Genomic DNA, 562,599 nt, shown 5'->3' on the forward strand with positions numbered 1-562,599 from the left:
TGGCGCTGCAGCGGACTCGATGATCGACGTGTCCTCAAATAGTCATAATGTCCATAATGAAGCGCAACAATCACCAGTGTGTTCCGGGGCGTCACCTCCTCGGCGCCTCTCTCTGCTGACAGCGTGCTGTCTGGCCCTGTCTGCGGCGCGTGTCGGCCTGCCGGTCCTCATTAGACCTGGAGAGATGGACACCCCCCCTCGTGTTTAACCCCCCCCCCAGGTGGATGTGGGGCGCCGCCTGCCCCACTCCAGTCAGCAAGGGGAGGCGGAGTCACATGAATGTCTCACTTGTTTACCTCGGATTCAAAACAGCGACAGTCCACATTCTGCAACGCTGATGCGCCGTTATGTTGCGCAATAGATAACGCAGCCAAACCTGGGAACACACTGACATCTAGTGGTGACAAGTGCACTGCAAGTGATGAGTGTTCTGACAAGATAAAAGAGACTTAGATTTAGAAGTGATCATTTTTTTTATCATTCATTTATTTTAAGCTTGGATTTATTGCTTCTGTTTTTTGACTTTTCACAAAAATCTCAACCATAACATTATCTATTTTTGTCTCCATTGGATCTTAAAATGAGGTAAATAACTGGTGACATATGACAGTGTCTCATGGAAACAACACTTGTTTCTTAGTTTATTATTGCTCTTGGTTCAAGCAGGTTGAGATGCAGCCACATCACAACTCATCCGTCGTGTCTTTCATCATCTTCAAACCAGATGTTTTCTGTTTAAATTTAGTACGCTGTGGTGATCCAGGCGGCCTCTGGAGCAAAGGATCGTGGCAGGAGTGCTGAGGGGTGAATACGGATAGTAGCTGTGTGAGTGTGTTCAATATCTGGGATGTTTGTGGAGAGTGTTCATGTTTCCCTATACAACACAGTTGGCACCATGAGTTAGTAGGATGTGTGTGGAGAGGACCTGAGCACCACTCCACCCAAAAAGGTCAAGTGTTTTCTCTTGTTTTAATGTTGTCTTTTGCCGTATGTGTTTGACAAATGCTTGTTTTATGTTGATGAGGAAACATGCTTTGGATTTGCTTTATTTTACCCAAAATAGTGTCAAGTCGTTTTCACTTCCATTTCTCATGAATTTTCTTCATTCCTACATTTACTTTGGTTGTATTGAGAATTTATAAAACCCTGTGACATGTTTGATTTCACTTGTTAGTGCTTTTCATTGTCTTGTTTCAAGTCCTGATGCAGAGACAAATTTCACCTCCGTTCAGAAAATGGATTCATGAAGTGCTGTCATTACTCCATCTTGAAAAGATGAGCAAGTTGGCCAAGGTTTGGTCTCCCTTCGTAGAACATGTTAGATCTTTGACATTTTGAGTGGTTTCTGACGACTAACATGTAACTGCAACTGGATCCTTTAAAAAAAAAAGTGCTTTGGGTCCCAGGGACGGTTGGGGTCCAGTGGTATTGACAAGTTTTCTTTTTTATTTTTGTACTTTACATATTCATGTATGCTTGTGTTGTTCACTGAAATGCTAAATCTAAATAAAGTTTTAAAAAAAACAAAAAAAAGCAGAGGACGTCCTTTAACAGGGAGGTGTTTTATTTTCTCATGGTAACCATCTAAAGTTGTCACAAAATCCAACGTCATCTTTAAGAAAATACAGCTCAACATCCTTGAAACTGAAGGCATTTCCTCAACTTTTTCTGTTAAAAATGGAATGTTTTTGCTTTTCACAACAATAGCACATATTTACAGTACCTCTCTCTGAAATTGCACCTGTTCTTTTTTTTGTTTACAAAACAATACAATTCAAAAACGACTGCTGGCACACAGTGGGATAGAATGAGTAAAGTTTCCACCTGATCATTTCTGAAGAAGAGTTCGCCTCTTTTCAATAAACCTCTGGGATATCTGTCGACTCGTCTTTAGTTTAAATGACTGCAGGCGATTCAAAATGTGCAATTCTGCATTGGATATTTTTGAAAGGACAAACGTGCAAAAACAAAGAACCGTGACAGGAACATGTGGTGTCGTCGCCAAGACCACGTTGACACCAGAGCAAGCAGAGACCTGGCGAAATATACAGAGAAGTGAGACGCCACCGTTGGAAGAAACCAGCTCTGTTTCCAGTTTGGTCCCTGGAGGCTCCGGTCTCGGTACCAAAACACTAGCATGACTCACATAAAAAAAACAAGTGTTTTGTATGAGATGGACTTCCTCAAGCCACTTCTCCAGAGCCCAGTAGGTGGCGCTCTCTGTGTAAAAATGACGTAAGGTTTCATTAAAATAGTGATACAAAGCCCATGCGTATAGAGTGCCACCTAGTGGGCTCAGAAGAGGAGGCTTCATGAAGGTGTAGAAGGCAAACGATGAATTCCAGCGACAGATGTCCGATACAAGGCAGAGTGGTGAGTTCACGTGAGGACCAGAGCACTAACAAACTGCACAGCTGCAGGAGAAACATTTCTACGATCTGCATGAGACGTGTCCCTTTTACTCCCACTATAAAGACAGGGACGTGGAGTCCACCTGTTAGCAGGGAGCTCATTCACAAGCCAGCTTGCTGTCAAAGCTGGACAGTCCGATGGCGAAGGCTTGGAGGGCGCACATGGGGTAGTTGAAGTCCAACGTGAACGTGTCCTCTGCCACTCTGCCGAACTGCATGACGATGTAATCGGCTGCAAGGCAAGACGGAGAGGAAATCAGAGGCAAATCAGAGACAAGATTTTTTTTTTTGCTTGGTGGACATCTTTGATGTTTGTCGTGTATCTTTAATGTCTTTGGCAAGTGTCTTTGTTGTCATTGGCTGTTGTGACATGTTGAATCATCTCATCTCATCTTTCATTCTTCATCTTTCATCTCATCTTTCATCTCATCTTTCACTCTTCATCTCATCTCATCTTTCATCTCATCTTTCATTCTTCATCTCATCTCATCTTTCATCTCATCTTTCATTCTTCATCTCATCTCATCTTTCATCTCATCTTTCATTCTTCATCTCATCTCATCTTTCATCTCATCTTTCATTCTTCATCTCATCTCATCTTTGATTCTTCATCTTTCATCTCATCTTTCATTCTTCATCTCATCTCATCTTTCATCTCATCTTTCATTCTTCATCTCATCTCATCTTTCATCTCATCTTTCATTCTTCATCTCATCTCATCTTTGATTCTTCATCTTTCATCTCATCTTTCATTCTTCATCTCATCTCATCTTTCATCTCATCTTTCATTCTTCATCTCATCTCATCTTTCATTCTTCATCTTTCATCTCATCTTTCATCTCATCTTTCATTCTTCATCTCATCTCATCTTTCATTCTTCATCTTTCATCTCATCTTTCATCTCATCTTTCATTCTTCATCTCATCTCATCGCAATCTTTCATCTCATCTCATCTCATCTCATCTCATCTCTCATCTCATCTTTCATCTCTCATCTCATCTCCCACCTCACCTCATATCTCATCTTTCATCTCATCTTTCATCTTTCATTCTTCATCTCTCATCTCATCTCCCACCTCACCTCATATCTCATCTTTCATCTCATCTTTCATCTTTCATTCTTCATCTCTCATCTCATCTCATCTCACCTCTCATATCTCATCTTTCATCTTTCATCTCATCTCTCATCTTTTATTCTTCATCTCATCTCATCTCTCATCTCATCTCTCATCTCATCTCCCACCTCACCTCTCATATCTCATCTTTCATCTTTCATCTCATCTCTCATCTCATCTCTCATCTCACCTCTCATATCTCATCTTTCATCTCTCATCTCATCTTTCATCTTTCATCTCATCTTTCATCGCATCTTTCATCTTTCATTCTTCATCTCATCTCTCATCTCATCTCACCTCTCATATCTCATCTTTCATCTCGCATCTCATCTTTCATCTCTCATCTCATCTTTCATCTTTCATTCTTCATCTCACCTCTCATATCTCATCTTTCATCTCTCATCTCATCTTTCATCTCATCTCATCTCATCTAATCTTTCATCTCTCATCTCATCTCCCACCTCACCTCTCACGCCTCTCATATCTCTCATGCCTCTCATATCTCATCTTTCATCTCTCATCTCTTACCTCACCTCTCATATCTCTCATACCTCTCATATCTCATCTCATCTCGTGGTGTTTGAATTGTAATAGTTTTCAGTAAAGTAAGTGAAATCCCTGGGAGATAGGGTGAGGAGTTCTGTCACTCTGGAGACACTCAGAGTAGAGCTGCTGCTTCTCCATGTGGAGAGGTGTCAGTTGAGGTGGCATCTCATGAGGGAGAAGGGGTGGCCTTCTGAAGCTGCTGCTGGTTTAAGCGGATATGGATGGATGGATTCATGGTACCGGATCGGAATCACAAAGCCCAGATCCGACCATAAAAGTCGGATCGGTGCGTCCCTAATTTATAGTAGGCTCAGCGTATTAGCAAGACAAGGACGTACATATTCTTCCATTTCTCCATCCCCCACTGCACAGCAAGGCAGCACAGAAAATCACAGGATAAATAAGAAGATCCAGAGACACAGACACATCAGCGACCCAATTGCAGCCCTTCCCCTCAAATGAGGAGAAAAATGGAGCGTAACAACTTACGGTCATTGTCATGAACTATCTGGAAGTTCTTCACTGAGGCTTGAGTTACGCGGCCGTGGAAGTTGAGCACGTAGGACTGCGTGTCGTCATTCCAGACCGGGGCCTTGTTATGCAGCTCGATGAGGGTGTCCAGCGTGTGGTTCTGCCACCGGCTCAGAAGACTCTGCTGCTCCTGCCGCACAGACACCAGCGTTGAGTCAGTAACAGACAACTTCACTGACATTTTCTCGGGGCGGCGCTCACATTTTGGGGCCTCACAGGCACTCTCTCGAAGTTCATGTTCATCCCCGGGATGACCACCGTCATCTTCCGAGGTCCTTTAAATCCAAGGACGTTGGTTTCCTGCCCGGCCATCAGCAAAACAGCCGTTAGAGCAGAAGCAAACGTGACCGCACGCCAGCAAAATCTCCCGCACTCACGTAGCAGACGGCCGCCAGCTCCTGCCGAGTGTTGCTCTCCTCCAGCAGCGCCCCCGGGTTCTTACAGGGATTGGTGCCGTTGTCGTACACCGTGAACTTGGTGCCCATCAGGTTGGACCTGGTGCAAATGAGAGGCAGTTGATCCTGTCACACCGTTCCAGTACAGGGCTCCAAATCTCGCAATGTCAGCATCACACACCAAACAAGTCGCTGTTCGACCACTACGCACGGCTCAGATGCATGGAAATATCTCCACACAGCAAGTGACATGACGCCATCGCAGAGACTGAGAGTTGCTGCTGCTGCTGCTGCCGCTTTTGTTGAGACCCACTGAAGCTCATCAAGGAGCTTTTTCAAAGGATCTGAAACTTTGATGTCAGAATCTGTGAACGTCCTCACTGGAGCTGCTGTCGCTGAAGAGCATACAATGATTTTTCACGCATTAACTGCTTTTGGATTAATAAAACTGTGAATGTTATGGTGTCCACGACAAGAACGACGGGAGAAGAGAACACATTGTTCACAGCACGACACCCATGTGGCGTCTCTACCGGTAGCATTGTGAGTGATGCTCCAGTATCCTGAGCAGGACGCCCGAAACGACATCATCAGTGCCTGTATAACGCCCTACTCTGAGCGGGATCACACTGGTCTCCATGACACTGGTTTCCAACCAGTAATTTGGCCCAATATGACCAAAATTCATGGTTTCTCAACCCCTTTGCATCTGTAGCTTGGGCATCGCGGTCGCCATGTTTGTTTACCGGCTTAATCTCGCTGTTATCCACATCTGGCGAGTCGCCACACTCGCGGCACGGAAGCGCTGTGATTGGTGGGATGTCTGACGCTGGTGACAGGAGGAAACCGCAGATATATTGTTTATCAAAGTAACTCATCGCTTCTTAGTTGGAGGAGCATTTTGGTGTTTTGTCTTGGCTCAAACCTCCCTCCCCTGCTCTTCATTACCGTGCAGCGAGCTGGTGTCACACAGCGCCTGGCTGAAATAGCTGGTTCTATTGATTTAACCAAGAGGCAAAGCTTTTATATTTTGTTTGAATGAATGAAGGTTTAAATGTGTGAACGTTTAGAAAACAGATCCACAGCTGATACAACTGTTGCTCATCTTGCAAAAATATATATGAAAGAAGGCGACCAAAATGTAGACACTTAGCTTGTAGTGAGGGAAAGAACAATGATCAAGACATGTATTTTTTTAAATGAATCCAGGTGAGCTGAGTCAAGCAGCTGCCCAGGAGACTCCTGCATCAGAGTGGCAACAGATACTGGGTTCATTCATCTCTGCTGACTATTATTTGACTCAGATGTGTGCTTTTATAAAAGGTTATTTTTGTACAAATAGATGTTTACAGCTTGTCTTTTACAAAGCAAGTTGTTAAGCCAGTCGTTGACATGGCGCGTCTGGAGGTGCATGAGCTGGGGCCGGGGTCATGGACTGGTGGCGTGGCTTTGGAAGCCCCTTTCCAAAATCCTGGCTAAAAGCCTGCTCTATCAGGATGAGGGATTTGACTTGTGGGGTAAAAAAAATGTAACACAATCATGGAATACTTTCAGTTCGGTAGCAGACGCTTCATAATTCATGAATACTCTTCTATTCCACAATAAATCACAGTCGAAAATTATGTGCCATGTAAAAGTTCAACAGCAGGGGGCGCCAAATATCTATCTACACAAAATGAAGGTCAAACGTAAGAATACATATTAGTATCAGACCATTGGTTTTCTTTCTTCTTCACCACTGAACTATCCTGGTCGAAGAAAACTGCACATCTCAGGGTCAAATGAGAAGAGCTATTTGCAAGAGTGTGACTCTACCTCAGTTTACCGATGAAACTCTCTCCCTCTCTGGAAAGGTCTGTGGCATCCACTGAAATGAGGTAATTTGACGTCTTGCTCTTTTTCCTCTTGCGTCCCGCTAAGAGAAACACCTGAATAGAGAGGGAATGAAGGTGAGGTTCGGGTGGGTGAGGTGAAGTAGAGTGGTCCCATCCATCGCGCCACAGCTCACCCTCTTGCCATCCTCCCGCTCCATGTGCATGAAGTAGGTGGGGTACAGACCACGGTCCATGCCTTTCTTGTCCCTGCTGATTCTGCACTTCACAATGACGCCGCGTGGTGCTGGACGCAGGACGAACTCTTCCAAGTTGGTGACGTCGAGCAGAGAATTCTCTGCACTTGGAGACGGTGTTGATGCGTCCTGCGAGTGAGGAAGGCCACAGTCACTGCTTGTGTGCATGTGAATGACAAGACTGACTGAAGTATATTTTGAGGAGCACCATCAAGCTCGAACCCCGTACACTGAATATTTAAAAGAAAATAACAATCAAATAATCATAAAAGAAGGAAATATGGCCTGAGCATTTTTTTCCAATTCAAACATCGCAACGTAACAGAATGCGATTTTTGATTTGCAAAGGCTATTTGTTATTTTATTTGCTTATTTGCTTTTGAGCCATTTCACTCAGATCGTGACATATTTTTGCCACGTTTCACACCCCCTTCTGGAGGTTCCTTGGGCCAAAAAAGTGCACGTTGCTGTCAAACTGAGCACCTGCACACGGAAAAAAGGATTATATTCCGTCTGATTTCACGTGATTCTTATTCGGATTACAGCTATAAAAGTCACCAAAGCCAGAACTCCAACATTTCACACGACCATACGCTGATTCTCCTCACAGCAGGGTTCAAAGTGGTGTGAGTCCTTCTGGTCCCACTCACTGTCTAGACCTAGTGGGCTGTAAACAGTGCGAGTCAGTCACCTGGCTGTCTTTACCACTGGCTGCAGACGTCGGCCTTGTCCCACCTGCGTTCGGGGACAGAGAGCGAGGCTGCTCTTCGTCTGCGTTATCCTCCGGCTCACTGGATTCATCAAAGTTCAAGCTGCCAGACAGACCTGAGGAACACAGCAATAGTACAGTTTGAGAAGATGCACCACGTACACCAGCGTTTTTCAACCGGGGTGAGGCGTGTGCCGTGAGAGACCGCCAGGTATGATCCAGTTTTACCTCATTGGTCCGGAGATAGAGCTGGGCGATATGATGACATTAAATCATGACAGTTAAATGTTGTTGAGGAGCAACCAAGGTGAGGAGATCACATGGATTCACTGACACTCTTTCTCTCCACTCTACTGTAGAGCTCCGGTGTGTTGATCTGTCCCTCAGTCAAAGCAGCGCTGCTGTGGTGCGCCGCGCTCCTCTTCCCACACACTCACAGCCAAGAAGCCGCTCACATGTGCAACTTCCAGCTGTTTTTAAAGCTGATGCGCCTCTAACTGGACCACACACTTTCACCACAGAACCATGGAGGGTGGGAGGGAGGGATCCTTGTGGGAGCCGCCACCAGGCCAAAGACTGTCTGCACCGCAGAGCTAACAGGGCTAACGGCTAACCTGAAGTGTCTCACTTCCAAACTTGATTGATACTCGTGGACTGTCAAAGTTTGCTTTGTGGTTTAAAAGTTGGTGAAAAACTAAATGCACAACAAAATAAATGCGCTCCAAAATGTGAAGAGAGAAAGAATCAATGTTTTTATGAAGCAAGTTCAGGCAAAGAAGCTAAGGATTTGTCTGGAAACTCCAAACGACAGTAAAATCATGCAAAAGAGAAGTGATAAAATCCAAACAGCAATTTAAAATAAGAAAATAAATAAATAAATCATGATATATTTTGCTATATTACCAGCCCCTTTCTGGACACAATTGAAACAAATTTCCTGCAATTTGTTTCCACAAATAGCCTTGCAAAATAACAAGCGAGTGTCAGTCGCAACAGTTTTTCACAAATGAATAGGGATTTTCTATAGGTTGTTAAGCACAAGTGCACTTTGGCCCAGGTTCCTTTGGGGGTGAGTCCCAGGATTTCTTCAATGAACCAAGCGTGCCGTGACTAGAAAAAAGTTGAAAAACACTGGTGTACACAATGATATATAATCAATAATAGAATACTTTGACAAATATCCACTAACAACTATTGTTATAGTGTATCAAGCCAAAACTAAGAAGTGTCGACCGTGCTCAGGTCAGTCATCACTGCCTTGCTTTTGTCACAGTAAGGTGAGAGAGATTAATCTGGAGAAACATAAAAGTAGACAACAAATGATACGAGTCATTCCAGCGGAAGAGGGTTTCACTGGTGTAATAGCAGGCGTATCCACGGGATTCAACCACGAAGGTGAAGTCACAGCACTGACCCCTGGGCTCCAATTAAAGCAGCTGTGACGGAATCACAGTGGAACAGCAGCGAGTAAACATCCCTACAGATCCTTCAGCACAGCTTTTGCAGATATATATATATATATATATAACAATCACATGAGCCAGTTTAATGTAAATGTCTCCTTCTAATGAGGTCAAACAAGTGGACCCCGGGCTGTTTCAATAGAATAGTTGACAAGGTAAACCCCATTCTCTTTCGCTGTCAACTTGCCAATAAACGTGGAGAAAGACAGCACTAATGATGCTACAGTGACAATGGAAGGCCTATTATAAACGACCTACTTCTCCTGCAACACCATCTACCAGACTCACTGCCAGGAATTCTGAAGCCCATGTGAGAGGACTCGGACGGGCCACTGCTCTTGGATAAAGATTGTACTTTGCTTGAGTTTTTAGCAATAATGTTCGTGGAAGGACTTGTTACCTTGTTTCTGGAGCAGTTCGTGAATGTCTGCTTTCGGCTCCAGCAGCATTTCAGTGTCCCCCACCCTCTCGGGCTCTTCAGCTGCAACAGGGGATTTGGGCTGTGGCTGCTGCGGGGACTGGCACACCGACACGATTTGAATTTTTGTACCCTTGTCAGGAGTGTCTGGTCCCAGGAATGCTGCCGGACCATCGATACCTGGACAGACACAGCCAACACATTTAGACAAGGTTCACAGTGTTCAGTTCCAAATGTCAAGGAGGGATTTCACTGAGCGAACTGTTGTCTTCCGTCAATGGCTTCAACAGCTGGTGCTGCAAGTCGCCCAAGAAAACATCACCAACATTTGCACCACCAGTGCTCCAGCTGCCAACAGGAAATGACTTCCCTCCGAAATCCACCAAGTCCCACAGAGGACGCCAGTGTCATATGTGCTCCCAGGCGTTGCAGCACATCCACTTTAGAACAGTCCCTTTCCTCAGCCACTCTGTCTGTCCGAAAGCACGTGGCCATTTCTTTCAGCTTCTCTCAGTTCCAGAACCAACAATGGGCCCAAGGTCACAGAGAAATCTGGCACGCACATACACACTGTGGATCGAATGCCACCAAATAAACACTTCCTGCAAAATGATGGTAACCAGTCCGCTCAGGAAGACTACGACACCATAAGAGCCATGGGCTCTCTTACCTTCCATGATGACATCATTGGTGACGTTTAAATGAGACTCCACGAGAGGAGCCTGCTCCTCGCCGCGTCTTGCGCGGTTGCGTCGTGGCCGAGCTTCTGGATTCGGCTGGACCATCAGAGGTTCTTGTCTTTTTCTGCGCTGTTTTTGTTCCAGCAGTGCCCTCTGAACAGAAACACATGAAGAAGCCTCTTTTAGTTACTACGGCCATCATCGGCAGAACCGACTGCCTGAGCGCTGCAGGGAGTATCGATCTGTTCAAAGGTGACCATCATAATTACTTTGCTTTTGAACGCTGATTTAATTTCAGGATTTTTGATGACGCTTTATCACTGAAACGCTCCTGCCAAAATGCTACCTCCATTAGCTCTGCTGTTTCCCCACTAGAGCCAGCCCAACCTGGGACATGATGGGGCTTTTCACACTGTGGATTCTGCCTCAGGTGGCCTGAGTCTGATGAGTCAAAATAGCTGGTTTGTGACCCGCCACCAAGCAGATCTCAAGGAAGTCGTCATCAGCAGGGCGACACTAAGGTCGCGACCCCTGACCTATTCACCACCATTAGCTTCACTTCTTAACACTACAAGTTGTCGTCACCTCAGATATGAACTGGTGACGGAGCTCAGCCGTGGCTGCAACAGAACGTGGCGTTTCACAGCCAAAACTAAACATGGAAGAGTCTTGTCATGTTTGTTTTACAAGGAAACAGCGGAAACAAGCTGCGTAATACGGAGCGTCTTGACTGATCCACGCTGCTCTCACAACACCTTAAACACAGTGAGAGAGATGACTGAGGATGGAGAAGGTTTCTATCAGTGAAGTTCAGATCCAGACGTCAGAAATGATCCACGAATCGTCTGGCGATCTTCAGTGACTTCAGAAAAAACAGCGTCTTTCCTCCTGGCTGTTCTCCTCATGAAAACATTCGTCACTGAACTGAATCTGTACGTCAATAAAATCAGACGTTTATCAGCCTAATAAAGGTGAAAACACAAGTTATCAACAGCAGAGCGCTTCCTGAAGTCCTCTCATGTCTCAAGTGTATGTCAGGGTCTGCGAGCGAAAACACTGTATGATATTTCACATATTTCAGGGGCTCTGAAATCTGCTACAGTGATTACCAGACTCAACTTAATTCTCAAGTTTGTATCAGATGACAGGAGGAACAACTCAACGCCTTGAAGTCGTATTTTAGTAACTTTTCTGTAAAATATGTTTAAAAATGTACTTCTACATTGAAAATGATGGCTTCATAAACATTCACCACTGGCATTTAACCCTTCTAGTTTGGTTTTCAGATCAGAATGTGGCCTCATGTAGGATTTCCTGTGTCCGGAAAAGCAAAGAAGAGTAGGTCAAAGCATGAATAAAGTTAACAACATGGGATATAGTGGTTTACAGCAGCCGTAGTTCTACAGTTACTGCAATGCACTATCATTTCACACAATCAACACATCATTAGTTAGTTAGTTCCTCATGTAAACTAATGAAAGAATGTAAATAACAAACCAGCTCCAGTGACATCCTGACAATCCAGCATCAAACTTTCACTCGGCTTGATCAAAAACGTTCCTCCTTACAGACCAGAAGATGCGGAAGACACAAAACAAAAAGCCTTGTCGGCACACTGTGTTGGTCCGCGGGTCTGCCTCTGGCGTGTTTGTGTCAGTGCATGTGTCCACGCTAGTGAACAGCATCGTGCAGAATCAGTCATTAGCAGTGAGGAGGAGAGAGGAGGGGAGAGGGCACTGAGGGAGTGTTATTCAGCGGCACTCATGGATGAATCAGGCAGATTTAGACACGCTCACACCAGAAAGCAAACTCTTCACTCACTGTGTCACCGTGACAGTGACAGTTACTACAAGAGTAAAAGCAACAAATTCAATGGAAAGAAATTGAAAAACATGAGTAGAATCAACAGGAAGTATCAACAAAATGAAGTTGCAATACATTTCTCTCAGTAATAATATGGAGCCCAACACGACTATGTGAGTACTCGATAATGAGAGAAGTAAAATCATTCGGATGGGATCGCTGAGAATATAAAATGCCAATGGAATTGTTTGAAAAGTTATACAACATAAATGAAAAAGACTCAACTAAAGCTGACACTTCTTACTGATGCCAGATTCTCATGATGAGATTCAAAAAATGACCCAGTTGCATCATGTTCAACATCCATTCTGCTTCAGACCTCAGCATTTTTCCGCGCACACAGTCGTCACTCTTCAAAATGTGCTCGAGCACAAAGCCCAAGATGAAGGCAGCAACAGGCGAACACTAAATCCTTCTCACCAACCCGTCCCACTTGCTGTTTTCAGCTTTGTGTGCACGAAAGCAGGGTGGCGCCTGCAGCTTCAATCAGAGAGCAGGGCACTGCTGCTCTGTGGCCACAGAATGGGTTTGGCATTCATCTCAAAGGACTCAAGAGGAAAGAGATGAAAGCAGAACATCTCTGAAAGTGTAAGGGCACTGAGCATTGTTGTGAATGGATGAAGAAACCAGCCTAGTTTACTAAACTGCACCTGAATTGGAGAGAAATCTTGTTGTCATAATACACTACTCACAATAAGTGAGTAATATTGTCACTTTTTTTGGTCAGAATTGTCATGAAATAAGTAATAGTTCCCTTTGCTATAACTAATAATGAGATGAAACACTTTCATCACTTCAATATTTATGACCCCAACAATTCAGACACTAACAACGGGTGTTTCCACCAGTACGCCTCACAAGCTGTGTGCCTGAGGGCATAGGTCCTTAGGTACTGGTCATCACTGTGGTGCATCGCTCGTGAGCTTGAGACACACCAAGGCAACATCCACCAACACAGTGATGTCACGTGTTCAGCTGCTCGAATGGTGAACAGAGAATGACTTACTTAAAATACCAGATTGATTTTTAAAGCCTCAGAATGTTGAAATGAATGTTATATTGGGAGAATTCGCCCAATATGTAAGGTGGAAAACCAAAAATGAAGTGTGTCTATCACCCTAATACAACTGCCTCTGTATCAAAACGCAATCCAATGAGGACAAGTAAACTTTATATTACAAAACAAAATGTGGGCTCTTACCTGCTTTTCTAGTTTCTGCTGCATGAAACTAGCGCTGTCATCTTCAATTCCGCTGCGAAGCCAAGAGAACAGTGGTGATGAGTTTGATGACGGAGAAAGGACCAATCACATTTTTATATCGTAGAAGAACAGAAAGACGACATTTAGGAAGTAAAAATGAATAATTGTTCAGTGTATTACACTTTTATTATCATGCACATTGTACGTTGAGTGATGGAAAGAGAGATACAGGGGACATATATTCTCACATCCTGGGATGAGGAGTAGAGTCTGTGTGCGGGTGAAGCGCTTTAACGTTGAAGTAACTTTAATCACTGTTGAGCAACAGAGACTTCCATGTGGTTCTCAGGTCATTTTTGTGAGTGGGTCTAAGCCTATGTTGCTTAGATACATGGGGGGAGGGAACTCACTACCCGACAGCACATTTTAAAATTCCTCCTGAGCTCATGTACCTTCCTTCCAGTTACACTTTCTCACATTTAACTCAAATGAAGATGCACTCTTCCTTATTTTTTAATAATGCAAGCAATTAATGCCCACAAAGGACACGCCCCATACATGAATAAGCAATAATAACCATCTCCCAATAACCTCTTTCATAAATCCAGGTTTTACCCTGACACCCAATAAGATCCTTCTTTGGAATCAAGAAGAAATCTGCATATGGGACCACGAGGGATGCTCACCTTGATGATGTGTTGAAACTGGATGAGCTGGAGGGTCTTCATGTAAAACCATTGATGCAAAAAGTAGAAAAGGAGAGAGGGAGAATGAGGTGAAATTAGATTTGGAATTATAGGCAAACATAATATCAAGCACGATAAAAAGTACCAACAGTACTACAAGGACAACAGTACCATAATATTTACCACAGCAAATACAAACTATTTTGACTATCTTGTGTAAAACTAACATATATATATATATATATATATATTTTTTTTTTTGTTTTGTTTTGTTTTTTTTACCGGTTGACAGAAACATGAGTATCATGAATAGGCTTAACAGATGATAATCGAAATGAGGGTTTTACTTAGTTCATCTCAGATCAGCACAGGCATTGTTCAGGACAAACGCACACACCAGGTGCCTCATCACAGCTGTAGGTGATCAATGTTTCATCAGCTTGGGTGACTAGAGACACTCCTGTTGCCTCTTCCTTGTGTCTCACAGCGTAACCATGGAGATCTGGACTCCATCCACACTACACACCTCCAACAGCATTGATTAAAAAACCTGCAGCCAGTGCTTTGTAATTGTATTCCCAGGCTTAGAACCAAGCTGTGAAGAAAGGCTGCAGAAGACTTTCAGTCCACAAAAAATGAAATACCACAATTTGGACTCATGCTGGACTTTTATTACAAGTAATGTCTTGAACGAAGGCTTTGGTCAGTCTATCGTATCACTACATTCTATGACAAGCACCCTAGTTTCTATCTTTCCCTAACAGCACCATCGACAGTGGCAGAAACACATCGCACATTTTTGACGCCTAAAAACCGGAGGAGAAGACCGGAGAAAATATCGAGAATAACCCTGTTGTTCAACTATGAAACATAAGGTTTGCTATCTGACCCAAAGAGGAACATGGTTGAGCATCTACCTGTAAGACCAACGGCTGAAGGCAGGCAAAGATCCTCCATTATCGACAGTATCCATGGATTTAATCACTTTGGAATGTGACTACTGAACACTGAAACGGCGCATCTGTGTCAGCTGTAGGTGTAACTCGGCTCTACTAAGCCCAGAAAGCTCCTGGAGCCATTATGTCACTGAGACACAGTAGCGCCGTCCCACCCAGGGGAGCTCAACGTGCAGATGTCAAACGGAAGCTTAGGGCCGTTGCCATGACTCCTCCCTAAAGACAACACGTTTCCAAAGCTAAAATAAGAATATGCAAAGGATACTGCACAACGTATTCCCAATTAAAAATCCTCTGACTCACCAACACGTCATTGGATTGTGTTTTCGGTCGTTCCTCTTATGTGGATATTTCAGACTCATCCATTGTCAAATTTCAACAACGTGAGACTTCTAGAGAAGACACGGGGAGAGGACTTTGTGTCCAGTTACTAGGTAACTAAGGCAGTATTTTTCTCGCACAGTAATGAGAGCGGGAAATAAGAAAGCTCTGAGACGATTAGGGGCCTGTTTGTGTATGTTTGTCCTGAGAGAGCAGGATGAAATGACAAACCAGGAGGATGATGATGAGCAAAGGGGATTGTTCACCACAGGGAATAGTCGTTGAGCTCCAAACAAATGGTGAAAATAAGCAACAACAGTTGATAATTACACTGTAACCCAGGGGACTGTGACGTCGTATTCCTTCCTTCATACGCACATTACATAGAGAAGACTATCGTGACGCAAAGTTGCAACAACCTCGTCTGGTGACACTGACTCTGAACAGATTCCTGTGTCCATTGGATGAAAAACACCCCGAAAGAATTTCAGCTCCCTCCACCACAGGGATGGTTGAAGGCCGCTCCATTTTTAAGCCAAATGAAGGCAATATCAAGTTGCACAGATCAATCAATCGGGAAATGTATTTCCCTGAAAAAGCATGAGATTAGATGAAGGCCTTTCACGGCTGGTCAGAAAAAAAGCAGCCTGCACTCCAACCCCTTACGTCAAGCAACACTCGCTCGCACATGTGTGACAGTCAGATGGCTAAGCAAATAATCTGAAAGATAATGGGTTTTACAAGGCTAGCTCACCAGCCTGTCGAACAATAGTAGAATAGCTCTTTAACTTGTTCTACTATTTAAGAAAACATTTCTTATTTATTTCCCATTTGCACCCGTGTACACACAAAACATTTGGATCGCTGAGTCGCACCACTGCATATATGATGGGCTGGGCGGCCAGTCGAAGAGCCGGCTATTTCAAGTACTGGAGCTAGCTAATGTTCAAGAGTGCATTCATGGATTTATTTCATTTTATTTCTGTAAAAGTTGCCAAAATGTGCGTATACATTGAGCAAATTGGGGATGGATGGGCGGCACACATACATGGTGGAGCTGGGGATATGAGTAAGAAGGACCCTGGTAGCACTACAGTGGCCTCAAGTGGACAAAATGTAAGTCTCACAATAGAAGGATTAATGAGGTCCAGCAATTTGTTTGAATGAATAAGGATAAAATTATAAACGTTGCTTCAAGTTCTTTGGGGTGCAGCATCTTCCAACTGTACAATGTGACTTCAAAATCAAGATGCAACATTGTCAGTATACTTGTTTGTGAAGATTCTAGACGTATGTTCTGAATATATGCAAATTGCTTATCACTGTTTTCAACATTTAGAAACTATTACAACAGTCGCCATAGCTGACTTTCTCTGACTTTCTGACTTTCATAGCTTGGGAATTTCTCTTTGGAGATGAATAAAGTATTTATCTATCTATCTGACGTCGACCGATCACTAGGTATCGCGCCCCTAAACACAAAAACCTGGGGGAAACACAAGACTGCTCTCTCACTTGGAGCCCAGTTATGTGCCACTAAATATTTCACTGACGTAGTCCAGCCGGAGCTCCACCAGACAGTGTACTCCCACATCAAATTAATTGTTTTTCAGCTGTTCTTTAGACTGCCTAGATGCTGCATGTGTCATGAGTGTAAGATTTTTGTTTTCTTTCTCACGAAGAGGCAAAAAAAAGGTGTATGTCTGTGATCGACAGCATAAGACCTCATTGGAGCATCGCTAAACAATTAAATTCCTAGTTTATCCAACTATATAATTCCGGACCAGAAGTCTTCTTTAAAGTCCAGATGATACATTTGCGATGGGCAAGAGAGCTTTTTTGTTCCTTATCTGGAGAACTTGGACAGTCTGTCTTCAGAGGTTTGAACTGATCAGGTTGGCCTCGGCGGCGAGCTTTAAATGACTGTCCACCTCTATGATCATCCCCCAGGCCAGCAGAGGTGTGGAACATCTCACGTTTAAATATCACCCCGAGCATGAAAAAGTAAGATTTTCAACACACGGATACTGATTTTCAAAAGATGTCATACTCCTCTCAAACCCCAAACATGAAGATAAAAAAACCCACTATTGAATGTTTGTGTCTGTGGAGCAATTCAACACAGTATCTTTAAGATCAACAACATTTCAAACGTTCTTTAACCTACAGGGCCGATCAAAACCTACGACAATACCTTCAGTGAAATGCCGATAATGAAAGCATCTTTTGAAGCACCAACCATAATAAAAACAATACTGCAAGAGAGACTGGATCTAAATGGGACGCCACAGAAAACCTGAGCATAAATGCTAGAGGAACATGATCCAACATGATTTTTTTTGTTTGTGCTGGCCTGTGTTGATCACTAGGACTTTGTGAACAGCGTTTAGAAAATTGCTATGGAGATAACGCGTTATTCTAGTCCTATTATAGGATTCGATACACCAGATTACATCGGTTATTATTCAATAATGCATTGAAACACAACAAAAACTGCAAACTTTGGCGATGAATGGCGAACTCAGTTGCGATGAGAGAGACAACTGTTATAAAAACCCTGCGCTTCATACGTAAATTCCAAACTTTGCGTCACTATTTCGGGTCTTTTAAACGGGTGCAGATTGTTTTTATTCCTCGCCGCACATTCGCTGCTTCACCGCACGACTGTGTAAATCCACGTCCCTCACTACTGGCCTTCTGTTTATTTGGACTAAACACACCGATTAAAGCCGTTTTCTTGAAGCTGTGAGGCGTTCAATGTAGCCTTTATATGCCGTTATGCGCTAGCGTTAGCATTAGCTCCAGCAACCCTTAATAAAAGTTGTCGGCGAGCATCCAGTTTGGTTTTTTTTTCCTGGCGACGCAACGATAGGAATGTCACATGGCTTTCTGCTATAAGGTCGAGCCTATGCAGGACGCTGTGATAGTGTAATATGCCCTTACCTTATGCTGTAATAACTCATGTTTGTAGACGGTTGCTAGGGAGAATCCTCGTGTCGCTGGACTTTTTAGTCTGTGGACGCTTTACAAGAAAAACTGCTCCCTAGTTACCAAGCCTTTCAGAAACGGAGCTTCCCATTGGCTGCCTGCAAAGGAAGGCGCCACGCGATTGGTGGCTAATCCTTTGAAGGGTGGGATCAGCTGTTTGACGAACCGCTGTTTTTGTTTTGAAATAACTCACAGAGCTATTTGGATTTGGGGGTAACAGAAAGGCACTCGAGTCAGAGCACAGAAAAAAATGCCTTACAACATCTTCTTCTTTTTTCTTCTTCTTCTGCCGCTTATCCGGGGTCGGGTCGCGGAGGCAGCATTCGGAACAAAGAAGCCCAAACTTCCCGGTCCGCACAAACCTCCTCCAGCGCTTCCGGGGGGGTCCTGAGGCGTTCCCAGGCCAGAGCGGAGACATCATCTCTCCAGCGAGTCCTGGGTCTTCCCCAACATGCCCGGAACACCTCCCCAGGGAGGCGTCCAGGGGGCATCCGGATCAGATGCCCGAGACACCTCAGCTGGTTCCTCTCGATACAACATAAAATGTCAAAAATTGCAAAGGAAAAACACTCATGAATGTTTTGCAAAATGTTTTATTATTTTCGACATCATTACTCTCACAAACACGATCAGTGATCTTAATATAAATCATGTGTACCAGATAATACTTCTGATAGAAGCATGTGTACATGCCCCACAGCTGTTAACTCATCTTTGTCACCACTCAGTCATGTTTCTGCACATCTGAGTCAGACAAATGGCCTCTCTTTTTCAAGAAGATCATGAATTCCTCCCTCCTCCTCCATGTCACCTTCAAACCGTAGTGACGCTCCGGTGTGTTGGCCACTAAAATATCAGAGGGTTGGCTACATGGTGGTGTGCTCGGCTGAATCAATAACCAGTGTGGCGTGCAGACAGACACCGGTTCAGGGATGGATTTTTGGAGATCAAGCGGTGGATCAACCGTCCTTGCATCATTAGTGTTTGTTTGATCATACAAAGACACTGAAGGGACTTGAACTCCTTGTGTTGTTTTGATTGCTGGAGTTTCATTCAGTCGCATGGAGGAAGAAGCAGCAACAGACGATGGCTTGCTTGTTCCAGTTTTCTCCAATGGTCTCTTACTTTTGTCCTGCTGTACACTTGGAACAAGGCCGGACTCCAGAGGGTTATTTAATGCAGCAACATGGGTGTCATTCTTCTTCTGCTTTGTTTGGTGTGAGTGGTTGCTTTCCCTTGACTTAAATGATAAAGAGGAGTATTTGCACACTGTTTTCTTTCTGGTAAGCTGAGTGCTACCATCAAGAACGCTGGCGACGGACAGACATCGCCTTCGCCGCCTCCCTCTGGGAGCCACCGGAAGGGAAGTGTCAAATTGTGGACTAACCTAGAACAAAAAACAAAAAACAGAGTTAGTGTTGAAAAGTAAAAGTGCTAAGGCGCAGATTAGTTAACCCATTACCCCAATAGCCACCAAAGGCAGCGTCGCAGCATTTAAGCAAGCCAAACAGGAAATATGAAGCCAGATGTAGTCACTATTTTACACACGCAAACGACAGTGATGATGTCTGGCCATCATCACTTGAGCTTGAGCAATGAGGAAGAGTGTCTTGAGTGTGTAAACATCAGTTAAAGTTATGTGGTATACTATCGCCACCGCCTGGTGAAGTCACAGTACATAAATTAGATCAGTGAATTTACTTCCACACCAAGCTTCACACTGAAGATTCTTCTCTTTCACAGTATGCCTTCGCCTCAGTTCTTAATCTACATCCTTTTGAAATAGAGACATTAAAGTGGAATAGTTCATTAAAAATATTCCCTAAACTGTTAATGTAGAAGTTAATATGGTTAATATAAAATAGACGAGCAAAATCTAAAGTAAACAAGTGTTAAGAAATGCTTTGGAGCAAATACACAACACAAACAAAACAAACCAAGACAAAAAAGTAATCAATAAAATGCAAAAAATGACAATTAAGCTTGTGAGCATAACTGCAATTTTGAGTTGCAAGAAAAACAGCCCTGACTCCCTTATTCTTGTCAAGAAAAACTAATGAAAGCAACGTCTCGACTTTTTCAATATGTCAGTTCTCAACATTGTCGGTATCAAGGTCAACAAATGGCAGAATGTGTGAAAAACAGTAGAGATAAACCATCACATCTAATCTAGTGTTTAACCCCGATGGTAATGTGGATTGTCAATTTTCATTTTCTAATGAAATAAGAGGACGTATTCGTAACAGCTCGGACAACTTACCCAAGAAGTGCAGGTGGAACTTGCTTGTGTTTCGGCAAAATAATCTTTTGGGTTCAGTGCTGCACGCACCTCAGGAAAATTCTGCAAATTGGCTCCCCCTCTAGGTCGTTCCCGGAACCGCAGAGGTGGCTTCTCTGTCTTGTTCGTTTTGCGGGGCATTTAATGGGATTCATGCCTGGATGGTTGGAAATAATAATAATATTATGATTATATTACAGCCGTGAAATATGTCCACTTAGTTAAAACCACAACCGTGCAACAAATTCAGAAAGTGACGATCTAGTTCGCCGAGGTGGACCTTCATTGTTCTTACCTCCAAATGTTTCAGCTTAAAACATACTGTAGATACGATCAAGAAAAGTAATACACGCAGCTTTCTGATCACCCTCGCCCACTTTTAGCGTTCCCGTCTTGTTGCTCTGGTTGTTTCCGGGTTTTGACTGTTGTGGGCTGTGATTGGTTCCGCTGTGCAGTCTTTCCGGCAACCATTGGTTCGTTTCCTACCACGTGAGAAAACTGTCGACGGCAAGCACCCACAGCGCCAAAATTCAAAAAGGGCTTCGGCTTGCACAAAGCCGGGCGACACACCAGCTGCTTCTGAACAAACGACGAAACGCTCAACACCAGAGTTATTCTAGTAATATGAAGGTTTGTGGCCACCATTGCGAACTTTAACGAGGCAGCAAGAGCGAGGGTCGTTTTGAACGTAACAGCGAGCCGCTAAGCTAGCTTAGCTTAGCATGAGCCGAGAGCTAAGCGACTAAGTAAATATAGCACTTTCTGTATATTAATGCAACGGAAACCAGCTAAGAACAACACTACATACGCCAAGAAAGTTTCTAAACGTGCGGTGACGTATATGGGCGCCGAATTAAGGGGGAACGCCCGACTTTAACGTTCATTTGCAAACATAACTCACAAGCTTCCTGTTGTTTATCGTCAATGATATACATGTGCGGGTTTTTATCATGTTATGCGACTTGTTATAACGGTTACTACTGAGCTTGTTACACTCCAGTACAAACGAGTGTACAATGTTTTGCTATTCGTGTCCTAATTTGCATGTAACTAAAGAGACTATTACCAACTTAACTTGAGCCACTGGCTCAGTCATTCTGAACTAAGCTACAGTTTGCCTTATGCTTGATGATTTTATGTATTTCAGAATTTATGTGACCACCAAGGGACAGTGACTGCACGACCATGAGAAGGAGCCCGAGGAGACCACTCATCCTCAAACGAAGAAAGCTTCCCTTTCAGCAAAATGACCCACCACCAACGAAGCTGCCAAATCTGTCTGATGCCCCAGACTCTCAAGATGTGCAGAAACCTGCCGCCACCCAGACCGTGCCTGACGGAGTTTACGTCATGGATCACCCTACGATGTCTGACACACAAGTAGTTGTCGTTCCCAAGGAGGCAGATCTCCAAAGTGTCATCAGTTTTCTGACCGCCATGGGAAAAGAGAGTGGCACTCAGGGCCCAAACAAGTTCATCCTTTTGAATGGAAGTGGGGACCAAGACATTGGAACTATTTGTCAACCAGTGGCAGATGATCATGCCAGCACTTCGACTAGTTCAGCAGAGCAGCAAGTTAAAGAAGAATGTATGTGTCACTCTTTGAATACTGAGCTGTTTGTCATTTTGCCTGAGCTGTCCATGCTTTTGCTTTCAGTAAACACACAGCAGGTTCCCACTCCAGACGACAGCCTAACCAACATTCAATGGCTGGGAAAAGTGAGCTCATGTGCGAGTGAAACGGAGCCTGCAGTGCGACAGGAAAACAGCGAGAATCAGTCAGAGGCTATTCAGGTAATTCCACCGAGAGGTAGAAATGCCTTCACAATGAAGACGTTTGTAGAATAGTGTCATCAATGTAATCGTATTCTTACAGTCGTGGCTCAAACCTGAACACTAGTTGAGCTTTCAAGTTTTCTGCATTTGTCACAGATGCAAAAGAAGCAAACGGGATCAAAAGTCAATGAGAAGAACGCGACGTCTGTGCGACCACCGTATTCCTACATGGCTATGATCCAGTTTGCTATAAACAGCCACAGACAGAAACGCATGACTCTGAAGGAGATCTACACTTGGATCGAGGACCATTTCCCGTACTTCAGAGAGGTTGCCAAGCCTGGCTGGAAGGTGACTTGTCACTCTGAGGTTCAGCATTTGTTTCAGGTTTTGAGCTTTCATTTTGTCTTGGTTTCAGAATTCCATACGGCATAACCTATCCCTCCATGATATGTTCATCCGAGAGACGTCACCAGATGGGAAGGTTTCTTTTTGGACCATCAAACCTGAAGCCAACCGGTGCCTCACGCTGGATCAGGCATTTAAGGTGGGTCTTCTTATGCCACTTCACACAGAGCTTTCTTTAACATGGTTGGTAAAATATATTAAGCATCATTTCAAGTTGATAATTCTGTAGTATTGTGAAAAATAAGTCTTGTCTGAGACATGTCACCTATCTTGTACCATCCTCCCCAGTCTCCCCTCTGCTCTTCATCTCTTCTGCCACATCCATGAACCTTGTTTGGCTCCTTTTCTATAATTCTTCATCCAGCGTCTCTCTACTGTCTCTCCATATGTCCAAACCGCCTGACAGTGTCTCAATTGGTGACCTTGTTGTGAGCCTGGCAAGCTACTTAATAAAACATGCATCATCATCCTTCTCAAGAGAAAAATCCCAACAAACAAAATGTCCCCCTTCATTTTGTAAGTTGGATCTGACACTGTTTTTTTTTCCTTCTCTTTCTACAGCCTGGTTGTGACCCTATAACAACTCCTGTCCCTGTGTCAATGCTTTTATTACCACAAGTAAGTGAATTCCAGTTTGTATTGTGTAGTCGTCTGATATTAGTGATCCTTGCACACCTTGCTAATTTATTAAGTCAATATTTTACGTCGCATTTCCGTGTTGTCTATTGAGTGATGTGTCGTACAGCGTCCTGTAAAGCTTTGAGCATTTAATCTGGAGACAAAATGTGTCGGAAATAGATATGCATTTCAGTCCATTTGTTACTGGTGGAAAAAATCATTGGGCATATTGTTTAGTAAAAAGCATCAACTGCTTGGTGTCTGAGTGGCTTTTCATTAATATTTACAGCAACAAAAGAAGATGATCCCTGATCTGAGGAAAACACCAATCGGATGCGGTGAGTGATGACAGAGAAATGATGTAGGAGAACCGTTTTTACTTGTATTGATTTTTATTTTTGCAGAGAGGAAGATAAAACCTCTGCTTCCCAGAACCAGCTACTTGGTGCCGATCCAGATCCCCGTCCCTTCCGTCTACCTCCCTCCCTGCCCCTCAGCCCAGGTTGCTCCTTCCTGCCCAGATCAGAGACAGAACACTCTGAGAGGAGGGAAGAGAGTTCGAATTGCTCCCAAGGTAAACCAACCTAGAATGGATGACCATTATAATGGTACTATACAGACATTGAAAGCTGGAGGGGGCAAATGCAACTATAACAGTATAACTAAATCATTGATACACATTCTGCCCAGGTAAAAGTTGAACCCCATTTTCACCAGACTTGTCAAGTTTTAATCCATTGCATTGACAGCAGTTTAATGGTACAAGAGTATTTGACATAAGAAGCCACATTTTTCAATGTGAATGAATGTGGTATATTACTGAATCAAATGATGGAGCCATACATACATTTAAACAACAAAATATTGTTTATTTTGCATCTTTCAAGTTTTTATATCACCTTATTTAAACTGAAGCTCTTTTAATGTCTTGAAAATATTTGTATAAGAATTTCAATTCTATAATATTAAATTTAATATTTAATATATATATTCTGTTTTATGTGTAACTTAAAGAAATATTTTTATCAACACAAGGTGGACATTCAATGCTTCCAATGTTATGCTTTTGGCATGTTGTTGAGCCACGTTGTGGTTCTTCTACAGAGTGTTTCTGACTGTATCTGTTATCTTGGGTTGTTGTGGTAAAAAATGTTTGCATGAGGAAAACATTATTGCCCCCTCTGGGGTTGAGAACATCTTCCTTCAAGTGAAATGTAGAACAGACTGTAGCAAAAGTGTGATTTTGCAATTTGCCATTAATCATGAGTTAACTCAAGTTCAGTGCAATTAATTGAGATTAAAATGTAATATTGAGCAGTACAATGTCATTACAGATTTGACATATTGCCCCATATTGAAGGGGCACTATATAGGATTTTGATTTCATATCATCACCTGAATCCCGTCTTCTTTGTTCCTGCGACAGGTCGCTCTCGGTGATGCCTCCAACTGGACTGTGTTTCCCCACAGTCAAGAAACAAAGGTGGAGCTTGAAGAGCAGCCGGTCTACAGTCCAGATCTCAGCAGGACTCCTCGATCCCTCCCAAGAAGACAAGCCAGCAGCTCTCGACGCAAACAGTGCCTGCTTCACTCTCTGCAAGAGGAGCCCGTCCTCATCTGCCCGGACAGCACCTTCCTGGACTCGGGTCTGGCTTCTGACCTGTCCACGCTCCATGAGAAGAAAGAGGTAGCCGCGGATGAGCAGCTCAGCCCAGACCACGAGTACTCCTTCAAGACCCCCATCAAAAGCAGCAGTCAGGTGAACTCATCCACCCCGAGCAAGACCCCATCTGGAGTTCTCCCTGAGCCCTGGAAGGTGACCCCATTAAGCAAAGGGGGCCAGAGCATCCTAGACTTCAGCCCCATCCGCACACCTGGCGGTCCAGCAGTCACGCCCTCCCATGACTACACCACCTTCAGTTTGAACAGCACCCCCTTCAAAGACTTGGCACTGTTCGGATCACCGAGAGAGATGCAGAGCTCGGCTCTGGCCCGAGAGTCTCCTGTCCGATTCCCTCAGGGCAGCTGCTCAAGAGAACTGCTGCAGCCCGCGGGATCCACTCAGGCCAATCGCTCCGTCACAGAGGGGCTGGTCCTGGATACCTTGAACGACAGCCTGAGTAAGATTCTGGTGGACATTAGCTTCACTGGTCTGGAAGACGAAGATCTGGGGATGGCGAACATCAGCTGGTCCTTCCTCAACTGACTTATAAGTGATGTCGACATGATCATTTTGAAGCGCAACCGACTCTTGGACGACGAAAAGCATCACTTGAAAATGTTATTAAACGGGACAGGAGAGGCAATTCCGTTGAATCTAAATTTAACATTGGGTGAGCTCTCTTGCGCCCCCTGGTGGCGTCAGTTGGTACACATTTGGAACGAGCACACTGCCATTCTAGCACAAATATTTGATCACAAGTATCATGTTACTGCATATTATCCGCCGGTTCCACACATATTGACTTCCTGCTTGCAGTAAACTACACATACGACTGTGTCAGGGGTCAGGGGTGTCAAACCGGTCCTCGAAGGGCCACAGTAGGTGCAGGGTTTTGCTCCAGCTGGTCAAGAGGACACCATCTCACCCATCAGGTGCTTGAAGGCTGTGATCAGTTTGGTGCTGTTTGCTTCAGCTGACGCCTGATTGGTTAACCTACATGTGCTTGCAGGGTGGGAACAAAACCCTGCAGCCACTGCGGCGCTTCTGTGGATCAGTTTGAGACCCCTGCTTTAGGTAAATGTTCATAATCTAATATCTTACTCCCGTGTCACTTTTCTCTCTTGTCTTTTGGTGCTTTTCTCCCATTCCTGTCTCTGCTTTAAACGGCGGATTGGAGGTGAAAAGTACGTTGATTTGCACATTTCTTGAATATATATATCGTAGCTTTTCGACCTTTTTTAAACGTCGATACAGAATACGCATGGCCTGTCGAGGGACGTTTAGATGATGGTGCAGGTTTAGCAATAGAGTAGCACTAACCGCAGTAGGATTGTTCATGTGTGAACGGTTGAACCTGATGTCGAGAATTAAGTCGTTTGGTGTGCATGTGTTCTAATAAATGTCTTGTGCCTCCGTCAAAAATACCAGGACAATTCAGTGTTCGGGAGGAGCGTTCAGCTGAGAGCCTTTTTCTTTCTGTCACTTCCGCATGTGACCACGGCGCTCAAAATTAATTTATGTGTTTCGCGATAAAATGAACTTACAATATACATTTTTCAGTGTTTACACAGAGATTAATGCTTCATCGAAGCACACGCACTGCTCTGCTGGATTTGAAGCAAAAGATTCTAAACCACATCTGAAGCTCTAGCGGACGCACGACCCCGTGATGGGGTTGTTTGACCGACATCCAAACATCAGGACGGCCCTTTCTTACAAAAAAAACATTACAGATTTGACCATGGCTGCGGTGGAACTGGGGCTTTGGTGTTCAAAATGTCATCATTACCTGTCAAGACGTTCCCGATTCACTTCTAATTCATCACCATTGCTTTTAATATCTGTCAGAAATGTGTTTTCAGATTAATTTTGTGTATTATTTTATATTCTGAAATGTTCATGCGAGTATGAAAAAGAAGACAAGCCTTTTATTGATCGGTTTAATACACACAACAAATACTTGTTAAATGTAAAACAGGTCTTGTACTCCAAAATGATTTTATTTATAATGACAGTCAAAAGAAAATGAAATACATTTTTTTCCCCTACATTTACAATCTTCAGTGCTTCAGTAAGTCTTGACCTCCTGTTGGACCACTTCGAGAAGGATCTGCAGCTGTCTGTTGCAGTAGTCTGAGGAGAAATACACACATTCTTTGATTAAACCTAGTTTTTTGTCTGTTTTTTTTAACTCTATTTGAAATGTTTTATTTTGTTCAGAAATTGAAGAACAAAAATCCACCCATTAGAAAATCCACCCAACAAATGTATGAAAATATGAATCCTCTGTTTTCTAAAGTAAAAACTGCTCCAATAACTTAGATTTGTGTATATACAAAGTTATGATGATCTTTATTTTGTGCTTTTCATATTTAAAGATCACCAAAAGCCATGAGGAGGTTCCATCGTATCGAAATCCTCTGTTTTAGTGATGTTGTCCTTAAGGACCTGAGAGCGTAGATCAATAAAAAAAGCCAAGATGCTGTGCTATAGCTTCGGACAGCGAGTGCTTAAGAATCTGTATTAAACGTACAACGTTGGGTCAGTGGTGGTGTCTCCAACAAGAGCGTGTAAATTACTTCAGAGTGGACTCGCTGCCGCGGTGGGGTCGACTCTATCGTGAACACTGTTTTATTTGGCTGTGTGACTCACTGAATGCATGTCTCCATCTGTGAGGCAGCCGATACTGTTGAACCACCAGGTAGTAGATGGGGACCCCAGTCAGTGTGAGGGCACAACTACCCCCGGTGTTCCAGGGGTCCGAATACAGAGACATGCCCACGATGAAGAAACAAACCACCGTGAACGTGACTGCGACAAACAGCGGCACCTTGAGGGGGAAACGAGAGCAGAGGAGTGAGTCAGGTGAAGGGGAAAGGTGATCACTGATGCTGACCCTGAAAGGCCGTGGGTGGAGCGGAAAGCGATATCGGTGGATGAGCATTCCTAGCGTTGCCAAGGCGATGAAGAACCATCGAGTGAAGGAGGCGAAGTTGATGAGCTGGTAAATTTCTCCGATGACAATCATCAGCACCACAAGAGGATACTGGAGACGACATTTCACACAGTCTGTCAGTGCTTTTCATCTAGATGTGCTGAGTTCAGGAGGTGTTACCAATAACAGGACTGCGGGCAGAGGTGTCTGTCTGCGGATATGGATCATGGAGAAGATCTGTGGCCAGTGGCCCTCTCTGGCTCCCACGAACAGCATCCTGTCACAGCACACGTGAGACCCGAGAAACGCAGAGGGGCTTCCTCCGGGTCAAGTTACCGTGGTGCTCCGAAGAAGCCTCCGTTCAGCGCTCCCAGGCAGGACAGGGCCACAAGAATGGGGATGACGGAGGCCACGCCTTGGAGTGCACGGTTAGCAAACGTCTGCGCGGAGAGTCGGTGGTTCAAAACATGGAAAAACCATCTTGTTTTCTTGTTACCATTCAGAGCACTGACCACGGCCACAGCGTCCGACATCAGCAGCTCGGCAGGCGACATCATGGCGTAGTAGGCCACGTTGACCATCAAATACAGAGCCGTCACTATCAGCATGGAGAAGATGATCGCCAGAGGGAAGGTTCTGTGGGAGACCACGTCGAATGTTCGGTAAGTGAGCAGTGATTTGTAGTGATGGGTAAATGAGGTATCATAAAGCGTTTTGACACAATGACACTGTTTCTGATACTATGTCACTGAATACTGACACCTGCTGATTGTCTTAAAGCAGTACGCGCACCAGCACGTGAGCTGTTGCAGGACCCACCACTAGTGATTTGCTAGTCACGGTGTTGGGTGTTTAAACCACAACAGGAAGTTGTAGGAGAGTGTTAGAGCTTATCCTTCCTAGTCACTCCCAATGGAAACCTGAGCATCTTCGACTGTCTTCTTTTGTCAGAGCAACTGTCTCTGAGCCACTGACTCACTCTTCCTGGCCCATGCAGGACTCACACATGGCCACATGGGTGACGTGTGCTATAAATATGGCTGGTAACATGTATAGAGTGGAAGTGAAGTTTAGTGACCCACGGATAAGCTAAAATGAACCTCCAAATATTAAAGTGGAGAAGCATTTTCTAAGACTATTGGGGCGCCAGCTACAGACTTGTCCCCCTGTGTGAGTGAGTTGGACACCAGCTTTCCTTTTAACATCTGATATAGATGGTAGGAAGATGTTGAGATGTTGGAACTGGCAGGCAGAAGGTCGAGAGGAAGGCCAACGAGGAGATTGATGGAGGTGGTGAAGGAGGACATGAGGTTTGAGAGAAGAGGAAGCAGAGGACAGATGGAGGAAGATGATCCGCTGTGGACACCCCTGAAGGGAGAAGCCCAGAGAGAAAGAAGAAGAAGAAGAGTTTCCATTCAGTCTCCAGTCTGGAACCAGAGACTGCGGTGAAAGGAACTGCTCTAATGCTGTGGCTCACCTGTTTGGATTGATGACTTCCTCCGTGACAAAGTTTAAGTAGAACCTGAAGACAGAGTGGACGTGTTAACTGGAAGACGGTTTCATCACTCTGCGAGGACGTGAACCTCCGTCTCACCATCCTGCATAAGCGTAGAGGCCGTTGTAGAAGGCCAGCGGCAGGCGACCCAGAGTCAAGGATTCCAACTCAAAACCCTTCTGGAAATTGTCCGTCTTTCCTGCGTGGGGACGGATCAGAACTGGAGACTCACCCACCACCCCGCGTGGCGCCCGTCCTACCTTTGGTCAGAGCGATCATCCCTGGAACGATGATCAGCACCAAGGCGAACACCTTGACAAAGGTCAGGACCACCTGGATGCGTGAGGACATGCTCACGCTCCAGCAGTTGACCACCACCACAAAAGCTGAGCAGACACAGTCATAAAGCATCTGCTGCGGCCAGTGACAACACTGTCCGAGTTCGAGCGACTTACTGATGGCGAGGATGCCCACGATTTTGATGAGTACTGCTGGAGCTTCACATGGCGCGTACAAGGGCTCCACCACGTAGCGAGCAAAAGCAAGGCAGACATAGGAGGTCACGGCAGGCCTGAGGAACGCTTGGAACAGTTAGCGATAAAAGCCTCGAGTGGGAAAACTACTCCTGCAACACAACCAACCTGATGAACAGGAACTCAACCCACAGTCTGAGGAACGCTGGCAGTGGTCCCAGCGTCTCCAGGAGGTAAGTGTAGTGAGCCCCTGACTTGGTGAAGGTGGTGCCCAGTTCAGCGTAGCACAGGGCGCCTGGTGGGTGAAAGCAGCGCTGGTCAATTATTGACTCCATATTTGTCCTCCTGGGGTTCTTTAAATACAGCTGCAGGATTCCCACAGAGCTGAGGTCTCACTCCGAAGTTTGACCGGGTCATTACGAACGAGAACAAGAGTGAGCACCGGCCTGGTGGACTGGACTGCGTTGTTTAGAGTTGCTGAATGGACAGTAGAGCGCAGGTCTGCCAGTCCTGATATGGAGCGGTATGACACGCCATGTTCTGGAGTAAACAAAGTTTTGTTCCGGTTCAGATTGACTTGAGGTATCGACCACCGATGTCTTTATTTCTCAACCAAGTGCCCGTGGACAGGACATATACACAACCACACATCAATTGTCTGATGGAATATAGAATAAAATACAAGAAAACGGTGACAAACCGTTTCGCCATCAGAACCAAAACTTAGGAGAAGTTCAACGGACTCAAGCTCGTTCCTTCTACTCCAACATGGCTCAAGCCCTTTCTTTTGCAGGGCCAAAGTGACTGAAACTAGCTGTCACGTGACACATCCGCCGCCTCTCCTCCCCTCAGAGACTTCAAATGACTTAACAGGGGGCGCCAAACCCAAGAAAACATCTTAACTTGCTCCCACACACAGACACACATATACATACACACACACACACACATTTAAACAACAATATTTTGTTGCTTAAATGTCCATCATTAGTTTCACTAATATACCAAATTCATTCAAATTCACACAGCCCAAACAAAATATTGTTTATTTTGCATCAGTTTGACAACAGCACTATAATTTACAATTGTGGTTATATTCACGTTTCTATATCACCTTATTTCAACTAAAGCTCTTTTCATGTCTTGATAATATTTGTATCAGAATCTCAAGTCCATTCAGAGTGGTGGAAACCCTGGTCATTGTGTAGTGAAAAACCTCCCTGAACCAAAGCAAACAGATGCTTTTGTTTGCTTTGGTTCAGGGAGGATTCCTCCATGTTTGTTGTTGTTGTTCTCATCCTAGCTGCCACGTGTCTGCTGCATCAGTGGGATCAGTGGAGCAGGAACTCCTGCACTGACAAAGGTTCCCTGTTGTCTGGAGAGAAAACTGTTCCATTCAATTACATTAAAGTAAAAGATTTTATCGCATTAATTACGATTAATTTATCGCGATTAACTCGTGAATGTCCCACCACTATATATATATATATATATATATATATATATATATATATATATATATATATTCGTACAAGAAATCTACAGAGCCCTGGAAGTGACATGCATGTGTTCATATTTTTGGATGCGGCACGCATGACTTTATTTATTTTTTTATCCCGAGATATAACAGTTATCTCGAGATACAATCATAAATGTAACTGCTTCTCTGGCAAAGCATTTTGTAACATCCTCCTGTAACCACTGTGTCTCCCATGGCTTCCGAACTGTTTGTCAACATTGTCATTCACTGTCTGCAAGTCAGAATATTGCAGACGGCAAAGTCTCTGCACCTTTAACCCTCTGATCAAGTGGCTTCTACTTAAAATAATACCACATGTGGCTAAGCTATGCGTGTTACGTGTCCCTGGAAGCGACATGCACAACTTTATTTTTTAAATTCTGACATAAAGATTTATCACAAGGTAAAAAGTATCTCAAAATAACTGCTATCTCGTAATAAAAAAAATAAATAAAGTCATGCATGTCACTTCCAGGGCTCCGTAGAAATTCAGACAAACCCAAAATGATGACAGATACAATTGGAATTAGCCACAGTGAGGAGTCAGCTGACCGTCAGTGAGGAGGAGGACGTTTACGCAGAATCATTACCTTTCAACCGGTGGAATGGAGGAGTGAGTGACGCCTCGCTCCCTTCTCAGTCGCCCAGTCCTGACTGAGCATGACTAGTTGTTCTGCCATGTTGGACCTTTACTCCAGAACAAAGGGGTGAGAAAGACGCCTCTCTGAAGCGTCTGAGGTGCCTATTTCCCTGGGGCTGCTTTTAGCTTGAAGCATCTCCGGACATGGTATCCAAATACTTTTCTCAGTCAACTGTCAACTTGACTTCCTGTACTGCCTCTTGAGAGTGATGCCGCCTCCAGCTGAGCAGCAATGCAAACAACAACAGAGGCAGACTGGAGCTGGATGTTTATGGGAGATAAACACTTTATTCTTCTCTATGTTGAGTCGGTATTAACCCAAAAGGGACATGACCAGAAGAAAAAAAAACACCGAAGCCCTTGCGGGTCAGATATTTCCCCTTCAGTTTGACACCTCAGTTGCACAAAAAGTGTCCATTGGAATCAAATATTCTGAATTAGAAGATGAGTAATACCGATGAACACATTTGAGTTCCACCTACAATTATTATTTGATTTATCCTGGACTGTCTCTGATGGAGTTCCAGCTCAGAAACAACCTGGTGGAACAGTCTGTTGGGGTCTTTAAGAGCCATGTGAAAAGCGCATCAGAGGCTGAAGGTTGTCATCATCACAGTGGAGCACCTGACTAGTGTTCCTCAGGGACCCAAGCTGAGCGAGTCGTATTGAGATGAATTTGTGATCAGTCCCTGAAGTTTGTAGGTTATTTATTTATTATTTGTTTCTGTTTATTTTATTATTGTTATATACTGTTATGTTTTTGGCTGCACCTTTCCTGGTTGGTGGCATCCACACTGACCATGGCAATAAATCTGATTCTCACTCTGGAGTGTCACATTGAGGATCCTCATGGCTTAGAGCAAATATCTCTCAAATATCTCAAATATCATAAAATAAAAATAAAATATTTAATTTAAACTCCAAAGCAGATATAAGTGAAGTGTAAATGAAAGTGTTGCAATTTCAAAACTGCTTTCAGGAACATTTTTTTCTGTTTGGGTCGCCATCACTTTCTTTATCTCTGTTCCTTTCCAAAAACTCCTCCATAGTTGGTAACTATCACAGATTTGCAGCTGTCAGGTCAATTCAGTGACTCACTACTGCCACCATACGTGGCTCATGGATTAAAGCTGAGCGTCTCACGACCCAGAGGTGTCAAACAGAAACACTTTTAGTGACCCTCTAGGGGGCGCTGGCGGCCCAACCATGGGACACAGCCCTATGGTTAAGAATCACTGACTTAGAGAACAATGTCAGTCCTGGGAAAACCAAAACAACAGACAGGCAGCGCCACCTCTCCAGTTTCTAGTGATGGCAACGTTGTTAGAGCCATTAACTGACAGAGGAAGTTCTACAGAGAAGTTGACAACCATCTTACCGAACATGGACAGGAGCCCAGCCAACAACCAGACCAGCAAAGACAGACCCACGCTGCCGCTGTTCATCAGGACCCCCTTGGGAGCGATGAAGATCCCACTGCCCACCACAGTCCCGATGATGATGGAGATGGCAGGCAGGAGGCCAATCTGCCTCCTGAGGTGGACCACGTCCTCCTCTTTCTTCTCCTCGCTCTCAGCCTTCATCTGTGCCCCGTCCATGTTCCAGAGAGTCTTCTGCACCACACAGTGCGAGCGAGAAGTTCCCCTCTGCCGTCAGGGCGCTTCTCTCTGTTTCTCTCCCCTCATTGGCTGAGGGCCTCCCCTCCCTTCCAGCCCAGCGGGAACAAAGCCAGCTCTCTTCCAGTCATTAGGGGAAAGTCTCTCGCGTGGCCTTAAGCATGTTTGCAGCATGTCGTGGGTCTCTCAGGCCACCGCGGGGTGGGGGGCATGTGGAGGCAGCTGCACCAGCAGTAGGTGGGCTTCTTCCCAAAACAAGAGAGACCACTGAGAACACTTTGAAGCGACATCTCGCCTCCTCACAAAATGCGCCGGCTGCAGAGCTGAGGAGACCGTTGCGACTTTTAACCACTTCTGAGGCGACAGGCAGCAAATCCACTTCACCTCCTTTGGCCTGCTTGTAGAGCGTTTCCACATGACCGCTCTTTGTATTCGCGCCACGCCTCATCAGTTCCTCTGTGCTTGTTAAAATTCCTGCACAGACAATCCAAAGCTGTTTCCAGTAAACCAAACATCCTCTCAGGTTGCTGCCTTTGGTTCTTCCATTGTGCCAAATGGTTTCAAGGGAATATCACTGTCACGACACGATCAAATATTCAGGAAGTGACATGAAGAGCTGTGGTCATCCTCAACAGATGATGCTGTGTGGACGGGGAATTCTGTGTTTTACGCAACAAGACAATTCTGTTTTCAGTTTTATACGCTGGCTGAGAAGTGCAAAACACATTCACAGACGTTTGAAACTAATTTACAAACTCTTGGAACAAATCTAAAAACTTTTTCAGCAAACTAATTTTTCCTGTGTTTGTGTGTTTCCATGTTTGTAAATTTGTTTTCAGAGTTTAACTGTCCCACTTTGTCCCACTACATTGCCACTCAACTAAATGCAGAAAGATGTGAAGTTTAGAAACTGTACACACACATTTATAAACTTGGAAATACACTTAGCATTAGTGAAAGTGTTTGTAAATTTATTCCAAAGGTTTGTAAATGCGCTCTGCACTTCTCAGCCACTGTAGTACTAAACAACTGTTTATTTACAACTTTTGAAACAAATTTACAAACTCTTGGAAGAACTTTAAAAACTTCTTTAGCAGACTATTTTTTTGTCGTGTGTTTGTCAATGGCTTTTTGCAATTTGTGAATTTGTTTTGAGAATTTGCAAATGTCTTTTCAATGTTTTTAACTGTTCCACTTGTACCAATTGCCATTGGGACTCCACCAAATGCAGAAAGATGTTAAAACAAATTTACACACTGTGCAAACATGTTTACAAACTTGGGGAAATTGTTTGCTAAGTGAGTTTGTAAATGTGTTTTGTACTTCCCAGCCACTGTTGCATAAACAACTGTTTATTTGCATTTACCAACATTTAAAAAAAATACAAACTGGTACAAGTGGAAGATTTGAAAAATATGAAAATATATTTTCAAACTGTGAAATACAAACTCTAGAAAAATAAATAGTTTGCAATAGAGGTTTCTTCATGTCTTGTCAATTTGTTCCATGAGTGTGTAGATTGCACTTCTCTGGCACCGTGACCCCAAACACAAAATGCGCAAAACACTCTCAGACTGAACGGACAAAGCGGATATCTTGCGTCTGCCTCCTGAATTGGTGATGTATTTTAGCGTCAGTTCCTCGGCTCCACCACGGAGCGGCGCCACTGCACTCTGCTGCCGCACGGCTCCAACTCAGAAGCTGTTGCTAGGAGACGCCGTGCCTCAGTCTGTCCGCCTCACTTTGACAATGAGAGGCCTGAAACGACCTTGATGGAGCCACAGCTTTGAATCACCGTGGGCTTTTTTTATTATTATTATTATTTTATATCAATCCGGTTTGATGTCGGACATCTCTACATGCACTGACCAGTGAAGCGTTCGTCCCATTCATTTTCTGCTTGCGGTGTTACGCTTTTTTTATTACTATTATTTATGGATGTTCTCTTTCTATTTGGTAAAATGTTACATTTTTTGGCAGGTTTAAACCCTTTTCCCTCCTGCAGGGAGCTGAATTGCATGGTTAATAAGTGTAGATACAGTTTTCTGGTGTGACTTTTTAATTCTGTTTCAGTGACCCGCTTGTATCCGACCTGGATCACATCGACTGTCCTGGTCTTTTCTGCTGAGAGAGTGAAGGAGCTCAGAACAGCTGAACACTTCACAACACAGACTGGATCACGGTGAGACTTTTCCACTCTTTTTTGTTCATTTAGGAGGCACCTATCTGCCCAGGCTGCGGAATCTCTATCCTTGTGAGGACCTCTCCTGGCCATCACCCTTTCCCCAGCCTCTCCCCCTAAAACACTCTGAACCAGACTGGAACCCAGTTAGAATCACCCCGATATATTGAAGTCTCCATACTCCAATATAAGGCCTTACCTTGTGGGGACCAACAAAAGCCCCAAAATTGGTCCTCACTCGGATAGATGTGCTTAAATACACCTGCACATGCACACACAAATGCACAGACGTCTGTTTCGCTATCCTTGTGAGGACCTCTCCTGTCCATCACCCTTTCCCCAGCCTCTCCCTCTAAACCTAACCATCCAAAACACATGGCTCACCTGAACCAGACTGGAACAGAATCATAATGACTTGGATATTTTGACTTTTTCACCCTGAAATTGAGGCTTAACCTTGTGGGGTCCAGCCAAATGTCTCCACAAAGTCATACAGTCCTCTCACGGATTGGTGTTTTGTCCAGAATTGGTCCTCACAAAGTAGGATAAACAAGTGCAGACCACCCTGCTGTCAGGGGAAAATGATGGAATCATTGGGAAGCACAACAACAGCACTTCATCACAGACTTCTTTTGTGGTTGTTCATGATGCTGTCGCTGATCATGACAACATGTTTGGGCTCATCATCTCAGTAGCGCAGTGTTCTCCCATCAGTGTTACATGTCCTGGAATTCATGAATTTCAGGTTTAGCTTCTGGCAAACTAGCATGCTGTGCACATACATGCAGTATATCAAGGTGTTTTCAGCGGAAACTTTGGCGCCTGGAACCCAGCAGTGGCGGGTTCGTGTGCTCACCCTTGCTCACAAGAGCCAGTCTGGAGTCAGCATCAACGGCATCATGCACAGAAACGTAGTGCAGCTCTGTTTCCGTGGCCCATATTGATTCCAGCCGTCCAGGGAGGACGGTTCCACCAGATTGGAGGCATGAATAAATCATGGAGCAGCAAAGCTTGTCGGGAAAACTCAAGCAAGGACTTCATTTTGAAAAAGCGCACACAACACAATCTGAAAAAAAAAATGACAACACACTGAAGTACTTTTTGGATGGTACTTGTCAGTACTGCAGCTGCGACAATGAGTCATGAAACGGCTTCCATGCTGCTGTGGTGTGAACGGATGGCAAAAGAAGACTCTCCTGTCTGGGAGATCACAAGCTGCGACACCTAGTGTTGGGCTGGTGAGGCTTCATGAAACAGTGTCCTCATTTCCAGAGCTCATTAGGTGGCGCTGATGTGAGGTTTCCGTGAAGTGGTTTTTCAAATCCAAAGATTTTTGAGCAGACAGTGCCATCTAGTGGGCTTTGAAATTCAGGACACTGTTTCATGAAGCCTCATCACTCACGACACCATTTGAGTGCGGCAGTGTTCCCTGCATGTTGGAGGCCAGCAGCCTCTTAAGAATGAGCTTGAAATCTGGGAGAATAGCATTGGTTGGAAGTGACATCACTGTGGAAATGTGCTGCTTAGAGGAGGTCTGCACACAGGCGGCTCCGCTGAGGAGATGGAGAGGAGATGGTGGTCTGTACAGACCAGCTTGTTGAGTCACGCTCAAGAGCTACTGAACAAGATGAGTGTAAGATACAGAGCGGACGTTAAGTTTGTCGCTCCACTTCCACAATGTCTGGCCATGAATCAAGCCGTCAGGTGTGAAATCGATCCTGCGGCTGGGAGAAACCCCCTGGAGGTGAGAGTACAAGGCCCTTTGACATCAGACTCATAAAGCCTTCATGAGGTGTCATCCATCAGAGGTCGCCAGAGGAAAGTGCCCGGCGACCTTGAGGGGCCGCATGGGAGGCAAGCAGGGAAAGCTAGTCGTAATCTTTCATAACTACCCATCTTAGGCGACGTCTGTTTTTTCTTGGATTAAGATGATTCTTTAAGTCCCATCTGGCCAGGAACTGTGGCCCACAACAAAGGAGGAAAACAGCCCATCCTCCCTCCCACTGAGTCATATATCGACGCTGGGAAAGTGGAGTTTTGCGTCCTATACTGAGGAAAAAGGCAGCCTTCAGTGTCGCATATGACGCGTCACGTCGCATTGGAAGCGCGACGCGTGGAGAAAGACGTAGGTTAGCGTTAGGATGAGCTATTGCGTGGTGCTAAACTCATTCTACGCTTGAATCAAACGGACATGCGTTTTGGTTCACGGTGAGTTTCAGAACCGTCACTAAGGAGGAGACCCACGTAAGGTCATAAACAACATCCAGTCTTCTTCAGTGTCTCCCCATATTCCCGCTGCTGCTTGAGACCGTGACACACAATCTGCGCCAAGAGCTATAATAAAGTAAAACATGTTTTTTTTCTCTCCATGATGCTCCACAACGCACGATCCACGCCGCCCCGTCTGGAACACTACAGAAGGAAACCATTCTTTCAGTCCATTGAAACACCTGTGCGTAACATGCAGTTTCCTCAGTATAGGACGCAAAAGTCCATTTTCCCAACGTCAATATATGGCGCCATGGGAGCGAGGATGTGTTGTTGCTGCTCATCCAAAGGTTCTTTCAGTTCCGTTCAGTTCAGTTCCTCCAGTCGACTCTGTTTCCTGACACCGACTTCCTGAGCCTGAAGAGGAGGAAAACTGACTGGTTCCGCACTGTACTCACACAACACTGTGAGAGGATAACATGAAGGTTAATTTCTTAACCATGAGGCCGGGGCCCATGGTTGGGCCGCGAGCGCCCCCTAGAGGCCCGTTTTACACGTCTGGGTCGTGAGACGCTCAGTTCTAATCCATGAGCCAGGTATGGTGGCAGTAGTGAGTCACTGAATTGACCTGACAGCTGCACATCTGTGATAGTTACCAACTATGGGAGAAGTTCTTAGAAAGGAACAGAGATAAAGAAAGTGATGGCGCCCCCAACAGTAAACACTGTTCATGAAAGCACCTGTTGAAGCAGTTTTGAAAATTAATATTTTTAATTAATAAATTAATAAATTAACATTTTATGGCCATACTTTCATTTACAGTTCACTTATATCTTCTTTGGAGTTATGGAGTTATAAAACATATAATTTGTATTTTATGATATTTAGACAAGGTTTTATTGTCTTTATTCTATTCACAGTTTGCATCAAGTATACTTTTTTCTTTTTTTTTTCCTTTAGTAAATTTGATGAACATGACTTGCAGCTGCTTCTGCTGCTGGTTGGACTTTTCCATGACAAATGCGCTGATCACATGGTTTCATGTCATTTCACAAGGTTTTGGTTTGTTTACGTGTCAGCAGATTAAGTATGGTTAATGGAGTAATGAACCCATTTGTTCTGGACACATAGAGTAGAGACACTCCACAAGTATCGGGCCGTGGTAGGACACTGGAGCGACGGTTCCCGCCCAGCCTTGCTGGGAGGCTGTTAACCACAAACATGACCGTGTACGTCTTTGTCGAACTGGTCTCGGCTGCAAAAGACAAGTCGGGCTGGAGGTGAGATGCCAACTCAGTCACGTGTGGCATGGCTGCGACAGCGCCGTCTGTCTCCACACCTCAGCCGCCCTCGGTCTGAATCACAGCCTGTGGCTGTATGAAGGGGAGGTGCGGTGGCCTTTTCCGCCTTAGTGGGGTGCTGCTGGGGGGGGCGGGGACTGACGACAGCAGGACTGCGGTGTGAGCGTGTGACGCAGGAGAACAGAGGTCCAAGCATTAGTGGCCATCCGTCAGCTCGACCCTGTACACTTCTGGACGGTTGCCAGGCAACTGGAGTCCTCCTCAGTTCCTCCAATCAGGGAGGGATGCAACAGGAGTTTTCTCCACCACTCAGACTGTGTCACTTTGACAGGGCCATTTCGTAGGTGTTCACGGGGACAGGAGAGGAACAGAGTAAGACAGTGAGCAAGGACCCAAATCTGAAGTCCAGGACCTCGTGTTCTGGGCGCGTATGTCTGACCTCAGGGAGGCGGTGCACGGCTCCCCCGTGTGGCGGCTTCGGTCACGCTCACAGGCTTGACTTTGACTGTCTCTGAAATGACCTTGCTCATGTTGTTCTTGTGTCTTAGCACAGGGTCAACTGAGACTTTGCACAGATCATTCAAAGGGTTCGGCACAGTTCCCAAAAATGTTCAGAAGTATTGTTCTGTGTTATACTCTTATGCAGCAACCTTCCTTGCACCACGAACAAGCAGTTCTGTGGACAGATCCTTCCCTCAATACGTATTTTGGGTTAGGACTAGTGCTGTAGTCAAGACCACACCAACCCAGACAAAGGCATTATGGAGTGTGGCGAGTATCGAGACCAAGACAGTCTGTAACAGGAGTCTCAAACTGATCTACACATTGGTGAAACAATCGTCCACAGTTTGTCCGACGTCTCAACCGGTCTTGAATAGAAATACTGAGTCCGACCAGTCCGAGGCAGATAACCTAAAAAAAGTGGTCTTGAGATGAAGACCAACTTCGAGTACGACAACACTAGTAAGAACTGACTCGCAGTACAACACTATAGTCGTCTGTGGACTCGCTTCCCTGCAGCAAAAATGATCTGCTGAATTGAAGCAACTTCACAATGATGAAATGATGAAACACAGTTGCAAAGTCGTTCTTACAGTCCTAGTTCTATCCTTGTTTTGTGAGGACCTCTGATGGCCTTCACCCTTTCCCCAGCCTCTCCCCCTAAACCTAACCATCCAAAACACATGGCTCACCTGAACCAGGACTCTGGACCAGACTGGAACCCAGTTAGAATGAACTACTTTTAATGACGTCCCGATGTCCTCACAGGAAGGTAGATTGTCAAGACTTGGTACTCACAAGTATGGCAAAACATGCCCGCACACATGCAGGTTTGTCTTTGTGGGGTCCACTCCCTGACATAATGCCGTCCTAAGCCTTTGTCTCAGTGGTCAGGTTGTCGCCTGAGCACTGGTGTATCGTGTGCGTGTGTCTTCATTCGAGTGGCCATGTGGCTGCGAGAGTCTGAGGTGACAGTGTGATGCGCTAACCACTACATATGGAAGCAATGAGACTGTTTGGCAGCCGACTACAGTCATGTCATGTTCATACATGTGCAAGTGAGGACACTTCGTCTAGATGACATGACGGATGATTTTGATCCTCCTCCTCTGCTGCCTAAACATCTGAGGCTTTGGACTGAGGAGACCTTCTTCAGGTTCTGAAGGGCGACTCAAACCTGAGACATGCAGAGTGTTTTCTGAAGTTTAAATGTGAGCTGATCTCAAACACCTCAAGTCTTTCCTTGCTGTTAGTTTACTGGAGTGAGAGTAACGTGTTCGATCTTCTTCTCATTTAATTCATCCGAATCCCCAGGCTCCTCTTTGCACTGCGTCATTTGGGTTTTGTCCCCGTCGAGTGCCAGAGCCACTTCAGCACCTTGGACAGTGACCTTCACCCGCGTTCCATTCTCCGCATTTGTCGGCGAACTGGACGCCGGATTTTTTTATTGTCACCAATTCAATCCAAGTCAAAACGTGGCTGCTCTCCATTATCTGGGTTTTTTTTTTATGTCTGTTTTATGAATACTTTAGTTTGCATTTTATTTAAACCTATTGATGCTTTTTTGATACTTATTTTGTAGGTGTTTCTAATACAAAAAACATGAAAGTATGATTTATAAATGCATATTAAGTCAACAAGCGAAACAACAACAGCAAAGTAGCGTTGAGTTGAATATAGCATTCATTCATTCCATTTATTCAAGAGACGTATTATTCCAGATTTTTTTAATAAATAAAACAAACAATAAGCATCTCTGGCATTAAAAGAATGACTGAAATGTTTTGACTAAAACTTGACTAAAGTACATTGAGTTTTCGTTTGACTGAAACTGGACTAAATTGCTGTGACCAACAACAATGATATGTGAATGACAAAATGTGACAAAGACGAAGGATTAATATTGGTACAGGACTAAATTGAAAAATGGGCGAGCAAATGAACACTACTCCAAAGTGACTTTAACGAACTTGCTGGCTACAGATGGAAAAATAAAACATTAAATTGGAGGATCTCAACTGGGACTTATATATAAAATATAAAGAAGTGAAAGAAATCTAAAGTGTAAACCACAGCAAGGCGTGTGCGGGTTTTTCGCGGGCAGACTTTGCGGAGGTTTGTCGGTTCAACCCAAACGCCATTCATACTTTTTTTTTTTCCCCCTCACAGGGATCCTTGGGTTTCTGCCGTGCACCAGAGGGCGGGGACCTCGGTGAGGCGCACATCTGCAACTTTAAGAAACCTCCCCCTTCCGCCAGCAGCACAATGGTCTTTCCCAGCTCGGCTGCTCGCTGCACTGTGTGGAACGCGCCACGGGATGTGGACCGGCGCGTGCAGGAGTCCCGCACACCGATGTCATTGAGCGACGCGTCTTCTCCTCCTCTTCCTCCGACCATGAGCGCGACGCGCGGTCAGCCGCACCTTCGCGATCGGATCGCCGAGCGCGCCTTCTGATTGGGAGCTGCTGGATGGTGTGTAGCCGGAGGAGACTGGAGTCGAGCTTCTCGTGATCGCAGCGGAACCTACACGGTAAATCTGAGCGCACTGTTGCTGCTGAGACCCCCCCGCGCCCCCTCCTCCCTCCCCTGAAGGTGACCTCTCCCCGCTGCCCCCTTCACCTCGGCTCGGGTGATGGTTATGATGCTGCGCTGCTCCTGCAGGGATGGAGGCACGGGGGGCTGTCGAGGGGGGTGGGGGGTTGGTGTTCAGGTTCTGGCATGATGTCATGCACTTGAGACAATAGCCCAGGCTTCTCCACGGTGGAGGGTTCGGGAGGATGATGTGCTGCTTCTGTGGTGCAGCCAAGGCCGAGGTGGGTGAGTGGAGAGCGGCGGTCATGATAGGGGGAGTGTTGGGGGAGGAGGGGGGGGTGACGACATATCTGCCTGCTTGAGTCACATTGACGCCACTGAACAGAGAAGAGAAGAGAAATCATGTGTCTGCACGTCAACGTCTGATGTCCAGACTGATGAGGAACTCTGGGGGTGGAACTGAATTCTGCTGGCTGTGGGGAGTCACGTGGACGTGACTGGTGTGACGCGGCTTCTCTGCTCAATTATTGCCTCCCGTGCGTGGAGTGAAGCGGGAAAACACAAAGCTGACCTTGTGTTGTGCTGGGGGGAGGCCCCGGGGCAGAGCCGCCACACAGACCTGAGGTGGATCGGTCTGTCTGTCCATGTCTGGCATATCCACCTATCTATCTATGGCTGTCTATCTATCTGTCTGTCTGTCTATCTATCATCCATCCGACCGTCCGTCTGTCTATCTAGCTGTTCAGCATTTAGGTGCACCTGTTTAAATGACTGTGTTGAAGAACGGTAGACAGACGTTTCTCTTAGTCGGCCTCCACGACATGGATAATGTGGTTAATAGCTGGAGGAGGCTAGCACATAACCAGTAACTGGGCTAAGCTAGCATGTAGCCAGTAGCTGGACTAAGCTAGCATGTAGCCACTGCTCCATTGTATAGAAGGTTATTAGACGTCATGGCAGCCGCACATCAGTCCAGTCACAGTCCAGCTACTGGCTACATGCTAGCTTTCTCCAGCTACTGGCTACATGCTAGCTTAGTCCAGCTACTGGCTACATGCTAGCTTAGTCCACCTACTGGCTACATGCTAGCTTAGTCCAGCTACTGGCTACACGCTAGCTTAGTCCAGCTACTGGCTACACGCTAGCTTAGTCCAGCTACTGGCTACATGCTAGCTTAGTCCAGCTACTGGCTACATGCTGGCTTAGTCCAGCTACTGGCTACACGCTAGCTTAGTCCAGCTACTGGCTACATGCTAGCTTAGTCCAGCTACTGGCTACACGCTAGCTTAGTCCAGCTACTGGCTACATGCTAGCTTAGTCCACCTACTGGCTACATGCTAGCTTAGTCCAGCTACTGGCTACATGCTAGCTTAGTCCAGCTACTTGCTATGTGCTAGCTTAGCTCAGCTACTGGCTACATGCTAGCTGAGTCCAGCTACTGGCTACATGCTAGCTTAGTCCAGCTACTCAGAGAAATTCCAGTTTCTCTCCAGCAGTCGGACTGATCTGTTTACAAGCATTTTAAAAGTCAGAACTTTGGCGGACTATTGCAATAATTTGTTTTTCTGGGCCGTCATGTGACCACAGTCTTACAGAGCATAGTGAAAGAATTGTTAAATTGTTAAAAGTCCTTCAGACAGTGCTCAATTCTTAAATAAGATTTTCGTTTTTATTTAAAGTGCGTCTTCATTCAGTCTTGTTCACCATCAACCGCGCAGCCTCTGATCGATTGATACTTTCATGACCTTGCTGAGGGAGTCGTGGCTGATGGAGCAGGCTCCTTTCGTGCTGCCGTGTGTGTGTGTGTGTGTGTGTGTGTGTGTGTGAGAGAGGACGCTCCATCACAGGCGCTCGTGGAACGTGCGCTCAAACAAATTCATTCACACACTCTTCCTGGCAGAAGGCAGGGTGGGACTCTAAAGCGCTGCCATCCTTTTATTCCCCGCTTTTTCATTCATTTAGTCAGAGCAGAGTTTTGACACGTCTCTCTGCTGCATGGATCCTCGTCATCGTGGGATGTTTTTTGAATGAGGGCCGGGGTGGTGCAGGTTTTTGATCCAGCCAATCAAACACAGACAATTGAGTCATCGAGCACCAGACACTAGGGACTTACTTTACACTATATACCGGCAAAAACACTCCCCGCCATGAGAATTCTGCACCTCACGATAAACTGGATCAACACGCGCCTCACCCGCTGCTTTGGACCTGCACACGTGAACATGAGGAGACCGTGACAGCGCCGTGCTCTCCAGCTCCACGGCGTGTGACAGTTGTGGAGAGTGTGGTGGACTGTGGTTCACCATGGTAGTTTGAAAGTGATGTTGAATCCAGGGAACCTTTGATCATGACTCTGGTCGACTCTGAGTCTCTGGATCCCTGTTTCTTTGATGAGATGGAGTGGTCCTCATAGGTTCTCTGAGGCGCTCCTCTGCCTTGGTTCACATCAACACATGCAGCTCTCCTGCTGCCAAGGTGACAACACTTGGATATTGGCGGCGGCGTCCTCTTCCACGTCCCCATTAGGGTTCACTGATGGAGGGCACACTCTCACAGGCAGCGCTAATGCTAGGAGCCGCCATCAGTTAGGGACCATCAACCTCTGAAGGCTGCCTTTTTTGTCAGTATAGGACGCGAAAGTCCACTTTCCCAACATCAATATATGACACCGTGGGAGCGAGGATGTGTTGTCCCCTGACACAACATGCTGAGACACTAGAGACACCAGAGACACGTGAGCATGGAAACTCAAAACACTTTGAGACGTTGTGTCGTTTTGCCAGTTTGTGCTCGAAACCAGGGGTTCTGAACCTTTTGTTTCCCAGAACAAATGGCCTCGGGGCCCATTCAATGGAACTGACTTTTGATTTCATTTGTGATCAATAACCGTATTTACTCTACTCACGCGTAAACAAACCGAAACCTTGTGAAATGACATGAAACCATCTGATCATTGCGGCTAGATAGATAGTTGTCATTGAAAAGTCCAACCAGCTGCAGAACCAAGTGCAGGTCATATTCATCAAATTGACCAAAGAAAAGAAAAACCCTTGATGCAAACTGTTGAGAAAATTAGAAAAACTGAATAAAATAAACATAACCATGTATTAATAGCACCTGTAACCAGAGCACACCCCACACCTCAAGAGAAAAACCCAGCACGGTCGACTCCGGTGCAGTCTGTCGCATCAGCTTCAGTGATGGAGTGATGAGTGGCGCTCACCGTTTCATGTTGTGTAGTTACGTTAGGAAGCAAGACATCAGTAGGTTCATGAACCGCCTCTGAGTTATGGCAGGCTCATTCCAGCATGAAGGCGCTCCTGGTGTTCTCTCTGGGCCTCAGACATCCCTAGCTCTCGGTGAATTCTCTCCTGTCCACAGCGTTTCCCCTGTTTTAGTGAGTCTCCAGTTGGACGGTTGACGTCCATGATCTCCACTTTGTGGATGACCACATCAACAGTTTGTAGACTGGCATTGGCTTGAATCGTGGGCCCAGTCAGTGCAAGTGTCCCAGCAAATCCTTGCGGGTTCTTCTTACCGATATGTGACCTTGTCAGTGACCTTTCCATGACCCCTTCTCTTCCAGCACTGGATTCATCGGAGACGTCGTGCTGGTGCATGCGGAGCTCCTCAGACACTCTGCTGTTCTAATGTGTATTTCCTTGTCTAAATTCAGCTCTACACGCACACAGTGGCGCAGCTTATCTCCAACGCCCCAGCGTTAGCTTCCGTCCTCGCGCCCGCCGCGCCGCGCCGCGCACGCTCCCTCCCTCTCGCCGACATGGCTTTTTGATGTTCTCCCACTGAATAGTAGGGATTCTGGCTGGTGTTTTTGCGGGAGCCTTATCTGTTCGAACCATTGTTCCTGTTAATGAGATTATCGCACGACGTCCAGAAAATTTACTCCGACTTGCTGATTTGGTCTTTTTGTCAGTGATGTGGCAATATTTAGCTGGAGGACAGAACATCTGGAAGAAGAGGAGCCATTTCAGCTCAGTGAAGCAGCTTAGTCTCTTCCAGTGTTTAAACATCAGCGTCCTGTTTCTTTTACTGTCCGCTCACGTGAGGTCTATCCACCCGTCCATCTATCTATCATCTATCTATCATCTATCTATCATCTATCTATCATCTATCTATCATCTATCTATCATCTATCTATCTGTCTGTCTGTCTGTCTGTCTGTCCACCCACCCGTCCATCTATCTATCCATCTATCTATCTGTCTGTCTGTCTGTCCATCCACCCATCCATCTATCTATCTGTCTATCCATCCACCCATCCATCTATCTATCTATCTATCCATCCATCCATCTATCTATCTATCTGTCTGTCTGTCTGTCTGTCCACCCACCCGTCCATCTATCTATCCATCTATCTATCTGTCTGTCTGTCTGTCCATCCACCCATCCATCTATCTATCTGTCTATCCATCCACCCATCCATCTATCTATCTATCTATCCATCCATCCATCTATCTATCTATCTGTCTGTCTGTCTGTCTGTCCATCCACCTGTCCATCCACCCATCCATCTATCTGTCTGTCTGTCTGTCTGTCTGTCTGTCTGTCTGTCTGCCTGCCTGTCTGTCTGTCTGTCTGTCCGTCCGTCCGTCCGTCCGTCCGTCCGTCTGTCTGTCCGTCCATCCACCCATCCATCTATCTATCTATCTATCTATCTATCTATCTATCTATCTATCATCTATCTATCTGTCTGTCTGTCTGTCTGTCTGTCTGTCTGTCTGTCTGTCCATCCACCTGTCCATCTATCTATCTGTCTGTCTGTCTGTCTGTCTGTCTGTCTGTCTGTCCACCTGTCCACCTGTCCATCTATCTATCTATCTATCTATCTATCTATCCACCCGTCCATCTATCTATCTATCTATCTATCTATCTGTCTGTCTGTCTGTCCATCCACCCATCCACTCATCTATCTATCTGTCTATCTATCTATCTATCTATCTATCTATCTATCTATCTATCTATACACCTGTCCATCCACCCGTCCTTCCATCCATTTATCCATCCATCCGTGATCATCATTAACTCAATTTATTAACGTGCTGTTGTGAGATAACTCTTCCTTCCGATGATCGCTGTTTTTGTGAATAGACTTTGCGTGCTCATGTTTCCATGGCAACTTGATACACATGTGACTTGCAGAGCGTTTGCAGAATGACGATGCCTTTCAGTGGTGCAGCAACCTTGAATGACTGATGATCTCGACGTGTTCCTAGATGGAGACCTCACAGGAGCGGAAGGATTCAGGTTACGGGGTGAACAAATGAAGCAGAGGAGGCACAGTGTGATGTCACATTGTCTCTCAGGCTTTATTCTTATTGTCCTTCGCATCTCGAAGTGCAGCAGAGTGTGGTCCACCGAAGGTGCAAAGAAACCCTCCAAGCTTCAGTCCGATATCAAGGGGTGAATGCTGGTCAGGATTCTTCTCATGAATAGACAATAAACCCCCATTTGAAGACATTATATTGTGTAGGTACACAAACATGCACGGACCTTTGCTGCGATGATGGTGCAGAAGGAGCTCATGATGGAGGTGGGACGTAGTGTGTGAAGGACTCCTGAAGGGACTTGGAACTAATGTTGCATGTAGCTTAGGTGTCCACAGAGAGTTTCAGAACAAGGTGTCAGAAACCGTCCCCCACAGGGTGAGTCATCCGAATGACCAGAGTCTGACGCAAACCGTGAAGATCTGAAGCAGCTCTTTGTCGTGTTGCTGCCATCGGCTCATTGCTGGCTTCGTAACTTCCCACTGCAGGAAAAGGGGCATTTACCGGGGACAGTTTATTCCTGTTGGAGTTGCTGAGATGCAGCAGGGGGGTTGAACGCAAGCCAGAACAAAAGATTCCCAGTTACCTTGACTTTCTTGAGATCAAATTGAGGACACGTTGAAGACATGAGGGAGTTACATCTGAGACGAACTGTACTCAGTGTTTGAATATCAGCACTTTACCTGGCTGAATTATTGAGAGAGAACACATTGAAGTGTTATAGTGAAATCAGTCAAATGTGCTTTATTCCCGCAACAATTCTTCAAGAACACATCGCAGTGCCAGTTAGTTCAGTCCCACAGGATTTCACATTAAGTGCATTCTGAAAGTCCATTTAGCGCCACTCCAGTGGTTGCATACTTGAAACTGCACTTTTACTTCCTTCAAACAGGAAGTAAACGGGTCCTTTAAAACTCTTGACTTGACATTGTCGTATTTGCAGCGTGCGGTTCTTCGGGTTCACGTCAGAAGGTTTCTGAAGGTGGAAACGCTGAGTCAGCACTCCTCATTGATTTGTCTTTCAATACAACAAGTGTCCGGGACTAGATCGGCCTTGTGCGCTCTTATGCTGCTGCGCTAGAGTGAAGGATCGAAATCTTATCAAGAATTTGCGTCACTATATTCCTACATCATGTTCATTACGAAGTGATGGACTTGATAAAAGTCTTCCACTCAGACGCCACTGTTTCTTATCTGACCTGAAACTTCTAAATCCCTCCACATGCTCCAGTTCCTGTGGAAACAGTGACTGCAGTGACATGGCGGCCTACAAAACCGAACTATTCTATTAGTACAACTGCTGGAGAGAAGATGGAATTTCTCCTAGTCGGACTCCACGACCCGGATAATAGCTGGACTAAGCTAGCATGTAGCCAGTAGCTGGGCTAAGCTAGCATGTAGCCAGTAGCTGGACAAAGCTAGCATGTAGCCAGTAGCTGGACAAAGTTAGCATGTAGCCAGTAGCTGGACTAAACTAGCATGTAGCCAGTAGCTGGACTAAGCTAGCATGTAGCATCACATGACTCACCTGATATCAGCTGTGTGGTGGAACTGGCCACCACCATGATCTGCAGATGTGTCTTCACCTTCCTTCACTCAGGTGGTTTGGATCCTTGGTTCTCACAAGGAGACCTGACTTGTTGCTTTCAGGAGACGACATTAGCTCCACGTTAGCAATGTTGGCATGGTTGCTAAGCTAGTCGAGGCTCACGCCAGTGACCAAAAGTGCGACTCTGTACTTCTGATCCTCCCACTTTGTGATACAAAGAAAACACATTTAATTTTATTCAGAAATGTGTGAGTTTAATCTCCAAACCTGTCGAACGTAGCATGTTGAGGCTGGTGACAGCTCCATGACGGTGAGGGCGTTGAACCATGTGTGGCTGACTCTGGAGCTCTGCAGTGAAACTAGTGCATCAGTCAGCACCATCACTGTCTCCACAGCTCAATAGAACAGCGTGAAGCGGCTCCTTGCTACCTGTCAGCTGCCACTGCTCTTCCTCTACGCTCAGAGGAACCAGAAGGACTGAAGAGCTCACGGCGCCACCCCTGGTCACGGAGGGGAACTACTCATTGCTCTGCATGTAAACAGGGAGAACATGGCGCGATGGGACTCAGCAGCTTAACTGAGCTATTGCCTTCACCAATGTGTGACGGGTCCCAACAAGGTCTTACCGAGTCCTTCCTCACCAGTGGAGCATTTGGCTCCTTCACAGCCAACACTGACTTCTGAAAAACTCAGTCTTGACACATGATGATATCACGACTTTGCTGCTGCGCTCCCCAGTCCTCGCGCCTCTTTGGCCTCTACAAACATCTTTCGACAAAACTTCTGTGTTAATGGGGGTCAAATTGTCTCCCTGCTGATGATGGATGGTGGTTGTCACAGCCTGCGGGGACAAGCCAGACAACATCTGCATCCCAGCAGAAGGAAGGGAACAGAAGCCCGCCGCCGCCGCCGCCTGCCTCTGCCCGTTGTGGCTGATGAATGCGTGTCCATCCAGAATGATCAGGCACAATCGAGCAGACGCAAATATTCTGCTGACAAATAGAGGGAACGTGATGACCGCAGAGCTCCCGTTGCAAAAGGATGGAGTCTTGGAGTGTTTTGTATGCACTGCTTAATGTACCAGCATTGGAATGTTTGCCAGTGCCATCTCAGGTTGGAAGCACTTTGCCACCGTGTCTATGGATTTTTCATGGCCAGTATCGGAGGATTGAAGCAGCTCTCATGGAGGGATGGTTGTTTTCTCAGAAGTCTCACCGTGGCTTTGACGCGTGGACGTCATGGGTCTAAAGGTAACAGGGGAATATCTGGGCGCAAAGACTGTAACAGCCAAAATGTCCTTCTTCTACATCAGTTAGTCTGCTCACTCCAGGCTTTTAGTGAGGGGGGGCGTCTGAACTGCACAACATGACAAACTGGACGGCCAGTTCTCCTCAGCAGGTCGCCCTAAACGTCCCATCAATAGAGCCTGTATAACACCCGACTCTCAGTGTCATCACACTGGTCTCCATGAAAAGATGTTTCCAATATGATCAAAATTCATAGATTCCCCACCCTTTTGCAGCCGTTGCTTGGCCGCCATGTTTGTTTAATCTGGCGGTTATCCACATCTGGCAAGTGGCGACACTCGCGGCATCGAAGCGCTTGAGTGATTGGTGGGATGTCTGACGCTGGTGACAGGAGGAAACCGCAGATAAGTTCTACACTTTTAACAATCATTTACAAAACTAACTCATAGCTCTTTAATCGGAGGAGGATTTTGCCGTTTTTTTCTTGGCACAAAGCTCCTCCCCGTGATACGCAGTGCCATGCAGCGAAGTTCGCTGGGGAGCCCTTGCCGAATCCCAGCAAACTAAGGATTAAAAAAAAAAAAAACTGTTTGAATGAATGAATGAATGTTTAAATGTGTGAAAGTTTAGAAAACAGATCCACTGTTGCTCATCTTGAGAAGAAAATGATCAAAACTGTAGACACTTAACATGTAGTAAGGGAAACAATCATTATAAAAATATGTTTGTTTGTTTGTTTTTTTAAATGAATCAGGGCCAGCTGAGTCAAACAGCTGCCCAGGAGACTCCTGCATCTGTAAGGTTTCTGTGGCAACAGCGACTGAGTTCATCTCTGTTCACCGTTCTCAGATGTATTTATAAAAAGTTATTTTTGTATAAATAGATGTTTACAGCTTCTTTTTTACAAAGCGAGTTGTTAAGTCAGTCACTGACATGGTTTGTCTGGAGGGGAATGGGCTGGGGGCGGGGTTATGAGCTGGGGGGCGTGTTTTAAAATCCTAGCTTTTTCCCTCATATCCTCCTTCACGGCTTCGTCCTCAATACATCCACTTTCTTTTTGTGAAAATTCCCACTTTTTAAACCGTGATGACCCTGGGATTTTGCCTCCTCCCCTCCTTGAGCCATTTAAAGGCTTGAAAGGCCTCTTCTCTAAGTTGCACAGATGTAGAAACCAGTGTCGCCCAAAACCCACGGTGCTTCAAACTGGTTGAGAGGTTGGCCTTCAAAGAGCAAAAATAAGTGTCTTGAATTGTGCCCAAATGTGAGTGTGTTGGTGAGTGGCCGTCTCTATGGGGCCCATGCTGGAGCCCAACTAGTGGCAGGGACACCAGGATGGAGGTGACGCTGACATGGGAACATTGTGGATGGTGGTGAAACCCATAAAAACCCTGCAGTCCCAAACATAGGCTCTTGTTCGGTGACGGTCTCTTATCCCGAGCGTGAGCTGCCTGAGTATAATCCGGATGTAAATTCTGTTGTCGCAGAGCTTGGCGTCAGTCTCAGCTAATAAGGCGTTTTCAAGCGTAAAATAATCTGACGGCAGAGATGAACGGATTAGCTGCAGGATTTCACAGGCTGAATCATGTAGCTATCTTGTCTGTCTACTGAGAAACCTGCATGTTGTATGGACAGCTGAGGTCACGTGAGGTCGCGGGTCGAAATCACTGTTGCTTTGGCAGCTGTTTTAGTCGTAGTTCTAGTCTTTTGGATGAAAATACTTATTCGTTTTAGTCAGGTTTTAGTCATGAATTCTTGGAACGAAAACATTTTTTTTCCAATTTTAGCCAGGAAGAAATTATTCTAATAAGAATCAGAATAAGAACTAAAAGAGGGGATACGATCACTGTATTAACCACTGTGTACAGAGTAATGTAGGTGCATCAAGTATATGATGAATATCTTTCAAATACACCCATGTGCACTGCAGTATTATGGAGATAACACACACACACATTTATGTGTGTCATCATTTTGCCCAAATACAACAATGTTCAGAATAGAATGGCCTGAACAACACGTCTGATCATTTGCTTATTGACCACATGGTGGCGCACAACACACTGAACATTGGCCAAAACTCTCATGTCTCTCCACTGTTGAGTCCGTCGGTGCTGACAACATGTCGCCGCCACATCACTCGCTGCAGTGACACACATGAGCTAGTGAGGTTAGCACAACCAAGCTAACTGAAGCTGGAGCTCAGCAGCGCCAACCAAGCTCATTCAAGCCCAGCAGCAGCAGCAGCAGCAGCTCATTTGCACCAAGAGTTCTGTGGGAAACGTCGTGTCTGGATCACAACTGACGCTCCACTGAGAGGATCAACACGTGGTGTGTTCACGCCACTTGTTGGGACTCACCTAGGAACAAACCGTCAGGTGGCGCTGGAGCTTTGCTAGTGTGTAGCCACGTGTGTCACCGGCCTGTTCCTCCATCGCTTTGTGCTTCGGAGTGATGGTAAACACAGCTCCGCCTCACATCAGTGCAGCGTGTTCCACCACCAGCTGGCGCCGCCACCATCGTCCATGAGTCAGTGAGCGCCGCACCTGGCGGGTGGTGGGCGTGTCCAAACACGGGAGCTTCGTCTGACAGATATTGTGGATCATACGCACAAGAACGTCGCATGTTCACAGACCATCCAGATACATTTTCGTCTCATCTTGTCAACTAAAACTGTCAGAAGTAACCGTCATGTTATCGTCAATAAGGAGCCATGTTTAGCTCGTGGTCGTCACGTTATCCTCATGAAAAAAAAGGGCTGCTAATGAAATATTTTCATCATCGTTGACGGAAACAACACTGGTCTCAATGACAGAGTTCAAGGCTGTAACTGCTGGACGTCTGGCTCTTTGCCTGCAGTTGATGCAGGAGATCCCAGGATCTTTCCAGCAGCTGCTGTGACACGGACCTGTCCTGAGGCCAGACACACTTTTCACTGCGAGACTGTCAGACGGAGCTGCTTCCTCGATGAAGCCGCTGACTGTGTTTGCTGAGGTCCGTCTTGGCAAACGTCAGCCATGTAATGCAACCTCACCTCCTTGACCAGGTGTGGCGCCATGACCAGAGGTCCCTCTTGTTCAATCTCTGACAGCGAACTTCTGGAATCAAAAAATGAAGAATGAGTAGAATAAAAAAACCTTGAAACCTGATGTTACTTTTGATGTCTGTGTTGCTGGTTCCTAACTTTGTTGCCTAGCACTCCAGTAAAGAGTGAAATTAGTGCCACATCACCATCAACAAGATGCTGCTTCAGAGCTGTTCTCCCACTACATGCCCTCCAGTTTCTCAATGAGCTCCTCTTTGAATTCAGACAATTCTCAGCACCGTTGTCTCTCAACTGCAGTAATAACAGACACTCACACCATGCAAAACAGCCACTTGAGTTGCTGGATTTTCTTCCCTGTCGTCCTCTGCACCGCTGCTTCCCCGGGACTGGAACGATTGAGCTTCTGCCCTGAGGGTTACCACATTCCTCCAAGGCATTCTGTCAGACAAAGTCTGTTCCTGGTGAATGAAAGGTGCCGCCGTGTGCGTGAGCTGCACTTCAGGAGCTGCCTCGCTTTCCACTTTTCCGTTCTCTGGAACCACTGAAGTACGTTGTGAGTAAAAGTGTAACCTAGTGGTTACATTTTTATTGAAAGGTTAAAGGTATTTTTTTTCTGTTTCACTCACATATATCGTGTGACATTGTTGATGGAATGTCTTGCAATATATCAGGTGTCGCAGATATCGAGTATCATGGTATTCGGGTTCTCGTGGGCCAGATATCGTGAGCTGCCCGTGTCGTCCCACCTCCAGGAGACACCAGTGTGGACTCCTTCTCCTTCCCCTCACCAGGCTCAGCATCCAGCGCAAGGGAGTTCAGTTCAGGTTGCAGGAGCGTTTCCAAACAGCTGAAGAAACGGTTTCTTTTAAGGCCCATCAAAGGGGGCTTTCATGTCGGTTGGGAAAGTTGAAGTGAACGTGCTCTGTCATGCTGTGTCAGATTCCCTCTCCTCATGGTGCAGTCTCTGCTGCGACCCAACGCCGGTCACCCGGGCTCCTCAGGTCACAGCGAGTCCCCGAGGGGAGGCTGGAATATGGCGTCACTATGGAGTAGATTCACTGTGTGATGCGAGTGGATCCCGGCCCATTAAGCCCGACAAGCATGAAATGTAGGGCAGAACACTGAGCTTACGAGGACGTCTCCGCAGCTCTGAGTCACTCGCTGTAGCAGGACTCCTCACGACTGCAGCAGGGAGTGGAGTTTCACCAAGAGCCACGTGTTGAGTCCAGCAACACCGACCAGTCAGTTATGAATCAGCACCGACTCAGCAGATTTAGAACCAACGCCATGTGTCAGTTATTAAAGGGCGGTCCGTTGCCATCAGTGGTCATTTGGATCCCTCTCTCCCAGCAGAGCCACCATGATGTGCGAGGTGATGCCCACCATCAGCGAAGACACGGCGCTGAGTCAGCGGGGTTCTCAGAGCAGCAACTCCGACCCGGACTCTCACTTTGAGCAGCTGATGGTCAACATGCTGGACGAGAGGGACCGACTGCTGGATACGCTGAGGGAGACGCAGGAGAGCCTGGGTCTGGCTCAGCAGCACCTGCAGGACGTCATCTACGACCGGGACTCTCTGCAGAGGCAGCTGAGCTCCGCACTGCCACAGGTGAGTCGGCTGCCTTGCATTTCAAAAAATATATCTTTGGAGACATTGGTATGGTATATATGGTGATGCAGGACTTCGGTCTGTGGAGTTGACCCATGCAGAAGATGTGGATGCATACGGGGCTAGAACAGAGACAGCTTAATTTGGCATTGAAAAATAAATATTGGCTGAAAAACAGAATATCGGCGTTGAAAAGAGAATGTAGGCATTGAAAAGAGAATTGGTTGAAAAAAGAATTTACGCATTGAAAGAAAGAATATTGGCTGAAAAGCAGAATATCTGCATTGGAAAAAAAGAATGTAGGCATTGAAAAAAAAAATATAGAAATATATTCTTATTCTTAATACCATTCTCGTTTCCTTTCAATACAAAATGTTTCAACCAATATTCCAATTCCCATATTCTTTTTTCCAAGCTTTTTTTTTTTCGATGCCAATGTTCGTCTTTCGTGTTCTCTTCAAGGTGGCACTGTGTTAGTGTGGAGGGCAGGTGATCGGGGAGTGGGAAGAGGCGGGGTTTGCGCTGTGTCATTTGTATTGGTGTATATTGGTATATGTTGGTGTAACGTTCAGTGTCAACAGTCTTCGGTGAAGCCATTTCAAACTGCCACCTTCCTCAGCGATGCCTCTTGGCAGTGTTGTGCGAGTCGTACGTTTGTCAGTCATGACTTGGAGTAATTGTTTCCAGTCTGGAGTAGTGGGCCTCATAAGTTTACCAAGTCGAGAGGTGTCAGTTCAGGTCTGGACCTGTTGTATACACAACCGTTGTTGTTCTAAATTCCTGTTGCAGCGTAGTATCGTGCTCACATTAGGCCTGCACCATAAAGCGCTAAAAAAAAAAATTGCGATTTTGATTCACCCCTGTGTCTGGTTTAATTTTGAATTCAATTCTATTCCTACTTCATTTTCAAACCGACTGGTTTGGCATCACAAAAGCTACTTTCCTTCCTGAGTTTCATGCTCCCAAGTGTTAGCCGCGAGCCACTACTTTCTGAGTTCCCACGATGCTCATGGCTTCACTCTCAGCCAATGGCCTTGCAGTCACGTGTTTCACCCGTGACATGAACGGGCAGTGATCGGATAGCTCGACGACAGGATACAATAGGAATGTAACACCAAAATAATCCCACTAATCCAGGGTTTCCACCACGTACAAACTAGCGGTGCTCACCGCCACTGCTTACACAAGAGCCGCGACGCCTTCAGGTGGATAACACATCATGGAGGTGGACACGAATATGACGCTTTTTGCTGTGTTATTCACAGAAAACATCATTGCAGCCAATGACAAAAAAGGCAATGACACATATGGAAGACATTAAAGATACACAACAAACATCAAACAAACATCATAAAGAAGTGAGGTCACAAGCTGTCAAACAACACGAGAGAAATGAATAAATACCCATAATATATAAAGATATATCATGACAAAATGACTAAAATGTAAGTATAGATAAGATAATAGAGATAAAGATAAAAAAGATAATAATAGATAATACATAGATAACGCTGAATAATATAAATAATAAATTGTATAAATAGATAGACAGTGGTCATTAATCCGTCCATCAGATGTTACTGCATAGGTGTTGTTTTTTTCAAGCTTAAAAACGACCCAACACTCCTCTATGTAGTTGTTGCTTGTGTTTCCGTCACAACAAGAGGTGGTCTTTAGTCACGATGGAATGCCGTCGAGGCAGAAAGACACAGCCTTGCGAAGCAGCGCTAGGCTAATCCCGCGCTGGGACTGTGAAGCAGGCCACTCCATGGCTTCCAGGCCCCTGTGTTTGTGTGATAGCAGAGGAGGTGGCGGCGGAGCAGCGGAGCCTCTTCTTGTCCCGCAGAAGTGGCCTCATTTCGGAGATAGCCTGGCTGCCAGTGTGTCTGCGCTGATATCCCTCCTCTGCTGCTGATGCCGGGAGCGCCGGCAGGATTAGGCTCTGGCCCACCGCAAACTTTCCTCGGTCTCACTTTGCCACCACCTCTCTGCCTGTGATTCTGCTGTCACTGGCTGTTTTTTCTGTCAGCTTCTGCCGCTCCATCCCTCCCTCCCCCCTCCCCCCCTGTCCATCACAGGTCACAGCTTTGACACTCGCTGTGACACTCGCAGCTCTGACTGACATGTCCTGCTCCCAGCCAACGCTGCACCCACGGCAAACCAAACCGAGCCTGTCCCCGATTCACCTCCCTTGTCTGCCGCTCCTCTGCTTATGTTTAGATGACACTTCAAAGGCACCGTTCATCCTTGACTTGTTGTCTGATTTGAATCGAACAGCCAAACTCTCAAGTGAACACAAGTGCAGTATTTCCATTATCGGCAATGGAGTCTTGACCTGAGAGAGTCATGTGCTTCAGTTGATGATGTTCTTGCTTGATCAGTTGCTCTCACTCTGTAGGAACCTTTTCAGCTCTTGGAAGGATTTGCAGGAACCATTTCGTTCTAAATGGGACCGATCCGATCCCGTATCCCGAACGTTTTTGATCGCTCATCATGTCGGCAGTTCCCTGTTCAAGAGCTGAGTCAGAGCGTCAGGCTTTCAGCTGGACTCTCTTCACGGTCAGCTGCAAACGTCCGTCCTCACTCCCACGGCGTCATATATTGTTGTTGGGAAAGTGGATTTTTGCGTCCGAAACTGAGGAAAAAGGTAACATAAATTGTTACACATAGGTGTTTCAATGGACAGAAAGAACGGTTTCCTTCCGTCGCGTTCGTGGTGGGACGGCGTGGGTTGCGCGGAGATGCATGGACCATCATGGGCAAATAGCGCATCACACGCAGGGAGAGAGAATAAAACATTGTACTTCTATGTAACTCCAGGCACAGTGAGAATTGCACGTCACAGAGCGAGAAGCACACTGCGACTCTCTTCACTGAAGGAGACTGGATGTCAGTTGTTATTTAGAACCCCTTCCTTGACTCTCCTCCTTAGTGATGGTACGAAAAGTCACGTGACTGAATTGCATGGCCGTTTGATGGGCTTTAAATCGCAATCTGACACGTTATTGAACGTAGACTGAATGGAGCGCCACCCCATGGCTCACCCTAACTCCAACCTACGTCTTTTTTTCACCTGTCGTGCTGCCAATGTGTCAACATGCGACACTGAAGGCTGCTTTTTTCGTCAGTATAGGACGCAAAAGCACCGTGAATATATGACGCCATGGGAGGGAGGATGGGTTGCTCCTGCTCAGCACCTAAGTTTGAAAGACAGTCGGCTTGTTTGGGATGCTGAACTCAGCCGACCGTACTCAGACAAGAGAGCTCATGTGAACCCTGTCTTTAGAGACCCGGAAGCATGAGCAGAGCCTTTCTAAACATTTAGCCACGTCGACCTCATGTGATGGGGTTTTTTCAATCCGTTGCAGTGAAGCAATGAAACATCCAGGCTTCTGTTGGAAGAAATGTGTTGCTCACTGTGTAAATGGTGAAAGCCCCCATCACACGTAGACACTGTCCTTCAGTCGCTCAGAAAAAGCCCAGAGCTCCATCGCGACTGCGATAATTGATCCATCACACTACAGTTCCGAGTCCCTGCTCTGTTCAAGTGCCTTTGTGGTGGTGGTGAGTGAGAGACGATTGGCCAGATGAGAAGTTTTCACATGTGACACCAGGGTCATGAAGCAGCTGCAGTTGCCGTCACAGTATGTTTATTTCACGATGTTGTGGCGACTCGCTGCTACACCACTCTTTGCCACAGTTAAAGCCACTGTTAAACAAGACTAAACTCAAGGCCTCTGCAAGTCAATAACAGCAAGTCAATAACAGGTCCTTCAGAAGACTCCTGGCTGTGGAACTACGGACCAACACTTTCCTCTTGCGACTGTTCTCGAGGGTTCCTGGGAGTATGACCAACCTGTCTACATGTGCATTGTAGACTTGGAGAAGGCGTATGACCGGGTGCCCAGGGGTCGTGGGAGGTGCTTCGGGAGTATGGGGTGAAGGGTTCTCTACTGAGGGCTGTTCAATCTCTGTAGCGGGAGTTGTGTTCGTATACTTGGATGCAAGTCCGATGTATTCCCAGTGAGGGTTGGTCTCCGTCAGGGTTGTGCTTTGTCCCCAGTCCTGTTCTTGGTCTACATGGACAGGATTTCGAGGCGCAGCTCTGGTGAGGAGGGTTTGCGGTTTGGTGGCCTGAAGATCCAGTCTCTGCTCTTTGCAGATGATTTGGTTCTGATGGCTTCATCATCGCGTGACCTACAGCTCACGCTGGTCGCGTCTGAGTGTGAAGCGGCCTGGATGAGGATCAGTACCTCTAGGTCTGAGGCCATGGCTCTCTCCAGGTCGGGACTGAGATCTTGCCTCAAGTGGAGAAGTTTAGGTATCTCGGGGGTGTTGTTCTCATGTGAGGGGATCAGGGATTTGGAGATTGCTTGGCGAATTGGGGCAGCAGGGGTGGTATTGCAATCCCTTTGCCGCACTGTTGTCCATAAGAGAGAGCTGAGCCAGAAGGCAACGCTCTCTATATACCGGTCAATCTCTGTCCCGACCCTCAACTACGGTCATGAGCTTTGGGTCATGACCGAGAGAGCAAGGTCCCGGATACAAGCGGCTGAAATGGGTTTTCTCCGAAGGGTGGCAGGCGTCTCCCTTAGAGATAGGGTGAGAAGTTCTCTCACTCGGGAGAGGCTCGGAGTAGAGCCGCTGCTTCTCCACATTGAGAGGAGTTAGCTGAGGTGGTTCGGGCATCTCATCAGGATGCCCTCTGGATGCCTCCCTTTGGAGGTGTTCCAGACACGTCCAGCTGGGAGGAGAGCGAGGGCTCGACCCAGGACCAAGTGGAGGGGTGAGACCTCTTCAAATGAGCTCCTTCGTCAATGACACGAAAAAAAAAATCTAGATTCTGCCTGATTTGGCTGTGATCCATTCAAATCTCAGTCCGGGATCTACAGCAGTTCTGTGTACAGATCTCTACCGTAGCAACTTGAAAAAACATTTTTTTAAGCAGGGAGTACATGGTTTGTGTAGCAAGAATAATCCTCAACTTTCCCTGCAGAGACTCTTCGGGTCTGTCCACTCCGTTTTGGACCTCACACTGGGTCCATCGTGTAGCGTGTGAGTGAGTCCCAATACTCCTCAGACCTCAGACTTGAAATGATCCCTTCAAACCGAGACTCCGGAGCTGACTTGAAACCAAGTGGGAAGATGAAATGTGGGTAGATTCCCTGGTCACCGACGTGTGAAGTGAATAACGTGACTTAAAAACAATGGACAACAGGACATTTGAGTCACGAGGACGACTCTTCTGGGTCTTCTGGGTGAAGTGTCGACCATGTCCGACAACATTAACAACACAACATTACTGAGTATGTTGTAACTTCTTAAGCAACAGTTGGCTAGCGCTAACGTCGACAGAAAATGAAGCTGGCTTCGGCTCCGCCCATCTCTCCTCCAAAGGAAGTTAGATGATCAGCGCCGATGCGAGAGGTTGCAGAAATGCTGGAGCTGGCGAAACGTCTCCAACACTCGAGATACAGTAAACAAAACACACCAGCGCAGCCAATGACACGTGACATAAGTGAAGCGTGACGTCATGAAGTGCTGTCCCAATTCTCAGGGACGTCACTCGCTTCTCACCCGGTCATCGGCGGGCACTTCACACTGGACGGCGCTCAGAACAAGTGCTAGTGTTGCTGCTCAGAAATGTTGTTTGATGTACCATTTGAATTGATCAGACACACACAGCACACTCCTACTATGGAATGATTGCTGGCTCATGGAGCAGTCTTCATTCATGAACATGGCTTTTGCTCCGCACGTTGTTGATGGACTTAAGTCTCCATCTGTTGATTCTTCACTGGTACAGCACAGGCAAGCAGTCGTGAGACACCGGACTCTCCACGACTGACATTTCCAAGGGTAGATCAAGTCTGGACGGCTACTCTTGGTGTCTTCTTCAACTGTGTGCAGTTCTGCAGTGAAGCCAGCCTGTAGGAACGAAGCATCAGACCCAGAGGCTCCTGCGCGTGTCCGTCTCTCCTCTCGTCATGTGTGGACCGCTGGCTCCGAGGTGAATCCTGCTCTTGTGTGATCCCCTCCCACCGCTGACTGGAGCTGGGCCGCAGCCTCCAGGCTTCAGCAGTCAGCTGGTCGTCTCCTCTCAGCAGCACATGATTTCCCATGATTACTGTCATTGTTTGTGCTCCACTTCACTGGAACTGCAGGCTGGGTGTTGGGCTGGCGAGGAGGATGCTTGGACTTGGTTCTGTTGCTGTTGACTCGGTGACGGGTGACTCACAGGAGACCTGCTCCAGGTGTGAGTCACTCTGTTGATGCTTGCTGGGGGTTAGTGTTGAAGGAGAGAGTGTGACATTCAGCATGTGGCTCCAGCTGGGCCACACACCCGCGTTAATGCCGGAGTGGGTCAGAGTGACTTGTGACTGTGGATCAGCGACTTGGGAAATTAGAGGAGGAGGCAAGAAATGTGATGCAAGTGGAGGAGTAAGGAGCAGTGGGAGATTTCAGCTCTCCAGATGCTCAAATCTAGTCATGGAAACCACCCTCACTTCCCTAGTACAGAGGTGTGTTAAACGTTGCTCCAAATCTCTCGGTTTGTTCTTTTCTCTGTTACAGTAGCAAGACAGTCTCACTCCTGGGAGTCTTGGCTGGCGTTTGGGCAGAACTGCCCTCACATTATGACTTCCCCGTGACAGAGGTTGGGGCTAGTGTTGGGATGGCACAAACATTGCCTTTTTTATTTTCTGTCTTTAGATATTTGCCACTTGATGGATGGATTTCAGGTTGTTGGAGAGGGTTGAAAAAGTTGCCACTGTTGGGTTATAAGTTCTTGTCTTTATTTCAAGCAGCGACAGCCAGCCTTTTAGCTGGGGTTTTGAAACAGGGCGTCCAAAACCCCGCCCCTAACCACTAACCCCGTCCCCTCCTGACACACCATGTCAACGACTGACAACTTGCTTTGTAAAAAACAAAGCTGTAAACATCGATTTGTACCAAAATAACTGAATAAACAACAAGTAAACAAGCCTCTGAGTCAAATAACAAACGCTAACAGACATGACCTCAGTAACTGTTGCCACGGTAACACTATGAGATGCAGTGTCCCCTGGGCAATAGTTTTCTTGGCTGACCCTGATTCATTATAATGATAATAATGATAATAATAAAAGCACGTCTATAATGATTCTTTCCTCTTACTACGAGCCATGCTGTGCACAGCCTTGTGCCTCCAGCTTTTTTCATTTACTGATGCCAGATAAGCAGTTGTATCAGCTGTGATGGTTTTCTGAACTGTCACAACCACAACATTCATTCATTCAAACAACACATATATATAACGGCTTGTCGCTTGATTTAACCAATAGAACGACTTGAAGTTTGATCCCTGTAAAGCTTGTTGTGTGTTCGTCCGCCTACCGCTGGGGTGCTGATGGATGCTGCTGTTTATCTGTTTGCAAACAATGGACATGCAAGATTCCAGTGACATTTCCAGGGAGTGTTGGGGGTCAAGGAGCAGGTGATCCATTTTCTCAGTGGTGTTCCTGGTTCGCACCTGGACTGGTCACACTCTGCTGGACTGGACTGTCTGAGGGTGCAGTGCTTTCTGTGCTACCTGACAGCATCGGATCCCCCATCAGATCCTCATTGAAATGACTGACCTGGTCCTGCATAATTCGACTTGTGTCGTGCACGTCTTGGATTATTCATTGTCCGTCTGCGTGCACTCATTTGAATCGAACAGATCATGTGTCAACACACCCTGTAAACCCAAAATTTAGGCTGACCATAAGCCATATATTCTTTTTTAACTTCATAAACTCAAAAGAGTGTTTTTTTTTCTAAACATTTATTCGCAGAAACAAATTGGAAAAAATGTATTTGTTTAAATGTGTCTCCACAAAGTGCCGGGCAATATGGCAAAATATATCAGGATTTATTTATCAATTTTAAATAACTGTAAATAACAGATTTTGAATAACTACAAGTCTTTCTCTCTTCACATTGTAGAGCACATTTATTTGGTTCTACATTTTGTTTTTAGCCAATTGTTAAACCTACACTTTGCCAGTCTACAAGTGTCAATAAAGTTTTGAAGTGAGACGTCATGTTAGCTGCTAGCTCTGTTAGCTCAGCGGTGCAGACAGTCTTTGGCGTCGCGGGTCCCACAAGCAACACTCCATGGTTCTGTGGTGAAGGTGTGTGGTCACGTGAGAGGAGCATCAGGTTTAGACACAGCTGGAGGTTGAGCATTTCACCGACTTCTTCACTGTGAGTGTGAGGGAGGAAGAGCAGCGCTGAAGGACGAGTCAGCGTATCAGCATAGATCTATAGTGTATAGAAAGACTGTGAGTGAATCCATGTGATCTGCTCAGGTTGGTGGATGGTCACCAGGTTCTAATTGTTCATCCACATCATCCACACATGAGGTGGAACTGGGTCATTTCCCATGACTCACCTGACACTCTCTCACACTGGTTGAAAAACACTGCCTTAAGGTAACAACACATGTACGACAGTTATGTTGGGTGTATAATCACAATGTCAGTAGAAGTGAGTAGCTCTGCTAGTGTTGGACCAATGTTGGATGGATCAGGTGAGGAGGAGACAACCAATGAGGGTCGCGGATGTGTGAAAGGAGGATGTATTGAGGACTGGTGGAGCTAAGGAGGGGGCTCCTTAAGGAGGTGGAGGACCTGCTGTGGCAACCCTGAGGGGAACGCTGACAGAAGAGCTACTGAAGTACAGTAAGGTCATGACCCTCATCCTCAGAGCTCATCTTCAAGAAGAGAGACTTGTCAGTGATGTTTGGCCTGAGCCAGCAGTTTGACATCTGCTCCTGCGGAGCCTGACTGGAAATCCAAAAGTCATATAGAAGGAGATGAGAAGAAATGCCATGCTTTTTTCGCGCTCTTCTGGAGATGGTGCGATAACGAGAGGTAGATCTTCAGCAGCTAATGGTCTGGCGTTCTGACTCCGGTGCAGCTGGTGCCCCTTAATGGATACCTTTTAGCTTCTGAATGCTCCACTTGAAAGACAGAAATAGAGCATGATGTCACAGGTTCTTGGTGCCAGCTGAGCGTCTTATTCAAGCTCTCTTAATAGCGCTGGTCCCATGATGCCCTGCTGCTTCTCTTCTCCGCAGCCTCTTGTGGTGCCACAAAACTCTGCTCTATTTCTCTTTGATATTTCTTCACGTGTGTCTAAACACAATGGTCAACACTGTGGCTGAATGCTCTGTGTGTTTGGGCTGAGCCACTTTCCTTTTCTTCTCACGCCTGGAGGAGGTCAGTCTAGTTCCCAACTGGTCACATCACAGATGATCTTATGCCTATTAGATACATTCTGTACAGCGCAATGAGTAGCTCCCCTCCGTGACCAGGGGTGGCGCCGTGAGCTCTTCAGTGCTTCTGGTTCCTCTGAGCGTAGAGGAAGAGCAGTGGCAGCTGACAGGTAGCAAGGAGCCGCTTCACACTGTTCTATTGAGCTGTGGAGACAGTGATGGTGCTGACTGATGCACTAGTTTCACTGCAGAGCTCCAGAGTCAGCCACACATGGTTCAACGCCCTCACCGTCATGGAGCTGTCACCATCCTCAACACGCTACGTTCGACAGGTTTCTGGACAAAATTAAATATTCCTGAGATTGTTTTGTCTGTGTATCACAAGGACAATAGATGTGGAGTATCTGAAGTACAGAGTCGTGCTTTTGATAGCTGTCGTGAGCCTCGACTAGCTTAGCAACCATGCTAACGGTTGCAAACGTGGAGCTAATGTCGTCTCCTGAAAGCAACAAGTCAGGTCTCCTTGTGAGAACCAAGGATCCAAACCACCTGAGTGAAGGAAGGTGAAGACACATCTGCAGATCATGGTGGTGGCCAGTTCCACCACACAGCTGATATCAGGTGAGTCATGTGACCACCGCAGACATGGGCTCAGAGCCAGGAACACACACTGCATCAGGTTCCACATACAGCTTCTCCATTGTATAGAAGGTTATTAGACGTCATGAGACTGTGATGAGTCTCAGAGTTTGTTTACTGAAGCTGCGTAGCTGAAGCTGCTGCAGCCGCTATTGAGAGAAGTACAAGGTGCGTTGGTGAAGGATTGTGGTTCAACAGAGAGACGTCCTGAACCACTGCCTCTCTTGTGCGCAGGAGCAACTCTTCCATGTCCCAAACTTTATTTTCCAACGTTATGTAGAAGCCACTGAACTTGGTGTGGTTGGTGGCAACTCTTGCTGAGCGTGGCTAGAAGCTCTGCTCCAGGACACACGGAGACCCGGGGCACGTGAAGAGTTTCACTACACAACATAGTGGTCTTTCTGTGATGGTAAAATAGCTCTTACAAATGTGTCTTGACTGCGGAACACTTGCACTATGGTGTTGGGACTTCACTTATTATTATTCATTTCTTCAAGACGGAAGCAGAAATTCCACAATAGTGGTTCACGCTTTGAATGAGGGGAGTAGTTGGATTCAAAAGCACGAGCGTTGTAAGTGGAGCGCCTGGAAAGTCGAGCGGCCATAGCGGTGCTACAGAGAGCGCTGGGCGAACAGATGTCCGCCTCCCTCTCAGCCTCCTCCTCCTCGGCTACATATGCATCCACTCCAGTGAGTGTCTCAAGTTTTTAATAGCGTGAACGTATGACCTATATACAATCGCCTTCTGGGTATGTGGGCCATTTATCGGGGGCGCGATTGTCTTCTGGCGTCGCCTGACAAGGACAAAATCCTTGGCTGACAAGGTGAAATGTAATGACTGACGCTGTCTCTCCTCTGATGCGGTGGACAGCACATCTGTCCGCGCCGCGCTGCCACTTCATCATGTCAGATGTGGCCCCCCGTGGTGACCCAACACCGTCCCCTCTGATGTGACTCAGGTGGCCTGTTGGCGCTCCTCCATCCTCCTCCCCGCGACTTCTATTAACCGCACACCAGGAAATGTCGCTCTTAATCACACTTGCAGCGTGATTCAGTGATGCCGCAGCCATTCTCTTTCTCAATAGTCAAAGAACCGGCGCTCTTCAGTCATAGACGTTGTTTTGCTGTCCGTCTCTGAGCAAAACGAGTCCAAAAGTTAGGACTGGATTTCAACAACATTGTAAGGAAAAAGTGATGGTGGGTGAAGGCACGTGATATATTTGAGTGAACATGAATATCTCAGCATGAAATATCCAAATGTGTGATGTATGAGGCTTGACGGAGGCTGTGGATTCTGCTTTGATGTCCACAAACCTCGTGTAATTTCACTGGTGGGATGATGTGACGAGGCTCAGTCTCTGAGGCTGGTTTGCCTGTAAACATCTGTGAGTAGCGATCAATGACTGTAGCTGGTCGACTGGGCCGCAGAGCATCATGGGAAGTCACCGTAGCTGAGTTTATTGATGAGAGTTGTTAGGATCCACCTCCACACGGAGGAAGGAAGACGGCGCAGAGGCTCATTTTTAACTGTAGAAGCTCCCTTCAAGTCCGGGTGAAGGATTGTGGTTGAACAGAGAGACGTCCTGAACCACTGCCTCTCTTGTGCACAGGAGCAACTCTTTCATGTCCCAGACTTTTTTTCCAATGTTATGCAGAAGCCACTGAGCGTGGCGTGGTTGGTGGCAACTCTTGCTGAGCGTGGCTAGAAGTTTAGGTACTTTAACACTAGAAGTCCCAGGAAGTTCGACAGCCCCCTTAAAGTCCCGGAAAGGGCTTGAAGGACCGTTAGGGCCTTTTCACCCTGCGGGTTCCCTTTCCCTCCTCAGCTGGGGGCGCTCTCTGCACAAAATAGCTGGTTTGTGCATGTCTCAAGGAAGTTGTCAAGAGCCACGCGACAACCTGTTCACCACCATGGGCTTGACCTCCTTATTTCTCTGTCACTTTTTAACACTACGAGTCGTGGTCTGGTGACGGAGCTCAGCCACGGCTGGAAGAGAACGTGACGTTTCACAGCCAAAACTAAACATGGAAGAGTCTTGTCATGTTGGTTTGACAAGGAAACAGTGGAAACAAGCTGCGTAATACGGAGCGTCTTGACTGATCCACGCTGCTCTCACAACACCGTGAACACAGTGAGAGAGATGACTGAGGATGGAGAAGGTTTCTATCAGTGAAGTTCAGATCCAGACATCAGAAATGATCCATGAATCCTCTGGTGATCTTCAGTCACTTGAGAAAAAAACAGTGTCTTTCCTCCACACAGTCCTCCTCATGCAGACAGCTGTGCTGCAGCCACATCACAGCAGTGAAAACAGTTACTGTAGAGCACAGCATTATTCATTTAACCAGATCTGTCAATAAAATCAGGTGTTTTTCAACCAAATAAAGACGAAAACACGTGAGTTATCGAACATCCGCACACATCGCATCATTCATATAAATAAGAACCAATTTATGAATGAAGAAATTCGACAAAAAAATACACATTCACGCGCAAATGTTACACGTCACAAACGCTTGAAACCAAAGTCCTAGGAAAAATAAATCATCAATGAATAATCTAATCTAACCTAATAGGTCCTGTCCTTCGTCCACAAAATAATCCCCTAAAAAAATGGATCACCAAAAACAAGATCCTCCCTGAAAAAAATGCGAAAAACAAATCTGACAAAGGAAGTGGCCAGAACTTATTGTGGTGCAGCTATAAATCCAAAACTAAAAGGTTGATGCTGCTCACCGGTCCTCGATATGTGGCACTTTATGCTATGCTCTTGGAGAATCCATACGTGAACAAGTCCTGAGTCCTTTGACCTGGATCCGGCCACTTGACATGCATCAGACATGTTTTGGAGGGAGGAAGGGGGACGGGGCAGGACAGGCTCGAAACTTGAGCAAATGCAAGAGCTTCTTGTGACCTCACATGTGGGTATCTACTCAGCTGCCGAGCTCAGCTGATGTGTAACTGCTTTGCTGAAGAACTTACTGACAGTGTTTAGAGCTCATGTGAGAACGAGCCGAGCCAATGAAGGAACCGCTGAATCTTTCAGTCGTAGGTTCTATCCTTTGTTCTTTCCGACCTCTGCACCTTTTCAGTTATTTATAGCCTTATTTAAGACAGCTTCCTGCCATATTTCAGGAGACGAAGATGTGAGTATCGTAGTGATAACCTTTGACCCGAGACAAATGCAGAGGGATGAAAGGAAGATCTTTAAATAGATCTGTTCATGTTGATCAATGGTTCTAAAAATAGTCCTTTGATGACTGTTTCCAACTGAAGTCACGTCCCTGGGCTCAGCATCTCCGCGAAGTGACAGTTTGAAAACGCCATAGCAGAAACATGGCCCATGAATTTTCAATGCTCAGTGAACACTGAAGGTAATGAACATATAGACAGGACGCCTGTAGACCAACCCTGTTTTCCACTCCCTTTGATCCTGGAGGAGCGTGTTTGTTTCCGTTCTCCCCAGGGTCTGTGGTCAACTGGGACCACTTAAAGCCAACAGCTCAGTTGAGAGAGTCTTGGTGTTGCCATGGCACCGATGCCTGTTTATCAATGCGAAATTGAACCGAACTGACGTCTGCTGAAGTCAGTCATCTGTTGGACACTCAGCGCAGAGCTCCTCACCTGTGCATTTGTTTCGGTCGTCTCCTGTGATGGGGACTGAGGATTCTCTTCCAGCTCTGGGGAGCTTCTGTTTGAGGTGGGATAAAAGCAGGCCTCAACTTACATGAACGACAAGTCAACCACCAAGTCGGTGTAAAATCTTAGAGACAAGTATATTATTGACGGCTCCACGGCCATTTTGACTCACAGAGATGCTGCGTTTCAACTAGGGATGCAGCGATCCACATGTTCAGACTTCTGATCTGATCCCGATACCTGAAGCTGGATATCCGCCGATACCGATGTTCCTCCGATCCAATACTAGAGCTCAGTTTGCTGACTAGAGGTCAGTGTCCGACCACAGAAGGACGTCAGGAAAGCATGAGTCCTGACGACAGTCAAAACATTATCCTGAAAACAAACGCTGAAGGTTTCACATCGGCAGATTTATCAAACCAAGACAGACGTATGTAGAAAGTGAGTGGATCCAAGATGCTGCTTCATTTGATCAGCAAAACATCATGTACTCGCTCCTGGAGCATAAATAAATCCATTTCCGACTGACAAGTGACGAGTCCAACATCCCAGATATTTGACTCATTTAAGGACACACTGCGTTTGTGAATCGCAAACATCCATCCATCCTGCTAAATGCTAGCATGCTAAATGGCTACATGTTTTCAGCAGAAGTCTCAGCCCGCTGCTCTGTGAGCTCACTGCAAACTGTGGAATGGACTTCCTGCCTCTCACCAATGTACAGGAAATACATCTCACCTATTCCTGTTCCATCAAAAACTTTGGTATCGGAGCCTCATACTGGATCGGATCGGTCCCGTCCCTGGTTTAGACGGCCTCCTCTATGTCTCTGCTTCTTCCAGACGCAATGTTTTTAAACAGCGGACGTGCTGTTGGTGCACAGATGGCTTGTGGGTAACTGATGAGAGGAGAAACAAAGTCCTTGACCTCCAAAATCGGATTCAGTGGCCGCCATAAGGGAGAGTATCACTCGCCATAAGGAAGAGTCTCTCCACACATCCTGAGGTGTCTACGCAAACACAAGGTTCTGAGCCATCAGGCAAACTATGCTCATGAACGGGAAATATGGATTTTAAATTTGAACAGCTGAAAATGTTGCTTAATCCACTATGTGTGTTGTAATAAAATATTCAAAAGAGAGAAAGGTTGAATGTGATTGGTGGCTGAGGTGCATGAAGAAACAGAACCTTCTCTGTCCTGTTATATTTATCAAGCAGAGGAAACTCTCAGCTGATGTGTCTCCAGCCACAGACCTGCCGGGGTTCACTCACAAGTGTGGCTTTGAAGAAAAGCCGAGATGTAGTTAGCGCTTCACACACAGAAGAACTGTCTCTTGTCTGGTGAGACGCGCCGTAAATGGCTTATTGAAGTGATGCAGATGAGAAGGAAAGTGGTGACAGTGGATGAAAGTTTGTGTGAGAACAGGTTTAAACTTGTCTGACCTTGACATCCATGTTCTCATGCCTGGACCCTGACCAGGAGGGCGAAACAGAAGAAGTGGCTTCCTTCAGTTCTACTCTGCACTGACCTCAGGTCTTGTTCTGAGGGGCAGCAGAAACTTATGGTCGGGGAAAAGAAAGTGCAAAAAAGTGGCAGAGATGATGAGAACTCTGCTTCTCGCTTCTGCTTTTCCATCACTCAGCTGTAGGTGATGATGAAACAGCTGTTGTTGTGTGAATGTTTCATGTGGGACTGAAATACATGTTCATTCATTCAAGGTTCAATTGAACATTTTCTATAGATGCTTTTATGGTGTAGCCAAATGAGAGCTTTTTTTTTCGTCTTGCACTCAGCAACATGTTCTGCATATGAATATTATGAGATCCTTTTCATTCTTGAGCTACCATATATTATTTCTTCTTTTGTTTATCTCTGTGTGTTGTCGCTTGGCACTGCACAGTTGATATTTTTGATATTATTCCTCTTCCAGTAGCCCAGAGCTTCATCTCCCACAACTGGTTTAGCTAATTAGATGTTTTGTTTTCTTTATATTTTCACCAAGGTCTGTTTGAATCTGCTAAGGAGAAATTGTTGGGTTCCGTTCATTGGGCCTTGATGCAGTATTCATATTCATAATGATATTAAATTGAGCTGCACCGTTCAATCGGCCGGCCGATATATCGGCACCGATCTGTATGAGCATTTATGATGTTTATGATGTCATCATGATTGACCAATCAAATGACGAACCTAAGCTGATTTTTTTTAAAGATGCTATTTACATTTATACATGATGAGCAGTGTGATGACTCTTTAATATAAAAATGACCAAACAAAGCAGACATTTCTCCGGAGAATCACACGTCTTGTTGGAAGCTGCTTGGGAGAAATTGTGGGATGTGGGTTACACTGGGCCTTGATGCAATATTAATATTCATATTGATCTGAATGAGTTGGTCACCATCCAAATCATACCTGAGCCGCAGGTGAGGTGCGGGGACCGTGTTCTGCTGAGAGAACGTGTCTCTTGTCAAGTGTTTCTGGTGTCAAGCTTACATCTACATGAACGTTGTTTGAGATCATGTTTGGCAACTGGAACAGAGGCGAGTTACGGGGCTGTGAGGGGAAGCTGCTTGTTAGACTCCTGTTCAACACGAGCCACCTCCGCTCTGTCAATAGGATGCTGCCATCTTGTGGTTAAACAGAGTCATGTCAACAACTCCTGTAGCACATACTGGATGTACAGTTCCATCTCAGAATACCGTCAAGAAAGTATCTACTTTTAGTTGAAATACCTTTTGTACCAGCCGTTGTTTCTTGTAACTTTGATGATTTGTCTTCTATATAGCTAAAATCCAAGGTCAAGACGCAAGTATGTGTCCGGCTCCTTTTGCAGAATTACAGATAATTTCTGAACTTTTCATAATTGTGGAGAGAAAAGTCACTAATATAAGTTACATTAAGGGTGAGAAGCTCTTTCCTCTTGCTCCTCACCTGCGGGTGACCGTGTTCAGAATCAGAATCAGAATCAGAATCAGAATCAAATTTATTGCCATGGTCAGTGGGGAGCCCACTGACTAGGAAAGTGCCTTGGAATAAAGTGCAACAAAAATAAATAAATAAATAAAATAAAATAAAATAAATAGAATAACATAACAACAAGGCTGTTCACGAATTTAACAGTCTGACGGCCGAGGGGAAGAAGCTGTTCCTGTGACGGGAGGTTCTGGTCTGGATGGACCGTAGCCTCCTGCCAGAGGGAAGAGGAACAAACAGTCTATGTCCAGGGTGAGAAGGGTCGGCTCTGATCCGACCTGCACGTCTCTGGGTCCTAGAGACATACAGGTCCTGAAGAGGTGGCAGGCTGCAACCGATCACCTTCTCAGCAGAACGTACGATGCGCTGCAGTCTGCTCTTGTCCCTGGAGGTGGCACTGTTGTACCAGACAGTGATAGAGGAGGTGAGGATGGACTGGATGATGGCCGTGTAGAACTCCACCAGCAACTTCGTCGGCAGTCGTAGTTTTCGTAGCTGCCTCAGAAAGAACATTCTCTGCTGGGCCTTCCTGATGAGGGACCTGATGGTTGGCTCCCATTTGAGGTCCTCAGTGATGGTGGTTCCCAGGAAGCAGAAGGAGTCTACAATAGGTATAGGTGAACCAGCCAAAATGAGAGGGGACAGAGGAGCTGTTACTCTTCTGAAGTCCATGACCATCTCCACTGTCTTCTGAGCGTTGAGCTCCAGGTTGTTGTGGCTGCACCAAGACACCAGCCGCTCCACCTCCCTCCTGTAAGCCGACTCATCTCCATCTGAGATGAGCCCGATGATGGTGGTGTCGTCCGCAAACTTGATCAGCTTCACGGACTGGTGGCTGGAGGTGCAGCAGTTAGTGTACAGAGAGAAGAGCCATGGAGAGAGAACACAGCCCTGAGGAGACCCGATGTTGAGGGTCCGAGTGTCAGAGACAGTCGTCCCCAGCCGCACACGCTGACTCCGGCTGGTCAGGAAGTCTGTAATCCATCTACAGAGGGAGTCAGGCACGTCCAGCTGGCGAAGCTTGTCTTCAAGCAGAGCTGGAAGAATTGTATTAAAGGCAGAGCTGAAGTCCACAAACAGGATCCTGGCATAGGTTCCTGGGCAGTCCAGATGTTCGAACGTTATTCTGGTCTGATCATGACAATAATGTACCTTGAGAACTTTGAAACCATCACTTGCTGCTGGGCTTTGGTCTGGCGCCCTGCTGAGTCCATCAAAATAAATCCTCATTGTATCTCACCTTGCGCTTGACCTGCGTGCGCAGTTCGCCCAGCAGATGGCGCCGTTGCGTGACGTCACCGCGCATCATCGTTCACCTCCAAACCTGTTTTTTTCTCCAGCCAACACGCCTCATGTGTTTCTCCAGGAAGAGACTGGAGGGAGCTGTGATCACTTTCAGCTCACATCAACTCTCACACTCGAGGGATATGAATTGACTTTCCAGCAAATCAAAGCGATGTGTCGGTGGTCAGTGTCGGTGGACTCCACCAGGTGAACCAGGAACCAGGTGTAAAGCAGCGGGTGGCAGGACAACAGTGGGGACTCCTCTGCCCCTGCTTTATCGTAGCATATACACTCAGCCTGACCGGCTGATCGCAAATGATTATTATTATTATTATTATTATTGAGGAGGCTCAGGTCCTTCAAGGTCTGCGGGACAATGCTGAGGACGTTTCATGAGTGGGTGGTGTCCAGTGCAATTCTGTTGGCCGTGGTTTGCTGGGGGCAGCAGATGAACGCTGGCGGACACCAACAGACTCAACAATCCATGATGTGGTGGGGGTGAAACTGGACTCGTGGGAGACAGTTATGGAGAGAAGGATGCTCCTGAAACTGAGGAGCATCCTGGACAACATCACCCACCCCCTCCATCAGCTCCTGGTCCAGTACAGCAGCACAAGTACCAACAGACTGGGACGACCCAACTCAAAGACCAAGCGCCACAGGAGCTCCTTCCTCCCTGTGGCAATAAAAACGTACAATTCATCTCAGAAAAAATCACAATGAAGGAACTGCATTTTCTTGCACATTGTTCACATGGTGTCTAAGGTCTTTAGTATAGCTTTGTTTTTGCACTTTATAACATTATTTCTTTTTAATTTATTGTGATATGTTGAGTACAGAGCATGTTACGACCATTATTTCCCTTGGGATTACTAAAGTTTTTCCCCTTTTTTTTTCTGATTCATGTTATTATTTATTGATTTTTGCTGATACCGATTCTTTTAAAGTTGTAACAGGCCGATTTTGTTTTTTTTTTTCTTCTTTTTTTCCCCTCGACTAAATCATACGCAAAAGTCACTATTTCTTTCTTTCTTCCTTTTTTTTATGAATTACGCAAACCTACTAATAACAATATGAAGTATAGAAAACATTGCAACATTTAAAGGAAATATGTAAACAAAAAGGCAAATTTCTTAATATAAATTATGGGAGGATACAGACAAAAAATTGTTTTATTCCCTTTTCAATGAACGATGAACAGATCAAACCCACAATGGAAACTTCACTCGTCAAATCGGAACGTTGCCTTATAACCAGGCAGACGGCTCCTCTTTTCATTGTCTGCATGTCCAGGGAGTATCTGGGATCCAGGTCTGCTGCAGAAAGTGCCGGTCAACTCTATTAGCCTTGGTTTTGCATGCAGTTACCTCTGGTTAGCATTCGTTTGTTAGCCTCTTGGCAGCGCTCGAATGTCTTGTTTTAATGGCGTGTCTGAGTTTTTCCTGGAAAGAGAAGTGTTGGCTGCAGCTTCACAACAAGCAGGTGTGGCGTTCCACAGAAATACCAGCTTTATTTTGTCATTTTTACATTGCTAAGTAACATTTCTCATCATGTATGAATGTAAGTAGCATCTTATTAAAATAAAACAATAAAAATATCGGCTTATATTTGTCATGTGATTGGCCGATCTTGATGACATCATAAATGTCCTTTTCTGGGCCGATATATCGGTGGGTCGATTGATCCGTACAGCCCTTCACATAATCTCATAGTAACTCATTTCTGGTGACTCCCGCTATCAAACGCGTGCTATCCCCAGTCAAACCTGGGTACCAGTCTCACATCTGAAGTAGTGGGCTGAACTCAAGTTCACTGTCTGTACGTGGCAGGAACTGCGTAGTACGTCCATGTAGATGTCCATGTAGAGTCATGTATATGAGCCACACGCTACAGTGTGGGAGCAGGTGCAGTGACCTGTTTGGGGCACCAGCTCTGCAGCCCAACATCTGAACTCCTGAAACTACAGAATCCAGGGGGGCGTGTGCAGAGAGGCAAAACCTTCAACCAGAAGAAGTGAAATGGAAGAGAAGCCGATCATAGCTGCAATTCCCGACTCATGTTTGCCCACCCTCAACTCGCCGATCTAGTTGCTGAGAGGCGGAGGGAAGTTGCTTTAGTGTAGTGATGGGGCTTCATGAAACAGTGTCCTCATCTTCAAAGCCCACTAGATGGCACTGTCTGCTCAAACATCTTTGGATTTGAACAACCACTTCAACGAAACCTCACGCCATTTTTAAAGCAACGGCGCCACCTACTGAGCTCTGAAAATGAGGACACTGTTTCATGAAGCCTTTAGCAGCTGGGAACTTGGCAGCTGCCCGGGTGCCAGTAGCGAGACAGGTGTTTAGTTCCTGGAAGCTAAAGGATCAGCTCCTCCACTAAATACAGCTGCACAAACTTGCTCAGCCCACGTGGCTCTCATCCAGTTTCCTCATGAAGCATAACAAAACCCATCCCAAGTGGCACATCCTTTGCTCCACCCCCTCCATAATATTACAGGCCTGGCTTTTTAGTCATCATTTTTGAGGACATTAACCTTATTTCCGCCCCTGTCTTTATTGAATTACCAAATGAGTTCCCCAGTTCTGAAGGCTGTTGACACAGTTTCCGTGTCCCCAAAGCCGAGTTTGTCGTCGCGAGCAGCAGCAGCAGCGCCAGCGTTCTTCCCGAGGCTGGGGGCAGTAATGAGAAAGTTATGAGAATGTTCTTCACCCTCCTGTGAAGAGTGATGAGCGCGCGCTTGCAGTAAAGCGCACACAAACGTTGAAGTATGGACGTGTGCTGGGTTACGTGAGGAAGATGGATCGTGTCAATATTCACTTCATTTCCTTAGTGCTGGCTTCAAATTCCGTGTTCGGATCTAGTTTAAAACTGCGGGCTCCTGCATTATCTGTGGCAGCAGCGAGAGCAGGAAGCCGAGCTTCCAAATGTGGTTGAATTTTACTTATTCTTCCATTAGATTCGATTATCTTAGATTAGTTTAGACGGCCTTTATTAGTCCGACAGTGGGGAAATTCAATGTGTCACAGCAGAAAATGATAAAGACACTGACACACACCAAAGACATTAAAGATAACACACATCAAAGACGTCAAGACCACATGAATTTAAAGTAGCGTGTGTTGATTTTTGATCCAGAATCTGCGGCTTCTTCAACTGTTTATTTGCGATCATTGCTTGACGCTTCTGTTGGAAATGCAAATGGAGCTGCTCAGGTCCAGTTTTTGCTGTCACACAACGAAAACCATCTCAACTAAGAGAGGAGCCAGTGAGACTGTGACGTGTGTCGAAGACTGAAGCTCAGGGAAGTGTGGTAGTCACGACCACAACTAACCGAGACCGAGACATTATTGAGACTGGAGCGTATCAAGACCGAGACAAGATCAAGACAGAGACCAAGGAGTCTCAAACTGGTCAGCCGCATTAAGTGCTGACTCACCTTGGTGAACCAATCAGGCGACAGCTGAAACAAGCAGCACCAGTCAGACAATTCAACTTCAGACTCCTCATTGGTGTTTGGCTTTCCTCCCGATAAGTTAGGAACCAAAACATGCCCCCACTGTGGCCCTCTAGTACAGACCTGGGCAAAGTAAGGCCCTGGGGCTGTATGCGGCCCTTCGCCTGTGTTTTCGTGGCCCTCATGAGGCCATACTAAAACTATACAATTGATAAGTCGTAACTGTTCTGTAGTTTTTTTCCGCTTTAGCCAGTGCTGGTTCAACATTAAATACAACACATTCATGACTAAAATTTTGTCTCCTCTTTTTGTCATTTTAGTATTTTCCTCAGAATTTGTTGAAAGGAAATTCAAAATGAATTGCCTTTTTATCTCAGGTGTTTTATTCAAATAAGGTGCATGTCAAAAATGTTTTACAGGTTCCATGTCATCTTAATATCCTTGCTTCCATTGAATATTTAGTGGTTCATTTCATCCTCTTCAAATGTCTTCTGTCACGTTTTGTAGTCATTGCCGCTTTACTTTTGGCATCATGGCCCCTCACAACAGTCACAGTTTAAAATGTGGCCCTTTAGACAATTCAACAGCTCACCTCTGCTCAAGTGGATCAGTTTGAGACGTTTGATATCAAAATGTCAAAGAAAACATCAATTTTCTCTGTCCGTCTTGAGCGGTCTGGAATAGATTGAATAGAATAGTCCGCCCAGTCCGACACACCGAGACAAGACTGAGACGGATCTTGAGTACTACAGTACAACTAGCTCATGAGGTTGAATATGTGCGTTCATATTAAAAACAGCAGAACAAATGTATCCTTGACATTGTAATGAATGCAGCGTCCACTAAAGCAAGTTTGGATTTTTCAAAACTGGATTGGCCCCTCTGAAAAACTATTTATGGATATACAGTCACCATTTAAAATCCAGTTTATTATCAAGTATTATTTTCAACACAAATTCAAAGATTGTTTTCACAAGAAGTTGTTGATGCAGCTCTTTCCTTGTCAGAAGACGACTGAGGGAACAAGAAAAAATGGCTGACTCTGATATTATCCAGCAGAAACAACAGACAAGAATGAGACGAAGGCGGTTTCTAATCTGCTCTCTGCATCGGTGACTCAGCTCTAAAGTGCAATGATCAGTTTCGTCTCCTGATGCTAAAAAAAAGCTTCCTTTTTGTAGCTTACTTGTCAAGTCAGGTGTTATTTTTCCATTTACATACAGATATATGGGCGCATGCACATAAGCCCCCGCCGGAGTTGAGTGATGGACAGCTCAGGCGCCTGAATCGGCATATTTCTTTCAAAGTGCTGAGCTCAACAGCACGGCGGTGACGGGTTTGGGATCCGAGTAGATGATTGAAAACATTCTTTTCTGTGCCATGTTGTGTTCATCAGTTTCTCTACAGCTTCACCGGCCCTCATTTCAAAGTCTCAACGCCGTACTCTCGGAACAATAGCTGCCTCAACACACTCAGTGAAGAGCGACGCTGACAGGCTCGCGCTGAAAACCATTTCCCCATCCTCCAACTTCCTCAGTGCTTTTTAAATACCTTGATATTTGAGCAAGTATTTAATGCATACCTGTCACCCTCTGCCAATAACTCCCCTTATAAAGCCGTGCAATTCCCCTTAGAAATTGAAAAGAAACCTCACAAACACAATCGCACAATATTTTATTATTACTGTTTACATAACTGCAAGACAGACAATGTACTGGAAAAAGATGACAAAGACAACATATATAAAAGCTCTTGCATGACATTAACCATGTCCAGCATGTTTTAACATAAGTACTTCTTCCCTGTACTCTTCTCTTCTTACTAGGTGGTAATTCCCATTCTTCCGAGCTCACTTCTATGATTTTTCTCTGAATGATTCCTCTTGTAACACAAGTCAAAACAACGGATGTGGGCCGCAGTGCGCACACAACACTCCTATCGTCAAAGCTGAAAGCATCGAGAAAAAAAAAATGCGCGATTGAAGAACATTTTGCTCGTATGATGCGGCGACCGTCGCCAGCTGCCATCGAAATAGGCCCATGATTCATTTGGATATTTTGGCCTGTATTAAATATGGGTGCCCATTATTGGTGGCAGTTTCAAAACCTTCAGTGGCAAGTGCTGCACCCCAGTAACCCAAAGCCAACTTTTGAAATTATCTTCATCCAAAGTTTGCTGCTCAAACAGAAAGGGCCAATTACACTCTAAATATCGCAGCAGTTTAGGCTCATTGTACGGTTTGCTCTACTTGGAGTGTTTTCTTTCCCTTTGAGCTTCACTTACTCTGGCAGTTTGTGCTCTGAGCTCGCATCTTTCACACTCACATGCCAGACCACGTTCAGTCCAAAACAATTCTTCAGGCCTTTTTGACCGCGCCATTGAAAAAGTTCCATCGCAACCAAGTTTCAACATTTTCTGTGAGTGGTGAAGATGCAGGGACTAGAAAGAGTAGAACCATACAAGGTCAAGTATTTATGGTCAATGAACGCAGGTCATTGGTCAAGGTAGGGTGGACATGAAGCGAGTCTCACAACTTCTTCTTCTTCTTTGGGCTTCTCCCTTCAGAGGTGGCCACAGTGGATCATCCTCCTCCATCTCACCCTGTCCTCTGCTTCCTCTTTCATGTCCTCCTTCACCACCTCCATCAATCTCCTCTGTGGCCTTCCTCTCCACCTTCTGCCTGGCAGTTCCAACATCTCAACATCTTCATCTACCAATGTACTGTCTCTCTCTCTCTCTCTCCTCTGTACATGTCCAAACCATCTCCATCCAGCCTCTCTGACTTGGTCTCCTAAACACCTGAGCACATGTGCTGTCCCTCTGATCCTATCATCATCCTGCTCTCACTCCCAGAGAGAAGCTCAGCATCTTCATCTCTGCTACCTCCAGCTCTGCCTCCTGTCTTCTCCTCAGTGCCACTGTTTCCAAACCATACAACGTTGCTGGCCTCACCACCCTTTTGGACACTTTCCCTTTCATCCTTTTGTCCCACATCACACCTGACACTTTTCTCCAATGATTCCATCCTGCCTGCACCTGCTTCTTCACCTCTTCCTCACACTCTCCATGGCCCTGGACAGTTGAGCCTCAGTACTTCAAACCCCCCACCTTCTTTATCTCTGCATCCTGTAGCTTCACCTGTCCACTTGGCTCCCTCTCGTTCACACATTGATTCCATCTTACTGTTTATTTATGTATTTTTTGTGGGAAAGAATGACTACTTGACTCTACTTAAGCAGAGAGTGTCATTAAAAAAATCAATTCAGGACAAAAAACAACATGGCGGTGTCGAGGTTGTTGTGCCCTATCTATCAATCTATCTATCTATATTTATTTATACACATAATACACTGATTTGATCATATTGTGACTGCCCCACACGAGCAGGACTCTAAACCGCTGTGAGGATTGAGTGGCGGTGGCCAGTGAGTGCTGAGCTCAGTGAGCCAGGCCCACAGCACATCTGTAATGTGACCTCAGGGCTGCTCACAGCTCGCAGTTGCCAGTGTGTTCGTGAGACGACGCGCTAACACTCTAATGTTGACACGGTTTCTGGCTGCCACTTTCCTTGTGTGGCACAGTTGAAACCCTGTGACAGAAAAGTCACAGAGACAGAAGAGTATTGAGAGTGTCAATAAGGACGTGATAGTGTTGGGTGGAACAACACGTTTTTCATCGACAACACAAGTCGCATTTCAAGTAAAGCCAGTGGCAGGTCCGATCTAGAGACCGGTTCTGGTGGTGTGCCGTGAGCCTTGGACATGGTCAGGAGCGTCAGTGTTGTTTCTGGAGTCGCACTTGTCCTCGATCTGAAACGCGACCACAGCTCTCTCTCTCTCTGCTTAATGGGATCTCCCGCTCCACAGCTGGATAAAGCTGCTGCATCAGGAGCGGATACTTCCCTGGAAGTCCCCGGGACTAAATCCCTGACCCAAGACCAGCAGTGCGCTCCACCCACTCAGCATAATCAGGCTCAGCGAGCCGCGTGTTATTACAACACGACGTCAGGGCAGAGCGTGATCCTCTCCTCCTCCTTATCTCAATAGATCTTCAAGAGACACTCGTGGATGGAAACGTAAAACAAGGTGCTGGAGACTGGTGCGACTTGACGATGCCTTCAGTTCAGGAAGCGCTGCAGCACTGACTCCTAAAAGAGCCCCAAAAATCAATTGAGTCTGCAGTTTCCAAAGACAATGGCTGCAGAGAGCGGAGTGTTCTGCAGTAACGTTGAACCTGTGAGGCTGAGGATTAGGTTTTAAACAGGGTGATTTGTAGGGATTACACCATCCTTTCCTTTCAATATCCGACACCCTGACCTCTCTTTTAGTGTCTGGTATTGTACATGCTGCCTGGGTTTCGCCAAGCTTTTGACATGATGCCTCCTTCCACTTGTGCAGCGGTTTTGGAGGCAGTTGCGTTTGGGATCAGGGCTCTCTTGTTTCTGTTATTTTGAGAAAAGTGAGTGAGTATCATTGCTCTTTTCTGGGTACGGGACCGCTCCGATCCAGTATCGGTATCGGCTCTGATACGTTTTTGATGGATTGTGAATTGCCGAGATGATGACAGACCCACAAGCAGAGTCTGAGCTCGAGACTGACTCAGAGTCAGAGTCAGCTGCTCTGGGAGTTCACTGCAAACTGTGGAGTGGCAGCATCTTGGATCCACTCACTTTCTACATACGTCTGTGGGTTTAATAAATCTGCCGATGTGAAACCTTCAGCGTTTGTTTTATGTAATGTTTTAACTGTTGTCAGGACTCATGTTTTCCTGACGTCCTTCTGTGGTCCTTCTTCTCAAATGCACAATCCACAATAATGGTAAAAAACACAGCCAACTGAGCTCCGGTATCGGATCGGAGGAGTATCCGTATCAGCGGATTTCCAAGTTCCGATGTCGGGATTGGAAGTCCAAACATGGTTGTACCGACTATTTTTTTTTCTGCCGCCTCTTGACAAGTGGCAAATTTCAAAGAAAGGCTATAAGGAAAAGGTTAATGTGCTGTGGAGTGAACACACACACACCAGCACTCAAATGAACAGTGGCTCCGTATCAATACAAGAAAAATGACAAGCTTTTAGCAGCCAAATATTTTGGAGCACTCCGGCGTGTGCTTTGGTGAAAAATGATTTTCATTATTCACTGTTGAGTTTCTGGCCCTCCATGTCTCCACATGTTCCATTATCTTTTCTGTAGAAAATTATCGATGACACAGCAGGAACGTTTCTACTCAATTTGTATTGAGACTAATCTATAACTGGAAGTGCTGTCTTCGACTTGAAGCCTCAACTTCGCACAGGGACTGTCATAATGAAATGTGTAGGCAAAAGGATTGTGACAAACAGAGTGTTTAGTAACACCGCCGTATTTAATATTTTTTGCAAATAGCACAGTTGCTGGAGCAACAGGAAAAGGTGGGTGTATTTGCCTTTTATAGTGGCCACTGTGCAGCGAACATCTCAGAATCTGTGTAATGGGGTTAATAGCTGTACTAAGCTAGCATGTAGCCAGTAGTTGGACTCAGCTAGCATGTAGCCAGCAGCTGAACTAAGCTAGCATGTAGCCAGTAGATGGACTAAGCTAGCATGTAGCCAGTAGTTGGACTCAGCTAGCATGTAGCCAGCAGCTGAACTAAGCTAGCATGTAGCCAGCAGCTGGACTAAGCTAGCATGTAGCCAGTAGCTGGACTAAGTTAGCATGTAGCCAGTAGCTGGACTAAGCTAGCATGTAGCCAGTCGACGGATTAAGCTAGCATGTAGCCAGTAGCTGGACTAAGCTAGCATGTAGCCAGTAGCTGGGCTTAGTTAGCATGTAGCCAGCAGCTGCACAAAGCTAGCATGTAGCCAGTAGATGGACTAAGGTAGCATGTAGCCTGTAGCTGGACTCAGCTAGCATGTAGCCAGTAGCTGGACTAAGCTAGCATGTAGCCAGTATCTGGACTAAACTAGCATGTAGCCAGTATCTGGACTAAGCTAGCATGTAGCCAGTAGGTGGACTAAGCTAGCATGTAGCCAGTATCTGGACTAAACTAGCATGTAGCCAGTATCTGGACTAAGCTAGCATGTAGCCAGTAGCTGGACTAAGCTATCATGTAGCCAGTAGCTGGACTATACTAGCATGTAGCCAGTAGCTGGACTAAGCTAGCATGTAGCATCACATAACTCACCTGATATCAGCTGTGTGGTGGAACTGGCCACCACCATGATCTGCAGATGTGTCTTCACCTTCCTTCACTCAGGTGGTTTGGATCCTTGGTTCTCACAAGGAGACCTGACTTGTTGCTTTCAGGAGACGACATTAGCTCCACCGTTAGCAACTGTTAGCATGGTTGCTAAGCTAGTCGAGGCTCACGCCAGTGATCAAAAGCGCGACTCTGTACTTCAGATCCACCTCAAAGAAAACGCTGTCTCCAGAACATCATCATCAAACCAGGGTCTCAGTGGGGGGTGCGTGTGACGTCATGAGCAGTGCGTCTCATTGCCAAGGTCAGTGAGGAGCCCACCATCTGGGAAAGTGCTCTGGAACAACAAAACTTAGCAATAATAATAAAATTAAGAAACAAATATATATATATATATATATATATATATATATATATATATATATATATATATATATATATATATATATATATATAAAATAAAATAATAAAATAATAAAATAAACAATAATAATAGAAGTAACTAATAAAAAAAACACAATCAAATTTGCTTCATTAACAAGGTTGACGTTTTGTACACACTAAATCAAACATTTGAATCTTAAAGCAAAGCTATTCTACAAGTGCGTTAGACCCGATGACTGAAGAAGAAGGAGCTACTGTAGTATAGCAATGAGATTAACGTTTCTTTCCCACTTGGTTGCGTCACGTGATTCGGTCGTTCGCTCGGGAACTGGATTCCGTTCATCCACACTGGCGCACTAACCTCGATCACGGCTGGGAATCCGAGGCGTGATGAGGTGGTGGCGGAGGGACGCGTCGCCTCCTTCCGGCTGCGCCTTGTTATTGGGAGATGCGCGAGCAGGGAGGGAGGAGGAGGAGGAGGCAGCGATAATCCCCGCACAGACGGAGCTGCCGCGCCGCTGGCAGAGCTGCTCGCAGCGGACGTCGAGGGACCATGGGTCCGCGCTTTTGCCGAGGCGTTGACTCTCCGGCAGAAGGAGACGCCGAGGAGTGACGGAGGCGCAGGACCGGCCGTGTGGTTGGCACTTGAGCGCGCGTCTCATGCCGGGAGAGGAGCGCCGCGCCGGGCTGATGCTGAGCTCGTGACCCTCGGATGGTTTTCCTCGTGTTGCTGTCCCACCGCTGGATTGTTTTTCCAGGGGAGGAATCATGATCTTCGCCGACATGACCTCGGGGACCAACTCCCCCAAAGCTCATCCGCCGAACGGGACGCGGTTCTACACATTCCAGGCGAGTCAAGCGAATCTGGTGCTTGTCTGTTTGATGCCGCTGCTCCCGAGTCGCTTGGCAACTTTGCTGTGAATCATGACACTCCGGGCCGGACTGGCCTGCTGGTCTCTGATCTGACCCGTCCTCATATTTCTATACTCTCCCACTGAATACAGTGCGGCTCTTCCTCCTCTTGACTCATGGGTGTGTGAGCTACAGACCACATGGGTCCAACATGCACCTGCAAACGGTCCTCATTACATTCTCATGTTTTGAATATTGGTGCTGCTGCATAACTGGGCTCTGCTCTGCCTTGATATCGGATGTGGCGACGTACTTTTTTACATCTCCACTGGTCTCACAGTTCGATTCATTACGATAATCCTGCCTCCGAGTCCTTCCAGTTTAATGTCAAGATGAATTTTGCATCCTGAATTCCCACAGGAAATCTACTTTACTATCAATGGAGGCGAGCCAGTCGTCAGATTTGAACTCTTGTGCTTTATCATGCGTGATCTCTGTTCGCTTCTTCAAACGTTAACACTAGTTACAGCCTCGAGAGCAGTCTCCGACACTAAGCTTTGCTTTCCTTGCACACAGCAGGTGTAACATTTTCAATGAAGCGGCGGCGAGATGTTCCGTGGCTGCCATGTCTTTATCTCAAACCGGAGGTTTTCCCAAAACAGAACGCACTGGCTCAGTCATTTCTAATAATATTAAAAGAACTGTTGTTTCGTTCTGCAACGGCTGTAGCAGTTGTTGCCGGTAGCATCTCTGGCTGGGAACGGTTAACGCATCTCTTCGATTAGTTGCCTATTTCCACACGACATATCTTGCACACAGTGTGTGTCCTGTTAACCTCCAACTAGTTCTTAAAGTCCGAAATGAGGCCAGATGACCTCTTTCTGCACCGTCGAAGTGTTTTTTTTATCAGCTTTTCTATTGCTAGCTGTTCCCTCACGTCCCCGTCAGCTGCCGTAAAGCTGTCGCGAATGAGTTTGCTACAGGCTGTGTCCATGGAATAGAAAGATGAAGCCTGCCGAGTGTAACGTAAACTAATAATAACAATAATAATCCATCATGTCTCATCGATGTAGAATCATGCATGTCTGCATCACAATGCTTCGAGATTTTATTTTCAACACGGTGTGAGGAACGTGATGCGTGAGGGGAGGACAATTTTATTTTCTCTCAAGGTTAAGTGTGAGGCTGCAAAACTCCCCACCGAAACTGTCATTGTCTTGCCACCTCTTTGCTGTCGGCCGATTTAGCAGCGCTGATATGGGCATTTATGACATCATAATGATCAGCCAATTTCATGACAGATATTTAGATCATTTATGTCTGATTTGTGTATTTTAATAAGATGCTATTTATATTATATTTATATATGATGATGAATGTTATTATTCTTTTATGTAAAAATGACAAAACAAAGCAGGCGGTTCTCCGGAAAGTCACACCTGCTTGTTGCGATGCTGCAGCCCCGCCCGCAAAATGGACCTGCTGCCAAGATGGTGGTCGTTTGGCAACACTTCTCCGTCCAGCAAAATGACAACCGAGTTGCAGTTTGCAACATGCGTAACCCACAGACTCAGAAGCAGCGCTTAAAACAGGACAGTCGGCCTCAAATCACCACGCCCAATTCGAGTGCTACCAAGAGAACAAATAACCGTAGCTAACTGCTGACGAAACCAATGCAAATGGAGATGGTTGTTTTGGACGAGTAGTGAGTTCTGTTGTTGAAGACCTGCACTCCAGATATTCCCTGGACGTGTAGTAGATGAATAGTGGAAACAGTGGCACTGAGGAGAAGACAGGAGGCAGAGCTGGAGGTAGCAGAGATGAAGATGCTGAGCTTCTCTCTGGGAGTGAGCAGGATGATGATAGGATCAGAGGGACAGCACATGTGCTCAGGTGTTTAGGAGACCAAGTCAGAGAGGCTGGATGGAGATGGTTTGGACATGTACAGAGGAGAGAGAGAGAGCCAGTACATTGGTAGATGAAGATGTTGAGATGTTGGAACTGGCAGGCAGAAGGTGGAGAGGAAGGCCACAGAGGAGATTGATGGAGGTGGTGAAGGAGAGCATGAGGTTTGGAGGTTTGAGAGAAGAGGAAGCAGAGGACAGGTGGAGGAAGATGATCCGCTGTGGCCACCACTGAAGGGAGAAGCCCAAACAGACAGAAGATCAGTGACAGTTATATTGTGGGTTTGATCGGTTCATTGTTCAATGAAAAGGGAATAAAAGATGTTTATTTTTTATGAAACACTCTTATTGTTTATTTTCTTGCCGTAAAAGTCACAATGTTTTCTATACAGTGCCTAGTAGTATGAATAGGTTTGTGTTATTGATCTAAAAAAAATAGTGACTTTTGTGTATGATTTTGTTTAGGGAAAAATAATCGGCAATCAATATCGGCCAAAAAAAATTGGTGCAGCATTTCAAAGAAAGAAAAAAAAATGTATCTCAAGAACTTGACACAGGTGAGTTTGAATAGTTGCTCCCCTGACTTGTTCCAAGTCTCTGGGTAATAAGTAGAAATCAGTGATTCGGTCTTTCCAGGTCCTTTCTGTTCCTGAATGACACTGTCCTTTATGTGTTTTACTGCTGACAACACCAACAACCCTCTCTGCTCTCTGCTGGTGTGGATGAAGGAGACGCTGTAATGAGTGACTGTGAGGTTGTCAGTAAAGACACTGGCTGCTTTTCTTGACTCCTCAAATGAGTTTGTACCGTCACACTTTACTGTGGTAAGTTAGAGGTGACAGACTTCCAAGAGCAGCTACTGTAGCTGGACTTGGACTTCAGTGATGTCAATGGCAGCGGTGTGAATCAAGGGCCGACTCTCTTTTATGGCGAACAGTAAAGGAGGACCTCGGAGCTGCGACAGTTCAATTAGCCGTGCCTCCTAAATCGTCTTCCCTGTTACAGCCAATGTGACTTTGGCATTCTGAGGTTGCTCCGGTGAACCGTCCTGCAGCTCTGACTTTCACTTGACATCAGGCATCTCAGGGGGCGGTGCCTGCTCCTCTAGCGTTCTTTGATATAGAAAATAAAAACATGATGGAAATCCCCTTGAAACTGAATTACAGGCAAGACTCAAGGTTTGCCTCATCCAAGTGCACATCAAAAACTGCCCCCAGGTGAGGTGAGATCAGCGGTGTTTGGGTTGGAAAACACATCTGTGCCGCATGTCGTGACTCCTTTCGTCAGTCCTGTTTACAAAGCCACTTTACAATATTTTTTTTAGCCTGTTGCCGAACTTTGTAATGGGAGGTGTGCGATATGACGGTATCAGATCGTGAACGATTTGAACATGTTGACAATTTGCCAAAGTGAGGAAACCGTATGGATCTTTCTATAAACTGATGCGCTGCCGCTGACTCTCCGCACTGTTGTCACTAGCTCACGTCGTCCTGCTACACACTCACCGTCGGAGCAAACAAGCCGGTCAAAAACTCAACTTGGACTACTTATTAAACCTGATGCACCTCTAACTCGAGCACACACGGTCACGACAGCGTGACTGGCCGAGTTTTCTGGTCTGACCTGCGACGCTAAAGACTGTCTACAGCTCAGAGCTAACAGTGCTAACGGCTAACTTTTGAAACCTTTATAGACACTTGTTGAAGACAGTCCTCTGAAGCCATCTGTGTGAATGAATGTCAAAGGTTTAACAGTAAACTACCTAAAACTACAATAAATGTATGCCATAGAAGGTAAGATAGCAACCATATGCTAAGCTTAACTCAGTGCAGATAAAGTTGGCAGAATGTTTTTTCCTAGTCAATAATCTGTGCCAGGTGTTGACTTTGAAGAAGCTGCAGCACATGTAATAGTCAGGTCCAATAACCAGGCATTGCAGTTTGATCTTTTCTGGTCAAAATTGCTCAATCTGCATTATCGCTCGACCCTTTTCAATACAATTAATGAATGTTTCGGTGCACTTTGATCCTGTTAAATGGAAGAAAACCGTCATGTTTTCACTAATATCATACAAAGTTCCATGTTGATGCCAAGCGGGTCTGTATACCTTGGTTAGGTTCTTTGCACACGTCGGCAAAATTCTGTTCCTTGACCTAATTTATCAGTTTTTTCCCTTCAGGACTGTTTCACATACAGAAGTGGTTTGGTTGCTCTGAGCAGAAAATAATCTAAAAAATACTTGTCATGAAATGGAAATCGTGATTTCACGATGTTTTTGCCATATCACCCACCCCTAGTTTGTGATCATTCCTCAGGCAGAATACATTGAATTGACTTGTTGGAAGTGTCGCGGCAAGTAAACATGAATCCGTAAGAGGTTTGTTCGGTAGAGTGTGGCTGTGGACGGCTCAGGTTTGGAGTAGCTTCATCAATAAGTGCGACTGTTCAGTTCAGAATTTCAATGTTCTCAAGGTGCTGAGGCCCAGTTTCTCATTTCAACAATGAAATCCTCCTGAAAACTGTTTTAGTTTTGATGAGTAAAGAGCTATTTGTCGAAGTAACAACTGTTGTGTGAGGCAAGTTTTTCATTTCTCACCCGTCAAAATACTGAATTGAAGAGAGGCTTCTTGCTGTAAAATATAAATAGCTCTGTGCTTGTGTAGTCAACTTTTTCTCTTGCAGAGTGGCAGCAATGATAGCTGGCAACTTGAAGTTGCGCTGTGTTCTGTTTACACCAGAAAGAGAAACAGGCTTGTTCTTTTAAGCGACGATTCTAGCCGCAGGGAGTTTGGCTGAAGAGCGACTCTTTGGGACGGAGTTGTTCCTGGACGTTTGCACTGGCTCTGCTTGACTCATGGCCGTGACCCAAGCTCACCCTGCTGGTGAAAACCATTAAACCGGAGCTTCCCAGAGCTCCATCTGACCCAGTGTCTGACTCGTAGCCATGCACAGCTGCGGGTATTGATGAGTTGATATTGTCCTCCACTGTGCTGTGCCAGTGTGTTTGCAAAGTGCAGACAGATGTTCTTTGTTCACAGAGGAATGAGTGAACGTGATATTGCACATTGGAAGGAGGTGGATGTTAAAGAACCTGAAGCAACTTAATAGTTTTCCTTTGTCAAACTGTTGAGTCCATCATAATGTGGTCCTCATAGGCTGCCATAGTCTGAGATCGTTGGTTGACTGTAATAGACCCATGTGTGCTCCCTGCTTTCCTCCTCCGTTTCCTTCTCAAATTCTTCACCTGACCAGCGTTTCAGTGTCTGCATCAGCGGCGCAGTGGTCCATAGTGTTTGTCCGTCTCACCCTCCACATCACTTTTGCTCAGTGTAGTCGAGAAGCCTGCTCCTGAAGTCCTACCTTAGTGCTTGTGAAGAATGAAATCCAACTGAAAACCCTTTTAGTTTTGATCAGTAAAGCTCTCTCTGTGGCTCCTGTTTGGCCACTTAAGTAGTTGAAGTAGCAGGTGAGGTGCAAAGAGGAGATTGATGGAGGTGGTGAAGGAGGACGTGAGGTTTGTAGGTTTGAGAGAAGAGGAAGCAGAGGACAGGGGGAGATGGAGGGAGAGGATCTGCTGTGGCCACGACTGAAGGGAGGAGCCCAAAGAGAAATAAGTCAAGGAAGACACACGGTTTGACGTCACCATTTCTCGGTATCAGTATCGAGAGAAAACTCAAATTTGATCGCTGTAAAAAAAAAACAAAAACTCAAACTCAACTCTCAGTCTTATAATGTCTAAAATTGTTGGTCTTCACTTTCCATTCCGTTGTGTGTATATGTTCTCAGTCAAAAAGTTTCCCGACCCCTGTGCTCAACACCTTAGATACAGAATTTCGTTTCTGAATCTAAATTTTGATGAAACGTTGCTTGATGACGATGACAGATTAAGACTGAATATTTGAATAATACATTTTAGTGACTCAGTGGGACGTGTGTTCCGGGAAAGTTGCACGAGCGGGAGCTGCTGTGGAAGCGTATTTTGATCCTTGCTACGACCAAAACATTTCAGTTGGTGCTGAAAAGGAAACAAAGTTTTTTCACCAGGAGTCAATGTTCAGCTATGATCGCACTGCAGCATGTGCACAGACAAGCACTTGCGTGTTTTATTTTGATTCATTTGTCTTTACTTTTGCAGTTGTGGTGTTGTTTCGGATGCTACACTGATGACATGCATCTCTCCGTGGTTGTGTTGTAAAGCGGCTTGAGTTGTCTTTGCTGTTGAAAAGCATTGCTCTATAAATACTGCAAACCTGGTCTTGGCATGTGAGCTGGTGCTCTGCTCTCTGCTGGCAGGCCTGGACGCATTATTCCTGGACTCAGCATCACAAGCTTGTTTGCTTGCAAGGCAGCTGCACGTGTGATTGCTTCTGGTCGGATCCTGTTGTGCATTTCTGTGTTGTTGGATCTCGACATCACATTCAGGCACGTAAGCTGCTCACTCTCAGTCAGTCAGACAGGAAGCAGCACTGCAGAGAAACGCGTCCAGTGGCAGGCTTGGGTTGGGCTCACTGCTCTGGAGGCTCTCCATCCCATCTCAACACACAAACAAGGTCCCGGGCTCTGCAGAAGGTGCTGTCATGCAAATACGTGCCAATTGAATCCAGACTGACAAAATGAAGCTGAAGTGTTTGACCTCTCGCTGATCACCGCAGGAGAAAGTAATGACACGCTTCTTTCCCTGAGAGCATGTTTCTGCTGGAATTGTATTGTCATCATTTGCCCTGTGTTCCTTTTTTTTTTTTTTTTTAAATATAAATCGACCATCATGCGTTTAAAATCTGGCTGGGCAGATGGGGAAGGGAGTTTGACCTACTTTGATGGATTCCACACCGATTAAAAGGATGAGTGCGCTTTCGAAAGCAAGAGGCCCCTGTGTGCGCATGTGTGCGTGTGTGTGCAGATGTGCGTGTGTGTCCGCAGAAACTGATCATTTCAACACCTGTGACGGCTGTTTTTCTCAGAAGTCTCATCAGGCTTTTAGCTAAGATTTTGAAACAGGTGGTTTAAAGCCCCGCCCCCTGGCCATAACCCCGCCCCCACCCCCTCCCATCCGGACACGCCATGACAACAACTTACTTTGTAAATAGAAGCTGTAATATTTCTAACAATCTATTTGTACAAAAATAACTTCATATAAAAACAAACATCTGAGTCAAATAATGGTGAACAGAGACGAACTCAGTTGCTGTTGCCACAGTAACACTGCTGTTTGACTCAGCTGACCCGGATTCATTAGAAAAATATTTTTATCATGATTCTTTCCCTCACTGCAAGCTAAGTGTCTACAGTTTAGTTCATCTTCTTTCACATATTTATGCAAGATAAGCCACAGTTGTATCAGCTGTGGACGTTTTCTAAACCTTCGCACATTTGAACATTCATTCATTCAAACACCGTCAGTTAACCAGCGCTAAGTCCTGTTCAGGGTTCAGGGTTGCGGGCAGTGCTGGAGTCTGTCCCTGCAGTCATGGTGTGTCCAATTAACCTAGTGAGCATGTCTTTGGGCAGTGGGAGGAAACCAGAGAACCCAGAGAAAACCCACACGCACACAGGGAGAACATGCAAAGTCCATGCAGAAAGGCGTTGAAAATGTTCAGTTTATTTAAAGTACTTTTTTGAACCCGCTCTCACAACCACGAAAATATGGGACCATTTCACAAAGCACACATCAAAGGACGCATACCTTTCACACCATGTATTGACCAATTAAAATCCAAATTTCAAAACACTAAACAAGTACTGTGAACCTGTGCACATCATATACTGACACGGTGCTACTAGTCACTACTAATCGTTGAGGTGGATTGTGACTAGTTGACTATGACAATAGTCGGTAGTTGCTGCCCGACTTCAGAATTTCAGCTAACAGTTGAAAGGGTTCTGGCCCTGGAGAAACGCTGGTTTGTCCTGTGCTGCCTCACCTTTCTTCAACTGCAAAGCAGATTACGGCACCAACATCAAAGGACAAAAGCAATGTTGTGTTTTTAATGAACAAACATGCCAGGAAATGTCTGTGAATGTAAGTCATTAGCCTCTTGTTTATGATACCCTGACCTTTGACCCCTGCTGTCAAGTCAACCAATGATCATGGCTTTCTCCAAATGTCAACTGGAAATGCTCACAAATGCGGTGGATTCCCAGGCTTTCTCTATTGAACTGGGTTGACTGGTGTTTACGAAGCAGATTCTGAGTGTATTGTCTGATCCAGACTGGGCTGCTGTCAAATGTGTGCTGTGAAGCCTTGTAGCTATTTACCGATGGGGACATGGGCTGTTATTAAATAGTTTAAATATTGGTATTTCATATTGTCACTGGAAAAATGCTCATATATTTGGCAATCTGTTTTTTGTTAGTATGTTTTAGTATGAAAAAAGAAACACTTATTTTTACTTTATAGTTTGCCCAATAGCGTTTATTGGTAGAATATTTAATATTTTCCTTAAAAATGTCTTGACAAGTTTCTCTAACTTGCAGCCAGCTGTTTTCTTCTGAATTCTTTGCGCTGCCAACAAGTCTGGCATGGTCACGAGTCAATTTCTTTGTTACGAAATTATATTGAAAGGTTTCAATTCTGTTTCTCCAATGAGACTCAAGAAATAAAGGATAGCAGTTTGCAATAACAACGTGCCAGGAGAGGTTCTGACACTCATATTTGGGGGAATAAATTGTGTCAGCCATTGACAGCCTGCGTCACGGACCAATGTGAAGATTAGGCCTGCACTCTAAGTCGTGTAAAAAACATAAAATGTTTTTAAGAAATTGCAATTTTAATTCACCCAAGTGTCTCATTTAATTTTTTATTAATTTCAACCCACAGTTTATTTACAAACCACCTGGTTTTGCGTCACAAATGCGACTTTCCTTTGTGAGTTTTACGCTCCCGACCGGCGCTGAAGGCCACTACTTTCTGAGGACTTTTCTGAGGCTTCACCCACAGCCAATGACAAAGCGCCTTGTAGTCACGTGTATTCCTCGTGAAGTGAACGCAGCGATGATTGGATAGCTTGGACGGAATATGGATGAAATACTAGTCACAAAAATTCGACCTCAAATCCAGAGTGATTGATTTTTTGATCTTTGATTTTTGTGTTGATTCCCACACTTCTGTGTCAACACATAACATGTTCAGCTGTGAACATTTTTTGCTTTCCTCCGCTCTGCAACACCCGAAAAATAACAATAAGAATAAAGGCTTTGACAGTTTTTCTTTTTTAAAAAAAGGTTTTGAATGTCTTGGCCCAAGTAGAGAATTCCATTCATATGTCAATGTCTTCTCACCAACAACGATCAACTACATTCACTACGTTCACCTTTTTTCTCACTGAAAGCACGTTCCACCCCATGTTGCTGCCATGTTACGTGCAAACGTAGGATCTTGCCGAGGAAAAATACTTTGCTGCTATTCCTGTGTGGCTGTGAATTATTTAGCTCCAACTATGAAATCTGCCTTATTTTAAATAAAGTTGTGAATTATGCATGAAGGGATTCCTCCGCTTCATATTGGCTCACACGCGACCTGTGAAGAAGTAGAATGTCGAGAAAGGCTTGAAGGGAGGGAACACGCTTGTTACATAGTATTTAATGTTACAGTAAATGTCGTCCAAACGTGTTATTGTTGATACATGTGATGAGGCGACGATGAGTGTCTGTCAGTTTTTTTTATTTTTATTTATATATTTTTTTTATATATGAAAAGGAGCTTCAGGAGAGTGCTCACGATATTCTGGCAACCTGCTGCACGTTTCTCAGAAGGGCCGTAAAACCTGGCAACACAATCCTCCACTTCAGCGTTGCGATACTCTGATCCACATTTTTGGACTTTCCGTTCCGATCCCGATACGTGAATTTGGATATCGGCCGATAACGATATTCCTCCGATCTGATACCATCACTAGCAACAGTTTATTCGGTTGCTCTATCGCTCTTCAGTCATCCTACTTTATGAATCCTGCACCGCGAGTCAAGACCGTGTATATTTTCTTTCAAAGACGGATGATGATTCAAATGTTAGATGGGAGATGTATATCAGGTGGTAGAATGCAGCAGCCGAGTGCCTGTCTGTGTATTCGTTTCCCCAGAGATTCCTCCAACAGATCCTCTTCCTGACTGTTATCTGTCATGGTGTCCTGGATACAGGAAATCATATTTCATCCGTCGCTTATTCCAGCTGTTTTTGCTCTTATTCTTGCCTGTCTTGATGATGTCACTAAGTCTGCTTTGGTGCCTTTTCCAAAAACATAAGCCTAAAAGCTCCACCCTTGTTTCCTACCTCTAACTGGACCAGAACTCGGCAGCAAGGCCTGGTTCTGACCGATGGGTGAAATTCTACTGCTGAAAGTTTTCTGTCGAAAAAACGTTTTGATGGAAAGAGCTCTTTGCGATGGGCAGCATCGCGGCATGTAAACAAGCCGAGCTGCAAATATAGAGCCTGATGGAGTTGCTAATTCATACAAGCAGGTGGCGTCAACTAGTAACTTCACATTGGATTGAAAACTCCCCCCTGCTCTGGTTGAAGAGATGAGGGTTGTTGCGTTACCTGGCTCTACAGCGTGGAGACTGTGACTGAGTAGGAGCTACACCATCACTTTTCACTCATTTGAAATAAATATTTGGATAATTTTACATTTTAAATATTTTTGTAGGAGCCTAAATTTGGTTGGAGAAGATAATAAATCATTTTAGTTCATTTAAAAACATGTAACATTTATAACAATATAAGTGTATTGTATTGGAAGGAGGGATTGAAGGGATCCTTTGTGTGATGCTGTGGTTAGTTTGTCATTTGTCAGTTGAATGGTTTGAGGTGGATGGGAGCATGTGGAAGTTTTGAGTTGCTGCGCACCTTTACTCACCTTGGGGCTTCCGTAAGAGCAGTGATGCTGGTAGTCGGGAAAAAGTAAGAGTGGAGCCCCCGTTTTTTTTTCCTCTCTCGATCTCTGTCAGGATAACTGTCACTATGTTGTTTGTTTTGGATGCTGGGGCACCATTTCTGTGCCCCTTTTGTGTCACCTTTTTTGCTGTTTGGCACCAGTAAACTGTTGAAACCTTGACCAACACTTCTGTGTGGATCTATTCAACAATGCAACAGGATTATTGAGAGCGTCAAGCCGCGCTCCATTGTGTGGATACCTACAATTTTTGCCTCAGTTCAGGCCTGCAGCAAATGAACCCAACAATCCCAGCTGCTCGCAGATTCACCCACTGAAATCCATTGAAACCACAGACAACTGGATGGATAACATTTAGTTCTGAAAATAGGATGATGATTTCAGCCACTGCAGGAGCCGAGTGGAAGCGGCTCCCACTGGCCTTGTTTCACGGCCGTGTAGTGTGTTAATGAATTCACTCCGGCCTGGAAATCCAATTACATATTGACTTGAATATAAAACTCTCTCCTCCTTCATTCCAGTTCACTGCACTCTTCCCCAACTACTGCGGGCATATGGACACTTCCAATTCATGGACGTATGTATTTAACGTCAGCAGATGCAGTGGAAGGAAAGGTCAGTGACTGGTTCACCCTCAGGCTCCGTCACTGACTGCCTCTGATGCACGTAAAAAAGATCGAGGGTTTTAATACTTTCAAATGACTGGCATGCCATGTTTCCACCGAGTGGTCGGGGTAGATGAGTGAGAAGGACAGAAACATTCTGCCGATAAATTTAAATAACAGTAATTCTCACTATCCATGCGGCCCCGCCTGAAACGCAACAGAAGGAAACCGTTCTTTAGGTCCTGCGAAACACCTATGCGTGACGTTTTACGCTGAAGGCTGGCTTTTTCCTCAGTATAGGACGCAAAAGTCCACTTTCCCAACGTCAATATATGACGCCACGGGAGCGAGGATGCGTTGTGAGGATGCGTTCTTGTCGAACTAATACCTCTGGACCCATCTGGACAAGTATTCAGAATTATTTTAATATATTTTTATTAGTTTCTATAATATTCAAGATATTGAATAAATAAATATTTAAAGTGGCGGTTGGACTTTAACTAGTTAATTATGATGAATTAATTACAACAAAAAATGTAATTGAATGGAACAGTGTTCTCTCCAGACACCAGTGAACCTTTGTCAGTGCAGGAGTTCCTGCTCCACTGATCCCACTGATGCAGCAGACACGTGGCAGCTAGGATGAGAACAACGACAACAAACATGGAGGAATCCTCCCTGAACCAAAGGCATACAGATTGCTTTGGATTTGGTTTATCGCTCTACAATGTCCAGGGTTTCCACTAGTCTGAAAGTGTTTGAAATTCTTATAAAATGGAAATTCTTATACAAATTTTTTTCGAGACATTAAAAGAGCTTTAGTTTAAATGAGGTGATGATGAGGTGATTAAATGAGGTAAATATTGCCACCATGGTGATTTATTGTGCTACTGTCAAACTGATGCAAAATAAACAATATTTTGTTGTTTAAATGTATGTATGGCTCCATCATTTGATTCAGTCAGATACCACATTCATTCACATTGAAACATGTGGCTTCTTGTGGCAAATATTCTTATATGATAAGAATATATATATATATGTTTACAGCTTGTTATTTTACAAACCAAGTTGGTGCGACAAGTCAGTTGTTGACATGGCGCTGGGGGCGGAGTTATGGGTTGGGGGCGTGGCTTTGGACGCCCTGTTTCAAAGTCCTAGCTAAAAGCCTGGACACAGACGATTGTTAGGTCTCTGACGGAACTTAACTGAGTCCTGTCTGTCTTGATTCATTAAAAAACATGGATCATACCAAGTCGAGTGGCTCTGAAGTGGAGCACTGGTCCCTGAAAGTTGTGCTCCTGATCTCTGCACTAATCTAGTGCGGCCATAACTGAACAATGTCTCAGTAAAAATACTCGGCGAGCATTTTTCTATAGCGCTATTTTACTTTCCAAACAGTCTATTCCAAGAACTCAGAGCAGAACAGGATTTGAAAAGCGACATCTGCTCATCAAACCATGGCTCTGATTTGATCCGGGGCTCAGTGTTTCTGTCAGATTTTATTAGCTGGAGATTTGTCTTTTGATCAAGTTATGGAGACACAAGAAGGACTTTGCAGATGTAATTGATAGCCGTTGTTTTCTGTGCCTCCCACGTTCTTCATTAGAGAACACGGTTGCCATGGAAACAAACACTCAAGTGTGCACTATAAGGAGGTTGCTTCTTGGAGTAGATGCAATTGTTGACAGTAACTACAGAATACTTATTGTGTTGTTGTCGGGATCATTGTGCCTTGGACTTGGACTCATAGTTTGATTGAGTGTGTCATTGCCTTGTATGTCATTGAGTACAAATGAAAGAGAAGGCGAGAGTCATTTAAAAAGCAGGTGCCCGATGGAGGAGACGTTGAGGTTTTGAGGTTCACTGCAGAAAGTGGAAAGAAGGCTTCCGGTTAACTTAACTCAGTCCAAACTTAGCAACACATGCATGTGTGTGACAGTTAGAAGGCTGAGCCTATAACCAGGGAAATGTTTTACATTTTCATACTCGTCCATCCATCCATCCGTACCGTACCCTTATCGGGTCACAGGGGGCAGCAGCTTCAAAAGGTCGTGCCAAATTCCCTTCTTCTGGGCAACATCCATGAGCTCCGACTGGGGGATCCAGAGATGCTCCCAGGCCAGTGAGGAGGTCTCATCCCTCCACCTGGTCCTGGGTCGACCCCTCGGTCTCCTCCCAGCTGGCCCTGCCTGAAACACCTCCAAAGGGAGGCCTCCAGGAGGCGTCCTCATGAAACACCTCCAAAGGGAGGCCTCCAGGGGGCGTCCTCATGAAACACCTCCAAAGGGAGGCCTCCAGGGGGCATCCTCATGAAACACCTCCAGAGGGAGGCCTCCAGGGGGCGTCCTCATGAAACACCTCCAAAGGGAGGCCTCCAGGGGGCGTCCTTAGGAGATGCCCCCTCAACTGACTCCTCTCAACACGGTGAAGCAACGACTCCGCTCCGAGTCTCTCCTGAGTGACAGAACTCCTCACAACTCTAAGGGAGACGCCTGCCACCTGTCGAGGAAAACTCATTTCAGCGGCTTGTGTCCAGGATCTCATTCTTTCAGTCATGACCCACAGCACATGACCATAGCTAAGGGTCGAGATGAAAATTGATCGGTAAATACGGAGCTTTGCCTTTTGGCTCAGCTCTGTCTTTCTCACAACAGTGTGGTAGAGCATTATCATTCCCATGTTAGTGAGTAGAAAAACTTGACAGTTTCTTGAACTGGGAGGCACTAAAAATACGAGCCTCACATGCAGGTTAAAGCTGTGACGTGACCTTTGTGGTGGACAGAAACATGGTTTTGTTGGCCGGTCTGCCCGCACTAGAAACGACTTGTGATGAATATCAAATTGTGATTTTGTAATAAACGTATTATCTGACATCCTCCTGTGGTCTGACCTCTAGTTGCCTTCTCTAATTAATACACAATAATGGTGAAAAAGAAAATCAAACTGAGATCTGGTATTGGGTCGGAGGAACATTGTTTTCTGCAGATATCCAAAGTCAAGTAACAGGATCAGATCAGAAGTCCGAAAATGTGGATCAGTGCATCCTGAACTGGAAGCCCCTTCCTTTTCTCAGGAACCTTTACATACAGAAATGGTTACCCTGAGTAAAACTAGTCTCAAAAATACATTGACAGAAATTGTGATTTCATAATAAAAAAGAATCTTTTCATTTCGGCTCCTCCCTTCAGGGGTCGCCACAGAACTTGCTGCACGTCCTTCCCATCTCTATCTCTCTGCCTTGCCACCCTGTACAAATCCCTCTCCCCCTCCTTCCTGTCCAACCTCAGACACAAGTCCTCGTAAGCCCTCTGTTTGGCCACTGACTCCACTACCTTTGTCTTTGACTCCCTGTACTCCTGTCAACTCTCTTCTGTTCTCTCAACGTACCACTTTTTCTTAGCTGACCTCTTCCTTTGTACACACTCCTGCACTTCCACATTCCACCACCAAGGCTCCTTACTTTATCATAATAAAACAATACAGTTAAACAAATAAAATAAAATAATAAACAAATACTACTAATAAAATGTTTTTGCATCCCAGCCCTCCTTGACTTTGACATCTACAGTCATTGACTATCATAAAAAGACTCAAGAACACTGTTCATTTTTGCAGACAACCACTGTTTTCCATGGTGACATCAGCCTCTTCACAGGTGTTAGGTTCAATAACATGCAACATCACACTCTTCTGGCGTTACATATGATCATTCCTATTGCATTTCTTTTGTCAGCCTCCGCTACCTGAGCCTGTTTTTGACATTCTTAAATGATCACACGGGTCGTTGGAGACGCCCTTCCCTACTCTCAGAAATAAACCTGACCTGAAACGTGGTCATAAAACAATAAATCCGATGTTGACCTCTTTATAAAGCGAATCCCTCCTGAGTTCTGAGCCTGTGTGTCCTCGGTGTTGTGCAGGGAGTCGGCAAGAGGCGTTCACTGTAGTCACATTGTTACCGACTTGTTTCCAAGGTGACGGCTGAGGTTGCCATATCACGAGTGTAGAAGAGGCTTCCGTGGCAAACGCTGGTTCTGATTTTGTTTTGTAAATCTTCTCTGGGACGGTGCAGTTAAATCGCATGCGTCCAACTGACACGCTCCTCAAACTCAATCTCAGTCTCCACATAATTCTCATCCAGACGTCCTGAATGTTCACAGCTCACAGCTCAGCAATGCTTGACTGTGGAGTGAAAGTTGAAGGTGGCGTCCGCCTACTGAACCCTACGGCAGTGGCGGACGAGACAAGTGTCTGGGGTGTGGAGCAGCGCTGTTGGAGGCAGGGCAGGGACAGAACTTGGGCGGGGATAAAAATAGAAGCGTTTGTAGGCCAGGATTCCCTGTCAGATTGGAGCCAAAATCGGAGCAGATTGTGGTGACTACAGACATAGTCTGATGATGTTGTACAAATACTGTGTATGTTGATGCAAAGTAGCCCATCGTGATGTTGATGTGAGCTCATACGGCCCAGACACACACTTTCCCAGCCTCTTATTTAGCTTTGTTGTTCCACTATTCCACGTTAGTGTCGAGAACATTGCCACGCTGTCGTTGTACACCAGAAGCAACAGGCTAATGACGTCCACTGTGCGCTGTTTTGTAAACACGGAGCCACATTCTTCCTGCTCTCACACTCCCGTGAACTTTACATGAACGATCGCCAGCATTCATTCATGTATAAAGGAGGGCTGTTTTGATCAACTGGTGTGCTCTGAATGCTGTTTGCCTGGAGATCTTTGATCGTGCTCCAGACCTTTTAGAAAAGGCCGAGGATGCACAGCAGCTGACCTTCAACTCGAATTCAGTGTGAGCAGAGCCGCGGGCGCTTGGACTCCGAGACATGAAACAACAGACCAGACAAGGCAGAAGGCAGTGTGAAGGAGTATGGAGGAGTACAGGTCCACTTCAAGTGGATAGAAGGTGAATTAGAGGGGAAAGTGGATTCTCATATTCATCTGTTCTATTTTTTTCACATTTAAATGGGCGGCAATGGTGTGATGCCATGTCTGTTTCGGGGTCAGCAGAAGCTCATATGCGTCTGCATTAGGGCTGAATGATACATTCTTATCGTATCTATATCGCAACATGGTGGCAACATTCACAATATTAACATCACAAAAACAACGGCGTCTACCATCATCATTCAGTTGCACTGGCTGTTCAACAGTGTATATTTGAATTTTCCCATTAATGTAATGATTTCAGTGGTATTTCAAATGGTAAAAATGTGTACTCACTTTTAGTGTTGAAACAAAAAAAACTAACAAAATTTTGAGTGCAAATCCCAGTGCAGGTCCAGTGAACGCGCCGCTTGGCAGAGGGCTGTGCTTTCTCAGCAGCTCACAAGGCTGGAGACCAGGAGCAAGATCAAAGCTTCATATCGGATTATTTGAAACGTGGATGACCTTAAAGACTTTGGCAGCCCAAGACTTCTGACCACAGGCCTCCATTTTCCATGAGACGAGGCTTTTATAACTGTTTTCTAATGCCACAGTCGCTGTGATTCCATTTTTGGAGTGAAGTAGCAAATATATATATATATATATATATACAGTATATAGAAATAATAATACAATATGAAATATAATAATATATATATATATATACGTATATATATATATGTGTGTGTGTATATATGTATAATAACTGTGTGTTATCACACTTTGTTTCGATGGTTCCACGTTGTTTGTCAGGTGAGATTTCATCTTTATAAAGATCATTTCTCACTTAAACCACCTCGCCAGTTTATACGTGGCAGAAACCCTGTTGTACTCTCATTTGCCAAGTCACAGTTTCGCCACATTTTGCCGACAGCGGCATAAGAAACATGTCTCTTACAGAGTACAATCACACAGCTGCGCCGTCATTAACACATGAAAGGTGAAGAAAATGATATCGAAAATGTTTGTCCTCACCAAGGGCTCAGCCTGTGGCAGTCACATGACAGGAAGAGGGGAACAAACCCTGTCTCCACCTGGGTTTTCTAGCCACTGTGGCTGTAGATGCTGGTGAAATTCAGGGGCGGAGAATGTCTGTCAACAGCTGTGGTTTCATTGGTCTGAAGGTTGTTTGTCCATCACAGTCCATATATGATGAAGCCACAGGGTTCAGAGAGCGAGAAAACTGTCACGGTTAATCTGGAAATGACTGTACCAGTCGCCAATTGGCAGCTAGAAGGCCTTGCTGTCCCCAACTCTGATTGGCTATCGCAACTATCCATCAACTATATGCAGTATATTTCATTGATAGTGCGCATGCGTCTGATTTCATCCAACCTGGCAACACAGGCGAGCTGAATCCTTACTGGACAACAACTCGAAAAACAACACTCAGATGTTCTATGGCATGAATATGAAACGATATGTCATCTATTGTGGGGATATACATTAAAAATGAAATGACTTTTATCATGAAAGGGATCATGATTCCTGGTTGCTGGACCTGACAGGACACTGCATTAGGACCTCAGATCTGCCAGTGTTACTGCTGACTGAGCCACGAGGAATGGTGTTCAGGACTATCATCCACGCCTCATCCGACTGTACCATTGCACTCTGGTGAAACGCCGTGTTGACTGTGTCCTCTGGGGTACAATCCTTGCGCTGCCAAGGTGAACTCAAGTTTGCAGATGGTTCTCTGTCACGCGATCTATATTTAACACAACAAGACAGCACACGTCTCTGCACACTGAATCCAATTTCCCACTCAGCGCGCCTCTGCATCTCCCCGTAACCTCCGCGCTTATTTATGAGCTGCACCTTTCCTCGGGGATGGTTGTTTTCCTCGAGAGATTCAGCAGAAAATAAACAGCAACGCAGCTACACTGACTGAGTTCAGTGTGGCTGCGATAGGAACAATGGTGAAACGGGATGATGAAATTGTGTGTCTCGACTTGATGTTGCGTTGACATATGTTTTGAGCTCCGTCTGAAGGAGCGCAGTGTTGGTGTGTTGTCGACAGGTACGGTGTGTTGGCTCCACACGTGTTTCAGATTTATAGTGGGACTATTGAACTTGATGTTCCTTCTCCTATAGTGTTGTCTCATGAGGACACTAAAAATACATTTCCAGTGTCTTGTTCTTGGTTGGTGTGGCCTTGACTACAACACTGTATGTCTGTGTTTGAGGACTATAGGAGTTATATTCGATTTGACCAAGCACAGGAGCAGATGACTCACAGTTTGAGGGGTTGTTACCGAGGAGGTGGGATTCTGTGACTTTTAAGCAAGGAAATCTTCCAAGAATATCCTCTTCTCTGAGGTCATTCTCCCTTCTTCAACCTATATTTGAGGGATGACAAAGGAGACAGCAGTCATTGAGTAACAGAGGAAATAAAGGTGTTGCTCTACTGCCACAATATACTGCTAAAACTGCTTATATTTGTGTCGTTTTTGAAATCGGTCGGTTGTCAAACTGTTATTTCTTAGCTTAAATGTGTGCAATGTATCTTTGCTGGTTTGTGTTGTGGACTTTTCGTAGTCGCTCAAAAGCTTTTTCCGCAGTTAAAACCCGCCTTTTCCAGAGGCTGTTATGGCGTGTGGTTGCATCACTCTGACTTTATGGATTTTAATTTTGCGATGATTTGAATTCTGGCTTCATTTTTCTCCGGCAGGAGTTTGCGGCACTGACCAAGGAGCTGAACGCCTGTCGGGAGCAACTGCTGGAGAAGGAGGAGGAGATTTCTGAGCTGAAGGCAGAAAGGAACAACACCAGGGTGAGATCCGCTTTCAGAGAGGCCATTTGTCCGGGTCATTTTGAAACCAAATAAATCTGCACCAGATATTCACTTGCTTTAACTGTTTCCGTTTGACAAACTTCATGGCATCAGCCTTCAGCTGTAGTCTGTGTTACTTAAATGAAGGTATTGTGGGTCAGTGGTATCTTGGACTATATGTAGTTTCCTCCGGAGTGATCCGTGATCAGTCCAGTCAAACAAACCTCTCAGCCTTACAATACGGGTATTGAACACAAAAATCACTTTATAGATTTGAGGCAGATCCTACTATTGAAGACAACATTATCAAGTGTCTTACATATCAGAGTCACAGCATGGAGGCTTGAGGACGAGTCCAGGCTGAGAGGAGAAGTCAGCATCAGCTGAGGATGTAGATGAGGAAGAACGGAGAAGGTCAGAAGAAGATGCACCGTGTCTTTGTCGATCCGGAGAAGAGTGGTACTGTAGGAGGATGCATCAGAGAAGGATGTGAGGGTTGTGCAGGACATGTATGAGGACAGTGGTGAGGTGTGCCGCAGCAGTGATGGAAGTGAGAGCAGGAGTCCATCAGGGATTAGCTCGCAGCCCATTCTTGTTGCTATGGTGATGGACAGACTGTCAGATGAGGTTAGGGAGGTGTGTCCATGATGTTTGCTGAGGTTATAGTGTTGAGTCAGAGGAGAGTGTTGAGCTGGAAAGGAGAGGAACGAAGCTCAGTCGGAGCAAAACAAAATACAGGTGTGGGAGTGGGAGACAGACGAGCTCAAGTGCTTGAGGACAGTCATCCAGAGTGATGGATGGAAAGTAATGGAAGTGAAGAGGAGAGTGCAGACAGGGTGGTACAGGTGGAGGTGACTGTCAGGGATGATCTGTGAGCGACGAGAGGCAGCTCGAGTGAGAGAGAAGCTCTATGGGACAGTAGGGAGACCGGCCATGATGTTTGGTTCAGAGACAGCAGCTCTGACACTGAGACAAGAGACAAGACGCAGCGTGACAAGAGTCAGAGCTGAAGATGCTCAGGTTTCATTGGGGGGGGCGAGGAAGGACTAGATCAGAATCCAGTATATCAGAGGAGAAGTTTGGAGACAAAGTTACGGAGGACAGACTCAGCTGGACCAAGAATGTTGGAGATGGAAGACTCCGTATTGCAGTCCTTTGCTACATGTCTCTGTCTGGCTGGAGTCAGTGCAGCTCCCAGCGAGGCTTGCTGTCCTGCTGATGTCTCCCTACGCTGTCTCTCCACAGCTGCTCTTAGAACATCTGGAGTGCCTGGTTTCCAGACACGAGCGCTCCCTGCGAATGACCGTGGTGAAGAGGCAGGCCCAGTCTCCATCAGGGGTGTCCAGCGAAGTCGAGGTCCTTAAAGCCCTCAAGTCCTTGTTCGAGCACCACAAAGCCCTGGATGAGAAGGTGCTTGCTTGGTTTGTCTCCGCATTTAATGCAAAGCTGTCCATGTTTTATGTCACGCAGGAGAGGCTGGAGCTTCTCCTGCTGCCACACAGGCTCAGAAGTTGAGCTCACGATGCTGTGGAGAGGAACCTTCATCTTCCTCTCACAATAATCGTTCTCCATGTGATCGATGCTGTTAGGTGCGAGAGAGACTTCGCGTTTCGCTTGAGCGAGTGTCTGCCTTGGAGGAGGAGCTGACCGCAGCCAACCAGGAGGTAAGAGGTGCATGGTGGATTCAAATTCCACTGGTCATTAGCTGATTTATTGCCACGTTTTCAGGGGGTCCATTTGGCCCTTCTTTTGAAATCGGTTTTGAAAGCTTGACTATCTCAGATGTGGCGATGAACATGAGCAGAAGAGTCTGAAGTATGAACGGATGAGCAGCAGAAATATGATCTCGTGCGCAATACATGAACCATTTTTTGAGAAGTGGGATTGAAAAGAGCGCGGCTGCTGTGACTCGTGGCTCTTGTGTCGAGAAAAGGAAGGGGTGCTGTTCAAAGTGTCGCCTTTTGGGGGCCCCTCTTTAAAGAGGTGAGACCCATTGTGACGTCACAGTGAGGCTTTGCAACAGCTTCACTGAAGCTGTGAACTAAAAGTATGTCTGTGTCACAGATTTTGCCTCAGTGATCAAAAGAAGCAGTGGTCCTACCATTGTCAGGGGTCTGAAACTGATCCATGTGGGGCCACGGATAGATTGGCAGTAGGTCTCCACGGATTCTCCACATTTGAAAAAACAACTTCATGAAACCCCTCTGACCTCGCACCATGAAATGTAGCTGAATCAAGCTGTTTAAAGCGCCAAATGTGCTATGATTCTTACACATTCACACCAGGCGCGGTGAGTTAGGTGTCTTGCCCAAGGGCACCATGGCAGCAAGTGGGTAGGAGCGGATTCCTACCACCGAGCCACGATTGTTGGGCGACCCACTCAACCACCTGAGTCGGTTGAAAATCTAAACCTAGGTCAAAACATTCACCCACCAACTGGCTGGTCCAGTCTTTTTCTTGACCGATGTGGAGGAACTTTGTGGCTTATCTTTGAGGTTGCTGAAAAAGTGCCTTTGAACAAAGGCGTCTGTATGAGTGGAAGTCACTTCGGCAACTTCCTGCTCTTTCTGAGATTTTTTTTTTTGTTGTTTTTTGTCTTTTTTTCGTGTGGATATGCAATAAAATGACATCACACGGACACAAGTTCGCACAGGGCTACACACAATAAAATGGGGAAAGTGGGAATAAGGGGCAGAAATGACAAGAACTGTTCTTCTCTCGGATCCTTTTCAGTCTCTGTATAAGGGAAGAAGGAAAACTGACTGAACTGCATTTATCAGATACGAAGACGTGATATAATAACTATACAATTGTCACACACTTGTCATGTAATATCAACAATATGTGAGCGGAGATTCATTTAACCCCAAAACAGAATTGAATTTTCTGTCTTTATTCTCGGGTGAATCCCACTGAGACGTCTCTTCCGCTCCACTGCAAAGCTGGTGCTGCTACCTCAACAGCGTCAGTGTAGACCTTGCAGTGGGTCACGGCCCCTTTTGTTGACTTGTCTTCTGCTTCCTTTCCGTTAAGATTGTGGCCTTACGAGAACAGAATGCTCACATCCAGAGGAAAGTGGCATCAGGAGACGGAGGAGAGGTTCTTTTGGATGAAGCTCAGAAAGTCCACGGGAAGGTGGGAGAAATGTTTTTGACTGAAAGTTACCATGTTCCTTGATTTTGAGCCCATTTGGGCCACAAAGCGTGATGTTTGGAGACCTTTTTTTTCCCCCGGGCCTCACGTTGGCTACACCACAACGATGACTGCAAGCACCGAGAAACGCTCCCTGTCTGTTCCTCCTAGCGTCTGTCCAACGGTGGTCTGGAGCCGGCGCATGAGGCCAGTCAGGTGGTGGAGCTGCAGGACCTGCTGGAGAAGCAGAACTACGAGTTGGCCCAGATGAAGGACCGCATGTCCTCGCTCTCCTCCCGAGTGTCGGAGGTGGAGCAGGAGCTGGAGACGGCGCGCAAAGACCTGATCAAATCGGAGGAGATGAACAACAAGTACCAGAGGGACATCAAAGAGGTCTCGCACAAACACATGATTATCACTTGTAACAGGGACATCAAAGTAGACGCACTTGAAAATAGACCCGATTTGCATACTTTCAACGGCTTCGCTGTATCACTGGTGCATCCATCTGAAGTGCTCACTGCACTCTTCACAATCCACTGCTTCATTTGCATCCAGTCCTCCTATAAATACACAGACGAGGAGAGAGCTGCACATGCAGCCGCGAGCTCCTGACTCCACTGACGCTGTCGTCTTCCCTCCACTCAAAAATGCTCCGTCTTTAGAGCCCATTGACAGAGCTGCTCCCTTGGTGTGTGTCAGTGGAATTACGCAATGATTTATTGCAAATAAGGCAGGTGTTGGTCGTGGATTGGACCAAAGCATCCAGATCGGACAATGTCCACTGCTGTGAATAATAACAATATTAATCACAATAACAATAATAATATTAAGAAGAATTACGTAAACAATAAACATGACCTAAACAACAATAATAACATTAATAATGTTGATAATAATATAATAATAACAATACTATATCACAATTACATAATAATATAACAACAGTCACATAAAGAACAACAATAATAACAATAATAATTACATAAATGTCAATATTAATAATAACAACAACAACAATAATAATAATAACAATTACGTAAACCACAATAATAATAAAAGCAACAATTGCATGAACAACAACCACAAGAATAGTAATAATAACAATAATAGTAATAATAATACAGTAATGCGTGTGTTTCCTTGCACAGTTACTTTGAAAAAGTAATCCAACTACTGATTACTGATTACTCCCTCAAAAAGTAACTTAGTTACTTTACCGATTACTTGAATTTAACAGTTACATTGCAAGTTTCATGTAGCAGCAGACGACAGCTCTCATTGGTTGAACAGTATGTCTCTGTCAAATTTGAAGTGTTTTTCAAACAAGGTAACCTAGGAACAAAGCTGAACTCTTGGGGCTCCAGCGTTATGATTTTTACCTTTGATAAGTAACTTTAATCGTATTACTGGGTTTGAAAGAGTAACGTGTCAGATTATTTGTAACTGGAAAAATGGTTATAAGAGTAACACGTTGCTTCGTAGCGATGCGTTACAGCTGCTCATGTTGAAACCTGCACAGTGATGCAAATGTCTGCGTTTTTCTCTGTGACATTAATGTAGGTGTAGCTATATGTTAACAAAATGTTCTCTTGCTGCCGGAGCTGTAAGGTTCCAAGTGTCAAGAAGCTGTTAAAACTGCCGAAGCGAATGTTGCTGAAGTCAACTTGATGTCATGTTTAGTCCGTAACTTAGAGCTGCGGTTGTTGTCTTGCGCCACAGTAGTTCAGCATCAGCTACATTAGCCGTTTAGCTGTGACAGCAGCCATTCCAAAGTGAACCTCCGGATATTTACTGTCACCTGCAGGCAATGTGTCAGAAGGAGGACATGGAGGAGCGGATCGTCACGCTGGAGAAACGCTACCTGAGCGCCCAGCGAGAGTCCACCTCCGTGCACGACATCAACGACAAACTGGAGAACGAGCTGGCCAACAAAGAGGCCTTCCTCCGGCAGGTCTGTATTCCCCGGACGTGGAGCGGCAGCGGTGCCTGCGCCAGCCAAATGGGATGGTTCCTGTCATTTGACTGGAATCCACGCAGCTGAGTTTAGAAATGAGAAAACCACTTGACACTGTGCAGAATAGCGGCAGAGGAAATGGTTCCTGCAGAGGAAGACTCCGGCTCAAAGATCCTTTATTGTCTCATCTGTGATTCATTGGGAGCAATTGCATCCATTTATTCAAGTGATATTAGCTCAGCGCTGCGCGACGTCTTCACCAGAACTGGCTGATCCCTGGTCAGGTGCCATTTAGTAACAGGTTTGACAAGGAGGAGCCCAGTGAAAAAACTTGAATGCAATAAAGATTTCGCAGGTGCCGATGACTCCTTTCAGAAATTCAATGGCATAATAAAACATAACAAACCCAAGGGACTTTTTTTACCTTCACCAAGAAGGTTGTTGTGGTCTTCACCTTTGTGAGCTGGCTGAGATGAAAGAAACGGAGATGAAAAAAATCACTCACAACCCAAGTGGGTTTAACATACTCAGTCACCAAGTTAAAGATAGAAGATCACCGACATGACTGGGTCTAAAAACCACCACTTCAGTCTTTTTATTGTTAAAACTCTGGACATTTCAGGTTGTCCACACCTTGCGTTCCAATTCCTTCCTTCATCTTCAACCTCAATCCTGAAAAATGTGCAAGGAGCAAGGGCTGTCCCATTTCTTAAGAAGTTAAATTGAGGTACAATCTTGAGGAACTGTGAGACCCAGAATCCTTAGTATCACAGATGGCGTTCTCTGTTAATGGAGATATAAAAGACAAAAACACAGATGCAGACGGCATCATCTCTGATCCTGCGGATGCTTCTTGCTCCTCCAACCTTCTTCTTCTTCTTCTTCTTCTTCTTCTTCTTCTTCTTCTTTTTCTTCTTCTTCTTCTTCATTGACAAACTTTGGCGTAATGCTGCTAACATGCTAAGGGCGTACCCACATTAAGGAGTGTGCCATTTTTAACCAACGAAATCTTCCTTAACCCTTGGTTTTGAGGACTTAGGTTGAGGATTGTGGAAGGAATGTCTGTGATTCACAGATAGGCAGTCATCCCGAGATATAGCTGACAGTCATCTGCGTAGCGGTGGACAGAAAGGGCGTGTTTCTTGATAGCAGCTCCAAGTGGCTGAAGGTAGAGTGAGAACATGAATGGCCCTGGAATGGAACCCTGAGGAACTCCACAGGTCACGGGTGCAGTGAAGTATGATTGAAGACAGTTGAGCGCAGACCCAGCGATGATGCGATCGACTGTATCATAGCAGCAGTAAGGTCCAGCAGAACCAACTCGCAATGTTCTTCAGCATCACAGTTTAAGCATTGAAAACATTAAAAACTGTCAACAAACTGAAGATGCTTGTATGTTTGACTTGTGCTGCGAACGCTATTCTTTAAGTGCCCTAATCTATGTCGATCAGGGGTCACCAACATGTAGGTTGCCCACAGAGAACGAGGGCGTGGCCCACGGACTGTTAAAAAAAAAATAATAATGATCATAATAATTTACATTTTCATGTAATGACTATCATATTTTTTATTTTATTTTTTTTCATTTTTGGTAAACCTGGTAATTCTTGTGAAAACTGAACTGATGGCAGGTCACACAGTGCCTTTGGAGCAGCTCATGGTTGCTAAAAGGTTGGTGACCCCTGATGTAGAAATTGAAGGTCGACTGTTTTCACCGTCTCAAACCCATTGTTTATGTTGCCAGTGACAGTCTTCCCTCGTGTGTGTAGATGGAGGAGAAGAACAGACAGCTGCAGGAAAGGCTGGAACTGGCCGAGCAAAAGCTGCAGCAGACAATGAGGAAGGCAGAGACGCTCCCTGAGGTGGAGGCCGAACTGGCTCAGAGAATCGCGGCGCTCACCAAGGTATGGAGCCCGGCAGGCCTGACACCTTCTCGTGGATCTCCTCGTGTTTCAACCCATTCCTCCTCTTCCTAGTCTGATTCCAGCTCCTCCTCCTCAGCTGGCCATTTTCACTTTGTAACGGAAGCTAAACTCCAAGACACCGATCTTGGGAAGGTAGTTCCTTATTGAGGGCAGAGTCTGTTTATCTCTTTTCCTTTCCTCGCACCTTTTGCAGGATCTTGCTGAGGGTTTCTACAGCTGCATGGCGCTGGGGCAACTGTGTCTCTTTTGTCTCTTAGAAGTAGTGGTGTTGGCTGCATGACAGTTACACACAGTCTACCGTCACTAAAATGCACCGCCAGCCACAGTTTTCTGACCATAGAAGAGGTGAGCAACAGGGTTTCCGCCGAGCCTTAAACAGCCTTAAAAGGATTTTAATTCATGAATCCAAAATCAAGGCCTTAAAAGGCTTTAAAAGTCTTAAATGAAAAGTACCCCAATATTTTAGCACAATATAAGTGAAGGTTTTTTTCGAGGTGAAGCTCTGCAAGACTGACGAAATTCTGGCAACTTTTCTCAGAAGCAACATAAATATCTGGCAACACAATCCTCCATTTTCACCAGTGACTGCACCGACTCACTGCCTAGTTGGCGGGGGTCCGAACAGGAGCAGTTCAGTTTTAAATTTACGACCCATCTATCACACGTCTCCTCTTTATTTGATCATTTCTTTGTTGTTCATGATGTCAAAGTATCTTGTGTGTGATGCAAAGTAATGAACCTTCTGTTCAACACTGAAAATTGGAAAATGCAGTTGTTGTTTTTAGTATTATTAATGTCTGAAAAGTCTGGAATATGTTTTTAAAAATATTCAAGCGTCTCAAAATTATCTTTGACAAACATGCAAGGAAATATGTTCTCGACTGTTAATGCAACATTTTAAGAAAATAATAAAAAACATTTAACCACATTGGATATTCTGTATTATTGGGTATTCGGCCAAGAATTTGAAGTTTTATTCATCTTTGGCGACAAATATTGAATTTGCTGCATCGCTACTTAAAAAACTTTCCAATTCCACAGTATTTGGCAACATTTATGTGTTAAATAATAGTAGTAAAAACAATTTACCGATTCACTCTTTTTCTTTTTTTGTCGATTTGGTCTTAACTTCAACTTCTGTTGTCATTAAAAAAAGTTTTAAAGTCTTCAATTGAAGTGGCCTGTAGGAACCCTGGAAAATAATATGGATCACAGTCCATGATAAAAGTCTCACAGCGGCAGATAGAAACTGGTGTCTCTCAGTCTCTCAGGAGGACCTGATGGTTGCTCAGTCAGAGCCCAGTGACTGTATAGTGATGTTGTAGACGCCCGACTGTGGTTCAGCCAAGGTTGCACGCAACTGTTGGGGAGTAGTGACGGCATCAGGTGAAGACAAACATACGCAGAAAAGTGGGTTGGAGATTTGTATTTGTTCCAACTAGAAGATCCTAACTCAGTGTGACAGAGCTGAGGTGGAGAGGTGTGTAAAGAGAACAGGAGGGTTCATGGGTGCAGTGAAGGAGGAGGGGAAGGGATGGCTGTTGCTTGAGAGGCTGAGCAAGATTGAGGTGGAAGAAGTTGCTGTGGTAACCCTGAGGGGAAGTGCTGTCAGGCAAAAAGAGGATGGATCCATCAGTGTTTCCACATTCCTGCTTCGTCGCCACTTGGTCCACCTCCTGCCATTCACACTCATTTTCCCCTCTTTGCTTCTTTTGCGGCTGCTGCTCTTCTCTTTCTGCTTCTGCCGGTCATATTGTGCACCATCTTGCCCCATGTTCGAACCCTGCGCAGGCGGAAGAGCGTCACGGAAGCATCGAGGAGCGGATGAGACATTTGGAATGTCAGCTCGAGGAGAAGAACCAGGAGTTGCTGAGGGTGAGTCACAGCATGGGAGCCACGTCAGGCCTGCACCGTGCCGTATTGGGGCCGCACCTGATCCATGTGGTCATATATTAGAACAGGAACGGAGCAAATGGTAGTATTGGGCTGATGAAGCTTCATGAAACAGTGTCCTCACTTTCAGAGCTCAGTAGGAGGCGCTGTTGCTTTAAAAATGGTGAGGTTTCACTGAAGTGGTTGTTAGAATCCAAAGATTTTTCAGCAGACAGTGCCATCTTTGAAGATGAAGACACTGTTTCATGAAGCCTCATCAGCCCATCACTAGCTCACGGATAATATGACGTCTCACTTATACAAAGTTTGCTCTAAAGTTGGCCGAAAACTCAATGTATAACCAAATAAATTTGCTCCAAAATGTGAAGAGAGAAAGTATCGTTGTAATTGAAATTGAATTCAAATTCCCAAACTAGAAGTTCTTTGTCCGAAAATGTCAGATGTTTTTTTCCCTTTAGGTCTAACACTGACCCGAAACTTGCAAGTGAGACTCAAAAGTAGGTGCGAGATGCTCACCTCAGTGTTGTTTTTGATCCATGTCGAACGCCCAGACAGCGATCAGACCCTTTACTGTCAGGCATCTATCATGTTTGTGTGGAGTCGCGCTGTACACAAACTGTGGTTAGCACCAAGTCGCCTGAGACCAGGAGCTCACCCCCTGTGGAGAGCTTCCCAGGACCGGGTGCAGCTCTCCAGGCGGGATCAAGTCAGCCAGCAGAGGCGGGCGAATCCAATCCATTTACAAGTAAAATGTAATATGAAGGTTTAAAAACACACACTAACCCTGAAGCGTGACCATGATGAAGGAGCCGAGACATTGGTCCAACAGTGGAGGAAACGTTTCCTGCTGTTGAACCATTCCGTTTTGAATGACACACCCAGACTCACGCACAACACATCCAGAGGATGCTCGATGACAAACGCGCGGTTCCCACAAAGCTGCTTGTTGACAACTTCAAAAATCCCTCCAACTGCTGCGCCGTCTCATGTGATGGGAGGACCAAGCCCCACCCCCTGCGCAGCCATTGTCTGTCAGAACCAGTTGCTAGGCAACAGTTTCTGCTGGACCAGGGTGCGTCTACACCACGCACGCCTCCGGTGGAAACCAAGGGTTTACCCTGGAACAAAACATCTCGCCCCGTTTCCACTATCCTTAACTATTTCAACTCCCTCCAGGCGCGACAGAGAGAAAAGATGAACGAAGAGCACAACAAACGACTCTCAGACACCGTGGACCGGCTCCTCACCGAGTCCAACGAACGACTCCAGCTCCACCTGAAGGAGCGAATGGCAGCTTTAGAGGAAAAGGTTGGACGGTGATTCTGTGCCACAGGAATGAGATGTCGCTCACATGTCCCGCTTTTGCTTCTAGAATCTCTTGATTGAAGACTCGGAGGGTTACCGGAAGCAATACGAAGAGTCAATACACGAGAAAGTAGGTGGTTTATGAGAAGAGGCGATGAAGCTGCCGACACACACTGATGGGTCACATCATTTCCTGCAGTCTCAGCTAGCGGAGGAGATCGAGAAGCTTCGAAATGAGCTTGACCAGTTCAGACTGAGGGCAGGCTCCCTCACGGAACCCACACTGTCCAGGTAGATATGTTCAGAGATTTCACACAAATCTTCATGGTGATACTGATGTCTATATTCAAGGTACCAGCTGTCATCAGGACTGCACCAATCGCCATGTTTTTGGCCGATACTTCTCGCCGATTTTTAAGTCCCAACAGGCCGATACCGATTTTTGCCGATTGTTTTTTTTTAGATAAATTACATGAAACTACTAATAAATAATACTGAATGAACAACACTATATAGAAAATATAGCAACTTTTAAAGCAAAAAAGACAATAAATAAGTGCTTAATATAAAATAAATATGTTTTATTCCCTTTTTCGATGAACAGTGAACGGATCAAACCCACAATTGTTAAATAGCAGAACGTTGCGTTATGACCAGGTAGACGGCTCCTCTGTCCAGGGAGTATCTGGGGTCCAGCTGTGCTATTAGCTGCCCAAAAGCTCCGGTTTTCAAGAACAGAACTCAGCTGTTCATACAAAACAATCAACTCCATTAACAATTGTTTCACCTGCGGTTAGCTGCGGCTAGCATTCTTTCGTTAGCCTCTCAAGTTCAGCGCAGTGATTTGAGGCCAAGTGTCTTGTTTTAATCTGAAGTCTGAGTTCATGCGAACTGCAACTCGGGTGTCATTTTGCTGGACGGCGAAGTGTTGCCAAACGACCTCCGTCGTGGCCGCAGCTGCAGGTCGACTCTGCAGGCTGGGCTGCAGCATCACAACAAGCTGTGTGATTTTCCAGAGAAATGCCTGCTTTGTTTTGTCATTTTTACATTACATACAAGAGTAATAACATTTCTCAATATGTATAAATGTAAATAACATCTTCATGATGACGTGATAAATGTGCAGATAAATCGGCCGTTCTCAGTCTCTTACGGGGTTGTTATTTCTGCGCCGTATGTCAACAAGTTCGTTGCCTCACAGGTCCCACTTGGACACTTCAGCCGAGCTGCGTTTTTCAATGGGATCGCTGGCCGAAACTCAGTCAGACCACTACCGCTCTGCCAAAGTTATTCGCCGGCCGAGGAGAGGCAGGATGGGTCTACGTGAAACTAAGGTGAAGAGAAGTTCTGTGCGCGTGTGTTGAGGAAACAGTGTGGAAGGTGGTTTCAGCTCGAGGGTGTGTTTGTCCGTTCGCAGGCCAAGTCGCTGGGAGAACATGAATGGCGCTCGCAGCAGCTCGGCGTGCTCGGTGGTCACCATTTCGAGAGCGACACAGAGATGTCGGACATTGACGACGACGACAGGGACACCATGTTCAGCTCCATGGACCTGCTTTCACCCGGAGGACACTCAGACGCACAAACTTTAGCCATGATGCTGCAGGAGCAGCTGGATGCTATCAACAAGGAGATTAGGTAACACTGAGATGCTGTTTCATGATGTTTGTAAAGTCACATGTGCATAATGGATCGTAAAAACAGCCCACACCATGTGTTCCTTTGATGCGTATCCCTGAAAGAAACACACTGGTGAACCTCATGATCATGGTCACTCAGCTGTCAGACATGTTTTGTGGAGGTCTGATACCAGATCCACATCATCAACCCGTTTTATCTCATTCTAATGGCAGTCAAGCTATTCAGCCTCCATCTCTTGTTGTTTCTTCTTGGCAGTTAAAGGCCCATTCATGCTCAACTTTACATCTGGATGTGGATGGAAACATCTCTCCGTGCTTTTCCTCCATGTTCCTGCATGTGTCCACAAAGATAGGTCCAAACAGAGCAGTACCCCTGGAGACTGTAGGGGGCAGTGTTGCTGTTACCACCTGATACGGAGCTCTAACCCAGGCACAGCCAACCCACAGCTCTTCAGCCAGTTTCTTCACCAAATGAGTTGCTGTTGAGATGAATGTTGACACAGGAAATAAGTCTGAAAAGTAAATGTTATTCTGGCGAAGTGAAACATAAACAATAAACCTCACCGCACGTTCAATGGCGATGTGAGTGGTGGTCCTCAGACTTGGAGCCTCATCAGATCCACCATCAACACCCCTGACAGGACTCAGTTCCAGGTGTGACTCTGTGTTTCACCGGTGACTCACTGTTGATGGTGGTGAAGTCCGTTGAATTCAGTGGAGTGAAGATGAGACGCTCCAGTCTGCAGCGTGGCTCACACACACACAGAGACCGGGGCCACGTTATTGGTGGCAGGAGCCACGTCCAAACATAGAGGAGTCAAGTCAATGGCGCCCACATTTCTATCTACGGCGCTTGATATTTCCAGGAGGATCAGGATAAAATGGAGGGATTTGAAAAAGACATGCACAAGAGACGTACGCCGGACGTGAACCAGCAACCTAGTGACACACAGGGATGAGCTTTAACCGCTATACTGAGTCAGGTGAGCAGCTGCTCAGGTGAAGCCTCAACGCCTGACGTGTTTGTAGCATGTGGCTCTGTTCAGCAGCACAGTAAAACAATGGGGCTCTGAGCCTCAGACTGGTCGTTCACCCCTGGTCTAATGAGACACGAAGAAGATAGAACAATGGCGGAAATTCTGCATCCTCTAGTGGCAACATATTTAACGTCCTCACCGACCACCGCCTCCTACAAAGCTGCCTCTGTTTCCTCTTTTGTGCCAGAGCTACGTGACCAATACTGACTCCACAGTCGCCATGTTGCTTTGCAGTTTTGACTCTGGGCTGCTCCCCCTGCTGGATATATGGGTGAACAGCAATGTGAAGAACACGTGGAAGCATGTGATCAGTGACAGTAACAGCATTGGCGACATTTTCGTTCGTAACGTAAGCATGAATGGGCCTTATCTTGTTGTCTTCTTCTTCTTAGACTCATTCAGGAGGAGAAGGAGTCAACAGAGCTGCGAGCCGAGGAAATCGAGAATCGAGTGGCCAGCGTCAGCCTCGAGGGCCTTAACCTGGCCCGGATGCACCACCACGGCCCGTCGATCACTGCTTCAGCCACAGCCAGCTCTCTGGCGTCGTCCTCACCACCCAGTGGGCACTCCACGCCTAAGCTGGACCCCCGGAGCCCTGCGCGAGACATGGAGCGCATGGGGGTCATGACCCTGGTAGGTGGCCCACATCCCCCTCACCCTGGCACAGGATGTTTGGAACAGTTCACGCCTCTCTCAGTCCAAAAGGATACTGGCCCCTGATGTAAATGGCTGATCGGGGCAACATGTTTAATCTTCTTGTTTTTAAATTTGAGATGGTTTTTCTCATCCATATAAACACTTCAGGCAGCTATTGATTTGAGAGTATTCCTTTAAGCGTCGGGTGGTGCCACTTTTGCGCTGCCTTTGATCTCGTATCGATTGATAGAAGGTGTTGAAGTCCGCCGGGCCACATGACGTCCATACAAATGAGACAATAGTCCGGGGAATCATCCTGCCAACGCCATTGATTTCACTTGTCTTCGTGTCTCCTCCACAGCCCAGCGATTTAAGGAAACACAGGAGAAAGGTACAGGAGTCACAGGTGGTTGCTTGGCGTCGGAGTTGAGTTCTCACACAGCGAATGTTGGTCTTCGCCATGATCACTCAGATAGCAGCGGTGGATGAAGATGGCAGGGAAGACAAAGCCACCATCAAGTGCGAGACGTCGCCCCCTCCGACGCCGCGCACGGTCCGAATGACGCACACGCTGCCGTCCTCGCACAACGACTCCCGAGGGTACAGAAGGAGCCTGGCCGGTTTGACTGCGCTCAGTGTTGAACTCTGCCTCACGGCTGCCCCTGCAGGGTGGTTGCCTCGCTGGAGGCCGACGCCAGCACCCTGAGCAGCTTCGCCAGCAGCCAGGACTCTCTGCACAAGCAGCCCAAGAAGAAAGGCATCAAGTCCTCCATCGGGCGTCTGTTCGGCAAGAAGGAGAAGGGCCGCCTAGCGCACCTGGCGCACAGACAGGTCATGGTGGACCCGCAAGGTTGGTGAAGCTCCTGCAGGACGGCTTGCAGGAGGAGAATCAAACGCTCACCGTTGCTCCCTTATGATGGCGCTGTCACATGTCTCGATCTGTTCCTAGCCACACTGATGGACCCTGATCTAGCAGGTCAGGACGTTGGAGTTGGCAAGCTGGGAGCTCAGGCCGAGAAGGACCGCAGGTTGAAAAAGAAGTAAGGAACCATCCCATTTCTGTTGCTAAACTGCTGCTACAGGCAACACGGGGTCAGCCTTCCACCCTCGGTGGCTGTAGACGCAGAAGCACTTTGATCAAAGTTTGAAAGAGTGAGGGTCACAACACAGTTAAAATGAGTCTCCATTCTATCCGATCAGTCTTCACTTTGAAAGCAGCTGACTTTTGTTGTTGTTGGAACCTAGCATTTTACTATCTTGGAGTGTGTCTGTGTGTGTGTGTGTGTTATGCCCAAGCTCCAAATGATGAGTGGCGTTTGCTCGGATTGCACTCTGACTTGTGGTGACCAATACTTTTGCCTCCCGTTTTGTCGAGGGCATTGAGACCCGGATCGTTTCTCTCTTCCACCGCACCCATTTCTCCGTCCACGTGTCGGGAACTGAGGCTGCACCTCCTCCATCCCCCTCCACGCTGCATGAGAATCCCTGCATTCTCTCCATTTCAGCATCTTGATCTGTTGCTAGCGACTGAAGGTTAACCTTTCCTCCCAAACAGCAAGCCTGAATGTGACCAGTGCATCTCTCATGGCCTCTGCTGCATGAGAACGTCCTGGAGAAGTTTGTGCTCTGTGTGCGAGGCGGGTGTTCGGTGGTGGATTTGGGCCATTGAAGACCAGATCCAGAATGAAAATTGTGTTAAACTCAATGACTGTAGATTCACCCAACAAAAAAAGATTTTTAAAGCTGTTTTTTTTCAGGTAAATGAAACTTGAAATGAAGGAATTGAAGGCACTTTTCACCATGCTGAATACATCTGTACTTCCTGACCCCAAACCTGATTTTTAACAGTATGATGCAGGATGTGATATCACTAGGGGGCAACAGACAAAACAGAAGACAGACAAACATTTGTGGTATTTCCTTGTATTTGAACGACAAAGGCCAGAGGCCTTGCTTATAAAAAGTCATGTAAGAACCATCTTGGGGGCTTTTTACACTGAGACAAAGTGTGTTTGGCTCAAAAGTCATGACGTGGACACAAGCAAATCCGGTTTTGGCCGTGGACTTGATCCGGCCTCGAGCGCTGCACCTGGTCCCGGGTCTGAAGTGGATAACTCTGGTGTTTTCACCTTTATTAGGCTGATAAACATCTGTTTTTATCGACAAACAGATTCACTTCAGTGAATCATGTCGGGCTCAACTGTCCAGGGCCATGGAGAGTGTGAGAAGGAGGTGAAGACGCGGGTGCAGGCAGGATGGAATCACTGGAGAAAAGTGTCAGGTGTGATGTGTGACAAAAGGGTGTCTGCAAGGATGAAAGGGAAAGTGTCCAAAAGGGTGGTGAGGCCAGCAATGTTGTATGGTTTGGAAACAGTGGCACTGAGGAGAAGACAGGAGGCAGAGCTGGAGGTCGCAGAGATGAAGATGCTGAGCTTCTCTCTGGGAGTGAGAGCAGGATGATGATAGGATCAGAGGGACAGCACATGTGCTCAGGTGTTTAGGAGACCAAGTCAGAGAGGCTGGATGGAGATGGTTTGGACATGTACAGAGGAGAGAGAGAGAGAGAGAGAGAGCCAGTACATTGGTAGATGAAGATGTTGAGATGTTGGAACTGCCAGGCAGAAGGTGGAGAGGAAGGCCACAGAGGAGATTGATGGAGGTGGTGAAGGAGAACATGTGGTTTGTAGGTTTGAGAGAAGAGGAAGCAGAGGACAGGGGGAGATGGAGGAGGATGATCCACTGTGGCCACCACTGAAGGGAGAAGTTCAAAGAAAAAGATGAAGAATGTTGGACTCTTAACTGTTTTCACTGTGGTGATCCTGCTGCTGTCTGCATGAGGAGAAAGAGGCTGTTTTCTCTTAAGCGACTGAAGATCACCAGATGATTCATGGATCATTTCTGACATCTGGATCTGAACTTCACTGATAAAAACCTTCTCCATCCTCAGTCATCTCTCTCACTGTGTTCATCGTGTTGTGAGAGCAGTGTGGATCAGTCAAGACGCTCCGTACTACGCAGCTTGTTTCCGCTGTTTCCTTGTAAAACAAACATGACAAGACTCTTCCATGTTTAGTTTTGGCTGTGAAACGCCACGTTCTGTTGCAGCCACGGCTGAGCTCCGTCATCAGTTCATATCTGAGGTGAGGACGACGAGAAATAAGGAGGTCAAGCCCATGGTGGTGAGTAGGTCAGGGGTCGTGACCTTAGTTTCGCCCAGCTGATGCCGTCTTCCTTGAGATCTGCTTGGTGGTGGGTCACAAACCAGCTATTTTGCGCAGAGCGCCTCCAGCTGGGGAGAAAAGACAGGACATGGCCTGAGGTGCAGAGGTGGGAGGCTGCACAGCAGGGGGCGCATCAGACTCAGGCCGCCTGAGGCAGAATCCCCTTGTGAAAAGCCCCTTATGATGTTGGATTTTGTATTTTAGTTATTGTGAAAACTCAGCAATGAGACAAGTATTTGAGAGGAATATCATTCATCATCCATTATATATGGAGATTTCAGAAGTGCGGGTCACACAGTGCTCTTGGAGACAGGCTCAAGCATGTCGGTGGCGCGCTCACTTGCTTGGAACAGGGCTCTGGAGCTGCTTTTCTCCATGGCCCCAGTCCACTGCCGACACTCCCGACGTGCATGTGTGGGTTTCTTCCAGCTGTATATTTGAACTCATTAACATTTGTGTACTTTTGTCTCCCCGTGGCTCTCTCTTTGCTCTCTGACTCTTTCTTCCCCTCCCTCCCATCATCCTCTAACAAAGCGGGTAAGTTGTGAGGACGTGACCGCCTGGATATGAACGTTGTCTCACCTCTCATCCGCTCGTCTCTGCTGTCTGTCCATCAGTCCTCCTCTCAGAAGTGCCAAATAGCTGACATGGTCCTTCTCTCTGCCCCATGGCCGTCGACATTCTGTCTTTCATTTGTCCGCCTCTCATGTGAAAACGGTTCTCTGCTCTCCTTTTCTGCAGCTCAGTGGTAGCTGAATCCGGATGGCCAGAAAATGTCTTTTTTCTTTTTCACCTGGAATGTTTTCTCCCCCTTTTCTGTGTCTCTATCTGTGTGAAATAACCAGCAGCAACATCTGGTTATGAAGTGAGGTTCCTCTCTTTCTCTCTCTCTTTCTTTGAGTTGGTCACGACTGTTTCCTGACTTGCCTTTCCCCAGCTATGTTCAGTGATGTCTCTCTCTCTCTCCATCATTAGTCCAGACTGAACATAAATACATGAGCGTCTGTGCTCATGTGCTGGAGCCAAAACACAGTGAATGTAACTGGATGTTGGTTTTGATTTCTGCGTCAATACATCACGTGTTTATGTGCTCATTAAAGCTGCACCCGATGTTAAGCATAGAAAACGTCATTTTTTAATACTGTAAACTTTTCAGATCGAAGCATTTGTCCAGTTTTGCTTTTTGCATTTTCTTGATAGGAAATACCTAAATGAAGTAATAACTGAACTTTGTCTTTTACGGAAACAAATACAAACAAATATTATTAACAATGCTGTTATTTTGAATAAAAATATGAATAAATATGACCTATTTCATTGCAACACAAGGTGGAAACATTAGCGCGCATGTACAGTACACTAGATTCACTCTCAAATCCTAACACTCTGTACTATACTACTACAGTACTATGCTAACACTCAAACTATATTGGCTCTCGTGCAGACAGTGAAAGCTGCGACGGCTCATTCGCGATACGTCTGTAGAAGTGATGGAACGTAGTAGCTTGTGGTGAGAAAACTGTTCTGTGTTCTTGTGCCAGACACGAGTTGCTGGAGGAGGCCAGGAGAAAAGGTTTACCCTTTGCCCAGTGGGACGGGCCCACGGTCGTGGCCTGGCTGGAGGTCAGTGGTCGCCTTTTTAACCTGCCGATGTGGTGGCTGTATTGATAGTTATTGGTGTCTGTGTCTGTCAAGCTGCAGCAGACCTGGGCAAAGTGTGGCCCGGGGGCCATATGCGGCCCTTTGTCTGTGTTTCTGTGGCCCTCATGAGGTCAGACTAAAACTATACAACCGATAAGTGGTCATATTCTTCCGTTTTTTTTTTTTCGCATTATCCCCAAAATTTGTTGAAAGAAAATTATATTTTGAAATAAATTGCCTTTTTATCTGTGATGGTCCATAGTTTTATTTTGATTTTTATTCGCTTAAGATGGATGCAAAATGATATATAGATATATAGGTTTCATGCCATACGTACACTTCTTCATATCTATCCATGTGGTATGGTTCGTTTCATCCTTGTAACTTTTTTTTCCATCACGTTTCGTAGTCATCGCTGCCTTTCTTTTGGCATGATGGCCTTTCTTTATCATTTTTTCTTTCCAAGAACTCCTCCATAGTTGGTCACTATCACAGACGTGCAGCTGTCGAGTCAATTCAGTGACTCACTACTGCCACCATACGTGGCTCATGGATTAAAACTGAGCGTCTCACGGCCCAGAGGTGTCAAACAGCAGTCCTCTAGGGGGCGCTCGCGGCCCAACCATCGGCCCCGGCCCTGTGGTTAAGAATCACTGTCAGTCGTATCATTATGGAAGAGACAGGAAGGAATTTCAGTGTGTATTCGCAGGTGACTATTATTTTCACCCCTCGAGGCGTTACCACGTGCGTTTATGTAAATCTCCGGTATGAAAAGAGATTCCAGCCGTTGAAGTGAAGTTGCCGCTAACTCTCCTGCTTGGTCTCCAGCTGTGGTTGGGAATGCCGGCCTGGTACGTGGCAGCATGCCGTGCCAACGTAAAGAGTGGCGCCATCATGTCGGCTCTGTCCGACACAGAGATCCAGAGAGAGATCGGGATCAGCAACCCACTCCACCGCCTCAAACTTCGCCTTGCCATCCAGGAAATGGTCTCCCTCACCAGCCCGTCCGCGCCACCAACGTCCAGAACTGTGAGTCATGATCAAGACGAGAGCTGCGGCGCTGTCGGCAGACTTACAGTACGAGTGCATGTCACTGAGAGCCACTCCACAGTGGGCAGTGATCGACTTCATCCCTGTGGACCTGACTGTTTCTTAATGATATTCACCCAGCAGAACTCGATGTCAATACTCGGCCCCGGCGGATGCATGAGGCTGTACAGGAACCGCAGGCATGAGTTAATGCAGATACCTCACTACGCTAGACTACTGGCCATGTAGCCTCAGCCGGTCGAGCTTTAGTTCAAAACAGTTTTGTTGAAGACGAGTCATAGGCCCAGTCCCACTCCTCACCCTCAACACTAGGTTCTGACTGCCCTCCACAATGAAGTGCACTCCGACGACAAAGCGATGGACGTCTCTAAGATTTAGGACGCACATCATGACGTCACAATTTACTTACGTCATTGGTTGCTGTAGTGTGTTTTGTTTCCTGTCTATTGAGTTTTTGAGACGTTCTGGCACCAGTATTTCCGGTGAACCAATGGAGGGGAAATGGGCGGAGCTGAAGCGTCGCCACTATTTTGCGGTGATCTGTATGGTAGGTTTGTCGAGGCTAGCGTTAGCCTGGATGCTAGCCGACGGTTGTTTGCTAAGAAGAAATAACAACACACACGTTAATGTTGTGTTGTTAATGTTGTCGGACACGGTCGACCCCTCAGGTCACTAACATGTGGCACGAGGAGAAAGTAAACAAACGGAGGAGTCGTTCTCGTAACTAAAATGTCAAGTCATGTTATTCACTTCACACATCGATGTCCAGGGAATCTACCCGCACCTCATCGTCCCACTTAGGTTCAAGTCAGCTCCTGAGCCTGGGTTTGAAGGGACCATTTCAAGTAGTGAAGGGCGGGTGCCCTCGGTCTGAGGAGTATTGTGACACACGACACTCACACGTGAACCAGTGTTAGGGCGAGGATCGGGACAGGCCCGTGGAATATGTGGCTTATCCAGTGAATTCCACACATCAAGGATCCCACTGTGACATCTTGTACCTGTTGACTTGAATATACAAACCTGTTCTCTTGTGTGTAGCGAGTCTCCATATGTGTTGTCTGTTTGTGTCTCTGCTGGTGATGCATGAGAGCCATCTGTGACGTTCTGTGTTGTGTTTTGTCCCCTAACCCGACCCCCATGGGGTCCAGTGATCTGATCTGACCGTGATGCTATGACACTATTGGCTTACAGTGGTGCTGCTCTTCTTCTTTAACACTGCTTGCCCCCCCCTCCTCCTCCTCCACCACACGCTGCCGGATATCTGCTGCCATCCTTACTGCTGCTGTCTCGTGGGCGTCACCCTGGTAGCCTTCGGGCAACGTTTGGGTCACTCACGAGGAGATGGAGACCTTGGCTGCTCCTTCAAAAGCGGTCAGTCACGTTCTGAACTTTCCGTGTCTCTCTGTGAGCTCAGGTGTACGACTGGTTCCAGACCAGCTACTGAAGGAGTTTGGCTCCACACTTATTTAGTTTGTGACAGTGTTACTATGCAATAGTTCTATGTCTTAGCGTAGGTTCTACCTGCCTTCCATGTGAAAACACAGGAAACCATGGACACGTGACAGTAGCTGCTGATGTCACCGCCGCTGAGACACACGTGACAAATGTATATTCATGAGTGATGGAGAATGCAGCAGTGTTTTTGTTTTTTGCATCATGAATTAGTGCTTAAACTTGGTGAAATGAATGAGATATTGAACGCTTCTGTGTCCCTCTCAACCTCACTGACTTAAATCATGCGTGGATCGCTGATCTGATCCAATGCAGACGACTCGTCTGAACACTTCACTTCATGTTTCCCATTGAGGTAAAAATGAGTAAAGCAGTGACGTCATCGTGACGTGGATCTGACTGAGTCACCAGGACATTTGGGATGTGACAGATGGAAAACTATAAACTGTACTTCAAATCTGTGTGTCTCTGCCGGACGCCACACCTGCCAAGGTTGATTTATGAATCATTAATCCTGGCTTTCCGTTATTAACACGGATAAGTAGCGCTCCAAAGCCACTGTGTTCCAGTATGAAAGGAGAGATAGGGACACGAGAGAGTAGTGGAAGGTCAGACTCCAGATAATAGTCATGGCTGTTACACTTGATTGCTTTAATACATTTTCTAGAGCAGCGTTTTTCAACTGGTGTGCTGTGAGAGAGAGTGTCAGGTGAGTCGTGGGAAATGATCGCCTTATTGGTCTGGAGACAGAGGTGGACGATATGATGACATGAGGTCATGAACAATTAGAACCTGTTGGTGGTCGACCAACGTGAGCAGATCACATGGATTCACTCACAGTCTTTCTATACACTATAGATCTATGCTCCTCCTCCCACACACTCACAGTGAAGAAGCCAGTCAAATGCTCGACTTCCACCTGTTTCTAAACCTGATGCTCCTCTAAGGTGACCACACACCTTCACCACAGAACCATGGAGCGTTGCTTGTGGGACCCGCGACACCAAAGTCTGTCTGCACCGCTGAGCTAACAGAGCTAACGTGACATCTCACTTCAAAACTTTATTGACACTCATAGACTGCCAAAGTTTAGGTTTAGCAGTCTGCAAAAAACAAAAAGCGGAACCAAATAAATGCGCTCCACAATGTGGTGGGAGAATGTTATGTTGCCATGAAGCCCTTTCTGCAGACTTGAGATTTTTAAACAAATACATTTTCTGCAATTTGTTCCCACCAAAAGCCACAATAGCCACGTGGCATAGCAACCATTTTTCACAATTTAAAAGGGATTTTCTAGCCGAGGTTCCTTTGGTGGCGAGTGTTGTGGCGTGTGTGTGAGTGTAGGTTGAAAAATGATGCTGTAGAGATGCATATCAGATCTCTGCGATCACATTTAAGCAGTGAGCATGCCGCAAATCCCACTTAAATTTGGATGCTACCACTGACAAAGAATCTTTTTAGAACCCAAGTGGTCCTTCGCTCCAAGTCCCCTGGTATCTTTCTCAATGACACAGTCAGGACCATGCGTGTCCGACCTTCAGTCATTGTTCAGATACTGTCAGTGAACCAAAATACACTGAAGATGGCCTCATCCATGCCAGTGTTGTGAGCCATGTCCAAACCTTGCTGTTCAACAGACTGACTCTAACTTAAAGATGAAGGAAGAGAATTGACAGCTGTGTGTGTTGGGGGGAAGTCGAACCCCAGAGGCGCTTCATGTGAGAATTAGCCTCATTCATTATTGAGAGAGGGATTTAGATAGTAATCTGTCAGTTTTGTTGGGACCTTGAATATTCGTCTAGCTGTAAAGACATGCATAGTTCAGCCAGCAAGAAGTTCAGAATGAAGACCAGTCTATCTCCTAACCTTGGGCAGCAGCCTCCCGGCAGATCTGTGAGCCCTCTGCTGCTAGATGAAGTCTCATTCCGTCTGGTTGTTTGTTACAGAAGTCCAATTCTGAGGAAGGCAGTTGGGCGCAGGTGAGCGTAAGACTGCACCTTTGACCTCCAGGGGAGGAACGCTGGTTGAACTGCTGCATGAATCCCCACAGACGCTGGCATATGGCGACATGAACCACGAGTGGATTGGGAACGAGTGGCTGCCCAGTCTTGGACTACCTCAGTACCGCAGCTATTTCATGGAGTGTCTGGTGGATGCTCGCATGCTGGATCACTTGACCAAAAAGGACCTGAGAGTGCACCTCAAGATGGTGGACAGCTTCCACAGGTGAAGACTGAGACCCTCCACAGGGATTCCAAAGCAAGTCCTGACTCTGTGTTGCCGCCCCAGGACCAGTTTACAGTACGGGATCATGGGTCTGAAGAAGCTCAACTACGACAGGAAGGAGCTAGAGCGGCGCCGAGAGCACAGTCAGCATGAGATGAGAGGTGAGCGTCGGGAAAAAGCCTGTGTTGAGGGTGGACTGTGATGGAGCCGGCTGTCGGCAGATGTGCTGGTGTGGAGCAACGAGCGCGTGATCCGCTGGGTCCAGAGCATTGGCTTGAGGGACTACGCCAACATCCTGCTGGAGAGCGGCGTGCATGGCGCGCTGGTGGCCTTGGACGACAACTTCGACTACAGCAGCCTGGCTCTGCTCCTCCAGATCCCCACACAGAACACTCAGGTATCTCGGGCACGGTCGCGCCGGCCAGCCATTTCAGTTTTAGTCTCAGTTCTGCTCTTAGTTTTAGTCACCTTTTAGTCATGAATACTTGGAATAGTGTTTGTCTAGCTTTAGTCAACGAAAACTCAAAAACATTTTAGTCAATTTTAGTTTGGAAGAAAAGGTTATAATAATAAGATTGAGAAATAAAAGAGGGGAAACGATCACTGTATTTACCACTGTGTGCAGAGTAATGTAGCTACGTAAACTATATCATGAATATCTTCCAAACGTGCGCTGCAGTATTATGGATATAACACACACACATTTATGACGCATCACATCTTGTGTTTCATCATTTTGCCCAAATACAACAATGTTCAGAAAAGACTGGCCTGAACAACACATCTGATCATTTGCTTATTGACCACATGGTGGCGCACAACACACTGAACATTGGCCAAAACTCTCTACTGTTGAGTCCGTCGGTGCTGACAACATGTCGCCGCCACATCACTAGCTGCAGTGACACACATGAGCTAGTGAGGTTAGCACAACCAAGCTAACTGAAGCTGGAGCTCAGCAGCGCCAACCAAGCTCATTCAAGCCCAGCAGCAGCAGCAGCAGCAGCAGCAGCAGCTCATTTGCACCAAGAGTTCTGTGGGAAACGTCGTGTCTGGATCACAACTGACGCTCCACTGAGAGGATCAACACGTGGTGTGTTCACGCCACTTGTTGGGACTCACCTAGGAACAAACCCTCAGGTGGCGCTGGAGCTTTGCTAGTGTGTAGCCACATGTGTCACCGGCCTGTTGCTCCATCGCTTTGTGCTTCGGAGTGATGGTAAACACAGCTCCGCCTCACATCAGTGCAGCGTGTTCCACCACCAGCTGGCGCCGCCGCCATCGTCCATGAGTCAGTGAGCGCCGCAGCTGGGCGGGTGGTGGGCGTGTCCAAACACCGGAGCTTCGTCTGACAGATATTGTGGATCACACGCACAAGAATGTCACGTTTCCACAATGTCTGACAGAGCATCGACATACGTTTCCGTCTCATCTTGTCAAAGACGTAACCATTGCGTTATTGTCATTAAAGAGTAGGGTAATATTTCCTTCATCATTCGTGAAAACAACACTGATCTCAACATCATGCGACGTGGTTTACAACTGTCTAAAATCACATGGTTTGAGAAAAGACTTGAGCACGGAGCATATATTGATCATAAATGGCTGGTAAATATGTGCGAGAACAAATGCAGCCATCTGTTGCACATGGCTCTGGTCTGGACCCGGGTCTGTCCGAACAGCCCACACAGCGCTCCGAGAATGGAGAAAGGTTGGTGTCATTGTATCTGGCGCATGTAAATCAGAAGCAGCAGATCTGCCAACTGTCTCTCCGGCTGTGCTCCTGTGTGTTCTCTGCTCAAGATCATCGGCTCAGAGCTATAAAAAAAGGCAAATGCTGGCTGTTCCGGCCTCCAGGTGGCTAAAAATATCCCCATCTGAAGCTGTTGTTTGGTTTCCTCGCAGGCCCGTCAGATTCTGGAGAGGGAGTACAACAACCTGCTGGCGCTCGGGACGGATCGGAGATTAGATGAGGTGAGAAGAGCAACGCCACACGCGGCCATATCCGGACCATGAAACGCACAAGGAAATGTGACATCACTTCTGAACAAGTGTGGAAATGTCCAGCGAGACACATCAGACCAATGAAATAACAGGAGTTTTATTGACATGAACCGGAGCTGAGAGCAGTTGTGGCGGCGGAGCTCTGGGAACGTGGCTGGAAGGGATGCACGCGGGCACGTTAAGTGCTTTAATGTCAGGACATTGTCCTTTGATGTGATGAAGCTAAACATCTTGCCGACATGAAACTTGTGCGCCTGTTAAAATCCTGTTATTCGTGGTGGTTTTGGTGAAAAAAGAAGCAACATATAGTAGCTGTAGTTTGTCTTCAGCATTCAGGCCATTTATGTATCCAACTCTGGATACTCTGTGTGTTCTGCAGTGTGACGACAAAGACTTCCGAGGTCCGTCCTGGAGGAGGCAGTTCCCGCCACGGGATGTTCACGGCATCAGTATGATGCCGGGTTCCGCCGAGACGCTTCCCGCCGGCTTCCGTCTCACTGCAACGTCAGGTCACTCCAGGAGGCTCCCGCCTGAGGGTACGTGAGCCGCTGCGGCGCGTCATGCACGTGTCCTGCTGGGGCGGTCTGCCAGGTGGCGCTCACCTGCTTGCTGTGTTTGTTCTCTCCGGACGCTCTTCAGTCCTCTATGAGGCGCTGGACCACAGTCCTGACCAAATGTATCTGGACTGGTTTCCAGGTCAGCAACGTACTTCGACAGGTTTTTGACTCACCTGTGTTCTGGTTCTGCGACTCCCCTCATCTGGTGACACCGTCCTGCCGTGACTCCTCTTGCTCTCCCTCACATTCCCTGCCCTCGGACGACGCAGTTCAGTACTTCGTGACGTTACACTTCACTTGTATGTAGTGGAGGGCGCTTCACAGTGAACCAAGTGCTGGTGTTAGGGGGGAGACATGGGACTCAGCCAAGATCTTCTCCCATTTGACAACTTGATGTTGGAGTAGTCTTGAACTCGGCCCAGTAGAGCAGGCTGCTGGTGCCTCTGTTCTCCGTGGACAGTGTTCCCCCACTGACTCTTCTCACCCTCCCTCTCATCCCTGAAATAACCAAACGTGTGGGTGCTGCTGCAGGACATGATGGGATGCCACTGCGCCGATGGAGGAAAGCACACTCTCAACCTTGTCTCTCTGTCTCCCCCTACAGTCGGACCCTCAGCAGTGCAGCGCCTGGACAGCTCCACGGTGAGAACCTACTCCTGCTGAGAGGAAGCCAGGGACCTAGAAGTGTACGGTGTATGTAACACTGACTCTCGCTCTGTCTGCTTTGAAGCACTTCCGCCACTTTCAGTCGTCCAGAGGATTTGTTTGTGTCAGCAAGGTGACCGCTCGCTCGAGCGAGTCGGGAAAGTCAGGAAAATCTAGAGACCACAGACCTGACATGGCAAAAAGAAAAGAAAACCGTGGCCACGAAATATGTAAAACCTGCGCACGAAATATTTATTCCAGGGAACGAAGTACTTTGTTGCCTTGAATGAGTATTTCGTGCACACGTTTGACTTATTTCGTCCCCACGAATCAGTACTTCATTCCGTCGTATTAATAGTTCGCTCCCTCATATTGGAACTTCTTTGCCTTGAATCAGTATTTTGTGCCCACGAATTGGTACTTCATTCCTTCAAACTTGTATTCCGTGCCCATAAATGAGTACTTCATTCCTTCAAATTAGTATTTCGGTCCCTCATATTAGTACTATTAGTACTTCAATTCCATGTTTTGTGCACATGTTTTACTTTTTTTGGGGCCACAAATTGGTACTTTGGACCCTTGAATTAGTAATACATGCCCACAAATTCCCACAAATTTGTACTTCATTCCCTGAAAGTAGTATTTCCTTCACTCAAATGAGTATTTGGATCCCTAATATTAGTAGTTTATGTCCACAAATCAGTACTTCATTCCTTTAAATTTGTATTTCATGCCCTGGAATTCGTACTTAATTCCTTCAAGTTAGTATTTTGGTCCCTCATATTCGTACTTTGTTGCCTTGAATCAGTATTTCGTGCTCACTTTGACTTTTTTTTGTGGCCACAAATTAGTACTTCATTCCCTTAAATTAGTATTTTGTTTCCTGAAATTAGTATTTTGATCTCTAGTATTAGTATTTTATGCCCACTAGTTTGTTTTTTATTCCCACAAATGAGTATTTCACTCCCATGAATTAGTACTTCATTCCTCAAATTTGTATTTTGATCTGTGGAATTAGTATTTTATGCCCACGAATTAGTACTTTGTTCCGATCCTTTGCACCAGTATTTTGTGCCCACAATGTATTTTTGGTTTTTGGCCTCCTCTGCTGTGGGGCTGCGTAACATGACTCATGTTCCTGGTCGGTGTCACGACTTGGTCATTGTTTTTGGCGGGACTAGCTCCCTGCGATCCACCAAGACTCCAGAGTCCAGGTAGACTGGCCGAGCTGCCAGACTCATGACGGACGCACAGACTGCTGCTGAACAGTCGTGGGCTGATGCAACTGAGGGAACGTTCAGCTTCATCCCTCTCACTTTCTCTGCTCCGACTGCCACTGGTGGAGTCAGCACTTTGTGGAGTCCTCCCCCACACCTGGGCCTCAGAGCAACACCAGTTCAGCCTGTCCAGCTCCACACCAGTCAGCACTTTTGTTGTCGGCTGGAAATACACCTCCGACTGTGGAAATATATTGGGAATATATTTGGAAGAAATGCACGAGGAACTTTCATTGACACTGAGTCAAACCAGTTCAGGCGAGTGTTGAGCTGATGAGGCTTCACGAAACAGTGTCCTTATTTTCAGAGCTCACTAGGTGGCGCTGTTGCATTGAAAATGACACAAGGTTTCACTGAAGTGGTTGTTAAAATCCAAAAATTTTTTCTCAGATAGCGCCATCTAGTGGGCTCTGATGTGATCAGGAGGAATGAAAGGTGTGACTCGCCTGACTCTGCCCCATGTTTTCTAACTCCTGGTGTTTCCTCCAGCTCCAGTTCTGATGGGAGGCGCTGGACAGAGTCGCACCTGCCGGACACGCACTGCCAAGAAGCCCCTCACTTGCCTCCAGGGCACCTGTCGTCGGTGCTAAACCTCCCACTTTCTACCTTTTACATGTACAGTCAGCACTTCTGCGGAGGTGTGGACGGCCTGTACATTGATATAAATACGCCATTTTCTAAAGCTATTCATGGATGTAAACAAAAGAAAGCTATTGTGTGCGGAGACCAGCCGCCTCATGTAGTGGACCATAGGTGACATATGCTGCTCTCAACCTCACCTCCTCGCCAGTCTCTCTGTGTGTTGCTTTCTTTCTTTCCATCGTGATGAGGATGAGGATGATGATGATGCATCTCCGCCCTGGTTGCTGTGAAGGCCACGGTTTGAAGCATCTGCTACTTCCTCAGCATTTAAACTGGCAAAAGCACTTTGATTTAAAAAATTAAAAATGAAAAAACGGATGTTGCCGGTTTGACCTCGAGTCCTTGGAGAGCGAGCGAAGGTTTCTCCATCTGCCATGTTGGTTTTTGACTCCGCCCCCTCCCCCTTCCTTTGCCACGTACCGACGCTTCAGCTCCTCGTGTGTGTTGAGTGTTTCTGACCGTGTGAGGTGACCACATGTTGCTCGATGTGACTCTGTGTCGCTGAGTCGTTCCACTGTTTTTACATCAACAATTTGCACGAACGATGAGTCTTTTTATTTAAAGTCCATGTTTTTTATTTATTACTTCTTGTACTTTGGTCAAGTGGTGAAAAGGGTTTTCATTGTCAATAAAATAAAACTCAGTGAATCAAGTTTGATTTTTCTTTTTTTTTTTAACTCAGGATGAAAGGGCTTGCAGGTATGTTCAAGAGGCTTTATGAAGCTTCATGAAACACTGTCCTTATTTTCAGAGCTCAGCGGGTGGCGCTGCTGCTTTAAAAATGGTGTGAGGTGTCATTGAAGTGGTTGTTAAAATCCAAGGATTTTTGAGCAGATAGTGCCATCTAGTGGGCTCTGAAGATGAGGACAGTGTTTCATGAAGCCTCACACGACAACAAAACACTGTCAAAAAAATGTCATTTTTTTTAAAACTAAAAAAAGGACTCAAAAACAACTTCATCCTTGGACCATGTGAATACCAGGGAAAGCAAAGAAAATGGTCAAAAAGTGGAATTTTGGCTTTTAAAAAAACTTGTCGTCACACGACATAATTCCCTTTGTCCAACACGCCAAAAAAATGTTTTTTTTTAAAAGTACAAAAAAGACTTGTCTCACATCCTTGGACTATGTGGACATATGGAAAAGCACTGAAATTGACTCAAATGTAAAACTCTAATTTTAGCAATTACAAAAAAGCTCTTCAAACAACATAACACTCCTCCAATATGCAAAACAACAAATGACATTTTTAAAAAAGTTAAAAAATGACTTAAAAAACAACTTGTCTGACTTCCTTGGACCATGTGAACATCAAGAAAAGCAAAGAAATCGATTAAAAAGTCAAAGCGGAATTTTGACATTTTTTTTGTCAATGTGGTCCTCACACTAACACACCTCCTGTGTCCAAAATGTCAAAAAATGACATTTTTTAAAAAGTTTAAAAAAATGACTAAAAACAACTTGTCTGACTTCCTTGGACCATGTGAACATCAAGAAAAGCAAAGAAATCGATTAAAAAGTCAAAGCGGAATTTTGATGAATTTTTTTTTTTTTTGTCAATGTGGTCCTCACACTAACACACCTCCTGTGTCCAAAATGCCAAAAAATGACATTTTTTAAAAAGTTAAAAAATCACTGAAAAAACAACTTGTCTGACTTCGGTGGACCATGTGAACACCAGGAAAAGCAAAGAAATTGATTAAAATGTAAAAGCGGAATTTTGAGGATTTTTTTTGTCAATGTGGTCCTCACACTAACACACCTCCTGTGTCCAAAATGCCAAAAAATGACATTTTTTCAAAAGTAAAAAAAATGACTAAAAACAACTTGTCTGACTTCCTTGGACCATGTGAACATCAAGAAAAGCAAAGAAATCGATTAAAAAGTCAAAGCGGAATTTTGACATTTTTTTTGTCAATGTGGTCCTCACACTAACACACCTCCTGTGTCCAAAATGTCAAAAAATTACATTTTTTAAAAAGTTAAAAAAGGGACTTAAAACAACTTGTCTGACTTCCTTGGACCATGTGAACATCAAGAAAAGCAAAGAAATCGATTAAAATGTAAAAGTGGAATTTTGATGAATTTTTTTTTTTTTTGTCAATGTGGTCCTCACACTAACACACCTCCTGTGTCCAAAATGCCAAAAAATGACATTTTTTAAAAAGTTAAAAAATGACTGAAAAAACAACTTGTCTGACTTCGGTGGACCATGTGAACACCAGGAAAAGCAAAGAAATTGATTAAAATGTAAAAGCGGAATTTTGAGGATTTTTTTTGTCAATGTGGTCCTCACACTAACACACCTCCTGTGTCCAAAATGTCAAAAAATGACATTTTTATTAAAGTAAAAAAATGACTTAAAAAACAACTTGTCTGACTTCCTTGGACCATGTGAACATCAAGAAAAGCAAAGAAATCGATTAAAATGTAAAAGTGGAATTTTGATGATTTTTTTTTTTTTTGTCAATGTGGTCCTCACACTAACACACCTCCTGTGTCCAAAATGCCAAAAAATGACATTTTTTAAAAAGTTAAAAAATGACTGAAAAAACAACTTGTCTGACTTCGGTGGACCATGTGAACACCAGGAAAAGCAAAGAAATTGATTAAAATGTAAAAGCGGAATTTTGAGGATTTTTTTTGTCAATGTGGTCCTCACACTAACACACCTCCTGTGTCCAAAATGCCAAAAAATGACATTTTTTCAAAAGTAAAAAAAATGACTAAAAACAACTTGTCTGACTTCCTTGGACCATGTGAACACCAGGAAAAGCAAAGAAATTGATTAAAATGTAAAAGCGGAATTTTGAGGATTTTTTTTGTCAATGTGGTCCTCACACTAACACACCTCCTGTGTCCAAAATGCCAAAAAATGACATTTTTTAAAAAGTAAAAAAAATGACTAAAAACAACTTGTCTGACTTCCTTGGACCATGTGAACATCAAGAAAAGCAAAGAAATCGATTAAAATGTAAAAGTGGAATTTTGATGATTTTTTTTTTTTTTTTTTTTTGTCAATGTGGTCCTCACACTAACACACCTCCTGTGTCCAAAATGCCAAAAAATGACATTTTTTAAAAAGTAAAAAAAATGACTAAAAACAACTTATCTGACTTCCTTGGACCATGTGAACATCAAGAAAAGCAAAGAAATCGATTAAAAAGTCAAAGCGGAATTTTGACATTTTTTTTGTCAATGTGGTCCTCACACTAACACACCTCCTGTGTCCAAAATGTCAAAAAATGACATTTTTTAAAAAGTTAAACAAGGGACTTAAAACAACTTGTCTGACTTCCTTGGACCATGTGAACATCAAGAAAAGCAAAGAAATCGATTAAAATGTAAAAGTGGAATTTTGATGATTTTTTTTTTTTTTTTTTTTGTCAATGTGGTCCTCACACTAACACACCTCCTGTGTCCAAAATGCCAAAAAATGACATTTTTTAAAAAGTTAAAAAATGACTGAAAAAACAACTTGTCTGACTTCGGTGGACCATGTGAACACCAGGAAAAGCAAAGAAATTGATTAAAATGTAAAAGCGGAATTTTGAGGATTTTTTTTTGTCAATGTGGTCCTCACACTAACACACCTCCTGTGTCCAAAATGTCAAAAAATGACATTTTTATTAAAGTAAAAAAATGACTTAAAAAACAACTTGTCTGACATCCTTGGACCATGTGAACATCAAGAAAAGCAAAGAAATCGATTAAAATGTAAAAGTGGAATTTTGATGATTTTTTTTTTTTTTTTTTTGTCAATGTGGTCCTCACACTAACACACCTCCTGTGTCCAAAATGCCAAAAAATGACATTTTTTAAAAAGTAAAAAAAATGACTAAAAACAACTTGTCTGACTTCCTTGGACCATGTGAACATCAAGAAAAGCAAAGAAATTGATTAAAATGTAAAAGTGGAATTTTGAGGATTTTTTTTTTTTTTTGTCAATGTGGTCCTCACACTAACACACCTCCTGTGTCCAAAATGCCAAAAAATGACATTTTTTAAAAAGTAAAAAAAATGACTAAAAACAACTTGTCTGACTTCCTTGGACCATGTGAACATCAAGAAAAGCAAAGAAAATGGTTAAAAAGTCAAAGCGGAATTTTGACATTTTTTTTGTCAATGTGGTCCTCACACTAACACACCTCCTGTGTCCAAAACGCCAAAAAATGACATTATTTAAAAAGTCAAAATAGGACTTAAAAACAACATGTCTGCCATCCTTGGACCCTGTGAACACCAGGAAGAGCAAAGAAAATGGCTGAAAAGTAGAAGTGGAACTTTGACAATTTTTCTCAAAATGGACTTTGTGTTGAAACTGTATTTCAGTGAAGGTCATGTGGAGGAGCTGCAGGTTTGAATTATAACTTTACAAAGTAACCAGCTGGACAGTCTCTTCAAAGGTTTGCGCTTTAAACACGAACCCTTCCAGAAGTTCCAAAAAGAACGTAGTGAAATGAGAATGTGATGCAGAAAGAGACTTGGCATGCAGATTCCTCAATGTGAACCTTGACCTCTGGTGAGCGTCTCACGGCCCCTGCTGCTGTGTGTCAAGTGTCTCTGAACGCACCATTGGTCACTGCAATAAATAAACAGGTTAGATTGTTTAAAAGTATCCGCCCTGATTTTACTGCTAAATATCAACTGAATATTTGCTGAATGCGTGTTTTATTAAGTTTTAAGAGGAGGAGAAGCCATTTGAAATTTGGAAGAAGTATGAGACGAACGTGTTCCATCAGCGCAGCAACACCGCCCTCCAGTGGTGCTCAAGGCAAATGACAGTGTCCAAGTTCCGGCACGTTGAACTGTTGTGTTTGTCTGGATTCATCCGCGGCCCTGTCGCTCCGGATATCCCATAGTGAATAGTGAATGATACACATGTTTTATTACATATACTTTTTCATAGATGGTTAACCGCAAATATATGAAATAATGTAGTTTGGTTTAATTTTTAATAACTTTTAATTCACTTTAAAATATGATGATATAAATGAAAAAAAAAAAAAATAATAATATATATATATATATATATATATATATATATATATATATATATATATATATATATATATATATATAACATCTTAAGAATGTCATATTTAAGGTTACTCTCCAGTTTTCTTATACTTTTCAGTATTTTTTATATATATATTTTAAATATTCATTTAACTTCACTTCCTCTCCAAACAATAAGCGTTCAACACTTTGCTTTGCTTTTGCAAACCTGCTTTAAGGTCTAGAGCACCGTGTCGTCGTCGTGTCGGAAACACTTTTATCTTCTGAGTCAGTTTCAAGCATGTTGGAGTCTCGCTGAGTCAGGGGAGAGAAGTGGAACTTGGATGAGCTGCACAAATAGTTGAACTGAAGATAGAAAAAAATGCTTTACTATTGTCATAATTGATCTCTGTGTTTTAAGAATAACAGCTGTAGGTGTCGGAAAATATTGAGGTTCAAACTGAAACTCTCAAGTCTGAGACTCTTGATCGACTCGCTGTCCTGTCTGAGCCATGAGACGACACAACCTGCGCGTGACGGGCTGATGAGGCTTCATGAAACAGTGTGCTCATTTCCAAAGCCCACTAGATGGCACTGTCTGCCCAAAACTCTTATTCTAACAACCACTTCACATCGTTTGAAAAGCAAGAGCGCCACCTACTGCGCTCTGAAAATGAGGACAGTGTTTCACGAACCTGCATGAACCTTCGGTTACGTTCGAGCTGCATCTCTTACTGAGGGTCCAGGTGAGGGGCATGGAGCTCGGGGGCTTTGAAGTGGGAAATGTGACTTGACCTCTGACCTTTCGTGGGGACCCTGAGCTTTTTATATGCAGAACAGTTGGTGAATAGCTTCCAGGGTTTTCCCTGCAGAGTCCTGTCCAGGAGCTGAACTCAGGTGACCCCACCTGTGATGTCATCACCATCTGACCTTCATGCTTGCGAGTCAGGTTTCACGGAACCGACTCACATGAAACTCTGAAGTTGTGTCATTATTGCTGTTGATATTTCATGCAGTTATCAACATCAGCGTCACCTCCACCTCCTTCACCCTCTTCCAACCACAGAGACCGACACTGGACTCGGCAGCAGCGCAGCCTCGTACACATTAGATGCTTTATTAAAAAACAAGATGTTGCAGTTTACATTGTACACAACTACACGGGACTTTGTCAGCCTCCGTCTGCGACCGGCTCCGGTTCCATCGTGGAGAAAACCAAAGAAAAAAAAAAAGGGAGGGCGATGTGGAGAACGTGAGGCGGAGGGTTGGGACTCCAACACAACAGAAAGGGTTCCAGCGTGGGGACGTTTACAGCAGGTACAAAGTTCTGGGAGGAAAACCGCCGCTGTGGGCCAGCAGAGGGCGCAGTGTCGCACGTCTCCAGTCCTATTGCAACATTTTTTTTATTTTGGTTATTCAGTCAGAAACACTACACCCGACTCTAGAGTGTTGTAAAAACTTAAAAAGAAAAAAAAAATCCTGACGGTTTCAGGAACACCAGCCGTGACGCACCCGCGTGAATTCCACAAACGTCTGTCGCAAAATAAAACACAAGAAAGTGAGAAGGCTCTTCTGCAACCAAGGTCAAAGGTCGAGACCTCTTCACACCCAGCCAAGTGAGAACTACACACGTGAAATCGGTGTCACCCTCTGGAGGGTTCAGAGGGCGGAGAACGTCTGCCTGTCAATCAAACTGTCGCAAAAAATAAAAACTGTGGAAAAGACCGAAGTCGTGAGCAAAAGAAAAAACCAGCTCGTACGAACTGAAAAGGAAAAACCGGTCTGACTTCAGCTCAGAGAAGAGGAGGAGCTGCACTGCTGACAGTCACGCCATCTTTGATCCGCTCTGCTACATCACCAGCGTTTTTAAATTCGCCCCAACTTTGGCACCGACTTTATCCGTGACTGCACTTCCGTCTCTGATCTGCACCAGACGTTATTGCCGTGTGAATTTCAGCTCCAGTGTTGCGTCGCCGGCGGTCGCCGCGCAGCAGCAGCTGAGCGACGACCAGAGGAGCACGAGAGCTGGTTTTGGCACCCGGGACGTGTGACCAGAGTCCACCACACGACACACCTCAAAACTAAAGAAGAGGAAAACAAGAGGGCGGGATGGGCGTCACACAAGGCTAGCGGTCCATAAAAAGTCTTGTTTAGTAATAATAATAATAATAATAACAATAAAAACAAATGTTTAAATATGAATAATATAAGTCTGCTTTCTCGGTATTAGGAAATTATATATAGTCTCTGTGGGGAAGGACTCGTCCTCCGACTACTACAACTCCATGTCCTGGGCCTCGTCCTCGGAGAAGTCCGACATGGAGCTCTCGGACGACGAGTCGCCGGCGCCCTCCTCCTGCTCCTTCAGAGCCTCCTCTGTTGCATATTTCTGGATGTACTCTGAGGAGAAAGAGGAGGAGACTTAGACGGCGAGCACGGGGTGGTGGGGGGCGCGGCGGTGAGGGCGGGAACCTTTGATTTTCTGCTTGTACTCTTCGGGTCGGTGGAGGTACATGGCGGCGGCGTCTCCGTTCAGAGGGTCGATGGGGTTGGGATAAGCCAGCAGCTGCGGCAGGAATGACTCAAAGATGTTGGTCAGATCTGAGGAGCAGACGGGAGCAGTGGTCAACAGAGAGGCCTGTGGGGAGGATAACATCTAGTCCAGTCCAGACCTGGGCAAAGTGTGGCCCGGGGGCCGGATGCGGCCCTTTGCCTGTGCTGTTGCGGCCCTCATGGGGTCAGACTAAAACCAAACAACTGATACGTGGTCATATTCTGTCATTCTTTTCTAATCCTGTTTCCGTTTAAGCCAGTACTGGTTCACCAGTAAATACAACACATTCATGACTACATTTTTGTTTCTTCTTTTCATTTGTCATTAGAGAATTTTCCTCAAAAGGTTTGAAAATAAATTGCCTTTTCATCTTCCATGTTTGGTCCACAGTTTTATCATGATTTCTGTTCATTTAAGGTGCTTGCAAAATTATTTTTTATGTCCTTGCTTCCATGTGGTATGGTTCATTTCGTCCTTGTTACTTTTTTTCCCATTTTTTTGCGGCCTTTATTTTGGCATGATGGACCCTCACAACAGTCCCAGCTTATAATGTGGCCCTTCAGACTGAAACTAAACAAACTGACCTCTAAACCAGGGGTCACCAACATGGCACCCACGGGCTGTTTATCAATAATGCATGCAATAACCATCTTATAATGTTTGATTTTGTGGCAGTTACTGTGAGTATTTGAGAGGAGTATTATGTGTCATCCACTATATATGGTGACTTCAGAAGTGAGTACTGAACCAATGGCCGCCCTTTGGGTCACACACACGGTTACTAAGGTCGGTGACACCCGCCCTAAAACAACGTCAACAACCTCGGCCGCTACACGTGTCACACGCATCGACTGAGTGAGTGGATTTACTCCACAGTGGGTCCACGAAATGTGAGCGTTTGGTCCCTAAAAGTCTCTCTCCAGGTGCAGCAGGAGCTTGTGTCTAACCGCAGACAACAACAACTTCCTCAATTTGGGGTCGGTCACAAGTTTCTCTGGGCGCCTGGTCACACTCAAAACCACTCATCCAGTTGAGTAACGCTGCAGCGGCTCGAGCAGATCACAGTCCAAATGCTCCTTCAGTTACACGACACCAACATAAGCGACGTCCATGAACGCACCAGCTGTGTTCAGGCACGTCGCAATTCCCATCTGGCTGCTTCTTATCAGCTCAAGGCAAACGTCTTAAAGTTCACAGCACAGTCCCACTTCACTTTGGTGGATCCAAACCCTTCAGCTAAATATATACATCTATATATACATAAGCATCTCGTCTTCACAAGTACAACTTACAGGCTAATATGTGGCTAATACGCATACGAATAAGTAGTTTATTTGTGATACTACATGGCACCTGATCTTACGTGTTACTACATATATGAAAACCAATTTATCAGACTCTGTCTTTCCCACCACATCAGTCATCAGTTTGAGTGAATCTTAAACTGAATCTTGAAGAAACACGCAGCTCATGTCTATGCTGACACAGCACTTTTTCAAGCCTGACCTTCCCAGATTTAGGGCGACGAGACGCCTCTCTGATTGAGCTCTACTTTCCTCTTCCCTCCGGGGTCCTTCGGGAAAACCCCAGAGTATCAGAGCCGGCGAGCTGCTAACTGGAGTGAGGCTGTGCGAGGGTGACGGGGAGACTCACCGTACAGAGCTGTCCACGTTTGGTTGATGACATCTAAACACACTGTTCCTGATCTGGAAGAAACAAGGAGGAGGAGATGAAGCAAACGTCTCTGTGGTCAGGAAGAGCACAACTGAAGATACGCTGCAGTACGTATGCCAGTCCTATAGGGGGCGCTGTGTCGCTCTGGGTTTCTTTTCAGGGTTAAACCGTGGGAGACGTCCACAGCTTCATGTCCACTAAGACCTTGACCAGGCCTCGGAACCTTTGAGCCTTGAATTCACCGCCTGCATCAGCACTGGCTGAGCCGAGCACGGCTGTTGGTTCTATCCCCTCGAGTGGTCTCCACTTGTGTTTGACAAACCAGGCAGTTTCACTGAAGGAATATGTGCCCTCAAGTGTGGCAACACCTCTCGCTACCAACTCCATAAACGGGTCACGGACACGAGCGATTTATCCAAGCCTGTGATTCAGCACCTGCGTTTCCAATGACCATCAAATTCAAGAGGATCCAGACGCCATCTAGGAGCAGAGGAGTGGTGCCTGGTCCTCATAAGACCGTCATCATAAGACCTGATTCAGCGCGCTCCCGAGGGAAGAGAGACGTCTCCTGCATGGTCTGATCTGAGAACCAGACCTTTCAAACGGGGGTCACCTCAGAGCGAGGTGATGTTGAGAGAGTGTTGAGGGTAGAAAGTGAGTCAGAAACTGATCTTATTATTTTATATGTTGACTGTAATCTCCGCACTATAAGCCGCTACTTTTTTCTCGTAGTCTGAACCCTGGGGCTTATACAGTGACGCGGCTAATATCTGCATTTTTACAGGCTAAAGAGCGTCATGCTGCCAAAATATTGAGCGTCTTTGCGTCAAACCGATGACATCACAGGTGTTTCAATGAACATAAAGCGCTGAAAATGTGTCGTTTTCGCCCGTGTGTCCGCTGAGACCGGCTGTGGTGACGGAACATCGGACACGCGGGTGAAAACAGCGCATTTTGAGGCGCTTCAATGTCAGTAAAAGATGTGAGATGGGCTCACAACATTGCCCAGTTTGTTTCATGAGTCCGTCTCCAAGCTGGAGCCGTTTTCCAAACTAGTTTACAAGTGATCCTCGTGCATTTTTAAACAGACGGAACCATTGCACCCGCGGCTTACAGACTGCCGCGGCGTACGGATGAACAAGATCCACTTCCCTTCTTAAATTTAGTGGCTGTGGCTAATATTCCAGCGCCCTCTAAAGCCCGGAATCTAGGTAGGAGGCCAGTTTAAGAGCGACGTTTCACATCTTTCAGTCTCACTCAACCCCATGCTGCCAAGAGAGACCACCAGGCTGCTCAGTCCAACCACAACATGACAAAAAAGTGATTCTTAACCACAGGGCCGGGGCCCATGGTTGGGCCACGAGCGCCTCCTAGAGGGCCGTATTACACCTCTGGGCCGTGAGACGCTCAGTTTTAATCCATGAGCCACGTATGGTGGCAGCAGTGAGTCACTGAATTGACTCGACAGCTGCACATCTGTGATAGTTACTAACTATGGAGAAGTTCTTGGAAAGAAAAATGTGATAAAGAAGGTGATGGCGCCCCGAACAGTAAACACTGTTCAAGAAAGCGATGAAGCACTTTTGAAAATTACTAAGATCACGTCATGCCAATACTTTCATTTACACTTTACTGCTTTGGAGTTAAAATAAAATACTTTTTTATTTTATTTTATGACATTTATGATATTTATTTCATTCAGATTGTATTTAGTTTTTCCAATTTTCTCAACAGTTTGCAGCAAGTGTATCAGTCGTGAAAGAGGGCGGTACTTACGCTTCATCGATATTGGGATGAAAAATCTTATTCATGAATCCTGGAAGACACAAAGCCTTGTTAGAAGCGACACCTGAGGCGAGCTGGCGACACAGCGTGCACATCAGTCAGAGGCTCCCACCTATAGACGGGGACTTGAAGGGGTATTTGTCAGGAAGATCCACTCGCACCTTCCATACGCCGCCCTCGTACGGTGCTGGAGACACAGAAACACTGTTTATCAAAAGCTCATTTCTCTAACTGGGTTAGAAGACCTTGTGCTCAGCGGAGGCTGACTAAACTTCAGAGCTGGAGAACCAACACAGACGAGCGTCTGAGCTGCAGGTTCTGACGGACGTGTGGAACTGGTCCAACAGGCACCGTCGAGAACACAAATCAAACTTCCCACGGTGCCTGTCACCTCTGGTTGCCCTCTGTTTAATGTCAAGCATTTAACATTTATTCTGCTTAACTTTTACAAAGTCTTTGAAGTGTCACCAACATCAACCAAGACATCACTAAAAAGTAGTGGTACTGGGTTTTCATTCTGTGTATACAAAAAGCTAAATCCAAAATAGAATTTGCTTTCCATCTCCTACCATACAACACATTGTGATTCGGACAAGGCTCTCATAAGTGGGTCAAACGCCGGCGCCATCTTGTGGCGTCACTGGAGGGACCAAACACCGGCGCTATGCACTGAAGCGGTGGAAGTAGCGGCAATATCAGCTAATAATGAGGGATTTGTCAACAGTTTTTGAGGAGGAAGAGCAGCTTCATGTGAACCAAGGACCTGTTTTTATTCCAACCACGTGGTTGTGGAAGTGACGACTCTGACTATTTTGAGAGGATGAAGTGTCTGAACGGATCAACACTGAACGCTAATGTAAATGGAATGTAAAACTCTCTTCAGAAGGCTCAGCAGGACAGAACATGTCATGTTTGGGTCAACAGTGGGACTGACTGGGTCGAGGACTGACGCCTCCTCACCCATGTGTTTGAGAGCTTCTCTGCTGTTTTGATAGCTTGCTATCATGCCTTGTTTACGCTGGCAAACCCTGGGCGTTTGCAGTCGGTTTCCAAACACGTTTGAGACAAACTTTCAGGGCACAATCGTCCTGCAAAGTAGCCAAACATAGAAGGTTGCCACTCATCCCTCATTCTTTAAACTGGCTTCACTTGTTTCTTATGATGCTCTTCGTCTTTTGGTGAGAGGAACAGGCTTCCACGCTCACTGGCTCCTTCAGAACATCTTTTTTCCCTACATTCTAATGGTGCGCCGACAGGATCCACCTCCAGTGACCTCACAAAGGCTTGTTTCTGGTTCTGACTTTGAGTCACACAGAACTCGAGCCACACTTATTCAGCGTTGACATTCAGCAGACGATTTATGATCACTTCATGCTGCATATTTCTGCACTGCTCCAGAGGCGTGTCGGTGACACTTTAATGTCGATATTCATTTGAATTTCAAACATCAGGCAGCTCTTTGACTTTTGAAGCCTCGGGATCAGAAACACTTCGGCAGTCATTGCAGGCGAAGGAGAAGACAACTTGTTGTGACAGCAGCATATTGATCCGACATGCAGGCGGCAAAAGGAGAGGAGACTTACTTCCTTGTGGTCCGAAGAACTTCACTACAAACTCATTGAGCCCACTGAGGATGGTGACTTCATGCTTGCTCTCGATGCTGTCAGAAGGTTAAGGCTTCAAAGGTCCCACACTCAAACACTGAAAATGAGCTGCATAATTCAATTCTCACAGAAAGAAGACTCGGCCAGAACCTCTCCTCTGTATTGTAGTCCACCAGCATCACTCCTGCTAATCTACCCACCAAAGCAACGCATGCCTCGTGATCTTCCTTCCTCCCATTCGACTCTTCCACACGCAGTCACGGCGGTAGCAGAGAGAACAGCATCACCAAGAGTCGATAAGAAGCGGTTCCATCAGCTACAACTAATTGTATCTCATTAGCAGCGCAACAGACGCTAGCTGAAGACCTCACATGCGCATACATTCAACGGCAGGTTGAGCTGATGAAGGACAAACTAGAGCTGTGTGTGTGTGTGTGTCGGCTATCGGGGGGGATGGTAGGTCCCGAGCTTTACGTCGGTGGGATGGAAGTCAGTTCAGTGTTAGAGCGAGCAGAGGCCGTGGGTCAGGCTACCATGCTCTCTGACTTAGCCTCGAGTTACATCCAACCCTCAGCAACTGATCTGCCACGGCAACTGGGAACCAATGCAACTGACGTCGGATACTTTACAGCATTACAAGAACATTTACCTGCTACAAGCGCAGCAGAAGCAGCTTAACAAAGTGAGTTATAATCGTCACTGAGCAAAAGTATCGCTCAACAACTGCCTCCAATTTGTCTTCCACCACGGCAAGATGTGATCAAATTGATTTCCACCGAACAGTTGGTGAAATAGGTGCTGAATACATGTGCTCTTTTCTCATGGCTCGCCAGCAAAAGCCAGTCCAAACTAGAAGGTTCAGTCCCGTGACCAAGCAAGCGCATCAAAACAATGACAGTGAGAGGGAAGTGAAGTGATAATATCCTACTGCGGAACACATTTCCCTTCAGCCAGAGCAAGTGTCTGCTGTTGCTAGCTGAACTGTGACGGCAGCTGATGGCAACTTCGACTGCTCCTCTGAAGCAGTGTGGAACTTCAAAGTCTGGACACAGTGTTGGACTTTGAAAATACAGCGGATCCACTTGCTTCCCATCTACTGACCCCCCGCCTGAGTGACCCATCTTACTCCATATAAACTCGGACCTCGGTCTAGTCACGGAAAGAAATAGGAGCCCCGTACCTCAATAGTTTTGGAGATGTGGGGACCTCAACACCTCTACAAGGATTGAAACCACTATCCCACAACGATTGAAGGTTTTTCTTTATAGAGTTCAGTAGCCAAAGATATGTTATTCATGTCAGCACACGCACCAGTTCATCACATGTCATCATCACATGTAGGCCTGACTCACATGGGTGTATCATGAGAAGAAACACTCATGGATCCAGGAGGCTACGTCAAGAGAAGTGCCCCTTAAAGTCGGATTTCCCCTCTCACTATGGTATTTACGGTCGCCTCTCTGGCACGCTGCCGTCGCGGCTCTTGCCAGAGAACCTGCAGTGAGGAAACTAAACAACACTAGCATGTTAGCTTCAGAGAGCTTCCTCTTTCTCTCTGGGCTTCTCCCTTCAGTGGTGACCACAGTGGATCATCTTCCTCCATCTCCCCCTGTCCTCTGCTTCCTCTCCTCTCAAACCTCCAAACCTCATGTCCTCCTTCACCACCTCCATCAATCTCCTCTGTGGCCTTCCTCTCCACCTTCTGCCTGGCAGTTCCAACATCTCAACATCTTCATCTACCAATGTACTGGCTCTCTCTCTCTCTCCTCTGTACATGTCCAAACCATCTCCATCAAATGTTAGATATGAACAAATGATTTCGTTGCTAAAAAAAAAAAAGGCTAAACAAACCAGTGCGAGACTGAGCAGTGAATTACAGCGACTACTGGATTAGTCACAGACAGGTTCATTAGTTGACTAGTCATGATGTCATCATTCTGTTAGGACCATCTGCCCTGAGAGGAGAAAAGCCTGTTGGACTACGGCAACCCAAAAGTATGGGACCATGTCACAAAGGACACATCAGTTTTTTTTTACATATGTTTGTTATTTATATTTATATGAATTCTACTGTATTCTCAACGCCGAACCAGCCATGTTACCGTGTTGCACCACGCGTACATGTTACCACACTAATCGTTAGGGTAGTCTGTGACCAGTCGACGATCAAAATAATCGCTGTAGCCCGAGTTGGAATACGCATCGTGCCGTGCGGCTAGCCACCGCCCTTCCTGTCCCAGGCCGCGAAACACCTGAGAAAATGGCCGCTCGGGTTTATTCACCGAGGTATTTGTATCAGGAGAGACCATCACTGAGCTGATCTCATGTTTGGAGACCTTATGTGTTTCACTCCTCAGGTCCCGTAACCAAAGAAAGAAAGAGGTTACAGCAGGTGACTTTTGGTATTTGCACACACATGCGTCCTCACAAGTCAAAACAAACGGCCGTTCATTGTCAAGTTACAGAGCTTCAGGATGAATAATTCAATGGACACAGTTCTGACTTGAGCGACACCAGCCACATAGAAACTGGTGCTCTCGCAAGACGAATGTGCAGAGGGAGAAGCAGAGAGACGCCTCAACCGCGCGAGATAAAGAGACTCGAGTCGAAGCCAGATAAAAACAATGTCACCGATCTCAACCTTTATCTCTCAGCCCTCATTATACAGGACACGCAGCATCATCCCGCCTGGCCTCCTGCTTTAATGAAGGCCAGGTAGGACAAGCCTGTTCGGCTTCTGTCATGGTGACGCCGACACGTTTGTGAATGAATGACTGTCTGAAATAACAAGCTGAGCTGGAAAAGCGCAAAGTTAGCTGGACGGATGGGTCTTCACTGCTGAAGATTTCCACTCCAGATCAGGTTCCAGATGGGAGCGAACAGAGGTCCAGAAACGTAGTTTTGTCACACTTTTCAGTGAGTCTGTTTCCCTCCAGCTTTAATAAACCTGTTTCTCCAGGTTCTAATCCCCAGCTGTTACTCTTTCATGAGATAGCAGCATGCGCAGATTAGCCACAAGCAAACATGTGACACTGTGACTTGGTAGTTGGACACAACAGAGGTCAAAGGGACTCCTGTAAATGGGGGAGGAACAAAGACTGTGCTTCTGATGCTCTCCGGATGTTGCAAGAGAACAATGGGGCTGAAAGACCGAGCAGAGAAGCCTGGAAACGGAATCATACACAGGCTTCTAGAGTCCAGTTCGGTTAGTGGGTTTGGCCATTATCCAAAGATGGAGTGGAACATTTACTGATGGGAAAAATGAATTGCGTTTTATCGTGACAATATTGTGATTTGCTATTCAGAGTGTGATTTATTTTTAGGGGCGGTTGGTTGTGTTTCTGCATAGTTAAGCAGGAACTACTACTCCCAAACCCCTGACACACAGGGCTCCTATTTAGACTGGGCGCCGTGCTTATATAGAGTACGACGGATCTCACTGAGTGTCACGGTGACGCGGAGCTCAAGGACTACAAGAAGAGTCCTCGTGGGTGGGACAGTCCAGATACCCTTCGACTGTTGTTGAGTGGCTCCTGCTTGGTGGTCTGACAGCGCAGCCACTGCTGAGGTGAGGGCGCGGCACCTCTGAGACTGGAGGATTGGGGCGCCGAAATATCTTTGCATTCTATATGATCACGATGTTTGAGTCACAAACATTGTGCAGGACTACTGAAACCTAACCAGCGGACCAGCACACACTGAGGTGTACGGCACTCGACTACCAAAACAATTTCCCCTCTACATCAACCCCGAGTGACGTCAATGAAAGTTAGGAAGTGACCCAGAAAGTCGAGCGGATGAAGATCACCACGCCGACCTTGGGATTCTGTCCCTCAGGGAAGGTCAGTGATGAAGCCGCCCCAGAAAAGAAACACATCCATCTATCACAGTTCACCGCAGCTGATGGAGAGAAGGTGTTGCTACCTTGTGGGTATTCTGGGGGGCTCAAGCCAGAAAAAGGGGGCACCCATCACAAAATAACATTATTATTATGATTGTTGTTGCTGGGTCGGTTTGTTTGGATTTACTTCGGAGCAAATTCCCGCAGGATTTTTCAGTGGCCAGACACCGTTCTGTGCGGCATGAGGAGCTGTGCCACGGTGCCGGTGAGGCATGAGCCTCACAGGAAGTGAACTAAATGCCCCGCCAGACACCAAAACACATGAGAGAGGAACTTTTTTTTTCCTCAAGAATTTAAGAATGAAGAAGAGGAAGCGGCACTTACCACTAGGCGGCGCACGTCCCCGTGTAAGAGTTGACACACCACAAGACCGAACAAGAGCCAACAGCTTCAGAGCACCCAACTCAGTTTGGGCTTGCTGAGGCGACCCGTAGCTGCCGCTGACATCAGCACACCAGGGGGGCAATAAATGCTCGTAGCAGGTGAACTACAGACTCTTCCTTAGCTCCTGACACCTGAAACCACTTGAGAAAAGAGCAAACTTCACAGGCCGGCGTCGGCAGCCACTGAGGAGGCTTGAAAAACGGCTCCAACCAGAGGGATCTGTCAAACAACACGGTGAACACCCCACAAGCCGTTCACTGCGGCGCCAGTGTTTACTCCAGCAGCCCCTTGTTTTCTATTCAACTTTACTTTTTTGGAATGTCTGCTTGGTGGGGGAAGGGGCGGCAATACGACATAACCCCCCCTGGAAATTACACCCCTGATTTATGTGGAGCAGCTACCTCAAACTTTACCCTCAGCTGTCTCCCCCCCTCTCCCCCCCACCCCTCACCCTGTAGTTTCACCACCGACATCTCAGTTTCAGTCAGAGTTTGGGCCCAAACTTGAGGGGGAAAAGACTCGATATTTGCTCTGAACTGAGACCTGTAGTCTGCCACACGTCAGACATAAAAGCCCCCCCGTCTCCGGGGATCCATGTGACAGCTGCAATAAAGCGATTACAGTGAAGGCATCGACACGCCGAGGCTTCCGTGGTTATGTTGTGCGTTCTGGAGACAGAGCCGTTTCTCAGCTGAAGCTTATGTAATGGTGTTTTGGCTGCAACAGCTGGACAAAGAGAAGCAAGTACCGTGACGTGGGTTTGCCGTGTGACTCCCCAGCTCGGGGGAAATAAAGGACACGGTGCGATTCGTCGACGGCGTCGGAACCTGCTGGAGTGACACGGGAGGGTTGCGAGTCCGGGCTGCTGGGATGACAGGAATAGCTCGAATAGCAATGCTAACGCAGCCTTGTTTACACTGGGTCACAAGCGCCGCAGCGATCCAGCCTCCTGGAACCACACGCGCCCCGACAACACACACACACGCGCACCAGAAAAGGATACAGTTTCACCACGTCGGTGTCCATTCGCCTTTTGCCCGGACTTGGAGACGACATCTTTGCTAATCCCACCGCACAACACCGAGAGGTAAACAAGCTCCGGATGTGCTGGAGTCGAGCGGAAACTTCTAGCCCAAAGTTAACATTGGCTTCAGAAGAGCTGACGACGGAACATGAGTTCGGTTCGGTGAGCGCGGCTCGCGATCTGCTGCTCGGATAAGGCTGCTGGCTGGACACAAGCTGGCTGCGCTCTGACCATGGTTCTGACGCGCTGGGATCCCTCCGCGGACACGTCACACACGAGCCACCGACGTCACCGCGCGCCGCCATGTTTGGAGTCTCTCCCGCAAACTACATCTCCCGGCTCTGCTTTCACTCCCAGTGGACCAAAGCGTCATAATCGAAACATGCTAAGACTGAATCTACGTGTTACCGACACAGTGATGGACACAAGAGGCAAAAAATGAGTGACTGAATATAGTTTATAAGTAACGAATTGAAGAAAAAATAGTGACACAGACGGTAGGATGAGAGAAGCATCAGTAGAGGGCGCTGACGGATCTCAAATAAGAACGCTACATTACACTATACTGCCATGAAATTGTTACAGGAGCGACAAAATATCAGCCTTTTTTGCTCATTTCTATTTCCACTTTGTGCATTTATCCCTGTATTTTGTCACTTCTGTTATGCCACAGACCCCAAAACACCTTTAAGATATTACATTGATCAGTAATTATTCAGACAAAAAGAAGTTTATTCAACATTCCAAACAGCCCTGATTCAAATTCACTATTTATTCAACAATTTCCTCACACGAAAAGGCTTCATCAGGCAGACATTTGAAAGCATTATTTCACATTTCATTCAGCAGATGAGTTTTCGCTGCACAGTAGAGTAGAGTCTTCTTCTGTTGTCCTCCATGATAACAGACTTTTGTTCCTTTGTCGCAGAGACCTCAGGGCGTAAGCTGCTCTTTATTCCAGATGGATCATGAAAAACGTGTTTCTCCCGGGCACTAGTGTTTTTCTACTTTGACTCCGAGGACACCTGCCACTGGTGGAATATGGCAAACACCTTTTTGGACTTGTCCCGAGGGCCCTGAAATCACAGACAGTGAAACACATTAGACTTTCAAACGTCAAGGAAAGAATAAAGTAAAGTATTCGGTTCAATTCAGAGTCAGGACTATCAGCTTTCGCTTCACTGTTCACACTCAGTTGCCACGTTTTTCAAACTCCTGATCAACTTTTTTTGAAGAACTTGGAAACATGTCTCTCCTTGATCACAACAACAACCAAGGTTGTCAACATTGTGTTACTACACATTGAGAGTAAATCTTGACAAGAGAAATGACACGGTGTTTCAGTTGGGGCCGAGTCCAAGACCAAATTGAATCCAGAAGAATGTGGTCATTAGTCATAGATACACACACATTTATTTCTCACAGCAAAAGAAACACCAGTCGTTTTTTCAAAATAGATTCAGAACTGAAAAATACTTTCACTCAAACCAGCCATTTGTTACAGTTGGTTTGTCTTGTTGTAGGTCTGTGAAAAAAAAAAAAAAAAAACCTTGAAAAGCAATGGAGGGATTCAGATGAAATTCTCAGGAAATGTGTGAAATGGGACACGGAACAAAATCATTCTATTTTGGGTTTGACCCGAGTCATTTTCTAGCTACCAATTCAGGCGTACAAGTACATAAGATGTAGACACTTTCAAGTTCTCTCTCAGCGCTGTCACCAGGCTCGAGTCCCGTCACAGAATTCAGTTTTAGTTGGTGGAGGTTTGCGCTCTCTGAGTGCTGTTCTAGTTTCTTCTGTACTGATTTGGGTCTCTGGTTAAGCTTGACATCACTCTGCTTTGAATCGTATGTTTAGAAGCTTTAGCTTCTTGTCGAGATCAAGAAGAGAAACCAAACACGGAAGAGCAGCATGTTCTGATGACGCTGCTATTCTTCATATTTTACAAATCTATCCAGTTTTTCTGTGGCCAGAGGAAACTCAATCCAGAGGGAGACAGGGACGTGTGAGAGACACTTGGGGACTGCGGCCTCTGTCCAGGCCTCCCACACTCCCTCTGAGTCCAGTCACCGTGGGGTGAAACTCACGTTGCTCATGTGCGTTACATTGAGGGCTCAGCCACACCTGCTGACATCACAAAGGTAATCTGCCTGAACACTGCGACTGACGACTGAACACACATAATCCACATAAGATGGGCAATTAGACATGATGTACAAGTCATCATCGCCACGTCTTACTGACATGATGGAAAACACGTTTGCAATACACGTCCGTATTACATAATTTCAAGAGTTCGCTCGTGTGTGGGGTTAATTTTGTCACTCATTTTTCAATTCGGTCTTGTGTCACAGATAATCCTTCGTCTTAGTCACGTTTAGTCATTCACACATCATTGTTGTTAGTCATGTTTTTGTTCTTAGCCATGGGGCTGCGAGCGCCCCCTGGAGGGCTGCTAAAACTTTTTTTAGTTTTGCTCCTCTGGGCCACCTATGGGGGCAGCAGTGAGTCACTGAATTGACTTGACAACTGCAAATCTGAGATAGTTACCAACTATGGAGAAGTTCTTAGAAAGAAAAAATTATGACAGTAAAAACTGTTCATGAAGCAGTTTTGAAATGGCAATACTTTTATTTGCACTTCACTTATATCTTCTTTGGACTTTCAATAAAATGTAATTTTCTGTTATGCTACTTAGACAAGGTTTTATTATTTTTATTTTTAATTCAGAATTTAATTCAGTTTTTCCAATTTTCTCAACAGTTTGCATAAAGTGTATTTTATTGTTTTTCTTTAGTAAATTTGATGAACATGACTTGCAGCTGCTTCTGCTGCTGGTTGGACTTTTTGATGACAAATGTCTTTGCGATGATCACATGGTTTCATGTCATGTCAAAGGGTTCTGGTTTGCTTATGTATGAGTAGATTAAATATGGTTGTTGATCAGAAATTAAATCAAGGGTCATGAATCAGTTCTATTACTTGAATGGGCCCCGGGTCCATTTGTTCTGGGAAAGGTGGGCCCCGAGATCAAAAAGGTTCAGAACCCCTGTTTTAGTCGACTAAAAGTCACAACAATTTAGTCTAGTTTTAGTCAAACGAAAACTTTCCATTCCAGAGATGCTCATCGTGTATTTATTCCAGTGGACTTATGTTCCACGGCTAAAATATGGACTGAAAATCTGTAATAAAAAGCCACTTGAATAAACTGAATGAATGAACGAATCCTCAATGCAACTTTGCTGCTAGTGTTTTCACAGTTGACTCAATATGCATTTACATACATGATACATGATAGAACCACCAACCTATATAAAAAATGAACAGAAGTGGAAGGCAGCCCATCAAAAAGTGAAGCACAGTTTTGACATTTATTGAAGCGGTGACAATAAAAACGCTGGTATTTAATGAAGAGAGGTGAATCTCTCTTCAGTCTGCAGCTGTGGTCAGAAATGACAGACCTGCTGTCATGACACATTTCACCAACTCTCACCGCAATTTTTTTTTTAATGCTGAAAAATCAGGCATTTTTGGCTGCAACAATCAATTTAAAAATTGTCAGCTAAATCCCGGAGGGGCGCATTATTTAGTTGATCGGAAGACTTTGACAGGTTTTTCGCATCTGGAATGAAATAACTCATGAGAACAGCAGGTGGCAGCAGCGTCCTTTGAACAATGCACACAGATTAAACTGACTCTTTCAACGAGCCTCAGGTCCACATGCGAATCTCAGGCTCCACTGATATGTAACCAGCTGTTCCTTGTCCAAAATGTCCTGTTATGGCGTTATTTTGCAAACAAACTGAGACACAGGGAGACAACAGTCATAGTTGGCGGTAAGTGTGAACTTGTTACCTGGACTTGACTACCTCCTAGATCGGAGGTGACCGGCACCAGGAGGTCCAGGACAGCTTTCCAGCCTCGCTGATGTGCAGGCGACTCTCCCTCCAACACAGTGGCAGCATTTGAATCCAGGCTTTCCTTCTCCTCTGTGATCCAGGGGCACCAGTCCCTGTGCTGTGAGATGGGGTTGAATGCCTCCTTCTGCAGAGGACAGTCCTAGAGAAGCACAAGGATCATTGCTTTCATGTGAAGGGTAAACAACATATGTCTCTGTGCTTCTCAAAAAGTGGGGCGGGCCCCCTGGGCGGCCACGGAGCGATGCCACGGGGGGCACATCTGACCTCGGGGAACATACTTTTTTGCCGTACTAGAACAAAGTGTAAATTTTATAAAGTGATTCTTTATTGTAAGTTGATCTGTATTACTGCCTTTTTTCTTTTATGTTAACAAGGATACAATGTTATGCAGAGGTGGACTTAGTAATGAATAATAAATAATAATTTTATAGACAAAAGAGGCAGCAGAGAGTTGGGGGGTGCCCGAAACATTAACTTCTTCCTGGGTGGGGGGCTCGACAGAAAATGAATGAGAGGCACTGGTTTACTCCAACGACCCAACATAACAGATACTGTCAGGAACATTCTTCAGAAAAAGCTCAGAGGCTCAACAACATGCATTTATTAGCCATTAATCCAGAGTTCACTCATCTTTAGTGCGATAAACTGAGATTAAAAATCTTAATATCTCTTTGACTATTGACAGCCCTAGTGAAAACCACATGATGTCACACTTTAAAAAAAACAAATTTAACAAAATAAACAAGATTTCATCTCACCAACACTAGATAACCCTGAAAACATGGAAGAGCAAAAGGACTTGTCCATGTGTGTTAAACACCAGCATATAAAAGTCAGACAGATGAAGAGAAGAGAAGAGAAGTGGAACGTCTGCTCTTACAGTGTTGTCAAACGAAGAGAGGCACAGGCGCTTGGATGACTGCTGCATGGCACCAGGATCATCTCCGAGTCCTCGGCTGCGGGTGGCGGGTCTCTTGCCCCTGGTCAGAAGGCTCAGAGAGGCCGTCTCACCCTGACGCCCAAGAGAACAAGATAATATAGCCGCAGGGGTGGTTTCATTTTCCTCACACACAGCGGCCGACACCCACCAGGTCAGGGCGGGTGGTGTCCTGGCTCCTCAGCTTCATGCGACACGAGGGTGAAGCAGCTGAAGAAATGTCTCCCGGGACCTCAGCAGGGGCCGGTACGGCCGCTTGAGTCGAAGGGCTTTCAGAGTTAGCAGACGCTTCTCCGTCACCTGCCATCCACTCCATCTGATGGAAGTTCCACAAGCCCACCTTGCGCATACAGTAGGAGCAGGAGAGGAGGGGAAGTTTTGCACTTTGATGTACCAGGCTGTGACAAAAATGAGACGAGTTATTGATACATCGCAACGATAATTTCAATCCTGCACGTAAAATTCAATTCAAAGACCATATTTCTGGACTGATGACTCTCACCTGGCAGACCAGCCGAAGACAGAAACTATACTAGCAGCAACCTGCACATCCAAAGGTGCCGAGCACGGGGCCCGGTTCTTCTCTTTCAGCTCTTTGTCAATCAGCTGCAGCAGGGCACTGATGACGTCCTCAGTGAGGGACTGGAGGAATGTACAGGTGAGAGACAACAACATGGTGAATGAATGAACCGATTCTGTGAAAAAGAGTTTGTTCATGTGTGTTCAGGTAGTGTGAAGACATGTTTACGTAATTTAAGAACATATTAAGGAATTTTCATTTGAAACTTTTCTTATATAATATAAAATATATAGATATCTTGTGATAGGCATTGCAATACAGGAGTGGCCATACAATATATTGCAATACTGGCAGGCAGTTTTTTTTGTGTTTTCTAGTTTCACTGTTCATTGAAGTGTGCACTTCTTACGTTACGGCACGACATTTGGTCATGCTTTTATTTTGAAATAGCTTTAGTTGTCGGTGCAAGATCAATATCCTGAGACTCCTGCGCATGCGTAACTGCTCGTGCGGAGACACTCAACACACGCTGTTCCTGATGTACAGAGAGAGATGTATGCTCTGCCTGTCGATCGATCACTCGTCTGTATCTTGATTTTTTTTGAGTGACAAGTGGAGGAGTGCAGCCGCTCCAACTGTATTATTTAGCGCTCTTGGAAGGCAAAATGAGGTACGATTGTTTGCAAACATATTTGCGTATAGTACATAGATTGGATAAATGCGCTGTGCAATATGTATGTGCGTTTATTATTATTATTCTTATTCTTATTATTCTGTAGTTGCAGTGCAAACAGAGCACCAGTATTCAAACTCAATGTCTTGTCCAAACAATTCCAAGAAGCAGCTACAAATACTGTGAGTTCAGCAATACAGTATATTGTCATAAGAGCCATCTTTTTAAGGGGGGAAACCATATAATACAATATCACATGTGTGAACACGAGTTTACTGTTATGACCTCAGTTCAGTTAGACTTTCAGTTACATTTCGCATTCCAGCTGAGAAATGAATCACTCCCTTAACAAAAAAATAATGCAAAAAGAAAGCATTTGTATCAAACACATCACAAAGGCAGCAGCCAAAGTACTTAAAATATCATGACTACATCAATCACACAATCGAGTATTGAGATAGTTCAGCCAAAATATTGATACTACATCGTGGAATCTAGTATTTCAATATATTGCGTATCAATATTTTACACCCCCATTTGAGTTGTGTTGAAACAAAATGTTGGTTAACGTCTTTGTAATTTCAACTTATCGTCGTCAACCCTTGCATAAAACAATGAGCCATTTTTTTGAGCCAAGTATCAATATTTTAGTTAATTTTTAAAATAGGGCCTGAAAGTGTCGTGAAAACTGTCATCGTTTCAGTGGAATTTTAGTCTCACCAATGACTTGAGCTGCTCTGGCTTCATGGCAGGCAGCTGCTGAGCGAGTGTGATGGCACTTTCGTAGCGCTCCAGGAAAGAAGTCAGGAGTGTAGATGGTTCACAAGCAGATACCAACCAGAGACGCTCTGAAACGACATCATTTGTGCGGTCAGTTGTCACTGCAAACAAAGAGCCGTGGCAGGACTCGAATGGAGTCATTTGGTAAGTTCAGACTTTCTTGCTTTCACAAACATAGAACGCAGTTTCACTCAGAGTCAGAAGCTTCTCACTGATCATGTCACAATGAATACTGTCAATGACAAAAGCTCGTGAAGCAATTTTGCTGGCCTCAAGAAGAAGAAGCCATTGAATAAGGGGAAACAATTCTCAAAAAAAAAAGAACCGACAATTTACTCAAGCAAAGTGAGAGAAAAAGAGAAAATGGAACTACGTTTCATACAATAGGCTGCAAACAAAGAACAGAATTAAATGTTTAAAAGCAATTTCAATGTCGACGACAACCACCATGAGGGCATTTTTCGTAAGTAGAAACAAGTAAACATACGTTCGCACTGTGGATCCAAGTAAACATGTCCCTCCACTTTTTAAAAACATACACCATGAATCCATTTTCCCCCCGGGTCAAGAGGGCAGAAATCTGAGCAATAAAACTCAGTGTATGTAACTAGAATTGTGATGACAGGTTTACTGCTGATGGGACGAAGTAGCTTCCTGGATGGAAATCGCCGGCAGCACTTTTGGCTATTGTGAAGCTGCTCGCCACGACTGATGTGCAGGGCTGCCAACACTCTTGATCCACGTGAGCGCAATCGCAACCTGGCTGTGATTTCTGAGCTCGGAGCTGAGAAGTTGCCGGCTAAATCTGGCCATCAAATACTGACATAATAAGCAAGCACCGGGAGACTCAAGGACAGATGGACAACTCCAGCATCGGCGATGACCCAAAATTATTCGTCACATTCATTGGCTCACAGATACCAATATCTGCGCTTTCAATCCTTCCACCCCAACTGAATTCTCCTCCCATATGTCCTCAAATTCTTGTGTCTTCAATGTTGCCACTCCACAGGAGCCTAGTTTGGGCGTTGCTTTTTTCTGTCTCCCTTTCCCTTCCTCCATTTCTCATGTGATCCTTATGTTTGTATGTATCCAGGAGGGGCATATGTAGTTATATGTTACTACTGGTGGTGTAATAACAATGGAGGCCGTTTCATTTTTCCATTTTCTTTCACTTCCCGAGCCAGAAAGCCACATCTCAGACCCCATGATTCGGCCCTGGGGCCACCTCCAAGTTGTACATGGCAGGAGGCATCTGAAAACTGGCTTCTCTCGATGTGGAGGAGCAATAGTTCCATGTTGCGTGTCTCCCAGACGACTGAGCTTCTCACCGAGTCGCTGACAGAGTCCAGCCACTCGTCTCGGCTACTCGTATCTGCAATCTAGTTGCTTCACCAACCAAAGCTTGTGATCATGGTGGCAGTAGACCAGGTCTAGAGGTTCTTCTTTCGGCCAGCCTCACCAAGACCAGCCAAGTCGTCAGGACAGTGGACACACTAAAGATCCGTCCATCGTTCCCTCACTCATAAATACCCCGAAGACACTTGAACTCCTCCAGATGGGGGGACAGTATCTCCTGCAACGTGACTCGCACCAGTCAATTCCTTTTCTGACTGGGAACCATGATCTCCAATTGAGAAGAGCTGATTTTCGACGCATCTGCTTCACATTTGGCTGCAATTGATCCACGTGAGAACTGATGGACATGGCCTGAGTGAGCCAACAGCACCAAATATCTGGGTCAAATGACAACAAAATTGTGATAATATTTTGCCAAGCAGTGACAGGTTTCAACAAAAATGTAACCAGATTATTGATAGGTAATTTAATTCATTCCTTATCTAACACTTTTAAGCAGACTGTATAATCTCAAATTGTCTGTAGACAACGCTTTGCTTTCCCTTCAACGCCCATTTGTTTCAAGTACTTTGAACTAGACCAGCGGTGGACAAACTGGTTCACAAAGGGCTGAGGTGGTGCAGGTTGTTGTTCTAACCCAATTGGCACACAAGGCCTCACCAATCAGGTGTCAGTTGTGTGGCGAGTCTGGTGCGGCCCGCTTCAGCTGATACCTCACTGGTTAAACGGTGTGCGCATCATAGGCTGGAACAAACACCTGCATTCACTGCAGCCCAATGTGGGTCAGTTTACCCACCCTTGATCTAGTACGTATGAGGTCCATTTACAATCCAGAGATGGTTTATTGCTTGTGGTGGGACTTTAACAAGTAAATTATGATTAATTAATTACAACAAAAACATCAATTTAATTGAATGGAACAGTTTGCTCTCAAGACAACAGGGAACCTTTGTCAGTGCAGGAGTTCCTGCTCCACTGATCCCACTGATGCAGCAGACATGTGGCAGCTAGGATGAGAACAACAACAACAAACATGGAGGAATCTCTGAACCAAAGCAAACAGATTGCTTCGGATTTGGTTTATCGCTCTACAATGTCCAGGGTTTCCACTAGTCTGAAAGTGTTTGAAATTCTTATAAAATTTAAATTCTTCTACAAAATTTTTTCAAGACATTAAAAGAGCTTTAGTTTAAATAAGGTGATATAAAAAGTTGAATATAGCCACCATGCTGATTTATTGTGTTATTGAAAAGCTGGTGCAAAATAAACAATAATTTGTTGTTGTGAATGTTATGTTGTCAAAGACATCATGATCAACCTACATCTTTAAAATAGTTTGAACTTGGGTTTTCCTCTCTCCACAGTCAATCGCTTTTTGAATCTATAACTTTTTTAAATACTCAACTCTCAAAAACAAGTTTTAATGAACAAAGGAAGAAAGAACAATGACAGACAGTGTTCATATAAGAGCATTTTAATGATTAATAACCACATCAATAATAAAATATTGCATTCAATTTCCACATTAGATACAATTCAGCAATAGAAAAGGGAAGCATATTGTTGATTGACCTGATACAAAATAAATAGCGACTGTATATAAATAGAAAAATGTACAGAAATTATTTTAAGCGATCCTTCAGGGCAAATAAACATTTATCTTGAGAGCTTCCAGCAGTGCAGCTTTTCTTAGACTGTTGAACAGAACAAAAACCATTGAACTGGATGCTGAATGTCCATGTTATTGAAGTAATGACGATACGATAACAACAATAAAGCTGATGAATATAATGCTGCTTCTGTTGTTGACTGCAGTTGAAACGGTGTCAGTTCCTGACCCACCGGATGACCCTGTGTCTGAACCACTTCCAGACCCACTACCAGACCCAGAGCCACTTCCTGATCCCCCGTCTGAACCATCTCCAGATCCTGTTCCAGTGTACAAGTTGACTGCTGCCTCGGCGGCTGTTACTGTTGCAAGAGCAGATGCTGCTGCCGCATCTGCAAGTTGCAACAAGTCTGCAACTGGCAAGAAAACGGGGCCAGTGAGTCCTGCAATTACTTTTTCAGATACCATTGCTGTGGCGTAAGACATGTGGCTCACAACCACTGAGTCTATCACAGGCCTTTCTGGTCCCATTTCTGCTTGGATCTTCAGCAGGTCTTCCTTCACCACATCGTTCTCAGTTGTGACAGCTTTGGCAAGCTTTTCGACCTGTGCCATTGACTGCAGGGTTGTGTTGGCTCGGGCTGCAGCAGCTGCTGCGGCTGCTGCATTCTTCGCAGCATTCGCTGCCCGACTTGCTGCTTTTGCGACTTCTATTTTGACAAGGGATTCAGGATCTCTTGCTGCCTCCACCAAGGCTGCCTTAGCTGCCACTTTAGCTGCTGCCGCCGCCTCCTTGGCAGCTTTGACTGCCGCTGGCATTGACGTTGCCCCAATTAACTGACTGGCTCGTGCTGCCTCCTTAGCAGCGATCACAGCTGCTTTAGCTGCCCCACGTGGTGATACTCCACTCAGAATGGAGGCAGTCGCTGCCAATGCCGCTGACGCGGAGGCGGCAGAGGTTGCTGCAGACACAGCTAACTCACGTGATCGTGCCACGGCAGTGGACTGTGTTGGCAGGGACAGAGGAGCAGTACTACCACTTGCAGGTGTTGTCAGTTGCACACTTGACACAGTCACGACGGTTGCAGCTGCAGCTTGAGAGGCAGACAACGCTGCCTTTGCCGCAGCCTCTGACAAGATCCCCATCAGCTCTTGCTCGTTTGCTGCCGCGGCATCTGCAGCTCTTTCAGTGATGATGCCGGTTGCCTCCACCATACGAGCCACCAACTCCGCCTGGATGATTGAGGAGAGCTCTGGTTGTTGCTGCGCAGCTTTCAAAATGGCCAAAGTATTATTTGCTGCATCCCTCAGCATTTCAGCAGCAGCTCCAGTTTCCTTGATCGCGTCTGTTGTTCCGGAGGAGGCGAGAGTCGCTGCCTCGGCTGCTTTCCGTGCTGCTGATGCGGCGTCTAAAGCCACTTGTGCAATACTTTGAGCGTTCCTGATAGCTGAGGAGTTCGCTGCCCTAACCGCAGCATTGGCTGCGGCTTCTGCCTCATCTGCCGCACGTCTGGCAGCAGCTGCAGCCTTCAAGGGTGAAAGTTTTCCTTGTGCAAGCTGTATCGATGCATTAGCTGCAATCTCAGCAGCAGCTGCTGCCCTCTTGGCCTCATCTGATACGCCAAGGACCATTGCTGTTGACGCTGCCATAGCTGCCGCAGCTGCCGCAGCAGATGTTGACGTTGTAATGGAGACGGTGCCGTTTGCACTTACAAGAGACGGTGTTGTTGTTTGTGTGGACCTGTTAACTGGCAATAGAGCCTCAAGTGGGAGAGATGCAAGTGCTGCGATGGCTGTGGCTTCGGCAGACCCGGCAGTTGTCTTTGCTGAATTGGCCACTAATAATGCAATTTCATTTGTAGTCACAGTTCCTGTTGCACTTAAGGCTGCGGTTGCTGTGGCCTGCGACATTTTTGCAGTTGCTTGAGCTGCATAAATGGAATACGTCACCGCTGCACTTAGGTCACTTGCAGACGCAAGCTCTAATTGTAGATCGTCTGAGATTTCTTCAGAAATCAAGGCCACATTTTCAGCAGCAGTCTGAGCTGCGTTAATAGCATTTGGTTGACGTTGGACGACCATTGACGTAGCATTTGCTGCCTGATCAGATGCTGCTGCGGCTCTTGCTGCTGCTGCAGGTAAAAGGGCAATAGAAAAGATGTCACGCTTCCTTCTTGAATTTCCTGTTAGAAAGGTCTCTGCCTCGACCTGGGCAACATCTGCGGCTATTTTTGCCAGGTCAGCAGCTTCTCTGACGGCCAGTGCTGTCTGTTTATAACATGCTTTCCCATCGGCTACTAGTTTAGCAAGTTCAGCTGCCTTCTTAGCTGCGTCTATGGCACGCTGTGCTGCTGGAGATGAAGATTTACCAACAGCGCTGGATGTGGCACCCGATGCTGCGGCAGCAGTCGCTGCACAAGAAGCTGCAGCCGCAGCTGATGATGATACAGTAGCTGCAAAAACGCGATATGAAGTATCGCTGGCGTTTCCTGCATCTACATCAATATTTGCCTTCGCCAGTGCTGCCAGTGCTTTCGAAGCGGAGTTGTATGCGTACATCAGCGCATCATCCAACCTCTCTGCCATGTCCTCTTGGCTTGGTGCTGTTGATGCAGCCACAATAGCTTCTGCTACTTTTCTGTTTTCCTCCAACGCTTCAGCTGCCACAGTTAGTGTCTGTGCTGCAATCAGCAGTGCTGTCTTCTCATCACCTTCACTTGCATTTGCCAACATATTTATGGCCGGCAGTAGAGCTTCCAGTGCAGCTGCAGCCTTCTCTGCTGTATCATTTATTGCAGCTGCTGCCTCTTGTGCATCCTCCATATTTGAGGATAAAGGAGCCTTCTCTGCTCCCTCTTGTGCTTTCTGTAATGCCTGAGACAACAGTGCTTTGGCCACAGCAATCTTTGCTCTAACCTCTGGATCAAAGCTCGCAGATTCATTGACAACCACTTCAAAGGCCTTGGTGGCAGCGGCTCCTGCTTTTGTGGTCAATCCAGAAGCAGCGTTCGGCGACTTGTTTCCTTCAAGTACATCTCCAGAATAGTGTGCTAGTTCTAGAGCAGCAGCGGCAGCATCCTTTACTGCCTGACTTGGCTCAAGGGATGCTGGTTCATCTTGCGATTTTGCAAAGGCGTTTGCTAGAGATGCAGCAGCTGCAGAAAGGGCAGCAGCGGAGGAAGCTGCTGCAGATGCAAGAGTGCGTTGACTTGTTTCAAACAACAGTGACATGTTTTGTGAAGGGATTGTTGGGGTGTCTGTCATCGATGGTGGTGGAGTTGTTATCATTACTCCAACTGAGTTAACGGCTTCAAATGCTTTGTCTGCAGCCTTTGCAACCGTTCGTGTTGCATTCAGTGCTGAATTTAAGGCCTCTGTAACCTTCACGTCGACCTCTGCTGCCGGCCCGTTGATCACTGCAACAGTGGCTTCCGCAGACTCCTTGGCTTTGCTTGCAGCCTCTGCTCCAAGCTCCACAGCATCAGTCGCAAGCTCCACTGTCTTTTCTTGACTTGTACTTGCTGAGATATTTGCAGAAAGAGCCTGAATGTGTGCCTTTAGATTTTCAGAAGCTTCTAAAGCCTGTCTCGATGCCTCATCCAATTTCTCTGCTCCAGCACTAACAGATGCCGAAGTCAACAGCGGCACAGCATCTAATGCCTTCTGTACTGCGGCAGATACATTGGCCACGGCTTCTGCAATTTTTTCTTTCAACTCCGGACTCAGCGTTGTTTCTTCCTCAATGAATTGAGAGATTCTGTCGGATGCTATTTTAGCCTTCTGAACGGCATCTGCGGCATGAACCAGTACCTCCGTCTGAGATGTTGCTCCATCAAGCACACGCTGAGAGGCGTTTGCTGCTCGGATTGATGCATCTGCAGCCGCGATGGCCGCGTCCAACAAGTCTTCTGGTACGGTCCCTGGAAAAGAGCTAGCCACAATGGCTGCCACTGATGCAGCTGTTGAGGCTGCAGATGAGGCCATAGCTATCGCTGCCGCTGTGCCGCTTCTTGCCAAAGTAGTGGAGTTTCCTGCATCTACTCCAATATTTGCCTTCGCCAGTGATGCCAGTGCTTTCGAAGCAGAGTTGTTTGCGTACATCAGCGCGTCATCCAACCTCTCTGCCATGTCCTCTTGGCTTGGTGCTGTTGATGCAGCCACAATAGCTTCTGCTACTTTTCTGTTTTCCTCCAACGCTTCAGCTGCCACAGTTAGTGTCTGTGCTGCAATCAGCAGTGCTGTCTTCTCATCACCTTCACTTGCATTTGCCAACATATTTATGGCCGGCAGTAGAGCTTCCAGTGCAGCTGCAGCCTTCTCTGCTGTATCATTTATTGCAGCTGCTGCCTCTTGTGCATCCTCCATATTTGAGGATAAAGGAGCCTTCTCTGCTCCCTCTTGTGCTTTCTGTAATGCCTGAGACAACAGTGCTTTGGCCACAGCAATCTTTGCTCTAACCTCTGGATCAAAGCTCGCAGATTCATTGACAACCACTTCAAAGGCCTTGGTGGCAGCGGCTCCTGCTTTTGTGGTCAATCCAGAAGCAGCGTTCGGCGACTTGTTTCCTTCAAGTACATCTCCAGAATAGTGTGCTAGTTCTAGAGCAGCAGCGGCAGCATCCTTTACTGCCTGACTTGGCTCAAGGGATGCTGGTTCATCTTGCGATTTTGCAAAGGCGTTTGCTAGAGATGCAGCTGCTGCAGAAAGGGCAGCAGCGGAGGAAGCTGCTGCAGATGCAAGAGTGCGTTGACTTGTTTCAAACAACAGTGACGTGTTTTGTGAAGGGATTGTTGGGGTGTCTGTCATCGATGGTGGTGGAGTTGTTATCATTACTCCAACTGAGTTAACGGCTTCAAATGCTTTGTCTGCAGCCTTTGCAACCGTTCGTGTTGCATTCAGTGCTGAATTTAAGGCCTCTGTAACCTTCACGTCCACCTCTGCTGCCGGCCCGTTGATCACTGCAACAGTGGCTTCAGCAGACTCCTTGGCTTTGCTTGCAGCCTCTGCTCCAAGCTCCACAGCATCAGTCGCAAGCTCCACTGTCTCTTCTTGACTTGTACTCGCTGAGATATTTGCAGAAAGAGCCTGAATGTGTGCCTTTAGATTTTCAGAAGCTTCTAAAGCCTGTCTCGATGCCTCATCCAATTTCTCTGCTCCAGCACTAACAGATGCCGAAGTCAACAGCGGCACAGCATCTAATGCCTTCTGTGCTGCGGCAGATACATTGGCCACGGCTTCTGCAATTTTTTCTTTCAACTCCGGACTCAGCGTTGTTTCTTCCTCAATGAATTGAGAGATTCTGTCGGATGCTATTTTAGCCTTCTGAACGGCATCTGCGGCATGAACCAGTCCCTCCGTCTGAGATGTTGCTCCATCAAGCACACGCTGAGAAGCGTTTGCTGCTCGGATTGATGCATCTGCAGCCGCGATGGCTGCGTCCAACAAGTCTTCTTGTACGGTCCTTGGAAAAGAGCTAGCCACAATGGCTGCCACTGATGCAGCTGTTGAGGTTGCAGATGAGGCCATAGCTATCGCTGCCGCTGTGCCGCTTCTTGCTAAAGTAGTGGAGTTTCCTGCATCTACTCCAATATTTGCCTTCGCCAGTGCTGCCAGTGCTTTCGAAGCAGAGTTGTTTGCGTACATCAGCGCGTCATCCAACCTCTCTGCCATGTCCTCTTGGCTTGGTGCTGTTGATGCAGCCACAATAGCTTCTGCTACTTTTCTGTTTTCCTCCAACGCTTCAGCTGCCACAGTTAGTGTCTGTGCTGCAATCAGCAGTGCTGTCTTCTCATCACCTTCACTTGCATTTGCCAACATATTTATGGCCGGCAGTAGAGCTTCCAGTGCAGCTGCAGCCTTCTCTGCTGTATCATTTATTGCAGCTGCTGCCTCTTGTGCATCCTCAATACTTGTAACTAACGGAACCTTCACTGCTCCTTCTTCTAGTTCCTCTAATGCCTGGGACAATAGTACTTTCGCCTCTGCAATCTTTGCTGCAACATCTGGATCTAAGCTTGCAGACTCATTGGCAATCATTTCAAAGGCCTCAGTTGTAGCATCTCCAGCATTTGTTGTCACTCTGGAAACGTTGTCTGGCGACTCGTGTCCTTCAAGAACAGCATCAGAATAGAGGGCCGCAGCAATGGCAGCATTGTTTGCAGCCTGAATTATCGTCTGGGAGGTTGGTTCATTGTCCGACTTTGCAAAAGCATTTGCAAAGGATGCAGCTGCGGCAGAAAGGGCAGCAGCGGACGATGCCACAGCAGATGCAAGAGTGTTTTTACTTGCTTCAGAAACAGGGAGTGTGGCACTTGTAGTGATTCTCTGACTTACACTTGTTGTTGTTCGTAAGACGGTTGACGACAGCGTGGTATTTGGCGTGTTAGTGCTCCTGAAGTTGGGGGCTGTTGTGACAGCAGTCGTGGGGTTGACAGTACTATGTACTGGACACAGGGTATCCTTCAGACCTCCTGCAACCCCTTGCCCTCCAACTCCTATCCAAACAAGGTATTTGTCAGATTTTTTTTCCACAGATTCAAGATGGACAAACATCAAGTCATTTTTTTTCTACTCACCAATTAAAAGAAGAAGGATCAAGGCATTCCTCGGGGTCATTTTGACCCGCCTACTTAGTAAATGGCAAATTCTCATCTGAAAATAACAAATCAAAACCATTTGTTTAAAACATAATGTAATGATAATTTCCAAATAATGAATAAGACTATTAACACACAAGAGAACAACTTTCCAGACCATAAAGTCAATGTGAGGTTTATATTTTTGCAACATGAACATCTGAAATTAAATCACAATAGTAAATAATGAAGTTTGAACCAGGGCTATGAAAAACCAATGAACGCTTCAACTACAGTCAATCTTAATGCTACTAAAAATTTTGGCGTGTGAAAACGCACGCGTGTTTGTCCATCCGCTTCTTTGTGTGTGCATTTTGAATAACCCTAGTTCTGAACCCGTGGATGCCAATCGAGCGGTTGTGACATAAGCGGAATTGAGAGTGACACTGTCACTCGATTGTAAGGTGTAGGTTTAAAATCACGCCAGGCGATTCTTTAATGTAGACGGGGCTAAAGTCATTGTGAAGAATATGTGACCTCGGCTGTCCACAGAGTTTGCCGCGTCTCGTGGATTATTTATGCTGGGAGGAAGCCGCCATTGCCGCTAAAGGTTCAGACTCTGGACAGCATTTGCAAAAGCGTCGGATTCTAGCAGTCCATAGTCCTTTGGCTATGAACGAATGCTGCATTTGACAGGAAATATGACGTGCGTGAAATTGAGTCGGCACTTAAGGCTCTGCCAGGGGGCGGAGCTCTGCTTAGCTTGACATATCCTGATACTGCGCACCATTCATGTTTAAACTATAACCGGTAAAACACAGTGTTTCTTCAATCCATCTCTGCTTATTTTTAGTCAGCCTGAGTTCTTATTAAATATTGGCTACCGTGATGTTAAATAAAGAGAGAGGATGATTCTTTCTATTTCTAAAGACACTTCCCCCTAATGCCAAAACATCAGCATCCTTTCAGAGTCTTCTGAGCCTTTTCAGTCATTCCAAAGAATGTTGTGGACTGTATCCGTTATATGTTGAGTCCTTCCTTTCCAAATCCTTCCTTACATTCTGTTACATTTAGAACAGATGCAAAAAGTCAACTACGGCATTAATGCGAATAATTGCAATACATGACAACCCTGGTTTAAACATTCGAGTTCAGCACATTAAATACATGACAAAATAACTTACCCGAAATCTTGATCAAATACTCCGCCACAGTTGCTCCCAGTGACAGATGTGACGATGAAGCTCGGTCTTGTTCACTGTTCTCACAAGGAGTCGCTGTCTGGTCCCCGCGCCAGTTAAGGAGGCTTTAAGTACCACGAGTTATGTCAGACTAATGATAATTGAGTCTGACCACTGGCCAGAACGGGGCGAGGATGCATTCCCGGGAAACCAGTCGGGCAACATTTTAAAAGGTGGTAATTAACTAATTTATTACTTATTACTTTACATTGAGTGTGACTCCAATCATGTTTTTCCTAACATGAATAAAATGTTCTATTTTTTCAGGCGCGTCACTTTTAATGAGCCAAGGAGTGTGAGCATTGAAAAGAAGTGATCTTAGTCAGCAATATAAATACAAATTCAAAACATGCACACTCACACTGGTGACCAGAGCAAATGTGGGGGTTACGACATTGGCTGGAAGGATTATGACATTACTATTCTTTTCATCAAGAAATGTTCAGGTATTCAGTAACAAACTTGAATGAAGCGTGATGTAGCACAATGAAAGCCACGTTCCCTGAGAAGGACAACCAATTCTGTTCCGAAAGTGACTGTGAAAGTCAAAGGTTCCCTTTAAGTTCATCACCAGAAGATTCCCCAATGTTCCCCTGAAACCCAATTTTTTTGAATATACTTTAAATGTATATATTTACATGGCAAATAAAATGACTCCATTTGTCTCAATGTATTTTTAAATGAATTGTACAGTATTATTCAGATGCTCTTTTTCTGTGTATTACACTAGACGTTGCAAACAAACTTAAAGAATTATCATTTACATTAGCCCTAAAATGTGGCAGGATATAGGTAACTGCTTTGAAATATTATACTTCACAGTATGTAACATCAAATTTAAGATACACAGAAAGCAACTTAAAATAGCTTTATGCAGATAAACTAAAATAGCTAAAATTTGAAGTCCGGTCATTAAGATGAAATGTTTTTCATAGGTCAATGATGCCATTGTTGATGTAACAAACAAAATGCCAAACTGAATACCGTCGACATCAAAATCAAGATGGTGGCACCTTCATGTGTGGCACAGCATCTCACCCAAGAAAACACAAATAATAGGTGGACAAAGAGACACATTAAAGCAGAATGAGAGAACGGTGAATATGAAGAGGATGGATGGATGGATGGATGGATGGATGGATGGATGGATGGATGGATGGATGGATGGATGGATGGATAACGGACATGTTAACATGTCATTATGAATGAGCGATACCAAGAGCACAAAAGAATAAGTCGACTCTGGTGCATTTTCTACTGAACCAGAATGACGGAAACCTCATCGGTCACATCCAAGATGATGAAATATCAGGAAAGTTCCTCACCAGGAGATGGACAGTCAGGCCAGGGACAAAATCTCTCATGCTGGGTCTGTAGCTGCCTGGTCAGCTCTTCCACACGTGAATTATCTGTGCAAACAAAGACACTCTTAAAAAAATCTCAACATTCATATCAATGTAAAAAAATGCATTTGTAAATTAACACTATGCTCACATTTCTCCAGGTCAACAGTGGGCTGAAGGCTTGCGCACAAGAAGGCCTGACAGCTGCAACACTTGAGCATGTCACAGCTGACATTCGTCCAGCCGTACCGGGCACACATGAGCGGGGAGAGGGTGCGAGGCTTGCCAGCCCATTTCAAACAGTGCGACAATCAGGAAAACACATTCTTTGTTTGTTGGAACTTTTAACAGTGATTGCTAATGCTCGCCGAACATATTAATTTAAGGATACTGGATCACTTTTTCTGTGTCTGCATTGCATGTCAATGACCTGAATCTGCCCTGATTTATTCCGACACCTCAACAGCTGTTTGACTTTGTAAGAATAAAATTGATCAACAATGTACAACTGTGAATAACTGAATACAAATGTGTCTGGTTTTTCCTCATGGTGGGATTGAGTTTCACTGTGTGTTGTACTTCAAAAAACGGCCAATAATAAAATGTGTGACCAAAGAAATAAAATAAAAATAAATAAAAGGATATTGAATAAGTTTCCACTCGTGAAAAGAAACTGTCTTTGTTGGTGGCGTCACTTGGTGCTTGACTGCTTCTCCGTAGAACATCGACATCTGTTTGTTCACTGCAGCGAGACAAAGCACACAGGATTAACAACAACTCACAACTATGAAATGAAGAAATGAAAACATGACTGTGTGTGTGCGTGTGTGTTTAAGCATATCTTTCCGAGCAAGGACCAATTTTGGTCAAACACCTACTTGTGGGGCCCTTTTGCCGTACCCCAGAAGGTTAAACCTGAATTTGAGGATGAAGACTTCAAAACAACAAGGTCAATATAAATAGGTTTAAGTTTAGTCAAGAGCCCAGGTTAAGGTTAGCCATGTGTTTTGGGCGGTTAGTTTTAGGGTGAGAGGCTAAGGAAAGGGTTACGGCGATGAGAAAAGACTGTGTATGTGTACTTTTTTGTATTCATTATTGATTCTATTTGTCTATAAACACAATGTGCATTTTCTATACATGACGTTGCTATTATTATCTTTATCATTACAATATGTAGTAGAAGCAGTAGCAGTAGTCGCATGTCCTACTACCATAACGGTAATATGACATGTAGTCTAAAGAGCAGATTATAATGGACGGTTTGGGTTTTGTTTCTCGCTAAATCTGCTCAATGACAAATAAGTCAGTGCCAAAATGACATGCACGCGAGATGCTTACATCATTGGTATGACTTACAATGGCATCAAAGAAATGTGAAGCACCTGAACACCCCTGGCGATGTAGCGGCAAGAGCTTTTTCGACGCCGGTGGATGTTCAGACTGAGCATAGTATTGGCCTGCAGAATCTTGGTATCACACTCCTTGATATCACGGCATGTATAAAACCCTAGCTTACCACTGTGCAAATCCTTAAAAAATAGGATTCTAAGCAAACACCCATGAGCCAAAGTTGGTTTTAATAAATGCTTTTTGGCTAAACCCACTTATGAACTGGCTGCCGTACGACTAACTTCACAGGTCAACATTTGTGTGCCGACACTAGTGCAATCATTTGATCAGTCATGATTTGAATATTTTTCATACAAACGCAAATAAAATGTGAAACTTGTTGAATCACGACACACCAAATCGCTCCACCCCTTTCCAGCGTCATTCATAATGGATGATTATTACACAGCTATTTTAAGCAAATCACTGCTTCATCACGGCAGCCACCCATGCACCTGTGTCAATAACCAGCCCCCGGAAGGGTTCCGTACACACACGCACGCACACACACAAAAAACAAGACTAAACTGGGGGTGAACTCATGGCTCAGTTGCTGGAGAAGTCATTATTGTTTGGGAGTGGCAAGTGCACATCTCCACCCTCTGAGCGAAGAATGACGACTAACCACAAATTGAGACCAATTTGTTGATCGAATTTCAGCATTTCCCATCCAGGTAATCATGGCAGCACTTTATTTCCACATCCTCTATTACGCAGGTGGGTAAAGTGTGGCCCGGGGGCAACACGCAGTCCTTTGCCTGTATTTATGTGGGCCTCATGAGGTAAATCCATAGACTTTGAAAAGCTACTGAAAGTAAAATAGTCCCTTTACATCTTATATTTACGGGTGACTCATGTGGCCAAGACTTCAATATTCATGATTTATGTTGACAATTTCTCAATGAAAAGTATATAACATGAAATAATAGCTGATTAAAAACATTAGACGCATGACACAAGCATCCCTTTTCTCCTTAAAAGTAACAGAAACAGAGCTATATTTGAGACTCCTACTCTTCCGTCCAGTATTTTGGCTGGACAGTCCCTGATGCCTGAGGAAATGTAGTAGCCTACCTGCTCCAGACTCACACTTGTCCTCTTCACACCCTGCATCGCTCACCACATCCATGACCCTCATCTTCTCCGTTTACCTGGTACATCTACCTTTTGTCCAACATGTCCACTGACTCCCCTCTTAGTCTGGCCACCACTCACACAGACTCCATTTTGTTGAGCAAATACAACATAAATAACAAAGTGTACAAAGTTATTGGTTTAATATAAATATGCATGCGGCAAATAAACAGCTGTATTCTACAGTAGCGTGATAGTGCAAGGCTTTTGTCCATTGCGCGGTCAATGTAACTCTTTGGCGAACAAAAACCAGTAACCATACTCTTTGCTAGGTTTACTATCGGTAAGTGGCATCGATGCTAAAGGCTAAGCTAATGGCGGCACGTTTTAAAGGCAACCTTTTGGAACGATTCATTTACCTGACATTTCTACTTTCTTTCGACGAGACACCTCCATCAAGCAGCTCGCGAATTTTCTCTGGAGACGTAAGAAAAGACTTTTGTTGCGTGAACAGACTGAAACTATTGCCATGACAATCTCCCAGGGCCGCCATTTTGGTACCAGACGTGCCTGTCCAAGGAAACAAAGGAACGAATAAAGGTTCCGCTATTATTTATGAGCTAAAACCAGGAATAAAAGGCTGAACTCTTCCATGACATTATGTGCATAAAATGTCTTATTTAACTCTCGATTATTTTATTTCACATACTTTTCACTGAAAGATTGTCAACACAGATCATGGCTATTGAAAGTGAAGAAACGCGAAAAACACATAAATATATAATTTGTTTTGCCTTAAGTAGCTTTTTATTGTATTTATTTATTTTGTGATGACACACATAATCAATTAGGGCATAAACTCAAGGTTACAAGGTTACAAGGTTTATCTACAGTCACAGCAAATACTGTCTGAGATATATCCACTATTGAATTACAACAGAAAACAAAACAATTGTTAAAAAATGGTTATTAGAAAGGAGAATATAATTTACTGTTTCTTTCTGGAGTATATATAAGTACTGTCACCACATCAAGATACTAAGTTGATACGTCCACGGATGCTAACCACGGCAAACTGAAAAAGTAAATACAATTGTGTGCAATAATCAGAGAGACATGTTTTATGACAATGTAGATAATTTATTTGATTATTTTTTTCAACTGAAGTAACATACTAAAACACAACAATACATAGGTTTTTCAAAACTATTTTTATTCATTTTTTAATGACAACACTGCACTGGAAAAGGAAGACGCACAGAATGTGAAAGAAAAAAATACATTTAAATAAACTCTAAAAGCTCTAAAACAAATTGAAGGGGTTATGTTTACAATTAAAATAGTGATGGATAATAAACAAAATAATGAACAACTTCTGAAAGGCCTAGTAGGGCAATGTTGATAATGATATTATTTTTAGAATAATAAAAAAAGTGAGACAAAGCACACAGCATTAACAACGACTCATGAACTATGAAGTGAAAACATGACGTGTGTGTGTGTGTGTGTGTGTGTGTGTGTGTGTGTGTGTGTGTGTGTGTGTGTGTGTGTGTGTGTGTGTGTGTGTGTGTGTGTGTGTGTGTGTGTGCGTGCGTGTGCGTGTTTAAGCATATCTTTCCGAGCACGGACCAATTTTGGGTAAAACACCTACTTGTGGGGCCCTTTTGCCGTACCCCAGAAGGTTAAACCTGAATTTGAGGATGAAGACTTCAAAACAACAAGGTCAATATTATTAGGTTTAAGTTTAGTCAAGAGCCCAGGTTAAGGTTAGCCATGTGTTTTGGGCGGTTAGTTTTAGGGTGAGAGGCTGGGGAAAGGGTTGCGGCAATGAGAAACATGCAAGAGTCCTCATGCGAGACATGTGAAACATGCGAGAGACTCGCACAGAAGACACACAGAATGTGAAAGAAAATACTTTTAAAGAAACTGTAAAAGCTCTAAAACAAATACATTGAAGGGTTTATGTTTACAATAAAAATAGCAAGGGATAATAAACAAAATGATGAACAACTTCTGGAAGGACTAGTGGGGCAAAAAAAAAAAAGAAAAAATCTGGAGAGAAGAGACCGACTCGGTCTACAGGTGTGGCTCTCTGTCCTGCCATCATCATCATCCTCACTGTTGAATTCATCATGTCACTGTGGTGTCTTCGCGCGTCTTATCTTCCTTGTCAACAAAGTTGTGTTGAGAAAACAACGACTTTGCCAGATCATTTGGTTAAGTGTGAAACAATTAAGGCACAGGCTGAATGATGGTAATTTGTTGTTTTTACCTTCAGCTGTTCCACTTACAGAAATGATGAATTAATGACAGATTATTATTGGAATTAGTCAACGCCTCCTTCCATGGAACTGTGTGAGTGAGAATAGTCATCATCACATTATCAGAGGCGTTTGGGTGACAACCTGTCAAAATATGTGGAAATACGTCAGACTGAACTGGGCGTTAGAGTTACTGCAGCACGAGTTAAATATTCACCTTGAATGCAAGAAAAACAAAAGAAAATGTGGGGCGCACGTGTTTTAACTGATAACTAAACGGATGTTATTGTTGTGGATGGAGCGGCGGGTGTTATGGCGAACTCCCAACCGCCAGGTGGCAGAAGTGCACCGGGGGAATACAACGTCACTTCCGAGTGTAGCAGGAAGCGCAGTGAGAGGGGCTTGTTGACAGTCATGCGGCTGAAGCAGATCGTGCTTCGTGGGCAGTGACGCGAGGTCGGACCGATCGGTGACCGGTGCCACCATGTCGGCAGCGGGAGGTGATGGCGACACGAACCCGCTGACCGTATTCCAGAGGGTCAGTTCCAGGCCCGTGCACGGAGACTCGCCCGCAGGTCTGCCCCACACTCCCCCCCACCACCACCATGACAGCTGTTTGTAAACAACAGTCGCGCTCTCATAACCGTCTCAGTCCAGATTTTAACCGACAAGCCCGCTGCGTGAGATAGAAGCAGCTTCGCCTTGATCCGAGTCGCACTCGTTATTACTCTAAACCGGTTGAGATGAATCTCAGAAGCAGCGTGGAAGGTCTGGGAAACAGCGCCTGAACTCCTGTCACCAGCTCCTGACTTACAAGACAGGCTCCGCTGTCGACATGAGAAGCTTCTTCATCATGCTTTCTGCGTGTGTGTGTTCGAGGGTCGTCATGGTTCCAGAGGTTTAGTGACTTGCAGTACTTCAACTTACTCCCCACTTCATCCAAAACTGTTTCAAACGGTCCAATAGTGACGTTTGACACCGCTGGAGTATGAAAGTCACATGGTCATGACTGTCGTCGTTAATAAATACAAATAAAAGTTAATTATTATATAAAAATGAATAAATAAAAACATTCTTGTCAGAGGCATAAATGTAAAGATACGAGTCTCACCGAGTCAATAAACAATATATCAACAACAATTTAAAAGTATTGCAATTGTATGTAACGAAAAATGTAAAAACAATTCAAAAGTACTGTAATTTTATTTAAAAACAAATTAATGATTTAAAGGTATTGTCAAAAATATTAGTAACAATTTAAGTATTGTCAGTCTATTTATTAAGAAATTAATAACAATAATAGAAAGTTTTAAAGGTACTGTTATTTAATTTAATTTAAACAACAGTGAACGAAAAATGTAAAAACAATTTAAAAGCACTGTAATTTTATTTAAAAAAGTAATAATTTAATGGTATTGTCAAAAATATTAATAACAATTTAAGTATTGTCAGTTTATTTATTAAGAAATTAATAACAATAATAGTAAGTTTTTAAATGTACTGTTATTTAATTTAATTTAAAAAACAACAATGAACGAAAAATGTGAAAACAATTCAAAAGCACTGTAATTTTATTTAATAAAAAAGTAATAATTTAAAGGTATTGTCAAAATATGAATAACAGTTTAAGTATTGTCATTTTATTTATTAATTGTATTTTATCTAGAAGAAAGTTTTTAATTGCACTGTTATTTTATTTTATTTAAAAAAAACAACAATTTAAAGTTATTGTAATTGTATTCAATAAAAACTGAATAACAATTTCAAGCTATTGCAATTTTATTAATCCAAATAAGGTGATGACAAATTACTCGCGTTGTGCTCTTGTACTGGCACCAAAATAACAAGATCACTACCGTCTACAACAACATTTTGCTCAGTTTAAATTACAGTACGAGCCGCCATGCGTTTACCCGACTTTCACAAAAGCCTCCCAAACACAAAAGTGTGTTTCTGAAGATGGTCATAACAACAGCAGTCAACCATTTTACATGAAGAGACAGTGGAGGTTTGTCGCCTTCCACAACAAATCAATATTATTCTGATAAATGTGCTCATAAATAACACGAACTGCACTATGTTTTTGCTGCCGCGCTGAGTGGCCCTGCACTAGTAAGTAGCTCGTGGCAGTTCTTCTAAAGGGACTCTATGATAAAGTCTCACATGACTGGAACCTTCTCATTGTATTATCCAAACACCTTATGGGGACCGACGTGTATCATAAAGGGTTTGAACGTCTGACACAGGGCGGACCTTTGAGCTTTGCTGGTCATGATTCAGGAGCAGAGAGAAGGCCTGGGTCAGTGTACTCTTAGAACTGGAGTTACATCCAGGCAACATCAACTGCTGTTTTGTGTGTCTGCTCTACTCTACGTCTTTCCTCAATTAAAAAGACCAGGTCAATTGAACAGTTGTAACGACATCACCGACAAGTGAAAGCGTGTCACATTCAATAAATATCTGAAGGGTGTTGCCGTGGAATCAAACCGGTTAGTTCTAGGTCACCGGCATTTCTCACGCTGGTTACGTTCCAGGACGACACACGACGGTTGGAGTTCGTGTGTGAGAAAAAAAGATGTTTGGTGAACCAGAGACCGCTGAGTTGATGCTCCGACAGCACCCGTTTCTCAATGGACTGAGCGTTTAAATGCCAGACTGTCCCGTCTACAGGCCAAGTAAAATGAATTAACTGACATGCGTTTCAGACTTTGTCATCCTGGAGCTTCTTAACATGGTCTTCTGACAGTCCGCAGCGTCTCGAGATGCTGCGCAGAGCACCATCGTGTCCATCCATTGAGAAGCAGGTGCTGTCGGAGCATCAGCTCGGTGGTCTCCAGTCATACCACATCGGACGAACGGACATAGTAATTATCTCGTACGAACGTGTCATTTTCTGTACGAACGTAATAATTATCTCGTACGAACGTGTTTTTTTTCTTGTACGAACGTAATAATTATCTCGTACGAACGTGTTTTTTTTTAAAGGAACACAATAATTATCTCGTACGAACGTGTTTCTTTCTGTACGAACGTAATAATTATCTCGTACGAACGTGTTTTTTTTCTTGTAGGAACGTGTTTTTTAAAAAAGAAAGCAATAATTATCTCATACGAACGTGTTTTTTTTTTAAAGGAACGCAATAATTATCTCGTACGAACGTGTTTCTTTCTGTACGAACGTAATAATTATCTCGTACGAACGTGTTTTTTTTCTTGTACGAACGTAATAATTATCTCGTACGAACGTGTTTTTTTTTTTAAAGGAACGCAACAATTATCTCGTACGAACGTGTTTTTTTCTTGTATGAACATAATAATAATCTCATATGAACGTGTTTTTTTTCTCGTATGAACATAATAATAATCTCGTACAACATGTTTTTTTCTTGTATGAACGTAATAATTATCTTGTACGAACGAGATAATACATAAATAAAAATGACTCTGCTAGCTCTGAAGCGGCTCAACAACATGGTAACATTGTGAATATTATTGGCCTCCCTGGTGTTGATCTTCCTTTAAGATATGTTTAGCATTAGGTATGCTCCGATCATGATCGGCAGATTTTAGCGTGATCGCAACAACCGATCAAGTGTGACAGAGCTCTGATGAAGCCCCGCTGGTTGTGATGCGTCCGCTCCTCCCTGCTCACTCCGCAGCAGCACGTCTGCTGTGGAGGTTCTTTCATTCTGTCATGTAAAGTTAGCATCCTGCAGCACATGCACAGAACAATGCTGTGCAGGGTAGCACCTTCGAATGAAACGCGCCATTCAAAGCTCCAGCACTTGACGGAGCATGGAGAGTTTTCTGGGCTCATGAAAGTGAGAGTGCTGGTTGCAGCAGGCTGTTAGTGCAGCTGACGCTTAGCAACACCCGCCGCTCCCAGCCTGACATTCGGAATGATAAGAAATAACTATTCAATTCACCGAGCTTGATGAGCAGCCTTTCTCAGGTGTCCTTTACGCGGAGACGGAAACGACCAGATTTTGAGTCTGAAACTTTTAAAAACGTCCGTTTATAAATGCAGTGCTCTCTGTCTCGGAGTTACAGTATGTAAATATTTCATGGACACAGCACAGTCAGTTCAGATCCACCTGCGGCGTCTCACATCGAACTAAATGTTGGGGCAAGTCATCATTTCCTCACACCCTCCCAGGGTGCGACAGAGGAGGCCAATTTTTCAGTCTCATTAAACCAGAGACTGTTGTTTTTGAGAAGGAATGAATCGAAAGCCGCTTTAGGTTTCAATTTTGCTCTGGCAGAATGCGATGCGTTGTTGCGTCATCGCGCAGGATCCTGGTCCTGAATGTTGTGAAAGTTTAATGAGATAAACAGCAAGATTCTGACAGAGTGGCAGGAGGTTGAAGATGCTGTGACCTTTTATCATTCCTGGCTTGATATAAGAATGTTTCTTGTCTTCCTGTTGACGCTGATGTTGGACCTTTCTCCCTCCAGGTCACCAAGTTCCTCCTGCCCGCAGCGGCCATCGCTGCGTGGCAGACAACACTAACCTGTATGTATTCGGAGGATACAACCCCGATTACGACCACCCGCTCTTCAGAGAGCTGTGGCGCTACCACTTTGCCACCGGCCGCTGGCGGCAGATCCAAACCGAGGGCTTCATGCCCAGAGAGCTGGCGTCCATGTCAGGTACCGCCACTCTCTCTCTCTGCGCCGGTGGAGGTGAGTGAGTCTGACGTGATGTGTCTCCAGCGGTCCTACATGGAAACAACCTGCTGGTGTTCGGAGGCACCGGAATACCGTTCGGAGAAAACAGCGGCAACGACGTTCACGTGTGCAACCTGAAGTACAAGCGCTGGTCGTTGCTGGACTGCCACGGGAAGAAGCCCAACAGGATTTATGGACAGGTAACCTTCACCTCCGGAAGGTGTTGCAGGCCAGCGAGCCTCAGGTGTTTGGCTTCTTCCAGGCCATGGTGATTATCAACGGTCTGCTCTACGTTTTCGGGGGCACGACGGGCTACATCTACAGCACGGATCTTCACCGGCTGGACCTCACCACGCGGGAGTGGATCCACCTGAAGCCCAACAACCGTCCGGACGATTTCCCGGAGGAGCGGTACTGCTGCTTCAGCTCATCTCTTTTGTCTGCCAGCGTTACCGGACCTGACCTTGTCGTGTCTCAGGTACAGGCACGAAATTGCACAAGATGGTGGGAGGATCTACATCCTGGGAGGCGGGACTTCCTGGACGTCCTTTCCTCTAGACAAGGTACCGATGATGATAATGGTTGGTTTAGTTCTGGTTAGGCTACTAAAAAAAGCATCTGTGACTAGTGCTGTATTCAAAAAATCGATTTTCCGATTCTGAATCGATTCGTACATCAATTCCATAAAATCGATTCGTAGGTCCAAAGATCGGATTAATTAATTTACGTTTTAACACATATTCCCCGGGTGAAGTGCGCATGCGCACACCTGGAACACCAAAGTCAAAACAACATGCCTCCTCACAGTGCCAACACTAGCAACGTTCAGACGCGCCCAAACCAAAAATGCGCTCGACAAAAGCATAGCAATTAGCACGTATGCCTAATGGAGGTACTGGAAGTGTTGCAGTGCAGCGGAAATACGACCCACCTCACGAGTCACGTGACGCGACATCACCCAGCGCTCCTGTCCAAGCCATCCACCGGGCCACAACAAATGAAACTCGAGCGGGTAATTCTGCACGCTCTGTCAAAATAACTGAAGCGATTGCGGGCTTCATTTGCAAAGATATGCGCCCGTCTTCCGTCGTTGAGAACGAGGGCTTCAGGCGGCTAATGAAAGTAACAGAGCCACACTACGTTACGGTTTCTCGCAAACGTCTGTTATCCCAAACATGCACCAGTCAGTAAAAGAAAAGGTGAAAAGTAAGCTTCAGTCAGCAGTCAGGGTGGGCATCACAAGTGATGCGTGGACATCTTCGCAATCTTACGCAAGTCTGACAACTCACTATATTGATGAGGAGTGGGACCTCTTGTCGTACGTACTACAGACCACAGAGAACTGTTTACATACTGACCAATGACCGTCAGGTTGCTGTGAAGTCAGTCACCAGCACTCTGTTTACATTTTCAGTGGATCAGAATATCTTTTTTTCATTTTGATAATAACATAAAAATGCATTAGTATTAAACAGCATCATCTTTTGGGTGAATGTTTAATGTCATATTATATAATAATGCACCAGTCCCATGAGCAGTCACATCTGGCCTTCTGTGTCTGGATCTTTATTATCATTTACTATGAATCCTTCATTCATTTCCTGTTGAATGTCAATATGATACTAGTATTAATACGTTAACTTGTCATGTGATTAAGGCAACAGCTCAGAAAATGGTTTAAGTACTAACCTGAATCGAGATCGGATCGGATCGAATCGAATCGAATTGAATCGTGATAATCGATTCTAAGTCATGAGAATCGGAATCGAATCGATTCTTGAAATTAGAATCGATACCCAGCCCTATCTGTGACACAGGATTATTACCCGTTTTAAGTGAAATGTTCTTTTACTTCAGTAAATATTCTTCTTGTCCACTTCAGGCCACCATAGATGAAGCTTTAGCTTTAGCTAATCAGACTGAAACAAACAAGGTGCATGTTGTTTTTACGTCGTTGTCTCGAGTGAAGCGCTGATCTACGTGTCTCGGATGCGTGTGGCTGATGCGTTCACGAGTGGCGGAATTTTCTATACTACTGTACTCCCCCCAAACCAACGTGTACGGTCCCCTCGAAAGCGTTTAGAAACCAAATCCAAGATGGCGGACTACATTAATGCGCATTCTGTTCTGGAAAGATGAATCTTCGGCTCAGAATGTACTTTTCATTGTCGTCTCCGTGCCCCTCTTCTACACTTGCGTCACGCCACCTTCAGGTCAGGTGTGTGTACTACATAGCGACTTGCAGTGAGGCAGATTTATGTTTGAAGTGTCACATCATCAACAAGCTGCTGCACCTTAACCCAACTCTGTACCATTAAAAACGGTAGTATGGTCGACAGAGAAGTAAACGCTGGACGGTACTGCTCTGGATTACATTGTATCTTGGTAGCGTAAAGACAGTGATACATTATTTAGCGTATTCCAAAAGGATGCTTTTCCATGACATGAGAAATGTCGACTTGAAGCACAAAGAAAGGCACGAGATCTTGCTGAAAACACAGCTATGACGGAATTCCTCCACCGAGGCGCAGCTGAACTCTCCTGCCAAAAGGAAACATCTTTGATTCCCATGAATCAAAAGCAGGAAACACATAACACAAATAAAGACATCCATCCAACAGTGATACGGTGGATATGTTGAAGGATTAAAGATCGTTTGAGGGCCAAAATATTGAACAATTATGATAATTATCATCCACCTGTCAACTCGTGAGTGAGAAGAATCTTTACAAGAGTGCCCCTGTCGGCAGGCAGCGGTACTGCTGGCCTCACGGTGCCGCGTTTAGGTACGTCACTCTTTAGTTCAAACAGCAAACGTGTTTGAGCGTTTTAAGCAGTAAGTGGCGCCTCCTGCTGCTGACGTCATGCTGTTCACTGTCAGTCAGGTTTTTTTTTTTTTTAAACATTTTTATTAAGTAAAGAAATTTTAAATAGCGTAAAACCATAACATGTATGTAAAATGACTGAATGAAATTGTGTCCTTCTGGAGCTGAAGCCGCATCCTTGAGAGTCGCCTTCTGTCGATTTACATCGACAGAATTTTTTTTTTTTTCGTGCCATGACTTCCTGTTTTTCCACATGTAAACCTCTTACTCTCGTCCCCCCAGATACACGCGTACAATCTTGAGACGAATTCTTGGGAGGAGATCACGACCAAGCCTCACGACAAAATAGGTCAGTGTTGGACACCCGTCCGTTGCTCCTTCATGACACCAGCTCAAGAGCTCGCTGACTTGCAGGCTACCCGGCTCCGAGGAGATGTCACAGTTGTGTGCAGATACGGAACGGTGAGATTTCTCGGTGGCTCTCGTCGACGTGGCAGGTTCCCCCTCGCCTGACCTTCCCTCCTCTGCTCGACAGATGTGTTTATATGCGGGGGCTACGACGGCGAGATGATCTTGGCGGATTTGTGGAAGATTAATTTACAGACCTTCCAGTGGGTCAAGCTGCCGGCGGCGATGCCCGAGCCCGCCTACTTCCACTGCGCTGCCGTCACACCTGTAAGTGCCTCTGCTTCGCAACCGTAATCCGTAGCCAGACAGAGTGACGTGTTTGTGAGGAGTTTGATTCCATGGCTCTCTGAGCAAGCGATTTGCCCCTTCAGTGAATTACAGTGACTAACTTTCACTTTTGGACTTTGGAAAGCTGTTTTAGCTGCTGTGGTAGGACTGAGCAGCCTGATGGTCTCTCTCACACACTCACAGCTGCAGCATGGTTTTGACTGAGATTCATATTAATAATGATATAAATAAATAATAATGAGAAACAGCTTTCTCCAACTGGCCTGCTCACTAGATGAAGATGGATTTCTAACTTGATAGAGGCTTGTACTCTTCCTCTGCTGTTCACCTTGCTTCCTCATCTTTGTATTGGAAAACTCTTGTCTTTAGTTTTCAAACACCGCACTGATTATTCAGGAGCTTTTGCACTGCGGTTCCATTGTCGTATTGTTTGCTATTGTTATGGACATATATACAGATGGCGTTCGGGAGGAGACTCCATGGATCATGATGTTTGCGGACCATATAGTGATCTGTACGCTGGGGAGGAGTGTGTGAATGAGAGGTCAGTCAGAGTGATGGCCAGAGAGTGAGAAGAGAGGTGAAGAGGAGAGTGCAGGGAGGGTGGGGCAGGTAGAGACGATAGGACAGTTGTGAGACCTGCCAGGATGTTTGGTTCAGAATAGGGCTGGGTATCGATTCTAATTTCAAGAATCGATTCGATTCCGATTCTCATGACTTAGAATCGATTATCACGATTCGATTCGATTCGATCAGATCCGATCTCGATTCAGGTTAGTATTTAAACCATTTTCTGAGCTGTTGCCATAATCACATGACAAGTTACATAACGTATTAATACTAGTATCATATTGACATTCAACAGGAAATGAATGAAGGATTCATAGTAAATGATAATAAAGATCCAGACACAGAAGGCCAGATGTGACTGCTCATGGGACTGGTGCATTATTAGAAATATGACATTAAAAATTCACCCAAAAGATGCTGCTGTTTAATACGTTTTTATTTTATTACCAAAATGAAAAAAAGATATTCTCAGCCACTGAAAATGTAAACAGAGTGCTGGTTACTGACTTCACAGCAACCTGACGGTCATTGCTCAGTATGTAAACAGTTCTATGTGGTCTGTAGTACATACGACAAGAGGTCCCACTCCTCATCAATATAGTGAGTTGTCAGATTCATGTAAGATGTCCACGCATCACTTGTAATGCCCCCCTGACTGCTGACTGAAGCTTACTTTTCACGTTTTCTTTGACTGACTGGTGCATGTTTGGGATAACAGACGTTTGCGAGACACCTTAATGTTACTTTCATTAGCCGCCTGAAGCCCTCGTTTCCAACGACGGAAGACGGGCGCATATCTTTGCAAATGAAGCCCGCAATCGCTTCAGTTATTTTGACAGAGCGTGCAGAATTAGCCGGTAGTGGTAAAGTTCGCTCGAGTTTCATTTGTTGTGGCCCGGTGGATGGCTTGGACAGGAGCGCAGGGTGATGTCGCGTCACGTGACTCGTGAGGTGGGTCATATTTCCGCAATACTGCAACACTTCCAGTACCTCCATTAGGCATACGTGCTAATTGCTATGCTTTTGTCGAGCGCGTTTTTGGTTTGGTCGCGTCTGAACGTTGCTAGTATTGCCACTGTGAGGAGGCATGTTGTTTTGACTTTGGTGTCCCAGGTGCGCGCATGCGCACTTCACCCGGAGAATATGTGTTAAAACGTAAATTAATTAATCCGATCTTTGGACCTACGAATCGATTTTATGGAATTGATGTACGAATCGATTCAGAATCGGAAAATCGATTTTTTAAACACAGCACTAGTTCAGAAGCAGTACCTCTGACTCAATGACAGGAAGCAGAGTAAAGAGTCAGAGTTGAGGATGCTCAGGTTTTTCATTGTTAGGGACTAGAGAAGACAAGATCAGAAATGAGCCCATCATATGGACGTGTGAAGAAGTTTGGAGACATAGTTAGGGAGGACAGATGGTTTGGACTGGTGGAGAGGAGAGAGATGGCGACATGTTGGACGAAGGGTGTTAGACATGGAACTAGCAGGCAGAAGGAGAGGAGGACCATTACTGAGGCTTATGGAAGTGATACATGTAGAGGGCAGAATGGTTAGGTGGAGAAAACTGTCCTGCCCAAACACAGGTGACTGTGTTGGTGTAATGACAGTTGACGTGGGAATAAAGGACAAAACTCAAGTGTATTTTTGAAAGTACACTCAACATGAGATGAAGAATCAATCCGAGATGATGAGGTTTAGCTATTCGACATAGGTACGAAAACAAACCTCCACTCCTGGACTTATTTTCCTGCTGGTTGACGGGTCACTGTGCTGGTGTTTTTAAGCTGCTGTGGTGGGACTGAGCAGCCCGGTGGTCTCTCCCACTATTAGCCACTGAAATATTCATCTTCCACCTACGCTGGGTGGGTGCTAATCCAGCTACGCGAGGGTAAGAGGCGGGCCACACCCTGTCCACGTCACCAGTCCTCAAGGTTGTGACAAGGTCAAATGTGGCCGAAGCCATGGCCAGATCTGGTCCACACGTGGATTATCTTTGATGATGTTCCGAACCAAACTACGGAATTATTCGCATCCATGAGAGTCCTGGCTAACTGCTGCTCCTGTCGCAGGCAGGCTGCATGTACATCCACGGAGGGGTGGTAAACATCCAGGAGAACAGGAGGACCGACTCCCTGTTCAAGATCTGGCTGGTGGTGCCCAGTCTGCTGGAACACTGCTGGGAGAAGGTCCTCAAGGCGTTCCCACATTTCCCGTCGCTCTCCTCGAGGCAACTGCTGAACCTGGGACTCACACAGGAGCTCATCGAGAGACTGAGGTGAGCTGGATCACCTTCAAACCAGCAACTGTGGAATGCATCTTCTGCTGCTGTGCCTGAACTGACTGCAGGTTTTATGGATTTTTACTTCCCTCATTGCCTCGATTCATCATGCTTTCATCCGAGGGTCACTTGTTCCCAAGGTTTAAGAGTTTCATTTAATTTTTAGCTATTTTAAGAATTATTTACAAATAAAATGTGTATTTAAATCGTATTCTGGGGTCATGATCATTTCAATCTCATTCAGTCTCCATCATGGATGTTTAGATGACGACATCACAGTGTGTAAACAAACTATACGCCATTCATCTGCGTTGTTTGGTTCCATAATATTTCTTTCCTCTGTGTGTTTAAGATGAACATAAAATTAAACAGCAAGTCTTTATGATCAGTCAACAAGCTTTTAGACCATGCCAACTAACTTTCAGTAAATAAATAAGTTGTAGCTGCTCAGTGTTAGCACTGTCTGCTAACAGCAATATAGCTACAAACATTACTCACGGACGCTCCCTCGTTCTCACACACAAGAATTCAAAGTGACAGAAGCCTCTGACATTGATCATGGTGGAGAAGAAATGGAGAGATACAGCGCCACTTGCTGGACTGACGCTTGCAACTCCAACACTTTCAACTTGTCTAAACGTGTTCTCTCCGCTCATGTTCCGACAGACTTGTATGAACCGTAAAATCAAGTAACTCATTCATGCACGCATTAAACGCTATTATACAAAACACATTATTATTTCTCTTCATGCATTAAAGAAACAATTTTCCGAGGTGTCACAAAGAACTATTCGTGAACTCAATACTGGACTGTTAATTGGTGCATGTTAAATATTCCTCCACTGTGCAGCTCTGTCGACCAGCTTTGCTTTTTACTACCGTCGCACAGTGAAAAAGTCAAGATTTTAATGTGTTAACTCTGATCTTATTCATTCATAAATGTTCAAATTCCCACAATTGAAATGTAGAATAGAAGGAAGTCAAAAGCGGAAGCGACTCGTGCAGCGTCACTCGAACACGGTACGGGGCGGACGCAAACAAACATGGCCGACCTCCAGATCATCTCTCTCCTGGCTGTTTCTGAGCCTCTACATCCCTCACGACACTGTGGAACAGATCAGCAGCGACTGTTTGAACCTCCCGTCACAGGAACAGCTTCTTCCCCTCGGCCGTCAGACTGTTGAATTCGTGGTCAGCCTTTGTTGGTTATTTTATTATTTATTTTTTTGTCAGCACTTTACTCCAAAGCACTTTCCTAGTTGGTGGGATCCTCACCGACCATGGCAATAAATTTGATTCTGATTCTGAACGAGCCGCTCACACACACCTTCACCTCTCAGACTCCGCCCCATCCAAACCTCGGTTAGGCTCCGCCCCTTGTGAGGAGCTCCCGAACAAAATAGCCCGGAAATACTCACCGAACATCAGCATGAAAAAGATGGACATATGTTAGCATCATTGTTTAGTTAGCATCTACATTCATTTATTAAGCGTGCGTGTGATTTGCACTTCAAAAGCTCTGCTTTTTGCAAATGAAGTTCGAGTCTGAAATCAGGCATTTTTGGTCGCAACAATAATAAAAAAATGCCTTCCGAATCCTGAAGGGATAAATAGGACGTCCTCAACCCCGGGACTAATAACCGTTCACTCCACGCCACAGAGTTGGAAAACAAAGTGAATTTTCCAAGAGTCGCAGTTGAACTCCGCCATGTTGGCGGGTTCAGAACAGCAGTGGTATTTTCAAAGACCTGTGCTTCACGGAGGCATGTTTTCCACATCGATGCCTTTATTTATTAATTCATCTCAATACAAAACAGCAGTCTCGGACTGTACAAACACTTTTTTTCAGTGAATTAATTACACAAGGTCACTTGAGGTCAGGAGGTCAGCAGGAGCGAGGAGAGGGGGCGAAGAAGTAGAGGGCGAGGAGGATGAAGTAAACCACCACCAGAGCCGTGCCTGTGACGGACCGGACATCGTTTCATCGGGATGAAATGGACTCGACGGTGGTGGACTCACCTTGAAAGTAGTCGCACTTCCCATCCATGAAGATGTAGTTGACCAGGATGACGCTGAAGATGCTGGCCCACAGGTGGATGTCGCTGAACACCAGAACAAATCCAACGTCCTGCGAGAGTGGAGGAGGTAGATCAGAGGTTGGTGGGGAAGGCAGAGAGGGGAAGGAGGGGCTTCAACTCACATAGAAGGCGTTGAAGAGGATGAGAAGAGGAATTTGGATCATGCAAACCTGCACGGCAATGCAGCTTCCCACCTCCAGACTGAGGGAACATCACAGCCGTCAGCACCAGAGCGTGTTTCACACTGGAGCATCGGGAGCTTTACCTCAGGCTGATGTTGTTCTGCAGGGCAAACTGGATCCCATTCACGATCTCGGGGAGCTCCGGCACCATCGCCAAAACCGTGACGCCAATAAAGTACTGGAGGAAGAAGAAGAAGCACAAGAGCAGGTTTAAAAATGGCTCGATTCAGCTGAGAGGTCAGACCCACCTGAGAGATGGACGAGTGCTTCAGCATGGGCTCGATGTTCTCGGTGGTGAGGTCCGCACAGCAGGCCATCAACACCGTGGCAACAATCAGCACCAGCAGCGCCCTCCAGCGGGACCAGTGCACCACATGATGGCCTCCTTCAGCACAAACCAAAGCACAATTCATCACGCAACTCTCGGCTCAGCGTCAAAGCCTTTTGTATCCGAGAGCAGGAGAGAAGAACGAGCGGCGGGTCAGAAGTAGCCAGGCGTTTTTTCAGTGTCCAAATTCGTTATTTATCACATTGGATTTAGTTGTGTTCTGTAAATTCAGACGGACGTTGTCGTCTGACAGGAACACGACTGCTGCTCATGGAACCAAGTGGCACATGCCGGGACACTTGATGGAATGGAGCAGATGAATACGGCAGCTAATGGAAGTGAGATTTACTCTTCAATTTTCTTTCTCTCTGGGCCTTCAGTGGTGGCCACAGCGGATCATCTTCCTCCATCTCCCCCTGTCCTCTGCTTCCTCTTCTCTCAAACCTCCAAACCTCATGTCCTCCTTCACCACCTCCATCAATCTCCTCTGTGGCCTTCCTCTCCACCTTCTGCCTGGCAGTTCCAACATCTCAACATCTTCATCTACCAATGTACTGGCTCTCTCTCTCTCTCTCCTCTGTACATGTCCAAACCATCTCCATCCAGCCTCTCTGACTTGGTCTCCTAAACACCTGAGCACATGTGCTGTCCCTCTGATCCTATCATCATCCTGCTCACTCCCAGAGAGAAGCTCAGCATCTTCATCTCTGCTACCTCCAGCTCAGCCTCCTGTTTTCTCCTCAGTGCCACTGTTTCCAAACCATACAAACCTTCTTTATCTCTGCATCCTGTAACTTCACCTGTCCACTTGGCTCCCTCTCATTCACACACATGGATTCCCTCTGACTGCGACTAACCTTCATTCCTCTCCTTTCTAAGACAAACCTCCACCTCTCTTCCTGATCTTCCACTTGCTCCCTGCTCTCACCACAGATCACAATGTCATTAGCAAACATCATGGTCCAAGGGGCTTCTTGTCTAACCTCCTCTGTCAACCTGTCCATCACCATGGCAAACAAGAAGGGTCTCAGAGCTGAGCCTTGGTGCAGTCCCACCTCCACCTTGAACTCCTCTGTTCCACCTGCAGCACACCTCACCACTGTCTCACACCTGACACACATGTCCTGCACCACTCCAACATACTCTTCAAATCAACAAGCATCAAAACTCCCTTCCCTTCCTTGTCTTTCAGTCAGATCACGTCTCAACGGGTTACATTCGCAGTTCGGGTCGGGAGCAGTGGACTCTCCCCAAACAAAGACTTTTGTCTGCAAATGTAGAGTCAGGACTCGGCCAGTTTTAGAGCCGATTATTGGGACAAATTCACACAGCTCAAACCTCTGGACTATCTTCTGGACTTTGGCTCGGGGGGAAAAAAAACACAACCAGAAATGGATGGTTACTTTAACCAGTTAGAGTGACTCATTCAAATCCCTGCCACTGGGTGATCAAGGGCAGTGATGGGCTCATGAGGCTTCATGAAACAGTGCTACAGGCCACTAGATGGCACTCTGTGCTATAACAATTTGAACAACCATTTCAAAGAAACCACCCATCATTTTTAAACAAAGGGTGCCACCTGCTGAGCTCTGAAAATGAGGACACTGTTTCATGAAGCCTCGCCAGTTTAAGAGAAGCGAGACGCAGCAGCGAAGCAGGAATGGTGAAACCCATTGGGGAAAAGCGGAAAGTTGGAATCCCTCAACAGATGAAGCAGCATGCTGGTTTCTCTTCAGCATGTGTAATTCAACAGGAGAGCTGAGAGCCATATCCCAGCATAGCGACATGTGAACAAAGAAGTGGGCGGGGCTTCAGAAGCACATACCTAACTGGTCGCCATGCAGAGCAGCCATGCAGACAGATGTGCTCAAACCCACCAGAGAAGACCCACACACCTGTGATGACGTGACCGGTGGCGACAACGCTGGCGTTTATACAAGCGTTGCTGGAAAGAATCCCGCCAGCCTCCACATCCTGAGCATACTGACCATGGGCGTGGCCCCCGTGACCGTCGCTGATGTGAATGTCGTAGATGTGGGAGTGGGTCTTCAAGGTGAAGATGAGGCCGATCAGGTAGGACGCTGGCAACAGCACGGAGATGCTGTACACCAGAGGCCTGCGGAGACACAGGCCCTTTAGCTCGCACTGGCTGCGAGAGCAATGCGCAGACGTTCTTACTCGATGTGCGACAGGATCAAGTGAGGGTCTGCATGAGTCTGGAGACAGAGATTCACGATGTTAGAAGTCAACGACTGAGGAGCGGGGAGCTGTAAAACCCACGGTGTCGTAGTGGCAGTCCTTGCAGACAAATGGGACGCTCACGTTTCCAGGTACATTGTAGCAGTTGTCACACATCAGGTTACCGAACGTCTTGGAGAAGAGAGTTGGAGCGAACACACCTGACAGCGACAAGAGACACGCGTTACTCAAACACGTCCGGACGGACGTGTGGCAGTGACTCGTACCCCCGATAGAGATGAAGAGCAGGGCGGAGCTCACGCCGGCGGAGCGACTGTTGAAGCGCTGCTCTCTGTGTTTGATGCCTCCGATGATCATGCAGATTCCCTGCTCGGGCGCCGTCGTCAAAACCAGTCGCACTAACTTGCAAGTTATTCAGGCGCTAAAGCCTTCGCTCACTTACCGGTATGAAGAGAATGCAGCCCAGAATCGTCCCGGTCAGCGCCGCCTTCACGATTTCCTCGTAGCATTTGGTTCCAGCGCGATGTCCCTGCAGCAGTGCGGTGATGTAGAAGGTCATCTCCGTGATGGAGCCGAAGGTGGCGTTCACCACGGCACCCACGGCAAAGTTACTCTGCGCAGAAATGCTGAGAGGAAAACTCGTGAAGCACGCGGCGCACCACCCGCCACGAGGCGCCAACTCTGTCCGGCACTACCTGGCGATGCCCATGCCGATGTAGTAGGACAGCGGGATGATGGAGGTGATGGCCAGAGCAAATTTGGCCTCTGGACTGAAGTAGTTGTGGTGGTGGTCAGCGTAGCCCATGATCAAGGTGATGACGACCAGAGGAAGCAAATCTGGAGAGGATTTAAGGAGAAAACACCAGGCGACACGACAGTTTCTGAACCAGAGGAAAGGATACTGAGGGCAAAAATGTTGATCCCCTGGACGGTGTACTTGTAGTAGTACAAGTTGAAAGCATGGTAGCAGCAGAGGATGACTCGGGTCTCGTACACCACAGTCTGGAACAGAACAGAAGAGGTCAGGGCAAACTTCAGACCAGAATGTTCCCCTCCCCCGACTCTCTATAGGGGAAGAAAATTACTTCATATTCAAGGTTATTATCAGGCTTGATATCACATCTGAGTAGAATAATACACTTATAATGATACAGGTGAGAAACGTTGAACCTTGCCTAGGGTGAACAATGGCCCACATTTGTATGACAGAACAGAACAATCACTCAAAACTAGTCCTTCAATAAATTCAATCCATCAAGCTTCAAAAAGCAAAACAAAGGAAGCTGAGCTGAGCTGCAGACGGACTGACCTTTTCCAGCCGGTGTATCCTCACATCCTCCGGCGCCATGAGGAGGACGATGCCTAGAGTGCGGCCGCTCATCTTGGACACGGGGATGGTGAAGACCAGCAGCCAGGAGATCACGCAGACCAAAGCGTGGCACAGAGCCAGCAGAGGAAAGCCCACGAGCAGCCAGACGTATGTGCTGACCCGGCACTGAGGAGAGGTTCCCACAAGTCAGTGACAGAATCCCATTTCACACTCTACAATATTGAAACAGAGAAGTAACCCTTCAAAACTGTCCAGGTCTTAAGGCCCCGATCATGCTCAATATCATGCACTGATCTGGATATAGACGGAAACTTCTGTCCGTTCCTTTTCTCCGTATCTTCACGTTTCCACAAGGCTTACTGACTCCAAACGGAGCAGTACCACAGGAAACCATGGGGGGCAGTGTTGCTGTTACTCCACGCTACGTAGCTCTAATGAGACACGAAGAAGACGCAACAATGGTGGAAACTCTCCGTCCTCCAGTGGTGACATATTTAACAGCCTCACTAACCACCGCCGCCTCTGTTTCCTCTTTTGTGCAGAACCTACATGATCAATACTGACTCAACAGTCGCCATGTTGGTTTTGGAGTTTGTCATAAACTTTTGGCTGTGGGCTGCGCCCCCTGGTGGATATAATGGTGAACAGCAATACCAATGTAAAGACCATATGGAAGTGATCAGTGACTGTAACATGGTTTGAAATGGACAGGTGAGAAATGGAGCAACCACTTCATGTACCATCATGGAGACAACGTGTCAGGAGAACAACCCGTCTGGATCTTGTCTAGAAAGCTGAGCATGTGTGGGGAACCCTTCGGTCCTCAACAAATAATACAAGCTAGCTCCATCTATTGTGACTTATCCACACACATCATGGGGGCAGCAGCCAGGACAAAGAGGCCCAGCCGTCCCTCTCCTCAGCAAACACCTCCAGCTCTCTTTTCCAGTATAAGTTCTTGAGCAACTCTACACTGAGTCATGAAGTCTTGAGTAGTTTTTCCATCAGGTCAATATCAAAGTGGGAGGGGCTTCTCCCCAGTCACTGGAGGTGATGCTCGGACGACATGTCACTCTACTGACCAAGCAGACAGCAGTGACGTCACACAACCAGCTCCGGAGACCCTGTCAGAAGTAGGTGCTATTCCAGGGGGCGCTGTGCTTGGAAGGCAAAAGTCCCCTTTAGGGTAGACCAGTGGAACAGGGACAACAGAGGGTCAACAGAAGCATGCCATGGGTCTGCCCCCGGATCCCCACTCAGCTGTACATGGCCAGAGTTCCTCACAGGGAGGGCGTCCTAACAACAGAGGTCACATCAACTGGTGTGGAGGAGTCGCCATGTCAAACCCACGCAGCTTGTTAATACACCGATAATCCTGAAATAATTTAACTCCTACCCAATGTTTGGAACACTTCCTCGTGGATCGTTCCGGAACAGGGATCTCAACAGGGATCGGCGAGGACACCAGGAGCGGCGAAGAGTCCTTTTCCCGCCCCACTTCTCGATGGTCCCCGGCGTCCCTCTCGTCAGCTATGCGTTCGCTCGCCGGTGGCCTCTTGCTGGACTTGCTCACGGCGCCACCCATCTTCAAACGGAGTGGAATCTGTGAAACTAACCCGACTGAACTGGGTCACACCATGGTTTACCTTTTCCACAGACTTCCCAAATGGCCAAATGAAGTACCAGGCCAAACGCAAACAAAGCTTCCCTGCGACGAGAGCATGAGCGTCAGTGTCTATACTGCCCTCAGGGGGGCGCAAAAGAGCTGAGAATACAAACCGTAAGGAATCCCAATGAGGGTGAGGAACATGACCAGAGAAACTAGAACGTAGATGAAAGAAAGCCACCATCCAAACAGAAATATGTAGACGATGTTGCCGAAGGTCACCACGGAGCCTGAAACAATGTCGAGAGCAACGTCACACCTCTGCTGAGTCGGTGGTCCTCGCAGGAGAAGGGAGGAAAGCACCGACCTTCCTGAGGCTTCACGATGCTCAGGTCAGAGTAGAGCTCTTTGACCACGTCCGATCGATCTTCAATCGGCTTCTCCGTTACGTTTCCCTTCCATTTTCTGAAGCCGAACTGAACAGAAGAGAAACATTTTTGATTTATCTCGAAGATGGAGAGTGACAAGTGGGTCGTCTCTCTAAAAAGCTGCTGGAACTCGATGACATTTGATGTCTTGTGCCGCTGTGTCATGCGTCACGCTTGAGAGTAAGTGAAACAACTGTAGCGTATTTTTTTCCAAAAGAATCTTATATTGCCATACAAATAAAGCATCAGTGCCTCAGCCAAGAAGCTTATGCTTCACTTCAAACAAACATAGTGGTAAACTAAAAAGGTAGTCGGTAACTAGACGACTATCAAGACAGTTGCAGTGAAAGGAGCACAGATTGTTTGTGTGTAGTAGATATCAAACACCGTCAAAGCGGAGGATTTGAAGTACTGTCCAGGGCCATGGAGAGTGTGAGAAAGAGGTGAAGAAGAGGGTGCAGGCAGGATGGAATCACTGGAGAAAAGTGTCAGGTGTGATGTGTGACAAAAGGGTGTCGGCAAGGATGAAAGGGAAAGTGTCCAAAAGGCTGGTGAGGCCAGCAACGTTGTATGGTTTGGAAACAGTGGCACTGAGGAGAAGACAGGAGGCAGAGCTGGAGGTAGCAGAGATGAAGATGCTGAGCTTCTCTCTGGGAGTGAGAGCAGGATGATGATAGGATCAGAGGGACAGCACATGTGCTCAGGTGTTTAGGAGACCAAGTCAGAGAGGCTGGATGGAGATGGTTTGGACATGTACAGAGGAGAGAGAGAGAGCCAGTACATTGGTAGATGAAGATGTTGAGATGTTGGAACTGCCAGGCAGAAGGTGGAGAGGAAGGCCACAGAGGAGATTGATGGAGGTGGTGAAGGAGGACATGAGGTTTGCAGGTTTGAGAGAAGAGGAAGCAGAGGACAGATGGAGGAAGGTGATCCGCTGTGGTCACCCCTGAAGAGAGAAGCCGAAAGAATAAGAAAAAGATCGTGAAGGCTTCCGAGAACAAAATTGTCAGTTTAATCTACTTATTAATTAGTTTGGAGGTAGAAAACACTCCTTTTTCTATCCAAGCATCATGAAACATTGAAGCGGCTTGTGTACAACCTTATAGTTGTTGGCCTCTCGGTGGGCCTCCACCTCGTTCTCTGCTCTGATCGTGGTCTTGGAGGTTCCTTCGTGCCACGCCTCTTCTCCAAACTGCGAGGGCGTGGACCGCGCCGAGGTTCCGTGAGCCCCTCTGTGTACCATCAGGAAACCCTTGGGCGTGTGGTGACAGTAGTGTCGCGTCGACCCGTCGGGCGACGGCGTCTCCGCTGCTCCCATTTCCGGCTGCTGGAATCCGACACACAGTCTGTCCGACTGAGACGGCGCCCGGGAAGACCTGCGGATCTGCTCCGGGTCATAATTCTCTGCATGGCACCGGAGCAGCAGAAAAACAGTTACTTGAGTCTGTAGTTTTGTGAGAGTTTCTTGCAAACAATAAACATAAAATACTGTAATTTCGGGACCATAAATGGCACCGGAATATTAGCCACACTCTCTGAATTTAAGAAGGAAAACAGATCTTGTTCATCTAGAAGCCGCAGGTGCAGTGGTGTCGTCTGCACCATAGAAAGGTCAGTGGTGCACCTTAAAAATGCATGAGGATCACTTCTAAACTAGTTTGGAAAACGGGCTCCAGCACAGAGACTGACTCATGAAACAAACTGGGCAATGTTCTGAACTGGAATCATCAGCTCCTCACATCTTTTCTTGACATTAAAGTGCTCAAATGTGGTGTTTTCACCCATGTGTACAAGGTTCAGACACCACAGCCGGTCTCAGCTGCTGCTTCTCGTCTCTGTTCCTCCAGGAGATCGGCTCTGTGGGCGGAGCCGCGGACATGCAGGCGAAAACAGCACATTTTGAGCACTTTAAGGTCAATAAAACACCTGTGATGTCATAGGTTTGATGTGCTGCAGCTCAATATTTTGGCAGCATGAGGCTCTTTAGCCTGTAAAAATCAATATATTAGCCGCGTCATATAAGCCGCAGGGTTCAGACGACGAGAAAAAAGTAGCCGTTTATAGTCCGGAAATTACTGTATATCATTTGTATTTGTGTTCGTATGAACAACCACACTTTCTGAAACGGAAAAAAAGGATTTTTCATGATATTGTTATAGATTGTGGCGTGACCCAAAACTTTGTTCCACCACTGTATACGCTCGTCTGTAATGAGATGTGGAGTCAGAGAATGTTCTTTTTTTCCCTCTTTTCTAATGTCAGCATGTCTGTGACGAAAAACACAACCAGCGAACACATCAGGCACCAACATGAACTGATCTCCTGTCAAGCTCCCTTCTATCTGCATGCATGTTTTGTTTTTTAATCTGCGCTCAGATTATAAAAGCCTGTCGAACCTCAACAAAACATCATTAATTATTAACCAAATATGCGTATTTTAAGTGTATAAAATAACTTGAGTGGACAGGTTTTCTTCAAACAATATATTTTTTTTTTTCGTTACACAGTACTTGCTGTCTGGTGAGAGTTTTTAAAGTCAGTTAGAAAATATTTTTCAGTTAAAGCAGCAATGTGTTATATTTAGACATAAATAGATTATTTTCAGATTTCCTGTGATGACAGGTTTCATTTTGAACAGTCCAAAGTCCTGGAGTCAGACCCTCCAGCTCTCTGTTAAACGCTCCTTTGGAGTATGTAACGTTCTCCTGGCGGGTAGCTAGAGGCGTATTATGAGAGTGGCGTCACTGCCCCAACTCCACCCCCAACGCAACACTTTACGGCAAAGGGGCAGCGCTACCTCAGCAGCGACCTCAGTTCAATTTACACCATGGCAGAAGCAAGAGTTCGTAGTGAGGAGTCCAAGAACATCAGAGCCCCAACTCCACCCCCAACGCAACACGGCAAAGGGGCAGCGCTACCTCAGCAGCGAGCAGAGTTCAATTTACACCATGGGAGAAGCAAGAGTTCGTAGTGAGGAGTCCAAGAAGAGAAAGCGTGAGACCGACAGTAAGATCTCTGAAAAGAGTCAATATAGATGCATTCACAGCCTGGAGAGAACTGAGAGCTACCAACGGATTTTCTTCTGATTCTGAAGTGGCCATGTTTCCACTCGACTTGTAAGTCAGTTTTGTGTTCACTGTTGTCTCTGTTGTGTTGGCAAATCATAGAAAAATGTCTATATGCTTGTTGTTTGTATATGAGTGCCGTGTATATATGTTAGCAGCGAAACAAGTGAACTGTGGTGCTAAAACGGGATGATATACTTTGTGTATGGTGAAAATAGTTTTTCAATGAATTAACTGCCAGTGAAAATGACTTGGTCACGCACTAACACAGTTATGGATGTTTGTCTGCCGTTTGTCATATTGCACGGTCGAAGCGTACAGTGAACATGTAGCTGGCCGAACCGATTAGCCACGGTGCTAATAAGGCCTGTAGGCATTCTTTATGCTAACTGTGGGTCTTGGGTGTGTTATCAAATGCGGGGAACTGATTTTTGAGATAACAAACGTGTGTCTGTTAGTCATTTTATAACACGGTATAGTGTAGATATATCCAGCAAAACGTTTTTGCTCCGACATTAGCCGTCGGTGGCTGACGTCCGCTAGTATTTATCAGACAAATAGTCGATTCACTGTCATTTGCAGTGTTTATGGTTTGGACAAGTCTGAAGTAACATGTTATATGTCATGTCCATGAGTCCTCTGATCTGCGGAGCTGCTGAGAGACGCGACCAGCGCCACATTTCATCGTCCCTGACGGTTGTTCTGGAACTGACTGAAGAAGAATAGTTTCTAACTCTGACGCCTGTGTCCACAGTCAACTGGAAATAAATGTGTGAACGGAAGTTTTGATGCTCACGCACTGATCGCTGTTTGTCTGCTGCTTATTGAAACACATGACAGTCACAATGTAATAAAGCCAGAGGAAAAAACGCCGCTCCTTCCTCTTTATTATTCTACAGCGCTGTCAACAACGATGAGAGCTGATAAGATGAGCATGAGGTTTATCTGCATGTGTTCACGGAAGAATAACTTAAGAAACAGCACGACTGATGTCCGTGGCTCGCGGAACTCAAGTGTTCATTCCATGCATTCTAGCCAGACATGTGAGGGAGGGAGATTTAGTTCTCATAACTAAAAGCGGGTTGTTGTCTCTTGTCACCACAAACTTTCCCCTTTTCTTCAGTCTGAAAGGTGCAGTCAAAATAAGGTTTTATCATGTGGCTCCGTCGCTCTTGCAGCCGGATCCTGCCTCTCCTCACTGGCTGCATGACGGAGCTCCGTCTCTGATGTCGAATGAAGTTGCCTTTGCAAGTATGAGCTGGAGAGTGTTGTGTATATGACTTTCTGTGATTATATTTTTCACTGTTTCGTCACGGCCTTTCCTCATAAACAAAGGTGCGAAGGGGGGGCAGGACCGGAGACCCAGTTTTAGGACAGCCTGCAATTACACTCATTTACCTGTGGCGCCGCCAAAAGCAAACATTTACGGATCGCCGACAGCCGCTTTAAGTTTCAGACGGAACTGCAAAGTAAGTGTATTGGCAGGTATCTTGCTGTATCCCGATACAAGACAGGTGATACAATACATTGTGATATGTTATAGTATATTGTAAATACAGAGCCATCGTTTTTAGGGGGGAAATCAGTAGCATTTCATGTGAATGAAAACAAGTTCATTGCTATGACGTCAGTCCAGATACACTTCCAGTACAATTTCTCACTCCAGCAGAGGAATGATTCATTTCCGTAACCAGCAAAATAACTCCAGTGTGCAACAAGAAAACATTAGTATTAAACATCCAAATGCAGCACAAGTATCTATGTATTAAATATCGATATAGACAACTTCAAATATCAAGACAATACCTCACAAGTACTGTAATATTTTAGCAAAAATATCGAAACAATGTCGGGTGATCAAGTATCCGACATTTGAGCGTAATGATATTTTCGTACTCCCCTTTGGACACCACAGTGTATTCCTGGAGCAGTTCCATATCAGTTCATAGAACTGGCCACTAAGATTCAGCGACGACGGGAGGTACATTTAATTTTTGTTCATTTTCCTCGTCCTTTTTGACTCGTGAAACATCTTGAAAGGTGTTTGACACATGGCGAGCTATAAGTGGCGTCCATTTTAGTTGGATTTCTTTACACGGTTGTCAGAAATAAAACGTTCATCAGGTATTGTCTTGAGTCTTCATCCTCATCAGCTCTACTTAACTTTATTTACACCCAAGTATTAGCTGCATTTCTCCGCTGCCATCCACTGAAATCATCAGCGGCACGCGGAACTCGACAACAGCAAGTCAGTTTGTCTTTCATTTACATGGCCTGGGTTTCCCATGGAAATTGCTTTAGTCAAGGTGGTGACTGGCCTGGAGGGAGAGCAGGTGTGGGAGGGTGGGTTCTAAAAGATATTCCAAGCTTTTGTGTTGGCTCATGAAAGACATGCCACACATTTTGTGAAGTCAATATCCAACAACTAGTGATGATTTTTTTCCCTGGGAGAACCAAGTGAACATGGGGAACAGTTGTCGTCATGAGAGGTGGCGACTACAACCATGTCCACCTCTGTTTCCGATGTTTCCATTGAATTTTAAGTTTGACATGAGACCTCATCTTAAACAGAGAGATCATTATTCTGACGTTATGGCGCCTCTCATACAAGCTGTGACTGTGCGCCATGGCAGATTACACGTCGCGGAAACCCTGCGCCTCATGCACTGCTCCCTCAGGCCACAAACTGCTACCATGCGGGACGGATTTTGCCCACGAGCCTCGGGTTTGACACATGACTCTACAAGGTAAATCTCAACAGGCAGCTTTCCGTGCAGGCAGCATGGTTCCTGCTAACATTATCGCTGTTGACAATAAGGTGACAGAGAGTAAAGAAAGTTCCGCACCACGATCAAAACTTCATCACTGAAAACATTTATATTATGTTTTGCTGAGGTCCTGTCGTGACGATTCATGTGACTCACAGACAATGATAATAGAATCCGTTTCCTTTCCATTTGCCCACTCAAAACAAGGCTGGGAGCAACAGCAGCGTGGGGCCCCACCAGTGACAGGGTCCGGCAGCTCCCCCTGCTGTGACTGTGACCAACACGAACCTCCTGACCAAGGCGCAACTGACGCCATTGGCAACGCGTCGCAGCACAACATCACTAAATATAACCAAGACACAGAAAAGTATGGAGAAGGACACGCGTCCTTTGTTTAAAAATGCATACAGATTCGCAAACTCACTTAAAGTTAACGCTAAAATAAGGCGGTATAAAGCTCGAAACAAGCGCCACCCTGCTTTATTTGGAATAAACGCTGGTCAGAAGTAGAAGTGAAATAGTTTGACGTTTCTGGCGAGGTCACGTGACACCCCCCCCACAGGTGCCGTTGATCACCACGTTGACGGCGACAACAAAACCAATGAAGAGCAAAGCGTCGCGCTCTCACCTGGTGAGTCGATGGTCGTGTTCCTGCGCAGCTTCTCCGCGTCTCCTGGCATCACGGGAGTTCTGCGGCTCGGTCACCTGCGAGCGCGTCGGAGGCTGAGCGGAGTGAGCGCTGAAGAATCACTGCGACCCTCAGACGCCGACTCAGGTGGGCGGGGCTTGTCCGGAGGGGCGGGGTCGCGTGGACGACGATAAATAGATGACTTGAAGGCAGTGAAGAGTCGAATGGTTTGACAAAATAATAATAATAAAAAAATTCAGTTTGACTGTTTTAGAACAACAAAGAGTAAAGCAAAAGAGTTAACCCGTTTGAACCCAGTCGCCAAGAGTGACCGGAAGTTTGAGCTCATTCAAAATAAAAGCCTTTTGAAAATGAAGATTATATGAAAGCAAGTTGCGAGGGGTTTTAAATGCCTGGAGTTGACCTAAGCGCCGCTGTTTTAGACAGTAGAACAGAAGGAAAACACGACTATTTTAACCTAACCGGATGAGTCATCTGAAAATAAAAGCCTCGTCATATCTATGTCTCGATAACTGCACTTTGTTCCAGTTTTTTTTAATTCATTTAACTGAATACACAATACAGATGCATAAGCCTACAGTCATATCGACGCATAGATTCATTCCTTTCTGTAAAAAACTTTTTTTCCAAAATAAATGAGGAACTAAAACGCTCTCAGCAGAAGTAACTAGTCCAGTAGAATGTTCTGGATTCAGTTTGGTCTCAGACTATATCACTACAAATGATGCACATATTCCTTCATTCAATGTTTGATTTCCGAGTTTAAAAGGATGATCTCAGTCAACTCCAGAAAACAGGGCCACCAGACACAGACTTCAGTGGGAGTAACTTTATTTACACGTCAGGGGTTTAGCTGCTCACTAGAAGTTTAAAAATCCACAAAGAGAAATAATTTACATTTAGACAGAACACAAGACTTGGTCTGAACTGCGACTCGAGTGCAGGACTCAGGAGCTGCTGACGGACCCGGCTGGAGCCCCACGGCACCAGTTGGGCCTGGTCTTTCAGTCGCAGGACTGGTTCCCTTTCCTGAGCCGCGACGCGACCTTGAGAATCCGACAGCATATACACACACTACACAGATGAAAGCAGAGGATAAAAACAAACTCAACAACACAGATATTCGACTAACTTTTAAAATATTTAAAAACTCAAGAGGCAAACCAGGTGTGTGGAGAGCTGCGTGTTGTCGTGTGCAGTGGCAGAAACGCAGGAAAACACTTGGCTTGTACAGCCTCAAAGGTCAAGTCTGTCTCACTCGAACAGCTACACTTCAAACTCCATCTTTGTGTTGGATCAAAACTTGTTCAGTCATCGATCATGGCGTCTTTATTTTGATCATAGCGCTCCTCCACCACTGCTCGCGACCGCCCCCGTGTGGTGCTAAAAAGGATAGCAGTGTCTACAGGAAGGCTTGGGTGGAACTAGCTCTGGAATCAAGAATATAAAAACTACATAATAAACTGAAAAGCCTTCTTTTAAATTCCAGCAACAAAGTTACAATGTTAATAATTCTTCCCAACAAGCAGGTCACATGAAAATACTGCTTGTGACGGTCGCCATATTTCAGTGACACCAGTGGAAGTTGTGTCCGAGTCGGCGTCCACTCCCTCATGTGACAGTTTGGTGAGTTAGTGCACGTGTGTGAATAAGAAAGATAAATAAAAAACAAGATAAAGCTATATTCAAATCAAAGTGAAGAACAGTTCGGCTCTGGTTCCCAGTTTGCCAGGGGAGCTGGAGCCTTGCACTGCCAAGGGAACAACGCCTGTCCATCATTGGTTCAAAATCCAGGAGCAAACTTGCGATGCCTAGTGTGTTGTTTTGCGGTAAACAAAAACGTCTTTTTTTCTGTATTTACATATAGAGTGTCCAAGGTTAAACTCGGTCACACAGAGTTTGGGGTGCACCTCAGTAAGGGGTCAAAGTATCCAGCACTTTTTGCATCTTACGTTCCATACGGCACCAGCCTCAGGTTAAAAGTCTGAATCAGCATCCATGAGCTCCACCTCCATGAGGTTCGTGCGAGAGTTGACCGGCCCGTGGTTAGTCCTCCGGCCAGCCGGAGCGCGGGTCACGTGAGCGGGCCTCTCGGCGAGGTCGGCGTCGAGGGGCGATTCCTGAGGGTGGAACTGGCGAGGCGGGAACCGGCTGGAGAGCAAGCTGCGACCGCTCTGATAAGACGGAAATGGCGGCGCTGGGAAGCTGGGGTAGGATCCAGGCAGGCCGTCGTCGTCCTCAAACATCTGCGGCCTCCGCTGCGGCCCCGACACCAGGCTCTGGTGCCGCGGCAGCTTGGGGAGGCGGGGCACGGAGCTGCGGCCGAACTCACGCTGGTGAAACATCGGATGATCCCCAGCCTCTTCAGACGGGCACACCTCCTTCTTCCTCCTCTTCTTCTTCTTCTTCCTCTTCAGGACCTCCGGCGAGATCTCCGCCTCCACCGTCCACAGCTTGTTCCTCTCCTCAGGAGGCGGGACTGTAGGGGGGGGCAATCACGCAGTGAAGTGAGGACACACCACCGTGGCGTGAAGACAGACCTCGGGCGTTTACCTGGCGTGCCAGTGGGCGTGACGGAGATGTCCTGCGGCAGGATGGCCCCTCGCCTCGCCACCATCTTCGTCACGTTCTGGGCCCAGGCCGACGACACGTCGTTTGACGGCTCATTCAAATCGAAATTGATTCCAGCTGAGAACAAGATGGGCGGCACATTTAGTCACCGGAGGAGCCCAACATCCACCTGCCGCGGTGCGTGCGAGGACTCACCAACGGGCCCGTCGTGAGAGACGGTGTGCATGCTGAAGGACAGCTCCTTCTCCGGGTCCTTGTGAAGCTCCTTCCTCATGGCAAACGCCTTTGCGATCATCTTGCTCTTCTTGATCCGCTTCGGTTCGTCGTCACTGCGGCCAATAATCCTGAGACACCACAGTAGAACCAGCTCACCACTCTGCTAGCATAACTAGCTTCTAAACATTTTGGGATATTTTCAATGTGCTGACTCATCAGAGTTTGGCAGGACCACGAGGATTATTGCGCCACGTCAGGTATATTTGAGTCTCGGATCGATGGACACACACCTGCACCAGGTGCGCTTCCAGATGAGGATGGTCGCTTTGGTCCAGACCCAGGTGCTCATGGCGATGCCGGTCCCAAACATGGAGAACAGGTTGATCTTCTCCACCATCAGACTGGGACGGTTCTTGATGGTGCACTCTGGGATCGGCTTGTTGGTCTGAGACGCTATCGTCACGTTTGCTTCGCACCTGTTGGAAAAAAAATCAGGATTTATGCAGGACTTTTTAAGAAAAGCTCTCAACCATGTAGCCCTTAGCCTTAGCTGGCACAGTAGTTCATTCACTTTCATTGGGAATCTCAATAGTGGAGCTGACATACATGGTTTTAGAAACTCTGGCCGTTTGAAATCTTGACAAACAGTTTCGAAAACTGCTTAAAAATTTTTTCTTATTGACAAAAACAGGTTTGGAAGAAGTCACTAGATTTAGCATTGCTAACAACAATTTTAATTTTCTTTCATTCAACATTTCCCCTCAAGATCCGACTCACTTGTACTTTTTCTAACATTATTATCAATATAAAATGGCAAACTAAACACACAATTTGTATCTGTTCCAAAAGCAATGTTGTAAACTGATAAAAAATGTGCGATGAATTTGCCACTGATTGCGAGTTAACTCAGCTTTAGTGCGATTACATGAGATTAAGAACTTCCTTCACGCTGCTCGGCGCCGCCTGAACGCCTACAGCTGGAGGCTCCCTCAGTTCTCTGGGGAGCAGAGACACTTACAGAACGTAGTCTCTGAAGCTACGCTCCCACTCAGCCTGGTTGAAGAAATCGTAGAAGTGGCAGCCGAAGGTGATGAGGACGAAGCCGAAGGCCAGAAACCCAAAAATACCTGCGAGGAAGGAACGAAAAGCGGATGTTTGTAATGAAATGTTTATATTTGTATCTGTTGCACAAGATTTTGTTGCACAAAACCATGAAACTTTTCACTTTATCTTAGGTCTGTGACATAAGTTGGGTCTACTTCAACCATACGTGAAAGAAAGACTGCCTCTGTGGGATGGTAGCACAGCAGCAGGGGGCGGAGCTAGAACTTACCGAGCCTCAGCATGGTCTCGTTGATTTTGCTGGCGGCTTTCTCACTCAGGAGTCCAGGGTGGTTACTTTTAATGGAAAACAATGTCATGACACCTGCAAGGAGAGAAGGACGCATCTGGGTGAGCAGCTGGGTGCCAGGCTCAGTCTTAGTAGCCAGGATGTCCTGCCTCTGCTGCAGTGGTTTTTAAACACGCTCTTCCATCAGACTTGAGAAAAGGCGACTCTCAAGACCGACTGCGTGAGTCATGATGCTTCTAACCCCCTTCATGGAACAACATACTCATAAACTCCCAAAACTTATTTCATGGTACGGTTTTATCTAAAAATAAATTTAAAAAATCTGCCAAGTGAAAAACTGAAAAAACAACATATTTAAGATTGTACTGTCTTCAATGAAGTTCCTCCATCTTGTTGAATTTTCATTTATGAAGTGAATGTACCTTAAAACAAATGGTATGGTAAATATAAGGCAAAACAAACTTGGTTAAGTTTTGAGTTTTTGCAGTGCAGGGGAGCAGGGGGCGCAGCAGCCCAGACAGCCTTCAGTCCCATGTAAATATCCGTGTCGTGCACTGGTGCTCTCAGATGCCGGTTTTAGCGCAGATTTAATGGACTCACCTCTGATGAGGAAATAGCCGCCGACCACGAGCACAACTCCGATAGGTGCGAGCACAAATCCAGCGCGGTATCTGTAGTTTTTGTAGCCCACAAAACAGATCCCACTCACTGAGTCTCCGTCCACCTGCGGAGCAGCACACAGATGCTGGCTACAGATCAAGTCGAACAGAGGAGGAGGAGGAGGAGGAGAGCTCGGAAACACACCTCGGCGATGGCGAGGATGGCCACCGTGAGGACGAAGGGGATGGACCAGGTGACCATGTGGAAGTAGGAGGTCCGTCCGGACAGCGGCTGGTGGGTGGTGCCCAGAGCCTTGAAGGAGGTGTGCCAGGCGTAGGTGAGCATGACGAACCAGATGACGCCGGACATCAGGGAGTAGTAGACGATGATGAAGATGGTGACGCAGGAGAGCGTCTCCGAGGAGCTGAAGGAACGGCAGGTTGATCTCAGCGTCAACACGGGAGAAGAGCGGGTGACTTACGAGGGCTCTCCCAGGCGCATGGTGTTGTCGCTCTTGCACACGATCTCCTTCCGCGCCCCGTCCAGGAACTGGGCCAGCCACCCGATGCTGCCCACGAAGAAGCAAGCGTTGATGTAGAAGAGAATGACGGCTGGATAGCGGTTTGAGTTCTTCCAGTCGGCCAGAAATGTTGCCTGGAAACACCAGAGGACGTTTCAACGAAGGACCAGTGAATCCATCTTCATCGGTTGGACAGAGTTTTTGGCAACTTTTGCTGAGGATTGCGGAGCCTGTTTGTAGCATTAGCCAACAAGCTAACCGACGTAGCATGAGGTCAGTTCCTGTGACCTAATCTCAGTGTGCTGATGAAAATAGCAAGCTGAAATATCACGCGATATTATAACAATATATTTGCTTTTTTTAATTTTTTATTTATTATATTTAATCCATAGATAGTCGGATATGCTGCTGCATTTGTGACATGTCTGATGTTAACATTTTCTTTTTGTTATTTTGTCGATTAAAGGGAGCTAGTCGTTCCTCTACTGGACTGTGACATTTAACTGAAAGTCAAACTGGACTGATGTTGTACTGCATTAGCTTATTTCCCCCTTAAGATGTTGGTTCTCATTACAATATACAGCTGAATTTACAGTCTCGCAACATATGGCAACAAATCCTATCGTCACTCCTGTATCGGGATACGTATCGTATCGCAAGATACCTGCCGATACACAGCCCTATGAGTGGACTTTTTGTAACTATTTGCTATGTTGTTAGAGTGTACTGTTGTGTTTTTCTATATTTGTTGCATGCAGTTTTTCTACCCATGTACTCATAGAACTGGAGTCACATCCAGGTAACTAGCATTTCCTTCCCATATTTTTTGGATAAAAACGAATTTGCTTTATGGTTTCATTTTCATTATAGACGCTCATTTTGAAAACAATAGTTAAGAAAATTAGAAAAATTAAGTACATTATATGTATATATTGAAAAAGAATATTATGGCCATTTTTATTTGCCATATGGCGCATTCCTGTATGCAGCTTGTGTCACGTTCAAAAATGAAATTCACTTTTGTTTCGTTTCACTTTACAGATCATGTATGATTAATTTGAAGTCTTTTTGGTTTCTATATTGACAATAATACCATTTTATTAAAGGTCTTTCAATGTCTTGGCGCCTGCCTTTAATGTGGTACACGGTACTACGTGTGTAAAGATTAAACCAGAGCAACAGTTTGGTTGTTAGCGCTGGTTGCGACTCACCAGCGTGAAGAAGGTGCAGAGCAGCGTGATGGTGCCGAAGTAGGCGATGTAGGCGTGCATGTCGTCGTGCTCCTCCTCCGTGAAGAGAGGGTTGTCGCACTGGATGCCGCAGCCCTCCACGTCCTTGTACCAGCTGGACTGGATCTCCGTCTTCACCAGCGGCGCCTCACACTGACCCGAGGTGTTGAAGCGCAGCTTCTGCATTTCATTCTGGACACAAACTTCCGTTCAGGAAGGAAAATTTCGGCTCGTGCTACAACTGGCTGGCGAGGGATGTACCGGGCAGCCGACGGGGAACTGCTCGCACTTGAGAAAGTTGGGCCAGCCACGCTCCTGGTCCACGATGCTGCACGGGCGACGGGTGGACTGACAGAGACCCTGGCTGGGCAGCTCCACCCGACCGTTCTCGCACTTGGGCATGTAGACGGCGCAGAGCAGAGGCTGGATGACCGACCAGCAGCGTGGCGCATTGCGCAGACCTGGACACACCACACGATCAGCAGCTAGAAAACCATCCTCCTGACAGGGAAACCGATATTACGACGTAACACCCATCAAATAACACGCAGCTGAAGCCACTCACTACCATGACTACGTTTATGTGCACAGAAGCCTTGAGTCAACTCACGTCTTCAGTGGCTAAGCGTCAACAACATGTAAAGCAAGGGCTTACGCTTCAAATCCATGTAACAGAATGTGTTTTTCAAGAACAAAACTAGCCCACAGGAGCAAAACACACCTCTGCGAGACCATTGCCGAAACTCTGGCAACCCCATCCTCAATGTGCTCTGGTAACCCTGATCTGGCAACCCAATCCGCCACTCTCAGCAGTGACAGCACCGACTCAAATGGGAATGATTCTGACTTTCCGACCCATGTATCGCAAGCTTCCTCTTTATATGATCATTTCTCTGTTGTCCATGATGTCAAGTAACAAGCCCGGCCAGCTCCGACCGTTGCCATTGTGACGCTTCAGTGCAAAGTGCAGGATATTTCGGACATTTGGAGAGCGAACTGCCGTTGGCAACGAGTGTTCAACCAAACTATCTATAGCCTTCGGTCTACATTATTAGCCTTTTCACCGCAGCTAAGCTAACTAGTGCCAAATAACTCATTTGTTGTGGGTTCATCTACTTAAATGCGCTTTTGGAAGCCATGTTTTGTTTGAAGGACTAACTTAAATGAAAATCAGTGTTTTTATTTTTTTGTTTTAAAAAAGCAAAGACTGAAACATTGTTTAACATGTAAAAAGTATTCAATCATGCACTAATTTCCGTGTTTGAAAAACACACATAGAAACATATAGTACACTATTTATGCAACATTTAAAAAATGCATGGTAAAAAACGTAACATTCGGCCAAGCGTTTCAATTTTTATTCTGCTTCCTTCTCCATCCATTTTCAAGCCACAGCCTTTCAAAATAGTGTGACCCAAGGGGAATATTTCACTAGAAAAAAACCTCTTGTGCATAGAGGGTTAACTCTAAATTGAGGCAGATGCTAATGCAGCACTATCTTACTGAAAAGTTGCATACGATCATTTTACTGGGAATACTGACTGGATTATTTAGGCCTCTCAGATAATCCACGGTCAGATGAGGGTTTGTTGTCCTGTGATCTCTGAGAGACGGACAAACCATCTCACCATAAACAAGTCAGTCTGGACACTTGCTTTTGACTCGACTGAGTCTCCACAGACTCGGACGAAGCTCACTCACAGTTATTTTAGATGGAAACTGCACTTTCTATCTATGATATCGAGCGGCCAGCACTCACTGAACTACACACATTAGACACTGCAAAAAGTTACAAATCCCAATGTAAACAACTACATCAGTCCATTGGCTACAAGGCAAACTCCCATCATGCCCATCAAAGCATCCCAGCTAGCAGGGGACAGACACTCTCTGAACTCATCACCAATAACAAATGGATGCGCTGAAAGACCCTGGAACACTTCCTGTAGCGAATAAAGCTTGACTGGTGGTTCTGTTGTGGAGCTATTTGTGGGTTCAGTTCCTCACCGGACCACATGGTCAGCTTCTCCAGAGCCTCCTCTTGTGTGCTGGAGTCCTCGGCCAGGACCAGCGACGTGTGTGTGTAGGGCAGCGGGGAGCCCAAACACGAGTTGTACTTCAGAACCTCACAGGTCGCGCTTCTTTTGCAGTTCTCCTCCAGAAAGCTGCCGTTCTTGGACAGGATGGCCAGCGCGGAGGTGAAGCACACGGCCAGCAGCAGGAGCCTCCCGGAGGAGCCAACAATGGGGCTCCGCGGCGGGGAAGACATCTTGGAGAAAAGTCGGAAAAAAAAAGTAAAAAAAAAAGTAAAAAACACGAGCGGGACTGGAGGCTGTGTGGCTAAATCAGCAGGGGACAGCCGTCGGAAGGCTTTTCTGCTCGGGTCTACTCAGTTTCCATGGTGAGGAAGAGCCGCGGGGCCTTCAAATCCAAGTTTCCCAAAAACTTTCCTCGGCCGCAGAGCTTCCACGCGTCCACCATCGTCCCATCGGAGGCCGAGCAGCGGCCGCCGCACCGTCCGGACGCCGAGCTTCACTCGCTTGGAAGAGGATGGAAGCAGTTTTTCTCCTCAGAAAAAAAAAAGTTGTGGAGGAAAATACGGCGGAGAGAAAAGTCGCAGGTCTCCGCCCCTCCCCCACTGCCCTCGGCCTCGCTCGGCAGCCCGCACGCCCCGCCCACTCCAGCATCCCCCCGTTCCGACATCACCGCCGCTTCCATTGACCTTTCTTTTTTTTTTAAACCTATTTAAATCACTTCAGGGCAGCAATGAAGCACCCGGACTTGTTACGTATGACATTTCCAACCACAATGACCAGGTTTCTTTGCTAAAAGTACCCATTAAAAGTAACAATTATTTGCTTATATCTTTCTTTTTAATTTTTTTTTTCAAGAGTTCATTGTTTCATGTTTCACTCAAAAAAATCAAAATAGAAAAAGACATGAAACAAAAAAATGTATTTTCAGTGCTGAGATGTTGGACCTCGGGATTCTATAAACATGATCTAACACTATATACTTGTTTGCATGATTGTTTTGTTGTTTTCTCTCTTCTCTTCTCTTATTATCGGAGGAGTTTATCAGGTGAGGATCAAAATAAAACTTAAAAGTTAGTGTTTAGCAAGTTGCAGCGTAGACGAAACCAACTAACTAGAGTCGGCCATTTTTGTAGTCCTTGCCACTATCAAAATTCCATGTGTATCGGACTTGATAAAAATGCATTTCGTACTTCAATATCTATACTTTTTTCAGTATCGTCAGCACGTTTTGGAACTATTTTTACTTAGTTGCTCTTATGTAAATCTTAACTTAGCATAACTTGATAAGAGTGTTGAAGTTGAGCCCATCTAACCAGAGACCACGTGACCTAGAGGGCCTGAGTCGTGACCAAGACCAATGCAGTCATAAAGACATTTATTTTTTCACAGCAAAAGAAACAATGGTTCATATTTCTAAATAAATCAAGAACTGAAACGCTTTCATGAACATGGTCTGGCTATTGGTCCCGAGTGGACGCAGCTTCCAGACACGATCATCTCCACAGCCCGCGGCTCTGTTGCAGGTTAATCTGGTCTTTGATCTGGGTGATGAGAATCTGAGACAGGAGGATCCCGATGAGCTGCAAAGAGAAGAGAGCCAGTGACCCGACACCCTGGGATGCCGTGAGGTGAGCGCCCACCTGCGGGATGGCCAGGCCCATGGCGATGCCTCCCAGCATGAAGAGGTTGCTGTGAATCCAGTTGACCAGCTTATCCACGCAGCCGTCCGTGTAGATGTAGTTCTGAGCCTCCATGTACTCCATCTCCTGCATCCCCTGACCACACATGGTGTTGATAACAGCCACCTGCGCGCACACAGAGCTAGCATGAAGCCGGGCTGGCGGGGTGAAGCGGGTGGCGACACACCTTCTCTTCAGAAAGCAGGCAGCAGGAGAAGGGGACGGAGCAGCGCTCCCGGCTCGGATTATCCTTCTTGCAGTTGAAGTACATGTTCTCGGACCAGTCGGTGTACGTGACGCCCCCACAGCAGCCGAACTGGGGACCAGAGGACGTTAGAAGCCTGCAGGGCGGGGAGTCATGTCGAAGGCCGGGTTTGGCCCCCGGGCCTCGCACTTGTCACCGGTTTCCTCACCTCTCTCTGACCAAAGTCGATCAGGTTTTGCAGATCAATGTCTTCCCTGTAGTGTTCGATGGCGTGAGTAATGGCATCGCTGACCTTGGCCTGAGCCTGTGGAGACGTTGAGAGTCACTCGTCCCACATTGAACGGAGACTTTTCATCTGACTTGGCGTTTGCAGCAAAAGAGGTTTTCCACGGTTTATGTCACGGAAACAGCTAAAGGATTTTCCTGCTCAAGTCGGAAGGTGCCGTTCACTGACATATCTGTAGGGGGCACAGGGTTCAGGCAGAGGTCATTTATGCTGAGGTCTAAATTTGAGCGGGGAATGTGACCCGGCTAGATGGGACACACAATCGCACACCGAATCATAAAAGAACTTAGAGGAAATCACCTGGAGAGCAACAGGAATCTGGCGTACTCCAGGATTTGTTCTGGATCTGGGTGACATGCAATGGGCAACATCTGTTTACAGGATCTGAAACGGGTGTGGACCCCATCAGGCTTGGAGCAGCAAAATCAAAGGCCAGGATCTGGTCCTGACCGGGATGCGGGCAAAATATGGCAGGTTCCAGCCGACAGTCAGAGTGTCTGATTCCTATCTGATGGATCTGATGGATCTGGGCCAGATCCGACCGCTATCTGGCGAAGGAATACTTGAGGAAATGTGATCCAAGACTGGACCAACGTGTTCACAGGCTTGTAATGCAAAAGCTAAAGTGAGAGGACCCTTTGGAAGAGGCTCTACAGAAGATCCCGGACTGTTAGGAACTGGGGTACAAGTGTGAAACCTTTCAAGTGATCTGGAATCATCTGGAATTTCCTAATATTTCTGAATCTCTATTCGGAAATTCAGTCCCACAAACATCCACACCTGTCCATCTCCAACCAACCTCTGACCTCCTGTTGAGCTTGTCAGCAGCAGTCTAAGGAAGGCAGCCAAGACAAAGCTCCTCCAGCGCTCGCCAGGGAAGACAGAAGTGAGCGTTACGTGTGACCAACTCACATATTCCAAGATGTCTTCCTGGTTCTAATGTTGGGTATGTCGGAATACATGCTTGTCGGAAGACTTCTGAGTCTCCACCTTCCCAAGCTAAGCATCACTTTTGTGTGTCTCTGGACAAAGTTTTGAGTCCCACCAGTTCAAGAACAAGAGGTTTCCTGAGGAACATGATATGTTTCAGCACTGAAACATATCCACAGACCTGAAGCTCAAGTGAGCAGACAGCACCAACAGCAGCAGTGCATTGTGGTACTTGTAGTGTAGGAACATTTAAACAACAATGACGGTGCTGAAGAGTTAAACTTGGAGCTGGGAGTTAGGATGCAGAGCCCACTTCAGGAGGACTCTCACCAACCCTAATCCAAGATGGCTTCCTCCAGGAGGAAACAGGTAGTAAAGAAACAGCTGGATGGTTCAGGTATTGTACCGGTGCCATCATTCCCAGGTGGCATTTGGGATTTTTCCTGAGAATATAGTTGAGAATGTACCTTGTCTGAGAAAACGAATCCAAGAATCCCGGCGGTCAGCTGCAGGATGAAGATCACCACCAAGCTGATGCAGAACTACGGTGAGAGCGAGATAGTGTAGCTGAGCCTCCAGCACCATGACCATCCGATGGAGGGTCCGCTCACCGTCTGCAGGAGGCAGATGTTTTCCCTCAGCGAGCCCAGGCAGCCACAGAAGGTGATGATGAACATGAGGATGCCCACCACCATGATGAAGATGGCAGGGTCCACGGACAGGTAGGCCAGAGCCGCCTCTGCAGGAGAGCAGAGGCATGACTGTACTATTTATATTAAAATAAAATTAAAAAAAATACAGTGGTGCCTCGGTTTTCGAACGTCTCGGAATTTGAACAAAAAATTCGAGATTTTTTTGCATCGGATTTCGAACAAAAATCCAGAACTCGAACGCCCCCGAAAAAAGCCGGAAAAAAACTAACGTGCACGGACTGATCAGCTGACCCATGAGGCCCTTTGTTATTGTGTATAACGCAGCCTCTGTATGCAGACGTGTCCCGTTAGCTCCATTTACTGACTGTTTCTTCTTCATATTGAGGTGTAAAACCTTTCCTGTCTCCACACTGGACCGTGGTCGAGTGTCACAGGGGAGGTGCTGGAGCGCTCACTCCAGGGTTTGATGTCCTGTTGTGGGCTGGAGCTGGGACAGGGATGAGGCCAGTCTGGGACAGAGCCTGACTTGGTTTATGACTTTGTCACAGCCAAACTGCACAGAAGCGCACATTCAGAGCTGGACACGCACCGGGCACCTCTTCACTTCTGGAGAGACCTCACTCACTCGGCAACCCCTCCCACATGCAGCGGCCACACACATAGAGGAACAGCCACCTGCAGCAGACACTCCACATTCACTCCTACAAAAGACTATTTTAAGGCTTGGAACGCTTTATTGCTTTTTCTATTCATTGTAATGGGAAAAATAGATTTAGATTTAGAAAAAATCGCTTCTCGAACGGCCGTCTGGAACGGATTGTGGCCGAGAACCGAGGCACCACTGTATAATAAAGGCGAGCAGGGCGGGTGAGTTTGGAGACGCACCCTGCACGTCTGCGCGTTACCTGCGTGCTTCACTGAGCGCGCGTAGAGTCCGATGGAGACCATCACCACAGAGATGACCTGAGGAGCAGCGGAGGAGACTATAACTCCCGCAAACTCACAAAACACGGATAACATCAGAGTAGTTTCAATAAATCAAACTGTTCTTCTCCTGAAAATATCCGCTCATGAGTACATTTCTCAGGAGGAGATAGGAACGTCTTGGGATCACGTGCTTTTATACCCAAACCTGCCTCGTCTTGAATGGAATGCTTCTCCTTTCCTTGATGTTTTCACCCAGACACCCTGTATTTGCTACATATATGGCGAGCGTAGGATATCATAAATGTACTCTTGAACTTCACTGGAGGAATGGAGCAGCCGCTGGAGGGATGTTTGAGAGAACATAGCCGGAGGCAGCGGCGCATTCCACAACAGGGCGCTGCAGCAGGACCTGTACCAACTTGGCTCCCGGTCGTTTGTTTTTAAGGTTTAAACGCGACAGCTTTAAAAGACGGACCTTCCGTAATGCTCGAGGTAGCAACAGGTAGCTCACCCAGAAGATGAAGTTGAAAAGGAAGAGGAGATATTTGACCAGGCGGCTGACGAAGGTGAAGTCCTCGCCGTAGCGAGGCGCGCTCCCCCGGCAGCATCCCATGACGCGCCTCTCTTCTTCTATCGGTCCGGAGGGAAGCCACACTTCGATCTCTAAGGTACAGGATGACAACTACTCACGGACCGTGGACACGTCACCGTCGCATTTTCACCAGAAAGCGACTTCAATGTAGTGCGTAACTTTCCAGCGCGGACAGAGCGGCGACGGGACGCAGGGACCGTCTGCAAGTTAAGGAACGCACGACTTTCAAACAGTTACATGATGCCGCAATGAAATAAAATAAAAATAATTTCTGGAAAAAAATCCTTTCACCAACAACGATAAACATAACAACAACAATACATAATAATAATAACAATAACAATAATAAGAAAAAGTCATTTTACATAAAGGAACATTTGGACTCGATAATATTGCAGATACACAGCCAAAATAGACTAAAGAAATACATTAAAATCTGTTTTTATTTTTTTTTATTTTACTAAATTATTATTATATTACTGTCAATAAAAACCGGGCTGGACTTTGATGCCTGTCTCTGGAAAGGACGCATAATTCCACCGATCCCTGATTCTGCTGTGTCCACCAGAAAACACATTTTTCTTTCATTGCTCCTTTTTCTAATCTCTCTTGTATTACTTTTTGCACTTTATAATATTGTTTCTTTTTCATTTTATTGTGTACAGAGCATGTAAGGAACATAATTTCCCTTGGGATTAATAAAGTTTTCTGATTCTGATTTGTGTGGAGACAAATGACCTCTGTATGTCAATATGTGGGAAGAAATCTGAGTTTCCTCCAAAGGACGGAGGTTTGTTCCTACAATTGCCTTAGGCTGGAATCGAACCAGCAAACTTGTAAAGCAGCTTCATCTATAGCTAAACCGTAACAACTGCAAGATCAATTCCAATATGCTTTTATTTTGTACAACCACTTCCTGTCCCGACCCTCACCAGGCTGCTTCCACTGATGCTTCTTCAATCCTTAAGCATGAGCAGCATACTGGGTTAAAAGAAATGGCCTGCAGCTTCTCGGTGATTTATTTCCATTTGAATCGAATTTCCTGGCGATTTTTGTATGGAATTGTATTCCGCACTTCGGCTCCTTGTATTGCTACAACAAGTCCCAAACCAAACAAGTGTGTAGTTTATTTGTTTGCTCCACACCTGGGCCAGGTGAGCGGCGTTCATACAAACACAATAAAGCTGCAGCACAGAGAAGCACAAGACACAATAGAAGTCAACAACTTCGGCTGAAATCAAAACAGGACTCGTCTTACACCACACGACGTCAGTGCTTCAACACAAACTCCAAAACTGGGGACAGTTAAGAGAACATAACCATGGTACATTTACATGCGAGCACACGTCACGGACCACTGTACCACCGTGCTGCTCCACCTTTTTTTTCCAACTTTTACTTGGCATGGGAGAAAAAGAAACTTCATGATGAAGCTAGTTTGAATGCAAAAGTTAAGGCCCACTTTTTATGTTAGTAAACAACTGTTTCCTTCAGTTCATTTCCATCTCAGGACTTTTACAAAGTGAAACCAACAAACATAGAAAAGACAGAAACATGCAGGATATTTAGATTGTTTTTGGGAAAACTCGCCCTCCTCCCCAAAACGCTCGCGAATAAAACACTGACTGTACAACCTAAAATCACATATATGGCAGCAGAGAGCTTTAAAAGTCCAACTTGACAGCCCGCACTTTCCGGCTACATTAGTGTTGAGGCTCGTGCGCCCGACCCGAATATCCGATCCTTCTTTCTTTGATTATGTGACCCGTTTGCTTTCCACAGACTATGGACACTTTGTTTCCTCCACAAAAAATACATTTCTTTTTTCCTCTTTGAAAGTATTTTCGTCGCAGTTTTGAGGTACATTTGTTCTTTAGCAGCTTTTTCTGTTTAACGGCACCTTCACTTCAACAGTTCTGCCTTCGTACTGCAGTGTGTGTGTGTGTGTGTGTGTGTCTGGACCAGAGTCTTGACAATACCACCATCTAGACCGACCCAGATTTGAAACAGATCCCTGGAACCGGACATGAAGAGACGGCTCGGGCTGATGCAGGAGGAGGCTGAAGATGACCGGTAGAGGATCTTGACAGACACGAGACTTGTGTTTGACCCAGATCCCAGAAGAACCAGGACGTCACAGATCGAGGACCAGGATGTAAACATGAGTGAAACTATCATTGTCATATTGGTAACTGACAATGGTGAAGTGAAGCAGCTTTTCAGAACCAGAACCACCAGTCGGCTCCTAACTTCTGCTCTCAAATAAACAGGAGATTCACTTCCAACACAAACACCCTGCACCTCCTTCATCTCTATTCAGTAAACTTAAAGTGCCACTCGTCGTATCAAGTGCAATCTTAAGCCCCAAATTTTGAATAATTCCCCCCCGACCCGAGCAAAAAAAGTGTTTCCGATGAGGAGGATAAAGTGCATATTCCAGAGTCTCACTCTTCCTTTTGTGCAACTGTCTCTGCAGATCTTCTGATTCCATGACCACGTCGTGTTTGCATAGTAGAAAAACCACAAGTTCTTTGTGAATTGGTGAAGGATGAAAACACACCCACCACAATGGGAGGAGCTACTGCAGGCTCCTGTGTGTCGGACTGCAGCCCTGCAGGGCCTCACCTGTGCGTCTGTGCTGCTCGTCCTGCACTATAGGTGGCGCTAGAGGAGCGGGGTTGCTGTTGCTTGGCGCCTTCTGGATGACCTCTACCATGGGGTTCCGCCGCGGCGGCGGCGCCGTCGTCGTGACCTCCCAGGGGTCGGCGGGCCGCTGGAGCAGCAGCAAGGGTCCGGTGGGGCGGGCGGAGTCCGAGCCCACCCCGTGCTGCTGGCACTGCACCACCACGCCACGGTGGTTGGTGGGTCCCGGCTGCTCCTGGATGAGCAGCTCCAGCAGAGGCTGCGAGGACGAAGAGGTGGCTTTCTGGATGACGGAGGAGAGGATGGGATGGTGGGACGGCGGGGAGGGAGCGGCGAGAGCAGCCGGGGACGAAAGCGGGACGGGGTCATCTGGCCGGGGTTTTCTGGGTCGCCCGCGTTTCCGCTTCACAGGCGCAGCGGCCCCAGAAACAGCCATCTCCAGGGGACGCTTGGCGACGCTTCCTTTTTGGACGACAGGCGACGGTGCGACGGAGGAGTGCGGCGGAGTGGGCGGAGTCACCTGCTCTTTCTCGTACGACAGGCAGCTCTGAGGGAGGATCATGACGGGGAGCGGGCCGCCCTGCTGCTGGGGCAGCGTTGCCATGGCGATGACCTTGACCCCTCCGCTGCTGGGGGCCGCTGATGAAGAGGCCTCTTTGGTCACTAGCGAGGGCGGCGAGCTGCGCGGGAGGATTCTGGGTAACTGCTTCATGAAGGCCTCCACCTGCATCACAAGACGCTCCCAGAGTGAGATGATCATGTGACACACACAACAAGGTCTCTGAAAGTCTGTTTTTGTTTGTATTAGAAATGATGAGAGGTCTCACTGAATCAGTAGTAATAGTATTTTACAGCAAACAGCGCCATCTAGTGGATACTCAGGACACTGTTTCATGAAGCCTCATTAACCCTTCACTACAAAAACAAATTTAAAATAGTTGAGCACCGATGACAGACCATTTTACAGTGACATTTGTGCAGGTGACATGATGTTTTTGTCACAAGAGCCACAGGAAAGTTGAGTATTTCAGTGATTCGACTGAATGGTGTGTTTTTTAAAGTCAACTTTTCCAGCTTCTCCTCGTCTCCAGGACGTTTGTCAATAGATCTGATCCAGAAACAAGAAGAAGAAGATGAAAAATAACAAGGAGGAGAAGAAGACGTCATTGTGACCCAGAACATCTATAGTAAGGGAAAATTCCACGATGTAAACATCAATGACGAAACTCATTTTTTTAAAACCAAGCAATTAAAATTCAACATTTAACCATATACTATTCATTGCATTTTTAAATTAATATTTTAATACGAAGTGTATTAGTCAAATTATGGTTAAGATCCTAGCCGTTAGTCGCAGCCCTTGGGTTTCTGATGTGCACTTCCCAAGATCGCCACTAAGTGTCGCCAGTGGACCAACTTGGCGTGAGCCTCTAAGGTCCTTCCACACGCATGAGGCCGGAAGTGTTCTGAGGGCTGAGGATGGACTGATTTTGAGCGAACTCACGTGAAAAATGTGACGCTAAACGGTCCATCAAACCTTCTAACCGAAATAAAAATCTTTTCCAACTCATTGTCAAACTTAATAAACACTTGGGCTCAGTAACGTTTGTCACGCATCATCAGAAAGCCCTTGGAAAATATAGTTTTTTTTCAGTTGCACCAAACGATCTGGAGTATTTGTAGTGAACTGTAGGTGGAGAAATACATAAGAGCACAGCAGACAGAGGTGTTGCAGGGGCTCATACCGCTGGACGCAGCGAGGACGGCGGCGCGGCGGGGTCTTTTGATGGCGAAGCTTTGGCCAGTGTCGAGGGTGCGGGCGGCTTCATCTGCGAGCCTGAAGGCTCCTTCTGAAGGAAACAAAGAAGTGTAAGGACGGAAGCAAGTCTGAAGGAGAGGAGAGCCAGAGTCTGCACCTTGACGTTCACAACCGAGTCGTTCTCTGACTTGGACGCCGCTGGGGTTTTCTTGATGACCTTGTGCAACTTGGCCGGACCTCCTGCGGAAGAGCGGAGCGTGAGAAGCGCAGAGCCGCAGGCGTCGCAGTGCGAGTTGGCGTGCGGACCTGAGAGCGCGGCGGAGGCCACTAGCTCGGCCTGGCTGCAGCGAGGATTCACGATATGCTCCTGGATCAGGTAGCGGGCGATTTCCACCACCGTGTCGAACGAGCGCTTCAGGATCTTTTGGGCCCAGTCGCAAATCAGCTCGCACGCCGCCTCCGTCACTTCCTGCTTGTAGGTCTGGACCAACTCCGTCAGCTCCGCCTAGACACGCAAGCAACATTCATGATTCATGAGTTTTCATGATGACAACATGACGGTTACATCTGTGAGATGAGACGAAAATATATGTTGATGGTCTGTCAGACATTGTGAAAACATGTGACATTCTTGTGCGTATGATCCACAATATCTGTCAGACGAAGCTCCCGTGTTTGGACACGCCCACCACCCGCCCAGCTGCGGCGCTCATTGACTCATGGACGATGGAGGCGGCGCCAGCTGGTGGTGGAAAACGCTGCACTGATGTGAGGCGGAGCTTTGTTTACCATCACTCAGAAGCACAAAGCGATGGAGGAACAGGCCGGTGACACATGTGGCTACACACTAGCAAAGCTCCAGCGCCACCTGAGGGTTTGTTCCTAGGTGAGTCCCAACAAGTGGCGTGAACACACCACGTGTTGATCCTCTCAGTGGAGCGTCAGTTGTGATCCAGACACGACGTTTCCCACAGAACTCTTGGTGCAAATGAGCTGCTGCTGCTGCTGCTGCTGGGCTTGAATGAGCTTGGTTGGCGCTGCTGAGCTCCAGCTTCAGTTAGCTTGGTTGTGCTAACCTCACTAGCTCATGTGTGCCACTGCAGCTAGTGATGTGGCGGCGACATGTTGTCAGCACCGACGGACTCAACAGTGGAGAGACATGAGAGTTTTGGCCAATGTTCAGTGTGTTGTGCGCCACCATGTGGTCAATAAGCAAATGATCAAAGGTGTTGTCAAGGCCATTCTTTTCTGAACATTGTTGTATTTGGACAAAATGATGAAACACATAAAGGTGTGTGTGTGTTATCTCCATAATACTCCAGTGCACATGGGTGTATTTGAAAGATATTCAGTTATATAGTTGATGCACCTACATTAATCTGTACGCAGTGGTAAATACAGTGATCGTATCCCCTCTTTTAGTTCTTATTCTGATTCTTATTATAATAATTTCTCCATGACTAAAATTGAGTTTTTGTCGACTGAAACTTGACAAAAACTGTTCGTGACTACAATGTGAATCCAAAAGACTAGAACTAAGACTAAAACTGCCTGACTAAAATGGCTGCTATTAACAAAACTACACACAACAACAGTCGACCCATGTGCCGCTCCTTGAGTCATTTCGCTCAAGCGTGTGTGTGTGTGTGTGTGTGTACCGGGTCATTCTTCAGGTCCAGGTTGGGAAGCAGTGGCAGGTTCAGAACCGTCTTCCTCCTGATGCCGCTGTAACAGTACGTGTGGGCTGGACGTAGTTCAGGATCAGAACCTTTGTTTTCCTGGTCTCAGTGACTCAACACTCTGGTTATGACACATGACCTGGCAATTTTGGGTCGACCCCACAAAAGGATATTTGGATTGACCTCTGCCTCCGAGCCGCCGGGCCTTGATGTTCGGGAAGATGTCTCGGATGATCTTCCCAAAGTTAGCGGCGCTGAGCGGCCGGTGCTGCAGGTTTTCACAGTAACGCCTGAAAGTCACAAAGTGTTCGTGTAACTCATCGTGTGTGTGCACCTCATACTTTTGTGGGGACCTTTTGCCAGAGGTCAAGCCTCAATTTGAGGATTTAAACTTCAAAATAAGGGAGAGTTTAAGTTAAGGTTAGCCTTGTGTTTTGGATGGTGAGGTTGAGAGGCCAGTTTGCGGTCCCCACAAAGACAGGAATAAAACAAACGTGTGTATTTTGTGTTCCACCGACTTGTAAGTCTCGTAGACGTCTTGTTTCGGGAGGCAAGTGTCGGAGTGTTCCTCCAAATGACTTCGAATCCAGTTGCAGGTGTGATGCTGATCGGCGGTGTTGAAGGAGGCGGCGTCTCCACTGAGAGGCAAAGACGTCGGAAATGACACACACGAGGAGCGACACAAACTCACACGCTCTCTCTCACCTTTTGTCCCCAGAAATGGGCCCCGAGGGAAGCTGCAGGTACAGATACAGCTTGTCATTGTCAGAGAACCTCTGGACGTCGCTCTGTGGAAGCAGAGAGGCGGGTGAGTCCGGGAGCGACCCGAGAGCGGCGTCAGAACCGAGCCAGCACTCACCAGAATCTGTTCCACTTTGGTTTGAACCGTCTTCCTGCGGAGAAGAAGAGAGCGACAGTCAGAGAGCGTGTTTCTGTGTGGAGTCAGTGTCATGTCAAAGACACTAGAGGCGCTGTTGTTCCACTGTGTCCTGATCGAAAAGCCTGCTGTGAATACTATTGTTTCAATAAATGGTTTAAGGATTATCATTAATAAACAGAAATAAATATAGAAAAAAAGATAAACAAAATGATTCTATTCCTAATATAAAGCATCATAATTTTATATACTAGTTTCCAGTTAACACCAAATTTTTATTTTTTGTCGGGGGATAATCTGCTTTTATCGAACAATAATAACTGTATAATAAAGTGTGGTTATTTTTTTTTATCCCTTACACGAATTAAATTGAGATAAAGCTCAATTTATTTCACAATTCTCATCCCAGCTTGTCATTTTATTGGAGTGTGAGTCATATTTCAAAAGAAATCAGAAGTAAGACATTATATTAAACACATTTCCATCATCATAAAAAGAATGAAATGTGACATTGACGGGTCAAATGGAAAGACAGTGAATGGATGAGGGGCGATTACGAGATGTTGCTCTTGAGCTTCTGCAGCAGGAGGCTGGGCTCGGTGTGACTCTCGGCTGCCCCCTCCAGGCCAACATCGGTCCTCTCTGAGTCTTGGCAGAACTGGAGTCGCTGATCTTCCGACATCTGGAGAGGCAGATGCAGATGCTGGCACCTGAACACGGAGATTATATTATTGTTATTATAGGTTTTGGGGGAAAAAAAAAACAGAACAAAAAAACATTGTGTTCTGTTAATTGAAGGCCACAAGGGCCACTATAGGAGCCACAATCCTAGAGTCAGGGGACGAAAGAAGCAACGTTTGATCAGGAAATAAATCAAAAGTTGAGGCAAAGTCATCTGATTAATGTATAGATTAGGGGCAGGGCTTGATAAAAAAAAAGATATAATTAAAGAAAGGCTTCACAATTAATTGTGACACTTAAATTGGTAGATTTCTTTTCATTATTTTGTGGAATTGCTGCATATTATTCTATTTATTTATTTTTAGTATATTTCCTTTTTGTTGTGATGTTCTAAATATTTGACATCAGAAAGATCAAATTGTTTGCATCTGGAATTTGTGACTGGAACATCTTCCCTGGGAAAGAAACCTCAGTTTTATGGTTCCATTAATAATTTTGGCCTGTAATGAATGATCCACGTGTAAACCAAGAAACTGGAATGTTCAGTCAGAGTTGATCGGATAAAACCAGCTCAGTCTGTAAACTACTGTGGAGATGACAACACAACTGAAGGCAATGCTTAGATGGTGCAACTATTATTACTAAGTAATGACTGAATAAGAGCAAAATAGACTGTTTTTAAAGAGGAAAAAGCATAAAGTGCGATTACAATAAAGCAAAATCGATCCAAATAAACCCCCTGCATAAATATTAATTTCTTCACAATAACAAAAATCTCATATATTTTGGATTTTTAGAGACTAAAATTGGAATAGAAAAAAAATTAAGGTCAATTAATATGTATATACTGGAAGCCAGACGATGTGTTGGACCGAAACCGCATTTTGTGAAGAAAACTGTTGAGTTTGTTTTTAACATTGTAGAGTTAACATTAAAAACAAACTCAATAAAATGCAAAATAATCTCATATGTTGTGGATTTATTGTGACTAAAGTTTGAAGAGAGGAACTAATCCAGGTTAATGTGAAGGCATATTTAAACAAGTTAATGTGAAGGCATATTTAAACAAGTTAATGTGAAGGCATATTTAAAAGATGAGTGATGGCAGTGGAAGCATTTTCATTGTTTTGAGTCTGAATTCACCCGCCTCCGTCGGCATCTGATTTCCCTCCATGCAAACCAGCTCTGAAGAAGAAACCGCTGCAGGTGATGTCAACAAACCACCGACTCCTTCCAGCGAGTTGTATTGAAGCACACTTTATTTTAGGAAACCAGTCGACAACCGCGTTTATCGCTCCTTTGTTCGAAACAAAAACATCCTGGAGCCTAATATTACACCAAAGCGGCTGATAAATGCTCAGATATCCATGTTTTTGGGTGGTAATGTATTTTGGACGGACACGAACGAGACAGTCGCCCAACACCGACACGCCCTCCCGGTGTTTGAGCGCCGGTTCTACCGGCCCGCCGTCACCCAACCGCCTCCCCCCGACATCAGCCTGACAGACACCGAGGCTGCTCGGGGGCCAGCCGGACCCGCCCGGCCCTCACGGGGGGCTACGCCCGCGAAGGGTCACCATGCGTCCGCCACCTCTCTCCCAGTCACCGTGCTAAAGCTCGGGGCTAACGCCGACACCTCCTCCGGTACCGACCCGAACAACCGCGCGCTAGCAAGAACCTCAAAAGCGCCGCGACGAAGCGCGAACCCAGGTCAACTGGAGCAGAAGTGGAGTGAAAGGCTTGGACTTTATTGTCTCCCCGAGTGAGTCCGCGCTACGTCACTTAGCCGCCCGTTAGGAGGCGAGTCGATCGGCCTAGCAGGTTGCTACTGTAGCCGCGGCTAACGGGCAACGGGTCACGGTTAAAACCGCTTTTCTGAGTTCAACACCATGCGTAATGTAAGAGCGTCTCCAGCCGAACCATGAGGCTTTCTAACAAAACACGAGCTGTTTTAGATAAGAAAAAGAAAGTACCTGAGACAAGACACGCAAAATTCCCCTCAGCTTGTTTTATGATTGGCCGACTGCGCTCTGTCTGCCTGACTACAAAGTCAAGGTCGACTGTGATTGGCTGCTGGCGGCGAGTCTACCCGGTTACCAGAGGCGAGGAAATACTTGATTGGTCAGCTGGGAAAATGGACGGCTTGTGGTTTATTTTGATTGGAAGCGTTTGGATTATCTGCTTAGTTACAGCAACAATAGAATCTTCCCAACAAAATAATGTAAAATATTTGTTTCCCTTCTATAATAAATCATCATTTTGCATCACCACAACATAAACCTATGAGCGGCCAATTATGAAATTTAAACTGTGCTCAAATGACTCGGGACTTACAGGTGTGAAACTCCAACTCTGGTGTCTCAAACGCAGGAGCACCTCCGGAAAAAACACGTGACAAAAACCTGTTTTCAATGTTATTTTTAATTCTATGAAACAGACAATGGGGAAAATAAGAAAACGGTGTCGGACGTTGGGATATGCTCATCTTTTCCTCGGGTCCTTGGTTCACTCGAAGCCACTGAAGAGACAGCAGACGACAGTTACTGACTGTTAAAAGTCCAAGCAAACCGTGATTTAAAGGCGTCGACCTGGACCCACCTGACCATGTGAGCGATGTCCCAGTTGGTTTCGGAGGACAGTGGGCCGATGATCTCCACTCCCTGCTCTGTCACGATGGCGATCTCGTACTGCAATTGAGGGGTACAATCATGTTAAACATCATTTGTTCATGAAGTTCAACCTTCAAAAGAGAAGAAATCAAAACACTCTGACTCACCCTGTTGTAGGAGCGCGCGTCTCTGTAGTAGAGGACTTTGAGGCAGCGCTCCAGCAGGTCCCGGGCCTCCTGCTGACTCAGGTCCGGCTTGTTGTCCACGACTTCCCTCATCAGAGGCTAGACACACATGCACACACATCAATAACAATGAAACACCGATGGTGAGAACCATCTGACACGAGGGGAGACCTGAGCCAGGTAAGCACCAAATCCAGTAGCCACGGTGGATGCCTCATAGGCGACTCCCAGTTTGTCCACGTAACCCAGGAAGCTAGAGAAAGGCAGAGAGTCTAGGTGAGCGTCTTTACAGCCACAAACTCTCATAAAGAGTGAAGATTAAACTCTTAAAATGAAGAAAATATTGTTGAAAAATGCTCATCAGTGGGAGTTGCTACCACTGACATCAGCAGTTTTTATTGCCTTGTCAGGTTACTCGGCACTTTTCTGATCATTGCTCTCACAGCTGCAACTATTGGTGCTTTCAAAGTCGCGAGACTCGCAGGACTTGCCTCTGGCCCTGGTCCACACCTCCGATCACCACCGTGTTCCACAGAGGGTTCATCTTGCTGCGGCGGTTGTACATGACCCTGGTGAGCCAGGAGTACACAGCCCGAGGGGTGTAGTTGTGGCCGTCGCTCAGCAGCTCCTCGTCGATCCTGAGAGGCACAAAAGCTTCATTAAAAAAAAAAAAAAAAGACAGCAATGTCACCATTTTGTGCAACTAGTAGTTGACCATGACACGGCAGACACAGAGAAACAAAGACGGTATTTCAGAGAGGTACAGAGGTAGAGCAGAGCACTAAGCTGTGCATCAATGGACAGAGCAGGATGTACAGCACAATAACCCCTGAATTATGAGACCATCTTGTATTCATATTGGGGAAAAGGCATGCTTGTAAAGTGTAGAACAGTGTAGAACAACAACAATTATTAATTAATTACACTTTTGGGATTAATAAGGTTTTTCTGATTTCTGATAATCCAGTGTGTTCCAGCCTTTTTCAAGCACCACCAAAGGAACCTCGGCCCAAGCACACTTGTCCTCGAAAGAGAGTCGAAAGTAGAAAATCCCTTTGAATCGGTGAAATGTAGCTACTGACACTCTGGTATTTTGGCACGTTATTTGCGAAACAAATAGCAGAAAATGTATCTGTTTAAAAATGTCTCCAGAAAGGGGTGTGAAATATGGAAAAAAAATCACTATTTATTTATTTATTTATTTTAAACTTCTCTTTTGCATGATATCATCCTAGTTTGGAGAGTTTCCAGACAAATCCATAACATTATTTGCCTCAACTTGCTTCATAACAATGAGTCATTAACTTTTCACTTTGTGGAGAGCATTAATTTTGTTGCGCATTTAGTTTTTTTGCCAACTTTTGAACAATGGACCAAACTTTGTTGATCTATGAGTGTGAATGTTTTCAAGTGAGATGTCACATTAGCCGTCAGCTCTGTGGCGTTCTTTGGCGTCGCGGGTCCCACAAGCAACACTCCATGGTTCTGTGGTGAAGGTGTGTGGTCACATTAGAGGAACATCAGGTTTAGAAACAGCTGGAAGTTGAGCATTTGACCAGCTTCTGCACTGTGAGGAGCGCAGCGGGCAACGCCAGCGCTGCTCTGACTGACGGACGAATTAGCGCTTCAGCATAGATCTATAGTGTATAGAAAGAACGGGAGTGAATCCATGTGATCTGCTCACGTTGGTGGATCGGTAACACCTTCTAATTGTTTATGATTTAATGTCATCATATCGTCCACCTCGATCTCAAGGGACAATTTCAGTGAAACTGGATCATTTCCCCATGGTGCACCTGACACTCCCTCACTGCACACCAGTTGAAAAACGCATTAATTGAGGCATGACTCAATAAACAGCCCCTCACTCAAAACAGCAACAACAGGTGCTGCTTTGATCAAATCCATAATAAAATAAGTCCGATTTTAACAGACGATGGCCACTTCACTCCACCGATCACTGAGCAAAACTCTCATTTGAAAAGACGTTCCTTAAGCAAGCGCATTACTCATGGACTGACACTACAAATGACAACTATGCATTTTAAATACACATTCTTTTAAGTTATCACCTATTACCTATTTATCAATTAGTTATTTATTATTTGTTCCTGTCTGTTGTTTTTTTATGTCATGCCGTCCGGGTCTGAGAGAACAGATATTTCAACCATGCTATATGTCTTGTACTGTAGCATATTTGACAATGAAGCTACCTATCTACCTTATCACCCACATTGAGCCAAATTAAAGTTTAGGACACAGTCGGGCCACTGGTTTTATATTACAACAACAAACATATTAAGTGTGTGTGTGTGTGTGTGTGTTGTGATGCTTACACCATCTGTTCAATGACTTGTTTGAGGTACTGGTAATCGGCGTAATCTCCCGACGCTCCGAGGATGGTGCTGTCGTTCACCTGTGGAACAAGCAAAGACTTTAGCAACAGGAATGTTCATCCTGAAATCCTTAAGACTAACCAAGTCCTCACCTTCATGAGTCGGGATATATTCCTGAAGCGAGCCAGAGAGCCATAGGAGCCCAACATGTCAGCAGCAATGGCAACACCCCCTGTGAACTTGACCCCGAGCACCGATGTTCCTGTGACCATTGGGTTTCTATGGAGCCAGAGAAAGTAAAAAATGAAGCTACTTTCACCAGTACATTTTCTTAATAAAACAAAAATTACGATTACTTGTTCATTTCCTGGAACTTGAAAGCAAATATTCGAAATCAAACAATGGTACCAAACTGAAAAGCAACTCTATAAAGATTTGCTAAGCAGCGACGGCATGAAAATACATTATTAGACACAATATCAAAGTTCACCACAGGAAGACGCAATGTTACTTAACAGCGCCTTCCAAATATTTTAACGAAAAGCCAGGTAAAATACTTTCGCTTTGACGCGATGCTATGCTAACTCAGCAAGGAAGCGGTACACTGGGAATATGAAGAACTTACAACGGGGCAGGAAAACAAACAAACAAGTACTGTGTTTTAATGTAGCAGGTTAATGAAACCGTAACTGCAGTGAAGGGAAAATATGCCTTAAACGTTTGGTTACTGAAGATCTTCAGCGGTTAGCTTGCTCGACAATGACGCAGCTAAACGACACAAGTCTTTCCAGCGACACAGACCGCAGTGCCGGTTCAGGTAAGATCACTCACAGTGTGTGTCGGACGGGTCCGCAACTGGTGTCCGAGCCGTTGCCAGGAAAGGAATAAAACTGGCCCGGTGCCGGTCCATTTTGCCAAAAGTTAAGTTTTAAGTTGTTAGACATTGTGGATGTTTGCCGTAAGCGACGCCGGAAGTGCGCTCTAACAGTTTCCTCCTCTGTCTTGTTTGTTGTTAACGGACATGCGGCGTTGTAGATTCACTATCGCCACCTGGCGTGTCGGAGCGGATTGCCTTATTTGTATTGCGTTTAGACGTGACTGGAAACAACATATATAATATACACGCGTCCTCAAAAGTATTCATATCCTTGCTAATTCTTGTGATTTTTTATTTTGGTGAAATGAATGATTTTCTTTCAAATGTGTGTGTCAGTTATATGTGGCCAACAATTGAAAGAATGACAAAATACATTTTTTTTAAATATTTATTTCTGTGGTATTTTATTTCTGGCGTCCCCCAAAAATGCATGTTCAAAATTATTCATACTCAATCTTTCAACAAAAATGTGGTAATTCTGGTCTCCTACTGACCTCAAGATGTCACAATGTAGTAAACATTGTTGGCCCAATGTTAAAGTGAAAAAAGACATCTTTCCAGAACAGTATAAATGGGGGGGAAAGTGTTCAGGTCATTCTTAATTTCTGGTCATCATGGTCAAGAAGAAGGCGCTCAGCGAGGACCTGCGTCAGCATCTTGTTCGTAGCCACAGTGAAGGAAAAGGTTACAAGACTATTTCCAAGCAGTATGATGTCCCTGTTTCAACCGTCCAGAGCAGCATCAACAAGTACAAGAGGTTCAACACCGTAAAAAAACTCAGTGACCGCGTACAGGATCGTAAGGTGTCCCCCAAACTTGCGAGGAAAATCTGCCAAGAGGTCAACACCAACCCACAGATGACAACCAAGGCCCTAATGGAAACACTTGACCAGGCAGGGACAAATGTGTCACGGTCCACCATTGTGCAAGTCTTGTACAGAGGAGGTCTCCATGGACGTAAACCTCGAAAGACACCGCTCCTCAGTAAGAACAACAGACTATGGTATAAATAATTTTGAACATGACATTTTTTGGTCCGTTAATAAAACACCCCAGAAATATATATATATATATATTTCTTTATTTATTTATTTTTTTGAGTCGTCGTAATTTCCAGTCCCCAAAAAAACAAGTGCTATTTGTGGAGAAACACCTCTCTGATGAATGAATTCTAATCCATTCATCCAATACATTCATCATGGTCTTTATTATCAAACCCATCATTATCAATGTATCTAGAAACTTTCCTCTTATCCTTCATTTACATACAAATAATCCATCCCCGCAGGATTCAATATTCCACCTTCCATTTATCTAATAGTTCTAAATAAATCAGTGCATCAAGATATCTTTCTTTTATTTAATGCATCATTTTTTACAATAACCATCTGAGAATGAAATGTTTTGCTTCCAATCTTAATAAATATTTGCAAATTATTATAAATAATTGCTAACGTTGTTCGTAAATTCATACTAACATATCGTAACTACGTAATTACAAAACTGTGTATGACAGTGAAGCCCTGCCATAAACCATTCACCATTGCGTCACCCCCTGTTTATTTGTCCTTCACCTTCAATTATTCATCTCGCCATGGACATTTAAAAAATCCTTGACAATAGTTGAGAAACAAAGCCACAAAACTTACAAAGAAACAAAAGAAAAATGAGGCCTTTATTGGTTGCAGCTCAGCTGGAGGAAAAATGAACTCCTCATTCATAAAACACTCGTAGCTGTTCATGTTGAAATTGTTCAAAACATGGAAGACATTTACGTGATTCATTTCTCATAGGAATTGCACTCAGTAAACTTGGACTGAGGGCCTCACTTTCAAATGTGCACCCACTTTCTGCCCTCAATTCGAAAGGTTTCAGTTGAATCCAAAGCTTTAAAAAAAACTGGAATGTAATTCTTTAATGTATCCTTTTAAAACCCCACTAAATGCAAGTTTCAAACTTGGTCATGGAGCCACTCCCTGGTATCAGCCAGTGAGCAACAAGAAGAGGTGACATGATGTCATAAAAAAGATATGTCTGTTTGAACAGTGAGTGAGCGCTGTCAACCTCGACCTGCAGGGGGGGACAACTCTTTTCCGTCCGTGTCGTCCAACTGGTTTGTGTGTGAGTGTAGAGGTGTGCGCGTGTGTGGCAGGCCCTAACACGCCTGCCGTGTTTGTTCAGGAATGTTTTCTCAGGTAGGGAGCGGCAGTTTTACCTCAAATTCTTCTGTTGCGGTTGAAAAGTGAATGATTACATTTGCAAACTGTATTTCAATACAATAAAAAAAAATCCCGGAATGTTTGGCCTGAGACGTGGATCGACTCCCATGTCTCCGCAGGTACTGAAACCTGAGCCGCAACACAGAACTTCTACACAAACAGTCTTCTCACCTTCACGGTGGCCCACTGCGATTGGCTGTCAGACACAGACTCTTGTAATAAACAAGTGTTTATTTACATCAAATTTACCATGGAAACACATTCAAACCTTCACACCTTTTTTTTCCCAATGACATAAAACATGGAATAAACACTACACAAATAAGAAAGCACTGTTTTTGGGAAAACATTTTCCTTCTGCCAATAATTTATTCTATATTTCCATTCTGACTGGGGGGAGAAACGTGACACTACACGAACAGAAACCTTTTTCATTCAGTCCTCTCTTTGTTGGAACAGATCCACTTTTACTCGGCTTTAGATTCAAGGCTTTCTCAGGACTAAACCTGGGACGTGTGGGTACAGGTAGCTAAAGGTGAACTAGTCCTGTTCCCGCTCATTGTAACTGGCGGGACTTCGTCTCTCTGCCTGTGAGGGGAAGCTGCTTCAAGATCTCGACTCAGCGGGGTCCATGTTCGGACCGGAGCCGTCTGAGACCACACAGGCTCAGATCTCTGTCACGGCAGCGAGAAAGAGGGTGTTTAGACACACAGGAATCTGCAGTGACGGGAGGGACAAAAAAAGAAAAAGTGTGGAGGCGCTTAAAGTTGTGGTCATTCTAAAAAGCCAATTCATATTCATTTAAAAAGCTGCGTAAAAACAATTAAATAATTTGTCGACTTGGATCATATTTTCTCTGACAGTTCCATAACAAGAATATTAGTTTGGACACAAGAAAAACATTTAAAAAAAAATTAAAAAAGAAGCACAAATTTCTAGTAAGCAACAAAAGAAAGATTTGTTGTTAAACATGGCTGAAACTTCTTGAGGTAACTTCTTGAATCAAGCAAACTCCTCTGCCGGGAGAGAAATCCCGAGCCAAAGCTTCATTTAACGCTGGTATGGTCATTTGCTGCCCACTAGCCTCAAAATCACTGAAGCGTCACTGCTCACTACAAACAGTTTGTGCCAGTGTGAAAAAAAAAAAAAAATCAAATTAAAATGTGAACAAATCCACAGCTTGGTTTTCCTCAAGAGTGCTCATCTGACGCACGGGGAGGGGGTGGGGGGCGGACGACGTGGTTGGTGGATGCACGATGAGAAATCGGTGAAAGCCTGAGGGAGGAAAAGAAAGATGCTGAACAGAAGGAAAAGTCAGAAAGGTCGGGAGAATCCTGATGTCTGGGGCTGTGTTATGGGTCAATTCATCAAGAAGATCGGCAACACTTTAGTTCCGCGAGGAGCAAACGTGATTCTGTCACTATGTTTCACCATCACCTGATGCACTTTCATGTCGTGAGTTGTGTTTTTCGGTTATGCGATCTCTTTTTTTGTGTGATCTCGTGAGATTTCAGACTAGGAGAACGTGACTCTTGACCTCTAACACACAACAATCAACAGCAGACTTTTCCGTCCCTGACAGATGAATAAAAAGCCAGTGTTTGCAGGTCATGTCGCCCTGATTCAGAACCATTACTCAAGACAAGACAGCCAATAACCCGGAGAATCCTCGACATTAAAGTGCAGCTCCTGTCCAAGGCATCAGCGTCCATACCCTGCTAGCTGACCTGCTTGCCACTTGAAAGGCTCCTGAGCTATATAGAACTATATCATATCATTGGTATGAAAGTTGAGCGACTCACCAGCGGAGGCTGTTCTTTAGTATGGAGATTCCACCCTGCACAAAGAAGAACAGAAGTGTCAGTTCATGAAACAAATGTACAAAGTGCTGTGCTCCAGATGTCCTCGAAAGGAACTTGTAAATTCCGAGCTCCGCTCCCAATGATGTGACTCAACGGCCGATTTCCCAGTCGGGCGGTGGCAGAATTCTCCAAGTTTGCAATCCAAGATGGCCGCTCAACAGCCAGGAGACCTCCTCTTTCATTTCTTAAATTCTTTCTTTCTCTAAATTGGTCCAATAGACAGTATTATTTGATGCTTTTTATTATTATTTGATATGATTTGATGATTATTTGATTTTATTATTTGATATATATATATACATATATACATATATATTTATTTATATATATGTATATATATATATATATATATATATATATATATACATACACACATATAATATATATATATATATTAGTGGTGGGACTTTAACAAGTTAATTATGATTAGTTAATTACAACATTTATTTAATTTACTTTAAATTAAATACATTTAAAGTAATTTTTTTTAATAAAAACTTGAATATAGCCACCATGGTGATTTATTGTGCCACTGTCAAACTGATGCTAAATAAACAATATTTTGTTGTTTAACTCAATGTATGGCTCCATCATTTGATTCAGTCAGATACCGGATTCATTCAAACTGAAAAATGGGGCTTCTTGAGGTAAATATTCTTATACCATTAAACTGCGATTAATTGAGATTAATTAATCACAAATTCCCTAATTAACTAGATGAATGTTTTTAATCGAATTCCACCCCTAATACATACATTTCAATATATACATATCGATATATTTGAAATGTTCATGCTGTATATGCGAACTACAATTCGGACCATGCTAACATCGCGATGGCTGCGACTGTGTTATGGAGTGTCTTCCTTTGGCAGCTCAGCTGCGATGTCATTCCCAGCTCTGAGGTGACTGGAACGCAGCATAACTATTGACGTGGAACCATCAAATGGTTCATACATCATCAATAGAATTTGTGCCGTTAAAGGTAGGGTATGTGAGTTTTTTTCCCCAGGATAACTTCATTTCCTATACTGCTTAAAACCCCTTTCATACCCGGATAAATACACACAAAACCGAGACACTTCATTGTGAAACGTACAGGACTGTACAAACACCGTCCATGTTCATATATATATATATATATATATATATATATATATATATATATATATATATATATATATATATATATATATATACGTGTCTATCAAACGGCTGCCACAAGTCCCGCCCCTCCCCTCTCTGTGAGGGAGGCTGTGCAGGTCTGGAGGCGTGGCTTTCATGGGAGAGTCTGAATTAAACTGCTGACTGTCTTTCAAGCTCACCTACCACACCTTTAAGTAGTAGCACAGTACACTTGTGGTACAGTCTTTAAGTGAGAACACTAGAGTTGGGGAGGCAGCCAGAAGCCAGGGCATTTGTTATTACAACAGTAAAACATGTCGGTTGTCGACACACACGTCAGCACCACTGAGGTACTGATGTACTAGTCCAGTCTAGCCCTGACAGTAGCGGTAATGCAGCGCATGTATGTCTAGTTGCGTGAAGTTCACAAGAAGGTCTGCGGAGGTCTTGCCGAAACAGTGCGCGAATGTTTCACCCAGGACGCAGCTGTGGTTAGCAGGCAGGTAGGTAGTTGTTTGCAGCTGCGGTTTGCACTGTAAAAAGTGAAGGAATGTGGTCGGACAAAAGAGACACGCACACGCAGATAGGCCTATGACTCACTTCCTGAGCGAGTCTCAGAAAAGGTCAAACACAACGGCAGGAATGTTAGAAGATGAAGAAATACTCCAGGTGGATCTGTGGCGCACATTTGAGCCCAGGAGTCAGGTGAAAGAAAGGCCTCCACAGGAGTCCGCAGGAGAACTTACGGGACTTTCTGTCGGCAGTAGAAAATCAGGGCGATGGCGGCTGCCAGGGCCACCAGGATGGCGATGACGATTCCAGCGATGGCGCCGTCTGACAGGCCCTGTTCCAGCGTCCCCGCCTCTGAAACAGCCAATTCAGACGCTTCAGATATGCACTCTTCAGTTGACCTCCAGAAGTGGCGGTCCAGAGTTGGACCCCGGCTCCACCCCGGAACAGAGAGGCGAAAGGCAGCTCACTACTGAGGAGGCGTGTGTAGATTTACACTAGGTTCTGAGTGCCCTTCACTATGAAGTGACTGATGTCCCTCGATCTTAGGAGAATTGGGACACACTACACTGACATGTGAACGCGCAGAACCGAGTGTTAGGGTGAGAAATGGGACACAGTCATTGTCTCTCGGGTGGCCTGGGACACCTCCACTGAGAAGACCTGGAGGAGCCGTGTGGGGACAGGGAAGTCTGGGCATCCCCGCTCAGACTGCTGCCCCCGCGACCCGGTCCCAGATAAGCAGGAGATGAAGACAAAGAAGAAATATTCTATGTCGGTCACAGCCAGTGTAAACTAAATACTGGAGGTGGGACTAGATAGAGCTATTTACTTATGGGTCTTATAATGAATCATGTTTTAATTTTTGACACCAGAATGATGTAATTCAATGCAGAACTCAACACAAAAGCTTAAACACCAAGTGGCAGTGCTCCACTGACGTTTTTACTGCATAAAGTGTCCAGAAAACCCTGTGTTTAAACTTAAATCTGCATGCTCTCATATAGTCTCCTTCATCACGGATGTTTTCACTATATAAAGTGACTAAAAAAATGGAAAAGATGTGACAACTCTGTGGTGTTTGTGTCCAATTTCGTTCCGTCTTTTCTACTGCCAGTGGGCCAGGACTTCCTCCCACTGGTTTTCTGAAGGTGCCGCTCGGTGAATAGGACCAGGTGACTCCGGAGACCTGTTCAGCTAGTGTTTTATTAGCACAACAGCGCCTGCAAATATCATGCCACTCCTCGCAGGATATCAAACCTTCCCAGGTAAAAAGGTCGCTTGCGTTTCCCCGCGAACGCGCTGCAGGTGACTTCACGCAGGCCACATTCTTTCACATGCCTATCCTCACATGTCACATGAAAGCACCTTCCGTCCGTGTGTCTATATGTTAGCACCTCAGACATTCTCAAACAACAAGAGTGTCGAAACCGAGCAGAGCCTCGGGGCCGCAGACGGTGAGTATCGTTCTTTACATAGACGCCAGACAGAGCAGGGCGACCTCCGGAGAAACCAGACCACACCGCGTTCGGCTCAGGTGGTGCCTCTCGCCACTTCAAACCTTCCAGAGGTGTGAAGAGATCAAAGGCCTCCATATTTAGGAACTCATGGAGAGTTAGCTGTCCAGCAACAGATCACTGGACGAGTTCAGCTTCCGTCTGCTACAGCTAGCGGTTGGAAAAACTCTTTGATCTCTGTTAGACACGTGACCCCCGGGTCCCACCAGGGGAGCTTCCAGGTGACAGGTTCCACCGGAGGTCTGGCCAGGGGAGTGGCTTAATCCTCCAGCCACGAGAGAAACACAACAAGCCGCTGCAGTTACAGGGATCTGGATTGAGTAATAACCACTTTCATGGGATCAGCCCATTTAATACAGATCATCCTCTGAATGCGCTGTGCTGTGTTTTGTGTTTGTTTCACACAAACAAATTTAGATCACTTCCATCTGAGGATGAAGGCAGTGAGAGTGAGTGTCAGCTGCATCTCTCTCTCTCTGGACACTTCAACGTAACGTTCCTCCTGTACGACCCATGTCTCAATATGACCACGTTTCTGGCTCTGTCATCATGGTGGACACGCCCAGGGAAATTGTTTGAAAAGCTTGTCATGCTTCTGTTGATTCAATCAGTTTTTGTTGTTTTGTCACATCCATTTAGTCACAAACAGCCGCCCTTTAATTTTAAATATTTAATGCTCAAACTCGTCACAAAAAAACTAAATCTACTTCTTTATTTTTGTTTTCTTGTTCGCACCTTCTCAAGGAACACAGTCCAAAGTGCTGACTAAAAATGAGGCGTTTAATCTCACTGGCATCTGTTTATAACAGGGTGAGGAGAGATCAGCGTCTGATATCTTCACTGACCTCGACTTGATATGGATTCGCTCGCTGCCAGGTGGGGAGTGTTATAAGTGCAGGTCACGAGGCTTTTAGAGCAGTGACTCATTCGGCGCCTCGGTTTCGACTGTTGAGTTGCGCGGTGTGGGGGCCACTCTCTAGCTCCCTGCCAACGTTCCTTTTCATCATGGAGAAGAAGCCATTTTGATGGTTGATAATTAACGCATCATATTGAATCTAGGCAGTGTAACAAAGTAGGGCGACCTTTGAACTGGAGTCAGAATCAGTGCACTGACTTGTGCTGAAGTGCATGTGCAAATAAATGATGGGAGCTAGGCAACAACAACACACACCTTTTTACTTCTATTTTCATGAGTAAATGAATCTTCAAATGAACATTTTCAAGCAACTTCTACTCCACGTGAAACATCTTTATATCCACAAAGAGAGGGAACCTTGTGAATGAATCTGGCCTGGAACATCTGTCTCTTGTTGATGGCATCACTCAGTTCAATACAGTTTGAGTGAGAGGAAAAGGTCCAAAGGGAGGGACACTGGGTCCAGCTCTCCCTTCACATGGAGAAACATGAATCACAAATCTTTTTCAGAACTTCAGGGTTCAGGATGGAGAGGCACGGTTCACTGCACAAGTCTGGACCTTACTGGGTGGAAGCATGATGATGGATATAAACCTGAGAAACGAATTGTTCCTCTGGAATTACCTTTAATGTCATGTATTTCCTCAATGCAACTTGCCTTCCCTAGCAATCCTATAGATAAGCCAAGCAATGGACCATTGAAATGACTGCGCCCTTTTTTAAAAGTGTTCCAGCAACCACAACTTATCCTTCCTTTCCATCTTATACACACCCATACCCTCAAAAACAAGCATTTCAACAAACAAAAGTTCAACCAATGAAAAGGCGACCTGACCTTTGACCATCATGTGGTGTGTCCCCACGGTCTTCTTGCCCGTGACGGTGTTGTGGGCTTCACAAGTGTACAGCCCTGTGTTCTTGTACACCGCTTTCTCGATGACGTAGTTGGGGCCCTTGACGGTGGTCGCTGTGTCGTTGAACTTCCAGATGATGTTGGCGGGAGGGACGGAGGCCGCAGCGCAGGTCAGAGTGACGGCGTCGTCTACTTCGACCTCCTGCTTGCCGGTGATGGTGACCGGCTCTGGTCCGTCTGGGGGTGCGGAGAAAAGAGCGGGTGAAATCTTTGGTTCCTGCATGGACCAGTGGAATTCACCTGGACGTACAGTTCACCACCAGCTTGAACTTGGCATCTTCGCTGTTGACAGGGTTGGCGAGGCGACACGTGTATTCTCCGTTGTCGTCTTTGTCCACCGGATTGATGGTCAGAGTGCTCTCGTCCTTGGAGAAGGTCAGCCGTCCGCCGGCGCTCAATGCTGCGCCGTTTTTCAACCATGAGCGTGACAGCACTACGCCTGCCGTCGCCTTGCATTCGAGGCTCGCGGTGCCGTTGCCAGAGATGAGCGTCGTCTTGGGGCCGGTGATGCTCACCCCTGAGATGGCCTCTAAAGACAAGACAATGTGGGCGCTTATCAAGATGGAGAACCACAGTAGGTTAGTGGTAGAAGATAGGAAATGTTCAACGAAGACCCCTGAGCTGAGATGAATCAGAAACCGGGGCATAGGTTAGAGAATTAAACGCTGAACTGGGTTCTGGTTGTTTTCAAGGTGATGGAACCCAGCTGTGAACGTCCTGGTTGGACTTGTTCCACTGGTTTCACCCTGACACAATAGGCTCTGTGGAGAACAGCACCTCACTGATGAGAATCTCACAAGAGTCACTGAGTCAGCCATGTTTTTTTTCACTTTTGTTTATGTTGTATACAAAAGCGATTAAACCTGAAAGCTCTCAGGAGGTGGGTCCACTGGCCCGCGAGTCACTCAGGAGAACCAGGGCCAGGATCTAAATCTGAACGCTGTTTTTCACAGACAGCTTGGTTAAAGTGGCCCCTGTCATCAAAAATGACACCTGCAGACGTTACTGTGAGTCAGTCAACTGCCACTTCTCCTAGCCTGGCGCCAAACAGCCACTTATCAACCTCACCTTGTGCTCCAATAAGAGTCCACTCCAGATGCTAGTGCAGTGTCTCACACCCTGACTCACCCATGACGGTGAAAGAGACCTCCGGTGACGACACATGACGCAGGGTCTTGGCGTTCTTGGCGATGCACGCGTACGTTCCTTTGGTCTTGTCGAAACCCTCGGCCTTGATGTCTTGCAGCTTCAGCACCGGACCCGCGGCCTTCATTGGCTTCTTGTCGTGGATCCAACTGAAGGTGGCGGCCGGACTGGAGACCGCTGTGCAGGTGAGGCTGAAGTCTGAGCCGGCTCGAACGAACGGCAGAATGGGAGTCGGACTGAGGGACACCTTCTCAGGACCATCTGTCAATCACAGGAGGAGACATCGAGCGCTTCTGTCAGTGCTAGTGGCACAACAGTACTGGTGAAATACTCTACAACAGTCTACAACAGAATCCTACAAAGAAATGAAACACAGAACTGCATGTTTTCACACAACTCAAATGTCGCATTATAGTGAGACTTCAAGAGCAAGTTTCAGGTTTTCAGACAGGACTCAGTTGTCCTCTTCCTTCCTTTTCTTCTGAATTAAAGGTGGAGTAGGAAATATTCCCGACCCCGTCCCGTGGAGGTTGAAACATCAGTCAAACTTAGCTGCCATTTGTCCCGCCCCTCTCTTCTCTCCCTGAACGTGGGCGACTGGGTTGCAGCTGCTGTGAGACTTCAGCAACACGTTTCATACGATATCGCTTGGCTTAAGGATTAAGAATCTGAAAGTCATATTGACCGATCTGAGTAATGGAAGAGAAGCACATGATGGACCCAGAGAGGGCGGCAACCAATTAGAATTTTTGGTTTTTAAATCCACAGAGTTCTCCTCAGGATTTGTTCCTTAGCATAGCAAATGTCCAAATTTCTAAAGCCCTGAGGAGAAGCCTGGCTACAACTCTGCCTCTCCAATCTGCCATGTTGACCTTCAGTTTACTTTAAACCAGCAGCAGATGGACCTGCTTTTTGACTTCAGAGACAGGGAGAAGTTGCTTTGTTAGCAAAAACCAACCACAAGTGTCGGTTTATCGTGGGTCCCTGCTGTTGGTGAGCCGGCAACACTCAAAGACAGCGTTTCTGTGACTCAATGGATTGACTTGAAAAGCTCACCAGCAGATGAATGAGGCAAGAGGAAACTTCACAACCCCCTCATGTCTTCATTTTCAGGCTTAACACATTCACTTGAGACTTGTGAAAAACTCTGACACCACCAAACACCCCTCAATATCAACCTTAGACCTCAACAAATCCAGAGCTTCAGTTTGGTCTCCATGGCCTCCACAGATCTTAACATCAACTCCTCTGGGAGTTTTGGGTGCCTCCCCTGGAGTTCAGGGTCTCAAACCCCAGATCTCAACCAAAAATCATCTTCACTTTTCATTTCTTCTTAAGCCCTGCATCATTGAGGTCAGGGTTCATCACCAGTCAATGGCCTTTTAACCTGTTACAGTACAGTGTGGGGGAGTCTGTTGGGGAGTACATTCTGAATACAAATCATGAGTAACTGTATTCTGTTACAGTGACAGCTGAACTGGTGGTATTTAGAATATGGTTGCCTTGTTAAAATTAACGGATGACTCAGTGGTAGTTTGACCACATGCAGCTGAGAGAGGAAAGAGACTGGTGAAATGTGACAGCGCAACTCTGTTTGCCAGCAACCAGGTACGCTTCTAAAGAGACTTGAAGGTTTAGCACTGACACCTTGCTTCTTGCATTTGTTAGCATAACAAAAAAAGCAGTGGAATTTTTACAGGGTTTCCGCTACATATAAACTAGCGAGGCAGTGGGCCACGGATTAAACCATCAGAAAAAAAAGATGAACTCTCACGTGATCAAATGTATAACATTTTGTATTATGTATTTTGTAATTGTATTAAAACAAAGTGGAAACATCGAAACAAATGAAAAACACATGACACATCACGGAGGTGGATATGGACATGACGGTTTTTGGCATTTTTAACAGAAAAATCCCAAATAACAGAAACATCATTATGACTTGAAATCCATCGCTCGCAGAACATCGCTCATTCCGGCCGGACATATCAAGAGACGCGTGAGGACGGCTGCAGATTGCTGAGATATTTACTTATGATTAAAAACTGGCGCCACCAATAAAGTAAATGTCAAAACTATCCCCTCAGCTTCAAGTTTCCTTTTTCTCTTCCTGATTGGCTGTGTGCCGTTTTTTTTTACTGTCAAAAAATCGTGGCGGAAAGCCTGTTCTTTTATTTATTTACTTGTTTAACCTAGTCATGAAAAAATTTATTAAAAATGGGTGTACATTTTGCTAAGTGATGGAAAATATTGGTGACCATAAACAGTGAATGTTTTTGAAAACCCTTTGCCAACATTAAAACACGGCCAGGAAAAGACTAGTAGACTTATTTTGAGCTTCCTTTGTCTTTGCTGCTCTATCGGGAAGCTTGAGCTGAACATGATGACACCATATAAAGTCATGCAAAGTATTCGGAATGCATTACAAAAACCTTTTGGGGCATGTAGTGGAACACATTCTAAAAGTGACTCTCCCATCATGTGACTCAGAACTTGGATGCAGAACTCACAAAAGACGGTCAGGTTGAAGGGGCTGCTCTTCTCTGTCTCCAGTTTGTTGGCTGCCGAGCAGATGAAAGGCTTGGCGGCGTCGGAGCGCAGGACATCCCGGATGGTCAGACTGCTGGACTGTTCCTCCTGCCCGCGACATCGCACACCTCTTTCAACCACAATTCAACAAGACAGCAAGAGAGGAGCTCCGATCGGCTACCTCCTTCAGAGAGATCCGTTTGTCGTCAGCGACCACCGGCGCGGTTCCGTGAACCCAGCTGAACTTGAGGAAGGAGCCCTTGGCGGTGCACGTCAGAACCACCGTGCTGTTGTGCTCGATGGCCTCCTTCAGGTCCGACTGGATGGCGACGTTGGACACCGGCTCTGGAAAACACAATTCATCCAGCCTTCAGCTTGTGTCTGACAGGAAGCCTCCCCAGTTTTAATGACATGTGTCAACAATGTAGACTGAACAAACACACAGGCAGACATATTTAAACGCCATAATAAAGACACACACAGTGGCATGAAAGCAGCATGCAGCATGAAACTCCTGTCAGTAGCTCATAATCACAGAATATTATTATGGGCAAGACAAATAAAAATACATTTAACTCAATATAAAGTGGAATTGAAAGGCATAAGTAGATAGAAAATAAATAAAGAGAGTGCAGAAGTGTTGCTCTGAAGAGCGGGATGAATGAGAGAACGGAAGGAATTCCTTAGAAAGCAGGAGGCCGGGAATTTTGTTTTGTTCCGGACCAGTGCCCGAATTCTCCACTGCCAATCGCGTCCTCTTTCCGTCCCTCTAAAGTCAAGCAGACTTGCTGAGCTACCCGACTTCACTCCCTCATCTTCCTCAGTCAGAAGGCAAGTAATTACAAATGGTTCCGAGAGGGTTTGTAATTTGGGTTTTCCCCTGCCACTATGGATCCTGGCTCTGGCTAACTTTGTAATCACGCAATTAATGGGGTAAAAGTTATCATTGTCAGTGGGTGCGTGAGTACGTTTCGATACCAATGCCACGCCCTTATTCGTCACCATTCTACCTTTCACATTCAGTTTGAATTAGACACAGTCATCTATTGCATTTTCTTGGAGCGAGACTAAAAAATGCGATGCATTTCACCTCATTTTGGCCATGAAAAATAAAGTATATTGGGTTAAAGGTATGCTGGAGGCTTAAGGTTGCGACGCTTGTCTTATTTCCGCCAAAACAAAGCGGGCGAACCGGTTTGCACCTACACCCAACCTGGCGCCTATCAGTGAGCGGAACCTGCTTAGAAATAGCAGCATTTATACTTTTCTTGGGTCCAAACGGGACGTGCTTCAGAGAAATGTCGTTTCCACTGACCGGGTTCGGTTAAGTGGGTACTGGTGTGTAAATCGGCGAATGAAACATCAGCTCAACGTTATTTATCAGCGACTTTAAACACGCAAAAGATGGAGACGCACCGAGAACTCGCAACTTGATCTCCCCGGTCCTGGTTCCGGTTGCCGTTTGCAGAATGCTGATGCTGTAATCTCCGCTGTCCTCCTTCTTGGTGGCGTTCAGTCGAAGGTTCCCAGTCTTCGGGTCGATCCACGCGCGGTTCTTGTACGCGTCGTCCACCCTAAGTTCCGTCGGCAGCAAAGTGGCGACGTTGACCTGGTCCTTTCCGTCGCTGTAGTTCCAGATGACAAAAGCGAAATCCTTCAGATCCGTCAGCAGCGTCTTCAGAACCACATCTTTCCCCAAAGTGATGTCCACGGGACCCGGTGGTAAAACATCCTGCGTCGACGAGGATCCTGAAAAAAAAAAAGTCGATTCAAACACAACTCAAAACAAAGTTTAAATATAATATATAAAGCAATATTTTTTTTTTCAGTCTTTCACATGAAGCGAGTTTCTTACCAGTAATGAGTAAAAAAGCCACGAGCAGTTTGAGGTCCATCTCGGCGGTTCGAGTCCTGCAAAAGACTTGAGACGGTGATACCTGCCGCTTTAAGTGGGGAAACACCCAGCGCCGAGCCCAGGTGAGCGCGCGCGCACGCTCGCAAGCCGGCGCGCGCGCACCCACCCACATACGCGCGGTTTGTTTGAAGTCTTTCTCAAATAAAAACATAAACAGGTGTTCACTGAATACACACATTAACACGATTATAGAAGCCATTTCATCGGATACTGAGCAAGTGCTCGCATAACGACAAAACACGTTCAACACCGAAAAACGTCCAGTTCCTTTCTTTTATATATTGACAAACCACTTATATAAAGTTGTCAACTTTGACCAGACAGTTTCATATTCATAACCTATTTTCGTATTTGCTGTCGCGTCGGGGAAATTATCTTCATCGTATTTGTTTGATTGTGATGCCACCTGGCGGTCAGTTAGAGAGCACCTCCCAGTTGGCGAATGGAACGTTGTGAGAGTGAAGCATAATCCATGCGAAGAGGTTTGATTTCTTATTAAAACACAACAGAATTTTCTATCACTGGGTGATAGGTAGATGCGAGAGTGGGGACGGGATGTAGATTATGTCATTTGGACAATGAAGGGATGAATGGTTTTGGAGAAACAAATGGATTTTTTTTTTAAACTGAAGAAATGAATAAGTAGAAAATGGAAAGAAGACAAACGAATGGAGGATAGCAAAAGACAAGGAAGGAATCAATGCTTTGAATATGTTCCTAAGAATTGCAAGACACAGCATGGAATGAAGAAGAAATGATGTAGAATGGAAATATGGAAACTGTTGCAAAGCATTTTCAGAGGCCATATCAGACACTTGTTTCATGTTAGTGTGAAGGAATATAATACGATACTAACAATGAAAGAAACCAAATTAATTTAATATTGAATAATGATATGGTTTAATGTTAAAAAGGTGTGAATTAATGGTATTCTTTGTCTTATGACAGTTGAAAAGGAATTATTGAGGAAATGGAAGCAGTGTATGGACTGTTGTTTGGATTGTTGGATTGTTTTTCATTTCTTTTAAACCTCTGTGATCATGTAAGGTAAAATAAGACTTTATTAATGTGGCAAAGGAGAAATTCAGAAATGAAATAAATGGTGGCTAAAACCCTGCGTGACAGGCCCGTGTGACTGTGGACCCTAACACCCACTCACCACTGGACTGTGGACGGAGAATTGGTCGAGTGAACGGGAAACGAGCACCGAGACGCGGAACTCCAGAGAGGAAGCAGTGTCTGAACCCTCCAGTCGGTTTTGTGGTCCTTAACACAATTAGGTTTATGTGAAATTGTGAAAACGGTTGAAAAAGACGATTTAATAAAAGCTGGAGCCCTGCACGTGTGTACCCACATATTGTGCGAGTTAACTTACTAACAAATATTTTTATTTCATTCAGTTCTCCGTTATTTTGTCTTCACAAAACAAGAATTAATGAAAAGAAAAACAGTAGCACAAAAGTGCGACGCTTCAATCTGACCCGCGAATATGTTGCGGAGCGTCACTTCAAGTGTGCGTTTTACATTCACGAACAATGTTGCGTTATTTCAGTCCCATAATCGGTGAAAAATAGCATTTCGGGTCAACAATAAATCTGTGATTGAGTTTAAAGTAATAGAGAGCTCTTACTTGTCTCGACGAAGCGGCGGCTGACGGCTAGCGGAGGAACTCACGGCGGATGTGGTGAGTCGTGGTGCAAGATAACTAGAAGAACTGTCGGGATCCGGCGCATTCAGAACAGTCCTCGAAATACTGCGAGCTATTTCTACATTTCAAAAAGCGAGAAGTTAAGATAATGATGTAATGTGATATTAGTATCATATCACAATATTATATTATATTATATTATATTATATTATATTATATTATATTATATTATATTATATTATGGACGGTAGCAAAAGACAGGGAAGGAATCAATGTTTTGAATATGTTCCTAAGTATTGCAAGACACAGCATGAAATGAAGAAGAAATTATGTAGAATGGAAATATGGAAACTGTTGCAAAGCATTTTCAGAGGCCATATCAGACACTTGTTTCATGTTAGCGTAACAAGTGTCTTTAATATAACAAGTATAATCTAATCTAATCTAATCTAATCTAATCTAATCTAATCTAATCTAATCTAATCTAATATAATATAATATAATATAATATAATATAATATAATATAATATAATATAAGATTAGATTATAATAAACATTTATTAATAATATAATCTAGTTTTAATACATTCAGTTGTTCATCCTGACAAGCAGAGGGCGCTGTCTGCAGGCGGCAGAACAATCACAAGACAGAAATGACGTCATGTCCGGCCGCGGTCCGCTTGCACACGCTCCAAAATGTCCAAGATCGAGATGCTGCGTCTGCTGATCAACCAGCGGCTCACCGAGGCCGCGGAGGAAATCTTCTCCGTGTTTGGACGAACCATCGCCGAGTATCAGGAAGAGATCGCCCAGTACAAGCTGGAGCTCGAGCGTCAGCGCCGCCTGCTGGATCTCTCTCGGACGCCTCTGGTTGCTTTACCGCCGCCGCGACTCGAAGGTTTGTCAGTGGCTTTTCACCGAAAAAGTCGATTGTTAGTGAATGATCGCGTCACTTTGGGGTTGAATGGAATCACTTAAGAGTCGTAGATGTGGCTGCTCACGGGTGAAACGACTGTTTTAAGTTGTGTGACTTTTGTTTTTGTTCATGACGAATGAGTCCGGACCCGGAGTTTCTGCTTCAGATAGACTCGTACTCCACTTGTGTTTCTCAATGTTTAGAGTCAAAGTCAGCATAAAATTGAACTATTGAGTCGGAATAAAGCTGAAATCCGACAAGAAGCATGTTAGAACGTCACATTGTTTTGAATATGTTAATGAGTATTGCTAGAAACAGTGTGAAATGAAGAAGAAATGATGAGCAATGGAAATGTGTAAAATGTTCCCAAGCATTTTCAGAGGCCATGTCAGTCACTTCTGTCATCTTGGTGTGGGAGGAAATAATACAATAATAATAATAATAATTAAAGTTAAACAAAATAATTAAAATTTTAATAAAGATAAGGTGAACAAAATATATTTTTAAAATCACATATTTGTATAATAAAGATGAAAATGAATGATATTCTTAGTCCGATGACAGTCAAAGGAATTATTGAGGAAATGGAATCGATGTTGGAACTGTTTATGATGGAGTTTTAATGATTGTTTTCCAAGTTATGAAAAAATGATTTTGCATCGTGTTAAAAGAAATGAAAAATACCATACTCTCAAAATACTATGAGAGTCTAACTTGCTTTTGTGTAACTGCTTGGTCCTGTTTCTGCAGGCAGCTGCGAACCTCCATGTCTGCAGCCGGTTCTTGACCAGTCGGATCCTGTTCCCGTCAAGCAAGAAGAAGAAGAAGAGGATGAGGAGAATGAGGACGAGGAGAAGGAGGACGGCTTCGGGCAGGACCAGAGGTTGACTCTGCATGATGACGGAGCCCTGGAAGACTCGGCAGATGTCAGTCACCAGCTGGACTCGGATGAGGAGGACCGGCCGTCCGCCATGTCCTACATATGCACGGTGTGTGGACAGACCCTTCCGGACCGGGCTCGCTGGACTCGGCACATGCACGCCCACCGCCGCTCGGACCGCTCCTTCACGTGCGACATCTGCGGCAAGCGGCTGACACGCTGGGACGGCTACCAGAAGCACCTGCGTGTGCACACGGGCGAGAAGCCGTACTGCTGTGAGGCGTGCGGCCGGCGCTTCAGCGACAATTCCAACTACAAACGGCACGTGCGCACACACCACGCTGGACTCAGACCTGACAACATGGAGTCCTGACTCCCAAGGGTTTATGACTCCCAAGTTTTAAGGCGACAAACAGTGCATCTTGTGGGTTCAGATACGTAGTTTTGCATCACAAACTGTTTTGTAAATAAATATATGTTGTCTAACGCTAAATTTCCAGGTTTCAGATGTTATTTTTGTGTAAAATTTAAATTGTTTTGTCTATTTTTCAAAATAAATAAATAGTTTTGTCAGTTTTCCTGTTTAAAAAGTAAAAGTAAGTTGAATTATGTTTCATCCTAATCGGGAGCTGTGGCAGTGCAAGTGGGGCGTTCATAGATGTGTGGATGAAGCTCGGATGAGTCACCCAAGTCTGGTCCTGCTTAGGCTCTGGACTCCACGGCCCCAGGAGGATCTCGACGTCTCCCTCAGTGTCGATGAGAGGGGTGATAAATGTTTTCATGGTGCTGTTTGTCATAAGAATTTATTCACAGTCTTTGACATGAATACACCATATTTCACTGCATAATTATGAATGTTATTATTGGACTGTATATCGACCGTTTCCGCGGAATTATTTTTGTCACTTCATGAGCTAGTTGGAGCATAGCTCTTCGAGCACTAGAGGGCGCGCTTTACCAGCGAACCTTTTATTTTGAGTACTATAAAGTCGGATCATTAATATTCCTATCGGTCCAGTAGTTAATTATTTAACTGAACAGATGATAGATTATGTGCGTGCGTCTATCCAACACTTCCTCAAGTCTGTTGTCGGACCTGGGATCGGTCGGTCACTTGGACCTTGGAATGTTTCCGACATGAGACTTGGTGAGCCCGGGCTCCGAATCATCGGGTCAAGATGAGACTTTTGGTTCTTCTGTTCCTCCTGGAGATCCACGCTGCTGCTGCAGGTAAATGCGCAACAAAGTCGCTTCCTCATGTCAATGTTGGTCTGCGTCTCTTGAGCTACTTGATGTGTCGATGTTGGAAGGAATTCAGGACTGGGTTTTCTTTTGCTGATCGTCTTTACTTTCACTTATAACGGGAGGCAGTTGTGCCTTTGTTTCTTTAGTAATCATATCTCACATACTAATACAGAACTATAACTTCACATCACAATATATTAAATATATATAAATATATATATACAGTGGAACCTCAGTTTTCGAACGTCCCAGACTTCGAAATAATCGGAGTTCGAACAAAAATTTCAAGATTTTTTTGCTTCTGATTTCGAACGAAAATCCAGAACTGGAACGCCCCCGAAAAAAAAACTAACGTGCGCGGACCGATCAGCTGACCCGCGACGCGCTCTGTTATTGTGTATAACGCAGCCTCTGTATGCAGACGTGTCCCGTTAGCTCCATTTACTGACTGTTTTTTCTTCATACTGAGGTGTGAAACCTTTCCTGTCTCCACACTGGACCGTGGTAGAGTGTCACAGGGGAGGTGCTGGAGCGCTCACTCCAGGGTTTGATGTCCTGTTGTGGGCTGGAGCTGGGACAGGGATGAGGCCAGTCTGGGACAGAGCGTGACTTGGTTTATGACTTTGTCACAGCCAAACTGCACAGAAGCGCACATTCAGAGCTGGACACGCACCGGGCACCTCTTCACTTCTGGAGAGACCTCACTCACTCGGCAACCCCTCCCACATGCAGCGGCCACACACATAGAGGAACAGCCACCTGCAGCAGACACTCGACATTCACTCCTACAAAAGACTGTTTTAAGGCTTGGAACGCATTGTTGCTTTTTCCATTCATTGTAATGGGAAAAATCGATTCATTAATTACAACAAAAAAACATGTTAAAATATTACCTACCAGGCGGCCATCTTGGAATAGGTCATAGTCATAAATGCAATGTTACTAATGATTGGTATCGTGTTTTGGTTTTCCTCATTGGTTACCTAATTGAAAGACACTCGGTGGTGTTCAGACGGACGATGACGTCCTCATGTCAGCAGAGAAATGCTTTGGCTGTGACTCCTGGAGGATTTGACCTGTTGTCTCTTGTTTTCCACAGCGCCACATTCACTCAGGTATTTTTACACTGCATCATCTGGAGTTCCAGACTTCCCTGAGTTCGTGGCTGTTGGTTTGGTGGACGACGTTCAGATCCTTCACTACGACAGCTACAGCAGGAGATCTGAACTCAGACAGGACTGGATGAAGCAAGTCATCGCTGATCAGCCAAGTTATTTAGAGAGAGAGACACAGAACTTCTTTGGTTCACAGCAGGAATTTAAGAACACTATTGGTGTTGTGAAACAACGATTCAACCAAACTGGAGGTTTGAATTTCTCTTTCTATCACACACACACAGGGTTATGACATCATCTTTGTGAGGACCTCTCATTGCCATCACCCTTTCCCCAGCCTCTCCCCCAAAACCTAACCATCTAGAACACGTCGAACCTGAACCAGGACTGAAACCCAGTTATTTTTAAGTTTTAATCTTCCAATTGAGGCTTAACCTTTTGGGGACCGGCAAGTGGGGACCCCACAGAATATGATGATGAATCCAAACAGAGGAACCTGACGACCAGACCTGACCAGATGATCGGCAGACAACAATGTGGCTTCAGGTTCTCATCAGGAACAAGGTTCTCCTCTCAGCTGCAGTTTGGACCTTTGACCTTCCATTCTGCATGAAGGTTCAGATGTTTCCTCACTTCTGAACACCTGCTGAAGCAGAGGTGGAACAGAGGAAGACACCACCTGTTGCTCCTCAAAGAACTTTGGGGAGACGTCAGGTTCAGATGCTGAGACTCCCAACTCACTGCTGCCTCCTAGTTTGTCAGGAAAGCAAGCAGGAACACAGGTCAGGTCAGAAGCCGTCACATGGTCCAAGAGCTTCTGTCTCAGGGTCACAAGTTCCCATCTCACTCCACTGTAAAGAGGCCCCACCTGACTTGCCATTGATTTCTCAGTGACATTAGAAACAGCTTCTGCTCCTAAACATCAGAGACTTGGACTGAACAAACACAACAGCATGAGACAGAATCCACTCAGTCTTCACTTCCTTAAAGAACCTCTGGATCTCTTGATCTTCACTGCTTCCACTGGAAGCTTCTCTCCCTCCCACTGAGTCCAAACATCCTCAACACTTGAGTTGATTTGTGGAGGTGAAGTGGAGGACTGAGTCAGGATGCTGCTGTGAGCTTCTGCTTGTTCAGTGAAAACCTCTCAGCAACAGAAGAAGGAGCCTTGGTTTAGCGTGAGAGACGAGGGAAAGCATGATGTCAGTGGGATGTTCCCCAAAAGTTAGTCACACTAACTTGTGTGTGTTGATAACAGCTCTCACTCTGCTGCTCTTCTCTCTCAGGGGTTCACACGTATCAGAGGATGTTCGGCTGTGAGTGGGACGATGAGACTGAAGAGGTCAGAGGTTATCGCCAGGATGCTTATGATGGAGAAGACTTCATCGCGTTCGACCTGAAGACTCTGACATGGATCGCTGCAACACCACAGGCTGTCATCACCAAACAGGAGTGGGACAGTTATGAGGGTAGAAACAAATATTGGCAGCACTACCACACCCAGGAGTGTCCTGAGTGGCTGAAGAAGTATCTGAACTACGGCAAGAGCCGCCTGCTGAGAACAGGTAGGTCACATGACCAGAGGCTTCACCGCCTCTTCCTCTCCTGACTCTCCAAACATGAATGTGCTTGTGACTGCCTTCCTGTCTGTGTGTGTCTGTGATGGACTGCTGCGGGAGCCTGTTCCCCTTGCTGGCTGGGACCAGTGTTTGACAATGGGACGCAAAGACTTTCTCTCTGACTCTGTGACGGAGCAGCTCCGACAGTCTGTCACCGAGAGCTCCTGCGCGCTCTCTATTTTCCCCTCCTACTCAGTGGCTGCAGGCAGACGCACGCACAAACGCACACACTTCAACAATTAGTCCGGTTAGCGATCACAAAACTTCTTCAAACTTAATTCACACTGTTCTGCTGACATAAATGGTGGTTACTCACGTAACCCAGGTTCTATTTCATATGTGCTCCGCCCTCTAACGGCCTTCGCAATTGGTTAATCCACATCGAGGCACTGGCCTCGGCCTGAGACTTCGATTGATTGGCTCTCCGCCCAGGAAGGCGCCACCCACCGCGTATAAATCTCCCCTGCTCCTGCCGCTCTGCTCCTTTTGGAACTCAGCGGAAAGAGGCCTGCTGGGCAGCCAGTTAGAGGGCTACGCACATATTCATAGAACCTGGGTTTCGTGAATAACTACCATTTCTATTTCATATGTGCTCCGGCCTCTAACGGCCTTCGCAATTGGTTAAAAACCTCGGCGAAGGCCGTAGGGATTAGTTCACTCCCAGCAAGGCCTAACAGAAGACAGAAGACAGGAAGGAACAAATCAACGACCAGAGGGTCCAGCCGTGGTCGAAGATCCCTGGACAGACAAAATGGTGTGAGCCACCGAAGTGTCCGTCATGTCTCTCAGATAGTTCTGAGCAAAGGTCGAAGCAGATGACCAAGAAGCAGCTTGGCAAATGTCCTCCATAGAAGCACCTCCGAAGAGTGCAGCAGATGAGGAGACGGCCCTGGTTGAATGAGCCCTGAGGCCCTCAGGGGCCACAGAGCCTTCGGCCTTGTATGCAGCAGAAATGGCCATACAAACCCAGTGGGCAAGGCGCTGTGAAGAGACAGCCCTGCCTCTCTGGCTGCCTCCATAGCAGACGAACAGGTTATCGGTCAGGCGGAAGCCCTTTGTCTTGTCCACATAACAAGCTAGGGCCCGCACCGGGCACAGCCGGTGCATCCTTGCCTCCTGATCAGACTGATGGGGTGGGGGATAAAAGGCCCTCAACATCAGGACTTGAGACTGATACGAAGTCGTGATGACCTTCGGTCTGAAGGCCGGGTTTGGGTGGAGGGTCACAGAGGTCAAACCTTCACCAAACGACATACAGCGTGGGCTCACTGAGAAGGCCGTCAGATCGCCCACTCTCTTAGCTGAAGCTAAGGCTAGAAGAAGAACCGTCTTCAAGGACAACACGTCCAGTGGAGCAGCTGCCAGTGGTTCGAACGGGGCTCTACAGAGCCCTTCCAGGACCACCTGCAAACTCCAGGGCGGAATTAGGCTCCTCGCGGGAGGCCTAATGCGCCGGGCACCGAGCAAAAACGACTGGGTGACTCCTCACGGAGACCCGGTCAAACCCTTGGTGCCCAGCCGAAATGGCGGCCGCAAACACATTAAGTGTAGACGCTGCTCGGCCCTTGTCCAACAGCTCCTGTAAGAAGGACAGGATCTCCGCCACAGGGCAAGCAGACGGCGAAAGCTGTCTCGCTGCGCACCAGGTAGCAAACACTCGCCACTTAGAGGTGTAAAGTCTGTTAGTGGCTGGTGCACGGGCGCTCTGCACCGTCTGGTTGACTGCGTCCGACAGACCCATATCCAGCAGTCTCACCCTTTCAGCAACCAGACCTTGAGAGGTCGACCCAGGACAGGACGGGACAGAAGCCGGCCCCGCACCTGCACCAGAGCCCCGTGGGTGTCTGGAATTGTCCAGGGGGGGCCCGTCGCCAAGCTGATCAGGTCCGGAAACCACCTGGTCCCGGGACTGTCGGGGGCCACCGTGATCACCGTCAACCTCTGCGTCCTTACACGAAGAAGAAACGGCATCAATAGCCTCAGCGGAGGAAATGCATACAGCAGTCCTCGCGGCCACGTCGCGTGCGCCAGAGCATCCACCCCCAAGGTGGGGTTGTCCGACGCCCTCAAGGAGAACCACAGAGGGGCTTTGTAGTTCGTCCTTGACGCGAACAAGTCCGCGACCGGAACCCCGAAGTGAGCCCAGACCGCCTCTGCCACGTGAGGCGCGAGACCCCACTCTTCCGCCGACACGCCTCCTCTGGACATTCTGTCCACGTCCACGTTCAGCACACCTGGAACGTGACGCGCTCTCAGAGAGAGAAGGTGAGAAGCCGCCCACAGAAGGATGTGCGCTGTCACTCTGTGTAAAGAGGGAGCTCTCACTCCCCCCTGGCGGTTGATGTAGGCGACCGTCGTGGAGTTGTCTGACCTGACCATCACGTGATGGCCTTCCAGACTAACAGCTCCAACAGATTTATGTGCAGCGTGGGATTCGACCAGGGTCCTCCCACGCACTCCTCTCCTAGCGCGCCTCCCCATCCCGATAGGGATGCATCTGTGAATACGTGCACGTATCGCTGGACGCAGCCCATACGGACACCTTGGTGGAGACGACTGCTGGAGGCCCAAAAGGTCAGATCCGGGTGAACTTGGGCCGGAAGGACCACCAACTTTGATCTGTCCCTGACTGGGTCGAGCCTGAGACGCGCGAACCAACGTTGAAGGCGTCTCATGTGTAAGAGACCCAGTTTGACTACCGAGTGAGCAGCCGACACGAGACCTAATAGGTAGTCATGACCTCGCTCACTCTCAACCTCTGGGCACCTCTCGCCGTCGTCACCGCGAGGAGAAGTCTCGACAACCTCTTGTCTGACAGCCGCGCTCTCATAGAGTGAGAGTCGAGGAGAATCCCCAGATATTGAGTGCAAGTGCTGGGCTGCAGCGCACTCTTCTGGAGGTTGACCGCAAAGCTCAGACGTGAGATGTGCCGCAGCACTATCTCCGTGTGACGTCGCGCTTCGTCCTCCGAAGCCGCCAGGATGAGCCAGTTGTCCAGATATGACAGGATTCTTATGCCTGCCGATCTGAGCGGCTCCAACGCGGCATCCACCACCTTCGAGAAGGTCCGCGGAGCCAGGGAGTACCCGAAGGGCAGCCGGTCGAACTGGTAACAGTTGTCCCCCACTGCAAACCTCAGGTAGTGCCTGTGGCGCTGCAGGATGGGAACGTGGAAGTACGCATCCGTCAGATCCACGGAGGTCATCCAGTCCCCTGGCCTGACACCATCGAGCAGTTGCTTTATTGTTAGCATCCTGAACGAGCGGGAGGAGATGAAGGCATTCAGCCGTCGCAGATCCAGAACCGGTCTGAGACCTCCCGACCTCTTGGGGACCAAGAAGTATACCGAGTAGAACCCTCTCTCGCGATCCTCCTGAGGCACCAGAGAGATAGCTCGCTTCCGAAGGAACGACTCCACCTCCTGCTCCAGACACAGACGCTCTGCTGGGGAGCGAGGAGACGTGAGGCGGATTCCCATGAACCCGCGGGGACGGCGGCAGAACTGAAGTGCTTAGTCCCTGCTTAATGATCTGTTTAACCAAGGGGCGAGGGGGCTGCACAAATCCACCCACACCGAGTGGAAGTCTGTGAGAGGTTGGGCCAGAGACGGAGAATGCCCGCCCGCCACATCTTTCGGAGGGCGAAAGATGTGGCGGGGTTCGCTGAAGACACCGTGAGCCGCGACCTTCCGGCAACACGGGAGACGTCAGCAGCGTGGGAAGCTGGGAGATGTAGTCCCCTGCTCGACACGGTGACGGTAACGGTGACCGAGGCGAAGCAAAATGGTCACCCGTGACGACACTCACCCGAGCGCTTGGAGAAGGCGGGCGGGACCTCCCGGAGGCAGGCGGTGCAAGATGGCTGCCGGAGATGACAGCTGCAGAGGCGCTGGGAAATGAAGTACCTTGGGCCGATCAGCACTCGAACGGGGCCGGCTTGGCACGGGCGGTGCAAGCTGGCCGGTGGTCGAGGAGGCTAGTGTTAGCTTAGCCTTTTTGGCTAGCGAACACGAAGCCTGGACACGAGGGGGGCCTACGGAACCTACGGATAAAGGCATCAGATGAGACAAGATACTTCTTCTGTGGTTTATTAGCAGAGAGGGATCTTGGGCGCTTGTGAGCGGGTGTCCTACCGCGGGGAGCGGCAGATGACGGACCGGCGAATGAAGTCGAGGGCTGGGGACCCTCGCGGCGGCGGAAGGGGTCCTCTCTGCCGACTCTCTGGCCCGGACGTTCCCTGGAACGAGGCGCCGGAGGTCTCTGGGCCATGCGGAAGTGCTCTGAGAGCTTGGCCGATGACTTCTGGGTCTCCATCAATTCCATCAGGCCCGAGACGTTGGAGCCGAACAACGTGTCGTCGGAGATCGGCGCTCCGATCAGGTTACGCTTTTCCGGCTCCTTGAGCCCCGTCTTCCCGAGACACAGGTTGCGGGGCGCCATCTGGGTGAGGGCGCATGTGCGTGCACCGTCCACCGAGGCCACCAGCGCCATCTTCTGGAAGGCCGCGGTAGAGAGCTGGATCCTCCTGAGCTCGTCCCACGACACGGACTCCTTCCCGAACAGCAGCCTGTCCATGGACGCTGCCAGGAAGGTCATGTTGTTTGCCAGGGAACGGACGTGCATGCCGCACGAATAAGCCCGGTCCAGAAAGGTGGCGGTAACGCAGTCTTTCTCCTCCGGGAGCCGCTGCTTACCGCCCGCTTGTCCCCCAGAGGTGGCAGCCCCCTGGTGGGATCGACGCCCTCCACCTTGGAGTAAACGGCATATCCCCTTGGCGGCGCCTTGATTGTCAAGGGCGCCTGGAGATCCTTGGCCTAGTGGGCCCACAGCCTGGCCATCTTGGGAACCGTGGCTGAGGGTCTGGATGCCTTCTTCGCGGCCTTTGCGAACAAAGGTATCGAGAAGTCCTCCTCCTCCGGTTCCGCCTGGGCAGGGAGGGACACCCCGAGTGTCTCCGCTGCCTCGCGGAAAAGTTGGGGCATCTCGCTCATTGGGTACCTGCTCAGGCTAGGTCCCGCCGGAGTACTCATGCCCTCGTCCACCAGCCCCGGGTCGTCGTCGTCGTCATCGGGGAAAATCTTAAGGTGGACCTCCTCCTCGTAGAAACGCCGCTCATCCTCCTCGGTGACATCCGCCCAAACCATCCTCGCTGGGGGTGGTTTGGGAGTGGACTGAGGAGGCTGAGACGCTGGAAGAGAGGCCGACTCCTGGTCGGCTCTCTTCCAGCGTGCCAGACCCTCCCGCCTGCGCCGCTCTTCTCCTGGAAGAGCCACGCAGGCGGGACATGAGTCCAGCAGCTTCAGGTGCTCATGCCCCAAGCAGACGACGCAGGCGTCATGCTTGTCGGACTCACCGAGAACATCAGCACAGGACGCACAGGAACGCTCCATAACAACCCGATGGTTATAGTCGCAGGCTGAGTTCCAAAAGGAGCAGAGCGGCAGGAGCAGGGGAGATTTATACGCGGTGGGTGGCGCCTTCCTGGGCAGAGAGCCAATCAATCGAAGTCTCAGGCCGAGGCCAGTGCCTCGATGTGGATTAACCAATTGCGAAGGCCGTTAGAGGGCAGAGCACATATGAAATAGAACCGAGGGTTGTCCGACTTCTCCCCGGCTCATACACACTCGAGTCACACCCAAACACACGAAACTAACAGCAGCCAGCGAGACGCGTGTAGCAGCCGGCCGAGCAGAAGGCGCATGTTCCGAACAGGAGCAGTTCTGCTGCTGTTTATTTATGTGCACACTTTCGCGCGGTTTGTGTCACACGTCTGAAAATTATATTTGCTGTTAGTGTGATTTCCTCGGAGAAATGGCCTCATAAAAATAAGTACGTGGAAATAGTACACTTAAATGAAAAGACTGAAACTGTGTTTAATTTTAAAATGGAATGTGATGTCCTATGATTCATGCAGGGGAGGGGAAAAGAGGTATTTAAGCAATCCATTTTGTATTGTTTAAATAGGGTGAGTGATGGTGGCAGAGGACGGAAACCCGTGATTTGAAAAACTAAATTGTGAGCTGTTTATGTTTTCTGTTTTTGGAAAGCTAACTCAGTTGTTTTTGTGGAACTCCGTCCAGTTTTCCCTGTACATTTTGGAAATAACCTTCACCTTTCACCTTCTTCTGCCGCTTATCCGGGGTCGGGTCCCGGAGGCAGCATTCTGAGCAAGGAAACCCAAACTTCCCGGTCCACACAAACCTCCTCCAGCTCTTCCCGGGGGATCCCGAGGCGTTCCCAGGCCAGACTGGAGACATCATCTCTCCAGCCAGTCCTGGGTCTTCTCCGGGGTCTCCTCCTGGTAGGACATGCCCGGAACACCTCCCCAGGGAGGCGTCCAGGGGGCATCCGAATCAGATGCCCGAGCCACCTCAACTGGTTCCTCTGGATGTGGAGGAGCAGCGGCTCCACCCCGAGCTCCTCCCGGATGACCGAACTCCTCACCCTATCTCTAAGGGTGCGCCCAGCCACCCTGCGGAGGAAACTCATCTCAGCCGCTTGTATCCGCGATCTCATCCTTTCGGTCACTACCCAAAGCTCGTGACCATAGGTGAGGGTGGGAACGTAGATCGATCGGTAAATCGAGAGCTTCGTCTTGTGACTCAGCTCTCTCTTCACCACGACGGTCCGATACAGCGACCGCATCACTGCTGCCGCTGCACCAACCCGTCTATCAATCTCACGCTCCCTTTTTCCCTCACTCGAGAACAAGACCCCGAGATACTTAAACTCCGCCACTTGAGGCAAGAACTCTCCACCGACCTGGAGAGAGCAAACCACCGTGTTCCGGTCGAGAACCATGGCCTCAGACTTGGAGGTGCTGATCCTCATCCCGGCCGCTTCACACTCGGCTGCAAACCGACCCAGCGCATGCTGAAGGTCCCGGTCCGATGAGGCCAGCAGAACAACATCGTCCACAAATAGCAGAGATGAAATTCTGTGGTTCCCGAACCGGATCCCCTCCGACCCCTGGCTACGTCTAGAAATTTTGTCCATAAAAGTGATGAACAGAACCGGTGACAAAGGGCAGCCCTGGCGGAGACCAACATGCACTGGGAACAGGTCTGATTTACTGCCGGCAATGCGAACCATGCTCCTGCTCCGGTCATACAAGGAGCGGACAGGCCCTAGCAGAGGGTCCCGCACCCCATATTCCCGGAGCACCCCCCACAGGACATCGCGAGGGACACGGTCGAATGCCTTCTCCAAATCCACAAAGCACATGTGGACTGGTTGGGCGAACTCCCATGAACCCTCGAGCACCCGATGGAGGGTATAGAGCTGGTCCAGTGTTCCACGACCGGGACGAAAACCACACTGTTCCTCCTGGATCTGAGGTTTGACTATTGGCCGAAGTCTGCTCTCTAGTACCCTGGAATAGACCTTTCCAGGGAGGCTGAGGAGTGTGATCCCCCTGTAGTTGGAACACACCCTCCGGTCCCCCTTCTTAAACAGGGGGACCACCACCCCGGTCTGCCAATCCAGAGGCACTGTCCTCGACTGCCACACGATGTTGCAGAGACGTGTCAGCCACGACAGCCCTACAACATCCAGGGATTTCAGATACTCTGGACGGATCTCATCCACTCCCGGGGCCCTACCACCGAGGAGCTTACGAACAACCTCGGTGACTTCGGCCCGGGTGATGAGAGAGCCATCCGAGTCCTCAGTCCCCGCTTCCTGAGTGGAAGACGTGACGACGGGATTGAGGAGACCCTCGAAGTATTCTTTCCACCGCCCGACAACATCACCAGTCGAGGTCAGCAGTCTCCCCCCCCGCGCTGTAAACAGCACTGGTGAGGCACTGCTTCCCCCTTCTGAGGCGACGGACGGTTTGCCAGAATTTCTTCGAGGCTGACCAATAGTCCTCCTCCATGGCCTCTCCGAACTCCTCCCAGACCCGAGTTTTTGCCTCCAAGACTGCACGGGAAGCGGCACGCCTGGCCTGCCGGTACACGTCAGCTGCCTCAGGAGTCCCACAGGCCATCAAGACCCGATAGGACTCCTTCTTCAGCCTGACGGCATCCCTTACTTTCGGTGTCCACCACCGGGTTCGGGGATTGCCGCCGAGACAGGCACCGGAGACCTTGCGACCACAACTACGTGCAGCCGCACTGACAATGGAGGAGGAGAACATGGACCACTCAGACTCCATGTCACCTACCTCCCTCGGGATCTGGGAGAAACTCTCCCGAAGGTGGGAGTTAAAGACCCCACTGACAGTGGGTTCCGCCAGGCGTTCCCAGCAGACCCTCACAATACGTTTGGGCCTGCCCGGTCTGACCGGCTTCCTCCCCTGCCAGCGGATCGCACTCACCACCAGGTGGTGATCGGTTGACAGCTCTGCCCCTCTCTTCACCCGAGTGTCCGAGACACGTGGCCGAAGGTCAGATGACACGATCACAAAATCTATCATAGACCTCCGGCCAAGGGTGTCCTGGTGCCATGAGCACTTATGGACACCCTTGTGCTCAAACATGGTGTTTGTTATGGGCAAACTGTGGGTGGCACAGAAGTCCAGTAATAGAACACCGCTCAGGTTCAGATCGGGTAGGCCGTTCTTCCCAATCACGCCCCTCCAAGTCTTGCTGTCATTGCCCACGTGGGCGTTGAAGTCTCCCAGTAGAACAATGGAGTCCCCGAAATAACCTCTTTGCTGCATATTCCTCCTTCAGATCACTGCTGAGCTGTCCTCTCTTGACCCTTGACCTTCTGTCTTCACCTTCACCAGAGCTTCCAAGAGTGGCTCTCCTCCAGAAGAAGCCCACCTCTCCAATCATCTGCCACGCCACAGGTTTCTACCCCGCAGCAGCCGTGTTGTTCTGGACCAAAGACGGAGAGGAGCTTCACGAAGACGTGGACATGGGAGAGGTTCTTCCCAACCCTGACGGAACCTTCCAGATGACGGCCGAGCTCAGACTGTCGAACACGTCTGTGGACTGGGGGAGGTACAGCTGTGTGTTCCAGCTGGCTGGTGTGATGGAGGACATGGTGACCCCCCTGAGGAAAGAAGACATCTGGACCAACAGTAAGAACCGTAGAAGTGAAGAGCTGAGTCTGGAGAGCAGCAGGACTTCCTCATTCTAGCTCAGGACAAGTTCCACCTCCTCATTTAGGGGGTCTTCTTAGTGTCCCAGCACCTTCTCCAAGTGTGTTGTGTGACTGAAGGTGAATGTTGTCCAGCTGTTGGAGTGTGTTGCTTTCATCACAGACTTGATCAGAAACCTGGATCTGGACTGAGCCTCCCACATTGTTTCAACCTTCATGTCCAAAGTCTTTCACCTTGTGACCTGTGTGAAGCCACACTCTGACGTGGTGATGCTGTTTTGTCATCGTGTCTCCAGGAGAGCCCGACCTGAACCTGGGGCTCATCGTCGGAGCTGTGGTGGCAGCTGTGGTTGCACTTGGTCTGATGGTTGCTGGATTCTTCGTCTACAGAAGAAGAACTGGTGAGGAGTCACACACAGATGCTCAGCAGTTGTTGTCTCGTGAGTCCTGTCATGTTCCTGACAGTAACCAGCCTGTCGTTCTTCTCATTCCAGCCAAAGCTCCTCCATCTTGTAAGTACAGCTGCTTCACTGTCATCACCACCATCCACTGATCCTCCTTGACTGCAGTGATGGTTCCTGTGTGATCAGGCTGTGAGCTCAGATCAACTCTCTTGTTTCAGACAACAACGCCTCTGAGGAGGATCTGCCTCTGAAGCCGGAGACACGCCCTCCTGCTCCAGGTAAGTGAGCTCTCGTGGACCTTTGAGCTTCAGCTTCAGACAGGACCTTCATCTTGTGACGTGTGAGTGAGAGACACACAACTGCTGAGGTCAGCAGGTGTTGACTGAGATGGCAGTGATGGTTCCTGTGTGTTCGGGCTGTGAGCTCAGATCAACTCTCTTGTTTCAGCCAACAACACCCCTGAGGAGAATCTTCCACTGAAGCTGGAGACACGCCCTCCTGCTCCAGGTAAGTGAGCTCTCGTGGACCTTTGAGCTTCAGCTTCAGACAGGACCTTCATCTTGTGACGTGTGAGTGAGAGACACACAACTGCTGAGGTCAGCAGGTGTTGACTGAGATGGCAGTGATGGTTCCTGTGTGTTCGGGCTGTGAGCTCAGATCAACTCTCTTGTTTCAGCCAACAACACCTCTGAGGAGAATCTTCCACTGAAACTGGAGACACGCCCTCCTGCTCCAGGTAAGTGAGCTCTCGTGGACCTTTGAGCTTCAGCTTCAGTCAGGACCTTCATCTTGTGACGTGTGAGTGAAAGACACTCAACTGCTGAGGTCAACAGGTGTTGACTGAGATGGCAGTGATGGTTCCTGTGTGATCAGGCTGTGAGCTCAGATCAACTCTCTTGTTTCAGCCAAAATCTCTGAGGCGGATCTGCGACTGATGCCACTCAGATTCTGGCACCCAGTAAGTGAGCTCTTGTGGACCTTTGAGCTTCAGGTCCAGTCAGGACCAGTGGTGTAAACTTGTTTTTTTGCAACCCATCCCAGACTGATGAATCATGGAACGACGCCATTCGCAAACCAAGATGTCCTCGGCACCGTTATACACACCGACTGCAATATTGTACATGCAATCATGAGTAGATGTTCAATAAAGCGCAGCTTGATGTGGAAAAAGAAAGCGAAAAAAAAAAATCCCATTGTCGACCCCTTTACTCCCCCTGTATGGTCGACACATCAGGAAGCTCTCAGCAGAAGTCAGTACAGAGCTGGAGGTCAGGCTGTGTGAGATCGTTCCTGTACTCAACTGCCATCACAATGATACACTGCATCATGGGGAATGCACTTTCTGAGACATTTTAAGACATTTGAGTTGAGAAAATGGAACCAGTTAATGTACGAACAAAAGAAAATGAGATCAAGACACAATCCGAGTGAATTTAAGACTGAAAGAATGAAATCAAAGAACCTCAAATGTAGCATTGGAAATTACTGACAGACGGATCTTTTCTGTACTCATAAATACGACATGACACATGGTGACCCCTGAGACACGGTGGGCAAGTATTAGGGCCCAAAAAAACAACAACGGGTTCAATGCTCCTCTGAGTCATGACAGATAACGTGTGGGAAACACAGGAGTCTAGTTACCGTGAGGTTCAGGTCCTGTTCCCAAGCCTCTTTGATCTGTCCAAGTGGAGCTTGTCTCATAGCAATTAGCTTATTAGAAAGTAACGATTAGCTTAGCATCACCAAAGCATCAACATAGCTCTTAACTTAGCTTAATGATTAGAGTTAGCACTAGCGATTAGCATTAGCATGAAATACAGCAATGAATAAACATTTAGTTTGAACCAACTTAAAATCCCACTTTAGCAGTAGCATGCTATCAAGCATGGCACCAGAGTCACGAAGCAATATTCTGTTTAAGGTACATTATTTTCTTGGCGATTCAAATTTTCAGGGGGCGGGGCTACCTGGCGTTTCCTCCGACAAATGCTGACATCTGATACATTTATTTTCAATAGGTTTCCAGTTTAGAATAGTTTAGAATCACAGAAAGAAGAAAGCTATCAGTAAAAGTTTGACTGAAAATGTAGAGAGTTGTTCAAAACTGCTGTCATTCATGAAAGACCATTGAGTTTCTGTGGCAGGTGGAGGTGTGTTTTTCACTGTGTTCTGCTCCAGTTGAACCCACATGGGACGTTCTGTTATTGAAGTACGACCAATGTGTGATACACCGTAAAGTAGCAGCCCAATAGCAAGAGTGGAAGTGGGGTAAACCCATGACCCCCATTAGTTTCGACTTTAGAAGGTGGAGTGTAGCAAGTCTGGGTGCTTCACTCCTCCATATGTTGGATGAAACAACAGAGTCTAACACGTCAACAAATGTTTGGCTTTAAACACTGTCATGGCTTGAAAAAGATGGATACATGTGAATTTTTATTGAATCACTTTGGCCTGTTCAGCTTAAATTTATCATGGTTTCAATAGTTTTAGCATGTTGTGTTTCCTGGTGACAGTAATGCCGAGATGAGGAACTGAAGTCAAAACTGTCTTTGCTCACCATAAGTCGGGATTACTTCACTATTGTGCAAATGAAGCTTAGAACCTGGGGGTATTTTTATAGATATTTAAAAAAAAATGATCCCATGGATTATACATTGTCTATTGTCTTCTACCACTATTGTATTTCCACATGTTGGGATGAATAAAGTCTATGTCTGTCTAAAGAGAAACTTTGTACTCAGTTCCTTTCCTCCATATTCCTGTGATATAGTATATATGAATCCAGATGACATGAAAAAGCTTCCATGTGTGGACGGAAGTGAGGCGGCTGTTAATAAACCCAGTCTGACCTGAACCCTCAGGGGTCCAGCGTTTTGATTTTTACCTTTGTATTCAAGCTTTGAAACAATGTACCTGGCCATGTTTAGGGGTCATTGTTTCAGCTGAATGGATGTGCAGTTAATACACTCCAACCCATTGGACTGAAAATCACTCACAAAAAGAAACAAATCAGAGTATGGAAAACAAAGTGATATTTTGCCATTTATACAATAAAAATGTAGGATATGCGCAACCCTTATTGTTATTTTATGACTTTATTAAAAGACATCCCCACTTAACTGCAAGACACGAGTTCACCAAGTCTCAGTGTGTCACGTCTCCTGTTGGCCACCAGGAGGCAGTAGCTGCACCTAAGTGTCTCCGCGCACCGTTACGCTGCATTTTATTTTGAAGTTTAAGTGAAGACGTAACCCAGCTGTCAATTTCATTGTCATATAAATAAAAGTTCACATTAGTAGTGTAGATTATGATATGATGTTTCGTTGTCGCCTACTGTTCTAGTGGGGAGGCGGGGTAAGTGATGCCGCTGCAACGGCTGTTCAAACCCTGCCACATCTCCCTTGGAGATGCGCGTTGTACGTCGGACTGCATCTAGGAAGGCTGTGAGCAGATGTTCCAGAAGTTATCGGTGGACAAGTTGTAGTGAGAATTGTATTGTGTCCTAATGTGATTGCCGTAGTGACTGGTGACGTGTGTGTCAGTATATAGACACCGGAGCGGGTTTTCCATTGGGCAGAAATCCACGTGTGCTACTTGTGAACTGTTGTGACTCAAATAAATCATAGAAACCAACACGGCACGTCTCTTCTCATGACACAAGTCTTCATTTCTCACCTTGCTGGATGGGAATGAGTATTTTATTTGATACTCTTTAAGCAAAGGAACTTTTTTTTTAAGATGGCCAATAAAACACCTTTGTTGCTTTTACATTGAACACTTTAAAAATGGGGACTGGACAATTTGTTAAGGACTTGTTTTGTTTGGGAAATACTGTCTTTTTTATTTTGGTTTCTTTTGTATATGATTAAATAATGCATTTTGGTGTGATGTGATGGATGTCTCCTGATTTCAGTTCAAAATCTAAAACTGGTAGTATACTGACCAAACATTCTTCTCATTGGTTACTAAAGGACTAGAACACCATCTTGTGTTGGTTGTAGTTGCAGATGGTCATGACTCACTGTTAGGAGGTGATGTCTGTAACTGGGCTTGATCAAGAGTCCTCAAAGTAGCGGCGAGTCAGTGGTCTCTCAATATCCAGATATATTCAAAGGGCTTGGTGTTTTACCTTTTACCTCTAAATACTGTTGAAAGATGACGCACAACCTGTGGTTCATGCCCCCACACGGGTTCCAGTAGCACCACGAGGCAAACTGAAGAATGAAACAGAATGGCATCACTCGGAGTGATAAAGAAAGTGGAAGAGCCTACTGAGCGGCTGAATTCAATGGTTTGTGCCACAAAGCACAACGGTGACTTGCATGTGTGCACAGACTCCAAAGACCTCAATGCTAATATAAACAGAGAGCATTATCAGATCCCTACCGGAGATGAAATCACGAGTGAGATGACTGGAGCAAAGTGTTTCAGTAAGTTGGAAGCATCTCAGGGGTTCTGGCAGATCAAACTGCATGAAGAGAGCAGTAAGTAGTGCACCTCCTGCAACCACTCTGCTGTTGATCTTTTATTTATAGTCGGTTTCCCCCTGAAGCAGCCTTTTACTTCCAGCTTATGTCTTCCTGGTCCATACAACACCTTCATGAGTGGTTGTACTATCCCATGCTTTTGAATGGAATGCATGCTGCTAGGGATGTGACCTCAGCTCCGGTGTCCAGTTTGAAACCGATCTCCTCTTCATTCAATTCCTCCCACTCATTGGCATCTCTTGAGCTCAATTCTCCTAAGAAAGCAAAAATCCTCATCTTTTCTTTCTGCCTGTACTTGTGTGATCTCATTTATTTTGTAGCTTGATCACCTCTTGGTCACCTCTCTGTGGGGTAAGGAACCTGAGTTAGTGCGGGAGATGGAGCGTTACCAGTTAGATCTGGTGGGGCTCACCTCCACGCACAGCTTGGGCTCTGGAACCCAGCTCTTTGATAGGGGCCGGACTCTGTCCTTCTCGGGTGTTGCTCATAGTGTGAGGCGCCAGGCGGGAGTGGGGATACTCACAAGCCCCCGGTTGAGCGCCTGTTTGTTGGAGTTCTCTCCGGTGGATCAGAGGGTCGCCTCCCTGAGGCTTAGGCTTCGGGGAGGGAAAACTCTGACTGCTGTTTGGAAAGAGTACTTTGAGGAACTCCTGAATCCGGATATTCCGCCCTCTGTAAGGGAGACAGAGCTCGAGGCTGATGGGCAGTCTTTGTTAATTTCTCGGGCTGAAGTCACTGTGGTAGTCAAAAAACTGCACGGTGGCAAGGCTGCGGGAGTTGACGAGATTCGTCCTGAAATGCTGAAAGCTCTGGGTGTTGATGGGCTGTCGCGGTTGACACGCCTCTTCAACATTGCGTGGAGATCTGGGTCGGTACCGGACGAGTGGCAGACGGGGGTGGTGATCCCTCTATTTAAAAAGGGGGACCAGAGAGTGTGTGCAAATTACAGAGGCATCACACTCCTCAGCCTCCCTGGTAAGGTCTATTCCAAGGTGCTGGAAAGGAGGGTCCGATCGATAGTCGAACCTCGGATTCAAGAGGAACAATGCGGGTTCCGTCCTGGCCGTGGAACTACGGACCAACTCTTTACTCTTGCGACTGTTCTCGAGGGTTCCTGGGAGTATGACCAACCCATCTACATGTGCTTTGTAGACTTGGAGAAGGCGTGACCTACAGCTCACGCTGGATCGGTTTGCATCTGAGTGTGAAGCGGCTGGGATGAGGATCAGCACCTCTAAGTCTGAGACCATGGTTCTCAATCGGAAACGGATGGATTGCTCTCTCCGGGTAGGGACTGAGATCTTGCCTCAAGTGGAGAAGTTTAAGTATCTCGGGGTGTTGTTCTCATGTGAGGGGATTAGGGATTTGGAGATTGGTCGGCGAATTGGGGCAGCAGGGGTGGTATTGCAATCCCTTTGCCGCACTGTTGTCCATAAGAGAGAGCTGAGCCAGAAGGCAAAGCTCTCTATATACCGATCAATCTCTGTCCCGACCCTCACCTACGGTCATGAGCTTTGGGTCATGACCGAGAGAGCAAGGTCCCGGATACAAGCGGCTGAAATGGGTTTTCTCCGAAGGGTGGCAGGCGTCTCCCTTAGAGATAGGGGGAGAAGTTCTGTCACTCGGGAGAGGCTCGGAGTAGAGCCGCTGCTTCTCCACATTGAGAGGAGTCAGCTGAGGTGGTTCGGGCATCTCATCAGGATGCCCTCTGGACGCCTCCCTTTGGAGGTGTTCCAGACACGTCCAGGTGGGAGGAGACCGAGGGGTCGACCCAGGACCAGGTGGAGGGGTGAGACCTCTTCACTGGCCTGGGAGCGTCTCGGGATCCTCCAGTCGGAGCTGGTGGATGTTGCTTGGGAGAAGGGCGTTTGGCGTGACCTCCTGAAGCTGCTACCCCCGCGACCTGGCAACGGATAAGCGGACGACGATGGATGGATGGATGGATCTGCATTTCTTTGCAAAATGTCATTTTCTGTGACATTTCCTGCATTTGGCATCACGAGCTGGACAGTCTTTCCACAAATGTTTCTTTACATTTCCACATCTGCCACATCCTGATGGCTGTGTGTCACTCAATTCTCTTTATGCTACCTGCTGGTCTTTCTATGTATTGCTTCTACACGTCCTGTTGGCAGCTCTGTCCCTCTCAGCATATTCCATATCTTTTCTTGATCAACAGTCCCTTTTTATTTTTTATTTTTTTCAGATTCAATTCGTTTTCTTCTGACACCATGTTACATTGGCTCTTTCTATATTGATTAGAAGACACGAGGCTTGGTATATCTCTTTACTTATGTGTTTTCATAAAACCTACGTGTACAACTTTGTTAACATTGGTTCCGCTTACACAACAGTCGGAGGCAGAGAAGAGCCACACAAGCCTCGCGTGCGTTTCCTGTTATCGGCGTGGGAGCTTCGACTGTTCACACACACATTCCTGTCTCCGACGTTTGTATCAGAATCATCGGATCAGGATGATACATTTGGTTTTTCTGTTCCTCCTGGAGATCCACACTGCTGCTGCAGGTAAATGCAAAGTCGCGTCATCATTTCAATGTTGGTCTGCTTCTCTGGAGCCGCTTGATGTGTCGATGTTGGAAGGAAGTCAGGACTGGGTTTTCTTTTGCTGATCGTCTTCACGTTCACTCTTAACGGGAGGCAGTTGTGCCTTGGTTTCTTCAGTTATCAAATCTCACATACTAATATAGAACTATAACTTCACATTGTCAAAGGTTTAACCGATCTGTGTTTGCAGGGTTGGACCAATAACCCGCACCCACGACCAGTTTGACAACTCTGGCAAACAACCCCTGGCGAAAATTATGGAATCACCAGTCTTGGAGGATGTTCATTCAGTTGTTTAGTTTTGTAGAAAAAAACAGGCACAACTAAAGTCATTTCAAATGGCAACACTCTTGCTTTAAGATACACTCGAAGAAATCAAGAACAAAAAGGTGGTAGTCAGTAATAATTACCTTTTTTGACCAAGCAGAGGGGAAAAAATGGATTCTGAGGAGAAAATTAAGGAATCACCAATTCAATTTCCTTTCCCACCTGCATCAGATTAGATCTGCTCCTTCATCTGAAGATGATTCCTTAATTTTTCCCTCAGTATTGAGTGATTCCATATTTTTCCCCTCTGCTTGGTCTAAAAAAGGTAAAAAAGTTTCTTAAAGAAATTATTTAAGTTTTGTGTCATGTGTGAGATCCTCGTTTTTTTCTACAAAACTAAACAACTGAATCAACATCCTCCAAGACTGGTGATTCCATAATTTTTGCCAGGGGTCGTAGATGGTGACAGATGACACGAACAAGTTGTTGTCGTGGAAGCGCAATGAAAGACAGATATATTTACCTCAAAAAGAACCCAGGGAATTTGTTTGCTGCCTTATTCACTGAAGACAAGAATCATTCTCTCGTCCAACCAACACAAAATCAGATCAAATTAACACAAACACAGAAGACTGATTTATGTGATTGATTTTCGTGAGATAAACACAGTCATAGCCAGAAATGCAATGTAGATAATGATTGGCATCGTAGTGTTTTGGTTTCCTCCCTTGGTGACATCATCAGACGGACGATGGCGTCCTCATGTCAGCAGGGAAATGCTTTGGCTGTGACTCCTGGAGGATTTGACATGTTGTCTCTTGTTTTCCACAGCGCCACATTCACTCAGGTATTTTTACACTGGATCATCTGGAGTTCAAAACTTCCCTGAGTTCGTGGTTGTTGTTTTGGTGGACGACGTTCAGATCCTTCACTACGACAGCAACAGCAGGAGAGTTGAACTCAAACAGGACTGGATGAAGCAAGTCATCGCTGATGATCCAAGTTATTTAGAGAGAGAGACAGGGAACTTCTTTCGTGCACAGCAGGAGTTTAAGAACACTATTGGTGTTTTGAAACAACGATTCAACCAAACTGGAGGTTTGAATTTCTCTTTCTATCACACACACACAGGGTTATTACACCATCTTTGTGGGGACCTCTCATTGCCATAACCCTTTCCCCAGCCTCTCCCCCAAAACCTAACCATCTAGAACACGTCGAACCTGAACCAGGACTGAAACCCAGTTATTCTTAAGTTTTAATCTTCCAATTGAGGCTTAACCTTTTGGTAACCGGCAAGTGGGGACCCCACAGAACATGATGATGAATCCAAACAGAGGAAACCTGAAGACCAGACCTGACCAGATGATCAGCAGACAACAATGTGGCTTCAGGTTCTCATCAGGAACAAGATTCTCCTCTCAGCTGCAGTTTGGACCTTTGACCTTCCATTCTGCATGAAGGCTCAGATGTTTCCTCACTTCTGAACACCTGCTGAAGCAGAGGTGGAACAGAGGAAGACACCACCTGTTGCTCCTCAAAGAACTTTGGGGAGACGTCAGGTTCAGATGCTGAGACTCCCAACTCACTGCTGCCTCCTAGTTTGTCAGGAAAGCAAGCAGGAACACAGGTCAGGTCAGAAGCCGTCACATGGTCCAAGAGCTTCTGTCTCAGGGTCACTAGTTCCCATCTCACTCCACTGTAAAGAGGCCCCGCCTGACTTACCATTGATTTCTCAGTGACATTAGAAACAGCTGCTGATTCTAAACATCAGAGACTTGGACTGAACAAACACAGCAACATGAGACAGAATCCACTCAGTCTTCACTTCCTCAAAGAACCTCTGGATCTCTTGATCTTCACTGGTTCCACTGGAAGCTTGTCTCCCTCCCACCGAGTCCAAACATCCTCAACACTTGAGTTGATTTGGGGAGGTGAAGTGGAGGACTGAGTCAGGATGCTGCTGTGAGCTTCTGCTTGTTCAGTGAAAACCTCTCAGCAACAGAAGAAGGAGCCTTGGTTTAGCGTGAGAGACGAGGGAAAGCATGATGTCAGTGGGATGTTCCCCAAAAGCTAGTCACACTAATGTGTGTGTGTTGAAAACAGCACTCACTCTGCTGCTCTTCTCTCTCAGGGGTTCACACGTATCAGAGGATGTACGGCTGTGAGTGGGACGATGAGACCGGAGAGGTCAGAGGTTATTGTCAATGTGCTTATGATGGAGAAGACTTCATCGCATTGGACCTGAAGACTCTGACATGGATCGCTGCAACGCCACAGGCTGTCATCACCAAACACATGTGGGACAGTGATGAGGGTAGAAACAAATATTGGCAGTACTACCACACCCAGGAGTGTCCTCAGTGGCTGAAGAAGTATCTGAACTACGGCAAGAGCCGCCTGCTGAGAACAGGTAGGTCACATGACCTGAGGCTTCACTGCCTCTTCCTCTCCTGACTCTCCAAACATGAATGTGCTTGTGACTGCCTTCCTGTCTGTGTGTGTCCGTGATGGACTGCTGCGGGAGCCTGTTCCCCTTGCTGGCTGGGACCAGTGTTTGACAATGGGAAGCAAAGACTTTCTCTCTGACTCCAACTCAGTCTGGACTTTCCTCCTTCAGATCATTGCTGCATGACTTTCTTTTCTTGTCTTCAGTCGTCACTGAACGTTGACATGTGACTCTCTGGAGATGTTCCTTCACTCATGGGTTTCTGACCAGACTGAGACCCAGGCAAAGACAGAAGTGGCACTTTCAGAGCCACTGAAGCAGCACAACACAACACTCTCCATCACCGTCTGACTTCACACCTCAGTGCACACACCACACACTGACACACAACTTCAGTCCACAAGATTGTGAGGCAGAGAATCTTCAGAGCATGACTCAGCAACAATATGAAGAAGGTCCTGGTGTCACTGGTGTAGAGAACTCATCTGAGCCTGGATCTTCTGTCTTCACCAGAGCTTCCAAGAGTGGCTCTCCTCCAGAAGAAGCCCACCTCTCCAATCGTCTGCCACGCCACAGGTTTCTTCCCCGCAAGAGCCATGTTGTTCTGGACCAAAGATGGAGAGGAGCTTCACGAAGACGTTGACATGGGAGAGGTTCTTCCCAACCCTGACGGAACCTTCCAGATGAGGGCCGAGCTCAGACTGTCGGACCCGTCCGTGGACTGGGGGAGGTACAGCTGTGTGTTCCAGCTGGCTGGTGTGATGGAGGACAAGGTGACCCTGCTGAGGAAAGAAGACATCTGGCCCAACAGTAAGGTTCCTCCATCTTTGTTCTCAGCAGGTCACATGGTCTCACCGTAGACGTGAAGAGCTGAGTCTGGAGAGCAGCAGGACTTCCTCATTCTAGCTCAGGACCAGTTCCACCTCCTCATTTAGGGGGTCTTCTTAGTGTCCCAGCACCTTCTCCAAGTGTGTTGTGTGACTGAAGATGAATGTTGTCCAGCTGTTGGAGTGTGTTGCTTTCATCACAGACTTGATCAGAAACCTGGATCTGGCCTGAGCCTCCCACATTGTTTCAACCTTCATGTCCAAAGTCTTTCACCTTGTGACCTGTGTGAAGCCACCGTCTGACATGGTGATGCTGTTTTGTCATTGTGTCTCCAGGAGAGCCCGACCTGAACCTGGGGCTCATCGTCGGAGCTGTGGTGGCAGCTGTGGTCGCACTTGGTCTGATGGTTGCTGGGTTCTTCGTCTACAGAAGAAGAAGAACTGGTGAGGAGTCACACACAGATGCTCAGCGATTATTGTCTCGTGAATCCTGTCATGTTCCTGACAGTAACCAGCCTGTTGTTCTTCTCCTTCCAGGCAAAGCTCCTCCATCTTGTAAGTACAGCTGCTTCACTGTCATCACCACCATCCACTGATCCTCCTTGACTGCAGTGATGGTTCCTGTGTGATCAGGCTGTGAGCTCAGATCAACTCTCTTGTTTCAGCCAACAACACCTCTGAGGAGAATCTGCTGCCGAAGCCAGACACACACCCTCCTGCTCCAGGTAAGTGAGCTCTTGTGGACCTTTGAGCTTCAGCTTCAGTCAGGACCTTCATCTTGTGACGTGTGAGTGAGAGACACAACTGCTGAGGTCAGCAGGTGTTGACTGTGAAGAGAATGTAACTGTGGTTCTGTCAATTCCTTTCCCAAACACACTTGTTATGGAAGTAGAGCCTGTAGCTGACGCGTGTCTTCCGTGATGAGAAAATATCCAGTTATTCTTTTTGATAAGATTTATTGGATCCTTCATCTGGTGATAACAAAACAACTGCGGCATTCCAAACAACAAATAACGACAGCACGGTCAGAAACTAGTGTGCTCCTCATGCTTCCTTCACACTTTCTTACGTCAACACGCACATACATCACGTCACGTTGCATTCGAGCAGTCACACCACTCATCCACCGTGCACAACACACAGAGTGACTCTAACTGAGAAGACTGTTTTTTCGCCTCAGTTTCTGGAAGCCATTGCAATTGAGAGTGAGGAGCTCACATTGTTTCCTCTGTTTCAGCTCCCAGTGCTTCTGATCGACTGGTGTCTCCTCAAGATGGAGGTCAGGGTGAGTGAGATGTGTGTGGTGAGGAAGTCTTCCCTTCATTCATGGTGACTTCTTCTCCAGCTGAGTGAAGGTCATGTGACGCTGGAGCAGGAACATTTCACCCATGAACAACAAGACTGTTTCCTCTGCTTCCTCCAGTTGTTCAGTCCAGATTCTCTCTCTTCCTTCCCAGAGTGAGTCACTTGGATGACATCACCCTCCCTGATCCATCATCTGGACCCTCCATCTGTGATCAACTCAGCTCCAGGGGTTTGGATTCTTGTCGTGCAGCAGTGAACTTGAGCCGAGCTTCAGCTGGGGAAGAGGGTCAGAGGTCGTGGACCCTCGTCAGCGCTGGGTTATTTTTATTGTCTCTTGATGGTTTATGTTCCATGGTCTTCATGTGAACAACAGTGTATATTTGGGGAATATTTGGGTTTTCTCTCCTGTTTTCTTTTGCACTGAAGCTTCAGCCACTTGTGTGACGCTTCAATAAACTCACCCCAAAATCTGACCGAGTCTTGAATCCCTCCTTTCTGTGACGAAACTTTGAGGATGTTGTTCACGTCGTCTGCTCCCACAAACATTTTGTAAACTTTCAAAAGTTATTGATTATTTTATTGATGATGAAAGGTGGTACATTGAACCCCAAGAAAGTAAAATAAATAGTTCAATAGAGTTCAACTACAAAGTGCTAAAGAACAACTCCCACTTTGGACTTGAATCTCCCGCTCATCCCTTGACCTTAGACCAGACCTGGGCAAAGTGCGGCCCGGGGGCCAAATGTGGCCCTTTGACTGTATTTATGTGGCCCTCCTGGAGTCAGAGCAAAACTATAAAACTGACATTGTTGTTGTCTCTGACATTTTGTCTTATGGATTGTTTTTTGTTTATTATGATGTAACTGAAACATAACCTTCTTGTTTAATTATTTTTTCTAAATCTTCTCTAGTGGCTATTTTAGGAGCATTTCTTGTCCCTTAAGTAAATTTTGAAATGTATGAGCCACATTGACAATCTTTAAATGGAATGTGGTTTAAATTAAATAAAACACAACAAACCAACAGTTTCTATGCATTTTTACAGTGTAAATTCATAATCACACATGATTTTTATTTTCAATTTTCTCTTGTTCTCCTCTCTTTGTGTTTGACGGCCCTTCTCAACGGTCACAATATATAACCCGGCCCCTTGGGAAATTTAATTGCCCACCTCTGCCTTAGACCCTTAGAAGGTGTGGGAGACGGTGCCCACCACTGGTGGAACGTGCACACAAGCCATCATATGAGGTCAAACTTCCAGCTCTGCTTGAAGACAAGCTTCGCCAGCTCGACGTGCCTGACTCCCTCTGCAGATGGATTACAGACTTCCTGACCAGCCGGAGTCAGTGCGTGCAGCTGGCGACAACTGTCTCCGACACTTGGACCCTCAACATCGGGTCTCCTCAGGGCTGTGTTCTCTCTCCATGGCTCTTCTCTCTGTACATTAACTGCTGCACCTCCAGCCACCAGTCCGTGAAGTTGATCAAGTTTGCGGATGACACCACCATCATCGGGCTCATCTCAGATGGAGATGAGTCGGCTTACAGGAGGGAGGTGGAGCGGCTGGTGTCCTGGTGCAGCAACAACAACCTGGAGCTCAACGCCCAGAAGACAGTGGAGATGGTCATAGACTTTAGGAGAGTCACAGCTCCTCTGTCCCCTCTCATGTTGGCTGGTTTACCCATTCCTATTGTAGACTCCTTCTGCTTCCTGGGAACCACCATCACTGAGGACCTCAAATTGGAGCCAACCATCAGGTCCCTCATCAGAAAGGCCCAGCAGAGAATGTTCTTTCTGAGGCAGCTACGAAAACTACGACTGCCGACGAAGTTGCTGGTGGAGTTCTACACGGCCATCATCCAGTCCATCCTCACCTCCTCTATCACTGTCTGGTACAACAGCGCCACCTCCAGGGACAATTGGTAATCAGCCGTTGTTGTTTTTTTTAAATTTTATTTTATTCATGTCAGCACTTTAATCCAAAGCACTTTCCTAGTTGGTGGGATCCCCACTGACCATGGCAATAAAGTTGATTCTGATTCTGATCAGATGAGTTTGAAAAGGAAAACACCGAGGTGGAGTCAGAATTCTGCCTGTGGCTTCATTGGTGACCACTTTTTATGGAACCTGTGAAACATGAAGGTGACAGTGAGGACACCAAGTGGGAGCTTCAGAAAACATGTCACGAGCAGGCTTTTAGCCAGGATTTTGAAACAGGGTGTCCAAAGCCACGCCCCCAGCTCATTCGCCTGTAGTAGCCATGACAACGAATGACTTAACAAATTGCTTGGTAAAAATCTATTTGTCGAAAAATAACTTTATAAAAACACTTGGGCCAAATAATGGTTAACAGAGATGGATGAACCAAGGAGCTGTTGCCACAGTAACACTTTGAGATGCAGGAGTCTCCTGGGCAGCTGTTTGACTCAGCTGACCCTGATGTATTAAAAAAACTAACATATTTTTGTCATGATTCTTTCCCTCACGACAAGCTAAGTGTCTACAGTTTTGTTCATCTCCTTGCAATATACTTATGCAAGATAAGCAACAGTTGTATCAGCTGTGGATCTGAAACTTCCACGCATTTAAACATTCATTCATTCAAACAAAATATATACAGTATGAAGGCTCTACTCTGCCTCTGGATTAAATAAATAGAACCATATGAATTTTGATTGTTTTTGATTGTATTTTGCTCATATTCGCCAAGTGGTGTCTGACCACCGGCACCGAGGAGCAGGGAGGAGCTTCACGCCAAAAAAAACTCCAATTCACTCTGATTAAAAAAGTTATGAATTTGTTTGTGTGAAATGTTAATTTTGAAATGCACAATAAATATACCGGTGTCTGATATATTTCTTCACATGAATTTCCTTCATTCTGAAGATAACACTGTTTATATATATTCATCGACATGAAACAACCCGTAGGTTGTAACTGACTCTCCATAATGTCCCCAGGTCAGTTGCAAAAGTCATTTCTTTTGTGGAGGACGTCGTCTCCTTATACGGTTCCACAGACTTCAGGAGCCATTTCAGACTGACAAGAGAACAAGTGGAGTTTGGTGACAGAAGTTTTCTGTATAACTTTAGTGCCTGTCATTTCCTCTTTCCATCTTGTTTGGACCTGTCTTTTGCCCTTTTGCTGGTGGTCATCAGGTTTCCCAGCTTTTTCTGTTGCTAGACCTTCCATTTCTTTATAGAAAGCCGCCCTGTTTTTGTGGTCGAGACCAAGGTGACTGCGTGTGAGATCCAGCCGCAGAAGGGTGGCTTCATGTGTGAACTCTGTAAAATTAATATTGTTCAGAATTACAGTGTGTCATCCCCTACAACTCTGATTCAAACAGGAACTCTGCCTTTCTGTTTTGATGAGGTGGAAGTGGAGGGGACCTGAGTGAGACCAGGAGGACCTTCATGAGCTGAGGTCTCTTCAGGTGACTGAGGAGTCAGCTCCATGCCACTGGAACCTGGGAGCGACACTATGGAGAATGTGTCGTCCAAAGCACACTAGACGCTGATATTGTCCTCAACATGTGTCCAGCTCAATGGCTGTTCTTCATCTTTACTTTGTGAAAGGTTCTAAATTCTTGGAATGACTGTATTCAGTTCTCTTTAATGCATGTCGACTATTTTATTAGCAAACATGGCATGTTTGGTAAACATCACAACATCTTGGACATGTCTGGAATTATCTGTTGCACAATTCTAAATGTTATGCTCTTCCACACAGTAAATGTGCCACATCCTGTTCCATAGTAAACGCCCCTGTTTGACTCTCCCGTCTTCATTCTTTCAGCAGTCTCCCTGCTGACCTGCATCTGGACACAGCACCCTCAAAATCACTAAAGAAAACAGTGACCTTCTCCATCATGTGTACTCAAAATAGCCCAGGTTTGGTCCGTTCCCTATGTAGCAGGTCAATAGAAAGCTGCACAAACTAACCTCCTTGACCTTGACTGTAACCATGAATTATGATCTCATAATAATAAATATTCAATACATTGAAGTGCTCCGGTGTCATTTTGCATTTTGTGTCTGCGTGTATGTGCATGTAAGTTGATTTCAACACCTGGAATAACCGACAGATTCATCACCTCATCCATCATTTTCAACAGACCTGCAGATCACTGTCAAATGTTTTGTGATCCATACAAACCTCCAAAGATTGTCACATACAATATGAAAATAGGGAACAAAACAGGCCTCAGTGTGCTATTACAATTGTTGAGATTACAAAGAAATGTCTTTGAGTATTGTGTGATAACATATGTTTACGTGACATGAAAAATAGTGTTCTCAACTTCAAATTATCAGAACGTAAAACATCCGATTGTTGTCAAGCCCTAGAGCCAGTCAGGTGGCACTCCACTCCATCCCAGCATGCACTGGGAGCCAGGCGGAAGTCAGACTGCCACAGTGGTTCAGAAGCAACTGCGGGGCGCCTGGCTCCCGGCCCCTGTTCTCGGGGCTCTCTCGAGATTTGGTGGTGATGGTGTTGGTGCTGAACAGCATGATTCTGGAAACCCCAACTTCCCACAATGCATTGCGCATGGATCAGCTAAGAAAACTGCTGTGATTGGTTCTTCACAGCAGTAACTGAGTGTGTCAGTCATGAGTCGCTGGTGTTTGGATGCTGTTTCTCTCCTTCACTTCCTCCTGCCAGCTCTGGCACTGGGTGGGCATGAGGCCAGCGGAGGCCTGGCTCACCTGCCGCTCATCACAGAAGCAGAGGTGGAGCATCTGGTCGCTCCTGGCCACAAAGTGCCAAAGTTCCATGACAAGTGACGGCGAGCAGGAAACGCTTGATCAACTAAACCACTCAGACAGGTCCATCTGTGAGTGAAATGCACTTCTGAGGCAGAAACCAGAGAAAATCTCAAGCACGGAAATGATTTATCATCAGAATATGATGTTTAATATGACAATTGAATTGGTTATTACATAACATTACACACAGAAACAAAAGGAAAAGGTTCGCGGGCGCCCTCTGGTGGCAATAGTGTGGCAGTTCCAGTCCCAGTGTTCACTTGACAGAGAGAGGTTCGAGAACAGGTGTCAGGTGCTGGTGAGGAACATCGACTCCATCTGTTCACTATTTATGAATAGATGTTTGTCACTTTAAGACTTAAGGATTCGTGTGGTTGAAAGAATCATAAGAAGAACATTGTCAGAAGGGGCTCTGGTTCTGATCCGGTCTGGACTCCAGGAGGGAAATGATGGTTCAGGTGGTTCAGTTAAAGGGCAGAACAGCAGCGCACCTGTCAGTGTCAACAGGGAGGAGTCGATAGATGTGTTAGAAAAGAAGCAGCAAAAACTGCTTGTTGTGTTTCTGCTCGTAGATCACTTCTTCCTCGATTCTCCGTCATCATCAGTAAAATGTTCTGGTCGTCCATAAAAGAGTAATAAAAAGCGCTTTGTTATGCAGACGTGTCCCGTTAGCTCCATTTACTGACTGTTTCTTCTTCATATTGAGGTGTGAAACCTTTCCTGTCTCCACACTGGACCGTGGTAGAGGGTCACAGGGGAGGTGCTGGAGCGCTCACTCCAGGGTTTGATGTCCTGTTGTGGGCTGGAGCTGGGACAGGGATGAGGCCAGTCTGGGACAGAGCGTGACTTGGTTTATGACTTGGTCACAGCCAAACTGCACAGAAGCGCACATTCAGAGCTGGACACGCACCGGGCACCTCTTCCCTTCTGGAGAGACCTCACTCACTCGGCAACCCCTCCCACATGCAGCGGCCACACACATAGAGGAACAGCCACCTGCAGCAGACACTCTACATTCACTCCTACAAAAGACTATTTTAAGGCTTGGAACGCATTATTGCTTTCCCCATTCATTGTAATGGGAAAAATCCATTCAGATTTCGACCCAAACGCTTCTCGAACGGCCGTCTGGAGCGGATTGTGATCGAGAACCGAGGTGCCACTGTATACTGGAACCCCAATTTGCGTGGCCAGAGGGTTGATTCTCAACACATGGTAAAACTCCTTCAATTCTTCGCTTTCCTCGTTGCCCTGTTTTCTAAAGATTTACGTGTGTGCTTGAAGATTTTCTCAGCCACCTCCTTAGTTCTTATTGTTCCTTCGTTTTCTATTGTTGTGATCCGCTATTGTGCGTGTGTGAGTATCATTTGGCTAAACCCACTTGAAGTTTCCCTGTGTTACAGTTGTTCCTCATGTACGTGAGAGTTAGATCCACTACCCAGCGCTTTCTGTTTTCCCCGCCTCGTGACCTTAACTCTGAGCGCGTCTTTTGTTGTCCCCCTTCGTCAGATTCACAGCTGATACATCTCTGTGCTGGTCCTGCATCACTACACGAAAGAAGATGAACCAAACTGTTGTCGAGATAGCATGTAGTAGGAGTAGTAATGTGAGTCCCATCCCTTCATCAGATCAGGAGAGCGAGGAAGAGCGCTCAGTATCTGGGGATCCTCCTCGACACTCGCTCCATCGCGGTTGTCAGACGAGAGATTATCAAAACTACTGCACGCAGTTGCGGCAGCAAGAAGAGCTCAGAGGATGAGGGCAAGCGAGGTGATGACCTTGTTAGGTCTCATGTCGGCAGCACATTCAGTGGTCAGACTGGGTCTGCTGTATATGAGATGGCCTCAACACCGGTTCGCTTGTCTCAGTCTTGACCCGGTGACAGACAGATCGAAGTGGCTGGTCCTTCCGACCCAAGCCCGGCAGGATCTGATTTACTGGGACTCCAGCAGTCGACTTCTCGAGGGTGTCCGTTTGGGCTGCGTCCAGCGATGCCTGCACGTCTTCTCTGATGCGTCCCCAGCGCGCTGGGAGAAGAGCGCGTGGGAGGACGATGGTTGGATCCCATGGCGCACATAAATCAGTTGGAGCTAATGGCGGTGGAGAAAGTGTTGAAGCACTTTGCACCATGTCTGGCGGGTCATCATGTGGTGGCCAGGTCGTTGGAAGGGCTATGTAGAGCCCCATTTGGGCCACTTCTTCTCCTGGCCTTACTGTAGCTTCAGCTAAGAGAGTGGGTGATCTGACAGGAATAACTGGATATTTGTCTTGCATTGCAAGACACGTGTCAACTAAATGCTCGACTTTCATAACAAAGTGTGTTTTGGAAAAGAATAGACGGAACCACACTGACAATACGTCTGACGTTTTTGTTTAAATGTGATCATTCTGAAGTCAATCGTGTTCAGTCTGTGATGTAAACAACATTACTTTTCATTGGTGTCAAGTTTAAATGTACAAAAATAGTCCGGCGTTGGTTCTAATTTTACTTTCGATTGTGACTTCAGGAGGCGGAGACGAGCCGAGGGTGAAGCGTCATCGGCTCCTGTCAGACTCTTCATTCTCTGTCGGAGCTTCGACAGGTCACACGCGCTTCTTCCTTCATCCGCTGCCGGAGACGTTTGTCTCCGAATCATCGGGTCAAGATGAGACTTTTGGCTCTTCTGTTCCTCCTGGAGATCCACGCTGCTGCTGCAGGTAAATGCGCAACAAAGTCGCTTCATCATGTCAATGTTGGTCTGCTTCTCTGGAGCCGCTTGATGTGTCGATGTTGGAAGGAAGTCAGGAGGAGAAAGTCAAGCATGAAGGAAGTGAAGCGTCGATGATGTGCTGTGTGGTGTTTTCAGTGGTAAAATCTTTGGGTGGTACACCAAAACTAAAAGCTATAATTACAACATAATATAGTTGTAGTAAACAGTTGTAGTTGTAGTAAAAAGAACAGTAGAAAAATATCAGAAAGAGCGGCTTGCCTGGCCGTGCGTTAAATGCACGTCATTTGGGATGAATCATTTCATAAGAAATGCATAACTGACACTTTATGCGACTGGAGGCTGGGGTGGCCTGTGGGGTGGCCAGCAGATTATAGGGGTGGCCGTGGCCAAGCCTGGATGTGTGTTCATTTCCATATTAACAGACTGGAGAGTGTTGGTGTTTCCTTCACATCAGATGTGTTGCTGTGTCTGAGTGTGGATTTAGCTCCAGTTGACTCTCAGTCCTTGAAGGTGACGTCAGCTCTCTGGTGGTGTGACGTCACTGACGGTGATAAACACTCGGTGGTGTTCAGACGGACGATGACGTCATCATGTCAGCAGAGAAATGCTTTGGCTGTGACTCCTGGAGGATTTGACATGTTGTCTCTTGTTTCCCACAGCGTTTCATTCACTCAGGTATTTATTCACACTATCATCTGGAGTTCCAAACTTCCCTGAGTTCATGGCTGTTGGTTTAGTGGATGAAGTTCAGATCCTTCACTATGACAGCAACAGCAGGAGAGTTGAGCCCAAACAGGACTGGATGAAGCAAGTCATCGCTGATGATCCAAGTTATTTAGTGAGACGCAGAGAGTTTTGTATTACTCTGCACCAGGTCTTGAAGGACAACATTGAAGTTGCGAAATCACAATTCAACCAGACTGGAGGTTTGAATTTATCTTTCTATTTCACTATCACACACAGTGTATGCTTTGATGTTTTGTGAGGACCTCTCCTGGCCATCACCCTTTCCCCAGCCTCTCCTCCTAAACCTAACCATCCAAAACACACGAACCAGACTAGAACCTAGTTATTTTGGAGTTTTAATCCTCCAGTTGAGGCTTAACCTCTCCTTCACTGTCTTCAGATGGTTTCTCTTCTGAAGTGGTGCTGGTGGGGCCACAGTTTGGTCTCCAGTCTAAAGTCTGTGAGGACAGCTGGAGCTTTCTAAAGCAGGAAAGAGCAGCTGTAGAGTTGGTGCAGCTGGAATCAGAGGTGAGCTGGAGGTGACAGATGAAACATCAGCTGTGATCAAGCTGGTCAGAGGAGGATCTGTCTGCTCTCACTTCTGAGAGTCCAGGACCTTCAGCTTCTTCTTCACATGACGCTCTTGATTCACACATTCTGTAGCTCCTGACTGAAGCGCAAGATTCCCACTGAAACATCAGGCTTTTCAACTCAGGTCCTGTTTTGGACTCAAGTCACTCAAACACTTGTTCAACACTTCACCTGGAGAGTTTGGGTCACACACGTCCTGACAATAGTTCATCCACATAGAAACACACAAGTCTGATTCAGACACTGGAGAGAGACACACGAGGACACACACACACCTGCAGAAGTCGACACACAGATGAGTGAACACATGAAGACACATGTCCAGACACACAGAGACACACACCTGCTCACACAGGTCCATCACCACACACTCATGTACACACTAAAGCACTCAGCCATGTGTGTACAAATACACAAATGATGACACACACACATGTTCACACACTCTCAGCAACACACACAAGATCTGAAATGTCAATGTGGACAATATTGCGCTTTTTTGTGGGGCGTCACTTAAAGAGTGAACAGCTCTCACTCTGCTACTCTTCTCTCTCAGGGGTTCACACAGTTCAGAGGATGTTTGGCTGTGAGTGGGACGATGAGACCGGAGAGGTCAGAGGTTATTATCAGGATGCTTATGATGGAGAAGACTTCATCACGTTCGACCTGAAGACTCTGACATGGATCGCTCCAAAGCCACAGGCTGTCATCACCAAACACAAGTGGGACAGTGATGAGGGTTTTAACAAATATTGGCGAAGCTACCTGACGCAGTACTGTCCTGAGTGGCTGAAGAAGCATCTGAACTATGGCAAGAGCCGCCTGCTGAGAACAGGTAGGTCACATGACCTGAGGCTTCACTGCCTCTTCCTCTCCTGACTCTCCAAACATGAATGTGCTTGTGACTGCCTTCCTGTCTGTGTGTGTCCGTGATGGACTGCTGCGGGAGCCTGTTCCCCTTGCTGGCTGGGACCAGTGTTTGACAATGGGAAGCAAAGACTTTCTCTCTGACTCCAACTCAGTCTGGACTTTCCTCCTTCAGATCACTGCTGCATGACTTTCTTTTCTTGTCTTCAGTCGTCACTGAACGTTGACATGTGAGATGTTTCTTCACTCATGGGTTTCTGACCAGACTGAGACCCAGGCGAAGACAGCAGTGGCACTTTCAGAGCCACTTTCAGATCACAACACAGCACTCTCCATCACCGTCTGACTTCACACCTCAGTGCAGCACTTTTCACACACTGACACACACAAGATTGTGAGGCAGAGAATCTTCATATCATGACTCAGCAACAATATGAAGAAGGTCCTGGTGTCACTGGTGTAGAGAACTCATCTGAGCCTGGATCTTCTGTCTTCACCAGAGCTTCCAAGAGTGGCTCTCCTCCAGAAGAAGCCCACCTCTCCAATCGTCTGCCACGCCACAGGTTTCTACCCCGCCAGAGCCGTGTTGTTCTGGACCAAAGACGGAGAGGAGCTTCACGAAGACGTGGACATGGGAGAGGTTCTTCCCAACCCTGACGGAACCTTCCAGATGAGGGCTGAGCTCAGACTGTCGGACCCGTCCGTGGACTGGGGGAGGTACAGCTGTGTGTTCCAGCTGGCTGGTGTGAAGGAGGACGTGGTGACCCCGCTGAGGAAAGAAGACATCTGGACCAACAGTAAGGTTCCTCCATCTTTGTTCTCAACAGGTCACATGGTCTCACCGTAGAAGTGAAGAGCTGAGTCTGGAGAGCAGCAGGACTTCCTCATTCTAGCTCAGGACCTGTTCCACCTCCTCATTTAGGGTGTCTTCTTAGTGTCCCAGCACCTTCTCCAAGTGTGTTGTGTGACTGAAGATGAATGTTGTCCAGCTGTTGGAGTGTGTTGCTTTCATCACAGACTTGATCAGAAACCTGGATCTGGACTGAGCCTCCCACATTGTTTCAACCTTCATGTCCAAAGTCTTTCACCTTGTGACCTGTGTGAAGCCACACTCTGACGTGGTGATGCTGTTTTGTCATCGTGTCTCCAGGAGAGCCCGACCTGAACCTGGGGCTCATCGTGGGAGCTGTGGTGGCAGCTGTGGTCGCACTTGGTCTGATGGTTGCTGGGTTCTTCGTCTACAGAAGAAGAAGAACTGGTGAGGAGTCACACACAGATGAGTTTATTGGAGCATCATAGAGAGACACAACATGACACTGGAACACAAAGATCACAGCAGTTTGAATGGACAGCAGGGGGCGATCACACTGTCAAGGTGTTCTTGGAACTTCTCTCTTCCTTTGTTGGCCTCAGGGTTTGATGTTTGGAATCACCAGGTGGGAAACCTTCACAAATTCAAACTTGGCTGTTAGTGAAGCATCAACGTAAGTAAATTATTTTCTTGGCTACTGAAATTCTCTGGAGGCGGAGCTACAGGGCCATCAACAAATGATGATGCCAGATACGTTAATTTACTGCAGGATTCATAGCGAACAGAGCATATTCACATTAAAGTGCCAGCGAACACGTTATTTATGTTGTCAGCTTCAGCATGTGAAGAGCTCAGATGTTTCCAGGGTGTTTCAAAAGCAAAAAGGAAAGAAATAGTGCAATTGTGTAAATTGACGATAAATGACAATAATAAACCACTAGCTCCGCCTCCAGAGAACCAGAGTAGGCGGGAAAATAATGGAGCTCCACCAGAACAGTGCTGAAGTTGCTGGAACCTTCACCAGTCTTGTGAGTCCTGTCATGTTCCTGACAGTAACCAGCCTGTTGTTCTTCTCATTCCAGCCAAAGCTCCTCCATCTTGTAAGTACAGCTGCTTCACTGTCATCACCACCATCCACTGATCCTCCTTGACTGCAGTGATGGTTCCTGTGTGATCAGGCTGTGAGCTCAGATCAACTCTCTTGTTTCAGCCAGCAACATCTGTATGGAGGATCTGCCGCTGAGGCCAGACACACGCCCTCCTGCTCCAGGTAAGTGAGCTCTCGTGGACCTTTGAGCTTCAGGTTCAGTCAGGACCTTCATCTTGTGACGTGTGAGTGAGAGACACACAACTGCTGAGGTCAGCAGGAGTTGACTGAGATGGCAGTGATGGTCAGAATGAGCAGAGTGGAGGTGAGGGAGTGACTGGTGCCTCCCAAGACGGAGGTCAGGGTGAGTGAGGTGTGTGTGGTGAACATTTCACCCATGACTGTCTTGTGTGTCATGGTTCTGACTCTGCTGTTGGTTTCAGACAACAAGACTGTTTCCTCTGCTTCCTCCAGTTGTTCAGTCCAGACTCTCTCTCTTCCTTCCCAGAGTGAGTCACTTGGATGACATCACCCTCCCTGATCCATCACCTGGAGCCTCCATCTGTGATCAACTCAGCTCCAGGGGTTTGGATTCTTGTCGTGCAGCAGTGAACTTGAGCCGAGCTTCAGCTGGGGAAGAGGGTCAGAGGTCGTGGACCCTCATTTAGAATCGTGGCTTCATGAATGAATGTGGCTTTGTAGCTTTGGAAATGATTTCATCTCTCAATCAGCGCTGGGTTATTTTTATTGTCTCTTCATGGTTTATGTTTTATGGTTTTCATGTGAACAACAGTGTATATTTGGGGAATATTTGGGTTTTCTCTCCTGTTTTCTTTTGCACTGATGCTTCAGCCGCTTGTGTGACGCTTCAATAAACTCACCCCAGAATCTGACTGAGTCTTGAATCCCTCCTTTCTGTGAAGTGACTTTGAGGATGTTGTTCATGTGAAGGACACATGAGAGTGAATGAGTCACCAAAGACTTGACTCACATTCATCACTGAAACATATACGTCAAGAAAAGGGAGCGAAGGAGGCGGAGCTTCTTGTCCCTGCGAGCTCCACACGGACCTGTTTCAGGGACACTGAGCCAAATATGAAGCCGACACATGGCAACACAGAAGCAGCAGCTCATTCACGCTGATGTGAACCTGTGAGGAGGAGACTGGAGGCCCTCAGAGAGCGTTGGGGTCACTTCAGGTCATACAAGACAAGACAGCTGTTTGGAAGAAGAGAGAACATGGGATTTTGTTGTTGTTGTTTTTCCTTAAAATCTCTCTCTCTCTCAGGGGAAATTGTCATTCTGGTCATTGAAATACAGTTAGCGTAGGTAATATTTACTTTTCTATTTCATTTTTGACCCTAGAATTTTCCTTTCAATTTCTCTGTGTTTTGAAAACATTTGAAAGAAAATCTTGGAAAATTCATGACTCTCGTTGGTTAAACTGAAAACACAGTGAACTGAAAGTGGAGCCTGGCACAAGTCACCAGCCTGGTTTCCTGATCCTCAACTGGACTGAACCAACTCAGCTCTGGTTGTAACCAGATCAACAGGTGAGGTGGCGTTTGGATCAGATGAGGTTTAAAAGGTAACAATGAGGAAGAGTCCGGTTTCTACCTGTCATTTCATTTGTCATCTCCTTCTGCAGCTGCTGTGTGATACAGTGGTTCATTGTGTTTCCAACTGTGATTCTCACCAGGAGCTTCAGCTGTTGCAGTGCAGGTGGGACATTGACAGACCTCACTGAGGGCCGTATGTGGGCCCCAGAGCCTGACTTTGACACATGTGTATGAAGCTCTCTCTCCATGTTCACATCTGTCTGGATGTTAGTGGAAGTTGATGGATGGTTCCCCCAAGTGTCCTGCAGCTCTCAGCAGTGAGGCCTCAGAGTCAAACCAGAGTGTGATGTTGAACCAGCCTCAGGCTTCAGGCTTCATCTGGGACCAGTTCTGGACACCAGTTATGATGAAACACACTTGGCTGTGGATTATCACTCTCTGGAGTGAACTGGTTTCATGAGATGTTCTTATATTGAGCTGAAACTAACATGCAGCAGCAAAGAACTCTGTTTTCCTCCCAGCCACAGCAGAGCAGTCAGTCGATGTGCGACGTGGACTGACTGCTCTGCTGTCCATGGTTTGTATTGTTAAATGATAAACACTGCTGATTATGAGATTAAATGAGATTAAGTGTATGATAATATATATATATAATATTTACAGTGGCTTGAAAACACAATGATCAGGTGTCGACCTAATGATTAAACAGAGCCTACCTGTGTGTAATCTAACCTTAGCATAAATACAGCTGTTCTGTGACAGCCTCAAACGTTGCTAAGAGGACACCGGTCAGTGAGCAGCATCATGAAGTCCAAGGAACACAACAGGTCAGAGATCAAGTTGGGGAGAAGTTTACAGCAGGGTTAGGTTCTAAAAACATTTACCAAGCTTTGAACATCTCATGGAGCACTGTTCAATCCATAATCAAGAAATGGAAAGAGTGTGGCACACCTGCAAACCTGCCAAGACATGGCCGCCACCAAAACTTATATGGTGAACAAGGAGAGCACTGATCAGAAACGCAGCCAAGACGCCCACGGTAACTCTGGAGGAGCTGCAGGGATCCACAGCTCAGGTGCACTGCACAAATCTGGCCTTCATGGAAGAGTGGCAAGAAGAAAGCCATTGTTGAAAGAAAGCCATGAGAGGTCTGGTTTGCAGTTTGACAGAAGCCATGTGGGGGACACAGCAAACGTGTGGAAGAAGGTGTCTGGTCAGATGAGACCAAAGTGGAACTTTTTGGTCTAAATGCAAAACGTTATGTGTGGAGGAAAACATCACTCTCAACACACCATCCCCACTGTCAAACATGGTGGTGGCAACATCATGTTGTGGGGCTGCTTTTCTTCAGCGGGGACAGGGAAGCTGGTCAGAGTTGATGGGAGGATGGATGGAGCCACATACTGGACAATCCTGGAAGAAAACCTGCTGGAATCTGCAAAAGCCTTGAGAATGGGGCGGAAGTTCACCTTCCAGCAGGACAACAACCCTAAACGTAAAGCCAGAGCTACAATGGAATGGTTTAAAACAAAACATATTCCTGTGTTAGAATGGCCCAGTCAAAGTCCAGACCTAAATCCTATTGAGAATCTGAGGCAAGATCTGAAAACTGCTGTTCACAAATGCTCTCCATCTAATCTTGCTAAGCTTGAGCTGTTCTGCGAAGAAGAATGGGCAAAAATCCAGTCTCTCGATGTGCAAAGCTGGTAGAGACATACCCCAAAAGACTTGCAGCTGTATTGCAGCGAAAGGAGGTTCCACCAACTATTGACACAGGGGGCTGAATACTTTTGCACGCCACATTTTTCAGTTTTTTATTTTTAAGAAATTTTGAAAGTCATGTATAATTTTCCTTCTACTTCACAATTGTGTGCCGCTTTATGTTGATCTTTCATCTAAAATGCCAATAAAATATATTTATGTTTGTGGTCGGAATGTGACAAAATGTGGGATAGTTCAAGGTGTATGAATAGTTTTTCAACCCACTGCAAGTGGTAAGAATAAATGTAAGTAAAATGTAAAAGTAAATATTAAAAAATGCATAAATGTGAGTAAATATAAAAGTAAGTAAAATCTCAGAATCACATCAGAAAAACCAAGCCTTTAGGGTTTAAAGTAAATTATCATACAAGAGAAGTCACTGAAACACACAAAATCTTTTGAATAACAATGGCATTATATTTTGTGTTACCCTCTGAAGAGCCTTCGGGTGAGAAGTGTCATCGTGTGCTCAGCTTAGGAAGCGGTGTGGTGTCAAGGTCAAAGTGACCAGGTGATGCGGAGGTGAGGACAGGCGGTTTGGCGTCATCTAGTGGTGATTCTTGGTGTTGCTTTGCCCTGGATCTTGTCACCACTCCTGCAGGGATGTCGTGTAGGGGAGCGATAGGAGGAGCTCCTTGAATTGGGGTTGGACAGCAGTGGGTGGAGCGATCGGCAATGGAGCCGCAACATGGTGCCTTTTGTGTGGCAGAGGCACTTGGATGAAGACCAGAGAAACATTCATCAGTTTGCAGTCCCTCACACTTTCCCTGCATTTCAGCACATTTTTCACACTTTGGGCCTGTTTTATTTTCTTTGGCCTCTCTACATTGAGCCTCTTCCATCCACATTTTAAAAGATTTCTGGTGTTTCTCAAACTCACACTCCCCGTTTCAATTTTCTTTTGTTTTTACTCATTTTCTCAACTTTTCCATTCTGTCTGTTTCTCAACATTTACAATTCATTCACACTCAATGTACCGTTCTCAGGAAACCCAAGATTATTCACCCATTCACACACACACTCCAAACATTCATCCCTGTATTTGTCTTTCATGATTTTCATACATGGAGCTGTACACTTTGACTCCTCCATTTTACTTTTGTTGTTACCCATTATTCTCTTTTTCATAAAAAAGAAACAAAACAAACTTCTCCCTGTGTTCAGTTAACCACTGAACACAGGTCTTTTACACTGAGTCCCCGACTCAGGGAAGCACTGCTTTTAACAGTGAATGCGACACAGATCCCAGACCTTGTCTGTAATCTGAATCCCTCACTCAGGTGAGCGCTTCTTTCATTCACAGATGTGAAATCCCAGACTTCACATCTGAGTCCCCAACTCAGATTAGAGCTCTATTACCTTTGCGCAACCGAGAGCCCCGATCTGGTCTTAGCATTGGATCCCTGACCCAAAGTTCAGCTGTGGTACCAGTTAAAAACAGAGAACTCTCAGCTTCAATGCATACAAAATTTGTGCTTTACTGTAATTTGGGGTTTGCGTTGTTCGATGGATCCTGAGGTGACAGCTGATCCAGAAGCAGTCGTTCCTCCCGTCCTTCATTGATTTGGGGTCAGAGGAATGTTGAATTGAACTCCCGTCCGACACGACATAACAAGACATAACAGGGAGGACAGAAGTAGCGATCACAGTAAGAATAGAGAACACAAGGAGGAGGGAGGAAAAAAAGCAACTCCAAAACTCGGCTCCTGTGAGTGGGGGCGCAGTGTGGGTATCGGACAAAAACACCTCAGCACATGAGCACATCGAAGACACAACAACAGAACTCAAGGACTGCACATATCGGATGGGGGAGGCAGTTGGGATGGAGGACCTCCAGTGCAGATGAGGGAAGCCGCTGCCATTCAGGCACCGCCATTCTTTCTGCACTGAGAGGGAGGGAGGCACAGTGGGGGCCAAAGAAGGCGTTGAAGACAAGGGTGAAGAGGAAGGATGTCTTTGTAATCCTGGGTGAACTACCCACGTCTGCCACTGGTCCAGCCATCGTCCTGGGATCCCACTTCTGACACCAAGTTTGGTGTGGAATTTCTTGACTTCAATAAAGAGAGAACTGTCTTTTATGGATACTTATTGAAGAATCTTTGCAAAGAGAGTGAGAAGACAAGTGCACAGTATGAAGTTGAAACACTTCATACACTTTCATCTCTGGACGGCAGGGGGACACAATAACATTGGAGATAATAAGCAAGAATGTAGCAACAACCCTGAGCATCTGTGAGACGCTCGGTCTGCGCTCAGAGTTCTGATCACAAGGAGGAATGGTTTAACAAAAAACAATGAGGCAGCCTTCACCAGTTACGTTCCATTAGTCTGAACAGAAACAATAATTTTTCCCTCACAAGAGTCACGTGACGCTCCTCAGCGACGCCTCACAGTCGCTCCAGAGTGTGATATTAAACCAGCATCAGGCTTCAGGCTTCATGAGTCCTGGACACAGGAAAGTGATGTGGAACAGAGGCTCCTCCCTTCACCTGTGAACATGAGTCATGACGGAAAGACAAAGTGGCTAAATTCATCTTCCCTCATGGGAGACGTGTCATCTGACGGTGACTCGGAGCAGAGCCCTCATTAGTTTGAGAAGAAAGAAGCCAGTCGACGTCAGATTCACAGATGAAGATTAAAGCTCCAATCTGGCTCAGGAACGTCTCTGTGAGCCTCACTCAGTGTTGGTGAGGCAGATAGTTCATGTCTTCATGTTTGTCTCATGATCTCGATGGTGTCTAACGTGATCATGGTTTTGTTTATTGTTGATGATCTTGGACGTGAAAATACATATTCAACAAAAATAATTCATGAATATTCTCTGATATTAATGATATATTAATTCAAATAAACTGTTACATACACAGAATTACCCATTTTTGTGGTCTTAAAAGACAATTAAATTTTGATCACTATATTTGGTGCAATACCCTTTGAACACTGTATCTTCGCTTCACCTTGCTCAGCTCACTGAACTAATTGTTTTGACTGGTGGAGGCAGAGCTTCGACTGTTGACACTGTTCCCTGTCTGTGCAAGGAGCCTGCAACGTTGATCTCCAGTTCATTAGATTAGATAAGATGGACGTCTTTAGTACCACAGTGGGGAAATTCAACATGGGCTCAAGATGAGACTTTTGGTTCTTCTGTTCCTCCTGGAGATCCACGATGCTGCTGCAGGTAAATGCGTAACAAAGTCGCTTGATGTGTCGATGTTGGAAGGGATTCAGGACTGGTTTTCTTTTGCTGATCGTCTTTACTTTCACTTATAACGGGAGGCAGTTGTGCCTTTGTTTCTTCAGTAATCATATCTCACATACTAATATAGAACTGTAACTTCACATTGTCAAATAATTCCAACCAATGGAGAAGCCACCATCTCACCTGTCAGGTGTCTGAAGGCTTTAGTCGGGTGAACCCATCTGTGTTTGCAGGGTTGGAACTAAAACCCACGCCCACTGCAGCCCTTTGAGGACCGGTTTGACAACTTTGACACAGATGGCATTAATATTTATTCAATTGAGTTGTTGTCGAGGCAGCGCAATGAAACACAGATATATTTACATCAAAAAGATCCCAGGAAAGGTTTGCTTGTGGCCATGCCTGTATTTCAACAATTGACCTGAGGGTAAACATTGCATTTGATTATTCTTGTTGACTTTATTGTTGACATGGTGTATTTGTATTTATTTACATTTGAGTTCAGACCTTACATGATCATCACAATGCTTTCTTATCATTGATATTCCTAATTTTTTAATTTTATCATTGATATTCCCAATTTTCACACTTTATTTTAATGTTTCCAATACTGCAGTTGGGATTTAGTGTGCAATTCTGGGGGCTGGAGGGAATTTGTTTTCTGCATTATTCACTAAACACAAGAATCATTCTCTCGTCCGATCAACACAAAATCTGATTAAATTAATACAAACACAGAAGACTGATTTATGTGATTGATTTTCGTGAGATAAACACAGTCATAGTCAGAAATGCAATGTGACTAATGATTGGCATCTTAGTGTTTTGGTTTCCTCCCTTGGTGACATCATCAGACGGACGATGACGTCATCATGTCAGCAGAGAAATGCTTTGGCTGTGACTCCTGGAGGATTTGACATGTTGTCTCTTGTTTTCCACAGTGTTCCATTCACTCAGGTATTTTTACACTGGATCATCTGGAGTTCCAAACTTCCCTGAGTTTGTGGCTGTTGGTTTGGTGGACGACGTTCAGATCATTCACTACGACAGCAACAGCAGGAGAGTTGAACTCAAACAGGACTGGATGAAGCAAGTCATCGCTGATGAGCCAAGTTATTTAGAAAGAAACACACAGCATGCTTTTGGTTCACAGCAGGTCTTTAAGAACAACATTGGAGTCGCCAAACAACGATTCAACCAAACTGGAGGTTTGAATTTCTCTTTCTATTTCACAATGTGGGGGTCCTCTCATGGCCATCACCCTTTCCCCAGCCTCTCCCCCTAAACCTCACCATCCAAAACACATGGCTCACCTGAACCAGGACTCTGAACCAGACTGGAACCCAATACACCCCCATGTGTTACACGCACACATGTTCACACACTCTCAGCAACACACACAAGATCTGAAATGTCAATATGGACAATATTGCACTTTTTTGTGGGGCGTCACTTTAAGAGTGAACAGCTCTCACTCTGCTGCTCTTCTCTCTCAGGGGTTCACACAGTTCAAAGGATGGTCGGCTGTGAGTGGGACGATGAGACCGGACTGGTCAGAGGTTATCGTCAGGATGCTTATGATGGAGAAGACTTCCTTGCGTTCGACCTGAAGACTCTGACATGGATCGCTGCAAAGCCACAGGCTGTCATCACCAAACACAAGTGGGACAGTGATGAGGGTAGAAACAAATATTGGCAGTACTACCTGACCCAGATCTGCCCTGAGTGGCTGAAGAAGTATCTGAACTACGGCAAGAGCCGCCTGCTGAGAACAGGTAGGTCACATGACCTGAGGCTTCACTGCCTCTTCCTCTCCTGACTCTCCAAACATAAATGTGCTTGTGACTGCCTTCCTGTCTGTGTGTGTCCGTGATGGACTGCTGCGGGAGCCTGTTCCCCTTGCTGGCTGGGACCAGTGTTTGACAATGGGAAGCAAAGACTTTCTCTCTGACTCTACCTCAGTCTGGACTTTCCTCCTTCAGATCACTGCTGAGCTTTCTTCTCTTGACCCTTGACCTTCTGTCTTCACCTTCACCAGAGCTTCCAAGAGTGGCTCTCCTCCAGAAGAAGCCCACCTCTCCAATCGTCTGCCACGCCACAGGTTTCTTCCCCGCAGCAGCCATGTTGTTCTGGACCAAAGACGGAGAGGAGCTTCACAAAGACGTGGACGTGGGAGAGGTTCTTCCCAACCATGACGGAACCTTCCAGATGAGAGCCGAGCTCAGACTGTCGGACCCGTCCGTGGACTGGGGGAGGTACAGCTGTGTGTTCCAGCTGGCTGGTGTGATGGAGGACGTGGTGACCCCGCTGAGGAAAGAAGACATCTGGACCAACAGTAAGGTTCCTCCATCTTTGTTCTCAGCAGGTCACATGGTCTCACCGTAGAAGTGAAGAGCTGAGTCTGGAGAGCAGCAGGACTTCCTCATTCTAGCTCAGGACCAGTTCCACCTTCTCATTTAGGGGGTCTTCTTAGTGTCCCAGCACCTTCTCCAAGTGTGTTGTGTGACTGAAGATGAATGTTGTCCAGCTGTTGGAGTGTGTTGCTTTCATCACAGACTTGATCAGAAACCTGGATCTGGACTGAGCCTCCCACATTGTTTCAACCTTCATGTCCAAAGTCTTTCACCTTGTGACCTGTGTGAAGCCACACTCTGACGTGGTGATGCTGTTTTGTCATGGTGACTCCAGGAGAGCCCGACCTGAACCTGGGGCTCATCATCGGAGCTGTGGTGGCAGCTGTGGTCGTACTTGGTCTGATGGTTGCTGGGTTCTTCGTCTACAGAAGAAGAAGAACTGGTGAGGAGTCACACACAGATGAGTTTATTGGAGCATCATAGAGAGACACAACATGACACTGGAACACAAAGATGGGAGGCAAAGATCACAGCAGATTGAATGGACAGCAGGGGGCAATCACACGGTCAAGGTGTTCTTGGAACTTCTCTCTTCCTTTGTTGGCCTCAGGGTTTGATGTGGACTCAGATGATCTCAGTTTTTCATGTTTGGAATCATCAGGTTGGAAAACTTTCACAACTGACACTAATTCAAACTAGTGATCGATCCTGAAATATTGATACCTCCGATCCCAGATCTTGATTCTCTAATATTGATTCTCAAACCAAAATATTGATACTTTCGATACTTCAGTAATTTGAGGTAGGGTATATTTTTAACAGGAACGCAATAAAAAGTTACTAAACTATTGCGATCCTGTCTGGATACGCGGTTGGTGAGAAGTACTTTTCTTCCGTCCGTTATGTATTAGCGTAGCACGCTGCTCCGTGCAGTCAGGACTCATTCGTAATCAGTGCCGCTGAATGGCAGACCGTAAGCGGATGTGTGGCGCTACTTCAGTGCCACAAACAACTAAGAAGCTGTGTGTGACGCCTGTCTAAAAACAATAAGATGTTGTGGTTAAATCACGGAGTTCAATACGACACATATGCGTCATGGGACTGTTCAGCGTCCGCCTCAGGTGTGGCTGCCAGGTCGGGACAAATGTCTCTGGCGGAGTCATTCCAAGCATGAGGCAGGCAATATCCAGGTAAAGTAAAGTCATAAACACGGTATTTTCCGTACTATAGAGCGCACCGGAATATTAGCACCAAATCTTAGAAGGAAAATGGATCTTTTTCATACAGAAGCCGCACCAGTCTATAAGCCGCGGGTGCACTGTTGCTGTCAGCGCCACAGAAAATGCATGAGGATCACTTCTAGCGATCCTCTAGTACTAGTTTTGAAAACGGGATCCAGTGTCGAGACCGACTCATGAAACAATCTTGCCAATGTTCTGAACTCCAGTCATGAACTCCTCACATCTTATTTACATTTAAAGTGTTAAAAAAGCGTTGTTTTCACCGTCCAGTAGATCGTCTGTGTTGGCAGAGCTGCGGACACGCGGGCGAAAAAAAGCGCAATTTGAGCGCTTTAAAGGTAAATAAAACGCCTGTGATGTCATCGGTTTGATGTGATGAGGCTCAATATTTCTGCCAGCAAAGAGCATGCTCATTAGACTGTAAAAACTAGGGAGGCTCCGAGAGACAGGGAGAGCATTCAACCTCTTTCATGAAAGTTCCCACTCTGGACGTTTGCAAACGTTTCAGATTCAGGTGGTGGACCGCGAACGCTGCATCTGACACACACAAGACAGCAGTGGATTCGGCTGCGGTTGATTCAGTCTTAAACCAACACCTGAGAAAGGCTACTCATCTGGTGCGGTGAAATTAATGATTATTTCTTGGGCAATATGTTATATATCTCGCCACTAAATCCTTATGGAAACAGACGTCCCATTTTCGCGGAGACACCACGGCTGTTGTTTGTGTCACACTTCTTCGGTCTTCTTTTATTATACAGATAGAACACACACAACACTCAAACAATACAGACGCCCCCTAATTCCCCCCTCCTATAGTCACGCACCAACACTGACTCCCCAACAACAAACTGTCTGTCCTTAGCGTGTTGCCGCTGTAGTTGTTGTGCCTCCTGTGACCTGTGTACTACCCCAGCAACACTGGGTTTCAAACAGTCCAGCCGCGAACGCAGCCTGCGTCCAAGGAACAACATGGCTGGCGATTCCTGTGTCGTGGTGTGGGGGGTGTTGCGGTAGGTCAGCAGAAATGAATCCAGACGTTGCTGCACTGGTGCTGTACCTTTGGAGGATTTCAATGCATGCTTGAACGTTTGCACAAAACGCTCAGCCAAACCATTGGTGGCAGGATGATATGGTGCAGATCGAATGTGTTTGACTCCATTTAACCTCAGAAACGTACTGAAGTCTTCTGAACAAAACTGAGGTCCATTGTCACTGACAAGAATGTGGGGGGTGCCATAGCGACTAAGAAGTCCCCTCAGCACTTGAATAGTCCTGTTAGCTGTGGTACTGTCCATAATATGCACCTCAGGCCACTGGCAATGTGCGTCCACAGCGACCAGGTACATATGTCCTTCAAATGGACCAGCAAAGTCCACGTGTATCCTTTCCCAGGGACTGGAGGGCCACAGCCACGGGTGGAGAGGTGCGAGCCCAGGCTCTTTTTGTACACACTGACATGAGGGGCAGGATTTAGCCTGGAGCTCAATCTGTGAATCAATGCCGGGCCACCATACATAACTGCGTGCCAAGGACTTCATCCTCACCACACCTGGATGTGCTGCGTGTAACTCCTTCAGAACGTGGGGGCGCAGTTTAGGTGGAACTATCACTCTCACACCCCACATGAGACAGTCCTGCTGTATTGTGAGATCATGGCGACGCAGTATATAAGGTGACAACTTCTCATCTGCATCTTTTGCAGCTGGAAAACGACCAGTCGAGACCATTTCTAGGATTTGAGACAAAATGGGATCAGACTTGGTGTGACGTCTGATTTCAGAGTTACTAACTGGTAGCATGTCCAGCTGGGCAGTGTAGAACACCTCTACTGCGCTTGGTGTCTCGTGATGGACATGAGGAAGTGGCAACCTTGACAGTCCATCAGCATTTGCATGTAAAGAACCCTTCCTGTATTCGATGGTGTAATCATGCGCTGACAGGAGAAGTGCCCATCGCTGCATCCTAGCCACAGCCATTGATGGTGTACTTTTCAGTGGGCTCAAGATGGAGGTCAGTGGACGATGGTCAGTGAGCAGCGTGAACTTGTTATCATACAGATACTGGTGGAACTTGCGTACTCCAAAGACTATCGCCAAGGCCTCTCTCTCTATCTGAGCATAATTTTGCTCTGCTTTGCTGAGAGTTTGGGATGCATATGCTATGGGTCTTTCAGCACCACCAGGCATGACGTGTGAAAGCACTGCTCCGACCCCGTAGGATGAAGCATCACATGCCAAACGAAGAGGAAGCCCTGAGTTGTAGTGGGTCAGCACTTCTTCTTCTTCACACTAGTAGTGTTTTTGCTTTCTGGAATGCTGACTCACAGGCAGGTGTCCACTGCCACTTCTTCTCTTTGTTCAGCAGTTCATTTAATGGTTGCAAGACAGTAGCTAGGTCAGGAATGAAACGACCATAATAGTTTAACATTCCCAGGAATGAACGTAGCTGAGTGACATCACCTGGTGCTGGTGCTTCCACAATAGCACGTACCTTATCTGGAGATTTGTGGAGACCAGTAGCATCAATGATATGGCCCAGGACTCCTGGAAAAACATGCATTTCTCATGCTTGAGGTGCAGGTCATACTCCTCTAGGCTGCCCAGGACTGCATCCAGTGTTTTCAGATGTGTCTGCTTATCAGGACCACTGATGAGGATGTCGTCCAGATAACAGTGAGTATATGGCAGTCCAAGTAGCACTTGGTCCATGGCTTTCTGGAACAAGGCAGGCGATGACGTTACACACTTTGCTGAAATGTTGACCTCCTGATAGTGATGCAAAAAGATCCTCAATGCGTGGAATGGGGTATTTATCAACACAGAGGGCCGGGTTGATGGTGACTTTGAAATCCCCACAAAGTCTCACTGTACCATCTTTTTTTTGCTGACTGGCACCACTGGTGTTCCCCAGTCACTACGCTCCACTGGTGAAATCACTTCCAGGTCCGTTAAACGTTTCTGCTCTGCTTCTACTCGAGGTCGAAGAGCATAAGGCACGTTTCGTGGAGGACAGAATTTTGGTGTACTGTCAGGTCTCAAGGTCAGTCGGGCTTGAATTCCTTTCATGGTGCCTAGCTGTTGAGAGAAAAAGGCTGAGTGTCTCTTTAACACTGTCTCCAAGTTTTCTTTTTCTACTTGCTCTGTACTATACACAGTTCTTAAGTCTTTCCAGTTCAACTTAATTACTCTCAGCCACTCTCTGCCAAACAATGGAGGTGCATCCACTTTCACTACATACAAAGGCAGTTTAGCCTGTTGTTTATTTTAACTTTACTTGCACTTTGATGACCCCTTCTGGTGCCAGTGGTTCTCCCGTGTATGTCTTTAATATGACATCTGTAGGTTGGAGGGGCAGCCTACTCAGAGTACTTTTGTATAATTCCAAGGGAATCAATGACACTGCAGCTCCTGTATCCAACTCCATCTCCATTTTCTTTCTGCTTCTTCTCTATCTGCCTTTCTGAGGCAAAGAATATAGCCCCAACTCACAGTCTGTGTCAGATTTTGTGTCTTCACTTTCACTATTGCCTTCTCTGGTCTCTACATGATATATTCTTTTCTTTCTATCTTTTGCACTGTGTTTCTTTGTATTACCTCTCTGTTCCAGTCTTTGTGGTTTCTTTTCTTTGGCTTGGTTACTTTTGTCTTTACTCCTGCACATGCGTTTGGTGTGGCCTTTCCTCCCACACTGATGGCAATCGCGATCCTTATACCAGCAGTCCTCTTCGGAGTGATTCATTTTCCCACAGCGGCGGCATCTTTCACCTCTCTGTGCCAACACGGCGTTCACTTTGAGCGAGCTGCTTAATTGCTAGATGTCGCGCGCAGCCGTCTCAGCCGACACTGCGTAATCCACTGCTTTCTGAAAGGCCTTTCTCTGTTAAAAGACGCTTCTGCACGGTGTCACACTTTAATCCGCACATGAATCTGTCTCGTAGAAATGTTCTGACAATCCTTTTAGTACAGCCACATACTGTGCCACAGTTTCCTCTTCACCCTGGTTCCGCTTGTGGAATCGGAACCTTTCCGCTATAACGAGCGGTCTCGGAGCGAAATGAGTTCACAAAACCTCCACAACATTGTCATAGTCTCGTTCCCCCGGCTTGTCGGGAGCAACCAAACTGTGGAGAAGTTCTTAACTCTTTGCCCCCATCACACTAAACAGCAGCGCCAATCTCTTCGCGGACTCCTCGGATGAAGACTGGCTCATTAACTCGAAAAAGTTCACTCCTTAGCTCCTCTCAGTAGCTTGCCTTCATGCAGTGCGTGGTCGATCTTTTTACGTCCATCCACACTTGACTCTCACCGGCAGTTCAGATGAGAAAAGTTCAGGACTGCACGACTCGTCGCCAATTTATGTTATATATCTCGCCACTAAATCCTTATGGAAACACACGTCCCATTATCGCGGAGAGAAACGACACCACGGCTGTTGTTTGTGTCGCACTTCTTCGGTCTTCCTTTTATTATACAGATAGAACACACACAACACTCAAACAATACAGACGCCCCCTAATGCTCAGTCTCAGCATGGCGTCCATTAATCCCATACACAACACAATATGCTTCGCGTTCTGAATGTCACGCTCAGACCGGCGAGTGACTCCTGGTTCCTGCAGTTTCACTTTCATGAGCACCAGAAAACTCACTGTGCTCCGTCAAGTGCTGGTGTTTTAAATATCGTATTGAATTTGTGGTGCCTTTTAACATGCATGTGCTGCAGGATGCAAACCTGACATGACAGACTGAAAAAAGCGTCCGCATTAGACACGCCGTTGCCAAGCGAGCGACGAGTCGGCAGGGAGGGAGGGAGGAGCGGACATGTCACACACTGCGGGGGGTGCCTCATCAGAGCACCGGTGGTCACATTCGGATCGGATTTTGTAATCGGCATTCACCGATCACGCTGAGATCAGCCCTTCATAATCGGTGGCTGATCGATTGGAGCATCCCTTGTAAAAATCAGCCGCATCGTTTTATAAGCCGCAGGGTTCAGACCACGAGAAAAAAGTTGCGGCTTATAGTCCGGAAAATAACGGTAATAGTAATAAAGTTGCTGAAATAATCACTGACATCATGTCACCCATCCAGACTTCAGCCTAGATTAATTCATGGAAGGATTCCGAGGTAGTTCACCATTTAAAGTAGATCTTTTTAATAAATAAAAACACAAGTTTAGCTACCAAAATATTGTATTATTTCCAATCAAAGTTGAACTGCAAAATTAGTTAAATTAATATTTATAACTTGAATATTGTGGCACTATTTGTTTAAATATTTGACCAGCAATTTCAGTTTTGTACTGGCAGAGAGATGGTAAATATGCTGTTTGTAGTGGTTGTTAAAAATTAAAGAATAATTTATTTAAATGTTTTATTTTTTTAGAGAAAATAAATAAATACACAATAAACAAGTTAGCCATTCTTGGAAGCTATGATTAGGAACATAATTGCAACATCAAATTGTGTAATTTCACTGCAAATGAAAATCGTAAACGTGTCAGACGCCGTCTCTTGCCTGTCATGTTCCTGACAGTAACCAGCCTGTTGTTCTTCTCATTCCAGCCAAAGCTCCTCCATCTTGTAAGTACAGCTGCTTCACTGTCATCACCACCATCCACTGATCCTCCTTGACTGCAGTGATGGTTCCTGTGTGATCAGGCTGTGAGCTCAGATCAACTCTCTTGTTTCAGCCAACAACATCTACTCTGTGGAGGATCTGCCGCTGAAGCCGGAAGCACGCCCTCCTGCTCCAGGTAAGTGAGCTCTCGTGGACCTTTGAGCTTCAGCTTCAGTCAGGACCTTCATCTTGTGACGTGTGAGTGAGAGACACACAACTGCTGAGGTCAGCAGGTGATGACTGAGATGGCAGTGATGGTTCCTGTGTGATCAGGCTGTGAGCTCAGATCAACTTTCTTGTTTCAGCCAACTACATTTGTATGGAGGATCTGACGCTGAGGCCAGACATAGACAGACCATGGCACCTGGTAAGTGACCTCTCCTGGTTTTTTGAGCTTCAGGTCCAGTCAGGACCAGTGGTGTAAACTTGTTTTTTTGCAACCCATCCCAGACTGATGAATCATGGAACGACGCCATTCGCAAACCAAGATGTCCTCGGCACCATTATACTCTCCGACTGCAATATTGTACATGCAATCACGTGTAGATGTTCAATAAAGCGCAGGTCTGTGAGATACAACAGTAACTGAGAGATGGAACCAGTAAATGTATGACGAAAAGAAATAGAGACCAATAGACAGAGTGATTTCAAGACTGAAAGAACAAAATGAAAGAACCTCAAATGTAGCATTGGAAAATACTGACAGACGGATCTTTTCTATACTCACAACTACGACATGACACATGGTGACCCCTGAGACACGGTGGGCAAGTATTAGGGGCCAAAAAGAGCCAACAACAGGTTCAATGCTCCTCTGAGTCATGACAGATAACACAGGAGTCTCGTTAGTGTGAGGTTCAGGTCCTGTTCCCAAGGCTCTTTGATCTGTTCAAGTGGAGCTTGTCTCATAGCAATTAGCTTATTAGAAAGTAACGATTAGCTTAGCATCACCAAAGCATTAGCACTAGAGATTAGCATTAGCATGAAATACAGCGATGAATAAACATTTAGTTTGAACCAACTTAAAATCCCACTTTAGCAGTAGCATGCTATCAAGCATGGCACCAGAGTCACGAAGCAAGATTCTGTTTAAGGTACATTATTTTCTTGGCGATTCAAATTTTCAGGGGGCGGGGCTACCTGGCGTTTCCTCCGACAAATGCTGACATCTGATACATTTATTTTCAATAGGTTTCCGGTTTAGAATAGTTTAGAATCACAGAAAGAAGAAAGCTATCAGTAAAAGTTTGACTGAAAATGTAGAGAGTTGTTCAAAACTGCTGTCATTCATGAAAGACCATTGAGTTTCTGTGGCAGGTGGAGGTGTGTTTTTCACAGTGTTCTGCTCCAGTTGAACCCACATGGGACGTTCTGTTATTGAAGTACGACCAGTGTGTGATACACTGTAAAGTAGCAGCCCAATAGCAAGAGCGGAAGTGGGGTAAACCCATGACCCCCATTAGTTTAGACTTTAGAAGGTGGACTGTAGCAAGTCTGGGTGCTTCACTCCTCCATATGTTGGATAAAACAACAGAGTCTAACACGTCAACAAATTTGGCTTTAAACACTGGCATGGCTTGAAAAAGATGGATACATGTGAATTTTAATTGAATCACTTTGGCCTGTTCAGCTTGAATATATTTATTTTAGTTTTAGCATGTTGTGTTTCCTGGTGACTGTAATGCCGAGGTGAGGAACTGATTTTTGACTATTTTGAAGTCAAAACTGTCTTGCTCACCATAAGTCGGGATTAGTTCACTATTGTGCAAATGATGTATTTTTATAGATATTTTTAAAAAAATGATCCCATGATTTATACATCGTCTATTGTCTTCTATCACTATTGTACTTCCCCATGTTGGGATGAATAAAGTCTATGTCTGTCTAAAGAGAAACTTTGTACTCGGTTCCTTTCCTCCATGTTCCTGTGATATAGTATATATTAATCCAGATGATATGAAAAAGCTTCCATGTGTGGACGGAAGTGAGGCGGCTGTTAATAAACCCAGTCTGACCTGAACCCTCAGGGGTCCAGCGTTTTGATTTTTACCTTTGTATTCAAGCTTTGAAACAATGTACCTGGCCATGTTTAGGGGTCATTGTTTCAGCTGAATGGATGTGCAGTCAATACACTCCAACCCATTGGACTGAAAATCACTCACAAAAAGAAACAAATCAGAGTACGAAAAACAAAGTGATATTTTGCCATTTATACAATAAAAATGTAGGATATGCGCAACCCTTATTGTTATTTTACGACTTTATTAAAAGACATCCCCACTTAACTACAAGACACGAGTTCACCAAGTCTCAGTGTGTCACGTCTCCTGTTGGCCACCAGGAGGCAGTAGCTGCACCTAAGTGTCTCCGCGCACCGTTACGCTGCATTTTATTTTGAAGTTTAAGTGAAGACGTAACCCAGCTGTCAATTTCATTGTCATATAAATAAAAGCTCACATTAGTAGTGTAGATTATGATGTTTCGTTGTCGCCTACTGTTCTAGTGGGGAGGCGGGGTAAGTGATGCCGCTGCAACGGCTGTTCAAACCCTGCCACATCTCCCTTGGAGATGCGTGTTGTACGTCGGACTGCATCTAGGAAGGCTGTGAGCAGATGTTCCAGAAGTTATCGGTGGACAAGTTGTAGTGAGAATTGTATTGTGTCCTAATGTGATTGCCGTAGTGACTGGTGACGTGTGTGTCAGTATATAGACACCGGAGCGGGTTTTCCATTGGGCAGAAATCCACGTGTGCTACCTGTGAACTGTTGTGACTCAAATAAATCATAGAAACCAACACGGCACGTCTCTTCTCATGACACAAGTCTTCATTTCTCACCTTGCTGGATGGGAATGAGTATTTTATTTGATACTCTTTAAGCAAAGGAACTTTTTTTTTAAGATGGCCAATAAAACACCTTTGTTGCTTTTACATTGAACACTTTAAAAATGGGGACTGGACAATTTGTTAAGGACTTGTTTTGTTTGGGAAATACTGTCTTTTTTATTTTGGTTTCTTTTGTATATGATGAAATAATGCATTTTGGTGTGATGTGATGGATGTCTCCTGATTTCAGTTCAAAATCTAAAACTGGTAGTATACTGACCAAACATTCTTCTCATTGGTTACTAAAGGACTAGAACACCATCTTGTGTTGGTTGTAGTTGCAGATGGTCATGACTCACTGTTAGGAGGTGATGAAGGTGAAGGTGATCAAGAAGAAGAACTCAGTTCATCACGGGTCCTCAAAGTAGCGGCGAGTCAGTGGTCTCTCAATATCCAGATATATTCAAAGGGCTTGGTGTTTTACCTTTTACGAGGCAAACTGAAGAATGAAACAGAATGGCATCACTCGGAGTGATAAAGAAAGTGGAAGAGCCTACTGAGTGGCTGAATTCAATGGTTTGTGCCACAAAGCACAACGGTGACTTGCATGTGTGCACCGACTCCAAAGACCTCAATGCTAATATAAACAGAGAGCATTATCAGATCCCTACCGGAGATGAAATCACGAGTGAGATGACTGGAGCAAAGTGTTTCAGTAAGTTGGAAGCATCTCAGGGGTTCTGGCAGATCAAACTGCATGAAGAGAGCAGTAAGTATTGCACCTCCTGCAACCACTCTGCTGTTGATCTTTTATTTATAGTCGGTTTCCCCCTGAAGCAGCCTTTTACTTCCAGCTTATGTCTTCCTGGTCCATACAACACCTTCATGAGTGGTTGTACTATCCCATGCTTTTGAATGGAATGCATGCTGCTAGGGATGTGACCTCAGCTCCGGTGTCCAGTTTGAAACCGATCTCCTCTTCATTCAATTCCTCCCACTCATTGGCATCTCTTGAGCTCAATTCTCCTAAGAAAGCAAAAATCCTCATCTTTTCTTTCTGCCTGTACTTGTGTGATCTCATTTATTTTGTAGCTTGATCACCTCTTGGTCACCTCTCTGTGGGGTAAGGAACCTGAGTTAGTGCGGGAGATGGAGCGTTACCAGTTAGATCTGGTGGGGCTCACCTCCACGCACAGCTTGGGCTCTGGAACCCAGCTCTTTGATAGGGGCCGGACTCTGTCCTTCTCGGGTGTTGCTCATGGTGTGAGGCGCCAGGCGGGAGTGGGGATACTCACAAGGCCCCGGTTGAGCGCCTGTTTGTTGGAGTTCTCTCCGGTGGATCAGAGGGTCGCCTCCCTGAGGCTTAGGCTTCGGGGAGGGAAAACTCTGACTGCTGTTTGGAAAGAGTACTTTGAGGAACTCCTGAATCCGGATATTCCGCCCTCTGTAAGGGAGACAGAGCTCGAGGCTGATGGGCAGTCTTTGTTAATTTCTCGGGCTGAAGTCACTGTGGTAGTCAAAAAACTGCACGGTGGCAAGGCTGCGGGAGTTGACGAGATTCGTCCTGAAATGCTGAAAGCTCTGGGTGTTGATGGGCTGTCGCGGTTGACACGCCTCTTCAACATTGCGTGGAGATCTGGGTCGGTACCGGACGAGTGGCAGACGGGGGTGGTGATCCCTCTATTTAAAAAGGGGGACCAGAGAGTGTGTGCAAATTACAGAGGCATCACACTCCTCAGCCTCCCTGGTAAGGTCTATTCCAAGGTGCTGGAAAGGAGGGTCCGATCGATAGTCGAACCTCGGATTCAAGAGGAACAATGCGGGTTCCGTCCTGGCCGTGGAACTACGGACCAACTCTTTACTCTTGCGACTGTTCTCGAGGGTTCCTGGGAGTATGACCAACCCATCTACATGTGCTTTGTAGACTTGGAGAAGGCGTGACCTACAGCTCACGCTGGATCGGTTTGCATCTGAGTGTGAAGCGGCTGGGATGAGGATCAGCACCTCTAAGTCTGAGACCATGGTTCTCAATCGGAAACGGATGGATTGCTCTCTCCGGGTAGGGACTGAGATCTTGCCTCAAGTGGAGAAGTTTAAGTATCTCGGGGTGTTGTTCTCATGTGAGGGGATTAGGGATTTGGAGATTGGTCGGTGAATTGGGGCAGCAGGGGTGGTATTGCAATCCCTTTGCCGCACTGTTGTCCATAAGAGAGAGCTGAGCCAGAAGGCAACGCTCTCTATATACCGGTCAATCTCTGTCCCGACCCTCACCTACGGTCATGAGCTTTGGGTCATGACCGAGAGAGCAAGGTCCCGGATACAAGCGGCTGAAATGGGTTTTCTCCGAAGGGTGGCAGGCGTCTCCCTTAGAGATAGGGGGAGAAGTTCTGTCACTCGGGAGAGGCTCGGAGTAGAGCCGCTGCTTCTCCACATTGAGAGGAGTCAGCTGAGGTGGTTCGGGCATCTCATCAGGATGCCCTCTGGACGCCTCCCTTTGGAGGTGTTCCAGACACGTCCAGGTGGGAGGAGACCGAGGAGTCGACCCAGGACCAGGTGGAGGGGTGAGACCTCTTCACTGGCCTGGGAGCGTCTCGGGATCCTCCAGTCGGAGCTGGTGGATGTTGCTTGGGAGAAGGGCGTTTGGCGTGACCTCCTGAAGCTGCTACCCCCGCGACCTGGCAACGGATAAGCGGACGACGATGGATGGATGGATGCATCTGCATTTCTTTGCAAAATGTCATTTTCTGTGACATTTCCTGCATTCGGCATCACGAGCTGGACAGTCTTTCCACAAATGTTTCTTTACATTTCCACGTCTGCCACATCCTGATGGCTGTGTGTCACTCAATTCTCTTTATGCAACCTGCTGGTCTTTCTATGTATTGCTTCTACACGTCCTGTTGGCAGCTCTGTCCCTCTCAGCATATTCCATATCTTTTCTTGATCAACAGTCCCTTTTTATTTTTTATTTTTTTCAGATTCAATTCGTTTTCTTCTGACACCATGTTACATTGGCTCTTTCTATATTGATTAGAAGACACGAGGCTTGGTATATCTCTTTACTTATGTGTTTTCATAAAACCTACGTGTACAACTTTGTTAACATTGGTTCCGCTTACTCAACAGTCGGAGGCAGAGAAGAGCCGCACGAGCCTCACGTGCGTTTCCTGTTATCGGCGTGGGAGCTTCGACTGTTCACACACACATTCCTGTCTCCGACGTTTGTCTCAGAATCATCGGATCAGGATGATACATTTGGTTCTTCTGTTCCTCCTGGAGATCCACGCTGCTGCTGCAGGTAAATGCAAAGTCGCGTCATCATGTCAATGTTGGTCTGCTTCTCTGGAGCCGCTTGATGTGTCGATGTTGGAAGGAATTCAGGACTGGGTTTTCTTTTGCTGATCGTCTTCACGTTCACTCTTAACGGGAGGCAGTTGTGCCTTGGTTTCTTCAGTTATCAAATCTCACATACTAATATAGAACTATAACTTCACATTGTCAAAGGTTTAACCGATCTGTGTTTGCAGGGTTGGACCAATAACCCGCACCCACGACCAGTTTGACAACTCTGGCAAACAACCCCTGGCAAAAATTATGGAATCACCAGTCTTGGAGGATGTTCATTCAGTTGTTTAGTTTTGTAGAAAAAAACAGGCACAACTAAAGTCATTTCAAATGGCAACACTCTTGCTTTAAGATACACTCGAAGAAATCAAGAACAAAAAGGTGGTAGTCAGTAATAATTACCTTTTTTGACCAAGCAGAGGGGAAAAAATGGATTCTGAGGAGAAAATTAAGGAATCACCAATTCAATTTCCTTTCCCACCTGCATCAGATTAGATCTGCTCCTTCATCTAAAGATGTATCTCAATCTCAATAATATTGTTTTTCATGATTCCTTAATTTTTCCCTCAGTATTGAGTGATTCCATATTTTTCCCCTCTGCTTGGTCTAAAAAAGGTAAAAAAGTTTCTTAAAGAAATTATTTAAGTTTTGTGTCATGTGTGAGATCCTCGTTTTTTTTCTACAAAACTAAACAACTGAATGAACATCCTCCAAGACTGGTGATTCCATAATTTTTGCCAGGGGTCGTAGATGGTGACAGATGACACGAACAAGTTGTTGTCGTGGAAGTGCAATGAAAGACAGATATATTTACCTCAAAAAGAACCCAGGGAATTTGTTTTCTGCATTATTCACTAAACACAAGAATCATTCTCTCGTCCGATCAACAGGAAATCTGATCAAATTAACACAAACACAGAAGACTGATTTATGTGATTGATTTTCGTGAGATAAACACAGTCATAGCCAGAAATGCAATGTGACTGGCATGGTAGTGTTTTGGTTTCGTCCCTTGGTGACATCATCAGACGGACGATGACGTCATCATGTCAGCAGAGAAATGCTTTGGCTGTGACTCCTGGAGGATTTGACATGTTGTCTCTTGTTTTCCACAGTGTTTCATTCACTCAGGTATTTTCACACTGGCTCATCTGGATGTCCAAACCTCCCTGAGTTCATGGCTGTTGTTTTGGTGGACGACGTTCAGATCCTTCACTACGACAGCAACAGCAGGAGAGCTGAACTCAAACAGGACTGGATGAAGCAAGTCATCGCTGATGAGCCAAGTTATTTAGAGACACAGACACAGGGGCTGATTGGTTCACAGCAGGAGTTTAAGAACAACATTGGTGTTTTGAAACAACGATTCAACCAAACTGGAGGTTTGAATTTCTCTTTCTATCACACACACATGGTTATTACACCATCCTTGTGGGGACCTCTCATTGCCATCACCCTTTCCCCAGCCTCTCCCCCTAAACCTAACCATCCAGAACACGTCTAACCTGAACCAGGACTGAAACCCAGTTATTCTTAAGTTTTAATCTTCCAATTGAGGCTTAACCTTTTGGGAACCGGCAAGTGGGGACCCCACAGAATATGAGATGAATCCAAACAGAGGAAACCTGAAGACCAGACCTGACCAGATGATCGGCAGACAACAATGTGGCTTCAGGTTCTCATCAGGAACAAGGTTCTCCTCTCAGCTGCAGTTTGGACCGTTGACCTTCCATTCTGCATGAAGGCTCAGATGTTTCCTCACTTCTGAACACCTGCAGAAGCAGAGGTGGAACAGAGGAAGACACCACCTGTTGCTCCTCAAAGAGCTTTGGGGAGACGTCAGGTTCAGATGCTGAGACTCCCAACTCACTGCTGCCTCCTAGTTTGTCAGGAAAGCAAGCAGGAACACAGGTCAGGTCAGAAGCCGTCACATGGTCCAAGAGCTTCTGTCTCAGGGTCACTAGTTCCCATCTCACTCCACTGTAAAGAGGCCCCACCTGACTTGCCATTGATTTCTCAGTGACATTAGAAACAGCTGCTGCTTCTAAACATCAGAGACTTGGACTGAACAAACACAGCAACATGAGACAGAATCCACTCAGTCTTCACTTCCTCAAAGAACCTCTGGATCTCTTGATCTTCACTGGTTCCACTGGAAGCTTCTCTCCCTCCCACCGAGTCCAAACATCCTCAACACTTGAGTTGATTTGTGGAGGTGAAGTGGAGGACTGAGTCAGGATGCTGCTGTGAGCTTCTGCTTGTTCAGTGAAAACCTCTCAGCAACAGAAGAAGGAGCCTTGGTTTAGCGTGAGAGACGAGGGAAAGCATGATGTCAATGGGATGTTCCCCAAAAGTTAGTCACACTAACTTGCGTGTGTTGATAACAGCTCTCACTCTGCTGCTCTTCTCTCTCAGGTGTTCACACGTATCAGAGGATGTACGGCTGTGAGTGGGACGATGAGACCGGAGAGGTCAGAGGTTATTGTCAATGTGCTTATGATGGAGAAGACTTCCTTGCGTTCGACCTGAAGACTCTGACATGGATCGCTGCAACGCCACAGGCTGTCATCACCAAACACATGTGGGACAGTGATGAGGGTTATACCAAATATTGGCAGAACTACCTGACCCAGATCTGCCCTGAGTGGCTGAAGAAGTATCTGAACTACGGCAAGAGCCGCCTGCTGAGAACAGGTAGGTCACATGACCTGAGGCTTCACTGCCTCTTCCTCTCCTGACTCTCCAAACATGAATGTGCTTGTGACTGCCTTCCTGTCTGTGTGTGTCCGTGATGGACTGCTGCGGGAGCCTGTTCCCCTTGCTGGCTGGGACCAGTGTTTGACAATGGGAAGCAAAGACTTTCTCTCTGACTCCAACTCAGTCTGGACTTTCCTCCTTCAGATCACTGCTGCATGACTTTCTTTTCTTGTCTTCAGTCGTCACTGAACGTTGACATGTGACTCTCTGGAGATGTTTCTTCACTCATGGGTTTCTGAGCAGACTGAGACCCAGGCAAAGACAGCAGTGGCACTTTCAGAGCCACTGAAGCAGCACAACACAACACTCTCCATCACCGTCTGACTTTTCACACACCACACACTGACACACAACTTCAGTCCACAAGATTGTGAGGCAGAGAATCTTCAGAGCATGACTCAGCAACAATATGAAGAAGGTCCTGGTGTCGCTGGTGTAGAGAACTCATCTGAGCCTGGATCTTCTGTCTTCACCAGAGCTTCCAAGAGTGGCTCTCCTCCAGAAGAAGCCCACCTCTCCAATCGTCTGCCACGCCACAGGTTTCTTCCCCGCAGGAGCCGTGTTGTTCTGGACCAAAGACGGAGAGGAGCTTCACGAAGACGTGGACATGGGAGAGGTTCTTCCCAACCCTGACGGAACCTTCCAGATGAGGGCCGAGGTCAGACTGTCGGACCCGTCCGTGGACTGGGGGAGGTACAGCTGTGTGTTCCAGCTGGCTGGTGTGATGGAGGACGTGGTCACCCCACTGAGGAAAGAAGACATCTGGACCAACAGTAAGGTTCCTCCATCTTTGTTCTCAGCAGGTCACATGCTCTCACCGTAGAAGTGAAGAGCTGAGTCTGGAGAGCAGCAGGACTTCCTCATTCTAGCTCAGGACCAGTTCCACCTCCTCATTTAGGGGGTCTTCTTAGTGTCCCAGCACCTTCTCCATGTCCAAAGTCTTTCACCTTGTGACCTGTGTGAAGCCACACTCTGACTTGGTGATGCTGTTTTGTCATAGTGTCTCCAGGAGAGCCCGACCTGAACCTGGGGCTCATCATCGGAGCTGTGGTGGCAGCTGTGCTCGTACTTGGTCTGATGGTTGCTGGGTTCTTCGTCTGCAGAAGAAGAAGAACTGGTGAGGAGTCACACACAGATGCTCAGCGATTATTGTCTCATGAGTCCTGTCATGTTCCTGACAGTAACCAGCCTGTTGTTCTTCTCATTCCAGCCAAAGCTCCTCCATCTTGTAAGTACAGCTGCTTCGCTGTCATCACCACCATCCACTGATCCTCCTTGACTGCAGTGATGGTTCCTGTGTGATCAGGCTGTGAGCTCAGATCAACTCTCTTGTTTCAGCCAACAACACCTCTGAGGAGAATCTGTCGCTGAGGCCAGACACATGCCCTCCTTCTCCTGGTAAGTGAGCTCTCGTGGACCTTTGAGCTTCAGCTTCAGACAGGACCTTCATCTTGTGACGTGTGAGTGAGAGACACACAACTGCTGAGGTCAGCAGGTGTTGACTGAGAAGAGAATGTAACTGTGGTTCCGTCAATTCCTTTCCCAAACACACTTGTTATGGAAGTAGAGCCTGTAGCTGACGCGTGTCTTCCGTGATGAGAAAATATCCAGTTATTCTTTTTGATAAGATTTATTGGATCCTTCATCTGCTGATAACAAAACAACTGCGGCATTCCAAACAACAAATAACGACAGCACGGTCAGAAACTAGTGTGCTCCTCATGCTTCCTTCACACTTTCTTACGTCAACACGCACATACATCACGTCACGTCGCATACGAGCAGTCACACCACTCATCCACCGTGCACAACACACAAAATGACTCTAACAGAGAAGACTGTTTTTTCTCCTCAGTTTCTGGAAGCCATTGCAGCTGAGAGTGAGGAGCTCACATTGTTTCCTCTGTTTCAGCTCCCAGTGCTTCTGATCGACTGGTCTCTCCCCAAGATGGAGGTCAGGATGAGTGAGATGTGTGTGTTGAGGAAGTCTTCCCTTCATTCATGGTGACGTCTTCTCCAGCTGAGTGAAGGTCATGTGATGCTGGAGCAGGAACATTTCACCCATGAACAACAAGACTGTTTCCTCTGCTTCCTCCAGTTCTTCAGTCCAGATTCTCTCTCTTCCTTCCCAGAGTGAGTCACTTGGATGACATTACCCTCTCTGATCCATCACCTGGACCCTCCAGTCTGTGATCAACTCAGCTCCAGGGGTTTGGATTCTTGTCGTGCAGCAGTGAACTTGAGCCGAGCTTCAGCTGGGGAAGAGGGTCAGAGGTCGTGGACCCTCATTTAGAATCGTGGCTTCATGAATGAATGTGGCTTTGTAGCTTTGGAAATGATTTCATCTCTCAATCAGCGCTGGGTTATTTTTATTGTCTCTTGATGGTTTATGTTTTATGGTTTTCATGTGAACAACAGTGTATATTTGGGTTTTCTCTCCTGTTTTCTTTTCCACTGAAGCTTCAGCCGCTTGTGTGACGCTTCAATAAACTCACCCCATAATCTGACCGAGTCTTGAATCCCTCCTTTCTGTGAAGACACTTTGAAGATGTTGTTCATGTGAAGGACACATGAGAGTGAATGAGTCACCAAAGACTTGACTCACATTCATCACTGAAACATATACGTCAAGAAAAGGGAGCGAAGGAGGCGGAGCTTCTTGTCCCTGCGAGCTCCACACGGACCTGTTTCAGGGACACTGAGCCAAATATGAAGCCGACACATGGCAACACAGAAGCAGCAGCTCATTCACGCTGATGTGAACCAGTGAGGAGGAGACTGGAGGCCCTCAGAGAGCGTTGGGGTCACTTCAGGTCATACAAGACAAGACAGCTGTTTGGAAGAAGAGAGAACATGACAGAAGTGGGATTTAATTGTTATTTTTCCCTCAAATCTCTCTCTCAGGGGAAATTGTCATTCTGGTCATTGAAATACAGTTAGCGTAGGTAATATTTACTTTTCTATTTCATTTTTGACCCTAGAATTTTCCTTTCAATTTCTCTGTGTTAAATAGTTTAAAACATTTGAAAGAAAATCTTGGAAAATTCATGACTCTCGTTGGTTAAACTGAAAACACAGTGAACTGAAAGTGGAGCCTGGGACAAGTCACCAGCCTGGTTTCCTGATCCTCAACTGGACTGGACTGAACCAACTCAGCTCTGGTTGTAACCAGATCAACAGGTGAGGTGGCGTTTGGATCAGATGAGGTTTAAAAGGTAACAATGAGGAAGAGTCCGGTTTCTACCTGTCATTTCATTTGTCATCTCCTTCTGCAGCAGCTGTGTGATACAGTGGTTCATTGTGTTTCCAACTGTGATTCTCACCAGGAGCTTCAGCTGTTGCAGTGCAGGTGGGACATTGACAGACATCACTGAGGGCCGTATGTTGCCCCCAGAGCCTGACTTTGACACATGTGTATGAAGCTCTCTCTCCATGTTCACATCTGTCTGGATGTTAGTGGAAGTTGATGGATGGTTCCCCCAAGTGTCCTGCAGCTCGCAGCAGTGAGGCCTCAGAGTCAAACCAGAGTGTGATGTTGAACCAGCCTCAGGCTTCAGGCTTCATCTGGCACCAGTTCTGGACACCAGTTATGATGAAACACACTTGGCTGTGGATTATCACTCTCTGGAGTGAACAGGTCTCATGAGATATTCTTATATTGAGCTGAAACTAACATGCAGCAGCAAAGAACTCTGTTTTCTTCCCAGCCACAGCAGAGCAGTCAGTCGATGTGCGACGTGGACTGACTGCTCTGCTGTCCATGGTTTGTATTGTTAAATGATAAACACTGCTGATTATGAGATTAAATGAGATTAAGTGCATGATAATATATAAATTATATTTACAGTGGTTTGAAAAAATAATGATCAGGTGTCGACCTAATGATTAAACAGAGCCTACCTGTGTGTAATCTAACCTTAGCATAAATACAGCTGTTCTGTGACAGCCTCAAACGTTTGCTAAGAGGACACCGGTCAGTGAACAGCATCATGAAGTCCAAGGAACACAACAGGTCAGAGATCAAGTTGGGGAGAAGTTTACAGCAGGGTTAGGTTCTACCAAGCTTTGAACATCTCACGGAGCACTGTTCAATCCATAATCAAGAAATGGAAAGAGTGTGGCACACCTGCAAACCTGCCAAGACATGGCCATCCACCAAAACTTATATGGTGAACAAGGAGAGCACTGATCAGAGACGCAGCCAAGACGCCCACGGTAACTCTGGAGGAAGTGCAGGGATCCACAGCTCAGGTGCACTGCACAAATCTGGCCTTCATGGAAGAGTGGCAAGAAGAAAGCCATTGTTGAAAGAAAGCCATGAGAGGTCTGGTTTGCAGTTTGACAGAAGCCATGTGGGGGACACAGCAAACGTGTGGAAGAAGGTGTCTGGTCAGACGAGACCAAAGTGGAACTTTTTGGTCTAAAAGCAAAACGTTATGTGTGGAGGAAAACATCACTGTCAACACACCATCCCCACTGTCAAACATGGTGGTGGCAACATCATGTTGTGGGGCTGCTTTTCTTCAGCGGGGACAGGGAAACTGGTCAGAGTTGATGGGAGGATGGATGGAGCCAAATACTGGACAATCCTGGAAGAAAACCTGCTGGAATCTGCAAAAGCCTTGAGAATGGGGCGGAAGTTCACCTTCCAGCAGGACAACGACCCTAAACGTAAAGCCAGAGCTACAATGGAATGGTTTAAAACAAAACATATTCCTGTGTTAGAATGACCCAGTCAAAGTCCAGACCTAAATCCTATTGAGAATCTGAGGCAAGATCTGAAAACTGCTGTTCACAAATGCTCTCCATCTAATCTTGCTAAGCTTGAGCTGTTCTGCGAAGAAGAATGGGCAAAAATCCAGTCTCTCGATGTGCAAAGCTGGTAGAGACATACCCCAAAAGACTTGCAGCTGTATTGCAGCGAAAGGAGGTTCCACCAAGTATTGACACAGGGGGCTGAATACTTTTGCACGCCACATTTTTCAGTTTTTTATTTTTAAGAAATCTTTACAGAACAGAAAGCTTTATGTTGATCTTTCATCTAAAATGCCAATAAAATATATTTATGTTTGTGGTCGGAATGTGACAAAATGTGGGATAGTTCAAGGTGTATGAATAGTTTTTCAACCCACTGTAAGTGGTAAGAATAAATGTAAGTAAAATGTAAAAGTAAATATTAAAAAATGCATAAATGTGAGTAAATATAAAAGTAAGTAAAATCTCAGAATCACATCAGAAAAACCAAGCCCCTTAGGGTTTAAAGTAAATTATCATACAAGAGAAGTCACTGAAACACACAAAATCTTTTGAATAACAATGGCATTATATTTTGTGTTACCCTCTGAAGAGCCTTCAGGTGAGAAGTGTCATCGTGTGCTCAGCTTAGGAAGCGGTGTGGTGTCAAAGTCATAGTGACCAGGTGATGCGGAGGTGAGGACAGGTGGTTTGGCGTCATCTAGTGGTGATTCTTGGTGTTGCTTTGCCCTGGATCTTGTCACCACTCCTGCAGGGATGTCGTGTAGGGGAGCGATAGGAGGAGCTCCTTGAATTGGGGTTAGACAGCAGTGGGTGGAGCGATCGGCAATGGAGCCGCAACATGGTGCCTTTTGTGTGTCAGAGGCACTTGGATGAAGACCAGAGAAGCATTCATCAGTTTGCAGTCCCTCACACTTTCCCTGCATTTCAGCACATTTTTCACACTTTGGGCCTGTTTTATTTTCTTTGGCCTCTCTACATTGAGCCTCTTCCATCCACATTTTAAAAGATTTCTGGTGTTTCTCAAACTCACACTCCCCATTTCAATTTTCTTTTGTTTTTACTCATTTTCTCAACTTTTCCATTCTGTCTGTTTCTCAACATTTACAATTCATTCACACTCAATGTACCGTTCTCAGGAAACCCAAGATTATTCACCCATTCACACACACACTCCAAACATTCATCCCTGTATTTGTCTTTCATGATTTTCATACATGGAGCTGTACACTTTGACTCCTCCATCTCACTTTTGTTGTTACCCATTATTCTCTTTTTCATAAAACAAAAACAAAACAAAAAACAAAACAAACTTCTCGTTGTTAACCACTGAACACAGGTCTTTTACGGTGAGTCCCCGACTCAGGGAAGCACTGCTTTTAACAGTGAATGCGACACAGCTCCCAGACCTTGTCTGTAATCTGAATCCCTCACTCAGGTGAGCGCTTCTGTCATTCACAGATGTGAAATCCCAGACTTCACATCTGAGTCCCCAACTCAGATTAGAGCTCTTTTACCTTTGCGCAACCGAGAGCCCCGATCTGGTCTTCGCATTGGATCCCTGACCCAAAGTTCAGCTGTGGTACCAGTTAAAAACAGAGAACTCTCAGCTTCAATGCGTACAAAATTTGTGCTTTACTGTAATTTGGCGTTTGCATTGTTGGATGGATCCTGAGGTGACATCTGATCCAGAAGCAGTCGTTCCTCCCATCCTTCATTGATTTTGGGTCAGAGGAATGGAATGGAATAGCCTTTATCGTCAGTGTACCACAAGTAGTAACAACGAAATTGAACTCCCGTCCGACACGACATAACAAGACATAACAGGGAGGACAGAAGTAGCGATCACAGTAAGAATAGAGAACACAAGGAGGAGGGAGAACAAAAGCAACTCCCAAACTCAGCTCCTGTGAGTGGGGGCGCAGTGTGGGTATCGGAAAAAAACACCTCAGCACATGAGCACATCGAAGACACAACAACAGAACTCAAGGACTGCACATATCGGATGGGGGAGGCAGTTGGGATGGAGGACTCCCAGTGCAGATGAGGGAAGCCGCTGCCATTCAGGCGCCCCCATTCTTTCTGCGCTGAGAGGGAGGGAGGCACAGTGGGGGCCAAAGAAGGCGTTGAAGACAAGGGTGAAGAGGAAGGATGTCATTGTAATCCTGGGTGAACTACCCACGTCTGCCACTGGTCCAGCCATCGTCCTGGGATCCCACTTCTGACACCAAGTTTGGTGTGGAATTTCTTGACTTCAATAAAGAGAGAACTGTCTTTTATGGATACTTATTGAAGAATCTTTGCACAGAGAGTGAGAAGACAAGTTCGCTATATGAAGTTGAAACACTTCATACACTTTCATCTCTGGACGGCAGGGGGACACAATAACATTGGAGATAATGAGCAAGAATGTAGCAACAACCCTGAGCATCTGTGAGACGCTCGGTCTGCGCTCAGAGTTCTGATCACAAGGAGGAATGGTTTAACAAAAAACAATGAGGCAGCCTTCACCAGTTACGTTCCATTAGTCTGAACAGAAACAATAACTTTTCCCTCACAAGAGTCACGTGACGCTCCTCAGCGACGCCTCACAGTCGCTCCAGAGTGTGATATTAAACCAGCATCAGGCTTCAGGCTTCATGAGTCCTGGACACAGGAAAGTGATATGGAACAGAGCCTCCTCCCTTCACCTGTGAACATGAGTCATGATGGAAAGACAAAGTGTCTGAATTCATCTTCCCTCATGGGAGACGTGTCATCTGACGGTGACTCGGAGCGCAGCCCTCATTAGTTTGAGAAGAAAGAAGCCAGTGGACGTCAGATTCACAGATGAAGATTAAAGGTCCAATCTGGCTCAGGAACGTCTCTGTGAGCCTCACTCAGTGTTGGTGAGGCAGATAGTTCATGTCTTCATGTTTGTCTCATGATCTCGATGGTGTCTAACGTGATCATGGTTTTGTTTATTGTTGATGATCTTGGACGTGAAAATACATATTCAACAAAAAGAATTCATGAATATTCTCTGATATTAATGATATATTAATTCAAATAAACTGTTACATACACAGAATTACCCATTTTTGTGGTCTTAAAAGACAATTAAATTTTGATCACTATATTTGGTGCAATACCCTTTGAACACTGTATCTTCGCTTCACCTTGCTCAGCTCACTGAACTAATTGTTTTGACTGGTGGAGGCAGAGCTTCGAATGTTGACACTGTTCCCTGTCTGTGCAAGGAGCCTGCAACGTTGATCTCCAGTTCATTAGATTAGATAAGATGGACGTCTTTAGTACCACAGTGGGGAAATTCAACATGGGCTCAAGATGAGACTTTTGGTTCTTCTGTTCCTCCTGGAGATCCACGATGCTGCTGCAGGTAAATGCGTAACAAAGTCGCTTGATGTGTCGATGTTGGAAGGGATTCAGGACTGGTTTTCTTTTGCTGATCGTCTTTACTTTCACTTATACCGGGAGGCAGTTGTGCCTTTGTTTCTTCAGTAATCATATCTCACATACTAATATAGAACTGTAACTTCACATTGTCAAATAATTCCAACCAATGGAGACCATCTGTGTTTGCAGGGTTGGAACTAAAACCCACGCCCACTGCAGCTCTTTGAGGACCGGTTTGACAACTTTGACACAGATGGCATTAATGCGAATATTTATTCAATTGAGTTGTTGTCGAGGCAGCGCAATGAAACACAGATATATTTACATCAAAAAGATCCCAGGAAAGGTTTGTTTGTGGCCATGCCTGTATTTCAACAATTGACCTGAGGGTAAACATTGCATTTGATTATTCTTGTTGACTTTATTGTTGAGATGGCGTATTTGTATTTATTTACATTTGAGTTCAGACCTGACATGATCATCACAATGCTTTCTTATCATTGATATTCCTAATTTTTTAATTTTATCATTGATATTCCCAATTTTCACACTTTATTTTAATGTTTCCAATACTGCAGTTGGGATTTAGTGTGCAATTCTGGGGGCTGGAGGGAATTTGTTTTCTGCATTATTCACTAAACACAAGAATCATTCTCTCGTCCGATCAACACAAAATCTGATCAAATTAACACAAACACAGAAGAGTGATTTATGTGATTGATTTTCGTGAGATAAACACAGTCATAGTCAGAAATGCAATGTGACTAATGATTGGCATCTTAGTGTTTTGGTTTCCTCCCTTGGTGACATCATCAGACGATGACGATGACGTCATCATGTCAGCAGAGAAATGCTTTGGCTGTGACTCCTGGAGGATTTGACATGTTGTCTCTTGTTTTCCACAGTGTTTCATTCACTCAGGTATTTTTACACTGCATCATCTGGAGTTCCAAACTTCCCTGAGTTTGTGGCTGTTGGTTTGGTGGATGGCGTTCAGATCCTTCGCTACGACAGCAACAGCAGGAGAGTTGAACTCAAACAGGACTGGATGAAGCAAGTCATCGCTGATGATCCGAGTTATTTAGAGAGAAACACACAGCATGCTTTTGGTTCACAGCAGGTCTTTAAGAACAACATTGGAGTCGCCAAACAACGATTCAACCAAACTGGAGGTTTGAATTTCTCTTTCTATTTCACAATGTGGGGGTCCTCTCATGGTCATCACCCTTTCCCCAGCCTCTCCCCCTAAACCTCACCATCCAAAACACATGGCTCACCTGATCCAGGACTCTGAACCAGACTGGAACCCAATACACCCCCATGTGTTACACGCACACATGTTCACACACTCTCAGCAACACACACAAGATCTGAAATGTCAATATGGACAATATTGCACTTTTTTGTGGGGCGTCACTTTAAGAGTGAACAGCTCTCACTCTGCTGCTCTTCTCTCTCAGGGGTTCACACAGTTCAAAGGATGGTCGGATGTGAGTGGGACGATGAGACCGGACTGGTCAGAGGTTATCGTCAGGATGCTTATGATGGAGAAGACTTCCTTGCGTTCGACCTGAAGACTCTGACATGGATCGCTGCAAAGCCACAGGCTGTCATCACCAAACACAAGTGGGACAGTGATGAGGGTAGAAACAAATATTGGCAGTACTACCTGACCCAGATCTGCCCTGAGTGGCTGAAGAAGTATGTGAACTACGGCAAGAGGCGCCTGCTGAGAACAGGTAGGTCACATGACCTGAGGCTTCACTGCCTCTTCCTCTCCTGACTCTCCAAACATGAATGTGCTTGTGACTGCCTTCCTGTCTGTGTGTGTCCGCGATGGACTGCTGCGGGAGCCTGTTCCCCTTGCTGGCTGGGACCAGTGTTTGACAATGGGAAGCAAAGACTTTCTCTCTGACTCCACCTCAGTCTGGACTTTCCTCCTTCAGATCACTGCTGTGCTTTCTTCTCTTGACCCTTGACCTTCTGTCTTCACCAGAGCTTCCAAGAGTGGCTCTCCTCCAGAAGAAGCCCACCTCTCCAGTCGTCTGCCACGCCACAGGTTTCTTCCCCGCAGCAGCCATGTTGTTCTGGACCAAAGACGGAGAGGAGCTTCACAAAGACGTGGACGTGGGAGAGGTTCTTCCCAACCCTGACGGAACCTTCCAGATGAGAGCCGAGCTCAGACTGTCGGACCCATCCGTGGACTGGGGGAGGTACAGCTGTGTGTTCCAGCTGGCTGGTGTGATGGAGGACGTGGTGACCCCGCTGAGGAAAGAAGACATCTGGACCAACAGTAAGGTTCCTCCATCTTTGTTCTCAGCAGGTCACATGGTCTCACCGTAGAAGTGAAGAGCTGAGTCTGGAGAGCAGCAGGACTTCCTCATTCTAGCTCAGGACCAGTTCCACCTCCTCATTTAGGGGGTCTTCTTAGTGTCCCAGCACCTTCTCCAAGTGTGTTGTGTGACTGAAGATGAATGTTGTCCAGCTGTTGGAGTGTGTTGCTTTCATCACAGACTTGATCAGAAACCTGGATCTGGACTGAGCCTCCCACATTGTTTCAACCTTCATGTCCAAAGTCTTTCACCTTGTGACCTGTGTGAAGCCACACTCTGACGTGGTGATGCTGTTTTGTCATTGTGTCTCCAGGAGAGCCTGACCTGAACCTGGGGCTCATCGTCGGAGCTGTGGTGGCAGCTGTGGTCGTACTTGGTCTGATGGTTGCTGGGTTCTTCGTCTACAGAAGAAGAAGAACTGGTGAGGAGTCACACACAGATGAGTTTATTGGAGCATCATAGAGAGACACAACATTACTGGAACACAAAGATGGGAGGCAAAGATCACAGCAGTTTGAATGGACAGCAGGGGGCGATCACACTGTCAAGGTGTTCTTGGAACTTCTCTCTTCCTTTGTTGGCCTCAGGGTTTGATGTGGACTCAGATGATCTCAGTTTTTCATGTTTGGAATCATCAGGTTGGAAAACTTTCACAACTGACACTAATTCAAACTAGTGATGTACGGATCGAGAGATGAGAAGTACTTTTCTTCCGTCCGTTATGTATTAGCGTAGCACGCTGCTCCGTGCAGTCAGGACTCATTCGTAATCAGTGCCGCTGAATGGCAGACCGTAAGCGGATGTGTGGCGCTACTTCAGTGCCACAAACAACTAAGAAGCTGTGTGTGACGCCTGTCTAAAAACAATAAGATGTTGTGGTTAAATCACGGAGTTCAATACGACACATATGCGTCTATGTGGTGCGTATGGGACTGTTCAGCGTCCGCCTCAGGTGTGGCTGCCAGGTCGGGACAAATGTCTCTGGCGGAGTCATTCCAAGCATGAGGCAGGCAATATCCAGGTAAAGTAAAGTCATAAACACGGTATTTTCCGTACTATAGAGCGCACCGGAATATTTGCCGCACCCACCAAATCTTAGAAGGAAAATGGATCTTTTTCATACAGAAGCCGCACCAGTCTATAAGCCGCGGGTGCACTGTTGCTGTCAGCGCCACAGAAAATGCATGAGGATCACTTCTAGCGATCCTCTAGTACTAGTTTTGAAAACGGGGTCCGAGACCGACTCATGAAACAATCTTGCCAATGTTCTGAACTCCAGTCATGAACTCCTCACATCTTATTTACATTTCAAGTGTTAAAAAAGCGCTGTTTTCACCGTCCAGTAGATCGTCTGTGTTAGCAGAGCTGCGGACACGCGGGCGAAAACAGCGCAATTTGAGCGCTTTAAAGGTAAATAAAACGCCTGTGATGTCATCGGTTTGATGTGATGAGGCTCAATATTTCTGCCAGCAAAGAGCATGCTCATTAGACTGTAAAAACTAGGGAGGCTCCGAGAGACAGGGAGAGCATTCAACCTCTTTCATGAAAGTTCCCACTCTGGACGTTTGCAAACGTTTCAGATTCAGGTGGTGGACCGCAAACGCTGCATCTGACACACACAAGACCGCAGTGGATTCGGCTGCGGTTGATTCAGTCTTAAACCAACACCTGAGAAAGGCTGAAATTAATGATTATTTCTTGGGCAATATGTTATATATCTCGCCACTAAATCCTTATGGAAACAGACGTCCCATTTTCGCGAAGACACCACGGCTGTTGTTTGTGTCACACTTCTTCGGTCTTCTTTTATTATACAGATAGAACACACACAACACTCAAACAATACAGACGCCCCCTAATTCCCCCCTCCTATAGTCACGCACCAACACTGACTCCCCAACAACAAACTGTCTGTCCTTAGCGTGTTGCCGCTGTAGTTGTTGTGCCTCCTGTGACCTGTGTACTACCCCAGCAACACTGGGTTTCAAACAGTCCAGCCGCGAACGCAGCCTGCGTCCAAGGAACAACATGGCTGGCGATTCCTGTGTCGTGGCGTGGGGGGTGTTGCGGTAGGTCAGCAGAAATGAATCCAGGCGTTGCTGCACTGGTGCTGTACCTTCGGAGGATTTCAATGCATGCTTGAACGTTTGCACAAAACGCTCAGCCAAACCATTGGTGGCAGGATGATATGGTGCAGATCGAATGTGTTTGACTCCATTTAACCTCAGAAACGTACTGAAGTCTTCTGAACAAAACTGAGGTCCATTGTCACTGACAAGAATGTGGGGGGTGCCATAGCGACTAAGAAGTCCCCTCAGCACTTGAATAGTCCTGTTAGCTGTGGTACTGTCCATAATATGCAATTCAGGCCACTTGCAATGTGCGTCCACAGCGACCAGGTACATATGTCCTTCAAATGGACCAGCAAAGTCCACGTGTATCCTTTCCCAGGGACTGGAGGGCCACAGCCACGGGTGGAGAGGTGCGAGCCCAGGCTCTTTTTGTACACGCTGACATGAGGGGCAGGATTTAGCCTGGAGCTCAATCTGTGAATCAATGCCGGGCCACCATACATAACTGCGTGCCAAGGACTTCATCCTCACCACACCTGGATGTGCTGCGTGTAACTCCTTCAGAACGTGGGGGCGCAGTCCAGGTGGAACTATCACTCTCACACCCCACATGAGACAGTCCTGCTGTATTGTGAGATCATGGCGACGCAGTATATAAGGTGAATACTTCTCATCTGCATCTTTTGCAGCTGGAAAACGACCAGTCGAGACCATTTCTAGGATGTGAGACAAAATGGGATCAGACTTGGTGTGACGTCTGATTTCAGAGTTACTAACTGGTAGCATGTCCAGCTGGGCAGTGTAGAACACCTCTACTGCGCTTGGTGTCTCGTGATGGACATGAGGAAGTGGCAACCTTGACAGTCCATCAGCATTTGCATGTAAAGAACCCTTCCTGTATTCGATGGTGTAATCATGCGCTGACAGGAGAAGTGCCCATCGCTGCATCCTAGCCGCAGCCATTGATGGTGTACTTTTCAGTGGGCTCAAGATGGAGGTCAGTGGACGATGGTCAGTGAGCAGCGTGAACTTGTTATCATACAGATACTGGTGGAACTTGCGTACTCCAAAGACTATCGCCAAGGCCTCTCTCTCTATCTGAGCATAATTTTGCTCTGCTTTGCTGAGAGTTTGGGATGCATATGCTATGGGTCTTTCAGCACCACCAGGCATGACGTGTGAAAGCACTGCTCCGACCCCGTAGGATGATGCATCACATGCCAAACGAAGAGGAAGCCCTGAGTTGTAGTGGGTCAGCACTTCTTCTTCTTCACACTAGTAGTGTTTTTGCTTTCTGGAATGCTCACTCACAGGCAGGTGTCCACTGCCACTTCTTCTCTTTGTTCAGCAGTTCATTTAATGGTTGCAAGACAGTAGCTAGGTCAGGAATGAAACGACCATAATAGTTTAACATTCCCAGGAATGAACGTAGCTGAGTGACATCACCTGGTGCTGGTGCTTCCACAATAGCACGTACCTTATCTGGAGATTTGTGGAGACCAGTAGCATCAATGATATGGCCCAGGACTCCTGGAAAAACATGCATTTCTCATGCTTGAGGTGCAGGTCATACTCCTCTAGGCTGCCCAGGACTACATCCAGTGTTTTCAGATGTGTCTGCTTATCAGGACCACTGATGAGGATGTCGTCCAGATAACAGTGAGTATATGGCAGTCCAAGTAGCACTTGGTCCATGGCTTTCTGGAACAAGGCAGGCGATGACGTTACACACTTTGCTGAAATGTTGACCTGATAGTGATGCAAAAAGATCCTCAATGCGTGGAATGGGGTATTTATCAACACAGAGGGCCGGGTTGATGGTGACTTTGAAATCCCCACAAAGTCTCACTGTACCATCTTTTTTTTGCTGACTGGCACCACTGGTGTTCCCCAGTCACTATGCTCCACTGGTGAAATCACTTCCAGGTCCGTTAAACGTTTCAGCTCTGCTTCTACTCGAGGTCGAAGAGCATAAGGCACGTTTCGTGGAGGACAGAATTTTGGTGTACTGTCAGGTCTCAAGGTCAGTCGGGCTTGAATTCCTTTCATGGTGCCTAGCTGTTGAGAGAAAAAGGCTGAGTGTCTCTTTAACACCGTCTCCAAGTTTTCTTTTTCTACTTGCTCTGTACTATACACAGTTCTTAAGTCTTTCCAGTTCAACTTAATTACTCTCAGCCACTCTCTGCCAAACAATGGAGGTGCATCCACTTTCACTACATACAAAGGCAGTTTAGCCTGTTGTTTATTTTAACTTTACTTGCACTTTGATGACCCCTTCTGGTGCCAGTGGTTCTCCCGTGTATGTCTTTAATATGACATCTGTAGGTTGGAGGGGCAGCTTACTCAGAGTACTTTTGTATAATTCCAAGGGAATCAATGACACTGCAGCTCCTGTATCCAACTCCATCTCCATTTTCTTTCCATGAATTTCAGGCAACACAGATATGCATGAAGGCAAAGAATATAGCCCCAACTCACAGTCTGTGTCAGATTTTGTGTCTTCACTTTCACTATTGCCTTCTCTGGTCTCTACATGATATATTCTTTTCTTTCTATCTTTTGCACTGTGTTTCTTTGTATTACCTCTCTGTTCCAGTCTTTGGGGCTTCCTTTCTTTGGCTTGGCTACTTTTGTCTTTACTCCTGCACATGCGTTTGGTGTGGCCTTTCCTCCCACGCTGATGGAAATCGCGATCCTTATACCAGCAGTCCTCTTCTGAGTGATTCATTTTCCCACAGCGGCGGCATCTTTCACCTCTCTGTGCCAACACGGCGTTCACTTTGAGCGAGCTGCTTAATTGCTAGATGTCGCCCGCAGCCGTCTCAGCCGACACTGCGTAATCCACTGCTTTCTGAAAGGCCTTTCTCCGTTAAAAGACGCTTCTGCACGGTGTCACACTTTAATCCGCACATGAATCTGTCTCGTAGAAATGTTCTGACAATCCTTTTAGTACAGCCACATACTGTGCCACAGTTTCCTCTTCACCCTGGTTCCGCTTGTGGAATCGGAACCTTTCCGCTATAACGAGCGGTCTCGGAGCGAAATGAGTTCACAAAACCTCCACAACATTGTCATAGTCTCGTTCCCCCGGCTTGTCGGGAGCAACCAAACTGTGGAGAAGTCCTTAAATCTTTGCCCCCATCACACTAAACAGCAGCGGCAATCTCTTCGCGGACTCCTCGGATGAAGACTGGCTCATTAACTCAAAAAAGTTCACTCCTTAGCTCCTCTCAGTAGCTTGCCTTCATGCAGTGCGTGGTCGATCTTTTTACGTCCATCCACACTTGACTCTCACCGGCAGTTCAGATGATGAGAAAAGTTCAGGATTGCACGACTCGTCGCCAATTTATGTTATACTGTATATCTTGCCACTAAATCCTTATGGAAACACACGTCCCATTATCGCGGAGAGAAACGACACCACGGCTGTTGTTTGTGTCGCACTTCTTCGGTCTTCCTTCTATTATACAGATAGAACACACACAATACCCAAACAATACAGACGCCCCCTAATGCTCAGTCTCAGCATGGCGTCCATTAATCCCATACACAACACAATATGCTTCGCGTTCTGAATGTCACGCTCAGACCGGCGAGTGACTCCTGGTTCCTGCAGTTTCACTTTCATGAGCACCAGAAAACTCACTGTGCTCCGTCAAGTGCTGGTGTTTTAAATATCGTATTGAATTTGTGGTGCCTTTTAACATGCATGTGCTGCAGATGCAAACTTGACATGACAGACTGAAAAAAGCGTCCGCATTAGACACGCCGTTGCCAAGCGAGTGGCGAGTCGGCAAGGAGGGAGGGAGGAGCGGACATGTCACACACTGCGGGGGGTGCCTCATCAGAGCACCGGTGGTCACATTCGGATTTTGTAATCGGCATTCACCAATCACGCTGAGATCAGCCCTTCATAATCGGTGGCTGATCGATTGGAGCATCCCTTGTAAAAATCCATATATTAGCCGCATCGTTTTATAAGCCGCAGGGTTCAGACCACGAGAAAAAAGTTGCGGCTTATAATCCGGAAAATAACGGTAATAGTAATAAAGTTGCTGAAATAATCACTGACATCATGTCACCCATCCAGACTTCAGCCTAGATTAATTCATGGAAGGATTCCGAGGTAGTTCACCATTTAAAGTAGATCTTTTTAAGAAATAAAAACACAAGTTTAGCTACCAAAATATTGTATTATTTCCAATCAAAGTTGAACTGCAAAATTAGTTAAATTAATATTTATAACTTGAATATTGTGGCACTATTTGTTTAAATATTTGACCAGCAATTTCAGTTTTGTACTGGCAGAGAGATGGTAAATATGCTGTTTGTAGTGGTTGTTAAAAATTAAAGAATAATTTATTTAAATGTTTTATTTTTTTAGAGAAAATAAATAAATACACAATAAACAAGTTAGCCATTCTTGGAAGCTATGATTAGGAACATAATTGCAACATCAAATTGTGTAATTTCACTGCAAATGAAAATCGTAAACGTGTCAGACGCCGTCTCTTGCCGGCGGAAATGCCTGCCATCCCCGTCTCCAGAGAACCAGAGGAGGCAGGAAAGTGAGTCCTGTCAAGTTCCTGACAGTAACCAGCCTGTTGTTCTTCTCCTTCCAGCCAAAGCTCCTCCATCTTGTAAGTACAGCTGCTTCACTGTCATCACCACCATCCACTGATCCTCCTTGACTGCAGTGATGGTTCCTGTGTGATCAGACTGTGAGCTCAGATCAACTCTCTTGTTTCAGCCAACAACATCTACTCTGTGGAGGATCTGCCGCTCAAGCCGGACACACGCCCTCCTTCTCCTGGTAAGTGAGCTCTCGTGGACCTTTGAGCTTCAGCTTCAGTCAGGACCTTCATCTTGTGACGTGTGAGTGAGAGACACACAACTGCTGAGGTCAGCAGGAGTTGACTGAGATGGCAGTGATGGTTCCTGTGTGATCAGGCTGTGAGCTCAGATCAACTTTCTTGTTTCAGCCAACTACATTTGTATGGAGGATCTGACGCTGAGGCCAGACATAGACAGACCATGGCACCCGGTAAGTGACCTCTCCTGGTTTTTTGAGCTTCAGGTCCAGTCAGGACCAGTGGTGTAAACTTGTTTTTTTGCAACCCATCCCAGACTGATGAATCATGGAACGACGCCATTCGCAAACCAAGATGTCCTCGGCACCATTATACTCTCCGACTGCAATATTGTACATGCAATCACGTGTAGATGTTCAATAAAGCGCAGGTCTGTGAGATACAACAGTAACTGAGAGATGGAACCAGTAAATGTATGACGAAAAGAAATAGAGACCAATAGACAGAGTGAATTCAAGACTGAAAGAACAAAATGAAAGAACCTCAAATGTAGCATTGGAAATTACTGACAGACGGATCTTTTCTGTACTGACAAATACGACATGACACATGGTGACCCCTGAGACACGGTGGGCAAGTATTAGGGGCCAAAAAGAGCCAACAACAGGTTCAATGCTCCTCTGAGTCATGACAGATAACACAGGAGTCTCGTTAGTGTGAGGTTCAGGTCCTGTTCCCAAGTCTCTGTTCAAGAGGAGCTTGTCTCATAGCAATTAGCTTATTAGAAAGTAACGATTAGCTTAGCATCACCAAAGCATTAGCACTAGAGATTAGCATTAGCATGAAATACAGCGATGAATAAACATTTAGTTTGAACCAACTTAAAATCCCACTTTAGCAGTAGCATGCTATCAAGCATGGCACCAGAGTCACGAAGCAAGATTCTGTTTAAGGTACATTATTTTCTTGGCGATTCAGATTTTCAGGGGGCGGGGCTACCTGGCGTTTCCTCCGACAAATGCTGACATCTGATACATTTATTTTCAATAGGTTTCCGGTTTAGAATAGTTTAGAATCACAGAAAGAAGAAAGCTATCAGTAAAAGTTTGACTGAAAAAGTAGAGAGTTGTTCATAACTGATGGAAATACCATCCATGAAAGACCATTGAGTTTCTGTGGCAGGTGGAGGTGTGTTTTTCACAGTGTTCTGCTCCAGTTGAACCCACATGGGACGTTCTGTTATTGAAGTACGACCAGTGTGTGATACACTGTAAAGTAGCAGCCCAATAGCAAGAGTGGAAGTGGGGTAAACCCATGGCCCCCATTAGTTTAGACTTTAGAAGGTGGAGTGTAGCAAGTCTGGGTGCTTCACTCCTCCATATGTTGGATGAAACAACGGAGTCTAACACGTCAACAAATGTTTGGCTTTAAACACTGGCATGGCTTGAAAAAGATCGATACATTTTGGAAGAATGTGAATTTTTATTGAATCATTTTTCCCTGTTAAGGTTGAATATATCAAGGTTTAAAGAGTTTTAGCATGTTGTTTTTCCTGGTGACAGTAATGCCGAGATGAGGAACTGAAGTCAAAACTGTCTTTGCTCACCATAAGTCGGCATTAGTTCACTTTTGTGCAAATGAAGCTAAGAACCTGGGAGTATTTTTATAGAAGGTTTTTAATGTTCAGATGGATTGTATATTATCTATTGTCTTCTCCCTGTTTGCTACTGAACCACTATTGTATTTCCACATGTTGGGATGAATAAAGTCTATGTCTGTCTAAAGAGAAACTTTGTACTCGGTTGCTTTCCTCCATGTTCCTGTGATATAGTATATATTAATCCAGATGATATGAAAAAGCTTCCATGTGTGGACGGAAGTGAGTTAATAAACCCAGTCTGACCTGAACCCTCAGGGGTCCAGCGTTTTGATTTTTACCTTTGTATTCAAGCTTTGAAACAATGTACCTGGCCATGTTTAGGGGTCATTGTTTCAGCTGAATGGATGTGCAGTCAATACACTCCAACCCATTGGACCAAAAATCACTCACAAAAAGAAACAAATCAGAGTATGAAAAACAAAGTGATATTTTGCCATTTATACAATAAAAATGTAGGATATGCACAACCCTTATTGTTATTTTACGACTTTATTAAAAGACATCTGATTTCAGTTCAAAATCTGAAATTGGTAGAATACTGCTATCCAACCCGAATGAAAATTCTTCTCATTGGTTACAAAAGGACTGTAGTTGCAGATGGTCATGACTCACAAGAACTGGGCTTGATCAAGAGTCCTCAAAGTAGCGGCGAGTCAGTGGTCTCTCAATATCCAGATTTATTCAAAGGGTTTGGTGTTTTACCTTTTACCTCTAAATACTGTTGAAAGATGACGCACAACCTGTGGTTCAGGCCCCCAGACGGGTTCCAGTAGCACCACGAGGCAAACTGAAGAATGAAACAGAATGGCATCACTCGGAGTGACTTGAACTTTAAGAAAGAAAAAAAGTCTATAAATGTTGAGCACTTTGGTTCTGAGTGAGAAAGGTGTTCGGGTTCAAAAATGTATGACACTGTTTACTTCTCAAAAGGAGGGGACGTTGTGATATTGTGTATTTCCATACGACCACCAGGTGGAGGTGCGGTATAGGTTCTGTTTTACATTAACAATGGATGCGTGCCTCGGTACTTTGTCCTGGATCTTCGGACATTAAAGTTGTGAAAAGTACCCAAGCTTCTTTGTTGAATCAAGAAACAACACAAGCGGAAGTCAGATTCACCAATGAGGATTAAAACTCCAATCTGGCTCAGGAACGTCACTGTGAGTCTCACTCAGTGTTGGTGAGGCAGATAGTTCATGTCTTCATGTTTGTCTCATGATCTTGATGGTGTTGTAGCCGAGCTGTTCTGCAGAAGAGGAATTTAGGACTCAAGAACTAGATAGTTTCATTGAACAGCGGCCCCGAACGTTGCCGCTCCCTTTATTGTCAACACCAATCAACCGTTCCACATTTCCGTTACCCCTCCAAAATAAAACGGACCCACGCGTAGCGACAGAGACAAACAACAAATATAACTCCTTACAGTTCTCCCCCCCTTCAAGAAAGAAACGTCCCCGTTTCACCGCATGAAAAGGCAATACCATTCCAAACACTGTGCCCACAGAAATACAATGAATATATATATATATATATATACACACACAAGTATCACTTAGAACCTTGGTATTAGGAACTACTACTCCCACCTGTCCCTATATACCAGATTAGCTGATATATGACAGATTTAAAACACACCAAGGAATGATATATGTCTGACAGGTTTGACATGAAGCATAACTCTATCTTAACAGAACATTAACAGAACACCATTAAGACATAACAAAGTTATCAAAGTGGGATGGGACCCTAACTCGTCTCCCTGCACGAGTCACAGCCTGAGGAGGCCCCCTTGTGGCATTCTCCGGAATGGGGTTATCACTCTCCATCCCAACATTTTCAATGCACTCAGCCTGCTCGTTTTGCTGTGAAGGCAAAAAAACAATGGGGTTTTCAACAGGAACAGGCAATGTATATGGTTTTAGACGATCATAATGAACAACTTGAGTACGACCGTCCAGCTCAAATGCATCACCGATTTGATAGGTCAATCCTGTTTCTCCCTGCGTTTCACACACAGACATGACACGATATGGACCTTTCCAATGTGCAGCAAGTTTCAAACGACCCTCTGTCGGATTGTTCAACCACACCAAATCCCCAACAGCATATGAATGATGTCTAACTGTTGAGTCATAATACAGTTTCTGTTCCTCATGGGCGACCATATTGTTTAGCCGGGCCACCTTGAACACAGTGTCAAGTTTCAATGCTAATGAGGTGACAAAGTCAGGGTGCGTCAGCCCCTGATGTTGTCGACCAATTGGCACGAGCATATCCATGGGTGTTCTAGCCTCCCTTCCGTGTGTCAGGTAGAAAGGAGTGAAGCGTGTTGATGCATGGACTGAAGTGTTGTACGCAAACGCCACATGTTTCACGAAGTCATCCCATTCACCACCACAGTCAAGCAATGCTCTGGCCAGTTGGTTGATGAGAGTCCTGTTAAAACGTTCAACCATGCCATCCGATTTCGGATTATAAGGGCAGGTGCGTGTCTTCTTGATACCCAAAAGCATGCACAGTTTTTGGACAACCTCTGATTCAAACTGTCTACCTTGATCACTATGCAGAACTTCTGGAACCCCATGTGCCAGAACATAATCCTCGAATAAGCAGCCAGCAACAGTCTGAGCCGTTTGATTAGCCAGAGCATATAGATTGACATATTTAGTGAAATAATCTTCCACCACCAGCACATATCTATTGCCCTTTGAAGTTACAGGTAATTCAAGAATGTCCATCGCCACCCTCTGAAAAGGCCGTCCTGTTTGTACACCCCCCATGGGCGCACGATGCTTCGGTGTAGGAGTTTTGCGAGTCTGTCAGGGAACACATTGTTCGCACCACTGACGAATATCCTTAAACATGTAAGGCCAGTAGCAGGAGACTCTCGCTTTCTCCCAAACTCTGTCAGCCCCAAAATGTGCTGCTAACGGACCACCATGTAGTTGCTTTAATACCTCCTCCACCATTGAGGAGGGAATCACTACTTGGCAGAGAGCCTCGCCAGTGAGTGAAGATGTCAAAGACCGGCAGAGCAGACCATCCTGGAGTGACAAGCGTGAAAACTCTGTCCACAACTTACGCAACCATCGTGAACTGCCCCTCATCTGAAACCTCGTAGGCCGGGACACACTCTCAGAAATCCATTTCACAACGACTCGGATATCTGGATCAGACTGTTGGCGCTGAATCAGAATATCTCTGTCAATAGAAAGTTCTTGTTGGAAAGAACTTGGCACGTCTGTTAGTTCATCAGCATTCAGCTCTGCATTTAGCGAAGCACCAGCTGAGGAGTGCAATAATGCCGCATCAACAGGAGAAGATTTCTCATCCGGTTGAGTCATGACATAATTCACCCCTGATGAGACTTGCGGTGAGAAACCACCCTCAACCACACACGACCTGACTTGAGGGCGTCTCGACAGAGCATCTGCGTTAATATTCAACTCTCCTTTTTTGTATTTGAGGACCCAGTTAAATGGATCTAGCTCCAGAATCCACCTAGCCCTCTTTCCAGACGGATCTTTATCAATGGCCATAGTACGAAGGTTCAATAGCGGTCTGTGGTCAGTGAAGATTGTGAACTCTGCCGACCCCAAGTAATGTCTGAACTGACGCACCGCCCACACAATCGGCCACAACTCCCTATCAAATGTAGACCAGCGTTTCTCAGTGGAGGTTAGTGCTTGACTAGCATAAGCAACCACTCCTTCTAACCCATCATGATCCTGAGCTAGTACTGCCCCCACAGCCATCAAAGACGTATCAGTGTACACCTTGAAAGGAAGTGTAAAGTCAGGCATCAATACCACAGGCGGAGACGTCAACACTTTTCTGAGATATTGAAAAGCAGCATCACATTCGGGAGTCCAGTTGAAGGGTGTGTCTTTGCAAGTCAGTTTATGAAGTGGAGCTGCATGCAAGGCAAAGTCTTTCACAAAACGTCTATAATATGAACATAATCCGACAAAAGCCCTGACTTCTGTAGGATTTTGGGGTGTGGGCCATGAACAGACCTTTTCAACATTACGGGGATCAGGCTGGAGCCCCTGATTCGATACCACATGTCCTAGGAACACCACATGGTTTTGTGCAAAATGACACTTGCTAGGATTCAGCTTCAGTCCTGCCTTTTGAATCCGGGACAATACCTCACGCAGAGTCAACAGGTGATGCTCGAAGGTAGGACTGTACACCAGCACATCATCCAGGTAAACCATACACACCTGCCATGGCAACCCTCTCAACACCAACTCCATCATGCGTTGAAACGTAGCAGGAGCGTTGGTCAAGCCCATAGGCATCGAGCGCCATTGATAGAGGCCCCTGCCGGTGGAAAATGCTGTCTTTTCTCTGTCTTCTTCTGCCACCTCAACTTGCCAGTAACCATTTGCAAAGTCCAATGTGCTGAACCAGCAAGCGCCAGCCAATGCATCCAGTGTATCATCCACCCTGGGAACAGGATGAGAGTCTCGTATGGTGATACTGTTCAGGCGACGATAATCAATGCAAAACCTCCAGTCGCCATTCTTTTTCTTCACCAACACTACAGGTGAGGCCCACGGACTGCAGCTCTCCTCAATAACCCCCTGAGACAAAAGGGTCGCCACCTGGTTGTCAATCTCCTTTCTCTTCTCCGGTGAAGTTCTGTAAGCTTGTTGCCGAAGTGGGGCATGATTACCAGTTCTAATATGGTGTTTTACCAGTGAACATTTACCTGCCACAGTTTTCGATACATTAAAGATGTCCTGGAACTCTTCAAGTAATTCCATCAACTGGATCTTCTGATGCCCCTCAGCTGGAGATTCCCGTAATGACTCCATAATACGGTCTTTATTTGGCATCACTGCTTCAGCCACACAAAGAGGTTGTGGAAGTGACAGCACTTCGGTCTCGTTCCTTGAAAAAAACTCACCAAGGTGCATGCCTTTCTTCAACACCATGTCTTGATCTGTTGGATTCAAGATTCTTGCAGTGGTGACTCCATCTTTTACGTGAGTAACGGTATGAGCCACAACACATTCACATGTAGAAGGTAAGTTAGGAGATAGATACCCCACAAAGTCCATGTTCTTATCTCTACCCACAGCAGTAGAAACACTTACTGGCAGGAGTGTCTCACTGAGGGGAGGCAAAGTCACGTCCGATGATACTGAGACATTGCAACATAAAGGGATCAAGTCCTTGTCCTGCATAAGGGGGACGACCACATCCCATAACTGTAGTCTTTGATGGGTATAATCCAAAAGAGCGTGATTCAAAATAAGGAAGTCCAGTCCAAGTATTGCAGATTGGGATGACTCCCTTAGCACGTAAAACCTTTGTTGCCAAGAGTGCTCACCAATGCGCAGAGTCACAGTTATTGAGCCTAGTGTGTCCAGCATCTGTCCATTCACAGCATGAGCCACCACAACAGCAGTCTGTAGGGGTCGTTTGCGCAAAGAAGGAACTGACATGCGAAAATCTGCACTAATGAACGACTCAGTGGAGCCAGAGTCAACCAAAATGTTCATTTCAGTGCCCTCAACGCTGCCCCTGATATATGACGTGCAGCAGTGTTGCTCCCTGGAGGGTTGATGCAGGTCTCCATGTAACTCAGGGCCCCTGGTGACTGTAGCTGGTGTCTGGCCCACAACATCAGCTACTGAGCATTTCCCGACTGATTGCCCGCTTCTCCACTCCTGGGAGAAAGAAAACGCACACCTCCCCGTCTCGGAGTGTTTCCACCTGTCGCCTCTGGACTGCGCCGGCTGGGGGACCGGCCTCGGTCTCCAGCATTATACACTCTCTCCTGACTGGGTTCCCGGTTCCTTTCCCGCCAGCGCCGGTCGGACAAAGTTGACTGACAGTCCAATTCTCCACAAGTGCATCTACACCTTCGTCCACGGTTTGACCACTCACACTCTTTCCTGTTTGCCTGCCTTCTCAATCTGTCATTTTCCTCCATTATTTTCTTCATCTCCACTCTCATTTCCCTCATCTCATCCAGTAAACGATCCAATGATGACTGTGTACAAATAGAATTCACAGTACCAGCTGCTTGCAGAACAGGGGAGGAGCGTTGATAAGGGGTCCCGTAATCCATCTTTAAAGCTTCCCTGGCCATCTCGCACCTGGTCGCGATCATCAAAGCTTCTTCCAGATCTGTTGCCCCCTGTTCATGGCACTTTGCTCTTAAAGCCGGGTCAAGTCCAGCTAAGAACCGGCGGTACTTCTCCTCCCTCTGTGCCACCTGTCCATAGTTTGGGAATGCTTCATGCACGAGTCGACTAATGTCCGCAGCATAAACGTCCAAACTCTCACCAGGGGCACGCATCCGGGTGGACAGATTCGTTCTGAAGCGGTCCAGAAAGTAGCCATGACCAAACGCCTCCATCAATCTCGCCTTCACGGCCGCATAGTCCCTCTGCACTGCCCTCGGTAGGCTGTCCCACAGTAGGAAGGCAGCTTTCGTCAGTCGAGTTGGCAAAATGCGACTCAGTTCATCTTCACATTCCTGGTCATTATTCCCAACCAACGCACTCACGGCCACCTCATACTGTCGGACCCAGCATGGGAAGCCCTGCTCCTCGTCTCCGGCGAAGGGCGGGGGTAGTTCGATGCGAATGTTGCCTGAGTAGTTACGGTCACGGCGTTCGAACTTGGTGTCTGTTGAGTCGTCCACTTGTTCCCACATCTTCCTCAGGTCCAAGCTCTCGAACAACTAACGACCTGGCTACACACGGTATTTTTCTTCCACGTGCTGTCTGAAAACTTCACACGACCTACAGCGGTTAGCAGGTGCTAACTCTAACTTCCACACTGCTGCTTAAGCGACGAATTCTCACCCGCACGGGATCCCACCGCTGCCACCAATGTAGCCGAGCTGTTCTGCAGAAGAGGAATTTAGGACTCAAGAACTAGATAGTTTCATTGAACAGCGGCCCCGAACGTTGCCGCTCCCTTTATTGTCAACACCAATCAACCGTTCCACATTTCCGTTACCCCTCCAAAATAAAACGGACCCACGCGTAGCGACAGAGACAAACAACAAATATAACTCCTTACAGTGTCTAAAGTGATCATGTTTATGTTTATTATTTATGATCTTGGATGTGAAAATACACAGATATTCCGCAAAAATACTATAAATAATAGGCGATACTAATGATATATTTATTTAAATCAACTGTCAGCTATTACATCAGAATTATTTCTTTTATGGTCTAAGACACGATTCCATTTTGATCGCTATATTTGGCGCGACACTCTTTGAACACCAGAGGGCGCGCTTCACCACGCGCAGCTCACTGTAAAAGTTGGTTGGAAGTTTACTTTCAGTTTCGACTGGACGGAGGCGGAGACGAGGATCTGCATACGAGTCTCACCTGAATTTCCAGTTATCGTCGCCGGAGCTGTTCACACGCACTTTCCTGTCCCCGAATCATGAGACTTTATAAGGTGGACTTCATTAGTTCCACAATGGGGAAATTCAACATCGGGTCAAGATGAGACTTTTGGTTCTTCTGTTCCTCCTGGAGATCTACGCTGCTGCTGCAGGTAAATGCGCAACAAAGTCGCTTCATCATGTCAATGTTGGTCTGTTTGAGAGCTGTGCGGCGATAAATGGAGTTGGAGACTCCACAGAAACTCATTCTTCATGAACTCTTTACCTTTTCCACTGCTCTGCTCTCATTGGTCACAGCATTAGTCACTCAAATACCTTGACAAACATCTAAATAAAAATGCGTTTGTTATTCCAAAGTTATCACTTGGTGAAGTTGACGTTGAAGTGATCCGTTTATATATAAGATGGCTGCCGACGTGGGCAGCCATCTTAGAACAGGTATGATGATGCAAGAACACTCAGATTCAAGAGCTCATGTTGAGTAACTTTCATCTGTAAACTTAGAGAGTATTCACGTGTCATATTGTTGTTTTTTTAAGAATTCAAATCTTCAATTCCACATATGTGCCTCGTGGTTTGCGGATACAAATGTGCAGTTACACGTGTGCCTCTGACGCTTGGATGCTGAGAGTCTTGTGTTACGGGTATGTGCTTTTGCACCCATTTTACCTCTATACAAGTCGTGCTGCTCCTGCAATGCGTTGGATTCAATGGAGGACAGACGTGTCTACAGTGTTAAGACGGCTCTCATTCGAAGATGTATTCAAACGAGTTGAGGGAGTGCAATGAAAGACAGATGTATTTACATTAAAAAAATGGAAAAGGTTTGTTTAAACAATTGATCTGAGCGTATACATTCTTGTTGCTGTTATTGTTGACATGGTGTATTTGTATTTATCTACATTTTTGTTCAGACCTGACATTGTCAACTATTCCTATCATTGATATTCCTGTGGTTATTTTACCTTTATTAGTGCTGTTGTTGTCCAGTTGTTGCAATGTTTTTACCCCTCATTTAACAAATTACATCAATAATTCCAATACTGCAGTTGGGATTTAGTGTGCAATTCTGAGGGCTGGAGGGAGTTTGTTTTCTGCATTATTCACTAAACACAAGAATCATTCTCTCATCCAACCAACAGGAAATCTGATCAAATTAATACAAACACAGAAGACTGATTTATGTGATTGATTTTCGTGAGATAAACACAGTCATAGCCAGAAATGCAATGTGACTAATGATTGGCATGGTAGTGTTTTGGTTTCGTCCCTTGGTGATATCATCAGACGGACGATGACGTCATCATGTCAGCAGAGAAATGCTTTGGCTGTGACTCCTGGAGGATTTGACCTGTTGTCTCTTGTTTTCCACAGTGTTTCATTCACTCAGGTATTTTTACACTGGATCATCTGGAGTTCCAAACCTCCCTGAGTTCATGGCTGTTGGTTTGGTGGACGACGTTCAGATCCTTCACTACGACAGCAACAGCAGGAGAGTTGAACTCAAACAGGACTGGATGAAGCAAGTCATCGCTGATGATCCAAGTTATTTAGAGAGAGAGACAGGGAACTTCAATGGTGCACAGCAGGAGTTTAAGAACACTATTGGTGTTGTGAAACAACGATTCAACCAAACTGGAGGTTTGAATTTCTCTTTCTATCACACACATTCATTGTTATTACACCATTTTTGTGGGGACCTCTCATTGCCATCACCCTTTCCCCAGCCTCTCCCCCAAAACCTAACCATCCAGAACACATGGCTCACCTGATCCAGGACCAAACTGGAACCCAGTTATTTTGAAGTTTCAATCCTCAAATTGAGGCTTAAACTTGTGGAGACCGACCAAGTCCCCACAAGTATAAGTACAAGTTCACACTGATGTGATGATGAATCCAAACAGAGGAAACCTGAAGACCAGACCTGACCAGATGATCAGCAGACAACAATGTGGCTTCAGGTTCTCATCAGGAACAAGGTTCTCCTCTCAGCTGCAGTTTGGACCTTTGACCTTCCATTCTGCATGAAGGCTCAGATGTTTCCTGACTTCTGAACACCTGCTGAAGCAGAGGTGGAACAGAGGAAGACACCACCTGTTGCTCCTCAAAGAGCTTTGGGGAGACGTCAGGTTCAGATGCTGAGACTCCCAACTCACTGCTGCCTCCTAGTTTGTCAGGAAAGCAAGCAGGAACACGGGTCAGGTCAGAAGCCGTCACATGGTCCAAGAGCTTCTGTCTCAGGGTCACTAGTTCCCATCTCACTCCACTGTAAAGAGGCCCCACCTGACTTGCCATTGATTTCTCAGTGACATTAGAAACAGCTGCTGCTTCTAAACATCAGAGACTTGGACTGAACAAACACAGCAACATGAGACAGAATCCACTCAGTTTTCACTTCCTCAAAGAACCTCTGGATCTCTTGATCTTCACTGGTTCCACTGGAAGCTTCTCTCCCTCCCACCGAGTCCAAACATCCTCAACACTTGAGTTGATTTGGGGAGGTGAAGTGGAGGACTGAGTCAGGATGCTGCTGTGAGCTTCTGCTTGTTCAGTGAAAACCTCTCAGCAACAGAAGAAGGAGCCTTGGTTTAGCGAGAGAGACGAGGGAAAGCATGATGTCAGTGGGATGTTCCCCAAAAGTTAGTCACACTAACTTGCGTGTGTTGATAATAGCTCTCACTCTGCTGCTCTTCTCTCTCAGGGGTTCACACGTATCAGAGGATGTATGGCTGTGAGTGGGACGATGAGACCAGAGAGGTCAGAGGTTATTATCAGGATGCTTATGATGGAGAAGACCTCATCGCGTTTGACCTGAAGACTCTGACATGGACCGCTGCAAGTCCACAGGCTGTCATCACCAAACACAAGTGGGACAGTTATGAGGGTAGAAACAAATATTGGCAGAACTACCTGACGCAGTACTGTCCTGAGTGGCTGAAGAAGTATCTGAACTACGGCAAGAGCCGCCTGCTGAGAACAGGTAGGTCACATGACCTGAGGCTTCACTGCCTCTTCCTCTCCTGACTCTCCAAACATGAATGTGCTTGTGACTGCCTTCCTGTCTGTGTGTGTCCGTGATGGACTGCTGCGGGAGCCTGTTCCCCTTGCTGGCTGGGACCAGTGTTTGACAATGGGAAGCAAAGACTTTCTCTCTGACTCCAACTCAGTCTGGACTTTCCTCCTTCAGATCACTGCTGCATGACTTTCTTTTCTTGTCTTCAGTCGTCACTGAACGTTGACACGTGAGTCTCTGGAGATGTTTCTTCACTCATGTGTTTCTGAGCAGACTGAGTCCCAGGCAAAGACAGCAGTGGCACTTTCAGAGCCACTGAAGCAGCACAACACAACACTCTCCATCACCGTCTGACTTCACACCTCAGTGCAGCACTTTTCACACACCACACACTGACACACAACTTCAGTCCACAAGATTGTGAGGCAGAGAATCTTCAGAGCATGACTCAGCAACAATATGAAGAAGGTCCTGGTGTCACTGGTGTAGAGAACTCGTCTGAGCCTGGATCTTCTGTCTTCACCAGAGCTTCCAAGAGTGGCTCTCCTCCAGAAGAAGCCCACCTCTCCAATCGTCTGCCACGCCACAGGTTTCTTCCCCGCAGGAGCCATGTTGTTCTGGACCAAAGACGGAGAGGAGCTTTACGAAGACGTGGACGTGGAAGAGGTTCTTCCCAACCCTGACGGAACCTTCCAGATGAGGGCCGAGCTCAGACTGTCGGACCCGTCCGTGGACTGGGGAAACTACAGCTGTGTGTTCCAGCTGGCTGGTGTGATGGAGGACGTGGTGACCCCGTTGAGGAAAGAAGACATCTGGACCAACAGTAAGGTTCATCCATCTTTGTTCTCAGCAGGTCACATGGTCTCACCGTAGACGTGAAGAGCTGAGTCTGGAGAGCAGCAGGACTTCCTCATTCTAGCTCAGGACCAGTTCCACCTCCTCATTTAGGGGGTCTTCTTAGTGTCCCAGCACCTTCTCCAAGTGTGTTGTGTGACTGAAGATGAATGTTGTCCAGCTGTTGGAGTGTGTTGCTTTCATCACAGACTTGATCGGAAACCTGGATCTGGACTGAGCCTCCCACATTGTTTCAACCTTCATGTCCAAAGTCTTTCACCTTGTGACCTGTGTGAAGCCACACTCTGACGTGGTGATGCTGTTTTGTCATTGTGTCTCCAGGAGAGCCCGACCTGAACCTGGGGCTCATCGTCGGAGCTGTGGTGGCAGCTGTGGTCGTACTTGGTCTGATGGTTGCTGAGTTCTTCGTCTACAGAAGAAGAAGAACTGGTGAGGAGTCACACACAGATGAGTTTATTGGAGCATCATAGAGAGACACAACATGACACTGGAACACAAAGATGGGAGGCAAAGATCACAGCAGTTTGAATGGACAGCAGGGGGCGATCACACTGTCAAGGTGTTCTTGGAACTTCTCTCTTCCTTTGTTGGCCTCAGGGTTTGATGTGGACTCAGATGATCTCAGTTTTTCATGTTTGGAATCAGGTTGAAAATCTTCACAACAGACACAAATTCAAACTTAGCTCAGCAGTTCGTGAAGCGTCAACAATGTAACTATTTTAGCTTAGCACTAGCGATTAGCATTTGAATAAATAATAAAATATTGCAATGTATATTGCAACATTGAGTTTGAACTAACTTAAAATCCCACTTTAGCATTAGCATGCTATCAAGCATGGCACAAGAGTCACAAAGCAAGATACCATTTAAGGTAAATTATTTTCTTAGCTACTCAAATTTTCAGGGGGCGGGGCTACTGTGCATTTCTACCAACCAATACTGACGTCTGTCACACAACACACAAACAGCAGAACATATTCACATTAAAGTGCTAGCGAACACATTATATAATTCTTAACTACAGCATGTGAAGAGCTCAGATGTTTTGAAGGTGTGTCATACACTAAAGGAAGGAAATTGTCTGAACGTAATCACAACATCACAAGAAATGGAATTTGACTGCCAATAATGAACGTATCAGACGTCACCACTTGTCGGAGGAAATGCCCACTAGCTCCGCCTCCAGAGAACCAGAGTAGGCGGGAAAATAATGGAGCTCCACCAGAACAGTGCTGAAGTTGCTGGAACCTTCACCAGTCTTGTGAGTCCTGTCATGTTCCTGACAGTAACCAGCCCGTTGTTCTTCTCATTCCAGCCAAAGCTCCTCCATCTTGTAAGTACAGCTGCTTCACTGTCATCACCACCATCCACTGATCCTCCTTGACTGCAGTGATGGTTCCTGTGTGATCAGGCTGTGAGCTCAGATCAACTCTCTTGTTTCAGCCAACAACATCTTTATGGGGGAGCTGCTCCCAGCGGCAGACATCCGCAGATACTGGCACGAGGTAAGTGAGCTCTCGTGGACCTTTGAGCTTCAGGTTCAGTCAAGAACAGTGGTGTAAACTTGTTTTTTTGTAACCCATCCCAGACTGATGAATCATGGAACGATGTCATTCTCAATACAACACGTCCTCAGCATTATACTCACCGACTGCAATATTGTACGTGTGAAAAACATCGACATCAGCTGTAGGTCCAAGATGTTGTCCATCAGATTAGACTCAGGATTCTGGGGGGAGTTCAGAATCACAGAGAGAAGATAGCTATCAGTAAAAGTTTGGCTGTAAAAGTAGAGAGTTGTTCAAAACTGCTGAAAATGCCATCAATGAAAGACCATTGAATTCCTGTGGTCCCTTTCTGTGCCCTTCATGAAAGGCCCCATCAATGACAGAGGGTCTAAAGTGAGGATTTCAATAACTGTTCCAGATGGCACCAGATGTTCCCTGTGTGGCTCACAGTCAGATATGTTATTTGAAGGGAGCGGAAAAGCCAAAGACATTAAGGCTGGTGGAGGTGTGTTTTTCACAGTGTTCTGCTCCAGTTGAACCCACATGGGACGTTCAGTTATTGAAGTATGACCAGTGTGTGATACACCGTAAAGTAGCAGCCCAATAGCAAGAGCAGAAGTGGGGTAAACCCATGGCCCCCATTAGTTTCGACTTTAGAAGGTGGAGTGTAGCAAGTCTGGGTGCTTCACCCCTCCGTATGTTGGATGAAACAACAGAGTCTAACACGTCAACAAATGTTTGGATTTAAACACTGTCATGGCTTGAAAAAGATCGATACATTTTGGAAGAATGTGAATTTTTATTGAATCACTTTTCCCTGTTAAGGTTGAATATATCAAGGTTTAAAGAGTTTGAGCATATTGTGTTTCCTGGTGACTGTAATGCCGAGATGAGGAACTGATTTTTGAATATTTTGAAGTCAAAACTGTCTTTGATCACCAGTAGTTGGGATTAGTTCTCTTGTGCAAATGAAGCTTAGAACCTGGGGGTATTTTTATAGTTTTAATGTTCAGATGGATTGTATATTATCTATTGTCTTCTCCCTGTCTGCTGCTTAACCAATATTGTATTTCCCCATGTTGGGATGAATAAAGTCTATGTCTGTCTAAAGAGAAACTTTGTACTCAGTTCCTTTCCTCCATATTCCTGTGATATAGTGTCTATTAATCCAAAATATATTAAAAAGCTTCGGTGTGTGGACGTACGTGAGGCGGCTGTTAATAAACCCAGTTTGACCTGAACCCTCAGGGGTCCAGCGTTTTGATTTTTACCTTTGTATTCAAGCTTTGTACGCATTGTACCAAAAATCACTCACAAAAGGAAACAAATCAGAGTATGGAAAACAAAGTGATATTTTGCCATTTATACAATAAAAATGTAGGATATGCAAAATCCAAATTTTTATTTCACTACTTTATTGCAAGACATCCAACTACAAGACACAAGGTAACCAAGTCTCAATGTGTAACGTCTCCTGTTGGCAGTAGGCAGTAGCTGCACCTAAGTGCACCGTACCGTACCGTTTCTGCACCAAAGACAAAACAATCTCGAAAACTCTAAAAAATCTTCTAAATCTCTAAAGAATCTATCATAAGCATGGTTTAGACTTTCTTTATTGTCATTGCACAAAACATATTACTATATGATGGCAACGAAATGTTGGTCTGACAAAACGAAACGTCCAAAGATAAATAGATAAATAATAATAATCATAGATAAGTGCTAGTCCAGAGATGTACAACTAAACAAATAAACAGTATTGCAGCTACTGTCCAATGTTCAGCAACCTGACAGCACCAGGAACAAAACTGTTCCTGAATCTGGTGGTTCTGCATCGGATGCTACGGAACCGTCTGCCGGATGGCAGGAGGGAGAACAGTGCATAGTTTGGATGAGTAGAGTCCGCGATGATCCTTTGTACCCTGGATAAGCAGCGAACATCTGCTATATCCTTGATGGCAGGGAGCGGGGTCCCGATGATTTTCTCCGCTGTCCTCACCACCCTCTGCAGAGACTTCCAGTCTGATGCACTGCAGCTCCCAGACCAGACGGAGATGCAGCTGGTCAGCAGGCTCTTGATTGTCCCTCTGTAGAAGGTGGTCAGGATGGGGGGGGGAAGCTCTTCTCATCCGCCTCAGGAAGTGCAGACGCTGCTGTGCCTTCTTTGCCAGGGAGGAGGTGTGGAGTGACCAGCCAAGATCGTCTGTGATGTGCACACCCAGGTATTTGGTTGTACTCACCACTTCCACAGCCCTGTCGTTGATGTAAAGAGGGGCATGGCTGTGTCTTGATCTCCCGAAGTCCACGACAATCTCCTTTGTCTTGTCGAGATTCAGGGCCAGATTGTTCGTCTCACACCAGTCCACCAGATGTTGCACCTCCTCCCTGTAGGCCAGTTCATCATTGTCCTGGAGGAGACCCACAACCATTGTGTCGTCCGCGTACTTCAGGATGTGGTTGCTGCTATACTTGGGGCGACAATTGTAGTTCAGCAGAGTGAACAGCAGTGGGCTGAGGACACATCCCTGAGGGGAGCCGATGTTCTGGGAGATGACACTTGACGTGTTACTTCCTACTCGGACAGACTGGGTTCTGTTGGTGAGAAAGACCAGCAGCCAGTTGCACATGGAGGTCTCCACTCCTAGTTGCTCCAATTTATGTACCAGGTCCTGTGGGATGATGGTATTAAAAGCTGAGCTGAAGTCCAGGAGCAGCATCCGAACCAGAGCGTTCTTCTTCTCTAGGTACTCCAGGCTCAGGTGGAGAGCAGTAGAGATGGCGTCCTCAGTGGAGCGGTTCGGCTGGTACGCAAACTGGAACGGGTCGAATGATGCGGGGAGTATGGAGACGATGTGGTCCTTCACCACCCTCTCGAAGCACTTCATGATGGTTTAACCCGACCTATCAAGATGATTAAAATATTCTTAATTAAATAAAAAAAATAATTTAATTAAAAAATGATTAAAAAATGGAACATAGTTTTGAATCCGCATTTCAACACAATTTGCAAGGCTCCTTTTGTTGCTCCCTTTACCTGGTGATCTCTGCGCGTTGGTGGACCCTGCAGGGTCAATGCTGTCATCAACAGCAGACACTAGTTCAAAGTAGTGTCTGTACTTTCAGTGAGGAAGGTGCACCTCTCTCCTCACTCCGGTTGTTTATGGTTTATAGTGTTCATGGTGACAGCATTTTCAGACGCCGTGTCCAGGACAGCATCAAAGCAGATCGACAAGAGGTAGAGAGAGGTAGTCTCTGTTGAAGTTTTCATTCGTTTGATGGAAGAAAATATCTTCTTTCTATTGAGCAGGTGATGTGATTTGGACATTCCAGCTCAACATAGGTACAGCGCAACCTATATCTCGATATTTTTCACAAGAAAGATTCACCTTGTTTAATAATTTCACTGCACAGATGAGAGGATATACGCTTCCTCCTGTACTTCCTCATGTCTGTTGTTGGACCTTGGTCACACACTTGGACCTTGGAATGTTTCCGACATGAGACTTGGTGACTCCAGTCTCTGACTCATGGGATCAAGATGATACATTTGGTTTTTCTGTTTTTCTTGGAGATCCACACTGCTGCTGCAGGTAAGTGCGCTTCATCATTTCAATGTTGGTCTGCTTCTTTTGAGCCTTGATGTGTCGATGCTGGAAGGAATTCATTGGGTTTTCTTTTGCTTTTACTTTCACTTATAACGGCAGGCAGTTGTGCCTTTTTTTCTTCAGTAATCAAACTTCACATACTAATATAGAACTGTAAGACTTAAAAATGTACATGTTTTTATTACAAAGTTATCACTTGCTAAAGTACGCAAAGTGGTTGCCTCGCTTGAAGCTATGCGTTTATAGATAGTTGGGTGAGTTCCAGTTGACCCTTGGCCGCTCAGACCTGATCCACGGTTGACAACTTTATCTCCCTTTGGTGTGACGTGCCTACCGGGCGGCCATCTTGGTACAGGTTGAGCAACTCCTGCAATGCATTGGAGTCAATGGAGGACAGACGTGTCTACAGTGTTTAAGTGATCTCAGATGGCTCTCATGCCAATACGTATTCAAACATATTGTTGTTGAGGGAGCGCAATGAAAGACAGATATATTTACATCAAAAAGAACCCAGGAAAGGTTTGTTTGTGGCCATGGCTGTATTTCAACAATTGACCTGAGGGTAAACATTGCATTTGATTATTGTTGTTGACTTTATTGTTGACATGGTGTATTTGTATTTATTTACATTTGAGTTCAGACCTTACATGATCATCACATTCCTGTTATGATTTTACCTTTATTAGTGCTGTTATTGTCGAGTTGTTGCAATGTTTTTACCTCTATTTTACCAACTTATTTAAATATTTCCAATTGCAGTTGATTTAGAGTTTAACATCATCATGTCAGCAGAGAAATGCTTTGGCTGTGACACCTCGAACATTTGACATGTTGTCTGTTGTTTTCCACAGCGTTTCATTCACTCAGGAATTTTTATACCGCATCATCTGGAGTTCCAAACTTCCCTGAGTTCATGGCTGTTGGTTTGGTGGACGACGTTCAGTACATTCATTACGACAGCAACAGCAGGAGAGTTGAACTCAAACAGGACTGGATGAAACAAGTCATCGCTGATGATCCAAGTTATTTAAGGAGAGAGAGTGAGAGCTTCTTCAGTCACCAGCAGGCCTTAAAGAACAACATTCAAGTTGTGAAACAACGATTCAACCAAACTGGAGGTTAGAATTTCTCACAACAGGGACAGACATGCAGACATGTGGAAGAAAAGAATAATTTACGGACTGGATAAAAAAAAAAAAAAATCAAGCTCACACACATAGACACAGTGGCAGGTCTTCCATGGTGGCACAGGGGTCCCCCTGACCCTCCAACATCTGATTGGCCACCCTGTGTGCACCCCCAATGGTCATTGACTCGGAAATGCCAATCATTTCTGCTTCCTCTCTTCACCCAAGTGTCCAGAGCATACGGCCGCCGGTCACTTGTGAGCTCCCCGATGTTCGAACATGGTGTTTGTGATGGACAAACCACGGCTATCACAGAAGTCCAACAACAAACAGCCATTCGGGTTGAGATCAGGCAGACCGTTGTGACGTGTGCTTTGACATCTCCCAAAAAGACAATGGAATCCCCCAACAGCATCCCACACAAGACCTCCAAGAAGGTTGAATACTCCAAACTACTGTTCGGCGCATATGCACCAACATCAGTCAGAGCTTTGCCTCCCTTAGCCACAGAGAGGCGACTCTCGAGTCCACTGGAGAGAACTCCCACTGACAGGTGCTCAGCCGGGGACTTGTGAGCATCCCCACACCTGCCTGGGTGTCACACCTCGAGCAACTGTAACCAGATCCAACTGGTTACTGACCTCACTGGGAGGTTCCACGTCCCTTGGGGCCAGCTGATGAAGCCCAGGCCCCGTACGCAGATGTACCCCTCTTGCACTACCCAAATATATATATATGTATATATATTAGAGCTGTCATCTTAACGCGTTAATTTGAATAATTAATTATGCCGCAATTTAATGCGTAAAAAAATGTAACTCGATTAAATATGAGTATCAACGGTTCTTCAATTTGCCTCATTTAGAGGCGTGTTATACTTCTGTTATTTATTTTTTAATTGCTATATTGAGCTTAAGTTTTTTTAAATTATGATTATTATTAATATTAATATCATTGTTGTTATTATTAGTAACAGTAATAATTTATATATTGTTGTTATTATTCTTTTTTATTTTATTTTTTCTTTATATGTTTATTTATTTTTGTTAGTATTTATCTGATATTTATTTATTTTGAACATATAGTTTTTGTTTTGGAAACCAGAGGCCTCAGACCAAAATTTTGTTGCCATAATACAGTGATATGCTTTTGTGCAATGACAATAAAGAAAGTCTAAGTCTATTAGTGCCTATTTGTGACAGCCTTATTTTATTTCAGAATTTTATTTATTTAAGTTAAGTTTATCGCAGTATTTGTATTACATTTTTGAAAACAGCTTTATTTTATCTATTTAACTGTATTGCTGTTTGTTCTACATTCTTGAACCATGCACCTGGCCTCACTGGTTTGCGGATGTGCTTGACCTTTACTTTTGTATTTCAATCGTGAAGCACAGTTCACCAATAAAAAAATGGATTTCTAGTCTTCTCTTTTTAGTGTATTCAATTGACTAGTCATGCACTACAATTTTTTAATATCCTAGAACTCAAATTCTTTATCAGGAGACCTTTAGCAGACATGACATAAAAATGCGAATAATTTGATTAATTAATTACAAAATCCTTTGAGGCTGAGTGTGTGTTTCATTCTCAGGTGTTCACCTTGTTCAGTTCATGTACGGCTGTGAGTGGGACGATGAGACTGAAGAGGTCAGAGGTTATGAGCAGTATGCTTATGATGGAGAAGACTTCCTTGCGTTCGACCTGAAGACTCTGACATGGATCGCTCCAAACCCTCAGGCCATCATCACCAAACAAAAGTTGGACAGTAATGGTGGTTTAAACACATATCTCCGGCACTACTACACCCAGTACTGTCCTGAGTGGCTGAAGAAGTATCTGAACTACGGCAAGAGCCGCCTGCTGAGAACAGGTAGGTCACATGACCTGAGGCTTCACTGCCTCTTCCTCTCCTGACTCTCCAAACATGAATGTGCTTGTGACTGCCTTCCTGTCTGTGTGTGTCCGTGATGGACTGCTGCGGGAGCCTGTTCCCCTTGCTGGCTGGGACCAGTGTTTGACAATGGGAAGCAAAGACTTTGTCTCTCTGACTCCACCTCAGTCTGGACTTTCCTCCTTCAGATCACTGCTGCATGACTTTCTTTTCTTGTCTTCAGTCGTCACTGAACGTTGACATGTGACTCTCTGGAGATGTTTCTTCACTCATGGGTTTCTGACCAGACTGAGACCCAGGCAAAGACAGCAGTGGCACTTTCAGAGCCACTGAAGCAGCACAACACAACACTCTCCATCACCGTCTGACTTCACAGCTCAGTGCACACACCACACACTGACACACAACTTCAGTCCACAAGATTGTGAGGCAGAGAATCTTCAGAGCGTGACTCAGCAACAATATGAAGAAGGTCCTGGTGTCACTGGTGTAGAGAACTCATCTGAGCCTGGATCTTCTGTCTTCACCAGAGCTTCCAAGAGTGGCTCTCCTCCAGAAGAAGCCCACCTCTCCAATCGTCTGCCACGCCACAGGTTTCTTCCCCGCAAGAGCCATGTTGTTCTGGACCAAAGATGGAGAGGAGCTGCACGAAGACGTGGACATGGGAGAAGTTCTTCCCAACCCTGACGGAACCTTCCAGATGTGGGCTGAGCTCAGACTGTCGGACCCGTCCGTGGACTGGGGGAATTACAGCTGTGTGTTCCAGCTGGCTGGTGTGATGGAGGACGTGGTGACCCCGCTGAGGAAAGAAGACATCTGGACCAACAGTAAGGTTCCTCCATCTTTGTTCTCAGCAGGTCACATGGTCTCACCGTAGAAGTGAAGAGCTGAGTCTGGAGAGCAGCAGGACTTCCTCATTCTAGCTCAGGACCAGTTCCACCTCCTCATTTAGGGGGTCTTCTTAGTGTCCCAGCACCTTCTCCAAGTGTGTTGTGTGACTGAAGATGAATGTTGTCCAGCTGTTGGAGTGTGTTGCTTTCATCACAGACTTGATCAGAAACCTGGATCTTGACTGAGCCTCCCACATTGTTTCAACCTTCATGTCCAAAGTCTTTCACCTTGTGACCTGTGTGAAGCCACACTCTGACATGGTGATGCTGTTTTGTCATAGTGCCTCCAGGAGAGTCCGACCTGAACCTGGGGCTCATCGTCGGAGCTGTGGTGGCAGCTGTGGTCGTACTTGGTCTGATGGTTGCTGGGTTCTTCGTCTACAGAAGAAGAAGAACTGGTGAGGAGTCACACACAGATGAGTTTATTGGAGCATCATAGAGAGACACAACATGACACTGGAACACAAAGATGGGAGGCAAAGATCACAGCAGTTTGAATGGACAGCAGGGGGCGATCACACTGTCAAGGTGTTCTTGGAACTTCTCTCTTCCTTTGTTGGCCTCAGGGTTTGATGCAGACTCTGATGATCTCAGTGCATGCAGCACTGAGAGAAGACAATATTTACTGTACAGTGTATTAGTGAGATCAGCAAGTCGATGGCTGAAGCCTCACGCTGCTCTCATCGTCTGTTGGATTTATCTAAAGTTACAGTTGATGATGTGTTGAGCATAAATATAAATGATGTGAATTCACCTTAAATCTGAATATCAGCATCAGAACTATATTTTTTTAACCCGAACATGTTGCTGAGAGCAGTTTCCCTCAGTTGTTTCATGAGTTTTGCGACAGAAGCTTCAAGCCCCGCCTCCACAGCCGGGCGGCGCTAGAGGCAGCTGCCTGTTAGAGCCCACGTCTACAACCTGATTCCAGCGTTCCAAGTCTCCAGTCAGCCATGTTTTCCAGCCCCCTGACACCCATGTATCACAGCGAGCCATGTATCACGAGTGCTCTGCCACTGATGTCACAACATGGCGGGGGTTTTCCAGCTTCTGCTCCACACTGCTTTAGAGTCACATTTTCATTAGATGGCAAAATTACAAGAAGTCACTATGGTGTCACCTGAAAGGAGCCCAGTTAGGAAGCAAGTCACAGCATCGCTCTCCCACTGAAGACCATTAGTAATCATGTTAGTAACCAGCCTGTTGTTCTTCTCATTCCAGCCAAAGCTCCTCCATCTTGTAAGTACAGCTGCTTCACTGTCATCACCACCATCCACTGATCCTCCTTGACTGCAGTGATGGTTCCTGTGTGATCAGGCTGTGAGCTCAGATCAACTCTCTTGTTTCAGCCAACAACACCCCTGAGGAGGATCTGACGGAGACACGCCCTCCTGCTCCAGGTAAGTGAGCTCTCATGGACCTTTGAGCTTCAGCTTCAGTCAGGACCTTCATCTTGTGACGTGTGAGTGAGAGACACACAACTGCTGAGGTCAGCAGGTGTTGACTGAGATGCCAGTGATGGTCAGAGTGAGCAGAGAGGAGCTGAGAGAACATGGAGAAGGTGAGAGGAGGAGACAGAATCAGAATCAACTTTATTGTCATGGAAAGTGCATCGGAATGAACAAAATAAAATAAACAACAAGGGCTGATCACAAGAAGCAGCTCCTGTGACGGGAGGTTCTGGTCTGGATGGACCGTAGCCTCCTGCCAGAGGGAAGTGGAACAAACAGCCCATGACCAGGGTGAGAAGGGTCGGCTCTGATCCCATCTGCACGTCTCTGGGTGTTGGAGACATACAGGTCATGAAGAGGTGGCGGGCTACAACCCAACACTTTCTCAGCAGAACGTACGATGCGCTGCAGTCTGCACTTGTCCCTGGAGGTGGTGCTGCTGTACCACACGGTGATAGAGGAGGTGAGGATGGACTGGATGATGGCTGTGTAGAACTCCACCAGCAACTTTGTCGGCAGTCGTAGTTTTCGAGAAGAACATTCCTTGGCTGGAGCTGCAGCAGTTGGTACAGGGAAAAGAGCCATGTCACGTGTCGGCACAATGTTGAGGGTCCGAGTGACAGTCATCCCCAGCCGCACACGCTGGCTCCGGCTGGTCAGGAAGTCTGTCATCCATCTGCAGAGGGAGTCAGGCACGTCCAGCTGGTGAAGCTTGTCTTCAAGCAGAGCTGGATGAATTGTGTTAAAGGCAGAGCTGAAGACCACAAACAGGATCCTGGCATAGGTTCCTGGGGAGTCCAGATGCTGCAGAACAAAATGAAGGGCCTGGTTCACTGCATCGCCCACAGATCTGTTGGCTCTGTAGGCAAACTGCAATGAGTCCAGGTGAGAAGCAGTGATGGACTTCAGGTGAGAGAGAACCAGGCGCTCAAAGGACTTCATGACCACAGACGTCAGTGCCACCGGTCTGTAGTCATTCAGTCCTGTGACACTGGCCTTCTTGGGAACAGGGATGATAGTGGAGGACTTAAAGCAGGCAGGAACATGACAGGACACCAAGAAAGCATTGAAGATGTCCGTGAACACTGGAGCCAGCTCAGCAGCACAATGCTTCAGGATGGCAGGGGAAACTCTGTCCGGACCCGCAGCCTTCCGAAGGTTCAGCTTCCTGAACTGAGTGAGCACGTCCTGCTCCATGATGTCAAGAGAAGGAGGGGGGAGGTGAGGGGGTGGCTCATCAAAAGTGACTGTGATCGACTTTGCTGTCTCAGTGACATCGTTTGTCTTAGTTGCGTCACTAAGAGACAGCACAGTCTTTTGTTGCAAGGTGGAACATGGGGGTGGAGAGACCACAGAGGTGTTGAGGCAACATGGCTGCTCGAAGTTCCAAGTAAACGTTGTTCAAGTCCTGTGCAAGAGCGAGGTTGTTCAGGGTCGGGGGGTCACGTGGCTTCCCTCTCCTCCTCAGTATCTTCCGCCCAGCCATAAAGTGGACTAACTCCGAAAATGACACCAAAAATACTGGTAGTCAGTCAAACGGAGTCATAGCCCTGATATTCATCATCCCGTGTGGAAGAACTTGCGGATGCTCCATCAAAACACAGGCACGATAATTCCAGGCCAGCCTTCATCTGCACCATCTTGAAACATGAACAAGTTCACTGAGAAAAGAAGACTGTTTTTTCTCCTCAGTTTCTGGAAGCCATTGCAGCTGAGAGTGAGGAGCTCACATTGTTTCCTCTGTTTCAGATCCCACTACTTCTTATCGACTGTTGCTTCTCCAAGATGGAGGTCAGGCTGAGTGACATGTGTGTGGTGAGGAAGTCTTCCCTTCATTCATGGTGACTTCTTCTCCAGCTGAGTGAGGGTCGTGTGATGCTGGAGCAGGAATATTTCACCCATGAACAACAAGACTGTTTCCTCTGCTTCCTCCAGTTGTTCAGTCCAGATTCTCTCTCTTCCTTCCCAGAGTGAGTCACTTGGATGACGTCACCCTCCCTGATCCATCACCTGGAGCCTCCATCTGTGATCAACTCAGCTCCAGGGGTTTGGATTCTTGTCGTGCAGCAGTGAACTTGAGCCGAGCTTCAGCTGGTGAAGAAACGTCCTTTTCTGTGTGAAACTGTCCCAAGGTCAGGGTCAAAGAAAGGTCCACTTGTGCCGTGCCCTCACTTGCTGAGGGAGGCGGAGCAATGGACTTGGATACAGACCAACTTGACAACCACCTGTCACCCACCCTGATGGGGGCGGGGCTCCCCCGGAGATTGACTTTGAGACGTGTGTATGAAGCTCTCTCTCCATGTTCACATCTGTCTGGATGTTAGTGGAAGTTGATGGATGGTTCCCCCAAGTGTCCTGCAGCTCTCAGCAGTGAGGCCTCAGAGTCAAACCAGAGTGTGATGTTGAACCAGCCTCAGGCTTCAGGCTTCATCTGGGACCAGATCTGGACACCAGTTATGATGAAACACACTTGGCTGTGGATTATCACTCTCTGGAGTGAACAGGTTTCATGAGATATTCTTATATTGAGCTGAAACTAACATGCAGCAGCAAAGAACTCAGTTTTCTGTTTTTTTTGCCATGCCGTGGCGCTGTGGAGACGGCTGCCTCTCCAGTGGCTCTTCAGTTTTTAGCTCTTTTAACCTTTTTTAACTTCTTCTCATCTACTTTCTTCACTCTCCCAGTGGAGTGATTGTGTCTTTTATGTATCCTATGGATACTTCAGACTTTTTAACGAAAACAAGAGCCAGTTTCCTCACCTATTCACGCGAGGACCTGCTGGCTCTGCAAACAAAGGGACGAGCCGGGATACGACATCGCATCCCGGTGGAGCTGAGGAGGAGACCTCGGGGCTGCAAGGCTGGCGCTAAGCTAAAGACCGAGCGAACGGAGAATCGGAGGCGCTACAAGCCATCAATTCCCTCCGTCATCATGGGGAATGTGAACTCGCTGCCGAATAAGATCGATGAGCTGTCCGCACTGAACAACCAGCGGATCTACCGGGAAAGCAGCCTGTTCATCTTCACGGAGACAGGGCTAAACCACCACGTTCCGGATGCTAACGTTGACCTGCCTGGATTCACTGCTGCGAGAGCCGACAGAGACACTAAGGCAAGCGGGAAAAGCAAAGGAGGGGGTCTCATCATGTATGTGAACAACCGCTGGTGTAACCCAGGATATATCTCCGTGACCTCGAGCTACTAGCTGTTAGCCTGCGGCCATATAATCTGCCGAGGGAGTTTAGTCACGTGATCGTGGGGACTTTAATCATGCAACTTTGGACTCTACTTTGGCTGCTTTTATCAAGCGTCCTTTTCTACACCGTGGTGTGCTGGGGGGGGAAGGACACTTCCAGACTCTACTCTACAACTCCTCACTTGGGGGGAGGAAGTTTTTTTAATCTTATTTTATTTTCAATTTTATTTTTACTTTTAGGTTATTAGTATTATTCTTTTATTTTATTTGTATTTTTTTTATTCTCTGTGTGATGCCCTTCCTGACTGCATGCCCTTTCTTGCCTCTATTGCTGCCGGAAATGTAAATTTCCTGGAGGGAGTCATCCCAAAGGGATCAATAAAGTCTAGTCTAAGTCTAAGTCTAACTTGTCCTTATATTTGCGGTGGCTTGAAAAAATAATGATCAGGTGTTGACCTAATGATTAAACAGAGCCTACCTGTGTGTAATCTAACCTTAGCATAAATACAGCTGTTCTGTGACAGCCTCAAACGTTGCTAAGAGGACACCGGTCAGTGAACAGCATCATGAAGTCCAAGGAACACAACAAGTCAGAGATCAAGTTGGGGAGAGGTTTACAGCAGGGTGGTGGCAACATCATGTTGTGGGGCTGCTTTTCTTCAGCGGGGACAGGGAAGCTGGTCAGAGTTGATGGGAGGATGGATGGAGCCACATACTGGACAATCCTGGAAGAAAACCTGCTGGAATCTGCAAAAGCCTTGAGAATGGGGTGGAAGTTCACCTTCCAGCAGGACAACGACCCTAAACGTAAAGCCAGAGCTACAGTGGAATGGTTTAAAACAAAACATATTCCTGTGTTAGAATGACCCAGTCAAAGTCCAGACCTAAATCCTATTGAGAATCTGAGGCAAGATCTGAAAACTGCTGTTCACAAATGCTCTCCATCTAATCTTGCTAAGCTTGAGCTGTTCTGCGAAGAAGAATGGGCAAAAATCCAGTCTCTCGATGTGCAAAGCTGGTAGAGACATACCCCAAAAGACTTGCAGCTGTATTGCAGCGAAAGGAGGTTCCACCAAGTATTGACACAGGGGGCTGAATACTTTTGCACGCCACATTTTTCAGTTTTTTATTTTTAAGAAATTTTGAAAGTCATGTATAATTTTCCTTCTACTTCACAATTGTGTGTCTCTTTATGTTGATCTTTCATCTAAAATGCCAATAAAATATATTTATGTTTGTGGTCGGAATGTGACAAAATGTGGGATAGTTCAAGGTGTATGAATAGTTTTTCAACCCACTGTAAGTGGTAAGAATAAATGTAAGTAAAATGTAAAAGTAAATATAAAAAAATGCATAAATGTGAGTAAATATAAAAGTAAGTAAAATCTCAGAATCACATCAGAAAAACCAAGCCCCTTAGGGTTTAAAGTAAATTATCATACAAGAGAAGTCACTGAAACACACAAAATCTTTTGAATAACAATGGCATTATATTTTGTGTTACCCTCTGAAGAGCCTTCAGGTGAGAAGTGTCATCGTGTGCTCAGCTTAGGAAGCGGCATGGTGTCAACGTCATGGTGACCAGGTGATGCGGAGGTGAGGACAGGCGGTTTGGCGTCATCTAGTGGTGATTCTTGGTGTTGCTTCGCCCTGGATCTTGTCACCACTCCTGCAGGGATGTCGTGTAGGGGAGCGATAGGAGGAGCTCCTTGAATTGGGGTTGGACAGCAGTGGGTGGAGCGATCGGCAATGGAGCCGCAACATGGTGCCTTTTGTGTGGCAGAGACACTTGGATGAAGACCAGAGAAGCATTCATCAGTTTGCAGTCCCTCACACTTTCCCTGCATTTCAGCACATTTTTCACACTTTGGGCCTGTTTTATTTTCTTTGGCCTCTCTACACTGAGCCTCTTCCATCCACATTTTAAAAGATTTCTGGTGTTTCTCAAACTCACACTTCCCATTTCAATTTTCTTTTGTTTTTACTCATTTTCTCAACTTTTCCATTCTGTCTGTTTCTCAACATTTACAATTCATTCACACTCAATGTACCGTTCTCAGGAAACCCAAGATTATTCACCCATTCACACACACACTCCAAACATTCATCCCTGTATTTGTCTTTCATGATTTTCATACATGGAGCTGTACACTTTGACTCCTCCATCTCACTTTTGTTGTTACCCATTATTCTCTTTTTCATAAAACAAAAACAAAACAAAAAACAAAACAAACTTCTCGTTGTTAACCACTGAACACAGGTCTTTTACGGTGAGTCCCCGACTCAGGGAAGCACTGCTTTTAACAGTGAATGCGACACAGATCGCAGACCTTGTCTGTAATCTGAATCCCTCACTCAGGTGAGCGCTTCTTTCATTCACAGATGTGAAATCCCAGACTTCACATCTGAGTCCCCAACTCAGATGAGAGCTCTTTTACCTTTGCGCAACCGAGAGCCCTGATCTGGTCTTAGCATTGGATCCCTGACCCAAAGTTCAGCTGTGGTACCAGTTAAAAACAGAGAACTCTCCGCTTCAATGCAGACAAAATTTGTGCTTTACCGTAATTTGGGGTTTGCGTTGTTCGATGGATCCCAAGGTCACAGCTGATCCAGAAGCAGTCGTTCCTCCCATCCTTCATTGATTTGGGGTCAGAGGAATGTTGAATTGAACTCCCGTCCGACACGACATAACAAGACATAACAGGGAGGACAGAAGTAGCGATCACAGTAAGAATAGAGAACACAAGGAGGAGGGAGGAAAAAAAGCAACTCCCAAACTCGGCTCCTGTGAGTGGGGGCGCAGTGTGGGTATAGGACAAAAACACCTCAGCACATGAGCACATCGAAGACACAACAACAGAACTCAAGGACTGCACATATCGGATGGGGGAGGCAGTTGGGATGGAGGACCTCCAGTGCAGATGAGGGAAGCCGCTGCCATTGAGGCGCCGCCATTCTTCCTGCACTGAGAGGGAGGGAGGCACAGTGGGGGCCAAAGAAGGCGTTGAAGACAAGGGTGAAGAGGAAGGATGTCTTCGTAATCCTGGGTGAACTACCCACGTCTGCCACTGGTCCAGCCATCGTCCTGGGATCCCACTTCTGACACCAAGTTTGGTGTGGAATTTCTTGACTTCAATAAAGAGAGAATTGTCTTTTATGGATACTTATTGAAGAATCTTTGCAAAGAGAGTGATAAGACAAGTGCACAGTGTGAAGTTGAAACACTTCATACACTTTCATCTCTGGACGGCAGGGGGACACAATAACATTGGAGATAATGAGCAAGAATGTAGCAACAACCCTGAGCATCTGTGAGACGCTCGGTCTGCGCTCAGAGTTCTGATCACAAGGAGGAATGGTTTAACAAAAAACAATGAGGCAGCCTTCACCAGTTACGTTCCATTAGTCTGAACAGAAACAATAACTTTTCCCTCACAAGAGTCACGTGACGCTCCTCAGCGACGCCTCACAGTCACTCCAGAGTGTGATATTAAACCAGCATCAGGCTTCAGGCTTCATGAGTCCTGGACACAGGAAAGTGATGTGGAACAGAGCCTCCTCCCTTCACCTGTGAACATGAGTCATGATGGGAAGACAAAGTGGCTAAATTCATCTTCCCTCATGAGAGACGTGTCATCTGACGGTGACTCGGAGCAGAGCCCTCATTAGTTTGAGAAGAAAGAAGCCAGCGGAAGTCAGAATCAGAATCAGAATCAGAATCAGAATCAGAATCAGAATCAAATTTATTGCCATGGTCAGTGGGGAGCCCACTGACTAGGAAAGTGCCTTGGAATAAAGTGCAACAAAGAACAAATAAAATAAAATAAAATAAATAGAATAACATAACAACAAGGCTGTTCACGAATTTAACAGTCTGAAGGCTGAGGGGAAGAAGCTGTTCCTGTGACGGGAGGTTCTGGTCTGGATGGACCGTAGCCTCCTGCCAGAGGGAAGAGGAACAAACAGTCTATGTCCAGGATGAGAAGGGTCGGCTCTGATCCCACCTGCACGTCTCTGGGTCCTAGAGGCATACAGGTCCTGAAGAGGTGGCAGGCTGCAACCGATCACCTTCTCAGGCACTGTTGTACCACACGGTGATAGAGGAGGTGAGGATGGACTGGATGATGGCCGTGTAGAACTCCACCAGCAACTTCGTCGGCAGTCGTAGTTTTCGTAGCTGCCTCAGAAAGAACATTCTCTGCTGGGCCTTCCTGATGAGGGACCTGATGGCTGGCTCCCATTTGAGGTCCTCAGTGATGGTGGTTCCTAGGAAGCAAAAGGAGTCTACAATAGGAATGGATAAACCAGCCAACATGAGAGGGGACAGAGGAGCTGTTACTCTCCTCAAGTCTATGACCATCTCCACTGTCTTCTGAGCGTTGAGCTCCAGGTTGTTGTGGCTGCACCAGGACACCAGCCGGTCCACCTCCCTCCTGTAAGCCGACTCATCTCCATCTGAAAAGAGCCCGATGACGGTGGTGTCGTCCGCAAACTTGATCGGCTTCACGGACTCGTGGCTGGAGGTGCAGCAGTTAGTGTACAGAGAGAAGAGCCATGGAGAGAGAACACAGCCTTGAGGAGACCCGATGTTGAGGGTCTGAGTGTCGGAGACAGTCGTCCCCAGCCGCACACGCTGACTTCGGCTGGTCAGGAAGTCTGTAATCCATCTACAGAGGGAGTCAGGCACGTTCAGCTGGCGGAGCTCGTCTTCAAGCAGAGCTGGATGAATTGTATTAAAGGCAGAGCTGAAGTCCACAAACAGGATCCTGGCGTAGGTTCCTGGGCAGTCCAGATGCTCCAGAACGAAATGAAGGGCCTGGTTCACTGCATCGTCCACAGATCTGTTGGCTCTGTAGGCAAACTGCAATGAATCCAGGTGAGAAGCAGTGATGGACTTCAGGTGAGAGAGAACCAGGCGCTCAAAGGACTTCATGACCACAGGCGTCAGTGCCAGTCAGTCAGATTCACCGATGAAGATTAAAGGTCCAATCTGGCTCAGGAACGTCTCTGTGAGCCTCACTCAGTGTTGGTGAGGCAGATAGTTCATGTCTTCATGTTTGTCTCATGATCTCGATGGTGTCTAACGTGATCATGTTTATGTTTATTATTGATGATCTTGGACGTGAAAATAGACATATATACCCCCAAAATAATTATGAATATTAGGAGATACTAGTTACGTATTTATTTAAATCGACTGTCAGCAGTCTGACATCAGAATTATTATTTTATTAGTCTTAAAACACGATTCAATTTTGATCACTATATGTGGCGCTACACTCTTTGAACACTAGAAGGCGCGCTTCACCACGAGCAGCTCACTGTAAAAGTTGGTTGGAAGTTTTACTTTCAGTTTCGACTGGACGGAGGCGGAAACGAGCCGAGCCACACCTGCGTTTCCTGTTGGGTTTCCTGTTATCTTCGTCGGAGCTTCGATTGTTCACACGCACTTTCCCGTCTCCGAGAGGAGACTGCGATGTGTGTCCCCGAATCATGAGACTTTATAAGATGGACTTCATTCAAACCACAGTGGGGAAATGGTATCAACATCGGGTCAAGATGAGGCTTTTGGTTCTTCTGTTCCTCCTGGAGATCCACGCTGCTGCTGCAGGTAAATGCGCAACAAAGTCGCTTCATCATTTGAATGTTGGTCTGTTTGAGAGCTATAACTTCACATTGTCCAATAACAGTGCGGCGATGAATGGGGTTGGAGACTCCACAGAAACTCATTCTTCATGAACACTTTACCTTCTCCGCTGCTCTGCTCTCATTGGTCACAGCATTAGTCACTCAAATACCTTGACAAACATCTAAATAAAAACGTGTTATTCCAAAGTTATCACTTGGTGAAGTTGATGTTGAAGTACACAAAGGTGTGTGCGTCGCTTGAAGTGATCCGTTTATATATATAGAACAGGTACCATCGATCATCACGCAAGAACACCTAGATTCAAGAGCTCATGTTGAGTAACTTTCATCTGTAAACTTTTTTTAAGAATTAAAATCTTCAATTCCACATATGTGCCTCATGGTTGACGGATACAAATGTGCAGTTACACGTGTGCCTCTGACGCTTGGATGCTGAGAGTCTTGTGTTACGGGTATGTGCTTTTGCACCCATTTTACCTCTATACAAGTCGTGCTGCTCCTGCAATGCGTTGGATTCAATGGAGGACAGACGTGTCTACAGTGTTAAGACGGCTCTCATGTGAAGATGTATTCAAACGAGTTGAGGGAGCGCAATGAAAGACAGATGTATTTACATAAAAAAAATGGAAAAGGTTTGTTTAAACAATTGATCTGAGCGTATACATTCTTGTTGCTGTTATTATTGACATGGTGTATTTGTATTTATTTACATTTTTGTTCAGACCTGACATTGTCAACTATTCCTATCATTGATATTCCTGTTGTTATTTTACCTTTATTAGTGCTGTTGTTGTCGAGTTGTTGCAATGTTTTTACCCCTAATTTAACAACTTATATGAATAATTCCAATACTGCAGTTGGGATTTAGTGTGCAATTAACACGAACTCAGAAGACTGATTTATGTGATTGATTTTCGTGAGATAAACACAGTCATAGCCAGAAATGCAATGTGGCTAATGATTGGCATCGTAGTGTTTTGGTTTCCTCCCTTGGTGACATCATCAGACGGACGATGACGTCATCATGTCAGCAGAGAAATGCTTTGGCTGTGACTCCTGGAGGATTTGACCTGATGTCTCTTGTTGTCCACAGCGTTTCATTCACTCAGGTATTTTTACACTGCATCATCTGGAGTTCCAAACTTCCCTGAGTTCGTGGCTGTTGTTTTGGTGGACGACGTTCAGATCCTTCACTACGACAGCAACAGCAGGAGAGTTGAACTCAAACAGGACTGGATGAAGCAAGTCATCGCTGATGATCCAAGTTATTTAGAGACGCAGACACAGAACTTCATTGGTTCACAGCAGGAGTTTAAGAACACTATTGGTGTTGTGAAACAACGATTCAACCAAACTAGAGGTTTGAATTTCTCTTTCTATCACACACACAGGGTTATTACACCATCTTTGTGGGGACCTCTCATTGCCATCACCCTTTCCCCAGCCTCTCCCCCAAAACCTAACCATCCAGAACACGTCTAACCTGAACCAGGACTGAAACCCAGTTATTCTTAAGTTTTAATCTTCCAATTGAGGCTTAACCTTTTGGGGACCGGCAAGTAGGGACCCTACAGAATATGATGATGAGTCCAAACAGAGGAGCCTGAGGACCAGAGCTGAGCAGATGATCAGCAGACAACAATGTGGCTTCAGGTTCTCATCAGGAACAAGGTTCTCCTCTCAGCTGCAGTTTGGACCTTTGACCTTCCATTCTGCATGAAGGCTCAGATGTTTCCTCACTTCTGAACACCTGCTGAAGCAGAGGTGGAACAGAGGAAGACACCACCTGTTGCTCCTCAAAGAACTTTGGGGAGACGTCAGGTTCAGATGCTGAGACTCCCAACTCACTGCTGCCTCCTAGTTTGTCAGGAAAGCAAGCAGGAACACAGGTCAGGTCAGAAGCCGTCACATGGTCCAAGAGCTTCTGTCTCAGGGTCACTAGTTCCCATCTCACTCCACTGTAAAGAGGCCCCACCTGACTTGCCATTGATTTCTCAGTGACATTAGAAAGAGCTGCTGCTTCTAAACATCAGAGACTTGGACTGAACAAACACAGCAACATGAGACAGAATCAACTCAGTCTTCACTTCCTTAAAGAACCTCTGGATCTCTTGATCTTCACTGGTTCCAGTGGAAGCTTCTCTCCCTCCCACCGAGTCCAAACATCCTCAACACTTGAGTTGATTTGGGGAGGTGAAGTGGAGGACTGAGTCAGGATGCTGCTGCGAGCTTCTGCTTGTTCAGTGAAAACCTCTCAGCAACAGAAGAAGGAGCCTTGGTTTAGCGTGAGAGACGAGGGAAAGCATGATGTCAGTGGGATGTTCCCCAAAAGTTAGTCACACTAACTTGCGTGTGTTGATAACAGCTCTCACTCTGCTGCTCTTCTCTCTCAGGGGTTCACACGTATCAGAGGATGTTCGGCTGTGAGTGGGACGATGAGACCAGACTGGTCAGAGGTTATTATCAGGATGCTTATGATGGAGAAGACTTCCTCGCGTTGGACATGAAGACTCTGACATGGATCGCTGCAAACCCAAAGGCTGCCATCACCAAACACAAGTGGGACAGTAATAAGGGTTATAAGGAACAACAGCAGCACTACTACTCCCAGATCTGTCCTGAGTGGCTGAAGAAGTATCTGAACTACGGCAAGAGCCGCCTGCTGAGAACAGGTAGGTCACATGACCTGAGGCTTCACTGCCTCTTCCTCTCCTGACTCTCCAAACATGAATGTGCTTGTGACTGCCTTCCTGTCTGTGTGTGTCCGTGATGGTCTGCTGCGGGAGCCTGTTCCCCTTGCTGGCTGGGACCAGTGTTTGACAATGGGAAGCAAAGACTTTCTCTCTGACTCTACCTCAGTCTGGACTTTCCTCCTTCAGATCACTGCTGCATGACTTTCTTTTCTTGTCTTCAGTCGTCACTGAACGTTGACATGTGAGATGTTTCTTCACTCATGGGTTTCTGACCAGACTGAGACCCAGGCAAAGACAGCAGTGGCACTTTCAGAGCCACTGAAGCAGCACAACACAACACTCTCCATCACCGTCTGACTTCACACCTCAGTGCACACACCACGCACTGACACACAACTTCAGTCCACAAGATTGTGAGGCAGAGAATCTTCAGAGCATGACTCAGCAACAATATGAAGAAGGTCCTGGTGTCACTGGTGTAGAGAACTCATCTGAGCCTGGATCTTCTGTCGTCACCAGAGCTTCCAAGAGTGGCTCTCCTCCAGAAGAAGCCCACCTCTCCAATCGTCTGCCACGCCACAGGTTTCTTCCCCGAAACAGCCATGTTGTTCTGGACCAAAGACGGAGAGGAGCTTCACGAAGACGTGGACATGGGAGAGGTTCTTCCCAACCCTGACGGAACCTTCCAGATCACGGCCGAGCTCAGACTGTCGAACGCGTCTGTGGACTGGGGGAACTACAGCTGTGTGTTCCAGCTGTTTGGCGTGATGGAGGACAAGGTGACCCTGCTGAGGAAAGAAAAAATCTGGACCAACAGTAAGGTTCCTCCATCTTTGTTCTCAGCAGGTCACATGCTCTCACCGTAGAAGTGAAGAGCAGAGTCTGGAGAGCAGCAGGACTTCCTCATTGTAGCTCAGGACCAGTTCCACCTCCTCATTTAGGGGATCTTCTTAGTGTCCCCAGCACCTTCTCCAAGTGTGTTGTGTGACTGACGATGAATGTTGTCCAGCTGTTGGAGTGTGTTGCTTTCATCACAGACTTGATCAGAAACCTGGATCTGGACTGAGCCTCCCACATTGTTTCAACCTTCATGTCCAAAGTCTTTCACCTTGTGACCTGTGTGAAGCCACACTCTGACGTGGTGATGCTGTTTTGTCATCGTGTCTCCAGGAGAGCCCGACCTGAACCTGGGGCTCATCGTCGGAGCTGTGGTGGCAGCTGTGGTCGTACTTGGTCTGATGGTTGCTGGGTTCTTCGTCTACAGAAGAAGAAGAACTGGTGAGGAGTCACACACAGATGCTCAGCGATTATTGTCTCGTGAATCCTGTCATGTTCCTGACAGTAACCAGCCTGTTGTTCTTCTCATTCCAGCCAAAGCTCCTCCATCTTGTAAGTACAGCTGCTTCACTTTCATCACCACCATCCACTGATCCTCCTTGACTGCAGTGATGGTTCCTGTGTGATCAGGCTGTGAGCTCAGATCAACTCTCTTGTTTCAGCCAACAACACCCCTGAGGAGGATCTGCCAATGAAGCCAGACACACGCCCTCCTGCTCCAGGTAAGTGAGCTCTCGTGGACCTTTGAGCTTCAGCTTCAGTCAGGACCTTCATCTTGTGACGTGTGAGTGAGAGACACACAACTGCTGAGGTCAGCAGGTGTTGACTGTGAAGAGAATGTAACTGTGGTTCCGTCAATTCCTTTCCCAAACACACTTGTTATGGAAGTAGAGCCTGTAGCTGACGCGTGTCTTCCGTGATGAGAAAATATCCAGTTATTCCTTTTGATAAGATTTATTGGATCCTTCATCTGCTGATAACAAAACAACTGCGGCATTCCAAACAACAAATAACGATAGCACGGTCAGAAACTAGTGTGCTCCTCATGCTTCCTTCACACTTTCTTACGTCAACACGCACATACATCACGTCACGTCGCATACGAGCAGTCACACCACTCATCCACCGTGCACAACACACAGAATGACTCTAACAGAGAAGACTGTTTTTTCTCCTCAGTTTCTGGAAGCCATTGCAATTGAGAGTGAGAAGCTCACATTGTTTCCTCTGTTTCAGCTTCCACTTCTTCTGAGGAACTGGTGTCTCCTCAAGATGGAGGTCAGGGTGAGTGAGGTGTGTGTGGTGAGGAAGTCTTCCCTTCATTCATGGTGACTTCTTCTCCAGCTGAGTGAAGGTCATGTGATGCTGGAGCAGGAACATTTCACCCATGAACAACAAGACTGTTTCCTCTGCTTCCTCCAGTTGTTCAGTCCAGATTCTCTCTCTTCCTTCCCAGAGTGAGTCACATGGATGACATCACCCTCCCTGATCCATCACCTGGACCCTCCATCTGTGATCAACTCAGCTCCAGGGGTTTGGATTCTTGTCGTGCAGCAGTGAACTTGAGCCGAGCTTCAGCTGGGGAAGAGGGTCAGAGGTCGTGGACCCTCATTTAGAATCGTGGCTTCATGAATGAATGTGGGTTTGTAGCTTTGGAAATGATTTCATCTGTAAATCAGCGCTGGGTTATTTTTATTGTCTCTTGATGGTTTATGTTTCATGGTTTTCATGTGAACAACAGTGTATATTTGGGGAATATTTGGGTTTTCTCTCCTGTTTTCTTTTGCACTGAAGCTTCAGCCGCTTGTGTGACGCTTCAATAAACTCACCCCAAAATCTGACCGAGTCTTGAATCCCTCCTTTCTGTGAAGACACTCTGAGGATGTTGTTCACGTGAAGGACACGTCAGAGTGAAACACACTCACTGTCGTCTGCTCCCACAAACATTTTGTAAACTTTCAAAAGTTATTGATTATTTTATTGATGATGAAAGGTGGTACATTGAACCCCAAGAAAGTAAAATAAATAGTTCAATAGAGTTCAACTACAAAGTGCTAAAGAACAACTCCCACTTTGGACTTGAATCTCCCGCTCATCCCTTGACCTTAGACCCTTAGAAGGTGTGGGAGACGGTGCCCACCACTGGTGGAACGTCCACACAAGCCATCATATGAGGTCAAACTTCCAGCTCTGCTTGAAGACAAGCTTCGCCAGCTGGACGTGCCTGACTCCCTCTGTAGATGGATTACAGACTTCCTGACCAGCCGAAGTCAGCGTGTGCGGCTGGGGACGACTGTCTCCGACACTCGGACCCTCAACATTGGCTGTGTTCTCTCTCCATGGCTCTTCTCTCTGTACACTAACTGCTGCACCTCCAGCCACGAGTCCGTGAAGCTGATCAAGTTTGCGGATGACACCACCATCATCGGGCTCATCTCAGATGGAGATGAGTCGGCTTACAGGAGGGAGGTGGAGCGGCTGGTGTCTTGGTGCAGCAACAACAACCTGGAGCTCAACGCTCAGAAGACAGTGGAGATGGTCATAGACTTCAGGTAAGTCACAGTTTCTCTGTCCCCTCTCATGTTGGCTGGTTTATCCATTCCTATTGTAGACTCCTTCTGCTTCCTAGGAACCACCATCACTGAGGACCTCAAATGGGAGCCAACCATCAGGTCCCTCATCAGAAAGGCCCAGCAGAGAATGTTCTTCCTGAGGCAGCTACGAAAACTACGACTGCCGACGAAGTTGCTGGTGGAGTTCTACACGGCCATCATCCAGTCCATCCTCACCTCCTCTATCACCGTCTGGTACAACAGTGCCACCTCCAGGGACAATTTTTTTTAAATTTATTTTATTCATGTCAGCACTTTAATCCAAAGCACTTTCCTAGTTGGTGGGATCCCCTCCCCACTGACCATGGCAATAAAGTTGATTCTGATTCTGAAAGTAGAAACCTCACAAATGAAGCCATCTTTGTTGTGTTGCTGGAGGTTTGGAAGTGTTTGGTCTGATAAATGATAGCTTCATCAGAACAAACAGTTGGAGGAACAAAACTGGTTGGACTGGTTCACAGCGTCAGTCATGAGTGGCTGGTGTTTGGATGCTGTACTTGTTAGGTCACATGGTCCAGACTCTTCATAGCTTTGCCTCAGCAGGGGAGCATGTCAGAGCAGGCCTTGTTAGTCAGTCGTGCTCCTGCTGAGCTCAGTCATCGACCTAGTTTGACCTCGTCTGGCTGAGAAAACCTTTGTTGGCTATTTATAGACTCCACGGTGACTTTACTAAGTCAGCTGTAACCAGATGGACCGGTGAGGTGACGTTTGGATCAGATGAGTCAGAAAAGGAAAACACAGAGGTGGAGTCAGAATTCTGCCTGTGGCTTCATTGGTGACCACGTTTTATGGAACCTGTGAAACATGAAGGTGACAGTGAGGACACCAAGTGGGAGCCTCAGAAAACATGTCACGAGCAGGCTTTTAGCCAGGATTTTGAAACATGGTGTCCAAAGCCACGCCCCCAGCTCATTCGCCTGTAGTAGCCATGACAACGAATGACTTAACAAATTGCTTGGTAAAAATCTATTTGTCGAAAAATAACTTTATAAAAACACTTGGGCCAAATAATGGTTAACAGAGATGGATGAACCAAGGAGCTGTTGCCACAGTAACACTTTGAGATGCAGGAGTCTCCTGGGCAGCTGTTTGACTCAGCTGACCCTGATGTATTAAAAAAACTAACATATTTTTGTCATGATTCTTTCCCTCACGACAAGCTAAGTGTCTACAGTTTTGTTCATCTCCTTGCAATATACTTATGCAAGATAAGCAACAGTTGTATCAGCTGTGGATCTGAAACTTCCACGCATTTAAACATTCATTCATTCAAACAAAATATATACAGTATGAAGGCTCTACTCTGCCTCTGGATTAAATAAATAGAACCATATGAATTTTGATTGTTTTTGATTGTATTTTGCTCATATTCGCCAAGTGGTGTCTGACCACCGGCACCGGCGAGCAGGGAGGAGCTTCACGCCAAAAAAAACTCCAATTCACTCTGATTAAAAAAGTTATGAATTTGTTTGTGTGAAATGTTAATTTTGAAATGTACAATAAATATACCAGTGTCTGATATATTTCTTCACATGAATTTCCTTCATTCTGAAGATAACACTGTTTATATATATTCATCGACATGAAACAACCCGTAGGTTGTAACTGACTCTCCATAATGTCCCCAGGTCAGTTGCAAAAGTCATTTCTTTTGTGGAGGACGTCGTCTCCTTATACAGTTCCACAGACTTCAGGAGCCATTTCAGACTGACAAGAGAACAAGTGGAGTTTGGTGACAGAAGTTTTCTGTATAACTTTAGTGCCTGTCATTTCCTCTTTCCATCTTGTTTGGACCTGTCTTTTGCCCTTTTGCTGGTGGTCATCAGGTTTCCCAGCTTTTTCTGTTGCTAGACCTTCCATTTCTTTATAGAAAGCCGCCCTGTTTTTGTGGTCGAGACCAAGGTGACTGCGTGTGAGGTCCAGCCGCAGAAGGGTGGCTTCATGTGTGAACTCTGTAAAATTAATATTGTTCAGAATTACAGTGTGTCATCCCCTACAACTCTGATTCAAACAGTAACTCTGCCTTTCTGTTTTGATGTGGTGGAAGTGGAGGGGACCTGAGTGAGACCAGGAGGACCTTCATGAGCTCAGGTCTCTTCAGGTGACTGAGGAGTCAGCTCCATGCCACTGGAACCTGGGAGCGACACTATGGAGAATGTGTCGTCCAAAGCACACTAGACGCTGATATTGTCCACAACATGTGTCCAGCTCAATGGCTGTTCTTCATCTTTACTTTGTGAAAGGTTCTAAATTCTTGGAATGACTGTATTCAGTTCTCTTCAATGCATGTCGACTATTTTATTAGCAAACATGGCATGTTTGGTAAACATCACAACATCTTGGACATGTCTGGAATTATCTGTTGCACAATTCTAAATGTTATGCTCTTCCACACAGTAAATGTGCCACATCCTGTTCCATAGTAAACGTCCCTGTTTGACTCTCCCGTCTTCATTCTTTCAGCAGTCTCCCTGCTGACCTGCATCTGGACACAGCACCCTCAAAATCACTAAAGAAAACAGTGACCTTCTCCATCATGTGTACTCAAAATAGCCCAGGTTTGGTCCGTTCCCTATCAGCTAAGAAAACTGCTGTGATTGGTTCTTCACAGCAGTAACTGAGTGTGTCAGTCATGAGTCGCTGGTGTTTGGATGCTGTTTCTCTCCTTCACTTCCTCCTGCCAGCTCTGGCACTGGGTGGGCATGAGGCCAGCGGAGGCCTGGCTCACCTGCCGCTCATCACAGAAGCAGAGGTGGAGCATCTGGTGGCTCCTGGCCACAAAGTGCCAAAGTTCCATGACAAGTGACGGCGAGCAGGAAACGCTTGATCAACTAAACCACTCAGACAGGTTCATCTGTGAGTGAAATGCACTTCTGAGGCAGAAACCAGAGAAAATCTCAAGCACGGAAATCATTTATCATCAGAATATGATGTTTAATATGACAATTGAATTGGTTATTACATAACATTACACACAGAAACAAAAGGAAAAGGTTCGCGGGCGCCCTCTGGTGGCAATAGTGAGGCAGTTCCAATCCCAGTGTTCACTTGACAGAGAGAGGTTCGAGAGCAGGTGTCAGGTGCTGGTGAGGAACATCGACTCCATCTGTTTACTATTTATGAATAGATGTTTGTCACTTTAAGACTTAAGGATTCGTGTGGTTGAAAGAATCATAATAAGAACATTGTCAGAAGTGGCTCTGGTTCTGATCCGGTCTGGACTCTTGGGACCAGGAGGGAAATGATGGTTCGGGTGGTTCAGTTAAAGGGCAGAACAGCAGCGCACCTGTCAGTGTCAACAGGGAGGAGTCGATAGATGTGTTAGAAAAGAAGCAGCAAAAACAGCTTGTTGTGTTTCTGCTCGTAGATCACTTCTTCCTCGATTCTCCGTCATCATCAGTAAAATGTTCTGGTCGTCCATAAAAGAGTAATAAAAAGCGCTTTGTTATTGTGTATAACGCAGCCTCTGTACGCAGACGTGTCCCGTTAGCTCCATTTACTGACTGTTTTTTCTTCATATTGAGGTGTAAAATCTTTCCTGTCTCCACACTGGACCGTGGTAGAGTGTCACAGGGGAGGTGCTGGAGCGCTCACTCCAGGGTTTGATGTCCTGTTGTGGGCTGGAGCTGGGACAGGGATGAGGCGAGTCTGGGACAGAGCGTGACTTGGTTGATGACTTTGTCACAGCCAAACTGCACAGAAGCGCACATTCAGAGCTGGACACGCACCGGGCACCTCTTCCCTTCTGGAGAGACGTCACTCACTCGGCAACCCCTCCCACATGCAGCGGCCACACACATAGAGGAACAGCCACCTGCAGCAGACACTCGACATTCACTCCTACAAAAGACTATTTTAAGGCTTGGAACGCATTAGCTCTTTTTACATTCATTGCAATGGTAAAAATCCATTCAGATTTCGAACAATTCGCTTCTCGAACGGCCTTCTGGAACGGATTGTGGCCAAGAACCGAGGTGCCACTGTATACTGGAGCCCCAATTTGCGTGGCCAGAGGGTTGATTCTCAACACATGGTAAAACTCCTTCAATTCTTCGCTTTCCTCGTTGCCCTGTTTTCTAAAGATTTACGTGTGTGCTTGAAGATTTTCTCAGCCACCTCCTTAGTTCTTATTGTTCCTTCGTTTTCTATTGTTGTGATCCGCTATTGTGCGCGTGTGGGTATCATTTGGCTAAACCCACTTGAAGTTTCCCTGTGTTAGAGTTGTTCCTCGTGTACGTGAGAGTTAGATCCACTACCCAGCGCTTTCTGTTTTCCCCGCCTCGTGAGCTTAACTCTGAGCGCGTCTTTTGTTGTCCCCCTTCGTCAGATTCACAGCTGATACATCTCTGTGCTTCTCCTGCATCACTACACGAAAGAAGATGAACCAAACTGTTGTCGAGATAGCATGTAGTAGGAGTAGTAATGTGAGTCCCATCCCTTCATCAGATCAGGAGAGCGAGGAAGAGCGCTCAGTATCTGGGGATCCTCCTCGACACTCGCTCCATCGCGGTTGTCAGACGAGAGATTATCAAAACTACTGCACGCAGTTGTGGCAGCAGGAAGAGCTCAGAGGATGAGGGCAAGCGAGGTGATGACCTTGTTAGGTCTCATGTCAGCAGCACATTCAGTGGTCAGACTGGGTCTGCTGTGTAAGAGATGGCTTCAACACTGGTTCGCTTGTCTCAGTCTCGACCCGGTGACAGACAGATCAAAGTGGCTGATCCTTCCGACCCAAGCCCGGCAGGATCTGATTTACTGGGACTCCAGCAGTCGTCTTCTCGAGGGTGTCCGTATGGGCTGCGTCCAGCGATGCCTGCACGTCTTCACGGATACGTCCCCAGCGCGCTGGGAGAAGAGCGCGTAGGAGGACGATGGTTGGATCCCACGACGCACATAAATCAGTTGGAGCTAATGGCGGTGGAGAAAGTGTTGAAGCACTTTGCACCATGTCTGGCGGGTCATCATGTGATGGTCAGGTCGGACAATTCCACGACGGTTGCTTATATCAACCGCCAGGGAGGAGTGAGAGCTCCCTCTCTACACAGAGTGACAGCTTGCATTTTGACACGGGCGTCGTCTCATCTGCTGTCTCTGAGAGCGCGTCACATTCCCGGAGTGTTGAACGTGAACGCGGACAGAATGTCCAGAGGAAACGTGTTGGCGGAAGAGTGGGGTCTAGACCCACACGTGGCAGAGGCGGTTTGGGCTCGCTTCGGTGTCCCAGTAGCGGACCTGTTTGCGTCAAAAGAGAACACCAAGGCTCCACTGTGGTACAACCTACGGCGTTGCACAACCCTACTCTCGGGGTGGAAGCTCTAGCTCACGCAACGTGGCCACGGTTCGGTTGCTGAAAGGGTGAGACTGCTGACATGGGACTGTCAGATGCAGTAATTCACACGGTGCAGAGTGCTCGTGCCCCGGCAACTAATAAACTTTTCACCTCCAAGTGGGGTGTATTTTCTAGCTGGTGCACAGCGAGAGAGCTTTCGCCGTCCAGCTGCTCTGTTACTGAAGCTCTGTCCTTCCTTCAGCAGCTTTTGGACAAGGGTCGGGTGGGTTCTACCTTGAATGTTTTTGCCGCTGCCATTTCGGCAGGACACCGAGGTTTTGGCCAGGTCTCTGTAAGGAGTCATCCGGTTATTAAAAGGTTCCTCCTTGGTGCTCGCCGCATTAGGCCTCTGGTCAGGAGGCTAATTCCAAGATGGAGTTTGCAGGTGGTGTTGGAAGGGCTATGTGGACCCATTTGAACCACTGTCGGCCGCTTCATTGGACATCTCTTCTCCTGGCCTTACTGTAGCTTCAGCTAAGAGAGTGGGTGATCTGACAGGAATAACTGGATATTTGTCTTGCATCGCAAGACACGTGTCAACTACATGCTCGACTTTCATAACAAAGTGTGTTTTGGAAAAGAATAGACGGAACCACACTGACAATACGTCTGACGTTTTTGTTTAAATGTGATCATTCTGAAGTCAATCGTGTTCAGTCTGTGATGTAAACAACATTACTTTTCATTGGTGTCAAGTTTAAATGTACAAAAATAGTCCGGCGTTGGTTCTAATTTTACTTTCGATTGTGACTTCAGGAGGCGGAGACGAGCCGAGGGTGAAGCGTCATCGGCTCCTGTCAGACTCTTCATTCTCTGTCGGAGCTTCGACCTTCATCCGCTGCCGGAGACGTTTGTCTCCGAATCATCGGGTCAAGATGAGACTTTTGGTTCTTCTGTTCCTCCTGGAGATCCACGCTGCTGCTGCAGGTAAATGCGCAACAAAGTCGCTTCATCATGTCAATGTTGGTCTGCTTCTCTGGAGCCGCTTGATGTGTCGATGTTGGAAGGAAGTCAGGAGGAGAAAGTCAAGCATGAAGGAAGTGAAGCGTCGATGATGTGCTGTGTGGTGTTTTCAGTGGTAAAATCTTGGGGTGGTACACCTAAACTAAAAGCTATAATTACAACATAATATAGTTGTAGTAAACAGTTGTAGTTGTAGTACAAAAACAGTAGAAAAATATCAGAAAGAGCGGCTTGCCTGGCCGTGCGTTAAATGCACATCATTTGGGATGAATCATTATCATCAAGAAATGCATAACTGACACTTTATGCGACTGGAGGCTGGGGTGGCCCGTGGGGTGGCCAGCAGATTTATAGGGGTGGCTGTGGCCAAGCCTGGATGTGTGTTTGTCAATATATCATTGTTCATTTCCATATTAACAGACTGGAGAGTGTTGGTGTTTCCTTCACATCAGATGTGTTGCTGTGTCTGACTGTGGATTTAGCTCCAGTTGACTCTCAGTCCTTGAAGGTGACGTCACTGACGGTGATAAACACTCGGTGGTGTTCAGACGGACGATGACGTCATCATGTCAGCAGAGAAATGCTTTGGCTGTGACTCCTGGAGGATTTGACATGTTGTCTCTTGTTTTCCACAGCGTTTCATTCACTCAATTATTTATTCACACTATCATCTGGAGTTCCAAACCTCCCTGAGTTCATGGCTGTTGGTTTAGTGGATGAAGTTCAGATCCTTCACTACGACAGCAACAGCAGGAGAATTGAGCCCAAACAGGACTGGATGAAGCAAGTCATCGCTGATGATCCAAGTTATTTAGTGAGACACAGAGATTATTGTATTATTCTGCACCAGGTCTTGAAGGACGACATTGAAGTTCTGAAATCACAATTCAACCAAACTGGAGGTTTGAATTTATCTTTCTATTTCACTATCACACAGTGTATGCTTTGATGTTTTGTGAGGACCTCTCCTGGCCATCACCCTTTCCCCAGCCTCTCCTCCTAAACCTAACCATCCAAAACACATGAACCAGACTAGAACCTAGTTATTTTGGAGTTTTAATCCTCCAGTTGAGGCTTAGCCTCTCCTTCACTCTCTTCAGATGGTTTCTCTTCTGAAGTGGTGCTGGTGGGGCCACAGTTTGGTCTCCAGTCTAAAGTCTGTGAGGACAGCTGGAGCTTTCTAAAGCAGGAAAGAGCAGCTGGAGAGTTGGTGCAGCTGGAATCAGAGGTGAGCTGGAGGTGACAGATGAAACATCAGCTGTGATCGAGCTTGTCAGAGGAGGATCTGTCTGCTCTCACTTCTGAGAGTCCAGGACCTTCAGCTTCTTCTTCACATGACGCTCTTGATTCACACTTTCTGTGGCTCCTGACTGAAGCGCAAGATTCCCACTGAAACATCAGGCTTTTCAACTCAGGTCCTGTTTTGGACTCAAGTCACTCAAACACTTGTTCACCACTTCACCTGGAGAGTTTGGGTCACACACGTCCTGACAATAGTTCATCCACATAGAAACACACAAGTCTGATTCAGACACTGGAGAGAGACACACGAGGACACACACACACCTGCGGAAGTCGACACACAGATGAGTGAACACATGAAGACACACGTCCAGACACACACCTGCTCACACAGATCCATCACCACACACTCATGTACACACTAAAGCACTCAGCCATGCGTGTACAAATACACAAATGATGACACACACACACACATGTTCACACACTCTCAGCAACACACAAAAGATCTGAAATGTCAATATGGACAATATTGCGCTTTTTTGTGGGGCGTCACTTTAAGAGTGAACAGCTCTCACTCTGCTGCTCTTCTCTCTCAGGGGTTCACACAGTTCAGAGGATGTTTGGCTCTGAGTGGGACGATGAGACCGGACTGGTCAGAGGTTATTATCAGGATGCTTATGATGGAGAAGACTTCATCGCGTTCGACCTGAAGACTCTGACATGGATCGCTGCAAAGCCACAGGCTGTCATCACCAAACAGGAGTGGGACAGTGATGAGGGTTATAACAAATATTGGCAGAACTACCTGACCCAGATCTTCCCTGAGTGGCTGAAGAAGCATCTGAACTACGGCAAGAGCCGCCTGCTGAGAACAGGTAGGTCACATGACCTGAGGCTTCACTGCCTCTTCCTCTCCTGACTCTCCAAACATGAATGTGCTTGTGACTGCCTTCCTGTCTGTGTGTGTCCGTGATGGACTGCTGCGGGAGCCTGTTCCCCTTGCTGGCTGGGACCAGTGTTTGACAATGGGAAGCAAAGACTTTGTCTCTCTGACTCCACCTCAGTCTGGACTTTCCTCCTTCAGATCACTGCTGCATGACTTTCTTTTCTTGTCTTCAGTCGTCACTGAATGTTGACATGTGACTCTCTGGAGATGTTTCTTCACTCATGGGTTTCTGACCAGACTGAGACCCACTTTCAGAGCCACTGAAGCAGCACAACACAGCACTCTCCATCACCGTCTGACTTCACACCTCAGTGCAGCACTTTTCACACACTGACACACAACTTCAGTCCACAAGATTGTGAGGCAGAGAATCTTCATATCATGACTCAGCAACAATATGAAGAAGGTCCTGGTGTCACTGGTGTAGAGAACTCATCTGAGCCTGGATCTTCTGTCTTCACCAGAGCTTCCAAGAGTGGCTCTCCTCCAGAAGGAGCCCACCTCTCCAATCGTCTGCCACGCCACAGGTTTCTACCCCGCAAGAGCCGTGTTGTTCTGGACCAAAGACGGAGAGGAGCTTCACGAAGACGTGGACATGGGAGAGGTTCTTCCCAACCCTGACGGAACCTTCCAGATGACGGCCGAGCTCAGACTGTCGGACCCGTCCGTGGACTGGGGAAACTACAGCTGTGTGTTCCAGCTGGCTGGTGTGATGGGGGATGTGGTGACCCCGCTGAGGAAAGAGAACATCTGCACCAACAGTAAGGTTCCTCCATCTTTGTTCTCAACAGGTCACATGGTCTCACCGTAGAAGTGAAGAGCTGAGTCTGGAGAGCAGCAGGACTTTCTCATTCTAGCTCAGGACCAGTTCCACCTCCTCATTTAGGGGGTCTTCTTAGTGTCCCAGCACCTTCTCCAAGTGTGTTGTGTGACTGAAGATGAATGTTGTCCAGCTGTTGGAGTGTGTTGCTTTCATCACAGACTTGATCAGAAACCTGGATCTGGACTGAGCCTCCCACATTGTTTCAACCTTCATGGCCAAAGTCTTTCACCTTGTGACCTGTGTGAAGCCACACTCTGCCGTGGTGATGCTGTTTTGTCTCCAGGTGTAGTGTCTCCAGTAGTGCCCGACCTGAACCTGGGGCTCATCATCGGAGCTGTGGTGGCAGCTGTGGTCGCACTTGGTCTGATGGTTGCTGGGTTCTTCGTCTACAGAAGAAGAAGAACTGGTGAGGAGTCACACACAGATGAGTTTATTGGAGCATCATAGAGAGACACAACAAGACACTGGAACACAAAGATGGGAGGGAAAGATCACAGCAGTTTGAATGGACAGCAGGGGGCGATCACACTGTCAAGGTGTTCTTGGAACTTCTCTCTTCCTTTGTTGGCCTCAGGGTTTGATGTTTGGAATCACCAGGTGGGAAACCTTCACAAATTCAAACTTGGCTGTTAGTGAAGCATCAACTTAAGTAAATTATTTTCTTGGCTACTGAAATTCTCTGGAGGCGGAGCTACAGGGCCATCAACAAATGATGATGCCAGATACGTTAATTTACCACAGGATTCATAGCGAACTCTAAAACAGCAGAGAATATTCACATTAAAGTGCCAGCGAACACGTTATTTATGTTGTCAGCTTCAGCATGTGAAGAGCTCAGATGTTTCCATGGTGTTTCAAAAGCAAAAAGGAAAGAAATAGTGCAATTGTGTAAATTGACGATAAATGACAATAATAAACCACTAGCTCCGCCTCCAGAGAACCAGAGTAGGCGGGAAAATAATGGAGCTCCACCAGAACAGTGCTGAAGTTGCTGGAACCTTCACCAGTCTTGTGAGTCCTGTCATGTTCCTGACAGTAACCAGCCTGTTGTTCTTCTCATTCCAGCCAAAGCTCCTCCATCTTGTAAGTACAGCTGCTTCACTGTCATCACCACCATCCACTGATCCTCCTTGACTGCAGTGATGGTTCCTGTGTGATCAGGCTGTGAGCTCAGATCAACTCTCTTGTTTCAGCCAACAACACCTCTGAGGAGGATCTGCCGCTGAAGCCGGAGACACGCCCTCCTGCTCCAGGTAAGTGAGCTCTTGTGGACCTTTGAGCTTCAGCTTCAGTCAGGACCTTCATCTTGTGACGTGTGAGTGAGAGACACACAACTGCTGAGGTCAGCAGGTGTTGACTGAGATGGCAGTGATGCTCAGAATGAGCAGAGAGGAGGTGAGAGAGCGACTGGTGTCTCCCCAAGATGGAGGTCAGGGTGAGTGAGGTGTGTGGTGAGGAAGTCTTCCCTTCATTCATGGTGACTTCTTCTCCAGCTGAGTGAAGGTCATGTGATACTGGAGCAGGAACATTTCACCCATGAACAACAAGACTGTTTCCTCTGCTTCCTTCAGTTGTTCAGTCCAGATTCTCTCTCTTCCTTCCCAGAGTGAGTCACTTGGATGACATCACCCTCCCTGATCCATCACCTGGACCCTCCATCTGTGATCAACTCAGCTCCAGGGGTTTGGATTCTTGTCGTGCAGCAGTGAACTTGAGCCGAGCTTCAGCTGGGGAAGAGGGTCAGAGGTCGTGGACCCTCATTTAGAATCGTGGCTTCATGAATGAATGTGGCTTTGTAGCTTTGGAAATGATTTCATCTCTAAATCAGCGCTGGGTTATTTTTATTGTCTCTTGATGGTTTATGTTTCATGGTTTTCAGGTGAACAACAGTGTATATTTGAGGAATATTTGGGTTTTCTCTCCTGTTTTCTTTTGCACTGAAGCTTCAGCCGCTTGTGTGACGCTTCAATAAACTCACCCCAAAATCTGACTGAGTCTTGAATCCCTCCTTTCTGTGAAGAGACTTTGAGGATGCTGTTCATGTGAAGGACACGTCTGAGTGAACGAGTCACCAAAGACTTGAATTACATTCATCACTGAAACATACACGTCAAGAAAAGGGAGCGAAAGAGGCGGAGCTTCTTGTCCCTGCGAGCTCCACACGGACCTGTTTCAGGGACACTGAGCCAAATATGAAGCCGACACATGGCAACACAGAAGCAGCAGCTCATTCACGCTGATGTGAATATGTGAGGAGGAGACTGGAGGCCCTCAGAGAGTGTTGGGGTCACTTCAGGTCACACAAGACAAGACAGCTGTTTGGAAGAAGAGAGAACATGGGATTTTGTTGTTGTTGTTTTTCCTTAAAATCTCTCTATCTCTCAGGGGAAAGTGTCATTCTGATCATTGAAATATAGTTAGTGTAGGTAATATTTACTTTTCTATTTCATTTTTGACCCTAGAATTATCCTTTCAATTTCTCTGTGTTAAATGGTTTGAAACATTTGAAAGAAAATCTTGGAAAATTCATGACTCTCGTTGGTTAAACTGAAAACACAGTGAACTGAAAGTGGAGCCTGGGACAAGTCACCAGCCTGGTTTCCTGATCCTGAACTGGACTGAACCAAGTCAGCTCTGGTTGTAACCAGATCAACAGGTGAGGTGGCGTTTGGATCAGATGAGGTTTAAATGGTAACAATGAGGAAGAGTTGAGTTTCTACCTGTCATTTAATTTGTCATCTCCTTCTGCAGCAGCTGTGTGATACAGTGGTTCATTGTGTTTCCAACTGTGATTCTCACATGGAGCTTCATCTGTTGCAGTGCAGCTGGGACATTGACAGACCTCACTGAGGGCCGTATGTGGCCCCAGAGCCTGACTTTGACACATGTGTATGAAGCTCTCTCTCCATGTTCACATCTGTCTGGATGTTAGTGGAAGTTGATGGATGGTTCCCCCAAGTGTCCTGCAGCTCTCAGCAGTGAGGCCTCAGAGTCAAACCAGAGTGTGATGTTGAACCAGCCTCAGGCTTCAGGCTTCATCTGGCACCAGATCTGGACACCAGTTATGAGGAAACACACTTGGCTGTGGATTATCACTCTCTGGAGTGAACAGGTCTCATGAGATATTCTTATATTGAGCTGAAACTAACATGCAGCAGCAAAGAACTCTGTTTTCCTCCCAGCCACAGCAGAGCAGTCAGTCGATGTGCGATCAAATAAGCTGCAGATGCTGCTGAAATATGAAGAAGAAGGAAGTTTCTCTGTTACATTGTCTGAACATTTGGAAAAAATAAAGAAAAATCCTCATGAATACATCAAAGATATTTAGATGTTTTTTCTTCTCTTCTTTGGAGCTCTTCGTCCACGTCCAGCACCTGGACTTGCTTCCTGTCTGACTTGCTGCTGTGATTGGTTCTTCACAGCAGTAACTGAGAGCGTCAGTCACAAGTTGCTGGTGCTTGGATGCTGTACTTTTTAGCTCACGCAGCAAAAACTCATGTCTTTCTTGACCTCACCAGTGCAGATGTCTGAGCAGGCCTCCTTAGTAAACCAGCCCCAGTCCCTTCTCTTCTGGAATCAGGTTAGAGCGCCCCCCTCTGGTGATGGCAGCTGCGACGCCCAACACAAAGCAAACATGAGCACAGATGAGTGTCTGCAGTCGATGCTGAGGTTTGGATTCTGTGTGTGTAGAGACAAACAGCTCTGCTTTCTTTCACCTTCCTGACCTGTTTCTCTCCTTCACTTCCTCCTGCCAGCTCTGGCACTGGGTGGGCATGAGGCCAGCGGAGGCCTGGCTCTCCTGCCGCTCATCGCAGAAGCAGGGGTGGAGCATCTGGTCGCTCCTGGCAACAAAGAGCCAAAGTTCCATGACAAGTGACAGCGAGCAGGAAACGCTTGATCAACTAAACCACTCAGACAGGTTCATCTTTGTGTGAGATACACTTCTGAGGCAGAAACCAGAGAAAATCTCAAGCACGGAAATGATTTATCATCAGAATATGATGTTTAATATGACAATTGAATTGGTTATTACATAACATTACGCACATAGAAACAAAAGGAAAAGGTTCGCGGGCGCCCTCTGGTGGCAATAGTGAGGCAGTTCCAGTCCCAGTGTTCACTTGACAGAGAGAGGTTCGAGAGCAGGTGTCAGGTGCTGGTGAGGAACATCGACCCCATTTGTTGGGAGCTTCAACAGCTTCGGTTCACTGGGCTGGATCCCTCCAGGTCAAGTGGGGGCGACAGAGGCTCAAATCAAGAAGAAACCCAGCAGCCTTGGGTCACATGCTGAAATATTCATGGCAGAGTTCCCATCCTGATGAAGGGGCTGGAGAGGGGAAGACAGGCCCAGCAGACCTGTGTGAGCCAGCAGATCCAAGAGGCTCAGGTTAGTTCCCCCACATCACCGTGGCAACCAGACCAAACAAAGCAGCTGGATGAGTCAGTAGCACAACATCCTCCTGCGACTGAATGTAGTGACTTGAAAAATATTCAAGTGTGACTCACAAGTTCTTCTCACACTCAGGACAGAGGAGCACATCTCTCACTGCCATGATACACAACAGGAGTTTGGTTTTCTGGAGACAACTTGAATGTTCATTGCAGCACTTGGTTATGATGATGATGATGATGATGATGATGAAGATGATGATGATGATGATGATGATGATGAGGATGATGATGATGATGAGGATGATGATGAGGATGATGATGATGATGATGATGATGATGATGGTACCGTAAGGACCAGTGTGTGGGCTCTGCACATGTGCAAAGTGAAGCCTTCCATAAGAAGAACTAAGAGACTTGGACTCCTGCTCCGTGGATCATTCTTGCACCCAAAACACGACAGTTAATATTTCACTATTTATGAATAGATATTTGTCACTTTGAGACTTAAAGGATTCATGTGGTTGAAAGAATAATAAGAAGAACATTGTCAGAAGTGGCTCTGGTTCTGATCCGGTCTGGACTCCAGGAGGGAAATGATGGTTCGGGTGGTTCAGTTAAAGGGCAGAACAGCAGCGCACCTGTCAGTGTCAACAGGAAGGAGTCGATAGATGTGTTAGAAAAGAAGCAGCAAAAACTGCTTGTTGTGTTTCTTCATCAACAATCTATATACTACTGCACTTTTTTCCTGTCAAACTTCAAATCCACTTTGGCTGCAACACCCCAAATTCACCGTCAGTTTGGCGTCCAGTCACTCAAACATGGCGCCGCCTGGTCCTGGAGCTCACTTGTTCCAAAGTTAGGAGCGAAAACTGAAACAAATACAACACTTTCTCCTGTTGCAAATCCATGTTTTGTTCCCTGTAATTATAATTAAAGCATTAAAACAGGGGCGTCCAAACTTTTTGCAAAGGGGGGCAGATTTGGTGTGGTAAAAGTGTGGGGGGGGGGCGACCTTGGCTGACGTTCTTTACGTACAACAACAATATATTTCAACAAAGACCATTATGTGTTTCACATTTGCTTTTTTATTATAATTCATTTTCATTTGAAACATGCATATCATATGCAGCTGAATATTCACTTGACTTTTTTTTTTCTTAAACAGAAGTAATTGTACTCTTGAGTGCAAATTACCCTTGAAACGTGAAATATATCACCATGGCAGTTCAATGTTCAGTGAAAGGTTTGCAATGCTTTGTGATCAGTGCTGCTACCTGGTAACCAGCCTTTGTGGCATTCTCATTGACTCTCGGGCTCTTGCGAAATACTGCTGCTGTCAGATTAAACTAGCTTCAAGTTGCTTCAATTTCTCGCTGCGTTCCTTCCCTGTAACCTTGTCATACAGCGTGTCTCGTTTGGTGATGTCGCTTGACATTGAACTCTTTAAAAACAGCCACTGTCTCTTGGCAAATGAGGCAGACACAGTTGTTGCGTATTTCAATGAAGAAATAGTACAATTTCCACCAATCATTGAATTGCCCGCCATTTTTGAAAATTGGGGCTAAAGCGTCACACGCAGTGAGTGCTGCTGCCCTCTAGTGGGTAAATGAGTAACAGCATTTAGTGTGTAAGCTACTTCATATGCTGGTGGCAGTACTGCTGCTCAATGTAATAAGTCTATGTGCGGGCCAGACATTATTGATTTTATGACGGAGGCTGCGGGCCGGATTAAATTAGTCCACGGGTCGCATTTGGCCCCCGGGCCGGACTTTGGACATGGCTGCATTAAAAAGTTCTTCACCAGTGTCGGTGAAAGAAGCAGCAGTGATCATCAGTTTCCACCTCTGATTTTCGAGTATAGTCGTAGTAAATGTAGTGGTACTGGTGGTAGTAGTAGTAGCAGTAGCAGTTGTGACTGTAAACGACACAAACGAGAGCTGCTGGTTCTGATCGGGAAACGGAACCGAAAGTAAAAGCAGCGCGGGGGAGGGTCGTTCCTGGAAGGACCCCGGAAGATTATTTTACATGACCCCAAACCACAACACTCGGAATGAAGAGCGATGGGCCGGGTCGCTTCAATCCTCCGTCTCCTCGCGGCCTTCTCCGTCGCTCTTGCCGCTGATTTCTCTTTGTTTTCCGCAGCTGGCTGTGCGGAGCCTCGCAGTGTTGCGGAGCACGTGTTGCGTCTCTGGTTCACCTCCGTAGCGCGCTGCCTCACTCTGTGGATCCTTCTCCGGTTCTGTCCGGGGAACTACAGAGCGGTTCTGAACAGGTTGGTGCTGACGCACAGTGTCCTGCCAGCGCTGTTCGAGACCGGGACCATCGCGCTGTGGGACACGGCGAGTCGCTGTGCGTCATGGGCGGATGCGCAGTGCTGGCTGCTGAACACCGGCGCGTCGCTGGCGGCTACGTTCTTCTGGGAAGCGACGCTCCTGGACGCGAACGGCGGCGATGGAGGAGGGAAGGAGGGGAAGCAGAGGAGACGAGTTGTGCTCCTGAGAGTCCTGCGACTCATCAGACCCGACGCTCTGCTGCTGCTCGGAGGGTTGGTCTTCCTGAGCCTGGCTGAGCTCTGTGAGTAGCCAACTCTGCTCTGCTGAGTTATATATATATATATATATATATATATATATATATATATATATATATATATATATATATATATATATATATATATATATATATATATATATATATATATATATATATATATATATATATATATATATATTTTTTTTTTTTTTAATTTAATTTAATTTAATTTAATTTTTATTTTTGAAAACAGCCTTATTTTATTTATTTAACTGTATTGCTGTATTTGTTTTACATTTTTTAACAATACACCTGGCCTAACTGGTTTGTGCTTTGATGTGCTTGACCTTTATTTCTGGAGCACAGTTGACCAATAAAACATTGGATTTCAAATCTTCTCTTCTTACTGTATTCAATTGAGTAGTCATGCACTACAATTTTTTTATATCCTAGAACTCAAATTCTTTATCAGGAGACCTTTAGCAGATATGACATAAAAATGCGATTAATTAGATTAATTAATTACAAAATCTTATAATGAATTCGATTAATTTTTTTAATCGACTGACAGCACTTTTTATATATATATATATATATATATATATATATATATATATATATATAATTTTATTAATTTGTATTTTATTTTTATTTAAAAATAACGCAAAAATATTTTATAAAAACATATACATATTATATATCCATATATATATAATTTTTTTAAAATTATTATTATTAACAATATGTTATTTTTTATTACAGAAGAACATAACTGGACCAACCTTCCATGTATGAACATTATGATCTGGGTGACACACAACAATAGTAAACGTGACTCACTGTCATGATGCAATTGAACAAACCGCTCTCTTTCTCTTTTCCATTCCACTCTGCTTCTTATGGGTTTATTCCTTGGCAGTTTTAGATGGAAGTCAGGTGAAACACCTTCTCATGTTCTCTGATGTCTGACCCTCATGTGGCGTGGTTCAACTGAGAGGGTGTTTCATTGATGACATGACTCCATCTTGCTCGGCTTCTTCATCATCTGCTGCTCTGCTCAGGTGAGATGTTCATTCCGTTCTACACCGGGAAAGTCATTGACACCCTGCGGGATGAAGAGCAGCAGAGGGACTTCTTCACCGCTCTGACCTTCATGGGCCTCTACTCTGTGGGAAGGTAACTCATCCAAACTGAGTCCAGTCTCATTCATGGTGACACTTGGGATGGAAACGATACACCACTTGGAGGAACAAGGGATAGCAAGGTCGCCATTTTGTTCAGAGCAAGCCTCTCTTGATCCAAGTCTCGGTCAGTGAAGCCTCAAGGTGTGTTGACTGCTGCTTAACCAATGGCAGCTTTTGGAGGCGGAGCTAAGGCGCAGAAGTCATGAGGAGGAATGGGAGGTGGATCAGCAGCGGCAGAAAGAAGGAGGCAGGTGGCGAACTCTCATCGTCCTCAGTTAGATTCTAGTTTCCTGTCGATCCAGTGGGGCCGAGGGCTTTGACCTTTCCTCGCCGGGTATTTTCCACACCTGATCACCTGACTAGCATCTTGGTTAGCCGCTCACTAACACCACTGTCTGTCAGAAGCCTGAGCAGAAACTCACCATGTGACCTCTTCTAGTTCTGCGAGCGCCGGCTGCCGAAGAGGAATCATGCGGGCGGCCAACGTTTCCTTTACCTGCAGAATAAAAGTCAAGCTGTTCCAGGCTTTGACAAGACAAGAGGTGGGCTTTTTCGAGACCACAAAGACAGGTCAGTGTCCCGACACCCAGAAACCCTGATGGCACTTTGTCCAAACCCCGCTTGGCTCTCTGCAACAGGTGAAATCACCAGCCGTCTGGCGCAGGACGCCGCCATGTTGGGAAAGACTGTTGGTCTCAACGTCAATCTGCTGCTGAGGACCTTCATCAAAACCATGTTGATGATCTTCCTCATGATGCAGCTGTCCTGGAAGCTCACGCTTCTGGTGTTGCTGGAGACTCCTCTCACCAGTCTGATCCAGAGCCTCCATGACACGCATTACCAGGTACAGTAGCCCACTGTGGTGTGGAGCCTCATGGCTGTTCTCCTGGAAACCTTCCAGAGGAACCGAGGAAGCGGCTCCCCGACTCGTACACTGCCATCTGGAGTCGCTGGATCCAGGTCACCTCTAAACCACCGGTCATTCTCTGAGGAGCTTCTATGGGAAAGAACTGATGTTTGAAAACAGAGACGTGAAATAGTGAACTATCAATGCAGCAAACACAGCAGAAGTCACTGAGATCAGTTCCCTGCTTTGGAGTTATTTCTGCTGATGCTGACAACCACGTAACTTTATTAGCAGCAGCATCACACCAACCACGTATCATCCCCTCTGTCCTTTCACACGCTTGGGTCGCCATGGTAACACATGCCTTCAAAATAAGATCCTCCATCAAACCAGATGGAAAATCAGCTCCCCATGAGACGCTCCGATCCAGGCGTGATGACACCAAGTGCCACCCTCCTGACCGACTTGACTTGATGGGGTAGGGCCAAATGATGACATGGCAAGATGGGACTCGACTAGACAGTTACATTGCTGGACTTGGAGATGTGACTAGACGGGAATGACGAGACGATGACTTCAGGACATGGGACTCAAACCAAAGGTTACTTGACTTGACATGGAGACTTGATACGGTAAGAGGAGACAATGTCTCCGTCTAGAGGAGACAATGACTTGCCGAGATGATACTTGACTTGACATGGAAACTTGACAGGTTGGGATGAGTCTAAGACTTCACTAGATTTCTAGGGACATGACCAGACAAGTACTTGACTTGACAGGGAGAGACAATGACTTGGCGGAATGGGACTCAACTTGACATGGAGTCAATTTGTCTTGACATGGAGTCTTGACTGGGTGGGACGAATTGATGACTTGACTAGAAGAGATGGGACTCGACCATACTGTCACTTGACTGACGATGACATGGCGAGGTGGGACCTGACTTGACTTGACATGGCATCAAGTTGACTTGACAGGGTGGGACGAGTCATTGACTTGACTCAACCACACTGTTACTTGACTTGACGTGGAGACTTGACATGACATGACAAGATGACATACCCTTCTTTCTGTCACAGGCTTGGGTCGCCATGGTAACCGTTCAACAGATGACTTGGCGAGATGGGACTCGAATTGACTTGACTTGACTTGCGGGTAAGGTGACCTGACATGGATAGTTGACTAGATGAGATGAGACCCGACCATACTGTTAATTGACTTGACGTGGAGACTTGACAAAACAGGACAAGACAATGTCATGGCGAGATGTCACTAGACTTGACTTGACATGGGATCGGGTTGACTTGACAGGGTGGGACGAGTCGATCACTCGACTTGACTTGACGTGGAGACTTGACAAGACGATTATTTGGCGAGCTGGGACTCAAATTGACTTGACTTGCAGTCAAGTTGACATGGAGACTTGACAGGGTGGGACGAGTCGATGGTTTGAATAGACAAGACTCGACCAGACTTGTTACTTGACGAGGCAAGATGAGACGATGACTTGGAAGGCGCAACGAATGAAAGGATGAGTGGGAGACAAGACAGACCAGGTGCACACAGGAAGGCCAGACTCACCTCACCAAAATAAAACTGGAAATAAACATATTAAATCAAAGGAAGGTTCAAAGGAACAGAAGCAGAAACTAACCCTGACTAACACAACACAAGTGGCGACCCGTGACAGGACGAGGGTCCACAGCTCTATTCAGCTCAGGAGATGCAACAGGAAATGATGCTGTGGAGTCACAGGCTCCATTGTTTGTCTCACATTCCACTCACATTCTGTTCCTCCTCTCAGCGACTGAACCTGAAGCTGCAGGACTCCATGGCAGTCACCAATGAAGCGGTCAATGAGGTCATTTCAGGCGTCGGCATGGTGCGCAGCTTCAACGCGCACAGACATGAGCACCAGCGCTACAAGCAGCATCTCAAGAGAAAGCAAACTCTGAAGACACACAGAGACACGGTCACAGCCCTTTACAAACTCGTACGGAGGGTGAGAGTCCAGTCATGACTCAGGTGGTTCCCACACTGCCACTTGTGTTCACGGTGCGCTTGTGTTTGCCTGCATGTGCAGCTGACAGGTTTCAGCATGCAGGTCCTGATGTTGTACTGCGGCAGATCCTTCATCCAGGGGCAGCAGATGACCACGGGCAGCCTGGTGTCCTTCATCCTTTACCAGTCCCAACTGGGAGAAAGCATCCGGGTACGTCACGCGCCACTCTTTTCCTCCATGTTTGTGAGCTGGCAGGACAAGAATCCTGATGGGACTGAGACCAGAGCCACCCAATGTCCTCCTCCAGCGTCTGACCATGGCCTACGGTGACACGCTGAACTCTGTGGCTGCTGCTCGGAAAGTGTTTGAGCTTCTGGACCGTGAACCTCAGATCAGCATGGAAGGAACACTGGCCCCGGAGCAGCTGACAGGACACGTTAGCTTCCGCAACCTCAACTTTTCCTACCCGGCGTGCCCCGACAAAAGAGTTCTACATGTAAAATACCTGGCTGCTGTCAGCTCCCGCTCCGTCTTCAGACCCTCATGTGGTCCATGTGCTTCCAGAACTTCTCCCTGGAGCTGAAGCCTGGAGAGATAACCGCACTTGTGGGACTGTCGGGTCACGGGAAGAGCACGTGTGGACGTCTGATGGAGCGACTGTATGAACCTCAGGAAGGAGAAATCCTCTTGGACAACATTCCCCTGAGATCTTATGAGCACAACTTTCTACACAAGAAGGTAACCATCCATACATCCATCCATCGGTCCATCCATCTTCCTCACGCAGCAGCTGGAGTGAAAGAGAAGCTCTGTAGGACAGTAGTGAGACCTGCCATGATGTTGGCTTTAGAAAGACTGGAGTCAGAGTGAGGAGAGTCAGCGATGAAGATACTGGAAGCGACTGGAAAGCTGCGGATCAGAGGGGCGTGTGGAGAAGTTAGGAGACACAGTTAGGGAGGACAGATGTTTGGACACGTGGAGAGGAGAGAGAGTGATGTAGCAGGAATGTTGGAGAGGAAGATGAGCTTCATGATGAAGACAGGTGAAGGTGGAGGATGCTCACGTCTCATGTGGTGCTCAGTTGTTTGTGTTTTGAAGTCCAACATCTGTGTGTGCGTGTGTGTCAGATCTCAGTGGTCAGCCAGCAGCCAGTCCTCTTCTCAGGCTCCATCAGGGACAACATCGCCTACGGACTTCCTGACTGTTCCTTCCAGGAGATAGAAAGAGCGGCTTCAGAAGCTGCTGCCCACGACTTCATCTCACGTCTGGAGAAGGGCTACGACACCGGTGAGCAGCGTTGGCTCGCCCTTGTTTCCATGGCAACGCCACACCCTTAAACCAGGTGTTCTCCTCAGAGGTGGGTGAAGGAGGAGGGCGACTGTCGCAGAGCGAGAGGCAGCTGATCGCCATCGCACGCGCTCTGGTCCGACAACCGAAGGTCCTAGTTCTGGATGAGATCACCAGCGCACTGGATGCTGAGGGAGAAAACAAGGTACTGAACTTTGAAGCTGATGGAAGTGGGCGGGTCAGGCAGGTGCGGGAGGGGCGAGAGCATCGACCATGACAACCTGCTGTGTCCAGATCCAGCAGGCCCTGTGGAGCTGGTCCGACCAAACGCTGCTGGTGGTGGCTCACAGGCTGAAGACCATCGAGAAAGCGCATCAGATCCTGCTGATCCACGAGGGCAGAGTTCAGGAGCGAGGAACTCACCAGGAGCTGATGGACTTGAAGGGAAACTATTTCAGACTGAGAGAGAAACCTTTCGCTCACAAAGGTGATGGCTCTTCCCCCATCTGTGAGGGACCCTCCTCCATCTGTGATGGCTCCTCCTCCACCTGTGATGCCCCCTCCTCCACCTGTGATGGCTCCTCCTCCACCTGTGATGCCCCCTCCTCCACCTGTGATGGTGGTGACACGCTCAAACACATTTCTTCTGTGGCTCCTGCTCAGTAGTTGGTGTTTTGGCAGCTTATTACATATTATTTATTATATTACTCATTACTGCACTTTATATCTTGAAGCGAAGGAAAATTATTTGTCTGAGCTGTTTTTTTAAGTTTCACGATTGTATATATTCAACCAATAAAGGGCCACTTAAGCTCAATTTTCCATCACATACGTTTTTGTTTGAATAATCTTAATTATTTAGTTTATTTTAATATCAGACCAACAGCGACCCCTGCTGTTAGGCAGTGTCTGTGCTTGGTCATGTGATCTCTTGTCAACAAAAGAAAGGAAATCCTAGAGCGCCATCTAGTGGACCTAAAATGCAGCTGAGAGGAAAACCTCCACCAAGAAGGTTCGTTTTCTATATATGGCTCTTTACTTGGTCTGTTTCTCGAAACCTTGGCGTTTGCTTTTCTTTATTAACTGTCTGATACACTGTGTGAAAGAAAATAAGCTTATGAAAATTTGAAAATAATTTCTACTTTAGAAGAAAAAAAAAGAAATTAAAATAATGACAGAAAAAATATCACATTATTATTTTATATGATCATTAAACAAAGAAGTTGAAAATCTAATATCATAACAGAAACATACTTTCAATATGAACCACAGAATATGATGGACAAGAAATTCTAAAATGTAAATTGTCTTAGACATCAAAATAATATAACGAATTATTAACCTAGTTTAATGAAGCTGTTTCAAATTAAATAAATAGATGAACAACAGTCTCAATTGGAAATGAAATTCTTCATGTAGAAACATTTGAAATCACTTTCATCTGTGTTTATCGTCCAATTATTCTGGAAAAACAAGAAAATAAAGCAGAATAATGACAGAAGTAAAATGACTGTCGTGACCCTGTCGTGTTGCTCCCTGCAGGAACACGTGACCTGACGGAACCCACCACTGTGATGGCGGTGGCTCCGGTGCTGATTGTCCTCTGGAACCCTGGACACGTCTTGTGTCATCTTTCCGCATCACTTTACCCAACTCTGCTCTCAGAGTGACAATACAGTTGAAGGTTGAACATGAATTGAGTTGGGCCCATAACTCAGATTGTGTTGATCATTTTGGCCCCTGTGTGACTCAGTTCCTGTCCTCAGAGGATTTCAATAGGCCCAATGGACTTGAGAAAGTGACGACTTAGCGTGACACTCACTGAATGGTTCTGAAGCTTTCTTGTATTGAAATGAACTCTTTCCTCTCTCTGCTCTTCATGAAGCCTGTGAGTAAATCCTTTCTTCTTCACGTGGATCATCTTCAAGTTCAGTAGGATGTGAGCTGAAGGTCCATCCAGATGTGATGAGCCAAGTTTGACTCTGATGTTTCAGCTGCCAACACTGGGGGAGTGCTGGAGGAGCTGAATCCCAGAAGCTAGATCCTCAACATGGTGAGAGAAGCGACAAGAAACATCTTTGTTTGGACACAGATTCTGGAGAATACCAGCTACTTTTGGACGTCCATGATCAGAGCTCCTGGTCTTTGTTTGTCCTGGTTGTCACTCATAAACGTCAGGTAGAAGTGATAAAGTGACAGACAAACTCACACATCACAGTCACACACACACAAACGACACTGACACCAGTGTGGTGTGTCTGGTATGATCACTGCTGAGCGTGAACCTGCCACACTTTAGTCTGCTTCCTGCCTCCACTGTGACTTCCTGTCGGCCATGTTGTGTGTGGACGGCTTCACCTGAAGTGGCTGCCACTTGGTTGTTCCCACTTGCCTGCTGATAGAACAGCCTGGTGGTCGGATGCCAAGTTTCACTTTCAGCTCTGAAGATGGAGCTGACGCGACGAGTCCTCGCTCCAAACACACGCTTCAACGCTGTTTACTGAGTCAGATGCTGAATTGGAGAGGTTTGTTTTGGAGACTCACAGAGAACCTTTCAGCAGGAACCAAAATGTTGGCTTCAACTTTCGTCACTGACACACTTCAACACCTGCGTCATCAGTCCTACACTGCTGACCCTGAAGGTCACCGGGTTGCAAGATCGGGAGAAAATCTGAGCTGAGGCTGGAGACACACGGACACGCACACTCACATGTACAGGAACACACATGTCTCAAGCTCTTGTGGGCCCCATGAAGTGACTTGTCCGGCCAGATGTGGCCCCTGGCCTTGAGTTTGACACCAGTGTCAGAGGAGAGTGAGCCCCTCTGTTTGGTCAAGAACTCACCAGAGGAAATTAGATCAAGCAGGAAAGATGAGACTCCACTCTGGCTCAGGAATGTCCTCCTCAGAGACCTGGTCTAGACAAGTGTTCATGTCATGTAACGTCATGATGATGGTGGTGGTGGCGTTAGTTATTGTTCTTCCTCTGATGATAGTTTTTCTCTTTATTGTTTACATTCTTTGACGTGCAACTCCTTATTTACTGGTTCAGTTATGACTGTTATACAATGTTTTCTGAGTATATTCAAGTCTCTGCACCTGTTTCCAAACAGGTTTTGTCTCGTAACATCACAACATTTTCATTTCTAAACTTTTGTTCAAGTGAAACATCTGGGTCAAAAACATGGAAGCAGAAATGATAAATGACGCATATTTACTTCAGTTGTAGATCATCTATGCAGGAATGTAGCTCGACGGTTAAACATGGCGCATTGGTTTACATTACTCTTCTGTTTTTAATAAAATAACTGTCAGAACGGTGACCTCTTTGACAGCGACAGTTTCCTCAGTAAACACTAGAGGGCGACACACTCCACTCTAACGTCGTTAGTTTGCCGTTTTTGTTCAATTTTGGATCATTCTGAACTCAATCGTGTTCAGTATTAATTGTAAACAACATTTCTTTTCATTGGCTTCATGTTCAAATCGCAAGAAAACAGCGAGTAAAGTCGGGCGTTGGTTCCCAGTTTACTTTCGATTGTGACTTCAGGAGGCGGAGACGAGCCGAGGGTGAAGCGTCATCGGCTCCTGTCAGACTCTTCATTCTCTGTCGGAGCTTCGACCTTCATCCGCTGCCGGAGACGTTTGTCTCCGAATCATCGGGTCAAGATGAGGCTTTTGGTTCTTCTGTTCCTCCTGGAGATCCACGCTGCTGCTGCAGGTAAATGCGCAACAAAGTCGCTTCATCATGTCAATGTTGGTCTGCTTCTCTGGAGCCGCTTGATGTGTCGATGCTGGAAGGAATTCAGGAGGAGAAAGTCAAGCATGAAGGACGTGAAGCATCGATGATGTGCTGTGTGGTGTTTGGGGGGATTAGAGTCATTCACACGCGCTTCTTTCTTCCGTCGTTTTTACTTTCGCTTTTAAAAGAAGTGCGACATCAGACTGTCTGTGACGTCACACGAACGAGCGCGAACCTTTTTCAAAAATAAATTGGAAAAAATAAACCGATCTGAGAGGGAAATGTGTTTTGATATCCTCAGGTGTAAATTTGATATTTGTAACTTGTATTTTGTTCTTCACAAATGAACGTGTGCTTGTCAATATATCATTGTTCATTTCCATATTAACAGACTGGAGAGTGTTGGTGTTTCCTTCACATCAGATGTGTTGCTGTGTCTGACTGTGGATTTAGCTCCAGTTGACTCTCAGTCCTTGAAGGTGACGTCAGCTCTCTGGTGGTGTGACGTCACTGACGGTGATCAACACTCGGTGGTGTTCAGACGGACGATGACGTCATCATGTCAGCAGAGAAATGCTTTGGCTGTGACTCCTGGAGGATTTGACCTGTTGTCTCTTGTTTTCCACAGTGTTCCATTCACTCAGGTATTTTTACACTGCATCATCTGGAGTTCCAAACTTCCCTGAGTTCGTGGCTGTTGGTTTGGTGGACGACGTTCAGATCATTCACTACGACAGCAACAGCAGGAGAGCTGAACTCAAACAGGACTGGATGAAGCAAGTCATCGCCGATGATCCAAGTTATTTAGAGACACAGACACAGGTTGCTTTTGGTTCACAGCAGGTCTTTAAGAGCGCCATTGAAATTCTAAAACCACGATTCAACCAAACTGGAGGTTTGAATTTCTCTTCCTATCACACACACACACGCATATGTTATGTTTTCATGTTTTGTGGGGACGTTCCATTGTCATGACCCTTTCCCCAGCCTCTCACCATGAACCTCACCATCCAAAACACATGGCAAACCTGAACCAGGACTCTGAACAAAACTGAAATTCAATTATAACCACCCAGTTATTTAATCCTAAAATTGAGAGTCAACCTTGTGGGGACCGACAACTGTCCCCACAAATAGTCCCAAATAGCGAAAGGTCACCAGAAGGAGCTGTTTCCAAGACTTGGTCCCCACAAGTGTCTCTATACAAGTTTACACACACACACACACAGCCACTGATGTGATGATGAATCCAAACAGAGGAGCTTGAGGACCTGAGCTGACCAGATGATCAGCAGACAACAATGTGGCTTCAGGTTCTCATCAGGAACAAGGTTCTCCTCTCAGCTGCAGTTTGGACCTTTGACCTTCCATTCTGCATGAAGGCTCAGATGTTTCCTCACTTCTGAACACCTGCTGAAGCAGAGGTGGAACAGAGGAAGACACCACCTGTTGCTTCTCAAAGAGCTTTGGGGAGACGTCAGGTTCAGATGCTGAGACTCCCAACTCACTGCTGCCTCCTAGTTTGTCAGGAAAGCAAGCAGGAACACAGGTCAGGTCAGAAGCCGTCACATGGTCCAAGAGCTTCTGTCTCAGGGTCACTAGTTCCCATCTCACTCCACTGTAAAGAGGCCCCACCTGACTTGCCATTGATTTCTCAGTGACATTAGAAACAGCTGCTGCTTCTAAACATCAGAGACTTGGACTGAACAAACATGGCAACATGAGACAGAATCCACTCAGTCTTCACTTCCTCAAAGAACCTCTGGATCTCTTGACCTTCACTGGTTCCACTGGAAGCTTCTCTCCCTCCCACCGAGTCCAAACATCCTCAACACTTGAGTTGATTTGGGGAGGTGAAGTGGAGGACTGAGTCAGGATGCTGCTGTGAGCTTCTGCTTGTTCAGTGAAAACCTCTCAGCAACAGAAGAAGGAGCATGTTTTGGATGAAGTCAGCAACATCTGCGCTAACGTTGCTCTTCTCTCCATCTTCTCACGCTGTGAAGGAAGTCGATGGTTTTGATTTGATGACCTCAGCAGAACTCTCTCCCAAGCATTGAGACTGAGGCTCTTCATGGCCCTACAGCAGGCTCCAGCTCTTCAGGGGCCCAACAGGCCTCATGAAGAGCTGCTCTCTTGTTGGGGGCCTGACAACACTCAACACTGGGAACATCTACTGTCATGTCAGGACGTGGAGTGGAGGAGGGTTATGAAGCAGAGCCAGGAGAACAAGAGCTGGATTTGGACTCCACCAGCTCAGCTCATGTGATTCAGAGAAAAAGAAGAGATCAGAGACCTGAAGAACCAAAATGATCAAGTGTTCAAGGTCAGCTCTGTGACCTTCAGAGGTCAAAGTGTTTCACTGGTGAAGGAGTTAAAAATGAGTCAGTGGAGGCAAAATAAAGTGAAGCTGATATGATGAAAGTGAGATTCTGAGGAAATGTTTGAAGGAAAAGAAGCAGAGACACGTGGGATTTGAAGCCTTCACTCTCTTCAGATGGTTTCTCTTCTGAAGTGGTGCTGGTGGGGCCACAGTTTGGTCTCCAGTCTAAAGTCTGTGAGGACAGCTGGAGCTTTCTAAAGCAGGAAAGAGCAGCTGGAGAGTTGGTGCAGCTGGAATCAGAGGTGAGCTGGAGGTGACAGATGAAACATCAGCTGTGATCGAGCTTGTCAGAGGAGGATCTGTCTGCTCTCACTTCTGAGAGTCCAGGACCTTCAGCTTCTTCTTCACATGACGCTCTTGATTCACACTTTCTGTGGCTCCTGACTGATGCGCAAGATTCCCACTGAAACATCAGGCTTTTCAACTCAGGTCCTGTTTTGGACTCAAGTCGCTCAAACACTTGTTCACCACTTCACCTGGAGAGTTTGGGTCACACACATCCTGACAACAGTTCATCCAGATAGAAACACACAAGTCTGATTCAGACACTGGAGAGAGACACACGACGACACACACACACCTGCAGAAGTCGACACACAGATGAGTGAACACATGAAGACACATGTCCAGACACACAGAGACACACACCTGCTCACACAGATCCATCACCACACACTCATGTACACACTAAAGCACTCAGCCATGCGTGTACAAATACACAAATGATGACACACACACATGTTCACACACTCTCAGCAACACACACAAGATCTGAAATGTCAATGTGGACAATATTGCACTATTTTTGTGGGGCGTCACTTTAAGAGTGAACAGCTCTCACTCTGCTGCTCTTCTCTCTCAGGTGTTCACACGTATCAGTGGATGTATGGCTGTGAGTGGGACGATGAGACCGGAGAGGTCAGAGGTTATCATCAGTTTGCTTATGATGGAGAAGACTTCATCGCGTTGGACCTGAAGACTCTGACATGGATCGCTCCAACGCCACAGGCTGTCATCACCAAACACAAGTGGAACAGTGATGAGGGTTATAACAAACGGCAGCAGTACTACTACACCCAGATCTGTCCTGAGTGGCTGAAGAAGTATCTGAACTACGGCAAGAGCCGCCTGCTGAGAACAGGTAGGTCACATGACCTGAGGCTTCACTGCCTCTTCCTCTCCTGACTCTCCAAACATGAATGTGCTTGTGACTGCCTTCCTGTCTGTGTGTGTCCGTGATGGACTGCTGCGGGAGCCTGTTCCCCTTGCTGGCTGGGACCAGTGTTTGACAATGGGAAGCAAAGACTTTCTCTCTGACTCCACCTCAGTCTGGACTTTCCTCCTTCAGATCACTGCTGCATGACTTTCTTTTCTTGTCTTCAGTCGTCACTGAATGTTGACATGTGACTCTCTGGAGATGTTTCTTCACTCATGGGTTTCTGAGCAGACTGAGACCCAGGCAAAGACAGCAGTGGCACTTTCAGAGCCACTGAAGCAGCATAACACAACACTCTCCATCACCGTCTGACTTCACACCTCAGTGCAGCACTTTTCACACACCACACACTGACACACAACTTCAGTCGAGATAGTGAGGCAGAGAATCTTCAGAGCGTGACTCAGCAACAATATGAAGAAGGTCTAGGTGTCACTGGTGTAGAGAACTCATCTGAGCCTGGATCTTCTGTCTTCACCAGAGCTTCCAAGAGTGGCTCTCCTCCAGAAGGAGCCCACCTCTCCAATCGTCTGCCACGCCACAGGTTTCTTCCCCGCAAGAGCCATGTTGTTTTGGACCAAAGACGGAGAGGAGCTTCACGAAGACGTGGACGTGGGAGAGGCTCTTCCCAACCCTGACGGAACCTTCCAGATGAGGGCCGAGCTCAGACTGTCGGACCCGTCCGTGGACTGGGGGAGGTACAGCTGTGTGTTCCAGCTGGCTGGTGTGATGGAGGACAAGGTGACCCCGCTGAGGAAAGAAGACATCTGGACCAACAGTAAGGTTCCTCCATCTTTGTTCTCAGCAGGTCACATGCTCTCACCGTAGAAGTGAAGAGCTGAGTCTGGAGAGCAGCAGGACTTCCTCATTCTAGCTCAGGACCAGTTCCACCTCCTCATTTAGGGGGTCTTCTTAGTGTCCCAGCACCTTCTCCAAGTGTGTTGTGTGACTGAAGATGAATGTTGTCCAGCTGTTGGAGTGTGTTGCTTTCATCACAGACTTGATCAGAAACCTGGATCTGGACTGAGCCTCCCACATTGTTTCAACCTTCATGTCCAAAGTCTTTCACCTTGTGACCTGTGTGAAGCCACTCTGACGTGGTGATGCTGTTTTGTCATTGTGTCTCCAGGAGAGCCCGACCTGAACCTGGGGCTCATCGTCGGAGCTGTGGTGGCAGCTGTGGTCGCACTTGGTCTGATGGTTGCTGGGTTCTTCATCTACAGAAGAAGAAGAACTGGTGAGGAGTCACACACAGATGAGTTTATTGGAGCATCATAGAGAGACACAACATGACACTGGAACACAAAGATGGGAGGCAAAGATCACAGCAGTTTGAATGGACAGCAGGGGGCGATCACACTGTCAAGGTGTTCTTGGAACTTCTCTCTTCCTTTGTTGGCCTCAGGGTTTGATGTTTGGAATCACCAGGTGGGAAACCTTCACAAATTCAAACTCACCTGTTAGTGAAGCATCAACTTCACCAACATAGCTTAGCATTAGCAAAGTGCCAACATAGCCATTAGCTTAACCTCAAATAAAAATTAGCTTTGCAGAAAGAACAATTAGCTTAGCAATTGCAAAGGGTCAACATAGCTATTAGCTTAGCATAACGTATCAATTAGCTGACATTACCAGTGTCAAAATAGCCACTAGCACAAAATAAAAATTAATAGCTTAGCATTAGCAAAGCATCGATACAGCAATTAGCTTATCTTTTAATAACGCTTAGCTTAGCACTAGCGATTACCATATAATACAGCAACAAGTGCCATTTGACAGTTTCAACTACCACCACTTTCTTTTATTTGAAGTATTATTAATTATTTTCTTGGCTACTCAAATTCTCTGGAGGTGGAGGTGGGGGGCAAATGATGACGTCAGATATGTTTATTTACAACAAGGTTCAAAGTGAACTCTAAAACAGCAGAGCATATTCACATTAAAGTGCCAGCAAACACATTATTTACGTTCTTAGCTTAAGCTAAGTGAAGAGCTCAGATGTTTCAAAGGTGCTTCAATAGCACAAAGGAAAGAAATAGTGCAACATTAAATTGTGTCAATAATAAACGTAACAGACGTCACCACTTGTCGGAGGAAATGCCCACTAGCTCCGCCTCCAGAGAACCAGAGTAGGCGGGAAAATAATGGAGCTCCACCAGAACAGTGCTGAAGTTGCTGGAACCTTCACCAGTCTTGTGAGTCCTGTCATGTTCCTGACAGTAACCAGCCTGTTGTTCTTCTCATTCCAGCCAAAGCTCCTCCATCTTGTAAGTACAGCTGCTTCACTGTCATCACCACCATCCACTGATCCTCCTTGACTGCAGTGATGGTTCCTGTGTGATCAGGCTGTGAGCTCAGATCAACTCTCTTGTTTCAGCCAACAACACCTCTGAGGAGGATCTGCCACTGAAGCCGGAGACACGCCCTCCTGCTCCTGGTAAGTGAACTCTCGTGGACCTTTGAGCTTCAGCTTCAGTCAGGACCTTCATCTTGTGACGTGTCAGTGAGAGACACACAACTGCTGAGGTCAGCAGGTGTTGACTGAGATGGCAGTGATGCTCAGAATGAGCAGAGTGGAGGTGAGAGAGTGACTGGTGCCTCCCCAAGATGGAGGTCAGGGTGAGTGAGGTGTGTGTGGTGAGGAAGTCTTCCCTTCATTCATGGTGACTTCTTCTCCAGCTGAGTGAAGGTCATGTGATGCTGGAGCAGGAACATTTCACCCATGAACAACAAGACTGTTTCCTCTGCTTCCTCCAGTTGTTCAGTCCAGATTCTCTCTCTTCCTTCCCAGAGTGAGTCACTTGGATGACATCACCCTCCCTGATCCATCACCTGGAGCCTCCATCTGTGATCAACTCAGCTCCAGGGGTTTGGATTCTTGTCGTGCAGCAGTGAACTTGAGCCGAGCTTCAGCTGGTGAAGAGGGTCAGAGGTTGTGGACCCTCATTTAGAATCGTGGCTTCATGAATCAATATGGGTTTGTAGCTTTGGAAAGCAGTGAGCTGAATGATTTCATCTCTAAATCAGCGCTGGGTTATTTTTATTGTCTCTTGATGGTTTATGTTTCATGGTTTTCATGTGAACAACAGTGTATATTTGGGGAATATTTGGGTTTTCTCTCCTGTTTTCTTTTGCACTGAAGCTTCAGCCGCTTGTGTGACGCTTCAATAAACTCACCCCAAAATCTGACCGAGTCTTGAATCCCTCCTTTCTGTGAAGAGACTTTGAGGATGTTGTTCATGTGAAGGACACATGAGAGTGAACGAGTCACCAAAGACTTGACTCACATTCATCACTGAAACATATACGTCAAGAAAAGGGAGCGAAGGAGGCAGAGCTTCTTGTCCCTGCGAGCTCCACATGGACCTGTTTCAGGGACACTGAGCCAAATATGAAGCCGACACATGGCAACACAGAAGCAGCAGCTCATTCACGCTGATGTGAATATGTGAATTATGGCCCCAGAATTGTAGTTTCAATTTCTCTGTGTTAAATAGTTCAAAACATTTGAAAGAAAATGTTGGAAAATTCATGACTCTGGTTGGTTAAACTGAAGCTCTGGTTGTAACCAGATCAACCGGTGAGGTGGCATTTGGATCAGGTGAGGTTTAAATGGTAACAATGAGGAAGAGTCGAGTTTCTACCTGTCATTTCATTTGTCATCTCTTTCCTCAGCAGCTGTGTGATACAGTGGTTCATTGTGTTTCCAACTGTGATTCTCACCAGGAGCTTCAGCTGTTGCAGTGCAGGTGGGACATTGACAGACATCACTGAGGGCCGCATGTGGCCCCCAGAGCCTGACTTTGACACATGTGTATGAAGCTCTCTCTCCATGTTCACATCTGTCCGGATGTTAGTGGAAGTTGATGGATGGTTCCCCCAAGTGTCCTGCAGCTCTCAGCAGTGAGGCCTCAGAGTCAAACCAGAGTGTGATGTTGAACCAGCCTCAGGCTTCAGGCTTCATCTGGGACCAGTTCTGGACACCAGTTATGGTGAAACACACTCACTGTCATCTGCTCCCACAGACACTTTCATTTTAATTTTCAGCCATAAAAGTGAACAACTTCATTGAGTCATTTCTTAATACATGAAACTGACAGGTTTTAAGTCCGGTCAGGCACTTTTTGTTGCAGAAGTTTTCCTGTTTTCCTCCCAGGCACAGCAGAACACAAACCCAAATGTGATCATACATTTGACACAGCCATGTTCATTTGAAGAAAGGTTGTATTTTGCTCTTTATTTGACCCATGTTTTCACTACTTAGTGATGTATTTGATAATTTGTCAACACACACACACAGTGATGAGTGAGAGTTTGTCTCCTTTTCAGTCAAGGAAGAGTCGACATTGTAGTTAGAGAAGTTTCATGGATCAAAGTCCAACACACCTGATACACCTGTCATCAAATCCAGATTAAAAATGTAGAGCGCAGTTCAATGAAAAATAAGCCCTGATAAGAGGAAGAATCAACGTATCTCCATATTCTACTGTCTAAAACATTTGGGAAAATGTTCCTTATAAATAAACAAAAGACATTTTGAGTGTTTTTTTTGTTCCTAAAGAGAAACATTCCAAACCAAAGCTAGTTTTCTCCTACAACAGCTGTCGATCAACCAGCTGGGGACAACCAGGACTGGACTAGAACTGGACCTCTGGTCCTCTGGCACCAGCAGGCAGGTTTTATGCTTCTGTTTTTCACCTGTTTAGACTTTGACTCTTCCTCATGTGGCAATGACTTTGATGATCCTGGATTTTATTAGCCACAATGAGACATTTACAGCTTCAACTGTTTGATATCAACATGAGTGACACTCGACGTTTGTTCCTGTTGATACCAAAGTCAGTCATGAAGACACTTGTCACCGTCTACGCTCCACTCTGGGAGCTCCCCCACCCCTGACTCCACCATCAGCCTCATGTCTTCTGCTGTTGGACAGAGTTTGACCTTGACTCTCCCGCTCCTCCCTTGACCTTCGACCCTCAGAAGGTGTCGGAGGACGGCGCCCACCGCTGGAGGAACGTGCACACAAGCCTTCAGATTTGAGATCAAACTTCCAGGGAAAGTAGAAACCTCACGGATGAGGCCATCTTTGTTGTGTTGCTGGAGATTTTGGGCGACTGAAGTGTTTGGGCTGATCAATGATAGTTTCATTCGATCATATTTAATGCAACAAACAAAAGTGCTGTGATAGGTTCCCTGCAGTAGCTGAGAGCGTCAGTCATGGCTGTGGCTGGTGTTTGGATGCTGTACTTGTTAGGTCACATGGTCCAGCCTCTTCATAGCTTTGCCTCAGCAGGGGAGCATGTCAGAGCAGGCCTTGTTAGTCAGTCGTGCTCCTGCTGAGCTCAGTCATCGGCCCAGTTTGACCTCGTCTGGCGGAGAAAACCTTTGTTGGCTATTTATAGATTCCACGGTGACTTTCCCAAGTCAGCTGTAACCAGATGAACCGGTGAGGCGACGTTTGGATCAGATGAGTTTGAAAAGGAAAACACCGAAATGGAGTCGGAATTTTGCCAGTGCTTTCATTGGTGACCACTTTTCATGGGACCTGTGAAACATGAAGGTCACAGTGAGGAGACCAAAGTCACTCCTTTGATCCTTTCTGATGAGTGAGCGCCCCCTCTTGAAGGCCTGCAGTATGGAGGCCACAGACCCTCCTGAGCTCTAGATAGAGGGTCCCACTGGTGGCTCACATGTGGGGACCAGAGCAGAGCTGGTTTGAGGGAACTATGATCCAAGACTTGGACCAGCTGGGATATGCTGATCCCCCATATGAAATTAGTAAGGCATGCACAGATGAAAACACACACACACACAGTCGAACACAAGTCTCTATCTCCAGAGTTTGTTATCTTACAGTATTTTCTCTGTTATATTGTCTAATACTGTTGAAAAATCCTTCTGAATTGATTCAAGACACTTGCTTCACCTCCCATGCAGAACTATGAATCCCAACTGTGACTTCAACACCTCCAGCACTTGGACTTGCTTCCTGCCTGACTCGCTCTCCTGACCTTCACCTGCTCGTCTGACTCTTCTGATGTGTAGAGTTTGAACGTGACCTTTGACCCCCTCCTAGTTCAGAGTCCCCACAGGTGGACTCTGAACGTCAAGTGACTCTCAGACGAGAGGGTGTGTTAAGTGGCGCCCTCAGCTGGAGTAAAGTGCAAACAAGCGATAAGCATTGAGCTCTATTGAAGTCCGACTGAAGGTAGAGACCTCACAATAGAGGCCATCTTTGTTCATAACGTGTGGCTACAGAGGCGTCAAATACTGACAACTAATATAGTAGTGACATGAAATAGTTTTTAACAAATCAAACATTCCAGTTTGCCTTCAAAATCATTTGTTACACAACCGGAGTGTTCAGACGACTGGAAACTGGTTGGATTGGTTGCTCACAACTGAAAGTGAAAGCCATGGAACAATGGTGTTTTGGTGCTCTGCTTTTTTGCTTTCGTGGCAAAACTCTTTTATTTCTTCACTACCATCATAGTTTTAATCTTTCTTCACACAGCCCAGACATAGAGAGTCAAAAAGGTGCTGTACATCAACGCAGCATTGAAATCCTCGCGACGGAATCCGACATGACACGCAACAGTAAAAACAGCTCCTGACACAGATAAGAACAAGATACAGTCCTATGTAAAAGTTCAAGATTTTCCTTTATAAACCATTGATTGTTGGGATCAGCAATTTCAGTGAACTATATCATATAGCAGACAAACACAGTGATATTTAAACAAAAGCAGGCAGGTGCATAAATTTGGGCACCCCAACAGAAAAATGACATCAATAGAGAGTAGATCCTGCCTTTGCAGAAATAGCAGCCTCTAAACGCTTCCTATAGCTCTGGTTGAAGGTATTTTTGACCATTCTTCTTGACAAAGCATCTCCAGTTCAGGTTTGATGGTTTCCGAGAATGGACAGATTTTCAATAATATTCAGGTCTGGGGACTGAGATGGCCGTTCCAGAACATTGTACTTGTTCCTCTGCATGAATGCCTCAGTAGAATTGGAGCAGTGTTTAGGGTCACTGTCTTGTTGAACTGGCCCTGGCGCAACTTCAACTTTGTCACTGATTCTTGAACATTGTTCGTAAGTGTCTGCTGATACTGACTGGAATCCATGCGACCTTCAACTTTAACAAGATTGCCAGTACCTGCACTGGCCACACAGCCCCACGGCGTGATGGAACCACCACCAAATCCGACTGTGGGTAGCAAGTGTTTGTCTTGGAATGCTGTGTTCTTCTTCCGCCTTCCATACGCCCCTTGTTATGTACAAATAATAGCATCTTATTCCAAAATGAAGCTGACTTGTCCAAATGTGCTTTAACCTCAAGCGACTCCGTTTGTGGCGTCTCCTTGTGCAAAGTGCGCTGAGTAGTTGGATGATGCACAGTGACACCATGTGCAGCAAGATCATGTTGTAGGCCTTTGGAGCTGGCCTGTGGGTTGAGTTTGACTGTTCTCACCATCCTTGACCTCTGCTTATCTGAGATGTTTCTTGGCCTGCCACTTAACTAGAACTGTGCCTGTGGTCTTCCAGTTCCTCACTATGTTTCTCACAGTGGAAACTGACAGCTGAAATCTCTGAGCTAGCTTTTTGTATCCTTCCCCTAAACCATGATGTTGAACAAGCTTTGTTTTCAGGTCATTTGACAGTTGTTTTGAGGCTCCCATGTTGCCACTCTCCAGAGATGATGCAAAGAGGAGTTGCAACTTGCAACTGGCCACCTTAAATACCCTTTCTCATGATTGGCTTCACCTGTGTCTGTAGGTCAAGGGTCAATGAGCTTACCAAACAAATCTTGTGTTCCAATAATGAGGTAAGGTATTCAAATCAATGAAACAACCAGGGTGCCCAAATGTATGCACCTGCCTACTTTTCAGTAATTATTGCACACTTTCTGTAAATCCTATAAACTTCATTTCACTTCTCAAATATCACGGTGTTTGTCTGCTATATGAACTGAAATTGCTGATCCCAACAACCAATGATTTTTAAAGGAAAATCTTGAAAATGAGCAGGGGTGCCCAAACTTTTGCATACGACTGTAAAGGAAAGAGATTTTAATGCTGTCAGCCAGTAACATGACAGAGAAAGTAAAATTCCCATCGACAAATCCAGTAAAACAAGTTCACATAAAGGCCAGTCTACAGCAAAAGAGAAAGAAAGACGGCACAGACTCAGCCAGTGTGATCTCCTTTGATTTGCCTCGCCTCGAAACAACTGAAAGGGTCCTGTGGGTCAGCATGTCTGAGAAGGGACCGCAGCAAGCTCTAAAAGTTATCAGTATAATATAAGTTGTGAAGACCACGAGACCGCTGAGGGTGTGAGTCCATAACACTATAACACTAGTTTCACCTTGTTAGTGATGGTGACTGTACCTAGTCAGCTGTAACCAGATGGACCGGTCGGGTGACGTTTGGAATCATCCCTTTCCTGATCCAGTGTTTACGAGCCTCCCTCTGCCTCCATGTGTTTCCTTCCTCCCTGAGCTGCTCTCAGGCCTCATGAAATGACTTGGTGGGTCCCCGAGCCCCGAGTTTGACACACGTGGAGCTTCAGCTGTTGCAGTGAAACACTCTAGTTTGACTCATCATTGAAACCACAGTGTGATATTGAACCAGCGTCACGCGTCAGGCTTCATTTGACTGAAGAGTCACAGTGAAACACACACTTTAAACCTACACCCGCAAACATTTCTGTTCTGATGAGTACGCAGTATTGTGAACCACTGCAATGAGTTTATTTTATTGAGAAAGAAATGTGATAATAGAAAACACACATTGAAACAAATTCATGACAGGAAGTCCAACAAAAACCAAAGCGCAACAAAGACTGATAAGCCTCCAATAGATAAATAATTCAAATATATTCATCATTTATTTTACAAATATTTAAAAAAAAAACGTACTTATATAAATCAAAGTGATCGGTCCGTATGGTGTTGCTCTCCGAAGCCTGAGACATAAACATGTACAGATATTCATGGGCAAACTGGCTTCAGAGCAATGAAACCACAGATGTTTGGTGACATTCTCCGCCCCTGCATTTCCTCAGAATCTACAGCCGCAGCGGCTGGATAACCCAGGCGGAGGAAGGCTTTGTTCGCCTCTTCTGATCAAGCGACTACCTCAGGCTTAACGCTTAGTGAGGGCAAACATTTTAGATATTTTGTTTCATATGTTATGACATCTTTCTTGTGCTGCTGTCAGCAAAATGTGACCGTCTTGTTGGAGTCTTTCTGATATGAAAGTGCGACTTTACAAGTGAGGGTTTCTGCCACAATCTAAAATCATCTCTTTTTAAAGATGACATCTCATGTGATGAAACATATTAAAACAAAGAGGAAACATTGAAACAAATGGATTATTCATGGAACGATCCAAACAAAACATCATATACTGTAATGTCTGAAGTCTGTTGCTAGCAGAACCAAGTCAGTAAGTGATAAAACGGGAAAAAGTAAGAGTGGAGCCCCACGTTTTTTTGACCTCTCTCTACCTCTCTCTCTGACTCTATGTGGATAACTTTAGCTATGTTGTTGTTTGGATGCAATGGATGCATGAATGCGACACTCTTTTTGTAACACCACTTTTATTGTTTGACACTGGTAAACTGTTGAAACCTTTACAAACGCTTCTGTGTGGATTTATTCAACAACGCAAAGGGATTATTGAGAGTCTCAGCTGTGGGGTATTTAAAGCAGATGCAGCCTGACCGAGTCCTGCTGCTCCGCGTACAAATGTCAATATGAACTGTGTTGTTTATTATGTATTATTTATTAAGCTTCACGACCACAAACCTCCAGCAGAGATCATAGTCTCTGACCGGAGCGTGGGCCTCACTCCAGAGGATTTTTGACTCCTTCCTCGCTGGTTGGACGCCAATGTTGGTTAACTCCAGTTCTGTCCAGTTTAAAATGATCTTCAGCCTGTGACAGATTGGAAATACATGCTTGAAGCTTGTTGAGGAAGCTGCAAGGTTTTCACTGCCATTGAGGAGAACATGACACACTTCCTGTTCACTGGTCCTCTGTAAGACTCTTGTTCGCAGTGTAGTAACATCCAGTGTGTGAGAGCGAAAAGGTCCACATCATGGACATGAATGAGGTTCGAACACTCAGGTCAGGGAGCCATAACAGCACTTTTGAGGTGAGTTTTCAACATTCCTGTGTTTTTACTGATGATGCAACATTTGTTTACAATTCCAGGACCTGCTCCCTTCTCATGACATGGTGGTTTCACCTGCCTGGAGCCGACAGTCAGATCACTGAGTCCATTTTATTGATCTACTTCACAATTTCTCTCATGACTAATTGCTTTGTACGGTGGCCAGGGCGGCTCACAACAAATGCAAACACAACAGCATCTAGCTGGCACTGCAGTTGCCAAGGGACGAGGCAGACAGTGGCCAAGGAGTTTGGAAAAGTAAGTTTGAGGGTTCGATGTCGCTTTCCAGTCTTCCGAAATCTACTGTATTTGACTGTTACTGTTTAGGATCCCATGTGCACGCATGTGGTGTTTTCGTGGCGTGTGCATTTGATGTGAGCTTTGCTGGCCACCGTAGCATTGCACTGACTGACCACCTTACAACCGGCTGTATACTAAAAATATCCTTCAGGATGCATGGAATCCATTTGTGTTTCACAATGATTTCAGGTCCTGAATCCAGCAAAGACAGAGGTTTTCTGCTGGACTCCCTTGAGCCAGGTGGCTTTGGTGAGGAGAGCCACCACAGCATCTTAATGTTGATGACCACTGTTCAGTGGCTCAGTGGGATAAGGTGAATTGTGTTGCTGTAGAAGCTTCGTTTGAAAGGCCTTTATTTGGCTTTGCCTTATCTGAGAGACTCTTTGCTTTTGCCTCATTTGAAAGGCTTTATTCACTCCTCTCTGCATTCACTCAACTCTAGGACAAATAATTTGGACTTACTGTGATACCACAGTGACCTTGCCCATGAAACTGCAAACTACAGTTCCTCAATCACTTGTATTGTGTTTCTGTTCGTAGAGCTCATGACAGGTCTTCCCAATTCATCACCTTGCAACGTTGGGTTTTCCTCAGCAAACCTCTGGAAACTCCTGTGGAATTCTCATCCTGATGGTAATGATTGTCTCGTGCTTCAAACTAATCCACAAACTGCATTGTGTGTGTTTTTACAAGCTGTAATTGAAATATATACACGTTAAAGAACATGATTTGATTTGCACCTTTAGACTTTCTAATCCACTTGAAGTGGATTCGGGCTCATAGATCAATAGATGTCCTTTATTACCTGACTATCTAGTTTAGCAGGCCACACAAACAACGATAATTCTGTCCCAATGTTGCTGGTTCCTGACCCAGCCCGATGGTCGTGACTGTTCCAAGATGGTTATGTTTGAGCTCCGCTATAATATATGGTTTTAAAAAAGTTGCTTTTGCTAGAAACTAGTTACTTTGAAAGTAATGAGGAACTTGAAGTTACTTTTGAACGAGGTAACTAGTAACTGTAACTAAGTTACGTATTTAAAGTAACTTGCCCAACACTGCTTGAGGTCCACAATGTAACCCACAAGCTCACAAAATGAGTAGGAAACAGTTGTTTCTTTGCGAAAGGGAAAAGGAACAGAAGAGCCTACGACTTCCAAGAAGAAGGTTTTAAACACCAGGAGTCGTACTTGACGTCTACCCTCACTCCCAGATGGGACCGTCTCGTAGCAGAGAAAGTTATGTGGTGTACTTTGAAGGCATGTTTAAAGGTTACCATAGCGACCAGAGTCAGAGCGCATGAAGGCACTGGTCGAGAAGAGGAGAGTTGGTGAGTCTTAGCGGGCACACAAACATGCAGAGGCCTTAACTGACGCTTCAAAGTAGCAACTTCACACCACTGCTTTGGAGAACAGACTACTTCTATCAGTCACTTTACTGACCATGTGTTTGTTACTTCAGAAAAGTGCTGTGTCACAAGCAAACTGACAGTTGAAATTCCGGCCCAACACATCAATTCCATGAATGTCTGGTGCAGTTTTGGGGTGAACTGCCGTAAGTTCTGCTGCCAGAATGAACAACAGGGGGTGAACTGGGCAGCCTTCACCAATGACCAAACATTTGTAAATTTAAGGCCCAAAAATTGAAAAAGGAAGGTGTGATCAAGGGTATCCAAGGCTTTTCAGAAACCAGGAAATAAGAGGAAACTGTCTTGTGGAGTTAGGCTTGTTATGTCCCCAGTCTAGGGGAAGGTGGACACAACATAAATGACCCCTGTCATAACAGGCTGCAGAACAATCCTCTGTTTTTGGTCTCACTATTGGAACCGTAAACCTTCATTATAATGTATTTGTCATCATGGTGTTCCAATGCTCCTCATTATCTGACCATTTAGTTGTTTAACCAGGACAACCTCACCTGCTGCTCTGGTGGAACCATGAGATCAGAAGACGTCACCACATCCTCATTGACCTTTCCAAAAATGCTGAGTGGGTTTCCTGAAGAGAAACGCAGTTTCTTAAACCACAAACATTTCACAGAAAACAGTGGAACACCAATATAGTAGTAATATAGTTCACTGTGTAAGCTGGGATGAATGATTGTGTTTGCACTTAAAAGTAAAACCCCTTCAAACAGAGAAACAGTCAGGTCTTTAGACAAACAGAACTCTGTATGTGATGAGAAACACGTGAAAATGTGTAACTTGAACTTTGACAAACATTGAGGTGAAACTGCTCGTAAGTTTGACCAGTGAGTTTGCAAACCTGTTGACATATAAACAATATTGTCCTCCAACACCCAACGCCCGTGGATGACAGCGTACCCTTCCCTCAGATCAGCTTTCGCTCCTCTTCTTCTCGCCTCTCTCCACCTCTGGCCCCAGTGGTGTGTCTTCTCTGAACATCTCCCACACAAGATCTGGAACAGTCCTTACTGAAAACTGTAGCACGATTGGTCTTGGTCTCTCTCCGTCCGTCTTTGGTCCTGGGCGGTGAACTACATCCACAGTGTTCTTCAGATGCTCCACAGTCAAGGACAGAACTTTTGCCAAGATGTTGACACTTTCTTCTCCCACAACTTCCTCTTCCTGGACACCATTCAGCCTCAGCCACCATCGTCGTCTGTCTCTCCTGCTCCAGGCCTTTTTCACATGGTGCTTCATTTGCTCTCTGGAGAACCAACATCTTTCGCGACTCCCTTCAGGGTAGCATTGGTGGCATCTACTACGATCCGCTCGGTTATTTTATAATTATTATTTTTTAAATTATGTTTTTCTGTGATGACTGGTTTTCTCTTCAGGACGATGGTGGCTTTTAGAGCCGTGCGTGTCGTCAGAATCCTCCTCCGTACAACACGTACCTTCGTCGTCATTGGCATCTCGCATAGTGACAAGCGAGTCGCTGTGCTCCTTCCCTCCTGCTGTTCTTCTTTCTTTGTTGAAAATAAGAATTGTCAGGCAGCAAACCTGTCTGGGTGAGTCTTGGTGAGTGATGCGCTTCAGTGACGACAGATTCGCCCATTTAAACCCTGGTTTTTCAGTTGAAATACAGAGGCAGCGCTTACGCCGCCATCTTGACTCCTCCTCCTCCCTGTTGCAGCAACTCTGCTCTGTGTGGTTTGTGGCTTTAGTTTCCAATGTGGCGTGTGTATATTGTGTGACTGCTGTGTTGTCATTGTGAGACTGTATGTTGTCTGCGATGTCTAAAGAAGTGTATTTTGTGTCTCACCTGTTCACCTGCCATGTAACAACAAGATGAGATGAGGTCGTATCATTGTGTTGATGTGTTCTGTATAAATGATATGTGGAGGTGCTGAGGGCTGTGGCCGGACATTATTTTCCTTGTTACATTCACAGTGACGTGTGTTTGCAGGAAAATAAAAGTAAAGAAAGGATTTTGAGGGGCTTGTTAGTGTCACACCCGTCGGTATCGAGCTCTCTCTCTCTCCATGTTCACAGGTGTCTGGATTTTAGTGGGAGTTGATGGATGCTTCACCCAAGTGTCTTCCTGCTGAGGCTCTGGACTCCACTGTCACCATCACTCCGTGTCTGACCTGAGGGTCGCCATGGACGGCTTCATGAGTCCTGGACGCCGGAAAGTGATGTGTAACAGAGGAACCTTGGCTCCTCTCCTCCCCTGTGAACATGAGCGACGTGTCATGATGGAAAGACAAAGTGTCTGAATTGATTTTCCCTCATGAGAGACGTGTCATCTGACGGTGACTCGGAGCAGAGCCCTCATTAGTTTGAGAAGAAAGAAGCCAGTGGACGTCAGATTCACAGATGAATATTTAAGTTCCAATCTGGCTCAGGAACGCCTCTGTGAGCCTCACTCAGTGTTGGTGAGGCAGATAGTTCATGTCTTCATGTTTTGTCTCATGATCTCGACGGTGTCTAACGTGATCATGTTTTTGTTTATTATTTATGATCTTGGACGTGAAATACACAGATATTCAGCAAAATAACTCGAATGAATATTAGGAAATACTGAATATATATTTCATTATATTCAACAGTTTTGTCACAATTATCATTTTTTTGGGCTTAAAACACAATTCATTATTGATCACTATATTTGGCGCTACACTCTTCGAGCACTTCACCACGCGCAGCTCACTGAATGGGTTGGTTGGAAGTTTACGTTCAGTTTCGACTGGACGGAGGCGGAGACGAGCCGAGAGCGTCTGCGCTCGAGCCACTCCTGCGTTTTCTGTTGGTTTTCCTGTTATCTTCGTCGGAGCTTCGACTGTTCACACGCACTTTCCCGTCTCCGAGAGGAGATTGCGACCTTGGTCGCCGAATCATCGGGTCAAGATGAGACTTTTGGCTCTTCTGTTCCTCCTGGAGATCCACGCTGCTGCTGCAGGTAAATGCGCAACAAAGTCGCTTCATCATGTCAATGTTGGTCTGCTTCTCTGGAGCCGCTTGATGTGTCGATGTTGGAAGGAACTCAGGAGGAGAAAGTCAAGCATGAAGGAAGTGAAGCGTCGATGATGTGCTGTGTGGTGTTTGGGGGGATTAGAGTCATTCACACGCGCTTCTTTCTTCCGTCGTGCGACATCAGACTGTCTGTAACGTCACACAACTAAGCGCTGACCTTGTCATAAATATTTTGGAAAAAAAGTCAAACTCGATCGGAGAGAGAAATGTGTTTTGATCTCCCCAGGTGTAAATTTAACATTTGTAACTTGTATTTTGGTCTTCACAAATGAACGTGTGTTTGTCAATATATCATTGTTCATTTCCATTAACAGACTGGAGAGTGTTGGTGTTTCCTCCACATCAGATGTGTTGCTGTGTCTGAGTGTGGATTTAGCTCCAGTTGACTCTCAGTCCTTGAAGGTGACGTCAGCTCTCTGGTGGTGTGACGTCACTGACGGTGATAAACACTCGGTGGTGTTCAGACGGACGATGACGTCATCATGTCAGCAGAGAAATGCTTTGGCTGTGACTCCTGGAGGATTTGACATGTTGTCTCTTGTTTTCCACAGTGTTTCATTCACTCAGGTATTTTTACACTGCATCATCTGGAGTTCCAAACTTCCCTGAGTTCGTGGTTGTTGGTTTGGTGGACGACGTTCAGATACTTCACTACGACAGCAACAGCAGGAAAGTTGAGACCAAACAGGACTGGATGAAGCAAGTCATCGCTGATGATCCAAGTTATTTAGAGAGAAACACACAGCTTTCCTTTGGTGTACAGCAGGTCTTTAAGAACAACATTGAAATTCTAAAACCACGATTCAACCAAACTGGAGGTTTGAATTTCTCTTTCTATCACACACACACACATGTGTAATGTTTTCATGTTTTGTGGGTACATTCCATTGCCATGCCCCTTTCCCCAGCCTCTCACTATGGACCTCACCATCCAAAACACATGAACCAGGACTCTGAACCAAACTGAAATTCAATTATAACCACCCACTTATTTTGAAGTCATAATCCTGAAATTTAGACTCAACCTTGTGGGGACCGACAAAGGGTCCCCACAAATAGTCCCAAATAGCAAAAGGTCACCACAAGGAGCTGTGTGTTCAAGACTTGGTCCCCACAAGTGTCGCTATACAAGTTTACACACACACACACAGCCACTGATGTGCTGATGAATCCAAACAGAGGAACCTGAGGATCTGAGCTGAGCAGATGATCAGCAGACAACAATGTGGCTTCAGCTTCTCATCAGGAACAAGGTTCTCCTCTCAGCTGCAGTTTAGACCTTTGACCTTCCATTCTGCATGAAGGCTCAGATGTTTCCTCACTTCTGAACACCTGCTGAAGCAGAGGTGGAACAGAGGAAGACACCACCTGTTGCTCCTCAAAGAGCTTTGGGGAGACGTCAGGTTCAGATGCTGAGACTCCCAACTCACTGCTGCCTCCTAGTTTGTCAGGAAAGCAAGCAGGAACACAGGTCAGGTCAGAAGCCGTCACATGGTCCAAGAGCTTCTGTCTCAGGGTCACTAGTTCCCATCTCACTCCACTGTAAAGAGGCCCCACCTGACTTGCCATTGATTTCTCAGTGACATTAGAAACAGCTGCTGCTTCTAAACATCAGAGACTTGGACTGAACAAACACAGCAACATGAGACAGAATCCACTCAGTCTTCACTTCCTTAAAGAACCTCTGGATCTCTTGATCTTCACTGGTTCCAGTGGAAGCTTCTCTCCCTCCCACTGAGTCCAAACATCCTCAACACTTGAGTTGATTTGGGGAGGTGAAGTGGAGGACTGAGTCAGGATGCTGCTGTGAGCTTCTGCTTGTTCAGTGAAAACCTCTCAGCAACAGTAGAAGGAGCTGTTTTGGATGAAGTCATCAACATCTGCACTGACGTTGCTCTTCTCTCCATCTTCTCCTGCTGTGAAGGAGATGGATGGTTTTGATTTGATGACCTCAGCAGAACTCTCTCCCAAGCATTGAGACTGAGGCTCTTCATGGTCCTACAGCAGGCTCCAGCTCTTCAGGGGCCCAACAGGCCTCATGAAGAGCTGCTCTCTTGAGGCCCTCAACACTGGGAACATCTACTGTCATGTCAGGACGTGGAGTGGAGGAGGGTTATGAAGCGGAGCCTGGAGAACAAGGGCTGGATTTGGACTCCACAAGCTCAGCTCATGTGATTCAGAGAAAAAGAAGAGATGAGAGACCTGAAGAACCGAAATGATCAAGTGTTCAAGGTCAGCTCTGTGACCTTCAGAGGTCAAAGTGTTTCACTGGTGAAGGAGTTAAAAATGAGTCAGTGGAGGCAAAATAAAGTGAAGCTAATGTGATGAAAGTGAGAGATTCTGAGGAAGTGTTTGAAGGAAAAGAAGCAGAGACACGTGGGATTTGAAGCCTTCAGTCTCTTCAGATGGTTTCTCTTCTGAAGTGGTGCTGGTGGGGCCACAGTTTGGTCTCCAGTCTAAAGTCTGTGAGAACAGCTGGAGCTTTCTAAAGCAGGAAAGAGCAGCTGGAGAGTTGGTGCAGCTGGAATCAGAGGTGAGCTGGAAGTGACAGATGAAACATCAGCTGTGATCGAGCTTGTCAGAGGAGGATCTGTCTGCTCTCACTTCTGAGAGTCCAGGACCTTCAGCTTCTTCTTCACATGACGCTCTTGATTCACACTTTCTGTGGCTCCTGACTGAAGCGGAAGATTCCCACTGAAACATCAGGCTTTTCAACTCAGATCCTGTTTTGGGCTCAAGTCACTCAAACACTTGTTCACCACTTCACCTGGAGAGTTTGGGTCACATGACTGAAGCGGAGTGAAACACAGCTGCCGCACTGTTGCAGCTCCAGACACAGACACATAACACACACACACCTCCAGCAGTCGACACGCAGATGAGTGAACACATGAAGACACATGTCCAGACACACAGAGACACACACCTGCTCACACAGATCCATCACCACACACTCATGTACACAGTAAAGCACTCAGCCATGTGTGTACAAATACCAATGTCAATGTCAATGTGGACAATATTGCGCTTTTTTTGTGGGGTGTCATTTTGAGAGTGAACAGCTCTCACTCTGCTGCTCTTCTCTCTCAGGGGTTCACACTTTTCAGAAGATGTACGGCTGTGAGTGGGACGATGAGACCGGACTGGTCAGAGGTTATCACCAGTTTGCTTATGATGGAGAAGACTTCATCGCGTTCGACCTGAAGACTCTGACATGGATCGCTGCAAACCCAAAGGCTGCCATCACCAAACACATGTGGGACAGAGAAGAGAGTTATAACAAATATCTCCAGCACTACTTCACCAGGGAGTGTCCTGAGTGGCTGAAGAGGTATCTGCACCACGGCAAGAGCCGCCTGCTGAGAACAGGTAGGTCACATGACCTGAGGCTTCACTGCCTCTTCCTCTCCTGACTCTCCAAACATGAATGTGCTTGTGACTGCCTTCCTGTCTGTGTGTGTCCGTGATGGACTGCTGCGGGAGCCTGTTCCCCTTGCTGGCTGGGACCAGTGTTTGACAATGGGAAGCAAAGACTTTCTCTCTGACTCCACCTCAGTCTGGACTTTCCTCCTTCAGATCACTGCTGCATGACTTTCTTTTCTTGTCGTCAGTCGTCACTGAACGTTGACATGTGAGTCTCTGGAGATGTTTCTTCACTAGGGCTGGGTATCGATTCTAATTTCAAGAATCGATTCGATTCCGATTCTCATGACTTAGAATCGATTATCACGATTCAATTCGATTCAATTCGATCCGATCCAATCTCGATTCAGGTTAGTATTTAAACCATTTTCTGAGCTGTTGCCATAATCACATGACAAGTTATGCAACGTATTAATACTAGTATCATATTGACATTCAACAGGAAATGAATGAAGGATTCATAGTAAATGATAATAAAGATCCAGACATAGAAGGCCAGATGTGACTGCTCATGGGACTGGTGCATTATTAGAAATAGTACATTAAAAATTCACCCAAAAGATGCTGCCGTTTAATACTAGTGCATTTTTATGTTATTATCAAAATGAAAAAAAGATATTCTCAGCCACTGAAAATGTAAACAGAGTGCTGGTGACTGACTTCACAGCAACCTGACGGTCATTGCGCAGTATGTAAACAGTTCTCTGTGGTCTGTAGTACGTACGACAAGAGGTTCCACTCCTCATCAATATAGTGAGTTGTCAGACTCGCGTAAGATTGTGAAGATGTCCACGTATCACTTGTGATGCCCACCTGACTGCTGACTGAAGCTTACTTTTCACGTGTTCTTTTACTGACTGGTGCATGTTTGGGATAACAGACGTTTGCGAGACACCGTAACGTAGTGAGGCTCTGTTGCTTTCATTAGCCGCCTGAAGCCCTCGTTTTCAACGATGGAAGACGGGCGCATATCTTTGCAAATGAAGCCCGCAATCGCTTCAGTTATTTTGACAGAGCGTGCAGAATTACCTGCTCGTGGTAGAGTTCGCTCAAGTTTCATTTGTTGTGGCCCGGTGGATGGCTTGGAAAGGAGCTCTGGGTGATGTCGCGTCACGTGATTCGTGAGGTCGTCAAAGGGGTTAGACTTCACACGGAGAACATGTGTTAAAACGTAAATTAATTAATCCGATCTTTGGACCTACGAATCGATTTTATGGAATTGATGTATGAATCGATTCAGAATCAGAAAATCGATTTTTTAAAACACAGCACTAACTGAGACCCAGGCAAAGACAGCAGTGGCACTTTCAGAGCCACTGAAGCAGCACAACACAGCACTCTCCATCACCGTCTGACTTCACACCTCAGTGTAGCACTTTTCACACACTGACACACAACTTCAGTCCACAAGATTGTGAGGCAGAGAATTGTCAGAGCATGACTCAGCAACACTGTGAAGAAGGTCCTGGTGTCACTGGTGTAGAGAACTCGTCTGAGCCTGGATCTTCTGTCGTCACCAGAGCTTCCAAGAGTGGCTCTCCTCCAGAAGAAGCCCACCTCTCCAATCGTCTGCCACGCCACAGGTTTTTTCCCCGAAACAGCCGTGTTGTTCTGGACCAAAGATGGAGAGGAGCTTCACAAAGACGTGGACGTGGGAGAGGTTCTTCCCAACCCTGACGGAACCTTCCAGATGACGGCCGAGCTCAGACTGTCGGACCCGTCCGTGGACTGGGGGAGGTACAGCTGTGTGTTCCAGCTGGCTGGTGTGAAGGAGGACATGGTGACCCCGCTGAGGAAAGAAGACATCTGGACCAACAGTAAGGTTCCTCCATCTTTGTTCTCAGCAGGTCACATGGTCTCACCGTAGAAGTGAAGAGCTGAGTCTGGAGAGCAGCAGGACTTCCTCATTCTAGCTGAGGACCAGTTCCACCTCCTCATTTAGGGGGTCTTCTTAGTGTCCCAGCACCTTCTCCAAGTGTGTTGTGTGACTGAAGATGAATGTTGTCCAGCTGTTGGAGTGTGTTGCTTTCATCACAGACTTGATCAGAAACCTGGATCTGGACTGAGCCTCCCACATTGTTTCAACCTTCATGTCCAAAGTCTTTCACCTTGTGACCTGTGTGAAGCCACACTCTGACTTGGTGATGCTGTTTTGTCATCGTGTCTCCAGAGCCCGACCTGAACCTGGGGCTCATCGTCGGAGCTGTGGTGGCCGCTGTGGTCGTACTTGGTCTGATGGTTGCTGGGTTCTTCGTCTACAGAAGAAGAAGAACTGGTGAGGAGTCACACAAAGATGCTCAGCGATTATTGTCTCGTGAATCCTGTCATGTTCCTGACAGTAACCAGCCTGTTGTTCTTCTCCTTCCAGCCAAAGCTCCTCCATCTTGTAAGTACAGCTGCTTCACTGTCATCACCACCATCCACTGATCCTCCTTGACTGCAGTGATGGTTCCTGTGTGATCAGGCTGTGAGCTCAGATCAACTCTCTTGTTTCAGCCAACAACACCTCCAAGGAGGATCTGCCTCTGAAGTCGGAGACACGCCCTCCTGCTCCTGGTAAGTGAGCTCTTGTGGACGTTTGAGCTTCAGCTTCAGTCAGGACCTTCATCTTGTGACGTGTGAGTGAGAGACACACAACTGCTGAGGTCAGCAGGTGTTGACTGAGATGGCAGTGATGGTCAGAATGAGCAGAGAGGAGCTGAGAGAACATGGAGAAGGTGAGAGGAGGAGACTGAAGGCTGTTTCCAAGTCAAACCTGAGATGTCATGTCTCTGTGGAGTCTTGAACTGAAACAGCCTCCTGAGTCTGTTGTCCATCAAAGGAGTTGACTGTGAAAAGAAGACAAAGTTTTTTCTCCTCAGTCTTTGGAAGCCATTGCAACTGAGAGTGAGGAGCTCACATTGTTTCAACCTTCATTTCCAAAGTCTTTCAACTTGTGGCCTGTGTGAAGCCACACTCTGACGTGATGCTGTTTTGTCATAGTGTCTCCAGGAAAACATGACCAGCGGGAGGCAAAAGGTGGTCCTCAGACAATCGTCGGAGCTGTGGTGGCAGCTGTGGTCGTACTTGGTTGGAAGGTTGCTGGGTTCTTCGTCTACAGAAGAAGAACTGGTGAGGAGTCACACACAGATGCTCAGCAGTTGTTGTCTTGTGAGTCCTGTCATGTTCCTGACAGTAACCAGCCTGTTGTTCTTCTCATTCCAGCCAAAGCTCCTCCATCTTGTAAGTACAGCTGCTTCACTGTCATCACCACCATCCACTGATCCTCCTTGACTGCAGTGATGGTTCCTGTGTGATCAGACTGTGAGCTCAGATCAACTCTCTTGTTTCAGCCAACAACACCCCTGAGGAGGATCTGCCACTGAAGCCGGACACACGCCCTCCTGCTCCTGGTGAGTGAGCTCTCGTGGACCTTTGAGCTTCAGGTGTTTTTTTCTCCTCAGTTTCTGGAAGCCATTGCAGCTTAGATTGAGGAGCTCACATTGTTTCCTCTGTTTCAGCTCCCAGTGCTTCTGATCAACTGGTGTCTCCCCAAGATGGAGGTCAGGGTGAGTGAGATGTGTGTGGTGAGGAAGTCTTCCCTTCATTCATGGTGACTTCTTCTCCAGCTGAGTGAAGGTCATGTGATGCTGGAGCAGGAACATTTCACCCATGAACAACAAGACTGTTTCCTCTGCTTCCTCCAGTTGTTCAGTCCAGATTCTCTCTCTTCCTTCCCAGAGTGAGTCACTTGGATGACATCACCCTCCCTGATCCATCACCTGGAGCCTCCATCTGTGATCAACTCAGCTCCAGGGGTTTGGATTCTTGTCGTGCAGCAGTGAACTTGAGCCGAGCTTCAGCTGGGGAAGAGGGTCAGAGGTCGTGGACCCTCTTTTTGTATATTTGGGGAATGTTTGGGTTTTCTCTCCTCTTTTCTTTTGCACTGAAGCTTCAGCCGCTTGTGTGATGCTTCAATAAACTCACCCCAAAATCTGACTGAGTCTTGAATCCCTCCTTTATGTGAAGAGACTTTGAGGATGTTGTTCATGTGAAGGACACGTCAGAGTGAACGAGTCACCAAAGACTCACTGGAGGAAGAGAAAACATGAGTTTGCAGCGTTGGCAATGTGGCACTTTGTGTTGAATTTGTTTTTATCATCTATTCTCCACTTTATGTGAACTGACAGGTCTGTCATGAACTGTTTCCCTCGCGGTCATTCCGGACCTGCTTTGTTTCTCTGCCGAATAGGATGAAGGTCCGGTGGATGGTTCCCCCAAGTGTCCTGCAGCTCTCAGCAGTGAGGCCTCAGAGTCAAACCAGAGTGTGATGTTGAACCAGCCTCAGGCTTCAGGCTTCATCTGGGACCAGATCTGGACACCAGTTATGAGGAAACACACTCACTGTCATCGGCTCCCACAACCAAACTTTCAAAAGTTATTCATTATTTTATTGATGAAGAAAGGTGGTACATTGAACGCCAAGAAACTAGAATAAAAATGTCGAACTACTAAGTGCTGAAGAACAACTCTGTTTTCCTCCCAGCAGACTGCTGTTGAATTTTATTTTCTCTTTGCTGTTTTGTCTGAAACTATTGGGAAAATTGGGTTTGGAAATCTGAATAGGAACAAAAACATTCCAAACCAAAACTCCTGTTGTCCATTTTGGTTGAGTTTGGACTCAAATCTCCCGCTCCTCCCTTGGCCTTCAACCTTCAGAAGGTGTGGGAGATGGCGCCCTCGCTGGAGGAAAGTGCACACAAGCCTTCAGATTTGAGATCAAACCTTCGGGGAAAGTAGAAACCTCACAAATGAAGCCATCTTTGTTGTGTTGCTGGAGGTTTGGAAGTGTTTGGTCTGATAAATGATAGCTTCATCAGAACAAACAGTTGGAGGAACAAAACTGGTTGGACTGGTTCACAGCGTCAGTCATGAGTGGCTGGTGTTTGGATGCTGTACTTGTTAGGTCACATGGTCCAGACTCTTCATAGCTTTGCCTCAGCAGGGGAGCATGTCAGAGCAGGCCTTGTTAGTCAGTCGTGCTCCTGCTGAGCTCAGTCATCGGCCTAGTTTGACCTCGTCTGGCGGAGAAAACCTTTGTTGGCTATTTATAGACTCCACTGTGACTTTACTAAGTCAGCTGTAACCAGATGGACCGGTGAGGTGACGTTTGGATCAGATGAGTTTGAAAAGGAAAACACCGAGGTGGAGTCAGAATTCTGCCTGTGGCTTCATTGGTGACCACTTTTTATGGGACCTGTGAAACATGAAGGTGACAGTGAGGAGACCAAGTGGGAGCCTCAGAAAACATGTCACGAGCAGGCTTTTAGCCAGGATTTTGAAACAGGGTGTCCAAAGCCACGCTCCCAGCCCATAACCCCACCCCCAGCCCAGCGGCCAAGGACTGGCTGGCTTTTTAAAAAAACGAAGCTGTAAACATCATGTATATTGTAATGTGTAAACACACAACAGACACACAACAGAGATGAATGAACTCAGTAGCTGTTGCCACAGTGACACTTTCAGATGCAGGAGTCTCCTGGGCAGCTGTTTGACTCAGCTGACAAGGATTAATAAAAAAAAAAATTGTCATGATTCTTTCTCTTACTACAAGCTAAGTGTCTACAGTTTTGTACATCTCCTTTCATATATTTATGCAAGATAAGCAACAGTTGTATCAGCTGTTGATCTGTTTTCTAAACGTCCACGTATTTAAACATTCATTCATTCAAACAAAATATATATGAAGGCTCTGCCTCTGGATTAAATAAATAGAACCACATGAATTTTGATCCCCGTTTAGATATTTTACTCACATTCACCAAGTGGTTAGATGAGCCAAGCAGAAGCGCGTCCCTTGAAGGCATCACGGATGACGTCTCGACAGAGCCGCCAATCACAAATGCAAAATGTAATATACGAGGAAAACCTATATTTTCAAGGCCGATTCAAAGGGAACTTGTATCAAGGGCTCATAGCTTATGCATTAGCTGATGCTAGCATCATAGCATGTTCTGCTAATGTAGCTCCAAAATTCACAGACACCGTTTAAGCCTCTAGTTCTAAAACAAGTTGGTTTAGTTATTGTGTGATTCAATCGTCCTTTCCCAGCGAGACACCACCATTTAAAACAGCACCTTGTTTCAACAAACATTGAGAGTTCAGTGAAAAGTCTGACAATAAAGTGGTTTAAATGATTTATTCGCTGGATTAACAAGCACTGCATCGTCTCACATGTCGTTTAACAAAGCGTCTTGTGTCTAGTTTGCCGACGAACACATGGACCACGGTGACGTGGGTCTGTCTGGAGTTAGGAGAACATTCCCTTCCTGTAGCCGTGGATCAGGTCGGACACGTCGTCCTTGCTCACCTTAATCCAGCCGTCCTCCCTCATGTGGTACACTGCACACACACACACACACACACACACACACGGCCGTGATCAGCCGCAGGCTAATACACACTGAGAACTGTAACTGCATGTGTGAGAGTCAAAGGGCCGTGCTCACTGTTGACCGATCCTCCGGAGTAGGCGTCTCGGTGCGTGGCGTGGGCGATCCCTCTGCGGCCCAGCTCGTACGCCTCCTCCACGCTCATGTCCTCCCTGTAGCCGCTGTCCACCACGCCGTAGGCGTAGCTGTTCCCACAGCCGGTGGAGAACATGCGACCCGAGAGACGGGTGCCGTTTTCATCCACGTAGTAAAGGCCGGGACCCTGCGGGAAGGAGGCCGACGTTTGAGCTCAGCTGCCATCCTGAACACAGCAGAAACCTCGGGACGGACTCAGGGGCTTTTCACACTGTGGACTGGAGGCAAAGTGCGTTCGCCTCAAAATCGGCAAGAGAGTCGGGTCCCGCCTGGAGAGCTGCACCTGATCCCGGGAAGCTCTACGCGGGGGGTTTAGCTTCTGACCTCCGGCGACTTGCCGCTAGATGCCGGAAGCTATGTGTACAGTGCAAGTCCACCACAGTGAATAATGTTTTCACTGTGGTGATCCTGCAGCTGCGCAGCTGTCTGCATGAGGAGAACAGCCAGGAGGAAGGAGGCTGGTTTCTCTCAAGTTACTAAAGACTGTTCGTGGATCATTTCTGACGTCTGGATCTGGAGTTCACTGATAAAAAACCTTCTTCATCCTCAGTCATCTCTCTCACGGTGTGGATCAGTCAAGATGCTCCGAATTACGCAGCATGTTTCCGCAGTTGGAGACAGAATCCCTGAAGCGGCTCACCTGCTTGTCCCACCCGCAGATCATGCTCCCCACAGAGAGGCCCATCCCTCTGTAGCCCAGCATCATGTTGCACAGCAGCTTGGATGCAGCAGCCACAGAGATCCGTTGTTTGTTCCTCAACCTGTAGAGTCTGAAGCAGGAAGCTCTTTGTCAACAACTGAACTGCTTGCGTCGAAGGCACAGCTCTTCCTGACCTGCACTCTTTGGCCAGCAGGCGCTCCCAGTACTGGCAGTCGGCCGCACTGCCCGACATGGTGCCCAGCAGGTAGGGGTTGATCTCGATCACTTTGTTGACATCATTGCTAGCTGCAAGGTAGTAGTCAGAGTCAGCGCCCTCCTGTGACCTCGGAACCCCACCCCCTGATAATAATAACTGTCTACGATAGTGAAGTAGACGTGGATAATATATAATAATGTTTAGTAAGGATATCTACAGCGCAGTCCACTTTACAACATATGAATACATAGATAAACAATCTACCTCCCTGACCTGCCCATATCTCCTCTGCAGTTCCTCCATCAATACAGCCATGTGGCCTGTATTTTTCATGAGCTCCGAGAACAACTACAAAAACCAAAATGTACTTGTTTCTCCATTCTCTTTTTAGGTTATCATTTTATATTTTCCCCCTGCAATATGTGTGTTTTAACTATTGCTACTTATGTTGAAACGCTAAAGTGAATTAGATGCTTTTAAATTATTTTTTGGATGACTTTTTAAAATGTTTTTTAACTTAATCTAATTTTAAAAAATAAGCAAATAAAAGATATAATTCGGATACTAACATACAAATCTAGATTGTGACAACATGATGACGTCTTTACGCTAAAAACGTGCGTGTACACTGTGAATACTGCGTACTTACGCATGCGGGTGAAACGTATAATTTCCAGATTTTAATGTTAAATACAGACTATTTTAACAAATATTCAAAAATATGCCTTGTAATAAAGTTTGATTACTGCACATTATATATATAATAACATTGTATATATATATATATATATATATATATATATATATATATATCCTGTATCCTTCCGTTGCAACCTTCCTTTCCTCTTCTTCTGTCCTGCCTTCCATCCTTCCTGTGTTCATTCTTCCCACCTCCTTTCTCTGCCATCTCTCGAGTGTGTATTCGTCAGAATGTCTTCTAAGCCTCTTCATTTCCTGCAAAACTACAAACACTTTAATCTCTGTGATGCCGACATGCAGAGATGGTGATTTGGTCTTTAAAATGTAACCTTGACCCAAGTACATGCAGTTCAACTGATGGGCCTGATTTGGCCCATGGGCCTGGAGTGTGGGTCAAAGATTATATTCATAACTAAGAGTCATTTTCTGAGGGCCATATGTGGACACGTCTGTATCAAGCTGAGGGTCTGGGTGTTAGTGGGAGTCGGCGGCTGCTTCACCCAAGTATCTTCCTGCTGAGGCTCTGGAGTCCACCGCCACGATCACGCCGTGTCTGAACTTGAAGGCCAGCGTGGTGGTTCCGTGGTTCATGTCGATGCTGACCCCTCCATCCTCCTTACAGGACTTGAGGAAACCTGAGGGCTGCCATGGAAACCAGACCGGGGTTTGACATGTGACACTCACCAGAGACGCTTCAAAGTAAAACTGGAGTCTGATACGCTTCATAAAACCTGGACTCGAGTCTGTATAAAAACACTCACATCTGCGCCAACAGGGACCGCAAACTCCTGGGTCTTGGTTCCGAAGTTGAAGTGGCTGGTCCGGTCGACGAGCTGCGCGTGTCCGGTTGGAAAGATTTGCGCACGAAGCTGAGCGTACGACTTGAAGCCACTCACGTCGAAAAGCGCCATGACTCTTAATCTGATAGACTACTATCGCAAACCTCTGTTCTGGAGTTTAAAAACGTAAAACCCTCCGCTTCAGACTGTCCGGTGCGCACCAGCCCGACCCGAATCCGAGAATCCGAAAGTGAAAGAGTTTGGGACAAGAATGACATTGAAATGAAGTCATCGGGCAAAATACAAAAAAAAATTGTTCCTGAAAAATAATAGCCAGTAAGACACGTGTCGCTGTTTTTATTTATTTATTTATTATAACGCTGTTTTAAAACTGTTAAGGTTTATTAAAATGACCTGGAATTTCGGACCAATCAGGAGGCGATTCGTCATCAGTTTCTAAGGGAAATAAAGATCCGTGGCAGAACGACTGATTTCCGCCTTTAACAGAAGTCATGGCTGTTCGTTTAAGTTTTTATTGTTCTTATTCTTGTTCTTGTTCTTATTCTTATTTTTATTCTTATATTGTTGTTGTTGTTGTAATTATTATTATTATTTTAAATAATGACGTCACAGCAGGGAAACCAACAACTAATTTTTAACCATGTCAAGTATACCGCTAAAATATGTAATTTTACTTGTGAATAATTACTAATGTAAAAATTGCTGATACCAGAAAGTTATTATTAATATAGTTATTTTCTCTTTCTAATATTATTATTTTCTTCCATTTTATTCAAGGCGATTTTCAGTGTCTCTCCTCTCTTGATCACCAGTGTTGGAAAAGAAAAGTGGGTGTGGTGAAAAACAGTACCAAAGCCAGACTCCATTAGATCAAATATCACAACGATCCTCTACTAAAATTCCACTCCGGAAGCCACTTTTCAAGTCTCTTTATTTTAAAAGCTTGTTCGTTGACAAAGACAGATACAGAACAGACGGAACAACGTGACATTTCTGATCAAACGCTTGGTCCTCTTCAGGCCGTGTCCATGTGCTTCACGCTCTCGTCCACCAGCTCCAGCTTCAGGGGCTCCACCTTCTCTCTCAGGACTGCAGTCGTGCCCGGAGCGAACTTGTATTTAATTTCCCTGAAAAGCACATAAACACCAGTCACTGTGAGCACAGGCGTCTCCAGGATTGCAGGAGGACGGCGTCCCTCCTCACCTCAGATCCATGGCTTTGTTTGTGAAGCAGGGTTTCTTACTTAGGAAAGAATCCCACCCTCTTTAGCCATTCATCTAGCAGCACTTTTGTTTCCAGCTATCATCCCTCTTTCAAAGAGAGTGGCACTCTGGATCCAGGAAGCCTCACCTCCATTTTCCTCCATCTTTGTCTTCTCCCATGCCTTCCTTCCTGTTTTCCATTCCCTTCACCTAACCTCTTGTCCCATCCCCTTCTTCCCTTCCCTCCCTTGAGTCCTTCCTCCTACTTCAGTTTCCCAGTGCTTCCTTATATCTTTGCTTTCCTTCACCTTTTGTCTCACTCAGTATTAATTTTGACAGCAGAATTTGATTTAGATTTAGTCAAAGCCTTTTGACTAAACTGCAAATTTAATTGTATCCCCAATTTTGTCAAATATAAATTGTTTAAGTCTTACTTTTAGTATTTTTAGTCGACAAAATATCATGAAAACAGTGCATTCAGTCGACTAAAACAATGTTTGTAGTGGAATATTTTTTATTTTTTAGTAATCGCGGTTTTCTGTTGCGATGATTAAGTTCATTTTTTGTGTGACACAGACATTGGTATCAGTTTGTTTTAATTCCACCACACCTCAAGTGAATGTGTGTCTGCACCACTGCACATCATGATCTCTGTGTGTGTGTGACGCCACGTCACTATGAAGGTCAGGACCTACATTGTTTTCTTCAATAATTCGGACAAACTGTCAGAGGGACAGAGAGTCAGGAGGCGGCTATTTGTCCTCTCTGTCCTCATATTGAAAATACATTAGGACAAAGACACGTAATGAGGCAGGAGACCGCGAACATTATGGTGTCTGAGCTTGAAGATGGAGGTGAGGACGTGAGTCTCTCACAGACCCAAGTGAAAAAGAACATAAACGTATGCACGTTTCCCGTCAGATTACAGCGAAATAACAAGTGAAATACACTGTTGCCTCTCCACAGGCTGGTTCATCGAAGCCTCGGTGGAGTATTGGCATAACGGCCGGTGAGTGATCAGACTAGCAGGTTTATAAACGCCTCATGATCGGTAAGAGTCATAGTGTGGTAGTGGTGTTTTGGCCAGTTGCGCTACACAGTTTCTTGTTTAGCTTCTGTGTACATGGTGTCCTTACCACATCGCTGACTGGTTCTTCTGTCTAACTCCTCCCACCTCCGCAATCATAACTAGTTCTGATTCGATGGTCTGATGGTCATTTGCACCTTGTTCTAGTTTGTTGATGAAAATGTTGATACATTTCGCCATCGCCTTTGTCCTCATGAATTAATTTTTCTATTTTCTTCAGTGCTAAGATAAGTGACCAGATCCAACTGGCCAGAGTTCGGCTTCATCCTGGGCTCACCTGGTGACCTTAAATTCCGACTCTTGGTACGGACGGATGTAGTCGATTCCTTCCTTGGTGATGACACAGATGTCGATGTTGTGTCCAGAGCCGAGGTCACTCATGATTCCCGCCTGGATGGCGGCACGCACCAGCTCCTTGGCGTCCTCCAACTGTTGGACAAGTGGAGGTCAACATTGGGGAACCGAGGGAGTCCAGACCGGGGATCGGCACTTACCTCGAGGTCGGGTTTGAAGCCGTCCTCGAGGATCCCTAGAGCATTGAGGTTTCCAGATCCTAGATAAACAGAAGTCGCGATAAACCAAGCTGAGGAAGATGTTTGTCCCTGAGGCTCCTCGTCACTTTTATAGCTCACTTGCTCATTCTACTAACTCAAACCCTTACGTGACCCTGACGTCATCACATCTCACTTTTCATGAAGCTATGTGAAATGAAACGGCGTGATGGCGACAGCCACCTACCCATCGCCAGGTAACGGTCTGTCGTGACACTTCCGTACGGTCCAACTGTGTAGAGGTGGCTCCCGGTGCAGTCCACCCCTCCAAGGATGAGGCTGGCGCCTATGCTTCCGCGATACCTGTACAACATGTCCTGCAGAATGTTGACAGCCATGACGATGCGGGGTTTCCTCCCGCTGTTCATGGAGAAGATGGTCAGGTTGGAGGAGAGAAGGTCGGTGGTCTTCTGAGTATCCGCCGCCGTTCCTGCGCCACAACAGCTGCGGACCAAAAACTCCAGTTCACACCTTGTAGAATTGACTTGGTCCGACTCGAATATCACGCACAAGGCGTCCTTGTATTAGCAATACTAACATAGCACCATGTTGTACCAGCCAGCTTTCAGGACAGTACAATATCACCATGTTTGATGTTTGTGTTTATGGTTCAATTCCCCCTTCAGCTTTTAGGCTACAAGTGTGTTTCAGCCTGGACCTTTAGCATCAATGCTGACCATGGTCATGTAGACGACTGTGGCACATCAACACAGCGAAACAAAAGCTGCCAAGCCTAAAGAATTATGATCTTTCATTAAGATCCTACATCATACGAGTCATTGGTATTTGGTATTGTATTGAGTTTCATTTGCACAGTAGAGTCTCACATTTCAGACCGGTTGAACAGGGTTTCACTTAAGAGTGGCGGTGGCAAAGGGGCACAAATAATCTGAGTGTGATGTATGTGGTGCAGCCGGATAATCGTGTCGCAGAGCACCACACTCCCAAAACCCACACCCACAGGTGGAGTCACATGATCACACCAGATAATGAAGTGGAAACATGACATAACAGCAATATGGAGGAGGACATGATGATAGTCATTTCCTGAGTTTTTTTTCAAGGGTAGAATCCCCCAAAGAAACATTATAATCACAAAATCTTAGGTTTTTATTTTTGTCAATTCAACGAATGTCCAAGGAAACCCTGCTAACCAGTACGGGGGTTGAAACTCAAGACAAAAGAGGAAAGCGCAAGGACGACCTTGAGTAACGCATAGGACTGGAAAACCTGAGCAAGGCTCAGTTCAACATGTTTGAAGCTCATGAAACTTACAATATATTTGGGGCAATGTAGTGAATCTTGGCGCACGCCTTATCAGCCACCACATCGCTGGACGTCGCTCTGGTGTCGGCGCCCAACACGACTCCATCCTGTGGCACCACATCAGAAGTAAGTTAAAGCGCTGCGACACTAGTTTTTCAGTACAGTAGGCCGCTGGCGATTCAGCATTCATGCGTTTTTGTGAGGAACATGTCCACTATACTTTAGCAGAAAACTCATATATTCATGGCCGCAAAAAAAAACAGGGAACATAGTGACAAATTATTTTTGACTTCATTATTTTAGCTACCGTGTAGCGGATTTGCTACACCTTCCAGAGCAACCCATCCTCACTCCTATGGCGTAATGCAGGCCTGGCTAACCTGAGGCTCCCGAGCCGCATGCGGCTCTTTGCCCACTTTCATGCGGCTCTTTACAGAATGAGCCACGAACTGGCTGTGATTTTGGTCAAGTTGCTATTCAGATGATTGTTTATACAGGAAATAAGATGAAAAAGTGAGAGCTATTCCAACAAAATATCAAAATATTGTTCAAAGACTGTGACATGAGTTTAACTTTGGAACATAAACAATAAACCTGGCTGCACGTGCTCCCCCCCGGCTCAGAGCAGTTTCAATGCCGATGTGATCCACGGTCCTAAGACCGTCATCAGATCCACGATCAACACGATTTAACATGACCTAGTTCCACGTTTCACTTTGTCATTCCCTAAACTAAATGTATGGCATGTGTTTCACCTATTATTCATTGTGGATCATCGTGGAGTCGTCGTGTTTAATTCAGTGGAGCGAAGATGAGACTGTCCAGTCTGCAGCGTCGCTCACATAACACAGACTAGGGTGATGTTATTGGTGACATGAGGCACGTAAAAAAAAAACTATATATATATAGAGAGAGAAAATATAGAAGATAGCACACATTTCTATCGACGCCACTTGATATTCCGATTTTAAAATGTATGAATTTTAAAAATACATGCACAAGAGACATATGCCAGAAGCGAAGCAGCAACCACTATACTGCCGCGAAGTCACGTGACCAGCTGTGTGCGGTGGCTTCTAGCCTCTGACTGGTTGGACACCCCTGGCGTAATGTATTGAGGTTGGGAAAGTGGACTTTTGCGTCCTATACTGACACTTAAGGCTGCTTTCCGCATTGCACGTTGACGCAGAAGTTTCAACGTATTAAAACCATTTTCCTTGCTGTGTCAAGGTTCAAGGTGCAGTGGAGACGTTCGGAAGCTCTCTTCACTGACTTGGCCTGGAAGTTGCTGACGGCTATGTCAGGGACTTCAGATAGCCACTGACACATGCTACATGTAGAGTGAAAAGAGCGCCATCCCATGGCTTACTTGACCCAACCTCTGTCTGTCTTTAGCGTGATGCACCACCCACAGCGTCAGCATATGCCGCGGAAGGTGGAACATGTGCTTCAGTTGAAAGCCTAATGTGACAACATGGATTCTGAATCTAAAGTATTTAGGATAACAGTATCGGATATAGGGAGCGTTGCTTTAGGTACCAAAACAAGCGGTTGTAGGGAGTGTTCGAAGTATTCGCTATTTCAGGTAATTCCAATATATGTAGGCATTATCATTTAGCACCATGTATATGCTATGTTTTTTTAAGCAGTGATTATTGTAATATTTTTAAAAACCTATTTTGTTGTCATACTTCAGTGGTCAACAAACAGAAATATCTATCTGTATATATTTCACTGTGGCCCACAGAGGGCCACAAAGATACAGGCCATGGGCCACATGTGGCCCCCAGGCCACACATTTTCCAGGTCAGATGTTAACAATGAGTGAAAAAAGGTTTATTCCCAAAATACGCATAACTGAATTAACTTAGACATGAAAAGACTGAATGACACATTGACCTGGATGTCAAAAAGCTCTAGTACCCGAAGACAACAGATGGTCGCTCTTCGAGAAAACGGATGAAATCGAAGCAAACTCACCTTAAAAATAAGGCCAGCGATGGTGGTTCCCGTTTTCATCGGTTTTGGTCCTTTAAGAGCTTCATCAAACGCTGCATTTCTGCATCAACAAATCATTGATTCGTATCATCAAGACTGTTTTTTCCGGTACTCCACCACTTCAGAGCCAAATCCGAGGGAGACACGTGACTTAACAGGCCCTTTCATTGATGGAGAAGCAGCAGCTCTACTCAGAGTCTCAGACCGTTGACACTCATAAACACTTCACTCACTGAACCAGAAATTCTCTGATCCACGCCTTCAAATTCCGCTGAATTCATTGATATTATACATTAAATCCACCTCCTTTAAATCAGACTCAACTTAACTGTTCAGCACCGATCAGTATTGTATGTTACTTTATTGTAATTGTACGTTTGTAATAGCGCAAGAAACACACACCGCTACAGTCAATAGTGAGGCTGTTTGGCGATGGCTGTGTACAAATAACAAAGAGAATTACGGTGATATTAAGACTATGAGAGAGAATGAAGTCAAACTATGTCTTTTTAAACACAGAACACAAACGTCAGCGGTGTCACCAAGTTACTTTCACTTTTGCTTACGTGCTCGTTAGACCGATCCGTACTCGCTTTTCCGTCTAAAAACTCTCACCTGGACGTGTTTTCGAAGCTGAACCCAGCAGCCGGAGTTTGCAGGACATTCGACAGCGCCATCTCGGACCCAACCCGGTTCTGGTTCTGGCCTGCTTGTGGTGCGCGTTTGGCGTCACGCCTCCGAAATCCCTTTCGGTTTTGACCTGAAAATGGAGGATTCGCGGATCCAAGGAGTGAGCACCGGGGTGAGTGAGGGAGTCTGAACAGGGTCAAGTTGATCTTAAACCCCAGTAAATCTAGGGTGGGTTTGTCCCAAAGTCGCGTGTGTCAGCAGCGATGGGTTTCACTGCTCAGCGAACTCGGACTCGCGAGTTCGCTCCCGATACAGAACCCCACCGGCTGAACTATTATTCGGACGTTTAACTTCAACGTATGATGATGAAAACGGTGGTGGATGGGACGTTTGTCGACGAATTCTCTCTGTGGCACCTGTGATCACGTGGCTGCACCGATGACGATTGGAATTGAATGTTGAATACTGTCATTATTAAAGTCAGAACACCTACTTAATTCATCACTTTTGTAGTTTTGATGTTGCTTGCTGGTTCCAATTGACAGTACTTCGCGTGAAAACAATATAATTTTTTATATTTATTGATTTACATTTGTGTATTCATTTGGAACTTTTGGTGGTTGTTTTCCATTAGTGTGACACCTCATACCTTCTCCTGGCTATTTCTTTGACCGGAGCACAGCAAAGTACAGTTTAGTCCAGCCATCTTCCACGGCTGAGCCAAGGCTGGGTCGAGGAGGCAGCTGCTGGAGCAAGGAGGCCCAGACTTGCTTGTACCCAGAACCACGGTCAAACAAGAGTTGCCATCTCTCCTGGGTCCTAGCTCTGCCCAGGACCTCCTCCCTGCTAGACATGTCCCAGAGGCCTCCCTCAAAGATGGGTCCTTTCCAGATGAAGAAGGAGCCATATTTTAAGCCCAAATTAGTCTGTGAATCTTCAAAACTGAAACAAGGTTTATTGTTCATCATTGCGGTTCTTCATCATCCACGCTGCTTCCTCATGACCTGGATTTCAGGGGTCCATCACTCCAGTTTACATTTGGTGATAGTTCCAAAACGGACAGTGAATAGTGAAGATGAAGAGGCAGTTTCTGTTAGTGTCGCCTGTCTTCTTTTTCTCTGCTCGTAGAACAAAATAATGTGTGTGATGAACGGTGGAAAGCTGCTCACATGTAACCAAACAAACCTTGCTCTTCTTCAGACCACTCTCCTGGCAGCCACCTTCGACGGAGGTGTCGTGATCGGCTCGGATTCCAGAGCATCCATCGGAGGGTGAGTCCTGCTGCCTAGTCACAGCCCCTGCTCTCGACAACGAACAAGGCTCTGTTGGACTTCATCTAGACTCGGGGAGCTTTTAAAACCAGGGACTCTGTCCCGGGACCAGGTCGTTGTGATTGTTTTTCTCCGTCAATGCTTCATGTCTCAGCTGACTTCAGGCGGACCATGACTCCTCGGAACTGACAGAGAAATAATGGGATGAAGCTGATGTTTAGAAATGTGTTCGAGCTCAAGACTGACTTCCTTGACAAAAACCAGCTCGACACAAAAGGGCTAGGCTGCACAGCAGGGGGCGAATTAGACTCAGTCCACCCAGGCCAAAGTCCACAGTGTGAAAATCCCCTCAGTTCCGGGCTAATGGTGTTAGTGACAGCGATCATTCAGTCACAAGTTCTTCTCTTTTCAGGGAATATGTGTCAGCGAAGACCATAAACAAGGTGATCCAGGTTCACGACCGGATCTTCTGCTGCATGTCGGGCTCGCTAGCTGATGCTCAAGCTGTAACCAAGGCAGCCAAGTACCAGCTTGCCTTCCACAGGTGGGTTTATAACATACAGTCAGGTTTGAGGGCTGGTTTACAAACAAACCTGTTAGCTATGTTTACAGTACGTACAGTACGTGGCTTTGTGAGTATTTTCACTGAAATAAAAATGGATTTCAGGATGTTAACACACATTTAGTGTGTCAAGAGGAGGAATTGCTAATGGAAACATTTAGCATCCGCTAGCTGAGTTTGCAAACCTTTACTCATCTGTTCTGTGGTGCGTTCATGTGCGTATGTGAAGGACTCATCCTGTATAATAAAGCTCTTGTCAAACTTAGGTTAAACTAAGAGGTTCAAATATCATACTTTTAAAACGCTTGTTAACCCCGACTGTGGGTGTGGAAATTTAATTTCTCATGGTTGGACGAGGCTACCTTGTTAATCCAGTTAGCAGCTCAATTAGGCTCGAACCAGGTGATCCACACCTGCGTGAGCTTCTCCTCAGGAAGAAGTGAAGATGAACTAATAACATTCTATGCAATCGAGAAGTGATTTATTGGTTTAAGGACGTATTTATTAACATCACAGGAGCATTAACAATGTAGCTAAGCAGTTCAGGCCTTGTGGCCAACTGACGTACGGCAATGTTAAGTGAATATTTTATAGCAAATTCAACTGTGCTTCTAGTCCGGCAACATTTATTTCTGCCTGGAAGCATATTGTCCATCAGCCTCAGAGAATGAACAACACGTTGCCCCTATTTTAAATCCCCATCTCAGCACACAGGAAGCTAAAGAGTTTAGCTCGAGCAAACGGCAACCAGTGACTTTTCCTCTTTCAACGTCACCAGCGTCCAGATGGAGCGCCCCCCTCTGGTGATCGCCGCTGCGACGGTGATGAGGGAGCTGTGCTACAACAACAAAGAGGAGCTGCAGGCTGGTTTCATTACAGCAGGGTGGGACAGGAAGGATGGAGCACAGGTGGAACCACATGCAGAAAGGTTCTGTCAGCAGAGTCTCCAGCTAAAGGCCTCTCCTTTCAGGTGTATGCCGTGGCCATCGGAGGGATGCTGGTCAGGCAGACGGTTATGGTGGCTGGCTCCGGCAGCACCTACATTTATGGCTATATTGATGCCAAATACAAGCCAAACATGAGCAGAGATGAGTGTCTGCAGTTCGCCACCAATGGTAACGTTTGGATTCTGTGTGTGTAGAGACAAACAGCTCTGCTTTCTTTCGCCTTCCTGACCTGTTTCTCTGCTTCACTTCCTCCTGCCAGCTCTGGCTCTTGCCATGGGTCGGGATAACGTCAGCGGAGGCGTGGCTCACCTGGCTGTCATCACAGAAGCAGGGGTGGAGCATGTGGTCGTGCCTGGCAACAAACTGCCAAAGTTCCACGACGACTGACGGCGAGCAGGAAGCGGCTCAGACAGGTTTATCTGGAACGTTGCCACTTCTGAGGCGGAGATAATCTCCAACAGGGAAATGATTTATAATAAAAAATATGACGTGTATCAGTTTGCTCTTTTATTGACTGTCGCCTCTGAGGCGGCCTCTGGTGTTCGGGCGCGGTGACCTTTGACATGCCCAGAGCGCTTCACCTGATAACTGTTGTGGGCGTCACAGAGATCCGTTGGGAAGTTGCTCCAACTCCTATTTGAACTGAGGTCAGAGGTCAAATATGGGCGACTGTGGCTCAGGTTTTTGAGCGGGTCGTCCGTCCGATCAGCTCAAATCCCACTCAATCCCAGTAGCTGTCTTGCTTCCTCTCAGGGCGAATGATCATGGTGGTCCGAGTGGCTGTTCGGCCCCAGCTGTGGCTGCAGACGTCACTTACCAGCGTGACTGAAGCATGAATGGATGATAGTTTCAGTGAAACTGAGCATTATGAACAGCTCGGTCACAACAGCTGAAATGACATCCCTTTTTTTGGTTGGTGAAGGGGACATACGCCTTGGCTAAAATCAGGTAGAAACACGTCAACCTATGGGTCACATGCTTGCTCTACGTTGTATGATGAACGATGTTCTTTTGGACATCTGTTTTCCAGCTGAGGTCAACTAAATTTCAGCAACCTGGCTCGCTTCATTCCTGACAGTGTGATCCCAACCCCACACATCACCGTGGCAACCAGACCCAAAGAATCAGATTCGTGTGTCAAGTGACACAGCAGCTGCCTCCTGCTGTTTGGACTGACTTTAAAAATAAATAAAAGTCTGCTTCACAGTGAGGGGAATGTGAGTTACCCCCAAGTCCTCAAGACAGGTAGGTTGGTGTGAGATAGAAGTTTGATCCGTTGGCAGACTGGTGATAATAAATTGATGGTAGATTAATAATTAAACTAACGGTTAGATAAGCACAGAAATATCCAACCATTATAAACCACCACACACAACTCAAAACTATGAATCAATTAAGAAACATTCATAAAAAACTGTCAATATTTCCAGGTGGACTTTAGAGTACTTGAGCGTGGAAGTATATCAGTACTGTCACCGCATATTTAGCCTCCAGGACTGGAGGCACCTAAATGTCAAGAGGAAATAAGATCAGAAACCGACCACAGCGGACAGACAGGAAGTTAAGCATGGAAGCAACTGGAGGTTCATAGTCACCACTTTTACCACTAAATTAGGGAGAAAATGTGAAGTCTAATTTCAGCAACCCATATCTGTCTATGCCCAACAGAACAATCGACTTTGTATTCTGAATAAAACATCTTTTAATCTGTGTTTTAAACGGTTGCATTCACGTTAAGCAGATACTGTAGTTATCATATAATATATATAAAACACTTAAAGGATTTGATTTGACAGAAGTGGCCCAGTTTCAAATAAGGTTTGGACCAAAAACGGCTTGTTCTAGTCATTCATCTACGAATTAAACACTTTTTTTTTTTTCAGTTTAAACTTCATAACGACTCTGGCAGCGACGCCACCGATTCACTTTCAGTTTCGCTCCGGGTCCAACATGGACGCCGCCTGCTCCCGGAGTTAAGCTCGCTCGGCAAATAATAAAAGTGCGGTGGTTCGATTTGGGCGCAGACTGAGTAGTTTCCTCACATTTCTGACTCCCGCAGCCATGACGCAGGCGGTGAAGACCGGGGTGAGTACTGAATTAGACTTGACGGAAACGCGACAACGACGACAGCGACATTACTATACAGATACATGTCACGAGCAGGCTCGTGTAATTCATGTTTACAACGATATTTATGCGCAAGCCCACCTCCAGTTAGTCAAAGACTGAATCAACTGTGTTCTAATACTTCGCCAAAACACTGACTTCAACGTTTATTTTCCAAAATAACGAGAAAAACTGCAACATTAGCCGTTAAATAAACTTTTATATATGTGTATTTCTTTATGTAACATAGTATTTGAGTGAAAAACTGTGGCATTTCCTAATCAGAAATGCCAAAATAGGAATATCAAATGAGTTATAGAGCAGTGAGGTTAAAAGATCCCTATAGATGTGTGTCTGTGTCCCTATATTTTGTGTATCTGGGCGTTTCAATAGTTTATATCCCATAGAGCCTCAGCCTGCTGCAGTCTGAGAGGTTCTCCAGCCAGAGTGGGATTATATCTGGAATGTGTTGACTCTTATAGCTACAAATGTTGCAGTGCATTGTGGGACTTTATGGTGTGTTTTAGAATACGTTTGTGTGTCAATATTGCCAATATTTTGTGTAGTTCAAAGCTACATTGCTGTCGATTTAACCTTCTCATGATCATATTTATTATGATATTTTGACTCACTTGTCTGCCACGTTGACTTTTCTCATTTATCAGCCACTCGCGATGTGGGTTTCCATCTTCATTGTCAGCTGACCTCTGAGTCCCTCACAGTTGACTGAGCTGTCAAAGCTCTATTTAAGGGAGATTTGTGTTGTGTGTTTCTACAGACGACTGTGGGTGACATACACTGATGTTTCATTTTTCATTCTTCAGACGACGATCGTCGCGATTGAGTTTGATGGAGGGGTGGTGCTGGGCTCTGACTCCCGAGTCTCCGCTGGGTAAGTTGCACTGTGAACCCGCTGACCTCACATCACCTCCCCAGGACCGAAAGTGTGATTCCTTCGTCCCTTCTTCAGAGAGACGGTGGTGAACAGGGTGATGAACAAGCTGTCGCCGCTCCATGACAAGATCTACTGCGCTCTGTCGGGCTCGGCGGCGGACGCTCAGACCATCGCAGAGGTGGTCAACTACCAGCTGGACGTGCACAGGTCAGAACCCTATTGTGCCCCTCACAGTATTGGGAAGAGGTGGTAGTTGTACTATGAAATGTGAGTTGTGTAAAAGTAAAAGCAACAAAAACGTACGCTTAAAAGCTCTAATGGCAAAGTTTCAGTTAAAAAAGCCATAAAATCATAAATAAGATGATAAAAGTAACTGAAGAGTTCATTAATAAAGACAAAGTTTAAGCAATAAAAAGAGTTCTTTGCTGACAAATAGACCAGCAGCAACCATAGTTTAGCTGAGTATCTAACTGTCAGACGAATCATTTGCATCTTTTGTTTGAGTTTCATTTGTTGTCGACTTTTGTAGCCCTTTTAATTTTAACTGCACTATTCAGCTGGTTCTCTTCATCCTCAGAATGATCCACGGATATGATCATTCTAAACATGTAATTGCTACACCTCTAATGAACAAAAAAAAAAAAAAAACATTTTTATAGTGATAGATTTGTTCCGTAATATTTCCCCCTTTATTTTCTTTTTTTTTTTTAAAGACAATAATATGTGCAACAGTAATAAAAAAATATTAAATGGGAGATAGTTTCCACAAGTCTTTCAAGGATATTGTGTATTATTGTGTATATTGTGTGTCATTTGTAACATAGATCATGCTAATAGTAGCACATTGAAAATGACCGCATTACTAGATTGTAACACGACACTACATCATCTCCAAATATGAGCGTGGAAATACTGTAGAGGTAGAGCGAGAAGCAGTCTGAAGGTCAAGATCAATTTATATAGGACACAGCGAGTGCTGAGCGCAGTGCTTTACACGCAACAGTAAAAGGACGTGTACAATTACAAATACAGAAGAAAATGGGCATTTTTATAAACCTTGGATAAAATAGTATAAGAACACAAAATGATCCTGTGGGTTTGACGTTGAGTCTTCTCCTCAGTATTGAGATCGACGAGGATCCGCAGGTGAAATCGGCAGCCTCCCTGGTCCGAAACATATCCTACAAGTACAAGGAGGAGATGTCAGCGCACCTCATCGTGGCCGGTTGGGACCGGAGGCTCGGAGGGCAGGTGAGTGCCCGTTTCACTTGAGAGTTACTGCTACTTTTACTTTAAAAATATATGGTTGTGTTGAGAAAACACCCTCCTGTGTGTCCAGGGTCATGACATCACGCTGACAGCCATCCTGTCTAGAACAGTTTGGGGGTCCCCCCTGCCCCAACTTGATCTTGCTGCCTTCAGGTTTAACTAAGTTCACTCTTGATTCCAGGTTTACGCGACCCTCAACGGCCTGTTGTCGAGGCAGCCGTTTGCGATCGGGGGCTCCGGCAGCTTCTACGTGTACGGCTTCGTGGACGCGGAGTATCGGCGCGGCATGAGCAAAGCCGACTCGCAGCAGTTCGTCATCGACAGTGAGTCCGGTCCCAAGGCGGCCGCTCCTCGTTCTTATCTCCACACTCTTTCACCTCCTTGGCTTCTGTCTCCCTCACAGCTCTCGCTCTGGCAATGGGCCGCGATGGCTCCAGCGGGGGCGTGGCCTACATCGTCACCATCGACGAACACGGCACAGAGGAGAAGGTCATCCTGGGAAACGACCTTCCCACTTTCTATAATCAGTGACAAACCAAGCAGCAAAAGAAGAGACGTTTCATCTGCAGGGGGGAATTGACACTCAAATAAATGCAGAATTTACACCAAACTTGTCTGGTTCTTTCTCTCCTTGACTTCACAGTTTACCCACAGAAAGCTAACTAGCAACAAGTCGATGCTTTACAGTCTCGATCGAGCTTCAGTCAACCCTCTGTTTTTGGCACTTTCTTTGCGGAGTTGGTTCATGATATGATGTTCACATAATGAGCAAAAAACTAATGAGCCAAAAATATATCTTTCAATATTCATAGTGATAGATTTCTTCCCTAATATGTCCCCTCCTGACATTAATTCAAATGTGTCCCTGTCTGTGGCTGAGAACTTTAAAACAATACATTATTTAATGTCATGTTTTAAATACAACTTGTGTTTCCCATTACTTATTTCTTTTTTATTTTTCATTTATAAGCATATTTCAGTGATGCTCTGTGGTGGCAGGGTTATGAACCATAAATACAATGTAATAATAATAATAATAATGTATTGTTTTTGCAATTATTATTGACTGTAAAGGAGTGCCGGTATTATTATGTCCCCCAGCCGTTTCTAAGAATTCCCGGGTTTGGATGAAATCGAAACCAAAAGTAAAAAGCAGCTTGACTAATGTAGGTTCCTGTGAGGACACGGGCAGTCGAGCTGAGGAGCGATGGGTCGAACCGCTTCAATCCTCCGTCTCCTCGCGGCCTTCTCCGTCGCTCTTGCCGCTGATTTCTCTTTGTTTTCCGCAGCTGGCTGTGCGGAGCCTCGCAGTGTTGCGGAGCACGTGTTGCGTCTCTGGTTCACCTCCGTAGCGCGCTGCCTCACTCTGTGGACCCTTCTCCGGTTCTGTCCGGGGAACTACAGAGCGGTCCTGAACAGGTTGGTGCTGACGCACAGTGTCCTGCCAGCGCTGTTCGAGACCGGGACCATCGCGCTGTGGGACACGGCGAGTCGCTGTGCGTCATGGGCGGATGCGCAGTGCTGGCTGCTGAACACCGGCGCGTCGCTGGCGGCTACGTTCTTCTGGGAAGCGACGCTCCTGGACGCGAACGGCGGCGATGGAGGAGGGAAGGAGGGGAAGCAGAGGAGACGAGTTTTGTTCATGAGAGTCCTGCGACTCTACGGACCCGACGCTCTGCTGCTGCTCGGAGGTTTCATCTTCCTGAGCCTGGCTGTCATCTGTGAGTAGACAACTCAACTTATTTGTGCAGAAATACGAACTGAATCGTGCGATAAATGGGGCTCAGGAGTTCCAACTAACGTCAAGTAAACAGAATAAAACAACATATTTGGCTGGCAAGTGCAACTCTGACATCAACTACTGATGTTTCTCACTCAGACAACTTTTGTCTTCCGGCACTTTCATCTGGCCAGATGCTCCATGTGCTGTTGTATCAGCACAGACACTTGAGGAGGCGTCACTCACTGAGTGCTGACCAATCTGTTTTGTGAAGAGAGAAGGCAGGCGCTCTGACTCCACCAAGAACTTTTCCTATTGGCCGACTCTTCTTCGTCCTGCCTCCAATCACATCACGGAAGTTGGAGTGATCATAGATTTATACAGACAGTTTAGCTTCCAGAATAACACACTTGAATAACAGTCAACTAGATGGTTTCAGTCACGGGATCCTCCTCAGCCAGTTTTGAGGGAAGGACTGATCAATTTAAACCACAACTTTTAAAATAGTCAACAGAAAAGACAAACCATTCAAAAATAAAATAAATAAAATGAGGAAGTTGTGTTTCAGTTCCATCTACTGAACAACAATCAATGCACAACACAAAATTGTCAGAAACATTCCGACGTGATCAGTTTTATAGTTTTACTCTGATTCTGGGAGGGCCACATAAATATAGTGAAGGGTCTGCACTTTGCCCTGGTCTGCTCTAGATGATGAACTCTACCAGCAGCTCCCTGGTACTGGGGTGTCCGCAACCAGGCCTCTCCCTAACATTTCTCCCCTCATTCAGGGGAGGAGTCCTCCTTGACTGCCGGTGAGGCAGCACTGTCTTTGTGAGTCACAGCAGTCTACATTAACAAAACATTGGAAAACCCCCTCTATGCTGGGGAGTTCCCTCTCTCCACTATGCTCAAGGTCACACAGAGGCTGGGTAGCCTGGACACACCTATGCTTGACCTGAAGTATGGACAGATTATACATATAAAAAATATCTCTTTCCAATATGAAAAAGTTTTTGTTTGATTTTTATCCACGTATTCCCTAGGAGATCTGGGTAGAAGTTTTAATTTTCTCCTGTCTCTCCCCACTCATGTTAACTAATAAAACTGAGAGGGTATTTCATTGACTACATGACTCCATCTTGTTTGGCTTCTTCATCATCTGCTGCTCTGCTCAGGTGAGATGTTCATTCCGTTCTACACCGGGAAAGTCATTGACATCCTGCGGGGTGAAGAGAAGCACGACGACTTCTTCACCGCTCTGACCTTCATGGGCCTCTACTCTGTGGGAAGGTAACTCATCCTAGCTTAGGCAGGAAGCTACTGCATCTTGTCCCAGTTTTGGAAGCTCATTCAGATATTCAAGTGAAGAAACTTTGAATCCCAAGCTGTCTGGATTTTTACTTTCACTTTTTTTTTTGTTGAGATTGTAAGTTTGTTTCCAAATTTGTAAGTGTGTTTTCAGTGTGTGTGAATTTGTTTTAACATCTTTCTGCATTTAGTACTAGTACTCTAGTACAATTGGTACTAGTGGAACATCTAATGGAACAGCAACCTCTTCCAGATCACGTCTGTAATTTGGTCCCTTCCCTCTCTGTACAATTCTTTGGAAAATTTACATTCACTGAAAACAAACTTAGAAACTCTGAAAACACATTTAACAAACTGATTTGTAAATTTGCTCCAAGAGTTTGTTAATGAGTTTTGCACTTCTCAGCCTCCGATCATGAAGTATATGCTTTGTTGCTGCCATGTGAACGTGCAACACCTGACCACTCTGAGAAACTCGGTTCCCATCTTTGCTTTGCTTCTGAAGCCTTTAGTGTTCCAGTCATGAGGATCAGTGTTTGTTCTGACTGAACTCTGCCCTTGGCTTAATCTCAGTTAAGTAAGTTTAGTCTCTTCCTGATATCCAGTTTGGTTACAGCGCCTCTGAGATAAAGACAACAGACACTTCCATTGATTCAAAGTGAAACCAAATTTTGACTCTCATGTAACAGCTCAATAAACACGACACACCTGCGATCAGCATCCTTAGCATTCAGATGGCAGTTTTGTTTGCTGCTTCTGTCCTCTGGTATGTTCCACACCTGATCACCTGACTCGCGTCTTGCTTAGCCGCTCACTAACACGACCTTCTCTCAGAAGCCTGAGCAGGAACTAACCATGTGACCTCTTCCATGACTAGCTCTCTGAGCGCCGGCTGCCGAGGGGGAATCTTGTTGACTGGAATCAATTCGTTTACCTGCAGAATAAAAGTCAAGCTATTTAGAGCTTTGACAAGACAAGAGATGGGGTTTTTCGAGGTCACCAAGCCAGGTCAGTGTCCCGACAGCCAGAAACCCAGATGCCACTTTTTCCAAAAACACGCTTGTTGTCTTTGCCACAGGTGAAATTGGAAGCCGTCTGTCGAGAGACACGGGCCTGATGGGAAGGACTGTTTGTCTCAACGTCAATGTGCTGCTGAGGACCTTCATCAAAACCATGTTTATGATCTTCCTCATGATAAAGCTGTCCTGGAAGCTCACGTTTCTGGTGTTGATGGAGACACCAGTCACCACCCTGATCCAGAACATCTACGACATGCATTACCAGGTAATGTCACAGTCAAGGCTCTAGAGAAAAGCACTCAGAGAGAACAGGCCGCTCATTCACGCCCATATCTCGCCCATATCTCGCCCATATTTTGGTTCTTCTTACGCCGGTTCCAAGCCCGGATAAATGCAGCGCGTTGTGTCAGGAAGGGCATCCGACGTAAAAACTTGCCAAACTAAAGGATCAGACAAATGAATGTCATACTGGATTGGTCGAGGCCCGGGTTAACAACGACCGTGGAACAGAGGGGTTGAAGGTGGAGGTGGGACTGCACCAAGGCTCAGCTCTGAGCCCCTTCCATGGTGATGGACAGGTTGACAGATGAGGTTAGACAAGAAGCCTCTTGGACGATGATGTTTGCTGATGACATTGTGATCTGTGGTGAGAGCAGGGAGCAAGTGGAAGATCCGCTAGAGAGGTGGAGGTTTGCCTTAGAAAGGAGAGAAATGAAGGTTAGTTGCAGTAAGACAGAATCCATGTGTGTGAATGAGAGGGAGCCAAGTGGACAGGTGAAGCTACAGGATGCAGAGATAAAGAAGGTGGGGGGTTTGAAGTACTGAGGCTCAACTGTCCAGGGCCATGGAGAGTGTGAGAAAGAGGTGAAGAAGGGGCTGCAGGCAGGATGGAATCATTGGAGAAAAGTGTCAGGTGTGATGTGTGACAAAAGGGTGTCGGCAAGGATGAAAGGGAAAGTGTCCAAAAGGGTGGTGAGGCCAGCAACGTTGTATGGTTTGGAAACAGTGGCACTGAGGAGAAGACAGGAGGCGGAGCTGGAGGTAGCAGAGATGAAGATGCTGAGCTTCTCTCTGGGAGTGAGAGCAGGATGATGATAGGATCAGAGGGACAGCACATGTGCTCAGGTGTTTAGGAGACCAAGTCAGAGAGCCAGTACATTGGTAGATGAAGATGTTGAGATGTTGGAACTGGCAGGCAGAAGGTGGAGAGGAAGGCCACATAGGAGATTGATGGAGGTGGTGAAGAAGGACGTGAAGAAGAAGATTATGGTTGTGTTCATTTTATCTGTGTAATCCAATAGGTTTTTAGGCATTTGAAATGTCATTGATAGCAAGTCACTTACTGGGGGAACATGTGGGGTAGCTTTCTCTTATAATACAGAAGAAAGCAGCTCTCACCACACAGATTTATGGGTCAAGTGTTGGGGTGAAATCCTAGAGCAGGCAGACCCTCACCTGCCTAAGCACTGCATGGAGCCCGACATCTTATTGAACGTCATTAGCAGCAGGTGGTTTGGAGGTCGCTGTCGAGCTGGAAACATCAGTGCTCACAGTGAATTCATGCTTTAAGTAGCACTTCTCGTGTTTATCTGTCGCATGTGTCGTAGGCTCCTCGCCTGTCTCCTGACTGGGTCAACGTTGTTCGTCTCACACATCACATCTCCAAGGTTTCAATGTATTCTTCTCCTCTCAGCGACTGAACCAGGAGCTGCTGGACTCCATGGCCAGCGCCAATCAAGCGGTGAATGAGGTCATCTCAGGCGTCCGTGTGGTGCGCAGCTTCAACGCGCACAAACATGAGCACCAGCGCTACAGTGACCATTTAATGAAGATGCACACGCTGAAAACAAACAGAGACGCAGTCAGAGCCTTTTACCTTCTCGTACGGAGGGTGAGAGTCCAGTCATGACCCCGGTTGGTTCTGAGGTTGGCAGTTAACTGTGGGCTTGTGTTTGCAGCTGACAGGTTTCAGCATGCAGGTCCTGATGTTGTACTACGGCAGGTTGTTCATCCAGGGGGGGCAGATGACCACGGGCAGCCTGGTGTCCTTCATCATTTATCAGTCCAACCTGGGAGACAACATCCGGGTACGTTGCCCAAATTTCAAGTAAAAAGCTGATGTCCAAGTTCAAGAAAATATGACCCAAGATATATCTACCGAATGTCATCCTTCAGACTCTGACCTACATCTATGGTGACATGCTGAACTCTGTCGGTGCTGCTGGGAAAGTCTTTGAGCTTCTGGACCGTGAACCTCAGATCAGCATGGAAGGAACACTGGCCCCGGAGCAGCTGACAGGACACGTCAGCTTCCGCAACCTCAACTTTTCCTACCCGATGTCCCCAGACAAAAAAGTTCTACATGTAAAATACCTGGCTGCTGTCAGCTCCCACTCCGTCTTCAGACCCTCATGTGCTCCATGTGCTTCCAGAACTTCTCCCTGGAGCTGAAGCCTGGAGAGATGACCGCACTGGTGGGACCGTCGGGTCACGGGAAGAGCACATGTGGAAGTTTGATGGAGCGTCTGTATGAACCTCAGGAAGGAGAAATCCTCTTGGACAACATTCCCCTGAGATCTTATGACCACAGCTTTCTACACAAGAAGGTAACCATCCATGCATCCATCCATTGGTTTTCTATAACGTCTGTGCGTGTGTCAGATCTCAGTGGTCAGCCAGCAGCCAGTCCTCTTCTCAGGCTCCATCAGGGACAACATCGCCTACGGACTTCCTGACTGTTCCTTCCAGGAGATAGAAAGAGCGGCTTCAAAAGCTGCTGCCCACGACTTCATCTCACGTCTGGAGAAGGGCTACGACACCGGTGAGCAGCGTTGGCTCGCCCTTGTTTCCATGGCAACGACACACCCTTAAACCAGGTGTTCTCCTCAGAGGTGGGTGAAGGAGGAGGGCGACTGTCGCAGAGCGAGAGGCAGCTGATCGCCATCGCACGCGCTCTGGTCCGACAACCAAAGGTCCTCATTCTGGATGAGATCACCAGTGCACTGGATGCTGAAGGAGAAAACAAGGTACTGAACTTTGAAATCAAAGTTCATGTAAGTGGATAGATTAGGCAGGTGGGGGTGACTTATTTGTGGAATAAGAGACAAAGAACAAGTTAAACCGTGATGTCTGCTGTGTGTAGATCCAGCAGGCTCTGTCGGGCTGGTCCGACCAAACGCTGCTGGTGGTGGCTCACAGGCTGAAGACCATCGAGAAAGCTCATCAGATCCTGCTGATCCACGAGGGCAGAGTGCAGGAGCGAGGAACTCACCAGGAGCTGATGGACTTGAAGGGAAACTATTTCAGACTGAGGGAGAAGCTTTTCACTAACGGACACTCTCCACCCCGTGAAGGACAATCCCCCACCTGTAACTCACAGGTGTGATGTCAACCTTGTCCGCTCATGTTAAAACACACTTCCTCTATCACTACTGTCTAGTCCTTGGTGTTTGAGGCAGCTTATGGGCATCTGCACTTTTCGTCTGTTTGTAGAGAAGGAAAATTATTGGCCTTTGTTTTGATTTAGAAATGTTTATTAATGTAAATATTCAACCAATAAAGCACCCTTTCAACTCAACCTACCAGCATCTGTTGTTCATTATATAATTTGGGCTTTTTCTGTCTTAGATACCGAGATATGATCCTATTTTTTCCTGTGACATCACACCTGCAAGTCAAAATGCACAAAATGCATGAGTTAAATCAAAAGTCATTCTGTGACAAACTGTTGCTCTCTACTCTACAATACGGGAGCAGGACAGAAGTTTGCTCCGGTAACTTTAAATATAGTATTTAAAAGTAGAAAACTAAAGTCTAACTTAAAAGAATCTTATTTGTGACTGAATAAATAAAATGTTCAAATGAGAAGTGATTGCTGGGAAATAAATGCTTATGTAAATAAGGTGTGAAAGAGCAAGTTTTTATTGCTTTTGTAGTCATTGAGAAAAAGTTATTACCAAGTACAGGATCCTTTTATTTGCTTCTTTTGCAGTAGAAAAAGGACCTGTTGACGATTTCATCATAAAAAACAAGTCCTCGCAAGTTGTCCCGTCTGACACGTGACGCGCACGTTTCCAGGACGGTGCCGCACTATAGCACAGCCATTTTAGTTCAACATCGGCTCTAAAATGGCCGACACGACTTGTTTGTTGTCACTTGTTTGGCAGCACCGTCTGGTTAACTTGCTCAACTGCATGGTACCCGCCCGGCTGGAAAGTCCCTTACATGGTTGCTTTCACTTTCTTACCAAACACTCGAGGACGTGATGAGTTTCATTTTGACTCATGTTTTGAAGCCTCACATTTCTTCCCTCTCTGCCTCTGGGTCAGTAAACTTCACTTCAGTTTACCCATTTTCAATCACTCTATATCTGACTTGGAAAGATATTTTCACGTTGAGAAACAAAATGTTGAGTTAAACTATGTATACTCACAAATTTGTCAAATAAATTGAATGCTAATAATCATCATCAAAATCAAAATGTCTTGCAAACAACTCAATATATTCAGAATGATTAACAAAATCTGTTTAACAGAAGGATAACAAAACTACATTGAAACAAGTGCTACCACGCCAGTTCTTATCTATATTCAAGAATCAAAACTGTCATTTAAATTAACTTTAGCCTCACACCTTGTAACTTTCGATGAGTTTTTCTTTGTCCTACATGGAATAATATAATAATATTAATAATAGTGTACAATTAAACAAATTAATAAACACCACTAATTAATAATATAAAATCTCATAAATATTATCACACACGCTACTACTACTACTAATCATAATAATAATAATAATAATGGGAAAATATAACCTCAATAACATTTTTAAAGTAAAGAAAGTGCAGTGACGGATAAAATGTTGACTGGGATTATTATTGTGCAACCTGACCAGACAGACCAGCTAAAAATGCACGGACAGAAATTTAAATATGGTCCAAGTGAGGCATTCTGGTCATGATCATTATCAGTAGATGATGTGACAGAGGTCTTTTGCAGAACAGCTGTTTCCAGGAAGGAAAGGGTGGAGTTAGCGGTTGCAAGACCAAAGCACAGATCCACGGGTGGTAGGCGGTGAGTTTGCAGCAGAATGTGAAGCAGAATGTGAATGTGAAACTTTGGCTCTTGTTTGCAAGAGAAAGGTTGAGTATGAGGTCAATAGACGGCACAGTGGTGAGGACTCCTGTCCTGTCCTGTCCTGCTGGTGAAAGAGCTGAGCCAAAAGGCTCCTGATTCCTTGGTTGGTTCCACCTCTCCCTATTGGATCCAAGCGACCAAAATTTGTTTCAGTTGACAGCCTCTGTTTGTTTGAACAATACTAATACTTAATAGAAGAAAAGTAGATCAACAGCGCCCCTAGCTGACAGCACGGCAACTACCGCGTCATCGAAACTTCCCTTATGAAGGATGCCGGACAGAAATGAGAAGTTTGTTCTATGCACTTCATGCTGCAGAGTTGGCTCATCACTGAAGCCGCTCCACCCTGGTGTTTTCATGCTTAGATCATATTCTTTCATTTGAACACTCTGGTGTTGAATATGAAAATAAAAATAAAATCACTTTTTATACTTTACTTTTTAAAGTAATTTAACGATGATTCTCATCATTAAAATTATTATATTCTTCAATCTTTCCGCGTGCAGTTGCTTCATACACGTTTCCCTTTATTATGTGGACCATATTGTGCATTTTTTTAATTGATATGATGATGATATTATGGAACGTTGTAGCACAATATTAGAATATAGAACTCAGTAAAAAAAACAAAAACAAAACATTGCTACTTTTGCGAATGACATACAACACGACTTTTTGCTTTCAGAATGTCTGTTCTCAGGACTGTCTCGATTCATAATTTCGGACATTTGAGCTGATTCCTGAGCGATAAAGGCCTTGAAGGAGTTGGCGTGTTGTGAGATTCAATATGAGGCCAACAGCGTCCCCAGCTGTCAGGTGATCCCGATGCTTGGCCACGTGATTTCTTGTAAACGCCTCGCCTCCCCGAGAGAGAAGGGAAAACCTACAGCGCCATCTAGCGGACTTACAGTGCAACTGAACGAAAAAGAAAAACACTTATTTTTGCTCCATCCGTCATTTTATTAGTCTTTCTTCGTTATTTTTTCTTGACACTTTTATATCGTAGATGACAGTTTATTTTACGTTTAATTCATTCACATGAGGGAAAAAAGACATTGAAGCAACAAAAAAAGGTTCTTCGAACTTCTCGTTGCTGTCTGTATTAGGACTGTGACAAAATAGCGATATGGCGAACTATCGCGATATTTAACCTTAAGATATATTATCGATATGCTCTTGTCGACTATCGATTATTTATTATTAATTAAGTACAGCCGCTATACACGCTTTCATCCTTCTGTAGTCACTGAGGTCAGTGGGGACTTAGATGTTGCTGAAAATTGGGGTGAAGACGAAGCAAACAGCGGCGCTATGGCGGACTCCATTTGTGCTTTTGTTAGAGTGTAAATTGTACTGCAAAATACAAATGGTATGTTGAATAAATTTTACTTGTTTGTTTTTGTGTCACTTCCATAAACACACAGACAAACTGTAGGTTAACAAGAGCAATTTATTAGTAATTGCAGTATCACTATATTGAGATATCGTATTGTATTGTGAGGTACCCTAAGATTCCCAGCCTTAGTCTGGATGGACACACGCATCCATTCTTGGTATCAGAATATCAGAAAAAAAAACACGTAAAAAACACCATTTCCCAAACTTCAAAATAAATAGAATTTAATAAATAAAAACTTCAATCCTTCACAGTAAATGAGGAAAACAGCACTCACACTCATACACACTTGTTATTATCTGAACTACAAAAAGTGCCGTACAACGTAACACTGCTTTGGGGTCGTGTGATAACAGAATAAACATGGACGGCATCAACTGAAAAGGAGCGCTGTTTTCTTCCTCACAAGGAGCACACGTTCCGAAAGTTAGGTCCCCTGAGCTGAGACAGTCCGAAGACACATGTCGACCGGTCTCAACTGAAATACTGAAAACAAACAAAACTTGTGCCCACTAGTGTCCACCACCAAAAACAACAGAGGTTGTCACATCTGGATTGTTACAACTGGATCCAGATCGTTTTTTCCTCAACTACTTTATACATGCATTTCTCTTCCAACTTGTTTTCTATGAATATCATAAAACAAAAATCCCTCTTATCCAGAGGGATTTTCAGTAAACACCATTGCATCATCGCTGGTCTCAGTCATGGTTTATTAGTGGTGAATAATTGGTTTGAAATTGAACAGTTTCATCCTCTGCATCTCTGCGATGACAGCAGCCCATGTGAGGTTACCACCTGGATTAGGAAACTCGTCTAGTATAATCTCATTACTGACGGTTAAACTCGGGGTTGTGGTAGGTTTCCTCCACATTATATTCTTAATGAAAACTCTGGTCTGAAGAGATCTGTATCTCCTCTTCAGAGGGCATCGTCGACCTGCATTGATACGGAAATGAGTCATGCAGAAACCTCCCTCTGTTTTTTGAGAGGATAATGAGGCGTCGCTTTGCAGCTTCAGACGCCGATTTGCATGAGTGTGTGGACAAGCCACTCTTGTTTGTCTGGTGATCAGCGAACAGCGTCACTGTAGTCTGAGGGAAAATAGATATTATATTTGTGGTTATTTGGGATGAAATAAAACGTTATTTTAATGGTGTTCCACACACAGAACACAGGATCGTTGAACATATTCCTGCCGAGTTTGAAGCACCGGTCAGTAGTTTTTTTGAGTGAAGCTAACCTGATGCAGTAGCACAGCAGGATTTAGCTCATGAGCTACAAGTTTCACTTCTTTTGAGTTCATTTTCTCATCTGCTAAAGTACTTCCTCAAGAGCAAAAGTTTCGCAAAGTAGTGGTACTGGAATATTTTTGGCATCATCTGACCTCAAGAGCTTTTGGAAGGAGTCCATGACCTTTTGGGGTCAGGACAAGCCTAGTTTCAGCATCTGAGGTGAGAATGTTGGGCGTCAACTCGCAAAAACATTCAACATCACAAGAATTTTCGGCAGCTGAGATGTTGACTTTTGGAAATTTATGTTGTCTAGACTATATGTCAATACATCCAAGATAAGATGAGAGACAAAACATCTGAAATAAATGTGTGTGTTTTTTTAAATAAAGGTTTGTGTTGGATCCATTACAAAACATAATGTGAAAAGCACAAGACATCTTTATAGTACAATGTGTATGCAGACGTGCTTTGAAGTAAAAGAGCTGTTGTTGAAAAATGATGTACAAATAAGGGTTAGAGAAGTGACATACTTTTAATGGGTAAATGTCGCGAAAATATATTTGAGGAAATAAGTCACGCACAAACTGAAATGTCTTATCACATCATGACTTACATTTTTGACTGGCAACTTCTAAAGTGCCTCTCTGAGAGACAGTCGCGTGAGCAGTTTCGGAGTTGATGTCATGTGTGAGACAAAGAGGTCATTTACACATGCAAACATCAGGTTACCCATTCTGCATATCATTTACAAGACCAGGGTCGAAAAAAACAAACAATGCAAAGTACTGCAGGCCATGCCCTAAAAAGCCAGGTTCCAGTGCTCTTTGTTAGTCACCACTTCATCCATGACTTTGTGAAATTACACCAATAAAGCGAGACAAAAGGAGAGTGTGTCTGTGGACAAAGTGATGAGTCACAAGGAGGTGACTGTGATGTAATCCATCCATCGGCCCTCCCTCCTTCCTGCCTCCACGCTGCTTCTGGATATTCAGGTCCGGGTAGGAGGCAAGATCTGCAGGTCATCTTCTCAGTTTTATCAAAAATAAAATTGACTCATGAACACTGGCATTATGTGCACATGACTTGCTTCTGCCTGAAATAAATGTGGACCTATTTTTGTGTTGTTAGAACGTATACGCAGGTCACATGATGTGTTTTTAATTTTGCATTTTGCAAAAAAATTCCTGAGGCACGTTTAAAGTAATAAACCGCAAATAATTTTGATTTCACGGCCATATTTCGGTGATATCAATCGCTATTTAAAGTCCATCTGCGGAATTACTCAATCCAGCTCGCAGGCGTTCATTGTATTACAGCGCATGCGCATTGCCGCGTGACGACTCGACGTCGCAGGTCGTCTGTGGACTTTTGGGAAAAATCGAAAGGTCGGATTTCTTTACTTTCGACGCGTTAAATCGTCTGGATTAACGCGTATTGGGATGGAATTACGACAGCGCCTGGAGATATTAATAGAATCGGCGTTTATGTTTAAGACGCTGTCACGTGACCGGCCCCTGCCTATCACAGCAAGCGGTGGGCAGCGGAAAGAATGCGCTTTGTTCTGCGATTTTTGGAAAGTTTTTCGGAGATGGAAACTCTGATTTATATGTTAAATGCGGCTCTTGACGCTGTTTTGATGGACGCGCGGGTGGGACGGAGTCACGCGGTCCATCGTCTGGAACGCCGCTCGCGCTGGATTATTTCATCACATGATCTCCCCTCCCCCACCGCGACACCGAGGGGAGAAGAAGGCGGACATGTTTGTGGGAAATGTGGAAGACAAGAAGATTATTTGAAGGTTGCGCCATTTATCTGGACTTACTCACGGACTTCATCTCGTTATTTTTTTACTATTCACTGAATTTTTTGGTTGATTGAATCGCACTGGTTCAACATATGGGGAGGTTTATTTTACAGCCTTTTTGAGTGACATTGTGGTGGTGTGGGGGAAGGGCGCATGTGTTGGGTAACAGCTGGTCTGATACGACGCTTCCAATTTTGTTAGAATACTTCCTTTGTATGATTATCGGAGGATGTTAGGACGTCATCTCGACTAGCTATTAGAGGTATTGCGTTTTAATAGCCTCTGAGATACTGAGTTTGTGTTTGCTGGTGAGGAGTTGTGGGCTGTAATATTGTTGAGCTGAACACGGAACTGTCGTTCATTTCATGTTGTGAGTAACTCGCCCAACAAGTCACGTTGTGTATTGTGTGACTTTATTTGCCTTTCAACGGACATTTGAGGGCCTGTCTCAATGTTCGATCATAAGCCCATTTGGTGAGTGAATTCGTCGGTAAACGCAACATTTCGCTTTATTGTCGCTATCCTGGTGCTTTTTGTGGAAAGTACGCAGTTTTCTTGCGCATTCGTCGAGTTATTCGACGATTAGACGCAATTGTCTACTAGTCCAAGATGGCGACTGGCGCCTCTTGTGGGTCAGAAATGCGGATCTTCTGGTGAGGCTCCACGTCCCAGTACGTAGTGCGCGTGACTCCTGTGAACAGCCAATCAGCTTCATTGTTTCCAGCCTTGAAGCCCGCGTTGCAATGCGGTCGACCAATCCCCACAGCGAGCTGACGTAACCCTCCAGCGAGACAACCGCGGAGTTAGCGGCTGCTGGCCTGCAAATATTGTCGGAAACGGCTCGACTGAGGCATTTGCGAGTCGAAAGTTGCTTCAAATGATGTGCGTTTTAGTAGAACGGCGACTTGTGGCGTGTTTTGCTGCGAAGACGTAGCCAGCGGTACAAGGGCGGGTCGCCTTTGACTGACGTTGCGCGCAGCCAATAGGAGTCGGGCGGGCGTGTACTTGACGGTATCGTCTGTCCAATAGCGCCACTCCTCGCTCTATATATAAGCGGGTGTAAGCGCTCTTTCGCCATTTCTACGACCGAACGCGGGGGATTTTGCTGCCGAGCCATACGAGGAGACGGATCCCGGCTTTAAGTCTAGCGCTAAACACAATCCGGATCCATCGCGATGGATATGGCCGTTAACCCGCTCCTTGACAGGTATCTACCGGTGACACTGACTCTGAACTTTCCATCGGAGGGAATATTGCGAACATTACGGTGTATTTTGTGTCTTAACTGGCGCCCCGGGGAAAGAGCTGGAGCTTTGCGTTTGTGGGACCAGGACTTGGCTTAAACGGAAGTACGCTGGAAGCATTTATTTCTCACATCCACGGTGCTGAGGTGTTAAGCGAAAGCGAGCTGTTCGCCATCTTTCGCATCACCGCTGCGGCTCGTCGCTCTGTCCCTGCCTGGCAGCGCTGCTAGCATTAGCAACCGAAGGCAGCGGCAGAGCTTTCCCTTCTAATCTTGTTGACTTGGTGCCGGGCCCTGGTGAGCGATTCGAGTAAATTCGACAAGTGACCTCGTAGCTTTATCGGTTTGTGATGATCCCCGCTCGCTTTGATCTTGGTCACGTCTGTGCTCGGGGTTAGCTTTGTTTGTGGGTGGGTTGCCAGGTTACAGTCGCACGGTGTCACTCAAATCAGGCTTAACTCCCCATGTGTTGTTTGATTTCCGGGTTTTTTGCCTTTTTATATTTTGTTTGTCAAACCACTAAAGCACAGTTTTTTAAAAGAAATATGTTGTACATGACTTAATGAATTAATAAAGTACACTAACTGTCAAATATGTTTCCAGAGATTGTATCTTTCAACCGTTTTATTTAAAGTTTATTTCACACAGTACAAGTTAGCCAAGCAAGTACATGTTAATCCTGTCACCTCACTGGTAGTTCGACATGTATATGGAGCAGCAGGCTGTTGCAAAGACAGATGTTTTGATGAGTCATGCTCAGTCATTGCAAGACTGATGGTATTGAACTCTAGACAACATGGACCGGTTTGAGTGGGAGCTAGCAATAATCTACCTCACACACACGACTGTCTACTGTGCCGCCACAGCTCAGACTCCACCCTCGACCCTTGAGACAATGTCTTTTCTACAGAGACGCGGGGGTTGGCCCTCAGTTCTGGCTCTGCTATTGGTGCGGCTGACAGCAGGAAGTGGCTGATAGACTTTATGTACTAAGAGGTGCAGCTGCTGAATGAGCAGCTGTGTGTTCAGGAGCCAGCTGGCTGGATCGTGTGAGACTCCTGCTGATATTTAGCCTGTGCAGGGTGATGAAATCGGTTACTGGTGACACGGAGTGCTTTGGTGAGGTATTGATTGTAGCATATGGCTGTAGATATCAGGCCCCCCAGTCCAGTGCTGCACCTCTGTCCGTGTGTGGTGTCGACCTCCTGCCACATGACTCATCGGTCTGTCACCTGTGCTCTCTGCAGCTCCCTTGCTGGAGTTGAGGTTGTGGGAGTCACAGGAATGGACCAGATTTCTGGCACAGCAGGGAAGCGCATCCGGAAGCCTTCGCTGCTCTACGAAGGCTTTGAGAGCCCCGGGATGCCACTGCACAATCAGATGTCCTCTGGACCGCCGCAGCCTCCTGTGAAAGATCTCAGTCGGCAAGGCAGGATGACCAACCAGCTTCAGTTCCTGCAGAAGGTCCTGCTCAAGTCTCTGTGGAGGCATCATTTTGCCTGGCCGTTCCATGAACCGGTGGACGCTGTGAAGCTCAACCTACCCGTGAGTACGCCCGCCTTCCTGAAGGACCGCAATCCTATAGCTTACTCGTCATTTACGGGGCTCTTTTCTGATCCCAGGACTATCACAAAATCATCAAGACTCCGATGGACATGGGCACCATAAAGAAGAGGCTGGAGAACAGCTACTATCGCTGTGCCAGTGAATGCATGCAGGACTTCAACACCATGTTTACCAACTGTTACATCTACAACAAGGTCAGAAACATTCTTGAATATCTTCATATTCCTTGAGCTTGGAAGCTTGAAAGTCTGACAACTGATCTCTGCTGCAGCCCACAGATGACATCGTGCTGATGGCTCAGTCTTTGGAGAAGGCCTTTCTCCAGAAAGTGGCTCAGATGCCCCAGGAAGAGATGGAGTTGACCTCAGCCCTGCAGCGCAGCAAGCAGGGGAAGCCCAACAAAAAGTCTCGACCCGGCACATGTAAGACAAAGTTGTTTAATGTTCATAAGAAAACGGAGATGTGACACAGCCCTATTTTCTCTGCAGTCTCTGGAGGAGTGACAACAGCTCACCAGGTCCCCGCTGTGTCCCAGTCGGTGTACTCGCCGCCCACACCAGAGACCCCAGACTCCCTGCTCTCAACCCCTCCACAGACCCTGCTGGGCAAGAACATGTCCCTCCCACTGCCCATCGACCACAGCACCCCGACCATCACCAGTCTGCACCCCACACAGCCCACTGCCAAGGTACGAGACAACATTCCCTTGAAAGATAGTTCAGTATTTCACTGCTAATATTTGGCTTTTATGCAATTTTGTTGTGCGAAAATTGACATAAACATATTGAGCTTCAGCCCTAATTTGTCCATGAATATGGTCTGTAAACACCAGTAGTGATCAAGCTTTTTTGGGCTGCACCCTGTCATGAGATGAACACCCCCCACACCCCTCGATCAGTTTATTAGAGGGTTTTGTTTTTGACATTAATATAAATATATCTATTTCCTTTTATTAAAGACTCATTAAAGAGTGACTATTTCTGAGGAAAATATATATTTTATTCAGGAAAAAACAGAAGAAAAAAAACTGAATGACTTATTATCATCTAAAATCGCTGGCTTTTATTTCTGCTTCATCGCAGTGAACACATCATCAGCCACAAAAAATAAGATCTGAACAGCGACAAGTAAAACCAAACACTACTACACTGTCACTTCCCTGCATTTGTGTGAGGAGAGAAACAGCCGTGCTGTGTTCAAGGACTCCTTGCATGTAGGTCATTTACACAACGAATAGCGACACAATTTCATGGGTTACAGGTGGTGACCCTATTCTGGCATGTTCAGCCTGCGACGCTATATGTAGTGCGTCGGTTTCTTTGTTGTGTTTGTTTGGAAATGTATCACTCTCTGCCCCAAAATAAATGTGGGAGTCAAGTTTCAACTTGGGGGGAAAAAAATAATTAATTTGGAATCTGGTCTGTTTTTATGCCAATGTGTTGGTGTACATTTTTGGAAAAAGGAAAATGATTTGAAGTGACTCAAAATTTTCTTCATATTTAAACTCAATGGTTGGTGTTAATTGAGTTCGTGTCAAAAACCATGGGATGATAACCAAAATATATTTGAACCAACTTACTATATTTGTGAAAAATACTTTCTTTTGTTTTATGGATTCATTATCATACTGTCCACTGTTGAGCCAGCCAGTTTTCCATGTACTAAGTCATGGTGTGTATGAAACTGTGTTTGCATGTACCGTTGAACAAAAGTGTCCCGTCTTTCCTGACAGAAAAAGGGTGTGAAGAGAAAAGCAGACACCACGACGCCGACCACCATGGCGATGCCCATGATGACCGGCATGAACATGGGCGGTCTAAACATGGGCATGACCGGCGGACACTCCCCGTTCACGGTCAACTCCCTCGGTGTGGACCCCAACAGCGCCCTCTCCATGGCTCAGGGCCTGACCCTCAACCAAGCCATGAGCATGGGCATGAACATGAACATGAACGTGAACATGAACATGAACATGGCTCACGGCGGGATGATGATGGGCGGCAAAGCCGGTGGCGGCTGCAGGAGAGGCGTGAGCGGACGGCCCATCAAACCCCCCAAGAAGGACCTTCCGGACTCCATCCTGCCGACGCCGGTCCGTCGCAGCAAGCTGAGTCCGCAGCTGCGCTATTGCAGCGGCGTTCTGAAGGAGCTGCTGTCCAAGAAGCACGCGGCGTACGCCTGGCCCTTCTACAAGCCGGTGGACGCCTCGTCTCTGGGTCTCCACGACTACCACGAGATCATCAAGCAGCCCATGGACCTCAGCACCATCAAGGTGCGACGAGCTCTAACCTCACGCTTCTGTTTTCCTTTGGAACTGTGTACTGAACTGTTGTTTATCTTCCAGCGGAAGATGGACAGTCGGGAGTACCAAGAAGCTCAGGAGTTCTCAGCCGATGTCCGACTGATGTTCTCCAACTGCTACAAGTACAACCCTCCGGATCACGATGTGGTGGCCATGGCACGAAAACTCCAGGTAAAAGATTCAGCCGCTCAGCCTCTCTGGGGTCTGCACCTTTCCCTCACTCAACCTGCGCATTATTTATGACACGACTGTATACCTGTGTGTCGGCAGGTTTACAGTCGCGTTTTCTGAATTATTTGCAGAGTCTGCAATTCTTGCTTCAGAAGGAGAAACAATTCTATTTATTAAATCTTTCGTTTGCTTTTTTATTACTGTTGAAACATTAGTACGGGTTATTTTATTATAATATGGAAATGGAATAATTTGCTAAGTATAAAAATGTGTACTTGTGAGTCCAGTGTCACTTATATTAAATATATAGACACACAGCAGTAAAATAAACATGTGTTTTCAAACATGTTTTGAAGTGGAGATAGACTTTTTGTGACTGCTAAAATTACAAACTTGATATTCATAGTCTGGAAGATATTTGACACTTTTTAGTTCCCCTGGGTGAAAATTGACATGGAAAACATTTTTATTGACATGAAAAATGGAGCTGCAGATAAATAAATTGAAGAAAAAAATAAGGCTCATGTACTCACAAATAAATTAAATGCAAATTAACTAGTCCAAATCAACAGAGTTGGCTTGGTTTTGACCTGTAACTAAACTGGGTTTAGGCTGCAGCTTTAATGGAAGAAGACATGTTTGAGTCACATTCGCAAGCTAACGCGGCTAATGGCTAATATCAAAACAGTCAACCAGCAAGCAAGCTAGATTCTGCTAGCATGGATTACAGTTGCATGCTAGCCATAGCTAAGCTAAGTTAGCTGAGGCACCAGCCAGAGTAACGCCAGTGAGTTTTCAACAACCCGGTGACCATGGTGGCGTTTATTTTCTCAGGATGTCTTCGAGTTCTGCTTCGCCAAGATGCCAGACGAAGCTCCGGCGCCGCAGAGCTCCTCCTCCTCTTCCTCCTCGTCGTCCTCGTCCTCAGAGAGCGAGCTGAGCAGCGAGAGCGAGGACAGCGAGAGCAGCCTGAGCTCCGACTCCGAGGAAGAGCGAGCCAACCGCCTGGCCGAGCTGCAGGAACAGGTGAGCGCCGTAGCAGGAGAAGCGCGTGTACAAGAAGTGTCCAGCCGTCAAGCTAAGTGTTGCCCCTCCCCCCCGGCAGCTCAAGGCCGTGCACGAGCAGCTGACCGCGCTCTCTCAGGGGCCCATCGTCAAGCCCAAGAGGAAGAAGGAGAAGAAGGACAAGAAGAAGAAGAAGAAGGGGGAGAAGTACCGGAAGGTGGAGGATGAGATGGCGCCCATCCGGTCCGCCAAACCCCCCAAAGCCAGCAAAACGCCCAAAAACAAGAGCAATAAAGGAGTGGGGGTGCCGGTGATGCCGGTGAAAAAGGCTCCGAGCAAGAAGAACACCAAAAGCAAGTGAGTGCTCGCAGAGGTTTTCTTTTCCAAGCACTTGTTGTTAGGTTAATAGACGACTTATAAACCCAGTTTCAGCTTCAAACAAACAGTTTATTCTTGTAGAAATTATTCTTGTCGCTATTAGTGTCCGAGAGGAAGAGTTTTAGTAAGTTTTTCCCAAAATAAAGATTCAATTTTTATCAAATATTCTGTTAATTTTCACTTTCTATAGTTTTAAAATCTTGATTTGCTCAGTATTTCAACCTTTTTTGCGTCTGGACTATATAATACTCAGGTGTTTGAATGAGCCTGAGCTCTGTGAAATGTGTTTCTGCTCGCCACCGTTGCTAAGACTGTGCTCCTGGTCCGCGCAGGTCCAAGAAGGGAAACATGATGTTCAGCATGCCGCAGGCCCTGCCCGACCCCATGATCCCGCACTACGACTCGGACGAGGAGGAGGAGACGGCGCCCATGTCGTACGACGAGAAGCGCCAGCTCAGCCTGGACATCAACAAGCTGCCCGGCGAGAAGCTGGGCCGCGTCGTCTACATCATCCAGTCGCGGGAGCCGTCGCTCAGGGACACCAACCCCGAGGAGATCGAGATCGACTTCGAGACGCTGAAGCCGTCGACGCTGCGCGAGCTGGAGAGATACGTGATGACGTGTCTGAGGAAGAAGCCCAGGAAACCCTACGGTGAGCAGAGGAACCAGAGTTGGTCCACGAGCCTGTTTTAGACGTGAGGTTATTCATGCTGATGCGCTGGTTCCACAGCGGTCAGTAAGAACAGCGCCGGCAAGACTCGAGAAGAGCTGGCTCTGGAGAAGCAGCTGGAGCTGGAGCGACGACTGATGGACGTCAGCGGGCAGCTCAACTCTGGGAAGAAACCCACCAAAGCCAAACGTGAGTTGACCTTTAAAAATGTAGTCAAATCTGAAGGGATTATTTTACAATGTTTCTTCATGATATCTTTGTTTGTTTGCAAAGTTGACTCACAAATGTCTTTTTTTTTCTTTTCACCTGTGCAGCAGAGAAACCGGCGGCTGAGGCCCACACCCAGCCCTCGCGCCTCAGCGCCAGCAGCTCCTCCTCAGACTCCTCTTCGTCCTCCTCCTCCTCCTCCTCCTCTGACACCAGTGAATCGGACTCGGGCTGATGAAGTACAGAACCTCCGGAGGGGCCGATCTCCTCCCACCAAACGGACTGAACGAGCTGCTAACCACAGACCCGCGGGCGGATCAGACGACACCGGCGAAGGACGGAGCCGGTCAATAAGGACCCAGTCTGAGAGGGGCGGGCTTCTCTCGCTGCGAGAGAAGGTCTTCTTTAGATAACAGAGTGGATGAGTGGTGGAGGGATGCGGGTGCTACAGCCAGAATTGGAAGGTTTTCTGGGCTTATTTTTGTCCCTTCTCCTCCGAGCTCCTTGTCTTTAGTGTACAGAGATTCTATTTTTCTTTTATAAAGAAGAACCTTATAGACGAATTAAGTCCTTCATTCTGTGAAAGACGGACTTATCCGGGCTGAGTTTTTTTTTTCTTTTTTGAGTGTCATTAGGAGGAAACGAAACAAACGTGTGTCGAATGTTTGCGTGTGAGCGCGTCCTGCCACAGCCTTGTGAAGTTCCTCATCATATAGAGCTGGGCCACCAGGCCCGCCTCCGAAGCACCTTGGTTCTGCAGGATCCAGAATACGCGATCCAGAGTTCCTTCTCATGTGAAACAACATGTACAGTTATAACACACCCACTTGTTTGTTGCTTTTCCTGTGTTGGACGGATTTGTTTCCTTTTTTTCATCTCAATTTCTCTGCAAACACCTTTTTTTTTATTTTTCTCGTGACCAATCTGCAAATAAATGGTGAGGCTGCATTTTGACAACTCAACTTGTTCTCGAGTGATGTCATTTTGGCTCGTCGTTGTTTCACTTTCATTATGACAAAACAACTTTGTCAGGTGGAAAAATGAAGTCTGATATTGAATTTTCTCTGGGAATTAGAAATCATAAACTAAAAAATAAAGCAATAAATTTGCATTATAAGTCATGGTTAACCCTCAACATGCACCTTGTTTAGGTTAATATTAGTGTCCATGTTGTCCATTATGTTTTTTATTTTGCTTTTAATAATATTAATGGAATTAGTTATAAGAAAACTACATTTGAAGCATCCACATAAAGATGAAACTTTCGGCTATTGTCGTGAAAGTGTGTCGATTAACGCTCATGTAAAAACAGAAAAACACCTCAGTAACTGAAATTGAGGTTTTTTTTTTAAATGGTGGATCGAGGTTTATATATTTTACAATATTGATCTATACCAAACCAACTGACATGTCTTTCCTTCCACGATGGTACGTTCAAGTATAAATATGCTCTTATTTTATCATATAATAATACTTTCCCACCACTGTCACTCATCCAGTTTAATTTACGTCCAACAAAATGATGTTTAAATTAAATTTAAAGTGGTGGTTTGTTAACGAAAATAACTCACTTATTACCTCCGGATTGTAAAATATTTTACAATACAACGTCTGCTCCAAATGGGCGTTACATTCTATCCTTTTCGTTTCGAACATCAGAAGGTACAAAAACAAAAAAATACTCCTATATTGGAGACGTTACTTATTTAGCAGCCTTTACTATGAACAGAAAGCTCGTGTCTATGGCGCCATCTAGTGGAATAATAGAAAACTGCATAAACACTGTGATCCAACATGGCGGCCACCATGAGGCTTATATCGAGGTTGTCGCTGGTCACTGGTCAGTTTCCGCTCAATGTAATTGCCTTTATGCAAATAAAACGCAAGATTCGTCGCATGGAATTGCGTGTACTCGCGCTGTTCCTCAGCTAACTACTATTTTTTTCCATTCAGTCTTTCTACTGTCGTGTAAAGGTCACGTCACTGCTGCGCACTTAAAAGTTTATTTTTATTTAACCTTGGCTGAAGGTCGGTCCTCCGTGTCTGTGCCATGGTTTTCATTTAATGTTGCCTCACATCAGCCTTATTTGAAGACCAGACCGCGACCAATTGAACAACCATTTTTCTAACCGGACAGCCACAGCTACAGTAGTTATGAACTAACCGGAGTCTGGCTCTTCATAAACACGGACACATTCAACATTTGCTGACAAACTTTCACTTTAATGACAAGTTCTAACACCTTTTTAAAGGAGTTAACTTTTTCAGCTTAGTCTTATCAAACGGTCCGAGTTAGTAAAGTTAAATTCTTGTTACATCCTTTGATTCATTTACTCGACAAAGTGATATAGTGAAGTGAAATAAAAATGACCTGCACAATCTTTATAGTTTTGTTGATAAAGGCGCTTGTGCTTGTGTGTGTTTCATGGTGTAGCTGAGATGGTTCCGACAAAAGCCAAGTGAAACCCCTCGGTTTTTGTCGCCTGTGACTCTGTCCGGCCGCAGATTTCTCCTCCACCCTCCCGGCCTTCCGGTGTTGGGCTAAGAATAGACCTCTGACCTCTGTTTCCGCCCACTTCTGACCCACGCCTCTGACTCGCCCTCTCTCAGGGGGAGGCAGCGGCATCGGACGAGCCGTCTGCCAGCGCTTGGCCTCTGAAGGCGCCTCCGTGGTCGTCGCTGACATCAGCGAGGAGTCGGCCAATGAAACCTTGAGGAGCCTGACAGGTGACCTCAGGGGTCAGGGTCACATGGCCGCCGTGGTGGACGTGTCGTCCAAGGAGAGTGTGAAAAGTCTGATCACCAGTATCCAAGTGAGTTTGCACTCAGGGTTGAGTCTCAGTCCGAGGTCGTGACCTTTGTATTGAAATTAAATTTGACTTTATGTTTGTGATTGTCCCTGTTCCTTCCTGTAATGTTCAAATGAGCAGTGTGTTTTTGTTCCTTTTTACTGGGACGGAGGAACTCTCACCTCTTTATTCCAGGACTTAGGAAGGAGGTGGAAAACATGAAAACACACGCTGATACCCAGATCACAACGTCGAACCTCCTCTGCGTTTCTCGTTCCACTTGTATTTCCCACTGTAGCGTCTTGACCTCTGACCTCTTTCTGCAGGCCCAGTACTTCCAGCCGCCCTCCGTCTGCGTGAACGCCGCTGGAATCACTCAGGACGACTTTCTGCTCAACATGGAGGAGGAGCACTTCGACAGGGTCATCAAGGTCAACCTGAAGGTGACTTCATGGTTTGAAGTCAGTGGTTTTTAACCACATTCTAGTTCATGTTCTGCTGCATTTGAAGTTAACACAAACAGGCTCTTCTCCACTCCATTTGTTGCTTCAAAGCCCAGCAGCTGCTCTGAAGTCGTGAGTGAAGTACTCAGGAAAATGTATACTCTGAAAATAAGATTAAAAAAAATCTGCCAATACAGCAAGTACAAATCCTGTTCCTAAAACTGTTTCAAATAAGAGGAAACAGAGCAGAACTGGAGCTTAAGTAAGATCCAAAGCCTCAGTCAGTCCATAAGAGAAAGAGAAGGCTTCTAAACTGTCATGCAACAAAGTAGAAATCAGTGTTTTACTTCTAAAAATTAGATGTTTTTGTGTAATTATTATCGCCCTCTTTTTTTGAGATAAGGTTTCTCATTTGAAGTGATACTGGTGTGTAGTGTAGTGTTTCAAACATTACACCGTGTTTGAAAAATAAACAAATAATCCTGCCATGTGCTAGTGATGGGTGGGTGAGGCTTCATGAAACAGTGCTGAAACAGTGTTGCAGGGTTGATGGAACTGTGTCCCGATTTTCAGAGGCCACTAGATGGTGCTGTGGGTTTAGAAATGATGTGAGCTTTCATTGAATTACTGACTTCATGTCCAAACATTTTACAGCAGACAGCGCCATCTGGTGGGTCACTGTTTCATGAAACCTAGTGTTGGGCTGATGAGGCTTCATGAAACAGTGTCCTAATTTTCCGAGCCCACTAGATGGTGCTGTCGCTTTAAAATGATGTGTGGTTTCATTGAAGCGGCTGTTAAAATCCAAAGATTTTTGAGCAGACAGTGCCATCTAGTGGGCTTGGAGGTGAGGACACTGTTTCATGAAGCCTCACCACCCCATGCACTCTTCTTCAGCAATGTTTACATAGCAGAGGCAATGGTGACAATGCTGACCTTTGATGTTGGTGACTTCCATAAATCAAGTGTTGTCTTGATTTTTTTTCTTCAAACCTGCTACTCTTCCTCCTCCTCCACCTCACCATGGTTCAACCCTCCACCTGTCTTCATCCTCCACACACACCTCCTCCTCTAACATCCATCTGCCGCTCGCCTCCTCAGGGCTCCTTCCTGGTCACTCAGGCAGTGGCCCAGGCTCTTGTAGCCTGTGGGTCCTCCAAAGGTTCCATCATAACTGTGGGCAGCATTGTTGGCAAGGTGAGGAGTCCGCCATCTTCTTCTGTCTCTTGATGGTGAGCCTGCGTCCTTCTCTGTGGGCTGCAGGTGGGAAACCTGGGTCAGGTCAATTACTCGGCCTCCAAAGCCGGAGTGGAGGGCTTGACCAGAACCTCGGCCAAGGAGCTGAGCAGGTTGAGCCGACACTGCTGCAGATGGCTTCATGAGGAGGGAAACCAAGTGTCTTCTGTTCACTCCCAGGTTTGGGATCAGGTGCAACTGTGTTCTTCCAGGGTTCATCTCGACGCCGATGACGGAAAAAGTCCCAGAGAAGGTCATTAGCAAGGTACCGTGTGAGTTCCTGTCCTCAGATGGAGACTGGTCACATGACCACCTGACCAAGTGGGACGGGGGTTTGTCAGGCCTCTTTCTTCCTCCTACTCTTCATCATCATCATCATAGTCACCTTACTGGTTTGAAACTGTTCATCATCGCCAGTGTCTTTTGAGAATCTTCATCATCATCATCATCATCATCATCGTCTTTTGAGGCTCTTCTCATCATCTTCAAGATTTATTATTGTTTTCTTCCTTTGCTTCTCTTCATTATTTATGAGCATCTTCTTCTAAGACTCTTCATCATCATCGTCTTTTGACACTCATCATCATCTTCATATGAGACCTTTCATCATTATGTGTGATCGTCATCTTCATCATCTTCTTATTTAAAAGACTTTCACATCATCTTCTTCATTTCAGACTCTTCTTCTTCATCATCATCATCTTCATTGAGAGTCTTCTTCATCATCATCATCATCTTCATTGAGAGTCTTCTTCTTCATCATCATCATCTTCATTGAGAGTCTTCTTCTTCATCATCATCATCTTCATTGAGAGTCTTCTTCATCATCATCATCATCTTCATTGAGAGTCTTCTTCATCATCATCATCATCTTCATTGAGAGTCTTCTTCATCATCATCATCTTCTTCATTGAGAGTCTTCTTCATCATCATCATCTTCATTGAGAGTCTTCTTCATCATCATCATCATCTTCATTGAGAGTCTTCTTCTTCTTCATCATCATCATCTTCATTGAGACTGTTAATCCTTTGACGACTGTCATCTTTTTCATCGTCCTGTTCTTCTTTTTGACACTGGTCATCTTCTTCATCTTCGTCTTCTTAGTTCTCAAAAGAGTCCATCAGGATGACCCTTCTCAGAGGGGCCAGTAGACGTGGATCAGACTCCTCTCCTGCTTCACAAACCGGTTGTTTCAAACCAAGCAGAGCAGAGAGTGCCCTCTAGTGGCTCAAAGATATCTGTATTGTATTTATATGTATGGTTTTTGGCCTGAGTGCTTTGTTTTCTCGTCATTTCTCAGATGAAGTCCCTGGTGCCGCTGGGGAGGATGGGTGAGCCTGCAGGTCAGTCACGAATACGAGCCTCTAAAAAATATCTTTCACCTCAATGTTGGCCGCAGATACATCTCAGGAACTCGTGTCCTCGTTCTCCTCAGTGAGAAGGTTGATCGTGAACGTTATTATTCTGTTGAGCTCCTCTAATCTCTCGCAGCTCCTCTGGAACATTACCAACTAGGGAGAGAAAAGTGCACCAACAAAATGGCTGTAGAAATGCAGCAGGTGGCGCTCTTGGTTCAAAAATGATGTGAAATTCCAACGCTTGCAGAGCAGAGAGCGCCATCTAGTGGGCTCAGAAAATAAAGCGTCATCAGCTCAAGATGCCTGCAGATGAAGACTGACATTTCTCGTCAAAAAGACGGGCTCTTCCTATTGTAAGGACGTGTCTCTTGGTGTCCTCCAGAGGTCGCTAGTGTCTGTGCCTTCTTGGCTTCAGATGACTCCTGCTACATCACAGGAGCCAGCGTTGAAGTCACAGGTAAACTGCATGTTTCTGACTGCTGAGCTCCGTGTTAACGTCCACCTTCTCCTCCCAGGTGGACTCTTCATGGGCTAATCCAGCTGTCCATCATCTGGCGGAGGGTCAAGAGAGGAAGAGGTGAAATTCATGATCAATGCTGCTGATGAAACATGGTGATCATCAACAATTCTGAGAGACAAGGATGTAAAGTGGATATTGAAAATCCACCAGCAGAAATGGAGAAGCCATTCGAGGACCAGACGTAAAAATGCCTCCGTCGCCTCTGCCTTTACACATTTTTTTTTTAATAAACACAAGCTTGTAAACACTTGTTTTATTCCCGAACATCACCACTAGTTTCATGATGGCTTCGGTATGGAGGGAAGGACTTGGTCCTCTGAAAAGCACTTGATATCTGGACACTTGCTTTGGATCATAGATGACCTGAAAAGCCAAAGAGCTACCTCAGATCCAACCAAGAAGGGAAGCAGTGAAGCAAAGAAACAAAATGTTTGCACTTCATGTTATTGCTGAATAATCATTATACGCTTTTTTTTAAAATAAATCTGTGTTCTGATTAAAGGGATATATCTTCTCTTCCGCAACAACACACCAATAATGATTGTATAGAGGGTTTTCACAGTGCGTCGTCACCGAGTCATCCGACCCAGAAGCCGCCATGTTGGAGATATTGTTTGTAAACACTTCCTTAGACTGTGAATGGAGTGCGATCGAAAAACACAAAATAAAACAGAAAGGCACGTCGGAACGAGTTGGGAGTGACAGGACACACAGAGAGGGACTCAGTGAACAGGAACATGCGCGACACTTGGAAGAGTTGAGCTTTATTGGTGGTGCAGACACGTACCAGTTGGCTCCGTCGTCGTGGGTGAACGACGACCCGGACAGTCTGCCGTTGGTGACGTATCCTGATATCCTCAATGACCTGGTACCGGAGTTTGGAGGCCTATAACCAGATGGTCTGTGGATGGGTCAGGAAACTGTTATACCAAGTCATCGACGACATTTGCACCTTATATGAGAATGTGACGTATTTAAATATTTGGACATTTCATTTTGAGTTTGTGCGCTATTTTAGTTTGTGCTCAAGTATTTTTGTGTGTGTGTGTGTGTGTGTGTACGTGTGTGTGAGATAGCTTCTGAAAACTGTGAGGGTTGGCATCAGTGAATATGTTCTGATAAAAGTTCTGCGTATTCTCTTCCACAGCAATATAATTCAGTCATTTAGGCTGTACTTTTTCTTTTGTTTTAATGAGCAAAATGTTCGGATCCACAGATTTGCCACAAAGATCCTGGTTCAGCGTCGCTAACCACAAGCGCCTCCTTTCTTCTGACAACTTCAGGCATTGTTCTCCTTGATTTGTCATAACTTTCAGAAGTCGATAAAATTCCAAATGTTTTTCACGATTGGAACGATTCGTACAATCCAGAACACGACTGTAATTCACCATTTTTCAAGGAAACGCAGCAGAATGGCCTTCAGTAGCGCTCTGTGCTGAGCAGAGAGTATCTCCAACATGGCGGCTTCCAGGTTTTGATGACGCGCCATGAAAACCCTCTATATTAACTAACAAAATAAATAAACACATGTATTTCGTTGGCAACAAATGTATTGTCCAGATTTTAGCCTCGTAGATCCTGGTTTGGTTTCGGTATCCACGAGTGCCCACTTTGCTACAGCATCATTCTCCAGATTGGTCGTGACTGTTGGCAGTTGACAACACCAGCAATGTTTTTCACGAAGTGACCGTCACAGCCAAAACACAACGACAATTAACCATTAACCAAGCACAGACGGATGCTTTGTTTACCTGCCGAGTGCCGAGGCAACTTCCGGGTTTGATGACGCGGGGTGAAAACGCTCCGGACCAATTTCACAATGGCTACTGTCAATTTGAAACTCTCAGTCCAACGATACACTGCCTGAAATAACACATCGAAAAAATAATTAGTAATGATCTTTAACGTGCGTCCGATCGATCACTTCTGGGTGATTGCGGGTTTAACAGGTGGCATTTCCGGCTCCGACCACAGAATTTAGTTTTTTGAGGATCTCTGGGGAGAAGTTCCCGTAAAAGTACAGTCGCAGAATCAGCGTTTTTGTGGCTCGTTCCAGATTGAAAAAAAAAAAAAAAAGAACTTTTTTGGCTATTTTCGGTGTCGTATTCCCCAGCAATAGAAAAAAACGGATGGCTCATGAACGCCTCACAAGGGAGGTGCTCGCTCTCCACACCTCCACTCCAGGGTCTGATGTCCTGTTGTGGGCTGGAGCTGGGACAGGGATGAGGCCAGTCTGGGACAGAGCGTGACTTGGTTTATGACTTTGTCACAGCCAAACTGCACAGAAGCGCACATTCAGAGCTGGACACGCACCGGGCACCTCTTCACTTCTGGAGAGACGTCACTCACTCGGCAACCCCTCCCACATGCAGCGGCCACACACATAGAGGAACAGCCACCTGCAGCAGACGCTCTACATTCACTCCTACAAAAGACTATTTTAAGGCTTGGAACGCATTATTGCTTTCTCCATTCATTGTAATGGGAAAAATCCATTCAGATTTCAAACAATTTGCTTCTCGAACGGCCGTCTGGAACAGATTGTGGTCGAGAACCGAGGCACCACTGTAACATGATCAAGATTTTTTTTTTTGTTATAAGTATATTTTAAAGTATGACATCGAATCAACGACTGTCATTTTATTCCAGCAGCGGCATGCTAGACTTGGTGGTCCAGTCCAGACCACATCATCTTGAAACATTACGAACATGCAGGTACATCACAAGTTGGACGCCCTCTTGCGGCCACTCATAAAAGCGCATTAAAGAAAAACAAGAGTCCAGTAGCGTTTCTTTGTTCAAAAGATGATATATTACATTAACACAGTTCTTTTCCTTAAAAAAAGTACTTACATATATCACAAAATATTTATATCTAAGCACCAAATTTTTAAAAATATTGTCACACAACAACGGAATTACATGTTGAATCAAAACCAGTCGGCGTTGCCATGAGGAGCGAATCAAAAGCACCCAACATCTCTCACAGAGTTCTTCTTCCTGCTGCGCTCTCAGAGAAGAAAAGGAAATTCAGCATGGCATCTGCTTTGACGGCTGGATCCATGTGGAGATTGTCTGTTATGCAAGTCTTTATCGACTTTATTTGGGGATTGACTCTTAGAATTTAGACTGATTTCAAAGTTAAAAAAATATGTGTCAAGTAAATAGCCAGAGAGAAAGACGGGGGAAAAGCAGTGAAAAGCATTAAATATATTTTAATGGTCAAAAATCGCTATGACCAGTGGGGACAAAAATGACGACTTATTTTTCAGTTGCCAAATAATTTTGTGCTCTGTTTAACAACAGTGTTCTCATCTTTAGAGCTCAGTAGACGGCGCTCTCGATTAAAAATGTGAGGTTTTTAACTGACGTGGTTGTTCAAACCACCTGAGGATTATTGAGCAGATAGCGCCATCTAGTGGGCCCTGGAAGTGAGGGCGGTGTTTCATGGCGCCTCATCAGCCCGTCACAAGTTGGTCATATCGAGAGCGATGCACAGAACATTCCCCTTCAAACGTCTTATGCTGTTTGATGTCACACAACCGGCTTTAAAAAAAACCCCAAACATTGTTCTCAGAGCCCACTAGAGGGCACTCTCTGCTCTATAACATTTGGTTCTTGAACTGTGTGAAATGGAGAGTGCCACCTAGTGAGCTCAGAAAAGAACACCTCATGAAGCTTCGTTTTCTGGGCCCACTAGAGGGCGCTGCTTGCTCTATTGCGTTTTAAACAGGAGACCGCCACCTAGTGAACCTCAAAAAAAACAAAGCTTCATTGGCCCAGCTGGAATAACTAGGTCATTGCAAATGCAAAACCTTTACTTCCTAGGGATTATTATGGTCTGGCGATACACTCCAACTGCGTAACTGCGGTTCTAAGGACCTCGGGTGGAGAGTCACCAGAAGAAGGCGCGACAGCGCTGGAAAGAGTCACCATTTAATCGTTACAGTGGATGCAACAATGAACAGTACAGTGGAGGCAAACACTAGCAAAAGGGACCCGACATCGAAAGGTGGCCACAGATTCTCGGGTGGTACAGAGTGAGCGTGGACTCAGGGCTGGAGGTGAGTCCGTGGGCTACAGGAAATAAATACAGAGTAAACCACTGTGGACTGGAGTATCTGCTGGTCTCTTTATTGATTAATCTCAAAGCACCCTGATTGTTTTCTTTTCAAATAAATACAATAGAATATCACTATTTCTGTACAAATGGAATGTAATGCACATTTTCCCCAGGTAGAAGATTCGTGGCAGGAAGTTAGACGGCTAAAGCTTTTTGCGATAATTAGCACCATGACACAGTTTGTTTTGGTAAAGCAGGAAGGAAAATATCTTCAGAGTCAATAAATGCTGGTGTTTCAGGCCATGCAGAATGTAAATAAGCCCTTTTGGAAAGTACAAAAAAAAGACAACAAAATGATCACAAAAATAATGGCTTTCAATTCGTCTGCCCCACTGAGATTCTTATCCGAGCCTCGCGAAATAAACAGTGATTTTAGAGACCACGGTGAGGACAAACCCCAGCTCCGTTCCTTCAGTCGGCTTCATGCTAATGCGAGCAACATGATTGACAATTTATTGTCTAACACTGTTTGCAGATGATGTCATCCTGTTGCTGGCCTATCATTTTCAGCTGTCCTTCGATCCGCGAAGCCGACAAGAGGAGCGTTAGCATGATACATCCACCATGTTTGGCTTTTAAGAAAATGCTAGCCTCTACCGCTGTGGTAGCAGCAAGCTAGTTGGGAAGAAATGGAACAGTTAGCAAGAAGAAGAGCATCTAGGGACTGTCCACTCTGGTCAGAGAACACCTCGCATACCTCACTTGAAGCTGGAAGGACAAAGAAAACTGACAAGTGGAGGTCGCTAACAACGTTGGTTGCCACATTTGAGAGATAGTCTCCAGCATGGTGCCTGTAAAAACAAGTTGCTAAAAGCTAACAATGCTAAGAGTAAATCTAAAGAGCTCAAGTTTTAGCTTTGGACGTTCGTACCTACTTTCAATGACGGCACAACCATTCCTGCAGGGATCCAGCTGATGCAGCATTTATTCAAGGCGCTTCAATTCTGCTGTTAACAAACATCTCCAACACACATCGGGTCACACTTTCCGATTGTCAGTCATGTTGCCCGCAGTGTGAGGAGCCGGGAGGAAGAGGCGGAGTTAGTCAGAGAGGAGGGGCTTCGGATGGCGCGTCTTGCGGTCGAGCCGCTCGCTCGCTGTCGTGTTCGGGACGAGGCTCCCGGAGTCTCGCGGGCAAGCGATTTTCTGGAGACTCCTCTGCTGTGACGTCCATGACATGTGGGGAGGATGTTGTGTGCTTCAGACTCCGACTTGAGTTTGTCTGAGAAAAGCATCTTTGTGGATGTGTTTATCATTTACAAGGACATTTACAAATTACCGTGTTGATCGTGTGTGTGTGTGTGTATGTGTGTGCGTGTGTTCGTGTGTGTGTGTGTGTCTAAGTGCATGTGTGTATTAGTGTCCTCCGTATGATGAGTGTGTGTGTTTAGCCTTGGAAACAGACAGGTCCAACTTCAAATCCAAACTGCTGGTTGCTCTCCCCAAAGTCCGACACTTTGATGTCCAGCAGAGGAAGATGCTCCACTTGAGGGGTGTTGACCTCCAGGACCGTCCTGTCGAAGCCTTTACGATACTGCGGAGACACAACAACGTGTCGTTAGAACATGCTACTTAAACATCTCTCATGCCACATACACGCCGACACGTGAGCAGCCGTTCTGCTTCAATGAAGTTTTATTACTGTAAAATGCTAAAGAAAAACAACTATTTCTAGACTTGGTAGCAAGCCATCCTCCCTTCCATGGCGTAAAATATTGAGGCCTTCAGGGTTGTATGTTGACGCACAGGCGTTTCATCGGAGTAAAAAACTTGACATGCTGATATACGTTACACGAAAGGAGCGCCATCCTGTGGCCCAACCTCTGTGTTCTGCCCATGGCATCAGGATACGCAGTGTAAGGTGGAACATATGCTTCAATTAAAAGCCCATTGCGTCAACATGAAGGTATGTTGAAAAACTCGAATTTTAGGCTACATTTTTCCGCCAGGTGCGCGACTGTCCGTCTCCTGCTAAGATGGAAAGGTTTGTGCATTGACTCACAGAGCAGCCGTCCACCAGAGCTTTGATGTATGGGTTGGTCTGGTAGCTCAGCTCCTCCTCGTTGGCGCCTTGAAGGTGCAACGCCCTGCCGTAGCTGTTCTTGGAATTTCGGTCGGACCAGGCCACCGAACGATGGCAGTGGTAGGTGAGGTTCTGTCGGGCCTGCACGCTCAGGAGACGCAGGAAGCCGAGCTGCACCACACCGACTGGCTCGCCGTTGGAGTCCACGTAGGAGAACTGGAGAGGGAAGGCAGTGTGAGACACCAAAGGACGAGAAAAAGACGGAGCGGAGGAGAACGATGCGAACCTTGCTGCCAGTGGCAAATTTACTGTACCAGGATCCAGGAGTCTCCTTGTCCCAGGAGCTCATCTGAATCTGAAATCAGGATCAACAGACCGTTATTAAATTGTCTCTACTATCGCTGTAGACCCCTGCTGGTCTTGGCCGCACCCCGATGCTGAAGAACTGAAGGTATAGAATGTACCGTATTTTCTGGACTATAGAGCACACTGGAATATTAGCTGCACCCACGGAATATAAGAAGGAAAATAGATCTTTTTCATACATAAGCCGCGGGTGCACTGTTGCTGTCTGCGCCACAGAAAATGCATGAGGATCACTTCTAGCGATCATCTCGTTCTAGTTTTGAAAACGGGCTCCAGCACGGAGACTGACTCATGAAATAATCTCGGCAATGTTCAGAACTTGAATCATGAACTCCTCACATGTTAAATGTTTAAAGCGTAAAAGCACTGTTTTCACCCTCCAGTAGATCGTCTCTGTTGGCAGAGCTGTGGACATGCGGGTGAAAACAGCACCATTTGAGCGCTTCAAAGGTAAATAACATGCCTGTGATGTCATCGGTTTGACGCGATGAGGCTCAACACTGTTGCTCGCATGACGCTCTTTAGACTGTGAAAACTAGGGCGACAGGGAGAGCACTCAGCGGAAGCAGCTGTCTTCAACCTCTTTCATGAAAGTTCCCACTTGAAAAAGTTTCAGATTCAGGTGCATCTGACTCACACAAAACAGCAGCCAATTCGGTCGCGGTTGATTCCGACACCTGAGAAAGGCTGGTCTTCTGGCTCGGTGAAATTAATGATTATTTCTTGGGCAATATGCTTCATGTTCTGAATGTCAAACTCAGACCGGCGAGTGTCCGCTGGTCCCAGCAGTTTCACTTTCATGAGCAGCAGAAAACTCTCTGTGCCAAGCGAGCGACGAGTCGGCAGGGAGGGAGGGAACAGCGGACACGTCACACACCGCGGGCGCTGCTTCATCAGAGTTCCGGCGGTCACATTCGGATCGGATTTTGTGATCGGCAATGACGGGCAGTGACCGGTCACGCTAAGATCAGCCTTTCATCATCGGTGGCCGATCAATTGGAGCATCCCTCGTAAAAATCCATATACTAGCCGCATTGCTTTATAAGCTGCAGGGTTCAGACCGCGAGAAAAACGTTGCGGCTAACAGTCGGGAAAATACGGTTTCAACTGACCTTTTCGATGCTTGTGCTGGGGTGCAGGCATGTCTCTGCCCCGTTACTGAAGTTGCAGAAGACCTTGAAGGAATCTCTTGAGCAGCCCTGGTTGGGGTCAATCCAGTACTCCCCTGCAGGAGGCGACAGTTTGAGTGTAGGCAAAGGCAGTGATAGAGGTGCGCACGGTGGGGTGAAAACAAATTCCTACCATCTTTGAGCTCTGGCTGACTGAGGTGCAGGTCCTGGCACGTGCGGGCAGGACTCTCCTGGGTGCCCAAGGGGAAGCGCATGGTCTCGATCTCCTGTCGTAGCGAGTTCAGAGAGCCAAAGATCTCTTCCATTCCTTCACTGCCCATCAGGAACTCTGCGCCTGTGGCGTCAGAGGCCATGTCGGACTCTGGGAGAAGCTGGCTGGCATCGATGGAACGTTTGGATTTGGGGCTCCTCTGAATGGGCAGAGGCTGGATGACTTCGCCTGCTGGGCCCTGAACAGCAAGAGGGACGTCAAAAGTCTTGCCAGCGTGAGCAGGAGTTTTTGTTCTTGAAGAGGAAGATGATATCTCACCGGAGGACCAGGAGGTCCTGGAACACCTTTCTCTCCCTTTGGACCAGCTCCTCCCTAAAACACACAAGAAAAACAGTGTTCTGCTGAGGTTCCCTAAAACCTTTTGTGTTTCTTGTCGGTGGAATCCAGTTTACTCACAGAGGCACCCTTTGCTCCTTTGACACCTTGGGGACCCTGTAGAACATCAGCACATCAGTTGTCGTCTTTGACTTGGACTTGGGACAGAAAAGTAAAATACTTACAGGCAAACCGGGTGGACCAGCGGGGCCGATAGGTCCAGTTCCACCAGGCATTCCCTAAAAGACCCAACACATGACGCCTTATATTTCTGATACCAGAACACACCCATCGACCAAAGAAAAGACTCACAGTCTCTCCTTTAGCACCGTTGGACCCGTGAGGCCCGGGCATTCCCCTGTCTCCTTTCTCTCCCTGCTCGCCCGGAGGTCCGATAAGACCGAGAAGACCTGGGTGTCCCTTTTCTCCCTTGGAACCAGGTTCACCACGGAGACCGGGCAAACCAGAAGGACCCTGCAGTACAGAGTAGAAGAAGGAAAATTTCAATTTTCAACAATCACACAAGACTACTGTGCTGGCGGTTAGAAGCGAATCCATTCTCTTACAATTGGTCCTGGTGGTCCCTTCTGTCCGGACGGTCCTGGAGATCCTTGCTCGCCCTGAAACAGAACCACACTCAGTCCAATCTTTGAGAGAAAACGTCAAACTTAAAATAATAGAAACACACTCACAACTGATCCAGGAAGTCCACGCAGACCTTCAGTTCCAGGTTTGCCTGCAGGACCCTGGGGTCCGACTGGGCCTGTCTTTCCTGGTGGACCAACAGCGCCGGGGTCTCCCTGAGATGACGCAGAGCCAGGTTGGACCTCAGTGTTACAAATCCTGCCTGACTAGACTAGTAACCACTCACCTTGCTTCCCTTCTCTCCCTGTCGACCCTCTGGACCTCGGGTCCCAGCTGGACCCTGAAACGGTGTTCAGGAGCGCCAGCTGTTACTTCAAACTTTGTTGTTTACAGAAAGAAAATTGATGACGATTGAAGACGTACCCTCTTTCCTGGAGGTCCCACAGGTCCATTCTCACCGGGTGGTCCAGGAGAGCCCTGTAGACATGTTTAATTAACACATTTTATAGTGAAAACTTTTAGATTTTAATAAACTCACAGATTCTCCTTGCTCTCCATCTTCTCCTCGCTCTCCTTTAGCGCCATCTTGGCCCTAATGGAGGGAGTCGCATGAATGAAAACAAGTCCAAAAATGTTCTCAAATGTTCTGAAGGCTGCAGAGGACGAGCGAAGACTCACCCTCGGCCCGACCTCACCAGGTGGACCAGGATCACCAGGGAAACCAACTGGACCCTGAAAATGAGTGGCGCAAAGTGCTCAGCAGATTTTAAGCACCCAGAGTGAGCTTTTGATCTTACAGGATTTCCTTTGGGTCCATCATCTCCACGCGTTCCTCGTCCTCCTGGAGGTCCAGCAGTTCCTGGTTGTCCTGCTTCACCCTTCTCTCCACGCTCTCCTCGCGGTCCCTGCCGGAGGAAGTTGTGTGTTAAAGTGCATCAGCATTAAGTGTTGAGCAGCTTGTGACACTCACCTTCTTTCCGGGTTCTCCTCCAATGCCTGGTGGTCCTGCCTCTCCGGGTTCTCCCTGAAGAACACAGGATCACATGTTCACAGAACTGCTCAGCACTAGAGAAGTTGAACTGAAAACCAGAGGAAAAATCACCTTTTCACCGATGGGCCCAGGATTACCCAAACCACCAGGAGGTCCTTGTGTTCCCTGGGAAAACATAAATACATATTGTTTCAAACACACGCCACATGGTTAAATGGCTTCCTGTCTATCAAATCTCAATATTTCTAATTGGTCGCATAGATTTGACAGTTGAATCACTTACATCAGCACCGTTGGGTCCTGCAGGGCCGCGGGGACCTGGAGGGCCGGGGGGTCCCTGAAAACAAAGGCTGGTTTTAGTTTCAGAAATACATCGACTTTAATCTCCGTTTCTTTTTTTCCCAATGAGGAGTGTCGACAGCGAGTCTCCTCATCACTCTGTCTTTGACTCCTGCCTTCGAGTCAGTCTGTCTCTAAAACACTTTTATGCTTTAGAGCGTCTCACTCTTTGACACTGCTGTCACTCTTCAGTCCCAGATCAGCCTCCACAGTCGTCACCACCCCGTCTACACTCTCTTCTTCACCTGCTCTCTGTCCATCACTCTGGGTGACTGTACCAAAACAGCAGAACTATTTTCACTCGCTCCATCTTCAGTCACCGCCCCGACTCCCTCTGTTCCCTCGTGCTTCCACTGACCAGTAAGTAAGCTAGTAGCAAAAGTAAGTGGGATTAGCTCTGTACTTACTCCCATTTATGATGATACTTGTCTTAGTCATTATAAATGCTAACTATTATTTGGCCCTTGAACACACCAGACCGGACGCTGGTGCGTCAGAATTCACTCCACAGCTCAAGGCCACCTGTTGTGTTGCATTATAAGAGGCTGTGCATCGATGAACTGTCCATCAGTTAGCAGAGTAAACACGTATGAATAAATGACACGACACCAGTGGAGTACTGACGCTACAGAGAGGTCAGAAACTATTTTCATGGCAACTTACAGCGCAGGATATTTGAGCCTGAACTGAATATAAGGGTGTGCTGGTTTTGCTATTGTAACTTTCAAATAAGAATTTCAAACAAGCTAAATTGTGAAAACCTGTCACTTTGTGTTCAAATAAAAGCAGTTGTACAAGAACAACATATCGCTAGAGACTCAGCAGATATTTTTTTTACTTTATTTCTCTCTCAGTTTCCACTCCAGCTCGAGGTTTACCCCAGCTATTATGAGTATTAAGGTATTGGAGCCAAAACCGACCTGCTTTCTTATGCTCACTCACATTGTTGCCTTAAAGGTCAACAATTTGTTTCAAGTGTTACCAATGTAAATTATGGTTTGGGGTATTTATAACATGGGGTATTTTGTTAGCTCTAGAATAGAATTATATTCAGCACGTTCAAGTTTTCATTTTAACTTTGTAGGGCTGGATCCAATTAGCTTCGTCTCAAGATGCTGAAGAAGTTGATGCTAGCCAGGATAGCGGGTCCAGACGTGCCTGTCAGGACCTTTTACCTGACCGCTCACCAGTGAGTCTCAGCCTGTTTCACTTCCATCAGAACACCTGGTGCTACTGACCACTGCAGACTTTAGGGCTGTTTATGCTCAATGTTACAAACGGATACGGACGTAAAATTCTGTGCGTGCTCTGCCTTCATTTCCTCCGTATTTCTACACATTTCCACAAAGCTCACTAATACGGACCAAACGTAACAGTACCACAGGAAACCATGGGGGGCAGTGTTGCTGTTACTACCTGATACGTAGCTCTAATGAGACATGAAGAAGACATAACAATGGCTGAAACTCTCCGTCCTCCAGTGGTGACATATTTACCAGCCTCACCAACCACCGCCTCCTACAACGCTGCCTCTGTTTCCTCTTTTGTGCAGGAGCTACATGATCAATACTGACTCCACAGTCGCCAAAACACTTGATTCGAAGAGGAAACTTCCTTTGAAGATGGAAACTCACCAGTGGGCCAACATCACCTGTCTCTCCCTTCTCTCCTGGAGGTCCAGGTAATCCCTGCACAATGAGAGTAAATAGAAAGATTGGAGGCTTTGATGATGCTAACACACCTGAGAACAATGTTCCCGGCTTGTACAGAACCATTTTTATTGTTTTATGAATCAAGACAAATGCAGCAATTACGAAACCTCTCCAACAAACCCACGACCTCCCACGTATAAAGCGTGTTCAGTTTATACCTGCAGTCCAATTGGACCCGGTGCTCCGGGGAAGCCCCTGGATCCTTCGTCACCTTTAGCTCCAAATGGGCCCTGCTGGCCCCGGGGTCCCAGCTCTCCATCAGCACCCTTAGACACAAACATGAGACGTTATCATGATGAAATCTTGGAGAGATTCTGGAGCAGTCTGGACTCACAGCTGGACCAGGTTGACCGACTGGACCCATGGGCCCGGGTGGACCAGGAGGACCCTGAAACCGAGACAGAGTAACGTCACATCTTTTGATCTGGAGTTGTGTGTTTCTTGAGAGAGGGGTTGTACTTACATGCTCTCCCTTTGCTCCTTTGGCTCCCTTCTGACCGTGCTCCCCGACCTCACCCTGTCCAGACAAAGACCAGACTCTTGACACGGTCTAACACCAGCCCTCAGTCATGCTCTGGAACCTGATACTGACACTCACGCTCACGTGTGAGAGCCACAAAAACGAAAGCTTTTGGAGTGTGTGAATCAACTCGGATGCCTGGAGCGTCCCCTACTCAGCACGCACCACTGTTCCACCGTGTCGCTTAGCTAACAGCAATCTCTGTGACATGTGATCATCAGAGCCCAACAACCTCATGAGGAGCGACCCTCATCCCAATTTCAGGTCCGACCTGTATCTCTTGGGAATAACACCTCAGGCATCATTGTCACCCCACTGATAGGAACAGGAATGCTTTACAATGCTCAGCTGAGGTTGGGTCAGGTGGGCAGCTCTCTTGGTGAAAACCCACCTCCCAGGACTACCAAGAACCACGGTGTCTCCAACATGCCCTGGCTCTTGCCCTGGGCCTCCTCCCAGTCAAATATACAGCTGTTTTAGTCAAGACCAAGTCACGACTGAGGCCAGAGCAAACCATGACTGAGACAGGACCAAGACCTTTAAGGGGACAAGTCCAAGAACGGGACCAAACTGAATGCAGAACACTGAAATCTTGTTGCATTGTAAATCCAATCTATTTACAAACGGACGAATAGAGACCCCAATACATAACCTCTATCATTGGTGGAGGAAATTATCGCTAACATTAACATTGTCGCGCTAACACTTCAGAGCTAGCTTGACACTCACAGTCGGAGCTCACTACAGCTCTGGCATACGCCCGGAGTGCGTCAATAGCCTGAAAGCACGTGGATCGTGGACCCATCACCCACGCCAGGGGTCATCAAAGAGGGGACCCTAGATTCCTAAACTGGCTGGAAATGATGCACTTCATTCAAATCTTAATCTTAAATGCTCAGTCAAAAGAATCTTGTTTTTTGTGTTTGACAGGTGAAAAGAAAAACCCATTCCTGACTCGGCTCAGGCCTTGGAAGGGAAGTGTTCCTGATTTACCAACCATCTCTCGACTCAAAGTCATGACATTACATGGTCTCACAACTAAGACACAACTTAAATGCAATTCTACGTCTTTTCCGAGTGTCTGACTGTCCACATCTTTTCTCCAAATCTTGGAGTACAACAGAGTCCACTAGAAACCATCACTCAATTCTTCATCTTCCACCAAATCTTCAGAAATCACAGACCTTGTCTCCGTCCTCTCCTGGCACACCTGGTGATCCAGCTGGGCCTGGGAGGCCAACTGGTCCCTGGACTCCATCCCGACCAGCCGGGCCAATCGGACCCTTCTCACCCTGAAATGTGGGACAAAAAGATTTTTGATTCTCATGTCTCTACCAGGTCAAAACTGAATTGACCTACTACGATACTTACGGGTACACCTTTCTCTCCAGAGGGCCCTGGTGGTCCCTGTGGGCCGGGTCTGCCAGGTGGTCCAACTGGTCCAGCTGTACCAGCAGATCCTCTCTCACCGGGAGAACCCTGGGAGTTTGATATATTTAAGTCCATTTGCCTTGTTTGAATTTAGCAACTGAGGATCTGGACGACTACAGTCTCACATCAACGTAACACATGTACATAGCACAATATGAAGGATCACAACACAACATTAAAGAAACACAAGTTGTTCAACATGCATGAATGCTCGGGCTAAAACCTACAGCAGGTCCGGGAGGTCCAGCAGGTCCTTCACTGCCCTTCAGTCCACCGCCTCCCTAAAAAAGAAAACACAAGGTTATTCAGAACTAGTTCTCCTAGATCTTTACTCGTGCAGTTTTGGGATGTTGTACTAACAGGAGTTCCAGGAAGTCCTCTTTCACCGGGGAAGCCTCTCAGTCCAGGAGGACCATCTTTACCGGGTCCTCCAGGAGGGCCAGGATCACCCTTAGTGCCCTCTTTTCCTGATGGACCAGAAAGTCCCTGCTCTCCAGGTGGACCTGGTGGTCCGGGGTGGCCACGCTCGCCCATCGGGCCGGTCTCTCCAGAAGGTCCCTGATTGAAAGGAGACGTGGAGGATCAGAAGTTTGAACTGGACTCATTGGCTTCAGGTGAAGAGACACTTAAAATGAAACAAATACACACCTGAGGTCCAACGACACCAGGAGGTCCAGGTGGACCCATTTTACCTTGGAATCCCTAAAGAAATCAAAATAAATTCATGACCTGCTTTTGACAATTTAACCATCGCTATAGCTGTTGCTGTAATATTACTCAAATAAGAAGGACTTACAACTTCTCCTCTCTGTCCAGGGTGCCCAGGAAGTCCATCCTTTCCTGGTGGTCCCTGTCCAGAAACACAGTTTAGTTGGATTTAATTCTTTTTTGACCATCACGAACCATGAGAGCCGCGACTTACCGGAGGGCCTTTGGGTCCGGGGAAACCATTGGCTCCCTGAGGTCCTGGCAATCCCTGGTGAGACCATGACATGGTGTTATGAGACTTCATGGTTGCCTGAAGCGTTCACGTAAACTGTGGACTCACCCTCTCTCCTGGTGGGCCGGGGGGACCATCACTTCCTGAAGTTCCCTGCCAAAATAAAACATTTTTTTGAACATCACTTCATCATATCAGAGGATGAAGCTAATGTTGCTAAAGTTAAATAGCTCAAATTGAACAAAGCAAATTTGGAGTCTTTATCAGCCGATGGTCAAATCAAAAAATATGTTGACGAACCTTTGCTCCAGGCTTGCCAGTAGCTCCTCGTGGTCCTCTTTGACCTCTAGGGCCCTGAGGAGCACAGACATTATTTTAAAGTCACATGAATTGTCATGTAGATAAATAGGTGAAGATGAGAGTGCAGGCAGGGTGGAGACCACTGGCTGGAGTGTTGGGCCTTATAGGACAGTCATGGTCACTGCCTTGATGCACGGTTTAGAGACTCAGCATTCAGAAGATTAGAGATGAAGATACTGAGGTTGTCATTGGGAGAGACTAAAAAGGACAAGTAGAGAAGTTTGGAGACCCAAGTTTGGGAGGACAGATGGTTCAGATACATGGAGAGGACAATGTTAGACCAAGAATGTTGGTGATATTTGAGGTCAGGGACATTGTACGGGACGGAGTTCAGACTTTACCGTTGGCCCACGTTGTCCTCTTGGTCCTGCTTTTCCACCCATACCCTGAAACACAAGCGGCATCAGCGACATTTGACAAGGCCACGAGGATTGTTAACCATTTCTGGACGCACCCTTGTTCCCTTCTCGCCATTTGCACCAGGGAATCCTGGGAATCCAAGAGATCCCTAGAAAAATAATCATTAGAAATAAGATAAATCCATTTAGATTCAGTTGGTGCTCATTCACTGGTGCATTGTAGTCAGACATCAAAACTCCTATGTTTGAGACAAATGTGTTCCATTAGAAACTAAGGCCTCCTCTTCTGCAACCAAATCGTGTCAAGTAGAATGTGACCGACTCACTGAAAGTCTGGATTTCCCAAGAACAAAAACTAGGGCAGACTTACCTTTGGTCCTTGTCTTCCAGGATATCCAGGCACTCCTGGTACACCGAGTTTACCCTGGAAAGACAGACAGGCATTAGACTCACAAAAGAATATTTACATCAGAACAACTTTGACGCGCTTACAGAGAACTTAAAAAAATATTCATACCTTCTCTCCTACTGGTCCAATTGGTCCGAGCTCACCAGGCGGTCCAACACGACCCTTAGGCCCCTCAGGACCGTCTTCTCCTCTTGGTCCTGTCACTCCAATTTCACCCTTTATTACAACGGAATAAGTGAATCAAGCTGTTCTTTCACAAACAGTGCAAATGTGTTGTCACGCCATCTTACCCTCTCGCCTTTGACACCAAAGTCGCCCTTGACGCCAGGGAAACCGTCTTCTCCCTAACCATTGCAGTAAAACAGGAAGACTGTTGTGTTAACCAAAACAAGGAAGTAGAGAGGATTCTGGGGAGTAGTTCAAACCACAGCAATGTTGTACTTGGAACAGAAGAACGCAGCTTGCATTCTGACTATAAATATTTGACCTGCTATTTTTGCCAGGAAGACGTTACCTTCTCTCCTTTGTGTCCCTTCAGTCCACGGATTCCTTGACCGCCCTGAAATGAAATTGTACAATCGTAATACTAGTAAACCACAAAGGAGGTTTTCTTTATCACCAGGATTCCTGAGGGACTGACCTTGATACCACGAGGACCAGGATAACCAATCGCTCCCTGAGGCCCATTGGGTCCCTGGTGGCGTTAAAGACAAATGAACGAAAGAACTTGTGTTAATAATACGTATGAAACCTGAACATTAAGGAGTAAATGTGTAGCATATAATTTAAACATTCTTGAATGTTGAAATGCACAGAGTTTCAAACAGGGATATTTTATTGCTGGGGACAGAATTCACCCACCTGGTTTCCTTTGGTGCCAGTTGGTCCTTCTTTTCCTGGGTGACCCTGCGAGCGAGGAACAAATTCAGAATTCTAGTAGAACTAGACGACCATAACTGGACCTCAGGAGACTTACCGGGGGACCATCGGCGCCCGGCATTCCTGGCAAACCTGGCTTCCCAGTGGGACCCTGAAAAAGACAGTAACCATCAAGATCAACAGATTCTCTGGCTGGTAGGTTCCGATTTTTATGGGGCAGATCCAGATTCAAGGCCTGTTCTGGTACGACTTTTGCTTTTGGAAAAATGTTCACTAGCAACGGAATGCTTGAGGTGTGGTAAATCAGAGAAGTTGCCATGGCTGGAACAGGACACTCAGCTGGACATCAGCTGTGGAATACTACTGAGCCTTTGACGTGTAGGATTTGATTCTAACCTTCTCTCCAGGTGGACCTGTAGCTCCCTGGGGTCCTGGCATTCCCTGCAGGACAAAACAAGAAACACATGGCCTGAGTTCTTTTTGTCTTAGTGTTGGGAATCAAATGTCAACACACCTGAGTTCCTGAAGTTCCCTGCTGACCAGGAGGTCCTGGTTCTCCTTGAGGACCCTGGAGACAAGAACAGTTGTTCCACCTCACACCCAAAAGGAAGTGAGAATTTAAAAAAAATGGGACTCACCAAGTTTCCTTTAGGACCCTGGGGACCGTCATTTCCTCTGACACCCTGTACAGGACATGACTTCATGAGAACTTTATCTTTCTATAAAACTACAGACACACAATGTAGCTAATGTGACTGTGGAAGAAAGAATGTTGCCGGGACTTTAATGATTCCTTTTCACAAGCCGTTAGCTACTAGCTTGTTGGACTGTGTGACCATCAACATCAGTCTAACTCCAGTGACTTGACTCACTGTTCAAATGTAGGTCGCCTATTTTAAAACGAACGTTTTGGTCACTGTGTGTGTTCCTCAACCACAGAAGGATAAAACGCAAAATAAAATTAGCACAGTGTGGTTTTTACTCACAGGAGGTCCGGCGATGCCAGGAGGACCTTTGGGACCCAACAAACCACGAGGGCCCTGAAGGGACAAGAAGAAGAAAAATCACACTCTGAAAGCCACCATGAATCGCAGGTGAGCATATTCAAGATCTCATCTCCTGTCTCTGCGACCCAGCATCTTGTTACCATGGTAACCATGGTGTTGCTGAGGAAACACTCACTGGTTCACCAGGAAGACCTCTAGGTCCGACCTCGCCGTCATCTCCCTGAAAACACAGCACACATGAATAAATGCTTGGCATAGTTCAAGCGTGATCAAAGTTAATACCCGTTCTCCATCTTCTCCTTGAGATCCCAATGGTCCCATTGGTCCACTGTCACCCTGTGAAGATGTTTAGACATATTTTAAATTTGAATATCAATTTGTTTGAAGATATCATGTATACGAGTTATGTGACAGTGAGTGACTGAAGTTGGTTAACTTCTGTAAAGACGAAACTGTAACCTTAAAAAATGAATTGAGCGTTTTCCTGCTGACTCACCCGGTTTCCTTTTTCACCTGGCAAACCTGGGAGACCATCAAAACCACGGTCGCCCTGACAGAGACGACAACAGTACGTCAGGATCTTGTTCCACATGATGGAGTCAGATTTACCAGTTTTAAAAGTGCATCGCAAAGCCGAACAAACAGTGAGACGTCAAATTCAACACTACATGAAGATTCCAATAGCTAATTTAAAATAATAAATTGTGAGGAAAAAAATCTGAAACGTGACAGAAATAACACGCTTGACAAGCTTATATAGCGTTTTTACTGCGATTTTAGAGTTATTTTAAGTTTAAAACTGTTGACACTATTTAACAAAGAAGTCAAGTGGACAAATCTAAATATAAAGACAAGACAGTGTTTGAACAGTAATAAAGAAATTATTAAAAATGTAAAAACGGAGACCAATTCAATATTCAACACCCTATTTAAATAGTGAATATTAAGAAAGGAACTTGAAATCTTGTCCTACATCATAAATAATTTTGATAAAGGATAATATTCTGAGTATTAAGAAAGGATTTATGGACCAAGTTTCTTTGACATAAAATAAAAAAAAAGAAGTTATGTCAGAGATAAAGATGGAAAATAATTCAAAACAATTCCAGCTCTTCAGATTTTTGGACAAAAAACTAAATCACAATTTGGGAGAGACTAGTAATCTCGAAATAAAACATAAAGCCACACTAAAAAAGTGACAGCTTAAATAGTTGCGGTGCACTATGGGACTTGTCACTTGTTTCTTTGACACGTGTGTTTGCTTAGGTCTTTAAGATAAACAGTCGAACACCCTCACTCCAAAAATCTAATTTGTAGCTACAGGACTGACTCATAGATGGAAGACAACACTGCAATAGAGAGATGGAGGACTCAGTTGTTCCCCTGAAACCATCAGCGGTGTTCCTGCTCACCTTGGACCCGGTCTCTCCGGGCATCCCTCTGGCTCCGTCGGCCCCGGCGCGGCCCTGAAAGTTCAGCATTCACTATCAGAGTGTCAATGAGCAGAGGCTTGAGTTGAAGCCGCTGCACTCACTCGTCTGCCAGATTTGCCCGGCGGCCCCATCGTCCCCTGAGGTCCGCGGCCCCCCTGCAGAGGGAATGATGCCATGGCAGAGACCGGTCAGTCAGAAATGCAAATTCACAAGAAGATGAGCCCCGTACCTGAGGTCCTGGATCTCCACTTTCTCCTTTCAGACCAGGACTTCCTTGAGTGCCCTGAAACAGACACGTGAGCATGTGACGGGTTGGACCACATACATTTATATCATGTGATAGACAGCTGTTGGTGCTGTATGTGCAGTATGAAAGAAACACAAAGCTCCTATTAAAGCTAAAAAGTGAAAAAGGGAGAACCATGTCTGAGGTGAACTCACCAGGGGTCCGGGGCGTCCGGTGAATCCCATTGGTCCTGGAGGTCCCTTCAGCGCCATCTATGGGCAAACATTGATGATTTATCTGAGAAGGCAACAATGCTAGCATGCTCAAATGTGTTGCCTATTTTTGGACTTTTTGTAGAAAAATGCTGCGTTCCTGATGTCCTCGGAACAATTCCTATTCGGGAATGGCGTGTAAAACCCTCGTGATATTCAGGGGATCATCAGGTAAGTTCAGTGAAACAGTTACTGCCATCTGTTTTTCAAGCCTACGTGTGATCCAAGTCAGATCTAGTCCTCGTCCAACTCATTGTTTCGTTCAATTCTGGAGACAGCTATGGACATTCTCATGCTTAAACCAACCAACTAGTAACACTAGTGTACACACAGTAGTCATAGTACCTGAAGTGCATCTGACTGAAAATGTAGACTAGCGTTTTAACAGTTCCACTAAAGTCGTTGCAGTACTCACTCGAGCTTGAGACAAGATGGCGGCAGCCTGGGCTTCCTGTGCAGACACAACTGGACCTTTATCGCCACCACCCTGTCCGAAGCGGAACTGCAACAGAGTAAACATGTTTGAAGAACTTTCTTCAGTGTCAATGCGGATTGATGAAGCACAACATGAGGAAAAATGTGTGTTTGTGTTCTGTCAGGGAAAACAAATGTAACCCACAGGCAACATGACAGAGGATCCTGGAGGGCCGGGGACTCCATCAGCTCCAGGGAGACCATGTTTTCCAGGAGGACCCTGACGTGGGACGAGAACAGAAAAAACATTTTTTTTGATCGATTAGCGACCCGATGAAGGTCAGAATCGGCCTCAATATTTAGGGTCCAAAAGGGTCATGTCTGTTAACTTCTCCGGGATACTGGGAAACTGAACGTTGAAAATACAACCATTTCAAGATGAAGATGATGAACTCACCCTCTCTCCAGGATCACCAACAGAGCCTGGAGGTCCTGAACTTCCAGGTGGTCCTGTGGGGCCCTGAAAGAAGTGGATTAGTGACGTCAGATGCTCTTCTGGAGGAAGATGTTAACCAGTGAGTGTGACTTACAGACGGGCCCTCGGGTCCAGGAGGCCCTTCGATCAGCATGCCCTGCAGATGCCAAAGAATTTAGGACAAACACTTTGGAGCACATGAAGAGTCCAGACAGAGGAAGCTGCTTGTGTCAGGAGGTAGAAGCTGTTCGTTTTTAAAGTTACTCAGCAGATTTAAATATTGAATACTACACGAATATGAATACGAGTCACAAGTTAACAAATGCATGAACGCACACTCTTCACTCTTCCCAGTGAAAGAGACCCTCGCTCGTACTTACAGGTTCCAGGACAGCAGGTTCTCCTTTCTCTCCTTTCTGGCCCCTGACAGCAGCCTGAGGAAAACACACGTGACCCACAACACAAGGCGTCAGTCAAACACGCATGGGCCCCCATGGTCACATGACTCACACTGGTGTCCACACAGTTGTGTCATGAATACTGTACATCTCCTCGTCATCGGGTCTGGACTTTCACTCAGAAGAAGTTGCTCTACGTTGCGTGCCACGTGCAACACTACATGAGCCAGCTGCTCCGTGTTTGGTCCCAACCAAGTCTTTGAAATGCATTCATCTTTCTATTTGTTGGTAGATAGCTCAGGAGTAGGGACAAAAGCTCTTGTTAAAACTCCAATTTATCTTGTGAAGTAGTTCAAATTCAGGGAGTCTGAGTGTGTTTGGTGGGGTTAAAGGAAGGGAGCTGAGTCGTCCACCACAGACTCAGAGTAGAGCCATGACCGGAGCCAGACTGGTACACTCAAAGTAAAGATGCGATTACTCCATGGAAACAGTTGTTTCACGACATTATTCTAATTTATTTAGGAATTTTCCACATACATTTATCAAGATTTCCTCTGTAACTGGAGAATACATTTTTTTAAAATTTAACTTAAATAAGGGTCAGGGAGTTGGAGATCAGTTGGCGAATCGGTGGAGGAGGAGAAGCTTTGCGAACACTTTGCCGCACTGAGCTGAGCCAAAAGGCAAAGCTCCCCTTTACCGATCAATCTCCATCCCGACTCTCACCTATGGTCCTGACTAAGAGAATGATCCCGGATAAAAGCGTCTGAAATGAGTGTCCTTCTACGTAAAAGATATCCCTGTATGCAGATGAAATATAGCACTATAGGCTTGGCCTACAATTGCTATAAGGCTGGATACGAGCTGCTTGGTGGAGGTCTGAGCTCTCTGACTAATTTGGAATGTTTCGTCAAAAATTGGGCAATCCGATCAATCAGGCAGAATAAAAATGAAACAATTACCATATCTGAGGTTTGTCGGGCTAGGAAGGACCAAAACTGAGAAATACTGTCCCAGCAGCCCAAACACAAGAGCTCATCTCAAGCTGTTACAAAGCGTGAAGGTGCCCCTTAGAAGGTGCTGAATCAGGCCTAAAATGGCTGGTGGCTTCCGGAGTGGATGGATTCATGCCCCCAGAAGTTGTCTCCGAGCTACACAAAGTTAAAAGAACCAATTGAGCTTTTGCTAGTTTTTTGTGGCATTTTGGCACTAACCCGAGCATCTCACCAGAAAACACAATACCATCTCCAAAGACCTGGTTGATAAACATTTTGCCTCGGGAAGCAAAACTACTTACGCCTCCCTCGTCCGTCACAGCGGACAGGGCGGGGCCCATGTCGGCGTCGATCTCGCCCCGCTCCACCATCGGCTCGCCATAGTCCCGATAGGAATAGTCGTATTCCTTCAGTCCCACGTCACCGGTCACATACTCCTCAGTGAAGGACTCTTCGGCGGCACCACCTGCCTTGGTGTGGTCGACCGGCTCACCCTCAATTGCCGTCTCCATCGGGGGCTGGTGTGGGATGGGCCACAGATGGAGGGACAGAGATGAGGAAGAGGAGGGAAAGGAAGAAGGGAGGATTCAAAGCCGAATCAACGGAAGATTCTTACCATCCGACCGTAGGGCTCTTGTTTACCTAATGCTAACAGTAGCAGCTGGTCAGTGTCTAGGAGATGCAACTTTTGTTTCTCTGTGGAAACTAACCAGTTAAAGTAGCATCTTGGAAACAAATTCTTGTCGGATGGTGACACTGTTGTCCAACATGCGATATCCTCCGCCACTTAGAGGCTCGGGACCTGTCTCGCAGACCTTCTGCCCAGCCGCCACTGCATCACTACCTACCAGCCCCTCGACTGGTCTCATCATCCACTGATGTGAGACACCAGTCGGGGCTTTGCTACGCCAAGCTAGCTAGTTTTTCACTTACCGTACGTCTTATAAAGCATCAGTCCAGAGAAACACTTGCCCATCATATAAAACCACTTCTATATTAATAATTACAAATAACTCATTTTAGCGTCAAGCTAACCTGTAAACAAGAAGTTGTTAGCAAACACAAATTGCAACAAAACAAATCAACTCTAGGGATTTTTCTTAACTATCCAGGTGTTTCTACATCTTTAAAAGAGCAACACTGACCGCTACCTATCTCCTTGTTTGGTTTGGTTGAACGCAATGTTTTTGTGTGGCTCTCCTTTTCACAAGACTTTTGTTCTTATCTCGAGAGTCCTGCGCTGGAGATGACAACAAAACATATCTTGTTGTTACTGAAAAGGAAGGCCGCATAAAAGCATTGACCGCTCGGATAGATAGTAGCGTGGCGCTGGTCTTCAAAAGAGTTTCTGAAAGTGATTTCTTTGGTGTCAGTGAGGACAAAATGGTGAGTCAGAGAAAGAAATGACGACTATGTTAAGCTACAAGGACTGGGCTCACCGCCACGTCGGCACCGTCTCTTCAGTGAGCTTTAACTGTGTCACTATCCGTCAGCTGTACTTCACTACTTTGGGTTCACTTCCTGTTTGTTACTGGAAGACCAGTGTGTACAATTTTAAGGACACTTTATGTCAATTTCCCTGCTTGTTTTCTTCAGCTAATTCCACCTAGCAATAAACGAAAAAATAACTCCTAAAAACAACTGACCTCAACCTTATATTATTTTTTAATAGAACAGTTACAAAATGAAATCTCAGTCCTGAACGGCGACAAGCATTTTAAGAGTCTATTATAATTAAAACAAGCTCATAATAATGAAATAATCTGTTTAATTTCTGGACCTTTATGACGTGCTGCACCATAGAATAGGTGGTCACAGTCAGCGTCACTAGGAGGGACAGTAGGAGTTTACTCGCCCACATGATGGGTGACTTGCACCATAAAACAAGTCATTCTGAGGACAGATAACAATCGTACAGAATATGAAAAATGTGATATGATATATATATGTGTGTGTGTCCCAATAGAGCCCATACCCAGCTGCATAGGGCGAGAGGCAGGGGTCACCATGGACAGGTTGCAGGTCCATCAGAGGGCAGAATTTGGTCAGAAGTAATGACACAAACAAAGATTTATCTGTGTTTGCATGTTCATGTTGTACTTTCCATGCTACAGACTCAAGGACCAGGGGCCAGATCTGACTTGCCAAGTCATTTTTTTGTAGCCTGCCAAGGCTGTGAAGTCATACGACTGGCTCAAAAACAAAGTTGACACTGATCAAAATTGCATGTCAATATCAGTGAGGTTTCCAGGAAGTGGAGATCATCAGTGGCAATGAGTCATAGAATTTTCAGAGGGGAAAAATGGTGGCAGTGGAGGGGAGTTTGACTGGGAAAGGTGAGGTATGTTTGGGCTTCATCCTTTCACTGGGAGTGGGTTTATTTTTCAGGATTTATAATTTACATATTTTGAAGCGAAACACTGACATGCTAACATTGGCTAGTATCACCTTCGCTTACTTCCTGTTGAAGACTTTTGAGTTTGGCACCCCTGTTGTACTTGAGTAAAACCTATTGTTATGAAAATGTTGTGGATAAACCAAGCACTTCCTTCTTGATATGGTCTCTGAACCTTACACACAGGTCCTCGTAATGCAAGAGTTGTGTGAGTTCAGGTAGCTAATACATGAACTGCTGGCTGGTTACCTGGTGGGGAGTCTCTTCTTCGATCACCTCACCGTCAGTCGGAGCGAGCGACTCCTCATAGTAATAATCGGTCTCAGTAGTGGTGTGGCCAGCCTCGGAATACTCTACGTCCTGAGCGAGCGAGTCGAGAGCAAAACAGGGAGGAAGCAAGCAGATTTGATCGGAAGAGCTCGGTTAGTTCAAAATCTGCTTGGGAGCGACGATGAAAGTAAAGAGATTGTGAAATCAGAGTTGCCCTCGATAAATTGGCAACACTCAGATTGAGAGAAAAAAAAAAAAAAGAAATTTCAGTTAAGAATCTGAATGACTATAAATGTCGCCAAAGCGAGATTTAGGAAGTCATTGAGATTGTTCCAGTGAAATTTCTTTCTTTTTTTCTTTGAGTTGCTGAACATCTTTTATTCCTCCAAGCGCACAGCAATTCATGAGCTCCCCCTGGAGGTTGGCACTCATCCCCGAAACATCACAGAGGATTGTTTCGGGGTGTTTCCTTGAGAACCCCCCTCCCCAATAAACAGCCTCACAAAAAACGAATTCAGTGCGACATGTTTTAAATGAAGACACAATGAGTGTTTAGAAAAACATCATTGGTTTCATTGAGCAGATGCCGGCGATCGAAGCACTGAACGTTTGCTGTGAAGCTGCTCTGTTCATTCTGAGGACAGAGACAAACACAGAGACAGAGACAAGGATGGTTGGTTGTGTTGCATGTGAGTGAGGTATTGGTCGTCCTTGGGTTCCATTTTGGCACCATGTGGCAGTCCATGCTCATTCCTCTGATTGGATGATCTCCCAAAAAGAAAGTTCTTAAATGGGTTGAGATTCTGAGGTTTAGATCTCAGGGCGAAAGAGAACAGTAGAATCAGCCATGCATCGATGTGCACCATTGGATCATATGATAAGGAGAGGTTCCCCGACTTCATATGATATCAAAATAGAAGGAGGCGGCCAGGTTGGTATGTCCCTGGTCCAATCAAGGGTCAGATAGTCCACCATAAAATGTTCCGCACCACGGTGATTTGGAGGCAGATCATTATTGTGGATGGACCTGACGACCACATTGGACCGGCGGAACATACAACTCTGGGTCATTCCGGCCCAACCATGGGCCTTAGAGTTGTACCTGTTGGTAACCGTTGGTAGCTTTCTTCGCTGCGACGGCAGCTCCGCTCAACGCAGTCTTGCCAAAGGGAGGGAAAGGTCTGTGGTGGGATTTGACATTATTGTCCAGCACCACCTTGGATTTTGTGGGTCGAGGTGGGGTGGGACGAACGGGGGCGGAGGTTGAAATGACTTTCTTTTCCACCACGGTCCTGGCTGACGACTTGGTGATCGGGATTTTGGTGACCACAGTTTTGACTTTGCTGATCTCTTTGACTTGAGCCTTTCCATTAGCTTTAGCTGCCGGAGATTTGGTGGACATGGCTATCGACATCTTTGTTGGTTTGGCAGCCTTGATCTCGACTTTGGCCGATTTGGCTGCGCTGACAACAGTCTTTTCGACCTTCACTATCTTCTCGGTCTTGGCCTTTGAAGTGGTTTCCATTCTAACCTGGCCGTTGCCAACTTTCCTCTCTCCCACAGTTATTTTGTCGACAACTTTCCCGTTGGCTTTGGCAAACCCATTGGCTTTGCTCTCGGACTTCCCATTAACTTTAAGCTCTTTGATTTGAACTAGTTTTCCGTTGGCTTTTTTGTCCGTAGATGCTTTGCCGTTGCCACTTGTGTTAGCCTTTGACGCCGTGACTTTCTTCTCCACTGAGGATTTCCCGTTGCCATTGTTTTTTTTCTCAACAACTGTTTTGCCATTGCCATTGACTTTGATCGCAGTTGTTTTGCTAATAGTTTTAGTTATAACAACTTTACCATTGGCTCCAATGGTTTTCTTCTCAACAGTTGTTTTACCATTCTTAAGTGGGGCAGCGGTAGGTTTGGACTTGCCGCCGGCAGTAGGTTTGATCCTAGACAGCAACATGGCAACAGCAGTTGGTTTAGCCTTTGATGATTTCACAATCGAAATCTTGGATTTAGTGGGCATCGAGGGCTTGACGACGAGCTTGTAGGACCCGGACTTGGCCGCCTTAACCGGGGTGGGTTTGGGCTTTACCACGGTGGACTTGGTGGGAGCCGCTTTTCCATTTGATGCTTTCTTCTAATGGTTGCATTCAATGTTTGTTCAGAGCGTTTCATGTGTATGAGTGTGGTTTGTCAAGGATGTGGGTATATTTCAGCAGAGAAAGGGAAGAAGGGTGGGGGGGTTGGAAGAGGGGTGAAAAAGCACAACAGGGATGGACAGAAGGAGAGAGAAAGACAAGAGTGGATGTTTTGAGAAACAATGACATAAAGATGGCTAAGGCTTGGATGATATTACTGAGACTGTACAGGCATTACTGGATATAGCAAGGTCTTCGTTGTAGGAGATTAAAGGACAAGTACAGCTGTAAATCAGCCTTGTTTGTAAGGACACTTCGTAGATCTAAGGGAACCGCTTTAGCTCTCCAGTAATGCCACTCTCATGATTAATCGACAAAGCAGCGCCTTCATGGCTAATGAGAACCGGAGCCTGAAGTTTAAGCAGAGGCACTGAGGGTGAGGCTGGTTAGCTGAGGCTCAGGTTCCAAACACATACAACAGGGACAAACAAGATGGCTGCCCTCGAGGAAAGATACAAGACAAGTTTGTTCATTTGGTCTATATGCCGTACATGGGGTTTGTGGCCATGAAATGTTCTCAAAATTCTCGCTTTAGCTTTGATTTTTCTGTCTCAGTGCTGACTGGCTGGATCTCAGCACAGCAACCTGCCACACCCTAGTGCCCCCATCTGCAACAACATGGCCACAAATGACACACACACAGACACACAACAACAACATAATGAAGACAACAACATCTCTGGGTGAGTGTGGCTCATATGGTGAGCACAAACAGCTTAGATCAGAGCGAGGAATGGAGTGATGAGGATGGAGGGATGAAGAGCGATATGCACGTGAAACAATGTATTTGAGAAGGTAAATCAGAAGGACTTGTTTGGTGAGGTGTTAGGAGTAACGGGACACGTCGAGATCCGCCATCGCCTTTGGTCAATCCCTCTGTCTCCATCACCCTCCTCCCTCTCTCTCTCTCTTCAAACCCTCTGTCTTCTCCTTTACCTGTTCAGCTGGGTCCTCAGGTTGCTGAGAGGGTAACAGAGTGGGGGAGGGAAAGCTGGTGGTCTCCTCGTAATAATAGGGGTATTCATGGTCATCCCGCTCCTCATCAAAGTACTGAGACCAAGATGGAAAGATGGGACAGAAGGAGAGGGCAGGTCGGGTCGGCAGAAGGGTGGGAGGTGAGCGGAGGCATGAAGGATGGGAAGAGAAGAATGCACCACAGAGAAGATTGAATTCTCAAAGCGGAGTGACGAAAAGTGGCACAGGTCAGTGTCAGCGGGAAAAAATGTGATACAAAAGGGCAAAGCAGCAACAATGAAACATGGCAAGGGCAGACTTTTGTTTGTCATCGAGCCACAGTGGTCTGTGCGTTTCAGGTTCAGGCTTCGCTTTAAGCTAAATATTTTGAAGAGAACCATGACCTGTTAACCGCTGCGAGGTCATAATGAGTGAGTCGACCCACACAAGACTCGGACTGAGGTAGCAGCTCGATTAAGTCAGGCAACACACATGCTGCAGGGTGAGTCACAGGATGGAGCAACGTCTTCTTCATTCCAATGGGTGGCGACATTACTTCTCTTTTCATTCCAGAGTTGTCCTGAATCTGTTACGAGCAGAGACAGCCCCTCCACTCGTTTAACATCCTTGTTTCTAGTCGTTTCGGATTTCAACCTGATCGAGCATTTGCTGCGATAATCATTCCACATGTCTGGAATATTCATTATTGCTTCTGTTGTTTTGGAATGAAAGATAGCAGTTCAGAGAAGCAGTTCCTTTCTGTTTTGCGAGTCGTGTGAGCCAAGTTTGCATCAAAGCTAAAATGCTAGCTCCAACGGTCCTTTGATGTTAATGCCATTTCTTTAAACCAATAAGTCACTTGTCGAACAACCCTGTGTGGGAAAACTAATGCCCTGAAAATGGACCATGTGGAGGTGGTTGAAGCCCAAACCTATACTATCAATACTATGATTCTGGCTGTCCCAATCTTCAACCTGTCACAGAAGAGGTTTGTCTCTTCAGTGCAGGTATCAATAAAAACCCGAGAACCAATTCATATCCTAGTTATAATACGTTTCCTATATTTCTCCCTACGTCTATGTCTGTCGAAAAAATGAAGGAAAACGCAGACCTCCCAGGCTGATATTACGCAAGTTAACATTTACGTGGGCTTCATCAAACTGGGTCATCTTTGTATCTTAAACTCACAATGAGAAATTGAAATTTTTCCTCCACAGTTGGACGAAAGCAAAGCGAACGTTTCAGTTATACTCAGAACGGGGAAATTCCCAGTTACGCCACAGGTGATGCCACCTATTTAGGATTTCCCAGCCGGAAAGTGTCAGCATCGTACGCAATCCAAGATGGCTACCCCAAATGTAAACAGGAAGTAAAAGTTCTGAACCAATGAAATGTGCCAAAGGAAACAAGGCATGTGACCCACTTCCGAGGTTACAGGGAAGCAGCAAATATTTCGGTTCCCTCAGCTGTCATGTGAACCTGGTCACTGACGATGCACTGCCTCCTTTTTTGCTAGCTGTTGCTGCAGTAGGTTCCACGTGAGGCCGAGGTGATACGATATCCAAGTTACATCCAGTACAACCGTAACCAACTAACCAAGGTCAACTCAAGCAGACTTTTATGGCTCAAAGCTTATGGTAGAAGATGTGATAAAAGGTATATCGCCAGCTTTTAATTTGAAGGGACGCACAGACCACAGTGACGTGTGAAAAACAAAGCAAATTCAGCAGCGCATGAATAAAACCTTGCTGATTTATATTCACGACAGCCGGTCAAAGATTGGCAGCCCCCGAAACACAGATCATGTACTTTGGACGGATACAGATGAATAGAATTGGCTGGGTGAACGTCTGGTACCAAATATAGATCTGTGGCTGTGGGGAAGGTGGGAGGGGGTGGGAGGGGGCAACACCAAGGAGGGGCAGTGAAGCTTGTGCAATGTTGTCATCTACACAACCAGTCTCAGTAAGCAAAGAGGCTCAACCTCAAGCCATCTTCATGCCAAGTACTGACACTTAGAAGCCAATAAGAATCCTTCACTCCTCGTGTGTTCTCTGTCATTCATTCCATGAGAAAGGTGTCAGTATTTGTATCCTCCTCTGCCTCAGTCGCTCAGGGTCGAGATTGAAAAGCAGCGCCGTGAGCGACAGAGGGCTGATGAGAGAGGAGCCCCTCGACCTCGGTCGGTCAGAGGAAGGATACAAACATTTGTCAGGTGAATTCAGAGCGGACAGAAAGGGGGAGCACTTTGATGACGTCTGTGAATGAGCCCAACCAGTCTGAGGACTTTGCTTCCATTTTCCAATGATGGCAAACGACATCACAGCAATCGGGAATCGGAAAAAACGTCAGATAGCGACTTGCACTTTTAGTGAGTGAGAATTATAAGACACCTCGATTGAGTTTCAAAAACTTCATGTTAAAAAATATGTCTAAATAACTCATGCAAGCTCAAAGATCTTGAGTTTCTTTCATGAATAAATATAAAAGCTTCAATTTCCCACAGAGTTCTATGGTTTTCCACAAGCCCACAATTACAACACTGCAAAATGTGATACTTTAATTGTAATTTCAGAGGGATGAAAAAGAATATAGTGGCAATATATTGATTCTGATGACCTAAAAATGAGTCCTGCACTCAACCCTTGTTAAAACACTGAAGCACTCAGAACAAGAAGAAGCCGGATAACAACAAATAAGAGGTCAAACTCTGCCAAACTCCCTGGACACTGTGTTTGCTCGTCTTTTCCAGCTCACCAAGCCTCACCACACATACATCAGGGCTGACTTTCTCCTCTTTGTTTGCATGTCTAACCATATTTTGCTCTTCTGGTGTTGATTTGCAGAGTATTCCTGGAGCAGCCGTGTGTATTTCTGCTCCTTTAAATCTGAACGAGGCCACAGGAAAGGAATTCACAAAGTCCTCAGCCTGTGTCAGGGGCTTGATGGAAGCTGCAGATGAGCCCATGATAGCAGACGACTGACACCCTGAGGTTTCTAACGCTGTCATTTCCAGCGTCTCCAGTGCTGTTAGGATAATTGTGGTGTTTGGTTTGACATGGAGCGAGTGTGTAATCAGAAGGTCCGTACAGGACAGGAACAAGACAGACTTTCAATTGCGCTGACGGGACGTTACTCACGTAGGTGTTGGGGTCCTGAGCTTGGGTCTTAGGTAGAGGGGAGTCACAGTCGGGGCTGTAGTGTTCGCAGAAGTCGTAGGCAGCCTGGGCGTTGGAAGCGATCAACAACTGCTGGATGTCTCCCTGTGGACAGAAGACCATGTGTTTGGATCATGGAGGCCGTAATCGGCAGCTGGAGAAAAGCTCTTGAGCTTCGTCCCTCCACACACAGATGGTCAAGAGCTTCATGTCCGGGCCATCGCAGAGAAAGACTTTGGTTTTGAGCTGGGACTCAAGCTGATCATTGACAGAGGCCATTTTCACCAGGAACTGGTGTGACACCATTCTGGGCAACCTGACCTCACTTGGCTGAAGATGTTGACTTTGGAAAGTGGACTTTTGTGTCCTGTGCAGACGCCACAGGAAGCCTGCAGCGCTGCATGTCAACACATAGGCGTTTGAGTCACGTAATCTCTTTTACGAGACGGTGCTGGAGATGGTGTCAGTGGAAGCTGCGGAAGCCAGAACATGTGCTTCCATTGAAATGCAACACTGAAGGCTGCATAAGAAGCAGAGTGAGGACGGGTTGGTCTAATTGTCCCCTCAACATCTCTTCGGTGAAATGTTCTCGAGATGTCCAACTGGGAGACGTCCGTGGCACAGGCAGGAAAGATTGTATTTCTTGGGATTCCTGGCAAGGCTTTTCACCAGGAAAGGAACCCAACTCCTGCAACTTAACTTGTGAGTTTTCAGGGGCAGATGTTGATGGCACCAAAACATCAATACCTGGACTATTTGCACCATGAAAAAGAGAATCTACACTATGTTTGGTGTCATGACTCACAAACTGATTTTTACACCAGGGATTTCACGATCTGGCAAAGGTTTTTACTTCAAGGTCAAATAGCTTTTCCTAGTTGGCTGGAAGGACAGTAGTGTTTTGTACCAATGGTAGGATCTATTGACTTATAGTCGGGCGCCTTCACTGTCGCACATGAATCCAACAGCTTCGACCAACCGTCCTCACCTGGAAAACTTCCTCATCGAGCAGACGAGCACCAAAGACTGTGATGCCGTTGGTGTCCACCACTGCGTTGTTGCCGCGGGGAAGATGCCGAGTCATCTTCTTCTTGCAGTCCAGCAGCAGAGTCACATTTTTCTTTGAGACAGAGAAAGCGATTCGGTGCCACCTGGAGAGCAAACCATCCGTGGATTAACGACCAATCGCAGTAATGCAGAGAAATCCAAGGCAGCATGGTGCACGTGCGCCTCTCCAGACGGGTTTGTTGGTTACTGACTTGCCATCAGCCAGGTTGACGCCTTTAAACAGCGGGTAGTCTTCAGGCGCGGGCTTGCCGTTCTGGTCTTCGTAGAGGAAAACGGGCGAGCGGCCCATTTCGATGCCCAGTTGCTGAATGCCCTGCTCACTGTAGATGGAGAGAAGGAACGCCTGGAGACCAGCGTGAGCTTTCACCAGAGCCATGATGGAGAAGTTCTCCGGGAAGCGACCTGCACAGTGGAGATGAGGTGAAAGACAGTAGTTACAACGAACTCTGAAGGAGTAGTCAGTCTGACCCAAAGACAATTGGCATATGTTGCTTATCCCAAATGTGTAAGACTGTTGCAGTGCATCGTGGTTCTATAACAAAGAACTTTAGTGAGGCATCCTTGAACCTTCATCATCTAGGTGATCCAATGTGGGTGCGACTGCCTTGTTGTCACTTGTCTAGCTCCAATAACCAATGCCCATAACACATAAAAACGAAGATCCAGTCCGATCTCATGTCTACTTCTTCCTGCATGTCCCATCAGTATTTGCCAAAAGTCTTCCTCCTTAACCTGATCATCTAGTGGCACCTTCATGTCCCCATTCATCATGAGCTTCATTCATTGTCCTCTTTTTCTACGTCGCCAACATTTCCAGTCAAATACTGCCGTCTCCATGTGTCCAGATCATTCAGCCTTTCAAAAATTCTCAGAGTGTTAATTTCTGATCCTGCATAGTGACTTATAAATCCTGAAGCTCTGAGGACAACCGTCTCTGATGCGAGTGTGTGCACAACACTTTCCCTGGTTCCGTGTCTTACAGCAGGACTCCACTGGAGGGCAGACCGACGTGAGCTTCATTTACTTCTGTGTCTTGGATTCAAGAGGTAGATTTAAGAGGTTCATTTTCGATGGTGTGGTCAGGAGACGCCCCTCAAAAAGACAATAGCCGACTAACATCAACAATGAGGGCCATCAATACATTTGCCAACCCTGGAATGTGATTGCAAATACACACATCTTCACTGTGGGCGACATGAGAACAGTGTGAAGTTTTTACGTGAACCTGAAGGGTGTGAGTGACGTGAGCCTTCCTGTGTGTCAACTATAGGTCAGAGCTGGCTTTACTCATCGCGTGGAAGGTTTCTGACCCAAATGGATTTTTTTTTTAAAAAGGGAGTGTTGTCGTAGATGATCGAGGACGGAGAGTTAAAAAGGCTTTTTTTATTGAAGCATGGAATTAAAGTTGATAGGTATTTTTGACACATAAACGTTTTCGTCCCCTCCACAGCAGCAGAACTGCCAACTTCATTTGTCTCGGTTTCCTTCACTCACTCAGCTGAAATCCATAACTGACCGCCTCATTTCGCAAATAGAAGCCTGCCATCGTATTTTTGGTTCAGTGGCCTCAGGAATGCAGACATTTCATTTTCAAACCACACTGTGCCTTCCTACTTTATTTGCAATGGATTTGGCAAACCAATATTTTATTTTTCACGTTGCAAAAAACTCGATCTGTCCAGGGAAAGACTTCATCACGATGCTGACGCTGCCAAATGTACAGTTTCTATAGTTTGATACTTTCTTCATTTGTAACATTTTGTTCGGTCATGACAATAGGAGCTTTAAACCCTTGATCATTTGGGACGAGTGTCTCGATCGTTGCAGCGGTGAATCCTACCTGAGAAGAGCTGCTTGGTGGGGGCAGAGATCTGGGCCCTCTTGGAGATGCGGTAGGCATGATCGGGACTGCTGGAGCGGCGAGATGTGCAGAAGCCAGGAACTTTCTTGACGCCTTCAGGGAGCGTCGGAACCTGCAGCGCTCTCAGCACGTCCACTGGATCTGAAAAATAAAAACACAGAGGTCAAGTGATAAAATAAAATACATCAGAATCACATTTTAGCGTTTGAAGAATATTACTCCGCTGGTTAAACAGCTATTGTCAGGAGTGAATGATGCTGTCCGTCCTTTATCTGCATAGAAGAAGTGGCCCCCAGTTTCTCAGAAGGTCAACACCAAACATGTCTCCTAATTCAGGAAAATCCCCAAAATCCATAATGTATATCTTAATGGCCCTTTGGGAAATCCCCTCTCAATACTTGTACTGCACACCCCATAATGTACTGCAACACCTGAAGCTCCTCTATCAGTAATATAATATAAAAGGTTTAAAATAACTCAGTGAGTCGTCTCCCTTCTCGGACTAGTGAGTCATGACTTTCTTGCAGATAACAGACCTCTAAGAACAGCTCCTTCACACCCCTCATGTAGTTTGAGGAACCTTCTTAGTCACTGTGTGGACTATGAAAAGGCTCCAGCTCATTCTGTGCTTAACTCAAAGTCAGCCCTTCACTCATGATGGCAGAGCACAAGGAGCGACCAGTGGCCCGGCGTGTTGCTCAGGGACACTCTGGGGCTGAGGATTGAACCTGTGACTTTACAGAGCTGGCAAATGTTTGATGTTCTTCAGAAGATCGTGGTAAATAGTGTTGAACTGCCTTTGTTCCACTGCAGTCCAGTCGTCCCAAGCTCTGATCTCAGCTTCTAAGTGAAGGCACCGTGACTTTCCCACCTGAGGAACGGACCCTGAGATACACAGGAGCCAAATCAAATGTACTACTTGCATTAGATCAATGCCTGTCAGGAGAAGAAGTTCAAGTTTCTGTTCCTGTGCTCATGGAACTGCCAGGCTGCTCAAATCCCGTGGAACTCAAACTTCATTTGCTTATTCCTCACCACAGTGGAGTTTAGACTCAAGAAGACAATACTATTTTGAGTAAAAAAAAATTCTTATCCCACCTCTTTAAATAAATAAATTTCCTTAAATGATGTAGTGCCCCTCCTAGCCTGCATGTGGTGTTGTAACACAATGGCATACACCATGTATACAAAGCAAGGAAGAGGAACAACGATGAAATGGCGGGCAAAAAGTAAAAAGCTACAGCAGAGATTTGACTAGAAACCAACAGGGGTGGATCAACTGGGAATCTAGTCAGTCCGAATGCTAGGACTTGATGGTGGGGTGGAGTGATGACATCATCTTGGTTATTGCTCGAGCAGACGATGATATGAAACCGGAGATTTAAATTCTGAACCGGTTTCGAAAAATCGCAGTTTTAGATTTGAGTGGACCAAAGATGAAGCAGAATACGAGGGACACGACTTCATGAGCTCTGGGACAATGAGGACACACGCAGTCCACCAGAACCACTCTCAATGGCTCCATGGAAATGTGGTGTCCAACAGCGTTTCAGGTGTAAACCAGGCCAAAAAGAGTCGCCCATCGGACTCTGACTGTTGGATATCCAGCCTCCTGAAGTGACTGTGAAACACCTTAAGTCAGAGTCAAATCTCTTCTCCTTTATTTCAACAAAGATACTGAACAATTCTTCAGACTTGAAGGTCAAACACCGTGTTAGGACAGAAATGGCTGGGTGACAGCAGTCAGCTTCAGCTTGAATGACCAGGCGTCTTTTGCGTGGAAAAGCGCGCAGCTGTGAGATGCAGCATCAGCCCGTGCAGGATTCCACAAGGACCACTTTTAGTCTTGCAGCAAGAAAGGAAGCAGTGTGTCCAAGCGAGCGAGCGCGATGGCCCAGGTCCAAGTCAAACACGGCGGCAGATACAGTCCAGCTCAGTGTAAATCAGAGCAAAAACAGCCACTTGTGCTGACGACTCAGGCCAGCCAGACAAGTCGCTGTTGAAGTGATAGTGGCGGGTCTGTGCGGGGACACACACAAGCGGCTCACAGCTTCGCTCGCACCTCGGGTCTCGGCTTTCACACGGCCGGCTCTCTTGACTTTGCTCAAAAGTCGAGGGCAGGAACTGCTCCCAGCCTGTTTCAATACCCCGACACCACCTGAGAACATGCAAATGCTGAAATGCTACACTGATCCGGTGAGTGCTTGGTTTTCCACTCATGCCAGGGGTCAGACTCGGGGTCCAGCAGTTCAGTCAGTTAAACTACACACATCTAACGTCACATATACATTCACCAGATCATCAGCCGGTCAGTGCAGTGCTGCTGGACCTCCTGGACACTCTGGCCGACCTCAACTAACATCAACATGGGCTGAAGGAAACGTTGTGCCCTACAGACTCATGCTGAATTGCATCGCTCATACAACCCGTCCAATATGGCCCCTGTCACCCCTCTAAGGCTGCAGTCAATCTAGCGGCTAAAAGTCCCAACATTGGGAGAGTCTTTCTGGTGGAATTTGACTCAGGAAGAAGCACCTCTGGGTCCATCCTTACTCATGACTGTGATGAACCTTAAAGTCTCCTTCCTGCATCAACTGTTCTGGAACCTTCCGTCCAGTGAAGAAGTCCAAACAGAGGACTAGATTATAACCCCACCCTGACCTGGAAACGCCTCCAACTCAGAGAGTCAGACTTAAGGAGAAGGAAAAATACACACTTTCAGCAAGAGAATGTCTTGATCCTAACTCGGGTATGTTGAGATATGAAGGTGTGGCAGTCTAGACCAGCAGGACTGTGTCGGTATATCACGGTGAAGAAGGAGCGGAGTAAAAAGGCAGAGTTTGATTTAAGGTTTTGAGGCACATGTGTGCTCAACATTACGCATGGATCTGGATACGGACGGCTCCTTCTATACGTGCTCCGTTTTCTTCATGTTTTCAAAAATCTTACAGATATGGGCCAAACAGAGCAGTGCCACTGGAAACCATGGGGGGCAGTGTTGCTGTTCCTGCCCGATACGCAGTTGTAATGAGACACGAAGAAGACATAACACTGGTGGAAACTCTCCGTCCTCCAGTGGCCATATATTTAACAGCATCACCAACCTCCTCCTCCTACAACGCTGCCTCAGTTTCCTCTTTTGTGCAGGAGCTACATGATCTATACTGACTCCACAGTCGCAGAAAAGTATGGGCACTTTTTCGTACGAAAAGTGAGCAAAAATGGGGCTTTACTTATTTTGACGGGACTTGCAGAGACAAGCCACAGGGTGGCAGGACTCGTTCATCATTCAAATCACTGCTGGTCATCCATCTTGACAGAAGCCAGTGGAGATAAGAGGAATAGCGTATAACCTGATGCTGACAAAAGAATGCCTCCAAATGATGTTTGAATGAGTTTGAAATCGTAAGATGTTCAAAGATGATTTGAGTTTAAACCTCCATCTGATGGGTCATCATGGAGAACACTCGTCTCCCAGACAGAAGTGCAGTTCACCAATGATGCAGAAGATGGCCGACACCAGGATGGAGACCTTTTCTCCAGAGAAATGGACCTAAGTGGGCCATTCACGGAGGCATCACATTCCTGGGAAAGGTTTTTCTCGAGTGGTCTGAAAGCCAAAAGTCACTCTTCAACACCTTCAGCGATGACTCCGCTGGGACCAGGTGAAACAAGAAAGAGAGTGTGGAGAGATGGGAAGAGGAAGATGTGGAGGGTTCAGACAGAGGTGGAGTGTGTGTTCAGGTTGGGAGAGGCTCTACGAAGGGGGGGTCGCCGGTGACAGTACGGCTCTCTGATGGAAGGATGCAGGCTCAGATTGCAGCCAGCACAATGTGGCGCTCTGTTCCCGCTCGCCGCGCTCACATCTGTCCGCCCCAGAATACCACAATGTCGGCGAAAACACACCCTCAGAAATAACACGCGGGGCCGCTGGGGTGCGCGCTCACCCGGGACGGGGCCACAGCTTCCCGGAGTCCCGAATATGAAGTTGGACAAGGAAGAAAAACAGACAGCAGAAGAAGAGTGGGCTCTTTCTTCTCGCGCCGCCCGTCCTGAGCACCATAAGCGCTCACAGATGGCTGCCGCCGTTTGATGTAAACACGGCGATTACTGTGCCAGCGCGCACACAGGAAGCGGGGCTCTGGGGCACGTGAGGGCGAGGGGGTTGTGGGTTACAGTGGCTGCAACACGGGACTTTGTTTTGTCTGTTCCACACAGTGGACTCGCACGAGCTTTGGACCAACTCATGAGACCGAGGACGTCATTTCACAGTGGGAAGATTCTGAGCTGGGATGCAACCCATCCGAGGACATGCTCCTCTGTCAGAAGAGGGTGGAAAGTTTTCCCAAGATGGAGGTTCAAGTGTCTCAGGGTCACAGATGAGATCGGGGCTGAATGCTCCCTCAGAGTAGAGGGCGAGGAGCTGAGTCATCCGACAGATACTCAGAGTAGAGCTGCTGCTCCTTTACACTGAGAGGAGCCTGTTGAGGAGCCTCTTCTCAGGAGGCCTCCTCGGTGGGTGTCCTGGGCATGGTCTCCTGGGAGGAGCTTGTGGGTGTGTCCCTCTTCCTGAGCGTCTGGTCCTTCAAAATGAACACAGTTTCAAGTGTCGCCAAGGCACACATCACAGTCACCAACAGGCAGGACTGCTTTCATTATGGAGAGCAGGAGACTTCAAAGTGGGAGGAGCCCAGGGTCAGACCCAAGTCCCACTTGGTGTCTTTCAGCTGAGTTGACCTCAGTGTTCCTCTAAAAAGAGGGAGGCGTCTGAGTTGGGTTCTAAGTTGAGTTTCTTTTCTATTTGGATTTTCGGTTTGTCCATAACATTCCCTTACGACAGCTCACTTTCGTAACATACTTGTTCCTTCAGTGACTCTAACTCTGAACTTACACCAGAGAAACTGCTCTCTGCTAGAATAAGAAATGCAATGAAAGGGTGATGGCCATCAGAGGTCCTCAGAATGTCACCTGAGGATAGCAACACAAGCGTGTGTGTGTGTCCTCTGCTGGTACAGCTGTGTCAAATACCAGACACACACTCCAGCTTACATGTGGACCTCTGACCTCTCACCTCTACACAGCCACCACATTGTTGCGGAGTCAGAGCAGGAGGGCTGTGTGATGTTGCCACTGGATTGACACGTGCGTACGAACTCAGCTCAATTCCATCGTAGCTGAATTGTCTCCCGGCAGCAGGCGCGTGAGAAGTCGGAGGACTGGAAGTGTGGTAGTTAAGTTGAAATATTTCCTTCACAAAACCTGTCTGGAACTGAGAGCTATACTGCAGGTGCCAAGTGTCCATTTTCAGTCCCTTTAATGCTACGAGGCCTGCTTCCAGAAGTGCTGTCCGTGGTCCTAAATTTGGTCGAACCTCTTCAAGGGTGGTCACTTACGAGCAAACCTAGAAGTGGTTAGAGCTGGGAGCCATTCAGTTGCTCCGTTTGGTTTTGCTTTTAATTTAGTCGACTGGCACTTGCGGTCACGTGACCAGCTCCTTTTACCAGGCAGGAAGTAGAGATTCCGACTTTATAAAACGGTATTTATTATCAAATTTCATGCAAAATCAACGTAACCAAAATGTCCAACAAAGGCAAGGTTGTCTAATTCATTTTCAGGTTAGCAGTCTGTTATCGGAGCGCTGTGATGCTTCTGCCACCTGCTGTCCGTTAGTGCACATTACATGCTGAATATTTTACAGGACTTTTATGGGGAAAAATACGTACAGGGCAAAAATATTGGGTGAGAAAATGGCTGTGTGGTGGAGGCGAGTGCTGTCACGTGACTTCCATGTCATTCACTTTTTATTTGTATGTTATTCTGCAATTTATTTTCTGAATGAGACGTGTGTCACTTATTATGCATATTACTTTTGTGTTGTTACTATACATACTGTGTTAATGTGCCTCATCTTCTTCTCCTAAAAACACTGATCATGTGACCATAACTGAATTCAGTATAAAACTGTCGGTGAGTTTCACTTGTCGCCCCTGAAGACACACAACGCAGCTGAATAACTTCCCTGCGAGTCGCGGCCTGTAATCATCGTCGTTAAATATAAAATCAATAAGCAGCTGCACCACTGGACTCGTGGCAGCCTCCTCTCTAACTGTAGGGTACCATTCCCAGCGTGTTTATGTATAATCCCGCGAGCGCTCCGATGCACAGGTCATGTGAACAAGGGGGTCGTTGGAGGTGTTGCTGAGTTTACCTCACCGTAAACACCGGGTCCAGACGCAAGCTAGGTGAGGACGACGATGAAGGAGGATAAACACCAGGGCACATATTTAGCGAGATGCTAAAGATGCTAGCCGCTAACATCGAGGTGTGACGCCCTCATGGCTCAAAGTGGTGTCACAGGTGGGATGCTTTGTTTGTATTTTGGTTCTGCTGTAAAAGGCAATTCACTCCCAACTGTTTTTTTGTGGTGCAACTCACGTGCCAGATGTTGGGAGGCTCCGTGGCGTCTGAAGGACGGGCACCTAAAGGCCCCAAACGTTAACGTCGGTCACACATTTTATGGCCAGTGGCTGCAGACCAGTCATGAGCCCAAATGAGGGTTGACACTTCTGTGGGCCGACACATTGTAGCGTGTTGACACAGGAGGTTGTGAACACATGAATAGGCTCCAAAATAGTTTGTAGACATCGGTGAATGTTGCAGAGGGCTTCCGCACATCTCAGCAGCAGCCCGATTGTTACGGACGGACAGACGGCGTTGTGACTCCAGCCTAATGAGGCCCACAATGTTACGGCGGTGAAAGCTCTCGGAAAAGTTCCGTATGGTAGTTGGTCTTTACAGAGTGAAGTCGGTCTTTGTGGGCGCTGAGGTGACGTCATGTGAACAAGAAGCCTGTGATAACAAGGACTCTGGCGTCTCCTGGACGAAACTAGAAGACGACTTCAAGTTTTCAAGACACAGCATCCACCAGTGAGTCTGCTGAGTCTTCTTTCACAGTTGGAACACACTTCCTTCTGTCATCACTTGAGTTTAATAATTCAATAATTCAAGTGCTGTCGTAGAAGCCCGTCTAAGCCGAAGCTGTGGCTGTTGAAAATCATGTCATATCTGGCTACAATTGATTCTTTGTGCCATGTGGTGTGAGTTTTTGGGGGGGGTCATGGTAATGACTCTCGTGGGGACTCATGGAAAGGAGCCTCCTAGATCATTCCTAAATAAATCCTCATGTCATCAAAGGTTGCGTCATTTCTCAGACAGAGTTATTAATAATATTATATTGATAAAACTCTGAGGCGAAGTGATTTGGGTTTGGTGTTGTGGAGTCAGTTTGTCTGGCTGTACTAGTGTTTAACTGACTCGCCCATTGATTCCCACTGAAACCTTTGGTCAGGTGACCAGCTCCAGTGAACACTTTTCACTCTATAAAACACTGTAATAAACCAACTTTCTTGTAACTACAGAGACAAAATATGGATCTAAATAGCCTCTTCTTCGTTCCACCTGTGTTTAAGAAGCCTGGGACGCTACTGCCCCCTGCTGTCTGACTGAGCTCATTACACCCTGAATCTTGCTCGTATAATCCTAATTCCACGCAGGCAATAATGCGGTGTGAACACATCCCAGTGTTCTGTCACTGCGGCCAACACAATGTAGTGCAGCACAGTTGCGGTCTGAATTCCAGCGTCTCCTCACGGCGTCGACACAATAACACCAGCAGCATCTGAGTTTAAATATTTGCGCCTGAAAAGAGATGATGGACATGACAACAGCGAGTCCACGCCTCCTACACAGACGTCCAGGAAGCCAAACACCAGCCACCCAAAAATAGCCTCCTCCGCCAGGGAGCCTGTCATTATGGAGCCGGACCTTTCAGGGGCCACTCGGGTTCCTCACGGGAGCCGTAAACAAAGCAGCAGCTTAGAAAGAGAAAGTCAAGAAGCACTTGGTCAGTTCTGCAGGAGTAAACTGGAATTTCAACAGACTGAGAGCCTTTTTCACAGAACAGAAAAAACAAGACCCAGTTCAATTGTTCCAGTGTCTCTGCAGGTGCTGAAGCGGTCTGAGCAGCAGAACCCTGAAGCGAAACAGGCCTGAATTCGAGGTCACTTTCCTCCTCAGCAACTTCTGTTTCTATGATTCTCTTTTTTCAGCGTAACCATGAACCTAACATCACAAACGTGTAATTACAGTGGAGTAAACAGAGAGCTGGCCGGTCTGACCTGTCCGTCACCACCAGACCAAACGAACAGCACGAGTAGGCTGCCATGTTTTGAGTCTCACACTCCATTTGCCTCCCACTTATCCCTGATAGTCTGTCATTACAAAACAAAACCATCCAGAGGCTTCACTCAGCGCTGCAGCAGGTCATCGCAGGGAACATGGCCGCCCTCTGTGGATCAACATCTGGCTCCTACTCCTGTTTCTCCCATTAGCAAGTCCTCCGCCGTCACCTGTCCTCACCATCCTGGAGTCACACCGCTCCCCTCCCTTCACCATGCCGAACCTCAGTGGTCCAACTGTCTCTCCAGACTTCTGACCCTTCTAACTATTGAAACATGCAATACATTGCTCTTTTGTCCAACGACAAGAGCTCGGTATTGAAGCTCAAGAACTCCATTTTAAACTACTGTAAATTCTGGACTATAGAGGGCACCACAACATAAGCCACACCCACTAAATTTAAGAAGGAAAACAGATCTTGTTCATGCATAAAACGCGGGTGCAGTGGTGCTGTCTGCATCGTAGAAAGGTCAGCAGTGCTTATAAATGCATGAGGATCACTTCTAAACCAGTTTGGAAAACAGGCTCCCGCACGGAGACTGACTCATGAAACAAACTATGTTCTGAACTGGAGTCATTGACTCCTCACATCTTTCATTGACATTAAAGCACTGAAAATGCACTGTTTTCGCTGGCGTATCCCAAGTTCCGCCGCTCTCAGCTGCTGCTTCTCATAACAAGTCCTCCAGGAGATCGGCTCTATGGGCGGAGCTACGGACACGGGGGCGAAAACAACACGTTTTGAGGCGCTTATAAGGACTGTAACACACCTGTGATGCCATCGGTTTGATGCAACAAGGCTCAAAATTTTGTCAGCATGAGTCTCTTTAGCCTAAATCCAGATATTAGCTGTGTCGCTATATTGGACGCAAAGGTCAGAAAAAAGTAGTGTTTTATAGTCCAGAAATGACGGTATTACGACGAGATATTTGGAAAAAAAACCCTCAAAAATGGTGGTTCAGCTCAAAGAGTCGACACCACAGTCTTCATCATCAGTTGCAGCCAAATTGGACCATCAACAATTGAGTTTATGCGTGAGACCCAGTTGGATTTAAACCTTTGGTTCTTGTAATGTCGAGGGTCATAAGAAGTTGAAATGTTGCAGTGCGTTATGGGACTACATGAAGAAGGCATTAAGAAAGTGTCTCTTTGTGGAGAGGAGAGACAGAGTTGGAGCGAGAGCGTTGGAGATGAACAAGGGCAGGAGAACCAGTGAGGTTGCTGATGGACGATGAAGATGGTTTGAGGTGGGACGACTCCTTCTAAAGAGCCAGTCACTGAGCTAACGTATGATTCACACCTCTGAACTGTCACTTGTCATTCATGAACTACTGAAATACTTGGAGCCGAAACCATGGAGAAGAAAACCAACAAGAGCTTCAGTGTTCATCCTCAGCGACTGCGTCATTCTCCCACTGATCCTTTTGGACCGACCCGTGTGGAGCGTGTCAGGTGGGATTAGGTCTTTCTCCAGTCAAAACCTGACGTGGGAGCAGCGTGTGAAAGTGGGCCGTGGAAGGAAAAGTTGATCCTGAAGGATTACTGTCAGAAAGAGTGGACTGTGCCTCTCTGGCAGCAGACGCTTGGATCCAGCGACATGAAAGCTGCCGCTCCCAGTTTAGCATCATGACTCAGGCAGGAGGAGGTGGAGTCGCAGCAGGGAAGCTAATCCCAGCCGCAGCAGCCGAGCCACGGAACCTTCATTAGCAGGACCAAATAAAACTTTATGGAGAAGACGTGGTGCATCGGACGGAGGTTTGACCACGAGATGACTCATGAGATGGCTGAGTGAAATGGTGAAAGGTGATGGTTGTGACTCGCCCTCCCAGGTGTGGCTACAGAAGGCCGGAGCAGGACTCTGCTACTGTCCCTCCATCCACTGAAGTCGACTTGAGGACGCATCAGGTGGGTCGCTCAGAATTGGTGGAGGGACATGGAGAAGCTTTTGTTATTCAGCGGCAGCAAGCTAAGGAGCTACTGACGTCAGAAGCAGGAAATGTTGGGGAGCACATGGAGCTCAACCACGTGAGAACACCATGTTCCTGAATCGAGCCATTTCATGATCATTATTTGACATGAAATAATTAGAAAAGGACAGGGACATTGAACTACTGGCCTGCCTTTATTATCATTATCAACATTATTGTTATTGTCATTATTATTGTTCTTATCATTATTATCATCATTGTTATATTATTATACGTTAGCATACTGTTATTAATGCTATTAGCATTGTTATTATCTGTATTATTGCTATTAGCATTACTATTATCATTATCTTAATTTGTTATTAGCATTGTTATTACGTTATCATATTATCATTATCGTATTATTATTATATTATGTAATCCTTTATAATGTTATTATTATTATTATTATTATCGTTATTGTTGTTTCTTTTTGATAAACCTTTAATTTTTTATAAATCTATTTTACTTTGATGTTTTTTATCTTATTTATTTTCTACTTTATTTTACTTTCACAGCAGCTGAGTGCTACAGACGCCGGCTGAAGCTGTGACCCTCCTGACCTCCCATCCTGTGTCTGTGCTGGCAGTTGAAGGGTTAAACATAGCAAAACTTCAGACGTCATTTAGAAGAAAACAACATTCATTTTGTCATAGAACCTTACAGCTTATGGCCGACTGATGCTTATGCTCCTTATATGGTCTAAATTTTTCCCCAAAAAAAGTCGGAGACACTTTGATCTTCTGATCGAAATGAAATAACAAATCTGAAGTTAAGATTCAACATCAACATCATGCACTGAGATGAGGATCAGCTCCTCCACGTTTGAGTCTGTTTCTGTGCCTCGAAAGTGAATTTTAGACATAAATAGAGACTCAGACTGGAGCTTCTCAGTTCAGCCTTTTCGTTGGGCAGCTTCCTCTCCACAACTCCACAGCTGACACCACAAGACCAACATGGGAGGCAGAGTCGAGTTTAAATTTAGGCTGATCTGATTTGGTCGTGGCTTCTGTCTCGTGAATGTATGGCTTCACAACGCTCTGCCTCTTGTTCCCACCACTGACTGGGTGAATGACGAAGACCATCAGGAGCCTCTGGACCACAAGAAAGAGAGGTGTGGTGGAGGACTGAGGCTGGACAGTGGCTCATAAGTGGCAGTGTTCCAAATCTTCAAGGACACACATCGAAGTTCAAACAATCCCGCCAACATGAGGGAGGTTTCCAACCCTTCAGCGGCCGAGAAGAGTTTGTCTCCCTCACCACCAGCAGCCAGACGGAGCGAGGGCCTGTCAGACGCTCAGAGATCTCAGAGAGGGAGCATCCAAGTCAAGAAAATCTTCACTCCGCTTCTCACACTCCCGAACAGACCCGCTCTTTCATGACTCACACTTCTGTCACGCCGCTGCTGCTGACTCTGCCAGGGGGGTTTGGACCTGATGCTGCGGAGAGGGACGTCCAGGACGTACAGCTCTGATGAAGGAGGCAGGTTCAAAACCGCAGCAAAGTGAAGCTGAACAAGAGCTGCCAGGACTCACATCAATAACCATGAAAACAGAAGAAACAGATTAAAGAAGTGTCCGACTGGCATCTGACAAGGAAGTACACAAATATGTTTACATTTCCCTTCCTCTCTTTCTCCTGAATTGTCCTCATCTTGCTGCTGTTCTGTTAAAAAAAAGACACTATTGTTTCCTCAGTCAGAATTTGAATCCACAAAACTTTGAAAATAAACTGCTATTTTCAGTATTTTTGTGCAACAGAAACACTCAGGACCGACTGCAGACTTGAGTTTCTAACATGGAAGGTTGCAGGTTTCAAACCCAGATATCATCATCCGGTCATCAATGCTTGAAAACATCTTGACAAAAACAACTCACTTCATTTTGAGTCTCCATTTCACCTGACTTGATTCTGACCAGAGCAAACTGGAATGGAACCAGAGACCTTCCTGCAGCGAGGTGGAGCATCAGCCATGCTATGAATGAGCCAGACGGGTCTCAGACCACAGTAAAGACCGACTTTCCCCACTGATCTCAAAGGCTCTGACGGAGGCCGGAGCAGCACTGGAGCTCCATCTTCTACATCAGTGATATACATGAGCCATGATATGGTGAATATCTGTGTGTCATTTCAGAGGAGACCTTTTGAAAAACAGCTCAGCTCTGCAGCCAAAACACACTTGGATGACTTTACAAATTGACTGGTCAACACAGGTGCTGCACACAGGGTCACATTCATGAGTTCGCTTCCACATTCCAAACCAAAAAACTGCATCATGGGAGCGTTTGCACAAGTGCACACACACACACTAAGGGCTTTCACTCACAGCCCTCCGCGATGCGCCGTCATAATGAACTATTCATGGAAGAGAAAAAAATGTTTCAGAGTTCAGAGACAGGTAGGGTTCGGACGGGGCTGCGCCCTCTGCTGGTTCAACACAAGAGCCGAAATACCGTTGCATCTCCAACTTCCCCCTTCTCCAGGCCCCTTTAGATCGAAAGAGAAAGGTGGAGAGACATTCCCAAACCAGAGTGGAGTCGCTTGCAAAGCCGACTAAACCCCGAAAAGTTCTTCGAAGTCCAGTTCGTTCGTTTTCACAAGATCTACTCCGAGTCTCTGGATTCATCTGCACCCATCTACACCATAGTAACCATCAAATTTGGAGTTTATTGTCCGCTGATCTATGATGATTTAGAATGACGGAAAATATGGGAATAAATAAAGCAATATTAACGGGAATGAATTTACTTAAAACAAGCCGTTTGTCCACATGAGTTGCACCATGTATATCTGTATTGCGCCGCTCCTATCAGAACGCACAATGAGCGCTGTGCTTTTGATAGGGGGAACAGCGCTCTCTAGTGGAGGATAAAAGCCCAGCAATTTCGTGACTTCGCTCAATAAAGTTGTAAAGTTTATAGACTCGAGATGAATAAGAGCCGAGCTAAACTTGAACGCGAGTCAAAGGTTTCACCCGCAAATAAATCGGATATAGACGCGGTCGTTTGAGTAAAATGGCTTTATTCAATTGGTAGAGGAGCGCCACCAGCTGGATTAGATTGATCTATTGTTCACTTGGAAATGAAAATAACAATCAGAGAAGATAAAAAAGCGGAGATGAGGCGAGAACTTTACCGGAAATATAGTGAGTTTGCAGCAGCATTTTACTTTGAGTATATCAAATTTTATTCGGTCACGCTCTGTGAAGAGGTATCTGTAGTAATGTCAGTGTAATAGACCCAAACTCGAGTTCCTGTCTTGTATCAGCCGAAAAGGACGCGACAGAAGCACCGTTGTAACCCATGACCCCCTCGGGCTGCGTCCTCTGGCGCGTGAGGAGCGCACCTGCTGGATTGTCTGAACCCCAAATCACCGTCATTTATAAACACAACTGCGTATATCGGGGCTCGAATGAAGACGCTTCGGTGGCCGTCACGAGAGCTGCGTCAGGCGCTTTCAATCTGGACCCGAGCGCGATTTATCGCTGCTAAAATGTGTTGGTTAAGTCAGACAGAGAGGTCCCGCGCACTCAAGCGCGTCTTACCTGCTCGGACCACGGTGGTTTGGCACAGCGCGAGCGTCACCAGCACCAGCGCGAGCGATGACAGCTCCACGCGCCACGGTCTCCATTTCTTCCGACAGGGACAATGGTCAATATCCATATTTGCGGCAGCGCTCGTTCGGCCTGGAGCAGCTGGAGCGCGGGGTGGACCGCTTCTCTTCCTCCCGCCTGGACCTTCCGATCACGGCCCGGGAGACGACGCTTCCACTCTCCCGCACACCTGGATGGACGGGTCACCTGAGTCTTCCCGTGGTGGCGCTCGAACCTCCTCTGCGTGGGACACGATTGACTTTGAGAAAAGCCCGGAGTGTTAGAGCTCCATCGGGTCAGTCCGGGTACAAGAACCCGGAGTGGAAAGAGTCGCGCGGAGAGAGAGAGAGACCTGGGAACACACTCTCCCCTTTCTCGACTTTCTCCCACGACGACTGGCAGTGTGTGTGTGTGTCGTGAAGGAGAGAGAGAGGGAGGGAGGGAGGGATGAGAGGTAGTGATGGAGGGAGGGAGAGATGGAGAAGGACGATACCTGGTGCGTAACTGCGCACGGAGGAGCGCGTATTTCTTCCTCCAAACTTAAGAAAAGACAAAGTAAGTGGCAACACAGAGTGACTGTGGGTGACCCCGGTTTGGCCAAGCGCTGAAAACGCGTAAAAAAACGAAGCAGAATAGCGGACAGGCTCGCCAGCCAATCAGGTTTCGGTCCGCATCAAGTGTCCCGCCCCCTTGCCTGGTGCTCTAAATGCGATTGGTCAATTTTACAGTTTACGGTACACAAGTTTACTGTCGTCTGAGAGAAGGAAAAAAACAGTTTTATCAATTAAAACTAAATACAATATAACAGTAATAACCATATAGAATGATAATAATGATTATATGAACTATGTTTAATGTGAGTATATTTCAATTAATATAATTAAAAACTACCAAAAAATAAAATTCAAACTAAATTTTAATCTTTCAAATTGCAAAAAGTAAAATACCTAAAAAATAAGGTATGTGGTATAAAACACTGAGATACTGAGATAAATAAAATATATATGCATTTATGTAATTAAAATAAGACATTTTAAATAAAAAAATGAATAAATAGGAAACAATACTTGAATATGTATTTTACATATTTAAATATTTTAAAGATAAAATATAAAGCAAAACTAAAACAATAAGCAAATCAATGAGACGATCGGAAGAAGAGTAAAGAAATGCTGAAAAAGGAAATACAACTCAACATTGCCGGATGAAGAGGACAATACTAATGTTAGCAACACATGCTCAGAAGTTTAACCATTTTCCAGACACAGAAAAAGCACATGAGAACCTTGAGTTGTTGGGTTTTTTTTTTTAACTACAAAGCATCACATAAACGTGTCAGCCACATCTTGACTTCACCCTGGAGTGTGCCGCCACAGACGACCATAATTCTAGAAGAGACATTCCTGCCATAACTTCAAATCGACTTCCACACCTCTCATCAAAAATTCAAAGCAGATATGAGCTTCCACTGCCTCAGTCAAACGCTCCGTCACGATCACAGAGCAGAGGCGTAATGGGGCTGTGGTCGGCCCCAAACCTGTCATGTTCCACAGAGCAGAGACGCATTTTTGCCTGCAGACCAGCCAGCGTGTGATGAGGCAGGGCTGCTGAAGATCCCTCCTTTATCTCCAGATACAAGAACATCAGGAGATGCAGATACTATTAACCGAGGGCCTCAAAACGTTCCCACGCCAGAGTGGAAAGGTCATCTATCCCCCTGGTCTTGCGTCTGCAGTGGGAGCCACACACGTTCCCTGCAGTCTAGAGAAGCCATGCATCATGTCACAGCTCTCCATATAAAAGAAAGTCATGCGTCAGCACATTGGCATCACTTTTCTTTCACTGCGACTTGGACACACAGCTGATAATGAGTGACTAAAGGTCTTGTTAGTGAGAGCGAGGATTTAGGAATTAGTGGCTGGAGTTCATGGTTGCCAATGAAATTTGCTTCCCAACCACTTCTATAATCACAAACTCTGGGTCAAGCCACAGGGAAGGATCACCCTGTTCTGAGGAGGGTGTGAGGCGCTCAGTCAACCACCGAAGGCTTGAAGAAGTGGAGACGTGATACCAGAATCACAGCCTGCTATTCGGCAGTGCAGTCTAACAAGGTGGGAGGAGAAGTATTTTATGGCTGTTTTCTGAGAGCAGACAGCGGTAGTTTTATAACCAATGGGACGAGTGCAAACCTGTGATTTTTTTTAGAGGCTGGGCCATGTTTTTATTGAAGATTCAAGTTGAAGAAAAAGTAAGAGGGAAAACCCACAACCCAAACCCTACCTTGGGCACAGAGCTTGTTTCTAACTGGGACATAGAAACACTGCCGTATAGTTGACCACCACGAGGTAAAAACATACATACATTAAAAAGTAATGGAGCAAAAGAAGTCTGATGAAGACGAACAGACAATATTTCTTTTTGACTCGAGGGACACACATGTCTGGCTTCAGGACCCAGCATCAACCCAATACAAGAAAGTTAAATGTATAGCAAGAAGAATGCAATTGGAACTTGAAGTCTAACACAGTGTAACCGACTCAGTTATTTTCATTGCTCATCTGATGCCAGGTCAAGGAGGCAGCAGTCCAAGCAAAGAAGCCCAGATTCCTCCAGGACCGTGAAATCTCTTGAAACTTGAAGAAAACTGAACTGGTCCTCTAAGCTTTGGGTTGTGTCTGTGAGAACAACAGACCTAAATGATTTTCATCCGCACCATGTCTGAACACTCTTTTGCGGTCCACACAACAATTTTCTCAATGTGAAGAGAAGCTTGATCTGTCGGGGGACCCCCCCCCCCTCACAGGGTGGAGAGTCTGGCATTGATTGTAATAGCTTTGGTGCCCCCCAATAATGGGGTTGTGTCCCACCCCACTGATCTTGAGGCAGGAAAGCTGAAGGAACGGAGCAGGTGAAGATGGGTGTGATCTACTCCTCAGGATTAAAAATGAAATCTCCCCCATTTGTTTCCTTCTCAGTCGCTTCTTGACTGGCTACATTCCGTTCCACGACACAGTTCAAGTCGCATCGTGGACGGCTCTCACGACATCGTAAATATTGAATATGTTTCGCATTTTACGATTGCCGGCCGCAAGTTATTACGGAGATAAATTTGCTCTTAATGCACCTCAGACCATTGGATTATCTTAAAGATCATGTCATTAGAGAGAAGATAATCTGGCGTTTCTCATCTTTGGTCGGGAAGGGGTGAATGAAACCCATTTTAGAGGGAAGAAGGTCAGCCCCACAAGAGTGTCTGACTAAAACAACTGATAAACGCTCAGATACTGTAGCGTTGACCAGGACGACAGGAGAGCTGAGTCATCTGCCTGAGACTCGGAGGAGAGCAGCAGTAGCTGACGGACAGTGGGCAGACTGATTGGAAGCCGTGGAGTTCACTCATGGTGCAGGAGTGCAACCGGGTCAGCAGAGTGGCGTAATGAAGTGCAGGAATGCGAGCAGCGTTCGATTGAATGGTCGCCACCAGTGAGATGAATGGAGAGAGACAAGGCCACCCATTGAAGGCAGGTCCACGAATCGGGCCTGGAACATGTTGAGCCACCTGTTGGGGAAACATCTGGACGACTGCAAGGGCGTCTGAGAAGGAAAGTCAGCGACGGCCAGTGTCTGTGGGCAGCCGACTTTCTGCATGTGCCGTTTCTAAAAGTGAACCTTGTAATTACAATAAAGCAGCCATGTTATATTGCTGACTTCCTTGAAAAGTCTGTATTTTACTGGGCAGGGCCGTAAACGCTCACACACACCCTGCTCGCCACAGAAACACCGAAATAGATCAGAGCAAGGGACGCGTCTGCGAGGGAGCCGGGCAGGAGAGAGTCACCGGACGGGTCAGAGAGTGTCAGACTCGTAAGAAGAAGCTCAAGATGACGCTGCTGGAGGTGCGCGGACGCAGGTAGAGCCAAGAGTTCTGGCAGAGAATGGGTCAGTGATTATATATCAGACCACAGAACACACCCTAACCACATACCTCGAAATAGGCAGCACCGGCGGGAGGGAGGGAGGGAACAGCAGGGGTGACTACGGGGCAACTTAAGCAAGTGGAGGGGGAGGAGGGAGGGAGGGTATAGCAATGGCACACACAAGTGAGTCTGTTTCCCTGTAAGGGGTGAGTGTTCACCCACTCTGAAGTTTCCATCTGAAGGATAACAGAAGCATCAGGAGGGTCGCCGTGTTTGTGCTCCACAACTGTCACAGCTGCTTCCTCCAATCACCTCCCCTGAATTATGTTGTGAAAACAGCACTGATATTCGCAGCTACACGCCGACGACATTTGAGGTCAGTTAAGAACAACCACTCACAGGTTGTTTTGTCCAAGTGGCGCATGATCGAAATACCAAAGAAATTTCATCTCATAAAGCACGAGGAACTCAGGAAGTTTTACGGTACCAAAAGGAACCCTGGGTTTTTTGCACAAATATGGAGGAATATTGGTGAAAACAAATCCCAAAAACAAACATCCCTGAAGTCAAACTGCTGCACGGAAACTGAGCCAGAGATGCTGGAGAGAGATACTGGTATGGAGAGGGCTGCTGCTCAGGAGGGGGTGATAGTTTGGTGAAAAGGTACCAGGCGCAGGAATGAATAGAAGAGGTGGAGGAAGAGAGCTGGTGGTGAGGGGCACACAGGCATGCGGCCAGCCAGGAGAAATGAAGGAGAGCCATTGATAAAGACCAAGTGAGCTGACGGAGGTGAAGGTGGGGGAGGACGATGAGGGAGAGAGAAGGGATCAAAGGTATTTACACACCACGACTGCAGAAGGAGGGGCCGCTGGACGGACAGGACTGACTGACCTACTGACTAAAACTTTGGGTGGGACTTTGACACAAGCGCATATTTGTGTCACGTTTATCCTCCGTGAAGTCACTTCAGCTGTTGTCTGAGGAGACGTTTCCACATGAGTGACGAAGCAAAGGTGACTTCAGAGCAGAGTGACACCATTTCTGTGTCAGTGGTTTCCTCAAACAGTGACGGCTTTATGTGCCTCCACCGTCGAACCCGGGGACTACTCCGTAACATCAATGGTCTGGTAGCCTCAAGTCTCTGGAAGGAAACCAAGGGGCGGAGTTTTCTTTAAACATCTGATGTGCAGATCTGGTTTATATGCTACCAACCTCCCTACATGTAGCTGGCAGCTTAGATGAGGAGGTAGACTCCACAACTCCATCCATCTGAAATAGCTCCTGGCCAAAGTGTGAAGCAGCTCAGGTGAGGATCAGTACTTCTAAGTCTGAGACCATAGTTTTCACTCAGAGAAATGTGTCCAGGAAAAATAAAAGTTTCTACCAACGGAGGAGTTGAAGTATCTAACATTGAAATGGTTTCGTACAGCTACAAGCTGGAGGCTCGGTGTCCGCGAAAAACCGAGGAACTGAAGGAAACGGAGGCTAGACTAGGTTGAGGAGCACAGTCACCTGGGAGAGGTGTGGAACAGATTCATGTACATGAAGAGAAGCCAGATGAGGCGGTCAGGTCTCGCCAGCGTGCCGCCTGGACTCGATCACCACTTCACTATTTCCAACTGGGACGATTCCCGGGGGCAAACCCAGGACAAGCTTGAAGGACAGTGACTCGCAGTTTTCCTGTGACTGCCCTGGTATTCCTCCAGACAAATGCAGCCGTTTTTGTCAGTCTACGCTTGGAAAATGTGGCAATACAGCCAAAAAAGTTTTTTTTCCTCACATTAGAATTAGAAGCATTAAATTCCACCAGCAGCACTGTCAACAAACCATCTCACTTGATGCTGGAAGAGTCAAAGTGTTGAAATGACGCACCGGTGATAAGGGTGGGACTGACCCAGTAGTCCGACTTTATTCGTTTATTGGCCCCTTCAAGCGCCCATAGCGAGATGTGGCAATTCTCATATGATGGCATGCACTGGAGAAACTCGCCAGGGCATAGACGCTCTGCGCTGAAATGCCCAGTGTGGACAAGTGCACTGGGATTGAGGCTTGGCACAGCCACAAGACTTTGGTGTTTCAGTTGCACCTGGAGCACCTTTCTAATCCTAAACACTTGGGACCACATCTGCGCTGCTCAGACATCTCACCAAACACAAACCTGTTGAAATAAACTCATTAAAAAGACTAGTTTCACCCTCCCATGTCAGGTATGCCATGTCTGGAATCTTCACCCCACAATGTCAGTTAGGACGAGTGGGACTTTCACCTACAGTGAACGTGTCTGAGGAAATGTCTCCAGGCAATAAAAACCAGCAGTAAAGAAGTGCGTCGATTTAAGGTATGGCTTGCCAAATTCAACTCATCTTTCCTACAAACTGAATATAGAGTCAGAAAAAGTTCCCTTCCATGTGCACGATGGATGACTAAATCGAGGGAGGAAACTCTGCCCGAGTTTGCATCCTGTCCCGCGCACCATCATTCTCCCTCACAGAGGAACCCAAACATCGGAATCATCAAGTGCTCACTGTGATTTTGACTTGGATATAGAATCGAGCACAACTATCGCTGATGGACCGCTGCTTAAGAATAGCCAGTGTGACGAGTCAATCGGGCGCAAATACATTTAAATTGTCTGGTTGTGACAGAGATATCAGGACGTGGTGTAGCACACACATGCTGCCCACACTGGCAGCAGGAGGCAGCTGTGAAAGTGGATCGACCCTCTGCTTACACGGACATTTCTAATGCACTAAAATGACCGATGTCCCATGGTAAAGTGGTTTCAGCCAACGTCCCGAGGCAAAACTAATCCACTCATAATAGTCTTAAATATTTACCAGACTAAATACCAAAAAAATGAACGGATATACTTGGTTCTTTAAGACATGAACAAGATTTGATGGGTTTAAATAAAGATGTCGATTATAACAGCAGGTTGTCGGGTTTGCTTGCTTTTGTTGGACAGAGAAACATCCTCAGTGATGAAAGGCCCCTAAAAAGCTCCAAATATGCCAAGCATGGAGTCCAGTCAGTCGGCCAGTGAATGGACAGAGGGAGGTTAAGCCTGGGTCTGACCCAGACTGACCAGCTGGACACTGAGGTCAAGGGTCGGCTGGGTCATTTTGACATTGGTGTGATGTCTTGGTGTACTCAGCACAGCTAACCGCTGTAGCAGCCGTGGACACACCAAAGACTTTTCACACCAGAGCTGAACTTGTTATTTTAGGGTGACTGGGAAGTTTTGCACTGCAGACCGACAATAACTTGTTACGCAACAATAACAACAAAGAGCTGGCAGGTTGTGATTCTATTAAAAGTGGAAACCAACCAACCAAGCATGACAGAGAAGTAAAGCAATGGCTTCTTAAAGCGAAGGCACCGTGTAAGTCTTAAAAATCTGAGGAAACAAAACATGCTTTATATATTTATCTTTCAAAAGTTTATTAAAGAAAAAGTGCTTCTGCAGCAGGACCCGCCGGGAGAGACCCGATGACAGGGCGACTCCTCTGCTGTCCGAAGTCAACAAGGAATGCAGCCGGGGAAAGGGAGGGAATGTACCACAGGGGTGTTGAGGGAGGGGTGCGGGGTGGCAGTGGAGGAAACTCAGGAGGGAAACAGAGGGGTCTTTTGTGAGACAGGAAGCTGCAGAGACTAGGGCCCTCTCACTGGGTACAGTAGAGGAGCAGAGAGAAGTCACCCTGAGTGAGAGGGTGAAGTGAAGGCAGCAGACTGGATGCAGGATATATAAAGAAAAAAGCAATGATGGAGAAGTTCATCTTGCCATGTTCTTATCCCATCAGCTTGAGAGGACAGATCCCTCAAAAGTGAGACGGCATAATGTGATCCAGGGTAATGGACTGTCTGAACACTCTGATGGACAACACCTGAATATTGGATAATGAGCGACAAAATCCATAAATAAATGGTTTCAAAAAATGGTTCCAGATGGATGGAAAGCACAAGGATGGCGTATGAATGAGTGCGTGCACTTTTTGGCAAAGGAAGTATGGCAGTACTGTTTGCCAAGTTATGTGAGAGGACTACCTACAAAAGACTGTCAATTTTATCTGCAAAAGATGCACACCGAAGGTTGAACAAACAATACTGGACAACTGTACAACATCAGCGTTTGTTCTCTCGAACCCAGGGGCCCTTTCAGAAACATGGTTCAATGAAAACTCTTTGCTAGTTCTGGCGGAAGTCGACAGAAACTCTGGGCTTTCGGTTTCATGAAGCAGGATCAGCAAACCTGTATGTCAGTAACCCAACCAACATAAACCGTATATCAAACCGTGTATCTCGAGAGAGAAAAAAAACACTGACCTGTTGCTGTGCAGATACGACACAGGAATCCCCCTCTGCAGAGGATCATCATCAGCCCTGTCATTGAGTCATGGTGTTTCCTCAGGGATTTCTTGACAAAAACGCGCAGAAAAATGGTGTCCATCTCCATGATGTGTTGTTTTACACTTGCTTCGATATGTCAAATCAACTTTAAAAAAAGTGATCCTTATTCTGAAGGCATGGCGGCTCTCACTGAAGCCGTGGCAGAAATCTAACCGTAAACTAACCGTTAACTCCCGTTCTGAAACAGAAACCCTTTCGCAGATCAGAGTTGGACAACCCTCAGGTGGGTTTTTCTCACCCGCTTTGTTTAACCGGCTTCTTGAAACGGGACCCAGATCTCAAACTTTCATCCAAAGTTAGAACACTGGTTCCGCATCCGGCTGCACAACAACCAGACATATTGAACACTAGAAAACCTCATGTAGGTAGCGCTCTGACCCACTTCCAAAGCCACGATGCGCACGCATGTTTTCGATACAGTTCACCACAGCGTGTGTAGAGGAGTCGGCGAAAGAATATCAGAACAGAGAGGCTTCTGATGATGTTCAGGAAAAGGCTTTGATCAGGGTCTGCTTCAGAGTGTTTTAAAGGGTCTCTAGCAAAAACAATTCGCTGAGTGGAGAAGGAAAACAGAAGCAGCGGTTGGGTAATGAGGTCAGGGAAACAACGACAAATAAAACAATTGTAAATGTCATGAGCTCATTCCAGCGCGCCTGTGTCATTAAAGTCATCAAAGGACTCCTGGTTTTCCGATGACAGTAACAACAACAACAAGCACATTAGCAGGCGATGGGCAATTTACTGTGATACTGAGATTTCAAAACACAAGCCGCCCTCTTCCTCTTGGTGTCCACTGCCATAGTGACCCATTTCAGCTTCTGACATTTACTCCTGGCACTCCAGCCGATCGCTAGTCCTCCCACAAGGTTCTGGTCTCGGACGACTAAAGACTCTCTGAGGACCATTTATCCACCACCTGGTGAGCGCAGAGGATTTTGGTTGATAAAAATGATACATACACACAGTGGTGGTTTTTGTCGTCACACTGAGCAACTAGAAAGCTGTTTCAGGAATCTCGCCTCTCCTTTTGGAACGTCACATGGAAACGCAGGAAGCAGAAAGCCCATTTATGCTCAACGTTGTGAATGGATCTGGATATGGACGAAAACTCTCTCTCCGTTCTCTTCCTTCATTTAGTCTATATTTCTACACGTTTCCACAAATGCTTACGGCTACGGGCCAAACGGCGCAGTTCCACCTGAAACCATGGGGGGCAGTGTTGCTGTTACTACCCTATATCTAACTCTAATGAGACATGAAGAAGACATAACAATGGCAGAAATTCTCCGTCCTCCAGTGGTGATATATTTTACCACCGCCTCCTACAACGCTGCCTCTGTCTCCGCTTTGTGCCAGAGCTACATGATCAATACTGACTCCACAGTCGGCATGTTGGTTTTGGAGTAATAAACTTTTGAGTCTGGGCTGCTCCCCCTGGTGGATATATTGGTGAATAGCAATCGTTTGAAAAGGTCGGGTACATGTTTGTACATAATGGGAGCAGAGCTGGGCCTTTAAGCGTCAACAGACACTTGACCACTCGACAATGGTCTGCAGCTATAACAACCCGATTGTTGTCTATACTTACAACAACCAACACAAAACAAAACTGCTGCATACAGTCAGCGGTATCTCTCCCATTCACTGAGCATTTTTCAGTGCTTCACTCCCTTTAGTTACCAGCACATTCTTTTTAAGTGCATCATGGTACCATCCAAACCAACCTAGTCTAACAGCGACGTGGGTAAGAAAATCCCACAGTGTTGGGAAGTCAAATAAACTCCCTGTTGTTTCAGATTATGAGGTCAACTTGAATCAAAAGATTGGGGGTTCCTCATGATGGACACCGTGCAAGTTGTGTGATGTTTGATTTAAACCTGTGATTTCCACATTCATGTTCAGTCATGTATTTCACAAACTATGTTTGCCATTTGAATTTAGCCACCGATTCAGGCCTGTAATTCAGCTTTTAACATACAGTAGGCTTGTAATAATATCTGACCCAAGTTTTGTCTGCATGAACCATTTCTCAGCGTATTTTTGTCTTCCATATTCTGGGCAGCGGCAGAAACCGCTCTTTGATGGAGAATTGTATACCTTGTGTGGAAGACTCTCGGCATAGCCCAGTTTAGCTCGGCTCAGAGGAGCTTTGTGAGTGAGCAGCGGTTCTGCTTTATCCCCAGCAAGATGTCATTACACTTGTAAGAACACAGGCTCGGCCTGACTAGTAATTTGGGTTTGCTACTTATTGGCACTATCAGCCTGCGCCTCCCAGGACAGCTCATCTTTTCAGTCTGGCTTCGACCAAAACTCACCTCATTTATTAACTTAGATTTTGTCTTTGCCACCGTCTTAATGTGCTGTCAAGTTAAACATCTGAAAATCTTCTCGATATTTCACTTATATCAACTGCCTAAGTCTACAAAATATTTCTCTTAATTCTCTTGTGGTTGAGTCAGGCCTGCAGACTAGTTTCACATATGCACACCCACTGGTTCCTGGTTTGATAGCGTGGGTTGGACTTTAGTTTTTATAAGGAGAATAAATACATCAATAAACTAAAATTATAATTTAAATAACTGATGTGTAGAGATTCTTTTCATCCTGTATGAAGGACTTAAACGAATGCTGCCATTTTTTAAATTTATTTTATGACTTGCTCAATTATATTTTTAATGCAGTATTTTCCCTACGACATATTGTAGCATTAAGTCCAAATACCTGCTAAAGGTATCTCATACTACAAGCTCCAATGACAGCTGGTTGCAGCCACTGACTGGACTCTTCGGACTCAGCCGATCACACTCTGACACCCAGTGTTATGTTGGTCACATTTGCTGGGTAACTCTGAAGGAATGTTCGCTCGGGTATAAAAGGCGTCTTTCTGTGTCAGGTGAGGGGCAAACGGAGTGGAGTAGGGTGGGAGGGACAGGAGGAGGAGTTAGAGCCAGAAGGAGACTGAGGACAGGGGATGGAAAGAGAGATGCCGAAGAGAGTTTTACACAGGTCAGAAGCTCGTAAGAGTGAAACAAATGAATCCATCTTTCACCTCAACAGTGCTGAAACATCCTCCAGTCTTGGATGCTGCTTCTGACCCAACCCGGTCGACACTATCCAAAACTCATTGTGTGTGTGGGGGGGTGACAGACGTGGTGTTCTGCAGCAGGAGAAGAAGCAAATATTCATTTTAAATGTTACTACACTATAATGACAAACTTACTTCACATTGCCGAGCTTAAAAAAGGGGCTGGGCTTTATTGTCTTATTTGACTGAAGTCCACTTGAAATATGTGAATTCTGTTTTGAATCAAGTTCAACTTTGTCAACGTGGCATTCACTTAGATGTTCAATTATTGAATCAGCTCATTTCCTCTTACTCACTCATGCAGTTTTTATGCCAGTGCTCCCTCTGGAGGCGAGTATGGGGAACGGCCGAGTGCAGCGGTCATCCAGGGCCCTGGGGTCCTGCTGGACTGACTCTTCATTCCTCTTCACGCAGTTATTAAATGTTGCTTGTAGAGTCACACTGAAGCAGCCACGTTTGGTCAACTGGACAACTCCTGCTGACACACACAAGTCCATCCGAGTCACAGCAAAACCTCACATTACGAGAGCCTCACTTAAGTCTGGAGCTCAAATCCAGACGGCAACAGCTTTAACATGTACAGTTGAGTCAACAATCGACACAAACTACGTCCCCTCCCATGGAAATCACTGTGTTGAAGTCTCACATAAGACCACATGCTGCTGAACTGGTACATGTCCTGTATTACTTAAACTAGTCTTGTATAATGGGTCTATTTGTTGTACTTTGACAGTCAAAAAAAAATCTGAAAGGACCAAAGAGACTCGCTTTCATCGAGGCTACTCGCAAATAGACTGCAGCAAATAGAACAAAATCAAGTACAGCACAACTTCTTCATCATACCGAGTCTCCTGCCATATTAAGCGCTATATCTGCCACTATATTTCTGCAAGTTTCTGTCTGCAAAATAACAGTTTAAATGAGAAAAAAAGACTTGACAACTCCACTAGATTTTGAGGTGTTAAACCTAGACTGTGAATGGGATTTTATTCTTCAGTTTTCTGCCAGTTGTTTAGAGCATTGTCCAGACTGGGTATCTGAGCAGCTTGGTGGTCTCACTGTCATTCACATGTGCATCATGGGGAACCTCTAGCTGTCTGCCTTCAGGAAGTGTTTTCTTTTTTTAAACCACAAGGACTGTTGAAGAGTGATAGCACTGAGAAGCCTACATTACTCCTGAGCCATAAGGCGGAAGTACACCCTAGCACAGAAGTTCTGGGTACTGAGCTGAGGTGATCTAAAATCTGCATGTCACATCTATCAGTGGGGACAAAGTCGACATTAGATGGTCCTGAAAAACATTTCAGGGACTTCCAATTCAGTGCCTTGGACTTGAGGATCTCAAAGGCAGCAGCTACACAATGCTTGTTTACGTCAGACATGTCACCAAAGCAGTCAGAGGGAAAGGCTAGAGTTAAGCAGTCAGACATTTAAAGGGATAAAACTTACCTTGTCTGAGCCGCAGTTGTGAGTCCATTGCGCACAGAACATCAGAAATAGATTCCGTCAAGTTTGGCTCTTCATCCTGAGCTCTCTGAGGTTAATAGGACTGGTTTGATTTCTGGGCATCAGCGTTGACATTTCTCCAAAAGAATGTGCGGAAAATTGCGGGTCATGAAAGTGGATTTCAAATAAAAGGCAGAGAGTTCGAGTACAGTATTAAAACCTTTACTCGGACAAGATACAACAAACAGAAACACATTCAGAATTAATCACTGAAAATATAAAATAATTCCAATTTGTTTTCTTTCAATCTCCAATTCACACAAGTCAACCGCCTTCATGTGAACGATTGAGCGAGATACAAACTTGACAACAGACAGATGAGATCAAAGAAAAAAAAAGTGAAAGACTCAAATTGAATTTTACAAGTTTTCATATTGGTTTAAAACTTTGTAAAAATAGCAGATGAGTAGCATAGTTTGAGAGGAAGTGACAGGGAAGTGAATAAGAAAAGAGTAACTTTAGGTTTTCTTCTTGACACGCCTGGTCTTCAAGTACCTGTCTTCATGACTGATTTCATCCCACAAAGTTTCAAGCAGTTTTTCTGCAGACACAGCACAGGGTGAAACTTTAAAGAAATTGTAGCGCCCCCTTTTGTTCTCTACAAACAATTGTGGCTGGACAGTGTCACTCAGTCAAAGTGAATTCCTCAGTTGATAATACGTGCTGATATTTTCGGGTCCATACTGTTGCGAGCCTGACCGGCCAGTGGTCATAATGTTGTTGCTGCGCGGCCGACACCACAAGAAGCACCAATGTACAGCTCAAAGACCAAGAACGGGCCAGAAGCTGGTCGACCCTTTGTTTCTCTGCAGGTCAAGTCTAAATCAGGATCGTCTTAAACACAGCACATTGAAGGCCGACAGACTGGAAACCCTGGACTTATATACATGATGGCTGGCAGTGATTGGTGGGTTAAGTGCGGTGGTGTGTGAGACAGGATTGAGCTGGTTATCAAACAAACTCATGACTGTTTAGAATCAAGCAAAACCCAACAGATGAGGAACAACGATGGCAACTTAGTGTCAAAAGAGTCGGTGGGTGTCGCCTCAACAGCGGAAGCTTTTCTCAAGTAAACAAAGGTTTGTCCAACACGTGATGGTTTGGGAGCTTTTCAAGGGTCACCAGCCACAGTGTGCATTTCCCTGCAACAGCTTTTGCCTGCTGAAGGACTAAACTCAAGCTCGAGAGGAAAGAAGCGATCAGGATGCTGCGCAACCCTCCTTAAATAAAGATCAACCTAATGAGCGGAAAACCCCAGTAACAGACACGGACGCCGCACTTGGTGTAAAGTAAGATCCACTCGGGATGAACGGCCACTAGAAACCAAGGGTTAAGACGCCAAACGTTTCCCAGACTGACTTAATGATATACATATATGACAATGTGCAAAAGCGCTAATGCTTATCCAAGCCTTGAATGACCACAGTCCGACGACAAAACGACTGGAAGACCAAAAGGACAGATGAAAGGAAACCTCAACTTCAGCGGCTAACTGCAACCATCCGAGAGACTTTGAGCTCTACGCGGTAGTTTGGGAAAATCTAGTTAGCTTTAATCTGGGCCAGCGTGGTTGATGGCGCAATAGAGTGAGCACCTGGGGCATGTGTCAAACTCAAGGCCAGGGGGCCAAATCTGGTCAAGCGAGGCTTGTGATGAGGCCCGCAAGCACTATAAAGGCATACATCCAGCACCAAATCAAATCTACTATTGATTTAAAGAATCCCCAAAAAAGTAAAGGTCATGACCCATTATGACAACACTGATCATGCATGCCGCAAGACAGTTGTTTTATAGCAACTAAAGCTCTTAAATGTCAGAAATTCATTTGTAAGCCAAGCCAAAAAAAGGAAGCGGATGGAAGGAAATTCTATGAACGACAGAAAGCAGAGTCGAAAGAAGATGTAGAGATTCTATATACTCGTTCCATCAATTTTTTGCCACTTATTCAAGTTAGGGACAGTCTCAACAGGGAAGCCCAGACACCCCTCGACTCAGCAACGTCCCGGGGCATTCCCATGCCAGCTGGGAGATATAATCTCTCCACTGCGTCTCGGGCCTGACCCGTGGCCTCCTCTCAGACCAACACTACAAAACACCTCAACAGGGAGACGTGTGGGATGCAGCCGTACCAGATGCCTGAACCACCTCATCTGGCTCCTCCTAATGCAGAGGCGCAGCGGTTCCACTTTGAGCTTCACCTGGTTGTCATAGCTCCTGACCCTATTCCCCAGGCTCAGCACAAAAACCCTGCTGATCCCGGCCACTTGTATCGGCAGTCTTATCCTTTTGGTCATTACTAAAGCTTGTGACCACAGATGAGGGTTGGAATCATAGATGCCCTTGCCTTCTGGCTCAGCTCTGTCTTCACCAAAACAGACTGGTACAGTGTCCGACTCTGCCTTGAGTCACTCGCAAACAAGATACTTAAACTTCTCCACTTAGGGATAATACTCCCTTTCGACACATAGAGGGCAATCCACCGTTTATTCATTTTTGTCCGGCTAAAAGAGCGCCAGGTATTGACTGCACCTTGCGTGAGTTTGACACACATGCGCCATCAAGTCGGTCTAGTGGACCTGGTACTCTATGGGGCAATCGTTCATGGAGTTTCATGGCACAAGCACCCAACCCAGTATTTGAACAGGGCTGTAACACAAATCGAACCTTAATAAAACCTCAAGAATATCAACACAGCAATTGTTCTCAAAGCGTCGACACAAAGCGGCAATCGACGTTCAGAAATCTGCAAGTTAAAACGATAAAAGCTTCCGCAGGTATGTTGAGACGGACAAAGAGCCTCAAGGCTGAAATGAACCTCAAGTTGATGGCCATTTTCTAGATGTAGAAAAACTCATCAACAGATTTGCCATCACAAATGGGCAACTACCTTCACCGAGGGGAGCACACTTGGTGCCCAAAGCGTCTCTTTCATTTGCTACAGTACGATGGGTTTCCATCCTAACAAGCGTGATAGACTGAAATCTAATACTGCACCATCTTTCTGTCCAAAGTCCACTCCAAAACTACAGGGATAACAGTGAAAAGTCAAACAGTTCCAGCACCACAAAGTTCGTAGAGTCAAGCATGAGACAAAATGAAGTTAAATTTCATAATCACAAAGATACTGCAGTATAATGTTGACATGCCTTGCTATATATAAAATCAGGTAAATTATAGAATTGCAAGACCCTAATAAAAACAAAGTTTCCTGGATGTGCTTGTCATGCTTTCGACAGGACTGTGCATAATAAAGAACAACCTTTTTTTTTTTATCAGACTTTGAATAAACAAGTTGCATATTTTAACCACATCCTCTTAGCAAGATTTTCTTTAAGATTACATTTGTGCGCCACTCAACAGTAAGCATCTGCTACAGGCTTCACGGTTCAAGAGAGGAAGCTCAGAAAAAATGAAGTCTAAGACGCCATCACTTGAAACAAATCACAAAAATCACACGTCATTTGAATCGCAATAGAAAAGGTCAGCTGAAGGCTAATTCAGATCGGCCAATCGAATCGCAGAACCCCAAACGCACAACGCCTTTGATGCTTTTCATCCACATCCTCCATAGAATTGAGATACACAGGGCTAAAGGCGACAAGATTTGATCTATAGAAACGCAGGGTGGGCGGGGCCTGAATGAAAAACAAATCCTGTCACACAGGTTGTTAAGCTGCCGACTCCACATTTCATGGGAAAGGCCTACCATCCTCTCTGAGAAGACGGTTCTAGACTAACTGCACAGCAGGAAGCTCCATCTGGCCAAAATGGCAAGATGCGAAAATTCAAATGCCATCGACGTTAGCACCAGATTTTCTACAATACATTTTCAGACAATTTCGTCCACCAAGAGACCTTTTATCTAAGTGTTCAGATGAGGGGTTTGATTTGGATCAGCATCTTCACATCTATCGATACTTATCTATGTTCGTCGTCTCTTCCTGTCGAACCTGCTTGTGTGATTTTAGATTTATTTTTTTTTCTCACTCGCAGCAATCATGACTGAGATGACGCTGTTTTGACGTCTCCAGAAAACATTTTTCAAAATCACATGACAGAAATGGGTCAGACGTTTGTTGAGGATTGTGGATGAAGCCCCTGAAAACACATTCAATTCCTCTGGCTCCCGTTGGGGACTTCACCAACCAAACACCTGCATCTCGAGCTGAATGTAACATCGCGCTGTACTTGCATAATGTGCGTTGCATCGATGTCAAGTGTTGATCCGACTGACCACAGTTATTTAGCACCAGGTAAATCATAAGTACCATTTCCCTGTCAAAAGATACTGGAAGCTTTCTAATTGATAATTGACAAAGTTCAATTGTGGGGCTCAACTGTGAGCACCTGTAGATGGTACGACTACATGACGGTGGCGGCTCAGTTTCAGTTGCCCGTGAGCATCAATCACATTGATCTGATCAGTGAGCGGGAACAGCAGGAGACATTGGCATACGTCGGTGCAAATGTAGCAGAGAGGGGTGATCAGCACGACAACAGTAGCACACACCAGCGGTGTGTGTACCGGTGTTATGACCTTTGACACTCTGAATAGAAGATTGAAACTTGTGGGCAAATTACAAAAAAAAAACAGACGAAAGCTGCAGGTACTACGTGTAGGATTTTCATCATCGGAAAAATGAATCAATTATTGCATTGCCACACTGGTGGAACAAAACACTGCATACAGCCGTAACACTTTGGGTCTTCCCATGAACGCCGATTGTCCTCTCAACACACGTTAAACTCAAAACCCAGGGGTCAAATTTGGCCCGTCCAGTACTTCTTTGTGGCCTGGAAGCGCTTTTAATATCAATGGGAGGCTGAGAACTATATCCAATACCAACTGAAAGTTCGACAAAAACTAGGTCACCCACTACTTATGAAGGTGATATACGCAGAGTGTCATGGGCCAGAGGTGAAAAACGTTACAATTTTTGAGCGCATTTTGTTTAACTTACTGTTAAAACTCATGAATAAATACGGACAGTGTTTGGCCCACGAGTTGGACTGGGTTTATAATCTTCCGCTATGAGGATAGAGTTTGACAACCCCAAAACTATTTGGCACGATGGATGGTTCAAAACACCTGATATATTATATGTTTTAAAGCAATACTTAAAACGATGGAGCTGAAATGTGTGTAGAAGAGTTGAATAAATTTGAACAGCGATTTATTCTTGGGGCTAAATGGCGATATATTTAACAACATTATTCAATTTCATTTTGAAATGAATGCTGACTCTTCTAGTGAGAATACAGACAGAGGTGCAACTGAAAGGGAAGAAAGAAATTTCTCTGTCTACTTCTGGATATAAAAGATCTAAAGCTTGGTAATACCAGAAGCTTGCCAAGTTCAGAGTTAAAGCATTGTTTCCTGTCAATATGAGAGGATGAAGTATGCGGCTAAACAGTTGTACCACTACAGTAGCAGCTTGACCCATGTGGCTCAGAACAAGTACACACAAAAGGAGTCGCGCCGTGTGTTGACTCCTTCTGTCTGTATGCAATGCGCTTTTGTAACACTTCATCTTTTGCTGAGAAAATCCTACACGCAGTAGTGTTCCAACAAAGGTCTTTTGAAGGAAATATTAGCGCAGCTACGACTCACAAAAGTGCATGATTGACCACCGGAAAAGGGGGAAATTTCGGAAGGTTAAAAAAAAAAAAAAAAAAAGATTTTGAACTGACTCAAGCTGCTCGAAATGTCTACCAACTGCCGACGCAGAGAATTCAAAAACAAAATATTCAAGTCTTACAAAGCCCACTGTGCACATCAGGGCGGGAAGTTCGACAAAGTGCTCCCAGACCCTTTTCCTGGATTTCAATGCCGTGGAAAGAGCTCTCATTACATGAGTACAGTACTTCAGGATAGAGATTCAAAAAACGTTTCAGCATGAATATTCAAATAAAAAGCATTAAGGATAAAGATTGGTCGACTTCACTGCGTCTACCAGACCATGATAGGACTCCTCCAGGGTGTGTAGTTGAAATGCTATGCACCTGATTCCAAGTTAAAATGAGAGAATGAAAGTTGGACAAGGAGGTGTGGCTAAACTCTTCTACCAAAGGGAAACATCTTGGAAGCCAGTGATTCAAATGCAGGAGACACTCTGAGATGATAAATAGAACTTAAATTAAGACATTTATCATTGATGTATGAAAGAAACATTTCATGAGCTTGATCCTGAATGGAGGAGAACTACAGGAAGAATAAAGCATGTGTGTTTGTTTGTTTTTTTTTTCAACATTATTTGATTCAAGTTTGGGTCGGCTTGTAACAGTGGGTGTTTGCACGCTGTGTGTTTGTAAATGTGTGTGCTGGTGGGTTTCAAACCAGCAGATGCTGCAGCAAACAGCCCAGAGACAAGCGCCAATGTCCTCAACGCTGTGTGGCAGGTGAGTCGTCCTCTCTAGGTGAGCTGGTGCGGCGCCTCCAGCATCTCCATCAAGAAGGTGTCGATGGGCGTGTCCCCGATCAATTTAAAGAAGAACAGGTGCTCCAAGCACTTCAGGCCGATGGAGCGCAGCGCTGGCAGGCGGAGCAGGAGTTTCGCAAACCTGGAGCAGTAGTTATGAAAAAAAAAAGTAGTGTTAAATTTAAGTTAAGCAGATTATTTTTTGGAAGATCCTAATGGAGGTGTAGGGTGGGAAACAGGGGACAAAAATCTGAAATCAGAAATCCAAACACAACTCAAAGAAATGCAATTCTTCTTAACATCCCGAATAACAAGTCATTTACCACTTAAAGTTTCAGTTTTCCAGCTGTAAATGTGCAACTACCCTCGAGACAGAAGGCAGAAAAAAGAGGCCCAACCAATTAAAGATTGGATGAGATGAGCGGCAGCCATCAGCGCTCGGGTGGAACCAGTAAATCCATCTGACCTGAGCCAGAGCAGTACAGGGTACAGTGTGACAAGTAACGGTGAGACGTGCTCATAGAAATATGTCTAGTCAGCGCATGCTTAACGCAATATTGATCAGTCCTGAGCAGCATGCGTGTCCGGGTCTGTTTGTGTAGTAGTACCTGCCCTGCTGATCCGGGTACTTCTGCTTGCAGTAAGTCTCCAGAGAGGCATAAACTCTTTCTCTCAGGAGCTCCACCTCACTGGGGTTGGACAAACCCTTGGCATCTGCAGCGAAGAACGAGGATATATTTCTCAGAAAGGGCTGGGTTTTGACTTCAGACAGGCTGGGTTTGGACTCTGAACTTGCACCTGGGTTGAAAAGAATGATGGCTCTGAGGCAGCCCAGCTCTGTCTTGTCCATCTGCATGTCTCTCATCTTGCTCACCAGCTCGGTCAGAACTCTGCAGAGAGAAGAGCAGAAGGTAAACTCGAGCAACAACAGTAAGTCATTCTTGGAAGTAAGGAACAAGAGCTGTCATGAAAACGGTGCAAAACATTTTCATTTCACACGAGCGAAAGGGACACGCCTCAATACTGAGCTCAGAATCATGGAAAACACGGTTCTTTCCAATGTACTTGGATATTAAAAGGTGTTGCACACAATATTGTGCCACAAAACCAAAACATGCACTTGAAACCATCTATTCTGATTCTGACTAATCATAAAAAAACTTCGCGATGAGTGCGGAAATAAAATCTGGTTTGGAAAATTGAAGGTTGTTTTTTTTTTTTTTTTTTTAACAGGCTAAAAAACCTTTTTTTAATTCCAGACTCATGAAACGGGCCCGGTCAGAACCTTTAGGACCCAAGTCCGGCTTGCATCAGATCTGAACACTGTGATGCACAGTTGCTTCTGACCAACATAAATCCATGTAAACCCACAAGCCCATTAAAATATTGTCATTGAAAAGTAAAATAACAGTCACCCAGCAACAGCAGTGGGAAGTTTTTAGTCAAAATCAATTTGGTTTCATTTTCATCCTGGTGACTGCTGAGGGTAAGAAAATGGACGGCAGCAGATCTTCAACTAAACTCTATCAATAATCACTTCAGAGATGCCACTACAAATAAAATCAGAGCAATTGTGTTTGTGTTGTTGTTGTGTAATTACCTGTCAAAAAGTGCCCCAACCTCAGCATTGTGAGCCCTGTGTGTTCAATCACAGTGTGTTATTATAGTGTTATAACACAATTAATATTAGTGTTGATTATTTCCCCTTTCATACAAGTGTTGGTCAGAGTCTGAGTAGCTGCACTGTTTGTCTCTAACATGAACACGAGAGCTACAAACTTTTGATCCTGTCAAGAACAAGTGGCAGAGTTTGATGCAGATTGTTAATGAGAGAGAAAGTGGTTGGCCTCACCTGTCAAATACGTTTAAAGCAGCCCGTTAGTACGCAAGAAATTTAAGGTGAAGAAGTTAGTTCATCAAAGTAATGTTCTCCAGAATGATCTGAAATAGTTCTCTAATTAATGCTATGCAATTAATTAATATTTGAATCATTCTGTATATAGAAAGCAGCAGCCTCAAGGTGCAACCCAAATTCAACCCAGAAAAGCAAGATGCATTTTATGGCATCGAGACTCAAAAAGGGAGATTGAAGTGTGAAACTGGTGGAGGTGGAGTGTCATCAATCGGCCACTAACCGCGTTTAGAATTTGCAATTACAGTCGTTGAGATAAAACTGCACAAAGACGTCTCCAGCTACGACATGTAACCATGCAAGATGATTCAAGGCTCTGTGAGCAAGTGGACCGGGCCGAACACAGGACGAAGAAGAATTTGTGCACTGTTTAACTCACACAAATAAACTAATCGATATGGTTCATGGAGCCAAAACAGTTATCCACTTTATTTGGTTTGTTTATTAACCCAAACCCCATTCATGGACACCTTTGTAGAGGGTCTTCAACATGGTCCTCGAGGTGCTCGGATGGTGCAGGTTTTTGTTCCAACCCATCACACACATGAAGGTGAACAAGACAAGCAAATGAACAAAGACCTGCACCACCTGGCTCCTTGAGGACCCAACTGAAGACCCCTGGGCAAGAGGATGGGGGAGTTGTGTGTTCATTAATCCTCTTTGTAATCCCTTTAAAACAAGGGTGGGCAACTGTATTTCCAGAGGGGCCTACTACCTTACACATGGAACATCAGAATAAAAATGAGGGTTTTAATATTTTTCATTTAGTAATGTATTTTGGGTGTGTTCGTTACAGTTAAAATATTCACTGTGTTTTGCAAAGGAAGCATATGTGGTCCAAATCATTGCAGCCTGGAGTTTTCATCAGCTAAAACCGACACAAGCAAATCTGCAACAGTGCTTTTTGCAGTCATGCTGTTCCAGAACCATAAATGACCACAACCTTCACCACAATTAAAAAAAAACATATGTCTGCCACAAAATTGAGCATGGTGGCTGCAACATTTAATTAAAACAAAAAGTCCACAAAATCCCAGAGGGACTGAAGATTATGTAAAATAATTGCCACTTGTTTCCTTGAATAATAGTCAGTCCTAAAGGTCAAAATGTTTGTGAGCAACCTCACTGCCAATCTAACCATATTGAGCAGTGACTCCTGAAGAACTGAAGAGTGAAGTTCGGGTGGAGTGTAAAAAAAAAAAGGTCTGAACGTCCAGCCTCGTTTTAGCAGTATTGATCAGCAGAAATGTGCATTTCACTCAGTCTGACAGACGTTTAGAACTAAGCATCGTGGCTGTAAAATTAACATGAAATTAATGTTTGAGTATTTTTGGCTTTTCCAATAAAATAATGAGTTCATATGCTGTGGCTAAGAATTAGTTCACAGCTTCCACACCATGCACAATCAGCACATACAACCAAAGGAGGAGGGTCTCAGCATCTCAGCAGCTGCAGCCAGAATTACACAGAAATTCCATCCCCATATGAAGATGCAAAGACATCTAACTAGATAATCAAAAAGCAGCACATGTACGCAAGCCCGTGGAAACTGTGTCCTCTGTGTTAATGTGAGGCTAAATTCTCAGCTAGCTGGCCGGACTTGTGGCGCCTGCTTGAGAACTTTACCTGTCAAAGATTGCCCCAACTCCAGCGCTGTGTGCACTGTTCCTGTGGACGTGAAGGCCAGTGGCCAGTAGGATCCCATCCTTGACAGAGATGGAGCGATGGGAGAAGGAGGCAATAAGGAGTTCATTCCATCCTAGTGTAGAGATGAGGAGAAATTAAAATTATGATTCTGAATCATAGAACTTATGAAGGCAGTTCACACGGCGAATACTACAGTTCTGCCGCCCCCTTGTGGAGACAGTGCAGGAGTGTGAAACCCGAGTGGATGGGGAAACTTATTGGATGCTAAAGCACACAGCTTAACTAAAACTGCTCAGCTTTACATTAAAAAAAAGTTATCTATTGTTCCAGTGTAATGGAAATAGTTTCGGCAGCAGGATCGGTGCAGCACGGTCCATCATCAGGTCGGTACTTTAGGTAGTGACCAAAAGATACAAGCTGCAGAGCTGTCACACAAACAGGACCAAAGACGCGCTACTGCTCCAGAGGAGAAGAGCGAGAGAGTAACACTAGTCAGCAAGTGACTTGATCGAAATCAAATCTACAGCTACCAGCCATTTTTGTTCTGGTCCTGCAGCCATTTTAGTTGAGCTTCTTTTTCCAGTAAAGCCCATATTATTTTTAGTCTCGTCCAGTTTTAGTTGACTAAAAGTCTCAGCTTCTTTGTCATGCATGGCTACTTCAGTCTAGTTTTAGTCCACATAAACCAGACGGATGCAGTGGTGCATATTTCAGCCAACGAAAATCTACAGACTGTTACAGACATATCTGATGAAAAACCTAATAAAACATTTATCTAAAATGCTTTGTTTTCTTGAAAGAATAAAAATAAAGTTACTAGGAAGGCACCAGCACGGAAATATGGGGTGTATTTCAAATGTACCAACAGACCTGATAGCAACACAAAATACAAAAGGATTTTGTTTTTTTATGTTATTTCTTTCTCTTCTCTTCTTTTTTTTTATATTATGTAATTTATTTCCTAAATCACACATTTTAATTTCTTGTCCCGAGGTTTGACAGACTTGCAAAACCCCAAATCCCCAATATGTGATGTGAGAGACACAACTGAAGGAAGCAAAAACGGAATCAACGCATCTTTAGTCAGTGAAAACTAAGAAAAACCTCATTATAGTTTTCATATCTTGAACCATATTTAGTCTTGTTTGTCATTGTCAACAACATTTTATATAAACCTCTAATCATTGTTATATGACCAGCAACTTCCCAACAGCGCTTGTTTGCTGTCAACAATATTCCGTCACTACTTCTGTTGACAAAAGCAAGGAGGGGAAAAGAGCTCCGAAGACACTTGATCTGTCTTGAGCTGTTAACATATTAAAAATGTTACTAACCATATGGCTGTCACAAAATTGGGGTAATAATGTTTGAAAACAGAACCCAGACAATCGCAATTTTAAAAACAGCGCCCAATAGAGCAAACTTGACGGTATCAGATTAAGATAAGTTATATTCACACTCTGATGGAGATGATACAGTCAGACAGAAAGTGATAGCAGTGATAGGCTGCGCTGCTTATGCGTGTAGTGACAGTGCGTGTGTTTGCTGTGACAGCTCAGGTCAAAACGCAGCGCCAGAGGTAGCGTAAATGTAAAAGAAAACATGGAAACAGCAGCAGCCGTGGCCCGTAGGCGAAAAATACAGAGCGAACAGCAATAGATGTAGCAGTAGTGTTCACGGTCCTGTTGTAGCTTGAGAGACGAATTTCACATGTGAATCAGAAAAAACATAAGCAAGTTATGTAAATTACCCGGACTGTCTCCTGGTGACATCATAATAAACACATTAGATGAGTGAATTTACCTCCAACTTTGGGTCACACTGAATATTCTCCTCCTCTATTGCAGTATGCCTTCATCCCAACAGTTTTCAAGCTACAGCCTCTCATAAGAGTGATATCAAAGCTGAATATTTCCTTGACAAAACTAGGCGCCCAAACAGCATCTCACTCACCTGCACGCAACAGGATGACCTGGTCGTCCAGCGGCAGCTCTGAGAAATGGGGGATCCTCTTGGCCCACTCCACCAGAGTGAAGAGCTGCTTGTCAGCGGCCTGACAGATGTTGGTAACTGGGTCGTTGGGCTGAGGATTCAGGGAGGTCAATATTGATTTTGCAGTGCAGTAACTCAGCAGTAACTTGTACATCTATGTAGCTTAGTTAAAATGACTTGTTTGCACATTATTTCTCCCCAACACTACACATAATAATGAAAAGAAAAGTCTCTGACCTCCCCACTTACAGAGCTTCCACCCGAACTTCCGTCCGCATGGAGCTCTGTCTTCTGCTCCACTGCCATCTCAGCGTCCAAAATCTTTTCCACGGGCATCTCCTCATTAACTGCACTGGTGGACTCCACCTCACCTTCGCGCTCCTTGTTCCTCTGCCTCTCCTCCTGGACAGCTGCAGGACGATGGAACACAGAGGGTGAGTGAGAGCAGGACAGAGTCGACAGTGGATGATAACAATGAGAAGAGTCGGAGGGGGAAAAAAGCCATGACAAAGTGGGAAACCAGGATGCATTAACAGAGAAGACAAAGGGATTGATGGACGGAAAGAAGACAACGGAAAATTAAGACTTAAATGAAAAGATAAACTCGGAAGCAGCGTCAAACTAAGAGCATGACAACTAACAGCACAAGTTTCTTCCTAATACGGAAGTGTTAGTAACAAATAAAAATGACAGAAAAGAAGCCAACAGAACGGGAAAATCTAATTTATTGCATTGAGGATGCAAAGTTGCAGGTGCAATTCTGCAATAAATTCAGTCTCTCATCAAGCCTTTTATACTTCATATAATCAGTTAAACACACCTCTGATAAATCATTACACTTCAGTTCACTTAGACTAAACTTGTGGTCATAATGTTGCGTCAGTAGCTGTCAGTCACGGTAAAATTTGTATAGAAATCTAACCAACCTTCAAATCCTCCCACATTTACTCGCAAATTTAGATGACTTCCACTTAAACACATTTGTAGTTTCTCTTTACAGGCAACTGATATAAAAAGGCAAATAATTCAAACGTGCTAATAAGCATCTAACATCTGTCCACTCATACAAAAAGCCACATGCACTCCCCTCCTTCCCTCTTCTCCTTACATCTGTCGTTCATCTTGGCCACTACAGAAGGAGGGGGAGGGGGAGAACGAGAGGAAACAAAACAGAGGAAGAGAGCGTGAAATGCGGTATGCTCCATGGAACGTCTGGTGATGACAATTTTTAGAAACAAATTTTAAACCTGAATCACATTGTTTTTAGAAAGACATTTGAATCAGTGGTGTGTCTTCCAAGGCGAGTCCTGCGTCTGTCATTGTCTCCTCTCGTCTCCCTCTCTGTCCCAGGCCTCAACTTCTAGTATCAATATAGACTTTTTAAACAACATAGTCTTCAGCCAAAGTGTTTGAGTAATGAGCTGCAGGTCGCAGAGATGTTGTTATCAGTATCAAAAGCTGGTTGATGGTCTGGTGTTTGCTCACCTTCTCTCTTCATGCCCATTGCCAAACATTTCTGGTAGCGGCAGTACTGACAGCGGTTCCTCTGTCTCTTGTCCACCATACAGTCTTTATTGTCTCTACAGGTGTAGGTCAAGTCTTTCCGAACCGTCCTCTTGAAGAAACCTTTGCAGCCCTCGCAGCTGTAGACTCCGTAATGCTTTCCTGTTGGGGACAGGTGGGTGAGAAAAGTGCTCAAAGGGAAGGCAGGCTTCCAGTCTAGTCACCAGAGGATCTGTCGCCGCAGATGGAGCAAAGGCGTTTTTGGGAAAGCATCGGTCCTGGACTATGAGAGGAGAGTTGTTTCAATCCTAGCGGCGGTTTCACATCATCTGAGCTGCTCACGGCATGAAGTCCAGACATGGAGACGGTGGAGTTAATCTGGATGTGGAAAAAAGTTAGCATTTTTTTCAATATTTTGCAATGAAGAAGCTCTCAACAACACAATAATTATCCAGACCTGCGGGCTGCTAATGGGGCCATAGCCCACCGACGGGGTTCCAGGCAGACAAGGTGAACCCAGCGACGAGCTGATGACAGAGAAGGGGGAGCCGATACTACTGATGGGGCTGTTGACGCCAGCCGTGGTTATTGGAGGCAGTGAGGTCATGGAGGTGGCTGCTGACGCAGCCAGAGGAGGGGAGCGCTGGCCTGAGGGAGGGGAGGACACGGACGAGCTGTCCGGGCTGCGGCAATCTGAAGAAAGAAAGATGGGGAAGTTAACTTCAGCACGGTTTGTTCTTGCAGTGACGACCAGTTTGCAGGCTGTACTTAACCAGTAATGACAGAGCTGTTTATCATCTTTTAATGTACATTTTTCAGGTTTATTACCACAAATACTTTCATTTTCCTTATTTAAAATTACAATCCAAAATGTTCAATAAAGTTGCTATTATAACAAGACATACATTGTACATCTTTCAATACTTTTGCATTGCGTTTTCATATGTTGAATGAGAATATATTTTAAAACAAAACCAACCATTTCAGATCTAACCATGGAGTTTCAATGATGATGATGTCATGAGTGTATACAGTTATCTTTCGCTTAATGAAATCTCAATCTAAGAACAGCTGTGGAGATTTTGGATATTAAAAATGAAGCTGGAAAAAGTGGAACAAAATTCAATGTTGTCATATTCTGAATACATCTAGCACGGTTTACCGAGTGGTTTTGCCACAAAATAATGACATATACATGTTAATTCAGCCAAATTATTATTATTATTATTTCTACGGTTAAATGGATGCAAAGGGAATTCTTAAAACTAACATGACTTAAACAGTCTGGGAGAGTGAGCCACTGTAATAAAGCTGTCTCTCACCCGCCACCGCCCTACACTGGATCACTGATCTCAAAACTGTTTTCACGACCTCTACTGCCTCATCTTCACTCTTCTTCCTGCCTCCACCTCATTCATTTGATTTCTGTCTTGCTTCTCCTATCTCCATCTCACCCAACTTCTCCTCCACCTGCAGACCACGAATGCAGATGACAAATCTTAAAGTTTAACTGCTTAATGCAGCATGTTTTTGTAAGTGTCAGAGACACAAAATGGCAGCAGTCATTCTTTTCTTTTAAAACTTTAATATGGATGATACTACATTCAGATTTCAGTGGGTATCGCAAATAAAATTTACAACATTTTTTACCGGCATCTATTGTTTTATTAAATTGGGTGTTGAGAAAATACAGAAGTTTTTTTTCCTCCACCATCCTGTGCGTGTAGGTCACACTGCCACCTGTGACTGGGTCAGAGCCGTGATGATAATTAGCATATCTTGTTTGCTTTCTATAAAACAGACATGAGTTGACACTATCAATATGATCGGGTAAGTTTAGCGTCAGTCAAATTGCCTCAAATTACTCTTTACAAACACCACAGAAATATCTTTGCTTCACAGCCATAAATCATCATAAGACTAATGAGTACTTGCATAAATATTTTCACTCATGACTCTGATTTGAAGGAGTTGATTTCAATGCGATCAGTTTTTGAACAGATGTGAACTGATCCTTAAAGCCGACTGGATTTACAGTGGTCTAAAATAAAGCAGCAAAAATCTGGAAGCCACGCCTCTGAGAGCTCTTTATCAAAACTGAACAAACAGATTCAGCTGAAATACGTTTTCATGGGCAGTGGCTGCTGATGACAGTTGCATATGTCTCATGTTCACAGTTGATCTCTGGGCATGTGTGAAGATATCACCTATCAAACGTGTTAGGGAGTCACCCTCGGCCTACCCAGCTGGCAGAGGACTGTAAAACAGAACCAGGGCTGGGTGGAAAACATTAGTTGGTTGAATATGATCACAAAGCCTTCTCGTCAAAACTGGTTAACATGTCATTCTGACCATGCAAGACAATGTTGTCGTGTGATAGCAGCGACAGCTAACGTGAATCCAAGTGAAATAGTTCCATCTCACCTCTACTGTCTCCCATGGTAGTGGTTGGGGGTCACCGGTCCGTCTGGCAGCTGCAAGCCGACGTGCTGTCCTGACTGCAGGCCACTGTCAAAACTCGAGGCCGCGGACTGAGGCCCGGGCCGGACTCGTTTAGGGAAACCAAAAACCGGTCTGAAATTCCAATGCAAGAAACATGTTGAGAAGCTTTCGATCACATTAACGACAGTTATAGTGATGAAATGTAACACGTGTGAAATGGATAAATGAAATCACCAAATAGCCGTTTGCTAGCTTCCAAATGTCTGCGCGTTCAACAGCTACAACGTTGACAGTAAAATCCGAGCAACGGGACGGTTAGACGCAGTAGCACATGCATGAAAAAAACGAAATATATGCATAGTTTCAGCTGGCATTTTGCTTTAAGATGGTGCGCTGTTAGCAATTCCAGCTAACGAGCTAATTCAGTGTCGCCATCGCGAATGCGAAGCTGAAAACAAACCGGTCTCGTCACACTATTCTCGCCACGCTCCGGTGCCTGGCGAAGGCTGCAGAATGTGCCACATGCGAATAAAATTGGATTACGAACGTTTTGAGCGACACAGCTTCCTCCCATGAAAATATGTGGCGACTAGGCCGTGAGTGTGTCTCCCCCCGCTAAGCCTCCCTCCCTCCCCCTGCGAAACATGTCGGTGCTGCGTGGGTCGGCGCAGAGCTTTGCCGCTTTACACCGGGAACAGAAACGCAACTATATCATCTCGACGTCAGTGGCAGGTGAAGCGCTGTGTTGTCTGCCACGTCACCCGGTGTCAGACGCGTCTAGAGGTCAAGAGTTCAAGACGAGTTCACCCTGCTCGTCAGTCGCTGCAGGGGTTATTATCGGTCACTCATCCTCAGACGCCTCTCATGGTTGAAATTTCTGCAGCGAAGAGCTGAAAAAATGGTTCGATCAGTCTTGCGATGATGCTGTGACACTCAAAGAAATAGCCAGGGATTTGATTCTTTGATTACATAAATTCATTTTACAAAAATAATAAAAATCTTTACTAACAAAAGCACGATTTTCTTTTTAAGTTGTAAATTTAAAGTTACTAAGAAATTTGAATGATACATTAAAATGTGATATAAATTAACTCTTAAATAAATATTTATATATTTATATTTGTACGCTTTATTTTGCTGATACATTTTCCAGGGCAAACAATGTAATTTATATACGATACATATAAAATATATCCCAGCTTCATATGACGTGGGAATGTGATATATTTCAGTCATAGCAGCATTATTATTAATAACAGAATTGTTCATGATAATGGTCCTCAAACTCAAACATGCATTCATCCATCTATCCAAGGTCAGGTCGCTGAGGCAGCAGGAGGAGCAGAGAGGCCCAGACGTTCTTCTCTCCAGTACTCTCATCCTGCTCTTCGGGTAAGACCGGTATGTTACCAGGTCAACTGACAATCCTGATCCCTCTACTGTGTTCTGCATGTGCTCCTGACTCTCCTCCCAGTTGGACAGGAACTGACTGGGAAGCACGCTTATCCAGTTTCCAAACCACCTCACCTGGCTTCTCCAGAAGTCCTGACTCAAAGTTCACGATCATAGGTGAGAGGAGGGCGATAGATCGACAGAGAGATGTGTCTTATGGCTCAGCTCGTTCTGCATCTCAGGATGCAGCTCTAATCCGTCTGTCCATCTTTCCTTTGATCCTGAGCAAGACCCCATGTTACTTGAACCCTCCCCCTAAGGAAGGACCTCTCCTCTCCTCATACCTGGAGAAGTTTTTTTTCTAACAGATCAGTTGAGTAAACCGAAAGCTGTCATCAGGAAAGACAGATTGGCAGAATGTGGAACAGAAAAGAAAAAGTCAAAGGTAAATGAAGAACAAAAGCAAATAACTTCCACAGTCTTCAGTTTTTATTGTTTGTCTCTGAATTCACGAGGGCCCTGAGGCTGCACTACTCCCAGGTCTATTCAGGATCAATAACATCTCACATGGCACATTTGCTCTTGAAAGGAAACTCAGCCGCAAAAGAGCCACAACAGCTCATAAAGGAAAATAACAGAATGTTCCATTAAAATCAACATATAAGCGCCTAAGGACCTTAGGGTAGATAGATAGATAGATAGACAGACAGACAGAGATAGATAGATAGATAGATAGATAGACAGACAGACAGACAGACAGACAGACAGAGATAGATAGATAGATAGATAGATAGATAGATAGATAGATAGATAGATAGATAGATTGACAGATAGACGGACAGATAGATAGATAGATAGATAGACAGACAGACAGACAGACAGACAGATAGATAGATAGATAGATAGATAGACAGATAGATAGATAGATAGATAGATAGATAGATAGATAGATAGATAGATAGATAGATAGATAGACAGACAGACAGACAGACAGAGATAGATAGATAGATAGATAGATGGACAGACAGACAGAGATAGATAGATAGATAGATAGATAGATAGATAGACAGACAGACAGACAGACAGACAGACAGAGATAGATAGATAGATAGATAGATAGATAGATAGATAGATAGATAGATAGATAGATAGACAGACAGACAGACAGAGATAGATAGATAGATAGATAGATAGATAGATAGATAGATAGATAGACAGACAGACAGACAGACAGAGATAGATAGATAGATAGATAGACAGACAGACAGACAGACAGAGATAGATAGATAGATAGACAGACAGACAGACAGACAGACAGACAGACAGATAGATAGATAGATAGATAGCTAGATAGACAGACAGACAGACAGACAGACAGACAGACAGACAGACAGATAGATAGATAGATAGATAGATAGATAGATAGATAGATAGATAGATAGATAGATAGATAGATAGATAGATAGATAGTTTAGATAGATAGATAGTTTCTTCACTACTGAACAATAAATCTAACATGTTCTTCGTTTTAATACGTTGAGAGAAAATTGAGATCATTTATTATTATTTAGGTCGATTTTGTCCATTGCCCACCTCTGCTATAAATCGTTCACACACATCAGTGACAAGGGTCTGGCTTGGTGGAGCAACTGTTGGTCAATATAAATCTTTTAACAAAGTCATCATGTCAGACAAATGATAGACTTTTGGAGCAGCAAATGATGCTCAAGAGTGCAAAGCAGGCTTATATATGTCCTCTGGTCAAAATCAATCATAAATATTTGTATAGACATCAAAGTGAAAATGATTTAATTCATAACAGTAATTCAATGTTGATGAATAACAAAAAGGATAGTTACTTCATGAGTTCATTATGATGACATGTTCAGGGAAGCAATATTTTTCAATGATTTTTAGAATATAAAATGCAGAGATGAAAAATAATCAAACATGAAACCACAACAGAAGTTGAATCACCTTTAATTTTATTTAAATTCATACAGTCCTGCAAAGATCAAGGATCTAAAAGCACATACATGTGATGAAATTATTACTTACCTCCACTAAAAGAACTGTAATAAATACTACTGTGAACATTCAGCAGAGAAATTGTGTGATGAGCATAGTGCAGAACTATACGAACGAAAACCAGGGAAATGTAATGTCAACTTTGTTTTAGTGTAGTACTTCAGCAGTTTTTAAGGTGTATTTTGATTTTTATTTTAAAAATGAGTTAAAGTAAAGCTCTGTTGTTCAAGCAGATCAAGTGCTGTGTGAGTGCAACTTTGGTTACTTTTCTTTTCACTTTCAAAGGCGTTGACTGAATGAGGAGATTCATATCTGTAGTGCAACTACAGCTGAGGGAGAGGGGTTTAACAAGATACTGTATAATTACAGTTGTAGCTAACATGCTATTTTTCTAAGTGTTGTGTACTTGAGCAGATTATAACTACAGAGTAGTTGTCGCTGCTGAACTAAGTGTTCTGGAAGACAGGTAAAATGATGTCAACAGCGACAAGATTTAGAGTCACGACAGTAAGACAATAACACATGAAAGTATTAATTTAAAAATAACGGTGTTGAAGAGTAGCTTCATTTTGAAGGATTGACGAGTGACTAGAGTGAAGAGCATATATTGAATTCTAAAACTCTAAAACACAGATGTAGGAAATATAATTTTATACACCTATATTCATGAGCCGTGGAAAAAAGTGTTTACCACGGTAACATTCAGTCCAGTCTTAAATGCTTAACTCGTTTTTGCTGTTGTTGATGTTAGTTGCCTGACCTATTTTTTGAGACACAATAATTATCCTCAGAAATGCATCAGTTGGATTCTTGCTTTCTCTTCTGTGTCGTGAAGCTGCTCAAGCGAAAAATATTTTCCAGACAAATTAGGATTCTTACTCTAATCTGCAGCTTCATCTCCAAACAAAATAATTTAATATGCTGCATTTTTTTACATTATTATTATAATTTTACATTTAGTTTAATTTTCTTTAACAAATAATAGGAAAATATATATATATAACCTTTAATCAGATAATATTTAATTCTGTCATCACCTGTCTACAAATAAAATATGAAAATCTACATAAAAATGCTTAAACTTTTGTAGTCATATTGTCTCAATAGCAGAGACACGATTCCACCATTACTAAATTCTAGTGAACTATATTGCCATTGATATCGATTCTAAAATTAAATCAGTAAAACTACATTTAACAATTTAATTTAAATATTTAACTCTTTAAACAGAACTGTAACTGTTGCATTCTGGAACTCGGGGCTTGGCTTTGACTAAAATAGTGACATATTGAATCCCTTATACTGACTTCTTATTTGGAACTTTTTATTTTCTCACTGGTTTTTAATCCACTTTTCAGTCGAGCTGATGTTTCTTCAGTCATCCTGTGCTAGCATGACTTTATTTCCCTCTGGGAATCAGATGATCTCACTTTTCCGAATCTCCTCAGAAATGTAGGGAATCCGACTAAAAATAAACAAGTTGTTTCTAAAGCTAAATTGGTAACTGTGCCTCCCCTTATGAAGAGAGCACAGAGTTGTATCAATGCGTGTGTGTGCGCTGCATGAGGGATTAGCCGCAGTGTGTGTCCACCAGTGATTAGCCTGGTCAGTGGGCCTGTTGTGCATTCACTCAGGACATTAGCATATTAATGCCGCCTCGCTCTTGATCTCACTCCCGTCCTCGCCGTCCTTCTCTCTCTCTCCCACTATTTCTCTCCATATATACGTGCTTCTCCAACCGACGTGTCGCTTCCTGCGGCTTCACCCTATCAATCTCTCCAATTTACGCCGCTCGTGCTGTGAAAGAAGCGACCATCTCACCGTGTGAAATTCCATAGTGTCCTGCCTTTTTCCCTCCAAAATGCTCCAGTGCTCGCTTGCAACCTGTGAGGAAAAACACGCGGAGATTAATCATCGAAGAGCCAACTGAGCTAGCTTCCACATGCTCGCTCGAGGTAGCCCCGAAACTGAATCAGCTCTACACGGGGAAGGGGCTTCCTCTGGATGAACGCAAGCGGCAAGGAAACCCTTCCCCAGGATGGTCATTGACCTTGCGACTAGCTTCGAAATCAAACTACAGCGATTCATTTTTGTGTCAAGACTTCCTCCGACTTGGAAGCGCGAGGGAACCGGTCCTTCTTTGGGTAACCCGAAAAGCTTTCGCCCCATCGATTGGTGACTGTCAGAGATCAGGGGTATGATGTCCATCCACAACTCCTGGCTTCAACATAGCAGACACAAGAATTGCGTTTGGACAATCAGCTCCGAACCTCCCATTCCTCCTGGTGGGTCGCTGCCTTTTCCATGTTCACGCTGAGATGGACCTGCTCGCTCCAGGCCGGCAGGTACAGGCAGAGAGAAAACCAGGAGTTAGAAGAAGCACTCACTCATCCTTGCCTTCTATGCAGATGACACCATGATAAACGGAGGGGTCGCCACCCGGGGAACTGCCCGTCCAAAAAGGATGAGGATAGTGACCCGGCACAAAAGACGTCGGCTCCACTGATCTAAGAAGACAAAAGCCTCCAATGATTACTCAGCACAGCAGTGAAGCGCATTATGACCAGACATGTAGTAAATTCACAAGATCTGCCGGCAGGTGGGTGGAGGGCGGTTGGGGATCGGGGTGGGGGCTGAACTTAAAACTCTGACTTGCTCTAATCTGATTTGCCCCTACGCAACATTTTCTTTCTATCTGATTCGCTCCGTGAGGCGTTTTTCTCCTTTCTGTAGGAGCCTGTCTTTATCCAAGCGATGGTCTTTGGTGGGGCCGGGGGCCTATTCATGGGACCCCCATGTGCTGTGCCACCATTGAGTTGCAGAGCAGCACAGCCACAAAGGATGGCAGAAATGTTTCCTCACAGCTGAAGGCTCTGCTCGGAGAGCCACAAACTTTGAGGGAAGAATTTCCAAAAGTTTCAGGAACATGCTATTTCATTCATGAAACGGAGTGTGCGTGTGAGACACTCCTAAATATGAACCCCAATAAGCTACAGTTAAAAGTATAACAGCTGTAACACAAAAATCTGTTATTTAAAAAAGTCTAAATAGAGACTTGAGTCCCATCGTTGGCAACCAAAGTAAAAAAAAAGGTGTCATAGAAGCTGAAGAGTCTTACGTCCGCTGCGTCTTGTGCGGTGAAGTTTTAGTCCCATCAGCGCCCACGTCCGACCGCACTTGTCCTACTTCTTCATCTTCCACTCGTCTCCATCTCTGTCACAACTGATCCCGAATCCCACCAACTCGCCCTCTTCAACCTTTTCTATCCGTCACCCCCCACCCCTCTTTTCGGCCTTTACATTTCCTTCTCCATATCGCCCCGCCCCTTTCTCTCTCTCTCCTTTATGCTGACCGTGTCGCTTGCTCTCTCCCTTTCCTTATTTCATGCAGTGCTGGGGTTACCTAAGAGATCGGGCCTCAATGGAGAAAATCTCCTTTGGTACAATAAAGAGGGTGAGAGGCAGCGAGGGGAGGGAGGAGTGGGAGCAAAGGAGGTGGTGGGTTTGGTGAGGGGATGTTGGACTGAGCAAGGAGGGGGAGGGAAAGTTAGGAGGATAGAAACCGAAAATTAACTTTTTGGATTCTGAGAATATTACTTTTGCAAATGATGATTTAGAGATGGACTTTATTTTGAAATCTAAGTTTACATTTTAATGATAAATTACAGAATGTCATTTAAACTTTGCTTCAATGTAGACTGTGAGAATCCCAAGTCAGAGATCAGACTTGTTTGATTTTATCCTCATTCATGTTCCTGCAAAAGGAACAAGCTCTCATGATGTTAGTCACCTGCTGTAAGACTGTAATTGCTCCTTCACCCAAACTTTGATTTCAGCAGGACATTCACAAATTATTGAGCCACAAATAGAGACGCCAGTTTTTCATATCTTATACCAATACGACACGGCAACCTTGGTCGATACCAAGTTGAGCTGATACCTTCTACTGGCTTTACCAAAGTCATTTGTGAAACCTTGTTGGAACTTTGTTCTACTGATGTGGAACGCACGGCACATATATGGCACGGAACATACTGAGCGCACCAATGCTACTCCAGATCAGTGGAGAATGAACGTTAGCCCATGTTGTCTATCAAGTCATGAGTTGGCCCCACGCAAAGAGGCAGATCTGGCTCAAGTGCCATAGGTTTCCAACCCCTGTACGAGGCTATACACCTGGTTTGACACGCCACCTGAGAGTATTTGGGCAGATGGATCGTATCGGGCTGATTCTTGAAAATTTATTAAAAATAACATAAATCTGATACCTGATCCAGTCCTTTCTTCAAGGATCAGACCTGATACCGGTTTAGGCCGTTACCGATAACTGTCATTAGCTTGCCATAAGTTCATGCTTGGAGGTAAACGACCCATTTGCTTTTCATTATCATGGTCGAATTCCGAAGGTCAAAGCACAAACCAAGTCAGTAGTTCATTTTTGTTGATGAGTCTTCAGATCACATTCTTTCATTCTTTCAGTGGAATATCATATCATTTCCGCTTGTTGTGATTGAAGGCTAATGTTAGCATAAAGCCACTCTGAGGTTAGCATCAAAACACATGAAGTTTCCTTGACTCACCACCCATGTGACTGTCTGGTGTTCGTCTTGAAGCTCAAACATCATCAAACGCCATCATTCCGGTTTTACCTGCAGCCATCTTGAAGACTCAAGTTGAGGGGGTATGGCATTGCCCCGACAAAAAAAGATGGAGATCATTCCCCCTTTATAATTGCCATCCTCCTTTGCATCCCCCGTCACTTTTTTACAGCAAATGTTGGAAATATAATGCAACAGTCCTTAAGTGAAAAAAGGATAAAACATTATGGACGTCATTCAACGGCAACACCTGAAGCTCAATAACACTGCACACGCATCCTGCTAAAAAACACACCTCAACAACCCGCAATCTCAACTATATAACACAGAAAACCAAACTTTTTTTTTTGTGTCAACATTTCTCCTTCTACAGGTTCATGCACAGACATTTTTGGTGGCTGGTCCTTAAGCCAGAAAAAAGGGCACACATCACAAACACAGTCTTATTATTGTCATGTCAGAGGTCTAGTGGTCCAAAACCTGTATCGCCATGACGTGATACATGAGTTCATAACGTTTCTTTCTCAAGAATCTAAGAATGAAGCAGAAATGGGCACTTTTATGATGCGAGTTTAAAGAGGGGAAAGAGGTCCGGTGCTCCATCAGCACTTGGGCGTCCCATTTGGGGGCCACTTTTAACAACTTGCAGGGCCGAAGTTAGTCACGTCCCATGTCCAGTCACTTTTAATGAATTGAAAGTGTCGTAGTGAAGTCACTTCCTCCGTCAGTGAGAGGAGTTCTTGAGCGGCCAATTTAAGTGCTTGTTGTTGTTGCGCGCACAATGAGGCCATCACTGGCTTCTTTCAAAAGACAACACTTCCACAGTACCATTTCTTTCCTCATTCACAACAAGCCTGGTTCAGTAATTGCTCCATTCAGCCTCTCTCTGAGAGGTGTCTCCTCAGCGAGGCCACAAAGACACACCAGGTTGTTTGGATGTTACTGATTAGCACCCAAACAGTCCATTTTTATTCCGCTGGATCGTATTGAGCTCCTCCTTGATGCTGTTCTGCGCGTCGTTTGTCAGGGACTTGGTAAACAGATCCCCTGCTGCAGCACTCTGTTTCTTTACAACTGGGCTCCAGGCCCTTTTTCAGCCGTGGATGTGTGAAAACAAAGGGCCTGTAAAAGACAGCAAGAGGCAATTACAGCTAGCAAATGATCTTAGCGCTTCCGTGAGTAGCGGCATGTGTTTGTGAGAGTGGTGACTGGACATCAGGACGTGCTGACCCTACCATGAATTCTCATTCCCTAGTAGTCGCCATGAACACGCCAGGACAAATCTAGCATCGGGTGTTAATGACTCTATCAGGCCCTGATACCTTGCGGCCCCCGCTGAGCGGATGAATCCAATTGGAATGGCGTGTAGGGATACGGCAGAGGATGTGTCGAGCCTGAGTTTGGGCGCATGTGTGTGTGTGTTTAACCCATGTGGGCGACACTCACGCCGCTGAATAAAGTTATTTCCAGGCCCCCGTCCATCTGTTCCTGGGGAAGCTGCGGTGGCTGAGCCGTTGCCATGGCGAGGTGGACACAAAAAGGTGTGGCGTGGGAACAGTTCCAAGGGTTAGGAGTAAGGGTCAGGGGGTCAAGGGTCACAGCCAGCTGGACTGCACACAAGAGGAGGCCTGGGTGAGAAAAGGAGGTTCGCTCTTCTTTCACCTTTTCTTCCTCTGCGATCCAGGTCCTCGCTTGGGAGGGAGATGTCCGTGGAGTGGACACCAGTGGACATTAACATTGAACTGGGGCCGCGAGATGAAAAAGAAGGATGGGGGTCGGAGAGGGTTGAAGGCGAGTGGGAAGGGCAGTGGGATTTACAGAGAGGGGGCCCCAAATCGCCCGCACTCTGCCAGGCTCCCCTACATTTAGCCGCTGACGGCTTATTGCACGTTGCATTTGACAGTCAATTGACTCTAATCAATGTGTGCACACATGCAACCATTGAGACGATGGAGCGGATGGCTGCGCGCCTGTCTGTGTGGTCGATAAGGCTGCCCACGTTGGGCTACGAACAAAGCAGACAGAAATAATTAAAAAAAAAAAATATATATATATACATCAGACGAAAGGAGGCTTATCGAGAAACATTACAGGCTTAGTGCACCTTATATTGAGGGTGCTCAACTGGTTTTAAAATTTAAGGCTGGAACTTTAACATGTCAGAAAAAGATGTTTTTTTTATATTATATTTATTACATATTTTATACATTATACTTTTCATTGATCCAAAAAAATATATATATACATCGGACGAAAGGAGGCTTATCGAGAAACATTACAGGCTTAGTGCACCTTATATTGAAGGTGCTCAACTGGTTTTAAAATTTAAGGCTGGAACGTGTCAGAAGAAAATATTTTTTACATTATATTTATTACATATTTTATACATTATACTTTTCATTGATCCAAAAATCATATATATATATATATATATATATATATATATATATATATATATATATATATATATATATATATATATATATATATATATATATATATATATATATATATATATATAGATATATATATATATATATATATATATATATAGATATATAGATATATAGATATATATATATAGATAGATATACTTTTTTTTATTGTTAATGATTATAAACTTTTTTTCAGTGGGAACATTTTTCAGTCAGCACTTCCAGCTGGACCATATTGTACTGTCAGTAGTGAAGCATCAGCGATGATGGGCCAGAAAGTTTTGAAAACTTCACCCTGAAGTTTAAGCTTTGATGGACAGATTCTACTTCAGTTTTTTTCAGTCTGGTATCAACTATTGAAATGCGATTAATCATGATAAATTAATAAAATTTTGAATTAATGTATTTAGTTCTGTGCAGCTCTGGAGTTCCATCTAGCTCCAGGACAAACACACCCAGAAGTAGCAATAAACGAATCACTGTAACAAAAGTCACAGACGTTACACATGATGTGAATGTGGTGTGCTGCTCTACATGGGACATTTCTTCAAGATTGTCAGACAAAACTGCCGGGGGCCTGACAACTTGGGAACAGGTTCTTCCTGTTTGCAGTGAGCCGTGTGGTGTTTGAGTACAATGACAACACAATATTTGCTAATGAAAGCGTCTGTATTCGTTTGCTTTGACGCTATCATGTCATGTGAAATGACTGCCTCAGAGGCCGGACGCGTTCCTTGAATGTTTAACACACTAAATAACAGCAATTACGTCTCTCCTGCGTGTCAATCAGAGCTCCTGCCTCCTGTTTATTAAACCAGCTTTGCGCTGATGGGATGATGAGGCTTCATAAAACAGTGTCCTCAGATCAGTAGGTGGCGCTCTTGTTCTAAAAATGATGTGAGGTTACATTGGAATTGTTGAAATCGAAGGATTTTGGAGCAGAGAGTGCCACCCAGTGGCCTCTGATAATGCGTTTCATGAAACTTTGTCAGCCCATCGCCACCAATGACACTTTAGATTCTCATGTCCTCCTGCTCCACATGGACCTCATGGTTGTTGTGAGTGACTGGCCAATGAGGCTTCATGAAACGGTGTTCTCAGTTTATGTGGCGTCTCTTTGAAATGGCTGTTGAAATCCAAAGACTCGAGGGCAGAGAGTGATCTAGCGGTCTTGGAAAATGAGGACACTGTTTCATGAAGCCTCACTAGCCTCTTCATTCTTTGTCCAATCCCTGACTCTCCACTGCATGAGTCCAAATCATCTGAGTCTCTGAGGCTCCTTAGGGCTCATGGAAGTTGGACCAGTCAGTTTATGAGATCAGTTCTCCAGGAGGTTCCAGTCACCAGTCCCTCAGTGAGTCTAGACAGTAAAGTGTTTGGGAGGATCTTTCTGGCTGTTGACTCCACGGTGACGTTTATCCGGGAGATGTGGTCCTTTTCGCATCCAGGTAGAAGAGGTGGTCTGTGCACCCCAGGTTGGGATAGAATTCCTGCCCAAGGAGGAGTTCAAGTATCTGGGAAGATGGTTCATGAGTGAGGACTGGATGGAGCCCGAAGGTCAACACATAGATTAGTGCGGCATATTCAGCCATTTCATAGAGGCTTGTCCTGAGTGGCAGTGATAGACTACTACTACTTGTGATGGGCCATTGAGGCTTCATGAAACAGTGTCGTCATTTTCAGAGCTCAGTAGGTGGTGCTCTGTGTTTGAAAATAATGTGATGCTTCATTAAAAGGATTGCTCAAAATGCAAAGATTCTAGAGCAGAGAGCGCCATCTTGTTCAGTGTTTCATGAAGCCTCACAAGCCCATCACTACTTCCTACCCGCATCTAGTGTCCTGGCTTTTAGGCCGCGAGTGATCAGGGACACAAGGCATGTCTTCAAAGAACTGTTGTACAAGGCGAGCCAGTGGTTAGACACCTGCAAGACTCACTGCTGTGGGTTTCCGGGATGTCCCTCTGGAGGGAGGGTCCAGGTCTTCGTATTCCACCAGAAAAGATACAGGGGTCTCTGGGAAGAGGGACGTCCTATAGAACAATCCAGTGCAAAGTATGTGCATCTGATTTAAATAAATTAAAAACAACCAAAACTTGGATTTAGAAGTGTAAGATAATGTTGTCTTGTGTGTTGTGTTGTTATGTGACTCTCTTATATCTGGTGTTAAACTTTTCACTAAAATCTTGTAACTTTGTCTTTCTGTCTATGATAGACAGGAAATCTTAAAATGAGGAAACTAACTTAGAGCATGATATTCCACATCTCTGCCTGTCTCATTGAAATAAGCTTGTTTTTAAATGTAGTAACTTAAGTTGCTTTATTGTGCTTAATAACTGTTTCACATTGCTCTTAATTCCATTTATTCCACCTATTTTGGGGCTGAGAAAAGTTAATACTGGGTATTTTCAGTTATGTTATGCATAAATACACACATATTAGGATTAATTTGGGGCTATGAAAGTTTAAAATAAAATGACGTCTCAATGATTTATATTTTGCCATATTATTGCCTGCCCTTTATTGAGGCATTTTTGAACAAATACTACTTCTGCTATTTGTTTCTGCAAATAACATGCCAAAATAGCCGAGAGTCGGTAGCTACAGTTATTCACAAATTCGAAGGTATTTTGGACAGGACTTTCGACGAAGCCCAATTGCCCTATGGCTGATTTTCCGTTGGTGGTGAGCTTTGGGATGTTTTGGCTTGTTGTGGCCTATAAAAGCTTGGAAAACACTGCCTATAAGAGGAGCTCTGGAGGATGTGTTCAGGGAGATGGAAGCCTGGACTTTTATGCCTCTGTGTGAGCTGACTTTAGAGAAGAGGAAGGCAATTCCTCTGATGGAGGCTGACTTGTGCCAAGGTGCTGACACATAACAACATCCTGAACAACATCACCCACCCCCTCCATGAGCCTGGTCCAATACAGTAGCACACGTACCAACAGACTGGGACGACCCAACTCAAAGACTGAGCGCCACAGGAGCTCCTTTCTCCCTGTGGCAATAAAAACGTACAATTCATCTCTGAAAAAATCACAATGAAGGAACTGCATTTTCTTGCACATTGTTCACATGGTTTCCAAGCTCTTAAGTATAGCTTTGTTTTGCACTTTATAATATTATTTCTCTTCTAATTTATTGTGATATGTTGAGTACAGAGCATGTTACAAACATAATTTCCCTTGGGATTAATAAAGTTTTTCTGATTCTGCTTCTGATAAAGTGAGTCAGTGTGTGACATGAAGCCACCTCAACTGAGGTGTCTAGTTACCTTGTTATTGAAAGTGTAATAGCAGGTCTAAGTCTCTGCCCCTTCCGGTCAGTCCAATAAAAAAAAAAAAAAAAAGAATGAAAGTCCATGAGGGGGATGAAAGTTATTTTCTGGTCCATATTTCCTCATGCTCTGGATCACGCACATGCTGTACATCATTTTGGATGATAAATAATAATGAATTTTGCTACATTTGTCATGTAATTTATGATTTATTTGCTCGTGAAAACACGTAATTATTTGGACAGCAAATCCAGCGTGGCATGTATGACATAAGAATCCGACTGCTCCGACAGTAAGACAGACGCTAAAGGTACTAAACTATCAAAGGAAGAAGCTCGCAAACATTAGCTGCCTCTCACTAGACCGACTATTGAGTGAGAGCATTATAGTTTGAATCAGTGCTCTCAAGGCATTAGAATATATTCTTCAAATTCACAGACATCATATGCGAGATTCATGGCATTTTTCAAACTAGAAAATAACTTTGATCTCTCCATTGACTCCTGTTCATATTTCTTGTGATCACATGAGGCATAAGTAGATGGGTGGGACTCCTCATGATAACGGTCGGTCCTAACAGGATTTTTTTCTTTCCTTTTTTTTTTTAAAAGGATATTCACTGAGGACTTAGAAACCTTAGAGCCACATGTTTGATCCTGCTTCCCATTTTCCCTGAAGAATTTCTCACCCCATCGTTGCTCGCACTTTTAAACCTGAGATGCAACAGCCGTTTCCCAGTAAAAGAGCAGAAGAGGAGATTGAAACGTCCACCTGCCCCGTAGCAAAACCGACAAGACAGAAAACGCACAGCCGTATCAATGGATGCCACATGATGACGTTGTGAATGGGAGGTTGTGCTCAAAGCAATTACACACACCAGAACACGAACGCACACAACTCGGTAAAAACAGAGCCGCCTCCAGAGACTTTTTGGTGTTGGGACGAAGCGAGTCCTGGATCTTCCAGCGCCTCGGTAATAGGATTAGCAGCCGCCTCAGGACAACACACAGGCCAAGTCCAATGCTCTGTTTGACACCTTTTGTCCACAAACCCCAAGACACAGATCACAGCAAAGAGATGAGGGACAAAAGCTTTTGAACGTTGTGTTGTAGCTACAAATATCGCCCTGTGGAAGAGCCACGAGGAGCTGAAGATGGCAGTTTTGATGACTCTATCAACTTTTGGGGAGATAAAGTCTTGCTCTGTTTGGTGGGCAGCTTTAATCTAAATATTGTGATACTTATTTTAAAGTTACTGGTTAGTCTAGATGAAGGTTTTAAACGTTGTAAGAAGTCTGTGACATCTATTACACTTTGAACCTTTTTTACTTCTCCGTCCTTTCCGCTATCCTTAGTTCCTTACTGTTCTTTCTTTCTTCATTATGGGATTTTATTTATACACCGATCATTTTTGTCGCCGTGTCGGTCGTCTCAGAGGCAGGTAAAAATAAAAAATTATACAATATGTGAAAACTAGTTTTAAAAGTAGCTCAGCATTTGGTGACATTTTTATCAGTACTCATTGGAGTGGTTTTGACATTCTGAAAACATTATCAGTCGAACTAATATTTGACAAATAGTTGATTTATGGTTGGAAAAAACCCCACTAAACATGATTAATTTAGTGCATCATTTGTATGCATCTGCGTACAAAGCTACAATAGTCGTTCAAATCATGAAAATACTTAGTGCTGTAATGTACAATAATATAATAAAATTAAAAATAACTACTGCTTTATTCATTTAATTTTGTCCCCCTCTCTAGCTATATAAACAAACATTGGCCACACACTTTACATACACACATGTACCTCAAAAAGTTAAGTAGTACATTGGTTTTATTTTATTTTTGGTCTGGAAAAAAAAAAGACTTTCAAAATATGGTGACTCAAATTTAGATGAATGAACAGCCAAAAGAATTTCATCTGGAAAAAATGATTTGTAAAATAAAAAGGTGTAGCATTAGTAGCATTTTTGGAGGGTAAAGAAACGTAATTGTGTTTTGCATGTCTGAGAAAGTTTTGGGGGTAAAAGAGCGGTGCATGTGATTATAGGACGGGGGCAAAGGCCCAGTGGGTCAGTCTGCAGACGGACACGCAGCAAAAAAACATTTACCTTGAACTCCACTCGTCCCGTCTCTGGGGCGGGGTCAGGTATTGTAGCCGGGTCTGACAGGGTCAGGGTGGGACAAAAGGGGGAGACCAGGGGACCGCGGCTGGCTGTGGGGTCGTGGGGCACTGCTGCGGGGGGTCAGAGACCATGGGAGCAGGGAGAGGGAATATTGGCGGGTTTTGGGGGGTTGCAGATGCTCAATATGCAGATGTCTAATCGAATTGTGCGACGATGAATTGGCTCTTCTCCTGATTTGCATCAGGACAATCCCGGGCTCTGGCTCAGGGGTCAACGGAGCTGGCCGGACTAAATGAGCAGCCGGCTCCAGACGCCTCTCTGGACGTGTGAACTTGACTAGACTCTCGTCTCTGACAAGGATATTGATCGATCCTAATACGTGTCGGTCTGTCTGGAGTGTGTCGGACATCTGTCCCTTCTCCAAAGACATTCATCACACTGACCAACCGATAGATGAGTGTGTGTGGGAGTCTGTCCAGGTCTGCCCCAGAAGGGTCACCAGCTGAGCAAAATATCATTTGAGGACGGACATGTGAAATCGCCAAAAATATCAAGTCACAAGCAATCTGTTATTTATACCCAACAAAAAATATTTTCCATTTCATTTATCTTTATTTACCTGAACTTTTGCATCTGCACATTCTAGAAACAAAACTAATTTTAACTTGACTCCCACTGCGTCACCAGGACAGAAGCACAGGCACAGACGCTTCCTACTGTGACTTATTCTTGGTTCGTATCCAGTTCATTCTATTGTGGTGCATGAGCTTCATTGCAGTTACATCGAGTGTGTCAGTTTAGACTGTTTTTTCTTTTCTTCTCTGCCTTGAGTGTTGTGATTACTATTTCTAGTTTGATGAGGTTCGATTGTGTTTATTTTCTCTGTGTTGAATACTACGTTTATAGTTCAGCATGTTTCCGATCACTGCGTTTTGTCCTGCTCATCCAATTCCATTCATGTGTCCTACTCAGTGAAACCTTCACAATCACTTTGTGTCAGTTCTTCTGTCTTGTCTTTATGTATTAAATGATTTTGTACATTTTTACTCCGTTGTCTATGGTGTGTACGGTTCGTCATCATCAAATCTTGGCTTGGATCAGAAGTCAGCACCGGATCGGATGTTGGTTGAAGATGTTGATGGAGAAATAGGGAGAAGGTCAGAAGGCGCTGTCAGGGAGAGAAAATTTGGCACTGTTACAGGACATTTAGCGTGTGAGGGGTGAGCAGGACATGTATGACAACAGTGAGACACAGGTAATGGAGGGATGAAGGAATTCAAGGTGGATTACTGCAGGGTACTTGAATTTAAAGTTTTACAGACTGGCACACGAGGTGTCTCCATGTGATGTTTGCTGACAACATAGTGACCTGCGGTGAGAGTAATGGGCAGAAGAAATATTGTTGAAATATTGCCAGACAAAATATTAAAGATTAATTATTACACATTGATAAAGAAATCTCAACTGCTGTGCCCCATCCTCTGGCAGTTAGAGTAACTGTGGACCCACCTGGATACACTTCCCGGACGCCACTGAAGAAATATTGGGAAAAACATTAATGACTGACGATTGAAAATATCCATCGCTGTCAACAGTGTGACTCATGTCTCTTGACAGTTTACAATCGATTATGACCATCTGGACCCACAGAAAAAATGTGAGTAAATTATTATTGATTCATATTGTATTTTCAAAATTATTTTACAAACTGTCGATCATTCAGATTAGATATTCTCTGTTGGTCCCACAGTGGGGAAAAAAAAAAAAAAAAATCCTTGATCCCTAAAACGGTCGTTTTTCATCGACATGATTGATGATTTCACATAGACATTGAGCGAATGACAGTTTGTTCATGGCCCCTAACAAACACAGTGTTGCACTACTTGAACTAGTGACTGAAAAAAGAAGAAGAAATAGTACTAAGTAGTGGCTTAAAGTATCAAGTCACATGATCTGAGTCTACCTCTCTTATTAAAAATGTGAAACCATGGTGGCTAATGTGAATAGTGTGAGACTCATTCTTGCTATTTACTCGTATGGTTATGTTTAATTGATGTTTAACAACAAGTACTGGTGCATGATCAAGTTCCATTTTCTGCGACCGGATTAATATGTGACGCAAAATAGATAACAATTATGGACGCTTTTTTGCAGACTCTATAAAGAAGCCACAGGTCCATGATTCAGGAAGGAAAACTTCAACAGGATCAACATCCTTTTTTTCCAGGATGCGACTGGAGGAGGGACCAGAGACAGCAAATGATCTGGCGAGATTTCATTCTCTAGTCAGACTTCATATCCCTGCTCTTTCACACGTTTTTCTCGTGCATAAAGCCTCGTATTATCATACATATCATCCTCCAGACTTGCGGGAAAACAACGGATCCTCCAGTGTGTGTGTGAGACTCGGAAGCGAAGAAGGAAGTGAGTTGGGAACCGAACCTGTTCTCGCGAGATTTCCCCCAGCTCTGTTGACTTACTGCCACGTCTTGAAACACACATCAGCATCAGCTTTAACTGAAGTCTAAGCGCTTTAGCAAATATTCCAAGACAGAGAAAGACCACAGAATTTATTTTTCTACACGTAGGTGAGTCATTCGAAGTTGTAATCCGCCCTCAGTTCATCGTGTTTTGCATACGTGTTTGCCGGCTGCTAAGCTAGCTAGCGGCTAACTGCCCACCAGTTTCACAACAGTGCAGTGGTTCCTGCTGATGTTTCTTCTGTTTATCCTCGAAAGTCATCATGCGCTGTACAATATAGGTTTTCCATCTCAAAGCTATCTCACGTTTTCGTCCTGTGCTGCAGAACCATGGTGTTTCCGTTCCTTTCTAATGCCATACTGTTTATTTCTGAAGTTATACCGTTGTGATTTTGTATTTTAGTCGAGTTCATCTAACATGAACAATGCACCAATTACCTTAACTTAAAATATAGTGGAATGCTGACTTTTAGTGACAGTTGTGCACATAACGCTGTGTTACAGTAGCTGGTGATACAGTAAAACCAGAGCTACTGCATTTATAAACCTCTGTTTTCCTCTTCTGTTTTCAAGGGACTAATATGGGTCGTGTTCACCTGTTGCCTCTCATACTGGTGACGTCTGCAGTGCTGCTGCTGTTCTCTAATCTGGCTGTTGCTCACAGTCACTCTCATGGCGATGGCCACTCGCACCATCATCACGGACACTCGCATGGAGATCATGAGCCTGAGGTGAGGATGTTCCATGGAGCGAGCAAGTGGAGTGCTGAGGCAAATCTCCCGACAGAGGACGGGCATGGACACGCTCACGACCACGGACATGCTCATGGGCACCACCACGGACACGCTCACGACCATGGACATGCTCACGACCATGGACATGCTCACGACCATGGACACGCTCACGATCATGGACATGCTCACGATCATGGGCACCACCACGGACAGGCTCACGACCACGGACAGGCTCACGACCACGGACAGGCTCACGACCACGGACACGCTCATGATCACGGGCACCACCATGGTCATGGACATCACCATGGTCATGGCCATCATGGACATGGTCATGGCCATGCACATGAAGGCGATAGAGTCAAGAGAGAGGCAGAGGGGGAGAAGAGGGACATGGTGGAGCTCTGGACACAGGTTTGTTAACACATGACTTCACAGCTCGGTCAGTTTTTATGACTGTCTCTGGAAATGCTGATGTTTTCTGATTTTATACTCTATATTGTCTATAATTCTTTGGAGAAAAGTGTCAGGTGTGATGTGTGACAAAAGGGTGTCGGCAAGGATGAAAGAGAAAGTGTTCAAAAGGGTGGTGAGGCCAGCAACGTTGTATGGTTTGGAAACAGTGGCACTGAGGAAAAGACAGGAGGCAGAGCTGGAGACGCTGAGCTTCTCTCTGGGAGTGAGCAGGATGGATAGGAACAAGAAGCAGTAGATCAGAGGGACAGCACATGTGCTCAGGTGTTTAGGAGACCAAGTCAGAGAGGCTAGATGGAGATGGTTTGGATGGTGGAGAGGAAGGCCAAAGAGGAGATTGATGGAGGTGGTGAAGGTTTGTAGGTTTGAGAGAAGAGGAAGCAGAGATGGAGGAATGTGATCCACTGTGGCCACCCCCGAAGGGAGAAGCTGAAAGAGAAAGATTATCTTTAATTCTTTTAATGTTCTAAATCTAAAAGGCGTGTTTGTTGTACAAAAACAGTTGATCCTCTCTGTAAACATCACTCTCAGGTTCATCTTCACTTCTTGCATCCACAGGCAATCGGAGCGACTCTCCTCATCAGCGCAGCACCTTTTCTGATCCTGTTTCTGATCCCAGTTCAGTCAAACAGTGACCAGCACCAGAACCTACTCAAGGTCCTGCTCAGCTTTGCTTCTGGAGGTCTGCTTGGCGACGCCTTTCTCCACCTGATACCCCATGCCCTTGGTGAGCTGAGCTTCGGCAACTTGGCAGAGAAAAATCACACCGTCAACAGTTCGAACACAGTCTCTGACCCAGTTTGGTTTATCTGTTTGTAATTTCCTAAATGTATTGCAGTGTGTTGGTGCGTGTAAACAGAAGTGTGTTGTATTTCCCACGTCCAGAGCCGCACTCTCACCACGACGACGCCGATGACGCCCACTCTCATGCGCCTGAGGAGTCGCATGGCCACTCACACGGTGTGTATTCCAAATCGTCTCCATACTGAACAGGCAGGAAGTTTTCTTTTTGCCTCTTGTCTCCTCAGGTGCTGCCCACGGTCACATGATGTCCGTGGGTTTGTGGGTGCTGGGCGGGATCATCGCGTTCCTGGTGGTGGAGAAGTTTGTGCGGCTGCTGAAGGAAGGAAACGGACATGGGCATTCACATGGACATTCACACGGTATGACTGGAAGCGTTTGTTGATCCTGCCTGACAGCACGTGTCAAAGCAACAACTATTAATGTAGAAACAGAGGGGGAACTGACACACGACTGGAAGCGGATGTGTGTTTGTGCCGTAAGAAAGAAGAGTCTCGTGTTGAAGCCACACTGATGCAATGTGCCAAGATTAGCCTGCAATAATTGAATCTTTGATCATTACCTCATTCTGACTGGACGCTTTTATTTCCTGTTAAAGAAGTGCCACATTCTTTTGACTATGTGTCGTTTTGGCCCTTTGGGATCAACTTCGATGCCACTATTCGATGATCCTCACTGTAAAATAAGGTTTTGAAAGTACGACTTGTTGCAGCTTGTAAAAATCAGTATATTGTATTATACCCCTAACTTAGTATTATTTTAGTCTATTTAGCTAATACACACGAACTTTGTTCCACGTGATGCAGGCAACGTGTTTCTGAAGCAACAAATGAGATAATAGTCTTTGTCCCCAACAATTATTTTGATGATTTTTTATTTCAAAACCTCCTCCTTCATTATGTCAGTAATGATGGTCAGATCATTATTGTTAGCAACATTCTGAAGTCGCCGTTTTGTCTTGAATAAACATGTCAAATGTAAGAGAGCAGATTGAAATGAAACGTTTGTGTTTACAGTTGTGGCCAAAGAAAAGGACAGTGATGGTGAAGACACCAAGACAGAGAAGAAGAAAGAAGAGAAAAAAGGAGGCAAGTCGAAGGGGCAGCCCAAGAAGGACAAGAGCACAGGTGAGAGTGAAACTTCATGGGTCCATTGTGAGTCCGAACTCAAGAATCGTGCCTCAAGCAGATGCTTCACAAGTTAAAGGAGCGTGTTGCTGTTGCCATGGTGTGGTTTGTTTTAGATAACAAACACTTTTTGCTGATCTAAATGATGAGGTGTGTCAACACGTGCCGCTGTTAGACGTGACGTATGCACATGACGTCGTCTCTGCCTGCCCCTGGAAAGAAATGATGTCCCGTCAATGACTCACGGTGTTAATGTCGTAGATTGAATAGTAATTATGTTAATAGAAAAAGGCTCAATAGCTTTTTGTGTGGTGTTGGTTTGGCAACAAAGCCGATTATAAACAAAAAGGCTTGTTGATGTTGAGCTATTATTTCCTCCCGCTTCCTCAGACATCAAGGTGTCGGGTTACTTGAACCTGGCCGCCGACTTCACCCACAACTTCACGGACGGTTTGGCCATCGGCGCGTCATTCCTCGTCAGCCCAGCAGTGGGCGCTGTCACCACACTCACCATCCTGCTGCATGAGGTTCCCCATGAGATCGGAGACTTCGCTATCCTGGTCCAGTCCGGCTGCACCAAGAGAAAGGTACTGTGACGCGAGAGCAGAGGGCGTGGTGACCCAAGTGTTTTACAGAAGCATTAAAATCAACAATGACAAACAAAAATGTTAATAAAAATCGAGGAGAAAACCGGAATAAAACACAGGTAAACAGCATTAAATACCACAAAATAAGTGCACAGTTTGTATAATCAAAAGTAGTAAGTATTTTGATCTGTCAATACTATCAAATTGTAAATCTATATTGTCTATTAATTGACTGGTGGGCAGGTGATTGAACAAGTTGATGAACCCGCTGATACGTTTGATTCAATAGTTCTAAATAGCAATGAAAAATCACAAAATCTGGGTTTCCCGTTGACAAAACATATAACTTCCTAGTATTTCTATTGGCATCAACCGGGGTTGACACGCCACCTCGGACAATGTAGGCTGGTAAGGGACTTCACATTGGCTGCTCTGACGTGATAGACTCATGTGAGGACCACACACACTTTTGAAATCACATTTCAGGAACTGGAGTTGTTGTCTTTGTCCACAAAAAAACAAAAACAGACAAGAAAAGGAACTGGAGTCCGGGATTAAATGATGAAAACGGTCTAATCCGATGACCTCTCTGACTTTTCGTTTCCTTTCATTTCAATTCACGAATGTTGGCATCGATCACTTTTCGGCACAACTCTGGCGACCAGTTGCGTGACGTTTGTGAAGAGGCTGAACGCATGATTTGACAAAGACATGTCATGACATGTTGAAGAAACATTAAATAAACTCCAAATTCTGTGTTGAGTGATGAGAAAATAACACAAGTGGCTTATGATTTGGCATGTTTGCACGGTGATCAAAGTTTAACAGACCAGCAAAGTACAAACAGATGTTGGGGGAAACCAATAAAGAAAAACAACAACTTTGCAGTTGACCTAAAAGCAAACATGCGTTGCTGTTTTTCCCCGCTGCGTCATCCAGCTTTCGAGCCCAAGGCTGTCTGGATAGAGCTGTGTGGATGACAACGTAGCTTCTCGAAGTAGGGCTGGTCAATTCATCGATTTTTTTTTTTTTTATCGGGATTATGATTGTGTCTTCCCCCGATTATGAAAACGTGATAATCGTCATGATGCGATCATTTAGCCGGACACCCGTCGCCCCAACTTTTCTCATTCTGTCCGTGATTCACCCAAACGCTGCACTACGCCACGTCCGGAAGGCACAGTGAGCGAGACTCTGCCTGTCTGTCAGAGAGCCTGAGCCTCTGTTTACATGGCGCGTTTGACGCTAATATTAGTCACTGTTAGCTCCCGACTGGGTACAACGACGGCATGGAATTCAGCGCCAGAACCTCAGAGGAGCAGACTCTCAGCCAGCGTTCTGAGTCACACCCGCAGTGACAGCTACTAGTTGGAGATGTTTCGAAAACCAGTGATTATTGGGAAGTGGATAAATGCATAAGAACAATCGCTCGCGCTCGCGCTGAGACAGTGGTGATGAAGACAAGCGCTCCTTGTCAGATGCAGGAAGAGTGCTCTGATGTGGAAGTGTTATCATTTATTTCTCTCATGCTTTTGAGAAATATGAGGGAAAAAAAACTTTGGAATGTGAAATCACTTCTTACAACACCCCAACCACAAAAACATCTATGCATCCCAGTGCCAGCTCAACAAATATTTTCTCGTCTCCACTGTTCTCTAAAGCCAGTCATTACAGATAGGAGTTTCTCGAGAGAAACATTTAACCTACATGATGAAGGTTAAATATGACTCTTACATTATTGTTTACATTTTACACATTCTTTTATTGTAGATCATTGTTCAATCACATTTGAAACTTCAATGACTGCAAAACATAAAATCGTTAAATAATCGAGGTGTTATGATATGAATCCTAATAATCGAGATTAGCATTTTTGCCATAATCATGGCAGGCCATTCCAGAGTCGGACACCGGAAGGCCTGGGTCTCAGGGGCACCTGAAGAAGTCCTTCTTTGAGGGAAGCAATGGGAGTCTGTCTGTCTGTCCGTTGTCCGTCCGTCCGTCTCAGTTTCCGGTGTGTAGTGCCCCATATTTACCTGTAAAGAACAGAAATGCACCAACCAAAACATGCTAGCTGGTAGACTGCGTTCTCAGTTGAATCCGTGGGTGGAAAGCATCGGCCTCATCAATCACGCAGCTGAAGCGTCACACGCCCTCCTCTCCCAACCGTGACGGCCTCCGGGTCACATTTATGAGCCACTGTGCAACATGTGCGCAGCCCCTTTTGTGTGAGACGTCAGCTTCTCGCTCTCCGCTTCCTCAAGATTGACTGAAGAGCGATGAGGATCCAGATAGCAGAGCTAAAAGTCAAAAGTAATAGTGCCATTAACATAGTGCACAGCGTGAGAACATTGCTGGCAGCCTCACCTGTACTCTCTAATTGTAATAGAAGCAGTCATTATTCCAGAGCCGCTCTTTTGTCTGCCTCTTCATCTGCGAGTCCCGTGCATCATTATCATTGCGGGGATAATACAGCTGTTGAGGATGTAAGGGGCGCTCAACTGTTTGTACAAGAGAAGCAGGTGAGAAGTGAAGCGTGGACACAACACTACCACGTCACGTTTCCATGCCACATTTCAAACCTGATCTGCTATTTTTGGTTTGGTGTGGTTTTCCTCATTCCTAACCCTAACCATCAGCGAGTCCTGCAGATATCAGTTCCCATGTCGAGGAGTCTGAATTTCCTGGTGATGGCCTCCTCTCTCCTCAGGCCATGTGCCTCCAGCTGCTGACGGCCCTGGGGGCCCTGGCCGGAACCTCCTGCTCGCTGCTGGCCGAGGGCGTGGGCACGGCCGCCACCGCCTGGATCCTGCCCTTCACCGCAGGCGGCTTCGTCTACATCGCCACGGTGACGGTGCTCCCAGAACTGTTGGCCGGCCGCTCCAGTTTCGGCCAGTCGCTGATGGAGATCCTGGCGCTGCTGTTCGGAGTCGGCATGATGGTTCTGATCGCAGAGTACGAGTGACCCGTCCACCCACTCGCTTCCACTGACTGTTTTATACGCGAAAATCCACTTTATTTCCTTGTTTTGTTTCTGGTATCCAATGGGTCTTGGCTGGAGGAAGTTTGTCTGAGCCTGGTCTCTGAAGTATGTTTTTGTTTGCCTCTCCACGTGAACCGCCACATTATTTTGTGCTGCCATTGTCTCAGCCAGCTGCGATCATGTGACCAAACGGTGGCGTCCTGGCAATCATGAATGTCAATGCTTTACACATTCCAGGAAATAAAGATGAAGAGTATCGAGTTGCTGTCACTGAAGTGGCCTCTGTAATGATCCCTGTAACAGTCACTGTAACAGTATATCAGTGACTCTTTAAAGAGTTCCTGACACCCATCATTATCAAGCTGCTGCAGCCGTCTGGAAACTTTTCACTACAACAAGCAGCAGGTGAAAGGTAACTATGATGGGGACTTGAACCTGCGCCACCTGCACCACCGCCCTGCTGCCCTGCCTCTACGTTCGCCCTGGTGACATGGCCCTTTTCCTGTCTCACCCGCCAGTGAAGTCGCTGATGGTGCAGTACACATGTTAGGCCTGTATGTGGTGCTGCAGTGAGAAGCCTGTATAGTATGGCAGTGAGAATTCTGTACAATACACTCAGCTGCTGTTGCTAGGACTAGCGCTACTCTGTGGTCCGCCTTTACCGCTGCGGTGAAGTGGCCATTCCTCAGGTCAAAGAGGTTAGGTGGGCGGGGCTATGACATCATATAGCAGCAATGTGATCACCACCTGATGGAGAAGGCTCGACAGGGGTGTGAGCAGAAACCGAGTCATAGTTTCATGACTGCTACACGACCTGTGCCTTTTTCTCCACCATTGCACATTGGCTTGACCTTGGGATTTCTACCACACGCGCGAAAAGTTGTAGACGTAGCTTCATATTGACCTCATCTCCACGTGACATATATATGTATATATATATATATATAGTTTATGAATTTAGTTTAACATAATCTAAAAAGAAATTGTACTTTTTTTAATCTTATATTGTAGTTTTTAAATCCAGTATTATTGAAGCAATAATCATTTCAAACTCCTCCAATACATTTGACCTGCATAATGCATTACTTCCGATACATGACGGAGAGTATGGGACACATTTCTTCTTACATTTGTTTCACATAGCTTTAAAAGGAGCAGGAGTGAGCACTTCTGCCCCTTTATACACTTGGGCTGAACGGAGTAGTCACAGACCAGATCAGGCAGCGACAACGTCAAGTTCTGCAGCTCATGCCCTCACCAGTAAATGTCAGTTGGTAGAACTCGCGAAGGCACATGACTAACTTTTGGGTCCAGCACCACATCGGGCCGGCAGACCAGATCTGGCCGTGACAGTCGGTACCAAATCTGTCCTCTCACCGAATGTGCCCTACCTCCAGTGGGATGATGACGTCATATCCGGCAGATACAACAGGTATTTTTGTCAGTTGTTTAAATGATCCAGAGAAAACTGAGACGAAGGATTCAATGGCATTGTTTTTACCACATGCGTAATATTTATACCCGCATAATACGATCGAACTGTAAGTCTGTTCTTTTCCGCGTCGTGATTGGCCGACATGTACTGGTCATTGCTTTCATTTGATATAGCACCAAAACCAGACATCAGCTCCTCAGCACCTCAGAAGATTTTTGTTTTCATTTGCCTGGGAAAAGGCGCCTCCATGAAGGAGTTTTAACCTGCGCAGAATCGGTCCTACAACCTCCGGGTTTGCAGAACCGCGCGTCCTGATTGGCTGACGTGTACGGGGCATTGTTTTGATTTGACGTCGCAACAAAATCAGAGTGGTACGGAAGAGGACGAATTCTGAGAAAAAAGTCAGAATTCTCACTTTAAAGTCAGAATTCTGTTTTTAGTTTAATTTTTTTTCTTCACTGGCCCTCGTCCTCTTCCGTAGAATGGACACCTTGGCAATTCTGAAGACAAATGTATTCATTAACCAGGGAAAACAATACTGTGTACATGTCAGCCCATGAAAGGTGACGAGAATCTGAGAAATCAAAACGCGGAAACAGGCATTTTCGTGTGTGTTTCATCAGATGGAGTCGGCATCTGTCCAGGTGTCAGCTCCTCAAGTATTGTGCCATTAAGTCACTGATACGTGATACTCAAAAATACCGCCTCAGTGAAGGGTTTAGCATTAATATGTTTATAGTATTGCGTAAGTATTTGCTCTTGTTGAAAACAAGTGACAGCAGGTGCAGAATGATGGCGGTTGGCCCAACACAAATGGAGGCGAAGGAAGAGTGGGAA

The 562,599-nt window shown here is 45.8% G+C and overlaps 34 protein-coding genes across 69 annotated transcripts; 18 read left to right on the top strand and 16 right to left on the bottom strand.

The window, feature by feature from the left end:
- Positions 1-1,534: 1,534 nt before the first annotated feature.
- Positions 1,535-18,409, bottom strand: tulp3 (TUB like protein 3). 2 transcript variants are annotated; one of them, XM_053863841.1, is made up of 12 exons: positions 18,306-18,409; positions 14,086-14,121; positions 13,400-13,451; positions 10,326-10,488; positions 9,638-9,835; positions 7,757-7,890; positions 7,006-7,194; positions 6,813-6,925; positions 4,980-5,097; positions 4,804-4,902; positions 4,561-4,732; positions 1,535-2,643 (listed from the first exon to the last, which is right to left on the bottom strand). In XM_053863841.1, the coding sequence occupies exons 1-12, from the start codon at positions 18,323-18,325 to the stop codon at positions 2,510-2,512; spliced, it is 1,428 nt and encodes a 475-aa protein (XP_053719816.1). In that variant the 5' UTR covers positions 18,326-18,409; the 3' UTR covers positions 1,535-2,509. The 2 variants fall into 2 exon arrangements, with proteins under 2 accessions (XP_053719816.1, XP_053719817.1); XM_053863842.1 differs by lacking the exons at positions 13,400-13,451; positions 14,086-14,121; positions 18,306-18,409 and adding an exon at positions 11,833-12,208.
- Positions 18,410-18,976: 567 nt separating this feature from the next.
- On the bottom strand, positions 18,977-21,051 carry rhno1 (RAD9-HUS1-RAD1 interacting nuclear orphan 1). Of its 2 annotated transcripts, none has more exons than XM_053863525.1 (3): positions 20,924-21,051; positions 20,680-20,785; positions 18,977-19,737 (listed from the first exon to the last, which is right to left on the bottom strand). In XM_053863525.1, exons 2-3 carry the CDS (start codon positions 20,767-20,769, stop codon positions 19,075-19,077), a joined length of 753 nt encoding a protein of 250 aa, XP_053719500.1. In that variant the 5' UTR covers positions 20,770-20,785; positions 20,924-21,051; the 3' UTR covers positions 18,977-19,074. The 2 variants fall into 2 exon arrangements, with proteins under 2 accessions (XP_053719500.1, XP_053719499.1); XM_053863524.1 differs by having other exon boundaries at positions 20,611-20,785.
- A 66-nt stretch (positions 21,052-21,117) lies between these two features.
- Positions 21,118-27,225, top strand: foxm1 (forkhead box M1). 2 transcript variants are annotated; one of them, XR_008414431.1, is made up of 10 exons: positions 21,118-21,258; positions 21,776-22,216; positions 22,286-22,422; positions 22,561-22,755; positions 22,823-22,951; positions 23,374-23,430; positions 23,720-23,768; positions 23,835-24,004; positions 24,857-25,763; positions 25,910-27,225. XR_008414431.1 is itself a non-coding variant. In XM_053863838.1 (9 exons), the coding sequence occupies exons 2-9, from the start codon at positions 21,814-21,816 to the stop codon at positions 25,634-25,636; spliced, it is 1,920 nt and encodes a 639-aa protein (XP_053719813.1). In that variant the 5' UTR covers positions 21,118-21,258; positions 21,776-21,813; the 3' UTR covers positions 25,637-27,225. The 2 variants fall into 2 exon arrangements, 1 of the variants encoding a protein (XP_053719813.1); XM_053863838.1 differs by having other exon boundaries at positions 24,857-27,225.
- si:ch73-352p4.8 (cystine/glutamate transporter) lies at positions 27,036-33,788 on the bottom strand. The gene is made up of 12 exons (XM_053863839.1): positions 33,534-33,788; positions 30,165-30,291; positions 29,979-30,094; positions 29,784-29,909; positions 29,623-29,722; positions 29,506-29,550; positions 28,541-28,664; positions 28,365-28,468; positions 28,209-28,305; positions 27,990-28,139; positions 27,746-27,923; positions 27,036-27,226 (listed from the first exon to the last, which is right to left on the bottom strand). Exons 1-12 carry the CDS (start codon positions 33,751-33,753, stop codon positions 27,162-27,164), a joined length of 1,452 nt encoding a protein of 483 aa, XP_053719814.1. The 5' UTR covers positions 33,754-33,788; the 3' UTR covers positions 27,036-27,161.
- An 8,487-nt stretch (positions 33,789-42,275) lies between these two features.
- ppfia2 (PTPRF interacting protein alpha 2) lies at positions 42,276-132,122 on the top strand. 3 transcript variants are annotated; one of them, XM_053862498.1, is made up of 33 exons: positions 42,276-42,492; positions 54,971-55,226; positions 102,885-102,986; positions 104,232-104,396; positions 104,576-104,650; positions 106,020-106,121; positions 106,290-106,511; positions 107,926-108,072; positions 109,845-109,979; positions 110,052-110,132; positions 111,792-111,875; positions 113,070-113,201; positions 113,266-113,328; positions 113,398-113,489; positions 114,400-114,532; positions 114,616-114,833; positions 116,265-116,505; positions 116,870-116,899; positions 116,981-117,108; positions 117,177-117,358; positions 117,458-117,548; positions 121,271-121,352; positions 122,199-122,399; positions 123,732-123,794; positions 125,822-125,854; positions 125,926-126,101; positions 126,165-126,262; positions 126,323-126,498; positions 128,007-128,075; positions 128,485-128,641; positions 128,745-128,801; positions 129,267-129,355; positions 131,074-132,122. In XM_053862498.1, exons 2-32 carry the CDS (start codon positions 54,978-54,980, stop codon positions 129,323-129,325), a joined length of 3,843 nt encoding a protein of 1,280 aa, XP_053718473.1. In that variant the 5' UTR covers positions 42,276-42,492; positions 54,971-54,977; the 3' UTR covers positions 129,326-129,355; positions 131,074-132,122. The 3 variants fall into 3 exon arrangements, with proteins under 3 accessions (XP_053718473.1, XP_053718472.1, XP_053718474.1); XM_053862497.1 differs by lacking the exons at positions 110,052-110,132; positions 128,745-128,801 and having other exon boundaries at positions 131,074-132,118; XM_053862499.1 differs by lacking the exons at positions 42,276-42,492; positions 54,971-55,226; positions 110,052-110,132; positions 128,745-128,801 and adding an exon at positions 83,248-83,871 and having other exon boundaries at positions 131,074-132,116.
- Positions 132,123-137,321: 5,199 nt separating this feature from the next.
- On the bottom strand, positions 137,322-149,424 carry ube2h (ubiquitin-conjugating enzyme E2H (UBC8 homolog, yeast)). The gene is made up of 7 exons (XM_053862502.1): positions 149,129-149,424; positions 143,820-143,896; positions 142,349-142,423; positions 142,228-142,267; positions 140,431-140,483; positions 138,696-138,824; positions 137,322-138,623 (listed from the first exon to the last, which is right to left on the bottom strand). Exons 1-7 carry the CDS (start codon positions 149,179-149,181, stop codon positions 138,499-138,501), a joined length of 552 nt encoding a protein of 183 aa, XP_053718477.1. The 5' UTR covers positions 149,182-149,424; the 3' UTR covers positions 137,322-138,498.
- Positions 149,425-149,651: 227 nt separating this feature from the next.
- Positions 149,652-171,140, bottom strand: zc3hc1 (zinc finger, C3HC-type containing 1). Its single transcript, XM_053862500.1, has 10 exons — positions 170,989-171,140; positions 168,752-168,848; positions 168,258-168,408; positions 168,089-168,172; positions 155,920-156,047; positions 154,509-154,648; positions 154,158-154,404; positions 153,950-154,081; positions 153,005-153,208; positions 149,652-150,225 (listed from the first exon to the last, which is right to left on the bottom strand). The coding sequence occupies exons 1-10, from the start codon at positions 171,120-171,122 to the stop codon at positions 150,154-150,156; spliced, it is 1,389 nt and encodes a 462-aa protein (XP_053718475.1). The 5' UTR covers positions 171,123-171,140; the 3' UTR covers positions 149,652-150,153.
- On the bottom strand, positions 158,759-168,078 carry LOC128757310 (talin-2-like). Of its 2 annotated transcripts, XM_053862495.1 has the most exons (3): positions 166,707-168,078; positions 165,523-165,598; positions 158,759-165,441 (listed from the first exon to the last, which is right to left on the bottom strand). In XM_053862495.1, exons 2-3 carry the CDS (start codon positions 165,596-165,598, stop codon positions 159,080-159,082), a joined length of 6,438 nt encoding a protein of 2,145 aa, XP_053718470.1. In that variant the 5' UTR covers positions 166,707-168,078; the 3' UTR covers positions 158,759-159,079. The 2 variants fall into 2 exon arrangements, with proteins under 2 accessions (XP_053718470.1, XP_053718469.1); XM_053862494.1 differs by having other exon boundaries at positions 165,523-168,078.
- Positions 171,141-173,216: 2,076 nt separating the features above from the next.
- Positions 173,217-184,146, top strand: klhdc10 (kelch domain containing 10). Of its 2 annotated transcripts, none has more exons than XM_053862618.1 (9): positions 173,217-173,405; positions 177,286-177,480; positions 177,544-177,698; positions 177,761-177,909; positions 177,983-178,061; positions 180,606-180,672; positions 180,738-180,785; positions 180,859-180,998; positions 183,664-184,146. In XM_053862618.1, the coding sequence occupies exons 1-9, from the start codon at positions 173,315-173,317 to the stop codon at positions 183,871-183,873; spliced, it is 1,134 nt and encodes a 377-aa protein (XP_053718593.1). In that variant the 5' UTR covers positions 173,217-173,314; the 3' UTR covers positions 183,874-184,146. The 2 variants fall into 2 exon arrangements, with proteins under 2 accessions (XP_053718593.1, XP_053718592.1); XM_053862617.1 differs by having other exon boundaries at positions 177,977-178,061; positions 183,664-184,143.
- Positions 184,147-185,648: 1,502 nt separating this feature from the next.
- Positions 185,649-198,627, bottom strand: cax1 (cation/H+ exchanger protein 1). Its single transcript, XM_053862488.1, has 19 exons — positions 198,485-198,627; positions 193,123-193,427; positions 191,963-192,071; positions 191,769-191,885; positions 191,636-191,697; positions 191,386-191,574; positions 189,969-190,154; positions 189,562-189,661; positions 189,355-189,496; positions 189,102-189,285; positions 188,926-189,025; positions 188,741-188,859; positions 188,639-188,676; positions 188,449-188,576; positions 186,381-186,517; positions 186,216-186,310; positions 186,073-186,151; positions 185,892-186,000; positions 185,649-185,831 (listed from the first exon to the last, which is right to left on the bottom strand). Exons 1-19 carry the CDS (start codon positions 198,534-198,536, stop codon positions 185,758-185,760), a joined length of 2,325 nt encoding a protein of 774 aa, XP_053718463.1. The 5' UTR covers positions 198,537-198,627; the 3' UTR covers positions 185,649-185,757.
- Positions 198,628-199,331: 704 nt separating this feature from the next.
- On the bottom strand, positions 199,332-207,631 carry smo (smoothened, frizzled class receptor). Of its 2 annotated transcripts, XR_008414372.1 has the most exons (13): positions 207,000-207,631; positions 205,254-205,453; positions 204,975-205,184; positions 203,725-203,897; positions 203,448-203,667; positions 203,244-203,367; positions 202,626-202,718; positions 202,311-202,419; positions 201,583-201,768; positions 201,272-201,420; positions 201,059-201,193; positions 199,670-200,984; positions 199,332-199,579 (listed from the first exon to the last, which is right to left on the bottom strand). XR_008414372.1 is itself a non-coding variant. In XM_053862544.1 (12 exons), exons 1-12 carry the CDS (start codon positions 207,259-207,261, stop codon positions 200,482-200,484), a joined length of 2,364 nt encoding a protein of 787 aa, XP_053718519.1. In that variant the 5' UTR covers positions 207,262-207,631; the 3' UTR covers positions 199,332-200,481. The 2 variants fall into 2 exon arrangements, 1 of the variants encoding a protein (XP_053718519.1); XM_053862544.1 differs by having other exon boundaries at positions 199,332-200,984.
- Positions 207,632-208,426: 795 nt separating this feature from the next.
- Positions 208,427-212,458, bottom strand: tspan33a (tetraspanin 33a). Of its 3 annotated transcripts, XM_053863216.1 has the most exons (8): positions 212,220-212,458; positions 211,687-211,744; positions 210,740-210,867; positions 210,596-210,670; positions 209,121-209,216; positions 208,895-209,023; positions 208,669-208,833; positions 208,427-208,608 (listed from the first exon to the last, which is right to left on the bottom strand). In XM_053863216.1, exons 1-8 carry the CDS (start codon positions 212,319-212,321, stop codon positions 208,522-208,524), a joined length of 840 nt encoding a protein of 279 aa, XP_053719191.1. In that variant the 5' UTR covers positions 212,322-212,458; the 3' UTR covers positions 208,427-208,521. The 3 variants fall into 3 exon arrangements, with proteins under 3 accessions (XP_053719191.1, XP_053719190.1, XP_053719189.1); XM_053863215.1 differs by having other exon boundaries at positions 208,427-208,803; XM_053863214.1 differs by having other exon boundaries at positions 208,427-208,833.
- A 516-nt stretch (positions 212,459-212,974) lies between these two features.
- rfx5 (regulatory factor X, 5) lies at positions 212,975-221,963 on the bottom strand. 2 transcript variants are annotated; one of them, XM_053862691.1, is made up of 11 exons: positions 221,913-221,963; positions 219,816-219,968; positions 219,241-219,274; positions 219,087-219,169; positions 218,900-219,019; positions 218,555-218,671; positions 218,361-218,439; positions 217,009-217,207; positions 216,860-216,942; positions 216,689-216,793; positions 212,976-215,667 (listed from the first exon to the last, which is right to left on the bottom strand). In XM_053862691.1, the coding sequence occupies exons 2-11, from the start codon at positions 219,938-219,940 to the stop codon at positions 214,879-214,881; spliced, it is 1,734 nt and encodes a 577-aa protein (XP_053718666.1). In that variant the 5' UTR covers positions 219,941-219,968; positions 221,913-221,963; the 3' UTR covers positions 212,976-214,878. The 2 variants fall into 2 exon arrangements, with proteins under 2 accessions (XP_053718665.1, XP_053718666.1); XM_053862690.1 differs by lacking the exons at positions 219,816-219,968; positions 221,913-221,963 and having other exon boundaries at positions 212,975-215,667; positions 219,241-219,757.
- A 379-nt stretch (positions 221,964-222,342) lies between these two features.
- psmb4 (proteasome 20S subunit beta 4) lies at positions 222,343-226,077 on the bottom strand. The gene is made up of 8 exons (XM_053862573.1): positions 225,901-226,077; positions 225,222-225,348; positions 225,070-225,149; positions 223,225-223,371; positions 222,905-222,986; positions 222,716-222,832; positions 222,538-222,626; positions 222,343-222,457 (listed from the first exon to the last, which is right to left on the bottom strand). The coding sequence occupies exons 1-8, from the start codon at positions 226,011-226,013 to the stop codon at positions 222,445-222,447; spliced, it is 768 nt and encodes a 255-aa protein (XP_053718548.1). The 5' UTR covers positions 226,014-226,077; the 3' UTR covers positions 222,343-222,444.
- Positions 226,078-229,301: 3,224 nt separating this feature from the next.
- Positions 229,302-242,267, bottom strand: si:ch211-264f5.6 (carcinoembryonic antigen-related cell adhesion molecule 5). The gene is made up of 11 exons (XM_053864090.1): positions 242,232-242,267; positions 240,542-240,597; positions 240,103-240,435; positions 238,868-239,031; positions 238,668-238,794; positions 236,137-236,415; positions 235,259-235,537; positions 234,931-235,185; positions 231,899-232,016; positions 229,968-230,002; positions 229,302-229,440 (listed from the first exon to the last, which is right to left on the bottom strand). Exons 2-10 carry the CDS (start codon positions 240,579-240,581, stop codon positions 229,984-229,986), a joined length of 1,614 nt encoding a protein of 537 aa, XP_053720065.1. The 5' UTR covers positions 240,582-240,597; positions 242,232-242,267; the 3' UTR covers positions 229,302-229,440; positions 229,968-229,983.
- Positions 242,268-242,913: 646 nt separating this feature from the next.
- LOC128757928 (zinc finger and BTB domain-containing protein 17-like) lies at positions 242,914-244,704 on the top strand. Its single transcript, XM_053863572.1, has 2 exons — positions 242,914-243,148; positions 243,917-244,704. Exons 1-2 carry the CDS (start codon positions 242,947-242,949, stop codon positions 244,417-244,419), a joined length of 705 nt encoding a protein of 234 aa, XP_053719547.1. The 5' UTR covers positions 242,914-242,946; the 3' UTR covers positions 244,420-244,704.
- A 353-nt stretch (positions 244,705-245,057) lies between these two features.
- Positions 245,058-260,067, top strand: LOC128757674 (class I histocompatibility antigen, F10 alpha chain-like). The gene is made up of 11 exons (XM_053863152.1): positions 245,058-245,276; positions 246,391-246,657; positions 247,693-247,971; positions 256,756-257,052; positions 257,369-257,473; positions 257,567-257,584; positions 257,695-257,754; positions 257,924-257,983; positions 258,153-258,212; positions 258,382-258,434; positions 258,518-260,067. Exons 1-11 carry the CDS (start codon positions 245,225-245,227, stop codon positions 258,611-258,613), a joined length of 1,347 nt encoding a protein of 448 aa, XP_053719127.1. The 5' UTR covers positions 245,058-245,224; the 3' UTR covers positions 258,614-260,067.
- Positions 260,068-264,367: 4,300 nt separating this feature from the next.
- LOC128757676 (major histocompatibility complex class I-related gene protein-like) lies at positions 264,368-269,767 on the top strand. The gene is made up of 9 exons (XM_053863154.1): positions 264,368-264,492; positions 265,630-265,896; positions 266,933-267,211; positions 267,761-268,057; positions 268,411-268,518; positions 268,612-268,629; positions 268,740-268,799; positions 269,312-269,359; positions 269,532-269,767. The coding sequence occupies exons 1-9, from the start codon at positions 264,441-264,443 to the stop codon at positions 269,534-269,536; spliced, it is 1,134 nt and encodes a 377-aa protein (XP_053719129.1). The 5' UTR covers positions 264,368-264,440; the 3' UTR covers positions 269,537-269,767.
- A 7,023-nt stretch (positions 269,768-276,790) lies between these two features.
- On the top strand, positions 276,791-280,518 carry LOC128756786 (class I histocompatibility antigen, F10 alpha chain-like). Its single transcript, XM_053861450.1, has 5 exons — positions 276,791-276,842; positions 277,516-277,782; positions 278,730-279,008; positions 279,541-279,837; positions 280,191-280,518. The coding sequence occupies exons 1-5, from the start codon at positions 276,791-276,793 to the stop codon at positions 280,337-280,339; spliced, it is 1,044 nt and encodes a 347-aa protein (XP_053717425.1). The 3' UTR covers positions 280,340-280,518.
- A 22,194-nt stretch (positions 280,519-302,712) lies between these two features.
- Positions 302,713-372,632, top strand: LOC128757677 (class I histocompatibility antigen, F10 alpha chain-like). The gene is made up of 8 exons (XM_053863156.1): positions 302,713-302,795; positions 303,958-304,224; positions 305,258-305,536; positions 306,076-306,372; positions 306,600-306,716; positions 322,778-322,795; positions 371,841-371,900; positions 372,253-372,632. Exons 1-8 carry the CDS (start codon positions 302,744-302,746, stop codon positions 372,255-372,257), a joined length of 1,095 nt encoding a protein of 364 aa, XP_053719131.1. The 5' UTR covers positions 302,713-302,743; the 3' UTR covers positions 372,258-372,632.
- Positions 332,002-338,489, top strand: LOC128757675 (class I histocompatibility antigen, F10 alpha chain-like). The gene is made up of 8 exons (XM_053863153.1): positions 332,002-332,165; positions 333,388-333,654; positions 334,715-334,993; positions 335,553-335,849; positions 336,203-336,310; positions 337,197-337,214; positions 337,325-337,386; positions 337,470-338,489. Exons 1-8 carry the CDS (start codon positions 332,114-332,116, stop codon positions 337,572-337,574), a joined length of 1,188 nt encoding a protein of 395 aa, XP_053719128.1. The 5' UTR covers positions 332,002-332,113; the 3' UTR covers positions 337,575-338,489.
- LOC128757673 (major histocompatibility complex class I-related gene protein-like) lies at positions 354,964-412,549 on the top strand. 5 transcript variants are annotated; one of them, XM_053863147.1, is made up of 13 exons: positions 354,964-355,161; positions 356,293-356,559; positions 357,593-357,871; positions 358,412-358,551; positions 410,232-410,388; positions 410,742-410,846; positions 410,940-410,957; positions 411,068-411,127; positions 411,554-411,682; positions 411,776-411,793; positions 411,904-411,963; positions 412,072-412,119; positions 412,292-412,549. In XM_053863147.1, exons 1-13 carry the CDS (start codon positions 355,044-355,046, stop codon positions 412,294-412,296), a joined length of 1,404 nt encoding a protein of 467 aa, XP_053719122.1. In that variant the 5' UTR covers positions 354,964-355,043; the 3' UTR covers positions 412,297-412,549. The 5 variants fall into 5 exon arrangements, with proteins under 5 accessions (XP_053719122.1, XP_053719125.1, XP_053719126.1 ...); XM_053863149.1 differs by lacking the exons at positions 354,964-355,161; positions 356,293-356,559; positions 357,593-357,871; positions 358,412-358,551 and adding exons at positions 367,480-367,597; positions 368,269-368,535; positions 369,475-369,753; positions 370,289-370,428; XM_053863148.1 differs by lacking the exons at positions 354,964-355,161; positions 356,293-356,559; positions 357,593-357,871; positions 358,412-358,551 and adding exons at positions 404,899-405,074; positions 405,700-405,966; positions 408,239-408,517 and having other exon boundaries at positions 410,092-410,388.
- LOC128757671 (antigen peptide transporter 2-like) lies at positions 377,075-383,706 on the top strand. 2 transcript variants are annotated; one of them, XM_053863143.1, is made up of 11 exons: positions 377,075-377,613; positions 378,633-378,747; positions 379,195-379,325; positions 379,394-379,599; positions 381,407-381,604; positions 381,686-381,814; positions 381,912-382,100; positions 382,169-382,342; positions 382,732-382,891; positions 382,960-383,096; positions 383,186-383,706. In XM_053863143.1, the coding sequence occupies exons 1-11, from the start codon at positions 377,100-377,102 to the stop codon at positions 383,555-383,557; spliced, it is 2,325 nt and encodes a 774-aa protein (XP_053719118.1). In that variant the 5' UTR covers positions 377,075-377,099; the 3' UTR covers positions 383,558-383,706. The 2 variants fall into 2 exon arrangements, with proteins under 2 accessions (XP_053719118.1, XP_053719119.1); XM_053863144.1 differs by lacking the exon at positions 381,912-382,100.
- Positions 386,444-393,418, top strand: LOC128757678 (H-2 class I histocompatibility antigen, Q9 alpha chain-like). The gene is made up of 8 exons (XM_053863157.1): positions 386,444-386,612; positions 387,262-387,528; positions 389,876-390,154; positions 390,711-391,007; positions 391,359-391,466; positions 392,479-392,496; positions 392,607-392,666; positions 393,021-393,418. Exons 1-8 carry the CDS (start codon positions 386,561-386,563, stop codon positions 393,023-393,025), a joined length of 1,086 nt encoding a protein of 361 aa, XP_053719132.1. The 5' UTR covers positions 386,444-386,560; the 3' UTR covers positions 393,026-393,418.
- A 2,191-nt stretch (positions 412,550-414,740) lies between the features above and the next one.
- psmb8a (proteasome 20S subunit beta 8A) lies at positions 414,741-417,717 on the bottom strand. The gene is made up of 6 exons (XM_053863159.1): positions 417,455-417,717; positions 417,194-417,335; positions 415,972-416,083; positions 415,778-415,907; positions 415,060-415,264; positions 414,741-414,952 (listed from the first exon to the last, which is right to left on the bottom strand). Exons 1-6 carry the CDS (start codon positions 417,602-417,604, stop codon positions 414,861-414,863), a joined length of 831 nt encoding a protein of 276 aa, XP_053719134.1. The 5' UTR covers positions 417,605-417,717; the 3' UTR covers positions 414,741-414,860.
- A 696-nt stretch (positions 417,718-418,413) lies between these two features.
- psmb13a (proteasome 20S subunit beta 13a) lies at positions 418,414-424,569 on the bottom strand. The gene is made up of 7 exons (XM_053863160.1): positions 424,213-424,569; positions 423,580-423,658; positions 421,609-421,706; positions 420,521-420,777; positions 420,277-420,335; positions 420,060-420,211; positions 418,414-418,620 (listed from the first exon to the last, which is right to left on the bottom strand). The coding sequence occupies exons 1-7, from the start codon at positions 424,272-424,274 to the stop codon at positions 418,509-418,511; spliced, it is 819 nt and encodes a 272-aa protein (XP_053719135.1). The 5' UTR covers positions 424,275-424,569; the 3' UTR covers positions 418,414-418,508.
- On the top strand, positions 424,177-427,501 carry psmb12 (proteasome 20S subunit beta 12). The gene is made up of 6 exons (XM_053863161.1): positions 424,177-424,399; positions 425,428-425,498; positions 425,911-426,042; positions 426,839-426,968; positions 427,031-427,175; positions 427,267-427,501. Exons 1-6 carry the CDS (start codon positions 424,364-424,366, stop codon positions 427,392-427,394), a joined length of 642 nt encoding a protein of 213 aa, XP_053719136.1. The 5' UTR covers positions 424,177-424,363; the 3' UTR covers positions 427,395-427,501.
- A 1,435-nt stretch (positions 427,502-428,936) lies between these two features.
- Positions 428,937-431,877, top strand: psmb9a (proteasome 20S subunit beta 9a). Its single transcript, XM_053863162.1, has 6 exons — positions 428,937-429,092; positions 429,938-430,005; positions 430,084-430,215; positions 431,130-431,259; positions 431,459-431,600; positions 431,681-431,877. The coding sequence occupies exons 1-6, from the start codon at positions 429,069-429,071 to the stop codon at positions 431,806-431,808; spliced, it is 624 nt and encodes a 207-aa protein (XP_053719137.1). The 5' UTR covers positions 428,937-429,068; the 3' UTR covers positions 431,809-431,877.
- Positions 431,878-432,448: 571 nt separating this feature from the next.
- tap2a (transporter associated with antigen processing, subunit type a) lies at positions 432,449-438,904 on the top strand. The gene is made up of 11 exons (XM_053863145.1): positions 432,449-432,998; positions 434,176-434,290; positions 435,186-435,316; positions 435,387-435,592; positions 437,021-437,218; positions 437,286-437,414; positions 437,503-437,691; positions 437,760-437,933; positions 437,989-438,148; positions 438,217-438,353; positions 438,470-438,904. The coding sequence occupies exons 1-11, from the start codon at positions 432,485-432,487 to the stop codon at positions 438,710-438,712; spliced, it is 2,196 nt and encodes a 731-aa protein (XP_053719120.1). The 5' UTR covers positions 432,449-432,484; the 3' UTR covers positions 438,713-438,904.
- A 5,505-nt stretch (positions 438,905-444,409) lies between these two features.
- Positions 444,410-453,437, top strand: brd2a (bromodomain containing 2a). The gene is made up of 12 exons (XM_053863442.1): positions 444,410-446,107; positions 447,391-447,688; positions 447,766-447,903; positions 447,981-448,131; positions 448,198-448,397; positions 449,442-449,981; positions 450,054-450,182; positions 451,017-451,208; positions 451,288-451,544; positions 451,898-452,217; positions 452,296-452,424; positions 452,550-453,437. Exons 1-12 carry the CDS (start codon positions 446,076-446,078, stop codon positions 452,675-452,677), a joined length of 2,514 nt encoding a protein of 837 aa, XP_053719417.1. The 5' UTR covers positions 444,410-446,075; the 3' UTR covers positions 452,678-453,437.
- Positions 453,438-454,219: 782 nt separating this feature from the next.
- On the top strand, positions 454,220-459,251 carry hsd17b8 (hydroxysteroid (17-beta) dehydrogenase 8). Of its 3 annotated transcripts, XM_053863479.1 has the most exons (9): positions 454,220-454,282; positions 455,053-455,255; positions 455,558-455,674; positions 456,776-456,871; positions 456,938-457,023; positions 457,091-457,175; positions 458,212-458,254; positions 458,652-458,726; positions 458,785-459,251. In XM_053863479.1, exons 1-9 carry the CDS (start codon positions 454,237-454,239, stop codon positions 458,802-458,804), a joined length of 771 nt encoding a protein of 256 aa, XP_053719454.1. In that variant the 5' UTR covers positions 454,220-454,236; the 3' UTR covers positions 458,805-459,251. The 3 variants fall into 3 exon arrangements, 2 of the variants coding, with proteins under 2 accessions (XP_053719454.1, XP_053719453.1); XR_008414406.1 differs by having other exon boundaries at positions 457,091-458,254; positions 458,785-458,820; XM_053863478.1 differs by lacking the exons at positions 458,652-458,726; positions 458,785-459,251 and having other exon boundaries at positions 457,091-458,362.
- A 2,921-nt stretch (positions 459,252-462,172) lies between these two features.
- On the bottom strand, positions 462,173-515,477 carry col11a2 (collagen, type XI, alpha 2). 2 transcript variants are annotated; one of them, XM_053863429.1, is made up of 65 exons: positions 506,410-506,838; positions 492,640-492,801; positions 490,991-491,201; positions 490,720-490,882; positions 489,714-489,836; positions 484,530-485,558; positions 483,407-483,517; positions 481,065-481,280; positions 479,750-479,803; positions 479,485-479,526; positions 479,352-479,414; positions 479,100-479,174; positions 478,896-478,982; positions 478,424-478,480; positions 478,212-478,265; positions 478,084-478,137; positions 477,962-478,015; positions 477,046-477,099; positions 476,832-476,885; positions 476,725-476,769; positions 476,529-476,582; positions 476,181-476,225; positions 476,057-476,110; positions 475,939-475,983; positions 475,640-475,693; positions 475,525-475,569; positions 475,304-475,357; positions 475,178-475,222; positions 474,954-475,007; positions 474,772-474,879; positions 474,625-474,678; positions 474,350-474,403; positions 474,237-474,281; positions 473,836-473,889; positions 473,644-473,688; positions 473,518-473,571; positions 473,392-473,445; positions 473,244-473,297; positions 472,956-473,153; positions 472,823-472,876; positions 472,536-472,643; positions 472,349-472,456; positions 471,108-471,161; positions 470,979-471,032; positions 470,803-470,910; positions 470,567-470,620; positions 468,877-468,930; positions 468,705-468,758; positions 468,573-468,626; positions 468,400-468,507; positions 468,281-468,334; positions 468,141-468,194; positions 468,026-468,079; positions 467,889-467,942; positions 467,710-467,817; positions 467,584-467,637; positions 467,330-467,491; positions 467,203-467,256; positions 467,099-467,134; positions 466,961-467,014; positions 466,604-466,880; positions 466,414-466,526; positions 465,222-465,290; positions 464,915-465,151; positions 462,173-464,446 (listed from the first exon to the last, which is right to left on the bottom strand). In XM_053863429.1, exons 1-65 carry the CDS (start codon positions 506,525-506,527, stop codon positions 464,300-464,302), a joined length of 6,333 nt encoding a protein of 2,110 aa, XP_053719404.1. In that variant the 5' UTR covers positions 506,528-506,838; the 3' UTR covers positions 462,173-464,299. The 2 variants fall into 2 exon arrangements, with proteins under 2 accessions (XP_053719404.1, XP_053719405.1); XM_053863430.1 differs by lacking the exons at positions 483,407-483,517; positions 484,530-485,558; positions 506,410-506,838 and adding an exon at positions 514,698-515,477.
- Positions 515,478-519,518: 4,041 nt separating this feature from the next.
- On the bottom strand, positions 519,519-536,023 carry rxrba (retinoid x receptor, beta a). 17 transcript variants are annotated; one of them, XM_053863450.1, is made up of 13 exons: positions 535,995-536,023; positions 535,270-535,419; positions 533,303-533,538; positions 533,070-533,223; positions 532,828-533,007; positions 532,451-532,471; positions 531,580-531,752; positions 531,304-531,433; positions 529,330-529,462; positions 527,392-527,427; positions 526,590-526,681; positions 526,400-526,505; positions 519,519-525,939 (listed from the first exon to the last, which is right to left on the bottom strand). In XM_053863450.1, the coding sequence occupies exons 2-13, from the start codon at positions 535,283-535,285 to the stop codon at positions 525,786-525,788; spliced, it is 1,431 nt and encodes a 476-aa protein (XP_053719425.1). In that variant the 5' UTR covers positions 535,286-535,419; positions 535,995-536,023; the 3' UTR covers positions 519,519-525,785. The 17 variants fall into 17 exon arrangements, with proteins under 17 accessions (XP_053719425.1, XP_053719423.1, XP_053719424.1 ...); XM_053863448.1 differs by lacking the exon at positions 535,995-536,023 and adding an exon at positions 535,835-535,988; XM_053863449.1 differs by lacking the exon at positions 535,995-536,023 and adding an exon at positions 535,522-535,913.
- Positions 536,024-553,576: 17,553 nt separating this feature from the next.
- On the top strand, positions 553,577-560,579 carry slc39a7 (solute carrier family 39 member 7). The gene is made up of 8 exons (XM_053863447.1): positions 553,577-553,729; positions 554,195-554,769; positions 555,388-555,556; positions 555,715-555,789; positions 555,858-555,992; positions 556,647-556,757; positions 557,148-557,344; positions 560,055-560,579. The coding sequence occupies exons 2-8, from the start codon at positions 554,203-554,205 to the stop codon at positions 560,307-560,309; spliced, it is 1,509 nt and encodes a 502-aa protein (XP_053719422.1). The 5' UTR covers positions 553,577-553,729; positions 554,195-554,202; the 3' UTR covers positions 560,310-560,579.
- The last annotated feature ends 2,020 nt before the right edge of the window (positions 560,580-562,599 follow it).

The sequence above is a fragment of the Synchiropus splendidus genome, chromosome 4 (assembly GCF_027744825.2).
Source record: "Synchiropus splendidus isolate RoL2022-P1 chromosome 4, RoL_Sspl_1.0, whole genome shotgun sequence".
NCBI classification, from domain to species: domain Eukaryota; kingdom Metazoa; phylum Chordata; class Actinopteri; order Syngnathiformes; family Callionymidae; genus Synchiropus; species Synchiropus splendidus.

What these genes read in the sequence shown, in the direction of transcription:
- tulp3 (XM_053863841.1), bottom strand. Translation starts at nt 18,325, where the DNA reads ATGAGTTATTACAGCATAAG. An exon ending in AGTTTCAACACATCATCAAG is followed by an intron (nt 13,452 to 14,085) that starts GTGAGCATCCCT and finishes TTGGCTTCGCAG; the next exon opens with CGGAATTGAAGATGACAGCG. An exon ending in CCAGTGGTAAAGACAGCCAG is followed by an intron (nt 7,195 to 7,756) that starts GTGACTGACTCG and finishes CCTCACTCGCAG; the next exon opens with GACGCATCAACACCGTCTCC.
- rhno1 (XM_053863524.1), bottom strand. Translation starts at nt 20,769, where the DNA reads ATGCCCCGCAAAACGAACAAGACAGAGAAGCCACCTCTGCGGTTCCGG. An exon ending in GTTCCACCTGCACTTCTTGG is followed by an intron (nt 19,738 to 20,610) that starts GTAAGTTGTCCG and finishes TTTTTGTTCTAG; the next exon opens with GTTAGTCCACAATTTGACAC.
- foxm1 (XM_053863838.1), top strand. Translation starts at nt 21,814, where the DNA reads ATGAGAAGGAGCCCGAGGAGACCACTCATCCTCAAACGAAGAAAGCTT. An exon ending in TTGCCAAGCCTGGCTGGAAG is followed by an intron (nt 22,756 to 22,822) that starts GTGACTTGTCAC and finishes TCTTGGTTTCAG; the next exon opens with AATTCCATACGGCATAACCT. An exon ending in CGCTGGATCAGGCATTTAAG is followed by an intron (nt 22,952 to 23,373) that starts GTGGGTCTTCTT and finishes CTCTTTCTACAG; the next exon opens with CCTGGTTGTGACCCTATAAC.
- si:ch73-352p4.8 (XM_053863839.1), bottom strand. Translation starts at nt 33,753, where the DNA reads ATGGACGGGGCACAGATGAAGGCTGAGAGCGAGGAGAAGAAAGAGGAG. An exon ending in GATGATCGCTCTGACCAAAG is followed by an intron (nt 29,723 to 29,783) that starts GTAGGACGGGCG and finishes GTCCCCACGCAG; the next exon opens with GAAAGACGGACAATTTCCAG. An exon ending in CAGATGGAGACATGCATTCA is followed by an intron (nt 27,227 to 27,745) that starts GTGAGTCACACA and finishes ATTTCTCCTCAG; the next exon opens with ACTACTGCAACAGACAGCTG.
- ppfia2 (XM_053862498.1), top strand. Translation starts at nt 54,978, where the DNA reads ATGATGTGCGAGGTGATGCCCACCATCAGCGAAGACACGGCGCTGAGT. An exon ending in AAGAGTCAATACACGAGAAA is followed by an intron (nt 113,329 to 113,397) that starts GTAGGTGGTTTA and finishes CATTTCCTGCAG; the next exon opens with TCTCAGCTAGCGGAGGAGAT. An exon ending in GACCGCAGGTTGAAAAAGAA is followed by an intron (nt 117,549 to 121,270) that starts GTAAGGAACCAT and finishes TTCTTGTGCCAG; the next exon opens with ACACGAGTTGCTGGAGGAGG.
- ube2h (XM_053862502.1), bottom strand. Translation starts at nt 149,181, where the DNA reads ATGTCGTCTCCAAGTCCGGGCAAAAGGCGAATGGACACCGACGTGGTG. An exon ending in AACGTGGACAGCTCTGTACG is followed by an intron (nt 138,825 to 140,430) that starts GTGAGTCTCCCC and finishes TCTGCTCCTCAG; the next exon opens with ATCTGACCAACATCTTTGAG. An exon ending in GTACAAGCAGAAAATCAAAG is followed by an intron (nt 138,624 to 138,695) that starts GTTCCCGCCCTC and finishes CTTTCTCCTCAG; the next exon opens with AGTACATCCAGAAATATGCA.
- LOC128757310 (XM_053862494.1), bottom strand. Translation starts at nt 165,742, where the DNA reads ATGTTCATGTTGCAAAAATATAAACCTCACATTGACTTTATGGTCTGG. An exon ending in GATCCTTCTTCTTTTAATTG is followed by an intron (nt 165,442 to 165,522) that starts GTGAGTAGAAAA and finishes TTGTTTGGATAG; the next exon opens with GAGTTGGAGGGCAAGGGGTT.
- zc3hc1 (XM_053862500.1), bottom strand. Translation starts at nt 171,122, where the DNA reads ATGGCGGCCCTGGGAGATTGTCATGGCAATAGTTTCAGTCTGTTCACG. An exon ending in CACGAGTGGAAACTTATTCA is followed by an intron (nt 168,409 to 168,751) that starts ATATCCTTTTAT and finishes TGATTGTCGCAC; the next exon opens with TGTTTGAAATGGGCTGGCAA. An exon ending in GTCTTCGGCTGGTCTGCCAG is followed by an intron (nt 154,405 to 154,508) that starts GTGAGAGTCATC and finishes TTTTTGTCACAG; the next exon opens with CCTGGTACATCAAAGTGCAA.
- klhdc10 (XM_053862617.1), top strand. Translation starts at nt 173,315, where the DNA reads ATGTCGGCAGCGGGAGGTGATGGCGACACGAACCCGCTGACCGTATTC. An exon ending in GACGATTTCCCGGAGGAGCG is followed by an intron (nt 177,910 to 177,976) that starts GTACTGCTGCTT and finishes GTCGTGTCTCAG; the next exon opens with GTACAGGCACGAAATTGCAC. An exon ending in ACTGCGCTGCCGTCACACCT is followed by an intron (nt 180,999 to 183,663) that starts GTAAGTGCCTCT and finishes CTCCTGTCGCAG; the next exon opens with GCAGGCTGCATGTACATCCA.
- cax1 (XM_053862488.1), bottom strand. Translation starts at nt 198,536, where the DNA reads ATGCCAGGAGACGCGGAGAAGCTGCGCAGGAACACGACCATCGACTCA. An exon ending in GGAAGTGTTCCAAACATTGG is followed by an intron (nt 190,155 to 191,385) that starts GTAGGAGTTAAA and finishes ACCTCTCCTCAG; the next exon opens with TGCCGGGTCAGCACATACGT. An exon ending in TCACGGGGGCCACGCCCATG is followed by an intron (nt 186,518 to 188,448) that starts GTCAGTATGCTC and finishes TTTGTGCTGAAG; the next exon opens with GAGGCCATCATGTGGTGCAC.
- smo (XM_053862544.1), bottom strand. Translation starts at nt 207,261, where the DNA reads ATGTCTTCCCCGCCGCGGAGCCCCATTGTTGGCTCCTCCGGGAGGCTC. An exon ending in CCATCCTCGCCATCGCCGAG is followed by an intron (nt 203,368 to 203,447) that starts GTGTGTTTCCGA and finishes GCTGCTCCGCAG; the next exon opens with GTGGACGGAGACTCAGTGAG. An exon ending in TGGAAGCGCACCTGGTGCAG is followed by an intron (nt 201,421 to 201,582) that starts GTGTGTGTCCAT and finishes GTGGTGTCTCAG; the next exon opens with GATTATTGGCCGCAGTGACG.
- tspan33a (XM_053863214.1), bottom strand. Translation starts at nt 212,321, where the DNA reads ATGGGATGCTGCCGGGGGAGCGCGCCTCGCTACGGCGAGGACTTCACC. An exon ending in TTTTCAACTTCATCTTCTGG is followed by an intron (nt 211,745 to 212,219) that starts GTGAGCTACCTG and finishes GCTGCTCCTCAG; the next exon opens with GTCATCTCTGTGGTGATGGT. An exon ending in TCGACTTTGGTCAGAGAGAG is followed by an intron (nt 209,024 to 209,120) that starts GTGAGGAAACCG and finishes TCTGGTCCCCAG; the next exon opens with TTCGGCTGCTGTGGGGGCGT.
- rfx5 (XM_053862690.1), bottom strand. Translation starts at nt 219,429, where the DNA reads ATGATAATCCTTAAACCATTTATTGAAACAATAGTATTCACAGCAGGC. An exon ending in GACGTCTACGAGACTTACAA is followed by an intron (nt 218,672 to 218,899) that starts GTCGGTGGAACA and finishes TGTGACTTTCAG; the next exon opens with GCGTTACTGTGAAAACCTGC. An exon ending in CGTCCTCGCTGCGTCCAGCG is followed by an intron (nt 215,668 to 216,688) that starts GTATGAGCCCCT and finishes CTTGTGATGCAG; the next exon opens with GTGGAGGCCTTCATGAAGCA.
- psmb4 (XM_053862573.1), bottom strand. Translation starts at nt 226,013, where the DNA reads ATGTCTAACAACTTAAAACTTAACTTTTGGCAAAATGGACCGGCACCG. An exon ending in GGACCCGTCCGACACACACT is followed by an intron (nt 225,349 to 225,900) that starts GTGAGTGATCTT and finishes CTGGCTCCATAG; the next exon opens with AAACCCAATGGTCACAGGAA. An exon ending in CAAGTCATTGAACAGATGGT is followed by an intron (nt 223,372 to 225,069) that starts GTAAGCATCACA and finishes TGTGCCTCTCAG; the next exon opens with GATCGACGAGGAGCTGCTGA.
- si:ch211-264f5.6 (XM_053864090.1), bottom strand. Translation starts at nt 240,581, where the DNA reads ATGGACCTCAAACTGCTCGTGGCTTTTTTACTCATTACTG. An exon ending in CTTCAACCTGACCGTCTTTT is followed by an intron (nt 236,416 to 238,667) that starts GTGAGTTCTGCA and finishes TGTGATTGACAG; the next exon opens with ATGGTCCTGAGAAGGTGTCC. An exon ending in GGTCTCTTTCACCGTCATGG is followed by an intron (nt 235,538 to 236,136) that starts GTGAGTCAGGGT and finishes TCTTGTCTTTAG; the next exon opens with AGGCCATCTCAGGGGTGAGC.
- LOC128757928 (XM_053863572.1), top strand. Translation starts at nt 242,947, where the DNA reads ATGTCCAAGATCGAGATGCTGCGTCTGCTGATCAACCAGCGGCTCACC. An exon ending in ACCGCCGCCGCGACTCGAAG is followed by an intron (nt 243,149 to 243,916) that starts GTTTGTCAGTGG and finishes CTGTTTCTGCAG; the next exon opens with GCAGCTGCGAACCTCCATGT.
- LOC128757674 (XM_053863152.1), top strand. Translation starts at nt 245,225, where the DNA reads ATGAGACTTTTGGTTCTTCTGTTCCTCCTGGAGATCCACGCTGCTGCT. An exon ending in GACACGCCCTCCTGCTCCAG is followed by an intron (nt 258,213 to 258,381) that starts GTAAGTGAGCTC and finishes CTCTTGTTTCAG; the next exon opens with CCAAAATCTCTGAGGCGGAT. An exon ending in CACTCAGATTCTGGCACCCA is followed by an intron (nt 258,435 to 258,517) that starts GTAAGTGAGCTC and finishes AACCCATCCCAG; the next exon opens with ACTGATGAATCATGGAACGA.
- LOC128757676 (XM_053863154.1), top strand. Translation starts at nt 264,441, where the DNA reads ATGATACATTTGGTTTTTCTGTTCCTCCTGGAGATCCACACTGCTGCT. An exon ending in GAGCCGCCTGCTGAGAACAG is followed by an intron (nt 267,212 to 267,760) that starts GTAGGTCACATG and finishes TGTCTTCACCAG; the next exon opens with AGCTTCCAAGAGTGGCTCTC. An exon ending in AGAAGACATCTGGCCCAACA is followed by an intron (nt 268,058 to 268,410) that starts GTAAGGTTCCTC and finishes TTGTGTCTCCAG; the next exon opens with GAGAGCCCGACCTGAACCTG.
- LOC128756786 (XM_053861450.1), top strand. Translation starts at nt 276,791, where the DNA reads ATGAGACTTTTGGCTCTTCTGTTCCTCCTGGAGATCCACGCTGCTGCT. An exon ending in GATCCACGCTGCTGCTGCAG is followed by an intron (nt 276,843 to 277,515) that starts GTAAATGCGCAA and finishes TGTTTCCCACAG; the next exon opens with CGTTTCATTCACTCAGGTAT. An exon ending in AGAAGACATCTGGACCAACA is followed by an intron (nt 279,838 to 280,190) that starts GTAAGGTTCCTC and finishes TCGTGTCTCCAG; the next exon opens with GAGAGCCCGACCTGAACCTG.
- LOC128757677 (XM_053863156.1), top strand. Translation starts at nt 302,744, where the DNA reads ATGATACATTTGGTTCTTCTGTTCCTCCTGGAGATCCACGCTGCTGCT. An exon ending in ACGATTCAACCAAACTGGAG is followed by an intron (nt 304,225 to 305,257) that starts GTTTGAATTTCT and finishes CTTCTCTCTCAG; the next exon opens with GTGTTCACACGTATCAGAGG. An exon ending in GAGCCGCCTGCTGAGAACAG is followed by an intron (nt 305,537 to 306,075) that starts GTAGGTCACATG and finishes TGTCTTCACCAG; the next exon opens with AGCTTCCAAGAGTGGCTCTC.
- LOC128757675 (XM_053863153.1), top strand. Translation starts at nt 332,114, where the DNA reads ATGAGACTTTTGGTTCTTCTGTTCCTCCTGGAGATCTACGCTGCTGCT. An exon ending in GATCTACGCTGCTGCTGCAG is followed by an intron (nt 332,166 to 333,387) that starts GTAAATGCGCAA and finishes TGTTTTCCACAG; the next exon opens with TGTTTCATTCACTCAGGTAT. An exon ending in TCCGCAGATACTGGCACGAG is followed by an intron (nt 337,387 to 337,469) that starts GTAAGTGAGCTC and finishes AACCCATCCCAG; the next exon opens with ACTGATGAATCATGGAACGA.
- LOC128757673 (XM_053863147.1), top strand. Translation starts at nt 355,044, where the DNA reads ATGAGACTTTATAAGATGGACTTCATTCAAACCACAGTGGGGAAATGG. An exon ending in GATCCACGCTGCTGCTGCAG is followed by an intron (nt 355,162 to 356,292) that starts GTAAATGCGCAA and finishes TGTTGTCCACAG; the next exon opens with CGTTTCATTCACTCAGGTAT. An exon ending in ACGATTCAACCAAACTAGAG is followed by an intron (nt 356,560 to 357,592) that starts GTTTGAATTTCT and finishes CTTCTCTCTCAG; the next exon opens with GGGTTCACACGTATCAGAGG.
- LOC128757671 (XM_053863143.1), top strand. Translation starts at nt 377,100, where the DNA reads ATGGGCCGGGTCGCTTCAATCCTCCGTCTCCTCGCGGCCTTCTCCGTC. An exon ending in AACTGGGAGAAAGCATCCGG is followed by an intron (nt 381,815 to 381,911) that starts GTACGTCACGCG and finishes GTCCTCCTCCAG; the next exon opens with CGTCTGACCATGGCCTACGG. An exon ending in ACAACTTTCTACACAAGAAG is followed by an intron (nt 382,343 to 382,731) that starts GTAACCATCCAT and finishes CGTGTGTGTCAG; the next exon opens with ATCTCAGTGGTCAGCCAGCA.
- LOC128757678 (XM_053863157.1), top strand. Translation starts at nt 386,561, where the DNA reads ATGAGGCTTTTGGTTCTTCTGTTCCTCCTGGAGATCCACGCTGCTGCT. An exon ending in GATCCACGCTGCTGCTGCAG is followed by an intron (nt 386,613 to 387,261) that starts GTAAATGCGCAA and finishes TGTTTTCCACAG; the next exon opens with TGTTCCATTCACTCAGGTAT. An exon ending in AGAAGACATCTGGACCAACA is followed by an intron (nt 391,008 to 391,358) that starts GTAAGGTTCCTC and finishes TTGTGTCTCCAG; the next exon opens with GAGAGCCCGACCTGAACCTG.
- psmb8a (XM_053863159.1), bottom strand. Translation starts at nt 417,604, where the DNA reads ATGGCGCTTTTCGACGTGAGTGGCTTCAAGTCGTACGCTCAGCTTCGT. An exon ending in CGGTCCCTGTTGGCGCAGAT is followed by an intron (nt 417,336 to 417,454) that starts GTGAGTGTTTTT and finishes TTTCCATGGCAG; the next exon opens with CCCTCAGGTTTCCTCAAGTC. An exon ending in CTCAGCAGGAAGATACTTGG is followed by an intron (nt 416,084 to 417,193) that starts GTGAAGCAGCCG and finishes ACTACCTTGCAG; the next exon opens with CTAGCAATGATGTCAACAAA.
- psmb13a (XM_053863160.1), bottom strand. Translation starts at nt 424,274, where the DNA reads ATGGCGCTGTCGAATGTCCTGCAAACTCCGGCTGCTGGGTTCAGCTTC. An exon ending in TACATTGCCCCAAATATATT is followed by an intron (nt 420,778 to 421,608) that starts GTAAGTTTCATG and finishes TTTGGTCCGCAG; the next exon opens with CTGTTGTGGCGCAGGAACGG. An exon ending in AGACCGTTACCTGGCGATGG is followed by an intron (nt 420,336 to 420,520) that starts GTAGGTGGCTGT and finishes CTGTTTATCTAG; the next exon opens with GATCTGGAAACCTCAATGCT.
- psmb12 (XM_053863161.1), top strand. Translation starts at nt 424,364, where the DNA reads ATGGAGGATTCGCGGATCCAAGGAGTGAGCACCGGG. An exon ending in TCCAAGGAGTGAGCACCGGG is followed by an intron (nt 424,400 to 425,427) that starts GTGAGTGAGGGA and finishes GCTCTTCTTCAG; the next exon opens with ACCACTCTCCTGGCAGCCAC. An exon ending in TCTGCAGTTCGCCACCAATG is followed by an intron (nt 427,176 to 427,266) that starts GTAACGTTTGGA and finishes TCCTCCTGCCAG; the next exon opens with CTCTGGCTCTTGCCATGGGT.
- psmb9a (XM_053863162.1), top strand. Translation starts at nt 429,069, where the DNA reads ATGACGCAGGCGGTGAAGACCGGG. An exon ending in CGCAGGCGGTGAAGACCGGG is followed by an intron (nt 429,093 to 429,937) that starts GTGAGTACTGAA and finishes TTCATTCTTCAG; the next exon opens with ACGACGATCGTCGCGATTGA. An exon ending in ACCGGAGGCTCGGAGGGCAG is followed by an intron (nt 431,260 to 431,458) that starts GTGAGTGCCCGT and finishes TCTTGATTCCAG; the next exon opens with GTTTACGCGACCCTCAACGG.
- tap2a (XM_053863145.1), top strand. Translation starts at nt 432,485, where the DNA reads ATGGGTCGAACCGCTTCAATCCTCCGTCTCCTCGCGGCCTTCTCCGTC. An exon ending in GGCCTCTACTCTGTGGGAAG is followed by an intron (nt 434,291 to 435,185) that starts GTAACTCATCCT and finishes TTCCATGACTAG; the next exon opens with CTCTCTGAGCGCCGGCTGCC. An exon ending in ACCTGGGAGACAACATCCGG is followed by an intron (nt 437,415 to 437,502) that starts GTACGTTGCCCA and finishes GTCATCCTTCAG; the next exon opens with ACTCTGACCTACATCTATGG.
- brd2a (XM_053863442.1), top strand. Translation starts at nt 446,076, where the DNA reads ATGGATATGGCCGTTAACCCGCTCCTTGACAG. An exon ending in CTGTGAAGCTCAACCTACCC is followed by an intron (nt 447,689 to 447,765) that starts GTGAGTACGCCC and finishes TTCTGATCCCAG; the next exon opens with GACTATCACAAAATCATCAA. An exon ending in AAGAAGAACACCAAAAGCAA is followed by an intron (nt 451,545 to 451,897) that starts GTGAGTGCTCGC and finishes TGGTCCGCGCAG; the next exon opens with GTCCAAGAAGGGAAACATGA.
- hsd17b8 (XM_053863478.1), top strand. Translation starts at nt 454,237, where the DNA reads ATGGCGGCCACCATGAGGCTTATATCGAGGTTGTCGCTGGTCACTG. An exon ending in GTCTGATCACCAGTATCCAA is followed by an intron (nt 455,256 to 455,557) that starts GTGAGTTTGCAC and finishes CTCTTTCTGCAG; the next exon opens with GCCCAGTACTTCCAGCCGCC. An exon ending in TCATCAAGGTCAACCTGAAG is followed by an intron (nt 455,675 to 456,775) that starts GTGACTTCATGG and finishes TCGCCTCCTCAG; the next exon opens with GGCTCCTTCCTGGTCACTCA.
- col11a2 (XM_053863429.1), bottom strand. Translation starts at nt 506,527, where the DNA reads ATGGATATTGACCATTGTCCCTGTCGGAAGAAATGGAGACCGTGGCGC. An exon ending in CCGGAGAGACCGGGTCCAAG is followed by an intron (nt 477,100 to 477,961) that starts GTGAGCAGGAAC and finishes CGTCTCTGTCAG; the next exon opens with GGCGACCGTGGTTTTGATGG. An exon ending in CCGGACCCAAAGGCCCTCCG is followed by an intron (nt 473,446 to 473,517) that starts GTAAGTCGCGGC and finishes GTTTCTGGACAG; the next exon opens with GGACCACCAGGAAAGGATGG.
- rxrba (XM_053863450.1), bottom strand. An exon ending in GAAGCTCTGTAAGTGGGGAG is followed by an intron (nt 531,434 to 531,579) that starts GTCAGAGACTTT and finishes CTGAATCCTCAG; the next exon opens with CCCAACGACCCAGTTACCAA. An exon ending in CATCATTCTTTTCAACCCAG is followed by an intron (nt 526,506 to 526,589) that starts GTGCAAGTTCAG and finishes TCTTCGCTGCAG; the next exon opens with ATGCCAAGGGTTTGTCCAAC.
- slc39a7 (XM_053863447.1), top strand. Translation starts at nt 554,203, where the DNA reads ATGGGTCGTGTTCACCTGTTGCCTCTCATACTGGTGACGTCTGCAGTG. An exon ending in CCTGATACCCCATGCCCTTG is followed by an intron (nt 555,557 to 555,714) that starts GTGAGCTGAGCT and finishes TCCCACGTCCAG; the next exon opens with AGCCGCACTCTCACCACGAC. An exon ending in CAAGAAGGACAAGAGCACAG is followed by an intron (nt 556,758 to 557,147) that starts GTGAGAGTGAAA and finishes CCGCTTCCTCAG; the next exon opens with ACATCAAGGTGTCGGGTTAC.